The sequence below is a fragment of the Eretmochelys imbricata genome, chromosome 4 (assembly GCF_965152235.1).
Source record: "Eretmochelys imbricata isolate rEreImb1 chromosome 4, rEreImb1.hap1, whole genome shotgun sequence".
NCBI lineage: Eukaryota > Metazoa > Chordata > Testudines > Cheloniidae > Eretmochelys > Eretmochelys imbricata.
Genome location: NC_135575.1, coordinates 102,021,492 through 102,598,207, shown reverse-complemented (window position 1 = coordinate 102,598,207; position 576,716 = coordinate 102,021,492). Strand labels below are relative to the sequence as shown.

At 42.7% G+C, this 576,716-nt stretch overlaps 4 protein-coding genes, 1 long non-coding RNA gene and 1 pseudogene across 15 annotated transcripts; 4 read left to right on the top strand and 2 right to left on the bottom strand.

Moving 5' to 3' along the window:
- Nucleotides 1-198,008: 198,008 nt before the first annotated feature.
- Nucleotides 198,009-323,773, top strand: NWD2 (NACHT and WD repeat domain containing 2). The gene is made up of 7 exons (XM_077815753.1): nucleotides 198,009-198,159; nucleotides 249,286-249,374; nucleotides 269,582-269,698; nucleotides 315,447-315,650; nucleotides 317,878-318,022; nucleotides 318,344-318,933; nucleotides 319,838-323,773. The coding sequence occupies exons 1-7, from the start codon at nucleotides 198,009-198,011 to the stop codon at nucleotides 323,771-323,773; spliced, it is 5,232 nt and encodes a 1,743-aa protein (XP_077671879.1).
- LOC144263758 (nucleolar complex protein 4 homolog pseudogene) lies at nucleotides 250,312-252,619 on the top strand (annotated as a pseudogene).
- RELL1 (RELT like 1) lies at nucleotides 311,531-457,792 on the bottom strand. 8 transcript variants are annotated; one of them, XM_077815760.1, is made up of 8 exons: nucleotides 457,501-457,791; nucleotides 447,544-447,786; nucleotides 444,156-444,227; nucleotides 441,291-441,348; nucleotides 438,390-438,629; nucleotides 431,476-431,659; nucleotides 426,618-426,651; nucleotides 421,695-425,911 (listed from the first exon to the last, which is right to left on the bottom strand). In XM_077815760.1, exons 1-6 carry the CDS (start codon nucleotides 457,562-457,564, stop codon nucleotides 431,479-431,481), a joined length of 858 nt encoding a protein of 285 aa, XP_077671886.1. In that variant the 5' UTR covers nucleotides 457,565-457,791; the 3' UTR covers nucleotides 421,695-425,911; nucleotides 426,618-426,651; nucleotides 431,476-431,478. The 8 variants fall into 8 exon arrangements, with proteins under 8 accessions (XP_077671892.1, XP_077671890.1, XP_077671889.1 ...); XM_077815766.1 differs by lacking the exons at nucleotides 421,695-425,911; nucleotides 426,618-426,651 and adding an exon at nucleotides 311,531-311,850 and having other exon boundaries at nucleotides 457,501-457,792; XM_077815764.1 differs by lacking the exons at nucleotides 421,695-425,911; nucleotides 426,618-426,651 and adding an exon at nucleotides 365,799-366,349 and having other exon boundaries at nucleotides 457,501-457,792.
- Nucleotides 400,608-403,933, top strand: PGCKA1 (PDCD10 and GCKIII kinases associated 1). Its single transcript, XM_077815758.1, has 2 exons — nucleotides 400,608-400,639; nucleotides 402,921-403,933. Exons 1-2 carry the CDS (start codon nucleotides 400,608-400,610, stop codon nucleotides 403,915-403,917), a joined length of 1,029 nt encoding a protein of 342 aa, XP_077671884.1. The 3' UTR covers nucleotides 403,918-403,933.
- PGM2 (phosphoglucomutase 2) lies at nucleotides 456,920-531,462 on the top strand. 4 transcript variants are annotated; one of them, XM_077815757.1, is made up of 14 exons: nucleotides 456,920-457,062; nucleotides 508,770-508,937; nucleotides 512,362-512,468; nucleotides 512,829-512,913; nucleotides 514,570-514,653; nucleotides 515,526-515,719; nucleotides 516,376-516,565; nucleotides 517,314-517,411; nucleotides 522,600-522,780; nucleotides 522,868-522,961; nucleotides 523,825-523,954; nucleotides 526,726-526,915; nucleotides 527,601-527,734; nucleotides 529,608-531,462. In XM_077815757.1, the coding sequence occupies exons 2-14, from the start codon at nucleotides 508,851-508,853 to the stop codon at nucleotides 529,708-529,710; spliced, it is 1,677 nt and encodes a 558-aa protein (XP_077671883.1). In that variant the 5' UTR covers nucleotides 456,920-457,062; nucleotides 508,770-508,850; the 3' UTR covers nucleotides 529,711-531,462. The 4 variants fall into 4 exon arrangements, with proteins under 4 accessions (XP_077671883.1, XP_077671880.1, XP_077671881.1 ...); XM_077815754.1 differs by lacking the exon at nucleotides 456,920-457,062 and adding an exon at nucleotides 500,825-501,100; XM_077815755.1 differs by lacking the exon at nucleotides 456,920-457,062 and adding an exon at nucleotides 501,660-501,839.
- LOC144264225 (uncharacterized) lies at nucleotides 461,419-475,708 on the bottom strand. Its single transcript, XR_013345996.1, has 4 exons — nucleotides 474,809-475,708; nucleotides 469,469-469,518; nucleotides 463,031-463,207; nucleotides 461,419-462,496 (listed from the first exon to the last, which is right to left on the bottom strand). It is a non-coding gene; the product is annotated as an uncharacterized LOC144264225 (long non-coding RNA).
- Nucleotides 531,463-576,716: the final 45,254 nt, after the last annotated feature.

The window sequence follows — 576,716 nt, the reverse complement described above, 5'->3', positions numbered from 1 at the left end:
TGGGGTAGCAAGAAAGGTAGTTTTCTGGGGTACCACACAACGGGGATGGGGTGGGGGCCTGCAAAGCTAAGTTATATGCTTCAGTCCCAGGCTGTGGGGCTTGGGTGTCAGACTAGGCTCAAATATCACACTGAAATATAAGTACATTATATTCCAATCAATTTATTTTATAATTATATGGTAAAAATGAGGAAGTAAGCAATTTTTCAGTAATAGCATATGTGATACTTTTGTATTTTTTTTTCTGATTTTGTAAGCAAGTAGCTTTTAAGTGAGGTAAAACTTGGGGTACACAAGACAAATCAGACTCCTGAAATGTAGTCTGGAAAGGTTGAGACCCACTGCCCTAGATGCTCAGTGTGGTGTTTCAGGCACATCCCTTCTAGAGGTGGTACAGGAGTTTTGTCATTGACTTCAGTGTGGCCAGAATTTTACCCCATGTCCTCAAACTCAGAATTTTATCTTTATTTCTCTTGAGGTTTTCTCTCTGCTGTGTATTACTGTGACTTAACAAAAATGCCTTGAGTTGCTCTAAAATTTCCCCATATTTAATGTCTGTAGTAGATCATCCTCAAACAAAACTATATACAACTGTGTAGATTTCAGTACTAATGGAATATTGTGAAAAGTACCATGATTGTGACCATATTTTCCAAAGGGAAAATGGGACACTGTACGGGGCTGGCCCGAGCCCCACTCACCCCATGAGGCTGGGGTCATTCAAACGCTGTCTTCCCCCCGCCCCCATGTAAGGCTGGGGTCACTGGAACCCTGCCTGCGCCCTGCATAAGCCCTGCCTGCCCCGCCCCCCGACACACACACAAGGTGCTGGCATCTCTGCTTGCCCCCACACATGTTTCTCCACACCACACTTTGACAAAAGTGGGCATTTGTACCATTTGCTCTTGCAACTGATCAAGCTGGCAAGAGCAAATGGGACAAATGCCCACTTTTGCCAAAAAAAAACGTCAGGACGGCCAGGACTGCTGCTCTTTGCTTTTGGTAAATCAAAAGCTACTTACCAATGGCTATTTTTATGCCTCTATGCCATCCAGTCTTACAACTTCAACAACTTCAACATACAACACACACAACCCTTACTAAAGGTTATAAAATTACTTGCCATTTGACTTCTTCCATGTGACTGAGACAACCTCCACACAGGTAAGAAAATGTTCACCACTTTAGCTAAGCCAGATAAGCCTCAAAACCACAGTGGAAACTGAACATTAATCTCTCCTTGATGTTTGTCTTGCCTGAAATGAATTTAAAATGTAAACTCTAACAGCCTATCATCTCTACTCTAGTGTTATTATGGGGTGGTCCCTTGAGAGACTTTTCATTTCTGCCCACCACATCTCCAGGGTTCTTAACCACCATGCTTTATTATAGCCCTGGAGTGTTATTTACATACTATTTACAGTCAATAGCTAGCTTCCCCCACTTGCTCCTTGGGAAGGGTACAGTATTAGTAGCAGCCAGTCCTGCCTCCATTTAGGCTCCCTACTCTCCTCCCCAGCAGGCCCTTCTGGTCTGCTTATATAGTCCCAGCAACTGGGGGTTACTTCCACCCTATTAGCCCCTCAGCTGCATCTCTACTCTGTTAATTGGCACCCTCTGGCAATTGCCTGTCTTTTAGTCATGTTCCAGTTAAAAATGGTGGGGATCTGAGTGACAGGGTGCTGAGTCAACTATTGACTCAGCACATCTTGTAACACCGCCCATACCATCTCCTCTTGTCTCCATCTCTGGCATTTTCTCACTGAGGCCTTTGCAGCACTTGTGGCTTGGGCTGGATAATGAACTTCTACACCATCCCTTGCCGCTCTTACATGAGAAAAAATTAATTGTATTTTCCCTAAATCTCCCAGTTAGGAAAGTAAAAATCATCTAAAATAATTTTTCTCATAACCTTGCTCACTGAACGGTTGGTAACTGCAGAGCATAAGAAATTATATGTTTTCTTTTGCTAATAAACCAAGAAACAATGTCACTTCAGTTGTTTTTATAGCCCATCCCCTTGTCCATGGATTTTTTTCTTAATGGTGGTATGTGGCTTGGTTGGGAAGGATCTGCTCACGGCATACCATGGCAGCCTTACTCAGGGTTCAGAGGGATTCTCCTCTGCCTTCCACTTTCAATCCACATTGTGCTATAATGGACAGGATGGTTGTTACTGAGCAACAAGCACTCTTTCCCCATACGATTATCCTGGGGTGGAGCGCACCTTCTCCATACCAGTCCTAGCTCTTTCTAACCTGGGACTATTCCCACCCCCTTCAGCACCATTGGCACAAAAAGATTCACTCATGCCAGGGTAAGTTAGAAGTAACTCCACCGAAGTCAATGGAGTTAGACCAGCATAAAACTGGCGTAAGGAAGAACAGTGTGTGGAAGTACTGAACACTAACCACAAGGCCACTAGTATGGCCCCTTATCTCAGTGTTTAAAGGCTCTGATAGCTTATTGAAGATCTAAATATTCCATCCAATATAGCAAGGAAAAACCCATTCTGATAATGCAAATTAAAAAAAACAAATATGATGCATTGTGTTCCTGATATTTATGAACATGAACAGTATGACTTTTAACTGTATTATATGGATTGGGTCAAGCCATTGAGTAATCATGACACACTTGCCATAAATATCCTTTCAATAAGCCCACATGATAATTTAAAAAGACAAGTAAACGTTGACCTTGAACACTTGACTAAAATTTTAAAAAACTCATTTTGATAGAGATTCTTTAGGCTTTCTACAAGTACATCAAGTTTGACCTTTCAAGATCAGTCACTTTAATTTAACAAACAGTTTCATAAATGTACATATGCTAGGCGAATATGAAACAAACACGTGTGAAACAAACACGTTCAGGGTCTCATCTATTTAAATCGTCTTCAGGTTGCAAGTCTACTTCCTATAAGGTCAGGTGCATTTCACAAGAGACTTACATTTAAATACAATTTCTTAACACAAAATTAGTAAGTGCCTGCTCTGGCACTTTAAAAAAAAATTTTTAAATGTACTTGCTTCGCTCTGTCTACTAGGGAATCCAAGATATTGCAATGATATGCATGTTAAGCACATTTTATTTGATTTTAATGGCATAAACTACATTTTGTCAGCCTTAAAACAAAGGACTGTTTAAAGCACAGGCAAGTATTGTAATTTATAATAATTTTGCATGGTCTACAGTGATGGGTGGTGCCATATAAGAACCCAGATAAATCATCATACCAATAGGTTTTCATAATTGACCAGACTGTGGTTTAGTCTATTCCATAAAATCCTATTGGCTCACCAGATATTACATAACGATCTTGTCTTTTTTGGGAGACAACCACTGTACTATAACATAAAATGAGAAGTAGCACAATGGCCTCTGGAAACCCAGGATAAAATTATGGGTCCTGATTTTCAAGGCTCAGTCTTTTTTCTGATTTTCAGACTTTAGTGGAAGTTGCTGGTGCTCAGCAATACTGAAACATCCGGCCCTTGGTTAGGAGCACAAATACTGGCCCTGCATGCAAACCCACCACCAAGTTCAGCTTCAGAAAGGGAAAAGCAGTTAAGTTACAGGTCTGAACTCTGGTCCATCTTAAAGTTACATGGCTAAGGTTGCGCAGCATCTGCCTGCTCTAGGTTTGGTTCTAGCCAGCACTATTGACCCTTAATTTTTATAAGAGTTCATAGGGGCAATTATTGGCTTTTGTGAAACCACTGAGATGTGGCACATGCATCTCAAGTTATAGCAGCAAGGCCAAATTCTCAAGAAGTTACACTGGTGTAAAACTACAGAATGCCAGTGAAAGCAGAAGTTAACCTGTTCTGTTGTGACTTGAGTTGCCTTGCTTACACCTCTGCTAGATATGGGCTGCCACTTGATAGTGTTTCAAGTTTTTCTTAGGTTTGATATATTTGCTACTGAAATAGAAATGGCAATCGGGTCCAACAGTTTTCCATATTAGCCTCTTGTTACTCTAATATTATTGATACTGGAGGGGTTTAGTTGATTCTACTATTCTTCATCTAGCTTATTGAAGGCAACCTTCCTCTATTATTGAAATAATGACTTCACTCAAAAAGACCTCTTTTATAGCTCCTTATGTTTAGCACCCTGCAGCTGTTTGGGCTGAATAGAGTTTGGTTAGTGCAGTGAGTCAAATGACACTTATCTGTAGATAATTTTTTGTGCCTCTCATTGGGTTTATCATTAGTACAGCCCTTGTATACTTATTTGGATTTCCCATTCATCCTTATTACAAATTCTAGGCACATTACAGATCAAAACAATGAACTTTACACAAAATGTATGTGTGTTTTAAAAATAACAGATTTCCTTAAAAAAACCCTTTAATGCTGAAATTGTCTCAACTGCACTACCAGCTCCCTCTGTCCCCAAAACCTCCCCTCAAAACAAGAGCAGCCCATGACAGTAGGCAAGTCTTGCAAGCTATCAAATATGGCACACCAGAGTGAAAAGTGAATTCCTGAGCCATGGACCCTTCACAAGAATGTCCAATAGCTATGCTCCTTCCAAAGGGGGAGGGGGGTTGGTTCTCTCTCTTTCAAGCACATGTGCTCTGCAACTGTCATGGATAGAAGTACCCCAGTAGCCAGAATCCAAATTAGTGCTAAGTGTAAAAAAAAAACCACCCACATGCACCTCTGAATCTTCACCTGGAATTTAGTCTGTAACTAGTGTACATCATAAGCTCAAGAGTAATATGATCTAGGCTGGAAATAGCACAGAATCCTGTGGCATTAAGCGTATCTGAATTTTCCAAAAGATTAGAAGCTAGCCCTATGGAGAAAGCATTGCAGTAATCCAACTTTGAGGTGACCAAGGCAGGCTTAACCATAACAAGAGCTACATACAGAAGAAAAGGATTGTAAAATTTGCCAGCCAAGTACAATGATAATTATAATTGCTTGGTAATTGTTGCTACTTGAACATCCTGACGCGTGTGGATCAAAAAGACATTTCAGTGGCAACTCTGGCAAGCCTTAGAAACAATAGCTGGCTCACCCTATCGGTACGGGATGAAGTCAATGGAACTATGCTGATTTACACCAGCTGAACATCTGGCCCAATGTTTCTTTTGATGGTTTATTAATTAAAAACTGACAGGTGATGGAAATAGTGCGACAACCCTCCTTGTTTTTGTCAGAAGGAAAGTGTGAATTTTACATTTGTCCTATTGCAAAAATGCCATATTGTGTGTTCTTTTTCCAAGAATTTAACAAAACATTTGCTGTCAGGAGTATGTGTTGCCAATATGTAATCGTACATTACTTATGCACGATCTGAATATTTAAAGGGCCTTCCACAAAATTTGCCTCCTGTAACTTACAATAAACCCAGCATATTAATGATGTGTGTACTTGGAGACAAGAGAGGTGAAGGAATGGGAGAATCTGGACAGGCAACCTAAATTTTGCTTTTCATGCATGTTCTGGAGTGTTGCTTCATTCAAAGTCTACAACAGAGTCATTTTTAAACTATTTACATGAAATACAGGGAGATAAGACTGCAGAAGTTCAGCAGTTACAGAACATTTGATGGATGTAAAATGACCATTCCAAGGTCACTTTTCCCCAAGCTGCCTGACAGGCAGTATTGGAAATTTGAACTCTCTCATGATTTCCAGTGCCACTACTATCATCAGCAATCAGTCCAGGTAAAGTTACAGCTGCCCAGCTGGCCATTTACTGAGGAATATGTACAGGTGGAATCCTAAAAAAAAACAGTCCATTTATAATAAATGCCAATGAGGAAAAACATTTTTATAAGAAATTTATAAATTTGTTTTGGGCCATTTTGTGACACAAATTTTCTTTTCTTGTTTTGAACATTTTTGTAAAATCGTCTGTTTTTTACATTGCATGTGAAAATTCTAATATTTTGCTTGACTTGATCCAAAAACTGACATTCATCCCAATGAAATTTTGGAACATGGAATGACAAAGACTGAGGATTTTGCTAGGCACTATACAAACTTCTAGGAAAACACAGTTACTGCCCTGAAAAGCTTATACTCATGTTTAAGAAAAATGCAACATGTAGGAAACAAATAATAGCACCTTGGGTGAAATAAATTGCCTTACTTTGAGTGAAAACATCTTTTATGCTTTTTTCTTGAAACTGGACTATTGTAAATTAATTCATAGCAAAATATCAATACTTCAAACTTTAGGCTTTGCCAGGTTTTTTCCCTCCCCCCCTATTAATTTGCACAGCCATAATGTTGATAACTGTAACTATAGTGGAGGAAATAGTGTTAAAATCATGAAGTCTTCATCTTAGCATAACTGGGTTTACACACACACACCATGGAGGGTTAGTTTCACATACAGAATTCCCTGCAGTGATAGAGATTGGCAGATTTAGTCATCTCCACCTGATCATGACACCAATCCTGCTAAAGATTCATTTCAATTATGAGGGCATCCAACCTATTTCCCCCATAAAATCTTACCTCCCTACCTCAGCGTTGGTGTGGTGGTGAATGGGGTTTGAGAGCGAACTATGGCAGAGCACGTATGCTCTGGCAGGTCTTACCAAGCCGAGATGGTGTCAAGTTAGTGTCCAGGGTAGTAGGTAGTCCGACCATACCTCTATTACTCTAGGGCAACCTGGCTAAAGAGGAGGGGATAGGGCTAAAGTGGACCACAGTTACAGGACACAAGGGTTGGCACCCTAAATGCACTGCTGCAAAATTCTCCTGCCAAACAAGCCACACAAAGCAGAATAAATCGGGAAACTGAGCACAGACTCATGCATTGGCCTGACCAACCCGGGGTAGCACAGAACAAAAAATGGAAAATGCCTAAAAGAATAGTCCAACTATTTGTTGCGAGTCACAGCACAAGAACACTATCATCTGATCCATACATCAATACTTACATTGAAGTTACCCCCCCACACACACACAAATCAATAAAAACCAATGTCATTGGGATATACGAAAACAACAAAAGACCTCATTGTACAATAGAAAAGCAGAGAGCAAGGAAGATCCTAGGAAGATCATTTGACAATAGAGCAAGGACTGGAGGTGTTAGATTCATTGTCAGGAAAGAAACAGTACCAAGGATATCATCAGCTACAACATCTTATCACCGAAGATAGCAGTTCTAACACTTCAGATAAAATGAAGGAGAATGATTAAAATTATTCAGGTGTATACTCCCACACAGAAAGCAGAAGATGAAGAAATGGAACACTTCTACAAAGAGCTGGAAGGGGTAATACAGAAAACATCCACCTACACAACTATCCAAGGGGACTTCAATGCAATGGTAGGTAGAAAGGAGAGTGAGAAAGAAAAGTACGTGGGAAAATTCAGTAAAGGTATAAGGAATTATCGCAGAGCATGTCTGGTTGCATTCAGAGGCAAACCATCTCCACAAAATGAACACTATATTTCAAAAAGAACAGCATCGGCAGTGGACATGGAAAAGCCTGGATGGAGTCACACTGAATCAGACTGATTATGTAATGATGCATACCAGAAGAATCTTCAATGATGTAGCAACGAGAGGAGAACAAATCATTTTCACGGGCTCAGACTATTGTATGTTATGTTCAAAACTATGTGTTGACAATGTCTACGAAGACCGAGTTAAGAGAAGCCAGAAACCGAAGCAAAAATGGCACTTCAACAAAGAGGCATTTGCACAGGAAATGAATGAAATGGACCTTGAGTATAAGGTCAACAATGACATTGATGAAGACTGCAAACAGCTTATCTCGCAGATAATCTCACCAGCTAAGAAGGCAAAGGCATTGAAAATGCTGTGACACAAGCAGATCAGCGAGGAGGGAATGCATGAAATTAGAAGGAAAAATGGGTGAAGAATACAGAACACTGCAAAGACATGTGTGTGAAGATCAAAGAAGACTATGAAGACTTTAGAAAGAATAAATTGAGAGAGGTGGCCGAAAACAATGAGAGTCTGAACAAGGTAGAAAGATGTTAGGCTGAACCAGCTTATCCCGGCAGCGCTGAAAGATGAAAATGGTGAAAGGACCAAGATGAATGAAATAGGTACAAAATTCTACAATGACCTTGGATGTCAATGCCCAGTGTACACCGTCAAGGCAGCAGCTTACAGAAGAAGTTCGAAGTTATGTGGGAAGAAATTGAAGATGCAGTTCGTAACAAAGACGGGGAACAGTCTAGGAGTGAACAATGTTTGGCCAGAATATTTCAAAGCAGGGGAAAGATACTCTCTTCAAAGCATTGGCACAATGGTTTATCATCTACATCAATAGCAACCGTGTTCCAGATGCATGGAAGAAATTGAAAACTATCACCTTTCTTCATCAATAGTATTGAGACGAACTGAGCAACTACCATCTGATCACACTGCTCTCACAAGCGCATAAAAGCTTCACCCGCGTCATACTCAGATCAGACTAAGAAGGATCTTGAAATGCACGAAGGCTGAGAACAAGCCGGTTTCCGCTCAGGGTATTCAACAATTGATCACATCCTCTCAGTTCAGTAGCTCATCGAAAAATGCAAGGAATACAAAGTACCATTGTGTGTTGCATTTGTCGACTACAAAAAGGCATTTGACTCGGTAGAGATTAACACTGTAATCAACGCGCTCAACACAATTGGAATTGACCTGAGGTACATTGACCTGCTGGAAGAAATTAACCACAATTGCTCAACAGAAATTGAATAATACTATGTCCCCTGCATTATTACTATATGCAGGGGAGTCAGACAAGGTGACAGTCTCACCGAAGCTGTTTGCAGCAGTACTGGAATTGCTGTTCAAGAAATTGAACTGGGAAGAAGGAATCAGAATTGACAGAGAACAGTTAACATCTGCTCTTTGCTGATGACTGTGTAATGCTTCAAAGGACACAGAGGAACTGGAGAAGAAACTGCAGCAACTGCAAATACTTTTGCATGATATCGGGTTGGAAGGGAACATGTCGAAGACAAAGTGGATGTGGAATGAGCATCGTTCAGAAGGAATCACTGTAAACAAGAAAGAAATCGAGGAGGTTGACGAATATATTTATCTGGGTTAGCAGCTGAGCAGAGACAACTCATTCAAAGGGGAATGCAGTGGGAGGCGAAAGGTGGGGTGGGCAAGTTTCAACAAAATAAAAACATGTCTAAGGGATGATGAACTGCCCATGAAGAAAAGGAAAGAACTGTTTAACTCCACTGTTCTGCCAGCAAGGATATATGGAGCAGAAAGTTGGTCAACAACAAAAGCAGAGGAAGAAAAATTCACTGTCACCCAGAAAGCAATGGCAAGGGGAATGTGTAAGATATTGCTCCGTGATCATACATCGAATGAGAAGATCAAAAGCCGTACAGAGGTGACCAATGTAGTGCTGACAATGTATGATGCAAAGTGAAGATGGGTGGGTCATGTAGTCTGCAGGCAAGACAAGAGGTGGACAACCCACATCAGTGATTGGATACCCAGAGACAAGCGACTGCTGGGCAGTCTGAAAATGCACTGAGCTGATCCCATGACAAAACTCTTTGGCCAGAAATGGAAAGAACGTGCTCACAACAAAATAGAATGGTGTGGTGTTGACTTGCATTCAAGGAGGGATGGACAGACGAGGACAAGCCAGATAAAGCTGACAAAGGTGATCCAACCTATTTAACTATCTGGCTACAGGGACTAGCAATTTGCATTGTTAATTCTGTTCCACTGCAACTGAGCATAATCAGAGCATCCTTTTGTGTCTTTTTTTAAAGCATATTCAAATAGTCCACATATCTACATTTCTATGCATTCTTCTTCCGGTAATAGAGTAGCTAGCTTTATTTCTGAACACATTCCCAGGAGATAACATTTGCTTCTGGAAGGGACTGCTATCTTGATCAAACTTGGAAAGGGAGAGGGTCATTTTGTAATAGATGAATACAGCCATCCGCTTCCTAAAGAGAAAAGGCTCAAGGGAAGGGGCATGTGTGGGTATATCTGAGAGAAAGCATGACTTTGGCTTTCAGTTAAAATAATGAATCACAGTAATCTATTCTTAAAAGGATTGCTGACAACATAATACAAAGAGAATCCTTTAGCCAGGATTGTCAATGAGATTATCCGCTGGCTGTTGTAAATCATAATTCTGGGCGGGGACCCAAAAGAATAAAAATTGTGTGGTGCTTATTATGTTTGCTTTGGTTTGTAGCACTATTAATTATCACTTTATGTTCTATCTTCCAAGTGGTATACTAGCATTTCAGCTTATTGCATGAGTCAGGTCATATGTGCTCCACAGCACTGGCTAGATTGCAGCAGAAGCACTTAACCACTGTATCTAAAAAGGACAGATGAAAAGGGAAGGCCGGGGGGAATTGTGTACATGCCCTTCCCAACATGACTGCCACACTGGTTGGAGGTTAAAAGTGAAAAAACGTCTCCCCTTCCCTTGAAGCATGCTGTTTGGCTGTTATTCCTCCACACTCAATGCACCCTGGAACGAAATACTGCATCCCCGCACTGTATCATGTTGTTTTCAAATGGCTGCAAAGGCATTGCAGTCAGCAGCATCTGTAAGGAGAGGACAAAGTACAGATCCTGCCACATGGACTCCTTTTGCCTATAATAGGTTTCCTGCTGCCTCCTTCGGAGGTAGCACTGGGGGAAGAGGTAAAAAGCACCAGGAAGTAAAGTGGAGTAAAGGAGCCTAGGGAGGAGGGAGCATCTAGGGAAGGAAGAGTGAAGACAAAGAAAAATCTAAAAAGAGAGCAGGGCAGAGTCTGCAAAGAGGATACAAGGAAGAGAGGGAGGGAAATTGAGAGAACCTGTAAAGGGAATGAAAAGGAGAGAGTAATAACATGTGTTGGAGAGTGAATGGGAGTGGAAATGAGAGGGGAGTATTTCACTGCCCATCTGTGCTCAGAACTCTAGGCTTTAGTTCATAAGGAAGCAGTTGCACACAACTTTAATTGATGAATTAATGACACAAAGTGGTCATCAAAACAATGTTTCTAGGCAACCCCAGCTAACTCACTTCTCTTAAAGGGATCACATCAAAATAAAGGAACAATGTAAAACAACAGTTGTAACTAGTCACTAACTTTTAGATATGACAGATCAGGAGAGAGTGAGAAAAGGAACTATGGCCCAGATCCATGACAGGATTTTGGCACTTAGCACCACAATGTATAGCTTTTAGGTGCCTAGAAAACCACTGGAACAACAATGGGATCCACAAAGCTTGAGTTAGGCTCCTAGACTTCCTCCTCAGTGAATGGGAAGAGACAGTGCCTAAGAGTGTGATTCACAAAAGCTAGCACCCAAGTGGGAAGCTGCCTAAGGTAACCAATAGGAGATGCAGAGGAGAGGAGTTTCCTCAGCCTCACCACTCTCAGGGAGCAAGGCACCTCGGTTTAGGCTGCAGTGAGGTGCCTAATCCTGGTACAAATATCTTCTCCCAATCAGGCCAAAAGGGGAATTGAACCAGAGTCTCATTTAACCAGAGTGCTCTAACAACTGGGCTAAAAGTTATAAGGGAGGCAGCAGCACCACCTCCTCTTGGAATTTGAAAGAGGCCTGATCTGGTAGGCATGCTCAGAGTACACCTCCTGGATTGGGCCTCACAGGCAAGATAAGCAGAGGAAAGCTTATCTTCCCCTAGTTTGTGGATTGCATTGAGGTTTAGGCAAGAGATAAGTATTCAGATGCCTAGAATGAGACTGCAGTGTCCATGCTCAAAGGCAGCAAATTAAGGCATCCACAGGACTTTTACCCTGAAAATTTATGCACCAAGTGAGATTAGGAGCCTACAGAGCTAGGTGACAGCCGAGCGGGGGGGATGCTCTCAATCACAGTAGCACCTAAATGTGGGATTTAGAAGTCCTGAGTACCTTAATAGATCTAAGCCCATTTCCTGTTCTCCTGAAAACAGTTGCGGCTTACAAATGCTGTGGGGTTGAAGTTTAGATAAGATAGGAATATGAAACAGCATCAGCAGAGCTAGACAAATAACTTATGATTAAAATTATTTGAGTTTCTTTGCTTTTTTATTCTGACTCTCAGTGCTCAGCCCTACCTGATAGATCACATTCAAACAACACTTCAAGGCTTCAGTATTGTGATTCAGTCATCACTGTGATCTGCCCTATTTTATCCCAATACTGGAGAGCGGTGACCCCAAAACTACATGATTGGGTACAAAAGGAACTTAAAGAAGTACACAGTATTAACAGTAAATTTTCTACATTTATAATACTTACATGGCTTCTTCTAAATGAAATCAAAGCATTTTGAGAATAATGGAGAACATAAGAATGGCCATACGGGATCAGATAAATGGGCCATCTAGCCTAGCACCCTGATGCTTCTGAGCGATGATCAGAACAGGGCAATTTATCAAGTGATCCATCCTTGTCATCCGGTCCCAGCTTTTAGCAATCAGCGGTTTTGGGATGATCCAGATCATGGGGTTGCGTCCCTGGCCATCTTGGCTAATAGCCATCAATGGATCTTTCTTCCAAGAATTTATCTAAATTTTTTGAACCCAGTTGTACTTTTGGCCTTCACAGTATCCCCTGGCAATGAATTCCACAGGTAGACTGTGCACTCTGAAGAAGTACTTCCTTATGTTTGTTTGTTTTAAACCTACTGCCTACTAATTTCATTTGGTGACCCCTAGTTCTTGTGTTATGAGAAGGAATAAATCACACTTCCTTATTTACTTTGTCCGCACCAGTCATGATTTTATAGACCTACCGTCTCCCCCCTTAGTTGTCTTTTCTAAATTGAGCAGTCCCAGTCTTTTTAATCTCACTTCAAATGGAAGCTGTTCCATCCCCTAGTCATTTTTGTTCCCCTTCTCTGTACTTTTTCCAATTCTAATATATCTTTTTGGAGATGGGACAACCAGATCTGCACACAGTATTCAAGGTGTGGGCATACCATGGATTTAAATAGTGGCATTAGATTCTCTCTCATTAGGAAAAAGGATAGATAATGCTTTCCAACATTGTTAGCTTTTTTGACTGCTGTTGCACATTGAGCAGATGTTTTCAGAGAACTATCCACAATGACTTCAAGATCTTTGAGTGGTAACAGTGAACTTAGACCCCACCATTTTGTATATATAGTTATTTTTTCCAACGTGCATTACTTTGGATTTATCAACATTGAGGAGGCAACTCAGATAACCGGAAGAAGGCCCAAAATACATGAACACCTTTGCACATATCAATGGTCTATGTGCCTGTGTTGATTGCTGTATACCTACAGAAACCCTTGGTTGCATACATGCATTGAGCACTGTGTGCAAAGTCAAGAAAATGGAAAAGCACGTGTTTACTTTAGAAAAAACTGGGACTAAATAATTTTGCCAAAAGTCAAAGTCAAATAATATGTCAGCTGCATAGCTAGGAATACAACCCAGGAGTTCTGACTCTCAAGGCCCATTTTGCTATCGCTCTGCACCTTGTGTAGTTATTTATAGTAGTGCAAAGTGACACTCTTAAGGCCTAATAATACACTGGCAGTTGCTAATGCAGACCACCCCTCAACCATGTGGAGTCTCATTGATTTCATCCCCCCCACCCCCCACCCCCAAGTGCAGGATCAGGAACATAAATAAAAAATGTAATCTAGATATATATCAACCTACAGGGAAAAGGATGAAACAGATGAAAAGAGAAAAGCATTAAGCATAAAGGGGAAAGGAAGATTAAGAGACAAAGGAGAGAGTGTAGATGTGCGTGAAACTTCCCACTCAATTTGCCACTCAGTGTTAACATGGACAAGTCAGAGTGGTACAAATGTCAGCATGTTTGTGAAACAAACTGGTAAATGCTCCAGTTAGCACTGCCCAAAATAGCAAGAAAGTGGCACATTTCTCCTCAAGAGAGCACAGCATCATACTTTGAGCTGTGAAGTAAACTAGGTTACAGAGGCTTATTGGAAAACCTGCTTATTGCTGTTGAAAAGAGGGATTTAATGAACTTCACCAGTAAAGAGACTATAGTCTTGAGGCAGATCATTTGAATACATTTCACAGGACAGAGTGCTCTCCCAATGAAAGTGGGGAAGGTTCTCTGAAGTTCCTCCTTCAGTATCATAAGCAAGTGTTAACATTTCTCAGATTTTCAGCCTCCCAGTAAGTTTTTCCTTCCTGCAACTTTTCCAGGAAGGACAAAAATATTACAAGTGGCAAGACTTACAAACATCTCAAAACAAAAACCTCTTAGGCATTTCTAGTAGATGTGCAATAGTATAAATTAGAGCTGTGTATTAATTGCAGTTAACTCATGTGATTAACTCAAAAAAATTAAAACTGCGATTAATCTCACTGTTAAACAATAGAATCCTAATTGAAGTTTAATATTTTGGATGTTTTTCTACATTTTCAAATATATTGACTTCATTTACAACACAGAATACAAAGTGTACAGTGCTCACTTTATATTATTTTTGGTTACACATAGTTGCACTGTAAAAACAACAAACAAAAGAAATAGTATTTTTCAAGTCACCTCATACAAGTACTGTAGTGCAATCTCTTTGTCATGAAAGTGCAACTTACAAAAGTAGATTCTTTTGTTACATAACTGCACTCAAAAAACAAAACAATGTAAAACTTTAGAGCCTACAAGTCCACTCAGAACTACTTCTTGTTCAGCCAATCACTCAGACAAACAAGTTTGTTTACATTTACAGGAGATAATGCTGCCCGCTTCTTGTTTACAATGTCACCTGAAAGTGAGAACAGGCGTTCACATGGTATTGTCGTAGTTGGAGTCGCAAGATATTTATGTGCCAGATGTGCTAAAGATTCGTATGCCCCTTCATGCTTCAGCCACCATTCCAGAGGACATGCTTCCATGCTGATGACACTTGTTTAGGGTGACCAGATGTCCCAATTTTATAGGGACAGTCCTGATATTTGGGGCTTTTGCTTACAGAGGCATCTATTACCCCCCACCCCCATCCCGATTTTTCACACTTGATATCCGGTCACTCTACACGCGTTAAAAAATAATGTGTTTATTTAAATTTGTGACTGAACTCCTTGGGGGAGAATTGTATGCCTCCTGCTCAGTGTTTTATCTGCTTTCTGCCATATATTTTATGTTATGGCAGTCTCAGATGATGACCCATCATATGTTCTTCATTTTAAGAATGCTTTCACTGCAGATCTGACAAAACGCAAAGAAGCTACCAAATGTGAGTTTTCTAAGAATAGATACAGCACTCAACCCAAGGTTTAAGAATCTGAAGTGCCTTCCAAAATCTGAGAGGGATGAGGTGCAGAACATGTTTTCAGAAGTCTTAAAAGAGCAACATTCTGATGCGGAAACTACAGAACCTGAACCACCAAAAGAGAAAAATCAACCTCTGCTGGTGGGATCTGACATGATGAAAATGAACATGCATTGCTCTGCACTGTTTTGAATCGTTATTAAGCAGAACCTGTAATCAGCACAGACGCATGTCCCCTGGAATGGTGGTTGAAGCATGAAGGGACATATGAATCTTTAGCATATCTGGCACATAAATATCTTGTGACACCAACTACGACAGTGCCATGTGAACGCCTGTTCTCACTTTCAGGTGACATTGTAAACAAGACGCGGGCAGCATTATCTCCTGTAAATGTAAACAAACTTGTTTGTCTAAGCGATTGGCTGAACAAGAAGTAGGACGGAGTGGACTTGTAGGCTCTAAAGTATTACACTGCATTCAAAAACAAAACAGTTTTTTGCACATAATTCTACATTTGCAAGTTCAATTTTCACGATAAAGAGATTGTACTGCAGTACTTGTAATGGGGGAATTGAAAAATACTATTTCTTTTGTTTTTTTACAGTGCAAATATTTGTAATCAAAAACATAAAATGAGCCCTGTACATTTTGAATTCTGCATTGTAATTAAAATCAATTTGAAAATGTAGAAAACATCCAAAATATTTAAATAAACGGTATTCTATTATTGTTTAACAGCACAATTAATTGCATGATCAATTGCAATTATTTTTAATTGCTTGACAGCCCTATTATAAATTTAAACCATTTATTGGTTTTGCACTTATTAGTAGCTTAATCAAGAAGAAATATTTTGAAATCCAATTACTATAGAACAGCAAATATTACAGGATATGTTGGATATTGAACTATAAATATCAAATGGTCTAAAATGTTTTGTTTTTATGCTAGATTCATTAAACACATTTCAGGTGATATTCAACTCCCTTCGATCCTCCGTGTAACATTTTTGGTCTTCGGTATGCCTGGCTAGCCACAGGTACACTGTCCCATCCTGAATTACTTTCATCCATACAGAACACAGCAAACTTCAGGTCTGCCTTTACAGAATTTCCTACTCTTCTTTCCTGGAAATGGCAGGTGCCCTGAAGCCAGAACATCACCTAAAACACAGCTCTCCAGGGATCCCCCTGAATCTGTTCCCTCCCAACGCTGTTTAGCCTCTTCCCCAAAACAGATCCAATCTCTTTTACTAACCACACTTCAAGGAAATTAAGGACATGGCATTATTGTATTAGGTTAAATTTGTTACTCTTATAATAAGCTTGGATACTACAGTAATGGGTTCTTTGCTAAGCGTAATCTCTTTCTCTCTTTAGCCACGCCCAGTTAATATTAAAAAAAAATGTGGTTTCTAATTCCCTGTTCATTATTATGCTATTTTCTTCCCTTTGCTTTTGTCTTTTAGCCTTAAATATACTTCTACTTCTTGGCTGATGAAGAATACAGTTGGATTTGAGACCAATATTTCTCAAGATGGTTTTAATATTTCTGGACAATTTTAGAAATGTCTAGAGTTAAGTAATAGAATGGCCCATTAGGATTATCTGGCCTTACCTCCTGCATAATACCAGGCCATAGATGCTTAGCCAGTTATTCTTGCATCAAGGCCAGTCACTTGTGTTTGAATTAGATCATATTAGATCATTTTGGAAGACATCCAATTTTGATTTAAAGATTTCAAGTGATAGAGAATCCATCACATCCCTTTGTATGTTATTCCGATTGTTGATTTCATTTGCCATTAAAAATGTGCACCTTATCCCCAGTTTGAATGTGTCTAGGGTTAATTTCCAGCCATTGGCTTGTGTTATTCCTTTGTCTGCTAGATTAAAGAGCCCACTAGTTCAAAAAAATCTTCTCACCATGTAGAAAAACTTATAGACCATGGTCAAGTCACATTTTAATTTTCTCTTTGATAAACTAAACAGATTAGATTTACACTGAGAGATTAAGAAAGGCAGGTTTTTCCTATCTTCAAAACGTTCTGAACCCTTTTCCAATTTTTCCAACACCCATTTGTGAAAAATGGACATCAGAACTGGACGCCATATTCCAATAATGGTCTCATCAGTGCAGTCTAGAGTTAATACCACCTCCCTACTGCTACTTTGTATTGCCCTGCTTATACAAGCAAGAATTGCATCAGCCCTCTAAACATTGGAATTTCTATACATTATAGATAACAATTTCCTAACTCAAAGCATTGCATCCAATACAGGAAAATTCAATGTTAGACATTGTCTTAACAGATAAAGAGGAACTGATCACAGAACTAAAAATTAATGGTAGCTTAGGTACAAGTGATTGTGACTTAATCACATTTATTATACGCAAGCAGAATAAAACAGCCTAGTAATATATATACTTGATGCTTTGATATGGCCAAATTTACAAAGCTGAAAACAATTATAAGCCCAATCAGCTGGGAGGAAGATCTTAATCAGAAAAATGTGAATGATAATTGGGAATAATTTAAGAACACCTTACTAGGTGTCCAACGAGCCACAATCCCACAACTGAGGAAGAAGGCTGTACTGGTTTAAAAAAGTGACCTCGTTTAAAGGGGAAATGAAGGCATCTATAAAAAGTGTGTGTAAGTAAAACAAATGGAAGAAAGGAGAAGCTGATCTTAATGAATATAAACCAGAAGTTAAGGAATTGTAGAGAACTAATATGAGAAGCAAAGGGACACATGGAGAAATCTATGGCCAGCAGAGTTCTGAAGATAAACTGAGTTACAGTTTTTAAAGTGTGAAATAAATAGGATAGATGGGCCACCAATCCTTAACTTAAAAGAAGAGAGCTGGCTAGCTAACAATGGCTCATGTGAGGATTTGACTCATTCAAAGTGTATCTAGGCTAGTCACACATCCGTGCGCAACAGTAAATACATTTAATTCCAGACACCAGTACAAATTAAGGAAAGCTCTTCTTCTGGAATAGATCTGCTAGTATAGTTCCTTATCCATCTCTCATCTGTAAGTGTCAGAATCAAGACTAGAATCCATATCTCTGGGTTTCAGCACTAATACCTAATTCACTAGTCTGCAGTGCCTCCAAACCAAATGATTTTTCTGGGTATTGGCTACAATATCTGAAAAAAATTGGCTAATAATAACTCTGAAGTTGAGTGCATTTCTATGTGTGTTACCAAGGTTTCTAAAGTGCTTTTTGTAAGCATTATTAACCCAGTTTCATAGGTAGACTATATGCCAACAGTTGAAGCCATTTGTAGGAGAGGCACTGCAGTCTAGTAAGTAAGATGTGGATGAATAGCATGTGTGAAATCATGGTGCTATTCCCAGGTCCCTGGTCCATCACAGACTTCCTGTGTGACCTTGGACAAATCAATTACGCCCCGATCCTCAAAGGCATTTAGGCATCTAACGCTCATTTCAGTGGGAGTTAGGTGCCTACATCATTTTGATGATCTGGGCTTTAGTCTCTGTGCCTCAGCTCTCCATCTGTAAAATGGGAATGAAAGTAATTCCCTACCTCACTGACACATTGTGAAGATAATTACATTAAATACAGGAAAGCAGACTTCGACTCCCTCAGGGATCGGATGGGTAGGATCCCCTGGGGGACTAACATGAAGGGGAAAGGAGTCCAGGAGAGCTGGCTGTATTTCAAGGAATCCCTGTTGAGGTTACAGGGACAAACCATCCCGATGTGTCGAAAGAATAGTAAATATGGCAGGCGACCAGCTTGGCTTAACGGTGAAATCCTAGCGGATCTTAAACATAAAAAAGAAGCTTACAAGAAGTGGAAGGTTGGACATATGACCAGAGAAGAGTATAAAAATATTGCTCGGGCATGTAGGAATGAAATCAGGAGGGCCAAATTGCACCTGGAGCTGCAGCTAGCGAGAGATGTTAAGAGTAACAAGAAGGGTTTCTTCAGGTATGTTGGCAACAAGAAGAAAGCCAAGGAAAATGTGGGCCCCTTAATGAATGTGGGAGGCAATCTAGTGACAGAGGATGTGGAAAAAGCTAATGTACTCAATGCTTTTTTTGCCTCTGTCTTCACTAACAAGGTCAGCTCCCAGACTGCTGTGCTGGGCATCACAACATGGGGAATAGATGGCCAGCCCTCTGTGGAGAAAGAGGTGGTTAGGGACTATTTAGAAAAGCTGGACGTGCACAAGTCCATGGGGCCGGACGAGTTGCATCCGAGAGTGCTCAAGGAATTGGCGGCTGTGATTGCAGAGCCATTGGCCATTATCTTTGAAAACTCGTGGCGAACCGGGGAAGTCCCGGATGACTGGAGAAAGGCTAATGTAGTGCCAATCTTTAAAAACGGGAAGAAGAAGGATCCTGGAAACTACAAGCCAGTCAACCTCACCTCAGTCACCGGAAAAATCATGGAGCAGGTCCTCAAAGAATCAATCCTGAAGCACTTACATGAGAGGAAAGTGATCAGGAACAGTCAGCATGGATTCACCAAGGGAAGGTCATGCCTGACTAATCTAATTGCCTTCTATGATGAGATTACTGGTTCTGTGGATGAAGGAAAAGCAGTGGATGTATTGTTTCTTGACTTTAGCAAAGCTTTTGACACGGTCTCCCACAGTATTCTTGTCAGCAAGTTAAAGAAGTATGGGCTGGATGAATGCACGATAAGGTGGGTAGAAAGTTGGCTAGATTGTCGGGCTCAACGGGTAGTGATCAATGGCTCCATGTCTAGTTGGCAGCCGGTGTCAAGTGGAGTGCCCCAGGGGTCGGTCCTGGGGCCGGTTTTGTTCAATATCTTCATAAATGATCTGGAGGATGGTGTGGATTGCACTCTCAGCAAATTTGCGGATGATATTAAACTGGGAAGAGTGGTAGATACGCTGGAGGGCAGGGATAGGATACAGAGGGACCTAGACAAATTGGAGGATTGGGCCAAAAGAAATCTGATGAGGTTCAATAAGGATAAGTGCAGGGTCCTGCACTTAGGACGGAAGAACCCAATGCACAGCTACAGACTAGGGACCGAATGGCTAGGCAGCAGTTCTGCGGAAAAAGACCTAGGGGTGACAGTGGACGAGAAGCTGGATATGAGTCAGCAGTGTGCCCTTGTTGCCAAGAAGGCCAATGGCATTTTGGGATGTATAAGTAGGGGCATAGCGAGCAGATCGAGGGACGTGATCGTCCCCCTCTATTCGACATTGGTGAGGCCTCATCTGGAGTACTGTGTCCAGTTTTGGGCCCCACACTACAAGAAGGATGTGGAGAAATTGGAAAGAGTCCAGCGAAGGGCAACAAAAATGATTAGAAAAGGAGTACTTGTGGCACCTTAGAGACTAACCAATTTATTTGAGCATGAGCTTTCGTGAGCTACAGCTCACTTCATCAGATGTATACCGTGGAAACTGCAGCAGACTTTATATATACACAGAGAATATGAAACAATACCTCCTCCCACCCCACTGTTCTGCTGGTAATAGCTTATCTAAAGTAATCGTCAGGTTAGGCCATTTCCAGCACAAATCCAGGTTTTCTCACCCTCCACCCCCCCCACACAAATTCACTCTCCTGCTGGTGATAGCCCATCCAAAGTGACAACTCTTTACACAATGTGCATGATAATGAAGTTAGGCCATTTCCTGCACAAATCCAGGTTCTCTCACTCCCTCACCCCCCTCCAAAAACCACCCCCATACACACACAGACTCACTCTCCTGATGGTAATAGCTCGTCCAACGAGTCTGCTGCAGTTTCCACGGTATACATCTGATGAAGTGAGCTGTAGCTCACGAAAGCTCATGCTCAAATAAATTGGTTAGTCTCTAAGGTGCCACAAGTACTCCTTTTCTTTTTGCGAATACAGACTAACACGGCTGTTACTCTGAAAAATGATTAGGGGTCTGGAACACATGACTTATGAGGAGAGGCTGAGGGAACTGGGATTGTTTAGTCTGCAGAAGAGAAGAATGAGGGGGGATTTGATAGCTGCTTTCAACTACCTGAGAGGTGGTTCCAGAGAGGATGGTTCTAGACTATTCTCAGTGGTAGAAGAGGGCAGGACAAGGAGTAATGGTCTCAAGTTGCAGTGGGGGAGGTTTAGGTTGGATATGAGGAAAAACTTTTTCACTAGGAGGGTGGTGAAACACAGGAATGCGTTGCCTAGGGAGGTGGTGGAATCTCCTTCCTTAGAAGTTTTTAAGGTCAGGCTTGACAAAGCCCTGGCTGGGATGATTTAATTGGGGATTGGTCCTGCTTTTGAGCAGGGGGTTGGACTAGATGACCTCCTGAGGTCCCTTCCAACCCTGGTATTCTATGATTCTATGATTAAAGACTGTCAGGTGCTCAGATACTCAGATTCCAAAGCCAGAAGGGACCATTGTGATCATCCAGTCTGACCTTCCGGGTATGACACAGGCCATAGAACTTTCTTGAAAACATTCCATATCTTTTTAAAAAAACATTGAAGTGTGATTTAAAAAATTGCCAGTGATGGAGAATCCACCATGACCCTTGGTAAATTGTTCCAATGGCTAATTATTCTCACTGTTAAAAATGTATGCCTTATTTCCAGACTGGTCTAACTTCAGCTTCCAGCCACTGAATTATGTCATACCTTTCTCTGCTAAACTAAATAACCCATTATCAAATATTTGTTCCCCATGTAGGTACATATAGACTTAATCAAGTCACCCCTTAAGCTTCTCTTATTAAGCTAAATAGATTGAGTTCCCCAAGTCTGTCTGTAGAAGGCATGTTTTCCAGTGCTTTAATCATTCTTGTGGTTCTTCTCTGAACCCCCTCCAATTTATCAATGTCCTTCTTGAATTGTGGATACCAGAACTACACACAGTATTCCAGCAGCGGTCATACCAGTGCCAAATAAGTAGGTCTGCCAAAAGCTTCCTTTATAATCTATACCAGCTCAAAAACGCTCTGTTCCTCATTTACTCCCACCTAGATAAAGGACCTGTGAACATTCCCCTAAACCAAAGGGCTTTTTGAAGGGGAACATAAGAGTACTCTTTTAATCTGCTCCTTGAATTTCCCTCAACTCTTGAAAAATAGCACGGCACAAGTGAAGATTTCCTATCAAGGTCAACTTAACTTTTGCAAAAGTTTTCAATAGTTGAAAGACAAACATTTTTCCAAAGCTTTGTTCCAGAATGCAAGCATGAGATTATGGCTTTAAATAATCAATCCATACAAGCTTCTGATGACCTGCATATTTATTTAGTTGAAGTCAGACTGTTGAGTCAGGACACAAAAAATTTCAAGTAATCAAAGTCTGATGGCAGAAAGGGAGAAAAACAAGAAGATAAAGATTTCTTTCCATCAGTACCCTATTCAGGGCACAGTTTTAGTTTCTGCTTATAAAAGGGTAATTGACTATTAAATGGCATTGTTAAAAATCATTTAAACATCAAGCATGCAGATACCTTGTCCAACATTGCAGTGAATATTTAAGCCTAAGTAAATAGGACATTCTTCTAAAAGGACATGTAAGGGTAGGAAATAAGCACGGAGTTAATGAAAAGATGTTTCATATGTATTATTGGTGAGGTATACAACGTTCCCTTTTTTCCCCATACTAGTTTTTTTCTACTCCATACCTCTATTTTTCTTAGTATAAGGTTTCAATCTTATTTCTCAAGTAAGTTGCATAATTAACTCACCTATGCACAGCAATGGTCTTAGACATTTTATTATGGAATAACAAGATCAGCTACTAAACTATAGCTATAGAAAGGGCCAAGGCCAGCAACACTGCATCACTTTAGAAACCTTTTATAATCAGCAATGTGGCATATGAAAAATGCTTCTTGGGGGAAGCTTTTCCTTTAATTATGCATCATAAACTATTATGTCAGTCCAACAATTGGAGATCTATTTATTTTAAATATTGACAAAGCTAGTAAGGCTATAAATAAAAGTGAAACTTCATGAATTAACACAAAGAAGCCAGGTAAACAATAACAGGTGTTGAAAACCTTTGTGTACCACAATCTAGGAAAGAAGCCATAACCTAGGTGTCCCTACTCAGGGCTTAAATTCTCAGAATATTTCCTGGAGCCCCTCACCTCCTTCCCCAACATGCTACAAAAACTCCAGGGGGATTGAAAATATTTACTGGAGCTCTGCTCTGGACAGCTCTGGCTGAATTTAAGCCCTGTCCCAACTGTAGGGTGAATTCAGATTCAACTTGTAGTAACCTAACCAAACAGTTCCAGGCTCCCCTCTAAAAAAAGGTCGCTCTAAAAACTGCTATGTCCTGCATAAGAAAGCACAACACCTGGAACCAACGCCCAGGGAGCATAATGGCTGCTAAAGCTGGCTGACATTTTTGGAAACTTTGACCCCCTCAAAAAATTCCACAAAGCTTTCCATAAAAACAATGTTGAGCTTTTTTGATCAGTTATACTTCAAGGGTGGGCCTATGGAGGCTGAAAGTCTGATTCTCTACTGACTTCCTCCTTGTGTAATCATTCCAAACTGTGTATTAGTGAGTTTAAAATGCTAAGTGGTAAAAACACAACACAACACCTGCTTTACACAGGTCTACATGACTATGCAAGGTGGTGGTGATCAGGCCCCAATATATGTAATGAATAATGGAGAATTCCAGAAAGAATAGGCCAGCAAGGTTGAGTGTTGACAGAAGGATACATTAAAGGTTTTAGGCGGCTCCTCAGTGTGTAATACCATTCCTTAATTTATACACCAATGACAGTTTTAGGGTATGTCTACACTGCAATTAAACACCAACGGCTGGCTCGTGTCAGCTGACTCACGCTCGTTGGGCTCAGAGTACAGGGATGTTTAATGGTGGTGTAGACATTCAGGCTCAGTGTCCCAGAGGTCAGGCTCCAGTCTGAGCCCGAACCACTACACAACAATCTTCAGTCATGCAGCCTGAGCCAACCGATACAGGACAGCTACAGGTGTTTAATTGCAGTGTAGAGATACCCCTAGAATCCAGCCTTTTCCATTGAATGTTATAGGACAGTGGGAGATTTCCCAGTAAAATTCTTACTAGATCCTGCCTCCATTAGGGACATTTGCCACTCTTCTTTCCGTTTGTGGGAGGAAAGGAGTAGACAGGAATAAGCAGACAGGGGTGAGCAGTAGCACTGTGAGCTACTATTCACATAAAAGTGATAATTTTTTTAAAGTTTGAAATGTAGAAAATGTGAAAGGGCAAGTTCTGTGTGAACAGGTCAGGAGGACATGGGGCTGGGAATGTTGTGCCTTATGTCCCACACAGGGACTGAGCACAAAGAATACATGAGATTCGTGTTATCATTGGTGGTAGTTTCTTCTCCTGAGTGGGCTACGATCCTCCCTTCCCCTTCCCCCAGAGTTGGCCAGGCACAGAAGGTAACAGCTGCAGATTCTTCAAGTGTGCAAGGGTGGTACAAGAACTGGGCTCCACGGAGCATGGGGTGATACTGTACCACCACTACCCAAAAGGTACAGAGCCCCAAATATATTTTTAAGAATTCAGACTTGTGAGGGGATTTAAATCCCCCAAGTTTCCTTCTGAGCCCCACAGAATCTTTCAGTGGATAGAACCAGACATTGTGAGAAAGGACTCCTACTAGGTTCAGGTATAGAGTGACCAGATGTCCTGATATTACTCCCCACCCCTTTTCCTGATTTTTCACACTTGCTATCTGGTCATCCTATTCAGGTGCTACAAGTCCCTTAACACGACTAGTGTTAACAATTCTATATCATAGAAATTTAGCACAAATATATAATTCTCTCTGCTTTCCTTTCTACCTTTTTGTGGATACTTAATCTGATGTGATTAACAAGCCGTTATGAATGAAAAGCAGGTAATTATATTAATGTCACTACTTGGAACTGTTGTTAGCCAATCAAGGCTCTTCAACATCTGAACCCCTTTTATAACCATTACCATCAGGGCAGTTAGAGGTTGATCATTTTCCAGTTCTTTCAGATTTAATATCAAAACCTTTCTGCTATTAAGTTGATCAAATCAGTGCCATCTTCTTCTGAGTGGAGTGTGTTTAGTGTAGAGATGACTGGCCCTGTATAATTGGTGCATCATTCCAAGAAATGAGTCAGAGTTGGTATTGATGAATATGGACTTGATTCTCCTCTCACTTACACAAACTTTGTGCCATTGTACTCTAATTCTATTGACTTCAGCTGAGTCATTTCTGACTTGCTCTGGTGTGAGTGAGTGAAGAATGGAATGTATTCTATAGTCTAAAACTAGGCTTGACATAGAATGGACCAAAGCACAAGAGGTTGGCTTGGTTCTCCGGTTGCCTCATCCCATTGGCAGGCATTGGAGCCTTACAAGGAGATGTTAATGGAGCACTATAACAAGTTCAGCTTAACTCACCTAGATGAAAGGGATGCAGGAGTGGCCTTCCTCTGGAGAGAGAATCTAATGTCTCGGGATGAACAGTCCTAAGAAAAGAACCCTAGAAACAGCCAGGCCTAGGGGAAAATATTTGAGTTGCACTTTGGGTTGTGTTAACACATTAAACAAAGCCAACTCCTAAGAAGGGGGTGAGGTAGTTTATGTGCTTGTTTTTTTAAAAAAAGCCTACACAGTGTCTCTTGACTGTTTTGGAATGCAGTGTGAATGCCACCTGCTCACACAGTAGTTATTTGCTATATCAAGAACAATGGGCCAGATCTTCAACTAGTGTAAATCAGCTTAGCTCCACTGACTTCTAGTGAAGTAGGCCAGTTTACACAAGCTAAGGGTCTGGTCCACAAGGAAGGGCAGGGTTTTCCATATCACTTTATGGACTAGGGTGAACCATTGTTTTGGAACTTAACACTGTATATATGCAACATTGCAATTTTTTGTCTGCCTTGCCTTTTTGGGATACTGCCAGACTGCAGAAGGCCTGTCTCTTTTAACTAGTCTGTAAGCCACTTACATGATGGAAACGCATCTTAAAGCTAATTAAGATTTTTCTAAATACGATTTTACTTTCCAGTTGAAGAGATAAAGGTTTGTATAATACACATGCACCTCTTTTTATATTTGTCAGTACGTACCAACTTTAAAAAAAGATTCAAAAGTTTTGCAAACAATGTTTTCCTGTCATTTAAATCCATGAGCTTTTTCACAGAGCAATTTTCATGGGAACTGCGCTACACAAACAATGGAAATACATTTATAAAAATACACAAACTACCACCGAAATTGTAAAATGCTAGGTAGAGGAGGCAGGCACAAAGACAGCATCAATATTATGAAGCAAGAGTACATATACATGGGGGAGGAGGGCCACTGTAGATGGAAAGGGGGATCGCCACTCTCCCACTGTGGAGGGTAGAGGAAATGAGAGACCTCCTTACTCTTCTCCCTCTCACTTTGGGATGAGTTGAATGGTTTCCCCTCTTCCTTTCATTCTATATGGGGCAAGGGAGACAAGTGGTACCTTTGAACTGAAGGAGAAACAAAGATCTAGCAAGCCCCTATGGAGAATCCATTTCTTTTTATTTAGTCCCTATGGGAAAGAGGGATGGAGAAGAGGACAAAAACATCAGTTCCCATTCTCAAACCCCCTAACAGGATCCAGACTTTGTCTACTTCTCTTAAAATTATTTTTTTGAGAAATCACTAGCCTGTTTGCTGCTCTCCTCTTCTGTCTTCAGGAGGTGAGAAGTGGCTTCTTCTGCTATCCCAAACATTTTGAGAAAAACCTAGATAGAGACCTTTTGGGCTAAATGCTGGCTAGACAATGGCTTGCAACTGTGAGCAAAGAAACTATCCTCTCCAATTCCTGCAGTCTTCAGGGGAAAATAACTGTGTGCTCTTTGTAAATTAACAGGATTAATTCAGAGAAATACCTGACTCCATCACCAATTTCTTCTCCTAATCGGAACAACCCACTAAATCCTAAATTTGAGGGAGTTGCACTAGATGACCCTTGCAGTCCCTTCTGATTCTATGAAATTTTGGCTAACCACTCAAGTAAAAAAGGAACAATATACTCAAAGCAATATCATAACTCTACTAGAATAGTGCTGAAATCAGTTCAGAGTAAAATAGCTTCTGACATTTAAATACTCTAACAAACAGAAATTGCGCACTCTGCAAGTCATGGATGGATGCACAGACAGGCAGATGGAAGACTCTAATGAGTGTTTTATTGGCCGCCTGTCATTTGTAGAATGGTGACTGATAAAAACAACATCAGAAAGGTTAGAGCTGATGATATGCTTCAATACCGTACACATCTTTAGGTGCTTCTGAAGAAAAACAGATCTTTGTTTCTGGGTTCATGTATTAACTTTCTGGCATTTTGCACTCAAGAAACTGCCCAAAAGGGTTGTGTCAAATAAATGTTCCATCTGTTGTATTTGCTATGGGGAGAAGATATCCCCCTTTCAAACCATGGGCTCTCATCCCCAATGGAATGAAGAATAATCTAGTGGGTAGGGTGCAAGCCTGGGACTTCCAAGACCTGGATTCAGGTCCCTGCTGCTCCACAGACTTCCTGTGACATTAGGCAAGTCACCTTACCTTTGTTACTCAGGTCCCCATCTGTAAAATGGAGAAAACTGTTTCCCACAGGAGGGGATTTACTTCTATGCAGAGATCCTTGTGCAAGGTCCTGTGTACCAAATAAGCCCCAGCACAGGGTCAATCATCTACAGAGATTTTACACAAAACAGCTGTTCTTGAAATGACACACACAGGAGTCCTTGGACTAAGCAATTCAAAGCTGCATTTAATGTACTTGTCTTTTGGACTGGACATATACAGCCAATTGCAGAAAGATGGAGAATCCAGTTTCCGTGGAAACTCAGTACACTAAATGACCTGTGTTAAAGTGGTTTCTTTGTTCCTCCTTTGATCCTTTCTAGCCTCTTAGTAAAATTTGATGGGGATTGATTATCATATGGATTTTTTTTTACAGCCTAAAATAAGTGTGGCTACTATTATAGGAGCATTATAGTGCAAGGAAGCAATTCTTGTAATGGAGGAACTTAATTTAATTCAATAATTATTTCATCTGGGCTGCTGCCAAGACTGATAGCCCTATCATCAGCCCAGCCCTTGTGATGCTGGAGGTGACATTTACAGAGTGAGTGGGGGGGTTAAAGGCCCCATGCTGCCTTCTGTGTTGTTTACCTTTTTATGAAGACAAAAGGCTCCTCAAGGGGGGGGGGGGAAAGGGGGTACATTTCACTGCAAAGACCACCATGTGAATATGCCCATTAGGATGATTTGTAAACTGTCCTTTAAGGGATCCCTTTGTACCTCCCTCTTTGTTCAGTGATGTCCTGAACATGATGCAGCAAAGAAAGTGGTGCAGCTGATAAATTCCTAACTAGGGATGCTTCTTCAACACTAAAGAGGGCAGACTAAATGAGGAGGAGTTTATCTTAACCTCAGACTTCTTTGAATTCACCACTTGCTGCTGCCACCTCAAAAGCTGGCAAAGGCAGAAGGTGTTCTCAAACAGTTAAGTGGGTAGATGCATCAAAAGTCTACTTAGAATGTAAAGACCATAACTGCTATTATTCAGATATTACAATCCTGATACAGGTTGTAGCTGTTTGTTTTTAATCCTAACTAGGCTTCATTTTCTCTGACATAGCTGGTTTAGAACAAAGAGAAACAAAGGAATTTTGGAGAAAAGTTTCCTGATTTACAGACTCCAGAATACAGGATAAAATCCTGGCCTCTCTGAAGTCAAAGGATGTTCTGCCATTGACTTAATTACTTTTAACTGGACCTCTGGGGTTTTTTTATCTAAAAAGGTACAAAGATTATTACTCTAGTATTGGAAACAAATTGTGTTAAATTTCTAGTAAATTAAAGGAAATATTAAGTACGGGGTGGGGGCGGGGAGAGAACTCTTATATTTCCAAGTGTAGAAGAAAATGCCACAACTCCAAAGGGCAGAATCTTGTCCTTAATCAATCAATCTTCCCTCATTAATCATGGGGGGGAAGAGGAGGGGAAAGGACACAAAAGCTATTTTTGTTAGCATCGACTGGTAAAAATGATTTGTTAGTTGATGAGAGTGGGGATAGTCTTGATGAAGATTTATTGGCTAACTATACTCCCTGATTGTGAATAATTGTATCCAAGCAGCAGATACTTCTCTGGTTTGAAAAGGTTTTTACATGGTGGTTGTGGACCCCCCCCCCCTCGCCCGCCCGCCCGCCCGCCAGCCAGCCACTACTAACGGAAGTTTTTTAAAAAAAGTCTGACAGCTTTCCTTGGAAGCTTATTCCAAAAGTTTACTACCCTTAAGTAAGTAGTAAAGCTTTCCCCAATATATTACCTAAATCTCCCTTGCTGCAGACTAAGCCCATTACTGCTTGTCCTGCCTTCTGCAGACATGGAGAATAATTGATCACCATCCTCTTTATAACAGACCTTAAGGTGTTTGAAGACTTATCAGGTCCCCCTTCAGTCTTCTTTTCTCAAGACTCAACTTGCCCAGTTTTTTTTAAACCTTTCCTCATAGGTAAGGTTTTCTAAACCTTTAAGCAAGCTTGTAGTACACTGACTTAAATGGAAATATTCACATCACTAAAGTTGAGCATGCGCATAAGCATTTGCGGGAACAGGACCACACTGCATATATTGATAGTACAGGCCAATGATCAGCCTGTGGGTTCTGAAGTGGCTTGAGGGGAACGCCTTCTAAGGAAGGAAAGGGGTATCCACTGCTAATAATGTTTTAAATGCCTGCCTCCAAGTGCATTCCGATGGGGGGAAAAGGCTGATCAAAACTGTTATAAAATCAGGCCAAGAAGTCATGTCCAGAGTGGTATAAACTTAGGCCCAGATTTTTAAAACAATTTAGGCATTGCTATGCTCAGGCATTGCTATGCAACACCTAACTGATTTAGAAGTCCAATTCTTATTTTTAAAAGGGATTCAGGCACTTAGTGATGGGATTTAGACTAAGTGCCTAAATCCCTACTGAAAATGAGATTTAGGCTCCTAAATCAGTTAAGTGTGACACCCAATGGAGCAATGCTTAAAATAACTTAAAATCTGGGCCCAAGTCAGACAAATCACTGCAGCCTTCCTTTCAACTGGGTGGCAAAATTTTAGGAAGGGGCTCAAAGGAACACCTTTGGAAAAAACATGGATATTATTCATGTGAGTAAATCTTACTCATGTGAGTAAGTCAGTAGGCACTCTCATATGAAGAACGGTTTTCAGGACGACTCAGAGCAATGAGTTAGGACTGAGACAAATTACTGCCTTTTATTGCATCCAGATTCTGCTAACCATACTTAAAGCTCTGTAAAGTATTGGCACCAAGCACACATCTTTGAGAATTGAAATGTCACGTTCACACCGGGAGAGAAAGGAATCCTCAGGTGCTCATTATGGAACTCAGACATACTAAACGTGCTCCCATAGAAGCCAACCCCTAGGCTTTCCCTACGTGAGCAGCCTTTAAAGGTTAATTAACAGCAGCAAGCAATAAAAATTTATAACCTACTGCTTATAATTTTTTAATGGTGTGATTTCCAACCTTTTACCATAGGGCTGATGTTTGCAATATGGGCCCCAGCTGTTCACAGCTTAGAGAGCCCTTGGAGAAAAATATATATTTAATATTCTAAAGTTTTTGCCCCATGCTGGAGATATGGCACTTGTACTGTTTCCATCCCCTGAGACACAGCCTCTGAACAATTTCAAAATAAGCGGTTCTAAAGAAATTTCCATCATGAATACGACAGCAGTTTACCAATGAACTGGTGCATTTAAGTAGAATATTTCAAAGTACATCCACTATTAACTTTGTTTTTGCAATGCTAGATGCAGGTTTTCAGTATGGATGTTTATTATATGACATAATACCTCTTGATAATATATGACATACCATAATGAAATGAGGAAAACTTAAGAAATGATAATAAGCTCACTCCAGGTTTGTGGACTTGTTTGTGTATTGCTTTCAAGGGATACATGATTTCTCTGCAGTTTGTCAGTTAAAATTTCCAAGTCAAACTTTGTAGTCTCAGAAGCTCCACAAAGGGGTGTCTGCATTATAATTGCCTATTACAGAATGGATTATCACACTAATATACAAGTTCTCTCATTTGTATTCTTCATTCACCATTTGGCAAATAGACAAACTTGGTTATTTCTATGCACTTCCAAGAAAATGTACAAACGTAGCAAAAGCAAAATGTCTTTTGATTCTAGACCAAGAGTCATATGAGCAACATGTCCCAAATCCACTCCAGGCCCGAACATCCACTCCTGTACCTGGGCTGGGTACTAGGGATATGTGCACTAGGAAGAGCATGAGGAATCCTCTCCCGGATTGAGGGGTACCAATGGATGCAGTTGAATCCATAACTTTAGAGAGCCTCCTCATTTGGAGGCAGGAGATTGGAGTATTATTCCGAGCCTGTGATATAAACAAGGCTCTCTCTATAGATCATTTGGCAAGACTAAATCTAAGTGTTCCTAATTTTCAAAACCCTGGGGTTATTTACAATCCAACATGACTGCACATGCAAATCAGATAGATATTTGCATGTGAAAATGCCAGGACTGCCTGTGCATCTGTGGTAATTGTGTGTCTCTTCTGCATGGCTGCTCTTCTGTGACAAAGTTATACAGTATCCTTATCTATATCTCATCTGTAAAATGGGGATATCTACATACATTACTTGTAAGGGTGCTATGGTGCAGAGCCTCAAAAGGTATTTAGATGCTTAATTCTGATTGAATATTGATGTAAATAGTTAGGAGGTATATGGTATAAGTCTATTTGGGAGACCAAGGTCCTGGTAGGTGACTCCTTCCATCTTAGATCTGGTCACAGCCTCGTCCATTTTATTTCACTGATTGTGAGATACTCTTAGGGAAGGCGTGACATGAGAATAATGTTGTTTACAAAGTTGTCATGAGAACTCTGCTCATTTGGAAGGCTGAGCATGCCTAGGGCCTGTTGACCCACAGCACTTCCAATGTACAGAACTTCAAATCTATTTGGAAAATGGCCTGTATAATCATCCTGGGCTCAGGATTCACCCCCAGACTGCTCCAGCATCTGCTTCTGCCTACAGACTGTCAGCCAACAGACCTACACTGCACACTGGTCTTCAAGAACAGAAGGCATTTGTCTTGTTTATGACTATGATTGTAAATATTATCCTTTCAAGGAAAAGGTCATTTACTGAACTCTGTCAGTGGATTACTCAGTGTTTTGGAATCATTTGAATCTTAACTAAAGAGCAAGCAGCACATCACTGTATTTGATAAAGTCACTAATACGCTGGGGAAACTGAAAACGATCACTTGGACTGGTGATGTGATGCAATCTACAATAATTGACAGTTCACAAGCACAGTCCGACCTGTCTGAGTTCCCATTCTCTAATCTATTATAAATCTCTCATGCCATCTGTTTACCTGCATGTCTCTAATCTCAGGGGTTTTTTTTTTTTTTTTTTACACTGCTGGAAGCAGTATACACAACCCTGGCAGTATGATTTTGGCTCATTGGGCACACATGGCCTATGTCACAATCTATTAACATGATACTTTTGGACTCAGTTTTAGATACAGAACGATAAACACTACAGAGCGGGAGTACTGTTTGCTACATTAATTCCTTGTAATATTCATTCTTCAGCATGCAGTGTGTGATATGACCATTTGGTCAAAGACAGCTTAGGTCATTTTTCTTTCAGCTTTAATTTATTCAAAACATTTGCTTGTGAATTTGATGTCCTTCCAATATCCCAAGATTGATGTCAAGCACTGGAAAATCAAAGTGTTAGAACCATTTCTGGAGAGGTGATGAGAAGGGAGGAAAAGTTAGGTCTACAAACCTTACACAGAACAAGAAGTTTTCATCTACTAGCCGGAACCACTGAATCCCTGAATACACTATAAAAGTTGGTGTTTGTCCCTCACTTCAAACAAATATACACAACATGCAACACAAGAGTTATAGTTCCCAGCGCATTAGGATATAATCAGCGAACATTACTGTCACATCAACTCCTTGAACATGGAGTCCATAGTGAACTATACAAAATTAAGTTTTCAACTCTGAATAAAAGCTGATTTTGATTTTTCAGGAATTTTATTCTAGACATATTCTGGGTGTAGGACAGTTTGCTGTTAATAGTCCAAAAATGGACACTTGAGGATCGAAAAAACCTGAAGACTACACACACACACACACACACACGCAAACGAGAGACAAGGTGAGTAATTAATAGAGATATCCACAATTCCTTAAAGCCCACAGGGGACAGGGTGATTTTTCTGGTTTGAGGCACACATAAATGACTGTTTCATCAGCTTGGCTTGAGCCACACTGTAGGCCCAACTTTTACCCTGAATAAAGTTTTAAATATTGCTTATCCAAAAATGGTAGTGGGTGCCAAATAATAGCCTAGTTCAATCCTGAGTGATGCCAGTTCTGGGGGGAGGCCGGGGGGGGGGGGAATTAGAGTCCCAGGTGTGCACAAACATAAGAACTGTAAAATTCTGATGTCACATGATTTATGGGGGTGCTGTATCTAATGAACCTCTTGTTTGGTACAATTTAAAAATTGTATCATTAGCCCCATCACTGACCCCCCATGTAGCACAGCAACTTTCAAGACAATCCAACTAAGCATGTGGATTTTAGAGCACTTTGGAAAAATCAGCTGTTAAACAGTAAGTTAGTCTCTCACCAACAGAGGTTGATCCAATAAAAGGTATTACCTCACCTACCTTTTCTCTCTGCGTCAGTGACCAACATGGCTACAACACTGCAACTTACCCATAGTGTTGCTACCACCCCACTATAGTATGTTGGTACAGAAAAAGGTTTTCCTTTTATTTCTTTGCTGAAAAGTCCCTTAAAACAATAACTAGCTCATGTGGTGCTATCAAATTAATATGGATAATGATTAAACTGCTTGTCATGGTGAACAGGAAAATGTCATTTTTCTATCCTTAGTGACCCACTGTAAAATACAAGTTACGGGAAATTAAATTTCCCAAGAAGTGCTTATCTTTTCAACAGGTACCAAACCTTTTGCTACCTTTGGACTTTAATTATATTTAAGATTCAGGAGTTGGCAAAGATACAAAAATCTAAACCAAACTGCAAATAGCATGGAGAGCCTCTCTATGTGAAAGGTACATGAAGTTCAAGTCTTTCAAATTCAAGTTTGCCATTGCAAAGAATCATCTACTAACAAGATGTGAAGAAAAGGCGAGATTTTCCTCACACTTAGTTCTGACAAGAAGGAGGAAAAACTCAAGGATGCTAGCAGATAAAAATATCAGCTTCCTGGCTCTGTAAAATAAAATAGATTGTATTGAGTAGTAGACACTTGTGGCTGGATTCCTGAAGGGGATTGTGGAAGCAGTTTAATGGCAGAAGCTAGAAGTAATTCTGTAAAGTTGAACCGGCTCTGAAATTCTACTGTTTTTATTGTGTGTGTGAGGAAGTGGAGAGAAAGAAACCAAAAAGTCTATATAGTTAGAAAATTTTGATGTTTGGTCATATTAAACATCTGAACCATCTTGAAACTGGTTTCTGACCCATTTTCATCATTAGGAGAAACACTTATGCTATTTAATATTTGTAATGGTTTAGGAGCACCCAGCCTTTCTCCATTTGCTTTATTCCAGCAAGCCTTCTGTGGTCCTTTATCCTTCTTGCTATGGTAAATAATTAAATGTCATTGCATCTGTCAGAGCATACTTTCAAGATAAAGGGGGAAAATGTGTGGGTTTGGAACACTGTATATTTCTTTTTTGAAGTTCCAAATTAAAAGTGCTTCTTAAAGTCACACACACACACTTATTGTGCTGCTTAGCTTAGATCCCCAGTTTTAAAATTAAGATAAGAGGTCTTTCATAACAGCTATTGCCCATGTGCCTCAAGCCTCTCTCCCTTGCTTTTTAGCTCTTGCAAATTCCAACCTTCAATAAGCCCAGGCAGGCAGAGTTGACACATGATGTTCTAATTAAATACATGTCCAAACTTGTGGAGTGAGCCTTGCAGCTGCAAAGCACTCCAGGATAAAGACTTTTATATCCAGTAAATGCATGTCTGACTTTTTATTTATCGTGACAGACAGCAGAAACAGCCAGATATGCACTGACTAAAAATACTGAGCTTTGCCAGTGGTGATAAGATCAGAAGAAAAACTTACTCTGACTGATGGTACTAGATATTCTCCAATGCATGTTGGCAAAACATGCCAATGTTCTGGGTAACCTGGTATAGTTATCTGTGTGGCACTTGAACCACTAAATTTCCAGTGTAGAATATCTTTAAGACAACCAGTCTTACTCCCTAATAAGCGCACAATATTTTTCATACTGCCATTGCTTTCAAGTGAATTTTCCCTTAAGGTTTTCATCAGCTTGATGTGCTACATGCTAAAAGCAATATATGTTAATAGACACCATGAGTGAAATCTTGGCCCCATTGAAGATAATGGGAGTTGTGCCATTGACTTCAGTAGGGCCAGGAGATCACCCCAGGAATATCTGCCACAATAGCAGTAATGCTAATACCCTTCGTTAGATTGTAAGTGTCTCAGGGCAGGAACTGTCCCTTCTTGAGGGCCCATTGATGACATCACTAATGCTAATATAAACAACTAAATAAAGCATACTACTGCAGGAATGGATTGGTCACTCTGTGTTTCCAATAGGCACTAACTAGTGCTTTTCTTCCTGTTTTATTAGGACACACATCCATCCCCTTTGGTCTCCTAAACTGTTTGTAATAGGTCTTTTGCCCATGCTTTGCAAAATGATTTTCCTTTTTGGTCTCAAAAAGCAGCTTCTATGACTCCTAATCATAAAAGTGACCTCAAGAAGTCATTAAGTCCAGCCTCCTACACTAAAAAAGGATCAAGTAAACTTAGACTATCCCTGACAGGCATTTGTCCAACCTGTTCTTACAATCCTCCAATGATGGGGATTCAACAGCCTCCCTTAGACCACTATTCCAGAGCTTAACTACCTTTATAGTTAAAAAAGTTTTCCTAATAGCTAATCTAAATTTCCCTTGATGCAGATTAAGTCCATTACTTATTGTCCCACCTTCAGGAGACATGAACAATTGATCACCTCCTCTTGGTAACACCCCTTACCATATTTGGAAATAATTACCAGGTACCCCCTCCGCCTTCTTTTCTCAAGGCTAAACATGCTCAGTATTTTTCAACTTTTCGTCATAGAACACAGTTTCTAGACCTTATCATTTTTGTTGCTCTCCTCTGAACTCCCCAATTTGCCCACTTTTTTCCTGCAGTGTGGCACGCAGAATTTGGTACAGTATTTCATCTGAGGCCTCACCAGTGCTGAGTGCAGCGGGACAATTACCTCCTCTGTCTTTGTGACTCTCTTTGCTCATGGGGAACATTGCCTAGCTGCCAGGACTTAGGCCCTGCAAACTGCAGAGGGGCTTTTAGTAGAGGAGCCCAGTCTTCCCAGTGCACCAGGCTCTGGCCCAAGACCCTTGAGGGGAACAAGAGGGTCTGACATGCAGAAGTGCCGGTCCTCTGGGCCACTTCCTACTACCCTACAATTGTCCACAGTTCAGTCTGTACAGGAAAGTGTGAAGGGGTCAGCTCACCACATGGCACCTCTTTGTAACTGCACAAGGGGTGGTAATTCTCTCCCTCTTGAAGCAGCAGCTGCCTCCTCTCCTGCCTTGGCCCTCTGGCCAGGTTAGTTCCAAGCCTCTCCACTTTAGGGGTAGTCCATAAACAAATCAGGGAAGCACCACACATAAGCTGGGTTATTAGGGGAGAGAAGGAAATGCTGCCCTCTCAGGCTGTATCAGAAGCCAGTCCTCCCTTCCCTCAGGGAGGGACCTTCAGCCAGCTACGAGTGGGACAGAACCTGCCTTCCCTCAGTCCTTTATTCAAGAGCTGCAAGGTAAAGGTCCTTTCTCTTCCCTGCCTCCAAGTGAGCTGGTCTGCTCCCTTTTAACTCTTCCTCCAGCCTGTGCATCTCTTGCAGGTGAGATGGGGTGGGGCTGGCTAAGCCCTGAGCATCTCCTTATTCTCCAGTGTGGGGTTTGTATACCCCATCACAATCTTACATACATAGGAGTGTTGTATACACCCCAGAATGGTATTAGCCTTCTTTTGCAACTGCACCACATTGTTGCTCAATTTGTGGTCCACTATAACTCGCTGATCTTTTGCCGCAGTACTACTGCTTAGCCAGTTAGTCCCCCATTTTATACCTGTGCATTTGATTTTTCCTTCCTAAATGTAGTGCTTTGCACTGGTCTTCATTGAATTTCATCTGGTTGATTTCAAACAAATTCTCTAGTTTGTCAAAATGGTTGGTTTTATGTCATTTTTTCCATTTTCCATATTTTGGCCCATATTTTTTTTAACTCCTGTCCCTCTGAAGAATGGCATTAAGTCACCCAGAAGCCTGCTTCTGTACACTGGAAATTTTATGATGCAATCTGAATCTTCTGTGCTGTAGGTTTAAATTACACATGACATTTGACAAGATTTGTTTTTCCTCATTCTAACATTGATGTCTTTTTGACTTCACCATTTTCGAACACACAGCTCTTCTGTCTAGGTTTTCAGTCAACGCTGCAGAAGGACATATCCAATTTTGCACATTGTCACAGTCAGATGAGTTGGTGTAAATCAATTTACACCTGCTGAGCTTCTGGCCTTCTAATGCGGAGAGCCACCATTTAAAAAAAAAAAAAACTGCCCTAACAAAGTTGTGTTCAACTTATAACTCAGTAGAAAACCAGTAAATTTCTTATCCCTTGTGTAAAGCAAAAAATTTAAAAAAATATAATTAGAAAAAGTCCACATCTCAGATTGGTCTGTTTGCAAATATGTATTTGTTAGCAAAAGAATCTCAGCTGCCATGTAATAAAACATTTACCATGACATTCTAGGCTTTTCTAGAGTTTTGTAGTTTTCCTTAATCCACCATGTGGGGACGAAATCCAAGATCCATTACAAACCCTAATACTATATTGAATTATACCTCTAAATCTGATCATCCCCAATAAGAGACGTTGAGGCCAAAAATTTACATCAAAAAGAGCCTGTTACGATTAGAACACAAGGCAATACAGAGCAGTTATATGGTTTTCCTCACTTCTCCATTGGCAATACCATTTTTGGCAAATGTCAACAGATTAACCAATGGTACATGCATCTTTTACTCAACAGGCAGGTTGCGATGTGTTTTAAAGGGGATGTTGTAGTTCTGTCAGTTGCTTCTCTACACGCAGCACTTGTTATTACTGCTTGAAATAACATTAAATTGGAGGGTTTTAATCAAGTTCATTTTCAGCTAGTTGGGAGACACAGGATTTATATCTACTTGGAAGAGCAGGTCTTGGTGGGTGACTCCTCCCACCTTAGACCTCGCCACACCCTCATCCATTTTACTTCTGGCAGTAACTAGATATTGTGAGCTATTGTTGTTCCAGATTGCAAATGCTAAATGGATCATGCCACAAAAGAATTACTTTCTTGTAGATTGCCTGCTACCTTTTTCAGTTAGTTGCAAAAACAGTTTTGCTCCTTTGCACATTAGATACAAAAGCATATGGCCCATTGTAGATACTGCATCCAATTCCTAGACTAAGGAATCGGATCATGAATACAAAAATAACCCTCTAACACTAAACTGAGCAGCAATTGACACCAAGCCCTTTCTAGTCTGTTGATTTATATTATTTAATTCTATTGATCAATAAACCAGTGAGCCTCTCGTTCTACACCTCCTCTTTATATCTGGCCTTTTTATATTTCCTTGTTCTGAAGACAACTCCTTTTCAGAGAATCTACGTGCATAAGTGCATTTCATTAAATCAATATCTGCTGAAGGGGCTCATTTTGCTAAAAGCTTTGCATAATACATTATTTTTCCCTTTATCATCATAGCCTTTATGCCTACAGGGAGCACTAAAGCAAATGTTAGTTTTTCTGTTGGTACATGGAAATATAATACATGTTTCATTAAGGATGCTTTCTTTTCAGGTAGTTTAAGCAGGACAGAATTGGTCCCTCATTTAAGAGAGAGTCAGAAGTTCATTCATTCTGATTATGGATAAAATTAAGATGCAATATCAAATGACTGGCTACCAGTGAATTATGCCTACAAAGCACCTTATTTTTAGCTTAAAAGTCCATTTTGCAAGCAGCAATTCTAAAACTATTTTTAGAAGTGCAATTTTTAATTCTTTCACCCATTTTCCATAGATCACTTAAATAGACTGTTCTCTATATATTTCCTAAATAGACAATATTTATGTTGAAAGCCCTGGGCACTATAATACAATTTAAACAAATTGGGACCAATGTCCAAAACATAAAAGCCTCCCAAGGTGAGATTCTTCCATCCCCTAATCAGCCATCTTTCCCAGAAAAGGCCTGGGTGAAAATTAAGCTACGCAATGTGACTTAAGAACCAGCAAATTCAAGTGTATGCAGAACAATGGGTAAGTGAATCCCAGAACATAAGACTAGCCATACTGGGTCAGACAAATGGTCCACCTAGCACAGTATCCTCTTTTCCAACAGTGGCCTATGACAGATCTATTCATCCCCTATGAAGTAACAGGGCAATTTGTCAAGTGATCCATCCCCTATCATCCAGCCCCAGCTTCTGGCAGTCAGAGGTTTGGCAATATCCAGAGTATGAGGTTACATCCCTGACCATTTTGACTAATCCTCATTGATGGACCTTTCTTCCATGAACTTATCTAATTCTTTTTTGAACTCCATATACGTTTGGCCTTCACAACATCTCTGGCAACAAGTTCCACAGGGAGACTATTCATTGTATGAAGTACTTCCTTATATTAGGTTTAAGCCTACTGCCTATTAAATTGGGTGACCCTTGCTACTTGTGTTACATGAAGGAGTAAACACTTTCTCACGCACTTTCTCTACACTGTTCATCATGGGTATCAAAGACCAGGGCAAGTCTCCCCTGACCAAGGCTGTGGCCACACCCATGTTCTGCTGGAAGGCCCTGCTCTCCCTCCCCCTCTACCCTGAAGCTGCCAGAGGTTCAGGTTCCGCTCCAGCTGGCAACCCAAGGCAGTGCTGTGGGAGGGGCGGCGGCGAGAGTTTGGCCGGAGCTCCCACTGCCCATGCCATTCATGATTTTATAGACCTATTGTATCCCCCCCTTAATCATCTCTTTTCAAACTGATGAGACAGTCTTTTTAATCTCTCCTCAAAAGAAAAATTGTTCCTTGTATCTAATAATTTTTCTTGCCATTCCCCTATACCTTTTCCACTTCCAATATCTTTTTAGAGATGGACCAACCAGAATTCTACACAGTGTTCAAGGTGTGGGAGTACGATAGATTTATGTAGTGACCTTATGATATTTTTGGTCTTATTACCTATCCCTTTCCTAATGATTCCCAACAGTGTTAACTTTTTTTGATTACAGCTGCACATTGAGCAGATGTTTTCAGTGAACTATCCACAATGACTCAAAGATCTTTGAATGTTAACAGCTAATTTAGACACCATCTTTTTGTATATTTTCCAGTTAGCATTACTTTGCATTTAACATTGAATTTCATCTGCCATTTTGCAAAAAGAAAAGGAGTACTTGTGGCACCTTCGAGACTAACCAATTTATTTGAGCATAAGCTTTCGTGAGCTACAGCTCACTTCAGCGGATGTGTGAGCTGTAGCTCACGAAAGCTTATGCTCAAATAAATTGGTTAGTCTCTAAGGTGCCACAAGTACTCCTTTTCTTTTTGCGAATACAGACTAACACGGCTGTTACTCTGAAATCTGCCATTTTGGTGCCCAGTTGGGAGATCCCTTTGTAACTCTTCACAGTCTGATTTGGACTTAATTATCTTGAGTAACTTTGCCACCTCACTGTTTATTGCTTTCTCTGTGTCTTTTATGGCATGTTGTACAGCACTTGTCCCAGTGCACATTGTTGGGTGACCCCATTATTTACCTCTCTCCATAGTGAAAACTGGCCATTTATTCCTACTCTTTGTTCCCTATCTTTTAGCTGGTAACTGATCCATGAGAGGACCATCCCTCTTATCCCATGACTACTTACTTTGGTTAAGAGTCTTCTATGAGGGGCATTGTCAAAGGTGTTCTGAAAGTTGCAGGGGATATAGTATACTTGATCACCCTTGTCTATAGGTTTGTTGACCCCACCCCCAAAAGGATTCTAATAAATTGATGAGGCCTGCTTTCCCTTTACAAAAGCCATGATGACTATTTCCCCAACACATAAAGTTCATCTATTTGTCTGATAATTCTGTTTTTTGCTATAGTTTCAACCAATTTGCTTAGTTCTGAAGTTAGCTTTACCAGCCTGTAATTGCCAGGATCACCTTTAGGGCCTTTAAAATTAATATATAAGCATTATAATAGCTAGCTGCTAGTCAACTAGAACAGAGGTTGATTTAAGCAGTAAGTATTATACCACAATTCCTTCAGATCACTTGGGTGAATCCTATCTGATCCTGGTGACTTATTACTGTGTAATTTATGAATTTGTTCCAAAACCTCCTCTGACACCTCAATCTGGGAGAGTTGCTCAGATTTGTCACCTAAAAAGAATGGCTCAGGTATGAGGATCTCCTCCACAATGAAGACTGATGTAAAAAATTCATTTAGTTTCTCCACAATAGCCCTCTCTTCCTTGAGTACTCCTTTAGGATGTGGATCATCCAGTGGCCTCACTGACTGGTTGGCAGGCTTCCTGCTTCTGATGTATTAAATTTTTAAAAATTGCTGTTTGCATTTGTCTTTTCCTAGTTGCTCTTCAAATTCTTTTTTGGTCTGGCTAATTATGCTTTTACATTTCACTTACCAGAGTTTTGTACCTTTCTATTTTCCCCAGTAGGATTTGACTTCCAGTTTTTACAGACTGTCTTTTTGTCCCTAACCACCTCTTTTTTTTTTTTTTTTTTTTTTTTTAGCCACAGTGGCATATTTCTGGTCCTCTTTTTTTTTTAAAAATGATTTGGGGTTTACATATAGTTTGAGCCTCTATTGTGCTGGCGTTTTCAAAACTTTCCATGCAGCTTGCAGGCATTTCTTGTGACTGCTCCTTTTCATTTCCTTTTAATTAGCCTCCTCCTTTTTGTGTAGTTCCCCTTCTTGAAGTTACTGTTATGTGGTTTTGGCATTTTCCACACTACAAGGATTCTAAATTTAATTACATTGTGATCACTATTACCAAGTGTCGCACTGTCTAGAGTGGCTCGGATTCAGTCTCAGGGTAGACAGTCAGAACATAAGGGCAGAAATCCCAAACTGGTGGTATTGTTTGTTATTAGATTTCACCAAGCCAGTAACAAATGTTAATGCCTGGATCACTATACCAGTCTTACCATGGAAAGATAGGCAGTCTCCTTAGACTTTTCAGTCTTGTCACCCACAAACTGACCGTTATGATAAAAAGGTTAACTTTTTTTTTTTTAAAGTCATCACATCAAGTTTCTTCCAGTCCCAAGGGACAAGTCACTTACCCCAAATAAACTGGTATTCAAGATCTTACACCAAAGACAACATTGGTAGCCAATTATATAGTAAGCTAACTATAGGCTTATTAGTTAAGAAAAAAGAATGAGAGTTAGGGCGGTTGAAGCAGGTAAAATATAACAGGTAAATCAGTTTGTAACTCCAAATGGTGGCAGTGATGTAATAAAGTATCTGATTTCCCAAAAGTCCTTCAGGACTACCCAGAATAATTCTGGGGATCTGAGTCTTCTCATTCAGTTCTTCTGCCCTGTTAGAATCCAAACAGTCCAGGGATAAAGTCCCGGGGGAGCGGAGAGGTTCCAGGGGGAAAAAAATTGCCAGACAAAAGGCATTATATACAGTTTAAACAAGCAATTTAATACAGGTATAAATTCATAGAATATCAGGGTTGGAAGGGACCTCAGTAGGTCATCTAGTCCAACCCCCTGCTCAAAGCAGGACCAACCCCCAACTAAATCATCCCAGCCAAGGCTTTGTCAAGCCTGACCTTAAAAATATCTAAGGAAGGAGATTCCACCACCTCCCCAGGTAATGCATTCCAGTGTTTCACCACCCTCCTAGTGAAAAAGTTTTTCCTAATATCCAACCTAAACCTCCCCACTGCAACTTGAGACCATTACTCCTTGTTCTGTCATCTGCTACCACTGAGAACAGTCTAGAGCCATCTGCTTTGGAACCCCCTTTAAGGTAGTTGAAAGCAGCTATCAAATCCCCCTTCAGTCTTCTCTTCCACAGACTGAACAATCCCAATTCCCTCAGCCTCTCCTCATAAGTCATGTGTCCCAGTCCCCTAATCATTTTTGTTGCCCTCCGCTGGACTCTCTCCAATTTTTCCACATCCTTCTTGTAGTGTGGGGCCCAAAACCGGACACAATAATCCAGATGAGGCCTCACCAATGTCGAATAGAGGGGGAATGATCACGTCCCTCGATCTGCTGGCAATGCCCCTACTTATACATCCCAAAATGCCATTGGCTTTCTTGGCAACAAGAGCACACTGTTGACTCATATCCAGCTTCTTGTCCACTGTAACCCCTAGGTCCTTTTCTGCAGAACTGCTGCCGAGGCATTCGGTCCCTAGTCTGTAGCGGTGCATGGGATTCTCCTGTCCTAAGTGCAGGACTCTGCACTTGTCCTTGTTGAACCTCAGATTTCTTTTGGCCCAATCCTCCAATTTGTTCTAAACAATTTTAAAGAAACAATTTAATACTACAATCATTGCTGAATACAAAGCTTGGTTGAGGTGGTGGAGTCAGAGAGTGGATTGTCCGGCTGCTCCTCTTGCTGAACTTGAAAAAATACATCTAGAGATTGTTGTTTTGCTTTCCCTTTTTTCCCCACTTGTGGTAAATTTCTTTATAGCAAGTCATTAGATGACCAACTCCCCTGATCACTTTGGAGCTGCATTCTCAAGTTCCCTGTCAGGATTGTCACCACTCAGGATTTGCAAGTCAGCCTTAACCTGCTTCTTCTCCTCCTCCACTCCGCACAACACATCCTCACTCCTCCCTCCCCAGCCAATCAGCCTGCTTGCAGTGTTCAGGAGACAGGAAGGAGTGGGGAGGAGCAAGGACGAGGGACGCAGGCTTCCACCCCTGCCTCCTGAATGCTGCAAACCAGCTGATTGCCACAGGCAGGAGGCGGGGGAACGTGCTGATCCATGGGGTCTGCCGGTGGGTGGGAGGCGCTGGTGGGGGTCCGCAGGGGAGCTGATAGTGGGGCTGCCAGCTGTGGACAAAACAGGCAGCCAACCAACGTTACAGCAGAGCATTGCACAACTTTAAACCGAGCATGTCCTGTAATGGAGCAGGGACATAAGATCGAAACAATGTTAAGCAAGAGGATGTTAAGTGGGGAGTTACTGTACATCTAACCATTACTTTGATCTACACAAGTGAATTGTCTTGAATACACTCAAGCATGATCTGGACAGCTAGCATCATGCCAAGTGGTTCAGATATATTAATTTCTTGTGAGATCCTGCTCACAACTTAGGACTAAATCAAAAATTGCCTCCCCCTTTGTGGGTTGCAGGACAAGCTGCTCCAAGAAGCAGTCAATTATGAGGTCTAGAAATTTTATCTCTGCATTCCATCTGGAGGTCAAATGTTTCCACTCATTATATGGATAGTAGAAATTCTCCACTGAGTTTTCTGTTTTGGAAGCTGCCCTGAGCATTTCACGATTGCTGTCACTATCCTGATCAAGAGGTTGGTAGCTTATTCCTACTGCTATACTCATTGTTCAAGCATGAGATTCTATGGTATTGTTTGATTCACTTAATATTACTATATTTTACTCTAAGCTTTTTCCACATATAGTGCCATTCCCCTCTCCTGCCACCCCCCATGCAACCTACTCTGCCACTCCTATATAGTTTGTATCCTGGTATTACCATGTTGCATTGGTCGTCATCATTCTACCAAGTCTGCCTATTATAGCAATATCCTCATTTAATACCAGGCACTTAAGTTTACCCATCTTACTATTTAAACTTCTTGCAAATGTGTACAAGCACTTATAACATGTAGTTGTCGGCCTTCATATGATATAATTGAATGGAACTATTTTGTTTGACTGTTTCTTTTCCACATGTACCTGGACTTTATCAACTTCTATCCTCTTTTTACTAGGTTATACAATATCCCCTTTAATAAATCCTCCAAAGGATGTCTCTGTGCTGTGCTCCTGCACACCTGCCAGCTTTCCCACAGCCTTAGTTTAAAAATTCCTCTATGACCTTTTTAAATTTTAAAAAGCCAGTGGTATGGTTCCATTCTGGTTTAGGTGGAGTCCATCCTTCTTGTACTTCCTCCTTTCCCAAAAGGTTCCCCAACTCCTAATAAAGCTAAATCCCTCTGTTGAAGACCCTCATCTTATCTATGCATTGAGACCCTGCAGGTCTGCCTGTCTAACTGTCCCTGTTTGTGTAACTGGAAACATTTCAGAGAAATGCTACCATGGAGGTCCTGGGCTTTAATCTCTTACCTGGCAGCCTAAATTTGGCTTCTGGGACCTCTCTCCTACCTTTCCTTATGTCACTGGTACTTATATGTACCCCTCTTCTCCCTGAATTAGCCCTACCTTCTTATTAAGGGATCCTAAATGGATTAGGGATGAAAGGATGGCAGGGTAGAGTTTTGTTAGGAAGCTCTCAGTCTTGCCTACTAGGTCACTATGCTCAGTGCACAACCCCCTGAAATAGCCTACACTATAAACTTAAGTTAAGCATGTATATGGCAAGCAAGCAAACAGGCAACAAACTGACCCCAAGGGTCATGTATTTGCTCCTCCTTCACATGGAGGACTCCCTCATGATCTGCTCCTGTTCACTAGCTGGCATCTCTGCTCAGCACAGCAGAGTGGAAGTGCAGGAGTGGGTGGGCTATTTGGGAGCTGATTATGGCTCTTGGATTCTGTGGGCTGGTGTGAATTAGAGCTGCCTAAAAGCTGCTCTAGTTTATACCTTAGATGAGCATCTGTAGAGGAGTGAATCTCCACCCATCCCCATCTCTGATGGAAAGATGAAAGTGTCACACTTCCTGTGACAAGGCGCTGGAACCAGTAGATGCAGAGCTGACTTTTCACCAGCTGAATACTCCCTCATATTTAGGAAGGGGCATAATTTCCCAATCTATGCAGGCATGCAGAAAACTCATTATTGTGCACCAGACATTTGGTATCTATCATATATGCAAGACTAGAATAGCTGTTACCTCTAATACATAGCACACGCTTTTCTTTAGCTAGGAAAAGAGGTATTACATTGAAAAAGTGAGCCACCTTTGAGGTGAGGGCAGGAAAACATTTAAGTTACAGGAAAGAAGTTTCCTTGTCATTCAACATTTTGGCAAACACCCAAAAGTGAGATGGGTTTCACAAGCTTCACCCATCTCTAGTTTGTAACTGGACTATTCCAAATGACAACTTAACAGCCAAAGGACTGATTGCTCTCTGCCGGCTGAAAAATATGGATTTGAACTGGCTTCATCCAGACATTCAAAGTTGATTAATACAAAAACTGAAGAAAAATGCCAGAAGGATCCTGCTCTTACTATCTCTGTGCTGGTAAATGTTGTCTGTCTGAAGCTGAAAAATACTATGGGGCCAAAAGAACCAAAGACATTGATATTTAGTGCCAGGACTGCAGGCCTGCTATCCACCCTCAGCAGCCACAAGGTTGACCTTAAAACACCAAGCAGGAGCAACAGAGGGGCTATTGAAGACAGTAAGGGGGGTCTCCTGTGGGGAATGTTGTGGAAGAGGATTAAACTGAGTGGATTTGGAAGGCCACAAGGAATGAAGGGGCCACCAGAGTTTGGAGATGTATATTTCAATTAGTATTTATTGTTTAACAGTGTGATTAAAACTGCAATTATTTTTTTTCAAATTGTGATTAATTTTGAGTTAATCATGTGAGTTAACTGATTGACAGCCTTAGTTTATAGCATTACTTGGCTGAGCTGTCACTTCATTCCTAGGAATGGCCAGTTATTTCTTGTTTGTCTTCCCCCCCCCCCCCCACACACACACACTCCCATACCAGTCAACAAGACTTCCTCACATGGAAACAGCTACAGAATTGAACCCATAGTGGGTGTCTTTGGACACTTTACCACATTTTGGTGCATTAGTTTCCAGATTGTATAATCCCCATTTAGCCCTATTTACATACCCAGGGGACTAATTACCTAGTGTTTGTACAAGATTTTGAAGGCATATGGCCAGATTTTTCAAAAGAGCTCAATGCATGACAGTTTCCATTTAAGCACCTAAGTGGCCAAATTTTGGACTGAGATTGGGTGCTGAACACTTCTGAAAATCTGGCCCTTAAAGTGCTATAGGCTTTTATTTTAGTAATTGTATTTTTTTTAAAAAAAAAATCATTTGAACTACTACAGTGTAAGTCTTTCCTGTACCCACAGTGTTTTATTTTCCAAAAATCTTTTTAGTGTTCATAGTTTGAATCTTCATTAGATAATTGTACAACAGTCTGTAACAGCTCCAGTGGGGCAATTATGATCTTGCAGCTGAATAATAATTTTTTTTTCTGAAGCAGTTGCAAAAATCCTCCCTAATTCTGTATTTACCTAAGAAGTTAGACCATCTGAAAGAAGCAGTTCTAATCTCTTGGGTAAATTAGAAAGCCTCGCTTTTCTGACTATTGCCTAGTTACCCAAGCGACCAGAATGGAATTTTATAGCATTGTACAAAGGTTTGGGTTATTTTTAAACATGACAAAAACAAAGAAAATTCCATTTAAATTATGTGGGATTTTCATTTCTATCTATATACTTTGGCTCGTCAGCTTGTGTCACTTTCAAGCTGGAGGAAAAACAAGGTTATTCATCCTGGGAGATTTATACTCGTTACTTTCCAAACACCCAGGCATTAGGGTGAAATTCTAGCCAATGTGTCTGCACCTGCTTAGCCAAGGTCTCTAAAGTGCTGCTGCAAGACAAATGCTAATACTACCCTATCAATGGGGTGAGGGAAATAGTGTAATAGTCTTTGGGTAGTATGGTCACCTCACTTTTACCTTAAATATCCTGGCTGTTCATCCTAACCAAATGATTTTCATCCAGATGTTTTTGCACTGATTTTGTTGCATTTAAAATGCATTTATTTGAAATGTATTTCAGGGAAGCAGGAGACCAGACAGCTCAGATGACTGACAACGGGATACAGAACGTTTCATATCCAGGTGATTTGTTCACATGTTTGAATTCAGAACTAGTCAAGAGTAACTGAAACAGTTATCTTTTGGCTGTTTAGTGATCTGAGTCCATTTTTTTTTTTTTTTAAGTAAAAAGAAAAGGAGTACTTGTGGCACCTAGTCTCTAAGGTGCCACAAGTACTCTCTTTTTGCGAATACAGACTAACACAGCTGCTACTCTGAAACCTGTCATTTTTTTTTTTTAAGTGTGCATCACAGAAACCACCACCTTAAATTTACGCTAACTGACAGTATGAGCAGAGAGCTGTGGATCTAGTGGGCCATGGAGATTTAATTGTCCTCCTGCCAGGACATCACTGGCAGGGCAGCCTTGGGAAGCCTCAGCAGTGCCGCCACCTGTGCTGTACTGGTTGTGTACGTGTAAATTGTGATTTGCCAAGGTTGTCAATCTGCTTTGTGTCATGGCAGCAGCACAGGGTAGCAGTGGAATGTTTAAGCTTCAAATGCCATCATTTACTTGTTTCCTGTCACGAGCACTGACTTCACACAAGTTGTGTTGCCAGATTCAATGTACAAAACGATGAGCACCTTGGTTTTAGCAAACCATATTTAATTATCTAGGAATGTGGGAATGAGGGGAATTATGTACTGTGTATTGTGGACTCTGCATAGGATAGCTGGAAAGAGAAATTAAATAAGCAAGAGAATGCCACCACCACTAGTTTCTCATAGCCTAACATTGGATAGCGTCTGGAGAAAGAGCTTTTGTCCAATGTTCATCTGCTTGAACTTTTATAATAAGAAAACAGAAGTTTCTACAGAAGTTACACAAGGCAAAACTTCATTTATAGCAACATCTCTATCACAGACCACAGCTCTCCCATGGGCCAAGTTATGCTAATTGCTTGGAAGCTGAAATCAAAGCTGTGGAATATCAATTTAGAGTGCTTAATAGCAAAGAGTGCTTTTGCTAAGCTTCAACTTTGTCTTTTTCACAAAACTGGTGTAAATCCAAATTCACTGGTTCTGCTTATGTGAAATTCTCTGCACAGCTCCAGGACAGGAAAAGTCTGATACAGCTGAACTATCGTTATGTTAACCACAGCACTACACCCCAAAAAAAGCCAATGTGACAAAAGGTACCTTCTGACGGTCAAGAGCAGCTATTACTGCCTAGAAGAGTAGACATTACAGTCCAAATTGTGATCTCAGTTACACAAATGGAGGAGCCAAAGTAATACCAAGTAGGTCAGTGGATTTACTCTGGATTTACACTGTTGTAATGACAGGTTTCAGAGTAGCAGCCGTGTTAGTCTGTATCTGTAAAAAGAAAAGGAGTACTTGTGGCACCTTAGAGACTAACCAATTTATTTGAGCATAAGCTTTCATGAGCTACAGCTCACTTCATCGATGCATAGAGTGGAAAGTACAGTGAGGAGATTTTATATACACACAGACCATGAAAAAATATGCATTGTAAGGAGAGTGATCACTTAAGATGAGCTATTACCAGCAGGAGAGTGGGGTTGGGGGAAGAGAACCTTTTGAAGTGATAATCAAGGTGGGCCATTTCCAGCACATTTTGTGGCTGAGGCCCTGCTCTACTGTCATTACAGTACATCTGTAATAACAGACAGCAATCACCACTTCAAATAAACCACATTCCAGTGATGAAACTCTTGCCCCTTTGGTCACTGGCATTAGGATTTCACTCCAGGAGCTGACCAAAAATAATAATAAATAATAATCAGAAATTGATGGAGGTTTGAGCTGATTTGTAAAAAGAGTGTTTGAGTGACCACATAAGTCTAGAAGACACTGGGACTTTCAGCATCACAGGTAGTGGAAGAGGAATCCACTGTGAATTGTCTCCTTCATGAAGGATCATCCCAACTATTTTAGCACAACTGTTAACATTCTGGGTGGAAAAATGATAAGTTCAATTATTAGTGAAGTATTCCTGTTACTAGCTTTCAGGGCTTCTCTATTCAGCAAACACTGATCAGGATAGTTGGTACACTTTAGAATATATTATTTTCTTCTTTGATAACATGGCAGGTTTTGTTATAATATAAACTTAACTTTAGGTAGTGCAATATTAAGGTTGAAAAAAATCTGAACAGCAACATAAGGAAATGAACACTAGAATATTAAACTACTTAGATGAAGGGTCTACAAAATGTCATGCAAATGAGAGACCATAGGGAAAGTATAGCATTGCCTGTTTCACATATAGTATGGATTCGCAGATAGGGTGACCAGACAGCAAATGTGAAAAATCAGGACAGGAGGTAGGGGATAATAGGTCCCTATAGAAGAAAATGCCCCAAAGATCGGGACTCCCTATGGTCACCCTATTCTCAGACAGAACATCTTATAGTGGATACAATTAAATAGATATTTATTACCTGGAGTTGTTAAATTTACAGCTTTAGTTGCACTATTTCCTAATCTAAGATGATAATGGAAATACTGTGGGAAAGTTAAATACCATGCTACAATAGGAGTTGTGGATATTTTCTAATGGTGCCTAATGCACTTTTTTTCCATGTGAAGTAGACACATAAGACATAAGGGAGATTTCAATAGGAAATACCAGGGGTTCAGTATGAAATACCAGGTATGTCTTCATATAAAAGACAAAATCCAAGATGTGGTATTCTAAAATTCATAAAGTGGTCTGATAATATATATGAAACTAAGTTTTAAAAGGTCTGACAACCAAGCTACCCAACCTAGCAGGTACACATGTATTTCAAGGCATCATCCAGATCAATGTATTCTATCTACAGCTGAGGTGACACTCTGAAAAACTATCTAGTGAATTGGAGATTTTCTATTAAGTGTATTATATTTGTTTTAATTATTAACTAAATCCTGCAATAAACTGTAGAAGACAGAAAGCAACACTGACAAAGTTTCCTGCCAGCCTTTAAAACCCGATGTAATCTACTGCCAAGGAATTACAGGTTCTTATTTCTTGTAAGAGTAAAGAGGTTAAGATTTTGCACTTTTTAGGTGTATCCATAGATAGGATATTTGACAGGAGAGGACTAGAAGAAATAACCGAAGTATAAAGAAGCCATTGTATGATTCCATTCCCTCTGCTGGATTACAACCTGGAACTGTAAATAAGGGCCTTGCCCTAGAACACTGAAAATTCAGAGAAATGCTGGAGGCGATTCAAACTGATGGGCTAGAGCCTCAGCTGTATAAACAAGCATAATTCCATTGACTTCAATGGAGCTATACCAGTTTTCAGTAGTTGAGAATATGGCTGAAGAATTCATCTTAAGAAATGGTACTTTTATCACAGATGCTGAAATTTGGCACACCGGCTTACATCTGTATGAATACCTCATAATGGACAGACCAGATTCTCAGCTAGTGCAAATCAGCATAGCTCCTCAAGCCTCAACGGAGATATAAGTTAACACCAGCTGATCATGTGGCCTTGAGGCTTTTGCTCCTTCCATTAATAAAGTCAGCAAAATTCCAAGCCCACATATAAACAATGGTAAATATAAATTGCATTCAAATGAACATTTGCACTTCTTTTCATCCAGTTCAGTTTACAATTATCACAAGGTCTTTCCTTCTTGCAGGTCAGTATGTAGCAGTATTCAGAGTAGCAGCCATCTTAGTCTGCATCTACAAAAAGAACAGGAGTACCTGTGGCACCTTAAAGAGTAACAAATTTATTTGAGCATAAGCTTCTGTGAGCTACAGCTTACTTCATCCGATAAATTTGTTAGTCTCTAAGGTGCCACAAGTCCTCCTTTTCTTTATGTAGCAGCAGCATCAGTGCCCATCAGATGTCTCCAGCAGGGTCTCATACTAACTGCTTTCCAGTGACTGACATATCAGCTCACTGGATTTATAGATGCATAATTACCGTCTTTCCAAGGGTGGCACTACTACATAAAAAGAATCCAAATTTGTAAACTATGTGCTTGGATTTTCTTTCAGGACCCTCATGACCCAACTTATTAGCTTTCTCATCTTTTGAAAGCAAAGGAGGGCTACCCCCACCTGATATTGGCAACCTCTAAATTGGGGAAATACTTTGGCCCTGCAAGTCCTATTGCAGCACAGCTATGAATACAAGCAACCCACAAGCACAAATAAGGTTAAGTACACCTCTACCCCAATAGAACATGACTCAGTATAACATGAATTCAGATATAACGTGGTAAAGCAGTGCTCTGGGGGGCGGGGCTGCGGGCTCCAGCGGATCAGTGTGTCAGGCTCAGACACGCTGCTTTGAGCGGCGTGTTAAGGGTGCCGGGTCAGGGCCAAGGGTCTCAGGGGGCGGTCAGGGGACAGGGAGGATTGGATGGTTCTGGGGGAGGAGCAGTCAGAGGACGGGGAACAGGGCATTGGATAGGGTGTGGGAGTCCCGGGGGGCCTGTCAGGGGGTGGGGGTGTGGATAGGGGTCGGGTAGGGGGTGGGGTCCTGGGGGTGATTAAGGACGGAGGTCCTCTGGAGGGGGCGGTCAGGGGACAAGGCATGGGGGGTTGGAAAGTGACTATTAATAAACGGAAATGCTCGAGGCCAAGCAAGTTCCATATAATGCAGTTTCACCTATAAGGCGGTAAGATTTTTTGGCTTCCGCGGATTGCGTTATATCGGGATAGAGGTGTATAGCACATAGTCCTCCATAACAAGCAAAATGTAAGTTTAAGATCTTTTGCTCTATAATGCAGAGTGAAAAAAGGAGCAGGATGTATGTCTGAGGTGACACATAAGGATGATCACTGGCCTGCAAATGAGGAGTTTCGTTACTTGCTTCCCTCTTAGGCCTCAGCCTAAAATTTACCCAGAGCAAACTACTAGCCATGCAGCAGCAGTAATTAATTGCAGTTCAGATGTCTGAGCCCCATCTATTGCTTACAAGCAGAAGCTTTTACACCTGAGCTATGCAGGATCATGCCTTATAAAGAACAAAAATGAAATATGCAGTACTATGACAGATGGGCAAACTACGGCCCATGGGACCATCCTGCCCCTGAGCTCCTGGCCCAGGAGACTAGCCCCCAGTCCCTCCCCCGCAGCCTCAGCTCACTGTGCCCCAGCGTAATGCTCTGGGCGGCGGGACTGTGAGCTCCTGGAGTAGCGCACCTGCGGAGCCTGGCCTAAACCAGTGTGCTGCACAGCTGCCTGTCCTGGTGCAGCCATGTGGCCAGCTACCAGTGCTCCATGCAGTGTGGTAAGGGGGCAGGGTTGGATAGAGGGCGGGGAACAAGGGGGTTGAATGGGGGCATGGGTCCAGGCCATGCCTGGCTGTTTGGGGAGGCACAGCCTCCCCTAACCGGCCCTCCATACAATTTCAGAAACCTAATGCGGCCCTCAGGCCAAAAAGTTTGCTCACACCGACCTATGATAATAAAGGGGTTTATCACCTAGTCCTATCTATCCTGTAGTACCAAGGTATTGCTTTCACATCCAGTTTAAAAATTCCCTGAGAACAGATCTCAGACCTCCTCTGTCCCCTTTTGTAATAAAGTGAACAGCACGTTATTACAGCATGGGGAATGTACAACTGCCTCCCCCTTCCCTGGGCCAAGTTTTATGGGCAAGCAGCATATGTAACTACCTGAAACACCAACAATTTGGAGAGCACCACTGCAAAGAATATTGTCTTTTTCCCAGTCTGCAAAGCAGAAGACAGTTAATATATGTTAATAGCAAATAAAACAAGGCTAATAACCTATCGGATAATGTATCTCACTATTATTGTACTCAAAAGTGACACTAGACCCTGCTAGAACAGATGTAAAACCTGCAGACATATCTCCAGTAATCAACATCCCCCAACAACACACCTTTCGAGATCCATAGATCCTACGCAGACTTATCAAAACATGTGGTGTACCTCATCCAGTGCACTAAACTCCCCAACAACAATCACTACACTCTCAAATGAACTCACAGGAAAATGATAAAATACAAAAACTATTACCTGTGGGTGAACACATTTCACAAAGCGATTACTCTATACCTTGACCTGTCAGTCCTCATCCTAAAAGAAAACACTGACCACCACTAATTGGGTCAGCACCCCACCTCATGAGTGCCCCCTTTCTCTCACCAATATGCCTGCAATCACAGTCTTGGGGCAGCCCCCTTTGGTTGGTTGGTTGTGAACCTGCTTTTGGTTTTAGTTCTTATCTAGGGGTGGCACCCACCTCTTGCAAGCACCCCCCAGTTGATGGTTCTTTCAGCAGGTCTCCAGCAACTCAGCCCTCCAGCCAAGCCACATACACTGTCCCCCCTCCTTCCAGGGTATACAGTCCCAAGTTATTATCCCAGCCCTAGTATGGGGCCATAGTTCTTAGGCTTCTTCAGTCACCAAGTTGGGGCCTATCTTGGTACCCTCAGCTAGTATCCTTTTCAGCAGCCCTCCCCATGGGCTCAGACTACCACCAGACCAGCAAGGCCCATCTCAGTACCCTTGCCTAGTCTAGCCAGGTTCTGATCTCACTCCCACAGGCAGCCTGCCTCCACTAACCTTCTCATGGTCCTGCTGCTATTCTACCCAGCCTTCCCTAGGCTCGGTTCTGTCTGGTGAGCTCTCTGCAGTAAGCTGTCCACAGCCCCGCTGCTCATCTAGCCAGCCAGGCATCCAATCCTCTCTTGCCGAGCTCCACACAGCAACTAGAGGTTCTAGTCTGCTGCTTGCCTTTTATCTAGCCCTTCTGGCCCCTTATTGGTCACTCCCACAACCCCTCTAATTGGCTGCTCCTCTACAGCCACTCTAGGCTGCCTGGAGGACTTCTCCCTGCTCTATTCTGGGGCAGGGTGATGCAGGGCCATGAGGCCTCCAGCAGGGACCCTCTGGACCTAATCCACCCTGACACAAACACTTTCAAAAGATAAATCTGGGTGCTCAGATTGCTAGACACTAAAAATCATGGTCTTAATAAAAACCCTGGGTTTATGGCTTATTACAACAACCTGTAACCCACCAACTCCCCTTTTTGTCCTATGACTACAGCGATGTTAACAGGCCACTCCACCTTGAATGGCCCCTTAGAATATGTGCTAACTACTGCTAAACTATCTGTTTGATCTTTTATTTAGAGGTGACACTCTGAGGACATGTGTACTCAGGACTCTGGGTAGCTCAAAAGCTTTTCTCTCTCGCCAACAGAAGTTGGTCCAATAACAGATATTACCTCACCCAGCTTGTCTCTCTAATATATCTCACTGGCATTTCACAACCCAACATGGAAATCATTGCTATCTTCAGAAATTAAGTACAGAAAATGGTATCTGTGTAAAACAGGTGTGAACTAGAAGTAAAAGTAAAAGTACCAAGAAACATGAACATTCAGTAGCTGTTTGCATCTGAAACATTTTAACAAATTAGCTTATTTTGATCACAATATAATAAACTTCAGGAGCTCAACTCCATATATTTCATATTGGTCACCTCAGAAAATAAAACCGGTTCTACTCCCTCTTTCTCCTTTGTCCCATTTTCAGTCTTCACAGAAATGCACATTGTACAATTATGAAGTGTGAATACTGGCTACTCAATTTACAAATGGTCACTGATTTTAAAGCCATTGCAACTTCCTAGTGCCCAGCATTTTTCACTACTCAGTGGTGCTGGAACTAGGGGTACTGGGGGTGCAGCAGCAACCCCTGGTTTGAAGTGTTTCCATCATATACAGGGTTTACACTTTTGTTCAATGGCTTTCAGCACCCCCACCACAAAAACTTTTCCAACACCACTGTTGCGGCTTATCTTTTGAGTGGCCTTTCTGAGACAGTGATCTCACTTGAGTTCCACGCTGACAGGTATCCACATCACAGGCACCTCCATCACAAATGCCAGTCGTAGAACCCTCTTGTTGAGAGTCTCAATAGAGAAGCCAAAGACGGCATTACTTCCTCCCCTATCTTTTCAGGCTGTGGTGGGTGCATATTAGGGGGCTACACTGGAGAGGTTTGCACTGCTGCTGCCCATGTTACACCCTGTTTTATAAAAGAATACAAGACTTCAGGCACAGAGTCATCATAGCAGCAATGCAGAGATTGAAGAAGTCAGGGCCACAGGGGCTGGTTTGGCCATGGCTCAACCTAAAGCAGAAAGAAAAGGAGTACTTGTGGCACCTTAGAGACTAACCAATTTATTTGAGCATAAGCTTTCGAAAGCTTATGCTCAAATAAATTGGTTAGTCTCTAAGTACTCCTTTTCTTTTTGCGAATACAGACTAACACAGCTGTTACTCTGAAACCTAAAGCAGAGGGGCTCAAACTGTGGGGCACGTACCCCTAGAGGGGTACAGAGGAATGTTCAGGGGATTGTGGCTAGGGCCTGGGCCAGCCCCCATGGGAGGCAGGGAGCTCCACTCCTGGCCCCAGCCCCAGCTACTGGCCCAGCTTTTGGGGCTACACTGGCCCCACACCTGGGGTCCCAGCCCCATGCCCAGGGCCCTAATTGCTGGGCCTGCACCCAGGGTCCTGACTCCAGGCCCCACCCCCAGCACCCTTAGCCCTGTCTGCATCCCCCTCCTGGAGTCGCAACCCCACTCCCTGCCCCAGCTTTGGGGGGGGGGGTGTATGAATAGGGGTAAGGGGGCCACAAGATAAAAAGTTTGAGGACCATTAACCTAAAGCATCTCTATCAGCCTTTAGAGCAGCAGACAATTAGCAATGTGCAGGTCCACCCAGCCATTCCTCCTCCTGCCCATGACAAGCCCGCTCTGCCCACAGCCTGACCGAGAATACCTCTGTCCCCTGTTCTTTTGCACTGGGAGTGCGGGAATGTCAGAGCCATCTCCTACTGTGCAAGAGTATATTCTGTGCCATGGTGAATTCCCTCCACACTCAGTTTCCAGGGTTGTCAATCTGCACATTTTCAGAAGCTCTACATTCATGTTTTTAAAAACTGAGCCCAAAAAAAATATGTATGAAATATTCTTAATAAAAGTTAATGGTTTCCTAACATTGTCTTTATTTTTAAATGTTTCCTAAATAGAATATCAAAGAGTATAATCTTGTAACATAGCCCTCAAAGGCTTACTAAAAGCTTTGGTTATGTGATTGTTGTGTGTCCCACAAGAGAAAGATAAATGCGTTTACCAAGTTCATTTGACTGGCTCCATTCCCTTTCCAATTAGACCATCTTTAAATTTGCATGAGGTTTATTTTTGTCGAGAACCAGATAAACATACAGCTGTTCACACTGAAATTAAATCCCAGGAATGCTTCCCTTATAAACAGCCCACTGTTTGAACTGTTTCCTTGGTAGTGAAAAGAAAAGGGGAAAAAAAAAAAAAGAGGATCTGAATTGTAAAATATGAATAATTAGCCTATTGTTAACAAAGGCAACAATAACAAAGAACTTGTGGTGTCTGCATCAGTTACAGTCTGTTCAGTCTGAAATGGCCCACTTGATTATCATGCACATTATAAGGAGAGTGGTCAGTTTGGATGAGCTATTGCCAGCAGGAGAGTGAGTTTGTGTGTGTGGTTTTTGGAGGGGGGTGAGAAAACCTGGATTTGTGCTGGAAATGGCCCAACTTGATGATCACTTTAGATAAGCTATTACCAGCAGGAGAGTGGGGTGGGAGGACGTATTGTTTCATGGTCTCTGTGTATATAATATCTTCTGCAGTTTCCACAGTATGCATCCGATGAAGTGAGCTGTAGCTCACGAAAGCTCATGCTCAAATAAATTGGTTAGTCTCTAAGGTGCCGCAAGTACCCCTTTTCTTTTTGTGAATACAGACTAACACGGCTGTTACTCTGAAACCAGTCTGTTCAGAGTCTCCCACCCTCAACTACAGCATGTATTCTTTCTTCAGGGAAAACTTTCACTTCTGATATTATTGCAGCTAGAGCATCTGTCCAAGTCAGATTCAGAGCTGCCTCAGGCAGCTACCACACAACCACAAATCATAAAGGGCTTTGTGTTTAACTGTTTCTCTTGACATATGCACTACATAGAGTTCTAGCTGTACTGGGAGCAGGTTGAAATTTGCTATCCAGAGGCCAGATCTTCTGGCCAGTATTACCTATTCAGTGGGAACCCTCTGAATGGACTTTCTCCCTTCATAGGCAGAGGGGAGTAATATCTTTTATTGGACCAACTTCTGTTGGTGAGAGAGACAAATTTTCAAGCCACACAATATTCCTTAAAAGCTTGTCTCTCTCACCAACAGAAGTTGATCCAATAAAAGATATTACCTCACCACCTGGTCTCGCTAATTCCGAGGACAAACACAGCTACAACTACACTGCATAAAGATAAGAGATCATTCTGGTACATCTAGGAGTGTAAGGAAACACACTGAATCCTTCACCTAGGAGGCAAGCTAACAGTGTGGCTGTCTCATGAAAAGAGGGTCACAGCCAAACCTGGCTGGAAAGAGCTTCAAGGATTTTGGGTGAGCAATATTTGGTTAGACAAGAGAGCATTTTGTTAATTAACTCTTGACTCTAAAAACGTGAGTTATGATTTTATTTTATATGTAACCATTTGTTTCCAATACTTCTACCTGGTACTATTTGAATCTCTATTTTTTGATAAACTCATACTTGATTTCACTATAAACCTATGCATTGTGTTAAGTGGAACAGTGCTCTGAGGTGAAACAGGTAGAGCTGGGGTGTACTGTTTCTTCAGGTGTAGCAAATCTGTGAAGACTGAGAGTGTCCAATGAACTAGGGGCTGGACACTTCAGGAAGATGCTCAGAGGGCTCAAAGGCTGGAGTGTGCCAGTAGCCAACCTGTAAAGTAACAGTGGAGCCTGCAAGGTCTGTGGGGATGACTTGTGATGTCCATGGTCGGAGGAGTTGAGGAGCTGACCCATGGGAGACACAGACAAGGCTTCCTCAAGCTGAGGACAGGTGGTAGCAAGGTGCCTGACAACCCTGAGTATTCCTGGATGCATCACACCCTCACAGCACAGTTCCAGCAGAGCTGTGCTGTCAGGGTGTCAGAGCTGAGGCCAGGGCCCCTGTGCAGAGCATATGAGGGAAAACCCTCCTGATAGAAACAGCCTAGGAAAACCCTGCAGAGTTTTCTGCCCCAAGGTTCACTCCTGCAGTGATCTGGGCTCTGAATTTTTCAGCTTTGGGAGTGTTTGAAGTCCCCACGGGTTTCATGGTATGAAAGTGTGCACCTTACGGGTCTTCTTTATCATAGGAACATAGTTGGGAATGACTGAAATTAAAAACTGTGTACCAAGCAGGATACATGCCACTAACTGTCATGGCATAACATATAAAACTATGACATATCTAGCACAAGAGAGCCCAGACACAAGGGATTTGAGATACCATACAATCTAACCATTCTCTTCCTATTACATCTTAAAGCACATCTAACACAATGCATTTCAGTGCTTCAAGCAGCGTGCTACTTTTTTGTAGATTAGATTGATTCATATCACTCGGCTAGAGTGACTAAGTTGACCTAACTCACCCCAGAATTGTGTGTCCTTAGAGGAAAATGTTATTGTTTGTGATCCTCTCCTTTAACAATAACGTGGAAGGATTAAGAGCCAGGCAATATATTTTCAATAGACACATTCTCAGTACAGCAACTGTACTCAGAGAGTGGAATTTCAGTCTTCGAGATCTAGTAAAACAGACATTTCTTCTCACACATTATTTTTGGCATTTGACTCCATTCTTGAATGCAGGTGCTGCACTGATAATGTAACTTAGGTGAACATAATCCAAAAGATGTGCATTCAGTGGGATGGTAAATTCTGGGAACAGGTAATATGAGGTGAAACAAACCAAGAATTGATGCTAGACAGAAAGTGAGACCTGAGTGGTATGGCAGAAAAAACGCTAGCACAAGTTGGGGATGCATACACTCACGAAGCAGTGCAGTAATGATGTCTTAGATGTCTTTTTAAAATATTAATGAAAGACACCAGAAAAAGGGCAGAACTGAGGGTGTTGGAGGTCAGGGTGACCTGAAGAGAATTATTAAAGAGGTGATGCAGGTCAGAAATGCTGGTGAGTACTGAAATACCCACTCATACAGTTTCAGCTATTACTTCTATGCTGAGCACGCACAGATCAGCCTCTCCTGTTCTCCTTACTTGGTGTTTTCCCCCGCACACATCTCCCTAGGTTTGGAATGCCCTCTGGACTAGTTGAACTAGTCGCCTCCTCTCCCCATCCTGCCTTTCCTGTGTGCATCCTTTAGCATATAAGGTTTCCAGGTATGGGGCCATCTTCATTTTGTGACTTGCAAAGCACTGAACATGTGAGCAGGTAAATTATTAATGACCAATAATAATCCAGTATGTCAGGCTCTCTCCAACATATTGTCTTGAATGGATGACTGCCAGCCCAAATTCAACATGGCCATAACAGAGTTTTTTTATTTTCCCTTCCACATCTTCTCCACTTCTGTCAGTGGACATTGCTGCTTACAACTGTTCCTTAGCCCTGCAGCCTGAGAATCAGCTTTGACTTCTCCCCATTAATCTAAATGGTTAACAAGATATTAAAAATCTGATCCTTACTTTTGTCCAATGGCTCATAAAACTCAACAGCACCATAGTCAACTCTTGACAGACTTCCTCCTTTCTGGCATCCCTGAAATCCACATTGCTTCCCTCCAGTCTCTTCAAGATGTAAGCGTTAAAATAATCTGTTGCCATTTTGATCAGACTACATCAATCCCTTCTTCAAATCCCTCCACTGGCTTCTTCTGAAATATTTGTCAGGCTTAAACTTCTTGTCTTAAAGGCTCTCCACCTCAAACTATACCTTGGACCATGCTTCTTATCATATCTACCCTCAAGCCCTTCTTAGCCAATGATGCCACTCTAAATGCCTATTCGTTTGCTTCCCTCACTACTTTCTTCAGTCCTTTCTCCATCCAGCCCACTTTGCATGGAAAAAACCTTCTCATTTCAGGCATCAGCCCCCCACTCTCTCCTCATGCAAATTCTTCCTGAGACCTACTTTTTGGTGGTTCCGAATATGATAGACTCCTTTTTCTACCCCAATATTTAAGATGAGAGGATCAAGGAAAGAGACATAATTCTGCCCCTTTATAGTTTTCCTTCTGTGTCAGCTACACATTGTCCCCCATCCCCTCTTTCTGCCAAAATTTCTTGTCATATCTGACTGTTTTTCAGCTTTTCATAAAATCACTTCCGTACCTTCTTGCCTTCTGTGCACAGTAGGACGTTCCTTAGCTCATCTGAAAAGTCAATACCCCATCAACATGTAAGTCCCTCTTACAGAGCTTCTTCTGCCATGCTGCTTATGCTGATTCAAGTTAAATATGTATCTGGGGAGACACAGTTAAGTATTTTGCTGACTTTGGCTCAAGAGTGCTCCAATAGGATTCAGAAGAGCAGATATACTTTGTCTGCAAAAACAGGTGGAGAGACCTTGTGCCACCTTAGAGACTAACAAATTTATTTGGGCATAAGCTTTCGTGGGTTAGAACCCACTTTATCAGATACATGGAGTGAAACTACAGGAGCAGATATAAATACATGAAAGGATGGGGGTTGCTTTACCAAGTGTGCGGTCAGTCTAACGAGATAAATCAAGATGATCGTGGAAACTGACCAGCTAGTTAAACTTCAGTAGGGCACCAAGTAAAAGGTTACAACAAATGATGGGATGGTCTGTAATAACTATCTGAAGATAGATTATTAGATCACAACAGTTAGGGAATGACTATTAGACCATGCAGTCTTTCATTCTTCCCATGTGAGAACCATACCTATCGGTGTCAAGTATCAGGGGGTAGCTGTGTCAGTCTGTATCCACAAAAACAACAAGGAGTCTGGTGGCACCTTAAAGACTAACAGATTTATTTGGGCATAAGCTTTCATGGGCCATGCATCTGAAGAAGTGGTGTTTTACCCACAAAAGCTTATGCCCAAATAAATCTATACCTATCGGTGGATATCACTCCATACAAACTTATATCTTTGCTACTTGTTTGACTTGTAAACGCACAGCCCACTTCCACAGCCAATGCTGGAGCAAGCCTGGTATCTGCAATTCTGAACACATTCCTTTGCTGCAGTGAACTGAGAGTTTGTTGGCATTGCACCATTTAAGAGGAGCAAATCTAATTTGCTACTGAACTGACAGTTTCTGACCCCTCTTTTAAAATAAGGAGTGCTATTGTATTTCATAGCTACTGGACTTCAATTTTAACAACAATACAATATTTCCTGGCAGACTTCATTGTCTGCCTTCTGAGAATTGCATAATTAATACTAATTAGAAATTTCTATCCCAGCCAGAATAATTACAGTGTCAATTAACTCTGTCCTCCTACTGGCTTCCTGGAACTATATACAAGTGACTGCCCCAGGAGCACACTTGTACTCTTCCTTGGATAGACTGCACATTTATGAAGTCTAGTCCAGCAAGTGTGTTCAAAGGAAAGGTTTTTATGAAATTTTTATCATAGGCTGACTTCAGAAGATTTGCTTTGGCTAAATTCTTAGTTTAATCCTGACTGAATGTAAATGCTAATAGCTCAGCACCTCTAGCTTTTAGTACAAACTAGCAGCTGAGACCCATTTAATGTCTCAGCAGGAGATGTTCTCATGCATCACATAAAACTTGAGGGCTAAAAGAAAGAGTAATAAAACTGGATTGCAATTCAATAGCACTACATATCACCTTTCCTCACAGAAATAGCTTCTGGATATTTTAAAATCAGGGGAAACAATCATTTGAACAGTGTGTCAGAATAAATACAAACAAGTTTTCCATCAGAAATCAGTATCATGTAGTAGATACTAATTTGGTATTATCTATATGCATGGGAGATTTTAGATGTGAAGAAATGCACTTCTGTTTCTTTGCCAATGATGCCACTCTAAATGCCTATTTGACACAACAAAAACACTAATCCAGGAACCTATCCTTGCAACAAAACTCGATGCCAACTCTGTGCACATATTTATTCAAGTGACACCATCATAGGACCTAATCACATTAGCCACACCATCAGGGGCTTGTTCACCTGCACATCTACCAATGTGATATGTGCCAGCAATGCCCCTCTGCCATGTACATTGGCCAAACCGGGCCGTCTCTATGCAAAAGAATAAATGGACACAAATCTGACGTCAGGAATCATAACATTCAAAAACCGGTAGGAGAACACTTCAACCTCTCTGGCCACTCAGTAAAAGGTTTAAGGGTGGCAATTTTGCAACAGAAAAGCTTCAAAAACAGACTCCAGTGAGAAACTGCTGAGCTTGAATTAATGTGCAAACTAGATACCATTAACTTGGGTTTGACTAAAGACTGAGAGTGACAGGTCATTACACATATTGAATCTATTTCTTTAAGTTAAGTATCCTCACACCTTCTTGTCAACTGTCTAAATGGGCCATCTTGATTATCACTACAAAAGTTTTTTTCTCCTCCAGCTGATAAAAGCTCATTTTAACTAATTAGCCTCTCACAGTTTGTATGGCAACTTCCACCTTCTCTATATGTGTATATATATATTTTCTTACTATATGTTCAATTCTATGCATCCGATGAAGTGGGCTGAAGCCCACGAAAGCTTATGCTCTAATAAATTTGTTAGTCTCTAAGGTGGCACAAGTACTCCTGTTCTTTTTGCGGATACAGACTAACACGGCCACTACTCTGAAACCTGTCTTTATGAGAAGCTGTTTGTTTTGGGCCATTTTAAAATTATTTTACATTTTTTGGGGGGGTGGCAATTATGGATTAAATCTGATCAATGTGATCTAATTTTCAGTGGTATAACTCAGAAATGACTCCACTTAAATCAACTGAGTTACACCTGTGTAAAGTTGATACAAGATCGGAATCAGGCTTTGTTTTCCATTCACATTCAGGTGCAGTATATTTAATTCTTTTTTATCTACTGTCCAGATACTGATTAGTCTCTTTGCATTACTGTCAGTGTAGTGTTTGGGATGGAGGTGTACTGATGGGCCCTTCAGAGAAAGAAAGAAAAAAAAAGTTAAAACTGGGATTTTCAAAGAAGCCAATGAGAGAGAGATGCTGAGATCCCATTGTACAATGAGGTCTCAAAGCTACAGGGGCCTCTAGGTTCTACTGTAATACAAACAATAATTTTAAAGAATTCCAACGACTTTCATTAGGTTGTAAAGATAAACACTGATCACATGTCATCATTTAAGGATGATGAGTGTTGACAGTTGTTATCAGGCCACTTCATCATGCATGGTCCCTTAAAACTTGCTAACCACTTATGCTAAATTATCTGTTCCATCCTGTATTTAGCCATGACACTCTGAGTACCTTTCCCAGACTTGCAGAGGAGCTCTGCGTAGCTTGATAGCTGCTCTCCCTCTCTCATCAACAGAAGTTGGTCCAATAAGAGATATTTCCATTCCCACTTTATCTCTCATCATTTAAAGAATCAGTCAATTACCGACATCTGTAAGATAGTATGAATTTATTCAGCTTGTAAAGAGCTTTGACTAAGGGGTCCACCTTTGCTATTTTTGAGTAGAACTAATTAAAAAAAAACTTTAAATTTTTAATTAGAATTTTCAAAGAAGTCTAAAGAAGTTAGCTGTCAAAACTTGCAGGAGGAAAAAATTGTTATCAAGTCTACTGTTACCAGAGACTTAAGTTTGCACTAAATAAATATTTCAGCAGCCTGTTGTACTGTGAAAACACAATGTTCAAATATTAGCTTATTAACAAATATCAATTCCATTTTGCATGTGGTTTTGCAGTACATTACGTGTACAATAACATGGTTTACATAATTATCAGTGTCTTATGGTTTCTCTCTGAGTGCCTGGAGCAGAATTGAAGGTGTGGTCAGAGTTCTTAAAAATACTTCCTACTGAACAAAACTACCATGTGGTCTAAAAAAAGAACTGAGTTGCATGCAGAACCAATTAGATGAATTTTCTGCAATTTGTCTATGGTTATGTTGACGTATTCCATTCCTCCATTGTCTGATAGGATCTCAGTGATTTGGCTCTGACAATGCCCAGAAGCCACTGCTCATCAGGATTTTGCATGCATGCTCTCTTTCCTTCATATAGAGTCAGGTTTTTGTGTTCTTGCTGTAATATTTGAACCAGCAAACTTGTTCTTCAATTTTTGCATGCCTGTCAGCAAATCTCTGTCCCTGCACTCGCATGTGTTCCAATGGATGGTCTTTTCTGATCTCAAGCATTGTGGAATCACAGTTCTTTTACCTTCATAAATCAGATCACCCATAACTTATTAGCTCCTTATTAAACATCCAGTCCTCTGTGACTTGTGGTAGATACTGTTTTCTTTATACAGCCAACAATGATTGTTTCCAAGCAATGTGGATAACTGAGGACCTTACTAAATTGCGATTCTTATTTCTGTCGGTATTTTGTTTGATGAAGTAAATTAGGCATAACTAAATGAACTTGTTCTTCAAATGACACCTGCATATTGTTGTTCCCTGCTGAAAATGATCTACATAAGGTACTTTTTTCTAATACGTGCTTAGCCACAATGTTATGTGCTTACGTTATTATTTATATTACAGTAGCACCTAGAGGCACCAACCAAGAGTGGTGTCCATTGTGCTAGGTGCTGTACAAACACATACTAAGAGATAAAGATAGCTTTTTGGGCAGGGTCTTACAATCACAATAGACAACTGAGGTAGTATTTCCATTTTACAGATTGGAAACTGAGGTTGTGTCTACACTAGCACTTTGGACAGCAAAACTTCTGTCACTCAGGGGTGTGAAAAAAAAACACACCTCTGACCAACATTAGTTTCACCAACAAAATATGCTGTCCACGCCAGCACTAGTTGTTTAATTATGCCAGCTGGAGAGCTCTCTCCCGCTGGCACAGAGCAACTACACAGGAGACCTTACAGGGGAGCAACTGCAGTGGTAGAGCTGTGTCATTCTAAGGTCCGTAGTGTAGACATAGCTGGAGGCACCGAAACATTAAAGATCTTGGCCAAAAATCACACAGGCAATCTGTGCCAGCACTCACAAATAAACTCAGATTTCCTGAATCCTTGTTCATTGCCTTGACTGCAACCTTCTTTGTAATTTTGCTGTCCTGCCACAAAGACTGTGATTGCAAAGCCATCATTGCCTTCAAAAGCTGTGGTGATTGACCAGCTTAACTTTTCCTCCTGTACACATGTTGAAGAGAGAACTCACAGCCAAAGTGTTGCAAACATCTCTTGGTCAATCTGTGCATAGTTTATTTCTGTGAGTTTCAGAAATTTAAATAACTTGGATATATTCCCCTCTGGAAGTAACACAGCCCCACATTGACCTGAATTGCCACCTCTGTATTTATATCATATTATGCCAATGTGCCTCCAATGGCAATTAGTTGCTTCTTCTAGTGAGGGCAGAATCATGCTGGAAATCCCACTAAAAGAGTCTTTTTTCTGGAGATCTCTTCAGTGCCAACACTACTTTGAGGTGTCATACATTTAGGAGGGTGAATCATTGCGCCGATATCCTCTCTGGCTCAGCACATTGCTCTGATGACCTCATCTCTGTGCTACTTTTTGCAAAGTTGACTTTGTATATGAAAACTTTACTTTCTTTTTAGTTGAACTTTGGCTGCAAACCAGGATTTCAGATGAAGTGGTACATCTATCTGGATTCCATATGCCCCGCGATGATACGAATAGAAGTGCCAATGGGCTATATTTTCAAGGTGTTAATTCTTCAATCATTTTGACCATGAAAACTAGAAGCCCTCCAGATTTTAGGATTAGCTCTTCCTCTGGAATTTCCATTGACCATAACTAAATTTACAGGGCCAGAATCTCAGCTGGTATAAATCAATGTGCGAGCATTGAGTTCAATGGAACTACATTAATTTATACCAGTTGAGAATCTGGACCATACACAATAGCTTTACCTAGAGCCCCTTTATAAAAGAATCAGCATATAACAGAGTATGCTGACAACTGGGGGGAAGCTAGAAAGATGATCCAAGTTCATAATGAAATCATGTATGTGATCATTGAAAGGTGTAAGATTTTCCCTAGGCGGTTTCTTCCATTTTCTCAGAAAAATTGCCTCATCCATGCAAGTGGTGGAGTTTCCAGGCATGATAGTCATAAATGTGTTCTTAATTCAATTCTGTAAGTATATTGTATTCATATTACTCTCTCTCTTAAGCCAAATCCTGCTTCACTTGACATCCGTGGGAAAATTCTTTCTTGGATTTAACACTATTGTCTTCAACATTCATACCATTGAATACTTTCACACACAGACACTTGAGCAGGAGCAGGGTCCACATCTTTACGGTAACAGTGCACTAAAGGACTATTGGTAAAATTACTGAGTGCTTAAGAGACTTAAGAACCTAAGTCTCATTTTCAAAAGGGGGTAGGAGTCAAGTTTCATTGAAATTCAGTGGGACTTAGAAGACTAAGTCAGTTTTGAAAATGGGACTTAAGCACTTTGAGATTTTACCCAATCTGCTTGGTTGGTGATTTTTGTGAAGGTATAATACAGAGACTATTGAAGTGTGAAGACAAAAATGCACTGAGTATCAATATTTGAGATATTTGTATATGATCAAGTTTAAAGGTACAAGAAAAAGTTCAAGTATGGCCATTGAAAATACTATATATTTTTTTCTAGTTCAAGAGAATTTCAACTGCTGTACAGGGATATGAAATAACAAGCTTGGTAGAATTAATTTTTTTAATATAATTTTATCAGAATAAAAATGTTTAATTATCTGGCCCATCCAATAATTTCCAGCAACTGTGGAAAATTTAAAGACATTAGACATTGAGATTCAAGAAACTAAAACTTTATAACTTAAAACAAAAATTGTCAACGTCACACATCAAAATATACTGTTAATATCCTTAAATCAAACTCTAACATGTTCTCAAGCAGCATTTTTCTTACTTTGCCTATCTATAAATTTTGAGTATAGATGGAATTCATCATTTTTGTGTGTACAATGAAATTGACATTTACCAACACTTACCAATTAAAAAAACTAAGTCTAGAAATAACCGTCAACTAGCAATGCTCACCAGACAGCAATGCTCACCAGAATGAAATATGCATTAGTACTACAGAAGAGGGAAATCTCATAGGTGTGACCAGTGACAGAAAAATCAAGAAAAAAAGTGAAACACTTCAGGGGCAAGAAATAAGTATTACTAAATCTTTTAGAAGATCTTGCAGAACAAGAAAAGGAGATTTTACAGAAGAAAACTGGAAGCAGTCTTGAATGCAGATCTCACAGTTGTCACTACCTGCATAGATTAATGTAGCTGAGCTACCTTTAAAGGAGCCTCTGCTAGTGCACAAGCAAGACACTGTAGGCCTATAGCAATTATGCCAATCTTCACACTGTCTCCCTGTTTGCTTCTATATACACACAATTCCTAGGATTGGTAAAAAGGCACTGCAAGCTCCTGGGCTGTGCACCAGGATGCCACGCCAGAGTCTGACTCAGGCCACTGCCTCCACACATAGTTTATTGGTTAAACAGAAAGAGAGCATAATACCACATTATAGTAGTTCCTGTGTCCAACTTTGGCTACAGCTCCCAGAGGCTTTTTCCTCAGCCCTTCTCAGTCTTTGTTTCAACCCCAGGACTCCTGCAAGAGCCTACCTGCTCCCCAAGAGCCTACCTGCACATTTCCTAATCACTGGGTTCTTTCCCCTGCTCCAGAGACTACCACAGGAACCTACCTGTTTCTTGCAGCTCTCTAGCCCTTCTGAGCACTTGCTGGTCCATTATAAGGACCATGTGTGCTTCACCTGACTCCTAACCCCACAGCCTCAGGAGGCAGCTGATTAGTCACAGGTGGGGCTGGGCCCATCTGTCTTTATAGAGGTCAGTCACCCTGTGACTGATACTATACAATCTTTGAAATAAATAAGAATTTCTGTGACTGGAGGGTTTTATTTAAAAAAAAACAACAACACTCCAATAAAGAGCATTCTCCTTAACAAGATCCAGTTCTAGGTATGTGACACCTTGTTCCACCAAGCACAGAAGTTGCCTTTCACATCAATCATTCCCTCTGTTTGGAAGCTGCCAGAAAGCTGCCTAACTTACCACCTGGCTTCCTCCTGCACTCCCTTGGCATGACCTATGGCTTTTTCTCTCACTGTGGGAGAGGGGGACTGTGGTCTCCTTCACCATTCCTGCTGCACCTGGACGGCTTCCTTCTCAGGTCATTGAATGGTGCCAACAAATATTTTCAGGGAATGAGCCACCAGGCAGGAAACCTGTCCCTTCCGGTCCTGACACTCCCATAGTTGAGTTGGAGAAGGAAACTGTCTCTCTCCAACTATAGTAAGCTCTGCAGTAACCTCTCTGATAGGTGGCAGCCCCTTAACCATGAGGGGTTGCAATGCATGAGCGTACTAGGCAGTGGAGCCTCTGATTCCAATTGCGCTATTCCTGGGGTTATGAGTGCTATAGTCACTCTAGGTCTCATGAAGTGTCATCTGCCCCTGGGATGAGTGCAGAACCTACAGCTGAAGGAGAGGACGAGTGACCCAGGGGGCAATGGTGCCAACTAGCAGAGAGCACAGGGGGTGCATAGGTTTTTCAGGGAGTCCTCAAGTCAGATATATGCATAATAGTTCACAAAGGTGTCATGTGAGGTCTCTACTGAGAGCCAGTAGCCCCTTGGTCACCATAATCATTGTGCAATGTATGTACAGATCATGTTTAAGAAGTTACGTATCTATAATAAAAACTATGCTCTCAAGGTCTTGGAATTAAGGCAGGTCACCTGGAGGTGACATACTTCAGAAATGTTCCTTTTAGGCAGGAGATAACAGGCACCTATCTCCCTGTATGGTTTTTTGTGTGTTGTATGTCTCACAGTGTATGTCTGTTTACATACTGAGCCACAGGCAAAAGACAAAATTGTGAAATCTACAGAAGAGGAAATCTACAGAAATAAGCAAACAGCATGGGGGTGTCCTGTTTATAAATAATCACAAAAGATTGTTCTGGGATATCTTGGAGTGCAAAGCAACACACTGAATCCTTCACCTGGGAGGCAGACTGACCGCATAGTAGCCTCATGAAAGGAGGATCACAGGCAACCTGACTGTAAAGCGCTGCAAGGATTTTAGGTGAGTAATATTCTACAAGACATGAGTATTTTGTTAATTAAGTCTAGGGTGTAGAATGCATGTTATGATTTTATTTTGCATGCAACCGTTTGTTTCCAATACGTTCTTGAATCTCTATGCTCTGTTAAATAAACACATACTTGATTTCGCTATAAAAATATGTAAGTGCTCGGTGTTAAGCGGAGCATTGATCTCAGGTGGACCTGGCAAGCTGGAGTGTACTGTTTCTTTGGAGTACTGTTATAATGACACAATAATAAATAAATAATAATAATGCCTGCATCTGTAATTTTCACTCCATGCATCTGAAGAAGTGGGTTTTTTACCCATGAAAGCTTATGCCCAAATAAATCTGTTGGTCTTTGAGGTGCCACCGGACTCCTTGTTGTTTTTGTGGATACAGACAAACGGCTACCCCCTGATATTTGGAAGTACTGAATCGGTCAGTGGAGCAGGAGCTGGACATTCCAGGGAGATACTCAAGGGCTGGGGTCTGCTAATTGCTAGTCTGTAGAGTAACAGCAGAGCCTGCAAGGCCTAGAGGAGAGGGCTTGGGCTGCCCAGGGTGGGTGGAGTTGGGAAGCTGATCCACAGCAGGCACAGACTAGACTTCCTTATCTTGGAGGCAAGTGGTAGCGAAGTGCCTCACAACCCTGGGAACCACCAGGAAGCTTCACAAAGGGTTTCATCCTCTCATTCCCTTAAGAAGGAGACTTCTTGATCATACTAGAAGATCTTTGGGCTGGGGGATCTCTGGCTCTGCTAAGTAGCACCTGTCCCAAAGTTGCAGATGATCAGCAGCGCTTCCTGAAGACTATGGGAAAGGAGGGACACATATGGCCCCAGGAAGTAGAAACCCACATTCCCCCTCCCCCAGCCACCTGAAGAGAAGAATGATATGTTGGGTAGTCTCATGGCTTTGTGTGAAAGGAAGATAATGGTTGTTGGTAGGGAAGGAGGGTAGTCAGTTATCTGGGAATTGGAATTTTACAGATTTCCTTCCCTGAGCTTTACACAATGCAGTTGACCTCAAACGAAAGTCATTATGAACAGGTTGAATGTTTGCTGTGAACACTGAGCGCAGCTTTAGTAATTACTAGCTGAGAATCAATTCCTCTGTGCCTTTCCTCACATCCGAACAACAAATCATTGGTGCATCTACCGTTCCTCCTTCGAGGCCACTAAAGTACACGGGGTCAGCCATCCATATTCTACTCTGTGGGGGCGGGTTCCCACCATGCTTGTTTGCTCTGCTTTCCCAAAAGTGCAGGGGAACCACGTGACATGAACGTGAGGCTTCCCTTTTTGTCAAACTAAGTTGTCATTCAGGCAGGTTGTTGCACTTTTCCAGTTTTCAGACAAACGGGTTGTTCAAGGTAAAATTGCATTTTGATGTTTTCAGATCTTGTTGGGATTTTCATAGCCAAAACGTTTGGGGCAGTATTTGTAACTGAAAAGCTTTCAGTGGTTGGCATGTTTCAAATTCTTTCATTTTGAGTTTATAGCACATGCTTTTTCAGCGTTGTGCATTTGTGTGATGTGGTTGTCAAAGAAAGAATTGCCTCATTCACTGAAGGCTATGGTTGTCAATTTTTCCACACTGTCATACTGTGCTTTGATACTTAATATTGCTACAAGGCAACTGGAAACCATTACACATCATTATGTTGATAATGCAAGGGTCAATTATTAATGGGTTTTAATTGGCTAGTACTCCAGCAATTCAAACTGTGAAATTGTGTTCGCTGTCTGTGTAATTGTTATTGGATATGATGAGACAAGATTTGTGAATATGTTGTAAGACTATCTAAGCAATTGAAATGAACCTTAGAAGTTGGAAATAGAAAAAAGCTACTGGGTCATCATCCAGTTCATCTCCCTGCCAATACAAGATTATTCTTGCATTACAAATGGTGCTGAGATGCAAATAAGCAACACAATTGACCCAATGCCTTCAAAGGAAAAGCATTCATACTGGTATCCATTCAAAATGTCATGAGTATTAAAAACAGTTTATTTTGCTTTTCCATAGAAGCAGCAAAATGAGAACAAAGTGATGAGCCTGGATGGTTCTAGGTATAGGTCTTTCCCTATATAGGGCCACTTATTCAAAAAGAACCTATTTTTCTTTCATTCAAGTTATTGTGAGGGAAATATTCTACATTACCCTGTCAAATCCTGTATATTCAATAATAGCATTATTTTTTCTAGCAGATCATTAGTCATTATTGTGATCTTCAATTAATTCCTTTTTAAGCCAGTTAGGTCTTTCCTATCTGCATTATCACAACTGCAGCAAGGTGATTAGTGCAAAAATATTTTCTGTAGCTATTCAGTCAGGTTTTTTAAATGTAGACTGTGCTTATACCTGAGATAAGTATACTCAGGATACTGCCCAGATGCAGAGCTGATTCAAAACAGTTAGTGTGAACTCCAATGTATCAAAGGTGCCTGAGTGTCTCTTTGAGGCAGAGGAAACTATAGACAAGGAAAGAGGGGTCCTGCTGGGAGAAGCCCTGGAGACAGTAAGGATCAGGAAGCTTTGGTTTAGATTTGTGTCTTGTTATTTGATTTAACAATAAAGGAAACCCTGAGAACAGGGGGCAGTAAGGGGCGGGGGGTCCCGGACGGGAGCGGTCAGGGGACAAGGAGCAGCGGGGGTTGATGGGTCGGGGATTCTGAGGGGGGCAGTCAGGGGGCGGGAAGTGGGAGGGGGTGGATGGGGGCAGCGGCCAGGCTGTTTGGGGAGGCACAGGCTTCCCTACCCGGCCCTCCATATAGTTTCACAACCCCAATGTGGTCCTCGGGCCAAAAAGTGTGCCCACCCCTGTTCTAGCACATGTTTACTAACAACACTGTTCACAAAACCAGAGAATTTAAAGTGTGTATTAAAGAGCTACCATGAACAAATATCTCAGCACCTTCTTCCATGCCTCACCTGATTCTTGGAACCCTTTCCAAGACCTTGTCTAAAATCCATCCTCCAAACCACCACCCTCTTTCATACCAGTCCTATAGACCATTTTTCCAGCACTGCCTTCAAAAAAAATGTGTGGATCTTACACAGACATACACATTTAAACTACCAAGGAATATGCATGTCTAAAATGAGTACACTTCTCAGAGTAGAAACTTGTAGTATTTTGTATTTTCTGTGAGCCCATGTACTGTTGCTATAAAATTAAAGAATAATAAAATGGCTGTTTGCCTACAATCACAAATGTTTATACACACACACACACACACACACAAAGCCCTAATTCTAAGAGTTACAACCATCCATGTGGGGGGAAAAACATACCCATGCACACCATAGTATGTGTCCAGCCAAAACAGCGAGCATTTCAAGCCTCTAACATCAAATATTTACCAGGATGTACTTGTAAAAGACCAACAGATTAAAAATTATTCCAAAATTATTTGGCTACTAAAGTAAAATGAGTACATTCAATAAAATCATGATCTGCTCATGGACAAGTCACAAGGAGAAGAGAGGTGAAACTGAAGGTTGTGATTCAGCAAGGTAGTTAAGCACATGCCTAACTTTAAGTGTATAATTAGTTCCACAGATATCAAAGCTCAAATAAGTTTAATTATTCACCCAATTTTAATCAAGAATGTCTTTTTTATCTTTTGCATCCTGTTGGGATTTCTTCTTTTACAAGGACTCCGCCCAAATAAGGAATCATAGACACTCAACTTGGAAAATGAATTACAACAACATATTGTGCATCAGTTTTCTTTACCCTTCAATATCCACCATTACTTAACACATAGTAATTATGGCCCATGTCATCTCCTTCTCCCCTTATATGGGTGTGCAGGAGAATAATATAGTGTAAACCCCATACTTGTACTCATAAAAGTAAGAAGCAGAGCGCAAATGACATGATCCTTTACCCCCATGCTTATGGATTTGTTAAACAGATGAAAATGTAGATCTTTTTGTACCTAGTGCATTGCCACAATCCCTGATGGGGGCCTCTAAATATTGCCATCATGCAAATAAATAATAAACAGCAACAACAGGGGACATAATCTCAACTAAGCAGAATAATGGTTATTATATTGCCCTTTATAACTTAGTAACTATGTACCTAGCTGCAGTGATAGGTGCTCTAAATAAAATAAATCAATTAAATTTAATAAATGTTTTGTCATGGTCTAGCATACAATTGCACAGAAAGAAGAGACACAGTAGAGGTTAATTGCAGACATATTGCATGGTAGCACTCCGTAACAGCTTAAAACTATGAGAAGTGTCATGCTAACATTGTTGATGTTGCAGATTGCACAGTTAGTACAAAGACAGACGTTGTGTAACAGTGCTCCTGGCAACAGAAGCAGTGAAATCTATATCACATCCCCACAGTCTACTGCCAGCATGAGAGAAAAATCAGCAGAAAATAAGAAATTGTCAGACAACTCCTGCCACAGTTCACATCACACAAACATAAATGTTACTTGATGTCATGCTGAATCACTTGTGTAAGAAGGAGGAAGATTAGCACTACAATGTAAGATGAAACTGCTTTGATCAATATGTTACTCTTATCAGGCCTGATCCAAAGCTCACTGAAGTCTGTGACAGTCTTTCCTTTGACTTCAGTGAGCTTTGGTTCAGGCCCATAATGTTTAAATATGGCTTATGGCCACTAGACATTAGAAACTGACACAAGAATTTCCATGTTTTCTGCTTGAAAAAGATTTCCTGCAAAGCATTAAGGATAATGTTTCAGTTACATCAAGCTTATGTTAGTTAAATGGGGACATGCAGAGCCAGATCCCCAGCTGGTGTAAGTCCAGGTAGCCCTGTTGTCTTCAGTGTGTGAGAGAAATTAGAAAAACAAAATCCACACAAGTTGAACTTTTGATTGACTTTACTGGGAAAAGAAGTAGGCCCTTTGTCTGTTATTATGTATTCGTGACTGGAATGTAACAATCTTCTGAGACAACAAGTCTCTTACAAATATTCTTTCTAATAAAACCATCATCAATGAATATTTGTTCTCCTCAGGCTTTATATTCACTGCTTGGTCTGTCTTTCTATGACATTCTCCGAGTTCAGTAATAACATCACATTCCTAAGGCCTTAACTCTTTTCTCATCTGTTTGTTTTCAGATCCAACATTCTCACATCTATCGACAGAATCTGGCAAAATCAATACAGAGTATATGCCAGAGTATATGTCCCCTCCAATTATTATTTGTTCATAGGCATGATAATTAGGCCATGGCAGTGAATTTTATTTCTTGTTGTCCCACTCATGTTGCCTTTCAACTTCTCCCTCACCTCATGGTAATTCAAACACCTCAAAAGTTTGTTTTCCTTGCAGGGTTTTTTTTTTCTTTTCTTTTTTCCCCCCATAGCCTTGCCTATGAGGCGTACGTGTCTTGGTTCTCATGTTTTCTCATCAAAAATAGAAAGATTCTGGTTTGCATTTGGGAATTATACCCTTTTAAAACTATTAATATCTCTACGTTTTTAGGAATCTTTCCTACTCCATTCCACTCCCATAGTACTCATTAATGTCAATGTGAAGTTGCACATATGTCAGAAGAAGAGTATGGATCTTTAATACTACATAATATTGCTCCACATAACATGCAGTAAACTAACAGTGATGTGTGTTCTAAATTTAACATCACTAATGCTAATGGCAAGCTAGACTGAAATTACTTTGTTTAGAAAAGTTGACTAAAATGAGCTCATGTCTTGAAGAAAGGTATTTACTCATTTTATATTTTATAAAGGAAAACAATGACAGAGTCAACGTGATATCCAATGGGACATCCTGTTTTCAAATAAGTGTTTTAATATTGTAGCATCTGTTATGCTGGTAGACCAAGTGCCAGCTCTTGCCAAGGCTGTCGGGGTCAGCTGAGTACTGACAAATTCATAGCTAGAAAGCAGATCAGCTCACTTCTATGTTTGTTTCAGAGTAGCAGCCATGTTAGTCTGTATCCGCAAAAAGAAAAGGAGTACTTATGGCACCTTAGAGACTAACAAATTTATTTGAGCATAAGCTTTCATGAGCTACAGCTCACTTCATCGGATGCATTCAGTGGAAAATACAGTGGGGAGATTTATATACATGAAACATGAACATGAAACAATGGGTGTTACCATACACACTGTAACAAGAGTGATCAGGTAAGGTGAGCTATTACCGGGGCGGGGGGGACTTTTTGTAGTGATAATCAAGGTGGGCCATTTCCATCAGTTGACAAGAACGTCTGAGGAACAGTGTCGGGGGAGGGGAGGAATAAACATGAGGAAATAGTTTTACTTTATGTAATGACCCATCCACTCCCAGTCTTTATTCAAGCCTAAGTTAATTGTATCCAGTTTGCAAATTAATTCCAATTCAGCAGTCTCTCTTTGGAGTCTGTTTTTTGAAGTTTTTTTGTTGAAGAATTGCCACTTTTAGGTCTGTAATCGAGTGTATTGTTCAAGATTGGTGTTAGACTTGTACTGATGTGTTTAGACTATAGAATGCTTATAAGTTGCTGCATGCATTAATCTCACTTGTAATGTCTGTATCCCATGCTGTAAGGAAATATGTAAGTTTTGCTTTGTAAGTGTAAAAATCTCTGCTCTGAATTTGTGCACCCAAGCAGGAGGAGTGGTCGTCTCGCCCATCAAGAAGAACTATGAAGACCAAATGGGCCATTTTGAAACATCACGATACAAAGGCTGGGTTAATGGCCTTCTAATGCCCCTGAAGGTGCTATGTGAAAGAAAGCTTGTCCCCTCAGCTTGAATTCTGGATGAAGGATAACTAAAGATAGCTGAAATGAAAATTTTTAATCTTTTGGCTGTTTGGACTCTCACAGGGTAGGAGCTAGGAAACAAAAACAGAGATATCCAGGGTCAACCTGCATTAGCCCTAAAAGACATTCAGTGCTGACAGATTATGGTTCCAAAAGGTGTTAGATGTAGTAGACTAACTCATTTGTATGTTGCCTGCTTTAAACAGTAAATAACTCTTTCATTTCTTTTTCCTAGTTAATAAATCCTTAGTTAGTTTACCATAGGATTGGCAACAAGCATTCTCTTTGGGGTGAGATCTGAGGTAAGTGACTGGTCTCTTGGGACTGGAAGCAACCTGAATATTTTGTGATTTTTGGTGTAAGTTACCATTTATCACTAAGTCTGCCTTGCCTGGGTGGCAAGATAGACTGGAGTGCCCAAGGGGACTGTCTGTGACTCCTTGGTAAGTGTTAGGAGAATGCGAAGTAAATAGGGTAGAGACTAAACAACAATAATCTTGCTTCTGGCCTTGCTTTTAGTTTAAACAGGCTTAATAAGCAAGCAAGAGAATGAGTGAAAAGTGAAAGCACAGGGCTGCCCCCCTTCTCTTCCTTTCCCCCTGCAGCTGGTAGCCTGGAAGATAAGGGCTAATCAAGGAAGGGGTTGCTATGGTAACCAAGCAGCTGGAGGATAGGGGAGGGTGTAAGAAGAAGACAAGGTCTGCAAAAGAGTGACCATGCCCAAAAAGTGACCACACTCTTTACCCCTCCCATTAGGTAGAAAAGAGGTGGTCTTATTGACCCCAGACTCAAGACCCCCAGAACAGAACAGGGGCACTACAAGTATAATTAAGTTTACCAAGAAGAGGGGGTGTGGGGGGCGGAAGAGGGAGCTCCGGCGGTGTGCTAAGCGAGGGGTCAGGAGAACAAGGGGGTTCTATCGGCATATAGAGTAGTAGAAGAGGGAGGGGAAGAGGAAAATTCTATCGGCATATAGAAATAGCCCAACTGGTGTGAAGGGCTTCGGAATATGCTTGCTTGTTTAGCCCTAATAAACCCATCGAATTGCCAGCAGACTGGACTCTGGACTGTTATTTTCCGGCGAACTGTGTCTGGGAACTGAGAGGGAGGAGGGAGCTGGACCGCTGCCAACAGTAAGACTCTTACAGTGATTCAAGAGTTCACATTTGTTATTGGGTGGGTGAAATATTATTACAGAACATACCACGAGGTTGAGGTGTCTGCCCTGAAGTTGACATTCATGTTCATCAGCCACTCTAGACAGTTAGATAACATCAAACAACAACAATATAGATATCTCCTTGCCTAAAACCACATGAAAAAAATCTCTTTGCCACCTTCTTTCGTATGGGAATTTGAAACGCAACATTAAAGGTCAATGTCTAAGTTTGTTATGCATTCTGTGTCTTCCAGTGATGTGGACTGAATCAAGGCTGACCCTCCAAAGAAGGTACTTAGGAGGGCAGCAGTTCACTAGAGGTACAATGGTTTTGATGTCTTCTCCATATTCGCATGTCAGGGTGTCCTTCATTTTCCATTTATGTAACAGATAATTGCAACATCCACATGAGCTTCTGATGCAGTTTTCTGTGACCCATATAGTGGCAAATTATCCAATGGGCCCATGAGGCCCAGGCCCAGGGGCCCCAGCCAATTGGCGGACCCCAGAAAAATGGGAACCCCAGCAGAAATTTGCTGCAGGGTGGCAGAAGCCCAGAGCCCTGGCAGAAGTCACAGGTCGGGCAGGTGAAGCCCCAGTGCCTGGACCCCAGTCCCCAGCAGAAGCCACAGAGCAGGCAGGGGAAGTTCCAGCGACCAGACCCCAGCAGAAGCCACGGGTCAGGCAGGGGAAGCCTCCGTGCCCCAATCCCAGTCCCCGGAAGAAGCGCAGGGCAGGCAGGATGGATGGAGCAGGGGAATCTCCAGCGCCATGACCCCGGTCCCTGGCAGAAGCGCCAGACAGGCCAGGGGATGGGTGGGGGGAAACCCCAGCACCCCAACCCCGGCAGAAGCACTGGGTGGGCAGGAAGAAGCCTCAGTGCCCAGACCCTGACTGTGGTCCCAGAACTGGAGGAGCCCTTGCTCCGTGCTGCAACCTCAGAGCTGGAGGATCTCTCGCTCCCTGCTATGACCCTGGGGCCGTGTCGGGCGACAGAGGTTCTCCAGTCTTGGGGCTGCAGTGGGGGGGGTCAGTAAGGAGTGAATGGGGAGTGGGGCTGCAGTGTGAGGGCAGAATAGGGCAGGTCCATGGGCAAAACAGGGGCAGGCTGCAAAGGAAATGGGAAGAACAGGGGCAGGCCAAGGGGAAGGGGCAGAATGGGGTGGGGCCCTGGGCAGAGACGCAGGCAGAAGGGATGGAACAGGGGTGGGACTACAGGTGGAAGGTGTGGGGCAGGATCACGATTCCAGTGCTGGGGCCCCCCGCACTTGCTCTGTTCCAGGGCCCCCGGTGACCTTAATTCGCCTCTGGACCATAACTTAAATGGCATGATGAAACCAGGTGGGCTGTAGGAGCCATGATACAGGTATTGATTCTTGCCTCCACTGCTTTCCCACAGCCTCTGCCACTTGTCTTTTGATGACACTCCAGAGTTTTGAGAACTATGGAGGGGTTAAAAGTCAGCAACTCAGTGGGAGTGGGGAGGAAGGTCTTCATAGGTAGGTAAGTCTGGGTTCATTATCACACAGTCGTATTCTTATATTATCCCTGCTTCTCTTTGGCAGAATACTCATAAGATATGCACAAGGACAAGGGGGCAGATTGTTGGGGTTGACGTCAGCACTCCTGTGACAATTCTTGCAGCCTGGTTCAAATGCAAATTGATGAGTTCTGTATGTACGCTATCTGCCCATACTGGCATACAATATTCAGCTGCTGAGAAGATGAGGGCCAGCCTTCATGCACTCCTCCCTGTTAAGTGCTTCAACACAACCAATGCCATCAATGTGGTGACCAAATGCCAGTCAATGGCCTCGCAGCTTAAACAGCAACTCAAGCTATCCACTCTTTGCCTAAACTTACATTCAAAAGCCTATACAAAGCAAAATTTACTCTTGGAAGTTATGTCATCTCTTAAACTCTCCAATCTCGGTATGTATTGCATCGGGCAGAATGATTCTCATTAAGGCACTACTTCATAAGTCAGCTAGAGAGTCATCAAAGAATCAGATCAATTGTAAAATATTTTGTATTACAAAGAACATGTTGCATTGTACTGTATATGATGTTAAGGTATAAAATCAGGCCAAGGAGTGGAGAGGAGACTAAGTGAAAGGACTAAGCACACAAACACACACACAAAGAAGAATTTAGTTTGAGAGAAAGCAACAGCAAAATTATTCAAAGTTTATAATGGAAGCATGCTGCATGTTAGAACACTGAATCTGATTAATTTAAACTTCCTAGTATGAAGTGAGTGTGTGGGGAGTGATCTTGACGTGATACTCAAATTTAAGTAGAGAGAGAAACAGAAGAGGATTAGGGTTGATGAAGGCAAAAAAAGTCCCGAGGGCAGTAAGTTATGATAATATCAGACCTGACATAAAACATCTGCTCTTAGAATGAGATTATTCAAAGGGCAAAGCAGAACAGTAATGGAAAAGAGTTCATAACATTGAAACTCTGTGCATAAGCATTATATTTATGGTCTCAAAGTTCCTTCAAAAACCTAGTTCTTCTTCCCCCTGTGCTTCTTGTACACATAGCCACAAAAACAAAGGAACAAACAAAAAACTTAACCAAACCTAAGGCCATGTCTACATTTCACAATTAAGTTGACATCTTACATTGACCTAACTGTGGAGGTGTACACACTCCAATGCTCTTCCCACCAATTTAAAACTCCTACTAGGCCGACATAATACAGCCACCTCAATGAGAGGCATAGCGCTAAGGGAGATATAGAGTGACAAAGTGTGAGTGTAGACACTGCATTACTTATGTCACCATAAGTGGTCTCCAGGAGATGTCCCACGATGTCCATTGTGACCGCTCTGATCACCAGTTTCAACTCTGCTGCAGCCAGGCTTCTCCCCCTTTAAAGCTCCAGGAATTTTTGAAATTCTTCTTCCTGTTTGCTCAGCATGGAGAGCTCACATAGCATCTGCCCAGCTGATCGTGCCGGTTCCCTGCAGCAAACACACTCCTGCCTGGAATACGCTGGAGTTGTTGGATCTGCTTGGTCTGTGGGGAGACTTTGCTGTGCTTATCAGCAATTTCTTCTGCAGGCAACAAAGCAACACATAGGTGAGCAGCATATGGATCCAGTCTGCAGCCACACACAAGCAAGAGCTGTATCCTCAGTTACTCTCAGGAGCAAGATATCAGTTGCTATCACCCCCACCTCTGGAAAATGGATCCAGTATTCAAAATAGTGGCCCTAAGTGCTTGTACTGATACCCCCCTGAAACCCCTCTGCACCCGTAGTCCCGTATTTCCCCTTCCCCCAACTCCACCCCACCCCACCCTAGGCCAAACTTACCACGATTGGGACTCCCGCTGTGCTGGGTGCCTGCCAAGGGAAAGGGAGAAAGTGGTGTTTCTAACTTGTTTGAACCAAAGGCTGTGAGTGCACTCACAATAGTGCCTCTATCTATTGTTTCTTTAGTTTCTCAGATGTGCCCTTGACCGTCTCCTCCTCCTGCACACTGGCTGAGCAGCTCCATTTGATAAGGAGACAAAACAGGCGAAAGGAAGACATGTTCCAGGAGGTGCTGCAATCTTCTGATGCATCGGATTGTGAGCAAAGAGCTTGGAGAGAGGCTATCAGTGAGGAACTGTGTGTGGATAGTCAGGAGAGGAAAAAGGCAGGAGCATCAGTACAGCTGCTGCAGGACCAAACAGACGTGCTGAGGTCCCTGATTGAACTGTAGACGGAACACATCTGTGCTCACCTCCCCCTGCAGCCCATACAGAACTGCCTTCCATGCCCTCCTTACATTCCCCTCCCCCCACACACATTCCTTGCATGTTCCCGGGCCGTCTCAGTTCCCCATGCACTCCATTCTGAGGGACATGTATCACAATGACAGCTGGACATATATCCAACTGTTAGAGCCTCGTTTGAAAATGTGCTCTTCATTTTCATGTCCCTTGCAGAACACAGAAATGTTTGTATTGCTGTTGAATAAAAATGTACTTATAGAAAGATAAGGAATCTTTATTTGTCTCCTACAGATGGTAGTTGCTGCTGAAATTCATACACAGTGGCAATCAGTGCATTTACATTGTAAAACTAACGCGCACACAGCAACCATTACAAGATTCATACTATGGTGCAAGAAAACAATGGCTAAATGCACTACAGAGACACATTACTGGGGCTTATTTTCAAAATGCTCCTTCAAAGCCTCTGTGATTCAAATAGTCCTCCCGTTGAGCCCCTCCAGCAGCCCTGGTATCTGGCTGCTCATAAGCAATAGCCAGTCGATCCACTTCAGTGCTCCACCCCTGTGGAAACTTCTCCCCCTTAGCTTCACAAATATTATGCAGCACACAGCAGGCTACTGTGACCCCAGGAATATTTTCCTCATTGAGGTCAAACCTGCCAAAAAGGCAGCTCTGGCAACCCTTTAATAGGCCAAAGGCATAAGCAACAGTCATTCTGCATCTGCTAAGCCTGTTCTTAAAGCGCTCCTTGCCACGGGAGAAGGGATAGGATAGGTTTCCAAGGATCACTATTTGCATTTCCACATCCCAGACTGGAATCTTCTGATCTGGAAAGAAAGTCCCTGCTTGCACCTTTCTGTACAGGCCAGAGTTCCTGAAGAAGCATGCATCATACACCTTCCCTTGACCACCCTACGTTAATGTCAGTGAAATGACCCCAGTGATCCAACAGAGCTTGCAGTACCATAGAAAAGTAGCCATTTCTGTTGATGTACTCCATCGCAAGGTATTCCGGGGCCAAAATGGGGATGTGTGTACCATCTATTGCCCCTGTGTAAGCCATGTGTCTAATAGAGAGATATCTCTTTAAGAGACCCATTGGGGAAAGGTATGAGTCAGTTGTGTCTGGGCATTGTTGCTAGGCAGATTAAGCACTCCACATCCAGAAGCTTCTGGAATTGGGTGTGGTACTTTTGGGTATGCTCTAATAGGCTACCTGTTGCTGAGGTCAGACTCCATGAGGGCAAGCAGTCAGGACAGCTGCTTTGCAGGGGGCCATGTGCCCTGTGTGAATTGGGAGAAGCTGAGCCCAGGAGCAGAAAGCAGGCTGTTGTCCCTAACCCTGAAGCATTTTGCAGCAGGTTAGTGATATTGTTAACCCTCTAAAAGAGAAGCATGGACAATGTTAATTATAGCCAGGGGAAATTGGGGGGGAGGGGGAAATAACTTCTACTTTAATTGTATGCTTTGAATGTTGTTTTGATTTTAGCCAAACTGTTCTCGTTAAATTGTCTCAACTAGTCTGATTCACCAACTTTTCTTTAAACGTAGTAATGGGGAAAGAGTCATTTATATTTTGCTATTCTCAGGTTTGTATTTTCTTGTAACAGGGTTTTCTTTAAATCTATACACTTGTGACTTAACTGAGTGATTGGTTAATCAGTTAGCTGACTGGCTAGTAGTGATTTCAGCAGAGGAAAAGTCTGCATGGATTCCAACTGAAGATTCCTACAAGCAAGTGGACGGAAGATATTGTTTTAGACTCAGCAGACTGTATAGATTTGGTGATTGAAAATTCTAACTGAGACTTAAGTGTACTAAACCTAAGCTTTTGGGAACTTTCCGTTTCTTCTCATTGTATTTCTGTGGGGACTGAACTGTTCAAATTTTAATTTGTTGTCTTTATTTCTGGTTATGTATAACTGTGAAGATAATGTCTGTGGATTATACAATAACCATGTTATGCTGTAAAATTAGATTTCTTTCTTTATCATAAGATTTTATAAAGTTATTAAATTAAATTCATTTCTTTAGTTCCTTTTGGGACTTGAATGTGGGGAAGTTGACCCTGTGCAATCCTTGCTGAAAATCCTTAGAGACTGAACTCTGGGTCTCCAGCTACTTTTCTATGGGAGTTGGGGTTTTTTAGGCACTGGAGAAGGGCAATGAAGTGAACTCTAGCCCACGCAAAAGTTACACCACCATGGTTTGGGAATACCATTGGTGCTAAGCCATCCACTGTTTCCCACACATTCCCCAGAGTCACAGTCCTTTGTAGCTGGCCCTGCCCACTTGCATCACTACAACCTCAACTCCAGACTGATTCACAACTGACCAGTAGCAATCTGGAGGTCCCAGTTACCACACAGTGATCACCATCCGCTTCTCCACCATTAGGGCAGCTCTCATTTTGGTGTCCTTGCACTGGAGGACAGGGGTAGTACTGCGCACAGTTCCAGGAAGGTGGCTTTGTGCATCCAAAAGTTCTTCAGCCACTGCTCATCATCCCGTACCTGCATAACAATGTTATCCCACCACTCAGTTTTTATTTCCCATGCCCAGTATTGGCAGTCCACTGTGTGCAGCTGCTCTGTGAATGCCAAAAGCAATCTTGAATTGTTTCTTTCCATGTCACACAGCAGGGCAGACACCGTGGAATCATTATCAGATGCACAGCTCATGAAATACTGCAGGATTGGCCATGTTGTGTTCATAACACTCATCAATATACTGGAGAGCAGTTTTGATCCATGTTTTGAGACAGAGATGGCAGGTGTGCAAATTATATGGGCTGTCGAAAAGTGGCATGAAATGTAGTTGGAAGCCCATGGAATGATGGGACAGAGAAAACTGCATCATGGGATGGTGAGCCCACCCCAGGAGGCACTGCAAACCCTTCCCAGAAAACCCAGCGACAAATGGTGGCAAGTTGAACAGTGGGATAGCTACCCACGGTGCACTGCTCTCTCTGTCGATGCAAGAGCACCAACTGTGGATGTGCTCCACCATCACAAGGAGCATTGTGTGGATGTGCAAAAGCGGTTTAGTTACAATGGTGGATGATCATCAACATAACTTAAGTTGACTTAACTTGGTAGTGTAGACATAGCCTAAGGAGCAATAGCTAGGATTTTTCAAATGAACCTGAGGCAGTTAAGAGACAAAATGTCATGGAAAGTGGGTGCCTCGCTCTCTTAAGCTACTTCGAAAAATTCCAGCCAAAAATTTCCAAGGAGCAAGCAAACAGAACTGAACAGCCTAAATTCCTCCTTGGATTTCTGCTACAGTCCATGGCCCCGGCAGACCTTCAAGGCAAGGCTGTGCCTAGAAGGCACAATCTAACCATTTGTTGGTGTGCTTCCCTTTTTGTGTGTGAGTCTCCGTTCTGATTCCTGCTTTGGATTCACTTTACTGTTTGTTTTTTGCTGATGTTTCCTGGGTGGTGTAGGTGCTCAGTTCATTATGACAGGAACTTGTCCACAATTACAATGTCACAAAGACCATATTTTTAAAACATTGGGATATTTAGTCCTCATTTTCTGTTCTTCCAAGTTGAAAAGTGTGTTGGGGTGGTGCCCCACCCTCAGGCAAGATTGAGCTGAACCAGGCCTGAGAGGCTGCACAGACCTGCAGCCAATCAGAGAAGGCCTGAGGAGAGCCAATCAGGGCCAGGATAGGCCCTATATAAAGGCTGCCCAGGAACAAAGCAGTGAGTCTCTTCCAGAGGGGAAGGTCTGTCTCCTGAGTGGAGAAGACCAGCACCTTTGACAGCACAGGCTCAGGGGAGCAGAGGAGAGTGCCAGCCTGATACCTGTCAAACTGCGGGCCCTGACCAGAAGGGCCTAGAGGGTGCAAGGGGTCAGAGGGGAAGTGACCCAGGGAGGATGGATAGATGTGGGGAGAGAAGGAGGGTGGAGAGGCTGCCACTAGAGGGTCCCTGGGTTGGGACCCAGAGTAGTGGGTGGGCCTGGGTCCCCCCCTTGTACAGCACCTGGCTGTGGAAGAATGGCCATGATAGACTGCAGCTGGCCCTTGAGCAGAGGGGCTAGACCTTTGGGGGTTGTAGTTGGCCACTGAGGCAGGAGTGAACTGGGAAGACTGCTGTTAACCCCCCCGACCCCCTCAAGCAGGGGGTGAGGATGGACTAAAGGGGCACTGTTGGAGGACAGTGACCAGAAGCGGATGTTGCCAAGCAGGGAGCAACACGGGTCCGGATACCAAGCAGGGAGCAGATGATGAACGGGACACCACTGGCAGAGGGTGCCCTGCAGAGGACAGAGCTAATTCCCAGATGTGCCAGTGGGAGGCACTGCGGTGGGGAGTCCCAACCCTGTCACAAAAAGATAAAGCTACTCTTCCTTGTTGTTTTTCATTTAAATCCAATTTTTGTTTACATTTTGAATTAAAATTCAATTAATCAGAGCACAGCACAAAAGAAACTGTATTGGTTGCTATTAGTAACATTGCCCCTCAAAAGCTTTGTTTGATTAAATGTAACCTCCTCGGATCTTGAGTGGAGAAATTGCTCTGTAAACATACAAGAATAGCTTTTCTCACAGTATTTCTACTTTTGTCTCAGCCTTGGACTGTATCAAGAAGAATTAACAAGCAAACAAAGAAAATGAAAACAAGAAAGTTAAAAGAACATTTTCTAACTACTAGGGAGGCTTTTTGTTTTAGTTATGGGCTCAGTTTTTGAGACAGGAAACTGGGAAGTGCAAAGGCTGCTACTGAGTTGTTCCCTGTCACAGTTACTGGGCTAACTCCAAATCTGACCCCTCTTAGGGTATGTCTACACTACGGAATAAGGTCAAATTTATAGAAGTTGGTTTTTTAGAAATCGGTTTTATATATTCGAGTGTGTGTGTCCCCACAGAAAATGCTCTAAGTGCATTAACTCGGCGGAGCGCTTCCACAGTACCGAGGCTAGAGTCGACTTCCGGAGCGTTGCACTGTGGGTAGCTATCCCACAGTTCCTGCAGTCTCCGCTGCCCATTGGAATTCTGGGTTGAGATCCCAATGCCTGATGGGGCTAAAACATTGTCGCGGGTGGTTCTGGGTACATATCGTCAGGCCCCCGTTCCCTCCCTCCCTCCGTGAAAGCAAGGGCAGACAATCGTTTTGCGCCTTTTTTCCTGAGTTACCTGTGCAGACGCCATACCACGGCAAGCATGGAGCCTGCTCAGGTAACCGTCACCCTATGACTCCTGGGTGCTGGCAGACGCAGTACGGCATTGCTACACAGTAGCAGCAACCCCTTGCCTTGTGGCAGCAGACGGTACAGTACGACTGGTAGCCGTCATCGTCATGTCCGAGGTGCTCCTGGCCATGTCGGCTGGGAGCGCCTGGACAGACATGGGCGCAGGGACTAAATTTGGAGTGACTTGACCAGGTCATTCTCTTTAGTCCTGCAGTCAGTCCTATTGAACCTCTTATGGTGAGCGGGCAGGCGATACGGACTGCTAGCAGTCGTACTGTACCATCTTCTGCCAGGCAGGCACGAGATGAGGATTGCTAGCAGTTGTATTGTACCATCTTCTGCCAGGCAGGCAAGAGATGAGGATGGCTAGCAGTCGTACTGTACCATCTTCTGCCGAGCAGTCATGAGATGTGGATGGCATGCAGTCCTTCTGCACCGTCTGCTGCCAGCCAAAGATGTAAAAGATAGATGGAGTGGATCAAAACAAGAAATAGACCAGATTTGTTCTGTATTCATTTGCTTCCCCCTCTCCCCCGTCTAGGGGACTCATTCTTCTAGGTCACACTGCAGTCACTCACAGAGAAGGTGCAGCGAGATAAATCTAGCCATGTATCAATCAGAGGCCAGGCTAACCTTCCTGTTCCAATAAGAACGATAACTTAGGTGCACCATTTCCTATTGGAACCCTCCGTGAAGTCCTGCCTGAAATACTCCTTGATGTAAAGACACCCCCTTTGTTGATTTTAGCTCCCTGAAGCCAACCCTGTAAGCCGTGTCCTCAGTCGCCCCTCCCTCCATCAGAGCAACGGCAGACAATCGTTCCGCGCCTTTTTTCTGTGCGGACACCATACCAAGGCAAGCATGGAGGCCGCTCAGCTCACTTCGGCAATTAGGAGCACATTAAACACCACACGCATTATCCAGCAGTATATGCAGCACCGGAACCTGGCAAAGCGATACCGGGCGAGGAGGCGATGTCAGCGCGGTCACGTGAGTGATCAGGACATGGACACAGATTTCTCTGAAAGCATGGGCCCTGCCAATGCATGCATCATGGTGCTAATGGGGCAGGTTCATGCTGTGGAACGCCGATTCTGGGCTCAGGAAACAAGCACAGACTGGTGGGACCGCATAGTGTTGCAGGTCTGGGACGATTCCCAGTGGCTGCGAAACTTTCGCATACATAAGGGCACTTTCATGGAACTTTGTGACTTGCTTTCCCCTGCCCTGAAGCGCATGAATACCAAGATGAGAGCAGCCCTCACAGTTGAGAAGCGAGTGGCGATAGCCCTGTGGAAGCTTGCAATGCCAGACAGCTACCGGTCAGTTGGGAATCAATTTGGAGTGGGCAAATCTACTGTGGGGGCTGCTGTGATGCAAGTAGCCCACGCAATCAAAGATCTGCTGATATCAAGGGTAGTGACCCTGGGAAATGTGCAGGTCATAGTGGATGGCTTTGCTGCAATGGGATTCCCTAACTGTGGTGGGGCCATAGACGGAACCCATATCCCTATCTTGGCACCGGAGCACCAAGCCGCTGAGTACATAAACCGCAAGGGGTACTTTTCGATAGTGCTGCAAGCTCTGGTGGATCACAAGGGATGTTTCACCAACATCAACGTGGGATGGCCGGGAAAGGTGCATGATGCTCGCATCTTCAGGAACTCTGGTCTGTTTCAAAAGCTGCAGGAAGGGACTTTATTCCCAGACCAGAAAATAACTGTTGGGGATGTTGAAATGCCTATATGTATCCTTGGGGACCCAGCCTACCCCTTAATGCCATGGCTCATGAAGCCGTACACAGGCAGCCTGGACAGTAGTCAGGAGCTGTTCAACTACAGGCTGAGCAAGTGCAGAATGGTGGTAGAATGTGCATTTGGACGTTTAAAGGCGCGCTGGCGCAGTTTACTGACTCGCTTAGACCTCAGCGAAACCAATATTCCCACTGTTATTACTGCTTGCTGTGTGCTCCACAATATCTGTGAGAGTAAGGGGGAGACGTTTATGGCGGGGTGGGAGGTTGAGGCAAATTGCCTGGCTGCTGGTTACGCGCAGCCAGACACCAGGGCGGTTAGAAGAGCACAGGAGGGCGCGGTACGCATCAGAGAAGCTTTGAAAACCAGTTTCATGACTGGCCAGGCTACGGTGTGAAAGTTCTGTTTGTTTCTCCTTGGTGAAACCCCCCGCCCCTTGGTTCACTCTACTTCCCTGTAAGCTAACCACCCGCCCCTCCTCCCTTCAATCACTGCTTGCAGAGGCAATAAAGTCATTGTTGCTTCACATTCATGCATTCTTTATTCATTCATCACACAAATAGGGGGATGACTACCAAGGTGGCCCAGGAGGGGTGGTGGAGGAGGGAAGGAAAATGCCACACAGCACTTTAAGCACAGCACTTTAAAAGTTTACAACTTTAAAATTTATTGAATGACAGCCTTCTTTTTTTTGGGCAATCCTCTGTGGTGGAGTGGCTGGTTGGCCGGAGGCCCCCGCAGCGCGTTCTTGGGCATCTGGGTGTGGAGGCTATGGAACTTGGGGAGGAGGGCGGTTGGTTACAGAGGGGCTGCAGTGGCAGTCTGTGCTCCAGCTGCCTTTGCTGCAGCTCAACCATACACTGGAGCATACTGGTTTGGTCCTGCAGCAGCCTCAGCATTGAATCCTGCCTCCTCTCATCACGCTGCCGCCACATTTGAGCTTCAGCCCTCTCTTCAGCCCGCCACCTCTCCTCCCGGTCATTTTGTGCTTTCCTGCACTCTGACATTATTTGCCTCCACGCATTCGTCTGTGCTCTGTCAGTGTGGGAGGACAGCATGAGCTCGGAGAACATTTCATCGCGAGTGCGTTTTTTTTTTTTTCTTTCTAAGCTTCACTAGCCTCTGGGAAGGAGAAGATCCTGTGATCATTGAAACACATGCAGCTGGTGGAGAAAAAAAAAGGGACAGCGGTATTTAAAAAGACACATTTTATAAAACAGTGGCTACACTCTTTCAGGGTAAACCTTGCTGTTAACATTACATAAATAGCACATGTGCTTTCGTTACAAGGTCGCATTTTGCCTCCCCCCACCGCGTGACTACCCCCTCAACCTTCCCCCCTCCCTGTGGCTAACAGCGGGGAACATTTCTGTTTAGCCACAGGCAAACAGCCCAGCAGGAATGGGCTCCTCTGAGTGTCCCCTGAAGAAAAGCACTCTATTTCAACCAGGTGACCATGAATTATATCTCACTCTCCTGAGGATAACACAGAGAGATAAAGAACGGATGCTGTTTGAATGCCAGCAAACATACACTGCAATGCTTTGTTCTACAATGATTCCCGAGTACGTGTTACTGGCCTGGAGTGGTAAAGTGTCCTACCATGAAGGACGCAATAAGGCTGCCCTCCCCAGAAACCTTTTGCAAAGGCTTTAGGACTACATCTAGGAGAACCGCGAATGCCAGGGCAAAGTAATCCTTTCACATGCTTGCTTTTAAACCATGTATAGTATTTTAAAAGGTACACTCACCAGAGGTCCCTTCTCCGCCTGCTGGGTCCAGGAGGCAGCCTTGGGTGGGTTCAGGGGGTACTGGCTCCAGGTCCAGGGTGAGAAACAGTTCCTGGCTGTCGGGAAAACCGGTTTCTCCGCTTGCTTGCTGTGAGCTATCTAGAACCTCATCATCATCTTCTTCGTCCCCAAAACCTGCTTCCGTATTGCCTCCATCTCCATTGAAGGAGTCAAACAACACGGCTGGGGTAGTGGTGGCTGAACCCCCTAAAATGGCATGCAGCTCATCATAGAAGCGGCATGTTTGGGGCTCTGACCCGGAGCGGCCGTTCGCCTCTCTGGTTTTCTGGTAGGCTTGCCTCAGCTCCTTCAGTTTCATGCGGCACTGCTTCGGGTCCCTGTTATGGCCTCTGTCCTTCATGCCCTGGGAGATTTTGACAAAGGTTTTGGCATTTCGAAAACTGGAACGGAGTTCTGATAGCATGGATTCCTCTCCCCAAACAGCGATCAGATCCCGTACCTCCCGTTCGGTCCATGCTGGAGCTCTTTTGCGATTCTGGGACTCCATCATGGTCACCTGTGCTGATGAGCTCTGCATGGTCACCTGCAGCTTGCCATGCTGGCCAAACAGGAAATGAGATTCAAAAGTTCGCGGTTCTTTTCCTGTCTACCTGGCCAGTGCATCTGAGTTGAGAGTGCTGTCCAGAGCGGTCACAATGGAGCACTCTGGGATAGCTCCCGGAGGCCAATACCATCGAATTGTGTCCACAGTACCCCAAATTCGAGCCGGCAACGTCGATTTAAGCGCTAATCCACTTGTCAGGGGTGGAGTAAGGAAATCGATTTTAAGAGCCCTTTAAGTCGAAATAAAGGGCTTCATTGTGTGGACGGGTGCAGGTTTACATCGATTTAACGCTGCTAAATTCGAACTAAAGTCCTAGTATAGACCAGGGCTTAGTCTCTTTGAATGCACCCCGCCTCACATCTCAGGCCTCAAGCCATCACCTCTTTCCTGGTCTAGAATTACATTATTCTCTTACTCTCCAACTGAGCCCTGGACTACAATCCCCTACAATTAACCATGATTATCTGACTTGCACGTCTGTCCCTTCTAGGAACAATGACAATGGTATCCAGTAACCAAACAGCCTTCTTAAAGTAAAATAATAATTATTTAGAATAAAGGTATTATAGAGAAAGCAGATCTTAAAACAATAAACCCAGCTATTCATATGCTCACCTCTTTCTAAAACTTACCATTCCCTGGATCTAGGAAGGCCCAACTTTTTCAGACTCCTGACAGGGGGTAGGTGGGTGTGTGTGTACCCGTCCCCCTAGACAGTCCCCAGTATGGATCCTCTCGCCCCATTCACCCCCTGAGAGGAATCTTTAACTTTACCTAGGAAGTAGTAACTCTGAAAAGGACTTGGGGAGCCTAGTGTATAACCAGCTGAACATGAGCTCCCAGTATGGCCAAAAGGACCGAGGATGTATAAATAAGGGGCTCTTGAGAAGGAGCAGAGAGGTTATATTACCTCTGTATTTGGCACTGGTGTGACTACTACTGAAATACTGTATCCAGTTTTAGTACCCATACTTCAAGAAGGATGTTGATAAAGTAGAGACCGTTCTAAGAAGAGCCACAAGAGTGATTAAAGGATTTGAAAATCTGCCTTCTAGACAGATTGAAGGAGCTTGATCTGTTTAGCTTAACAAAGAGAAGGTGAAGGAGTGACGTGATCAGTCTAAGTACCTACATGGTGAACATACATTTGATAACAGAGGGCTCTTTAATCTAGCACACAAATAGCTACCAGGATCCAATGGCTGGAAGTTGAAGCTAAACAAATTGAGAGTAGAAATAAGGCAGAAGGTTTTAACAGTGAGGGTAATTAACTATTCAAACAATTTACCAAAGGGTTTTGGTGGATTCTCTATCACTGGAGATCTTTATAGCAAAATTGGAATATTTGTCTCCCAGCTATGTTCTACTTCAAACAGGATTTTTTTTAACTCAGCATTAATCTGATACAGAGGCTTATTTAAGCAATAGGTTAGATACCACTATTCTGCAATTTCATCTGCGTTCCTTCAGAGCTCTTGGTTGAACACCATCTGGTCCTGGTGCCTTATTACTGTTTAATTTATCAGTTAGTTCCAAAACCTCATCTATTGACTTCCCACTTCAATCTGGGATAGTTCCTCAGTTTTGTCACCTAAAAAGAGTGACTCAGATGTGTGAATCTCCCTCATGTTTTCAGATAAAGACTCAGGTTTTTTTAATCTCTCCTTAGGTGGAAGTTGTTCCATTTTTTCAATAATTTTTAGTGCCCTTCTCTGAAGACCAATGCAAAGAATTCTATTAGCTTCTCCACAACAGCCTTGTCATCTTTGATCATCTTGGATCATCCAGTGGCCCCACTGACTCTTAGACAGGCTTCCTGCTTCTGTTGTAAATTACTGTTAGTGTTTGTCTTTTGCGAGATGCTCTTCAATTTTTTATTTTTTGGCCTGTCTAAATATACTTTTACATTTGACTTGCCACAGTTTATGCTCCTTTCTCTGTTCCTTAGGAAGATCTGACTGCCAATATTTAAAGGATGTCTTTTTACCTCTAACCACCTGTTTTACTCTGTTTAGTCACAGTGGCATACTTTTGTTTCTCACTTTTTTTTTTTTTTTAAATTTGGGCTATGTGTAGGATTTGAGTCTCTATTTTGGTGTTCTTAAAAAGTTTTCCTGCTGCCTGCAGACATTTCACTCTTGTGACCGCTCCTTTTCATTTCTGTTTAACTAGCTTCCTCATTTTTGTGTAGTTCCTCTTTTTGAAGTTTAATGCTATTGTGATTTTCTTTGGTATTTTCCTCCCTACAAGGATGTTAAATTTAATTATATTATGGTTGCTATTACTGAGTGGTTCAGCTATATTCACCTCTTGGACCAGATCCTGCGTGTCACTTAGAACTAAAGAAAAAATTGCCTTTCCCTTTGTGGGTTGTAGGATTAGCTGCTGCAAGAAGCACTCATTTATGATGCCTAGAAATTTTATCTCTGCATTCCATCTGGAGGTCAAACGTTTCCACTCATGGGGATAGTTGAAATTCTCCACTATTACTGGGTTTCTGTTTTGGAAGCTGTGACTCATGGCTATAAAGGGTTAAACAGCTTGTAGGCTGAATGACCCAAAGCCCACCTTTAAAGTCCTGTTAGAAAGGTATGTGAATGATAATTGGAGCCATTCATGCTAAATAGACTAGAACTTTGAAATGCAAACCTATATTGTTAGAAGTAATACTAATTGTGTGTATCTTAGATGTTACCCATAAAGAGAGAGTTCCTGTCTGTCACTATAACTATTGATTCAGAGATCAAAAGGGAATATTAACATTTAGCTGAATCTTGGGTAAAATGTCATTGTCTAGGTTTCTTTGAAGTTTGTAATAGGGCAATTTATCCATTAGACAATGTTAATTTGGGTAACTAATTACTGGCGCTGTTTAGAAAGCAAAAGGTTACAACAAAAGCCTATTGTTTAACCAGGACTGTGGTCAAGTGGATGCTAGAACACTGTATAAAAAGGCCCTTGGGTCCTGATCCTGTTCATTTCAGATCTGTTTAGGCTTCATTGGGGGAAATTTGAGTCACAAGACTGAGGTCCCAGTTATTCTGGTATGTCCTGAATAGGAGATTTGGACATTGGACTGTAACTTATGAACTATTTCTAAAAGAACTCTTTGCAACTACAAAGCTTACCATCTCTGCTATGAATCTGCACTTAAACGAATTGAACTCATGTCTGTATGTGTATTGATCATTTAACCATACTCTCTCATTTTTTAATAAAGTTTAGTTTAGTTAATAAAAATTTGGCTGTAGCATGTATTTGGGTAAGATCTGGAGTATTCAATAACCTGGAGGTAATGTGTCTGATCCTTTGGGATTAGTAGAACCTTTTCTTTTATGTGACGAAATAAGATTTAGAGAAATTTTCATCATGTTTGACATGGGTACCTGGATGGAGGCCTGAAGCTGGATCACTTTAAGGGAACTGTGTTTGGACTTGTTGCAAGGTAATAAAGAAACTGTTTTATGCTGTTTTGGTAAATCTAAGTATTGGAATATCCACCAGTTTTATGGGGATTGTCTGCCCCGATCTTTGCAGTTCACCCTAATTGAGTGACCACAGCTGGCTCACACTGGGACACCAGTCACAGAAGCCTCCCTGAGCATTTCACAATCACTGTCACCCTTAGGGTTGCCAACCCTCCAGAATTGTCCAGGAGTCTCCAGGAATTAAAAATTAATTTTTAATTAGAAATTATGCCATGTGATGAAACCTCCAGGAGTACGACCACCCAAAATTGGCAACCCTAGTCACCATACTGGTCAAGTGGTTGGTAGCATATTCCTACTGCTATTCTCTTATTGTTCAAGCATGGAAATTCTATTCAAAGAGATTCTATGGTACTGTTTGATTCATTTCAGATTTTTACTATGTTTTACTCTATGCTTTGTTTCACATATAGTGCCATCCCAACAACAGAGCAATCTCTGTTTTTCTATATATTTTTGTACCTTGGTATTACATTGATTATCATAAGTCAACCAAATGTCTCTGATGCCTATTATATCAATAGTCTCACTTAATACCAGGCACTCATGTTCACCCAGCTTAGTGTTTAGACTTCTTGTGTTTGTATACAAGCACTTATAAAATTTGTCAGTATTTAGTTATCTGCATTCTTGTTATGTAACTGAACTGGACTCTTTTTTCAATTTGACTGTTTTTCTTTAGTTCTGACCTGTACTTTATCAACATCTATCCTCTCCTCTTTACTAGGTTATAGGGGAGGATTTATTAAAGGGGATACTCTAAAGCAGTGGTACTCAAAGCCGGTCCGCTGCTTGTTCAGGGAAAGACCCTGGCACGCCAGGCTGGTTTGTTTACCGGCCGTGGTTTGTTGCTCCAGGCCAATGGAGGCTGCGGAAAGTGGCGTGGGCCAAGGGACATGCTGGCCACCCTTCCCGCAGCCCCCATTGGCCTGGTGCAGCGAACCACGGCCAGTGGGAGCCACAGTCGGCCAAACCTGCGGACGTGGCAGGTAAACAAACCAGTCCGGTGCACCAGGGGCTTTCCCTGAACAAGTGGCAGGCTGGCTTTGAGCACCACTGCTCTAAAGGATGTCTCTGACAAAACCATGTGCTTCTCTGCACCCGTCAGCTTTCCCCTAACGGCTCCCAGAGCAAGCCCCAGTGGCAGCCCCCACTGTGGGGCTATGTGGGGAGCATAGCCCTGATTCCAGCCCCAGCCATGGCTTCAGCTGCTGACAGTTGAAGCTGAAGAAGTCACGGAAGTCCAGTAAAGGCACAGAATCGGTGACTGCCATGACCTCATTGACTAAATCAGAGCCTTAACCACTATGAAACAGACAGATAATATCATAATGCCACTATATAAATCCATGGTACGCTCACACCATGAATGCTGTCCTGGTTGCCCAAGTTCAAAAATATATATTAAAAATGGAAAAGTCACAGAGAAGGGCAACCAAAATGATTAAAGATATGCAACAGCTTCCACCTGAGGAGAGTAAAAAGACTACCTCTGTTGAGCTGAGAAAATATATGGGGTGATATGACAGGTCTATAAAATCATGAACAGTGTAAAGAAAGTGTTTACTCCTTCATGTAACACGAGAAGCAGGGGCTACCCAATGAAATTAATAAGCAGCAGGTTTAAAAACAAACATAAGGAAATACTACTTCACACAATACACAGCCAATCTGTGGAATTTGTTGCCAAGGCTGTTGTGAAGGCCAAAAGTATTACTGGGTTTAAAAAAAAAGAATTAGATAAGTTCATGGAGGATAGGTGGTCCATCAGTGGGTATTAGCCAAGATAGTCAGGGAAACAACCTGTGCTCTGGGTGTCCCTAAACCTCTGACTGCGAGAACCTGGGACTGGATTACAGGGAATGGATCATTTGATAAATTTCCTTGTTTTGTTCATTCCCTCTGAAGCATCTGGCACCAGTCACTGTCAGAAGAGAGGATACTGGGCTATATGGACCATTGGTCTTACCCAGTATCGGCATGCTTATGTTTTTAGAATTAGGCTGTTGGAAATAAAGCTCTGGATCCAACATTCAGAAATAGACACAGTTTTCATTAGTCACAAAAATGGTTACAGCAATGGCAATATTAATCTGACACTGCAGAGAAATGGACACTTCTTGTTATTCATTAAAACATTTTTGACTGACAGTTTATCATAGTAATAACTGGATGCATATTTTCCCTGCATTTCCCTTTATTGTTATGGTGAACAGAAAACTGCATTCCTCAGACATGGGAGCATCAATCTTCTAATTTCTGGAGCATTAGCAAAGAGATTACATGGATTAAGTATTCAAATATTTAATGACTTTACTGTAGCTGACTCATCCACTTCAGAAGACTTAGGTAAAGCACTAATTCATTTCTCATTTTGAAGTGAAAACTTTTGCTTATGAACTAATCACTCTGTAAGAAGAAATATAGTCTCAAACTGCAAAACTGATTCGATTTGTATTTGGAATATCACAGCATTTGGGGGTGTTCAGATGAAGAGCTTTTGTTTAGTCCATTATTCAGCTGGAGGCTACCGACTAAATTCGTTTGTGGATCTGCGTTTAGATTTTGAAACGCAGTGGTGTGGTGCTCTTCCTCCACACCAAAAACACTTTCAAGGCTGCTTGCATTTGATGGGGCTTGTCTCTACTTGTGTTGGTTTTTTGTGGCTACGTCATTTTAGCCAGCAATACAGACAACGTATTTTAAGTGCATTATTTCACAATAGCAAATACTATAGACAAGCACCAAGGGTTCATGCTATGTACTATTAACATAATAGACCAGATCCAAAGCTGGTCTAAATTAGTGTAGCAGCTCCACTGAAGTAAATGCAACTATGGCAGTTTGCAAAAGCTGAGGTCTGGCACAATGAATGCAGTCCCACCTGATGCAACTTCCATTTATGATTCCAGTAGAAATCATACACATATATATATATATATGGAAGTAGACTTGAGAGTTGAACCTTTAATATAAATAAAACACACAACTCTCTCTCATATGTTTTCTGTGTGTCTGAGAGTGTATGCCTGTATATATAGATCTTCAGTGAAGTTGGAAGCTTGAGCACAGTGGTCTAATATAAGAACTACCATTAAAAATACCCTGTCCATTCTGCATACTTTGTTATAATACACAAACCCTCAATGGAATTTTGAGAAACAATAATCTGATGGTGTCCAGCCATTAACTTATCTGGAAGGAGAAATCATTTACACCTGGGCTGTGAGAACCAAAAGCAATTAATTGATCTAATTAAAAATAATGACAAATTTTACACGGGTTTCTAGAGAAACTTCAGGATCTTGGAGAATATAGAAAAGGGTTTCTATTTTGCCTCTCGTTTCGTGCTCTTTGGAATACCAGATTACAGCTCTGTCCCTAACAATGGAAGTCCCTGGAACTGGGATGATGAGGGAGTGCCTTTTTCTTTCCATTTCCAATAATGTTTTAGTGCCACGTTCACTACCACTTGAGGTATCCAATGAGTATTTAATACAAAAATGGAATAAACCAGCTCCTGGTGTGGATGGAGGTTGTGAGGCAGTTAATGTTTTCCCCCTTCTTTTTCTGTATCTGGCTCTAAAATCTTCCTCTCTCTCCCCCCACCTTTTGTGAATTTTTCATTTCTCCAGGACTTTCTTCCACCTGCCAGCTGCATGCACAACTTGAAGAATCACGATCACTGATGCACACCAGAGGGTACATCAGTGGTGCTGGTGCTGTATGAATCTAACTTGAAAGTGCTTCAGGTGACAAGTATAAAATATTATATTCTACTTAGGCTTGGTAAACTAGTCTATTGACCAGTCAAATAACGTCAGTTTTCATGACAGCTAAGTGCAAGTTCTGTCAATCTGAATATATGACACGTAGGCAGAATGGAGGAACACTTGTTGAATTCCTGTGATTTGTCCAGCTACTGTTAAAGAGAGATTATTGCAGTCAAACAGCAAGAAAGGGGAAAAACTGGTCTGCATCAAAATTTGCTTTCTTCTGTTTATTCCCTTTTACTTTGTCTTTGGCAACAGCATTGTGAAGCCTGTAGCCTTTTGATGAAGATAGTGACATGAGTGACAATGAAAGTGAAGCTAATTCTATTTCTTCATCTTCTAATAAATATTTTGCTACTTTATTTGCTTCAGCAGTGAAAACTCCTGCTCTGGGAAAGTCTTCAGATGTTCGTCAAATTGGTATTAAGATATTTTTGGATGAGGTGTTCCATGACCAGAAAAATTACTGATGAGGAGATGATACAGTATTCATCAGATGGAGAGGAAGAAGGTGATACTAATGATTCTGAGACACCACACAGCCCAATATATTGCTGATCATTTAAAAAATATAAATCAATGAATTGGGTCCACGGAAACTTATTTCAGTTGTGATCAACAACATGTCTAATATGAAAGCTTAGGGATTCTCAAACTGGGAGTCGGGACCCCTCAGGGGTCACAAGGTTATTATATGGGGTGGTTGTGAGCTGTCAGTCTCCACCCCAAACCTTGCTTTGCATCCCAGTATTTATAATGGTGTTAAATGTATTAAAAAGTGGGTTTTTTAAATTTATATGGGGGTGGGGTCGCACTCAGAGGCTTGCTATGTGAAAGGGGTCACCAATATGTAGTCTGAGAACCGCTAGCTTAGTTGATAGATGAGTATCCAATCTTCTGTGTCATGGATATACTGCCAGTATGAGCAATTTTTCACTGGTGATGTTGAAAATCTGACAACTTTCTCATCACATGTGAAGAGCATCTCATCAAAAGTGAAGAGCATTGTCACGTTTTTCCAAAACAACCAAGTACCACCAGTCATTTAGTGCAGCAGTCAGCTTCATTCACACTGAGTAAGCCTTGTCATATCTCAAAGATCTTCAAATATGCAAGAAGATTCATCAACCAGCTGCTGTTGAAATGGCGGTGGCCAGGTGTTGCCCCAGCATATTCCTCACTGACATTCTCATCCAAAAGTCATTGTCATCAAGAAGCTCAAAATTCATTTTACTGCTTGAACCTATAGGTAGCCCATTCAGAATATGGAAAATGATTGTTCTACACAGTCTGACGCCACGAATGAATTTCTGAGTGTTAAACATTTGTGAGAATACTGAACACAATCCATTTATAAAAGCTGAAGAGAAAAACATAATGGACAAAATAATTTCACAGAAAAATCAAGTGATAATGCTGCCTACCTTTTTTGATCCACACTTTCAGGACCAAAAGCTTTCTGATGATGATGTCAATTCAGCCTGTGACTTCATAATGACTGTTACAAAGTTTAAAGGATATACAGACAAACAAACAATTTCTGATGGATTTAGCAAATTATAAAGGAAGAAGCAGTCCATTCAGTCATAAAACAATATGGAGTGCAATCCCAGCAGTTGAATCAAAACGGATTATTCCTTCATTAAGGTAGAGGAGTGTTGTGTCCTCCGTACACTATAGCTACAATGGTAGATTCTTTACACTTGTGTGTGCTACTGCATGTGTGGTGGTACAAAATTGGTTGGTTTGGGGCATCATTCACTCAAGAACCAGAAACAGTCTCAAGACCTCCACTGCTGGGAAGCTGGTGACCACCTATCACACTTTATGATAAGAGAAGAAAGTGACAGATAAACAGTTGACTCAGTATTCATCAGGCAGAGAGGAAGAAGGTGATACCAATGAATCCAATGATGACAAAAATGTAGATGAAGCAGCTGAAGCTGATAAAGAAAATGATGATGAAAAACAAGATGCTTTCTGAAGAGTTGGCCTGCTGCCTTCTTAGCACAACATCACACCTGGGATGTGAGCAATCTGACCTAGCGGTCAAAGCAGTAGTCAGACATCAGAAGGTCAGAATTCCAAACTGGCTAGAAGGCAAGCCAAAAGTCAAGTGTGAGGCAGCATCAGGTTACCAGGAGACAAACTTGAGAGCAGAGTCATGTCAGGGGAACAGAAAACACAAGGTACACAATCTGGAGCAAGGTGGATCCCAGTTGCATGGACAACTTCCTGGTGTTGTGTTGGACTTATAGAGAAGATGTGAACCAGTCAGGACCCCCACCATCTTACCAATCAGATTCCTGGACTGAAGTCCTCTATCAAAGTTCAGCTTGTATCCTAGTTACTGTTAGCAGGGCACTAGATGGCAGGTTGGAAACTACTAGCTTACAAGAGCTCTGTGGATCAGGGTTTAACACTTGCAGTCCCTGACACATAAATGCATTTAAAGATAACTTTTCTTTGATAGTTGCTAGTGTTTTGTTTTTATTTGTTTCATTTTTCTTCTTTTGTAACTGTTCAGTCTTGAATAAAGCTCGCATTCAAATGGTAATCTATCATTTCTAAAATTATTATTTTCTTTTTTGTAGAACATAATTTCATAGTGTTGTATTTTTCTACATTAGAATAACTCAGTTAGTTATCCAAGACTAAGCCTATTGGAGACCATAAAATCTTAGGCTATGTCCACACTGGAGACCTTACAGCAGGACAGCCACTGTAAGATCTCCATGTAGTACTCTATGCCAACGGGAGAAAGCTCTCCTGTTGACATAGTTAAAGCACCCCCAACAAGCGGCAGTAGCTATGTCGGCGGGAGAAGCTCTGACATAGCACTGTGCACACTACCAGTTATGCCAGCAAAATGTATGTTGCTCAGTGGAGTGTTTTTTCACACCCATGAGTGACATAAATTTTGCCAACGTAAGTGGTAGTAGAGACATAGCCTCACTTTTTTTTTGTTACGGTTGTTACTATCCTAATAAATTAGTGCTTTTAAATATTTGACTATTTCCTAGTCAAATGCCTACTCCTAATTCTACTTAACTGAGATTTGAACATTTGTGATGGCTGCTGTATTGGGACAAAGTTTCCTAGGAAACTGGTTTAGTCTAATGATAGTAGATGTTAATGACTCCTGCTTAACTGTCACAATATTAGAATAAATTTCACTTTGTTGCAGTGAATTTAGCTAGTACTAAATTAATGGCTTAACTAGGTGTTAAATAGATGTTACATTCTAAAACCTAGTATTTTTAAGAGAATTGCCAAACAAAGACTATGGGACACATTCTCCTGAGTACTCAACAGCAATGGTGTCTGGGTTTAGGAAGCCTTCATCAATCCACAACCCGTCAACAGAGAATATTACCATATAAAACCAAACATACGTGCACAGCTGTAGCTTGTTGTGTAGTGAAGATTCACAGAAAGATATGCTTTCTTCCAACACTGAACAAGGAACTTTTTTTGAAATAAGGAAAATAGTATCAATCCTAAAGCTACTCAACCTCTTTTTCAACTTCATTGTACAGCTTCTGGATTGAAGCTTCCCCAGCACCCCTCTTGCCTGGTTTCCTTCTCCAGTTTTAAAGTACACATATCCTCATAGCTGGGCTAAAAACACAGACCTCTCTATTAATGAGGTAAAAGGAGAACTCCTTTAGCTAAAAGTATATCAGGTCCCTTCTGTAAGGGCCAGATATTAGAGGACAAAATCACTTTTACTTGTGTTAGGATATAGATATTCAGGCCCGCCTGTAAAGGCCTAAACTTAAGAATGTAGGTATATGTTTATCATTTAGCTAGTAATAGAGGTATACAAGAAAGAATCTGTGTAAGAGCCTTCTCTCACTGTGACAGTCTGAGGCCCTGTTCTTAGGCCAATGCCTTCAGCTAAGCAGCAGAGGCAGCCATAAGCTGGGAAGCATACGGTCACATCCTCACATTCCAAACTAGTCAATATGGGGCTGTTAGGAAGGTGATCAGATCTATCACCCCCAGAGAAAGGGAAGAGCCTAGAAGATGTAAAAGGAAATTTAGGTTGATAGTTTTCTGTCTGGTAAGAACTCACTTATCAATAAACACAGCTGGGAAACCCTTATGTCTTTATAGATGTAGTTGTGAAATAGTCACTTCTGTGTTGTTTTGTCATTATAGTTCCCTCTTTGCTATTGTTTATTTGCATGGTCTCTGTCTGGTTCTGTGATTGTTTCTGTCTGCTGTATAATTAATTTTTCTGGGTGTAAACTAATTAAGGTGGTGGGATATAATTGGTTAGCTAATCATGTTACAATAGGTTATGATTGGTTAGTTAAATTTCAGTAGAATGATTGGTTAAAGTATAGCTAAGAATATTACTATATAAATTAGGGACAAACAGGAAGTAAGTTGGGATTCGAAAATAAGGAAAAAGGAACTTGGATTTAAGCTTGCTGGAAGTTCACCCCAATAAACATTGAATTGTTTGCACCTTCGGACTTCGGGTATTGTTGCTCTCTGTTCATGCGAGAAGGACCAGGGAAGTGGGAGAGTGAAGGAATAAGCTCTCTAACAACTTGTACACACAAAGCCAATACATTACATTACCACTAGCCCATGTCTGACAAAAACTTGTACCAATGTCCTGAGGCAATTGGGGTTCAAATACAATAGTCAGCACCAGTCTGTGATGCTTTGTATGCAGATAAAGATCAGCAAAACTGAAGTGAGTGAGGTTCCTTGGCCTAATTCAATACATAGGTGGCAGGCAACACACACACCAGTCATCACAGGCCAATTATCTTGGCACCCCATACTCTCAGCCCAACAGAAGTGATTCCCAGATTGAGCTAGAGTTCTTGGCAAAGGCTTTTACTATTGTACGCTTCAACATCAGAAGACATTTCACCTTGGAAACAGATCATTTGCCTATTCTGGGTCTCTGTCATAAGACCATTGACATTCTGCATGTGAGGCTGCAGAAGAGGATTATTCAGTTGCAGCAGTATGACTTTGATCGGATTCATGTCAAAGAAAGATATAATTTACTTGCTGTTACTCTTTCAGTAAATTTGGCTGGGTTGGCTCTGTCATTTAAGAAACCGCATACACCATGTTTTTTTAATACTGAAAGAGATGCCAATCAACTTTGGCATTAGCAGTCTGCCCTCTCATAATATAAGAGCATACGAATGGCTATACTGGGTCAGAACAATGGTCCACCTAGCCCAGTATCCTGTCTTCCCACAGAGGCTGTTAATAGATGCTTCAGCGGGAGTGAACAGAACAGGGCAATTTATAGAGCGATCCCTCTGCTGTCATCCCAGTCCCAGCTTCTGGCAGTCAGAGGTTTAGGGACACCAAGAGCATGGGGGAGCATCCCTGACCATCTTGGATAATAGCCATTGATGGACTTATCCTATATGAATATAGCTTATTCTTTTTTTAACCCAGTTATACTTTTGGGCTTCATAGAAATCCCTGGCAATGAGTTCAACAGATTGTGAAGAAGTATTTCCTTATGTTTGTTTTAAGCCTGCTGCCTATTAATTTCATTGGGGTTGTGTGAAGGGGTAAACAACACTTCCTTATTCGCTTTCTCCACAGCATTCTTGATTTTTCTAGACCTGTGTCATATACCCCCTTAGTTGTCTATTTTCTAAACTGAACAGTCCGATTTGTTTTTTAAATCTCTCCTCAGATAGAAACTGTTCCACCCTGCCACCCAACCATTTTTGTTGCCCTTCTCTGTACTTTTTCCAATTCTAACATACCTTTTTTGAGCTGAAGCAACCAGGACTGCGCACAGTGTTCAAGGTACCATGGATTTGTATAGTGACATTATGACATTTTCTGTCTTCCTATCTATCATTTTCCAAATGATTCCTAATATTATGTTAGCTTTCTTGACTGCAGCTGTACACTGAGCAGAGGTTTTCAGAGAACTATTCACAGTGACTCCAAGATCTTTCCTCTGTGAGCTAATTTAGACCCCATCATTTTGTATGTATAGTTGGGATTATGTTTTCCAATTAGCATTACTTTGCATTTATCAACATTGAATTTCATCTGCCATTTTGTTCCCCAGTTTTGTGAGATCCCTTTGTAACTCTTCACAGTCTGCTTTGGACTAACTATCTTTGGTAATTTTGTATTGCGTGAAACTTTGCCACCTCACTGTTTACCCATTTTTCCAGGTAATTTATTAATATGTTGAACAACACTGGTCCCCGTACAGATCCTTGTGGGACCCAGTTATTTACCTTTTTTCACTGTGAAAACTGATAATTTATTCCTACCTTTGGTTTCCTATCTTTTAGCCAATTACTCAACCACGAGAGGACCGTCCCTCTTATTCTATGACTCCTTACTTTGCTTAAGAGCCTTCGGTGAGGGACCCTGTCACAGGCTTTCAAAAAATCCACACACACTATATCAACTGGATCATCCTTTTCCACATTTTGTTGATCCCTCAAAGAATTCTAGTAGATTGGTGAGGCATGATTTCCCTTTACAAAAGCGATGCCAACACTTCCTCAACATATTCTGTTCATCTGTGTGTCTGATAATTGTGTTCTTTGACTAATGTTTCAACCAGTTTGCCAGGTACGGAAAATAGGCTTACCAGACTATAATTGTCAGGATCACCTCTGGAACCCTTTTTTTTATTTTTTTTAAATCAGTGTCACATTAGTTATCTGTCAGTTCATCTGGTACAAAAGCTGATTTAAGAAACTGGTTACTTATCAAAATTAGTAGTTCTGCAATTTCATCAGAGTTCCTTCAGAGCTCTTGGGTGAATACCATCTGATCATGGTGAGTTATTACTGTTAAATATATCCATTTGTTTCTAAACCTCCTCTAGTCACATCTCAATATGAGACAGTTCCTTAGATCTGTCACCTAAAAAGAACGGCTCAGGTACGGGAATCTCCCTCACATCCTCTGCAGTGAAGACTGATGCAAAGAATTTGTTTAGCTTCTCCTCAACAGCCGTGTCTTCACTGAGTGCTCCTTTAGCACCATGATCTTCTGGTAGTCACACACACTGTTTGCCAGAGTTCCTGCTTTAAAAAATTATGCTGTTAGTTTGTGGGTCTTTTGCTAGTTGCTCTTCAAATTCTTTTTTGGCCTGCCTAATTATACCTTTACACTTGACTAGCCAAAGTTTATTATCCTTTCTATTATCCTGATGAGGTTTTGACTTCCAATTTTTAAAGGATGCCTTTGTCTCTAACCACCTCATTTACTCTGCTGTTTAGCCATAGTGGCATTTTGTTGTTGCTGGTTCTCTTGCTGTTTTGTTTGTTTGTTTGTTTTTAAGTTAGGTGTATACATATATTTTGAGCCTCTATCATGGACGGCAGGTAAACCCCCGTTCTGGCCAGGGCCGGATTAAGACCTTTAGAGGCCCTAAGCACTGAAAAGATTATAGTTTCCCCCCATATGTAATTCAAAATAAAAACAATACTATCCTGTAAAATTTTTATTTTTTGAAATGACAAACTTACATGTACGCTGAAATTAAAATAGCTTCTTTCTAGATTTTCTGATTGCAAAATTCTGGATAAGTTCATTGAAGCTGACTCGATGAAGCATGTCCGCTTCCATACACAATAGGGAAAGTGAATCAAGTCTGTCCTGACACATTGTTGTTCTCTGAGGGTTTTTTATTCTTTTCAGCTGAGAAAAAGAGCATTCTGCAGAGCAGTTAGTAATCATCAATGTTAGAAAAATACATAGTGTGATCTCTACATTTGGAAATACTCATTGTATTCCATCTTTCAGTCTTGTGTCATGAAGATCAATGTGACTGAATTTCATTTTTCCTGTTTCATTAAACTTTGTGCGCATATAACCGTGGAACTGCCGCACTTCTCCACAGAGATTCGTGTTCAAGTCAACAGGATATGAGTCAACTAGCTTTTGGGAACCTTGTGAATATTGTTAGTCAGATAAGTCCATATCATTTTAGAAAAGAATCTACTTGATACTACTTTGTACACTTCACTTCTCCTCTTCATATGAGCTTCAAGTGTATCAAGTATAGCATAGTAAGTAGGTATGTGAAATTACACAACATACACACACACACACACAAAAATAGTGTGTGTCATATATATAATGAAAGAAAACGAATCAAGTACATATAACTCAAAAGAATATATCAATAATAAAACAAATTTATTGCAATACATGACAGGATCGGATTTCCTCGCATTATTTCTATCTATGTTAGTAGGATGCCCCCTGGTTTAGGTGGGGATAAGTAATAGAGAGAGAACAGAAAACGGGGGAAGAGTGGGTAGTGGAGTGTAAGGAAGTCTACAAGTTCTGATTTTTTCCCCATGATGACTATTTCAATGCTTTTTTTTTTTTAAATACCAAATTTTTTCAAAAAAAAAAATTTTTTTTTTGTGCCCCCTGCTTTGCTGATGCCCTAAGTACGTGCTTAGTCTGCCTATTGGGTAATCCAGCCCTGGGGGAGGCTAACCTGCTGGCCCTGCCCATTCCTCCAGAGGCCCCTCTCCCACATGCCAGAGACCCAAAACCACCACTCCTTACAGGAGGAGCAATAAGGGGCCCCCGTACAACCGGAGGAGCCCTGGCCCACCCACCTACCCCAGCCACATAGGGCTGCCAGACCGGCCCCAACGCTAAGCCGAGCCCCCTCCCCCTGAGCGCAGGCTGAGCCTCCCGCCCCCTATAACTCCCCACCCCAGCCAAGCCACCGCCCCCCTCCCCAAGCACTGGGCTGATCCACGAGCCACCAGCCCCCATACCGCTGAAGGCCCTCCCCAGCCAAGCCAGGCCAGCTCCAGCGCTGGGCGGCCAGCTCCCCAAACACTAGGCTAGCCCCAACACTGGATCAAGGCCCCCCTCCCCAAGCACGGGCCAAGCCACTGCCCCCCCGCCTCGGCCCCTAAAGGCCCCCCCAACTGAGCTGCCGCCACCCCCTGGCCACCAGTCCCCAAAATGACCTGCACTGGGACAGCCCCAGTGCCTGGCTGAGCTGCTTCACTCCCTCACTAGACACCCCTGCCTGCCCACCAGCCGCTCACTGGCTTGCTGCGTCCCTCCTCGCTCCCCGTCCCAAGAAGAGGAGGAGGGACACAGCAAGCTAGCAGCAGGGACTTTGGGGTGGGGGGAGGGCAGGGAGCAGCAGGCAATGGAGGCCTCAGAGTCGGGGAAGGGGCAGGGCCACTGCAGCCCTTCAAGTGTCCAGTGGCAAGTCAGCTGCAGCTGTGCCAGGGAAGGCTTAGCCTTCCCTGGTCTAATATACGCATCGCCCAGGGCCTCTATTATGGTGTTTTTTAAAAGATTCAATTCTGCTTTCAGGCATTTCACTTTTTTGACTGTTCCCATTAATTTCTGTTTAACTAGCTTCCTCATTTTTGTGTCGCTCCCCTTTTTGAAGTTAAATGTAGTGGGTTTCTTTGGTATTTTTCCCCTGTAAGGATATTAAATTTAATTACATTATGGTCGCTATTACCAAGCAGTTCAGCTACAATCACCTCTTGGACCAGATCCTGCGTGCCACTTAGGACTAAATCAAAAATTGCTTCTCCCCTTATGAGTTCCAGGACTGGCGGCTCCAAGAAACAGTCATTAATCAAATATTAATTTTCAAGATGCTGAACTGCAAAAGGTGACATGTACTCTATAAGCGGGTTGGATGGACCCAGTCCTTAAGAAAACTGTGTCTACATGCTACAAAATTTGTTCTGAGCTCACAGTGAAGACATGTGCTACTCGACCTCTCTTATGCAGATGAACCCACCCAGATGATCATTCCAACAGTGTTGTGATAAGCAGTCCTGGATGTTTTCTCATGAAAGACAATTGGGAGTTATGAAGATGAAGAAACTTCTGCACAGTTGTGTTTGGGGACCAGGGCTGCACTGAGACACTGAGCATCATGTAAAGGTATGTCCAGTCCGCACACTGCATACAACCACTGTTCCTCCAGCCCCTTTGTAACTGGTAGTCATAGACAGACCATGGCAGAGAATTGCAGTGGATGTCACTGGCTCCTTGATTACAGTGCATGGTTACACACTGCTGTCTCTTACAGACTATTATTTATTTTACCCCTTTACATTAATAATTTCACAAGGCACCTCAAAGGAGCTACTTTCTTGTCTAACCACTTCATTCACTCTGTTTGGCCTATCAGAGAGCCTTGTTTCAGACAATGGGGCACCTTTTGTATCAAGAGGGTTTGAAGGCTTTCTGACAAGTATTGGTACAGTACATTATAAATCCACTCTGTACCATCCCCAAGGAAATGGGATAGTGGAGTCACTGCATGGGAATCTGAAGAAAGATAAGTTTGCAAACTGGATAAACACTGAGATACACCCTTCCCTATTGCATTAAGTCTTGCTTTATAGTCTATTCAAAGTATGCCTCATGAAAGTGTTGGAAAATAACCCATTCTTTCAGTTCGTCAGCTGACCTATGCACAAGTTTTATATGCTGATGGAAAAGGCTCAGCCCACCCCTTTGCTGTCCTCAAAGCCGACTGATCTAATTATGGAATATGAGATTTTCAACAAGCATATCCACGCAGGACTCCAGGTGTTTATCCTGGACAAGCAGTGTATGCTAGGCAAGGATGTGGAAACATTTTCGATAGCATGACACTGCAGGCTGCTGCGTATGGAGTGTGACTAGGGTGACCAGACAGCAAATGTGAAAAATCAGGATGGGGGTGGTGGGTCATAGGAGCCTATATAAGAAAAAGACCCCAAAATTGGAACTGTCCCTATAAAATCAGGACTTCTGGTCACCCTAAGTGTGACAAGTGTTTACCACAAGGAAAATGCATTGTTAAACCAGTGAGATATACTGCCTACTGAAAGGGAAACAAATAGGGAAGAGGATGCTCCTCCTGTATATGATTAGGCAGTTGAGCCACAGCAACCGCATCCACCTCTTGAGCTGAATCAGAGGTATAATCTAAGGCCCTTAGATCACCTGGTGCCTCCAACCAGGTATAGAATCATAGAAGACCAGGATCAGAAGAGACCTCAGGAGGCCATCCAGTCCAATCCCCTGCTCAAAGCAGCACCAACACCAACTAGATCATCCCAGCCAGGGCTTTGTCAAGCCAGGTCTTAAAAACCTCTAAGGATGGAGATTACACCACTAGATAACCCATTCCAGTGCTTCACCACCCTCCTAGTGAAATACTTTTTCCTAATATCCAACCTAGACCTCCCCCACTGCAACTTGAGACCATTGCTTCTTGTTCAGTTATCTGTCACCACTGAGAACAACCTAGCACCATCCTCTTTGGAAACCCCCTTCAGGTAGTTGAAGGCTGCTATCAAATCTCCCCTCGCTCTTTTCTTCTGCAGACTAAATAAGCCCAGTTCCCTCAGCCTCGCCTCGTAAGTCATGTGCCCCAGTCCCCTAATCATTTTCGTTGCCCTCCACTGGACTCACATCCAGCTTCTCGTCCACTGTAATCCCCAGGTCCTTTTCTGCAGAACTGCCACTTAGTCAGTTGGTCCCTAGACTGTAGCAATGCATGGGATTCTCCTGTCTTAAGTGCAGGACTCTGCACTTGTCCTTGTTGAACCTCAGATTTCTTTTTGCCCAATCTTCCAATTTCTCTAAGTCACTCTGGACCCTATCTTTACTCTCCAGCATACCTACCTCTCTCCCCATCTTAGTATTATCCGCAAACTTTCTGAGGGTGCAACCCATCCCATCACCCAGATCATTAATGAAGATATTGAACAAAACTGGCCCCAGAACCAACCCCTGGGGCACTCCACTTGATATTGGCTGCCAACTAGATATTGAGCTGTTGATCACTACTCGTTGAGCCCAACGACCTAGCCAGCTTTCTATCCACCTTTATAGTCCATACATCTAATCCATACTTTTTTAACTTGCTGGCAAGAACACGGTGGGAGACGGTATCAAAAGCTTTGCTAAAGTCAAGATATATCATGTCCACCACCTTCCCCATATCCACAGAGCCAGTTATCTCATCATAGAAGGCAATCAGGTTGGTCAGGCAGGACTTGCCCTTGGTGAATCCATGTTGACTGTTCCTGATCACCTTCCTCTCCACCAAGTGCTTCAAAATGGATTCCTTGAGGACATGCTCCATGATTTTTCCAGGGACTGAAGTGAAGTACTGATGAACTCTTGGAGGAGAAGGGAAAGAAATTGTGATAACTGGTGTGCGTACGTGCGTGAATAGTGTTGGCTGTGTGCAGCTACTCAGGACCCTCTGCTACACATGTGCTGTTCAAACTTATGTTTTCTTCAAGCTGTTGCTGACCTAACTGGTTCATGATTTTACATGTTTTGATTGAGAACCTAGCTGCATGTCTTGCTTCACTTTTTTGTGGTTTTGGATTGCTATCCTGGGCTGCATCAGGCAAACAGGATATTTGACTAAGGCTTGGCCTACACTATAAACTTGTCAGTATAACTGTCGCCAAAGGCTGTTCAAAATCCACACCCTTGAGCAATGTTGTTATACCGACCTAACCCCCAATGTAGACAATGCGGTCAACGGGAGGGCTTCTCCCCTCGACATAGCTACCGCCTTTTTGGGAGGTGGAGTGTCTATACCAATGGAAGAATCTCTTCTGTCAGTGTAGGTAGCTTCTTCACTGAAATGCTACAGCAGCTCAGCTACATCAGCTGCAGTGTTCTGAGTGTAGACCTGCCCTAAATGTATTTCCCAAAGTAGTCAAACAATCCAAAAGGTTTAAGAGAAAAAATAAGCCACAAACACTCCAAAAAGAGTTAATAAAGCAGCCCTTGGAGAGATGACCTTCACAGACTCCTAGTGTCTTTGCTCTCTGGCTAATTCTAAGTCTGAATAAACCAAAAGTATCCTAACCATATCTACTACACTCAGGTGAGGGAAGAGGTTTAAATACAATCTCGTCAAAGTGTCTCTGCTCTACCTCGTTTATTTCACCGGGTGGTTGAGTTTGATTTGATATGAAAAAAATCACTTCAGCTTTAAGTAACTGAAACAACATTGAACCCAAATTTCTTCAAATTTTACTTATTTTGTTGATCTGATTGAGATTTGGAAATCAAGTTAAGTTTGAAAAAGGCATGTACTTATTGTAATTTAATATCTGTAACACTGCATTTTATAGTTGATTTACAAAGGATATATAGATAGCATACTTTAAATATGGGGGGCAGAGTGAAGGTTTAACTTTCAACCTTAACTCTAGATTTTCTGAATTTTGAGTGGTGATTTTAGAGTTTTGCATGGAATAACAGAACATTTCTATTAATACATGTTGGTCATGTTACATTTATAAAGTCAGATCAGCAGTGTTCTATTTATAGCTATAAGTTTACCAAAAAATACAACTTCATCAAGAAGAAAGTCCTCTAAAAGGGAAGAGATTGTAATTATCTCAAAGCTTCCACATTTTAAATTTTAATTCTCACATTGTTGTAGACACTATTTCTAGATCACGCTTAATGAAAATAAGTACAGATAGCTGTCATATATTAGGTGAGCTAAATTTACCTGGTGCAGAAGACCTTGTCAAATTTCCAGTTAGCAACAAAATATTTTAATATACTACAGTTGTATAGAAAAAGTCAGTCTTGCTATACTTTACTTAAAGGTTGAACTGTATGAAAAATGTTTCACCTCTAATATATTTGGTTGAGATTAATGGTTCAACCAGATTAGCAAAAAGTGAAAATTTGGCCTTTTCATTCATATTTTTTCTATGGAAAACAACAAGGCTAAGTGAATATTTGCCAACAGTGAAAGTAGGAAGATTTTTTTTGACACACAGAACACCCCCTTGGTTACACAACAGTGAAACTAGCTAGGATCCAGCCTTTCATGTCTTTGTAGGCCCAAGCTCGGAGAAAGTACAAAACACTTTTGCAGATTTTATATTTGCAAAATAACACTTATAAATGGGAGGTTTTCGACAAACAGAGGGCTAGATTGTGTCTGGATACAGGAATTGCCATACGGGATCACACCCAAAGTCCATCTAGTTAAGTATTCTGTCTGACAGGGGCTAGCACCAAATGCTTTAGGAGAAAGTGCAAGAAACCCCACAATAGGCAGATATGGGATATACTGACTCTCTCACCTTAGAGGTCAGCTTAAACCCTGAAGCATGAGGTTTAACATCCTTTCCAAATTTTTTGTCAGCATCAACTATTTATCACTCTAGATATTGTTGTTATCCATATAAGTGTTGTATTCTTTTGATTTTTGCCCTTGACTTCCCCTGGCAATGAATACCGCAATCTAATTTCTCATTGGAACTGGTTGCAAAGCTATAACAAGAGATGTTGCTTTGTCTGTGTGTAAGGTCTTCTTAAGCACTGTCTACATGAGAAAGCTGCACAGATTTAAAAACATTTGTTAAATTGGTGCAAGGCCCCGCATGGATATTCTGATTTCACTTTAAAAGTGGATTATTTCGGTTTAGCTTAAACCTGTTCCTAAAAAACTTAAGCACTGGTTTAACAAAATCAGTTTAAAATCACACCTTATTTATTATTTAATATTGGCAGTGGTAGTATAGGTATAGTATTGCAGGAGACCCCGGGGACCCAAATCATAGATCTGGACCCATTTATGTCGGATACTATACAAACAGAACGTAAGCTCCTCAGGGTAGGGACTCTTAAGTATAAGACGAGTCACCATACAGGGGAAAGTACAAGGATACAATGAAATAATATCAATCAGCATGAAAAGCCATGGTCACAGCACATCACCTGCTAGCCAGTGTTGAGTTTTAGGTGTTATAGCAAAAGAGGGCTTTGAAGGAGGACAATGAGGTTGTTTCCTGGATGTTTACTGAGACCTCCTTCCATGCATGAGCATCAGCAAGGGAGAAAGCATGAAGATGCTTGTTTGAAAATGTAACAAGTGGGCGATGAAGGCTGGCATCACTGTCAGTGTGGAGGCAGGGACCAACATCTCAACAGCATACAAGAGATGACAGATAGGATGGAGACAGGCCATGAAGGGTCTCAAAAATAAAGTCATTGTGTTTTATGTGATGGAGAAGTGGAGGGATACAAAAACAAGGTGTGAGATGGTCAAAGCAAGGAACTCAGAAAATAATCTTTGCAGCAAATGGACCTAAGTGAGGTAAGATTGCATTTGTCAAGGGCAGAGGGGAGGATGTTGCAGTAGACAAGATGATGAGGGACTGAACAAGAAACTTAGCTGCATAGATAATACGGAAAGGCCAGAACTTAGAGATGTTATTCAGGAAGCACTGGCAAGATTTAGACACAGCCTGAATGTGAGGATCTGAAGAGTGGGTCAAGTCAAAGATAACACCCAGGTTACAGCCCTTTATGTGAGGAAGCATGTCCATACTAAACTGTTAGTTAAACCAGTACAGCTTTCTTTTGTAGACCAGGCCTTAGGCTGGGACCTTTTGCTTTTTATATGTTGGCAAAGTGCCTACTGTGCTTTTGGATGCTATATTAACAATAATAACTAACATTATTAACTATTACATAATTAGGTGTGGGGGAAGGGAATTGAAAGATCTAAAAGTCGGTTGATTGATAGATGAATTCCTGATAACTAAAATAGTGGCTGAATTCTCTTAGCCCCAAGATACATTGTGCTGTATCCTTCAAATGAAAAGAGTTGTGAAGTATGTTAAAATAAATTTTAGTATTCTAAAAGTAGATTCAGATCTGGCCTGTTTATGATACTGTCAACCAAGGGTGCATTTAAGATGTCACTGAGACTGACAGCTATGTTACAATGCATATTCTTATAACTTCTTTTGGTCAGGCATATATGACAGCTTACCTAGCAATTCTGTTGCTCTTTATAAGTTAGATATAACACATTCAGCTGTGTGTGATAGCCAGCCAACCATCCAAAAATCCAGTATTTTAACAAAGCTGACAGTTCTGAGCATCTTGGGGTAGGAGGAGAGTTCATATTTTGTACATTTTCATTTAAATGCAGTTGATGACAATCTTCTTGTGGGCTGTCTTGTTATCTGCTAAGGCAACAAATGTTATCAAATCGGATTTGCTCAGTGATTTTGGGATGCCCTGGATTGAACAGGTATGGAAAGAGTTGCCCTGCAAGAAAAATTATTCCTTCCAGAGCTTCTTTGACAGAACCACAGGTTTATATAACACACAACCTATCAGGGCTGCTGAATCTCACAGATCTGGGGTCTAATCTGAGCAGAACCTCACACAATGTTACCAAATGAACAAGTGGATTTCCAACCAGGCCAGAGCTGCACCAACCATTATTACAAGAAATGTGTAAATATCATTCAGAAAATGACAGGAATGACCTGGTGAGCTGATGCAAAAACTCTGGACATCTTCATTGGCTCTTGTCTACTCTACTGCAGAGTACTACTCATCTATCTGGACACACAGCTCCCACACATAGCTTGTCAAGTCTCAACTTAACACTGGCACAGTAAAATCAATGCCACAACCCTGGCTTCCCACATTGGCACACATCTACCTCACCCCAAATTCATCGCAACCTGATAATCCTTCAGAATTCATTGTATCAGAAAGACAAGGATGTTCCAATATATGAAGACCTAAACAACATATTGAGATTTCCACCAAAATCCAGAAACCTTTTTGGCTTGCAGTGCAAGAGCTCAAAGACTTGGGGTTGTCCCCCAAAGATCAATGTCAAGCAAGATGGTAGGATGCCAACATCCCAATCAAACATCTCATAAACGACCCAATCAAAGAATCCAGTGGTTTCATTCTCAGGGAAAATATGGTCCACTTTGAACTGCATCCACACATCATATGGAAGAGGTACCTACTTCCTCCCTAAATGGGGACTGAGACCCAATTTGTTACTGCAGAAACAGACTTCAAACTATGGAATGACTAATCAACTAATGTCCCAAACAAGTATAGCCTGGTGATATCTCTGCCATCTGCTCCGCATCACCTCAGGCAATCAACTGGATTGCCAATTTAGACTTGGACAAGTAACATTGCTGATTTTAAGCCATACAAAAGAAAAAGAAAGGAGAATATGTGCAATATAAGTCTTCTGTTTTGATGCTAACTTTAATATTTGTTAAATAGATAGCCGCTTATTTTTGTTTAGAATGTTTCCTTTTCTTTTCATAGGACAGTAGCTTATTTTGCAACTGATAATGTAATCCAAGGATCAGAATATTCAGAAGATTCCAATTTGTCTAGGAGAGCTAAACAGAACTTCTAACAGAGTGGAACAAATGCTGTACTGACATATATCCTGTGCAACCCCAGTGACTTAAGTGAAGTTGTACAGGATGCAAAAATTTGACAGAACTTAAATTTAAAATAAAGTTAAATTTATAGTATGTTTTGTTGAAATATTTTATCTACTAATCATTAACTACATAGAATATAGGCCTGAGATTCTTTCCATACATTTCCAGAACTCATTGAGTGAGGCCATGTGTGCATAAGACACAGAGAATATATACTACAGTGTAGTACTCTCTCCTAACAGTAATCAAGGAGCTCAGAAACATTGTTCACTACATAATTAATGATGTGAGTCTCAGTAGTTTCAAGAAGTGTGTCATAAATATAAAGAGAAGGGTAAACCCCTTTGAAATCCCTCCTGGCCAGGGGAAAGCTCCTCTCACCTGTAAAGGGTTAAGAAGCTAAAGGTAACCTCGCTGGCACCTGACCAAAATGACCAATGAGGAGACAAGATACTTTCAAAAGCTGGGAGGAGGGAGAGAAACAAAGGGTCTGTGTGTCTGTCTTCTGCTGGTTTCTGCCGAGGATAGACCAGGAATGGAGTCTTAGAACTTTTAGTAAGTAATCTAGCTAGGTACGTGTTAGATTATGATTTCTTTAAATGGCTGAGAAAAGAACTGTGCTGAATAGAATAACTATTTCTGTCTGTGTATCTTTTTTGTAACTTAAGGTTTTGCCTAGAGAGGTTCTCTATGTTTTGAATCTAATTACCCTGTAAGGTATCTACCATCCTGATTTTACAGAGGGGATTTCTTTACTTCTATTTACTTCTATTTTTATTAAAAGTCTTCTTGTAAGAAAACTGAATGCTTTTTCATTGTTCTCAGATCCAAGGGTTGGGTATGTGGTCACCTATGCAAATTGGTGAGGCTTTTTATCCAACATTTCCCAGGAAAGGGGGGTGCAAGTGTTGGGAGGATTGTTCATGGTTCTTAAGATCCAAGGGTCTGGGTCTGTAGTCACCTAGGCAAATTGGTGAGGCTTTTTACCAAACCTTGTCCAGGAAGTGGGGTGCAAGGTTTTGGGAAGTATTTTGGGGGGAAAGATGCGTCCAAACAGCTCTTCCCCAGTAACCAGTATTAGTTTGGTGGTGGTAGCGGCCAATCCAAGGACAAAGGGTGGAATATTTTGTACCTTGGGGAAGTTTTGACCTAAGCTGGTAAAGATAAGCTTAGGAGGTTTTTCATGCAGGTCCCCACATCTGTACCCTAGAGTTCAGAGTCGGGGAGGAACCTTGACATGGTGGCATAGTGGTGGGATTAACCTGAAATCATTTTGAGATCAATTTGAGATTTTTTGAACTAGAAATACAGATTTTAAAAAGGAAATTTTTTTTCCTTTGGAGCTGCTGGAAAAGCAGCTTGTTTTCTCTCTGCTTTGGAGCCAGAGCTGAAACAAAAGGGGATTATCTTTGTGAATTGCAGGTTCTCTTTGCCTGGAGGCAGGGTACTTAACTCCTGCAGGGAAATTCACAGTCTTCCAACCCAGAGTTTTTTTTCCCCTAAAAGTAAATGGGCGGGGGAGTGTTCTGCCGATTTGCCTGGAGACAAAAGTGGCAGGGGTTTTTTTTTTTTAGGATTTTGATCTTTTACAAGGAGCACAAGTTTAAAAAGGAATTTTTTTTTCCTTTGGGCTGCTGGTAAGCAGATTTCCAAGTAGTTGGAGGTTTTTTGCTTTGATTTGGGCCCAGAGCAGAGACAAGGGAATTGTCTTTTTCTGTAGGCTGACAATCACTATCAGAGAATAGGTATTCTATTCCAGCACAGCAAAATTTTACAGCCAAGTTTTGTTTGTTTATTTCTAAACCTCGGGTGTAAAGTTAGTTAAAAACAGAGAGGTTAGAATGACAAAATCCACGGCTCGACTAAAGCTGGAATTAGCCAGATTTCAGGCTGAGGAAAGACAAAGGGAACACGAAAGACAGATAGAACTCATGCGGCTGAAGAAGGAGGAGAAGGAACAAGAAAGGGAGGCAGCGAAAGAGGCAGAACAACACCAAGAGGCTGCTCACAGGAGAGCTATGGAAGCAAGGGACAATGAACTGGAGGAGAAGGAAAAAGAGAGGAAGTATGTGGAGAAGATAGAGAAGATAAAGGCTCAGCGGAATATCCCAACAAACCCTAGCAATCCTTCTCCAAGTACCACTTCCCATCCCAGAAAGTTCCCCACCTACAAGGCAGGCGATGATACTGAGGCCTTCCTAGAAAACTTCGAAAGGGCCTGCCTTGGGTACAACATCTCTACTGACCAATACATGGTAGAGCTGAGGCCGCAGCTCAGTGGACCCTTAGCTGAGGTGGCAGCTGAAATGCCTAAAGAACACATGAACAAGTATGAACTGTTTAAATCCAAGGCGAGAGTCAGAATGGGGATAACACCCGAGCAGTCTCGTCGGAGGTTCAGAGCCCTAAGGTGGAAACCAGACGTGTCATTTACCCGACATGCCTACCACATTGTGAAACATTGGGATGCCTGGATATCAGGAGCAAGTGTTGAATCTCCAGTAAATTTGCCCTTCCTAATGCAAATGGAACAATTCTTAGAGGGTGTTCCTGAGGAAATAGAAAGATACATCCTAGATGGGAAACCCAAAACTGTAATCGAGGCAGGAGAGATTGGAGCCAGATGGGTGGAGGTGGCAGAGAAGAAGAAAACTGGTCGCAGTTGGAGCGGAGACCAGAAGGGACAACCCCAGACCACACCCTATTACCGGGGGCCGCCCAAGGCCCCACCTACCTCCCAAAGAACCCTCCAGACCCCTTATCATCCCACCACCCCATTCTCCAGCAACCCACCTCGCCCCAGTGACCTGTCAGCTGGACGATGTTTTAAATGTAACGAGCTGGGGCATGTAAAGGCCAACTGCCCCAAGAACCCCAACAGATTACAGTTCATTGAACCAGAATCACACCAGAGGTCCGCAGGCCCAGATACCTCCCAGATACCCTTGGAGCGGAGGGAAACTGAGTGTGGGCGGGAAGAAGGTCACCGCGTGGAGGGACACCGGAGCACAAGTGTCAGCTATCCATGCTTCCTTAGTGGAACCCAATTTAATCAACCCAGAGATCCAAGTGACGATTCAACCCTTCAAGTCCAACTCTTTCAATTTGCCTACAGCCAAGTTGCCTGTCCAGTACAAGGGCTGGTCAGGAACGTGGACTTTTGCAGTCTATGATGATTATCCCATCCCCATGCTGTTGGGGGAAGACTTGGCCAATCATGTGAAGCAGGCCAAGAGGGTGGGAACGGTCACCCGCAGCCAGGCTAAACAAGCCGTGAGGCCTAGCTCTGTTCCAGAAACTTCTATCAGGACCCGGTCAGAGGTGATGGACCCGGACCCCAGGCCAATGTCTGCAACAGCAGCAGTGGATCCAGTCCCAGAGACCCAGACGGAACCAGTCCCAGAACCGGAACCAGCCGAACAACCAACACCAGACCCAGTGTCAGCACTGAATCCAGTACTTGCAACCTCAACACCAGAGGGCCCCACCGAACCTGAACTGGCAGCAGCCGATAACCCTACACAAGAGGCTCAGCTGGAGCCTGAATCCCAACATAGTGCACCAGCGGAGAGCGGTTCACAGTCAACAGAAACAGCTTGATCCCCTATATCGCTTCCAGAGGGACCAAGCCTAGGTCCACAATCCCATGAGGAACTGATGTCTCCAACATCAAGGGAACAGTTCCAGACCGAACAGGAAGCAGATGAAAGCCTCCAGAGAGCTTGGATGGCGGCACGGAGCAACCAACCGCCTCTCAGCTCTTCTGATTGATCCAGGTTTGTTGTAGAAAGAGGACTTTTATACAAGGAAACTCTTTCTGGGGGACACCAGGAAGACTGGCATCCTCAGAGACAGTTGGTAGTTCCAACTAAATACTGGGCCAAGCTCTTGAGCTTAGCCCATGATCACCCTAGTGGCCATGCTGGGGTGAACAGGACCAAAGACCGTTTGGGGGGGTCATTCCACTGGGAGGGAATGGGCAAGGATGTTTCTACCTATGTCCAGTCTTGTGAGGTGTGCCAAAGAGTGGGAAAACCCCAAGACCAGGTCAAAGCCCCTCTCCAGCCACTCCCCATCATTGAAGTTCCATTTCAGCGAGTAGCTGTGGATATTCTGGGTCCTTTTCTGAAAAAGACACCCAGAGGAAAGCAGTACATACTGACTTTCATGGATTTTGCCACCCGATGGCCGGAAGCAGTAGCTCTAAGCAACACCAGGGCTAAAAGTGTGTGCCAGGCACTAGCAGACATTTTTGCCAGGGTAGGTTGGCCCTCCGACATCCTCACAGATGCAGGGACTAATTTCCTGGCAGGAACTATGGAAAATCTTTGGGAAGCTCATGGGGTAAATCACTTGGTTGCCACTCCTTACCACCATCAAACAAATGGCATGGTGGAGAAGTTTAATGGAACTTTGGGGGCCATGATACGTAAATTCGTAAATGAGCACTCCAATGATTGGGACCTAGTGTTGCAGCAGTTGCTCTTTGCCTACAGAGCTGTACCACACCCCAGTTTAGGGTTTTCCCCATTTGAACTTGTATATGGCCGTGAGGTTAAGGGGCCATTGCAGTTGGTGAAGCAGCAATGGGAGGGATTTACACCTTCTCCAGGAACTAACATTCTGGACTTTGTAACCAACCTACAAAACACCCTCCAAACCTCTTTAGCCCTTGCTAAAGAAAACTTACAGGATGCTCAAAAAGAGCAAAAAGCCTGGTATGATAAACATGCCAGAGAGCGTTCCTTCAAAGTAGGGGACCAGGTCATGGTCTTAAGGGCGCTCCAGGCCCATAAAATGGAAGCATCGTGGGAAGGGCCATTCACGGTCCAGGAGCACCTGGGAGCTGTTAATTATCTCATAGCATTCCCCACCTCCAACCGAAAGCCTAAGAGGTACCATATTAATTCTCTAAAGCCCTTTTATTCCAGAGAATTAAAGGTTTGTCATTTTACAGCCCAGGGAGGAGACGACGCTGAGTGGCCTGAAGGTGTCTACTACGAAGGGAAATGTGCTGCTGGTGCGGAAGAGGTGAACCTCTCCATGACCCTTGGGCGTATGCAGCGACAGCAGATCCAGGAGCTGTGCACTAGCTATGCACCAACATTCTCAGCCACCCCAGGACTGACTGAACGGGCATACCACTCCATTGACACAGGTAATGCTCACCCAATTAGGGTCCAACCTTAGCGGGTGTCTCCTCAAGCTAAAACTGCTATAGAACGAGAGATCCAGGATATGTTACAGATGGGTGTAATCCGCCCCTCTGAAAGTGCATGGGCATCTCCAGTGGTTCTAGTTCCCAAACCAGATGGGGAAATACGTTTTTGCATGGACTACCGTAAGCTAAATGCTGTAACTCGCCCAGACAACTATCCAATGCCACGCACAGATGAACTATTAGAGAAACTGGGACGGGCCCAGTTCATCTCTACCTTGGACTTAACCAAGGGGTACTGGCAGGTACCGCTAGATGAATCTGCCAAGGAAAGGTCAGCCTTCACCACACATCTCGGGCTGTATGAATTTAATGTACTCCCTTTCGGGCTGCGAAATGCACCCGCCACTTTCCAAAGACTTGTAGATGGTCTCCTAGCGGGATTAGGAGAATATGCAGTTGCCTACCTTGACGATGTGGCCATATTTTTGGATTCCTGGGCAGACCACCTGGAACATCTACACAAAGTCCTTGAGCGCATAAGGGAGGCAGGACTAACTGTTAAGGCTAAGAAGGGTCAAATAGGCCTAAACAGAGTGACTTACCTTGGACACCAGGTGGGTCAAGGAACTATCAGCCCCCTACAGGCCAAAGTGGATGCCATCCAAAAGTGGCCTGTCCCAAAGTCAAAGAGACAGGTTCAATCCTTCTTAGGCTTGGCCGGTTATTACAGATGATTTGTACCGCACTACAGCCAAATCGCTGCCCCACTAACAGACCTAACCAAAAAGAAACAGCCAAATGCTGTTCAGTGGACCGAAAAGTGTCAGAAGGCCTTTAACAAGCTTAAAGCGACACTCATGTCTGACCCTGTACTAAGGGCCCCAGACTTTGACAAACTGTTCCTAGTAACCACGGATGCGTCCGAACGTGGTGTGGGAGCAGTTTTAATGCAGAAAGGACCTGATCAAGAATTCCACCCTGTAGTGTTTCTCAGCAAAAAACTGTCTGAGAGGGAAAGCAACTGGTCAGTCACTGAAAAAGAATGTTACGCCATTGTCTACGCTCTGGAAAAGCTACGCCCATATGTTTGGGGACGGCGTTTCCACCTGCCAACCGACCATGCTGCACAGAAGTGGCTTCACACCGTCAAAGAAACTAACAAAAAACTTCTTCGGTGGAGTTTAGCTCTCCAAGATTTTGATTTCGACATCCGACACATCTCAGGAGCTTCTAACAAAGTGGCTGATGCACTCTCCCATGAAAGTTTCCCAGAATTAACTGGTTAAAATCGTCCTTGAGATGTAGAAAATATTGTTAGTCTTTATGTACTTGGTAGTATATTTAGAGATGCATGTGTCTTATTAACTCTGTTTTTCCTAGAGCCTCCAGGAAGAAATCCCAGCCAGTGTTTCACCCTAGCTGAGATTTGGGGGGCGTGTCATAAATATAAAGGGAAGGGTAAACCCCTTTGAAATCCCTCCTGGCCAGGGGAAAGCTCCTCTCACCTGTAAAGGGTTAAGAAGCTAAAGGTAACCTCGCTGGCACCTGACCAAAATGACCAATGAGGAGACAAGATACTTTCAAAAGCTGGGAGGAGGGAGAGAAACAAAGGGTCTGTGTGTCTGTCTTCTGCTGGTTTCTGCCGAGGATAGACCAGGAATGGAGTCTTAGAACTTTTAGTAAGTAATCTAGCTAGGTACGTGTTAGATTATGATTTCTTTAAATGGCTGAGAAAAGAACTGTGCTGAATAGAATAACTATTTCTGTCTGTGTATCTTTTTTGTAACTTAAGGTTTTGCCTAGAGAGGTTCTCTATGTTTTGAATCTAATTACCCTGTAAGGTATCTACCATCCTGATTTTACAGAGGGGATTTCTTTATTTCTATTTACTTCTATTTTTATTAAAAGTCTTCTTGTAAGAAAACTGAATGCTTTTTCATTGTTCTCAGATCCAAGGGTTGGGTCTGTAGTCACCTAGGCAAATTGGTGAGGCTTTTTACCAAACCTTGTCCAGGAAGTGGGGTGTAAGGTTTTGGGAAGTATTTTGGGGGGAAAGACATTTCCAAACAGCTCTTCCCCAGTAACCAGTATTAGTTTGGTGGTGGTAGCGGCCAATCCAAGGACGACGGGTGGAATATTTTGTACCTTGGGGAAATTTTGACCTAAGCTGGTAAAGAGAAGCTTAGGAGGTTTTTCATGCAGGTCCCCACATCTGTACCCTAGAGTTCAGAGTGGGGGAGGAACCTTGACAAAGTGTTTGAAGTGCACCACGAATAATGAATTTCTGTTATGGAAGTCAGACAAGAGGTTTGCCTGGAAGGAATCTCTATAGCTCCATGGTGAGGGCCTACTCTCAAATGCCACTTTTAGGTAAGAGGGCTGAAAGTAGCTTTCCAACCTTTTAAGCACTCAACTTTGGACAGCCTTAACATATATAATTAGTAAGGCATACTATGGAACAGCATTTTAAATCCACAAATATAGTTTGAAAATTTAACGACACTACAAAAAAAGTCAGGTTTCATCAACAGAACAGTGGAGGTGTACACACAACAATGCTCCTCCCACGGATTTAACTCTCCTGCTACGCCGACAAAATAAAACCACCTCAACGAGTGTCACAGAGCTTTTTGCATCAAAGTTGGAGTGATGGAGTGTCAGTGTAGACACTGTGCTTGCTTATGTCACCCTAAGTGGCCTCCAGGAGGTGTCCTACAATGCCCATCATGACCACTCTGGTAAGCAGTTTCTGTTCCGCTGCCATGCAGCCAGCTACACAGGCATGCACTCCTACCCTTTTAAAGCCGTGGAAATTTTTGAAATTCCACATCTTGTTTGCTCAGCATGGACAGCTCACATTGCATCTTCCCAACTGACCATGCCAGATTTCCAAAGCAAACAGGCTCCCACATGGAGTACACAGGAGTTGCTGGATCTGTTGGGTCTTTGGGGAGAGGAGGCTGTCCAGTCACGCCTCCATTCCAACCATAGGAACTTTGACACCTACGAACAGATTGCTCATGGCATGGATGAGAAAGGGCATGAAAGGGACGTGCAGCAGTGCTGTGCTGTGCTAGGATCAAGGAGCTGAGGCAGGTGTACCAAAGGCAAGGGAGGCAAACATCACTCTGCACACCATCCTCAGCAGTGACCCCATCTCCACTGCCAAGAGCCCTATCAATACTTTGGCAGGACTGGAGGCAGCGTCCAGCAGAGTCAACCCTGAGGATGGAGTGGTGGATGAGGAGGTAGAGTTGGGGGAGTATGTGGGACAGGCATCAGGGACATCTGGTGGCATGGCAAGCCAGGACCTCTTTTTGACTCCAGAGGGATCTAGCCAGTCCCAGCACTCCAGTTCCGGTGTGCCTGAAGCAGGAGAGAGGAACTCTATTAAGTACTCATGTTTTCTTTGATAGTGCATGGTTACATGAAGTAGAGATATCCTTTATTTTGTTACATGGTTCATGTGGGAGAAGGGATTGAAATTAACAACACTAGGTACTGTTTGCATCTGCTTCATGTTCCCCTCATGCAGCTACACAATATGGGCCCTCCAGAAAAGTTTGGTAATACACACTGAAATCCTTCATAGAGATCTCCAGGAATCTTTCCTGCAGATACTCTGCAACTCTCTGCTGAAGGTTCCTTGGAAGAGCTGCTTTGGTTCTTCTCCCTTTGTAGGAAACTTTGCTGCACCAATTGGCAATTGCTTCTGCAGGAACCAAAGCAGCACAGGCAACCACCATACGGACTTGATCTGAAGCTGCACTCATGCAGGAGATGTACCCTTGCATCTTCAGTTACCCTCAGTAGTGTGATTTCAGCTTTGATCCCCTCGCCTGTGGAAAACAGTGCCAGTATTCAGAATACTGTCCCTAGGCGCTTGTACTGATCCCGTTCTGAAACCATCCAGATGCTTTGTCCCATCTTGCTCCACCTCCCACATCCCCGTGGTACATGCCTGCCATGATTTTTTTATGATTCAAGACTGAGTGCACACACAATATACTGGCTCTGTTTATTGTTTCTTTTGCTTCTACGGATGTGCCCTTGAGGGCCAGCTCCTACACAGTAGCGGTGCACCTCTGTCAGATAAGGAGGCAAATGAGGAGGAGGAGTAAGGAGGACATGTTTCATGAAGTGCTGCTATCATCAGGCCGATAGCGAGCACAGAGCATGGAGGGAGACAGTAAATGAGAAACTAGAAGTGGATAACCAGGAGAGGAGACAGGGCCAGACATGGATAATACAGGGTCAGGAGTGAGTAATAAAGCTCATGGAGAACTAAAGAGAGATGTTGAGGTCCCTGATTGTGCTGCAGGTGGAACACGTGCTTGACTTCCCCAGCAGCCCATACACAGCTGCCTTCCTTGCCCTCCTCAAACACCCCACACACATTCCTCTCAAATTCCTGGCCCATTGCAGAACCCCTTGCTCTCCACCACAGGAACATTTTCCATAATGACAATTGGATTTACACACAGCTGAGAGATCTTCACTTCAGAAAGTGCTGCTCACTGTCAAGTCCCTTGTAAGACATGTTAATCTCTGTTTTGCTGTTTAATAAAAAGTGAGGCTTCCAAAGACAGTGATTCTTTATTTGTGACCTGCACAGGTGTGGTTGCAATAGAAATTCATACACAGTGGCAATTGCCATATTTTCAGACTACAATTAAAGCTCAGGCAGGAATTGTTACAAGGGTCATTCAATGTGGCAAGTAAACAAAATGCCTGGCTAAATTCATTACAGAAAGACACATTACTGGGGCTCATGGTCAAAATGCTGTTTCAAGGCCTCCCTAATTCAGATAGCCTTCTTCCCAGTCGCCCATTGATCCCCTCTAGTAGCACTAGTGTCTGGCTGCTCAAAATTAGCAGCCAGTCAATCCACCTTAGTGCTCCCCTGGGGAACTTCCCCGCCTTGGCTTCACAAATGTTATGCAGAGCACAGCAGGCTGCTATGACCATGGGAATATTTTCCTCATTGCAGTCTAACCTGCCAAAAAAGGCAGCACCAGCGACCCTTTAATCTGTGAAACTCACATTTTACGTCATTCTGTAGCTGCTGAGCATGTTGTTGAAGTGCTCCTTGCTGCTGGCAAGGCTTCCGGTGTATGGCTTCATGATCCACGGGAGTAAGAGGTAGGCTGGGTCTCCCAGAATCACTATGGGCATTTCCATATCCCCTATTGGAATCTTCTGGTCTGGAAAGAAAGTCCCTGCATTCAGCTTTCTATACAGGCCAGTGATCCCAAAGATGCATGCATCATGAATGTTCCCTGACCACCCCACGTTAATGGCAGTGAAACAACTCCGGTGATCCACCAGTGCCTTCAATACCATAAAGAAGTAACCCTTTCTGTTGATGTACTCTGTCACAAGATGGTCTGGGACCAAAATAGGGATGTGCGTGCCATCTATCACCCCACCACAGTTAGGAAATCCCATTGCCGCAAAGCCAACCACTATTTCCTGCACACTTCTCAGAGTCACATTCCTTCGTAGCAGGGGGTGATTAATGGCCCTGTATGCTTGCATCACCACAACCCCCACTGTCAACTTCCCAACTCCAAACTGATTCACGACTCACCGGTTGCCAGCATCCACACAGCAATTGCCACTCACTTTGCCAGCATTTGGGCAGCTCTCATTTTGTTGTCCTTGTGCTGCAGGGTAAGGGCAAGCTCTGCACACAGTTCAAGGAAGGTAACTTTGTGCATACAAAAGTTACGTAGCCACTGCTCATCATCCCAGACCTGCATCGCAATCCGATCCCACCACTAGGTGCTTGTTTCACAAGTCCAGTAGCGACAGTCCACCCATGTGTGGCTGTTCCATGAATGCCAAGATCAATCTTGAATTGTTTCTTTCCATGGCACACAGCAGGGCAGGCAGCATGGATTCCTGTTAAGTTTCGCAGCTCATGAAATACTGCAGGATTAGCCGTGTTTGTTCATAACACTTATCATGAGACTGTCAGGATCCATGCTTTCAGGCAGAGATGCCGGGCGCAAAGTTTACAGGGGCAGTTGAAAAATGGTACAAAATGCAGTCAGAAGCCCTTGGAATTATGGGACAGAGAAAACTGAATCATGGGGCAGTAATACCATACCCACGATGCACAGTGATCCATTCCCAGAACTCCTAGCAGGAGAAGGTAGCAATTTGCACAGTGGTGCAAGATGCACTGCTCTCTGTGTCAGAACTAGAGCACCAGCTGTGGATGCACTCTGCTGACACAAGGAGCACTGTGTGGACATGCAAAAGTAATTTAATTACAGCAGTTTATGATCATCGACGTAACTTAAGTCAGCTTAACTCTGTAGTGTACACATGGCTTGAACGTGCTGAAATCTTCAACCTGACATGAAAGATCCAATGAAGCAACCTGACGAAAAAGATCCAATGAACCAACAGCTGGTCTCCTGAATCACACTGGACTGCCTATGACTTCCCTTTACTTGGCCTGTAGTTGAGACCTGATCAAAAACCCATTGAAATCAACAGGGGTCTTTTTGTTAACTTCAGTGGTCTGTGGATTAGGCCTGTAGTTGATAAAGAGGTGTAAAGTGGCTAGCCGGGGCTCGACCCTCTCCAAGGTGGCGGGGAGCCACACAGGCTCACAACACACAGATAATGCTTGGGGAAGTTAATTAGTCCGGCCACGGGAGTCTCCCTCGGTGGCCTTTGTGGCAACTGAAACAAGCAGCGTAAGGCCGGGCCCTAGGTCAGGGCGGGGCAACAATAAGTCAGGTGCTCAGGCCTTCTGGCAGGGGCTGAGTAGTAGCAAACAGTATATAGAAATAGGCCCAGGCCCTGGGTCAGGGCGGGGCAACCAAGGCAGTTGATGTCAGGCAGGGGCTGAGCAAACAAACAGGCCCAGGCCTCTAAAGGACCTGGGAGAGGGGGAGACTGCCACCCACGAGTTCAGTGGCAGTGGGGACGCAGGCCCTCCCACTCCACTGCGTCCCAGCCTGGGGCTTTAGCAGTGGCAGAAGATCCATGGCTGTGTCAGCGGGGCTCCTGGCCGCAACACACTGTCATAGGCTCTGGCAGTGCCTCAGCCAGACTACAGTTGGCTGCCCCTGGGCTACTTCCTGATTCCCTCTCTTGGGGTACCTGGGTACAGGCAGTATCCTCTGGGGCATCCAGCACCATGGGTTCCTCAGGGTAGCGGCCGCAGGGCAGGTCCGGAACTCCTTACGGGTAGCAGCTGCAGGACAGGTCTGGCAAATCCTCCGGGTAGTGGCTGCAGGGCAGGTCCGGCAAATCCTGGTGTGCACTGCACCTTGGGCCATTGGGGCTTCCCAGTCGCAGGCCAGGCTGGAGGCGTCTGGCCTCCCCAGCGGCTGGGCCACCAGTGAGCTCTGAGGGTGAGCTTTTAGACTTCCAGGTTGCCGCCCGACCCTCTGAGGGGCGGGCTCAGAGCTCCCTAGCTCTGCCCATTCCAGCACCCGGATGGACTCGTCCCTCTCTGGGGCGGCGGGGAGCCAACCGCCTCACTAGAAGAGGTCACACACAAAACAGAAGTCTGTTAAATTATCCTGAAAGAAATTACTTATAGGAGTATACCCAAACTTTGTTTTTTCCCCCTTGACTTGCATTGCTATGAAATAGCTGTGATATGGAAATCCATTCTGACTGTTGTCACGTACATGAGCACATTGTGTCTCAGTTTGCTTCTCAAATTCTCAGAGAGTTCTAGACAGAACAAACTCTAGAATTCATAAAGGGAAAGAGTGCCCTTTTAATTTGTTTGGCAATTTTAAAGCCTGGTGCTGAAAATGCTTATTTACACCAGAATTCTCTTGGAAGCCAATGGGGCTATCAGCATGAGTCAGTGTTTGCAGAGCCTAACATTTCATTGCTAGAATGTATGAATGGAGGTGGAAGGGAAAGAGTGAGACATAACGACAGACCTATGCAAATAGACCTGTTGTTGACTTTAGTGGGACTACTCTTATGAGTAAAACGTGGTAGGTTTGAGATCATTAACTAAGATAAGCCAATCACTGCCAGTAAGAGAGCTCCGAAATTCATTTATAAAATGTTTTAAAACATGACTTTCAGCTTTTAACAGTTTTAATGCCTCAAACGGTTGTGGTTCCACTACACAACCCTGACAAAGATTATGAATATTCTCTGATTGCCAACAGTTCTGTTATTTGGACTGAGATGGGAGTAAATTCCAAAATTCAGGGCTATTCAAAGGACATCGTGACTACAGCCCTGTCTCTTAAACTGAAGAACTCCTCTTCTGATGGCAACTGCACAAGTATCTAACAGGGGGACAAGCACCAGGCCAGGTACATACTTCTAGCTTAAAGCCAACAGCTAAAAATCCACCTAGCAATCGATAGGTAGACAGCGCAAGTCACAGAGCACTGGTATCACGTTCTCCCAGAGAGAAACTCTGCTTAGAAAAAGATGCTGCTGCCTCCAAATGTGGTTTAAGGTGTGGCCTGAAGATCACATGGCAGCAATATAACCTCATGGTAACAAAGGTGTGGACTACAGCTTGCATCCAACAGAAATGGTAGTTTCTTTCTGGCCAAATGTAGATGAAGGAGGGCTCTCCCAGTCAGTGCTGCTAACTGATCAAACAACTAACTGGGAATCCAACAGTATCCCAAACTCTGAACTCATGTAATGGATGGTGGGCACTTGCCCAGAATTAGGATGTGTGATATATTTGTATAACAATCCTTATTTTATTGTTGTTGTTGTTGTATCCAAATACTCAGAAATTTCTCTAGCCACTGGTTACTAGTCAGACTGCTAAAGAATAAGTTAGGATAACGAATACAGTACACTTGCACACTGTCTGTTTTAAAATTTCAGAGATGGGCAGGAAAGCAGCAAATGTCACCAGTAACCCTGGAGTGCTTTCATGCAACACTTTTTTTTCCTTTCAGTAAATACTAGGTTGACTCTCCACACTATGTTAATACAGCATCATCAATTCTGCTGAGGATAAATGTGCCCTTGGACTGCTGTGGAGAAACTGTCAATTTTCATTCTTTATTTATTTGCTTTCAAAATAAAATTCATTTTGTCGAGACAGCCTAGCAGATGGCAGGGGAGGCAGATTTCATGAATGGCAGCTAACAAAGGAGATGTGCTGTGAAAGGCTGCTCTTGAAATCTATGTACATTGGGTTTTCTTTTGGAACACACTGAGTGGTTAATACTCTGATGTACGAGAATAAATGAACCCAAGAAAGGATGTTGGTTTAAATGAAGAAGATGAAGCAGTGGGTTAGCGGATTTCTAGGGTTTAAATCTCAGTTCATTCAGACAGTACAGTGAGAGGCTGGCATTTCCACAAAGGCAAATATCAGAGTGTCTTGGTGTAAAATTGACTCACATCATCCACAAAAGTTACTCCATAGTGTCTGAGCATCTCTTTTATGCAAGATCATTAAAACTTTTCCCACAGCAATAAGTAGCCTTTCAAATAAATCCTTGCAACCTAGTTTACTTTCCAATGCTTTTTTTCCCAGCTGTCCTTAGTGAGCCTACGATATCTGTTTGTAATATTGGCCTGCTATAGTTACTCCTGCTTTTGTCCCCTCATATTTGGTCCACTACTATGCACTTGATAGGCGGTCACGCTTCAAGATGCTTCAGAATAATTCATTGGATAAAATCCTGGCCTCATTGAAATTAATGGCAAAACTCCCATTGACTACAAGGAGGCAACATTTCACCTTTAGTATAGAAAGCATTGCATTGCAGAGGACTTTACATTGAGGCCCCATAGTCTGCTTGGTTTCCAGTAAGTTTCTGGGTGGCATTCAGGATATTGGAATTCATTCATAAAGCCCTAAACAATTGAGTCCTGCCTTCCAGAAAGACATTTCCCCTCGTGTGATACCACAGTAGCTTTAATCAGTAGAGGAATTAATCATGGTCCTTTAAAAGTAAGGGCACATATTCCATTAAGAGTCTTCATCTCTGGAACTCATTTCCACAATTGAGCCAACAGAGCCCAGAATGAAGACAGGAAGTATAAAATTCTCTCTTTCTTGATTCTCACCTTTACAATAATACCTCTTCACTTGACTAGGGGTTGAATCATATCAGCAATTCACATTCCTGACTCAGGCAAGACAGTGACATGTTTCCGACAGGAAAACAAAAGGCTAATGGGATGCAGCATCCCTCCTCCTTCTGGTAATTCAATTTTTATTCCCTCTAAGAATCTGCTAATTCATTTGCCTCTGACTTGACTTTCACACTGCTCAGGTTTGTCCCTTAGGGCATGTCTACACTGTAATAAAATACCCACAGCTAGATAGTGTCATCTGACTCCAGCTACAGGGCTCAGGCTGTGGACTATGAAAGTCCAACGTAGACATTTGGGCTCAGGCTGGATCCCAAACCTCTACACTGCAGTTTTACAGCCCTGCAGCCCAAGCCCAAGTCAGCTGACATGGGCCAGTTGCAGATATTTTACTGCAGTGTAGACATACTCTTAGTTTCCATCTGTGCTGAACACCGTGCGGTGACCTTGCTATGATGTTTATATGCAGATAATTAGGTTAAGGAACAGCCCCTGAGGCTGGGACATTGCCTTTAAAGTCCCAAGCAAATATCTAAATTCTGAAAGAGAGAAATCCTATTTTATTAACTTTGTGCCTATGAGAAATTCTCCTCATGGCATCACACTTTTATATTGACTTTTTTTTCCTGTGTATGACCTTCACCACATGACTCTTCCTATACCCAATTGCAGCACTGGGTCTGAAGACCTTCCAGAACGGATACTGATGCGTGCACTCTTTAAACTGACCACGGGGGTCACCCCTTCCAAAGCCTCAGAAACATTGGGAACAGGAAGACAACTGTCCTAATGTTTGCTCTCGCTCTTGTTTTCATTTATTTATTTTTGCTTTGTTGCTAATTCCCTTTTCACTCCCATTGTTTCTTTTGCCCAGTAAATGTATCGCCCTTGTCCTTTGTTCTAAGAATTCCACCCATACACGCTTCAGCTGATTCACTGAATGCTCAATCCGCTTTTTAAGCTAAAGGGTGGTATTTCTGCAAGCAATCATTGGCCTGAGTCTATTCCCAATGAAGTCAATGGGTATTTTAGCATTGATTGTACTAACTTCAGTGTGAGCAAAGTTAAGGAAAGACTAAGCACCTTTGAAAATTCCACCCATATCTTGTATTGGAATTGTACTCAGAGGCAGAACATTATTCAGTGTCTGAGGCTGTCTGCACTGCACAGTTCTTGTGGAAACGTGTAGGGTGCAATGTGTAGCTTTGGTGCAATGTGTAGCTACACATGTCAGTGAACGGCTCTGGAAAGGTGAGGAAATGGGGAACTCCCAAAGCCTTTCCCTGCTGCCTCCTCACTGCCACGGTCATGCCCAGCTCCTGGGGTCTTTCCTTGTGGCAGGTCCCTGCAGCAGGGAAAGGTTATAGCAGTGCGGAGCTGCAGGAGTTTTCCCCACTGTCTCTCTGTTGCCAGAGCCTCTCTCTGCTGCCAGAGTCTTTCCCTGATGTGAGGAAAGACTCCAGCAGCAGGGAGGCAACTGTGGGACAATACATTGCTAAAAATATCAGTGTAGACGGGGATGCACTTTTGGGCGAGTAATGAGCCATATAAGGTAAATAGCCAGGTACCTACCCACACAATTCATGTCTTTAATCCACTTGCTTAACTAGTTCCTCATAGTTTACACTGCTATTTATACTTGTGCTAGGAGAACATGTAGCATATGAATTCTACATACCACCAAAAGGGAAGTGCAGTGTAGTCATACCTTAAATGTATTCAGGAGAGCGGGAGGCACTGGGAATCTAGTAGGAATGGATTTTGTCCATTGATGAGAGAGATATTTAGATGGACTAGTCATATCTATAAAGGAGAATAGCATCTGCAGATCCACAAGTTAAGATTAAATTACAAGGGCTAACTATCCTCATACTTCAGGGCATAAATTCATCACAGCATATGTCAGGAAGAAATTTTCCTCATGGTACAATACCACTGGTGCATTAAAAGCAGGAGGAGTTAGTGCCTTACTTTAGGGGTTCTCAACCTTTTTTGAATCATGCCCCTCAACTTTTATTTAGCTTGGAGCCTTTCCCTTACAAAATAGGACTTTCCTATGTAAATTCAATGGAACCGGGGGCTATTAATACATTGATTCCAATAGAGGGAATTCTATTTTAAATAAATCAGCCCTTTGATCCTGCTGTCTAACTTTAGGATAGGAAACTTTTTAAAGCATATACTTTAATATCCATATTTTCAGGGCACTACTTCTCAATTTCAACATCAAAGAGTACTAGCACCCCCATACACCAGGTCGCAATGGCAGGTCAGGTGCAATGATGGAGAGGCAGCAGGACCAAATTTGTGTGAGCACTGTCGCAGCCCTGCAAGTGGGAAGGCCTAAAACATTCTAAAACACAGGTCAGGCCCAATGGTGAATTTGTTTCCCCTTTCATCTTCACCTACTCAAAACTAAAACAAGCCAATACTTAGTTCTCTTTTTAAAGCCTCTGGGACCTTTTGATTTATCAAAAAAAAAAAAAAAAAAGTAAAGAGATTTATACCAAGATTTTTCAACAGGGCTAAAGTGTTTATTTTAATCTTCTTAATTGTAATAAATGAGTTGTTACACTCCAGAGGTAAATGTAAATCAGCATGTCTTCACACACAGAATAAGGAAAAATAACCTTCTAAATGGAAAGATGTAGCAATAAATTTAAAACAAGGGATGAAATGTATTGTACAAATTATTGTACAGAAATCCTGAAACACTAAGACTGAGATTTTCAGAAGAGTCTAATGGAGCTAAATGCCCAAATCCCCTTGGAATTCAGTGAGATTTAGGTACCTAATTACTTAAGCTCCTTTGAAAATCTCCACCTGAGGTCTCCCTCCAAATGAGGTAGAAGCTCACTATTACTTAGTAGCAGGGCTGTCCAAAGCACTTCCATCAAAAACTGACAGACAATGTTGGGTTTGCAGCTATACTATTGCGGGGGGGGGGGGGGGGAAGGGAGTGTTTTTTTTTTCCTGTTTTGCTTTGTTTCTTTTGCAGAAAGTGGCTGCCTTCTGTGGAAGTTTTCTATTTTTCACTGAAAATTCCCTGTGACTGGGTGCCTGGATAGGCGACACTGAGAATGACACATTCACGGCAGGCTGCAAAAAACAGAGCAGATAATTCCCCAAAACTGGTGGTTTACTCTAAAATTAGATTCACCAAACCAGTATCAAAAGAATCATAGAAGATTAGGGTTGGAAGGGACCTTAGGTGGTTATCTAGTCCAACCTCCTGCTCAAAGCAGCACCAACGCCAACTAAATCATCCCAGCCAGGGCTTTGTCAAGCCTGGTCTTAAAAACCTCTAAGGATGGAGATTCCACCACCTCCCTAGGTAACCCATTCCAGTACTTTGCCACCCTCCTAGTGAAATAGTGTTTCCTAATATCCAACCTAGACCTCCCCCACTGCAACTTGGGACCATTATCATCTGCCACCACTGAGAACAGCTGAGCTCCATCCTCTTTGGAACCCCGCCCCCGCCCCTTGAAGGCTGCTATCAAAACCCCCTCACTCTTCTTTTCTGCAGACTAAATAAGCACAGTTCCCTCAGCCTCTCCTCATAAATCATGTGTCCCAGCCCCCTAATAATTTTTATTGCCCTCAGCTGGACTCTCTCCAATTTGTCCACATCCTTTCTGTAGTGGGGGGACCCAACACTGGATGCAATACTCCAGATGTGGCCTCACCAGCGCTGAATAGAGGGGAATAATCACTTTCCTAGATCTGCTGGCAATGCTCCTACTTATGCAGTCCAATATGCCATTAGCCTTCTTGTCAACAAGGGCACAATGTTGACTCGTATCCAGCTTCTCATCCACTGTAATCCCCAGGTCCTTTTCTGGGAAACTGCCACTTAGTCAGTTGTTCCCCAGCCTGTAGCAATGCATGGGATTCTCCCGTCCTAAGTACAGGACTCTGCACTTGTCCTTGTTGAACCTCAGATTTCTTTTGGCCCAATCTTCCAATTTCTCTAGGTCACTCTGGACCCTATCTTTACTCTCCAGCATAATTACCTCTCTCCCCATTTTAGTATTATCCGCAAACTTTCTGAGGGTGCAACCCATCCCATCACCCAGATCATTAATGAAGATATGGAACAAAACTGGCCCCAGGACCGACCCCTGGGGCACTCTGCTTGATATTGGCTGCCAACTAGACACTGAGCCGTTGATCACTAATCATTGAGCCCAACGACCTAGCCAGCTTTCTATCCACCTTATAGTCTATACATCCAATCCATACTTTTTTAACTTGCTGGCAAGAATACTGTAGGAGACCATATCAAAAGCTTTGCTAAAGTCAAGATATATCGCGTCCACCACTTTCCCCATATCCACAGAGCCAGTTATCTCATCATAGAAGGCAATCAGATTGGTCCTGAACTCGACCATCTCATGGTCACTGCTGCCCAGGTTGCCACCCACTTCTAGTTCCCCTATCAATTGTTCTAGACTAGACACAATAAATCCACCCCCACTGGATCGATTGCTGTCCGTCGATCCAGCGGGTAATGTAGACAAGCCTTAAGACATGAAAGAGAATTAGCATCTACAGGATAATTTGGTTACATTGTTAACCTTCAAACAGGACACAGGTACACAAACACATTTAGTATCTACCCTTGCTTCCTGTGAATACAAAATGAAAGAAGCAGTTTGGAATCTCCAATTAGACATCTGTACTCTCTCCAGCATTTTATTATTGATAGTCTAAATTAAGGTCTGTTTCCTTTTCCACACTAGTCAGACTTATTTAGAGCCTGATTCAACGCCCATTAAAGTCAATTGGAATCTTTCCAGTTTTTGGAAATTCTTTGCTGTAGTAAGTAATCCTTTTTCTGATACATAATTGATACTCTAGATCATACTCATTTTGAACATCAATTTCTTATATCACACTAATACACAGAAGAAACATTCAACATTGTGATAGAAATTATGAGCTAGAACCACAAAGGGGACTTAACTATTAGGTGCTGCAATGCTGAGTTTAGACACCCGGCTGTCTAGTGGAATCTACAACCATGAGCTAGCTCCCCAGGCCCCCCATACAATGCATGGGGAAAAATACCCTCCTCCTGGATTTCAATGCCTAAGCCAGGCCAGTTTGAAGAGTCCAGCGGTTTGCGCACTCAGCTGGGATGTGGAAGACCAGCATTCAAATTCCACCTCTGAATCAGAGGAGGGACTGGAACCTGGGTCTCCTACCTGCTATCTAAGTACCCTAAATCTAAAGGGTATTCTGGGGTATCTTTCTATCAATCTCTGCTGTTGAAGCTGTTCTATTTTGTATAAAATACTTGAATATTTATTGGAGCGGGGCCTGGTCTTCCAGGTAGGTACCCTAAGCTACAGTCACTCTCATATAGTGGTCCCTTATGGACTTGGAATCTATGAATCTATTAAACTCTTTCTCTGACACCCCCCCACCACTTCCTTCTCAGCAGCTGTTTTGTGCAGAACCCAATTTGGGAAGTTCTCTCAGACCACACTAACCGGATGGTGCCCCACAGGTGAGAGGGCCATGGGAACGCCTAGTTTGAGGATTCTACTGGGGCTTAGGTGTGAGCTAGACACCAAGCAACTCAGTGGCATCAGGACTTCAGCGGCTGTGCGCATGTCCACCAGCAGAAATGTGGAGTTTCAGGAACTTTACCAGTGGAAACTCAGATGCCTACAGGTTTAAGCAGCAGCTGAACAGGGGTTGTGAAGATCTAAATTTTGGATTTTAGGCACCTAAAGTGGCAGTCAGGCACCTAAATCACTTTCTAGATCCAGCCCTCACTAAACTAAAGACAAGCTGTAAAGGTTCAGTGTGGAAAGTGAAGGCTATTTATAATAGGATAAAACTTATTGAGGCAAAAATACTTTCCTGCAGCATGCAATGACAAAAGGAAATTTAAGAAGCACACAAGTTAGAATTGCTTTTGCCGCTTACCAAATTTGTCCAAATGTGAAATTCTAATGGATTTCAACCTAAGTTTTAATTCCCCCTGAAACTACAGTGGCTTGTACTATTTATACCAGTGCTATAAATACTCACTCCTTCAAAGGATATCTTCAGGTCTGTGGATGTGAAGGATTTTCTTCCAAAGCATGATATTCTTGGCACTGTTATACCATGTGCACTGCAGTACAATAAAGTGATTGTGTGATACTGAATATGTTGGTGACTAACCATTTTGCCACTCACGCCAACAGACACTTAAAAAGGAGCTCTCAAGCTTTTTTGCCTTGTAAATCATGGCAGAGTGCTGGAGAGACCAGTAAAAGCATCACACTTAGCAGTACAGTAGTTCTACTCCCAAGGGCGCACAACAGTTGTCGTCTTTAACTCAAAATACATTACAATGAGTCTGAGCCTCCACTGCTCTGCACCTTGTGTGGTCATTTACACTTGTGCAAATTGAGCGTAAAGAGGGTGTGAAGTGTCACCATATCATGGTTTACATCTATTCTGCACATGGGTAAATGACTACACAAGGTGCAGAGCAATGGAGAATCAGCCCCATGTTCTCTATCTGTGCATACCTTTGGTTGTGCTATAATATTGCTGTATTTCCTTCCATGTGTATTAACAGCATGTTCATGAAAGCTGAACAGGGCTCAGATTTCAACCTAACCCTCCTTCATTCATCTGTTACCTTTCAGGATCGTTACATCAGAGGAAAATCTGATCCGTGTAAAATATCTTCTTACATTATAAACTGTCAATGACTCCTGCAGGGAATGACTCCTCTGCTCCAGTTTCTTAGACGAGTCCCAGTGGCATGCACTGTGCAGAAATACTGCCCACCATTGCACTTCACAGGCTGATAAGTGCTGTCTGGTTTTAAACAAAATGCTTCAGAACAGGCGAGTCTGTCACAGTTTCATAGTGTATGGTATGTCTGTGCAGTTTAGAAATAGCATTCAATACCTTGTTCAAAGAAAGAAAAATGCACAGCTATGGACTCATTAAGATTCCATGTACTTTAAAGAAGCTAGGAATGAGTGTGTTTGGTATACTCGGTTGCAGTGAGACACAGACAGCAATGCAACCTGCTACTCCCTGTGGCCAGAGAGATAAATGGGTTGGATGCCCTCCAATAACTTAAATAAGACTTAAGCATGATCGTTGTCATGATCAGGCTAAGCTGACTAAGTTGGCTAGCTCCTGTCACTGAAGGGAATTCCTGCTATGTGAAGGTGACTGTCCCTGGCCCGTATTTTTTTTTTTTTAAACATAACTCAGTTAATTCTAACAAGATCTCTTTAAGGACATCTTTTATGGATCAAATTGATATTTCTTCCATGCTGTTCAGTAGTGTTTAAATGGTCCAGTTTTAAAATACTAGCCTAGGAGGTAGGAAACTTGGGTTCAAATCCCTGTTTTCCCATAGATTTCCGAGTGACCTCGGGCAAGTCACCTAGCCTCTGAGCCCCTCATTTCCCCATTGTAAAATGTGGGGAAATAAGGCTGTCATAAGGATAACTATATTAAAGATTGTGAAGTGATTTGAGATCTACTGGTGAAAAGTGCTATATAAGAGCTAGAATTATAAATATATAAAGGAGAGTTTACATCTCACTAAGTATTACTACAGAAACTGGCATATACATTTTCTTAGGTCCGATCCAATGCCCATTGAAATGAGTGAAAAGACTCCCTTGGACTTCACTGGGCTTTGGATCAGACCTTTATTTCCCCAGAATCATAATGTTATGTTTTCTATGCTATTCCCTATACCTTTGCAGCTAATGAAGAAAGCTTGAAGAAAAGATTAAGTTAACTGGAAGATGTTTTAAATACAGTAATTCAAAACCTGCATGGTTCTAGTTGAAAATTAAATTTACATGCTACTCAGACATTGCTAGCTTGAGCCCTTGACATAATAAAACACTTAAATATTTGATGGAACAACATATCAGTATTTTTTCTTAAGGTATACTCGCAGAACTTATTTTTATGGTAAGACAAAAAAAGTAATGTGGAAATTTCACTGTGGTTTTGGGTATAGGTTGGCAGTGGCAAGGGAATAGACTCCAGCTAATTCTTCCTCTGATCCCAAGCACAGCACTGCAATTAATCACTGCTGCTGCTAATTCGTTTCCAAATGATTTTATGGTTAAAACCAAAACTATATCTTCTCTTTTCATTGAGTCCATTGGGACTAGCTGTTCATTTTAAAAGATAATGTTTTACATTGTTATGGCTCTATACGATGGACCAGGTGTAGGAAGGCCATCATTGTTAAACAGCACACTTTATGGCCCACACTAGTGGAAAAAGGGAATTAAGAATGTTGGGGGGCATGCAGGGGAATTTACAATTTGCAAAGCTAGAAGGTCCTGGACTTTGGGCACCACATAAAATTAATAATTTGACTGTGCTAATTATGATTGCTACTCCTATATGGACGGGGAATCCTAAAGTACTGGGGGAGAGAGAGAGTGAAGGAGGTGGTACGGCTCAGGAACACAGTATGCACTCTGGGGTACCACAACTTTTTGGTGGGGACAACCAAATGCCAGGGGAGCCTGCCAGGGGAGCCTGCACCTCACCTCTCTGACTCAGATTGGGACCCGTATCCTATGGCGAAGTGTGCAGATGAATGAGAATGTGACAAATGTCATGGCAGACAGCACTGAATGGGAGTCTCTGGTGACCAATCTCTTTGCACCCATACCTCCCGGGTCCATTAACACCACTGATTTGATATAAAGGGAAATAGCGCAATCGGTACCCATTGCCCAACTAATAGCTGAGCACAGGAAAGTGGGGACAATAGTGTATAGACAGTGGAGACACCCTGACGGGCTGTACCAGAGGAGGGGAGTGTGCATCTTTTGGCTTGTACTTTAAAATTAAGCTTAATGGTGGTTCAACTAATTACATCTACTGTAGTCCTGGGAACGAATTGATGGGCAATAATCTTGGGAAAAAAAGCACAGAAAAACAAAAATATGATGCAAATTAAACAAATGCTAATATAAAAAAGAAAAACAAAGATAGTAGATTATTGGTAGGCCTGGTTTGCCATGAGTAATTAAATACATAACGGGGAGGCCTCATTCTTTGGACAATCATCATGCGGAAAACAGAACGTTTGTGCTAACTAAGGCTATGTCTACACTACAGACCTTACAGAGGCACAGCTGTACTGCTGCTTTAAGGTCTCCTGTGTAGCTGCTCTATGCTGACGCGAGAGACCTCTCCCCTTGCCATAATTAAACCGCCCCCAATGAGCGGCGGTAGCTATGTTGACAGGAGAGCATCTCTCACCAGCACTTTTGTTGCTGAAACTTACATCGTGTCGCTCCAGCAAGCGGCAACAGCAGCTGCATAGGGAGGGAAGCAGGGATCTGGTGAGCAGCAATGCCCGCCACACGGCAGGAGGGAGGCAGGGATCAGGTGAATGGTGATGCCAGTCCTGCATGCGGGGCGGAGTGGGGGCAGCAGGGCTTGGGTATGGAGTGACACCAGCCCCAAGCAGGGAGCAGGCTGGGCTCAGACAAAAGCCCTACATGTGGGGAGGGCAGGACAGGGCAGGGCATGGCATGGGTCAGCCCCATGTACGGGTGGGAGGGCAGGGCACAGGCGAGCGGCTTGGGCCAGCCCTGCGAGGTGTCCCATTTTCCCTTTCGGAAATATGGTCACCCTATGTACCCTGCATCCATCCTCATTGCATTTGAGTCTGATCAACGCAGCGTAGCATTGGTGTATGCCAAATAAAAATACCCAAGTGACGAACTCTGGAGTCCTAACTGAGTTCTTAGGAAGCTGAGTGGAAAGGGGTCTCGGAGGTAATTCAAACACCAGGCAAAAACCGTCAATGCTATTTTGACCATCTATACTCACTCAAACAAATAATTTCTATTTACATTTAAACTTAAATTTCTATCTGCTGCAAATGCCATTTTAATTACCAAAAATACATAGAGAAATGTTACTGGTTTACATTAAGATAAATTGAAACTGTTTTGTAACTGGCTCTTTGGCAACAATGCTAACCAAAACGTTTAAGGAGAAAATCCTTAACAAAGAGTTAACATGTCTCTGTTCATGTGTGCAGCTACATGCATACATGGAATACAGGATTGTCTGTGTCACAGTTTGCTGCTTTTAGTTCTCAGAAAGTGAATGTAGTGTTGTTCATCAAAGGCTCAGAGCTCATGTGAGCAGCCAGAAGAAACTTAAGAAATACTTGATTCCCACCAGTCTCCGGAGTTTTTGCATTTCTGGATGTAGTGTACTTTCCCATATATGCATTGATTTAAGGGTTATCCGATAATCAAATAGGTCAGGCACTTTAATTCTCAAGTCTGTAAATGCTATGTCTGTAAAGCTCTTTGCAGTCCAACCTTTGTCCTTCTCTTCTCCCTCTACCCAGAGAGAAGGTGTAATCTCATCTGCAAACACAAATTTAATCATTTATAAACTGATAACTCACAGATCAACCTCTTTACTCCAGACCTGTCTCCTATCCTGAGTAAAGTCTTGGCCTGTATCTGACATCTCCTCATGCAAAATAAGGCTGCCAGCTTGAGATCAACAGGGCCAAAACAGAACTCCTAATCCTTCCCCCAAAGCCTTCCCTTCTCAGTTACTGTGGACAACTCCACTATCTTTCCCGTCTCTCAAGCCCATAACCTGAGTGTCTTTCTTGAACTCAGACTTCTCTAGATCCTCACATTCAGACTGTGCCTAAATCTTGTCAATACTTTCTGCATATAATTTCTAAAACATGACCTTTCCTAACCATTCCCACAGCTAAATTCTCATCCAGGCTCGCAACTTGATTACCACAAGATCCTCTTCTCTGGCCTTGACAAATCTGATTTTGCCCTGCTCATATCCATTCAAAAGCTTGCTGCAAAGATAATCATTTTTACCATATCACCCTTCTCTTTGCATCCCTTCACAGACTCTCCCTTCCTTCGTTGCATCAAGTGTCTTCATTTTCAAGGTGCTTCACAGCCTGTTCTCGTCCTCTCTCTCATATGCTATCCAAATGTCAGCTCCACTCTGCCAATAATGCCAGCCTCCATCGCCCACTTGTTAGTTTTCAAACTGCACCTTTTTGCCTTCTCCCAAGCTGCCCCTCTCGCATGGGAGGAGCAACCTGTGAACAACCACAAAGCCACCTCATTGTCTTCCTTCAAATCTTTCTTAAGAATCTCCTTTGCCATGAAGCTTACAAAAAATTGGACACTGGTTAGGCAGCAGGTGTGCTGAGACTATTGCTTATCATGCTTAGTACTATGATCTCATTGTTTCTTTGTATTTCTCTGCCTGTATCTACCTGTTGCCTCTTATTTTATACTTAGATTGTAAACTCTTTGGGGCAGGATTGTCGTCTTGTCCTGTGTTTGTACAGAACAGTGGGGTTCTGATCCATAGCTGGGGCTTCTAGGCACTACTGCAATAGAATGGAATGAATAAATAATCATCCAGAAATCTAATCCCATAATGTCCCCCTGGCTTGACTAACACTTATAAGAAGCCTTTCTTTAACCTAGTACATCCAATTTCCCCTGCCTTCTGGTTTTGGTATGACTTTGATAGGATTATGTCCTTCAACTGCTTTGACATACTAAACTAAATCCAGGGTCATTTTGTAGTTATTGCTCAGTCAAAACTCCCACTGAAGTTTGCCCAACCTGGAAAAAGTTTGAGGTTATGTAAATAAGCCCATGCTTTAGCAATCCTTGCAAATATCTTATTATTTAAAAAAAAAATGTAAAGAGAAAAAACTTGTCTAGAAAGAAAGGTAAATTATTATAATACATTGGGGTGGAAAATGCTTTACAATTCCTAACACACAGTGGGAGCACTTAAAATTTCTTCCAGTTCTAGAACTATTATTGGTTCTAGTGTAGAGATTATTTCTGAAACTTTTAGTCTCCCTAAAACTGAACTTTAAATGCATCCACTGTATGAAGAAACATGCCATGATCACTGTCACACTGTGTGCATTAGCTCATAAGTGAGAGGGCCAATCTCAGGTCAGACTGTCAGAAAACAGGGCAAACACCCCAAACTGGTGGTATATTCTATGTTTAGATTTCACCAAGCCAGTAACAACTGTGCGCTCCTGGATTACTGTATTTATTTTACCATGGAGTCACAAACAGTCCCCCTTAGGCTCGCTAGTGTATCTTGCCATCCAGACAAGCTGGACTTTGTGGCAAAAGCTTATTAACATAAAAAATCACCACACATTAGGTCACTCCCAATCCCAAAGAGCCAGTCACTGACTCCAGGTCAGTGGTGCTCTTGATCTCACACCAAAGACAACGCTGTAGCCAATTTCTCTAGTAAACGAACTAAAGATTTATTAGCTAAGAAAAAGAAATTAGTTATTGAGAGGTTAAAGCAGGTAAAATATAGTACAGGTGAGTCTAAGTTTGTATTCCAAATGATAGCAGAGATGTAGTGTCCATACTTGCTAGTTTTCCATAAGTCTCTCAGGCCTACCCAAAATGGCTTTGGGGACCCAATTGCTCAGGATTCCCCCTGTCAGAATCCATCAGCCCAGAGACACAGGATCATTCCTATAAACCAGTATATATAGGTCCTGCTCATAGAAGACAAGTTGACAGGTGTCTTAACCCATGTGGGTCCTTTCTTTGATGAATATGCAATGCAAGCAGTCTGTGGATTCCCATTGTTGAACTCAATGACCCTTGCTTTCAAGTCAGTCTTCTACATCTTTTGCATTCAAAGTAATTTAGTTACAGTGGTGTATATATAATGCAATTGACTGACATTATGGAAGGGATAGATACATGAAAACAATACAGGTATCATTCATTTAGTGTTCATGAAATTCTAACACCTGAATATACTCGCACTTTGATCTAGGGTTATTTAATTATAGGGACATACATAACGTGATAGCAACCCACAGGTTTACAGATAAGCAAGCACAACACCACCACACTTCCTTTGAATTATATCAACACACAAATGAATTGGTACACTTAACACTTTTGACATTTGCACACCAGAGAATTGTCCTGAGACACTGACCTGATCTGGCTATCAGTGTCACAACCACAACAGTGTTCTGGTTTTACTCACTAAAAATTCTCATGCTGGAAGAGCTGCAGCGTATAAATTGCAAGATTGGAGTTATGCCTTTTGTGTGTGTCACAGAATGTATTGGAATTATTATTGTTTGAGGAAGCCAATGTCTCCTTAATGGAGAGTACAGTGTTTCCCTCAAACATGTCATGAAATAGCTTATGGCAATCTACTGGAGCCACTGAACTGGAATTCTACTCCTTATCTGATTTTCAGTCCTGCCCTTGGCAGATTTCAGAGAATGTCTTCTCTGGGTGTTCTAACTCTGAGTGAGGCTCTATGCCTGGTGTTGTGCAGAAGGTCAGACTAGATCATCATAATAGTCTCTTCTGGACTTAAAGATCTGTGAGATGGTTGGTAGGTTTCTATTCAATAAAATATCTAAAATTTTGACATTAGGAGGGAAAATGTTCGGTTGTGGACATTGGCACTATTTGGAGTCTTTTTTTGTTCCTTTTTCTATTTCTTTTATGAAATATTTGCTGTGCATAATTTTCAATAATCTTCTTCTCTTGGCAGTGAAAGGTGATTTTTTTTTAGATTCAATAGTAGCCTTCAGTACTGTTGACCAGGAGATTTTGTTTACTTTTCTATAGACACTGATAGAAATCAATGGATTGGCGATGTTCCATGTGTTCCTTCCCAAGAAATCCCTAAAAGTGGGACTGGGCAATTCCTCATCTTCCCTAAATGCTCTCTTGTGTGGGCATGATCTGGTTTCATTGTATCACTCTATGATGGGGTGCTCTACTCACGCCAGGATGGCACCTCCTCCTAGATATTCTGGGAATTAGCTCTGAAGAGCTAGAACGCCTTCCTACGGTTGCACTCAGTCTCTCTCTCTCTCACTCCAGGAACCTTACTGTCCTCTTTGTGACTCACCTCTCCAGCCAGGTCAATGTGTGGTTTCCCCTTCTGGGGATGTGTATCAAAGTCCCTGCTCACCTGCATCTAAGGCAGCCTCCCCATTGGCGTCAGAGACAGGACTCTGTGAACCCCCTGAGGGACTTTTGAGGAAACAGAGGAGGCTCTCTCAGTGGCTGGTAGGGGAACCCAGGCATACCCTCTACTCATGCGTCTGGCTCAGGGACTCTCTAAACAGTAGCCAAGGGGTAGTTCCCTCCTATACCTAGCCACCTTTCCCTGAGCCTCTTCCTTGCCTCCTGGCCTTCCTCCATCTGGGTTTGCCAACCTCTCAAATCCCAGGGAACAACAGTGGGCTACTTGTCTCTGTAGCCCTCCAAATACCTCCCACCTCTACCTCCTAGGGAGTGACTGCAGACTACCTCCCTACTTCCAATTTTCTGTCTTTATATAACCCCCACCTGTTCCCACACAGGTGAGCTCCCCTAATTAGGGCTTTCCTCCCAGGCTTAATTCTCCCAGATTGCAGCCTAATGGACTGATTGGACCCACTTGGCCCAATTCAGCTCTTGCAGGGCCAGTGTGAGTAGTGCACCCCATCACACACCCCTACTGTTCAACATGCATGGAAGGCCCCCAAGACTGATAATGAGATGATTTGGACTAAGGACAGCCAGCATAGTAATGTCTCATGTCTCTTTTCATCAGACCTGAATGGTGCTTCCCTGGTTGGTGAAGAGGGTCCTGAATGAGAGAAAATTTACTGAAGCTCAGGTGAGATGGAGGTGATATTAGGAGCTAGGTGGAAGCCTCTGGAAGATATTGGGGTGTTTTCTATTTCTCTGCCTGGGGGTGTGTGCTCACCATTTGGCTGTGAATTTGTAATCTGAAGGGATCTTCAACCCCAATTTCTCAAATAGCAGAGAATTCCAAAAACACCTTTCCATGCTCCATTTCATCAGACCTTTAAGAGCTCTCTGACCTCCAGGTTGGATTAGTGAAATGAACTTTACATGGCACTACCTTTGAAAATTGGAAGCTTCAGCTAGTACAGGATGTGACTGCTCACTTACTTAGAAGTGTTGGTGGCATAGCACGTATTGCACCTGTTCAACCCTGAATCAGCTTCCAGTTCATTTCTCAATCAAAGGTGTCAGTTTGTATATATAAAGCCTTACCTCTTTGATGCCTAGCTATTTCATATCCCCATCCTGCAAAAGTATCCAACTGTGGCAATTCTTATGCTCACACAGATCACTGAAGCCAACGGGACTCACCCATCCATACTGATACTTTTGCCAGATCAGTGTCTTAAATACTATTTTCCTTCTTATGTACCTGTCAGGCAGTTGATAGCAGCTGGTATACTCATGCTAAAAGTCTCCAGATTTTGAGCTCTGGAGACCTAAGCACCGAAAATCCTTGGTGAAGGGCTCTCACACCTGGAATTTCTCCCCTTACCTTTCTGATACCTCAGACCATGCCTGAAGTTATCTGTTTTGCTTCAGCAGGATGGCTGTGGGATGAATTAAGGAGTTTTGCACAGGAGCTGATAAGAGTTGATATTTTTAAAATTTCTTCTTGTACATGGTACTAGATGTTTAATGATGAGCAGATTTTTTTTATTCCTGACAAATTCAAATGTAATAAATAGTCATTCGGTAGGAAAAATTCTCCTCTTTGTAAAAAGGGAATGAGGTGGTGCAGAAGCAATTTTATCACAATGCACTTTGAGATGCTTTACAATGGACCTATTTAAGCATATTCTCTTTGTTCTACCAGTGACAGATATGATGTCCCTTGTATTACAAGGGCTGGCCAGCAATGGGATGCCCTGCAGTTAGGCATGGCAAAGAGAAATATGTTTAAAATTTAAACATATTAGGAAAACGCAAAGTTAAACCGTGGAGCTTTCATGGAAGCAAAACCAGAAGCCTAGGGTTAGAAAGGACCTAGAGTATATGTTAGTAGGTCATCTAAATGAATACCCTGCTTTTCTTACAAGCCTCTTTAAGACCATTTAAAGAAGAGTCCAGAGGAGAAAAATATAAGCTGGTTTAACCCATTGTATGTGACATTATGATATTTGTTTATGTTTCACCAACCTACATGCTTCATATTTTTGAACATTTTATTTAACTTAAGGAGTAAAAACTCCTTTCCCCTAAAGTCTGATCTGTTGGGCCAAATTCTGATATCATTAAACCAGTTTAAATCCATTTAAATCAGAGAGTTACTCCAATTTTACATCATAAAAGAATTTGACCTTTTATGACTGCATATTCTCCACAAGCAGCCACTTTCCCCCTGGCTGCTCCCCATTTCTTTTGCTACACCTTGAGTTCCAAGAAAAGCCTTATGGAATAATAAATTGCTCTATTATAGCTTTTGCCGGTAGGGAAAGCTATAGTTAAGGCTGCCTATTCTTCTCTTGAAGCTATTTTTAAATCCACTTACCCAAACGTGAACATTACTCAGTTTATAGAATCCCCACAAGGAGTTATGCTAAAATGAGATTTTGTTCTGTATTACGTGACTGTGTCTTGTGTGAAATGCACTCCAGCCAACAAAAATGTGTTTGTGATTTGTAAGTAACTGAATATTATTTGTAACACCGGAAGCATTTGTTTGGCATGAATATGTATATCTATGGATGTGCGTTTGTGTAAAGCAAATCAGACTACAATGATAAGAGGTCAAATTTCATGTGCTGGAAAAAATGCCTTGCAGCTCCTCAGAATGAGTTTGAGTTTTCTTCAAAGGTTAAGGTCATCATGACCTATTTCAGTTTTCTTTCTAAGAGACCTCAAGCTTCTTTGAAATATCACTGCTTTAGGCATTGTGGGGAACTCTTACGATTGGTACAAATTTGCCATTGTGTCTCCAGCCTGGTACAACTAAAAGTCATAAATACATCTTACAGCATATTATTTTAGCTGCACTGTCAGGAATTATTATTTTTTCTGTAATGTACTGAGCATCTTTGCACAGCAAATTACAGACCCTTTTTTCCTTTGTAAATTAATATTTTCCCAAAAGTATTTTTCAACCAGCTGTAGCCAATGGCTGAAGTGCTCCTGAGTAAGCCCGGGGGGATTGGCTCCAGTGACAGTTATCATAGAATCCATAAAAGTTCCTGCATATATTAGCGTGTCTATGCTGATAGAAGAGATACCACCTGCCCCTTCCATGTGGCTGTAATCCCTCTCCCTGGCACAGAATGACATATTGAAAACCCCACACTAAATTACACTGAATTTTTCATATTCATGTGTCCCTTACATGGGATGCTCAAAGCATGCTGAGGTCCTTAGAAAGAGTTAAAGGCAATTTCACTGCAATTCTAAGCCCTCCTTAACACTCACATAGTGTTGTTTTCTATTCGCAGATTGGTTTGTTCCCCTAGTAGGGGACATGTAAACAGAAAAATCCTGCTCCATCTCTGCAAAGAAAACAACTTTAGAAGAGCTAGGCTAAAGATAATGTCTTCACTGAACAGCAGACCTGGGCTTTTACCCAGGTTTTATCCCAAACCTCCCTACCACCCACACAGAAAAATCTGACCCCAGTTTGGAGGTGTCTTGAGCCCATGCTAGGTTACCCAGCTGGGGGTGTAAGTTAGAACCTGGGCTCTGCTTTCATTCAGGCAGGAACCCACACACACTTTGCAGTGAGATTGCAGGCAAAATCATTTCAGTGCTGGTAGTCCTTCAATGCCCTTCTGATAGTTCCAATAGTCCCATAGTCCTTTCAATGCCCTTCCCATTGAAGTTCTCCCACTATTGACAGAGAAAGAATGCTAGAGCATCTCAGCTCAAATGACCATGGAATATGTCCCCAGACACACAAGAGCAAGTGCAGAAAGAATGAGCCTACAGTAACACTGGTAGGGCTGGTGGGAGCACTCACACCTGGGTTAGGCTAACCCAGGTGCCAATCACCTGGGTTAACTGGGCAGTGAAAACATATCCTCAGTGTGTAGATGTGATTATTAATTTCCCATCTACCTTGTATGATTATTATTCTCCTGCGTCAGATGGAGCCACTGAGGTCCAAATTAACTGAGCTGTGCTTGCTAATTGTCTGTTGAAAGTCAGAGACTTGTGGTGTTAGTGGTGAATGTTTAGAATAGCCACTAGGGGGCATAGATCAAGTAATAGTTTGCATAAACAGGAAATAAAGATGGTCTTGCATTCCCCCCCCCCACCCGTGCATGCAGGATTTGATATGTCCAAACCTTCCAAGACAGATGGCCATCCAGCCTCTTTTTGAGAGCCTCCAATGAAGGAGATTCAACAACTTTCCTAGGCAGTATGTTCCATTGTCCTACTGTTCTTACAGTTAGGAGGTTTTTCCTGAGATTTAATCTAAAACTGCTATGCTGTAGTTTGAACTCCTTGCCTCTTATCCTGCCCTCTGTGCCAAGAGAACAATTTTTATCCATCTTCTTTATGGCAGCCTTTCAAGTATTTGAAGACCACTATTATATCCCCCCTGTAATCTCCTCTTTTCCACATTAAAAATACTCAATTCCTTCAGCCTTTGCTCATGTGGCTTTCATTCCATCCCTTTGATCATCTTTGTTGCTTGCCTCTGGATCCTTTCTAGTTTCTCTAAATCTTTCTATACATTGGAGATCAAAATTGGACACAGTCCTCCAGCTGAGACCTAACCATACCAAATAGAGCGGTACTGAACTACCTCTCCTCTCTTGACAAAGGGTCCTTTTTAATCATGCCAGAGTCTGTTTATTCCTCCCTGTTCATGAGCCTTCTCTTGCCCTGATCCAAACCGATTGTGTAGGTTGACCAGAGACAGAGCAAAGACATAAAAGCTAATAGTTCTGGCATTGTCCCTAAATCTTAAGTATTTGCTGAGAGGCAGCTATTAGAACTGGCTAAAAATGACAATTCTGTTTTGTGATAACCTGCAAGGTTTTGAAATTCATTTTCATTCCATGTTGGAATGAAAATAAAACCTTTCCAACATTTTCATGAAACAGTTGTGTCACAACATTCATTTTTGGATCAAAAAAGGTCAAATTTCTGTTTCAGGGTCTCTCTGGAGGTGACTGGAGAGTCCATCTAGACCTCAGGAACCTTCTCTTCAAATACTTCAAAATCAAAATCACAAAACATTTTGGCTTTGATGAAACATTTTGATGACAACACATTTAGTCAAAAAAATGTTCTAACCAGCTGTAGTGGCTATCTTCAGCCATTCTTTTCCTTCCTGCCTGTATTTCCAGGCAGGTTCCAGTTGAGTTAAACTAATATAATCATACAGACAACATTCCAATACCTCAGCCAACATACAATATTCATACATTATCACAGAGCAGCTCCAAATCTGTCACGGGACACAGGATAGAAAAGCAGCAACTCCCCAGCATACTCTGCATTCCTGCTCCACCAGGAAGCAATCCATGTATGCACTTCATCTACTGGACTCCTTGGCTGGGCTGAAGGTTGTGTGAGGGTGACAGCATCCTGGAGCTATGATGCTATGGGGGTGTACTGAAATATTGTGTGCATGAGAATGCTGAATTCCTTGTACATTCTGCGGACAATAACTCATTCCCCCTGTAGAATGAGCTGAAGAAAACTCCTATTCCCTAAATGGCTTTTTCCTCAAAGAAAGTCAGAATTTAGTCCATGGAGTTGACAGCATTGATAACTAAATGGGATGAGAGCTTGTGGGAGCTGGCTAAGCCAAAATACAAGATTGCCTTTAGAAACCACCACATTTTTCCCCTCTGCAGTTTGTTATTCATGTATTAAATGAATAACTGAAAATAAGATTGAGCTACATGCAGTTGTCCAAGTTTTCAGTCTTAAGCGACCTGAAAGGAAACAGGGGAAACAACTTTCTAATGCCTAATATGTCCTGGCTGGCTGCTGTGCATTGTGTTCATAACTGTGCAGTGGAAGTTTTCCTGACTTTTCCTCCAGACTTCCATGTCACAGTGGAACCTTTTTTTTTTTCCTCCTTTTTTAGCAAAAGGGTTGCCCTGGCAACATATCAACTACAAAAGAAATCTTGGAAGAGATTATTGTATAACTTTTTAGTACCAATATGGACTCATGTGGTGATCAGAAAGCCCATGATCTAGTTTGAATATATTATGAATTAAAACAGTCTGAATAGAATAAATATCACATGGCTGGCTAGCTTATCAGTTAACACATCACATTCACTGATTTCTAGAGCACCAAATTTGTTCATCTCTTATTGCAGAAATGTCATTTGCACTATTTATTTATATTGCAATATTATTTTTAAAGTCCTTAAGTGCTATGAACATAAGTGGGTTTTCCCCCCCAGATTAAGGGCTTTTTTTCTATTTTAGAGAAAATAGAAAAATGTTGTACAAAGAATGGAGATGTATAGTAATGTTTCTATTACTGGTGTATAATTTATGAAAATACATCTTAGGGCAAGGCAAAATTTTGGTGTAACTCATCTTTTAGCATAATGTAATGATAAATGGCATTGAGTGACCACCTCTTTCTGGATAAAAATTCCATGCTTGAATAATAAGAGCATAGCAGCAGGAATACTGACTGACCATCTGACCGAGACAGTGACAGTGACTGTGAAATTCTCAGGAAAATTAGAGAGGCTAGAAAAACAGAAAACCCAGTAATAATGGGGGATTTCAACAATCCCCATATTGACTTGGTAAATGTAATCTCAGGACAGGATGCAGAGATAAAATTTCGAGACACTATTAATGACTGCTTCTTGGAGCTGCTAGTCCTGGAACCCACAAAGGGAAAAGTAATTTTTTATTTAGTCCGAAGTGGTGCACAGAATCTGGTCCAAGAGGTGAATATAGCTGAACTGCTCAGTAATAAATCAACTGTAATGTAATTAAATTTAATGTCATTGTAAGGAGGAAAATATCAAAGAAACTCACCACAATAGCATTTAGCTTAAAAAAAGGGGAACTATACAAAAAATGAGGAAACTAAAAGGAACAGTCACAAGAGCGAAATGCCTGTAAGCTGCATGGAAACTATTTAAAAGCACAATAACAGAGTCTCAGACTAAAATGTATACCGTGCCCCCTACCCTCCCAAAAAAAGTGCCACCATCGCTAACATTACAATCATCTGCAGTTCCCTCTTTCGAAAGTCCTAAACACAACACACCTCCTTCCTTCACATCATCCCCAGAGTGCCCTGCTTCATCAGCAACCTATGCCAAATGAAGGCAAGTGATTAGAGCAAAGGTAACACAAGTCCTTCTCAGACTTCAGTGATCTGTAGCACAAGGAGATTGTGCAAGCCTGTTCTGCAACTACCAGATTGGCAGAGAAGAAAATGGACCTCTTAGTCTTACAGTGGTATAACAAAGCCCTAGAGGACCCTGGTGCAAGAATAGGTTAGGGGCCCCCTTCCTGATTCTGAAAACTAAAATTTTGCTTAAGCCCATCATCACAGTCACCAGCATTCCCCACTCCCCCCACCATCCTGTCCAAAGCCCCCCCAACACTCTCCACTTGCCCCATAACCCACCAGCAACTTGCCCCATAGCCTCACTCATCACCCCCAGGACATTCCTGGCCACTCACCAGCGCCTCCTCCCAGCTCAGCACTCTGCTCCTATCCTGGCCTAGGGTGGCTCCTCCGGATCCTGGCTACCCAGTGATTCTATTCATTTCCATCACTCACACAACGAGGGCCAGATTTGAATGATGATGTTGTGACCCCATGCTCCACGTTGTTCCACCACTCACTCAAATTTGCACACACACAGACACACACCTGTGTCATGATGGAGGGGCAGATGGGCCAAACCTGAGTGGTGCTGCGACTGCCGCACACCTGGTCACAATGCCACTCAGATTTGGCCTGGCTGCCCCTCTGTCCGACAGAGGGGGTGCAAATTTGAGTGAGTACTTTTGCAACTTGGCCCTGGTGCAGCGGCAGCACTTGCACTATTGTAGCTACGCCAGTGCTGCCACAGCATCTACAAGATCTTTCAGACAGTGCGTCATGGAATGAACTTCAAACCCAGACCCATATGACTTCTCATGCAGCGAGCGCTCGTCCTACATTGCTGAAAAGATTAACCGTATCTGAGATGATCTTGCTCAACCTGAGAAAAGAGAAGCAGATAAGAAAGTGGTGCGCACCACATTCCCTGACAGAGTTCAGCCCACTCATGAGAGGTCAATGAATCATTAGAGGAGAACATTAAATGCTACCAGAAAGAGTGTCTCCAGGGGATTTCAGTGGAAGTCGCTCACATACAATATTTACTGTATCCAGGCCCCCGGCTCTCTTTTTTAATCCAGAAGTTTCTCATTACAGAGATGTTGACAGAATTCTTCTTTTTTGGTAAACAATACCCAGATATAGGGACAGCTTCCACACATCGGAGATATATCACTAGGACCATGGCTAGAGTGCTAGAGACATTGTGGTGCCCTATGCAGCCCCAGACCTCCACGGGGGAGGGAGGGAGAGGCTGCAGCCAAGGTCTGTGGGGGGCAGGAGCAGGCTTGGGGGCAACCACCCCCCAGCACAAGCAGGTGGAGCGAAGCAGGTTGGGGCTGGGTCGCTCCACTTCCTGCCACCCGGTGATTGCAGGGTGGGCCCGACCCCGCACTCACGGGGCAGCAGGAAGTGGAGTGACCCGGCCCCAGCCCAGTCCACTCTGCTCCCCTGGCTCCCAGCCTTGGGACTTGGGGGGGGGGGGGGGGGAACCGCCCCCCAGCACTCACCAGTGGCACAGCTGGGTGCCGGCGGAGTGGAGCAGGCAGGGGCCAGGTCACTACTTCCGGCCGCCCGGTGAGTGCAGGGCATGCCCGCTGCCTGCTGCAGTCCCCCAGGACATAGCTCAGGGGAAGGGGTGGAGTGGGGCAGGGGCTTTGGGGAAGAGGTGGGGCAGGGGCAGCTTTCCTGGCCGGCTCAGCCAGCCGGGGGATCGGGCTGGCTGCTGGAGCAGCACACAGCTGCGTAGTTTGTGTATGGGTAAGGACGGCCCTGTATATCACTCCTTAGTAAGACCCAAACAAATGTAGGCTGTATTCAACCAAGTCAAACTGATCCAGATTTCTTAAAGAAATGTTTAGAAACACCAACATGAAAAAGACAGAAGGAGCTTGCTATACTTTTTTCAAATTCCCCTTTTAGCGTGATCTGATAATGCCTCATACATATCTAAAAACACCTTGCTTGTGAAATAATTCACCAGTTCCCGTCCAAAATTTGTCTATCTTTTATAGCTTCTGTACTGACACTCTGCCAAGTAGCATCAGAGAAACAGCAATTCATGCCCCATTCTAAGATCACTTGCAGAAAGAAAATCATCCACAGCAGATTCCTTTGTTTTCTGCTTCTAAATACTTGTGTAAATTGTGGTTTCCATGCATTCCCAAATAAAATGTCTTTATTTCCCCACAAAAACTTACATCAGTACAGAAGATACAGTTCAAGCAGCCTGTAACATTTCTGAATCAGAGACATTGCTGACTAGTCTTCTTTTACTGACTGGATCCAGCTCCCATCCTGGAATTTTAAAGATTTATTGGAGAGATTATGAATCTTGAGCTAACCAGAAAAGAATTCATATAGTAAGCCTTAATAGGAAAACTTGATGTGGAAGCACAGTGGTACATTGACTCCGGCCAAGACTAATCTTCCAGTACAGAAGGACTGAGCCAGGTGATTTAACTCTTAACCCCAGCACATTTTGTATTAGCTGAAGAGCGAGACTGCCAAGTAATAATTGAGCTGAAACCACAGTGTTAAAAGGACACATTTCAATTTGCTCCCCCTGAAAAAAACACATTAGAATGACAGGCTGACATTTGAAACAATGCTTATGTTGTGGTTATTTTTTAAAGTGCTCTTCAACTAGCAAACATACAGTATTTAAAAATTCAGCACAAGCTGAGGTGTGGGATCTCTTCATAGCTGATTACATGGATTCATTGATAGTAAGTGTAGCTACTGCATTTTCTTGAAATGCTGTAATGCCTAATCATATGTGCACAAATGTTATCTGACTGCCAGCAAGCGGAAAAATATGCCAGTATTTTGATATCAAATACAAAAGGGATCTGCAGGAGAAGTCTGTCATAATTCAATATACTGTGCAGTGCAACACAAACATGAACATTCATTGCCTTGAAGTTTAGCGGAGGGAACAATGTATCAGAGCTGTCTGTCAATCCCATCAATGGATGAGTTTCTCCTGCAGCACTATCCCCCCTCATGCTCTCTGTTCAGTTAATTCCATCCACAAAACAGGCTGATTCCAGAAATGGAGTCCACTGAAGGACATAAATAATCACAAGATTTTTCTAACCAGCTGCCAGAGATTTCTGAGCACAGGGGCACAGTTTTAAAGTGGGAATTTGGGATGCAAGCTCTTGCTCTTGAAAGGGGAGAAACGCTAAGAAAAATTAGACCCCCTATTGATCTCAAATGATGCATACACAGAGTCTTCTCATCTTTGGTTCTGCTTGTGTTGAAGCTGTTTGGTGATGGGTTAAGAACTGAACGCATCCTCTGTTTAGATTCACCTTACTAAGGATCCCAACAGTAAGCTGAAAGCTTGTAACCTGCTATAAACAATGTCCGCAGAGGTCATAGGAACAGGGGATGAGTGTTGTAATCTAATGAGACATTTGCAACATTCTCATGCTGCTGCATTATTCCTACAGCCACTGCTCCTGCTTCAGGGTCATCCATGCTGCCTCCTTTACCCTTCTACTGATTCATCTGGGATTTCTCTGATATGGCTGCCAAAAGAACAATTCAGATGTGAAGAATTGCTTATGATCAAGATAGAAACTGCTCACCAAGAGGTACTGCCACCCTTTTAAAAACGCAACTGATTGGGGACATTATTGATCTGGCTTGACCCGTGCTTCGGAAGGCTGCTGGAAGAATCAAATCACAAACACAGCAGCATTACATCCCAATTCCATTTGGATCACAGTGTTATCGCTAGTATGTATGAGGTTGTGAAAATCAAAGTTGGGGCATATTTGGAAGAGGAGGCGAATTCATTTCATTGCTAACACACTTCGCAGTGCGACCAGTGTCTGAACCATATGGGTGAGCCACACAAAGGAGTTTGTCAGAACCCACTTTCCAAAAAATCATGTTCCAAAAAAGCACTTACAGGCTAACTTGCAAGTTGTATAAGGTCTCACAGTCCATCCCAAGACCAACTCACAAAGAGAAAAGACATTTTAAAATTGATTTTATAAATTTCCGAAACATAGGGGATCCCCTCCAAAGCACTTGCAATCCAAGATTGTGACCAGTAGCCACTGGCTCCCATTATACTACTACTAAAAAGAATGACAGCTTTCTCCCAAAACATAATTCCTTTTCAGCCAGTGTGACTGTATAATACCTGAAGTTAAAAGCTTTGATTATTTTTACTTACAATGTGGCTAATTTTTTTCCCACCCAACGGCAGCATTTTAGGCCCTGCTCCTTTGACAATCAATGGCAAAACTTCCACTAAATACAGTGGAAGCAGAATCCAGCCTTGAGGGGGAAACAGCCAATATTTTTATTATCTTTTTTTCATCCAGTGTCCATGGGCTAGAAGAATGAACACAGGGTTGGGAACCCAGAACTCCAGAAAGCTAGTCCTGTCTCTGTTACTGATTGGCCTCAATAATACTTTACAAATATCATTAGGAAGTTTTACAAAATCCCTGTGAAGTAGTTTAATATCATTATACACACTTTACAGATTAAAACTGAGGTGCAGAGAGATGTTACGCATAGTAACAAAAACTGGGATTGTACCCATTTTTCCTTCTTTGTGCTATATAAACAAGGTCTGCAAGTTTCTCAAAAAGAGTGATATCTATTTGTTTTGTATATTAGAAACTCAAGATTTTTCTGCCCTGGAAGGCTCTATGCCGATTTTAGCTAGTGAAAATACAACATCACAAGAGTCAGAGAGTGAAAATAGATCCGTTGAAAAGGGAGAGGATTTTCAGAGAGACTGAGAAACTGTTTTTATAAACACATATTTAACGCCAGGGTCTACTGTGTATTTAGAATTTTAAAAGTCTTTGTTAAAAATCCAAAACAATCCCCTTCTTCAATTAAAGTATGACAGCTCACAATAAATATCTGAGACCAGAAGAAGTCCTTAGCAGAACCAAGGAAGGCCAGGCTTTACATTCTTGTTATTTGTAAGGGAAAAAAGAAGCAGGAAAAGATACTTAAATATCAAACTCTTATTGCCAATGGATCAGACCATCATGGTGGCAAAGGTACACCATTCCACACAGGAGCTTAGAACGACCAAGCAAACCTTTTAGAGGCAGTGCTAGCCCATTGGGGGCCCTAAGCAAGAATATCTTCCCCCACCCAACGCATACTAAAAAAGTGAGTTGTGGGGGGCTTGAGCTGCTTGGGACCCTAAGCAATTGCTTAGTCTGCTGATGCCTAGCATTGGCTCTGCTTTCACTTTGAGATTCCCATAATAACTCACCTAAGAGGGGAAGTGACTTTAAAAAAAAAGCGTCTTTATCACATATACATTCTCAGCATGTCATGAAACAAAGAGGAGAGCAATATTCGGGTGATAAGTATGTATGTTTTCATAATTATGATACACTCAGATCCCATGCTGACTTGAGTGCATTATAAATACAGAGATAGATGGAACATGCACAAGTAAAACTATATTGTAACAACTGTACCAAAATGTCCAAAACCCTATGACAAAAATCACAAGATTTGTTTGCAGTTTCTTCTAATTTTATTAAACAAAAGCAGAGTGAGTATGTAATAGCACAAGAGCACCCAAAAATTTTAGGAGTAAGTTTGGTGTCTTGTACTTCTTATTGTCGAGAGTGTCCAAGTTTGTCTGAGTCAAAAGTCCCATTTCCCTGCAAAATTAAGGAAGCACAAAACAAATATGGGGCCTGATGCTGACTTCAGTGGGGGCCACAGAATCACAGCACCATTGAGGAGTTGCTCAGCATTTTGCAGAATTGGATCCCCTCTTTGCCCAAATCATTTTGCTTACATAAATTAATTAATTATTATTTTATTATTATTAATAAATCACAACTGAATTCCATAAGATTTACAAAGCATTTTGTTACCACATCAGCTCCTTACACAACACTAACACTTCTGGTGCAGCTTGCAAAAAATTCTATAAATATTCTCCAACAGACAATATTGTTCATGCACCACAGTGCAGGACAAATGACTGTTCACATTGCATAGTGCAGACACGTCTGCAGGGAATTGAGTGAACGCTGCCACCTGTTGGTGAATTAAATACAACTGACATTGGGTCCAATGCTGGAATGTAAATACGCTATATGCATTTGGTTAACATACTAATGAGAATTTTTTCATTTTCTAACAGATACTTTGTGTCATGCCAGTGTGTCCTGTTGTTCAAACTGAAATATTTAGTGGCAGAAATAAGTCCAAAAATACTTGTAGTTTGACACTGTCACCAGCTGCTAAAATGCTTTAAGGATTCTACAGAATCTTCTGAAGTATCGAGCGTTATAGAATTTTCAAGGAGAAAGTTCTGTGCTCACAAAGGTTAAGCAGCAATGTCAACCTCTGTTCAGAAATATCTCCAGCACTGTCAAAAGTGAACACTAGTTGGGATGACACAGTGGTCATTCGAAGACTATGGTACATCCTGGAATGACATCAAAAAGAGTGCCCCTAGCAACTGTGTGTCTGCAGGTAGGTCAAATATCTCAGGGAATGGATATTTCAGTCTTGGCCCATCACTGTGAAGTCCTTTGTAAACTCTCTCTTAAATATAAAACACATTTGATTCCTGATAATGCTAAAGCCATGAAGAGATGTTACAGTGGAATCATGTCGGTAACATTTAGCACACACTGTCCCAGACATCCTAGGTGTATTTTATTTATAGTACCCATTTTTCTTCTTTTTCCAGGTGAAATACTGGATCATCTCACCAAAAGTTGTCTGCCTCAATTTGATTTGTTTGCCTTCGGTGCCTCTAGTTTGAAGGTTTTCAGATTTCCTTGTTCCTTATTAAAGGTCCTGTAGGGTGTTTGTGACTGGCAAAATCCCTGAAGCAGCAGTTGCAGCCCTGCAAGGATACTGCAGGTTTCCCTACCAGAGAATTTTACAGTGCAAACTCCATTGATCTAGTGATGTGTGTACAATGTTTAACACAAGGTATTGTTATCAGTAATCATTTGAAATAATATATTTCTTATATTATATATAATATATTTGTTTTATTTCTTTCATAAGTAATCTTAGCCCAGATGGTCCTTAGAGCTCACTAACACAAAAGCTAACTGAAAGCAATAAGACGACATTTAATTATTCCTTTGGGCAAAACCAGCACACAGTTATTATACAAATGGAATGATCAATGAAAATGCCAAAGATTTTTGTTTCTGTTGTGTTCCTGCATAGCTGGAAACTAGTAGGATTTATCCAGCCTATCAGCACAGGAAGACAAAAACTAAACTGATAAGAGGAATCTCATTGAAACTTCTATTTTTCTGTCAGCAGGGGCACAACAGGATTATTAGCTCCTTAACACACAACCCACCATACTATTTCTACTTAGGCTATGTCTACACTGGCAATCAAATGACAAAACTTTTGTCTTTCAGAGGTCTTAAACCCCGTGTGGCGGGGTGGGACTCACCCGTGCAGTGCCTCTGGTGGTCATGCAGGAAATTAGCGTTTCCAGCCTCTGGAGCACCCTCTGCAGGCCAGTGTCCCGCTTGCCGCTGGGCCCCCAGTCCCTCCCAAACCCCAATGCCCTTTTCACATCAGGGTGCTGCTCCCTGGCAGTACCCCCCACAGATCTGGATCTCCCTACCCCTGGGGGACACCCCCCCATCCCCACCTTACCTCAGTCTTTGACTACTGCCAGTCACCATCTAACCCCCGCTCCCTGGGGCAGACAGCAGTATAATTGCCACTCATCATCGGCAAGGAGAGTCTGGACGTGCTGCTTCTGCATACCCTGGGGCTGCCCTCTGCAACCCCAGTACCCTTTTCCTAGGCCTCCATCAAGGCCTGCTGCCTGGGGGTTTCTCAGGTCAGAGCTCCCCAGCTCCTCTGGGCTTTCCCCAGCCCTGCTCCACTTATCGGCCTTCTACAAGGCCTGCAGCCTGGGGGTTTCCCAAGCCAGAGCGCCCCAGCTCCCCTGGCCTTTCCCCAGCCCTGCTCCACTTTAGGTACCCTGCTCAGCTCCCAGCAATCGGGCCCCTCCCTCTCAACATCCATCGAGCGAGAGAGACTCTGTCCTCCTGGCCCATTGCCCTCTTATAAAGGCCAGCTGGGCCCTGATTGGGGCGTGGCCGCAGCTGTGGCTGTTTCCCCAATCAGCTGAGGCTTGCTGCTTTCCCCAGCAGCAGCCCTCTTGCAGTCTCAGCCCTCTCCCAGGGCTGATTTCAAGCCCTTCAGGGCAGGAGTGGGTGACCCCTCCACTACACCCCACCTCCACACCCCCGAAAGACAAAGTTTTGCTGCGACAAGTGCCAGTGTGAACAGCGTGTTGTCGACAGGAATGCTTTCCTACTGACAACACAAACACTGTTCATTTGGGGTGAAAGTTTTTTGTCAGCAGGAGAGCCAACAAACAGTAGCTACACTGCCCAACTTTTAGTGTCATGGCTGTAGTAACACAAATGTGTCACTAAAAGCTGTGCACTGTAGACAAGCCTTAACGCTTTGCATTGATGTAGCACATTTTATCAGAGGATGCCATGGGATGTAGGTTTATGTACCTTGTTAGGTTAAGCCCATCAGAATAAATAAGCAAGAGGCAACAGCGGCTAGGGACACCATCCCTGCTCATCCTGGCTAATAGCCATTGAGGGACCTATCCTCCATGAATTTACCTAGTTCTTTTTTTAATTGTGTTATAGTCTTGGCCTTCACAACGTCCTCTGGCAAAGAATTCCACAGGTTGACTGGGCGTTGTATGAAGAAATACTTCCTTTTGTTTGTTTTAAACCTGCTGCCTATTAATTTCATTTGGTGACCCCTAATTCTTGCGTAACAAAAAGGAATAAATAACAGTTCCTTATTTACTTTCTCCACACCAGTCATGATTTTATAAACCTCTATCATGTCCCCCCTTAGTCGTCTCTTTTTCAAGCTGAAAACTCCCAGTCTTATTAATCTCTCCTCATACGGAAGCTGTTCCATACTCCTGATCATTTTTGTTGCCCTTTTCTGAACCTTTTCCAGTTTACCTTTTTTGAGATGAGGCAACCACATCTGCACTCAGTATTCAAGATGTGGGCAAACCATGAATTTATATAGAGGCAATATGATATTTTCTGTCTTATTATCTATCCCTTTCTTAATGATATCCAACATTCTGTTTGCTTTTTTGACTGCAGCTGCACATTGAGTGTTTTGAGAGAACTATCCACAATGACTCCAAGATCTCTTTCTTGAGTGGTAACAGCTAATTTAGAGCCCATCATTTTATATGTATAGTTGGGATTATGTTTTCCAATGTGCATTACTTCGCATTTATCAACACTGAATTTCATCTGCCATTTTGTTGCCCAGTCACCCAGTTGTATGGGGTCCCTTCGTAACTCTTCACAGTCTGCCTGGGATTTTACTATCTTGAGTAGTTTTGTATCATCTGCAAATTTTGCCACCTCACTGCTTACCCCTTTTTCCAGATCATTTATGAACATGTTAAATAGGAATAGTCCCAGTACAGACCCCTAGGGGACACCACTATTTATTTACCTCTCTCCATTCTGAAAACTGACCATTTATTCCTACCCTTTGTTTCCTATCTTTTAACCAGTTACCAGTCCATGAGAGGACCTTCCCTCTTATCCCATGACAGCTTACTTTGCTTAAGAGTCTTTGGTGAGGGACCTTGTCAAAGGCTTTCTGAAAATCTAAGTTCACTAAGTAACCCTTGTCCACCTGCTTGTTGACCCCCTCAAAGACTTCTAGCACATTGGTGAGGCATGATTTCCCTTTACAAAAACCATGTTGACTCTTCCCCAACAAATTACGTTCATCTACGTGTCTGACAATTTTGTTCTTTACTATAGTTTAAACCAGTTTGCCCGGTACTGAAGTCAGGCGTCTAATTGCCAGGATCACCTCTGGAGCCCTTTTTAAAAATTGGCGTCACATTAGCTATTCTCCAGTCATTTGGTACAGAAGCTGATTTAAATGATAGATTACAGACTATAGGTAGTAGTTCTGCAATTTCACATTTGAGTTCCTTCAGAACTCTTGGGTGAATACCATCAGGTCCTAGTGATTTATTACTGTTTAGTTTATCCATTTGTTTCAAATCCTCCTCTAATGACACCTCAATCTGAGACAGTTCCTCGGATATGTCACCTAAAAAGAATGGCTCAGGTTTGGGAATCTCCCTCACATCCTCAGCCGGGAAGACCAATGCAAAGAATTCATTTAGTTTCTCCACAATGGTCTAATCGTCCTTGAGTGGTCCTTTAGCATCTCGATTTTCAGTGGCCCCACTGGTTGTTTAGAACGCCTCCTTCTTCTGATGTGCTTAAAAAAAATTTACTATCACTTTTTGAGTCTTTGGCTAGCTGTTCTTCAAATTCTTTTTTGGCCTTCCTAATTATATTTTTACACTTCATTTGCCAGCGTTTATGCTCCTTTCTATTTTCCTCACTTGGATTTAACTTCCACTTTTTAAAGGATGCCTTTTTGCTTCTCATGGCTTCTTTTGCTTTATTGTTTAGCCCAGTGGCACTTTTTTGGTTCTATTACTATGTTTTTTAATTTGGGGTAATACATTTAAGTTGAGCTTCTATTATAGTGTCTTTTAAAAGTTTCCATGCAGCTTGCAGGGACTTCACTTTTGGCATTGTACCTTTTAATTTCTGTTTCACTAACCTCCTCATTTTTGTGTAGTTCCCCTTTCTGAAATTAAATGCTACAGTGTTAGGCTGCTGTTGTGTTTTCCCCGCCACAGGGATGTTAAATTAAATTATATGATAGTCACTATTACTAAGGGGTCCAGCTATAGTCACCTCTTGGACCAGATCCTGTGCTCCACTTAGGAATAAATCAAGAACTGCCTCTCCTCTTGTGGGTTCCAGGACTAGCTGATCCAAGAAGCAGTCATTTAAGATGTCAAAAAACTTTATCTCTGCATCCCATCCTGAGGTGACATGTACCCAGTCAATATGGGGTTAGTTGAAATTCCCCATTATTATTGAGTTTTTTATTTTAATAGCCTCTCTAATCTCCCTGAGCATGTCACAGGTTCAATTTAAACCTAAAGGGCCAGACCCAGGTAAATCATGGAAGTCAGTGAAGCTCCACTGACCAGATACTTTGGGCCAAAGAGACATGCTGGGTAAATACTCAGACAGCTTTTTGTAGTATATAGGCATTAATTGTTTTAGTGGGAGCTAGTATTACTGGAAGTTTCTGCACCAGAATAAGAAGTTTTTACTTATCATTTATGTTAAATCCTGGGGTAGAAAGGAAAGAAGTCTGGACCTGCAAAGCCACAGTGGAGGAAATTCTGAATAGGCCTATAGAAAGTATGGTTTGTCCCTGGTCAAAATAATTCCTTTGATAAAGTTATGAGGCTTTGAAGGTGCCAAATTGAATCTGTATTGATCACTTGCTGAGTCACATTAGGAAATGTGCCCCCAATTCTCTGCAACTTCTAACTGGAAAAGTGACACCTAGTCATTATGGAGTAAAGAAAAGCTGTTCATCATTTTATTGAAACGCATAGCATGGTTAGTCTAATATGCTAGTATAAGTAAGACTCCAATGGAATAGGTTACTAGCCATACTTTGGATTAAGTAAAAAAGACTTAGAAAAGCACTGCTGGTACAGAAACATTGAAGAACAATTTCCACTACAGATATGCCTTGCCAAATAAGAAATGAACTAATCTACTCAGAGTAGAAATAATTGTGCTTTTACTACAGGCAGCATTTAAACTGTACTGTGGGATCTGGAACTAATATTTCAGAGAAGTTCTCTCTTGTGCAGTACGATTTAGCATAATAATAGCCAACTGGTCCACAATTAATTTTGTTTTCTGCACACAACTCCCATCAAAATTTGCAACTAGGTTCTAGAATCACAGTGGAGAAACAATGTCCACTCTCAGGGTTTAGTTTTGCAACAGTAATGCTTTTCCTAGGAGCATGACATGTTCAAGTATCCTCTTGGAATTCTGCTTTCTGGACTACTAAGTATGAATTACTTCTACCGGCTGAATAGCTCCCTCAGCACACATTTTTGCAATTTTTATAGCTGACTTGGTTTGGCCTGCTAGATTTGGAGCTTACTCCAATGTAAGTTCAAGTAACAGACTTTCATGAGTTTATGCAATCATAAGCCTTTTCCAATAACTGGCCTCTGAGCGTTAAGTATATCATACCTCTAAATTCACATGCACTACCACAGCACATAGAGCCACCATGTACCGCAAGGCATTGGAACACTCCCTGAAAAATGCAACCGTGTCACAGGGCCAGCCACCTCCCATGGGACACTGCATGGCCAGGGGTAACTCTGCAGCATCCAGACTCTGTTTTCCCTCTTCAGGACTTCTTAAGAACTCCACATAGTCTTTTTAATGGCTAATGCCATGACCCCTGCCTGGGGCTGGTGTTATAACAGTAACAATTCAAAGTAATCCTTAAGCCCCCAAAATAAAGTTCATCACCACAACAGAAGGTTCATACTCAGCCCTGGCATCTTCTACCACACCCAGAGCTCTTCTTCAGTCCCAGTTTGCTCTTCAGAAAGCCACCACTCCCAGCCTTTCCTAGCTGGAGCTCAGCCTTCTGGCTCTGGCTTCCAGGCCCCAACCCTTCTCCCAGGCAGGGTCTCCTGCTCAATGCAGCTCTCCTCTGCCAGAGCTTCCTCTTCCTGTTTCCTTTGTCTTTGACTTTTTTTGGCGTAGCAGTCTCATTATACAAGGTTATGTCCACCACTTTTGTCATTCATTTTTAGGCAAAGTGTGTGTGTGGTTTGTTGGTTTGTTTTTTATTATCCTTTTACTCGGTTTAGTATCCTTAAGGAAACACATCAAGTTTTGTTTTATTTTGTTTTTGCACTACTGCATTTCCCTTTAGGGAAAAATCTTTGTTTCCAAGCTGTCTCCATTTTTCATAAAGAAACTTTCTTTCTGTAGAAAATTGTCCACAATGCCATAGAACATGATCAACAGTTTCTGTGGTTTTGCACACATTACACATGTAACCCTTCTGCCAGGTGGAGCCAGCAGCAACAAGGGCCGGGTTCAGTATCTAGGGTTCCTTTTCAACAATACAACACAAAACAGGCTCGAGCCCCCACCCAGTGACCTGGGACGATTACACACCACCCCCTGGGCACCTCTAATAGGTAATACATCCCCTCTCGCAAGCACAGAGTATGAGTGTAGCAAAAACCTTTAATAAAAGGAAGGAATTAACTCAGCATTAATTTGGGAAAACACTGCAACTAGGGTTCATAAACACAAATCATGAGCAAAAGACCCACCCCCAAGTAAGTTGGGCAGTGTCCTTTTCCCCTCAGGGTCTTAAGTCTAGCAACCCAAAAGTCCCTTTAACATGCCTATCCCTTGTCTGTAACCCACTCACAGTTGCTGTCCTTGGCCAGTATAGCCCCAGAGTTCAGAGGTTCGTCGGCAGAGTTCACCTCCCACCCTGTGTGGGAGGTGGGGTGGTGGTGGTAAGGAAGCACCTTATATGCTGCACTGCTCAGGCACTTGCTCGTCGCCCCAAAGGCTGATTGCCATGCCTCTGCAGGGCTCTGCTCTGGCCCTCTCCACCAGCTGGCCGCTCACCAAGATACCTCCAGGGCCCCCCACACACACCTGACACAGCTCTCAGTGATTTCAGCTGTTAGTGGGGTATCCTCACTGATAGTGCACACAAGGCAGTCTCTTGCAATAGAGACACTGTCCTAAAGTAGGTCTAATACTCAGACCTAGATATCATTTCAGCTCTATAGCATGTAACAAGACTCTCAATTGAGTCTAAATTAACTCTTTTACTATACCACAGAGAGAGGAAGGATCAAATGGTGTCTAGAACCCTTAAACAGGGCCCACACCACCAAGTACAAATATCTGTCCCCATCCTCTCTCAACTCATTGGGCTTTGGAACCCATGTGCCCTGCCTAGCAACTGCCATTCAGTTGAGGGTGAGTCCCTCCGTTCTGGTATGCCAGGTACAGTTCTGCAGCCCTTGGTTCACACAACAAGGATAACAATGCTTGATTACTCCTGCCCCAATAACAAGGAGACTGGGGATCCAAAACCAGCCTCAAGTGATCATTTGGGCAAGCAATCCCATCATGCTGAACACCTAGGCAGGGTGGGTGTATCCATACAAACGAAATCAGATTCTGAAGTCTTTTTCCACAGCTCACTGCTAGATGTCAGGGGAGAGCTCATTCACACTCTGCTTACACACAGCCCATCTTTATGTCTTTTTAATAAGTTTAACTTATCATTTAAGGCACAATGACCTTTAACACCAAAAAAATGACTACTTCACTTGTACTATCATGGACTGTGGTGTATAGTATTACCTTTGATTTTTGAGCACACATCATAGAAACTTTGTCCTCCTTAGCCCATAGTTCTTGCCATTCCTTCTCAAGCTCCTGCGTGACCAGACTTTTAAAGTCTTGTCTACTTAAAGGTATCTTAATATCCAACTCCTCATTTTTGCAGAGCATGTTTTGTTGCTTTGTCAGCCATCTCATTTCCTGGTATTCTGATATGTACTGGAAACCACGCATTTGTTACACAGATACCTGTTTGCATTATTTCCATAGTTAGGAACATAATTTCACTTATGTATGTCATTTCTACTTTCCGAAGCCCCTGTTCTGGTTGTCATTATGCCTGACAAGGAATAGGATAAAATTATAACTATAGCCAATTGCACATCTCTTATGCAGGTTAGTACCAACATTACCCTCATTAGATTGGCTCAGTGTGTCTTGTTCATATGTGGGATCTTATCACTTCTGGAACCAGCTGAAGTGAAGTTTGGGAGATCTGGATTGCCTTTAGCAGGTCAACATGTTCCTGGCTGGAAATGGGGGCCATTTGGGATTTGGTACACAGTAACTACTTTTATCTTTGGAACAAAAATGAGTTTTCAGTGTAGTGACAGCAAAAGCAAATGTATCTTTCATATCTGGTTAGGTATTAAAATGTTATCCTTCTCTGACCAAGCCAGGTAGCAAAAGTAGCTCAGTTATATCAGGCCATGCTTGCCCAGTACAATCAGAATCACAGACGATAATTCTGAAATACTGTTATCTATATTTTAAAGTAAACTAGAAAGAAGCAGAGCAGTAGCTATAGACATTGTCATCAACAATTTGTGGAGTCCAAATGGGTTAGCAAAGCAAAGCCAGATGGCAATGGAAACTTCAATATAGAACTGCAATATATTTCTTTAGAATAACTACAGCTGCCTACAAAAAATTATTATAAAATTGATTTTCAGGGCTGCAAGGAAGCATTTGTTGGAATTATTGGGTGCCTTGTTTCTAATTAATCCAAACTATAATGATCCTTGTTCATGAACTATGCTCCAAATAGTGGAACACTATCAAGTTTTACTATTGGAAAATTTAAAGATACTTTTATCATAAAAGTTGCATTTAATTTTAACTAGATTAAGGCAACTGAATGAGTCCATTGCCCATAGAAGCTTTCAGATATATAACAACTTGTGAGGATAACAGTCTATCCCCTCAAGTAGGTAAGTTAATTATATGACCCCTCTATTATCAGTCTCCATGAGTTTTATCCACCTTTCAGTATTCTTGGATTTATTTAATATTCTCTTTTCTTGTGCTTTAGCCTGCTATGAACTCCCCATACTGCAGCAGAAGGGGAGGATGTTAGGTCAAGATGCAATGTCTTTTTAACAAATATGCTTCAGCTAAACCAGAACTTATGGCCTTGATGCAAGAATCACCTGAAGGAGTTCTATGGCCTGTGTTATTCAGGAGATCAATGAGATTACAATAATCACCCAGTGCTTGATTTATGCCAGGTTTTGCCATGGCTGAGCCCCAGCACCTCTTTAATTACAAATTAAGCGCTGTAATTGCCCCTTCTGGCCTTAAAATCTGAAAAGATGGTCTTGTGGTACAGATACTGAACTGGGATTCAGGAGAGCTGGACTGAATTCCCATTTTAGCCAAAGATTTTCTGTGCAACCTTAAGCAAGTCAATTAATCTATCTTGTGTTTCAGCTCCCCCTGTGTAAAAATAAAGATAATACCCCCTCCACCACATGGGTGTGATGAGGATAAAATCCATTAATGACGGTTTCAGGTCAAATGCTATGACACAGAGGGCCATATAAATGTTGAAACAGACAGCTAGTGCAAGTCCTTCCCAACTTGAGACACCATATGAAGTATTACAGCCTCTATCTTTAAAAGTTACCAATATCAGTGCTGTTTTTATTAACTTTCTAAAATGTGTCCACCTAAAACTTTATCATATTTGGCAAATATGAATTTCTGATTAAGGGTAAGATATATCAGCTTCTAAGTATTTTGTAATTTAGTTGCTCTTCTAGGGACAATCTTGTATCCTCATGCAGGCACTACAATGGCTGTAGTTCTTAGTTATGATCATGCCTATTTACAGCCCCAAGAGATTAAAATGGCAAAAGAAAAAACAAGATTAGAAGAGAAAACATGTGACTGAAGTGGTGATGAAAAAAAAAGTTACGCAAAAGGATATCGTTGAAAGGACAGCTGGCAAGCTGCCTGAGCAATTATAGATCAACTTTTGTTCCTATTTCATCTTCAGAATCACTGCAGGTTCACAATGTATTTCTTTACATTGTCTATCCCAAGGTCTAGGCATACTCCCCATCAGTACCTGGCCCGGACCCAAGTAGCTAATGATTCAACCAGTGGACCAAATTCAGTGATGAATCCTGGTCACACGTCACCTGAGGCATGTTGTCAAGTATCAGAGGGGTAGCCGTGTTAGTCTGGATCTGTAAAAGTGGCAAAGAGTCCTATGGTACCTTATAGACTAACAGATGTATTGGAGCATAAGCTTTCGTGGGTGAATACCCACTTTGTCGGATGCACTTTCGACATGCATCCCTTCTACATTAACTGGCAGACCCGGGCTGCCATTGTGGGAAAGTAATGCTACAGCCAGAGTCTCCAGGCAAAATGCCTCCAGGAAATGCTTCTCCGGTGTGGTTGGATTCAATAAAGCACCTGAGTATATGTTTAATTTTAATGTGTTTAAGTCTCATAAAAGTGTAAAGCTTAAAGTTAAACACAAGCTTAAGTACTGTCCTGAATTTAGATTTTTTTTTAATCTGGACCATGATGCATCTGTAACGCTCCTGTGTACCTTCTCTGGTATCTGATGTTCCCTCCTCTGCTCTCTGTCAGCTCTGCCCTGCCAATCCCAACACCTCTCTCCTTGATCCCCCTCCATAAACTTTCTTTTGACTTACATTGCTTCTTACTGGACTCCTCCCTCCCCTTCATCCTCATCCGCTCTCTCTCTCATTTGCTCCTTCCTTTCAACATACAAGTACGTACTTGTATTCTCTGTCTTCAAAAAAAGGCACTTAACCCCCCATCATTCTTCATCTACCATTATTATTGTTTATTTGTACTGCAGTAGCACCTAGATATGATGGCCCCATAAGAACATAAAGGCCATACTGGGTCAGACCCAGGGTCCATCTAGCCCAGTATCCTGTCTTCTAACAGTGGCCAATGCCAGGTGCTTCAGAGGGAATGAACAGAACAGGTAATCATCAAGTGATCCATCCCCTGTTGCCCATTCCTAGCTTCTGGCAAACAGAGGCTATGGACACCATCCCTGCCCATCCTGGCTAATAGCCATTGATGGATCTATCCTCCATTAACTTATCTAGTTCATTTTTGAACCCTGTTATACTTGTGGCCTTCACAACATCCTCTGGCAAAGAGTTCCACGGTGACTGTGCATTAAGCAAAGAAATACTTCCTTTTTGTTTGTTTTAAACCTGCTGCCTATCAATTTCATTTGGTGACCCCTATTTCTTGTGTTACGAAAAGGAGTAAACAACACTTCCTTATATAATTTCTTCACATCAGTCATGATTTTATTGACCACTAGCATATTTCCTCCCCCCCCCATAGCTGTCTCTTTTCCAAGCTGAAAAGTCCCAGTCTTATTAATCTCTCCTCATATGGCAGCCATTCCATACCCCTCATAATTTTTGTTGCCCTTTTCTGAACCTTTTCCAGTATAACTTTTTTGAGATGGGATGACCAGATCTGCACAAAGTATTCAAGATGTGGGTGTACCATGAATTTATATAGAGGCAATATGATATTTTCTGTCTTATTATGTATCCCTTTCCTAATGATTCCGAATGTTCTATTAGCTTTTTTGACTAATGCTGAACATTGAATTGATGTTTTCAGAGAAATATCCAAAATGACTCCAAGACCTTTCTTGAGTGGTAACAGCTAATTTAGACCCCATTATTTTATATGTAGAGTTGGGATTATGTTTTCCAATGTGCATTAATTTGCATTTATCAACCCTGAATTTCATCTGCCATTTTGTTGCCCAGTCACCCAGTTTTATGTGGTCCCTTTGTAACTCTTTGCATTCTGTTTTGGACTTAACTATCTTGAGTAGTTTTGTATCATCTGCAATTTTGCCACCTCCCTGTTTGCCCCCTTTATCCAGATCATTTATGAATATGTTGAACAGTACTGATCCCCATACAAACCTCTTCAGGGCAGCACTTTTTACCTCTCTTCATTCTAAAAACTAACCATTTATTCCTACCCTTTGTTTCCTATCTTTTAACCAGGTTTCAGAGTAACAGGAGAGTGGTCACTTTAGATAAGCTATTACCAACAGGAGAGTGGGTTTGTGGGAGGGGGGAGAGAAAACCTGGATTTGTGCTGGAAATGGCCCAACTTGATTATCATACACATTGTAAGGAGAGTGATCACTTTAGATAAGCTATTACCAGCAGGAGAGTGGGGTGGAGGGAGGTATTTTTTCATGCTTTGTGTGTATAAAAAGATCTTCTACACTTTCCACAGTATGCATCCGATGAAGTGAGCTGTAGCTCACGAAAGCTTATGCTCAAATAAATTGGTTAGTCTCTAAGGTGCCACAGGTACTCCTTATCTTTTAACCAGTTACTGATCCATGAGAGGACCTTCCCTCTTATTCCATGACAGCTTACTTTGCTTAAGAGTCTTTGGTGAAGGACCTTGTCACAGGCTTTCTAAAAATATAAGTACACTATATCTACTGGACCACCCTTGTCCAAATGCTCGTTGATGCCCTCAAAGAATTCTAGCAGATTGTTGAGGCATGATTTCCCTTTACAAAAACCATGTTGACTCTTCCCCAGTAAATCACGTTCATCTATATGTCTGATAATTCTGTTCTTTACTATAGTTTCAACCAATTTGCCCAGTACTGAAGTTAGGCTTGCTGGCCTTTAATTGCTGGGATCACTTCTGGAGTCTTTTTTAAAAATTGGAATAATATTTTAGCTATCGTCCAGTCATCTGGTAAAGCGGCTGATTTAAATGATAAGTTACACACCACAGTTAGTAGTTCTGCATTTTCACATTTGAGTTCCTTCAGAACTGTTGGGTGAATACTGTCTGGTCCTGGTGATTTATTACTGTTTAATTTATCAATTTGCTCCAAAACCTCCTCCAATGACACCTCAATCTGGGACAGCGCCTCAGATTTGTCACCTAAAAAGAATGGCTCAGGTTGGGGAATCTCCCTCATATCCTCAGCCGTGAAGACTGATGCAAAGAATTAATTTAGTTTCTCCGCAATAACCTTATCCTCCATAAATATATATCAAAAAGACAGTCTCTGGTTCTCCTCCAACTCTAAGCTCCTTGAAAAGGTCATGTACAATTACTGCCCTGATTTCCATTCTTTCAGATCCTTCATGGAATACTTCTAGAGCACCTGTCATTTTGGTACTTGAATGCCACTTAATGTTATACCTCCCTTTGACTGAAGCATAGCAAGTAAATAGCTGCATATCGGTGTAGAAATAAATAATCCAAATTATGGCTATTTTCCTTGGGATGTTGCATATAAGCCTCCTTTCAACAGGGTTCCTTGCATTTTTAAACTCATTTTTAAATATTTCATGGAATTATGAGACGCAAAATTATTGCTAACAAATTCCAGTCCCTGTTCTCACATACAGCACTTGCCCCAGTATTGTAATTTGATGGTTCAGGAGGGTGAATCTTAATGGGAAGAGGTGCTCACAGTCACTATTAGCACATCATGGCAGACAAGTTGAGAAATGTACTTTAGGCAGAGATTTAATGGGTTCCCTTTAAATTATGGTGACATATACATTTGTAACCATCTTGTTGTGCAATCTCTTTGCTGATGCTTAACAGATTCATCTCCATGCTAGGAGTACTGTGTGGTCATTTATCTGAATGATATAATTGGGTCTAATGTGGTTGATTTAGATAGTAAAAGAAGAGCTTCCATTTTTGTAGGTTAAACTTGCATGTGATAGATATGACTGAGTTGAATAGTATTCTGCAGTGTTGCAGATCTGTCTCATGCATACATACAGAAGCAGAAGACCACTTTAAAAAGATCCTGAGCCACATCATCCTCTTCCTAGAAAAATCATGCAGATGGGGCATAATTACTTGCAAAACTGTACCTGGTTGTAATCATGCCCTAGCAGTAGCACCCTGCCCTTGTGAAAGAGGCTTTCTAACCAAGCTGACACTGAGGATTCTACAAGGAATCTTGGCCCCAAGCCCATGGATCTCAGAATACCTTTGCAGCAGAGGCAATCCATGCCTGCTGATAGTGTGGAGGGGGGCAGAGTGAGGGTAGTTGGCTTCAGCAGTGTTACCGAGCATGCTCAAGTACAAGCCAAGCAGCAAATTGGGGGAAGGGTGGGACTTGACCCCACATGACTCAACCTGCATGTCACCTCTGCAAGTTTGCAGAGTGCTTGTCTCCTACATGCACCACCCTGACCTCCTCCCCTGGAGCTGGCTTCTCAATGGTGGTGTCCAACCTTGGAGGGGGAGGTAAAAGCTGGGGTGTGGAAGTTAGTGCTGCAGAAGGAGACATAAACTTACCTGTGATGTATTGTATAGAGCTTTTGGCCCTCTAATCACCCCACAACTCTAATAATTTGAACATGCTGAGTTGCTGTGACAAGAGCTGCTGACCGCTGCACAGTAGCGGGTAGCTTGTCATATAGCCACTACCATCATCTTTGCATGCTCCCAAGCCAGAGTTCACTGTAATTTGGACATTGATATTTTGCCTACTGAGATTTCAGCACAGAGAGAAAAAGCAGGATATGATTATCAGAAGGGTATCCCACTGGCAGACTTGTGGTTCTTTTTAGTTTCTCTCCCTACTTATGTATTTTTAGCGGAAAATCCATCATTACTTTTAAAGTCTGTAAGAGAGTCACCATCCCAGAGCTCCCCGTCACAGCAAGGCCTGGCATTGCAGCAACTTCATCCCATCTCCTCCTTCAGGCTCCAGGGGTCTGGTTTGGTGACTTAGCCTTCCAGCCAGGTCACATGTGGTTTTCTGTCTTCTCTCCTCTAATTTCAAGCACTCTTCTGTCCATGCTCTGGGCTCAGCTTTCACCCTCCTCAGGCTCTTTTCCATCTCTCCCTTCAGTCCCTCCTGGGCTCCTCTGGGTTGCTCCCTGCTCTTTCCTGAGCCTTCCTTCCCTCTACATGGGAGGTCCACTTCCTAAATACAATGGTGCAAATAAGTGACGGTCACGTTAACAACACCCTATACTGAAAACTCACCGACCACTGTGCCTTACCTTCATGCCTCCAGCTTCCATCCCGGACACACCACATGATCCATTGTCTATAGCTAAGCACTGAGGTACAACCACATTTGCTCCAACCCCTCACACAGAGACCAACACCTATAAGACCTTCACCAAGCATTCTCACAACTATGATACCCACAAGAGGAAATAAGGAAACAGATCAACAGAGCCAGACGTGTACCCAGAAGCCTCCTGCTGCAAGACAAGCCCAAGAAAGAAACCAACAGAACTCCACTGGCCATCACATACAGTCCTCAGCTAAAACCTCTCCAACGCACCATCAGTGATCTACAACCCATCCTGGACAACGATCCCTCACTTTCACAGGCCTTGGGAGGCAGGCCAGTCCTCGCTCACAAACAACCCGCCAACCTGAAGCATATTCTCACCAGCAACTACACACCGCACCATAGTAACTCTAACTCAGGAACCAATCCATGCAAAAAAATTCGATGCCAACTCTGCCCACATATCTACACCAGTGACACCATCACAGGACCTAACCAGATCAGTCACACCATCACCAGTTCATTCACCTGCATGTCCACCAATGTAATATACGCCATCATGTGCCAGCAATGTCCCTCTGCTATATACATTGGTCAAACTGGACAGTCCCTATGTAAAAGGATAAATGGACACAAATCAGATATTAGAAATGGCAAAATACAAAAGGAGAACACTTCAATATCCCGGAACACACAATAGCAGATTTAAAGGTAGCCTCCTGCAGCAAAAAAACTTCAGGACCAGACTTCAAAGAGAAACTGCTGAGCTTCAGTTCATTTGCAAATTTGACACCATCAGCTCAGGATTAAACAAAGACTGTGAATGGCTAGCCAACTACAAAAGCAGTTTCTCCTCCCTTGGTGTTCACACCTCAACTGCTAGAAGAGGGCCTCATCCTCCCTGACTGAATCACAGAATCATAGACTATCAGGGTTGGAAGGGACCTCAGGAGATCATCTAGTCCAACCCCTTGCTCAAAGCAGGACCAATCCCCAACTAAATCATCCCAGCCAGGGCTTTGTCAAGCCTGACCTTAAAAACTTCTAAGGAAGGAGATTCCACCACCTTCCTAGGTAATGCATTCCAGTGTTTCACCACCCTCCTAGTGAAAAAGTTTTTCCTAATATCCAACCTAAACCTCCCCCACTGCAACTTGAGACCATTACTACTTGTCCTGTCATCTGCTACCACTGAGAACAGTCTAGATCCATCCTCTGTGGAACCCCCTTTAAGGTAGTTGAAAGCAGCTATCAAATCCCCCCTCATCCTTCTCTTCCGCAGACTAAACAACCCCAGTTCCCTCAGCCTCTCCTCATAAGTCATGTGTTCCAGTCCCCTAAACATTTTTGTTGCCCTCCAATTTTTCCACATCCTTCTTGTAGTGTGGGGCCCAAAACTGGACACAGTACTCCAGATGAGGCCTCACCAATGTCGAATAGAGGGGAACAATCACGTCCCTCGATCTGCTGGCAATGCCCCTACTTATACATCCCAAAATGCCATTGGCCTTCTTGGCAACAAGGGCACACTGTTGACTCATATCCAGCTTCTCGTCCACTGTAACCCCTAGGTCCTTTTCTGCAGAACTGCTGCCTAACCATTCGGTCCCTAGTCTGTAGCAGTGCATGGGGTTCTTCCGTCCTAAGTGCAGGACTCTGCACTTGTCCTTGTTGAACCTCATCAGATTTCTTTTGGCCCAATCCTCTAATTTGTCTAGGGCCCTCTGTATCCTATCCCTAGCCTCCAGAGTATCTACCTCTCCTCCCAGTTTAGTGTCATCTGAAAACTTGCTGAGAGTGCAATCCATCCCATCCTCCAGATCATTAATGAAGATATTGAACAAAACCGGCCCGAGGACCGACCCTTGGGGCACTCCACTTGATACTGGCTGCCAACTAGACATGGAGCCATTGATCACTACCCGTTGAGCCCGACAATCTAGCCAGCTTTCTATCCACCTTATCATCCATTCATCCAGCCCATACTTCTTTAACTTGCTGGCAAGAATACTGTGGGAAATCGTTTCAAAAGCTTTGCTAACGTCAAGGAACAACACGTCCACTGCTTTCCCCTCATCCACAGAGCCAGTTATCTCGTCATAGAAGGCAAGTAGATTAGTCAGGCATGACTTGCCCTTGGTGAATCCATGCTGCCTGTTCCTGATCACTTTCCTTTCCTCTAAGTGCTTCAGAATTGATTCCTTGAGGACCTGCTCCATGATTTTTCCAGGGACTGAAGTGAGGCTGACTGGCCTGTAGTTCCCCGGATCCTCCTCCTTCCCCTTTTTAAAGATGGGCACTACATTAGGTAACCTCGTTATCCCTAGCCTGATTCTTGCTTGCATATTTATACCTGCCTCTGGAAATTTCTACTACATGCATCCGACAAAAGCTTATGCTCCAATATATCTGTTAGTCTATAAGGTGGCATAGGATTCTTTGCCGTTCCTACCTGAAGTCTTCCACAAGCGTCTGCCTGCCTTGTGCTCTCTGCTGGCTCCTCATAGCCCTGTGCTCACTTTTCCTGTCCAGCCAGCTCTCAGTGATAGGGCTTCCTTCCTCTGAAGTGCAACACCCAGCACAGATGTAGCAGGGATGACTGGCCCAAGACCTCCTGGCAACCACATCTGCTCCAACCCCTTAAAGGTACAAGTCGTCGCTGCTACGAAGTCCTTTTAAAAATTCTTCCTAATCAAGTTGGCTTAAATTCAGGGCATGATTCTACCCAAATATTTTATATCCATGACTCTATTCCAGATCTAAATCATTGTGAGAACAAAATTTGGCCCTGTATGTTTCTTCATATTCTCTTTCACTGAATTTAATCCAATTCTGTCAGCCCAGCAACAAGGCTAATTTGTCTTGCTTGTCTTCTATAGCTTTCACTATCATGCAGTTTTACATTCCCACTCAAATCAACTTATTTGTAAAATATCATATGATTTCTATTCATGTGGAAAAAACTCTCATTAACCCCCATGGAATGCCATTCAACACTTTATTTCTCATATGAACACATATGAAACTAGTATACAATTTCTTCAAAAAGTGAGAGGAGAATTATGCAGATCCTCTTTCACGTCCATTATGAGAATATGAAATGTCCAATTATCAATAAGACAGAAAGCGATAGCGAAACATATAGGACATGTAGATTATGGCCAACATATTGAAAAGCATTCCTTTATTTTGGATGCCTCAGTTTTTGGGTGCCCAACTTGAGACACATGGGCCTGATTTTCAAGAGCTGCTGCGCATCCGTTACGCCCATAGATATCCAGGGGCTCTCCGTCTCTTTGAATACCAGCACCAAAAGTGTCTCAAGTTTGACATCCAAAAATCACTGACCACTTCTGAAAATGTGTGGGGCCCCTTGTGGCCATCACAGTGCTCATGACTTTATTTTACAACAGGGCCTCCTTGCCTTTTGCAGGCAGACCTCATGAAGACTGTTGTGCACTTTTCCTCAGCTAATGAACTATGATTTGTGCTGGTTTAGGGTATGCAGGCTGGGTTTTGAAACCACACCCCCATTGTTCTGAGAAAGTGGTTATCTTGCAGGTGTAACAATGTGCTGTGGAACAAGTTAAGATGCAGATTTTTCACATAGATTTCTGCAGATATTGATACACGTTTTTAACATGAGAAGAGCATCATAAAATCCATGACTTGCACTCCACAAATGGTAAAACAACCCTTTCATCTGGGCAGTCTGCTCAGCAGAGAAGCCTCTCTTATCTGCTATAACTAATGGCTGCCTCTGTCACCTCTTCCCTTCAATTATTTAGGCTTCCCCCACACTGACTGGCTTCCTGCTGACAGTATTGTGGACTGTGTCTATTAATCATTAACTGTCACCATGCTTTAAAAAAAGTTGCTCAGGTCCAAAAATAGAACATTCTTTTTTTCCTGCTGAAAAAATGAGAACTATGTGCTACAGGGCTTTACACTGTTATTCAAAAATGCCCTGGTAGACATGCACATACAGTACGTATGAATTGAACATATATGAACATAAAAAGAAAAGGAGTACTGTAGCTCTTGAAAGCTTATGCTCAAATAAATTGGTTAGTCTCTAAGGTGCCACTAGTCCTCCTTTTCTTTTTGCAAATACAGACTAACATGGCTGCTACTCTGAAACCTGTCATATATGAACATGCAGACATTATTGCAGAGGTGTCACCAGTAGCAAATATGGTTAAAGTTGCAAAATAGTTTCCATTATAACTCCCTCTTTTCACTCACAACTTTCTCCAAAGTTCACCTTTGAAAATAAAATTTTCATGCCTACCTTTTTTTTTTTTTCGTTTTTAAACTCTTAGGAAAAATCCCTCCTGAGATTTGAGACAATGAAACGAGAATGTGTGTTTTTCTGATTGTGAAAATCTTATGACTCACTGGGAAGGAATAGAATACTTTCTCAGTATTTATGCCTCCATTTCCCTGAAAACAATGATTATCAATGAACCGGCAGGGTGATCTGGCACTTCTGAACCTCCACACAACGCAAAAAGTTTTCCCTTTCCAGGGAAAAAGAAAGATTCCAAACAAACAAAACTTCCACAGACAAGTTCTTCAGCCCCTAAATGCAGGTGCTCCCAGTTTTCCCCCTTTTATCAGGCATTGACCACGGTCTCTGTTGTCAGGGTCTGAAGTTCTTTGCCCTCTTTAGGCTTAACAATCTATCTCCCCTCAGGTCAGGAATTTCTGCACCATCTCCCTAAGAGGCTTCATGGAGAGTGTGGGGCGGAGGGAAGGGTATGATCTCCGATTACTAAAAGCATCAGCCCTTGAGTCCTAAACCATCAGGAAGCAATCTGCCCTAAACCCAAATCTGGCCTGCTCTACTATCTTCAAGGGTCATTTCCTACATTGCCTGTTCTGGGTCAGGCCTTTCCCCTGGCCCTTTCCCAGGCAATCCTGTTCCAAACCTCACTCAGGCTCCTTCCCGGGGTCCCTCGATACAGAGTACCCAGCACAGGTCCTACCCTATCACATTCTCTCTCAGAAGCCCAACAGTCGGCTCCAAATCTGCCCTTATACCGAGCACTTGGAGCTCTTCTATCTCATTTGCCCAGCAGGCCTTGCTTCCTCTCAGTCATGTGCTCCATCTCTGGGGGCAGGGCCGGCTCTACCGTTTTTGCCGCCTCAAGCAGTGAAAAAAACCGTCGCCGCCGAATTGCCACCGCGGACGGCAGGGGAGAGAGAAGCTGCCGCTGAATTGCCGCCGCCGGCGGAACAAAGAAGCTGCTGCCAAATTGTTGCCACCACGGAAACTCTGCCGTCCCTTTCTGAGTGCTGCCCCAAGCACCTGCTCGGAACGCTGGTGCCTGGAGCCAGCCCTGTCTGGGGGCTACAAATGTTCTGAATGCTTGCTCTTAGTAAAGCAAGCACTGGCCAGGCTCTGCCCTTAAAGGACCCATATATCCAGTTATGCCAACTCAAAAATAACAGAATAAATGCGCTTCCAAATCAATATATAAATTAGCCCTTCATGATACTATTGCTTTGCCCCTTAAAAACTTAGAATTCACAATAAGCAAGTCATATTAAATTGCTTATGTCCACTGCACACTCGCCTGGCTATTATAATCAAGTCTTGCCACCACACTTGATCCTACTGCATCCATGAATAACCCCTGGCAGCTCTCACCCTGATCTTTCCCCAAATGCTCCAAAAAAAAAACAACCCAAAAAATGACCTCTACCAAGCTATGAATATCTGCGCATTCATAGTAGAAAATGCCGTCACATCCGATGAAGTGAGCTGTAGCTCACGAAAGCTCATGCTCAATAAATTTGTTAGTCTCTAAGGTGCCACAAGTCCGCCTGTTCTTTATTCTCAACTGTGTAATTTCTGATAGACACAAAGGCCAGCGCTCCAACTGGTGTCAGTACAGTTCAAATGACTTTAATGGAGCTACACCAATTTACCCTCGGGCCCTCATCCAAAGCCGACTCAAGTCAATAGAAAGTCTCTCATTGACAAGATTTGCTCATTAAAAGCCAATTTTATGAGGTGCAACAATAAAAAGGGGGTTGTAAAATTATTCAGAGATAATGCATCTGCAATTCAAAAAGGTTAAGCAGTGGAACAAACCAAAACACAAACAGAGGCCGTAGAAAGAGGCATAGAGCTTGTGACTGTAAATACATTAGCAAAGGAAGCAAAGGGGGAAAATGCCAAATTTATGAGCAACTGAAAAAGTGACTTAGAATGGATGCTGAAACTCAGCTTTGACTATACCATCTGCCACCAGCAACTCTTTGTGTGTGTGTGCACACGCACATACAGTACCTCTGCGTGTGTAAATCTATCTATATGTAAGTGTGTATATGTATTAGGGCTGTTAAGCGATTAAAAAAATGAATCGTGATTAATCGCACTGTTAAACAATAATAGAATACCATTTATTTAAATATTTTGGATGTTTTCTACATTTTCAAATATATTGATTTCAATTATAACAGAATACGAAGTGTACAGTGCTCACTTTATATTTATTTTTATTACAAATATTTGCACTGTAAAAAAGAAAAGAAATAGCATTTTTCAATTCACCTAATACAAGTACTGTAGTCTAAGTTCCCTGTAAGGTGTGCAGCCATACACCAGTCTATTTAGCGCCATGCAAAGGTGTTCAGAAAACCTGCCCTAGAGGTAGCTGCATTTCCATTGTGTTCGTATTAGTTTGGTTGTAAAAGTGACCTGAGACCCCACAGTGAAACATATCCCTAGCCCTTTTCAATACTCATTTGTTTGTTAAGTGTAAAGTGATTGTTTATTTGCTGGAAAAAAAATAACTCAAACACAGTCATGTAAATACCCATTAAGAAACTAATTAAATCATACCATAGGTATGCTAACTAATTAACTCCTACCTACGGAGAGGATGGTTAATTAAGTCAGACTTTGTCTGGAATACACATGAAATTAAATTTCTCAGACTGAGAAAAAGCCTCTCTATCACTCAGCCTAAATTTTACTGAAAACACAAGAAGATTCTGGAATGTAACAGCTGCATCATCCCACCTATTTCTATATTACTGCAAAATATTACAGAAAGCTCTCAGCTGTGCAATACAGCAGCAAATAGTTATGCGCATTTAACTCTGATAAATAATCAGTCATGAATCATATTTGGATGTTATAATTCCCAGTAATTTTCAACCATTGCAGTATTGTTTTCTCTTACAGCCATGTTTTCATTGCCTGGCAATCTTAGGTGAGCAGACATAACAAGCTCTTTGCTCAATGGATCGCTTGGCAGTGAGCACTGTCTGAGCAGTTCGGCTGGCCTCCTTCCCTGGAGATCAAGCAAACAGCCTCTGTGACATCACTAGTCTGAAGAGTGAGACTTTAATTCATTCCTTAATTCAAGCCACCTGCCTATCAGGGCACAGAGCACCTCCACTCTACTGACTTGCCAAATTTGCATCACATTACTCAAACAAAAAGTCCCACTGAAGTTTCATAGGACAACTCTTAAGTAAGCTGATCACAAATGGGCCCATAACGTTTGAGGTTTGTGTATTATACAAAAAAAGGGTGATAAGAAATGTTAAGTCTTTTCGTGTCTGATTTTAAACTTGTCCATACACAATGTGGAAAAGCAAAAATAAAAATGGGTAAGTAAACAAACATAATGCCCCAAGCAGTGACCTTGTAAGAAATCACTAGCTAAGCCGAGTTATGGCCGTTTAGCGTATGGACAGGAAAACCCAGAGTAGTATAAGTGGTGATCTTTGTGACTCATTAAGTCCCAGGCTTCTCTCAGTCAGTACTGAACTGATACCGCAGGATAAGTTAGCATTACTGTGCTGTTGGAGGTGCCGTCTTCCACATGAAACACTAAATTAAGCCATAACCACTTGTGATCATTAAAATCAGAGCAATTTCTGGAAGTGCAGGGGCGTTAGCTTTAGTGCCTTGGACATATTTTAACTTGGTAAATTAGATTTTTCCAATTTGCTTAATTAAATTCTACTTTCTTAAGCGTCAGATCAGTCTGAGATATGCCACAGACTCAGATGGAAACAGGGTTCTAGCTATGGAGAGGGTACTTATATGAACCCTCCCAAATCACTATAGTAACTGAGCACCTCACAATCAATGTTTCTTGCACTGTAAGGAGCTGTTGCCTCCACTGCTTACAGATGGGAAACTGAGGCAGAAAGAGACTAAATCAAGGGTTTACTCATGTTATTAAACTAAGCATGTGCTTTATCACTGATCCTGAATATGGGTGACATTAAGCACATGCTTAAGTGCTTTCCTGAATTAGGGCACTGCTTGGGAGTGATAAACTGTTCTCAGTTCAGATTACATTACAGAAGGAGAGGAAGACTGTTCTTGGAGGTAAGGTACTGAAACGGGTCTCAGGAGATCTGGGTTTTGTTTATGGCTGTACAAAGATTTGCTTGGACAAATCACTTAGCCCCTCTGTGCCTCAGGTCTCCATCTGTAGATTGAATGCAACAGAAATGCCCATGCATAAGAGCACTCCCTAATGCTGGGAAAACAGCTGGGTTCAGGAAGGAGAGGTAATTTAGTTTTCATTTTTCATACAGGCAGATGTTCTCTCTGAAAGTGTAACTTTTACTTATAAAGGCACCTGTATAAAAGGTCCAACCTGTAAAAGTTGGCATCCAGTTTAGAGGTAAGTGGTTTCTGTTTGAAGCTGAGCTGTCGGTTGAGGAGTGAAACTTCAAAGAAGTGGTCTCACCCAATGGACGATACAGCCAATAAAGTATGATATTAATAAACCCAAGTACTATAGATCAGAAAGGCGCACCTGTGCAAGCAAGATGGGTTTTTTAAAGGACAGACAGATAGATTTACTCAGATTCTGATACCCTTACTCACATTGAGTAGCACCTCACTCTGTGAGTAGTCCTATTGAATTCAATGGTTCTACATACTCAACATGAATAAGGATGCTAGGATCCAGCCTGAACTACTCCTGTTTACAGAGACAAAATTATTAGTGTTATGAAAGCAACAACCCAAGTGATTTTATTGGGGGATAAGGATTATTTCAAAATAAAACATTTGCACTCCTAGTCATGGCAGTTGCTTTCAGGATCGTTGAATGAATGTTTTAATAGTCGGGCTGTCTCAGGGCATTCGTAACACTTCAGAGCACAGTGCTGGGCGACTGTGGTACAGCAATGGTTGCAAAACATGTCCATGATGGCAATTGGTAATAGGGTACTACATGCTCCATCAATTTACAGAAATCACTATTAGATACAGTAGACTAGAGACAGAATTCCACTGACATCATTTCTGCTGTAGAGCAACTAGATTCATACAGTGAAATTCCCTTTTGCTCTTAGTGCTTGTCTCCAAGATTTAGTACATTGTTCTGGGTTTGGAACAGGTGGAGAGCTTTATTTTCCCCAAGCACAGCTGCAGTATCAATTTGTGAGCTGGATAAAAAATGATGACACGCACTAAATGAGACTAAAAAATTGACAGCTGTTTCTTTAGAACCCCTGCAGGTAAAACAAAGCTTAGCAAGTCTTTTTTTTTTCCCCTAGCATAGAAATAGACAAATCAGAGTTACTATTATAATCTCATTCCTCTGGGACTTCTTAATTCCAAAACGAACTTGCAGTGATAAATCCTGTAAAACCACATTAAGAGTGGAGTGTAAATGCTGTCCATCTCCTATGATTAACACAGACAAATCGGAGATCAGTGATTTTATTTTTCAGTTAATGTGCATAAATAATATTTTTTAAATGAGATTGGTGGGTTGTACCGATCGGCAATCTTGCAGCACAGGGATATTGACTTTTCTATTTCTGATTTAATTAATCCATGTACAGCAGGTGTAGCTCACTTACTGGAGGAAAGTACTGCTAGTATTCTGCACAACAGATGGCTCCCTCTTAACTTTACTGCAGGCATGCATAGACTTACTAGAGTCAACATTTCCCTAATTGCCGTTTCAAATCCTATTCCAAGATTACTTGCCATACAATTTATGCAGTAGCAATGACACAGAAACACTGAGTAGACGTATATGGAAATATCTCAACCTTTTCTTTCTTTCATTTCCCCTGCTTTTACTGGACCTTCATTTCCCCAGAGACAGCATAATGTGTATGTTCTTCTTTTCTGCACCTAGCATTTTTGCACACGCAATAACAATGAGATAGATCCCAAAATTTATGCTACTGGGATTTTTCAGAATCTATCACCACTCACAGTATTGCTCCAACTATAGTTCAAGTCAGTTATCTTCAGAGATTGAAGCCTATTCTTGCTCTCCTATGAGGATTGTCTGCAATTTCCTTATTTCATTATAGCAGCTAATATGGGACCTTTTATTTAACATTGGAACATTTAGAGAGTATCTCCAAGATTTCAAGAGTGACTGGCCTCAACAGTTGGGTGCCCAACATGAGACACCATAAGGTAAGCCTAGTTTCTGGAATGCAGGTGTTCAAGTAGTTTCTGAAAAATCAAGCCCTTTTTATTCCCAGGGCCAGAAAAAAAGCAAGAGATTGACTCTACAGCCTGGTAGCTAGGGCACTCAAGAAATGATACACCCAGGTTCAAATCCCTGCTCCACTGAATTATTATTTATACAAAATGGAACAGCTTGTACAGGAGAGAGTCCCACCTCATCATAGCCAGCTAATAAGGACACTCAGCTGAGATGAAAGAAACCCCGATTCAAGCCTCTGGTATGCAGGGGTAAAACAGGAACTCGAACTTGTGTCTCCTACAGCCCAGATGACTGTCCTGATCACATGGCTCTCTTTCTCTGGTTTTTCACAGAAACCTTCAAAAGGTCTCAGTTTCATCCTGATGCAGAACAGAAACATTTCTGAAATCACAAAAAGTTTTGTGGAATCGGAAAACTGTTTCCCACCCAGCTCTTGTAAGGAGCACAGACTTTTCACAGGAATTTCTAAAACCACAGTAATTTTTATTCTTAAAGCATACAAAAGAGGGACAGATCTTTAGGGAAAAGAACAGCAACCAATATACTCTGTCCCCTAAATCTATGCTCACCCCTTCTGTAAGTCCTTAAATCCAGCTTCTGTGTCAGATGGGTAGTCCCCTTCTGCCCTCTACTTCCTGCAGTCCTTTTGCAGATCCTGACTGTAAGGTTTCTGTTCCCTCTGTCGTGTGACTCACTGAATGGATACAGCATCTCAGTCAGGTGGCTAAAGTCCAAGTCCTCTCCTGGAGGCAAATTGACAGAACCAGTTTCCTCTAACTTGACCACTCCCTTTAGAAAACCTATTGTTCTGACAATCACCATTGATCACTCTTGTATTAGCACTGGAGTTGTCCGGCCTAACAATAAGCTGCTCTGGTTTGTCCTCGTCACAGCTACGCACTCCACATACAAGTTATATTCTTCAAAATGGCAGTCACAATGTCAAGGGAAGAACATACTTTGATACAGGCTAGTGCAGGCATACTGATCCACCACATGAGGCACCCAAAATCGCTAGCCACTTTTGAAAAATCTTGACCTAGATACTGGGAGAAGGTTTAAAACAACGCCCAAAAGCCTGAACTTTTAGTTTGCAGACATAGCCTGCTTTTCATGTGTCTAGTACCCACAGCTCCCACTGACTTCCATCATCTAAGTTAGATTGAAAACTCTGCAGCAAGAGCCACTTAAACATTTTCTGTAATGTGCCATGCACCCGTGTAATACTACATACATAGTAATGTGTAAGTACCAACTATTATTCTGTCTTAGAGTCACCACTGGTAGCGCCACCTATTGCCAAGGTCAACTTAAACTTCCCATTATAAGCCCCTGTTTTCAATTATTTATCACTTTGCTAAACTTTAACTGGCTGAAATTTTCCATGCCAGAATACCTGCTCATTAAGTTAACACTGTTCAGTGAACTGAATAACACCTGGTTCCTGTGGAATAAATAGTATGTGATCACGTAATTAAAGATTGTATTATAATGCATACACACAATGGGGCTGAATTAAGATGGCACAGACAGCCTTAATTCTGGTATTTCCTAACTTTGGAGTTCTTAACTTTGCAACCTTAATAATGTTCTTTTAACATAATTATCAATAAACCTGCTGAGGGAAGGGTGTGTGTGTGAGAGAGAGAGGGAGACAGAGAGAAACAGACTTGTGCAAGGAAGCAGATTTTATGTTCAAGCTTCCAATGATTTATTCGAAAAAGCGGAGACAAAAACTATTCAAGCACCTTGATTGTACTCTTAAAATTGGAGGGAACCTTTCAAGGAAGCAAGGAATAAGGAATGAAAATAATGATGTGTTGAAGCCAACTACTATTCCATGTTAAGAGAAAATCACAAGCTTTTGCTTATCTATCTGCAAAGGGGAATTGAGAATTTCTGAGTCTCCTCAGAATACTCCATTTCAAATCTTATCAGCACTGCTGCAGTTACAGAAGATAAGACAGGTGTTTTGGTTGGGTTTTTTTAAACCTGAAGATGAAATAACATTCCTTGCACTGATGCCAGCTGGCAAAGTAGACAGGAGCTTGGAGGTGACTGTGTAATATCCCTGTGCTTGCATACATACAATAGCAGACAAGATTGCAGGTACTACCATTTCTTTGTCTGAGTTGATAAGCTTCCTGAAATATTAAATAACCTGTATATTTGTAATTGTACTGCTTAATGGCTCCTTAAAAGATTATTAGGGCTCTACATTGAGAATGCCATTGAAGGGAGAGTCTTTTTCTGAAAAGCCTCCTCAGATCCCATGAAAGCCAGGGAATTTGAAGGCTGCACTCTGGATGTCACTAAGATAGCATGGTACTGGACACCACATAAGGACAGATATAGAGTTTGACCTTAAGAACAGCCCAAGAGCAGGGGTGCTGGCACAGGGGGATCAGGGGGCCATTGCCACCCCCTACTTTTTACCAATTGTAAGGGTAAGAGATGGGGGGATGGGGCAGAAAGGAGCAGGGGGGGTCTTGGGGGTAAGAGGCAGTGTGGGAGCGGGACCTCAGGAGAAGAGGCGGTGTGGGAGCGGGGTCTTGGGGGAAGAGCCTGTGTGAAGGCGGGAGCTCAGGGAGAAGGGACGGTGCAAGCGGGCAGGGCCACAGTTTGAGTGGCTGCAGACCTCCCCACACACACTTTTAGAGTGCTTCTGTTGCTCCTGCCCAAGAGCAGAGGGCAAGGGGCACCCAGATATCTGCTAATGGCTTAATCTGTTCAAGTGTACTCCAATTCTTTAGCATCATGAAGCGTATCTGATAAGTGTCATGCAAGGTATCAATGAAAAGCTCATGACTCACTAGTTATTAATATCATCACATAATGTAGGTGCAAGCAACTGATGCAAAGTTATGGACAGAAACTGAAATGATAATTCTTAAACTGTGTTTGTCAGCCAAACAGGAATTACCTCACCCAGGGAAAACAATATGATTTCCCTACCTGGGGAGCTATTTCCAAAGTGCTTTGAAAGACAATGGGAATGTAGTTACATATTGTGTAAACAGGCCTATCAAGCTAACAAGGGATGGAGGCAAACTTTACACTGTCACAGCAGGGGAGAAGATTGACAATCACATGTCTAATGTTCATTCACTTGCACTGGAGGAAGGAAGAACTAAAAAATGTGCATTTTAGCAGACAACTCCAGCAGGGAAGAAACAGCAGGAAACTTCCTTCTAGACAAGCTCCATGTTGCATACCTCACAACTACAAATAGACTTTTATCTGGAGGTATCGTTCAGAAGAATCCATTTCAGAGATTCATTGGACTATAAAATAGAGGGGCCACGAAACCCCAAATTATCTGTCTTTCACCTGGGAAGACAGTTTCCAGAGGAACGGTCCCAGCCCTTTCACTTTGGGGGAGTAGATCCTGACCCAGGAGTTTGGTCAACCATCTTGATGGAAACAAGTGGGGAGGATTTAATCTTGAACCAAGTCTAGCTTGTTATGTTTTAGCTACTAGAAAGTGTTTTATCTTTATGTCTCTTGTAACCATTTCTGACTTTAATCCTTAGTTTGTACTCTTAAAATCTCTCTTTGTAATTAAATAAACTTTGTTTTATTTTTAATCCAAACCAATCCAGTGCTGTGTTTAAACTGAACTATTTGGTAACTCCAGGTAAAAAAACAAATTTGAATATTGACTCTTTAAAGGAGCAACGGATCTTAGCTTTCCTCTGGTTGTTCCAGGACAGGGCTGGACATTTCAGAACACACATTTCTTGGGAAATTTGGGGCTGGGACAAGTGTGGGGTCACCTTCCCAGTTGCTAATCAAGGTTGGTGGAAACCTGTGGAAGTCTTTGGTATTGCAGGCATGCTCCAGAATCCAAAGCATTTGACCAGGGCTACCCAACACCTAGCCACAGTAGCAAGGCATTGGCGTTATAAGGTAAGAGTAACACAGCTCTTCACTGGTCTGGATTGCAACCCAGAACATCACATAAATCCATTGAAGGGATAACACTGCCACCCCAGGAAATATGGTGGAAACTCCACCATAGCAAGTAGTCCACATAGGAGATGATATGGCCCTTAAAATCTTCTGTGCAGCAGGAAATATAATATCTCATGATGCCAGCAAAAGAAGATCCAGAATATTCCACAGCTCAGTGCCCAGAAAGTCTAATTACAGATGCCTTCCTCATCCATTTGCAGAATTTTGCCTCTGGGCTTCTCTTCGTCCCCATTTAACATTTACATTCATGTTGAAAATCTAAATCTACCACAATCTATGGATCTACAATCCACCAGTAACAAAACTGGACAGACTTCACTGAACGTGCTCATGAGATCCACTAATGTAATTCAAAGCAGGGCAAGACTCCAAGTTGGTTGCCATTTAGTCTAAGAGAATCTTAAAGTTGATTAAAGTGTTTGGGGTTGGTGAAATGCCTTAAAGGTGACCTGAAATACCTTAAAAACAAGAAACAAATAAGCAAATAATTTAAGAACCCAAAACATTTAACATATTGTATTGTTACCTTTTTTAATTCTTTTCAAAAACATAGAACTATAGTGACATAAATATTATTTACAAATACATAGATCCCCATGTTCAGAATAATCAGGGGGGAAATGACGTAGAAATACATTTGAAAATCCCCTATGTGAAATAGCTGGGATTTTTTAATTAACATGCCCATTCTGCAAGCAATTTTAAGAGTACCAGAAAGACAGACAATAGATCCAGTGTTGCTCTCTCTGAAGCAATAACAAAATTCTTCTCAGCTTCAGTGGAGGCAGAAGGCATATTATCATTTCATATCACTCCTTGGCATCTTAAAAAGTATACAAAAATTGTATTCCATTCACATTCTTAAAGGCCCTTTTTCTTAGTTATGATATCAGCACTGACTCATTCTCTCAACATGATTGTTCTTAAATTCCTTCTTATAATACTCATATGGAGCTTAAACCTGCTCCCAGCTAAGTCTATGGAAAAACTCCCATTGACTTAAATGGTGCAGGATCAAACCTACAGAGCATTCTTACCAAAATGTCACATTATTGTTTCTTTTCCACTTAATTCCTTGTAAAATTCAATCATCTTTAACAGCTGAATTGGTTTAAAATAAAATATGGCCAAAACTTAGAGTAAATTCAAAATTTGTAAGAGGTTTCTCATAATTAGGATAGCTTATTTTGTTACTGATACTCTTGTGATTGACATGAATTAACTCATTCAGACTCAAATTATTTATCATTATTTTTCATCATTGCAAGAGCCTCAGCTCTTCCTGGTTCTGATTTAAGGTGACCATGGAAAAAAAACATGAGAAAGGCTGTTGTCTTAGTATTCACTGCAAGACTGAAAATACAAAGTACCAAAAATCTCATGAGAAAGTCTATTCTCATCAGTCATCCAGTCCAAAGCCTACTGGTACAAACTTATACAGCTCTCAGAAAATGAACTGTGTTCTCTGTACTCTAGAGAAAGTTCTATTCTATATCAGGTTACAATCAAGGTGGGAAGAAAATGTCCACCCTGGAGCCTAAAGTTATTGAGACTATCTACATTCACTCATTGAAGTCAATTAGAAAAATTCCCATTGATTACAATAGGGCTAGGATTTCACCTTCGGTTTGTGGTTCAACTAAAGATTGTTGTATTTGTTACCAGAAAATTATGTATAACATTTTACTTAAGTACTAAAGGATGGATCATTCGTCCTTTATTCACAAACACCACTAGTTTGACGTTCTAGGGCCCAATCCTGAAAAACTTCAGGCACATGGACAATTTACATGAATACCAAAGTAATGCATGTGCCTAAGGCAGGGGTGGGCAAACTAAGACCTGCAGGCTGCGTCCAGCCCATCAGACGTTTTAATCCAGCCCGCAAGCTCCATCCGGGAGCAGGGTCGGGGACTTGCCACACTCCACGCATGCTGTGGCTCTGTGAGGCTCCCGGAAGCTGTGGCATGTCCCCCCTCTGGCTCCCACACAGAACCACAGCCAATGAGAGCTGCAGGGCATGCCGCTGCTTCCAGGAGCTGCTTGAGGTAAGTGCCGCCCGGAGTCTGCACCCCTGACCTCCTCCCGTGCCCTACAGGCTGAGCCCCCTCCTGCCCTCTGAACTCCTTGGTCCGAGCCCAGAGCACTCTACTGCACCCCAAACCCCTTAATCCCCAGCCCCACCCCAGAACCCGCACCCCCAGCTGGAGCCCTCACCCCCCCATACACACCAACCCCCTGAACCCCTCATTTCTGGTCCCACCCCAGAGCCCGCACCACCAGCTGGAGCCTTCACCCCCTCCTGCACTCCAGCCCCCAATTTCATGAGCATTCATGGCCCGCCATACAATTTCCATACCCAGATGTGGTCCTCGGGCCAAAAGGTTTGCCCACCCCAGCCTAAGGCTTAGCAGGCCTGGGCCCCATAAAAAGCAAAGTGATTTGTTTTCCCCCCTCAGACCTGTTTAATTTTGTAAGATTACTTTTCTTTTAAGCAGGAATTAATTATAATACGTAACATTTATATTGCAGATTCAAAAATAAATATTCCAGTACAATTTTTTTTTTAACTTTTTAAATTGTGGGGAAAACATGAAGGGGTTAGAGGGATTTCATCAGGGATTTACCAGCAGAAAACTTTCCTTAGTCAGCAAGGAAAAATAGGAACATTAGAACTGCCATTTTGTAACAGACCCAAAGTTCATCTAGTTCAGTATCCTACCCTCAACAGAGGCCAGCACCAAATGCTTCAGAGGAAGGTGTAGGAATCTTACAATAGCCAGATGTGGGATAATCTGTCCCGCACATGGGTCTCGTCCTGATCTCTCATAGTAAGAGACTGACTTAAATCCTGATGCATGAGGTTTAATTGTTATCATTAATAACAACTGTGGATAGTCTTGTTATCTGTACCCATTTCAAGTCCTGATATAAATCTTGTTAAGTTCTTGCCCTCAATGACTTCCTGTGTCAGTTTGGGACCCAAGCCGTCAATATTTGCAAAATGTGTGCTAAAGAGAAACATTCTAATTATTAACCTAATGTGAACCAAATGTGATCTCTCTCTGATTCTGCTGCTACTCATAGCTTTTCCAAGCAGAAGAATGAAATTAACAACTCTGTACAGTTTCACTGTTCCTATGCCCTGAGATTGACAAAAATGAGGTCAAATCTCCCTCTTTCCCCCACATCTGGCATTATTCACCAAGAGGGAGGACCAAACAATGGCAACTGGAGAAGAAGAGTAAAGTAGTGGAATTGATTTCAGTTGCATGGAAGCTGTGGAAGCGGTAGTGTAGAGGATCACCCCAGGAATCTAGAGGTGTGGGATTGGGAGCAGAGAGAGAGGAAGGAAGGAGGAAAAAAGCTCCTTTTCAGAAGATTAAGGTAGATGGAGAGTGAGAGCTTTAAATTTATCAGACACTTGATCAGAAATTTCTCAGAAACTCATGTAAAAGAAGGGTTTCAGAGTAACAGCCGTGTTAGTCTGTATTCGCAAAAAGAAAAGGAGTACTTGTGGCACCTTAGAGACTAACCAATTTATTTGAGCATAAGCTTTCGTGAGCTACAGCTCACTTTGAGCTGTAGCTCACGAAAGCTTATGCTCAAATAAATTGGTTAGTCTCTAAGGTGCCACAAGTACTCCTTTTCTTTTTATGTAAAAGACGGAGTCCCTGATTGGAGGCCAGGGACAGCACCGTGGTAAGACTACAGATGCATATGCTATTCCTGGAAATCACAGTTTCAAGGCAAACTGTAAACCTGAGGAGCCCAGCAACGCTTCAGTAAATATATGTGGACAATGAAAGATAAGCATTTAATTTGACGAAAGGATGACCCAGGGCATAAGAAACGAGATATAGAGCCTTTAACCTCAACTGCACTGGTTCAAGTCTCATCCATATCTATACTGAACGCTTGTTACTATTTGACATCTTATTGATTGCCTAAAGACCTGTTCCTGACCTGACTCAGCCCTTACGTGAAATAAGGTGGTACAGTTAGTACAATTCTTCATTACAAAGGACACTCTCGTGATTGCAACTAACTGATAACAGAGACAGAAGAGAAGGCAAAGACTGAATGAGCTGGACTACCCTAAGGGCTATAAACCAAATGTGCAACTGTGAGAATCGCACAGCTTTAGAGTTGCTCCTGCAAGTGGACAAATGGTGTCATTACTCAGTGAAGTGATTCTGCTCCACACAGGATTACACTGGGATCTCCTCTTTCCATGTGGAACAGGAGGTGTGAGGGGCTCTGCTACCTCTGCAATACTGTCCACACATCCCCAGAGCTGCAAAGAGTAGTACTTCCTGCATCTCAGTGGGAAGTCATTGGGATTTTTGGATGCCCAGCACCTTTCAGAATCATGTCCTTAAACTACTGTGAAATATTGATGTGGATTATTAAATAGACACATTCTACTGTATGAATGGCTGTATTTTAGTGGAGGGTAACATACTTTTGGAGGAGAGATGCCACATAAACTCAGGTGTTATTATTTAAAATGCAAAACCTCAGACATGAGGTTTGCTCTAAGTAACATGAGCCCATTACGTACACAGGGTGGGATTTCCAAAACTCTTCAGCATTTGTCTAACTCTGCTTCAGCTAAGTCAATGACAAGTGAGTTAAACCAATGTGGCACTCTTTTGAAAATCCCAGCCATATACTAACTATGGCATTAAAGTTAATCCATTAAACATCCACAATAACACAAGTTTAGCTTAGAGTGGGAACCATAATTTTAAATCTTCAGACTTTTGTGCAGTTAAATATGAGCTGCAGCATTACATTTAATTTATCACACAGGTTACTTTCCAAGTTTTAAATTCAATTAAGAGTTGATCCTTTTTCTTCTTTTCTTCAGTAAATAAGATTTAAAGTGATGTGTAACTCTCAACATATTATTTTTCAATGATAGGACCATGTTGCACGCACTGGCCTTGATTCAAATCCTATAGCAACCAATAGGAGTCTTTCTATTGATGTCAGTGGGCTTTGGATCAGGCCCATTGAGTTGTAGTTTACATCTTGAAAAGTCTTACTGATTTCAATAGGACCACTCTATGAGTAAGATGCTACTCAGTGTGAGCAAGGGTCTGAGAACCAGGCTCTCGGGTAATAACTTGAATCTAGTCAATGTTTTAACAAGATATACATTCTATAATATTATACCTAATTTACAGATTAGTGTTCTATGCAGTGTTGTCATACCTGTGTCAGTCCCAAGATACTAGAGAGACAAGATGGGTGAGGAAATACCTTTTTTTGGATCAACTTCTGTTTGTCCAATAAAAGATATTAGCTCACCCACCTTGTCACTTTATATTAGTGCTCTGTCGGTTGTAACCATTCTTTGAAATAGACATTACCTCATCTACCTTGTCTCTGAAAAAAAAATGCATTTAACTGAATGATAAACAAGAGAGGTACAGGAAGAGGGGAAAGGGGAGAAAGAAATATGGAATTAATTAAACTCTAGCATTATGTTTAGAGTAAACTTGGGTAGATTTATCAAACTAGTGAAGGAATATTCCTAAAAAGTCTTTTACAACTAAATGTGAAAACAAAAAATATTGTTCAGCTGGAAGCATTTAGGGCCAGATTGTCTTGCAGTGTCTGATACTTTGGCCTCAATAGAAGTAACAACTATTCCCCAGTGTGGGTGAAGGGATGGGTTCCCAATCTGACTCTTAACCAGTGATGAGCACTGAAAACCAGACATATCAACTAATATTTAAAACAGTTTTTTAGAACAAAGAAAAATAGTCAGGATATAAAAATGTAGAGATAATGGAAATCTTTCAAATACATGAAATCCTACCTGAACCTGACTTGTAAAGGTATTATGTCCTTATAAATCTGAGTGTTCTAATGACTTCATGAGGATTTAGCCAAGGCAAACTACAGAATAGGATCAACATATATTTTAACATTTGGATGTAGTTAACATAGAGCTCATTCATGCAAAACCTATGCAGGTGAGTAACTTTATTCACATGAACAGTCCCAGTATTCAGAGATTACTCACGTGAATAAAGTAACTTGCTACTTATGTTTTTCCAGGATCAGGCTCTTAGTCATAATGTTTTATATCAAGTGACAGGTGGAATGAGAGAGCCTGCTTCTATTCCCATTGAATTCAATGGCAAATCTCCCATTAAACTTAAGGATGTAGGAAGAACTGGACATTAAAGGTCTGATCCAAAACCCACTGAAGCCAATGGGAGTCTTCCCATTGAATTTAATAGGTTTTGGATCAGGCCTTTAGGTCCAGTCCTACAATGGGCTGCATGGGTGGATTCTTGTGCCTATATGGAATGCTGCCACATGAGGGCAGGGTCTCCATGTGTGGCAGGAATGAAGCCTAAAGATGTAGCTTTGTTCTAAAACCTAAAAGCAAATTATAGCTTGCGCCATATCAAAATTTGCCAAATTTGTTCGTCTATTGGGATTTTCAATTAATGTTTTATGACTGACATAATAATATCCTATTAAAACTTCATATTTCAATTTACATGACATCCCTTGGTATCCTGTTCCTTTTATTGTTAGCTTAACATATTAAAACTTAAATTATTTAAAGAAAGAGTAACTAAATACCTTCTACAGTAACTCAAACTTGTTTTAATATGGATACATTCTCACATAAATCAAACAACTCCTTTTTGCCGAACCGCTCACTCCCCCACAACATACACACATTTCCTCTTTTTCATATCAACATCTGTTATTTCACTTCATTCCCAGTGCTGCACATGAGCAATTCACAGGAGCAGAATTTAAGACAGTTAGGATGTGATCTTATTCCTACTAAGGCAAAACTCCCAGTGAATTAAAATGAGACAGGCTGGGGATCTTAATTAGGTTAAAGTGACTGCAAAAATCCATCATAAAATGCAGCACATCATAGCTGAGGTAGCCAAAAGCCATAGCCATGAGGTGAATCTCCTTAAGAAACACTCTTAGGAAACTGTTTATGATGGGCTCCAGACCACATGTATCATAAAAAGTCCCAGTATAAAATAAGGGCCCCCATGCTCCCCTCAGAAGCTGCTTCTACTGTTGCAGGAATAATCATGACTTGCCCTTGGCTCCATGCTGCCTATCTTGTTAAAACTGGGAAAAAAGCAGAGGATCTTGTCCAGCTAAGCATTAACCCCAGTAAAATTCGTGAGATGTAGCTCAGGCTGTTCCACAAATCACTTATATCTCATTCAGTGAGCTGTCAGCAGCCTCCAGGGGCTGCTTCTAGGCCTGATGTACATTAGACAAATTACCTGTTGCTGACAACTAGATCTAGCAATGGATGCAGCTGAACCACTGGTGAACACAGGTGCACAAAAGGAGGCAGGGTGCAGACAAAGAAACCCCAGCTTTGGCAGCACTTCAGTAAACGACCAGCTTTTTACTTCAATTTCTGAAACAATGCTGCGTACGGTTTGCCATTGACTGCGCTTGCAGCTAAACCATAATCCAACCCCACTTCAACTTCACTTGTTGCTGACACCCATTATTAGCAACAGGCCATTTTTCCAGCATAGACCACATGAGAGAGAGCCAGAGACTAGTATCTGAGGCAGGGAGAAAGCTTCCCTACACTGCTAAACACCAGGCAACCTGCATATTGCCAGTGCACTGATTTTGGTCCCAGGGAGAAAAGCTCCATGTATGTAGGGCCCCCATAATAGATCGATATCAACACCAAATCACCATTTATAAAATGCTAAGGCTATATTTACTTAAATGTATCATATTCACTTGTGTAACATTGGGTAAATAAATTGGTTAGTCTCTAAGGTGCCACTCGTACTCCTTTTCTTTTTGCGAACACAGACTAACAGGGCTGCTACTCTGAAACCGATATGTATTATGTATCACTTATTTACCATACAGCCTGTATGTATATCACATGTATTATACACGTACCAAGAACGAAAGATCTATAAAGAGAGAGACTTTGGAATATACTGAGATCCCAATATACCAGCTGGGGGAAGAATCTGCAGCTTGTTTCCAAGAAGGGATCCACGAGCCCGGGAGCAGCATATTAGGGCCCAGCCCCCGCCCATCCGATGCCAGGTCCCTGTTTCTCTCTCTGGGAGGCTTCTAAACTCTGCAGACTGTGAAAGGTCCGCCGCCTGCTGCTGCAGCACGGCCACTGTCTCCCGCTGGGACCAATCCTCCTCTGCCTGGCTCGCGGGCTGGGGCCGGGCAGTCCAGCCCCCCCTCCAGCGCGCGCGCGCGCGTGGCTTCCTCTCTGCGCTGCTCGGCCCTGAGCGTGTCTGGTGAAAGGTTTCCGCCGGATCAGCAGGCGGCGGCCGCCCAGCCAGACGTCCCAACCTTTCTGAATATTTCATTGGCGCTGCCCGCCGGGGATGGACAGCCACTGACTGCTGCAAAGAAAAGCGAGCTCCCGCAGAGCCGCTTCCTGCCCCTTGCAGCCTCTCAAAGCGGGCTTTGAGTCCTTCCTACAAACGAGTGATTGATTTTGGAAATGAAACCCCTCTGCTGGAGCTGACCCGCTGGGGAGCCTGCCTAGATGCAATTAAAACAACAACAAAAACCAAACAAGCCTCACATCTCTCTGAACTCTTTAGTGACCAGAGGATGAGCCAGGAGCAGCTTTCCTATAAAAATCCCCGCCGGGGGCTGTGAAACAGTTTGAGGAGGGAAGGGCTGGATATGTTGCTGGAGAAGAGTTGCAGAAGGGAAGGTCCCTTTTTGGACGCCGCAGCCCTTAATGCATGAGAAAAATCAACCAACCAAGAGACTTATTATTACAGTGTTTCAGCTGTGACCAGGCTCGCCTGCACCCGCCAGGAGCCTGCTGAGACTGGCCCCCGAGAGTCATAGCTGCGGGTCGACCCCCTCATCCAGAATCTCTCTGCAAAGAGCCCCGCGCTCTCTCTTCCCCTGGAAGCCCTGCAGGGGCAACTGATGATGCGTCGTGCTCCCCTGGGCAGGTGTGGACTGAGAGGGGGGCCACAGCCCAAGGCGCTAGGGGTGGGCTCGTGGACGGCGCTGTGAAATCGCCCACGCTTGTGCCAGGCTAGCGGGGGAGAGGCGCGCACTGGCGTGGTGGATGCCCGCGGAGGTGCCCCCCCATCCCCGGGCTGGCCGCAGTAGCCGAGCTCTGCTGTGCTGCACCGTCGCTGGCGCTCGCTGGGTGATGGGGCCGGGATTGTGGAGTCATCGCTGAACGCCCAGCAGCGAGCCGCGAAGAACTCAGCGCATAAAGTTTGTTTCCACCCGCCACCTGCTTCTGCAGCCCCTCCTGCTCCCTCGGCCCTGGGGTGCCCTCCTGCTTGCCCGTTCCCAGGGCCGGGGAAAGCTCAAGCCCAGCTGCCTCTGCCGCCGGTGACCTCCCGCTGCCGCCCCGTGCTGCTCTGAGGACACAGGAGGCGGCGGCGGCAGAAGAGGAGCCGGGGAGCCCGTATGGCCGCTCCCAGCGAGCAGGTGGCGAGCGCGGCTGCTCCTGTCGCCACTGCGAGCCGGGGGGTGCTGTGAGCCCGGGGTGGGAGGGCGGACTGCGGCTGCCTCGGAGCTTCTCCTGCGGAGCACTGCGGGGCCGAGGAGGCGGCGGCGGGAGATGTGGCCGGCGGGAGCGGCCGGCCGGCTGCCCTGTCCGCGGGACTCGGCGCTCCGGCGGGCGGCTTTCTCCGGGAACCTCTCGGCTCTGCCGTCTCACCTAGCGCCCAGCGGCAGGAGCGTCCGGGTCTTCATCAGCGCCAACCCCGAAGGTAACTCGCCTGCGCGCGTTGGCCCGGGCGCCGGCCGCCTTCCAGCCCGCGGGGGACCCGGGGTGCCCCTGGCTCTGCAGCCCCGCGTCCTCCCTTCCGGCGGCTCCAGAGGTCTCTCCTCATGCACCCCCCCACCCCCCCACACACACCCCGATGCCGGGCATTGCCAGCCTAGACCCTTAGATTACAGCTGAGAACAAGTCAGTGGGGCCTTGGCAAGCTCCTAGCTGTTCTGCACGGGGTGGTGTTGGCAGAAGTTGGTGCTTGTGTGCCCACATCTTGCCCCCCCTCCAGACATGCTCTGGAGAGGGCACCAAGGCGGGCACAGCCAGCCAGCAGCTCTTCCTTTCTCTTGGCTGTTCTAGTGATCGCGCCTCCTGGGCAGAAGCACAGCAGGGGCGAGCCCTCTCCAGCTGGCCTGTGGCTGTGGGGGAGCAGTGCAGGGGTCCCGGGAAATGGTGGCGCTCAAGCAGTCCCTCCGGGTAAAGGGAGAAGGCGGTTCCGCGGCTGCAGCCGTGTCAGCTGCCCGGGGAGTCTCCGGGCACTTGCGGTTCACGGGGGAGCAGGGTTCTCCTCTTGTAGTTAGTGCAGCAGCCCCTAGTCCTGAGCTGAGCTGCTCAGGGCGCCTTCAGACCATCACAGCCACAGTCACGAGTCTCCAGCTTCCCAGCCCGGAGGACGGCTGGCATCGGATGACTCTGTTTCTCCCCTCTTCAGCCCACTAGCCCGATCAGCCTGCTCTTAGGCGGGGAGCCCTCGGGTCTCTGCCTTCCCTCGTGGTTGTGAAAACAAACTGAAAAGGAACAACTCTGGTAGCTGGCTCTTGCTCCAGGATTGTGCTGGGATTTGTTATTTTCAAGGTTGAAAGCTGAACGAGAGGCTGCTACGAGAACTAAATGTCTAAGAACCGCCTTGCACCGAAGTTGCTAGATCGTGTATTTCACTGCCCTACGTTACCTGAAGTTTAGCTCTGATTTTAGGAAACGGACCATTTCACATATATATATAGGCTGTGATATACTCAGAGTTTGCTACAACCCCCTTCCTGAAGAGTAACACACACAAACTAAAAGCACAGTATCGCCGGCTATGTATATTTATAATAAGGTAAATATACTTTGAGCGAAACACAGTGAAGTGACCACTCAAGGCAACAACAAAAAAATAGGTAATCTTCTAATGACTGTGCAAAAGAAAGTGCATTTTACTTGAAGATACTGTATAGGGATCTCTTAGTAAGAATGCCTGATAAGGGAGGTCTTATGTACTGATTTCACAATATATTGCAATTAAGTGTAGGTCATACACAGTGATTAGTCTGAAATAGAATTTAAGGAGAACTTTTTTCTCTGTAGGTATTTTGGAGAGCAGAGGACTAAAGTTTACACAATAATCTGATCTTAATCCTGGTCTATTTACAAGGAAGAATTTCCATGGAAGTCTACAGCCTGGGTTTAAAAACACTGCAGCATCAGGCACTTTATTAGAAGTCCTTGAAACAATTAAGCAGCCTGTACTTAGAAGTACAAAATATTCTGCCTTCAGAGCTGAAGAATTTAGCATACATTCAGGAGAAGGAGTTATTCCCACTCATAAATTTAGTTATTTTAGAATTAAAGTTGCTCAAGTCTATTTCTTTACAAAAATCCAAACACTAAAAGTAAGGAAATCCTAGATTAAGGCAACATTCCTACCCCTTGCCAAGAAACAGTGCACTAATTTTACCATACTCATTCACATCAACCCCCTAATGCCTTCCCTGATAACGCTAATTTAATTCAACAATACTGTCACCTTCAATATACATAACAGAAAACAAAAAGTCACACTTAAAATGACAAATTAATTTGATTTTAAAAATGACAAATATCACAGCACAAATAGACATGTGGTTATGACTAATAGAGTACAGAAAACAAATTGTCACAGTAGTAACTTTTTCCAAGCTTTTTTGAATGCATGAGTCAATTTTCAACTCTCAAATTTGAGAGATTTTGTTGCTAAAAGGATTCTTGAAGGTAGATTCACCAAAATCAATTAGTGGTCATTAAAAATGTTTATAATGCTTAAACTATTTAAAAGATTAATGTAAAACTACAAGATATTAATTCTGTACAGAAAGAGTAAGTGCTGTAAATTTGGGGAAGATACATAATTGTATTCATGCATAAGTGACCAATTTAAACCTTGCTTGAAGTGTAAATATATTCTTAACTATGGAGTCACTCTGATTGTGACGTCTCCATAATATTTGTCATCAAAGTTGTTTGTCATCACATCCATTTGTCATATTAGCTAGATATTTCTGTTAAAATGCGCAGCAATCAATTAGTTTAAAAAGTTAATATTTAGGCCCATATCTCATAGTTAGCAGGATTGATTCCTTAAATTGTTACTTTGAGATATCAGTTTACTAACCATATTGAGATGAATGTAGCAGGTTTGCCTCTCAGAGTGATTTCTTTCAGGCTGTTTGCAGATTCAGGAAGACAACATTGCATTGATTTACCCTTGGTTCACATTTCCAATTTTTTCTTCACAGCAGTAAAGGCTACATACATTCTGTTTTTTAAATGAAAGTCTGAGACAAGGTTTTCCATAGTGACCAGTGATTCTGAGTGCCGAACTTGAGATACCTAAAAGAAGTCCGATTTGGAGAAGGGTAAGGTGTGTGGCATGAAAATCCTTTAAAGCTGAGGCACCCAAAATCACTAGTCCCTTTGGAAAATCTTGGCCTTAGATCTAGAGAATCCTCTTGATGACAAATATCCATCCATGAAAATATTTGTTGACGGTCCTTGTGACATAGACAGAAATAACTATTACTAACAGTGTGTATAAATAAAAAAAATTAATAAACTGGAAAAAGATGCCAGTGCCTTGGATTTAACTATAATCTAGAAGTTAGTTATTTTCATATCTTAATAAAGTCAGGAATTTATTTTCTAAAGAGTGCCCCCAAAAAGTGAATACAAACATAATTTTGAAAAAGAACCCATTTGAAAATGCTTCCGATTCACTAACTAACAGATTTAGGACCTGATCTTATGTGTGTTTGTAGGTTCAGAGCCTTACTTGTTAATTCTCACAACATCCATTTGTGCACTCTGGGCTTGATCTTTCTAGTTTCTGAACCAGGAGTGGATTTACCATGAAACAAACCATGTGGTTGAACGGGGGCCCCAACAACAGGAGGGGACCCCAAAATGTAGGCCAAATCTCATCTGACAACTTGCCTCCAAGTCCTGGCTGGCGGCGCAGCAGGGCTCAGGCCGGCAGACTACCTTCATGCTGTGGCCGCTGGCCCCATGATGCTCCTAGAAGTGGCCGACTGCTGGCATGTCTCTGCATACCCCTGGTGTGGGGGAGGCAGCTCCACGTGCTGCCCCTGCCCTGGGCAGCACACGGAGACCCGCTGCCCCCCACCCCAAAGGAGGATCTGGAACTGGGACCAGGAAATGTGGCCAATGGGAGCTGCGGGGGCGGCGCCTGCAGGCGGGGGTGGCGCCAGCAGGCAGGGGCACACGGCAACCCCCTAGCCCCCCAGCCTTGAATTCAGAGGGGTGTGCGTGCTGGTCGCTTTGGGAGCCACGCTGCCCAAGGTAAGCACCCACCACTGTCCCCCTCCTGCACCCAAACCCCTGCCCCAGCCCCGAGCCCTCACCCAGCATCCAAACTCCCTCCCAGAGCCCGACCCCCACACCCCTTCCCACACCCCAGCCCCCTGCCCCAATCAAGGTGCCACTCTTTATTTTCATTTACTTCCCATTACTTATAATATAGGAGGAGGATAAAGAAAAAAAGAATGAAAAACAGGAGGGGGAGATAAGAGAGAATGTTCTTTTTCTTGGCTGGTTCCCAAGGGCGGGCCCCTGAAAGTGAAGCTGTGCACAGGACCCCACTAACTCTAAATCTGCCACTGTACTGAACATTCCTGAAATGTGCTGAGTGGCCTCAACTCCCACTGATTTCAGTAGGAGTTGAAAGTGTACAGCAGTGGTGGGCAACCTGTGGTCCATGGGCCAGCCTGTCGATAATCCACTGGCGGGCTGCGAGACAGTGTTTACATTGACTGTCCGCAGCTCCCAGTGGCCGCAGTTTGCCGTTCCCGGCCATGAGTGCTGCGGGAAGTGGCGCGGGCAGCAAGGATGAGCTGGCCGCCGCTTCCCGCAGCTCCCATTGGCCGGGAACGGCGAACCGCTGCCACTGGGAGCTGTGGGTGGCCATGCCTGTGGACAGTCAATGTAAACACTGTCTCGCGGCCTGACGGGCTACAGGTTGCCCACCACTGGTGTACAGCATCTCACAGGACCTTGCAGGCCAAGCCATCAAATAGTAAGTGCTGCGAGTTTAGGGACACTGGCCCAGGTCCTCGGAGTTTTGGGGGCATCTAACACGCATTAGACCTTTGAGGATATGGGCCACTCTTTATTCTGGTCCCAATCCAGCAAAGTCCATAAGCAATATACTTAATTTAAAGCACATAAGTAGTTCCCTTAAATTACCAGTGTCTATTAAAGTTGGACACATACTTAATTACTTTGCTGAATCAGGGGTTCATTCCCTATTTTCAGTGCAAATTTCAATATATCCTTAACCCTGGAACTCTTATGGCATCTCCACAATACAGTTAACATAATATGCTGTATGGTTTCTAATTTCCAGCTAGAAAAGATGATACCTTTCAAATTTATTGAACACTGTTACACTGAATAACTGAACAGTAAACAACAATCATGGGTATGGCTAATTAGAAACAATAATGATCTATAGAAACTTTTTTTCTAGCTTAGATAAGTGAAAATATTTTTTCTCTAGTAGTTGATATCTATAGTGACCCTTGTTTCTGAAGTAGCTGATATTAATTAATTGAACATTTTAATGTAGTTGAAAATTATTGGTCTTCTAAAGCAAATTAAAGCTGCTTTATTATTTGAAAAAGAAAGCCGTTTCCTATAGCAATCAGGAATTTTAAATAATTTTAAAATGCTGAGTCAAAGAAAATTACATCCCTTCACATTATCTAATTAGAAATATGTTTATCTATGGGGAAAAGTTAGAAAATTGTGTTTTATATTAACCTCAATCTTATCAAGAATTTTTGGTTGTTTTAAAGTGATAAGGAAGTAAATTCAGTTCTCTCAATATTTGTAATAAATTATTTTACAATTTTATGTAGAGGAAATCTGCACAAAATTACACCTTTTTTAATATAGAGTCAGCTTCTGTAAATTTTTACTTCTATCAACAGTATTAACTCCTGTGTCTCTTCCTTCTGTTAACACACAGCTCACATTAACTATAACAATAGTTAGGTCTGAACTCTCACGTAGTTCTGGTATACTTGGCAGTGATAGCATCATATGTCGTAGATTAAGCACATTCAGGTGGTCTTTTAGGTCTACAGACCAAGTATTGACAAAGTGGAAAACCTAGCTGCTTTGGGATGTAGTGTTGGTGATATAATAGGTGTCATAATGCGTCCCAGTTGAGCAGTACCACAGCATGGAGTTAGGAACTTAGTTTCTGAAGGTGACGTATTTTGAATGAGAACATAAAATCAAAATTCTGATAACCTGCCTTAATTAAAAATTCCATGGCACTTTGGAAAGCAGGGTAGCTGCGAATTAACCCTGGTGTCTTTGTCAAATGCCAGTTTCAGTAATTTTATCCACTACCTTAAGCTTGATCTGTTGTTCCCACTGGTTAAATTATTCTTGATTTGTTACTGTAAACAGCTGTGTAGTTTTTAGTGTGTTGCTACATTTGGTGTCTGGGGAAGGCTGTATGTCGGTAGTGAACAGAGTGAAATCATTAACAAAGAATACATATGGAGCCAAATCTTGCCCTCCTATACATGTGAACAGTCCTAATGAAGACAGAGAGGTAATGATGACTCGCATTTATACGTCATCCCTATGCATCTTCCTGCCTTGGGTAGGGTAAGCAAGTCCTATCTGAGGGCTCAAGTGGAACTTAAGTAGTGTCTAGAACTTGACTGGGCCTTCTGCCCAGGAATGAATTTCACCCTTAGTGTTTGCTTTTGGGTCCATTACCCTAAACCCAAGCCGACCTCATTTCGACCCCTCCCTCCCTCTGGGGGAACACTGAAGATCCTCCAAAGTCTGTAGGATTTTTATCAGATTATGATGGTTAACACTTTATATAGTCGTTTTTGACATTTTAAATTTTATAAACTGGTTTCTGTGGCATAAAGAGAAACAGATATGATGAATGAGGTTTGCTTTTTAAAAACTTTTATAAACAAAACTGCTGGCCTGTGCATGAGATATTTTTTCACTCAGTAGCTACTTAAAGTTTCAAGCATTAAAGCCATGTATACGTAAGCTTGGCAGAATTCAATTTTTAATTTTTTTATAATTTTGACAGATATCAATGTTTATTTTTAAGGATTTGTTTTGATTTTCATCAATTTAAATGTTCACAGTTGTGGGATATTATAGGCAGGTCACACATTATGGGGGAAGACTATAATTATTGAATGAGAGTAGATGCTGAGATTCAAAAAGTTAAATGTTTATAACTGTTAAAACATAAATTATCAATATCACGTGTCAAAACATACAAAGTAATGTCCTTAGATCAAACTCTAATAAGTTCTCAAGCAGTATTTTGCTTACTTTGTCTATCTGTACATTTTAATTATTATTGATGGAAATATTTTTTCATTGGTTTGTGTGTGTATGGTGAAATCAATGTTTACCTACATTTACTGATTAAAAATCTAATCCTTCCAAGCCTTGTTTTATAAATTACAAGGATCGTAAAATAGATCAGATTAACTCCTTTGAACTCTTAAACTAGGCCTTGATCCAGCAAAGCACATAAGTCAATAGGAACTATACACTTGTTTAAAGTTAAGCACCTGCTTATGTGCTTTGCTGGATCAGAGCCCTACTGACCTTAGTTGCTTTCACTAGAAAATGAAATTTGTACTGTACTAGGGAAGTAAGGTAATTTGTGTTATTTTGTAATGACAAATATTTATTTTCACCTCTAACGAGGATACTGAAATCCCACTTATTTGAAAAAAATCAGTGTAACCTTAACTATGGAGCTATAATATATGCATATAAGAATAGGGTTTCAGAGTAGCAGCCGTGTTAGTCTGTATCCGCAAAAAGAAAAGGAGGACTTGTGTCACCTTAGAGACTAACAAATTTATTTGAGCATAAGCTTTCGTGAGCTACAGCTCACTTAATTTGTTAGTCTCTAAGGTGCCACAAGTACTCCTTTTCTTTTTGCATATAAGAATGTTAGATAAGACGTCATTTAATATAAAGATTTAGGAGGCTTTGCTAACATCAAACTAAACACCTGGAACTTTAACAGTCTCTTGCAAGATGACCAAAATGGGATTTCATTACATTGTATTTCATTGTTATACTCTTATTTTTATAATATAATGCTAGAATTATTCTATTTAAAATGTTTTCCATTTACACTGAATATTCCAAAAACATTTGCAACTTTGCTCATGATATTATAGTATTTATTCAGGTGATTAGTCCCATTGAGTAGAATAGGGATACTTCTGTGACAGAAAGTTGCAGAAATGGGTCTTTATCTGCATTACTATGTTTGGACTTCTTTGTCTGCTGTTTTTGAGAAATTTTCTCTCCTTCTGTGTGTGAAAGACAGAGAAAATGAAATGGAATATGCATTTCTGTGGACATGCCATAGAACATTTACTGCTACCAATAAGCATAAAGCTGGCAACTCACAACCGATGAAGAATTATGATTGCTCTAATTATGGTGTTCTTGCCATATGTAGGGAGATAAAGATACAACATTTCCCTTCTGTAGCATATTCCCACTATACTACTTTATTTTTACTTGAAATGTTGATTTCCTTTTTTTAAAAAAGCATTAAATCAATGAATAATCAAACACACAGAAGTCAAGAAAATACTTGTTAAAGCAGTTAGCTCTGGTCCATTATGCTTCTTCCCCAAAATACTGCATGGTCTCTTCTTATATGAATTGCATCATAGGAATATCTTATTTATAAAGATAATTTTATGTAATCTGGAAGGAATGTATTTCTTGTGTAAAGGAAAACACAGATGTTCAAGTGCATGAGATAGCAAGGGAGGTGTTGAAGAGATGTGGAAACAACTCCAGACTTTTTTACGTTAAGTGTCAGTTCCTGTTACCTGAAGTTGTATCTGTTATGGTTTTATGTAGCACTTATTATTGAGGTGTCTAATAGCTACAAAACAAACTACATTTGAAGAACAGTTGAGTATTTTTAAAGTTATGAACTCTTAAAGTTCAGTGACCCAGAGTCTGAGATGGTGGCAAATTTCAAATAATCTCATTTTTTAAATAGTTTCTAATTTGAAACAAATGCCCATTTCAAGAGGCTCAGAGATTAATAAGATCCAGCATTCCAGCCGTACAAGGCAGGACTCAGTCTAAAAAAAGGAATGGAAAAGTTTCAGCTTGGTGTTTTTTGTCTCTGTGGAGCCCTCTCCTCTGCGGGTTCTGTTGCATCATAGGTTCTGCTGCATCAGTTGGTGAGGGGAAGGTTTTTGGGGGGTGTATACCTCCTGCAGAATGCAGAACCTTGCTCTGTGTAAGCAAGTAAGTTTCCTGAATAGGATGGTGGGAAGGACTGTTCCAGAAGTGGCACAAAAGGATCCACTGCAGTGCAGATCCGTTGGTGCTTGTTTCCATTGTGGGAAGTGCGCATTGAGCCATGGAAGAGGGTGCATTGAACTTAAGTAGTTTCCGTGGGGGCAGCTGTGGAGATGCTCTGTTGGGAGAATTGCTCATGACCTCCTGTGCATCTGCTGAGTGCTCAGGTCTCTGAACTTGGTGATCCGGCTAAGGATTTGGGTATATGTTAAAAAATTGGAACAATGAGAAGTTTTTTGTTTGTTTAATTGACGCCAGAAATGGCTGAACAGATTTTGCTGATATGTTTTAAATGCACACAGTGCAGAGGATCAACTGAAAAAGCAAAAAGATGTTTTGGGACTTTTATAGAATTGCAAAATATTCAGTTCTTCAGCTTTGTTTGTTCTCCTACATCTTTAGGAAGGAACAAAATTACCTAAAAACAAGCCATTTCCCTGCCCTGCACAATCCAAAAATAAAAGGAATGTGTTTGAGAAAGGTAAGAAACTAAAAAAAAGGGGAGGTGGGGTGGCTATCATAGGATTGGAAGGGACCTTGAGAGGTATTCTAGTCCAGTCCCCTACACACATGGCAGGACTAAGTATTATCTAGACCATCCCTGAGAGGTTTGTTTAATCTGCTCTTAAAAAATTCCAGTGATGAAGATTCCACAACCTCCCTGGGAAATTTATTCTAGTGCTCAACTACTCTGACAGTTAGGAAGTTTTTCCTAATATCCAACCTAAACCTCCCTTGCTGCAATTTAAGCATGTTGCTTCTTGTCCTATCCTCAGTGGTTAAGAAGAACAGTTTTTCTCCCTCCTCCTTTTAACAACCTTTTATGTACTTGAAAACTGTTATCATGTCCCCTCTCCGTCTTCTCTTTTCCAGACCAAACAAACCCAATTTTTTTCACTCTTCCCTCATAGGTCATGTTTTCTAGACCTTTAATCATTTTTGTTGCTCTTCTTTGGACTTTCTCCAGTTTGTCCACATCTTTCCTGAAATGTGGCACTCAGAACTGGACACAATACTCCTGTTGAGGCCTAATCAGCGCAGAGTAGAGCGGATAATTACTTCTCGTGTCTTGCTTACAACAGTGCTGCTAATACATCCCAGAATGAGGTTTGCTTTTCTTGCAACAGTGTGACACTGCTGACTTATATTTAGCTTGTGGACCACTATGACCCCCAGATTCCTTTCTGCAGTACTGCTTCCTAGGCAGTCATTTCCCATTTTGTATGTGTGCAACTGATTGTTTCTTCCTAAGTGGAGTACTTTGCATTTGTCCTTATTGAAATTCATCCTATTTACTTCAGACCATTTCTCCAGTTTGTCCAGATCATTTTGAATTATAATCCTATCCTCCAAAGCACTCGCAACCTCTCCCAGCTTGGTATCATCCGCAGACTTTATAAGTGTACTCTCTATACCATTATCTAGATCAGTGATGAAGATATTGAACAGAACTGGACCCAGAACTGATCCCTGTGGGACCCCACTCATTATGCCTTTCCTGCATGACTGTGAATCACTGATGATTAGTCTCTGGGAACAGTTTTCCAACAAGTTATGCACCCACCTTATAGTAGCTCCATCTAGGTTATATTTCCCTAGTTTGTTTACGAGAAAGTCACGTGAGACAGTATCAAAAGCTTTACTAAAGTCAAGATATACACATGGCTACCACTTCCCCCTATCCACAAGGCATGTTACCCTGTCAAAGAAAGCTGTCAAAGCAGGTTGGTTTGACATCATTTGTTCTTGACAAATCCATTCTGACTGTTACTTATCACCTTAGATCTTCTAAACGTTTGCAAATTGATTGCTTAATTATTTGCTCTATTATCTTTTTGGGTACAGAAGTTAAGCTGACTGGTCTGTAATTCCTCAGGTTGTCCTTATTTCCCTTTTTATAGATCGGCACTATATTTGCCCTTCTGGAATCTCTCCCATCTTCCATGACTTTTCAAAGATAATCGCTAATGGCTCAGATATCTCCTCAGTCAGCTCCTTGAGTATTCTAGGATGCATTTCATTAGGTTAGACTTGAAGACTGGTGGACATGAAGACATCTAACTTGTCTAAATAATTTTTAACTTGTTCTTTCCCTATTTTAGTCTCTGATCCTACCTTATTTTCACTGGCATTCACTATGTTAAATGTCCAGTCACCACCAACCTTCTTGGTGAAAACCGAAACAAAGAAGTCTTTAAACACCTCTGCCATTTCCACATTTTCTGTTATTGTTCCCACCCCTTTTCCCCCCCATTGAATAACGGGCCTACCCTGTCTTTGGTCTTCCTCTTGCTTCTAATGTATTTGTAGAATGTTTTCTTGTTATTCTTTATGTCTCCAGCTAGTTTGATCTCGTTGTGTGCCTTGGAATCTAATTGTGTCCCTACATCCTTGTGTTATTTGTTCTCCCCAAACACCTTCCCCTCAAAATATCAATCAAGTAACAAACAAGCAAACCAACTACAAAAAAAAACCAAAAAACCCTCAAACCAACACCAAACCAAAAACCCAAGCAGGGATTTTACTCTGAAGACAGAGAGCCAGAGACTGCGTGAAGTCCACTAGGACTGCACTATTGCTATTGATTATGGAAGATGCTCAGAAGCTGAGTGATAAGCAGCATTACAAAACTCTAGATACTTAGATAATTTTGACAGCTTTCTCATTTGAGAGAAGGTAAACCTATTTCTAAGACTTCAAAATAGTTAATAATGTTGTTATCGAGGTCACAAAATAGTGCTTGAAAAATTTAAGGTTTCCAGATTCACCTAACACAGCAGTCTATTAGCACCCTAAAGACCACATTGTCCAAGGCAACTTTCAAAACTAACAGTACTTCTTGTGCAAACTGAATATTTATGCTCAAAGAATATCAGAGTTGCACATCCAAACACTCTTCATGCTGAAGATGGGCCTTAGCCACCAAGCTGAGACCCAGACCCAGACTTCTGCAAAATTCAAGGATATACAGAGTCTGGGTTTTGTTTCAGCCTATTCAGGGGTCCTGTAGAGGATTTTGCTCTGTATCCAGAAGTACACATTCCCTAAAGTTCAGATTGTTTGGATCTGCGGTTTTGGTGCAGGTCCATCTTGTTACCATCAAAGAGGGGGGAAAAATCACAGCACGGCAGAGCACATCATTTCCTTTCTTACCACAATAAATGTCTGAGGGTTGCTTTATATCTTCACAAGTATTCGCATACCAATCTTGGCTCCTAGTAGTCTGGTCTTTAGACATATGAGCATATCTCTCATTGTTTGTTTGGTTTAGAACAGAAGTCTCAAACCCTGGGCCGCATGCAGCCCGCGGAGTTATTTCCTGCAGCCCGCCATAGGCGCCGACTCCACTGGCAGCCAACCTCCCCTCACCCCCCGCCTCTATTTCCTCGCCCCAAGCGCGCCGCGTCCCCGCTCCTCCGCCTACCTCCCAGTGCTTCCCGCTGCCAAACTTAGGACTTTCCAGGAGGGAGGGGGGAGGAGCGGAGATGCAACACACTCAGGAGAGGAGGCAGAGAAGAGGCAGGGCTGGGGCGGGGACTTTGGGGAAGGGGTTGGAATGGGGACGGGGAAGGGGTGGGAAGAGGCAGGCGGGGTGGGGACTCATGGACTAGACAAGCAGTCTGAGGTATGAAGTTCAGCATGTGTGATTCTTTGCTGTGAGTAGTTGGGGGTGTTTGTTAAAAGTGGCAACATATTTTGTATGAATAGTTACTTTAAAAAGTTCCTGCCATTACAGCTATGTTGATCGCCTGTTAGTGTAGATCATCAGTGTTACTGACCACATAAGGAATAGTTACGGGTGTTTATATTTTATTAAAACCCCTCTTCACATGACAGTTTTAAAAAAAAGTTAATGCATTGACTTTTAATAGCATACTATATTACTCTTCATTTTTTTCATTTTTGACTATACTTTTGTTTCGTTTTATGAAAAGGTTTCAGTGATGCGGCTCTCAGGCCAGTGTACGAGTCCTCATGTGGCCCTCGTGGTGATTTGAGTTTGAGATCCCTGGTTTAGAAGTTCAGTGCCACTGAGATGGGTGTATTACGCCAGAGTCTGTCCTTTTCTTCTTCCACTTTTTGGCTTGTAGGAAGGGATTTGAGCTTCATACATTGGATTATAGTTTCCAAGCATGGTTAGGGAAGATGGAATTTCCAAGTGCAGATTCTACATTATATTAAACTTTGGGCTGATACACAATTACTGTATTCGCAAAAAGAAAAGGAGTACTTGTGGCACCTTAGAGACTAACCAATTTATTTGAGCATGAGCTTTCGTGAGCTACAGCTCACTTCATCAGATGCATACCGTGGAAACTGCAGCAGACTTTATATATACACAGAGAATATGAAACAATACCTCCTCCCACCCCACTGTCCTGCTGGTAATAGCTTATCTAAAGTAATCATCAGGTTAGGCCATTTCCAGCACAAATCCAGGTTTTCTCACCCTCCACCCCCCCCACACACAAATTCACTCTCCTGCTGGTGATAGCCCATCCAAAGTGACAACTCTTTACACAATGTAACGTATTGATTCCGGTCCCTATTATCTCACTTTCAGTTTCAAAGTAAACAACAGCAAAGTCTTTGCTCTCCAGCTAGATGGGTGACTAGCACTACAACACATTTAGCAATAAAGAACAGGAACATCACCACTCTGCACCGATCTGAGCTGGGAGAGCTCATACCCCCAAGTTTGTTTTACATAAGAAGGTGAAATGGTGTCCTGAAAGTCAGTCCTCTGTGGCTCCTGCACCTCAATAATCCCTTCAGCCTCAGCATGGTGTGGGGACCCAGTTTGTGATGGGAAGGTGTAATGCACAGGGAGATAAACTCTCCTCCCTGAACAACTACGGAGTTGCTTCTTTCTCTCTCTGGTCTAGTGTAGTGGGTTGACCTTTCTGTTTAACGATTGTCTCACTGTGAAGTCAGATAATTAGGGCTTGAGGCGTCTTATCTGGCAGGGCTTCAGTCTTTAAACACTGAAACAGTCTCAGTCCCATGTAACAACAGAAAGAGGGGATTAAATAAACCATGTGTACTGCTTGGGAGACTTTTGCCTTGCCATGGTACTCCCCTCATCTTTTATTCATTGTAATGGAGAATTCACACCCTTTTGTGACGTTACTGCAGCAAAGCAACTCTTTATAACAGCCTTAGTAATATACATAAAAGACAAAATATCTACATTAAAATGCAGTAAAATTTGCTACAAATAGCACCCTATATTTAATTCTAGCCCAGGATCAACATGGAATATTTGTAGGACCTGTAACTTTAGTTTAGTGTAGTTGTTTTGTAGTTTCATCTGGGATGGAAAAAATATACTAACTTTGACTACGTTTATGGTCTTATTGAAGATGTCAGCACGAATAAATATGTTGCAGATAATGAGGAAATAATTTTAAAATTAAATATGAAAATTTTCATTGTATTTTTGTGACATGAGTCAGTTCTTCACACAAATTTCATTGTACTTAATGTTACACATTGTTTCCTGTAAGATTCTCTCCTCCTATTCCTCTACATCAGGGGTGGCCAACCTGACCCTGAGAAGGAGCAAGAATTTACCAATGTACATTGCCAAAGAGCCACAGTAATAGGTCAGCAGCCCCCCATTAGCTCCCCCACCCCACTCCCAGTGCCTCCCACCCACCGGAAGCACCATCGATCAACACGTCCCCCTCCCTCCCGCACCTCCCAATCAGCTGTTTCCTGGCATGCAGGAGGCTCTGGGGGAGGGGGGGAGCAAGACACTGCAGGCTGAGGGGAGGGGGCAAGAAGGGGTGGAGTGGGGGTAGGGCCTGTGGCAGAGCCAGGGATTGAGCAAGTACCCCCCAGCACATTAGAAAGTTGGCATCTGTAGCTCCAGCCCTGGAGTCGGTGCCTATACAAGGAGCCGCATATTAACTTCTGAAGAGCCGCATATGGCTCCGGAGCCAGAGGTTGGCCACCCCTGCTCTGCATTACCATTGTCATCATGATCCAGTTCAGTCCCAAAAAGCACCCAGATTCCATATCTCATAAATTCTTGGAAAACTGACTTTTGACATTTCTGCAGTGTAAGAATAGGATGGTGTTTTGCCAAACTGGAGCTACCAAGAAGCTTGTTCATTCTGTGCCACTTTGAGATACTTGTGTTAATGTTCTTGTTTAAGCAACAGTGCAAACATGTCATTGTCTTCATGACAAACTGTACAAATTCACACAAACACCAAGCCTGGTAAGAAGTTTGGTAGTCAGTTTCTTTTTTCTAACTACTCCATCTCACACGACTGATTTTTAAGAACTCTCATTGACTTCAGTAAGAGTTCTACTTCATAACTGATAGCATGGTATGAGCCTTTATCATTCATTATACCTCATGCATGAGAAATATTGGCATGTAGAAAAGATACCCTGAAGGTAGCAGTTAATATCTAAGTATTGCATGGGGAATTTTTAAAATATTTGACTTTGAAAGAAATCTTCAGAACAAGAGATGGCCATCGTATAATTATATATATGAGGACATTACTTGAATGACAAGTTTTCAAGTTAAGAAATGTATCAGATTTCCTTGATTTTTCTTATGCTGAAAAATATCAGTAATAAGTCTTGAGACATGGCATGCTTTCAGCTATAACAAATGCATTTGCAATGTACAGTTCCCAATAAGATTTAAATAGACTGAAGGTGGTAGAAATAATTGCATTTGTTGCTGTTATATTAATTAATTCCAAATAGTCATATGCAGGGAGTATAGCGAGGTCTGACAATTTTTCCTTAATGTAGGCACTGTTGTTCAAGATAGCTACTTCAGCCCTTGTCTGGGATTTTAATTAAGGAAAGATCATAAAGGACAGAGTTAGAGGACCATATTTAATCATACATAATATGTTATACCAATAGAAATCTAGAATAACTCCACTGGGCATGATACTGCTCTCACTTGACAGCTTTTACGCCAGTGTAACTCCATTAATGTCAGAAGCTTTACTGTAGTCTGAGGGACAGCAGAATATGGACCATCACCTAGAGAATACAGTCACCTTTAGGTACCAGATTATGCCACAGTGTTCCCCCTAATTTTTTACGTCCATGTGCGGAATGAATTTTGTTATGTGCACCAATACGGAGGTGATGTGTGACACATCACCTTCGTATTGGTGCACATAACAAAATTCATGTGGTGGGGATGGTGCCGAGGGGTTTGGAGTGTGGGATGGGGCTCAGGGCTGGGGCAGAGGGTTGAGGTGGGGGAGGATGACGGCTCTGGCTGAGGGTGTGGGCTCTGGGGTGGGGCTGGGGATGAGGGTTGGGGTGCAGGCTCTGGGGTGGGGCGTGGGATGAGGGGTTTGTGGGTGCAGCCTGCCCCGGGGCTGCGGTGGAGAAAGAGGACTCCCCCCAGTCCTCTCTCACCGCAACAGCTTGGGGCAGGGGGAGAGGCACCTCTCCCCAGCTGCAGCAGCTCAGCAGGCCTAGGCCGGACTGAGGGAGAGGCTCCTCTCCTGTGGCAGGTCCGTGCTGGGGGAGAGGCATCTCTCCCTGCAATAGCCCTGAGCCCCTGCACAGGGCTTAATAGGCAGCTGAGCGGCTGTGCAGCTTAGAGGGAACTTAGTTTGGCTGTTCCAAGTGCTCCTGTAGGCTGGAAGACCAGGAAGTACATGAACGGTTACTACTTGTTACCTGATCCCTACCTTGCCCTAAGTACCAGCCACTGGAGTTGGCCAAGTATGTAAGGGAAGCTTGTTTCAACCCTAATGGGTACTCTTCTCTTGCATGCCCCTCTGCCTTTGTGAGGTGGAATTCCTCCCAGTTTCCCCGGTTTGGTGTGACTCTGTATCATCCCCGGCGTGGTGCTGTGCCTTTATCACATGAGCGGGGAGCCTTATAACCTATTTGTAGATGTATCTATTAGGAAAGGGGGAAATGGCTGTTTTTATTATAACTATTATATATTCTAATTCTCCATCTCTTGGCCTCTAACTCTATGCTCTACCATCCTTGCTTAATTTAATACCCAGGTGTGGAGATACTGTAGTGTGTGCGTGGTTTCAGTACAGCTATTTGGAAACACTATGTGTGAAGTCATTCATTGGGGTCCCTAAATAGCAACATTTCATGGTAAGTTAATATGAAGTGTGAGTTAGTGACAAAGTTTATTTGATTATTATATATAGTGCCCAGGGTAATTGACCAAATGAAAGCTTTGAAATACAATTCAAATCCCTTTTGAGTGACATTGTTATTTTTTATTATTTATTATTGTTGTTAATAATAAATAATAATAATAATTGTACTGTGCTGGAGCCCACAGGATCCAGTCAGGATTGGAGCCTGACTGTGTTAGGTGTTGTACAACCATATGAAAAGACATGGTCTCTGCCTCAAAACGCTTGATCCTGTCAATACATGCACCAGTAACATTATGCATGAATGATCTCATTGATTAGATATCATTGGACAGTTTGATACTTTTAAATGATTCAGAGCCATCAGGTCGCTAGCCTCCATAACCATGTGAACGTATTATTAAAGTTTATGCATGTGGGACTACTCACAGATGCAAAGTTATGCACCTGTGAAAGCATTTTCAGGAAGGGGCCTAAATTAAGATGGGACCAAGCGAATGGGATAAACAGGAGGCAAGGAGAGAAGGAGGATGAAGGTAACAATAGTAAGTTCACGTGATTACACAGCGTAGTTGCTTGATGGCTCTGAATCATTTTTAAGTATTTATCCAGATCCTCAGATGGCATAAATCTGTAATATACACCATTTGAGGATTGGGCCCATTGTGTTTTGGTATGGTCCCCCCACTCCTTCCCCCAGATCTGCCCACCTTTAGGTGGCTGATTATGAGTCTAGTTCTGCAAATGCTTATGCTTGTAAGTAACTTTTTTCATGTCAGCAATCTCACTGAATTCAAGGGGAGGGACTATTCATGTTAGAAAGTTATACGCACATATAAGTAGGGCCCTACCAAATTCACGGTCCATTTTGGTAAATTTCACGGTCATAGGGTTTTTTAAATCTCAAATTTCACGGTTTCAGATATTTAAATCTCAAATTTCACAGACTTGTAACTGTTGGGGTCCCAACCCAAAAGGGAACTGTGTGTGCGGGGCTAAGCAAGGCTATTGTAGGGGGTTTGCAGTATTGCCACCTTCTGCGCTGCTGCTGCTGGTGGCGCTGCCTTCAGAGCTGGAAGAGGTTCACTGAGGTGGATCTGACCTGGCCCCGGGAGCAGCCCATGCTGGAAAAGAGGAAGTCCCATCCCCCCCCAGCCTGGTCAGGACTAGCAGCTATACCTGTTGCACAGTAGGAACCCCCGGCCAGGGCACATCCAGCCCTCCCCTTCCCAGTTCATGGTCCCCCCACGACCACAGCGCTTCGGGCAGTCGCCCATGGCGCCCACCCATAAGGCCAGCCCTGCCCCTCCCCCCAAAAGATCTGCAGTGAAAGTGTTCTTAAAACGAACATGTGCTGGGTCATCATCCGAGACTGCTATAACATGAAATACATGGCAGAATGTGGGTAAAACAGAGCATGGGACATACAGTTCTCCCCCAGGGAGTTCAATGACAAATTTAATTAATGCATTATCTTTTTAACGAGCATCATCAGCATGGATGCATAGCCTCTGGAATGGTGGCCAAAGCATGAAGGGGCATACGAATGTTTAGCATATCTGGCACGTAAATACCTAGCAATGCCAGCTACCACTGTACCATGCGAATGCCTGTTCTCACTTTCTGGTGACATTGTAAATAAGAAGAGGGCAGCATTAGCTCCCGTAAATGTAAACAAACTTGTTTGTCTTAGCGATTGGCTGGCTGAACAAGAAGTAGGATTGAGTGTACTTGTAGGTTCTGAAGTTTTACATTGTTTTGTTTTTGAGTGCAGTTATGTAACAAAAAATATTCTACATTTGTAAATTGCACTTTAATGACAGAGATTACACTACAGTACTTGTATGAGGTGAACTGAAAAACACTTTCTTTTGTTTATCATTTTTACAGTGCAAATATTTGTAATCAAAAATAATATACACTTTGATTTCAGTTACAACACAGAATATATCTATAAAAATGTAGAAAAACATCCAAAATATTTAATACATTTCAATAGGTAGACTATTGTGAGATTAATCACTATTAATTTTCTTAATTGCGATTAATTTTTTTTAGTTTATTGCCTGACTTAACTGTGGTTAATCGACAGCCCTAATTCTTATGGATTTGTAGGCTTAGGGTGCACTAACTACATTTTGAGTAGTCTGAGTGGAAGCACACCTGTTTACACCAGGTCTGATTTGGCTCATAAAAAAACTGGTCAAAATTTGTTGTGACTTACATTGTAGTATAAGTTAGTTGTTGATACAAAAAGATCAGAAAATGGGTATAGGAAGAATTCAGCATTTCCTGGTGTTCAAAATGAGTGTATGTGATTTAAATGCAGTGGGGCTTAAAGAGGGTATATCTGGCCAAAACAGGAGTTCAGAGGATGTTCTAATAAGCCTATATTGTTGTTGTGCAAATGGCCCCAAAGCACCTAATAACAGAATGTGTAATACAGCAGCCCTCACAACATACCTTTAAAAACTACCTGCCCCACAACTGACATCCACAGCACTACCAGCAACACTCAGAGACCCGCACAAGAATTAGTGTAATAGGCTAAAATTGGGGATACTGTTAAAAAACACTTTAAAAGCAAATGAATAAAACTCACCCATTTAATCGTCCTCACTCAGAATGGGTTTGCAGCAGCTTCCAGTAGCTAGTCTTTTGCTCCAAACCACTCTATTTCTGGCTCTTTGTCCAATGCTTGCACATTCTGGGGCAGAAAATCCATTCCAAGAAACACACCTGCGTAGACCGGCCAAATAATTGCATGAATAATGTAAAGCAAGATGTAAAAAATGCCTAACTAAACATAACTCAGAGTCTGCCTGCAATCAAATTAATTTTTAATTTTCACATTTTCCATAATTAAGCCATCTATAATTATTTCTGCACAGCAAAAAATACCACATTATATGATATTCCAATGCAATATCAATATCACCTTCTCAGTTTCACATATGCTATAATACACCTTGTGACAGAGATGTCAATTTCCTGCATTATTCTGGACAAACTTTACGGAATTAAGTTCAAGTATTTTAGGAGTTCATTACATTAAGAAGGCAAATGTTTATGTATTATTTTGGAATAGTATGTAACTTCTTTGAGGAGGAGACATAGCTAATATAACCCTGGGAAGTGTTATGGAGCTTCAAAATACTCTTTGTAACAGTTTTCTTCACAAACAAAATTTAATGGTATTCCTAGGACATACTTGGGAAGTGGGGAATACAAATTACCCACCTCTGTATCCATCCTTCTGAAACTGTCCCTTGAGGAGAAACCCATTGTCTGGCTGATTACTTCTTCGTGGTCTCGTCAAAGACCCAAAGTGGATAAGAGTGACTTTCAGATTCATGGGTGTGCTGGTTCTGAGCCAAAGCAGTTACGAACTGGTAACCACAGAAAAACCCCTTGGGGTGGTTTGGAGGACTGTTCACCAGTCAGAGTCCTTGCTGGCATTGGGTTGATCTCTGGTAATCTTACTGGCATGCCTGAAGGTTCTTTTATTGTTTTAATATGTTTTCTCTGTAATGCTTTTAACATAAGAATAAAGGTGCTTGCTTATAAAGGGCTGTGTGGTAACTGTACTGTGGCAATTACACTGTTTATTGTCTGTGAGGAGAAAAGTAAGGTAGGCCTGCAAGGCAGTCCAGACTTGCTGGGGAATAACATAGTGCAGGCAGGAAGCTATCCAGCCTGAAAATACCCCAGACAGGGGGGAGAGAGAGAGAGACATGTGTCTCCGCCCAAGAAGGGTGATGGCTGGGGAGCTGGAAGCCTAAGCGTATGTCTACACTATGAAATTAGGTTGAATTTATAGAAGTCAGTTTTGTAGAAAGCGGTTTTATACAGTTGATTGTGCGTGTCCCCACACAAGTGCTCTAAGTGCATGTAGTTGGCGGAGCGTGTCCACAGTACCGAGGCAACCGTCGACTTCCGGAGCGTTTCACTGTGGGTGGCTATCCCACAGTTCCCGCAGTCTCCGCCGCCCATCTGAATTCTGGGTAGAAATTCCAGTGCCTGATGGGGCTAAAACATTGTCGTGGGTGGATCTGGGTACATATCGTCAGGCCCCCATTCCCTCCTTCCCTCCTTGAAAGCAAGGGTAGACAATCGTTTTGCGCCTTTTTTCTTGAGTTACCTGTGTAGACGCCATACCACAGCAAGCATGGAGCCCGCTCAGCAAACCGTCACCATATGTCTCCTGGGTGCTGGCAGATGTGGTACTGCATTGCGACACAGCAGCAGTTTATTGCCTTTTGGCAACAGACAGTGCAGTATGACTGGTAACCGTCATCGATGTTGTCCTGGGTGCTCTTTTAATCGGGTGCCTGGGCAAACATGGGAGTGACTCAGCCAGGTCATTTCCCTTTTAAGTTTCATCTCGTGGCGATTCAGTCCTACCGGCAGTGCACTGTCTTTTAACCTCCAGCCAGCAGAAGATGATGGCTAGTCGTCATACTGCACCGTCTTCTGCTGAGCACCCAGGAGATGATGACGGCTAGCGGTCATACTGCACAGTCTGCTGCCAGCAAGATGTATAAAGATAGATGAAGTGGCTCAAAACAAGAAATAGACAAGATTTGTTTTGTATTCATTTTCTCCTCCATCCCTCCTTCCCTCTGTGAAATCAATGGCCTGCCAAACTCAGTTTTGAGTTCTATCCTTGAGGTTTTGAGTTCTATCCTTGAGGGGGCCATTCAGTTTCTCACAAAGCCACCCCCTTTGTTGATTTTAATTCCCTGTAAGCCAACCCTGTAAGCCATGTCGTCAGTCACCCCTCCCTCCGTCAGGGCAACGACAGACTATTGTTCCGCACCCTTTTTCTGTGCAGACGCCATACCACGGCAAGCATGGAGCCCGCTCACATCACTTTGGCAATTAGGAGCGCATTAAACAGTGCACGCATTATCCAGCAGTATATGCGGCACCGGAACCTGGCAAAGCGATACCGGGCGAGTAGGCGATGTCAGCGCGGTGAAGTGAGTGATGAGGACATGGACACAGACTTCTCTCAAAGCACCTGCCCTGGCAATGTGGGCATCATGGTGCTAATGGGCCAGGTTCATGTGGTGGAACGCCGATTCTGGGCCCAGGAAACAAGCACAGACTGGTGGGACCGCACAGTGTTGCGGGTCTGGGACGATTCCCAGTGGTTGCGAAACTTTCGCAAGTGTAAGGGCACTTTCATGGAACCTTGTGACTTACTTTCCCCTGCCCTGAGGTGCAAGAATACCAAGATGAGAGCAGCCCTCACAGTTGAGAAGTGAGTGGCAATAGCCCTGTGGAAGCTTGCAACGCCAGACAGCAACCGGTCAGTCGGGAATCAATTTGGAGTGGGCAAATCTACTGTGGGGGCTGCTGTGATGCAAGTAGCCAACGCAATCAAAGATCTGCTGATATCAAAGGTAGTGACCCTGGGAAATGTGCAGGTCATAGTGGATGGCTTTGCTGCAATGAGATTCCCTAACTGTGGTGGGGCCATAAACGGAACCCATATCTTTATCTTGGCACTGGAGCACCAAGCCGGCAAGTACATAAACCGCAAGGGGTACTTTTCAATAGTGCTGCAAGCACGGGTGGATCACAAGGGACGTTTCACCAACATCAACGTGGGATGGCTGGGAAAGGTACGTGACGCTCGCATCTTCAGGAACTCTGGTCTGTTTCAAAAGCTGCAAGAAGGGACTTTATTCCCAGACCAGAAAACCACCGTTGGGGATGTTGAAATGCCTATATGTATCCTTGGGGACCCAGCCTACCCCTTAATGCCCTGGCTCATGAAGCCATACACAGGCAGCCTGGACAGTAGTCAGGAGCTGTTCAACTACAGGCTGAGCAAGTGCAGAATGGTGGTAGAATGTGCATTTGGATGTTTAAAAGCACGCTGGCGCAGTTTACTGACTCGGTTAGACCTCAGCGAAACCAATATTCCCACTGTTATTACTGCTTGCTGCGCGCTCCATAATATCTGTGAAAGTAAGGGGGAGACGTTTATGGCGGGGTGGGAGGTTGAGGCAAATTGCCTGGCTGCTGGTTTCACACAGCCAGACACCAGGGTGGTTAGAAGAGCACAGGAGAGCGCGGTGCGCATCAGAGAAGCTTTGAAAACCAGTTTCATGACTCGACAGGCTACGGTGTGAAAGTTTTGTTTGTTTCTCCATGATGAAACCCATCACCCCTTGGTTCACTCTACTTCCCTGTAAGCTAACCACCCTCCCCTGCTCTCTTCGATCACCACTGTCAGAGGCAATAAAGTCATTGTTGCTTCACATTCATGCATTCTTTATTCGTTCATCACACAAATAGGGGGATAACTACCAGGTAGCCCAGGAGGGGTGGTGGAGGAGAGAAGCACCATGAGGTGTGGTGGAGGAGGGAAGGACAAGGCCACACAGCACTTTAAAAGTTTAAAACTTATTGAATGCCAGCCTTCTGTTGCTTGGGCAATCCTCTGGGGTGGAGTGGCCGGAGGCTCCCCCACCGCATTCTTGGGCATCTGGGTGAGGAGGCTATGGAACTTGGGGAGGAGGGCAGTTAGTTACACAGGGGCTGTAGCAGCGCTCTGTGCTCCTGCTGCCTTTCCTGCAGCTCAACCGTACGCTGGAGCATATTGGTTTGATCCTCCAGCAGCCTCAGCATTGAATCCTGCCTCCTCTCATCACGCTGCCACCACATTTGAGCTTCAGCCCTCTCTTCAGCCCGCCACTTACTCTCTTCAGCCCGCCACCTCTCCTCCTGGTCATAGAGTGCAGGAAAGCACAATAACATTGTCTGCCTCCACGCAGTCATCTGTGCTGTGTCAGTGTGGGAGGACACCATGAGCTCAGAGAACATTTCATCACGAGTGCATTTTTTTCACCTTCTAATCTTCACTAGTCTCTGGGAAGGAGAAGATCCTGTGATCATTGAAACACATGCAGCTGGTAGAGGAAAAAAAAAGAGGCAGTGGTATTTAAAAGGACACATTTTCTAGAACAATGGCTACACTCTTTCACAGTAAACCTTGCTGTTAACATTACATACACAGCACATGTGCTTTCGTTCCAAGGTTGCATTTTGCCTCCCCCCACCATGTGACTAGCCCCTCATCCCTCCCCGTGGCTAACAGCGGGGAACATTTCTGTTCAGCCACAGGCAAACAGCCCAGCAGGAATGGGCAGCTCTGAATGTCCCCTTAAGAAAAGCACCCTATTTCAACCAGGTGACCATGAATGATATCACTCTCCTGAGGATAACACAGAGATAAAGAACGGATGTTGTTTGAATGCCAGCAAACATACACTGCAATGCTTTGTTCTACAATGATTCCCGAGTACGTGCTACTGGCCTGGTGTGGTAAAGTGTCCTACCATGGTGGGTGGAAACCTTTTGCAAAGGCTTTAGGAGTACATCCAGGAGAGCCACAAATGCCAGGGCAAATTAATCATTAAACATGCTTGCCTTTAAACCATGTATAGTATTTTAAAAGGTACACTCACCAGAGGTCCCTTCTCCGCCTGGCGGGTCCGGGAGGCAGCCTTGGGTGGGTCCAGGGGGGACTGCCTCCAGGTCCAGGGTGTGAAACAGTTCCTGGCTGTCAGGAAAACCAGTTTCTCCGCTTGCTTGCTGTGAGCTATCTACAACTTCATCATCATCTTCCTCATCCCCAAAACCTGCCTCTGTGTTGTCTCCATCTCCATTGAAGGAGTCAAACAACACGGCTGGGGTAGTGGTGGCTGAACCTCCTAAAATGGCATGCAGCTCATCATAGAAGCGGCATGTTTGGGGCTCTGACCCGGAGCGGCCGTTTGCCTCTCTGGTTTTCTGGTAGGCTTGCCTCAGTTCCTTAAGTTTCACGCGGCATTGCTTCGGGTCTCTGTTATGGCCTCTGTCCTTTATGCCCTGGGAGATTTTGACAAATGTTTTGGCATTTCAAAAACTGGAACGGAGATCTGATAGCACGGATTCCTCTCCCCATACAGTGATCAGATCCCCGTACCTCCCGTTCGGTCCATGCTGGAGCTCTTTTGCGATCCTGGGACTCTATCATGGTCACCTCTGCTGATGAGCTCTGGCCAGTGTGGCAAGCTGCAGGTGACCATGCAAACAGGAAATTGAAATTCAAAAGTTCGCGGGCCTTTTCCTGTCTACCTGGCCAGTGCATCTGAGTTGAGAGTGCTGTCCAGAGCGGTCACAATGGAGCACTCTGGGATAGCTCCCGGAGGCCAATACCGTCTAATTGCATCCACAGTACCCCAAATTCGACCCGGCAAGGCCTATTTAAGCGCTAATCCACGTGTCAGAGGCGGATTAAGAAAATTGTTTTTAAGAGCCCTTTAAGTCGAAAAAAAGGGCTTTGTCGTGTAGATGGGTGCAGGTTTACATCGATTTAAGGCTGCTAAATTCGACCTAAACTCCTAGTGTAGACCAGGGCTAAGATTAGGTGCCCTTGCTGGGCCATAGGGAGGGACTATAGATACAGTTGCCCTGAACTATGACACATCTTAACTACAGTTGTGACACAAATCAGAAAATATTTATAACGAAATGAACAGGAGAACAACAAAAAATTGAATTCCCCTATTATGGGCTAGATTAAGGCCAGATACCAGAAGCTTCACATATACTTTCACAATCCCAGGGCAAGGAACAAACACAACTACTGTCCTTGGTAAGGACTGACTGTATCTACTTCTGGTGGTGGTACTAAAAATGCAAAAGGAGAGTGGGGGCTTGACATTGGGTGGCTGTCATCGCCTTGTAAATTGCCTAACAGCGCATGGACGGCATGAACGGAGCGCATGCCACATTCTTTCATGGGCTATTAAAGCTTCCTCTCTAGAATGTGCTCCCCATGCAGAAGCATTCTGGTTAAGCCACTATGCTCCTGGAGACTCCTGCTGTTGGGGCCTCCTGCAAAGCCACTGAAATCAATGGGAGTCTTACCATTGACTTTAGTGGGCTTTGGATTAGGATCCTGCTGTATTGTTTTTCTACACACCCTGTGTGATGTGGAGTGTGATTTAACTATTTATCAGATTATCTCTATGTGGAAAATGTAATATTCAAGTTCAAATATGACAAAGAGTTTAATGGAAAACTTGATCTAAAATAGGCAACTACATAACTGGTTTACTTGAAATTTGATATACACTATGTACTGTATGCTATATTCTGATTATATTATGTTTTACTGTATGTACTATGTCCAAAATATAATCATATTTATATATAACCAAAGTATATTGGGAAGCCAAAACCTGTAAAACCATGGAGGAGGTTTTCAAAGGCAGGCATTAGGTATCCAACTCCCATTGCCTTTCAGTGGGACTTGGGTACTTAAACTGAGCTATGTCCCATTATAAATCTGCCCCCTATATTTATAGTAAACAAATGTACAAAAATTGTAAAGAAAAATCCAGAGCACATGTACTATTAAGTGCCACTTGGAAAAAGTAATAGTTAACGTTTTTATTATCATTATGAAAAAGGGTTGGGGAAGGAAGCTACCATGACTCATTGTTACAGACAGCTGCAGTACAGAGAGTCTTTAAAAATATTAGACTATTTGGAAAAGATACTGTATTTAAGTCACTGAATTCAACTGGGCATTCCAGGGCTTGGAAACTCTTTAAGTACCATCTTCTCTATAGCATTTGTCTCTGGCATTTATTAGTTGTGAGAAACAGTACTGAAGAGTTTCATTTGCATCTGCTTCTCGAAAGTGGTTAATAAATTGTATCAATTCTGGACTAACAGCAGGGCCAGATTAAGGTTGTGAGGGGCCTAAGTATGAATTACATATTGCAAAAAAAATTACGAAGTCAAACATTTATCTACATACATATTTACATATTATTTATGTAAAATTAACAAGTTTATTCTACTCTCACTATACTCAATTCTTCAGACGGATACTGCTGAGTAAGAGGTAGCATGAGGGATGCTACAGTGTCCTTCTTAGGCCTCCTTCCTCCTAGGTAATGGAGTGTTCATCTGTCTGAGGATGTAAACTGCAACATTCGCCATCCTGCTCACCTCTTTCAGCCTCAGCTCTCCACATGGCACAGTGCAAAGCCAAGCCCTGCAGGTTTTTCCCCCAAGCTATAGACTCTACACCACATATCCTATCTCACTCTGACTGCAGTCTGGGAGGCAGCCAGCTTTTATTATGTAAAAGAAAACCACTCAGGTGTAAAATCCACTGGAGCAGAGGAAGTAGTAGTGGGAAAATTACATTGGATGGCATTGTATTTTAGGGTGTCTTGCTCTGAAAGCTGCCTCCCAGGGTTGCACTGGCTGAGGACAATGAACTACTGTTTTCACATTGAACCCAAATATTATTTGTGGGATGATACCCAGTTTGTGTACTTAATCTCCAGTGATTCAGGCCATTCTGTCACCAAGCTCTTCCACAATGAGAATCATAGGACTGGAAGGGACCTTAAGAGGCCATCTAGTCCGGTCCCCTGCACTCATGGCAGGACTAAGTATTATCTATTCTAGAATGTGTGATCAGCAGCTCTGACATGAGGTTTTTTAAGCATGAGTTCTGTGTGCACCAGCCTCCTATGGTGTGCATTGGTTTGTTTTAAGCTTTCTGTAAGAAAAAGATAACAACTAGAAGTGATACAGCTCTTTAGATGGTTGCCCAGTCATAATATTTAGCAATTCTGTACTATGTTAGTTCTTCAAAATCACTGTACAAACATTAAACAAACTTAATCTAATACTTTCAGCTTTTGAATGACTAGGAGTTGACAAAACAGAGCTATTCCCTGTTGTGTTCTCTGCCTCCCTGAACAAAAAGACTTCATTGAAAATCAGCTTCTTAAAAGAATCATTAAGGATCTTTCAAAAGAACAGTCCAACCAAGGCTGCTGTAGTGACACCCTTGTTACATCAGGTCTCATGTTTGGTCAGAACTCCTGTAAAGGGTTAATAAGCAATCTAGTTAGATATGCGTTAGATTCTGTTTTGTTTAAATGGCTGATAAAATAAGCTGTGCTGAATGGAATGTATATTCCTGTTTTTGTGTCTTTTTGTAACTTAAGGTTTTGCCTAGAGGGATTCTCTATGTTTCGAATCTGATTACCCTGTAAGGTATTTACCATCCTGATTTTACAGAGGTGATTCTTTTACTTTTCCTTTCATTAAAATTCTTCTTTTAAGAACCTAATTGCTTTTTCCTTGTTCTTAAGATCCAAAGGTTTGGGTCTGTGTTCACCTATGCAAATTGGTGAGGATTTTTGTCAAGCCTTCCCCAGGAAAGGGGGTGTAGGGCTTGGGGGGATTTTGGGGTGAAAGACGTTTCCAAGTGGGCTCTTTCCCAGTTATATTTGTTAGACGCTTGGTGGTGGCAGCAATAAAGTCCAGGGACAAAAGGTAAAATAGTTTGTACCTTGGGGAAGTTTTAACCTAAGCTGGTAAAAATAAGCTTAGGGGGGTTTCATGCAGGTCCCCACATCTGTACCCTAGAGTTCAGAGTGGGGAAGGAACCTTGACACCTGTGCATCCCAGTACAGAAAAATACATCAAAGAAAAACATTGGATTTCTTTGATTATTAGTACAGTTCAAGCTTGCTTCCATGCCCCCTGCCAGACCACTAGGGCCTAAAAATAGGAGGGCTTGAAAACCCACCTAAGCTTATTTTTACCGGGGCCTGACAACCAGCCATCCAAAGATTGTTGAACCAACAAACATACTAGTTCTCTTTATTGTCAGCTGGAACGGGTTAGCAATCAGAAGAAATTGGGCCGGGGTAAAATAAGGAACAGACAAAAAAACTAGTTAAAATGAAAATACCAGCACCAGAAAAACAAACCAACAAGAAAACAACCCAAGGTATATATTAAGTGCCTAAAACCAAATACATTGGAAAACATTCAAACCGTAGCCTTGTGTATAGATCATACAATGTTCATAAAAAAATTCACACAAATAACAAAAATTGGAAAAGGTTAGGGAGAAAAGAGAAAAGAAACTACTTCTTTGTATGTTTGTCATTGTTTTCCTTTCAGACATGACATAATCTGTTAAAACAAGCCATTTTTGTCAATGATTTGGTCTTGCTTAATAATTTTTAGCTGAGGCACCATCTGGAATCCTCTCTTCTGTATTTTACTGAGATACAGTATTGCATTACCTACGTGTAGATGGTTATAGATAAGGCTAAGATTTTTGTCATGGATATTTTAAGTAAAAGTCATGGACAGGTCATGGGCAAAAAAGAAAAATTAATGGAAGCGGTGACCTGTCCGTGACTTTATTAAAAATATCAGAGATAAAATGGGGATCTGCGGGTCCCCACATCATTTCAAGCAGGGCAGCTGCGCAGGGGCTAGGAGCCACCTGCAGCAGCTGGGGGGTACCCCTGCTGCCTGCAACTCTGGGGGTCCTCCCGCTGCCTGTGGGAGCTGGGAGGAGCCCCTGCTTCCCATGTCAGCCAGGAGCTGTGGGGTGCCCTCGCTGCCTGCAGCTCCAAGTACCCATGCAGCTTGGGAGCTCGGGGTTCCCCTGCTACTGGCTGCTCCAGGGGTTCCCGTGGTGGCTGGGAGCTGCAGAGTACCCTCACTGCCTCTGGTAGCTCCCAGAGCTCCCAGCCCCTACGAGCTGCAGGGGACCCTTTAGCTCCCGACCGCTGCAGGCTGAAGTCACGGAGGTCGCTGGAAGTCACAGATTCTTTGATAGGAACATTTTTGAGGTATGTCACCTCCTGGTGATCGGCCTCAAGTTCAAGACCTCAAGACCTTATTTTTTTAATTAGAGATACATAACTCCTTGAATAGTCCTACATAATTTTTCAATGATTATAACTGCCAATGGGCTACTGGAGGTTGGTTTGAGAACTCATATCGTAGAATCATAGAAGATTAGGGTTGGAAGGGACCTCAGGAGGTCATCTAGTCCAACCCCCTGCTCAAAGAGGACCAACACCAACTAAATTATCAAAGCCAGGGCTTTGTCAAGCTGGGCCTTAAAAACCTCTAAAGATGGAGATTCCACCACCTCCCTAGGTAACCAATTCCAGTGCTTCACCACCCTCCTAGTGAAATAGTGTTTCCTAATATCCAACCTAGACCTCCCCCACTGCAACTTGAGACCACTGATCTTTGTTCTGTCATCTGCCACTACGGAGAAAAGTCTAGCTCCATCCTCTTTGGAACTCCCCCTTCAGATAGTTGAAGGCTGCTATCAAATCTCCCCTCACTCTTCTTTTCTACAGACTAAATAAGCCCAGTTCCCTCAGCCTCTCCTCATAAGTCATGTGTTCCAGCCTCCTAATCATTTTTATTGCCCTCTGCTGGACTCTCCACAACCTTTTTGTAGTGGGGGACACAGTACTCCAGATGTGGCCTCACCAGTTTCAAATAGAGGGGAATAATCATTTCCCTCCTTCTGCTGGCAATGCTGCTACTAATGCAGCCCAATATGCAGTTAGCCTTCTTGGCAACAAGGGCACACTGTTGACTCATATCCAGCTTCTCGTCCACTGTAGTCCCCAGGTCCTTTTCTACAGAACAAGAGCTTAGCCAGTCGGTCCCCAGCCTGTAGCAGTGCATGGGATTCATCCGTCCTAAGTGCAGGACTCTGCACTTTGTCCTTTTTGAACCTCATCAGATTTTTTTTGGCCCAATCCTCAAATTTGTCTAGGTCACTCTGGACCCTACCCCTACCCTCCAGCGTATCTACCTCTCCCCGCAGCTTAGTGTCATCCACGAACTTGCTGAGGGTGCAATCCATCCCATCTTCCAGATCATTAATGAAGATGTTGAACAAAACCAGCCCCGGGACAGACCCCTGGGGCACTCCGCTTGGTACGGGCTGCCAACTAGACATTGAGCCATTGATCACTACCCATTGAGCCAGATGATCTAACCAGCTTTCTATCCACGTTATAGTCCATTCATCCAGTCCATACTTCTTTAACTTGCTGGATTTCCCCATTTCCACAGAGCTAGTTATCTCATCATAGAAGGCAATCAGGTTGGTCACGCATGACTTGCCCTTGGTGAATCCATGTGGACTGTTCCTGATCACCTTCCTCTCCTCCAAGTGCTTCAAAATGGATTCCTTGAGGACCTGCTCCGAGGACCTGATTTTTCTGGGGACTGAGGAGAGGCTGATTGGTTTGTAGTTCCCCGGATTCTCCTTCTTCCCTTTTTAAAAGATGGGCATTATATTTGCCTCTTTCCAATCATCTAGGACCTCCCCCGATCATCATGAGTTTTTGAAGATAATGGTTAATGGCTCTGCAATCACATCCGCCAACTCCCTCAGCACCCTCAGATGCATTGCATTCAGTTATGGACTTGTGCATGTCCATGTCCAGCTTTTCTAAATAGTCCTTAACCTGTTCTTTCATCACTGAGGGCTGCTCACCTCCTGCCCATACTGTGTTGCCCAGTGTAACAGTCTGGGAGCTAACCTTGTCTGTGAAGACCAATGCAAAAAAAGCATTGAGCGCTTTTTCCACATCATTGTCTAGTGACAATGCCTCCCCCATTCAGTTAGGGTCCCACACTTTCCCTGATCATCTTCTTGTTGCTAACATACCTGTAGAAACCCTTCTTGTTACCCTTCACATCCTTTGCTAGCTGAAACTGCAGTTGTGCTTTGGCCTTCCTGATTACACCCCTGCATGGTCAAGCAATATTTTTATACTCCTCCCTAGTCATCTGTCCAAGTTTCCATTTCTTGTAAGCTTCCTTTGTGTTTGAGCTCACCAAAGATTTCTCTGTTAAGCCAAGCTGGTCGCCTGCCATATTTGCTATTCTTTCTGCACATTGGGATTGTTTGTTCCTATGCCCTTAATAAGGCTTCTTTAAAATACAGCTAGCTCTCCTGGACTCCTTTCCCCCTCATATTAGCTTCCCAGGGGATCCTGCCTATCAGTTCCCGAGAGAGTCAAAGTCTGCTTTTCTGAAGTCCAAGGTCCATATTCTGCTGCTGTCCTTTCTTCCTTTTATAAGGCTCCTGAGCTCGACCATCTCATGACCACTGCTGCCCAGGTTGCTACCCACTTCTACTTCCCCTATCAATTCTTCCCTGTTTGTGATCACGGCCCCTAGTTGGTTCCATCAACACTTGCACCAGTAAGTTGTCCCCAACACTCTCCAAAAACTTCCTGGATTGTCTGTGCACCGCTGTATTGCTTTCCCAGCAGATGTCAGGGTGATTGAGGTTCCCCATGAGAACCAGGGCCTGTGATTTGGAAACTTCTGTTAGTTGTCTGAAGAAAACCTCGTCTACCTCATCCACCTGGTCTGGTGGTCTGTAGCAGTTGCCCACCAAGACATTACCCTTGTTGTTCTCACCTCTAAACTTAACCCAAAGACTCTCAACAGGATTTTCTCCAGTTTCATACTGGAGTTCTGAACAATCATACTGCTCTCTTACGTACAGTGCAACTCCTCCACCTTTTCTCTCCCACCTGTCCTTCCTAAACATTTTATACCCATCCATGACAGTGCTCCAGTCATGTGAGTGTCCCCCCCCCGCCCCCCGCAAGTCTGTTATTCCGATCACATCATAGTTCCTTGACTGTGCCAGGACTTCCAATTCTTCCTGCTGGTTTTCCAGGCTTCTTGCATTCGTGTACAGGCACCTAAGATAACTAGCCGATTGCCCTGTTTTCTCAGTATGAATCAGGAAGCCTCCCCTGTTTCACCCTCTTCCTTGTGTTTCCGCCCGATATCCCACTTCCCCACTTACCTCAGGGCTTAGGTCTCCATCCCCGGCAAACCTAGTTTAAAGCCCTCCTCACTAGGTTAGGTAGCCTGCCTGTGAAGATGCTCTTCCCTCTCTTCGTTAGGTGGATCTCATCTCTTCCTAGCAATCCTTCTTCCTGGAACAACATCCCATGGTCAAAGAATCCAAAGTCCTCTCTCCAACACCACCTGGGTAACCACGCATTCACCTCCACAATTCGACCGTCCCTACCAGGGCCTTTTCCTTCAACTGGGAGGATGAACCAGAACATGACTTGCGCCTCAAACTCCTTTATCCTTCTTCCCAGAGCCACACAGTCTGCAGTGACTCGCTCAAGGTCATTCTTGGCAGAATCATTGGTGCCCACATGGAGCAGTAGGAAGGGGTAGCGGTCCGATGGCTTTATCAGTCTCGGCAGACAGTCCATCACATCCTGAATTCCAACTCCAAGCAAGCAGCACGCATCTCGAGTTTCCTGGTCTGGACGACAGATGGATGACTCCATCCCCCTTAAGAGGGAGTCCCTGACCATCACAATCTGTATCCTCCCTTAGGGAGTTGTGGTCAGGGAACCCCTATCCCTAGGACGATGCATCCCATGCCTTCTGGTCAATGGGGTCTCTTGATCGCTTCCCTCAGATGACTCTTCCAAACCATTCTCTGCCATAGTACCAGTGCAGAGAGCCTGAAAACGGTTTCTTACCTCTATCTGCATTGGGGATACGTGGGTTCTCCTTTCTCTTCTTCTGGAGGTCACATGCTAGAGGTGGGTCTGACCCACCCCAGGAGCAGCCCCTCCAGGGGAAGACACATCCCCTGCTGGGACTAGCAGCTGGAGTCCTGTGCAGGGTAGGAGCCCCCGACTGGGCACCAGATTTCACGGGGGAGATCATATTTCATCAGCCGTGATGTGTTTTTCACAGCTGTGAATTTGGAAGGGCTCTATATATAATCTTGGAAAAAATTATCCAGATTGCTTAAGATATGAAACTAGGAGTTCACAAGAACCTAACCCTACCTCACAGGAGCGCTATAAAAGGCAGTTAGTTAATGTTTGTACTGCTCTTAACATCTTCTGAGAATGGTGCTGTATAAATGGTAAGGATCATTATATTAGTTGTTTGGATTTCTTGAATATGATGTGGATCATAATGGAGTTTCCCTCAGCAGCAAACAATTTCCTTTCAGCATCTTTTCATGCAATTCACTCATTTCAGCAACAAATGCCTTGTTACAACTGTCTGTTTTTCTTTGGTAGTTGTTACAATATTGTGTACATGATAGATGTGTGATTTTTTTTAATGCACTCTTACGGTCATTTTCACTTATTTTTATGTGGTCCTCCTGTGCTTTGTGTCTGCTCAAAGTATCAGCTAAAGTATCCTATTTCTTTTGCTTCCACTGCTTTGATATGCAGCTTAGTTGGGAGACAAAATGTCTGAGATAGCCTGTGGTTTTATTGATTGCCACAGATTCAGTGCCCCTAGTGGTTCAGTAACGTGTCCTGGTTGTTTTTCTTTGTTCTAATAGTGCCAGAAAAACTACTAGAATTGCCAGAATACACGACATAATTGTTAAACTGAAATAGAAAAATAGGAAATATTTTAAGTATAATGCCTTAACTTTTTTGAAGTATGAATTAATATATTCAGATTCACTAATTTTCACTGAATTCTTTGTATACATCTGCTTGATAGCCTAATATTAGTCCTGATCATAATTTTTATGTTATAATTTATTTTGCACAGATCACCCAGGAAACCTACTCTAGGTTAAATAATGGGTTGTTTCGTATTAATTTTGATTACAGTAACAATTCTTGTCATTGCAGGCTTTGCTATTTGCTCGAGTTTAGCTGTAATGAGCTTTCGTCTTCTGTAGAAGTAATTTTCAGACTTAATTTTGGTGTCTGTAATGTGCTTTGTCTAAAGCTTCTTCCTTCACATCATTTAATTGTATGACAATAATTGTTTGTAAATTGTCTTGTTTTCAGGAGCTTTTGCTAGTCTGCTTTATCAAATGAAAGAGAATTGTCTTTTTATTGAATTAATCTCTTTCTGTAGTTTACAGAAGGTGAAATTCATGCCACTGCAGAGATTCTGCTCAAGACCTTCCATCCTGCAGAACACCCACACTGCTTGTGCACATTCCTTGCCCCCAAATCCATGCATAGGGAATGTGAGGGGCAGTGACTGAGGCAATAAAGTTGCAATCTAGAGGCTTTCACACACAGCCCATTCAGGAAGGAATTGCCACAGGTCAGATTGGCAGAGATCCAGGGGGTTTTCGCCTTCCTAAGCAGCATGGGGCATGGGTCACTTGCAGGTTTAATCTGGTGTAAATGGTGGATTCTCTGTAACTTGGAGTCTTTAAACCATGATTTGCAGACTTCAGTAACTCAGACAGATGTTAAGGGTCTATTACACGTGTGGGTGGGTGAGGTTCTGTGGCCTGCAGTGTGCTGGAGGTCAGACTAGATGACCATGATGGTCCCTTCTGACCTTAAAAGTCTATGAGTGAATTTAACCACGAAAGATTGATGCATTAAAAATTATCTGGTGTTAGCTTATAAGCACAATACAGGGGATAAAATTCTGCCTTGGGATACTCACATGCCACATTCATTGGCTTTAATAGGAATTGTTTGCATATGTCTGAGGGCAGAATTGGACTGGAAGGACTTGATCCAAAGCCCATTGAGGTAAATGGGAAAAAATATCTGTTGGTTTCAATGGGTAGTGGGCTTATATGATACAAATTTGGGGCCTAGTCTAAACCCCACTAAAGTCATCTGGAGTCTTTCCATTGGCTTCAAAAGGCTTTGGATCAGGCCTTAAACTTGTACCATATAAAAATATTACTCTTCGAATAAAAATTGTGAACTTTCAGAAAACAGTCTATTTTAAATTGGGAACACAGAAATCTTGCATATACATGGATCAAGTAATTATTTATGTTGAAATTCTGCCGAGTGTGGGCACATGAGGACTGGTTCTCCAGTCTGTCACACTAGTTTTATGTTGGTGTATCTCCTAAAATGCACAGTTCTGTATTTTAACACCTCACCTCACCATATATGGTACCATCCTGTTTTCCTGTGTGTGGGTGTGTATGTGATGTCTAATGATATTGTGTCTAATGAGAAATAAAACCTACTACATTTAAATCTTTTTATTTGCACAATTTGTAGTAGGGAGTTTAAATTAACATTTTAAAAAAAACAAGGTCCACATTTTAAAGTTTGTTCATAGTTTTAAGTAGTGTTATTCTTTGGTTTTGGAGACAAGATGTAAAGTTGATTGGTACAAATAGAATTGTTGGGCTTACAACTAAGATCTGACTTTCGAATGCTATGTTAGGTTGTCAGTGTGGGTTTTGTTTAATGTTTTGAAGTAACTTATACATTTACAACCATATCCTGTCATTGAATTTTCTTGTGAACATCTCCCAAAGCACTTTGGGAGAAACTTTGCAGAGCTGTATATTATTGTAGGCATATGAACCTCTTTACCTTTTAATGACAATCATGTGGTTAAAATAGGAGTTAACACTTGAAATTTCAGGGATTAAATCTGACAAGCATACTACTAAACAAAACAGCATCTTAACTGTTTTTTTCCATACACATAGGTGCCCTAGTAAAATATAATCACATAAAGAAAAGAAACCTTTATATATAGAATGTTTTCATCTTGGTTCCTTCAAAATGCATTGTTCTGAAACTGGTCACAGAATGAGGCAGGCAGCTGAGAACAAGGGGGAGGCTTTCACCTGGGAAAGGGAACACTAAGTACAGAAGGGCCTGAGCAGAGAAGCCTTAGCCCTAGAGACTTAAGAATTCCTGTTTGAAAACGTCATTATTCTCAGAGTGTGTTTGTCCCAGGGATGCCCTGGAGCCCAAGGGGATTTGGACTGCCCTAACACAAAAGCTCTCACTGTTAGTGACTGACTGTTGTTGGATGTATTCATTGTGTGTATGTCTAAGTATGATTTAATCATATTAATTTTAACTCTTATTTGATTAATTTACACTGTCCTTGTTGGACTGCGAATAGAGGCCCTTGTTGATTTTGTGATCACTGCATGCATGTGATTCCTGGATGAGCCCACTGAGCGTTGGATGCCTGTGTGGCTGTAACAGTTGGAGATCCTGCAGCACTTGCAAATTGGAGGGGAATATTTTGCCCTAAATCTTTAAATTCCATAGACTTGCAGGTTATTTTTATGATGCATCCGTCTAAAGCCAGGGACATAAGTGTGTTCCACCTCTATGGCGAGGCTGTTCATTCAGAAACAATATCCTTGCCATACGAGCTCACTAATTCAGAAGGAAGTGAACCAAACTGAGAGTGGCCTTTGGAACATTCTTCATTACCATTAGGTGTCCCACTGAAGTTTCTTACAGGAGTTTTTATGTTGATCCTGCTTCTCTGGTCAGGTGCAGTGGTTTTATTACATTCTGCCTGACAGATTTCTCCTACAATTTCACTGCAGCATGCCTTAACTCCTGTGCAAAGGCATCTGTGTAAAACATGGTGTAATGGGTTGCTGACTCACCACCGCGGCACCTCCTGCTGGTTGCTCTGGGAATTAGCTCAGTCCAGCTCCGGAGCACCCTCTGCAGGTGTTGTCTTGCCCATTGTCTGCTCTACTCCACTGTTTCGGACCTGCGTTGCTCCCCTGCTCAGCAGTGTCCACTACTTCTTTTTCACCCCCCTTCCAGGGGTCATGGCAGTCCTTTGGCTTGCACCCACCACAGGGGCCAACCACAACCCAAAGACTAGCCCCTCACTTCAGGGGCAAGTTGCAATGTGTATTGGCCATGCTCCTCTGCAGCCAGGTGCAGTGCAAGGGGGGGACCCAGGCCCTCCTGTTACTCTGGGTCCCAACCCAGGGACCCTCTAGCGGCAGCCTCTCTGCCCTCCTTCTCTCCCCTTGTCTGTTTGTCATCCCTGGGCCACTTCCCCTTGGTCCTTGCACCTTCTTAGACCTTTCTGGCAGGGGCCTGCAGCCTAGCAGGTAACAGGCCAGAGCCCGCCCTCCGCTCCCCTGAGCCTGCCCAGCACTGCGCTGTCTCAGGTGCTATGCCTAGGAGCCAGTCCTCCTCCCTTGCTTGTCAGGGAGAGACTCCCCTCTGCTCCGCTGGGCAGCTTCTTATAACTGGGCTTCCCCAGCAGCTGCCTCCTGTCTGGCTCCTAACAAGCCTTGCCCTAATTAGCTGCAGGTTTCCACAGCCTCCCTGGCTGCTTCTGCCCCGCCTCCTGCTGGAGTGTGCCACCTGCATCACTCCACATGGGTTTATGGAAAATAGATCCTGTCAAAGTAACTTGATATCTTTTTTTGATGAGATTACAAGTTTGGTTGATAAAGGTAATAGTGTTGATTTAATAGACTTAGACATCTGTAAGGCATTTGACTTGTTACCTGATGACATTTTGATTAAAAAACTAGAATGATACAAAATTAACATGGCACACAATAAAACTGATTTAAAAACTGGCTGGACTGATATGTCTCAAAAGGTAATTGTAAACAGGGAATTGTCATTAAGCGGGTGTGTTTCCTGTGGGGTCATGCAGGGATCAGTTTTTGGCCCTATGCTATTTAAAATTTTTATCAATGATCTGTTCTGCACCCCAATACCATTCCTTTTTATTCTCTTAAGAGTTTTCTCAAAGCCGCTGCTTTGGTAGATAGATTAGGTATGAATTTCCAAGATAATTAACCATTCCCAGGAACTGTTGGGGACGTGGCACCATTTCAGTGGCTGAAATCTTCCTCTTACCAGGTTTTACACCTTCATGGGAAATAACATCCCAACAAAAGTCTGTTCTGTAACCCCAAAACACATTTCGCCCTATTTAGTTTGAGGCTTGCAGATCTCCTTGCATCCAGGACTTCCCAAAGTCTACAATCATGCTTCTCTTTCACTGAGCCCCAGATGATGATGTCATCCACTGAGGTGTGAACACCGTTAATATGTTCATAGATCATATGTATGGTTTTGTGGTACACTTCTGGTGCTGAAGCTATGCCAAAGGTTAAGTGTAATTGTGATGTGTCATTCCATATTCGTTATGAACATATTCATATGATATGAATATGACATAATTAAGATATACTTTATGCAAGATGGCTCGTGAGATATCATTGGAAAGGTTATGATTTACTGAATATGATTATCCTATTTGTATGCATGTATCATTTCTGAATCGGAAATTAGGAATATTGACTATATATATGTATTTCAACTATGCCACTTTGGGTGATGCCGACTGCTAACACTTCAGGTATAACAATGGAAAGGCAGACAGGGCCAATGGCCCATCAGCAAAGATAATGGATTGTGAAAAGCTTGGCCTTCCTGTGGACGCTCCATACTGCCCCTGATTCATGGATGCTGTGATCCTGCAGTCAGGTGGCCTTGTCACCTGATGCTAAAACATTACCTGGGACTTCTTGTAACTTTCCACTGTAAGGGAACGGGGGTCAAACTAGGAAACAAAGGACTCCCGCCTTATGGAAATCCTATTTCAGGGTGGGGAGTGAGGTAATCCAGAATGTCAGTTCCCCCCTGCTACCCCATCCAATATGACTGCTGGCAACAATTAAGACTGAACTGGGGGAAGGAACTGGACCCAGGCTGGAAGGGCATCTGGCCTGTGAAGAAGATTATTAGAACCACATTTAGGGTGAGAACTTACATGTAACCAGTTTCTTTAGTGTATTAAGCTTAGTTTGTGTGGTCTGTTTTATTTTCTTAGTAATCTGCCTTGTTCTGTCTGCTACATCCTTAACCACTTAAAATACACCTGTTATGGTTGTTAAATTTATTTCTGGTTTACAATATAACCCAGTTTATGTGGTTTCTAACAGGGGTGGGGGTGAGAATTTGCACATACCCTCCTCCACATTGAGGGAAGAAGTGAATTTCATATAATTTTGGGTTTTTACTCCAAGGGGGTGGGGGTGAACATCTGGGTGTTGTGGCAAGTCCCTGAAGCTGAGTCTTCCCAGAGCTGATCTGCAGCTGGGTGTGGCTCTGCCTGTGTGTGTTAGAGGAGGTTTTAAGAGCCTGGCTCAGCAAGACAGGTTAAAGGGGGCCCATGCTGGCAGAACAGGTAGACTCAGTGGTATCTCAGCACATCCAGTGGCTTCCCAAGGGGTCCAACCCATCACAATAATAATCTGTATCATCCAAATGGGATATTAAATGTGCGTAGTGTTGAGCTTTCTTCAGTTAATTTTAGCTGCCAAAATTCTGAGGATGCATCAAATTTACTGAAATATTGAGCATTTGCAAATTGAGTCATAATTTCTTCCCTCGTTGGTAGCTTGAAATGTTCTCGTTTTATAGCCTTGTTGAGGTCTCTTGGAACTAACCATATGTGTAGGTGGCTGTTACTTCTCTCCACAATGACTAGGGAGCGCACCCATTCTGTTGGCTCTTCAGTTTTTTGTTTACTTGCATTGCTTCCATCCTTGCAAGCTCAGTCTTGAGATTATCATAGAGTACAAATAGCACCTTTCTACACTGATGGAAAACTGGGGGCACCTGCTTGTTTATCTGGATTGTATGTTCACCCTACAAGCAAACCATTCCTTGAAACAGGTCATGATATTCCCAAATGAGTGCCTCTTAGCCAGGTTCAGTATGATCTTGTAGTAAAAGCACCAGTTTTACCAGTCTGAGTTTTTCACACGCAGCAAGGCCTAAAGCTGGTGGACCTTTGACACTACAACCAATGGGAGCCTGTACATAGCTTTTTTATGGTTGATGCTAGTAATGCACCTCCCTTTCACTGGTATATTTGTTCTGGAATAATCAGGTACTTTTATTTTTGTTGGGCTCAGTTTTGGTCTTATTTTCAGTCTCTCATAATCTTGTTCAGACAGAATATTAACCTGAGCTCCCCTGTCCAGTTTCAGTGGAATAATTGTTTCATTCACTTTCATTGGCAGTATCCAGTCCCTCTCATCCGGCTTGCTTTATTTAGGTATGTTTATGAAAAACTCCTCAACCATGTTGTCTTCAACTGAATGCACTTGAGTTTTCTGAATTTGAGATCTGCAGCATTTTGCAAAATGATTATTTTCCCCACATTTTTGACAGAATTTTCCAGAGGGCAACACACTGTTCGGGGCATGCTGTGATCCATACCTTCCACCTGACTGTCTGTACCCAGACTTCCCCCCTAGGAGTGGTTTTCATAGCAAGGGGTTCTGTAACCCACACACCTCCTGAGTGTGGTGTTCAGTCCCATCTAGTGGCACTGAGACCTCTTAGAGAGAGATTAATGAGTCTGCTCTACAGCCTTAGCTAAGGGCTATCTGGCTTTTAGCTCATGCGGTAGAGACTCATGTACTAAGTTCCAGAGGTCCCAAGTTCAATCCTGCCTGCTGACAACGGGGGTCTGTTGGCAGTACAGTTCTACTTTTTTACTTGACCTATTTTGGCTGTATTCTTTTGTACTTAGTACATGGATGAACCCTTCTGTTGAACTGAGCTCTTTGGTTCGTGCTTCCACAGTTTATGCTGCCCCTATGGCTACTAAATACAATTTAAATCTCTGTGTGAATTTTTCCCAGTTCTCCGCAACATTCCGGACAATTGCAGACTGGATGGAGGTTGCAACCCATCCATTTTTGGCTATTTCCCCTTTCTTAAGCTAATCAAGCTACTATTGTCCTTATAAAAATACATATAAAAGCCTTTGTTCTTCTCTGTTTGCTGCTCCAGTGCTCCCCTTGTCTCTGCTTTCAGTTGCAAACACAGGAGTTAACTTCAAAATGACTGCAGTTTTCGTCTCATTCAGCACTTCTGACACCATGTAATGATCTCGGGGTTCATTAAACACCAAACTAGTGAATGAGAAAGGAATACAACTTTTAATAAAACGAACTAGAGAGCTTCTGTGGTGAACTGCTGTACACAGCTACATGGTGTTCTCAACCCCAGCTTCCAAGGCACATCTCTAAATTCCTGTATTCATAATACTATCCCTTATGAAGGAGCGTCTCTAAATTATAATCTTCCATACCCCTATCTTTACAGCAAGGAGGCTGGGGAGTGAGCTGGTTCACCGTATCCCCTTAACAACTTACCCTAAATGGGCTTTTATGAAGCTTCAATTGCTAATTCCAATTGCTCCCTGCTCACATGGAAACCCAAGGGAGGGAGATGGCAGTAACGCAACCTGCCCTCTTTCAGTGTGAATTTCTCCAGGAGCTTTGGGGTCCAGGGTAGCTCAGGGACATGTAATTTTCATCTCTATGTGACAGTTTCTATGAATCTAACCTGATGTTTGTAAAGTGCTCTGAGATTCTCAGATGAAAGGCACAATAGAAATGCAAATTACTGTTATTATTATGGTATTATATGCAGAGACAAGGTTTCCATAATATTTAAGGTTTGAGAACATTATTTTCCTTTTGATATTCAAAAGCTTTTAGTAACATGAGTAATACAAAGTGATATTGTACTAAATGGGGTAAAAAAAAACCTGCTGCTTAGTAGGAGTTGCTGAAAAGTCTTTGGTGATGTGAGCATCTTATTGTTAGTAGGTATGGAAGTAGTGCCCTTATTCAGTATTGCTACTAAGTAATGTTCAGTATTATTTTCACCACTTACTCTTCTATTTCTAGCAGTCTCATGGCAATGAAAAGAAAACTTATTCAGCTGGCCAAATAAAATGTAGAGCATAAAAAATGTTTTCTGTGCCAAACATCTATGCTACCCATGGGCAGCGGGCATAATAGGGTAGGGGAAGCTAAGCCTCCCTAAGCCAAGCTCTGGCCCTGCCCATGCTCTGCCCTCTCCCCCAAGCTGGCAGGAGCTCAGCTCCGCTGCTGGCCAGAAGTCAGCAGGATGATGGTGAGGCCAGGCGGCGGCCCGGGATGGTTTGGCCAGGGCTCCTCTGGCTGCGGGGGGAGACGACTTAAGGCTCCAGTGGATGGGGGGGAGGGTACTCAAGGCACCCACAAATGGGGTGGAGGGTGCTTGGGGCTCCCATGGATGGGGGTAGGGGTGGTGCCTTGGGTGGAAGAGGTAGGGCTGCGTGACTAGCCTCTCCGAAGGGGGGGCTCATGCACTGTCCATGATGCTACCTCCCCCAACAAAGCTAAGTATTGTATTTATACCATGTTCTTCAGTGAGGTTTCTGAATGGCTATGCATTTAGGGTTAGATCAGGAGAGATGCTCTTCACTCATGCACAGGCAGAGGTGCCAGCAAAAGTTTCCCCTGGCCCCCCCTTCTATGACTGTAAAAGAGCATCTAATGATAACAATGCCTGTACCTCCTGTGTTCAAAAGAGCACAAGGGGGGGGAGTAAGCTAGAAAAAAGGGGCTATAGAAGAGGCAAGGCCAAAGCCCCACCACCTCTCTACGGGTGCCCAGGGAGCAGGGCTGGCACACTGCGAATAGGAAGGGAGAAGTCTGCTGCATCCATTAGGATAGAGCATGTCGCTCACCCCTTGTGCACAAGGAGCAGCTCTGGAAGAAATGATCAGTGTTAATATTGTTGATGGCTCTGGACTTTGTGTGGATAGCAGGGGTAGTCAATAGGCAGACCGTGGGCCAAATCTGGACCGCCAGACACTTTTGAACGGACCCCAAAATATTTTTATTTACTTATTATTGTTTGTTTTTCCTCTGGAGTTTGGACCCTGACTATACCGTGACCAGGGAATTTGGGCCTTGACAAAATTACTACGCCTGCTGCCGAGCATTAATCGGTGTGGTGGTCTCAGCAGTGGCAAAGGCTGCTTTTCTCTCTCTCTCGGTTCCAGGTTTAGCTGCCTGCCCGTCACAAATGTTGTCTGCTGCCTGGATCCCAATAAGACAAATGTTGTCTGCTGTGTCAGTCAACAGCTTTCCTCCGGTCCTCTGCGAGCCGGGTAGCACAACACTCCTGTCTAGTCAATCCCATTGTTATGGCCCATACAACTGCCGTAGCTGCGACTTTCACTCGTTTCAGAGCCTGAATAATTATTACATATGTGTGTCGGTTACATGAATAGGCTGTAAACTTAAATGTGCTGTGTCTTTGAAGACCAGTTTGGATTTGTAAACAAGTTGTGAGATTAACCTCTACAAATTTTCTCGTCTCCATTGCCAAATTTGGGCCAATGTAGCTGCTGGTGTGTCACAGGGAACAGGAAATAGTTGTGTGGGCAGGATTGTTATGGTAGAAGTGTTATTGATTGCAAAGAGCTGATTGCCTACAATTTTCCTTTTTAACTCCCTATTTTCATTTGCTTATACCTTTCTGAAACTTTCATCGATTGGACAGAACTTTTCCGTGTCTGGTATTAGTCAAAAGGTGAATGGTTTTGGCAAGTTTGAACCAATATGATTCACTCATTTTCAAATCCAAGAATGTAAAATATACACTCTTCCCATTATATACTTTTTAAAAGTACTAACAAAAGAGCTTGCATTCAAAAGTTAAAATTTGGCATGGGAAATGGACCACTCAGAGAAACAGTACACTTGATTATTCTGATGAAATCTGGCTGTGATTTGACTTAGCTATGAGCCTTCAAAAAATCATACATCACATAAACAGTGATCACCTATCATTTGGCAGGAAGATGGGCCACATGTGTAAATGGCTAATTTAGCTGCATCATCAAAAATTTACTCCCATTAAATGAGGCAGGGCTCTGCATGCATCCTACATCATTCAATGTGCATTTTCTAATGTGAACATCAGGAGCTGTGCTTCATACATTGCAAAGTAAAGTGCATGCTATCTTGATCCACAGCCCATTGAAGTCGATGGGAGTCTTTCCACTGATTACAGTGGGCTTTGGTTCAGGCCCTGAATGAGGCAGGGCATTTTGTAATGATGCAAGGTGTGCACTCAGGGAAGTAGTGATCCGTAGGAGTTGCTGCTCATGGGTAATTATTCTTTCAGTGAGGCTGTGTCTGACAAAAGGGACACCGTGTTCTGTTGGTTTGATATCAGAATCTGCCCAGAATTTTTAAAAAGTCTTAACTTATCCTCCACTTTTGCAAATACAATTTTGTGACTACAGTTTATCATAGACTCTTAGGCTATCATTTGGATTTCAGAATACCTGATTAACATTAGGATAAAATTATCTTGTGCTGTTGCAAATACTTTATTCTGGCAGCCAGGAGAATGTTGTTTAAGTAATCTCTTCGTCTGCAGCAGCCTGTAAGTTAAAATTTGCCTGTCGGTGAGATTCCCAATTTTTAGGGACTCACAGATTTTCTGTCAGTATGAATCAAGTCAGATTTTATTTAATTAAACCAGTTAATCTGTCCTCCATCCTAATTACTCTGCTCCATCTTAAATTATGTGCCATTCCATTTTCAGAAAGACAAGCTTCATAAAGTAATAAAAAACAGGAATTCTTAATTGTTCATTAATATAAGTACCAGAACTTCTGAATTAGTGAGGCCCTACGGAAATGATACTGTTTCTGAATGAGTAGCGTCACCATAAAGGTGGAACAAGCTTATGTCCTTACTTTCAGACAGATGCATCATAAAAATAACCTGCAAGTCTGTGAAACTTAAAGATTCAAGGCAAAAATTTCCCCTACAATCTGCAAGCACTGCAGGACCTCCAACTGTTACAGCCACATGGGCCTCCAACACTTGGTGGGCTCATCCAGGAATGACATGCATGTAGGGATCACAAAATCAACAAAGGCCTATTCCCAGTCTGACAAGGACAGTGTAATTTAATCAAATAAGAGTTTAAATGAACAGAATTCCAATTAAACAAATGTTTTATCTTTTTCCATTAAGAGTTGTAGACAGGCGTTAAAAATGTAGGGTACCTTGTTGCGATACCAGACAGAATTTCAGTTAGACCAGGAGTGGCTCCTGAGAAGAAGCCAGAATTTACCAATGTACATTGCCAAAGAGCCACAGTAATATGTCAGCAGCCCCCCAGTAGCTCCCACCACCCGCTCCAAGCGTCTCCCATCCACCAGCTGCCCAGCCAATTAGCACCTCCCCACTCGCTCCCCACACCTCCCAATCAGCTGTTTTGTGGCATGCAGGAGGCTCTGGGGGGAGGGGGAGGAGCGAGGACATGGCAGGCTCAGGGGCGGGGGCAGGGCCTGGGGCAGAGCCAGGGGTTGAGCAGTGAGCACCCCCCCCCCGGCACACTGGAAAGTTGGCGCCTGTAGCTCCAGTCCGGGAGTCGGTGCCTAGACAAGGAGCCGCATGTTAACTTCTGAAGAGCCGCACGTGGCTCCGAAGCCACAGGTTGGCCACCGCTGAGTTAGACAATGCTTTAGCTCTATTTGATTTTTGGAGAGTTAAAAAATTCAGGACTGTTCTGTGTGATGAGCTGGATTTATTTCTCTTTCTGAACGAGATTCTACTACGCTCATCACATTGAGGGGTGCTTCATTCCAGAAGTAGCGCCACTGAAATCATACAACCTGAGTGAGGGTGGCAAAATTGTACTCTCAATATTTTGTTCCCCAGACCAAAAATGATCATGGTTCGCTCCATATTTTTTCCCCTCAGTGGATCTCTATTTTTGTTCCTCATTCTAGCTTTTCAATATAGAGAATATTTTGTCTGCTATGATATTGGTCATTTTAGTAACTGGATAGCATTAGCCAATTAAAACTGTTTTTTTCCAAAAGCTCATGTCCCAACAGCCAGTTGCTTGCTTGTAAGAGACAATGCTATTTTTACAATAAGTATCATATTTTGGAAAATAGGAAAAGATCATTTAAATCTGGTTGAGGATTCTCCACTGAGCAATGTGTAGGGCTTCTGATTTTCCAGCAAAATATATTCTCTACAGTCACTAAGACACTTGATGCTACTACAGGTATGTATTTTTGTAGTCAGATAACAGTTGATGGCCAGCCATCATTTAAATGTTTTTCTTAAGGAAACACTGCATTTCTTAAGAAAATGAGACTTCCTATTTTTGGTAGACTGTTTCACACCAAAATTATCCTAGCTTAAGGCAAAGGACATAGAATATTTCATCCTGGATCAGTGACAAATTTGAAGTCCAATACTTCAATGGCTATAAGTGTAGAAACTGATATTGTCAAATATTTTTGATGGAATAAACAAATTTCTGATATACTCATAGATTAAGGTCAGAAGGTACCATTGTGATCATCTAGTCTGACCTCCTGCATGTTGCAGGCCACAGAACCTCACCCACTCACTCCTGTAATAGACCCCTAGCCTCTGGCCGAGTTACTGAAGTCCTCAAATCATGATTTAAAGACTTCAAGTGACAGAGAATTCATAATTTACATTAGTTAAAACCTGCAAGTGACCTGTGCCCCATGCTGCAGAGGAAGGTGAAAACCCCCAAGGGTCTCTGCCAGTCTGACCCAGGGGAAAATTCCTTCCTGACCCCAAATATGGCAATCAATTAGACCCTGAGCATGTAGGCAAGACCCACCAGGCAGATATCTAGGAAAGAATTCTCTGTAGTTACTCAGAGCCCTCCCTATCTAGTGTCCCATCTCTGGCCATTGGGGATTTTTGCTACTGGCAGTCGCCAATGAGTCACATGCCATTGTAGGAAGTATTTCATTCCTTAGTAGACTTTCTATTTTATGTTCTGTTTCTATAGTATCTGAGCACCTCATAATCTTTAATGTATTTTTCCTCCTAACATCCCTGTGAGGTAGGAAAGTACTATAATCCTTATTTTACACATGGGGAACTGACGTACAGAGAGACTAAGTGACTCGCCTGGGGTCACACAGGAAGTCTCTGGTAGCACAGGTAATTGAGCCTGTGTCTCACAAGTCCCCTACCACCCTAACCACCCTAACCCTAACCACTTCCTCTCTTTAATACGTTAAACATAATTTAAGATATCAGACCATACATTCATTATGTATAGAAAAGATATTTAAAGTGAAGTATTTTAGTTATTTTTCTCTCCACCAGAGATTTATGCAGAGAAAACCTATGGTACTAAAGACAGCCTGACTTTAATATGTACATATATTTTCAAACCTTTACAGCACACTTTTTTTCAGTTTGATGCAGATTTCATAGGCTTGAAAGAAAACTGTGGGGAATGGGAGCATCAGAGCAGCTTGGATCTTTTGATGGTGAAGAGATAGTGAAGGAGGAAACAGAAGGGAGGGAAACTGGAGAAATCCAATAAGACATCTTCCCTCGAAAATATTGTTTCTTTCACAATGTATGGGAGCAGAAAAATCAATTAATTGGTAATAGATAATAAAATAAAATTAGATTTTAGTTTAAATTAGGTAAATATAATAATAAATAAAACCAATAAATTCATTGGTTTACAATAATAAATTGTGATAATACCTCACACTTACATAAAACTTCAAAGATATGTGTGAATATTAGCTACTTAATCTAACTAATTAAATTATGCACCCAAACTCACTCTCTCAAACTCCAGATTGCGAAAATGGACCTCAGCATCAGCATGCATAGGTCAGTTATGGCTGGTAAACACGGCATATTGTTTGATTTGTGTGGACATCTGTAACTTACAACGTAAGAGGATTGTTAAGTCAATTTTTAAATGGCTCCTTAATGTCAAAGCAGTTATACAAATATTGCTCTAACTGCCACAGCTCTACTTTATCTTTCATAAATGAATGCTCTGTTATTTTTCATTTTATGGCACATAGACCCAGTAGTTCACAAGCATAATTTTATTTCCAATAATAACCTTGCACTGACAAAATCACTTTGTGCCTTTCCCCAACCCGTACTGACTCACAGAGTAGGTGTCGTTCCACAACAAAATCCGATCCACAAACCTACACCTTTTTAGGATTAGATTGAGAGGCTATGAAACATGTTTAACATGTTTGCAGTATACATGTAGCCGTGTCCCAGTTTCTCAGGCTATGAAACAGATTACTTGAGATAGCTCTTGATGAACCATCTAATTTAGCTCTAACATGTCAGTACATTTCTTCAACAATTAATTATAAATAAATGTGTCCAAAACTATTTTGTATAGATCGTATTTTAATAAGAACTTTGGTGTCTTAGTGTGATGACTTGGGGTTCTGTCTGCACAACCTATAAATTCTGATTGATATTGTGAAGTTGTACTATGAAAAGTTGCTCTTTCCTGAGTGCCTATATGTATGCGGATATACTATTGCTGACAGAGCCTGAAAGCGTTACTCCTGGGGGAATTCTGTGCCACTGCGCAGTACAGAATTTTGCAGAAATTAATGTGCATGCAGAATTTCCTTTCCCCACAAACATAGGCTGCAGTGCTGCTAGCTGCCACTAAGAGCTCCTGGAGCCGGCAGAGCTTAGCTCACACATAGAAGACACTGCTCAGGGGAGGGAGCTAGAGGGTTCCTGGCAGCTGCAGTTCCCAGCATGCCCTGGGGGAAGGAGAGGGCAGTGCACAGGAAACTCTGTTCAAGCCTGGGACCGAACATCAGATTGTTTCTCCCTCTGGATCCCTGCCCTCTGGGGGAGGGGAGGGGATGGGTGTCTGGGCAAGGGGGAGCACCACAGCTGGGAAGTGGGGGGAGAAGTTGTGGGTGTCTGACCCCCAGGCTGGGCTCTGGGGGAGAGAAACAGGAACTGGGTTGTCATAGGGGTTTCTTTAACACTCTACTCCTGGGGGAAATTTTGTGTGTGTCTGTATTGTTACAAACATACTTGCTGACAGGTATTTTGAAATAAATTACCAAAATAATTGAAACTGGCAAGATTATGTAGTGTTGTTTTGACAAATAAAATTTGTAGAATTTTAAAATATGCGCAGAATTTTTAATTTTTTGGTGTATAATGCCCCCAGGAATAAAGTGTATTTGCCCCAGATAGAAAGGTTAAAGTTAATGACGGTACTTAGATCTCACAACAGTTACGCAAAGAAGAAGCTGAATCCTTAGAAAAACCAGTTAAGCTGTTTCCTCTGGAAGGAAGGCAGGAGCAGTGGAACAGTACCAGGAGGAGAACAAAAGAGTCCAGGTGGCCAGAAAGGATTTAAATGGGGTAAGGGTGCCCTATGTACTTTCCTGACCAGTTGGCCCCCAAGGACTCTGCAAAATCCCAGGAACTCGGACCCCAGCTCAGAGAATGCCCTGAAGTGATGAAGAAAGCGAGGCAGGGACATGCATTTAGTGTTTGTTGTTTTGTATGATCGGTGCGCTCCTATACTTTACCTGATTAAGTATAAAAGAGGATAAAGGCGTTTAAGACTGTGCAAAGTGTTTGTTGACTGCTTCAGAACTGCTGCATGTCCCTGAGAGAGGTAAACTGTAAACAAGAAGCTTTGCACCTCTGGGGTGGAGTTTGAATAATCAGGGTATCTCAGGGGTCAGCACTGGTCTTCGAGGGCTACAGCAGGTGGGCTGAGAACCCACATTTCCTAGAAGAGGAGCAGACAGAGTCAGTGCTCAGGAAATGTGCCAGAGAAGCCATGGGAGGAACCAGTGCTACCGCCTGCTGCAGCTCTAAAAGCTTGACACACACTGGCAGGGCCGGCTCTACAGTTTTTGCCGCCCCAAGCAGTAAAAAAAAAACTGCCGCCTCAGATGGCAAAAGGGAGAAGCTGCTGCTGATTTGCCGCTGTGGCCAGCGGAACAGAGAAGCTGCTGCCGAATTGCTGCCGTGGCGGAAACACTGCCGCCCCAAAGCACCTCCTTGGAACGCTGGTGCCTGGAGCCGGCCCTGCACGCTGGGAACGCTGACCAGCAGAGGCTTGGATTCCCCTCACAGCAGTCCCAGTGGGTGGCTGACAGAGAGCATTCACTAGGATCTTTGATTCTAAGGCTACCTCTATACTAGGGGTGTTATTCCCAGCTCATGTAGGCATACTCTTGCTAGCTCTCATCTGAGCTCGGATGCTAAGGATAGTAGTGTAGCCATGGTAGCATGGGCAGTGGCGGCCTGTACTAGCTGTCCTGAGTACAAACCTGGCTGAACCCCCTGGGTGCTGCTGCTGTCTGTGCGACTGTGGCCACAGTACTATTTTTAGCGCCCTAGCACAGATGAGAACTACCACAAGTATGTCTATGCGAGATGAGAATCAAATCCCCAGGTCCAAGAACAGATGTAGCCTTAGTAATTTACTAATTTTTTTTTTTAATTATGAAAACAGGCCTCTGGAGATCTGCATACCCAGACTTATAGGCCACATGTGGGTGTGAGGATTAGTGCATTTTGTACACTAATTTCAGTGCTTCTCTTTTAAGAGACTACAGAATTAGAGGGAGTGAAGATATGATGGTAGAATTTGGCTCTCACTGCAATAAAACCTTGATTTATCTATGCATATTCTGCTATACTTCCCTAATCTTTGGTTTGTCTCTTTGTTCTGGAGGTTTTGCTAATCAGTAAAATTCAGCTCCCTGAAAATTAAATAAAAGTCAAGTTGACATATGACTGCTGACTTTACAGGGTCAGTTCAGTCCTGTTTTACAGAAGCCTATTCATAAAATATGTATTAAGCTGGTTGTATTAAATATCATAACACATTTACATTAAACATAACATCCAGGGACATAAAGTTTGGGTATTGAAATCCCCTTATTAGATTTTCACTCATTTTTTCAAGACTTATCTATTTTCCTCCAAAAAATCTCTCTCTCTCTCTCTCTATATATATATAGATCATAAAAATATAGAGTTAATATCAATGTTAACATTCTTTTTTCTATCACAGATACAGTAGCAGAAAGAAGTACACTCAGAGAACATGTTTGTCCCAAGCTGAGAGAATTCTGCAGGGAAAACTATGGGCTGGAATTACAGGTAGATTTTATTACATTAAATATTCAATTATGATATATAATTAACCTTTCTATTTTTGAAAATATTTTTGATTTATATGTAAAAATAGTGTAATTATTGATAAATCTGACACAAAATAGAAGCCTATACAAAACCAAAAAAAGTACATGTAATATGATAATTTTGTCAAATTGAAGTGCTCAAAGCATCACAAGTAAAGAGTGCTGGTATTAATAAAAAGACAGCTAAGAAAAATCCACACTGCTCTATAGAAGAGTGTTTACTGGTAAATAAGAACAATACAGTAACAAATTAATAACATTTCCTCTTGAAAGTAATGCATAATGAAACTGTAAAAATACAAAACACCTAAGAGGAAATAATGTCACATCCAAATTATGGTACTGTCTTTCTAGAAGTTAAACTATTCATATTCAGAAAATATAAAGTCACATATAGTTTCAACATTTGGGTTAATGTTATCACATCATTCCTGCTTTTCTTTTGATCATCATTTAAGTCACAGCATCTTCATACTCCATATAATTATTACTGCTGCAACTACAGTTTTGTCATCAGTAACATGGAAATGAATTTGATAGGCCAATTATTGAAGCCTTGATGACCAATGAAAAACTCTGAACATTTTTTTTTAAACTATCCCATGTGTTTGCAGAGTCATGGCCAGGTTTGGAAAGATATGGGGTAAAATCCTGGCTCCGTTAAAGAAAATGGCAAATTGCCTTTTTCACCTTGTATTTTACAATAACTTGGTCCTTCCACACCTCTTGTGGAACAATATCAGTAATGAATATAAAAGTCACTCATCTTCTTACAGTTAGCTAGGCATGTATTTAAGCACCTTCCGGAAGACTCTGGCAATAGAAAGACTCCCATTGGGCCCAGCTGGCAGCAGTGGAGCAGGTAGCACCTGGTGATGGTGCTGCCAGGACAGAGCATGGCTGCTATGCTGGCCACCAGCCTGGAGTTGGTGTTGCAGAGCCAGGGCAATGGCAGCTACTTCAAGATTCTGGAGCTGCTGCAGGCAGCCGAAGATGCTGCTATCCTTTGCGCCATCAGACCCTGCAGCCAGTTTGTGGCACTGCTGGAGTGCGGGAGCTATTTGGAGGCCAGCTGCTTGACCAAGAGTCCTCTTTCACAGAGAACTGCAGTGCAGAAAGTAAATACAAAATAGGGAGGAGGCATTGTTATAACAGTTGTGTCAACTGCTTGGTGGAGCTGATGGGCCATGAGTCTTTTCAGGTCAAGGAATTATCACAAACTTTGTGGAATTGGAAGGGAAATACCCTTCAGTCAAGGTAGAATGGGAGTTTCAGTTTCCCTCATGAGCTTTTAAAATTAGTTGTGGAGAACTGTCATAGGGTCTGCTCACCGCTAGTGAGCCTTCCCCTTGTCACTCTGGGGATTAGCTGATTCCAGGTCCAACACATCCTTTCCACCTCTCGCTGCATGCCGTACCTTCTCTTCCTGGCCCTCAGCGAGGCAAGATGCTCCGTGTTCATGGCTTAGCCCTCTGGCCAAGTCACATGTCCTCCCCTTCTGGGACATCGAAGTCTTCTTATAAACGGACTCAGGCAGCTGTTCTCTGTTCAGCTGGTGCCACTTCTCCAGTGGCTGGTAGGTGAAGCTGGGCCTGCTCTCTACTCTGGGTTCCAGCTCATGGACCATCTAATCAGCAGCCACCATCTGTTCCATTCATAGAATCATAGAATATCAGGGTTGGAAGGGACCCCTGAAGGTCATCTAGTCCAACCCCCTGCTCGAAGCAGGACCAATTCCCAGTTAAATCATCCCAGCCAGGGCTTTGTCAAGCCTGACCTTAAAAACCTCTAAGGAAGGAGATTCTACCACCTCCCTAGGTAACGCATTCCAGTGTTTCACCACCCTCTTAGTGAAAAAGTTTTTCCTAATATCCAATCTAAACCTCCCCCACTGCAACTTGAGACCATTACTCCTCGTTCTGTCATCTGCTACCATTGAGAACAGTCTAGAGCCATCCTCTTTGGAACCCCCTTTCAGGTAGTTGAAAGCAGCTATCAAATCCCCCCTCATTCTTCTCTTCTGCAGGCTAAACAATCCCAGCTCCCTCAGCCTCTCCTCATAAGTCATGTGTTCTAGACCCCTAATCATTTTTGTTGCCCTTCGCTGGACTCTCTCCAATTTATCCACATCCTTCTTGTAGTGTGGGGCCCAAAACTGGACACACTACTCCAGATGAGGCCTCACCAATGTCGAATAGCCAGATGAGGCCTCACCAATGTCGAATTCTTTATCTTACTACCTTTTCCCTAAGCATTTCATAACCTCAAACCCAGGTTTGCCAGCCCCAAAACTCCCTCCTCCTCCCAGGGGGTAACTGTAGGATTCTTTGGCTGTGTAGACCCTAAATATATCTCCCTTCTCCCAGGGAGTGACTGCAGCCTATTTCCCTGCAGCCTTCCTCTGCTAACTTCCTGTCTTTATAAACCCAGCCCAGCTCGTTCTTCCTCAGCTGGGTTTCCTCATTATTCAGTCAGCGGATTACTTAAACTACCTGATCCCCCTCAGCTGTGGCCTGTCTGGTTAATTGGACCCCTTCTTAGCCTACATTAAGGTTTTCAGGGCAAGTGTGGGGTCAATACCCCATCACAAGAACTTAATGTCTTAAGAAGAGGACTCTTCACTCCTGACCTTGCTTTTCCAAGAATACCTGGATTATGAACACATTTGGTACTTTGTGATGAAGGTGGTTGCTGAAAACATCAGACAAGTCATGCAGAAGACAAAAGAGTATATCTCTTCACCAGCAGAATGTATTTTTCCTCGTTTAATCTATTAGCATGCCGAACAAAGGGAATGAGGTGGTCAGTTTCATAGTGAAGCAAGCTAAGCAGGAGGCATGGAATGTATTGAAGCTAAAAAAGCATAAACAGGCATTTGAAAGGATGTGGTTTGGCCTTCTTAAACACAAGCTACCCAGCGGCCTTTACAAAAAGATTCTTGTAATTTTGAATGACTCAATCCTGCCTCTCCTGAGTGAACCCACCCTCCGAATAGACTTCCTGACAGTCACATGTGATATGCTGTAGGTGGAGCACTCAGTCTTCTAGCCTTACATGGATTATTTATTCCGATTTGCCAGCATAATCTGGAATACCCTGACTTTTTACAAAAAGATGTAGAGCATCTTACACCCCTGAATATATCACATGAAGTACCAAGCCTGGTTTTTCCAGCTATCTGGTTTATTGTTGTCTTTATCATAGTTCCCAGCATACCTGGTGGCAGCATTCATACAACTCCTCACTAAGTTGACTCTCCCCAGTCCTCCCTAGTTTTTTCTGATGGTTATTCCTTCCATCTGAAATCTCTTCTGGAGGCACTCAGCTTGCAAGGTTCTCGTAGACACACCCACAAGGCTTGAAGATCTGTCAGAAGATCCATACATTATGGATGAGGAAGAGCTACAGACTCTTCAGAGCCATTATCACCCTGATATGGCCTGAGCAGTTGTCATTGTGAGCCAGTCTCTGTCTGAATTAGTGGACTACATATCGAAGCTCCTGGAGTTATTGGCCTATGTGCTTTTTGATAAGAGAATAAAAGAACAAAGCCACCAGTGTCTCTCTAGAGTTTGAGAGGAATGAGAGGATTATTTGGCAAGAGAATGATCTCTCTGCAGAGCATTTTGCATCAGAATGATGCTGCACTTTGGTAATAAACATTTTTTTATGACTGACGTTGACTGTGGAAGCCAAACAGAACTGTTTTATGAGTAGTTCCATTGAGTTTTGGCTGTAAAATCTAAATTGATGGGTTGGACTATTTGAGGTGCTTCTGTGACCTTCTTGCACCTTCCTATGAAGCATCTGGTGTTGATCATTATCATTGATAGGTTACTGGGCTAGATGGACCTGATCAACTCTGGCAGCATACTCATCATGGTTGAATCTGGGCATGTGGAGTTGGGGTGAGTGGGGACCTTCTCAGACCATTAGGCCTGGGTTCTGCACAGGTTTCATTCCAGAGGTTGTTACCTGCACAAAACTCTGTCACTTGCACACTCCAGGGGCTTGTCTACACCTATATTTTATAGCGCTCTAACTTGCTGGCTCAGGGGTGTGAAAAATCACCGCCCCTGAGCGCAGCAAGTCTGAGTACTTTAAAGCGCTAGTGTGGAGAGGCTCCAAGTCCTGGAAGCCGCGCTCCCAGCGCTCTGAGCTAACCCCCTTGTGGAGGTGGATTACCAGGAGCACTGAGAGAGCTCTCTCCCAGCGCTCGCATGCAACCACACTCGCACTTCAAAGTGTTGCTCCCGCGACAGCACTTCGAAGTTTCCAGTGTAGCCATGCCCTAGGGCTTCCACCTCTATCTAGTCCCTAGGGCTCAAGGCTTCCACCTCTATCTAGTTCCTAGGGCTCAAGGCATAACCCTCTTAATTTAGGCACCCACCTTTACCCCATTCATTGGGCTCAGGTGTAACCTTACTTTTTAGGGCACCCATCCTTATGCTGTTCCTAGGGTTCAGGCATAATCCTCTTAATTTAGGCACTCTAACTTTACCTCTCTGTGGACTCCAGGCAAACACCCATTCCTTCTGGTCTCCGGGCAAACACCCATTCCCTCCGGGCTTAATCTTTTTTGGGTTTACGGGGTCTTTTACCAGTGAAAGAGCCTTACCCAGTAATATCCTACTTAACCTCTATTTATTAACAATCACCAAAACAGAATGCACACAGTACACATACAGTAACTCCTCATTTAAAATCATCCCAGTTAACGTTGTTTCATTATTACATTGCTGATCAATTAGGGAACATGCTTGTTTAAAGTTGTGCAATGCTCCCTTATAATGTTGTTTGGCAGCCACCTGCTTTTTCCACTGCTTGCAGGAAGAGCTGCCCATTGGAGCTAGCTGGTGGGGGCTTGGAACCAGGGTGGACCGGCAGCCCCCCTATCAGCTCCCTGCTCCCCTAAGTTCCCTGTGCAGCAGCCACCCAGCAGGCTATCAATTGCCAGCAGTTCAGCTGTCCCTCCCTCCACTGCCATGTGCTGCTCCTGCCCTCTGCCTTGGAGCTGCTCCACGGAGCCTCCTGCTTGGTGTGCAGGGAAGAAGGGGGCTAATTTCCCCCCTGCTCCTGCACCCTGCTTATCCCATCTTCCATAGAGCAGGGGGGACACACGACAGGGCTCAGGACAGAGGGAGCTTCCTGGCAGCAGCTGCCATCTCAGCTTGCTGATTAACTTAAAAAGGCAGTGTACTTAGAGTGGGGTCAGCGTACTTAAAGGAGCAATGCGCATCTCTCTCTCATAGGGTGTGTATCTCTGTCTGCCATGGTGTCTCCCCTCCCTCCATTTGTGCTGCCTTGTAGAGTGTGAGGCTACATTAACAACAATGAGTTAACCCTTGAGGGCTCAGCCAGTTGCTAGTTCATCATTTAGCAGTAAGGCATCCCCTGGGAAATATCCCACACTCTGACTTCACCACCTCAACCAAGCTTCGCAATCATCATCACTGTGTACCAATATTAAATTGTTTGTTTAAAACTTATACTGTCTGTGTGTGTATGTATGTGTATATATATATATGTCTTTTTTGTCTGGTGAAAAAAATTTCCCTGGAACCTAACCCCCCAATTTACATTAATTCTTATGGGGAAATTGGATTCGCTCAACACAATTTTGCTTAAAGTCGCATTTTTCAGGAACATAACTACAACATTAAGCGAGGAGTTACTGTACAATGCTCACCACTCCGAATAAGACAGATGAACTTTTCCCTGCTGGCCAGTCAGGATCAGGTCCACCTGGGGGGCTCCAGTTTCTGCATAGTGTCATTGGCAAAGTGTTGAGGTCTGGCAGCTCTGTTCTTGAGCCTGTGAACTTCCTTTTGGACCCCAGTTTATATAGTGAAACTTGAGTCCTGCTTAGCTATACCTTAACCAATCCTAACATATTGTAACAAAATTCTCTAACGAATCATACCCCACCACCTTAATTAATTTACACCCAGCAAAATTAATTATGAAACAGACATAAAATCAAAGAACCGGACAGAAATCAAACAAACAATAGGGAAGTGGGGACCATAAAGATAAAAAAAAAAGAAATGAGGATTTCACAACCACAACTATTGATAAGTGATTTCTTACCAGACAGAATGCTATCAAACTAAGTTTTCTTTAACCAGTTTAAGATTTGTTGCAAGGATAGGTTCCTGGGTTAGTGTTTTTGTTGTGTGGTGTGTGGTTGCGGGTGAGTATTTGCCTCAGGTTGGGTGGCTGTCTGTAAGCGAGGATTGCCCTGTCTCCCAAGGTCTTTGAGAGTGAGGGCTCATCCTTCAGGATAGGTTTTAGATCCTTTATGATGCGCTGGAGAGGTTTTAGTTGGGGGCTGAAGGTGACGGCTAGTGGTGTTCAGTTACTTTCCTTGTTGGGCCTGTCCTGTAGTAGTTGACTTCTGGGTACTCTTCTGGCTCTGTCAATTTGTTTCTTCACTTCAACAGGTGGGTATTGTAGTTGTAAGAATGCTTGATAGAGATCCTGTAGGGTTTGTCTCTGTCTGAGGGATTGATGCAAATGCGTTTGTATCTTAGAGCTTGGGGCTGTAGACAATGGATCATGTGATGTGGTCTGGATGAAAACTGGAGGCATGTAGGTAAGTATAGCGGTCAGTTGGTTTCTGGCATAGGGTGGTGTTTATGTGACCATCGCTTATTAGCACTGTAGTGTCCAGGAAGTGGATCTCTTGTGTGGACTGGTCCAGGCTGAGGTTGATGGTGGGATGGAAATCGTTGAAATCATGGTGGAATTCCTCCAGGGCTTCTTTTCCATGGGTCCAGATGATGAAGATGTCATCAATGTAGCACAAGTAGAGTAGGGGCATTAGGGGATGAGAGCTGTGGAAGCGTTGTTCTAAGTCAGCCATAAAAATGTTGGCATACTGTAAGAGTAGGTTAGCCCTATTTCTACTTACAACTTGGAGGAGGAACAGGAACAGAGCAAGTGCAAGCCTGAGTGCCAGTCAGGATTTAAATAGTGTCTCTTCACTCTTTGATGTAGCCAGTTGAATGGTTTGATAAAGTCCCAGACTTGTATTTCCAGAAGCAATGAAGAAATTTCCTTTCCTGTTGACTTTGGTCTTGGATCTTGCAAGATGCTGAGTGTGCAGCCCTAGATCCAGTTAAACACATACTTGACTTTAAGCATGAGAGAAAAGTCCCTGTGAAATCAATGGGAGCCAATCACCTTTAACAAGTTGCTCTTGTCAAGTTAATTTTTAGCTCTGTCTGGTAACAATTTGAAAATGAAATGTTTCTCCATCTCCTACAAGAAACAGGTAAGGATGGCAGAAAACAAGAGCTAATTTTGTCAAGGGGTGAGAGGACAGAAGTAGAAATCCCATTACCCTGCATAAATTGGTGCAGAATACATCCTATGATAGTGTCTTCTAAAGCTGTCCAGCTTTACATCTTCTTCTCCATCTATTAAGGGTGAAATAAACATAAGTAAATTGCCAAGGGTCATATACAAGGACTTAAATAGGCAGCTTCTTTTGGTGGCGATGGACGAGGTGAACCTAGTTCCTAGAGTGCCATGCTGAACCTGTGTCTTGGGATTGTTTGTTTGCCCTCCAGCACCTCAGCTGTTTTCATTTCACATAAACTTCCAAAGTTTTGGCTGGGATATTCAATGGATCTTTGAGGAACTGGTGCTCAATTCCAGATGAAATTCAGTAGGAGTTGAGTACCTAACTTCCACAGGTTCCTTTGAAAGCCCCATCCTTCCTTGTTCGCCTCTCATTTGCAAGAGCAGTACTGTGTTCTCATGAGCCAGTCTACTGTGCCTCCGCTCCCTGTCTTGTGGTATTAGTGGAAAGATGATGCAGTGCTTATGACACTAGCCGGTGACTTGGGAGTCATGGGTTCAAGCTGCTCCTGTTCAACATCTGTAAAATGGGGGGGATAGTACTTTCCTATCTCATGGGGAAGGATAAATACAGATCTATGAGGTACTCCGATACATCAGTAATGGGGGCCATGTAAATACCTAAGATGTTCTTGATAAACTTGTATTGCTTTAAAAAAAAAAAAAAAAAAAAGAGTCCCATTGACTTCACTGGGCTTTGGGTCAGGCTCTCAGAGAGGAGGAATAAATTCACTATACAAAACTGTAAAAATGTAATTTATCAGAAAAATCTAATGCCAAATCTTCAGGCATTCCTCCCAATACACTATTACATGCCTTTACATTGCTTCCCCATAACTCAACATTATGAAATAAAGAAGCATTATCTTTAGTGATAACAGTTAATGTCTTTAAGCTATCATTCTGCATCTAAAGTCCTGCATCACCCTTGATATACATTCATCAGCAGGTTCTGATTGTTGTTGGGGCTTTTTCTTATGAAAATCAATATTATTTGAATTAAGAGACTCAATCTTAGATCCCCTCGAATCAAAATGGAGTTTGACACCCTGTATGGCAGTAGAAATAGCATCCAATGTGATTTTAGATTGTGTTTATGAAAAATCTTGATGTGAGGATGCCAACTGATCAGCTGTTTGGACAGTCTCTATAGCAATGCTGCAGGGGGAGAATGCAAAGGGGAGTATAAAATAATAAAACCAGTTTCTCTTATGCTCCTGTACTATTCATGGAAAAATCTGATATATTTTATTTATCCAGTTCCTTTATTTTCCTTATTCTTCAGTCATCTCTGAGGAGACATCTCAAAGAAAGGAAAGAAAGAAACAGTGTGATGTCTCCTTTAGGCATAACAGCGTGCATTTAATCCATAATCAGAAAGAAAACACGTTCTGAGATGGGCTGTAGTATAAAAATCGAGAAAGACCTCAATTCCTGCTTTGATGATAATATATGAATATCTTAACTGAGGAAGGTTTCCCTTGTAGGTATTCACAAAAATAAAACTATTTTATTAAATAGATTCAACTATTATCTGAAGACAGAGTGACATAGGCCTCAAAACATCAGGAAATTCTTCATGTAGGTGAAGGTGTAATGGGAAGCCCCACAAGCGCAGAGGCAGACGTTAACTATTTTACATACATGTCCTGAAACAATTGCGGATCCATAAAAGGCAGTGACTAGTCAAATCTAGTTTTGACTAGAGCTGTCAAGCAATTAAAAATATTAATCGCGCAATTAATTGCACTGTGAAACAACAATCAAATACCATTTATTTAAATATGTTTGATGTTTTCTACATTTTCAAATATACTGCTTTCAATTACAACACAGAATATCAAGTGTATAGCGCTCACTTTACATTTATTTTTGATTACAAGTATTTACACTGTAAAAAAAAAGAAATCGTATTTTTCAGTTCACCTAATACAAGTAATGTAATACAATCTCTTTATTATGAAAGTTGAACTTACAAATGTAGAATTATGTATAAAAAATAACTGCATTCAAAAATAAAACAATGTAAAACTTTAGAGCCTACAAGCCACTCAGTCCTACTTGTTCAGCCAATTGCTCAGACAAACAAGTTTGTTTACATTTGCAGGAGATCATGCTGCCCGCTTCTTGTTTACCATGTCACCTGAAAATGAGAACAGGCATTCTTATGGCACTACTGTAGCTGGAATTGCAAATTTTTTACGTGCCAGATGCGCTAAAGATTCATATGTCCCTTTATACTTTAACCACCATACCAGGGGATATGCATCCATGCTGATGACAGGTTCTGCTTGATAACAATCCAAAGCAGTGCAGACCAACACATGTTCATTTTCATTATCTGAGTCAGATGCCACCAGCAGAAGTTTGATTTTCTTTTTTGGTGGTTTGGGTTCTGTAGATTCTGCATTGGAGTGTTGCTCTTTTAAGACTTCTGAAAGCATGCTCCACACCTCGTCCTTCTCAGTTTGGAAGGCACTTCAGATTCTTAAACCTTGGGTCGAGTGCTGTAGCTATCTTTAGAAATCTCACATTGGTACCTTCTTTACATTCTGTCAAATCTGCAGTGAAAATGTTCTTAAAATGAACATCATCCGAGACTGCTAAACATGAAATATATGGCAGAATGTGGGTAAAACAGAGCAGGGGAAGTACAATTCTGCCCCAAAGAGTTCAGTCACAAATTTAATTAGCGCATTATTTTTTTTAACGAGTGTCATCAGCCTGGAATCATGTCCTCTGGAATGGTGGCCGAAGCATGAAGGGACATACGAATGTTTAGCATAACTGGCACATAAATAACTTTTGCAATGCCAGCTTCAAAAGTGCCCTGCAAATGCCTGTTCTCACTTTCTGGTGACTTTGTAAACAAGAAGCGGGCAGCATTATCTCCTGCAAATGTAAACAAACTTGTTTGTCTGAGCAATTGGCTGAACAAGAAGTAGGACTGAGTGAACTTGTAGGCTCTGAAGTTTTATATTGTTTTGTTTTTGAGTGCAGTTATGTAACAAAAAAAATCTACATTTGTAAATTGCAATTTCAAGACCGAGATTGCACCACAGTATTTTTATGAGGTGAACTGAAAAATACTATTTCTTTTATCATTTTTACAGTGCAAATCTTTGTAATAAAAAATAATATACACTTTGATTTCAGTTACAACCCAATACAATTATATGAAAATGTTGAAAAACATCCAAAATATTTAATAAATTTCAATTGGTATTCTGCTGTTTAACAGTGCGATTAAAATTGCGATCAATCGTGATTCATTTTTTTAAATTAATCATGTGAGTTAACTGCAATTACTCGACAGCCCTAGTTTTGACATTAGTATACAAATGATTTTAGCAGATTTTTTTGGCTCAAGTGGGAAAGGTTATATAAAAATTACAAAGGGGAAGTGAGAGGGCATTCTGCAGCAGCTCTGAGATGGATTTTTCTCTCATAAAAATATCTTTTTCTTGGCAGTCCGACCTCCCACTATTTTATGGTTATTATGGGAAGCATTATCTTTTAATACACACAATCATTATTATTAATTATTAGTTTGCAGTGATGCCCATGAAGTGCTAGGCACTTTTCAAACATACAAGAAGGGACATAGCTTCTTCCTGTAATAGATACAGTATTTGGGTGGATGAAAGGGGAGTACTTTACTTTTTATTCTTTATATGTGGTCCTCTACTTATAAGCTCTGATCAGTATCTGGCTACCATGAAAGCCACATACTGCAGAGCAAGGGACTCAAACTCAGTTTACCTTCGGGCCAGTGCCAGTCCTCAAATCCTCCCAGCGGGCCAATAACGTCACTTATGCCACTTAGAATCCGCCCCCCAAAACTCCGCTCCCCCAGAATGCTGCCCCACACTTGCCTAAGACTCTGGGAGGGAGTTTGGGTGGGGAAGGAGGTCTGGGGTGCAGGCTCTGGGAGGGAGTTTGGGGGCTGGGGTGTGTGGGGAGGGGGTGCAGACTCTGGGAGGGAGTTTGGGGATGGGAGGGGGTATGCGTGCGGGCTCTGGGAGGGAGTTTGGGGGTGGGAGGGGGTGCAGGCTCTGGGAGGGGGGAAGGGGGTGCGGCACTTACCTGGGGCTCCAAGGTGGGGAGGGCCTGGGGGCTTTGGTGCACTGCTGCCGCCAGGCACTGCCCCCACAGCTTCCCATTTGTCACAGGGGCACTCGGAGCGTGGGCAGCGTGCGGAGGCAAAGCCCCACTCGGCGGCTGCAGGGAGGGGCCGGCAGACACGTGGAGCGAGCAAGCAAACACCACTCAGCTCCACTGCACTGTTGGGGCCCCGGGCCATTTTAAATCACCCGGGGGAGGGGAGCGCCCAGGGGCGACAGGTGGGGCCAAGGGAGAGACGTGGCCCCAAAACTGCTAGAGCCCTGCGGGCCACACCGGGGAGGTTTGCGGGCTGTAACTTTGAGACCCCTGCTGTAGAGTATCCTCAAGTCATCATCTACTTGATAAACTGTGACCTAACTTAAATTCTTTCTAATATATTCAGTGGTCCAGTTTTCTCTGAGTCATCCGGCTCCACCAATAACAGGGTCTCAATTGTTGCAAAACCTCAGATCTGTCAGGCTTCCTGTGTTGACCACTCCTGTGGAACACAATTACCATATGTGGGGAAATGTGACTAATACATTAATTCCATCGCTGAATTGGTTTAGGGTACTCTATTTGTTCCATTTGTTTTCCTTTGAATCATGAAAATGTTTCTGAAAAATTATGTATTTTGATTTGGACTGTTGTTAAAATAGAGATAAAAAGTACGCTAGAAAGGATACCTCCAGAACACATATTTTGAATCTTTAAACAGCTTGACATATATCTGTTTCTCTAGGTTTCTTTTAAACTGAGAAACTAGTTCGTAATGGAAACATTTTCTCAGGATAATTAGCAACTGTTAAGTGGGGGCATCTTGTGGTGTATAGTGGGGGAGGTGAAGATATATGATAAATGGAATGTGACAAAGCTCTGTCCTTGCCTCCGTGGGTCCTGCATTTCCTGGCGGATTTCGCTAGCCTCGGAGGCTCACTGTGACCCTCCACATAACCCTTCTCTCTCTAGAGACAAGGGTCACAGTCTACTGAGCCATTTTCATCATAAGCCAGCGAGGGAGGTGAGGAGAAGTTATCCTTCCTTGCACAGTCTCTGTTGTCTCCCAGTCGCAGTGATTAATCAGGGGGTAAAGGTTGGTGGGGGGGGAGCCCGGGCCCATCCTCTACTCCGGACTCCAGCCCAGGGACCCTAATAGTATCAGCTATGGTAGCTGACCTTTTAGAAACATAACATGTACAATTCCCTGGGCTACTTCCCCCACAGCAGCCCTCACTTCCTCAAGCTCCACTTCACCCTTACCTCAGGGTCTCCTTCCTTGTCCCTGATATGGTGTGTACTACTCAGCCTCTCCAACAGCGCAACTTCCTCCCACAGTTCCTGACATGCACCCGCACCTGACTAACTGGGAGGCTTTTAACTAGTTTCAGCCAGCCCCTGATTGGCTTCAGGTGTCCCAATCAACCTAGCCTTCTCCCTGCCTTCTGGAAAGTTCTTAATTGGCTCCAGGTGTCTTAATTGACCTGGAGCAGCTGCCATTTCACTTATCCTGGTACCAGGGATTTGTTTAGCCTGGAGCTAATATATCTATCTCTCACTTACTTTTCTATAGCCATCTAGCCTTGCCCCGTCACAGGAAGAAAGAAAATCCAGTGTGCATAAGCAAATGAAGGCAGCCAGCTTCACGCAAAAAAGTTCACATATATTGTTAACAATTTACAGTGTTTTCTGCTTAAAGGGTTCAACAGGATAATGCACCCTACAGAAAGATATGCAAAATAAAATGCTAACTTCTTTCAATTAGTGAGAAAAAAAGAATGACCTATAAAGATGATAGGAGTTGTTATGACAGAAGCTGAAGAAAGCAAACAGAAAACACTGACTCATGAGGAAAAACTTAAAAAAAGAAAGAAAGAAAGAAAGAAATCAGATGTGCAAGTAGACTAGCCCCAAAGTCAGTCTAGGTTGGGCAGTCAGCACTTACACAGAGCGTCAGGTTGGCAACCCACCTAGGCAATAACACTGAGTAATATTTTATTAGGGTGGACATTTGGTGAGCAGTGTCTCCAATTATAAGTAATAAATACATTTTGACATCATTCACAAGCATCTTCTTCTTCCATTGTATCCCATATACCCCTTCTTTCTAAATTCTCAGTATCCTTCATGCACATATAGGTTTGTATAGGCTATATCAGCTCGCTGGGCAGGGCAAACTTCTCATGTCATCCCATTGTGACAGTTGATTTTTGGTAGCCTGACACTGAATCACCTCATTGCAATGCAACATCATGACATCAAGATGCAGAGTCATCATGTTGTAACACAATGCTGTGAGGTCATGATGCAAGATTAGGTCATGATGGTGTAATGCCAGTCCTGAAAGATATTTTTTGAGATATTACAGCAGGGGTAGACAAACTTTTTGGCCCAAGGGCCACATCTGGGCGGGGAAATTGCATGCAGGGCCATGAATGTAGGGCTGGGGTAGGAGGTTGGGGTGCAGTGTGCAGGAAGGGGCTCAGGGTGAGGGGTTAGGTCAGAGGAGGGGTGTGGGATGTACGAGGGGGCTCGGGGGGGTTGGGATTCAGGAGGTGGTGTGGAGTGCGAGGGGGGATCAGGGCAGGGGTGCAGGGAGGAGGCTCGGGGCAGGGAACTCAGGACAGGGAGTGGGGTGCGGGAGGGTTTTGGGGTGCAGGCTCCAGCCCGGTGCCACTTACATGAAGCAGCTCCAGGGTGGCAGCGGCATGCACCGGGGCCAGGGCAGGCTGCCTGCCCTGGCCCCGTGCCGCTCCCGGAAGCTGCCGGCACCACATCCCTGCGGCCCCTGGGGGAAGTGAGGGCAGAGGGCTCCGCGTGCTGCCCTCACCTGTGGGTACCTCCCCCAAAACTCCCATTGGCCGGGGTTCCCCGTTCCCGTCCAGTGGCAGCTGTGGGGGGTGCTGCCTGCAGGGAAGGGCAGCGCACGGAGCCCTCTGCCCGCCCCCTCACCAAAGGGACTGCAGGGACATGGTGCTGGATGCTTCTGGGAGTGGCGCAGGGCCCGCAGCGCCACAGGGCTGGCAATCCCGCGGGCTGGATCCAAGGCCCTGATGGGCGGTATCCAGCCCACAGGCCGTAGTTTGCCTACCCCTGCATTACAGCCAAATTTTCAAAAGTGCCTCTTATTTTTGTGCACACAAAGTTGTGCAAGCACACCTGTTTGGATATGCAGTTACTAGGCACAAAATTACAAACCACTATTGAAAATTTGGTCCATTGTTATGTAGGATACAGGAGAGCTCAGGCAAAATTGGGATGGAAGCATGCTTATGAGCAATAAAACGTAGGAATTTATCCTAGAATTATTTATTTTCTGTGTCTCTTTATCGGTTTTGGATACCCCTAAGCATAGGCGCCAACTTCCTCTCAACCCTCTCTCCACTCCCAGGCCTGCCCCCACTCCACCCCTTCCTCCAAGCCCCCACCCCTGCCCTGCCTTTTCCCTCCCTTGCTCTGCCCACACCTTCCCTCAAGGCCCCTCCCCCGCCCTGCTTCTTCCCTCCCCTGTCCCACCTCTTTCCACCAAGCATGTCCCCTCCCTGCTCCTCCCCCTCCCTCCCAGCGCCACCTGATGCCATAGCACAGCTGTTCCAGAGCATGCAGGAGGCACTGGGAGGGAGGGGAGGAGTTGATCAGCAGGACCACCAGCGAGTGGGAGGTGCTGGGAAGAGGGAGGGAACTTGGCTGCCAGTGGGTGCTAAGCACCCACTAATTTTTTTTCTGTGGGTGCTCCAGCCCTGAAGCACCCGTGGAGTCAGCACCTATGTCTCTAAGATTTGCTTGCCAAAGCATGTTTACTAGTGCTAAGTGAACTGTAGCTGAGAAAGATTCATCATTTGTGTTGCAATAAATTGCCTAGAGAGATTGTGGAATCTCCATCACTGAGATTTTTAAGAGCTAGAAAAGGTTAGAAAAACACCCGTCAGGAATGGTCTAGAGAATACTTAGTCCTGCCATGAGTGCAGGGGACTGGACTAGATGACCTGTCAAGGTCTCTTACGATTCTACGATTTAATAATGTTGCCATTAGTAGGAAAAATTGATGATAGTCAGTTAGTTCTTCGATGCAATCCTGTAAATTGTAAATCCTGTAAATTGTAAATTTGATGCAATCCTGTAAATCCTTCGATGTAAAAAAATCCTTATTTACAAAGACTATATACAAAGTCTTTTCCTCTGAACACAGAAGCAGGAAGCAATTTCTTTGTTCAGAAATCTGTGCTCATTTTCCCGTCAGTCCTGTGTCTCAAGGAGTTCTGTTTCTGTTCACTCTCTAGGCTATGCTATCATCTGCTTCTCTGGCTGCTTTCTGCTTCCAACCAAGAGAGACACACACCTCCACCAATCAATTCTTCAGCCTCTGCATTTTCAATCAGTCCCAGAGAAACCCTTCTTATTCTCCCTGAGTTAGTTCTTGTTCAGCCCTTCCCATGCTGGTCTGTGCCTTCAGCAATGGTGTCTATTGTTTCAGCTGTCCCTGAACCAATGGGCATTTAGTTGCTCCTTCATTTAGCATGAATGAAAGGTGGCTAGTGCATCCACCAGCTTCAGCAAGATAATGTGATTGCCTAAAAACATGCTCCAACAACATCCTCTTGTCTAGCACAACAGTAATAATGTATTTCCCACGTGTTAGTAGCGGGAGATTCTAAACTTCACTTTTGAGCAGAAAGGAAAGATTATTCACCAGTCACTGTAGTTCTTTTACAGTGCTGCCTCTGCATTAATACATGCTCCACCCCCATTCATGCCTTCAGCATTTTACCATCATCGGGCGCTGAGGTTTTCTTGGAAGGGACTGAGGGAAGTGGGCCCCAACTACCCTTTTACAACCATTGCTCCAAGCATTCATTTCCAGCATCCCAATGAACCCTGCTTTTGAGAAAGTACCTGAAGCTACAATAAAAAGAAAGCTCATCTATGCAGGAGACAGAACTTACTCAGGGGCCAGCCCAAGACTGTGGAATAAGCTCCCCAGCAGCTAAAAACCATCACAAACCTCAGCCCCTTCTGGTGTAAGTGCAAGGTGCGTTTCTTTGACCTTGCCTTTTCTAACATAAACATATAACGTGTGAGTAAATAATATATTTTATTGGACCAACTTCTGTGGGTGAAAGAGACAAGCTTTCAAGCTTACACAGAGCTCTTCTTCAGTTCTGGAAAAGGTTCTCAGGTCTGGTCTAAACTACAGACCTCTATCGGTATAACAACATCACTCAGGTGTGGATTTTTCACACCCTTGAGTGACATACCTACCTACCCCCCCCCCCCCCCGTGTACACAGCGTTATGTCAGCAGGAGAGCTTCTCCTGCCATCCTAGCTGCCACCTCTCAGGGAGGTGGATTAACTACACTGACAGGAGAGCACTCTCCCATTGGCTTGGAGCATCTTCATGAAAGCACTTCAGTGGCGCAGCTGCATCGGTGCAACTACACCCACGCAGTGTTTTAAGGGTAGACTTGCCCACAGAGTGTCACAGCTAAAAACAAGGTGGAACAGATTGTTTAGCATAAGAAGTTAACACATACTAAGAAACCTTTCAAGGTGAAGTGCCCAGTTAACATCTCTGGAGTCCTAGAACAAAGAAGTGGGGGCAGGGGGAGTTAGTGGGTTACAGATTGTTGTAATAAGCTATAAATCCACTGGCTTTATTAAGTCCATGATTATTAGTATCTAACAAAGTTATGAATTTAAGCTCCCAGGCTCATCTTTTGAAGATGTTACGCAGGTTTCCTTTGAGGATGAGGACTGAGAGGTCAGATATAGAGTGATCACTTTGAGAAGTGTTCACCCACTGGGGATATGGTGTTTTTGTCTTTTATCACTTTCTTGCGTGTGTTCATTCAAGAGCCTAGTGATTGTCTCATTTCACCCACACAGTTGTTGTTGGGGCATTTAGTGCATTGGATGAGGGACGTCACGTGCTGTGATAACTGTGTTCAGGGGCGTAAGTTTTGCATCAGTTGTTACGGCAGAGTCTGTGCTGCTTTGAGTTGGTGTGTCCTGGCCTGTGGGGAGCTTGCTTCTGATGATGAGCTTGGCAAGGTTGGCGGTTGTTTGAAGGCAGAAGGGGGGCAGGGTTGGGAAAGATTTCTTTCAGGATGTGGTCCCCATCAAATATTGATTATAATTGTTTAATGATACCCTGTATGGGTTCCAGTGTGGGGTGTTAGGTGACAACTAGATATGTGCAATTGGATCAGATTTTTTTTCCATATTGAAGCAGATTCTCTCAGGGTATTTTGGTAGCCTGTTCCATGATGCCATCTAGTTCTGAGACCAACATGGCTACAACAACACTGTGAACAATAACACACACACTACAAAACAATACACTGCCTACTACACACACTTTTTCACCTGGGGAGAGGATGAGAGAACAAATGTGACAGACGTTAGTCCCATTGCTCAGTGCATTAATGGAAGGTGCTCAAATACTACAGTGATGAGCATAGAATAAGAACCTGAAAAGAACAGAAAGTCAGTGGCACCAGGTATTCACCCCACAAGAAAAAAACTGTGAAAATATAGAATTCCTGGTCAGTCGTCTTTCTTTTTTGTCAGTAAAGAAAGAAGTTATGACTTAGAAAACACCCAAGGAGAAGCCTTTTGAGAAAGCTGACATTTTTACTTAGTCCCATTTCTGGCGATAATCACATTTTAATAAATCAGAATGCATTTATCATGCATTCAACGCACAAAGTTTGTTTGATTCATAAAGTAAGAAGACAATAACAATAAAATCATTTAAACATAAGATACTAGGTTTTTCTCTATCCTACTGAAATTTTGCTGGGAGATTTTGTTATGAGAAAGATACCTTCTCACCTTTCATAACACATAGAGGAAAGGCACACAGCATGCTGGAAAGTTAGCCCTTGACACACTGTTCTCTCTTCTGTCCTAGCTCAAGTTCTCTGACTTCTGACTGGTCAGTTAGAGTAAAAATTTCCTTTGATGCCTGAGAAAAATTCTTGAGTGACATCTTGAGTTCATCCAGCTGCAAATTCAAATACGGTATCTTTGGAGCTGAGAATGACTGAATTAGTTAATTTATGTCTTATGCAATTCTAATATTCAGGCATCTGATGAAAACAACACAGAGTTCAATAATAAATCCACAGAGATAAATAATGGGAAAGAGAAAGAAATAGAGAGAAAAGAAATATTTTCACTTGTAAAGAGAAAAAGATCAATGAAGCAGAGAGATGCAGGAAAGCTGAGATGGCAAGAGCTGCAAAGAAGTTTCTTGCTCAGACCGGTGTTTGGGACAGAGTTTATATAAAGTATAAATGTATAAAATTATTCTTTCTAACATTATGCTCTTTTATTCCACTTTATAATGCACTTCACGCTTTGGGCTGTTTCACCACATGTGGTCACTTACCTCCAGCGTGTAGTGCCTGAGGCCCCAATCCAGCAAACAGTTACACATGTGCTTAACTTTACTATGATGAGTACTCATGGCAGTAAAGCGTGTGCATAACTGTTTGCAGGATTGGGTCTTATAACCCATCAGCCATTGTTACCAGAACCTTCCTAAGAAGATTTGCCTGTTTCCAAGAGGGTTAACTTGACTAATCCATCAACCATATACATTTTTAGATGGTAAGGTCTTCAGTGCAGGGACTCTCTCTTACTACTGTGTTCAAACTGCATCAAGCACAATATGGTTCCATCTTGACTGAGGCCTCTACGTGCTATTATAATACAAATAAATATGTAAATTAATTAATTTTTTTAAATTGTGCAGTAATGACTTCTTTATAATAGTATCACATGGTTGTATTGAAAGCTGATAGTAGCATAAATAAGCAAATCGCAATAGGATATATCATCAGTTTATTTTTAAAAAAACCTGAGACCTTTGGACAGATAAAGGACTCTGTTCCTTTAAATTAAGGTCCTGTAATAACAAAACTTCTATCCGTTAGTTAAAATATGTAGTGAAACCACGCTTCATCACTAAATCTCCTTAAATAAATGTAGCAACCTCAACCAGCTTCTTCCAGGCATTTGCTTGCATCTTATTAGCATTATAAAACTGAATCTATAGCAACAGATGAAAGTCATAACAGCAAGCCATCTGCTATTATAAATTCATGCATTTTTTGCTTCCAGAGCAACAAAACATTAAGGAACAAAGGAAGAGTGATATTACAATATCTAATCCAGTCCTGTCTTTTTTGTTCATTTTAGCACAGGATAGTTTGATCTCTGGTGGGTCAAAAAGTCATTGGGTGAAATCTGAGCTGTGTTGAAGTCAATGGCAAGACTCTGACTTCATAGGGGCCGGGATTTTGCCCAGAGAGTCTTATAATTATTATTATTCATTTATTATTTGCATTACAATAGCAACTAGAATCGCCATCTGAGATCAGGGCACCAATGTGCTAGGTGCTGTACAAACATATAGTAAGAGGCAGTCCCTTCCCCAAAGAGTTTACAGTCTAAATAGAGAAGACAGTGGGAAGGGAAACAGAGAGATAAGTTGACTTGCTTACATCACAGAGCAGGTCCATGTCAGGACTGGGAATAGCACCCAGTTCTGTCCCCTGCTCTCTACCCACTGGCCCACATTAACTCTTTAAAGATAAAAAAACAAATCTCTTAATTGAGATCTTGTTCATCTTGTTATGTAGGAGAAGCTTAAAGTAATGGATAAAACTAACAGTGTGTTATACATTGATTTCCAGGTCATAGACTTATACTGGGGAGTAGAAACAGAAGAGTGGGACAGTCCTGAGCTCCAGAAGACTCGTATGAAGCTGTTAGAAGATTGCTTGAAAACTTCTGCAGGTCCATGTTTTGTTGTGGGTATACAAATAATGCTTTACATTAAAACAAAAATACATTGATAGCTATCCTAGCATCTGTAGTGCAGTTAAAGGTTTTTTCCTAGACAAATGTGTTTTCTCTTTTACTTCTGAAATATTTCTTGTATACTTCTTACTGTGCATTTGAAATATCAGACCTGAGATTTCCCAGACAGTGCTGTAAATTGACAATGGATATTTGACATCAGTAAAGGAGGTCTGGCCCTTCACAACCAGCCCATTTTGGGTGGTTTGGTGCCCCCACATGGAGGGCACTGTGACTGCTGGCCAATGGCAGCACTCCTTGGTTAGGGTATTAACTCCCAGTACTTCTCCCAAGTTCTGGTATTAGCAGGCCAACAAGGGCTTGCCTATAAAAGAATAGCAGCAGACAGAGGTTATCTTCTTCAATCCATTCTCTGCTGGTGTGCCTGGCAGGCCCAGGAAATCATAGGATGCTATTTCGATCGGAACATCAAAATGGGAGATGGCCAGTGACAGCCTGGGAAGGCTGTGGCTATCATCTTTCTCTCTCAGACACACACACGCATGCAAAACACTGATTGTTTACTGCTGCCAGGACAGGTTGCTTTTAGAAGGTAGTTTAAGGTTCAATAACATTGTAGACACCTGGCAAAAAATGATAATTCCTGTGTTCATCCTCACTAGCCCGCCCATCAACTTTTGTAAAAGTGGTGTACATACTCCTGTATAATAGGAGTAGGTATTTGTTAAGGTTGTAGCTAGTATCTTACCTCAAGCTCAAGAAAAGATCTCTTGCCATAGAATCATAGAAATGTAGGGCTGGAAGGGACTTTGAGAATCATCAAGTCCAGCCCCCTGCACTTACACCATCCCTGACAAGTGTTTGTCTAACCTGTACTTAAAAATCTCCAATGATGAGAATTCCACAACCTCCCTTGGAAGCCTATTCCAGAACTTATGGTTAGAAAGTTTTTCCTAATATCTAACCTAAATCTTTTAAGCCCATTAGTTGTTGCCCTACTTTCAGTGGACATGGAGAATCACTGTCTTCTTTATAACAGCCCTTAACATATTTAAAGACTATCAAGGTATCTTCTTTTCTCAAAACTAAACATGCCAAATTTATTTTAACCTTTCCTATTAGGTCAGGTTTTCTAAACCTTTTATCTTTTTTTATTGCTCTCCTCTGGACTCTCTCAATATATCCACATCTTTTCTAAAGTGTGGTGCCCAGAATTGAACACAGTACTCCAGCTGAGGCCTCACCAGTACTGAGTACAGCAGGGCAATTACCTCCTGTGTCTTATGTACGATATTCCTATTAATACACCCCAAAATGATATTAGCCTTTTTCACAACTACATCACACTGTTGACTCATATTCAAATTGTGATTCACTATAACCTGCAGATCCTTTTCAGCAGCACTACTTTCTATCCAGTTATTTCCCATTTTGTAGTTGTGCATTTGATTTTTTTGTTCATTCCTAAGTGTAATACTTTGTACCTGGCATTACTGAATTTAATCTTGTATTAATTTCAGACGAGTTCTCTAATTTGTCAAGGTCATTTTGAATTCTAATCTGTCCTCCAAAGTGCTTGCAACCTGCCCAGCCTGGTGTCATCTGCAAATTTTATAAGCATACTCTCCACAGCATTATCTAAGTCGTTAATAAAAATATTGACTGGTACCAGACTCAGGACTGACCTCAGCAGATACGCCCTTCAAGTTTGACAGCAAACCATTGATAACTGCTTTTTGAGTACGGTCTTTCAGCCAATTGTGCACCCATTTTATAGTAGTTTAATCTAGATGACATTTCCCTAGTTTTCTTATGAAACTGTTATGTGGAACTGTTTTTAAAGCCTTACTAAAATCAAGATATATCACTTCTGCTGCTTCACGCACATCCACCAGGCCAGTAACACTGTCAAAAGAAGGAAATTGGGTTGGTTTGGCATGATTTGTTCTTGACTAATCCATGATGGCTATTCGTTATAATCCTTTTATCCTCTAGGTAGTTACAAATTTATTGTTTGTTAATTTGTTCAAGTATTTTTCCAGGTATCAAAGTTAGGCTGCCTTGTCTATAATTCCCCAGAGTCATCTTTGTTCCCCTTGTTAGAGATAGGTACGATGTTTGCCCATCACAATATCTTCAATTCTGAATTTATGGCGCCAAGTCAAATGTTAATTTGAGCTCAGTAACTGAAAGACACTGGGAGTGGACTGCATCAGTTAAATTCTGCAAAATAGGAATCCTCTCTTTTCAGTGAAGCATATGCACTAAATGTTGCTGGCAGTGGTGTTATATTCGTTACATGGTGCAGAATAGACTTGTAAGTGTAAAGTTTTACTTCTCTTTCCCTTAGAAAAATGTGTGCCTTGCTTTAATGAGCACATAGGTAAAAAATACGGAAAAATATTTTTGGCACATCAGTGTGTGGCATATAAACTGTTTTAGTCTTACGTATTGATTCTGGACAAAAATGTATCATTCTTCTGCCAACTTTTTAAATAAGGTGTTCCTTTTAACGCTTTCTGGGTAGATTAAGGTAATTAATGAGGTTGGATATACAATGGCAGAGCCAGAAATCAGTATTTGAGCAATTTAGACTAAAGCATCATAGGTCAGCATTGATATCTGAAACAAGATGCATGAAGCAATTTGGAGGCAAGTGGATTTGTATTGTTCATGTGTGGAGTATGTATGGGCTGGGATTCTTTGTGAGTAAGGTGAGCAAGACTATTTTACTGGAGATGTATACTGCCTGGAAGGAATTTTTAGTCAGACTGTTATTTGTTAGGGTTTCTTTGTTTTGTTATTTTTTGTTAACACCTATCTAACTTCAGTGAATAATAAACACCTGGGAACATAGTCTTTATTAAGGATTCTGCACCCTGTTCTTTGGTTAGGGAATGAGAAAACACCCAGTCAACACCTGAGACACCGAGTAATCCCTCTACTCATAATATTCCACCTATTTCAAAGTAAAGTTAAATTAAAAAAATTGTTTCTTTGGAAAACACCTTCCAGCCCTTCATTTTGCAATAAAAAGGCACATTAAGTGTCACAGACCCCATAAAAAGAAATCTTAAGCAGGTCATCCATAAAGGGCGTGTGAGTTTGTTGTCAGTGTAATGAGAGAACAATAATATCAGTTGCAGCAGCCAGCATATCCAACTTCTACAGTTAATAAGCCATGTCTTCAGCTGTATCAGAGCAGTGTTCAGGACATGTCAGCGGACGAGGACAGACACAAGGACAGATTTTAAGTGTCAGGCTGCAACTTTGTTAAACTTAACCAAAGGAGGGGCGCTACCTGTCCTGTCAACCAGACTCTTGCATACGAGGCATTTTAAGTGGTTCCAGTGCAGGGTTACAAGGCTCCTACTGTATAGCCCATAACTCAGGGTAGACTCTCCTCAGCTTACCCCTTAGATTCAGCTCACTCATCTGAATCCTTTCACTCACAGCCACACAACCTGCGAGGGGGACAGAAGGTACTGAAATGTGGCAGGGGGAGGAACTTGGCCTGTGCATGCCACAAGGTCTCCCCTTTCCCAGAGGCGGGCAAACTATGGCCCGCGGGACCGTCCTGCCCAGCCCCTGAGGTCCCGACCGGGGAGGCTACCCCCGTCCCATCCCCTGCTGTTCCCCCTCCCTCGCAGCCTCAGTGCGCTGAGCTGCCGGCGCTCTGGGCCACTGCTCCTGCCAGGCAGCGTGGCTGTGAGCTTCTGCCACTCTGAGCGGTGTGGTAAAGGGGCGGGGAGGGGTTGGATAAGGGGCAGGGGGTCCCATCAGGGGACAGGGAGTGGTTGGATGGGGTGGAGATTCTGGGGACGGGCAGTCAGGGGAGCAGGGGGGTTGCATAGGGGGTGGAGTCCCAGGGGACAGTCAGGGGGTGGGGGTGTGGATAGGGGTCGGGGCAGTCAGGGGACTGGGAGCAGGGGGGTTGGATAGGGTCTGGGGTCCCAGGGGGTGGTTAGGGGCAGGAGTCCCGGGAGGGAGCAGTCAGGGGACAAGAAGCGGCGGGGCGGGGGTTGGATGGGTCGGGGGTTCTGAGGGGGGCAGTCAGGAGGCGGGAAGTGGGAGGGGGTGGATAGGGGGCGGCGTCCAGGCTGTTTGGGGAGGCACAGCCTTCCTTACCCGGCCCTCCATAAAGTTTTGCAACCCCGATATGGCCCTCAGGCCAAAAAGTTTGCCCACCCCTGCCCTATTCTCTGGGTATAAAAAAACCTACCATCAAAATCCCAGGTCTTTTACTCTGAGAACAATCCCTGCCTTTTAACCACACTGGAAATTGGCTGCAAGTTGCGACAAACCAACATCCTTACCAAGTACTACAGAGAGTCATTTAAGATGGCTTTAAGTCTGATTAGTCCTGCAGGAGCCGTGCAAAATCAATTAAATGGAGCCGAGGATCCAGCCCAATATCCTTGCTCTTAAATCTACAAAACTGGTTTTAAAAAAATCCACAGATGTGCCTCTTTCACTTTCCTTGTTAGAGAAATATCTGGAGATGTGATGATATTGTGGAATTACTACAGCAAGTTGTTAACAATAAGCAGGAATTGCTTATCGAGCAGAACCCAAGTCACTGAGAGAACACATGCAGGCCCAGAGCCTCAAAGATATTAAGAAGCTGGTTCCCACTGAAATCAATGGAAGTTCGGTGCCCAATTACCTTTGAAGATCTGTGCCTCAGTATTTTGCTCTCATTACCGGGATTTGCCAATTGCTGTGAAATTCTGTTCAGTAGAAGTCAGAAAACCTCTGAAGATTTAAAGGAAGAAAAAAAAGTTCTTAGTATAAAAAACCAATTATCTTTCAAGATAAGTGTTTGCTAGTTTAAAAAAGGGACTATTTTTTGTGTTTTTTCTCAGAATAGCAAACTGCTGTAGCTAGACAGAGCCAGTTACATGTGGGATAACAGCCCAGTCTCATACACACAACCTCCCTCAGTCAATGTAACTTTTTAAACAAGTATTTTGTTTACTTTCTTTTACACCAGAAGCAAGCAGAGTTGTTCTGGATTTACAGTAACGTTAACTAAAAGCTGGTTGGCCCTCCAGTTGTGAATAACTTCCATTTCTTAAGAAAATGGTGCAAGCTGTGTTTTTGGGGGGGTTGTTTGTTTGTTTAGTTTAACTGCAATGTGTACATACAATAGCTTTAAGTCATCCTTCCTTTCTGTAAGTTTTACTTCCAGTGAGTTGGTCTCTTGCAAGAATGCCTGTAACCTCCATTAGGGAGGGGTTTTCTTTATAGTTTTCAATCACATCTTTTTTCTTCCTCTCCCCTCCAAACATTCTGAATTTGGGATTAAATCTTGTTAAACTGAATAAACTACTGGGTTTAGATTGATTTTATAAATTGCTGTTTTGTGGCATTGTGTGCCAATACTGTGCTATCAGTGTGAGAAAAATGAAATGTCAGTTCTTAAATCAGCACAGGGCAGTAACTTAAGAGACCTAAACTTTTGTTCAAGCACAAATATTAAGGTTTTACCTGGAGACAAAAAAGAAAAGTAAATCCTGAAAAAGATGTGAAAGAAGTCCTCAGTCTGTGGCACCCTCTTTGTGAAAGTACAGTTTCCCACTTTCCTCCTATCAGAGTAGGACTATGTATCAATTCCTTGGGAAATATCCTTGGACTGAGTAGAACGTATACCTGTAGTTTGTGATCTTTTTAAAAACCTTAGCTTTTACTGTGTAACTGTAATGGTACACACGCTAAATCAGAGTAATACGGTATGTGCTTACAAGTTTTATTTATTAAAAATAAGTTTCTCCTTTTGAGAGGGATATTTTCCCTTTGAGCTTTGCATGGAATTCTTATGGTCATCAGTGGAAGTTCCACATGAGGAACAAGGGTAGAGTATCCTCCTTAATTTATAAGTTACTTAAATGCTACACTATATACCCCATACCTGTGGCAAAACATACTTTTGGTGCTGCTCTATGTGCCTGTTACTGTACAGTCACACAGCAGCTGTAACAGAGAACAGCAATGAAAGGTTTATGTTTTTGTCAAAGAGGTACTTGGCACTCACTTTGACAACACAATGTGCAAGGCACTGTATTTTCAATTCCCCCCACTTTTTGAAATAATGAAGTAATTTCCCCATATCTTAAAACACTGCGGTATTGCCACACTAAAGGTTAAAAAAAAAATCATGAGTCTTGCCCTCAAAACTCATGAGATTGATTCACGTTATAAGATTTTTAAAAATCGTAAGATTTAGGTTCTTTGTTTGCCTGCAGCTTTTTGAGCCTTTAAAGTTCATCTTGTCAAGTTTTTCTCCATATCCATATGGGCTAGAAACTTACATTTAAAAAAAATAAATTGAGATCACATAACTCCAGGCGCTGGGCCAATATCGCAAAACTAATGATAGAATTGTGAGAGTTGGCAACATTGACACTATGTAAGACTGGCAGATTGTATTAATATCACATGGGAATGTTATTGACTGTGTCTGTTTTAAGAGCTGTGGTAATGCTATGTTGGTTCTGAGTGGAAGGGGTTCACTGACCTTTGATGTTTCACACCTACCATTCTACTTTTAGCCCATGATTGAACATTCCCTAGTGCAACATGAAAGTGCCCATGAGCAAATATGTAATCTTAAAACGTACCCTGCAAGTTACAATGTGCAGGTGGACTCCTGTGTCTATTTAGAGCCACACTGATATCAGTGGGGATCTGTTTGGACTCAGAGGTCTTCCTGAACTGTTCCTCTCACGGGATCGGGTCCTTAAGCAGCAGCTTGCATCATGGAAATGACTGTAATGTTTGTAATTACCCCATAAATAGATCTGTGGAAATTTTGGGGCTACATATCTGATTAAACAGGTCAAATCCTATCTTGCACTAATGACCTCAGATGACCTCACTTTCTCCAAACTAGAGCCTCACAGCCAACATGACCGCTCGTAGTAGGTGTTAATATAATTTTTATGAACATAATAACCATGTAAGGGCACTTGCATTGTTGAAATCCAACAAAAGTGACCAATAACCTTTTAGTGATTTTTACTAGAAAGATCAGATTTCAGACACTGGCTTTTTGGTTAGATTTCTTTAATCAACAGCCCAGAATTAGTGATTTCACCAAATATCAAGATTCTAGCTGAAAGAGGGCATGGAAATCAGTTGTTCATTTGTCACCTATTACTATTTTCTGTACTATATATGTTTAGATTTGAACCTATTTAACAGCTAGTTACGCAACACTTTCACTTTGCAAAGCTTCCCTGGAGCAGTCTCCTGCAGCAGGCTTTTTTTTTTTTTGCTAGCCATTGCATAGTTAAGTAAAGTGAAACTAAAAAGTTTGCTGCCTGAGCTCTTAAACTTCACATGGGTTGTCACACTGTTTAATTGAAGGTATACTCTGACAGTTAGACCCCGGCCCAGGACTCTGGGCTAGGACTTAGGCACTCCTCTTCTGTCCCAGCGACACCCAGAACTCCCCTCAGATGAAGCAGGCAGGTATTTTTATCTTGCCTGATGGTTCCTGGTTGGCTACTGCTGCCTAATCCTGGCCCTTCTAGCCACCAGAGCATCAAGTCTTGTTGGTACCTGAGCCTGAGTGGCTTTTGTAGGTCAGAGGTGTCCAGGTGGCAATGCCTCCAGTGGAGGGCACAGAAGGCCTGGTACACTCCGTGACACACCAAAAGTTGTGTTACAGCTCATTGCTAACAACTTTCCACTCACATATCATGCTCTAAAAGATTTCAATTTCAAAACTCAGTGGAAAATGGGATATGCAGTCACAGCATTGAAAGAATACGAATAATGCTGTTCATTCACTTTTTAATCTCTAAAATTTAAAAACAGCATTTATAGCTTGTGAAATCATTTGGTTTCAGTTCATATTCCTCCTTGTCTGATCTATTCAATGGAGTCTCAGAAAAGGTTATAGGCAACAAGCTTCAATTATAAAAAGCATGTGGAAAGAAGTCCTGCAGGTGTTCTTTTCCATTGTCCAAAGAGACATACTTAATGGATCTATGTTCTTTGCTTATGATTTAGTTTTTCCAGTTCTAATGATTGCAGGGCCCCCTTCCAAGATGCGGCAAAAATGCTTGGAAACCAGTTGAAATTATTACTTTATTCCTAGCAGCAAATGGTGCAAAGGAATTCAATAGATCAGTATCTTAACTGAATGCATGGCTTTCAGTCATTATGGTCACCATAATGGAAAGACTGATATGTGGACATAAAGAATCACATTTTCAGCCAGCCTCAACCTGTACTCTAAAATTTACCTAGGTATATTTTGTGCATGTAATCCCCACATTGCAGTTCCATACACGTATTTGGGCTTGCAAATTGGTATGTCAGCTGTCTACTTAACTGATATGTAGACACAAATACTCATTCGTATGGTGGGTTTGAGACAAGGCAGTATGCTGAGTCCACTTGTTTTCATGGTAGTTATGGGGTTAATTAGTAGGAGAACTGAGCCAGTGGAGACAGAGAAAACTACCCTATGCTGCTGATCTGACCCTTTTGGCTGAGAGCAAAGGTAAACTGAAGTAATGCAAGTAGGGAAGATGGAAGAAGAGTTGTTGATTGAAGTTTCAGGAGAGAATCTGAATCAAAAGAAAGAATGTTCACTTGAGAAGTACATGTAATGCAATTAGAGAAAGATCTGGAGAACAGAAAAGAACAACGCAGTGTGCATGGGTAGAAGTAAAAAAGGTGGCAGGAGTACTGTGGACCATCAGTTAGTAACAAATTGAAAGGCAAAGTGTATGCTGCATGTGTTTGCCCCTGCTTCCTCTATGGTTTGGAAATGGGGGGTCTGATGGAAATAGAAGGAAAGACTACACAAGTAGAAAATAATACAGTGCACATGGAGGAAATTAGGGGGAAGATGAACTTGGCAGTCAGTGATTAATAGGCTGGAGAGCCCATGTTTGTTGTGAGCTGGACATATGATAAGAATTGAAGAACAACAATCAGCAAAGAGAGCATGCGAGGAAGAAGATAGCAAGAAAGGATGTGGAAGAATGAGGAGATGATGTAAAGAATCAGTAAGAGAAGTTTGAAGAAAAAAGGGCTGGAACTCCAAGGCCTTGCCATGGACCGGAAGAAGTGGTGAAGAATTGTGGGCACCTCAAACTTCAGGTAAGCAGGAAAAGGAGTCAAGAATTGAAGTGAAGTGGACAGTCAGGATTAATTTATGAGGCAAAATTAATTGACCACTGAAAGGGGAACATGATAAACAAATACACAAATTTGAGGGGTATTAATACCAAAGATGAGAAGAATGACTAAGCCTAGGAGTAACTCAAAAGTGTTTACATTATCAGCAGAGAAAAATTTCAAATAGTAAAATCTAAGGTGAATAATCGGCGAAGGTCAAAGGTGCATCACATGAGACAGTTAAGATTATATTGGCTTGGAAGTAAATTGTGAGGATTAGCTTCCTCTGGTGTTGGGAGCAAATTTAAGAGGCTTCCAGCATCCACTTCTGATTTCTGTTTTTCAAATCCGTTGCCCCCAATAGTAATGGAAACATGTTCTCTATGGCCCTGTTCAACAGACCTGGTAATTTATCATTATCAGTGTGAAATTATTGACTGTGTTAATTTGAGCACTATTGACAGCAATCAGACAAGACCTGATATTAGGAATTTAGGAGTCTGGTGGGGTTAAGAAGAGTATTTTAATGATCTAAAAATCTTAGACACATTTTTAAGTCAGCCTGCAATCATCTATGGTGTATAGTAAAATATAGGAGTGGATTGGCTTTTACATCTGCTGAAATTTTTATTCCTATCGTATAATGCATGCTTTAATCATGTCACAATTAGTAGTATTTTCTTGAGATTGCTTCAGATTACAATTTGGTGATTAATTCTGGACACATTTTGGCTCAGAGAAAGTTCCCAAATCATATTACTCCAATTTTGTCGAATGTCCTTTTACTCCCAGTTCAGTTTTGAAGTGATTTTAAGATTTATTATCAATGTGCAAAATTGAGTAAAGTCACTGGAGTATCTGAGTTAATCTTTGCTTTTGCTTTCTTTATAGCATTTCAAGCTTGGTACCTAAAGTCATGCGGCTAAATCTATGTTTAATTCCCATTTTTCAGGGGGTGCCAAGCATGTAGAATTGCCACTGAAGTCAGCATGAGTTGTGAGGTTCAGCACATCTCAATATTTAGCTCTGTAGGATGGACTAGATTTAGAACTAGATTTTCAAAATAATTTGAACTGATAAAGGAGAACAAAAGATGGGAAACTTTGGGGGGGCGGGGAGAAGTCCACCAAAAGTTCAAAATGTAAGTCTTCAGTAAAATAAAATATATTCCAGGAATATAACCCAATTACTAAATCTCCTCAACATATCGAGCTTGATTCTTTTCTCACTTAGGGTCTGATCTGAAACCCATTCAAGGAAAGGGAAGATTCCCATCAATGTCAGTGGACTGTGGATCAATCCCCTTATCTCACCGACCTCAGTGGTGTTCACTGATGTAAAACTAGTGCAAGTGTGAAGAGAATCAAGCTGGGCTGGAATGATTGAATGGTGGGCTGTGCAGAAGAGGGTTCTCCAAGAATGTCAATGAGAAACAAACAACAATGGATTCTTCAAAATAGTTACAAGGAAATGAGGTCTGTGACTGGAGTGTGGGAGGGATTTTAAATTCCCTCCTCTGATGCCATTTCCTGTGGCACTGGAATCAGGGTCAGATGGCAGCAGCTCTCTCTTACCCTCTCTGCTGAAGGCTAAGTAAGTCTTGAGGTGTACCAAGGAATTAACAAGGGAATTTACCAGTGACAATTATTTTTTGTAATATAATGGGAAGATACTGGAAAAGACCAAGTGTAATAATACCAGTCTTCAAAAATCTTTTTCTAGAGGTCCTGGCAGTTACCATCTAAAATCAGTTCCCTGTAAAATAATGGAATGAATATGAAGAGAAAAAAAATCACTGAACCTCAAGGGTCAGATTATCTACATTAGATACATGTAGATATTTATGTGCACCTAATTTATACATGCAGAGACTAGTAGTGTACACGGATGATATGCTTAAAGGACCTCATGGAGAGTTAGAAGCCTAGGCCCACATCCACAGAGATCCTTCCACCTGTAAGTATCTAAATCCCAATTTTAGGCATTTCTACAATCCCCAAAACCCCCAATTGACTGTCACCTAACCCTGTAGACATTTAAACTCAGTGTCTAAATTTCCACTGGAAAAGTTCTCTATGCCCCTGTGTTTCTGTTGGGTGCACACATGCTGCTGCCTCTCTCTACTGTCTGAACACCTATCCACTGCCTAAGTCCCAGTGCAGTCCACAAGCCAGGGGAAGATAAGTGCGCCTCTGCTTATCTCACCTGTGGGACCTGATCCGGTAGGCATACTCAGAGGCCACCTCCCAGATTGAGTCCCACTCAGAATCTGTGAGGAGGCGGCGCCCACTTTATAACTTTCAGGTCACTGGTTACAACACCCACTGAGGAGGATGTGGGTGCAATACCAGGTGCAATACCCCCTCTGCCTGAGGAGCGGGAAAGGATTTGAAAAGGGGTCTCCCACCTTTCAGGAGAGGTACTCTAACCAGTGAGCTAAGAGATATTCTGATGTGGGGCTCCCTTACTGTATCCTTTTGAAGCTGATCCACTTTGGCTAACCATTGGAGCAGGGGGACTGGGTCCTGAGTCTCTTACCTCCCAGCTGGGTGCTCTCATCACCAGGCTACACCAGAATCATCACTCTCACTCTGACCGGCCCAGTGACTCTCTATTTATCTACAGTGAAATGGCTTCAACAGGAGAGAGTGAGGGAGCCTCCCACATCAGAATTCTTTTCTCCCCCTCAGGTAGAGGCGGGATTGAGCCTGGAGCACCTGCATCCCAGGTGAGTGCTTTCACCACTGGGCTAGAAGTTAAGGCACCACCTCCTCCTTCTCAGGTTTTGTGTGGAGCGAGGCAAGCACCTAACTCATTTGCACAAGAAACAACTTAGGCGCCTACGCCTCCTGGTTCCAAGAGAGGGGTTCTCACTTGTGGATTGTTAGCAGAGATAGGTGCCTACATCCAGGCAACAGGTAGATACCCATCTCTGGGAGAGGGGTGGGGCTTCGAACCATAGGCGCTGACTCCATGGGTGCTCTGGGGCTGGAGCACCCACGGGGAAAAATTGGTGGGTGCTCTGCACCCACCGGCAGCTTCCCACCCCGCCCTCCCCAGCTCACCTCCGCCTCCTCCCCTGAGCGTGCCTTCCCCGCTTCTCCCCTTAGCTCCCAGCGCTTACCGCTTTGAAACAGCTGTTTCACAGCAGCAAGCGCTGGGAGGAAGGGGGGAGGCGGGGGAACGCGGTGCGCTCGGGGAAGAGGCGGGGATTTGGGGAAGGAGGGGCAGGGACTTTGGGGAAGAGGTTGGAATGGGGGCGGGGCAGGAGGACGCGGTGCAGGGGTGGAGTCGGGGCGCGGCCGGGGGTCGAGCATCCACCAACGCCAGGAAAAGTTGGTGCCTATGCTTCAAACACACTCCTCTCAGCAGCATCTCCAGTGGCTAATTGAGGCAGCTCCCAGTCTAGCATGTTGGGCTTTTGTGGATCGCATTCTAAGGCACTTCTCTCTCCTCACATATTGCATAGGGAATCTAGGCACTTAAAGCAGGCTGTGTGTGATTCCCAGGTGCCTAAAAGCTAAGAGTTGCAGTGCTGAGCATCACAACTGCTAAACCATTTTGTGGATCTAGGCCCTAGCTGCTAATCTGTACATGGAAATAACAGATAAATGTGCTCGTCCAAATCAGTTATTTGCATGCATAAGTTAGACTTATGGAAATATTTGCTTGTATGTAACTTTGAAAATCTGGCTTCTATAAGATAACAAAGCTATGAGCGATAAGCAGCAGAGGCTTTCAAAGGACAGAACTTGCCAAGCAAACTCGCTTTTTTTTTTTATAGAAATTTCATAGCGAAATAAACTGAAGGGGAAAAATGGTAGATGTAATATATTTCAGATTTTAGCAAAAATCTATCATCCTTACCTTTACACAGGGCATGGCTCCTGTGCGTTTGAATTTGTAATTTTTATTATAGAAATTGAAAGTGGTCTATTATTGAAGTGTGTACATATATACTTTGTTCTTCAAAAAGGCTCAGAATTGCAATTTACGTAAATATTCCCTGTGCAGGATATTGCTTTCTGATCCTTGTTCTAATCCTAACCCACTGAAGCATTCGAGCAACTGCAAGGAATGACTAGGGCTTTTTCCGCCCTAATTTAAACTCAAAATTAAATGAATCATAAAACCCTGAAAGACAAAAATATAAATAAAATCTGAGAGTGGATGGTTCAAGGGGCTGCTGAAAGGACTCGAAGCATTTTACCTCTAGGTTACAGTATGAATGCAGTAGAGAATGATACTTACTATCTTGTCATGCTATTTAGTCACTTATGGGAAATGGGTTGTTTGCATTTTCAAGTGGACAGCAGCCCACATCACCAATGGCACCTACGTGGAGAATCCCCACAGAGTCCATGGACTGAATGAGTCTAGATTGCACTAGTCACTCACAGAGGTGGTCCCTCCAGTTCAGACTAGATACATTGGGTGCGCAGTGTGAGGGGGAGGGCGTATATGGCAGCTGCCAATTCAGTAGCTGTTCTGGAGTCCTATCCTGGTGTGAAGGATTTCTGTCTCCCCAGCTGTCAATCCAATATTTTTCACTGTACTAAAATTAACTTTAAACACTTCACTACGGCATTCGTATGCTCATGGCTTGCAGAACATTGTTATTCTGCAATGGGCCGACTAGCCTCAATGTACATGTAAAGGTAGTAAATAGCAGTTTAGATGTACAGATTATGTAAAGTGACAGGTTTCAGAGTAGCAGCCGTGTTAGTCTGTATTCGCAAAAAGAAAAGGAGTACTTGTGGCACCTTAGAGATTGACAAATTTATTTGAGCATAAGCTTTCGTGAGCTACAGCTCACTTCATCGGTTGCATTCAGTGTGAGCTGTAGCTCACGAAAGCTTATGCTCAAATAAATTTGTCAATCTCTAAGGTGCCTCAAGTACTCCTTTTCTTTTTGAGATTATGTAAAGTCAAAGTCTTTTTCTCTAGGAATTGTGTCATCTCACTTTTGAGACCTGTAATTAGAGCTGAGCAGAAAAAGGTTTCCTGTCGTGTGAGAATGATTTTTTTGAGACTTGTCCCAATTCTGCATTATAACAGACTTAAAATCTAAAAAAAAAAATTGTTTCAGGTCAATTTTAATGTTTCATTTTATTTTCAATCTTTTAAAATATATTGTATAAATTAACTTACATTTCTAAACAGAGTCATTTCAACCCCAAAAATGGATTTTTTTTTTCATTTTTGAAAGGTCAACACAGGATTTTTCAACAAGTTCAAAACTTCTTTCTTTCAACATTTTTTGGAACAGGAAATTCATTGAAACTGACCCTTTCCCACCAACAGTTTCAGTTTCAACATGGCATTTTCTGATAAAAATAAATAGAATCAGAGAATATCAGGGTTGGAAGGGACTCAGGAGGTCATCTAGTTCAACACCCTGCTCAAAGCAGGACCAATCCCCAATTTTTGCCCCAGCTCCCTAAATGGCCCCCTCGAGGACTGAACTTACAATCCTGGGTACAGCAGGCCCATGCTCAAACCACTGATACATTTAATCAAAAAATTCTGATCAGCTCTGCTTCTAATTTATATTCTTTATTGGGGTAAGTCCAGAGCCTGGCTAGGTAGCTGAATGGGATGCAAGCCACATACTTGGATAATGGGAGCTCCCCCACAGAAGCAAAAGCAACCCAATGGCTGAAGTAGTCTCTGTGAGTCTATAACTAGGCTCCTGCCTTGTGGGAGTTTGGGAGGATCCCAACCCAGTGGTGGAGCTGTCCCTGTCCCCTGTGTGGCTGCCATATCAGGAGCTCATACAGAGCAGGGCTCATCCCCATCAGCCCAGCCTGAACCCCTTGCATTCAGCACTGTCCCAGACTCCCAATTCCTTTCCCTGGGAAGCTGCAAAAGGGACATCTGGATCTGCCCCACTGTAATGGCCTGAAGTATAACCAGGAAATCGGTATTAAATCTTACTTGACATTACTAATAATAATGCTTTTTAACACACACACACACACACACACACACAAACACACACCTCGTCATAAGTCTCAATTTGTTGAACCTATTGTAACTTCATTTTATTGCTGCCTTCCCCACTTCACCCCAAAATCAACAGATAAATAAAGTCCTAAAATTGTTGCCAATCGTATTGACTCCTTACAATCACTATGGGCCAGATTCTGACACCTTTACTCACATGGAATAGTGCCATCCTCCACAACTGAGTTAACTGAAATAAATAGAAGCACCCATTGTTTCGGCCACTTGTTCTCATCAGATAGTAGCTTACTCTGCAAGTAGTCACATTAATTTAAATGGGACAATTCATGGTGTAAGTTACCATTCAACATGAGTAAGGATAGCAGAATCTGGCTCTTTCTCTGTAATATTGCTTCCTGCCATAGACAGTGCTTGGCTTCTCCTGATGGAACACTCATCATTCATTCCTCCTTGATACAGACAGACATGCAATGAGTAATCCCTTGTTTTGATAAAAAGTCATTTCCAAAAATGAGCACAGAACTGGATTTTGCAATCAAAGACATAGAACAGTCGGATTCTTCTTGGCATGCTTGGGGCAGCCTTCTCTTTGGCAGTCTCCAGACTATCAATCAGTGGAGTGTATTTTCCCTTGCAGCAGTATATGTCTCTTGGCAAGGTAATACAGGCAGTTGAACTGAGAAGCATGCAATGATGCCTCTGGCTCTACCATGTGATTAAACTGCTGTGGGTTCTTTGGTCTTCCTTAATCCCTAGAAGGTATTTCCCTTTGAATGACCTTTGAGTCTGAAATAGTTATAAAGGTTTATGCTTTTGTGAATATGTTCCTTTGAAAATGCCCATGAGGTTCCTTGGCAAACTTTTGTATGGTATTTCAGAACTGTATGTTTTCCATGTAATATTTAAATTTAGTCTTTAAATTGCCCCGATCCCTGTAACTCATTTACCAATATAGATTAAAATAACCACTTTTTTGTGTTAGTGACAGTTTTGGGGGCTTACTTTTGATTAGGGCTCAACAATGTGTATAAAATATATGATTGCTGAGGGTGTCACTGCATAAAATTGGCAACTGCATAGAGAGGGATTGTATTGTAGTGTGTGATTTGAGAAGGAAATGTGCTGCCTAAGGTGTCTGAGCACAGTTTTCTCTATCTTATTCTCTCTTGAGCCTCAGAAGGCTATATGTGTACCTTTCATTCTAATCTGCCCTTCCTGATGTGACAAAACCCACCTCTTAGCTACAGCTGGTGGAGTACAACACTAACAGTTTGTTCTCTGTATATGGGTGGAACTCCCGATGAGATTATAAAGTCTACATCAAGAACTGCTGTGTAGAAATGAGAAAAGAATATTAGCCTTAATCTTTACACCTCCTCTTTTGTGTTCCCCAACATCACTTTCTTGTATGAAGCAGGCAATTAATATTTTTCAGAGGGAAATCATAGAATCATAGAATATCAGGGTTGGAAGGGACCTCAGGAGGTCATCTAGTCCAACCCCCTGCTCAAAGCAGGACCGATCCCCAATTAAATCATCCCAGCCAGGGCTTTGTCAAGCCTGACCTTAAAAACTTCTAAGGAAGGAGATTCCACCACCTCCCTAGGTAACGCATTCCAGTTTCACCACCCTCCTAGTGAAAACGTTTTTCCTAATATCCAACCTAAATCTCCCCACTGCAACTTGACACCATTACTCCTTGTTCTGTCATCTGCTACCACTGAGAACAGTCTAGAGCCATCCTCTTTGGAACCCCCTTTCAGGTAGTTGAAAGCAGCTATCAAATCCCCCCTCATTCTTCTCTTCCGTAGACTAAACATCCCCAGTTCCCTCAGCCTCTCCTCATAACTCATGTGTTCCAGTCCCCTAATCATTTTTGTTGCCCTCCGCCAGACTCTTTCCAATTTTTCCACATCCTTCTTGTAGCGTGGGGCCCAAAACTGGACACAGTACTCCAGATGAGGCCTCACCAGTGTCGAATAGAGGGGATCAATCACGTCTCTCGATCTGCTGGCAATGCCCCTACCTATACATCCCGAAATGCCATTGGCCTTCTTGGCAACAAGGGCACACTGTTGACTCATATCCAGCTTCTCGTCCACTGTAACCCCTAGGTCCTTTTCTGCAGAACTGCTCCTGAGCCATTGGGTCCCTAGTCTGTAGCGGTGCATTGGATTCTTCCATCCTAAGTGCAGGACTCTGCACTTGTCCTTGTTGTCATCAGATTTCTTTTGGCCCAATCCTCTAATTTGTCTAGGTCCCTCTGTATCCTATCCCTACCCTCCAGCATATCTACCTCTCCTCCCAGTTTAGTGTCATCTGCAAACTTGCTGAGGGTGCAATCCACACCATCCTCCAGATCGTTTATGAAGATATTGAACAAAACTGGCCCCAGGACCGACCCTTGGGGCACTCCACTTGATACCGGCTGCCAACTAGACATGGAGCCATTGATCACTACCCGTTGAGCCCGACAATCTAGCCAGCTTTCTATCCACCTTATAGTCCATTCATCCAGCCCATACTTCTTTAACTTCCTGGCAAGAACACTGTGGGAGACTGTGTCAAAAGCTTTGCTAAAGTCAAGGAACAATGCATCCACTGCTTTCCCTTCATCCACAGAGCCAGTTATCTTGTCATAGAAGGCAATTAGATTAGTCAGGCATGACTTGCCCTTGGTGAATCCATGCTAACTGTTCCTGATCACTTTCCTCTCCTCTAAGTGCTTCAGAATTGATTCCTTGAGGACCTGCTCCATGATTTTTCAAGGGACTGAGGTGAGGCTGACTGGCCTGTAGTTCCCAGGATCCTCCTTCTTCTCCTTTTTTAAAGATGGGCACTACATTAGCCTTTTTCCAGTCGTCCGGGACCTCCCCCGATCGCCATGAGTTTTCAAAGATAATGGCCAATGGCTCTGCAATCACGTCCGCCAACTCCTTTAGCACTCTCGGATGCAACGCATCTGGCCCCATGGACTTGTGCATGTCCAGCTTTTCTAAATAGTCCCGAAACACTTCTTTCTCCACAGAGGGCTGGTCACCTCCTCCCCATACTGTGCTGCCCAGTGCAGTAGTCTGGGAGCTGACCTTGTTCGTGAAGACAGAGGCAAAGAAAGCACTGAGTACATTAGCTTTTTCCACATCCTTTGTCACTAGGTTGTCTCCCTCATTCAGTAAGGGGCCCACACTATCCTTGACTTTCTTCTTGTTGCTAACATACCTGAAGAAACCCTTCTTGTTACTCTTAGCATCTCTTGCTAGCTGCAACTCCAGGTGTGATTTGGCCTTCCTGATTTCACTCCTGCATCCCCAAGCAATATTTTTATACTCTTCCCTGGTCATTTGTCCAATCTTCCACTTCTTGTAAGCTTCTTTTTTGTATTTAAGATCAGCAAGGATTTCACTGTTAAGCCAAGCTCGTCACCTGCCATATTTACTATTCTTTCTACACATCGGGATGGTTTGTCCCTGTAACCTCAATAAGGATTCTTTAAAATACAGCCAGCTCTCCTTAATCTTAGTGCTAGTACTTACACTATAAATCCTTCCTTTCCCAAAATACAAAGCATCACATTGGGGAATGCTTTGTTTATGATGGTCCCAGGAGTAGAACTCCACTACAAGAACCAAAATTCCGCAGTCAGCTCAGGTATCAGGCTGAATTATGTTCAATCCGCTTGATAATCATTGGACTTTTTTTCAAGAAAATAATCAGAGTGAATCATTTTATAGGATTCTGACAGTCATTAGGAAATCACTCTTTTTCTTATGGTAACCCAAATTCTTGCTATTACTCTTGTATTAAACAGGGTCACTTTTGCTCAAATAATTTCTTTAAACTTCAGTCAAAATATTTCTTTTGTGAGGGATTAAGCTTTGTCTATGGAATATTCTAAAATCTGTAAATACACCTAAACTGTCTGCTTTTATTACAAGTAATTACAAAAGTACTACCATATTACTCAATGAGAATACATAAAGTTTTTAAAGACTCAGTTTTCTGAAAAGGAAACTTTTTTCCTTCAACAAGGACCCTAGAGCTTCCAAAAGTAAAATAGGAAAATACATTGCTGTTTACAGAAGAAAACAATGCTCTATAACAGGGGTGGGCAAACTACGGCCTGTGGGCCGGATCCGGCCCCTCAGGGCTTTGATCTGGCCCACAGAATTGCCCCCCCTGGTGCCGCAGGCCCCGCGCCGCTCTCAGAAGTGGCCGGCACCATGTCCCTGGGGCCCTGGGGAGGGGGTTGGGGGCAGAGGGCTTCATACATTGCCCCTGCCTCCAGGCACCACCCCCCCGCAGCTCCCATTAGCCAGGAACGGGAAACCGCGGCCAATGGGAGCTTTGGGGGAGGTACCTGGAGGCGTGGCAAGGGCAGTGCATGGAGCCCTGTGGGGCCCCCCCAAGGTATGCGCAAGGATGTGGTTCTGGCCGCTTCCTGGAGCTGCGCAGCATGGGGCCAGGGCAGGCAGGCAGGCAGGGAGCCTGCCCTGGTCCTGGTACACACTGTTGCCACCCTGGAGTCACTTTATCTAAGCGGTGCCGGGCCAGAGCCCAAACCCCTCCTGCACGCCACCCTTCCCCCCAACTCCTTGCCTGTACCTTGCACCCCTCCATGCACTCCACCTCCCTGCCCTGAGCCTTGTCACACCCTGCACCCAACCCCGTGCCCTGAGCTCCCTCCTGCAGTCTGCACCCCTCTTGCACCCCTGCCCTGAGCCCCCTCCTGCACACCCCACCCCTCCTGCAACCCAACCCCTTTCCCTCAGCACCCTCATACACCCCGCACCCCTCCTCTGCCCCAATCCCTTGCCCTGAGCCTGTTCCTGCACACCACACTCCCTCCCCCACCCCACACTCCCTCCTTCACCCCAACCCTCTGCCCCGGCCCTGCATACAATTTCCCCACCCAGATGTGGCCCTCAGCCCAAAAAGTTTACCTACCCCTGATCTATAATAACTTCACCACCTGGTTCTGTAATGTAAAAAATACTTGCTCTCAGTGTGAGTTTTTTCAAATTCAGTGTTCTGTTAGAGTGCCATCAAGTGGCTAAGTATGCCTGTGTCATTCATTCCTAGAGAAATTAACATGCCACTTAACTCATAAAAACACAACAGTGAACATTTTGTTTAAAACTCTAAAGAGAATACTGTTCTTGTAAGTAGCTGCTATTTTTTCTCTTTTCTGAGTATTTTGCAGAGCACAGCAGATAATATCAATTGGCAATACTTCTGGCTGCATGAAACTTATGCTAGCTTCTCAAGCATGGCATTGCATGGGACATAGTGTTTTAATTAGTATTAATTTCTCAACCTGTTCTTTTCCATTCCTCCATACACTTCCCTGGGAAGATGCTAAAGAAATTTGCATCAGCTGGCTGGTAGTCTGACCTATTAGTTAATGAATGCATAATATTTAAATATTTCCTACATGGCAGAGGGGCATTCAAAAACAGACTCCAACGAGAGACTGCTGAATTGGAATTAATTTGCAAACTGGACACCATTAAATTAGGCTTGAATAAAGACTGGGCGTGGATGTGTCATTACACAAAGTAAAACTATTTCCCCATGTTTATTTTTCCCCCCTACTGTTCCTCTCACGTTCTTGTCAACTGCTGGAAATGGCCCATCCTGATTATCACTACAAAAGGTTGTTTATTTGTTTTTCTCTCCTGCTAGTAATAGCTCACCTTAACTGATCACTCTCATTATAGTGTGTATGATAACACCCGTTGTTTCATGTTCTCTGTGTGCGTATATATATATCTTCCTACTGTATTTTCCACTGCATGCATCTGATGAAGTGGGTTTTAGCCCACAAAAGCTTATGCTCAAATAAAATTTGTTAGTCTCTAAGGTGCCACAAGTACTCCTGTTTTTTTTTTTTTTTTAGATAATTCAGTGTGGTCATCACAGCAGGTCTGTTTTATGGATTAGGTAGATTTCAAAAGTTTTTTGCAAGGGTAGGGGGACCGGCTGTTCCAGGCATCGGGTGCAGCCTAAGAAGAATGGAAAGGAGATGAAAGAAGATAATTACTTAGTGGTTTGTGGTCTTTTCAGTTTATCCAAGTCATTCTGAAACCATGTTATAATCTTGCAGCTGGTGGTTTTGCTATATCAATGGATCTAACTTTGAACTTTGTTTTTGATCACCTGTACATTGATTTATCAATCTTTACATCATCTGACCCGGTCACAGTACATTGCAAAATTCTTTCTGGAGGCTGTTTGCAACTCGTCAAGCTGGATGAGCTAGTCTTATCACCCAAAGCTCCTAATTAACTTCTTTGACAGTTGCCAAATGACAGCTTCACTAGTTAGTGCACTGCAGAGGTTGCAACAGTTTCAGTTATAATAATCCCGTTTTCGTTCGTCAAACTTTCCAAACAACAAAATCTCCTTTATGGCTAAAATTTTCCACGCTTGGTCTCTGACCAAAGGCAGACTTTTGGGGGAAGCTTGAGAAAAATCCTTTTGGTTGTTTTTGTTGTATATAAAAAAAAAAAGTTTACTATTCCCACGCTATAAACAAAAGTCAGATCGTTAGACGAGCAGAAGGCTCGAACAGGGAACCTCGTTGATCTCTTTCAGGAGGGCTTCTATAAACAGAGTCTGAAAAGAGTTAATTTATAATTAGGAAAGTTATGAATATTTGAAAGTCGTATCTTGTGCATATATGTAGAAAATGAATTAAGTCTGTGGATTTACACTTCTGCAGAGATGCACTCGGTGTATGTGCAGTTTTTGAGAAGTTCATCCTTTTCACGTTACTAGTGACTGACTTGAGCTTCTGAACACTAACTCTGTTCTGAAACCATTAACAAACTGTCTGGATGGTGGGAATGACTAACTTTTCAGGCTCCAAAGCTTGAGCCAATGCATTTATTCAAGAGACATGTTATAAGGAGCTCTGCAGTAATTTTCCATTAAGCAACAACAGAAAGTGTGCAGACCAATCAGTTGGCTCCTCCAACCACACACCGGCTGTGTCTTGTGCCCTGTTTCTGCCTCTGTTCAGCTTATCTTTTCCTCTTCCCACTCCAGTAGTTGTCTCCAGTCCAGACTGTTTTGTACTTGCCAGCAGCCTCCAAATCTGTAAAAAGTATAACTATGGTGCACGGGGCTGAATCCACAATGCTGTGAAAATTAGGGATTGCATGTGCATCGCGTTTGCAAACATATGGTTTAGAGATGCAAGCAAAAGTGCACATGCTTATGAAAAAAAATCTAGCTCATTCTGTTAAAAAGTGCCTGATACCTTTCAGGAAATTCTGCTTCTATTGAGCCTACTATGATCCTCACTGGCAGCATTGATTTTGCCACCCTCTTATATCAATAACTCTGCCACCAACAATTAGGTCTTGTGCAACTACCAAATCTTATCCTTTCCTTTAGCAAACCATAGGTCAAGAAGTTTGCCTTTCTAAAGTCAGTGTTTCCAGTTTTAAAGGTATTCTTGTTGATCTCATGCTGAATTGTTTTGTTAGGATGTTCTGAATAAATGTTGTTTACATTGCTATAGACAGTAATGCTTGATAACTTTATATTCACTGTTTTTTTCTATTCCCCTTCTGCCCATATTTCATTCATTTCATGGATGATCAAAGTGCATCCTACTCTGGCAACATGCTATAAACAAAGTCGTACAGTAATTCCTCATCTCTATTACGCATGTGTGGCCTCTGCTTGGATCAAGATGGATGGGTGGCTGCAGATTGCTCCATTTGAGTCCCATAGGCTCCCAGCAAATCTCCACTACAGCCCCCAATTTCACTTATGTTCCTTTATTGGATAGATACCTTCTCACTGAAGAGACCTGTGACTTCTACAGAATTCTTTGGTATCAGAATCCTCTCTTAATCCCAAACCTCTCCCTCATAAGCACATTTCTGTCAAGTCCCCTGAATTACGCAATGCCTAGCATACAGCACATTAAAGTAAATCATTCATCCCTTGCTTCTTCCTTTTAGTTCCTCTCTCAAATCCATATATCCTTTTATGTTTAAACTTTGGTTCCACCTCCTTAAACCCTAGGGTTGGCAGGTCTTTTTTTCCCACATGGTCTTGTCCCCCCTGAAACAGGATCCAGCTTTTCATTGGGGCCTTCAGTTTTACTACAAAAGAAAACAGTTTGCCTTTCCCTGACCTGGATTCTAAGAGTCTCACTTCTTGCCCATGCTTTTCTTCACGACTTACTGTCTTCATGAAGATGAAATCTCCCTTTGGCCACACCAAAAGATTGCAAGGCCCATTTTTATTTACCTTGCAGCTGGATGTAAGGTTACCATTTTAAGAGTCACAAACGCCACTCAGACTAAAGCTGTTCACCTACTAGCATGCAGTACTTTAATTAGAGCACTGGCTCTGCATCTCATCTCAGTTTAAAACATTCAGTAAGCTTCCACTTCAAACCCAAGTGGAACGCTGCTTTCTCCACCCTAAGGATTGCATCTGCAGTTTGTTCCGCTGTTTTCTGGCTATTTAATCTAGGCTCAGGTAACCTCGGGCATAATGCCAGACTCTACAATTTTAATAGCCCTCCTAACAGAACCTTGTAGTGGATTACTCTGCTTATGTATCCATATACATTAAACAATGATGCCCAATATGACATAGTATATTACAGCTCATAGAATATGCAATAGATTTCATTTCATCACATCATGATGTAGGTTGAAACCATAAAGTTGTCTGCCCATCTCTTATCTCATTATTAACAATTATAATAATTCTTTTTGGTGTGTTCACTGTTCTGGCATATATATAGGGCCGTCGAGCGATTAAAAAAATTAATCGCATGATTATTCCTGCTGTTAAACAATAATGGAATACAAGTTATATAAATATTATTGGATCTTTTCCACATTTTGAAATATATTGATTTCAATTACAACACAGAATACAAAGTGTACAGTGCTCACTTTATATTTATTTTTATTATAAATATTTGCACTGTAAAAAAATAGTATTTTTCAATTCACTTAATACAAGTACTGTAGTGTACTCTCTTTATTATGAAAGTTGAACTTACAAATGTAGAATTATGTATAAAAAATAACTGCATTCAAAAATAAAACAACATAAAACTTTAGAGCAGAGGTGGGCAAACTACGGCCCGTGGGCCACATCCGGCCCATGGAACTGACCTGCCCAGCCCCTGAGCTCCTGGCCAGGGAGGCTAGCCCCCAGCCCCTCCCCTGCTGCCCCCCTCCCCCATAGCGTTAGCTCACACCCTCCCACCTCCCAGGCTTTCCAATAAGGCAATCCTGCCGATCTGAGCGGCATGGTAAGGGGGCGGGGAGGGATTAGCTAAGGGGCAGGAGGTCCTGGGGACAGGGAGCAGGAGGCGGTTTGATAGGTGTAGGAGTCCCAGGAGACATGTCAGGGGCCAGGGGGCAGTTGGATAGGCGTAGGAGTCCCGGGGGGCCTGTCAGGGGACGGGGGTGTGGATAGGGGTTGGGGCAGTTAGTCAGGGGACAGGGAGCGGGGGCGGGGTTGGATGACGGGGTGGTCAGGGAACAAGGAGCGGGGGGGGGGGGTTGTGAAGGGGGCGGGAAGTGGGAGGGAGCGGGGGCCAGCCTGTTTGGGGAGGCACACCCTTCCCTACCGAGCCCTCCATACAACCCGAATGTGGCCCTCAGGCCAAAAAGTTTGCCCACCCCTGCTTTAGAGCTTACAAGTCCACTCAGTCCTACTTCTTGTTCAGCCAATCACTCAGACAAACAAGTTGTTTACAATGTCACCTGAAAGTGAGGACAGACAGTCACATGGCACTTTTGTAGCTGGCATTGCAAGATATTTACATGCCAGATGCGCAAAGATTCATATGTCCCCTCTCGCGTCAACCACCATTCCAGAGGACGTGTCCATGCTGATGACGGGTTCTGCTCGATAACAATCCAAAGCAGTGCGGACCGACGCATGTTCATTTTCATTATCTGAGTCAGATGCCACCAGCAGAAGGTTGATTTTCTTTCGGGTTCTGTAGTTTCCGCATCGGAGTGTTGCTCTTTTAAGACTTCTGGAAGCATGCGCCACACCACATCTTCATCAGCATGCTCCACACCTCTCAGATTTTGGAAGGCACTTCAGATTCTTAAACCTTGGGTCTAATGGTGTAGCTATCTTTAGAAATCTCACATTGGTACCTTCTTTGCATTTTCTCAAATCTGCAGTGAAAGTATTCTTAAAATGAACAACATGTGCTGGGTCATCTGAGACTGCTATAACATGAAATATATAACAGAATGCAGGTAAAACAGAGCAGGGGACATCTTAGGGGAGAATTGTGAGTTCACTCACAAATTTAATTAATGCATTTTTTTTTAACAAGCCGTTATCAGCATGGAAGCATGTCCTCTGGAATGATGGTTGAAGCATGAAGGGACATATGAACCTTTAGCGCCTTTAGTCTTCCCAACTAATAACGTCAGAATTATTGTTATTCTTTGTTTTATGGTAGTAGCAGCTAGGAACCCCAGTCAAGAATCAAAGCCCCATAGTGCTAGGTGCTGCCCAGACAAACAACAAAGATGACAGTCCCTGCTCCACAGAGTTTATAGTCAAGATGTCAGCAATAATTTGTAGACATTGTGGCAGAGGTAGGTTTGAAGGAGGATAAGGTGGTGATTGATGGATTGTTTTCCTCTATGCATAGGGAACAGCATGAAAGAAAGCACTGGAGCTCTCTCTTCTCTTTTAAGTAAGGTGACTCCAGGAGATGCCATGAGAGGAAACACTTACTTATGATGCATATATTAGAGGAAAGTAATGATAGCATTTATTAATACTATTCACCAAGCTGAAATCATACAACAGAGGAGAAACAGGAAATGAAAACAGACTATATAGAAACAACTTTATTAAAATTTCCTAACAACCTATTATTCATTCTTTTGGAAAGCTTTGCAATAACAACACATATATCACTTTTGAATGTTCAAAGTACTGTAGAAACATTAAGAAAGATAAGCCAAATAAAAATTGTTAATGTCCATTCTTAGACTCCCTAGCCTGACTTCCATCTTGGGACCTAACATACCTGTTTATCAGAGGTGACAGAACTGGGAGGAACTAATGGACCTCTTTGTTCTCAGCTATTTATCTCCTTAGGTTTGATCCCTTTCTCCATCATTTACTGGAGGAGGGAGATGAAGATCAGGTCTCAGCAGACCATCCCACAGATTCATTTAAACGTACCATCCTTTTTGCATAATCTGACAACCAGTTAGTATGGCGGGGGAAAAGAGGACAGGACAGTAAATACTGGGGAACTAGCATAATAGTCTGCCCTTTGCTGATGTCCCAAATTATAAAGTTACCCTGATTGGGCCTTCGTCTATCCCAGGTCTCTTTAAAGGGAGTTTTAGCCTTGTTGTTGCACCCTACATAATACTCACCTCCTCCAAGTCACGCAAGGCTCATTAGACTCATAAACTTTAAGGTCAGGAGGGACCATCGTGATCTAGTGTGACCTCCTGCACATTGCAGGCCACAGAACATCTCCTACCCACTCCTGTAATAGACCCTTAACCTCTGGCTGAGTTACTGACATCCTCAAATCATGAGTTAAAGACTTCAAGTTACAGAGAATCTACCATTTACACTAGTATAAACCTGCAAGTGATCCATGCCACACACTGCAGAGGAAGGCAAAAAAACCCCAGGGTCTCTGCCAATCTGACCGGGGGGGAAATTCCTTCCTGACTCCAAATATGGTGATCAGTTACACCATAAGCATGTGGGTAAGGCCCACCAGCCAGACACCTGGGAAAGAATTCTCTGTAGGAACTCAGAGCCCTCCCCATCTAGTGTCCCATCACTGGCCATTGGACATATCTGCTGCTAGCAGTCACAGATCGGCTACATGCTATTGTAGGCAGTCCCATCATACCATCCCCTCCATAAACTCATCAAGCTGAGTCTTGAAGCCAGCTAGTTTTTTTTTTCGCTCCCACTGCTCCCCTTGGAAGGCTGTTCCAGAACTTCATTCCTGATCTTCATCTAATTTCAAGCCCAAACTTGTTGATGGTCGGTTTATATCCATTTGTCCGTGGGTCCACTTTGGCACTTAACTTAAATAACTCCCCTCCCTCCCTGGTATTTATCCCTCTGATGTATTCATAGAGAGCAATCATATCTTCCTTCAGTCTTCTTTTGGTTAGGCCAAACAAGCCAAGCTCTTTGAGTCTCCTCTCATAAAGTAGGTTTTCCGATTCCTTGGGTTATCCTAGTAGCCCTTCTCTGCACCTGTTCCAGTTTGAATTAATCTTTCTTAAACATGGGAGACCAGAACTGCACACAGTACTCCAGATGAGGTCTCCCCAGTGCCTTGTATAATGGCACTAACACTTTCCTGTTTCTACTGGAAATATCTCACCTTATGCATGCTAGTACTGCATTAGCCTTTTTCGTAGCCGCATCACATTGGTGGCTCAGTCATCCTGTGAACAACCAATACATCCAGGTCTTTCTCCTCCTCTGTTACTTCCAACTAATACGCCCCCAGGTTATAGCAAAAATTCTTGTTGTTAGTCCCTGAATGCAAGACTTTGTATTATTAAATTTTAGTTTTCAAGGTCATCCAGATCTTGTATGATATTCCAGTCCTCCTCCATATTGGCAATACCTCCCAACTTCATGTTATCTGCAAACTTTATTAGCACACTCCTACTTTTTGTGCCAACGTCAGCAATACAAATGTTAAATAAGATTGGTCACAAGACCGATTCCTAAGGAACTCCACTAATAATCTCCTTCCAACCTGACAGTTCACCTTTCAGTGTGAGCCATTGTACTTAAACCACTTCCTTATCCATTTTTCAATTCTCATATTAATCCCCATTATCTCCAATTTAACTAATAAATTCATATGTGGAACTGTATCAAATACCTTACTGAAATCCTGGTTGATTAAATCTACAGCATTTCCTTTGTCTAAAAAAATCAGTTATCTTTTTCAAAGAAAGAGATCAGGTTGGTCTGACACAATCTATCTTTTGGTCATTGGTGGCTGTATTATTTCCACTCAGGTGGTGAAATCATTTTCCTAGCATTTAATTTTAAAGAAAAGGTATCATTCACAGACTCAATGAATTGCAAATCTATTTAGCTATTTAGCTCTAATAGGAAGAAAAAAACAGCAAAGAGAAATTAGCCAAGAAGTATCAGAGGTTAGATTTTCCAAAGTCAAGGGGTTTGTTGGGGTCTTGCATGCAGACAGTGATTTCATAAATGTGTATCTGTCTATGATAATGCCTGTTAATTAACACTTTCTGAACAGCAGCACAATGGCTATGCATTACTGAGAAAAACAGCCTTATTATACTACTGAACAGTATAGAGCTTTCTTCCCCCAAAACCACCAGCCTCCAATAACTGAACTGTTATAAGACCTGTTAGAGAGAGATAACACGAATTTATGGGCTTGCAGTAGAAATTACATTCAAGGCATTGAGTTGTACATAAATTTTTCCTATCAGATGCCAATCAGACAACCTCCCACTCACTTGCAGAAAAGGATAGACAATGTGAAAATGACTCATTTGGTGGGATGAAGATGGAAATGAGTTAGTGATTCAGTTGTGGAGTCTGATAGGCAATTAGGGCTAGTTCCACCAAGGGATTTAAGTACATAACTGCCACTTTAGGTACCTAAATTTCGTAGGGATCTAAGTGTCTGCCAGTTAGCATGTTAAAAGCCACCAAAGACCTGACACCTAACTCATGCCTAAGCCCCCATGGGATTCTCAAACTAGACATTCCCACCAATCTTGCCTCTGAGGCCCGATCCAGTAGGCATACTCAGGCACCACCTTAGAGCACCCTACTGGATTGGCCCCTGAATAAGTCATCACATAATATTATCTCCTCGCAACCTCCCAGATGCCAGTCATTGTTAGCACACTTTGCATTTTACAATTTGCCCTTTGAACACTGTTCCTTTCTAATGACTGGTTCTTTGCTGCACCCTCCCTCTCTCTCATTTCCTCCACGTTATTCTCACTGCCCTCCGTGTTCCTCTGCAACTATCCCTGCTGCCTCTTCTCTTCCTTCCCCTACCCTCAGTGTCCCTCTTTCCTCTCCTTTTCCCTACGTCCTTGCTCCTCTGAGCTCATCCTCTCTGCCAGTTCCCTGTCCTTCACCCTTGCTCCCGTAAGACTTATGAAGGCTCCATCAATAGCAATTTTTAAGTCAAGATGGAATATTTTTCTAAAAGATGTGCTCTAAAGTTCTATAGCCAGTGTTATAAAGGAACTTGGATTAGATTGGGGTGGGCAAACTTTTGGCCCGAGGGCCACAACTGGGTACAGAAATTGTATGGTGGGCCATGAATATTCATGAAATTGGGGGTTGGAGTACTGGAGGGGGTGAGGGCTCCGGCTGGCAATGCAGGCTGTGGGGTGGGGTGAGAAATGAGGAGTTCAGGGTGCGGGAAGGTGCTCCGCCTGGGGTGCAGGTTCTGGGGTGGGGCTGGGGATGAGGAGTTTGGGGTGCAGGAGAGTGCTCCGGGTTGGGACTGAGGGGTTCAGAGGACAGGAGGGGATTCAGCCCCTGAGGCACAGGAGGAGGTCGGGGTGCAGGCTCCGGCTGGCACTTACCTCAAGCAGGTCCCAGAAGCAGCGGCATGTCCCCCTCTTATGTGGAGGCACGGCCAAGTGGCTCTGTACGCTGCCACGTCTGCAGGCACTGCCCCCACTGCTCCCAGAAGCAGCAGCATGTCCCCCCTCCGGCTCCTACACGGCGGTGCAGTGCCGGCCAAACAGCTCTGTGCACTGACCCGTCTGCAGGTGCCACCCCTGCAGCTCCCATTGGCCGTGGTTCTGTGTAGGAGCCAAAGGGGAGACATACCACTGCTTCAGGGAGCCATGGCACGTGTGGAGCGGGGTAAGCCCCCGACCCTGCTCCTGCTGGAGCTCGAGGGCCGGATAAAAACATCTGATGGGACAGACATGGCCCACAGCCCATAGTTTTCCCATCCCTGGACTAGATGATCACAAAAGGTCCCTTCTGGCCTTGGAATCTATAAAAAAAAATTGAAGTTTATGTTGTATTCCTTTCCCCCTTTTCTCATGTCTTTTGGACTATAAGCTATTTAGAGCACAGATTGTCTCTTCCTATGTGTCTGCACAGCACCTTGCACATTTTGGACACTACTGTAATCAAAATAACAACAATCATCCCAAGTGACCCCTGCTGGAGAGAAACCAAATGCAAATCCGAACATCTGTACACCAGATAACGCACTCTGCAAAACTGCTGGAGGGCCCTCTCTGATCTACATGAAGTATGACAATTGCTTTACTTAGCGTGTGCTAGGACATACACACACCTCCGAAAGCGGTCTTTGTGTGGAAGAATTGACTTACCATTGGAGCAAGGCACCCACTGCTGACAGCCAGTCCAGCCGTGGAGTTATCTGTCTCTTTTCATGACTCTATGCAAGCCACTTACAAGTCTCATACCTTCCAGGGTATCAATGTCCCAAAAGGACTGTATGCTACCTGACAGTGGTTATCAGTCAGAGGGTTTCCACCCTTCCAGGGCTCCTCTTCCATCAGAACGAGGAGTACTTGTGGCACCTTAGAGACTAACAAATTTATTTGAGCATAAACTTTCGTGGGCTAAAGCCCACTTCATCAGATGCATGCAGTGGAAAATACAGTAGGAAGATATATATATATATATATATATATATATATACACATACATACAGAGAACATGAAAAAATGGGGGTTGCTATACCAACTCTAATGAGAGTAATCGATTAAGGTGGCCTATTATCAGCAGAAGAAAAAAAACTTTTGTAGTGATAATCAGGATGGCCCATTTCAAACAGTTGACAAGAAGGTGTGAGTAACAGTAGGGGGAAAATTAGCATGGGGAAATAGTTTTTAGTTTGTGTAATGACTCATCCACTCCCAGTCTATATTCAAGCCTAATTTAATGGTGTCCAGTTTGCAAATTAATTCCAGTTCTGCAGTTTCTCATTGGAGTCTGTTTTTGAATTTTTTTTTGTTGAATAATTGCCACTTTTAGATCTGTAATTGAGTGTCCAGGGAGGTTGAAGTGTTCTCCGACTGGTTTTTGAATGTTATATAGTTCTTGACATCTGATTTGTGTCCATTTATTCTTTTGCGTAGAGACTGTCCAGCTTGACCAATGTACATGGCAGAGGGGCATTGATGGCACATGATGGCATATATCGCATTGGTAGATGTGCAGGTGAACGAGCCTCTGATATTGTGGCTGATGTGATTAGGTTTTATGATGGTATCCCTTGAATAGATATGTGGACAGAGTTGGCAACGGGCTTTGTTGCAAAGATAGGTTCTTGGGTTAGTGTTTTTGTTGTCTGGTGTGTGGTTGCTGGTGAGTATTTGCTTCAGGTTGGGAGACTGTCTGTAAGCAAGGACTGGTGCATCTGATGAAGTGGGCTTTAGCTTTAGTCGGCTTTATGTTCAAATAAATTTGTTAGTATCTAAGGTACCACAAGTACTCCTTGTTCTTTTTGCTGATACAGACTAACATGGCTACCACTCTGAAACCTGTCTTCCATCAGAGTGGCCCAAAAACTTCTTCCTTGAGTCTTTTAACCAAGCTCAAAAGTAAAACACAAGCCACAACGAAAGCAACTTCTGCCCACTCTCACACGCTTCTCCCAGTGTTTTCGGTCATTCTTAACCCTTTACAACAGAGGCCTCATTCCCAGCAGCAGGTAGGGAAACTCAGGCCCACCCTCTACCCTGCCTTCCAGTCCAGTGACCCCTGTAAACTGCAGCCAAGATCTGCTTCATCAGACACCTTGCCACATCCTGTCCTTTTGTCAGGGCTCACCACCACTGCGTGCTCCGCTCGCTGGCTGCTCTGCATCTCTCAGAGACCCACACTCTGTTACTAAGAGAGGAGCTGCAGAGTTCTTTACCTTTCTCCTCATGACTCAGCTTCCTCTCTTTATAGAAACTACCCACCATCTTCCCCAGCTGGGCTTCATCATGAAGCCTCCATTTCCCTCCCTCTCACATGCAAGGTGCAGCTACAAGGTGCATCCAGGTAGCGTAATTGAGCTATCCAGCTCCACTTAACCCTTTCATCACCTCTACAGAATAGACACCCCATCACAGTTCCTCATTAGCATTAAAATGTCAGTGGCATTTTCTACAGAAGAACATTAGTGATTTAGCTAAATCAGATTTGAAGCTTATTGAGTTAAATCGTTGCAACCTCTTTGTGGGGACATTATTATATCCATTTGAGGCAGTGGTCCCCAAACAGGAGGGTTTGGAGGAATCTTCAGGGCCTAGGCTAGCCCTCACAGGGGGGTGAAGAGGAAGCACCACCCAGCCCCCTTTGCTCCCACCTCCAACCCCGCCCCCAGCCTCGGCCCCTGGCCACAACTCCACTCCCAGCAACTGTTTCACTCCTGGCATCAGACCGACCCCCAGCTGGGGCCCCCTTATCCCTGGTCCACCACCAACCCCAAGCCACAGCCCCGCTCCTGGCCCAAGTTCCTTGTGGGGAGTGGGATAGGATTGGGGAGCATGATGTGAAAAGTTTGGGGACCACTGGTTTAAGGGGGGGCCTTATGTTGTTGCTTTGTAAATCAGAGATACAGCACGGATTTCCTGTGAAATAAGCAAAATAGATTTCTATGGTGTTTGATGTACTTTTAGATAGTTATCTCCTCCCTTTCTCTGTGCTGAGGAATCATCTTTCATAATCTCTAATCTAGCTCCACTGTAGGGAGACAAAAGCTTTGAGAAATGGAAATATTAAAATGCAGGTAAAGATTAGAGATGAGTGAAGTGGTTCATTCAAAGAAGAATCGCTCCTTACCTTTATCATTATCCTGAACCAATCCCAGATCAAAATTTCTGAAAGTTTGGTATAAAAGTTCAGAACCATCCTACTACTACTCTATCCCCTTTCCTAGTGGGGCAGGAATGGTACTCATCTGGGATAGGGTTGGAGGGCTCATTTCTCCTTTCAATCTAGGGTCTTCCCAGGAACCCCGCTGCCCTCTCCAGTCCAATCTGATTTCCTAGGATGTAGTTCAGCAGCCAGCTTTCATCTTTGGTGCAACGGAACCCAAGCTGTCTTATGAGTCCAATGATCTGACGTTCTTGAAACACAAAGGCATATGACGTCCACACCAGGTACTCCCTGTAGTAGGGATAAGGAAAGGAAGAATCGTGTTTCTGGATTAAATACTATGCAGTGAGCTGTACAAAATAATTTGTGTTTAATCACGAGTGCCTTTAAATGTTAACACCGTCAGGTCAATAGGCTCAATTTTAATAATACTTAGCTCTTATCATCAGTAGATATCAAAGTACTTTCTGAAGGATCGTTATCTCCATTTTGTAGATGGGGACAGACAGGCACAATGACTTGCCCAATATCACACATCAGACTAGCGGCAGAGCTCGGAAGAGAACCCAGGTCTCCTGTAGCTGAATCCAAGCCCACTGTCCAGTAGGCTGCACTGCCTCCTCAGTGGAGCAGCAGAAAAGTTACCACTCTATTGCACTGCTCTGGAGACACGATGATACGTAAATCCTAGAAATCCAGGGATATAACTTTTCTACCTATTTTTTAAGCCACCTGATGGTAGCATTTTTGGTGGGTTTTATTCAAGGGCAGCAAACTGCCTTCTCTCCAATTACCTTTGATTGCTTAACAGCCTGAAAAGCAGCTAAAAGGGTCTGTTCAGAGAGCACACTACTGCTTCCTTGATCAGGAGGCCAAGGTGCAGCCCAGCAGTCTGTATAGCTCGTCACATCACCACTTCTGTCTACACAGTCAAAACAAAATAAACCATGTTCATAACATGTATTACTTTCATCTTCCCAATATTTGGCTTGGATGAAGTGGCTTGGTACAACTCTCTGCAACATGGCTTCAGCTAATGTCAGTTTAGTAGTTTGTGATGGACCCTTACAAACAGATGACAAATGGGTACTTTACTGAGCTCCTCAAGTAATTCAAATATTTATTTTGCTTTTACTGTGATCATTAGTGCATTAAAAACAAATTTAAATAAACATTTTATTCAAAGCATTCGCTATTGTCTAAGGTATTAGCATTTCTGTTTTAAGGTCATAAAGGAGCAGCTATTGTTCCCTTGAGGAATAAAACAATGAAATGTTCTTTTCTGTTTCTCATAATAATTAAACTCAACAATGATTGTGTCATTTATTTTGGAGAAACAAATAAGTCTGTCAGACTCTTTATTTTATTTTTTCAAATGATTTTTCCAACATCTGAAGGATAGCATAAAGCATAAGGAATTTCTACAGGATGCATTTAAAGTTATAACATATCAGAAAACCAAAGAAATCGGCTGGCTTAGTGCGGTGGGGTTTCATTTGAATGGGAGGTTAAACAGAATGCCTTTATTATAAAATTCCTTGTAAAACTGAGATCCTGACCATTTGTGGTCCAGACTTTAAGAAAAGCTCCCTGATTTGTCAATGTACCTGTTAACATGTGTAAAATACGTATTTGTGCACACAAATGGAGTAAGTGCATGGATAAGAGTCAGACTGTAGTTGCCGTAACTGACTTCAACATGCAACCTATAGACAGTTCTGCATATACAAATGTGGGTTTTGCACACTCAAACATGAAGTAAAAAGTGGTGTTTCAAGTCGTGCACCAGTTAATTTTATCCCCCCAAATAACTAAAATTTATAGTTTAGAGAAACATAATTGTTTTGTTTAGTGCCAATTCAGGGATCTGACACCCACTATCTTAGTCACATGGGGTTCTTTCCATGCCTTAGGACAAAGTAATTGCAATGATTAACTATGACTATGTTATTATTAAAAGAAAGAAAATTCAAAACAATAAACACAAGCAAAGACTGATGCCTTTCTATGGAAAGCTGTTAACAGATATTGCAGTTTAAGAGTAAATCTACCCAGATGGGAGCGCTCTTCTCTAGGTAAGAGAAGAGCAGAGTTCATATTTTCAAAATCACAGAGAGTCCTATTTTAGTGTATTATAGATAACCAAAACTGTTTATAGATGGGCAAGGCATTTTGTTTAAGGATAGGTGAATCCTGTTTGGTATATCAGGGATAACCAACAATTTATAAATGGGCAAAGGCAAGTGATCCCAACTAAAGTATTTACATTCAGTTACTTAAAAAGCCACTCAAGGAGCTGTCTTAAAACAAGCAATTAATCAATATAAGTCTCAGATTCCAAATTAAATTCCACTATTTCTTTCTGTTTACCAAGGGGTTAGCTTAGGTCTCCTCTCCAGGAATACATGGTCTAAAAACCACCTGGTGTTTTACAAGAGAAGCTGGTAATATCTTTAATTACAATATCATTGTAATATCCCCATAGAATATTTTTTTTTTACTTGAGGGGCAGGGAACAGAGGGAAAAGGGATGATAAGAGGCTCCTGACCTAGCTTTCGTGTCCTTGATAAACCAGGTGCTACACATCCTTTTCTCTGAAATCCTAGAAAATTTCCGTTAACTAAGGGAAGAGCGTCTCTTCAAGAAGACAGTCCTGTTAGGTGTTTGCTTTTAACCAGATAGTTCCCAATGTTAGTCTACAGTAGCTTCACTCACAATTAAAAACTCCTACCAAACCCTCTATACAAAAACAAAAATCACAATAACTAATATTCAGATAGCTCTAACATCACATAAAATAAACTACATAGAATATTACAACAAAATAGTCATTGAAAAACTGCATTCCAAAATCTGCAATTGGACATGAAAGTAATAAGTATTAGCTGTATCGCCAGGGAGGAGGTCTTCTCCTTGAAGCTTTTCACGCCCCTCACTAATTGGGAGAAAGCAGAGATTTCCTAGGAGTGTCTTTAATTGGCTTAACTATTACTTTCAGTAAAATAAATAGCTAAAAACATAAGCATAAGAATGGTTATTTTCCAAAGCCATATATGTGCACATGTATGAATTTGTAATTACAAAAATCTTCTAAACTTCAGTAAAGGCAAAGTTAGGTTTACAATTACCAAGAATTATCACAATAAATTATAATTGTATTAACCATTTTTGCACCACTGTTGAAGTTTAACTGTCTCCCCCCGCCACACACCCCTGGTGATGCCAAGAAATATGTTTTGATTGCACTGATGTTTGGGAGGCTGCTGGTGATAAATAGATGAGCATCATGATAAGCATCAGTGCAATCAAAACATATTTCTCAGAGCAAAATGGCTACTTGACACAAGATTGTTGTTAAAAGTATTATTTGCCTTTAGATAATAGGAAAATTATAAAAATGAACCAATTATATTTGATTCTTCCAAGTATGATTTCTTAGAATAGTATCCCATTAAAAAGTTAATAGAAAAGAGAGCCGGCAACCATGAGATTTCTGTGAAAAGAGAGACAGTCAACCAGTGAAAAAAACTAATTGTGTCCATTTTCAGTGCCAAATTCAGAGCATCATAAAGACTGAGAGTGAGCCCTGCTACTTACCTATAAGGTCCAGCAAAAGATCATCAATTTTAGCTCCTGTTCCAATCCATCCAACATTAACAAAACTGGATATTCGCTGAATCTGCCACTTTCTCTTTTAGTAGTGAAGCAAGGAATTACAGTGACTACAATAAATAGTATCTGAGATTACTACACAGATCATGAGGAAACCTAGCTTGTTAAACTGGCTTGGTTTGCAGGTCTTACTGCGTCATTTCCTCAAAAATTAGATGAACGAAGCTAATTAGTAACTCGTACAACTTCCTGTGACATAACAGTTCTTATTAAACTTTATCATGGAGGATCTCAGAGAACTGCAAGTTAACCTAAAAGTCACACTGGTTCTGCATTCATAAAAGCTGCTAGTATAAATGTCTGTGACCATTTTGGTGATGAAGTGTCTGAAATAATTACACCACATGCACTGTGAATCTGTCATGACTGAAGAGCAAACCCAAATCATTTCAGTTTTGTTCCTTCTGTTGTGACTAGGAGTACATCTGTAATATGAGTATATTCATACACCACGGGAAAGGGGAAGAAAAACATTTCCCATCTGGATCTAAATAATAATTGTTTAATCTTCCTTTAATGGTCGCTTTGGCCCCAGGCTTAACAAAGCTAACAGAGATACTGCTGAGGTTGTTCTTGGCATTATATTACAGTTTATGTTAATTATGCAAACCCCAGCTAGATACAATTGGTTGCTGAGGCAGCATTGGTCGCCCTGGCAGCATTAAACATTTCAATCACCTCCAATTTAATGATTCTGTAATTTGTTGTTTTGCTATTAAAAGTTAATGCGTTATCGTGTGGGAGATTTAATTCATGAATCTGCGTATCAAGCTGTCTCCTGGTATATAATGTAGGACAAATATTCTTAGTATCGTTTCCCTTTAAAAAAATACTCATTTTCTATAGTTGACAATCACACAAAACACTGTCATATCAATATTGTAAAATGTATTGTTTGGATCATGACTGTAAGATACTGTAATTTTTCACAGGGGTTGTCAATGACAATATTCCCCCTTTTATTTTTGGTGGGTTTAATATGAGGATGCATCAAACATGAAAAATCTTTTTTGAACTGTATTGATTTATTTTTGTATTTGTACATATGGTGTTGCATTAGATTGTATTTATATAGCCAGATCCTCAGGTGGTGTAGAGCTATGTATGTTTATACCAGCTTAGGATCTGATTTATTATACGATATTACATCCTAGTAGGGCAGAAGAAGTTGTTGGATTTTTTAGAGAGTATTTTTTCGTCTCTCTCTCATTTTGGTGCTTAAGGAAATTGAAAGACATCATTGGCTAAAGTTAGGAAAGGTGCAGGCAAGCAAAGTGCAAGCTTCCAGTCTACTGAATACTGGTTACAGTCCTCGGACTTTTTTTTTTTTTTAGCAGACACTGCTATTTTTGATAACTACTACAGTGGATCATGAGCAAGGAGAAATGTCCTATGAGGCCACCAAACTAATTTTTGTGTGTGACTTAATGCAGCATTTGAACACTATTCTCTTTACAAAGCTATGCATTGTACTATCTGGTCCTCATATTGGGATCTGACATTTGTTTCTTTAAGAAAAATGTCAGTTATTTATGTCATCCTTCAGAAAATGGGAGAAATGTTATGTTCAATGACTCACACTGTCACCGTGAAATTATTGTCTGGAAACTGGATTGTAGACTCAGACTAGTTTGGAATGATTAGAAAACATGCTCTTTACCAAACAATGCTCTTTATCTCGACTTTTTTTTCAGGTGGACACTTGGAGCCAGGTATTGATACCACATTGTAGCTAGCCTCCTATTGACATCTTGGCAAGAATTCAGCTATTGCATAAGATCTCAGGGCCTTACATTGCCCGATCCTGAAATGATATACCTAGAAACTGAATACCAGTTTTATGAACCTCTAATTCTCCCTGTATTTGGCCAGTTCACTCTTTGCACCCTTCCAGTCTCTCCCCACCCTCCTTCTTAGTTTGATTTAAAAAACAAAAAACAAAAAAACCCAGTGAGCACGGAAGGAAGCCAGAGAAATACAACACCATTAGTATATTGTTATTTATTTATATAACAAAAAGTGTACTTATTTTCTAATACAGAGAAAGTGAAGAGAAGACAAACAGCAATATATATGAAGAAATAATTACTTATCTGGGACTGCTGTACTATCTGTCCACCACTAATTGGCAATGTTGCTAAATCTACATCAGCCACACTCCCATTCCCACACTTTAAAATGGTGCCATCTCTAACAGTAATCCAGTTCTGCCAGTTTTTTTCAGTGTGCCTGGACCACAAAGGAACCCAGAATTCCACAGAGGATTCCCTTTTTAGAAAGCAATCTGCCCTCCCTTTTCAAAACAGTCTGTACTATAGTGAGGAGAAGAATAGAGGAGCCTAGCTCTGCAATGTGCACTGCAGCTGGCTCCTATTCCTCCATTTCCTTGAGAAGACCTTGGGAAAACTTTCTAATGGAAATGGGGTACCTATATGGATTTACCCTTAAGTAGCTTCCCTTCCACCCTCAGCCACCTCCTTCTAAGTGATGGAATGTTCATTCGCACATAGTCTCCTCACACAGTGTGGTGTTCACTTTTGTTGTTGCCCTATAGCTGTTGGCTCCAGGTTATCCTAAATACAGAGTATCAACAAAGCCAGCCCTGTTGTCCTGGGCTGCAGATTTTCACCATGCTGTAAGTTCACTCAGATTTCTCTTTCCTTCTCAGCCCCACCCCGACTGCTGCTACTTTCATGGTTCATTGCATTTCTCTCTGGACAGAATGCATATTCTCTTTTCAGACTAATTTTTAAAGCTTCTCCATTATTCAGCTAATGCAAGGGGTAGGGAAATGTTTCTACAAAGAAAGCTTGACTTCACGCAGAGTGGCACAACTTTCTGTTCTTGTATATGCTCATTTTACTGACTGGTCTCTATCCCCATAACAGATGGGGGATGTTCTTTTGTATGTACATTTTGATGGGCAAATACTATTCCTTCTCTCCTGTGGCTGTTTTTTCAAGTGACATCAGTCACGTAAGTAGGTACTGACAATGCCATCCACAGAGTAACGACAGGCAGCAATACATGTGTCCCCTCTACTGTATTAGTGTTCAGTTAAAAATAATTAAAAAGCTTTTAAATAAAATCTGTGTATGCCTCAACTTTATTAAAAAGCCATTGCTAAGAGTCTTCTATAGCCTATCCACACCCAGATCAGTGTTCTATTTGTGCTTTGCTCCACTACTCAGAATGAAGATCTAGTGATGCATGACTGTTTGGGTAATGTCCATTGCAATGATAGTTTTAGATAAGATATAGAATAAAGAACCTGCCTCCTCGTCTTAAAAGACTGCTTAATTTTTTTTATTACTTCCAGTACTGTGGAGACATAACAATACAGACTGTACCAGAGAAAAGCGAAGTGTACAGATTCCATTAGGAAAGACTCCTTAAGAATAACTTGAATTAATTAAGTCAGCTGCAGTAATCTGCATATAAGGCTGTATGAAAGTTATGGTTTTTGGTTCAGAAGTTGCAGCCACATCTTGCTATAGTTGTGATTTTGCTGCGGTCGGTTCAAGTACTATAAAAAAACTGTTTAAAAAACCAAAATAAAAACCATGATAAACACAAATTTGAGTGACACTGCGACCCAGTGCCCCAGGTCACAATGCTACTCACTCAAATTTGCGGCAACTATGAAAAGAGGCAATGTGTGTTAAAGGTTCCAGTTTCTGCAACAAAATCATGGCCTGTGATTTTCTTACAGCCTTAAATATAACATAAAAATGCAGCAGATACTTAGATATTTTAGTATTGCTAATGAAAGGCCAGTTCTACCATCTTTGCTCAGGCAAAACTCCTCATTGAATTTACGGGGCTCAAATACAGAAAAAGTACAGCGTTGGTAATTTCATTTAATAATCGACATAAAAAGTAACTGCAAAATCCATACAGTGGAGTTCTGCAGAGGGTGAAATTCACAAGGCCTATGTATGACCTACACTGGACTGGAATAATGCATAAGCTTTGTATTGGCCATCTGCACAAGGCTCAATTTCAGTCTGACAGAGAAAAAGTTATTTTTTCCTGAAGCAGCAGCAGCAGAAGAGGAAGGGTTATTATTTCCTGCTTAATCTGTGTGTGATGCTCTGTACCTCGGGGGCACATCCTTGTAAAATGATTGTGTGGTATCCAATTCAAAGTTTGTCATGTCAGATGTCTTCGGAAGGCTCATGATGCACTGAGCATTGTTGTTATAGAGATGTTATAGTAATTGTTGTTACAGTAATGTTATAGTAATAGTGTGTTTGGTTTGAAGTGTGTCAGAGACTCCCCTTGGGATAACAAGCCTGGTACATATCAACTTCTTTGTTAAATTGATGAACTCATATAAGCTTGCAGCATCCAGCAGACATAACTGGATACTGCAGGATGGAGGTTTCTAGGGTTGTGTCTGGGACTGGAGATATTGGCTAATGTCATTTGGTTGCACAATCCAAGGAGCAGCTTACATGCCAGAGCCCAGGAGTGGGGGTTCTCAAAGCAGAGCAGGGTAAGGCTGGCTCCCAGAGTCGAGGATTGGAGTGACCTAGCAGATCACCCGTCCAGATAACACCAGAGGGGAACATCACACTGTGCAGCTGCAGAACTACAGAAAACCTAGGATTCTAAAAAGTAGATTAGGAGAATGAACGTCTAAACTTTGCAACGTGTTTACCCCATTGTGGGAAGAGATGTGGATCTTTTTAGGGAAAACTGCAAATTAGAAATGATCACAAACTAGAGAAATTTATATAATCAAAACATTCTCATTTCATCAGAAGGATGATTATTTGACTCTTCTGACTGAGCAAGACTGATTTCTCCAACCAGCTTTCTACAAAACCAAGGCTGATGATTTTAAGGTACCTGCCCTTAGTGGAAGAAAGTCTTCTCTGTGCCTGCCATGGGTCTGCTCCCCAACTCCTCCGGCCACAGGCAGCACAAGCACTCCCCTCTAGGCCTCACTGTTACTCTACAGGCTAGCTATTGGCACACCCCAACCCTCGAGCCCTCCAAGTGTCCCCCTGGAATGCCCAGCCCCTGGTCCGCTGGATACTCAGAAGTCACAGATTCATTACTTCTAAAGAAGCAAGTGCAGCCCAGCTTATCAGTTCCACCTCAGATCACCGCTCAACTTAACACACAGCACCTACATATGTTTATAGTGGAATCAAGTATAAGTTTATTTAACAAAGCATAGAGATTCAAATAGTAGCAAGTGTAAGTATTGGAAAAAAATGGTAACAAAAAATAAAATCATAACATGCTTTCTGGACCCTAGGCTGAATTAACAAGATACTCTCACAGAGTATTGGTCACCCAAAATCCTCACAGCACTTTACAGTCAGGTCGGCTATGACCCTCCTTTCATGAGACAAGCAGGCTTGTCAGCTTGCCTTTTCAGTGAAGGACTCATTGTGTCACTTGGCACTCCAAGATATACCAGAAAAATCCTTTGTCTTTATTCATAAACAGGACACCTCCACCGTCCACTGTTTGAAAAATCTGCAAGCGAGAAAATCCACAGAATAAGCAATCTCTTCTTTTGCCTGTGATTCAGTACGCAAATAGGCATACAGTGACTGGAGGCATACAATACACAAATGGCTGAACAGGGAGATAGGTGTCTGTCATCACCTGCCTGAAAGGAACATTGTCACCTCCTGGTAATCTACCTTAACTCCAAGACCTTAAGAACATAATTTTCCATACAGATATATCATTCCTTAAATATCATCCATACAGGTAGACACCTCACATGCATATTGGTGAAATATTATGCAGATATCCAACCCCAGGGATCCCTGGAGAACCTGTGTGCTCCCCTGTGCCCTCTACTAGTTGGCACTGGGGGGTCACAACTGTATACATGTGCATTTCTAAGGAAGTATCTGCATAAGGATTCCTTAAATGAGAGCCATATCAAATTCTGTCTGTTTCCCTCCCATTAATTTATTCCCTCTCTTTAACCTCTTTGTATTTACCTCAAAATCTTTATCTACATAAACTAACCACTAAAAGAAGATAAATGAAACTTAGTATACAGGGTAAAATCCTGGCCTCACTGAAGTCAATGGCAAAACTCCTACTGACTTCAGTGGGCCTGGATTTCACCCTGTTGTGTTTGGATTTACTAAGATATGGTGTCAAATAATTAACTCCACTGAAGGCTTGTTTAAGTATGACAGTCAATCAATCAGTCCTTAATACAGCATTATACAGAAAACAGAAAGAAAACAAACATACCAACTCTCTGTAACTGGAGAGGCGATGGCAGCTTTACTTCAGTTCACTTCTGACTAACTACCTCAGACTGACCCATTAGATACTGTTCAGAACAAAGAAAAATCCTCTCTCATGCTTGATCTTATTTTGAATCAAAAAGCCAATGATATTTCTAACTAACTTATCACTACTGGGACCACTTGTGACCACAATTAGCTCTTAATGCTTAGCCATTAATCCATGCATTAAATGTTTTGCTGATACATTGATTAAAGAACACATCTGCTATACCACATGTTCCTTGTCCATTTTGTCAATTACTAATTTTATTAGTTACAGAGCATTTATAAGCATCCCTTATCAGTTACAGTCATTTTGTCCACTACAATATGCATCCATAACTACAGTCATCTCTTTATATACTACATGAGTTTACAGAAAAGAGACAAACAAAATTACCTATTGGCCAGGGACTTTTTTTCATGGTATCTGGTTCACACAATTGATAGGCTAAAACATCTGTTCAACCATCCATTATTTTATTAATTGAAAAAGATATCTGTAACTAAGTCATTATGAAAGAAATAATCTGCTAGACTAAATCCTGATAAACTAAAAGCATCTTTCGACAGATTATTATTTTAATAATCACAGGAAAAACCTGCCCCGTACCAGTTCCAAGCAGTTCCTTTATAGGACATGTGGACACATTTCCCTAAGAGTCCAGAGTTGAAGGACACACAATCCATTATCTAACAATATGCTACGGTCCAGTTAAAGCTTACTGACAACACACAAGAGTCAGCTGAAGTTCAGAGTACAGAGTGTATAACTCAGTACAGGCCTGCTAGGACAAAGACATTCATTTGTCCAAAACAAAAACTCCTTCACGTAAGAATTTAACCATCACTTTTGGCTAACAAAGAAAAGATTTTAGGATATTTGGCCAAGAAATCATGAGGTTAATATCGAAAGAATAATAAAATATTAATATTTACTAGCAACCCATAGTGTCCAAAATTAATCTCAGCTAGCTGCAGATTTGAAAATCTCTATCTGGAGCTGTATCTCCTATATGATTATACGACCAATGCTCATTCTGTAGAATACTGGTGAGGTGCTACCTCCAGGAATATATTAGCTAAAAGAGTTATAACCCCATTATAACCCCTGGAACAGAATTTAACTCCTGAGGTACCACAGTCTCAGCTCTGAGATTCTGAACAATTCTTCTCTTAATACAGAAAATGGGTGCACCTGAGTATTTAAGTTAGTTTTGACCAGTTTTTCCTCTTTCTTTTCTTATTTTTTCATTCGTTCATTCACCAGGTAACTATTTGGATAAATATCTTCAGCATTTTCTGCTAATGAGAGTTCTCAAGGCAGTGAAGCAGCTTGTGTTTCTTCAATTGTAATCTGGGTATTCGTTGCTGTTACTAATATTATAAAAATATGGCTTTATGGTTATCAGGCTGAATATGCCATGTGACTTTTCATCAAAATGAAAACATACATTCAACTGCAGAAAATAAGAGGAAGACACAGAAGTCAAGGAAGCCATGATCCAGATCTGCACGCTTTATGAACAACATTAAGGATGACCATGCTCATAAAAACGGGAAGAAAGTTACCTTAAAAATACATGTCTATAATGACTGACTCAGCCAAAGTGTTTGAAAACTTTAGATTTTTATGTTTTTAGATAACAACATATCATCGTTTCTAAGAGAGGTTAGGAGCCAGATTCCCCAGTGCAGTGCAGCTCAGCTGCTTTCTCCCACACTGCCATTGGCAGATTCTGGCCATAAAGCTGGCATATCCAGCCCTGGCATGATCGCTGTAGTGGCACAGAGCTGGCTGTAAAAGGAAAAGATTAGTACAGCTTAGAGTTCAGCTCTTCACCACTTTGAACACCTGGAGTACTCAAAGAGCAACGTGGCTAGTAACCGCTTATGCTGAAAAACCTGGTGCTTCTTTTCTACCTAATACAAACAGAGGAGTTTTCATTCTCACTGCCACACAGGATTTTCATGGCAACCTATGTTCTGTGCCATCATATCATATGAATATATAGTTGGTTCCCTAATAAAATATATTTTGAGTATTTGTTTTCATTTGCAGAATTTCAGTGTCCCTGATCCTTAGAAAAAAGAAAAGGAGTACTTGTGGCACCTTAGAGACTAACCAATTTATTTGAGCATAAGCTTTCGTGAGCTACAGCTCACTTCATCGGTTTTTCTGTTAGCATTAATTATTAAGAAAGATACTAAATATCTAAGCCCTTTTAACCAAACTGCAGTTCAATACAATAGTCCTAGTAAGAATTCATCTTCTGCTATATTTAGGCTCGGAAGGATTTGATTTTTATCAGTAAATGTCTGTAGCCATTGATTTCACCGTACACACTCAAACTGATGAAAAAGTATTTCCATAGATAATAGTAATTTACAGAGAGGCAAAGAAAGAAAAATGCTACTGAAGAACTCAGATACTTACTTTGTATGTGTTGACGTGAGACTGATAGATTGTGTTTTAATGGTTATAAAGCTTTAACTTTTGAATCTTAATGTCTATTTCATTAAATAATTATTGCCTGACACCCCTATAATTCCACAGAACTATGAAAATTTAAATAGGTAAAAATTGGAAAAAATACTTTAAAATAAACATTGATATTAGCCATCGAAAGTATAAAAAATAAAAATCCAATTCTACAAAGCCTAACTATATTTATTTACTTTCCTCTTAACTTCAAAGTGATAGAACTGTTGTTAATGCCATGTTGATTCTTATGAAAGTATTTAGCCATATCCTGACTAGGGTCTTAGCATCACTGGAAAGGGACACTAAACCCATACTTTGTTGTAAATACACAGGGCCTGTTGGGAGAAAAATATGGGACCATCCGAATACCTGGAGAAGTTGAATCATCGGAATTTGAAATGATCCTAGATGCTGCTGTGGAGGCAAAGCTAGAGACAAGGATTTTGGAAGAGTGGTACTGTAGAGATGAAAATGCGGTGCCACCAGCATATTACCTCAGACCAAAATCTGAAATGCTGAAGAACAATCATAATACGGTAAATTACCTTCATGTCCTTAATAAAAAAACCTACATAGATTGGTCACAGTGGATGGAATTCACCAGCATCATTTGAAAACAATTTAGGGGTCATAATGAAATGAACCTCCATAGTCTATGAACTCTTTCCACACTGCAGAGGTTGGCTCTGTGATGGTCCAGAAGGAGGAAGTGTGGGACACCATGGGGAGTGATGGGCCAAGGCTGCTGGGTCTAAGAATGGTCCACTGCTCACAGCTGTCGCCTTTATAGGGCAATGATAGTGGGCTGCAAGCACTGTTACAGCTCATGAGCCTTCTGCAGCAATTGAGGAATGACTGCATAGGTGCCTCTATCCATCCTGCTTGTTGGAGTGGGGAAGACTCTCTCTCAGCCCTCGCATGGGGCTCTCATTAAAAGTCCATGAATAGGACTTACACGGCAAATGGGAATTTCTCCCCAGGGCCCCAAATCAGCAAAACACTTAAGCACGTGCTTTAAGCTAAGCAAATGATTAAAATTAAGCACACACTCAAGGACTACCCTGAATTGGGGTTCATATTAAAAAAAGTTTCTTAGTAAAATATTTTTGAACAGTCCCATTTAGTCTCACCTCCTATATGTGCACATAACTTTGTTTGACCGTAGCTATGCACGATGCAGGGCCCAATTTTACCCTCATATAGCAAGAGCCGATTTATATCCAAGGACAGAATTTGGCCCTCCAAGAAGAGAATAAACCCTTTAAGGTAGAGCTATATCCCAAAGCAATATCAAAATGTCACTTTATTTTAGTGCATACCGACTGTAATTACACTACAAAAGGAAATTAAACCACTATATAGCATGCATTTACCATGTTACAAAATGCAATAACCTCCTCTGTTGCGTAAAAAAATGTTTGAGCAGTAAGGACTTAAAAGAGTTCAAGAAAACGTAGTGCAGCAGAGTCTGAAATATTTATCACTGGGGGGGAACAACAATTTACATAACGTCCCCCCCAAAGCCCAAAATAGCCCTTTAAATAGATCTTGAAGGTTTTTTTGTATTTTTGTTTATTAACATTTTATAGATTTCCCCAAGCTACTGTCCCACAAGGGTTAAGCAGAAAAGGTTCATCTATCAACACTAGTGCAGTTTTACACCCAGTAAACAAAACAGAAGTAACAGACGGAATATAAAATGATCTGCAACTCTGAATTTTCTACAGGAAGGGCTTTGTGAAAGATTGTGATTCCCTGAGGCAGCACAACGAGGTGCTGTCCCCATACTCTGGACTAGACTGCAAATTGACAATCTAGCACTAAATCAGAAATAATAATAATAAAATTACTTTGTACTTAAATAGGGCTAGCCTGTAATCTTAAAATCTGACATGAGTAAAGGGGCTGTGCTTAGCTGTACTGCCCCAGGAGCAGAGCAGGGACAAAACTGTGACTCACAGAGCCACAATTTGGTCTCTGCTTCCTGCTTGCTCCATAGGGGGAAGTAAAATGTGCCAGCTCTTTCCTGGTACAGTTTACTCCCCTCTCTGCACCAGCTCAGCTGCGCTAGCTGGAATGCAGGGCTTAGAAGGAAAGCCAAGGCTCCACCCACTTCCTGCCTAACTGCCAATGGGCTGCTCTCTCTCCTGGTTACAATCTGGCCCACAGGAACTTTCCTCCAGATATCTCAATGCACTTTACAAAGATGAATGAATTTAGCCTAACATCACCCCTTTGAGGCAAGTCAGATTATGATCACCATTCTGCAAAGGAAGAACTGAAGTACCATCAAATAAAATCCAATATTTTCAAAAGTGACACCTAATTTGGGGTGCTTAATTTGAAATTCCGTGTGCCTAATTTTCAGCTTTGAGATCCAAGGATGAAAGTTAATCTAAAAATATTATTATTCCCTAATAATAGTACTCCAGGCCTGACCCAAAAACCCACTTTCTCTTCATATTTTACTGGTTATTATTATTTACCCCCTGAATAATGTTGTTCACATTTTAGTTCTGTGCACTATTTCAGGAAGTCTTATGTTTTATATTCAGTACAACTTATAATGTAAAATTATGATCTGTCCAATATAAAAGGTTAAGAGTGAATATACTGGAGGTTTTTTTTAAAATGTATGCATTATATTATTAACTGTATTCTCCTTTCTTGTGTATATCATTACCTTAAATATTAATCCTTTGCTTTCTGAAGTTGTAGAAACTGATGTTACAGCTACTGTTTAACTATGAATATTTTTAAAAGATGGAATCATCTTCAAATTCTACAAATGAGAACAAATGGAAGGACATATCAGAAGAGATTAAGAAGATTTTTAAGACTGCTGTGAAGTTGCTGCACGAAAAAGGAAAAATGAAACACAGCCAAGCAAAGAGATATCTTTCCTCTGGTAAAGTTCAGAATACGTACACAAAATATTCTATATCTATGCACCCATTCATAATCTAGCCTAGCAATATTTCCACAATTATCAAAGTATATTTTTGATTGTCATTTCTCACACATAATTTAAAAGAGGAGAAAAGTAAATTTATACATGCTTGAGGCTGAGTCCTGTATTATAGCTAGTACTAAATAAAACTGCACCTGATACATTTTGCATACAGTATTTTTTGTTTGCTTGTTCATCTAGAGGGAACAGAGATTTTTTTCCTCTGTTTGTTTTGAAGGAAGCTAACAATTTTCCTATTTTCTGTTTTATTCCCTCCAGCTGTTGAAGATGAGTTTGATTTTGCCTTGGGAAAACAAACACCAGCTTTCCTGAAGAAGTGTGTCTGTTACATTCGGAAAATTGCCAACATTGAACGTTTTGTTAAAATTCCAGAGATGGGAAAATACATGGATGTAATTCATATAGGTGGGAAAGTTCTTCGGGATCCAGAAGCCCATGATAAATTGATCAAACTCCGAGATGAATTTATTCCTACTATTGTTGCAGCATCTAATCTGAGAGTGTACACTTCTGTTACTCATTGTGACATGAAACTTGGTTATTCACAAGAAGTAGAGAACCACTACATTGAAGGACTTGGTAAACAGTTCTACGAAGACATGATTGATATAATTCAGGCAACAGTACAACAGAATTTTGACACTGAGACAGACTTGCTTTATGATGAAGTCCTTCAACACTCTTCATTATGTAAAACGTACTCCTCTTTCTATGAGTACAGGTGTGAGGCACTAAACATAGTTCATAAATACACTCTGCACAGCAAAACAGGACATATTAACCCTCTTATCATATATGGAGGACCATGCACTGGAAAAACCCTTTTATTAGCTGAAGTGGCAAAGAAGGTAAAAAATAAAAACCAATATATTTTATAATATGCTAATCTTAATAGAGGCAGTAAATGTAGACCAGATTAATTCCCATTTTCCTTATTGTGGTATCAACAGATCTAAGATTAGTCTTTGATACAGACAATAAATCCAGTCTTCTGCACATTACTGGATATCTATTCAGGAAAGAGGCACTGTACATCCTAGTAGCCACATCTCCATATCATATTTCCAGCCAAAACATAATTGTTAGTAGAGCTTTCTAAGGAAATGCAAATATTTCATCCAATTCCTAGATCACTCGTAAGAATTAATTTATTTGTGAAATAAACAACTTTACAAATACACCATTGTAACATCATTAGTCCCTCCCTTCCTGTTCCCTGGTGTTATAAAGTTGTGACACCATTTAATGATTATATGGTATCAGTCTTACAAGTAAAGCACGTTTCCAAGACGTGCTAATTTGTTTCAGATCCTCTTGAATTGCTTCAGAAGTTCCATGATTTGTGTTTATTTCAAAATTTCAGAAGTCGTTTAGTTCACATATGCCTGTCCAATCATTAACTAGATTATCATGGTGAAGTGTGAGGAGCACATTTCATATGTCTGTGAACTTGTCTCCACTGAAAACCGCAGCTCCACTGCTGTATTACTGAGTGCTCTGGCAGTATTGCTTGAGTTAAAGATGACATATAATCTAATATTTCATTCGTGATGTATAATATTAACACTTTCTATAACCCTACTATTTAGAACATTTCCACTCGGACAGGAACACTTCAAAAATAAACTTATGTTTTCCAACAAATTAATGCTGTTTATAAAACCATAAGTAAAACAATTATGTGCTCTGTTATTGTGCTTCACTTGGCTCTGTTAATTTAGACATTAACTAAATTATGCTTCTACATTATAGGCTTATACTTGGCTGCAGGAAGAGATGGGACCAGAATCTGACCCTGTGGTAGTTATAAGATTTTTGGGATCCACAGAAATGAGTACAGATCTTAAGAATCTGCTTCAAAGTATTTGTGAACAATTAGCAATTAATTACCGTTGCCTAGTACAAAGTTACCCTAAAAAGATTCATGATCTTCGGGACTTGTTTATAAATCTGTTGAATGAGTCTTCATTTCACAGACCACTGGTTATAATATTTGATGCCCTAGAGCAGCTTTCAGATAACGATGATGCTAGGAAACTATGGTGGCTCCCCATTCACCTTCCCCGTTCAGTACGGATAATCATGTCAACACTGCCGAACAAACATGGGATCCTGCAAAAACTGAGGTGCCTTATTCATGAAGAGGACAACTACATTGAGTTGATTTCAAGAGACAGAAAGATGTGCAGCCAAGTACTGAAACATCAGCTGTTGCGTGTTAAAAGAAAAGTAACATCAGGGCAACAAATTTATGTCAATGAAGCTTTTTCAAAGTGCACACTGCCTATGTTTGTAAACTTAACCTTCAGAGAGGTTAGGAACTGGAGATCTCACAAAGATGTTGATGAGTCCTCCCTTTGTGTCACTGTTCATGAAAGCATCGAGCAGTTATTTTGGTCATTAGAAAACAAGTGTGGGCTAAAGCTGTTGTCGAGAGCACTGGGCTACATCACAATGTCCAAATCTGGCCTGAGTGAAATGGAATTGGAAGATATTTTAGCTCTTGACAACAGTGTTATGTATGAGCTAAATGATAGTGTCAGGCAATGTAACCCATTGAGGGTACCGTACATATACATTGCAAGGCTTAAGGAGGGCTTAAAGGGATACTTGATAGAGCGGCAAGTGAAAAATGTAACACTTCTAGTGTGGGCAAATAGGCACCTGCAGCTTATTGCCCAGAAACTGTATCTCCACAGTGAGGAAGATGTACATGAAATGCATACAATCATGGCAGAGTACTTCCTCGGTGTTTGGTCAGGTGGAAGAAGGAAATCTTTTTACAGCCAAGATCAGTATTTGAATGGGTGCCTTGACAATAACAGTAGAAGCATGAATGATGAGGAGAAGCACTGTATGGATCTCACCTCTTTTGACAGGCAAGCACCTGATCAGCCGTGGGTCTTTCAGTGTAATCCATTAGAGCCTGACATCTTTTTTGTCAATCACAGGAAAATGACAGAACTTTTGTATCACTTGACAAGATGTGGAAGATCAGACGATCTGCTGTATGGTGTCATTATGAACTTCAGCTGGCTGTACACAATGATTAAAATAGGACAGTTTGACAAAGCACTTTCTGACATAGAACTGGCTTATAACTATTCACAAGAAAAGGAGCTGAAATTTCTGGCAAGTACCCTTCGCAGTATAAAGTTCAAAGTAACAAAATATCCAGGTTCACTCTCTGCTGAATTGCAACAGAGGCTCCTTCCAGTTGTCAGCTCATTGCCTAAATTGAGACACCTTCTCTTAGAATGTGACAGAGATGGACCCAAATACTGCTCTATCGTTCCTTTGCACTCCTCCATGGATGTGACTTACAGCCCCGAGCGACTACCCTTGTCATCCAGTTGTATGCAGGTCACGGAGATCCTGCCTACTTTTAATCCAAATACAGTCATTGCTGCTCTGGAAAATGGCTCCATCAGTACTTGGGATGCAGAGACTCACCAGCTATTAAGGCAAATTACAACAGCTCAATCTGTTATCTTAGGGATCAAACTTACGAATGATGAAAAATATCTTGTAGTGGCTACAACAAAGAACACACTTTTGATTTACGATAATCAAAATTCCTGTCTTTTGTCTGAAGTAGAAATTAAGGGATCAAAACATTGTGGAATTGGGGGAAGCTCAAATTTTATAAATGGATTTACACTGTCCATTAATCATGCACTTGCTTGGCTGGAAGCCAGCAAAGATGTTACTATAATAGATCTGCTTTATGGGTGGCCTCTTTATCACTTCCACTGCTGGTATGAAGTGACTTGTGTACAGTGTTCTCCAGATGGAGTCTATGCATTCTGCGGACAGTACCTTAACACCACCACTATATTTCACTTAGGAAGTGGAGAGAAACTGTCCACCGTGACCTCTGAATTTTCAGGTGGATTTGTGAAATATCTTCTTGTTCTGGACACTGCTCAAGAAATGGTGATGGTGGACAATGAGGGTGGCCTTTCAGTTTGGAACACTGAGGAAATCACAAATCCCCAACTGACAGATGACTTTGATTGTAGGAAAGAAGACAGCGAAGTTGTCAGCATTGAACTTTCTGAAGACCAAAGTGCAATTTTAATTTGTAAGGCACTCAGTATAGAACTTCTCGACACTGGCATGTGGAAAGTGACTGAAAAGTTCAGAGCAAAACACAATGAGCGCTTTATATCTGCTGTGTTATCCAAAAACGGTGACTGTATAATTGCTTCTATGGAAAATACCTCAGCTATTTTTGTTTGGAGGAGAGATACAGGACAGTGTATGGCAAGCTTACAGGAAATCTCAGGAACCATAGTCAGACTAATTAAACCCAGTCACCATAACATGCTGCTATCCTTATCCACCAGTGGTGTCCTTTCTATCTGGGATATAGATATCATAACTGCTATGTCCAATATTGACAAATCTGGCAAACCCATCCAAAGACTGGTGTTGCCAACCAGAGGTGAATTAATTTATACACTGGATGGATCAGAATCTGTACATAAGTGGAACTTCAGCACTGGATTCATTGAAGCTGTGTTCAAGCATGAAGGTATTGTTGAAAACTGTGTGCTGACCTCTTCTGGAGAAATAATGATTACATCAGATGACAAATGTAGCCAATATGTATGGCACACCATTACCGGCGAAAATATCTTCCGCATTAATGGACAAAGGATATCTCAGCTGATGATTACACACAACGATCAGTTTGTCGTCTCGCTCTGTGAACAAAATGCCTCCAGAGTTTGGCGACTGGCCACGGGACACAGAGTTTGCAATATTTTAGTTGCCTTACAGAATGCTTTTATAACCACTGCTAATACATTTGTAGTTGGAATGACAAAGAATAAAGTGTTGGCAGTAAGTCTCTGGACAGGAAGTATAACCAAGAAATTTTGCTGCGATGATGGTGCAACCATTGTTAATATTAAATTGATCCCAGACTGCCCAGATATTGTAGTGTTTATAACATCCACTGAAACAGTGAACATCTGGAGTCTGACAGAGGAAGTAATCTGCAGGCGTGTACAACTGCCTAGTAATTTCTTAAAAGATTTAGAAGACTTTGAAATATCCCCCAATGGGAAGCTAGGAATTCTATCCCGTGGTGATGAGAACATCAATGTGCTTGATTTACACAGCGGCAAACTCCGTGTGGTTCATGCCCCTGGCATTATCTGGCGACAGAGGCTGTCCCGTGATGGCCGCTATCTTGTGTACATCTGTTTTCGTAATGAAGAGGATGACGACAATGGTGCCATCTCTAGCTTAATTGTAATGAGACTGGCTGATGGTAAAAACATTGGTGCTTGTTCCCTTTACAAAACTCCAACCTTTCTTTCTCTCTCACAGAGGCATTTGAATATTATTGTTGGCTTTGATGATGGAAGTATAGGTACTTACACTGTAGTGGATCGAGTAGATGCAGCACTGAAAATTAAAATTGCTACTTCAAACAGCCGTCAAATTTTCAGTAATGCAACACAAGTGATTAGGCCAAAGTGTCACAATTATAGCTTCAAGGTGAATGCAGACTGCATTTGGAGAGAGTCTACTGAGGTGTTTGCAAGAGATAGCCCCATCACAGTGACAGACCCTGAGACAAGCGAAACAACAACACCCAAAAAACATAACTACTGTTATGACAAAGTGTGCGCAGCCATAGATTGCAGAGGACACAATTTTGCTGCTGATAACTGATTAGAAACATGGACTTAGTTTTCCTGAATACATAATACTTGTGCATAGGCTAGTCTTCTGATTCAAAAGTAAGTACCAGTGCATTTCTTGAAAGATGAAGAACAGCTGAGGGCAGGAATGCTGTTTTTCTCAACAAATATTCTTACATTTATGTGAACAAAAATAAGCAAAAAAAAATCAACCAAATGTGAAAAACATTTATCCAATGGGCGGCAGGGTTTTTAAAATTTTGGAATACAAGGTTTAGTCCAAGGTTAGATCCAGGGCCTTGACTGACAATTTCTAGCAATACTATTACAATTGTTATACCATTACAGGAATTAGAAAATCTTATTTGGGGGTTGCCAGAGTTTTAGCTAGAGACAAAACTCAATTTATTGTTGGATAAGAGGCAAGACACCCTTTTATAATCCAGATAGCCTCGTTGTGGACAAAGCTAGGCCAACTGTTACCCTGAGTTTATACCCACTTGCAAACGTGTTTTTCCGCTTGATGGTGCAATGACAAGATGTCACCTGCCAACCTGGAACACTTGATGCATTCCATCATTTAAAGAAATAGCTACCTTTTTTTAAAAAAAATTGGGATTAACATTTGGGTTGAAAGGGGTAGAAGCCAATCAACACCAAACACATCTACATGTGAGGTAATAAATCAGTCTTCATCTAAATGAAAGTACTGAAAGTTACAAACATTGCATGCAAGGATTTTTCTATAGTCTGATAAAAATGATAAAAACTAGTTATTACCTAGGTCATAAAAGAAGAAGTTTAACACTGAAATTGTATTGTTTTTCTGTCTCTTTTACAGTGCATATTAGTACTGGATAAAACAAATACTTTTTCAAAGAGAAAGGGCATTAACAGATAAACAGTCAAACACCTGTTCACTTCTCTCTGTTGTATAAAAGTTTGGAATATCTCTTAAGTCCCTACAGTGATCTTAATAGAAAGCTTTCAGACATGCCATGTATTATTCTTGATAGCGTTTGCCTTATTACTACCATTCCTATTCTTTCCTGTGTTCAACACAGATCAGATGACCAAATACTCTGGGACTAACAGAATATACCTGTATATGTGTTGAAATATTCCATAAAATCTAAAGGCTGTCCAAAGGTTCTTTACTGTTCCAATTGGTAATGGTTTACATACTGTATGTATGCTCCTTTATGTTTCACTTCTTGCTTTACGACTGTTCTGAGCCTTTTATACAGTTTTATCAGTTTCAAGACAGAAATTGTGAAATATTGTCAACTATTTTTTAAAAAACAGTTTTACCTAACTAAAAGAAGTAGCTATCTGTATCTAAAGGGTGAAAAGGTCCCCCCATCCCACTCTTTACTTATCTTAAACATGGCATGTCCTTGGCAAACTTTTAAAAGAATTTAAACAAACCACATTTTTCTTTTGGGGAAGTTAGAACTCCATGCCACTAAATTTCCAAGAAACGAATGCCAACCTAGGGTTTAACGTAGTGTGTGAATGTTCTATGTAAAAGCCAATATAGTATATCAAGTGACTTGAATGACTTTTCCTAACTTGTTTGCAACTTAATAGATCATATTGAATGTTTTTATGTAAAACTTTGTATTGTTGGGAAGAATTACCCAATCAGAGAGTTATATTTTCATAAATGTTAAATTTAGTTAAATTTTGTTACAGAGTTGTTAAATTAGAAATCTATTGCAGTCTTCAAACAATATACAGTCTTGTGTAATCATTGTTTGTATGAATAAACTAAGTAAACAGACTTCTATGTGTGTGGTTTTAATTTGTAAAGAAATTTCTGAAAGGGGACTAAATTTTTAGGGCCAGATCCTCAGCTGGTGTGAATCAACAAAGCTCCAATAGAACCTAAGCATTATTTTAAGGCCACAAGATCAGGGTGGGCAAACTCTTTCGCCCGAGGGCCACATCTGGGAATAGAAATTGTATGGCGAGCCATGAATGCTCACAAATTGGGATTGGGGTTCGGGGAGGGGAAGGTTCTGGTGGGGAGTGCAGGCTCCAGGGTGAGGCCAGAAATGAGTTCAGGGTGCAGGAGGGGGCTCCAGGCTGGGGAGTGAGGGGGGGTGTGAGGCCTCCAGCTGGGGGTGCGGGCTCTGGGGTGGGGCTGGTGATGAGGAGTTTGGGGTGTAAGAGGGTGCCATGGGCAAAGAGGTTCAGAGGGCGGGAGGGGGATCAGGGCTGCGGTGTGGGGAGACACTCAGGGGTGCAGGCTCTGGGCGGCACTTACCTCAAGCAGCTCCCAGAAGCAGTGGCATGTCCTTTCTCAGGCTCCTACATGGAGGCGCAGCCAGGCGGCTCTGCTCGCTGCCCCATCTGCAGGCACCACCCCTGCAGCTCCCACTGGAGCACTGGAGGGGGCCACTGGACTGCATAGGAGCTGGAGGGGGACCAGCTCTCTGGCTGGAGCACCGAAGCGGGGCCATGCTGTGGCTTCCAGAAGATGTGTGGAGCGGCCCCTGACCCTGTGCCCCAGCTGGAGCACCGGGGCCTGCGGGCCAAGCCCCAGACCCCACTCCCTAATGGAAGTTCGAAGGCCGCCTTAAAATGGCTGGTGGGCCGGATCCGACCCGTGGGTCATAGTTTGCCCACTCCTGCACACAATATAAGTGATGCACAGGTTTTACACTGGCACTCTGCATGGGGATGAATTTCATTCTGACAAATGGCAAGTACCTGAGAGGTATTGAGTGCTTGCAGCTCCATTGATTTCACAGAGCCCAGTACAGTACTCCTTGCACAAGAGCATTTCCCATTGACTTTTATGGGAGATTCTCCGGCACAAGGAGTACTGAAACTACTGGCCCATACTCAAACTAAATAAAAATTAAATATCTAAATTCAACTGTACAAAATGAAACAAAACAGTTGATTTGCCTATGAACCTGTAACATACCAAACATTTGCTGAGCTCGCTAAACTACTTTTTTCCTCGGATTGGTGAATAACTAGAAGCATTCTCTCAATATCTGTGACCTGCTAATTAGAAAAATACAGTGACACCAGAAAACTGAGTTAATAATAGAACTTAACCCAGCCTGCAGAACATGGATGTTTAAAAAACAACAAAGAGATATCAAGATTTTAAACTGACCCAGTTCTGCTCAGTTCAGGAGCCAACCTTGAGCCTTGGCCCACAGAAGCTTGGTAGAGGCCTACAGCTTCCAGATTTGTTGCTGACTCTTCAGGAGAGAATGCAACAATTCACTTTATCATTGGTAGTACAAATTACATCTCCAGAACAAACTATCTGCTTCTCCCAAACTGAATGGCTTGATAAGTCTGCTCAGGAGGAGTCTCTCATCTAAATTTTAAAAGGGGAATTAAGCTGAAGTGTGAAGGTGGAGTCGTCTTTGGTGGACAAAGCTAGGCCTGAGGTCAGGCACAGAGAGTATGTCTACACTGCAATGTAAGCTCAGAGTTAGCAGAACTTGAGTTAGCAGACACTGGGTTTGTTAACCTAGGGCTTGAGGGTTTAAACCAGGGGTCAGCAACCTTTCAGAAGTGGTTTGCCGAGCATTCATTTATTCACTCTAATTTAAGGTTTCGTGTGCCAGTAATACATTTTAAAGTTTTTAGAAGGTCTCTTTCTATAAGTCTATAATATATAACTAAACTATTGTTGTATGTAAAGTAAATAAGGTTTTTTAAATGCTTAAGAAGCTTCATTTAAAATTAAATTAAAATGCAGAGCCCCCCCAGACCGGTGGCCAGGACACGGGCAATGTGAGTGCCACTGAAAATCAGCTCGCGTGCTGCCTTCGGCATGTGTGCCAGAGGTTGCTTACCCCTGGTTTAAACTCATTTGAAGTCCTAGGTTAGGAATTTTTGAACCTTGAGTCCCAACCTGGGTCTGCAGCATCTACACTGCATTATGTGGGCATGATTCCAAACACCTATACCCCAGACTTCCTAGCACCCTTCCAAAATGTGGCCAGTCTAGCCCTTTGTTAGTGCAGCGTGGAAAAACCTGACTGTCCACCAAACTTAATTGTCCAGAGGACAAAGAAAGTCAGCCCGTGGCATTGTGGGTTACTTTTAGTAAACTTCCAAACCACAGGTCCATGGGGCTGCGTCTAACCTACAAAGCAATAGGGCTTGAATCCTAGGTCCCCGTGTGACTCAGGCTTGGCGTTCACCCCCATGGGGTCCTGGGACCTTGTGCTCTGAGCCCAGAGTTAGCACGATATGTGTGTAGATAGAAGGGAATTAGGTTTTGAGTTTGAACCCTGGGCTTACGCTGTAGTGTAGACATATCCAAAGAGAACACTGAATAGCAACCATTTTCCTCTCAGCCATTCTCTGTGAAAGCCTTCAGTAACAAAGGCAACATGAAATCAAAAGGTTATATAACTGAATCTCCAATGAGAAGAAATACCTTAGTATTCCTCAACACTTTCAGATAACTTTTCCTGACCATACATTTGTGACACTTCTCAGGGCACCCATGGCAGTGAGTCACCTTGTTACCTGCACATCCACCAATGTGATATATGTCATCATGTGCCAGCAATGCCCCTCTGCCATGTACATTGGTCAAACTGGACAGTCTCTACGTAAAAGAATAAATGGACACAAATCCGATGTCAAGAATTATAACATTCATAAACCAGTCGGAGAACACTTCAATCTCTCTGGTCACGCGATTACAGACATGAAAGTTGCGATATTACAATAAAAAAAACTTCAAAACCAGACTCCAGCGAGAGACTGTTGAATTGGAATTCATTTGCAAATTGGATACAATTAACTTAGGCTTGAATAGAGACTGGGAGTGGCTAAGTCATTATGCAAGGTAACCTATTTCCCCTTGTTTTTTCCTACCCCCCCCCCCCCAGACGTTCTTGTTAAACCCTGGATTTGTGCTGGAAATGGCCCACCTTGATTATCATACACACTTTAGATAAGCTATTACCAACAGGAGAGTGGGTTTGTGTGGGGGGGGAGGGAGAAAACCTGGATTTGTGCTAGAAATGGCCCAACTTGATTATCATACACATTGTAAGGAGAGTGATCACTTTAGATAAGCTATTACCAGCAGGAGAGTGGGGTGGGGGGAGAGAAAACCTTTTGTAGTGGTAAACAACCATTTTTTCATGCTTTGTGTGTATAAAAAGATCTTCTATACTTTCACAGTATGCATCCGATGAAGTGAGCTGTAGCTCACTAAAGCTTATGCTCAAATAAATTGGTAAGTCTCTAAGGTGCCACAAGTACTCCTTTTCCTCTTGTGAATACAGACTAACACGGCTGTTACTCTGAAACTTGTTACCACTGCCTCCAGCACGACCGAGTCATGCCTGTGCCCAGCTGGGTGTCAGCTCCCTAGCACAACCAGCCTGTCAGCTCCTCAAGCAGTCTCCTCTGGGCTACACCAGCTCTGCCCAGGCCCGCCGACAGCAATTCCGGGTCTCAGGGAAGAACAGTTAATGGCCCCCCTCGAAAGGGAAGGCTGAGGTTTACAACACTACTTTTTATCCTATTGATAGATAGCACATTTGAACCCACTGTGCATAAGTTGTGGCCTTACTTGATCAAGTTAACTTTTTTTTCCAGTTACAGCACCAGTGTTAAACAAATTGTGAACCTAAATATAAGATGTAGAATTTATTTTGAATTATATATTTAAATTAAATATATTATGGAATATATAAAAAACATTTAAAGAAGAACAAAGTAAGAACACACCTAAAGTATCAAGTATGCTAATTAGACACCTAATCATGATTCATGTGTAATCGAAAGACAAGGAAAAAACTGATATACAAGATGTAACTGAATATGACCAACAAAGTTCAAACATATAATACAAAGCTTGTGCTGCTCGTGCTGTGGGACGTTGACACCCAGAGCAATGAGACGGCAGGTATGGCGCGCCACATCGACCGGGGGAGGTGGCCGGGGGCAAAGGCAGAGGGAAACCAGCGCCTTGTTCCCTGGCTGAGTGGTGGAGGTGACCCCTCATCCTGCGCTTGCGACAGCATCCCGTCAGCCAGTGCTAGCAGCAGCGAAGGGGGAGCTAGCCCCAGCTGCCTCTCAGCAAACTTAGAGAGACTCGATTGGGTGGCTGAACTTGCTGGCTTGTGTCTGGGGCAGAGCTGCGGCCCGGGGGGAGGAAATCTGATAGCGCAGAGGGAGCTTGTTCCTCTTTAAAGTCTCCTTGTCCTCAGACGTACAGCCAGAAGGCCGGCACAGCAGCTCCCGAGCAGCCAGAGGAGGCAGCAAGCTCCACAGTTCCCAGGCGGCTCTTGCTGACGCTCTGCCGGATTGCCAGACCAGCAGGGTGCAGCAGAGCTACGGCAAACTGTCACAACGAGGGACGGCGCTCTGGACACAGCCGCGGCAGCAGGAAACCAGATTTCTTTTTATCTTAATTATTATTTAAAAAATACGTATGTATCTCATCCGCCCAGGCCCTTTTAAATTGCCAGACCTCTGGGCAATTCACCCCTTTGCATCCCCCTTCCCCTGTCGGCGGGCCTGGCTCTGCCTTTGCCCTACAGGTAAAATACATATGTACACCAGCCCCCGAATCCTTTCAAAGTATCCCCTGTGAGAACTAGCCCCGCATCACTGGATACCCACAAAAATCCCAGATCCTTTGTTCCCAAAGGAATGGTGTACTCCCATTTACCAGTTTTACCTTAAATCACCATCCCTGTGTAACACACAGCACTTATAGTAATTATGGTAAAACAAAAGAAAATTTAAGAAAAAAATTGAGCTTTAAATAGAAGTGAGTGAGTGATGAGTGATGGAAACAAATGGTTACATGTCAAATAAAATCATAAAATGTGAACTACGGCCTAAACTTATTAAGAGTTACCTTTCCTATCTAATACAGTAGTTTCTCACCCCAAAGTTCTCAGATCATTCCTGTTCACTGCCAAGTGTTTTTCATGTTTGTAGTTTGATGGTTTTCCCATTGACTTTTCTGAGTTGGTGCAAGGGTGCAATTGAGCAATAAATGAAATAATCAGCTAGCAAGAGAGGGGTGAAAACTCCCTCCCATCTGAATGGGCCATTGCCAAGACATGATTCCCTGGTGACCAAATTTCATTCCAAGACCATAATGGCATAATTTTCAGCATAGTCACAATATTCCTTAAATATTACCCATACACACACATTACAATGTTTATGAATATCAACAGGTTACAGGCTTTCAGTGGACCCTCACATGCTACCCTTTATGGATAAATACCATGAAAGCAGTGTATTAGGTGTAGTGAGTCTATCAGGACTGAGACAGGGGTAGCTTGTAATGAACAGTGAATCCTTTGCTAATTGGGACCAATGGCCCTCCCTATCACAGCACTGAAAGACATGGCAAACCAGTTTGCAGAAAATTACTCCAGCGTATGAAAGCACAAGTTTGAAATGCCTTCAGTGTAAGACCTCTGCACCCTCATTCCCCTAGTACAGTCACAATATAGGGCAGTGCTTCCTTTGTAATGAAAGAGGTGCCGGGGATCAAGTAATTTTTTTACATCCATAACTGATGCAGCGAGCCCAGAGGTGCCAGGGCTACGAATTGCCAAGCCTAGAGATGCTGGGGCTCAGCCCTGGCAAGCATGGCACATATTAAGCACCGGCGTAAGGCCCTATGCTGCCCTCTTTCCCAAGCCCCCGTGCAGAGGACATATTGGGGGGACTTGCTATGGGGACTCTAGGCTGCTCCAAACTGCAGACCAACCTACAGGCAGCCCTCAGGAGGCTGTTGTAAATTGGCGCACCCCTGCACTAATATACACTGTGAACTGCTTCCAAAATAACAAGGGCACAAAGCTGGCTTAAAGCACAGAATCTTAACCGTTATCTTAAATTAGATTTGTAAGATCTTTGGAGTAGGGATCATGACATCTAGTGTTTGTGCAACACACAACACAAAGGGACTGCAATTCTCACTGGGGCCGTTGGGCATTACCATAATGCAAATAATAAATAACTCAAGTTATTAAAATTCTGAATAAAGCCTGTTCAGCAATTATTCAGGTCGCGTGTTAGGAGAGAGAAAGGGCAGCATTCTGAAAGGGCCTTTTGTTGATATACTTTTCTGGTCCCTGTATTGAGCAATGCCAGCTTGATTTTTGATACACCATTTTGCAGGTAATCAAACCAAAATGTGTGCAAGGCCCTCTGGATAGTTCTAATGAAGGATTCCTTTATCAACAATCACTGTCAAGTATTTAGACTGCAAATATGACCCACTTTAAAGTTGTTATAATCCACTGTGGAATGTACTCAAGATTATTGGAATGCTACTTTCTAAAGTACTGAGTGGCTAAAGAAAGAGGTAATGGGATACAGAGCTTCTCACCTTTAGATTACCTTTTAAATGTGAAAAGAAAAGGAGTACTTGTGGCACTTAGAGACTAACCAATTTATTTGAGCATAAGCTTTCGTGAGCTACAGCTCACTTCATCGGATGCGAACGCATCCGATGAAGTGAGCTGTAGCTCACAAAAGCTTATGCTCAAATAAATTGGTTAGTCTCTAAGGTGCCACAAGTACTCCTCTTCTTTTTGCGAATACGGACTAACACGGCTGCTACTCTGAAACCTTTTAAATGTGGTCACTGTGGTAGTCACTGAAAGTCATTCATTGCCATTTGACTGCAGGTTAGTGGCCATGTGAAATGAACTGAAGGTCTCAGGCTAGGTGTTTCTAAATCACAAAGTCCAACCTCTCAATATAGAGCACATAGAGACTAACCCTTTGGTTATGAGCCCTCCAGGTAAAGTTTTGAGCCATCTTATTAGGAACAATGGCAGGAAGCTTCCCCTGCTGCTGCTACGCAGTATCTGTGCTGTGATGAAACAGAGACCTTTACTACCCAGGACTGTCAGCTTGGTGCTGATTTCACCTAAAAGCAAAGGCCTCAATCCTGAACTGCGTACAGGAGCTCTGCCCCGATCCCACTGTCATGACCTTCCACATGCTCGTACCGATATTATTTCAACACCGACAAAAAGTAGTAGGTCTCTGCTCAAGTGGCTTACATGCCAAGGCCCTGATCCTACAAACATTTCAGTACATGCTTCACTTTAAAGTCCTACTCACTGTAATGGAACTTCTCACAGGCTTAGAGCGATGTGTATATGTGAAAGTTTCCAGGACTGAGGCCTCAATGATCATTCTAGGTGCATTATGGCACAGATTAAAATGCAACATCCCAGAAGATGATGATGTGTGGAAGTCCATTTTTGTCTATATATTTTAGGAGGGGCTAATAGTGCCAACTATTATTAAGGTTGCCCGACACTTCCTATTATAAAACAGACTCCAACAAGAGACTGCTGAATTGGAATTAATTTGCAAATTGGATACAATTAACTTAGGCTTGAACAGAGACTGGGAATGGTTGAGTCATTATAAAAAGTAACCTATTTCCCCTTGTTTATTCCTTTCCCCCCTCCCCCCGCACTGTTTCTCAGACGTTCTTGTTAAACCCTGGATTTGTGCTGGAAATGGCCCACCTTGATTATCATACACATTGTAAGGAGAGTGATCACTTTAGATAAGCTATTACCAGCAGGAGAGTAGGGTGGGGGGAGAGAAAACCTTTTGTAGTGATAAACACCCATTTTTTCATGGTTTGTGTGTATAAAAACATCTTCTGTATTTTCCACAGTATGCATCCGATGAAGTGAGCTGTAGCTCACGAAAGCTTATACTCAAATAAATTGGTTAGTCTCTAAGGTGCCACAAGTACTCCTTTTCTTTTTGCTAATACAGACTAACACGGCTGGTACTCTGAAACCTATTATAAAACTGTTTTCAATTGTTTGTAACTTTGCCACACTTTAACTGTTTGAGCTGAAATATTCCACATCAGGTGTCCGCCTCAGGCTGATCTTTTTTGGAAAATTTCAGCCAAAATGGTTCAGCTGTTTCTGAGAAAGAGGTTAGGGCAAAATAACTTGTTTTCCCCAATTTAACAAAGCCAGACCTGCTGGGGGGAGGGGAATCAATTGGGACAAGGAGCCTGTGGGGGAGATTGGGACTGGAAGCTAAGCAAGGGGGAGGAGGAAAACTGGCACTGGGAGATGGGATGAGGGAGGAGACTAGGACTGGGAGCCGTGAAGAGAAATGGGAGTGGGGCCATAAAGCTAGTAGCTGGGGGAAGATTGGGATTGGCTAGGCAAAGAGACTGGAACTGAGAACCAGTGGATGGGGTAATGGGGAAGAGTGGGGAGGCAGATCTGATGCAAGACAGGATGCAAAGGAGAGAACTGACACTGGCTGAGCAAAGAGATTGGGACAAGGAGCTGGGAAGAGGTCACACTAAAATTGGATGCGGAACCCAGTGGGGGAAGACTGGGACTGAGAGCCATTGGGGATGGGAAACCTGGGACAACTGGAGGACAGGAAGAAGGAGAGAGACAGATTCGATAAGGAGTCAGGAGGGGGAACCAGTGACTGGCTAGACAAGGAGACTGGGACTGGAAATGGGGGAAGACTGGTATGGGCAGTGCAGAGGAGCAAACCTAGGATTTGCTGGGCAACAAGAATGGGACTGAGATAAGAAGCCTGAGGAGTGGACACTGGGCCTGGCTAGATGAAGAGAATGAGACTGGGATGAGGAGCCAGGGTGGGGCAGAGACAGGACTGGGACAAGTACAAGTTGGAAGGGAGAAGCAAAAGAGGTCAAGGTTGGGGAGAATGGGGCAGAAGAATCTGTGCTCACTAGAGGACACTCCGCTCTAGAGCCTGGAATGGAACCCAAGGTTCCTGAGACTCACCATTCCTCTGCCATTAGCAAATATCTGTGAATCCCAGCAGCAAAATGTCTCATCCCCCTCAAATGCTGGACTACAGGATGTCAATCTATCACTGCTCTCGATTATTCTGTTCGGTTAAGTGGCAGAGGCCTGTGTCATGAAGCTAAAGGTTCCAAACCTGCCGATGAACAGTGGGTGGGAGTGTCCATATGATGCCACATAATGGAATGTGTTTGGGGTTTTTTTCAGTTTGCTTTTGTAAAAACCTAGGAAATTATACACAAAACAATTATGTTAAAAGAACACCATTAAGATTGCAAAGTTAAGCGCTCAAAAGTTAAGAAGTGCCAGAATAAAGTTTGCCTGAGCAACCTTAATTCTGTCCCATTATCCTGTGTATTACGATGCAATGTTTAATTACAGAATCACATACTATGATGTCCTCAGAACCCCAGCCTCATAAAGTGCACAAGATGGAACTGCTGTAAGGATGAATCAGGGCTGTGCAGTGAAGAAGGCTGTTGTCTGTATCATTTATTATAGAAGATGGACAGTGTGTACAATTTGAAGTAATGGAAACGGGAGGGTCTAGGCCCACTCAAAATTAAAGGCCCTCCCCTTCAACTAAAGGGTGAAACCACTAAGTCCAGGCTCCAGTTGATTACAGGGAACAACAAAGGAGAAAAGAGGATTGAGAGGGAGGTCAAAGGTAGAAAATCCAGGAATCGGAAGGGAACACCTGAGCAGAGAACCCAGTGCTCTTCTAAAGCATCCCAGGAGTCAGTGGACACTGCCCAGAGGAACTCTGCACAGAGATGTAACTAAATAGCTGTCAGGGATGGTCTAGAGAATACATATTCCTGTCTTGAGCACAAGGGACTGGACTAGTTGACCTCTCGATGTTCCTTCCAGTCCTATAATTCTGTGAACAAGGGAACAAAAATAGGCCCCAGTCACAGAGTACCTGCCCGTCCAGCTCCCTACTCTTGGTGTGATGGATGGCCATCTTGGCCAGCACCAGGAGGAGGCTGACAAGGAGGTCCCAGGACTTTAAAAAGTACAGCCAGAACCTCAGTAAGTGGTTCTGGAAAAGCCAGAATATGGGTGGCAACCATATACACCCTACATAGACGTGTGCCAGGGTGTCTCTCTCACTGCAAAAGGGACAGGAGTCAGGGAAGTTGTGAACTGTGCAGGTACATGCTCATGCTCACGGCTCCATGAAGGAGCTGCCAACTGATATCTCCGGTGGGCCATGGAACCAGTGTGGAGTACACACAGGCCCACTAAGTTTCCTTGGCCTCCTCAGGTGGCGCAGGTCCTGCCACTTGGTGTCAGGGTGGGTCATGAGGGAGAGGAAGTGGATGGTACAAAGCATGAGCATGTACAGATGTTCTCCGGGCACAGTTCAGAGGTGGACAGGCTGGATATTGTTCATGGGACATGTAGGGGGTGGCTAGAGAGGTTCACAGAGCAGGGGGCCAATGACAAAGTCCGGAGGGCCAGAGGTGAGAGATAGGTGAGGAGCACCCTCCTGCAGAACACGCACAAGCAAGAGAAGCAGGAGGCAAGGCTGCCCTCACCTCCTGGAGCACACAACGGGGAACACACAGGATAACAATCCCATGAGCTGGCTAAGTGCTGGGGGGTCCATCCAGTCCCTCCAATCGTAGTCCAGGAGGTCTCTGACTCTGGTGACACTGGCCAGGACAACCTCTGGTGCACCAAGGGGAACTCTATCACCTGCACACTATGGAGTGGATTGTGTAGCAGGGGCTCTCCGAGAATATCCTCCCTCTTGGTGGCTGCTATGGACCTGGTCACAGAGATTAGCGTCCAGGTCTTGAGCGGTCCTGGTAGAAGACGAGCAGCTCAGAGAGGTCTCAGGGGACCTCTCAGGTAGAGATAAAAGAGCTGCCGGTTGTATCAGAGCCTTCGGAGGTGGCAGAGAAGAGAGTGCACCAGCACACTCCAGGCTGGACTATCTGCACCATAAAGGACTCTATGCAGGACCTGAAGGCAGAAGGCATGGACTTAACTGCAGATGCAGACCAGGCCCTATCTGCACTCCCACAAGAGGAGGCTCATGACTCCTGCAGAGACCCAGTGCAGCCCCGGCGAGAAAAACTCCAGGATCATCTTCTTTGAACAGTGTATAGTAAATGAGGTAGGGGATTGCAGGAAAAGAAACAACAGCCTCATGGTTAAGGCGGCTTAATGCTGACCTATAGAACTGGATTTTATCCCAGCCTGTGCCACAGAGTACCTATGTGATGCTGGGCAAGTCATTTAACCCAAATTTTACACTGATGATCTCTAACTGTGTGTTACTCATTTTCTGGGTACCTGACTTGAAACCTTAGGGTCTGATCAGCAGAAGTGCTGAGCACTCACATCTGCAACTGAAATCACTGGGAGCTGTGCACTGAAAATACAAAGTGCTATATATTGTTAAGTACTCTGAAAAATCAGGTCCTAAGCATCTCAAATTGGACACCCACAATTAGTGGATACATCCGCCCGCCCCTCCTTCAAGTCTCACTGTGTCTCAGTTCCCCATCTGTAAAATGGGGATAATAATACACTCTCATCTCACAGGGATGTTGTGAAAATAAATTAATATTTGTGAAGAACTCAGATACTATAGTGCTAAGCGCCGCAGAAAATCCCATAAGTAAATTAATAATTCTGTCTTCACAGCAGCAAATAAGGCCTGGGACCACCCAGTGAACAAATGAGGAGAAAACAAAATATTGAATTAAGAGAGCACCATCTATGCTATGCACTGAATGAGGCAGGGTCCTGTGGAAAAAAACAGTATGTGATCATATAATTAAAGTCTTATCATAATGCATACACACATGTAGGGACTAAATTAAGGTTATACTGGTAACCTGAATTCTGGCATTTCCTAACTTTTGAGTGCTTGACTTCGCAACCATAATAAATGTTCTTTAAATGCAAGGGTTTTTTTATGTAATATGTATATGTAAAATAAAGACAAGAAGTGATTAGAACATGAAGGGTCAGATTGTGAACTCCTTACCATGTTGGTAAACACTAATTCAGATGAATGACTTCAGAAGGACTACTTGGGTGAATAACTCCACACCAGTGTGAGTAGAGGGTCCACAAACTAGCTCAAACGTTTTAGGTTCAATAAAGACTAGGAATTCCATGTGTAGGGCCAGATCCTCTCACGCTTACTCACGCTGACCACCCTGTTCCACAGATAACCGCATTGAAATCACTTTCAGACCAGACTCTGGCTCACAGTGAAGGTTGTCACCTTTCACCTGCTCATCTCACTAGACTGAATCCTGATCCCACGCAAAGGCAAAGTAACATAAATGGAAGCAGGAGCAAGTCCATGGGGCCCAATTCTGATCTCACACCAGTGTAAATCAGGTGGAAGCAATATAAGTGAGATAAGCATGCCACACGTGCCTAGGTGCAGCACGGGAAACAAACAAGGGTGGGTATCTCAAAGTATACCGGCTGTCTCTGTGAAGTCAGGGTCACTCAGTGTACATTCCAAAACACCCCACAACCCTGCGGCAGCGATTCTCAGAGCTCAGGTCACCTGACTTGGGGGAAGTCTCAGAGCCCAGGTTCCAGCCCCCGCGGGATGCTATTTTTAGCCCATGACGCATGCTGGAGTTCAGCTGACCCAGGCTCTGACTCTTGCTTCCATGGAGATTTTTTTGCAGTGAAGAGGTACCTGCAAGAGACTGGTGATTCCTTACAGTTGCCATCAGAACCATGAAGTTGGAACCTTCATCATAGTTTAATGTAGGCTTTTTTTTAATTTAAAACATTCCTGATTCTTTAAGCCCATTTTCAACCATGCTAAAAACATAGGAAGAACAACTAAATGTGCCAAACAGCTATTGTAGAAGTTATTGGAATTAGCATGCAGTCTGAAAGCTCAGCTATGCTTAGCCTTTAAACAACATACTTTTTCCATTTACATTAAGCACATCCAAAGCAATTTTTGTTAATTTGTTTCCTGGCATCTTATGTTTAGCCTTTGAATATGTAACTAGAGAAAGGGCAGCTGTAAGAAACTGAGGCTAGGTGGCGCAGTTGTTTTACACATTAATGTTTCATCTTGTAAGCCCTGTGTCCAGTTTACTGAGGCCACAAGTGAAATGAATCCAATGTTCTGAAATCTATACCATCCCCAGTGCACATCAGAAAAATCACCATGGGGCAACTCCTGCACACTCTACATACTCCACTCCAATTGTCAATAGGATTCCTCACATGAGTAAGGCAATCAGGGTTTAGTGGCACATTTTTCAGCATGATCAGTGTTCTCTTCTCGCAGCAAGGACCAGGACTGCAGTAACTGGGTATTGCTGGTCAGATCAGAGTTATGCTGGCAAAGTTGTATAGTCCCATACATATAGCTATTGTCATTTTCTAATGCATGATAGCAATGCACCCACCAGTAGAGTATCTGTACCCAAGACTATCAGCCTCATTTTCATAAGCCCTAAAACAAAAAAACAAGTAAACCAATAAAAAGGATTTAGTAGAATATTTCCAAAGTCTCATCTGGTTAGAGAAAAGTAAGTGGGCAGTTTTGAACCCACAGCTCTGAAACAACCGACTGGGATTGTACAATGTTGTTGTGATGCAGCAAGTTCCTTCCAAGACTCAGCCTACAATCTCTAGGAATATCAAGAATCAGTATTTTAACTGATTTCAGAGTAACAGCCGTGTTAGTCTGTATTCGCAAAAAGAAAAGGAGTCCTTGTGGCACCTTAGAGACTAACCAATTTATTTGAGCATGAGCTTTCGTGAGCTACAGCTCACTTCATCAGATGCATACCGTGGAAACTGCAGCAGACTTTATATATACACAGAGAATATGAAACAATACCTCCTCCCACCCCACTGTCCTGCTGGTAATAGCTTATCTAAAGTGAGCATCAGGTTAGGCCATTTCCAGCACAAATCCAGGTTTTCTCACCCTCCACCCCCCCACACAAATTCTGCCATGTACATTGGTCAAACTGGACAGTCTCTACGTAAAAGAATAAATGGACACAAATCAGATGTCAAGAATTATAACATTCATAAACCAGTCGGAGAACACTTCAATCTCTCTGGTCACGCAATCACAGACATGAAGGTCGCTATCTTAAAACAAAGAAACTTCAAATCCAGACTCCAGCGAGAAACTGCTGAATTGGAATTCATTTGCAAATTGGATACTATTAATTTAGGCTTAAATAGAGACTGGGAGTGGCTAAGTCATTATGCAAGGTAGCCTATTTCCTCTTGTTTTTTCCTACCCCCCCCCCCCCCGATGTTCTGGTTTAACTTGGTTTTAAACTTGGAGAGTGGTCAGTTTGGATGAGCTATTACCAGCAGGAGAGTGAGTCTGTGTGTGTATGGGGGTGGATTTTTGGAGGGGGGTGAGGGAGTGAGAGAACCTGGATTTGTGCAGGAAATGGCCTAACTTCATTATCATGCACATTGTGTAAAGAGTTGTCACTTTGGATGGGCTATCACCAGCAGGAGAGTGAATTTGTGTGGGGGGGTGGAGGGTGAGAAAACCTGGATTTGTGCTGGAAATGGCCTAACCTGATGCTCACTTTAGATAAGCTATTACCAGCAGGACAGTGGGGTGGGAGGAGGTATTGTTTCATATTCTCTGTGTATATATAAAGTCTGCTGCAGTTTCCACGGTATGCATCTGATGAAGTGAGCTGTAGCTCACGAAAGCTCATGCTCAAATAAATTGGTTAGTCTCTAAGGTGCCACAAGGACTCCTTTTCTTTTATTTTAACTGATGTGACTGGAGAAAAAAATTAATTTGCCTGGCTGCCTGCAGGAATCTCCTAAAATCTCTCTTCTTACAACTAGGCACTCCCTCCTTCTTACAACTAGGAGTGGGACAAGTAAGCACTCTCCTTTCATATCCTATCTGGAAGTAATACCACACCCAGAAGGCAGCTGTTCCAAGAAAACCAATAACTTCTATGGACAGGTCTGATGTCACCCCTGTAGGCATATCTCTCAGCTGGAGGACTGAAATCTGAGCAGCAGCAGCACCCAACATGGTGGTGACTATAATTCAGTGCCAGGTAAAAATACCTGATCTGAGAGGGGAACTTTCTGGTCAGCTTAGTTCGTGACTTGGGAGAATCTAATATATAGAATACTCAAAATGCAGCAAAAATCTGGGGGTGCATAAATTGCCTTGGAGGTTTTTTTATACAAGTTACTGTCCAAGAGAAAAGGAATAAGATGGCATATTTTCTTTTTTTATCCTGACCATAAAACAACAAAGTTTGTCAGGTTTCATATCCAGCTTGCAGGTAAAGGGTTACAGATTCTAGGAAGTATTAAATTCAAACTTTAAGGGATTTTATTTTCATCTACAGTCACATGATACCTTCATACCCAATGACACTAACTACAGTGTCTCATTAAGAGGTCATGCAAACTCTCAAGCTAAACAAGGCATTCTTACATATTTAACATTCAAATGCAGAAACCAAGCTAAGCCATGGGAGATCGTAATCAGAAAAGAGCTACACTTCCTGACGAACACAAAAGCTGCAGGTAGGAAACGTTCTTGCTCTTTTACGTTTTAAACTTCCAAATGTTAATTGTACTTTCACGAGAAATTGTTTACTGGGCATTTACTGCACTCTGTTTAGTTTTAACTTTTAGAAAAATCTTTCTAATAGTTTTGTCCTGAAAATATTTAAACTCGTTGATGTTTCACCTGTTGCAGGGACAGTACTGTTTTCCAGACAGAGACACAGACCGCTTAGCAGAAAACCAAAGCAGATCAGATACCTTCTTTTTAAACTACTTCTCACTAATAAAAACCTAAACCTAAAAAGATTTTTAAGTTAATTTTTTTTTATCTAACTGGTCATGTTAGAAATTATTAGGGTGTATTTTGAAATAATAGTTACTATACTCTTTATGTCTGAAAACAGAGGATTTAGGGAACCTCTGATTTTATTTATGCCTCCTGTGAATTGCGTATTGTTTGAGTTACTTCAGTGAAACTGTGGTTTAGTGCATCCGACTGCCTATTAAACTTATGTAATTCCAGTTTTCTCCCTTCTAGAATTTGGTGCACCTTTGTGAAAACTTGCAAGATAAATAAGAGGCAGGTGGAGGTGGGGAGGGGACTTCAAAAATCTAAAGACAGAGCAGAATCTAGAAATGAAGGGATGCAAGTAGTGATTATACTTCAGTTAAAACTTGGGAAATCAGGTATGCAAGTTACAGCAAGCCATGTTAACTTACACATGGAATGGCATGAGGTTTCACTGACCTTGTCAATATCATGGAGGGTCATATTTTCAATTTTGTTGAAGAATTTTTCTAGTGTACAATGTTGGGCAAAAACGGAGCTCTTTCTCTCTCTCTGTCTTGAAGATCTTGTCTTTCCACCTATGTTTTCCCTTAAACACCATAATTGTTTCAGATAATGCACTATCCACTCACCATTATGTTCCCTTCACAGGAATGCAGTACTCCATCTTGTTTGACAATGCTACCTCTATTTTCCATAATATTGTCCCCTTGGGGATTCCTATTGCTTCCAACAAATTAGTAGTGTTTACTGATTTACAGTTTATAAACTACAGTAGTTCTGGCAGAGAAGTGATGGGTACAAGGAAGGTATTTTTGTCATCTTTCTGTGTAAAGCTGTATAACGTGTTCTCTTGTCCCATCTGCTATCAGCAGGTATTAAAAGCAGAGGAGAATAATAATACTTAGCACTACGTTGCATTCTGTGGCCAAGTTTTCAAAGTGCTCTACAAAGGAAGCTACTGTCACCCACATTTAACAAATGGGGAAATTGAGTACCCAGAGAGGTTATCAGCTACATTTTCAAAACTGGACACTGATTTTTTGTTCACTTTGTAGGTGCCCAATCTAAGACATCTTGGGCCTGATTTTCAGAAGGGCTCAGGTGAAATCAGGCCCAAGATGTCTCAGTTGGACATCCAAAAACCTATAATCAGCCAAGATGGTGTCCACTTTTGAAATTCTGGCCAGAAGTGATCGGCATAAGGCCACACAGTGATTCCGTGGCAGAGCCAAGAACAGAATTCAGCCAGGTCTATTAAGGCTGTGGGGCCATATCAATGTTCTGAGTGTATATTACTCTTCAGAAAAGAACAGCAGGATTTTCAGAATGGGGCCTTTGAAAACCACCACAGGCACGATCTTGCCGTCCTTACCCATGAAAAACTCCCATTGACTTCAGGATTAGACTTCAGGTTCCCACAGAGTTCCTACTGCTTTAAAATTGGTTAAATTAAATACATAACAATTAAATAGTGATAAGCAAAAGGAATGGATTTTTAGCATAAAAGTGACAGCTGAGACCAGGACAAATTTCATGACAGGATTTGATGTTGTCATATAAATATTCTAAAAACACATATCCTGTCCAACAACCTTTCAGAGATTAGTGTTGGAAAAGAAGAAAATTTTATGTTTAACTGACCCTACCAAAGTCCATTTGTTTTGTTTTAGTGAGGGGTTGGCCTACAGGTAGTCAATGAAATTCTGACTAGTTTCAACCAATTGCATATGTATTTTATTCAAACCTCACTCTGAAAATTAGGAGTATTAGCCTAACCATGATGTTATTAAGAGGCATTTGCACTTATTGGGCCAGATCTCCAGCTGGTGTAAACAGGCACAGCTTCGTTGACTTCAGTTAAGCTGCACCTGTTTAAACTAGTTGACTATCTAACCCTTTAGAAGCAGGACACATTCAGCTGTGCGCCTCATGGAGTACCTGAAGCATAGGGTTGTGTCAGTAACTTTGCTGCACTGCCTGATATATTATTATTGTTTGTATTACAGTCACATCTAGGAACCGTAGTCATGGACCAGGATCTCATTGTGCTAGGTGCTGTCCAAACACAGGACAAAAAGACAGTTCCCACTCCAAAGAGCTTATAGTCTAACCATAAAAATTACCTTAGGTCATATTCTGCTCATAACCATACAGGTGTAAATCTGGAGTGATTTCAGAAGGGTTACTGTAACTTTACACAAATATAATTAAATATAAAATTTGGCCCAAATCATTCACAAGATCAATACAGAAAATTCTTCAGGTTAACATAAGGGGTGTATTTGCATACCTGGAAAGAAAATGCACCAAGAGCTACAATCATCCCATTGTAGAGATTCCAATGGAAAAGGGGCACTGCGTCTTTTAAGTGACAATGTCTATTATGACCCTTCTGTTTTACGTAATGTTTGTACACATTGGCTGGGTCATGGAACACCCATATTTAGCAGCTTGGTCATTAAATCAGCTACATGTTTCATTATGTAAAATGTTCTTAGCCAGTGAGCTTCAGAGACATCATAGTAAATATTTGCACTGCTTGTGAAGTATGACTTCAGCTGTCATCATGCTTACAGATCTAGAACGAAAGAAGCATGATTTTTGAACGAGAGAAAAACAGCCACAGCACTTTCCTAAGAAACCAGTGCAAGTGACATAGATGCACCTGGTTCTTCTTTAGCAGCTCAGCTGTGCTTTATAGCAGTAACCTAACAATACCTACAGTAATTAGAATTTCTGCTATGCCATTTATGACACAGTCCCATTTAACTTCTTGCTTTGTCGTTTCATGTAAGCAGAGTCAAATGCAGTGGTGCTTTATGGGAAAGGCGTGGTAGATTCATACAAATCAAATATTCCTTCTGGTACACAGGCGATGAGGAATTCTTGGACGTTAAGAACCTGGGGCCAATTTTTAGTGGAGGGTCCAAACAGGCAGAAGTATTGAAAACAAACCTTGTACAATTACAGCATCGCCTCTTCTGCCTGCTTTCTATTCCACTAGTAATACTGTTATCTGGGAATAGTGTTGCTGTTACAAAGATCACAAAGTATTTCACAACCAATTACAGTGTATCCATATACACACAAGTACACAGCCTAGGGGTACAGAAGGGTCTAATGGTCACCTTTCAAGGAGAAAGGTTTGTGCTTGGGGAAGCTAGGCAAGGAATGGCCTGGAGAACATAAAACAAAAGGCCAGAAAGACAGGAGGGAAAGTCTACAGAGCACCTGGGTCTGTTCCTGGCTCTGCCACTGCCCTGCTGTGGCACTATGGGCAAGTCACTCAGCCCATTTCCCTCTCACACACCCTTGGCCTATTTCAATGGTAAGCTCTTCAGGGGAGGGGTGGTCTCTCAGTAGAATGCACAGTACAGTGTCCCTGCCTTGGTTCAGGTCTGAAGTGCTACTGTGATACAAATAAAGCCCATTACAATGCAGACAACTGAAACAATGGGAGGAATGTTAGGTAGTCATATTATAACACACCCAGCTCACAATTTAGCCAGGATACCAGAGATAACACCTCAACTCCTATATCTCGTCTGTTTACCTGAGAGTTGTACACGGCCATTCATCACCAGAATCTCTGAGAGCAATAGTAAAGTTCTCAGTGAACTAGACAGGGGGCATGTCTTCACTAGCAACATTAACTAGCTTCACTAGCAGCTGCGTAGTCGCGGCACCAGTGCTGGGAGAGAGCTCTCCCAGCGCTATAAAAAACCCACCTCCACGAGGAGAGTAGCTCCCAGCTCTGGAGCACTGTCTACACTGCCACGTTATAGCACTGAAACTTGCAGCGCTCAGGGGGGTGTTTTTTCACACCTCTAAGCGAGACAGTTGCAGCGCTGTAAAGTAGCAGTGTAGACAAGGCCAGAGACTCTGGCTCTCCTTCCCCCTTTGGGGGGAGACAACTCTGCATGAGGTGATGTTGTTTATTCATTCTGTCACAGCGCTATAGAAGTGCCGTAGTATTTTTAGTTTTAACTAACAATCAGAATTGCAGTCTAACTTTTCATCTAAAAAAAGAAGTCCTCCAGCAGCACAGTGCTATATAACACCACGTAGGACTGGAGTACTGGTTCCATACTGACTCTCAGGCAGAGTCCAACTTCCTGAATTAACAGCACCCAATCCAGCAGCACATGGATTTTCTCCCATCTAAACATTGGCCTGGCTTAACGATGCTTACTTAGCTCAGGGGAACTCGGAGGAACACAGCCCAAAAGTATGGATGCAGGCAACAATGCCAGTGGACAGAGAATGGTTGATTATTGCTGTGCTAGAGAAAGCAAGCGCTGAGAAGTTAGAGGAGACAAAATTGAAGCACAGACCATTTTTCCTTGCTGAAAGGCTGACGTCCAAGTGGGCATCAAGAGAGACCTGGAGGAAGGGTTGAAAAGGATGACTTGAGGTCACAGAGGTATCAGTGATGTTACCAATATTTCTGGGGATTGAATTCAGCATTCTTTCATTTGGACAAGTGGAAGAACTCATATTTTGTTGTGAATTGATCACATTGTTTGGGAGAGTATGAATTAAATGTGTAAGTAGTAACAATAGAAAGCAGACATATATAAAAAGCAGAAGTTTCTCTTAATGGCTGACCTTTGTCTCCTCCACTTTTTCTCCAGCAATTTATTTAGTTCCCTACCCCTCATATTAGCCACAAATAATTGCTGTGGAAGTGCAGATGCTTTTTGTCCTGGTTATAAAGAAGTTTTATAGTCTGTGTTCTGTTGTAAATTGACATGTAAAATTATTTTGTGGTTCGGGCGGGGGGTGGGGGTGGGAAAGAGGTGGGAGGCTTCTCATGTCTCACATTATTCAGTATCACTGTATGGCCATTTTGGAATCCTCCCCATTCGTTTAAAAGAGATGTGTATTTTTATTAAGGTAAATAGTGGGCCAAATTAGATATGTTGTACGCAAATAAGGCTGATTCCTTGCTGTAGCAGACCACTCCAATTGACCTCTATGCTTGTTACTCAACTTCTGCAGTGGAGAATTAAGCTCAAAGATGAAGGCAAAGTAGAGAGTTCTTGGTCTTTTTTCAGTCACCCTCTCCTCACCCTGAGAAGCACTCCTGAAGCTAACAGGAGTTTCGCCATTGACGTCAGTGGGAGCAGGATCAGACCCTTTTTCAGCAAGAGGGGGAATGTACAGCCAGACTCCATACAGCTTTGCAGACTGTTCTAGTGACATCACAAAAGCAACCCAACAACCAGCTGACACGTGCTTGCCCCGGTGACTCAGCTCCACCACCACAGCGATGGGACCTCTGTGTATCTCCCCTGGCTACCACTTCTCCCCATCCCTCCACCACTGCTATATCTAGGGCCCTACCAAATTCATGGTCCATTTTGGTCAAATTCACGGTCATAAGATTTTTAAATTGTAAATTTCATGATTTCAGCTATTGAAATCTGAAATTTCACGGTGTTGTAATTGTAGGGATCCTGACCCAAAAAGGAGTTGGGGGGGGTCCACAAGGTTATTGTAGGGGAGATTGCAGCACTGCTATCCTTACTTCTGTGCTGCTGCTGATGGCTATGCTGCCTTCAGAGCTGGGCAGCTGGAGAGTGGCAGCTGCTGGCCGGGAGCCCAGCTCTGAAGGCAAAGCCACCGCCAGCAGCAACACAGAAGTAAGGATGGCCTGGTATTGTCACCCTTCCTTCTGTGCTGCTGCCTGCAGAGCTGGGCCCTCAGGCAGCAGGGGCCACTCTCCGGCCGCCCAGCTCTGCAGGCAGCAGCACAGAAGGAAGGGTGGCCTGGGTATTTCGCTACACTTCTGCGCTGCTGCTGGCAGGGCGCTGCCTTCAGAGCCGGGCACCTGGCCAACAGCTGCCGCTTCTCTGATGCCCGGCTCTGAAGGTGGTGCAGAAGTAAGGATTGCAATATTGTGACCCCTGTAAAATAACCTTGCGACCCCCCCCCCCCCCACAGCTCCCTTTTGGGACAGGACCCCCAATTTGAGAAACACTGGTCTCCCCCATTAAATCTGTATAGTAAAGGGTAAAAGCACACAAAAGACCAGATTTCACGAGGGGAGACCAGATTTCACAGTTCGTGACAGGTGTTTCCATGATCATGACTTTGGTAGGGCCCTAGCTATATCACACTAGGGGGGATAGGTGCTATTTCTGAGGTGTGGCATCTGGATGCCAAGACACCTTGCTCCTGGCAGACTGCTGCTGATCTTACCTGCCAGTTTGCTCACTTGTGGGATCCCTAGTGCTCGCTCTGAAGTGGCCACACCAGCCATGTAAACAGAGGAGTGTACCAAGTCTGACTGGCATGTGTGGAGTCACATTCCCACAATCACCAGACACCTTTAGGCTACCAATACTTGGCCCCTCTGACAGTTGGTATCCCCGTCCCCGGACAATACTATGGTATCTGCTGCTCTTCTAAGGCTGACCCTCCATCCCCGCGATGAGCCATTTTGCGGCATTGGTTTCACAGCAGTTCCTTTGGGGCTGGCTCACTTTGTGCACTTGTTAATGCCTGAGTTCTGTTGATTTCCTGCTCCCAGTTTGGGGCTGCCCAGGCCCTTCTAGCGGCTGTACTCCTCAGGGTAGTGCTGCCTGCACCTGGGAAAGCTGGGATCAGATTAACTGCCTAGCAAGAGCCTTGCATTCAGTGCAGCAGATGGTGTGATGAAAGGGTCCCAAGTCCGCAGCTCTGCTGCCTACTGCACCTTTTATGCTTCTTAGCAACTCAACATGGCCAGGTACTTAATGCAGTTTCTTTTAGCATATTCTGTAAAATGGTATCGGCTCTTAACTCCTGAGCCTGATTGCGATCTCACTTGCACAATTCTAACTGCTCTGATTTCAAAGGAGTTACTCCCATGATATACTCTTGTGAGATCAGCATACAGCCCTGTGGATTTCAGGCTCTTGAAGTAAACTGAAAGCACTGCACCTTTATAACTCAATGGAAAATGAGGTTACTGTGTCTTTAAAATTGAAGAAGGTTTTTTCATTGTCCTTTATGCCTCTATTTTTGGTTTGACTGCTTTGGGTGGGGCATGGAAAAAACAATATTTACCTGCTGTGTAGCTCTATTCTTTGCGTATTAGTTTTTGCATTATCTTCCCCCATGTGAATTTAGCAGATGTCGCACGGACTGATGCCAGCCCTTCGCTTCAGCTGTCGGAATACGTGTTCGTCTCTACTAAACATTAGCAGTCTAATAGTGAATATGTTACGTCTGTGTGGTTAAGGTACATATTGAAATGCCAGCAACAGATTCACAGGCAAAGATGCTCAAAGAGCAAAATATGGTAGGAGCTAAAACTACTCACCCCAAATAGGGTCTCCAGAGGCACAAGGAGCTACTGTCACATACATGACAGGTTTCAGAGTAGCAACCATGTTAGTCTGTATCCGCAAAAAGAACAGGAGTACTTGTGGCACCCTAGAGACTAATAAATTTATTTGAGCATAAGCTTTTGTGAGCTACAGCTCACTTCATCGGATGCATTCAGTGGAAAATACAGTGGGGAGATTTATATACATAGAGATCTTGAAACAATGGGTGTTACCATGTTACCATACACACTGTAAGGAGAGTGATCAGGTAAGGTGAGCTATTACCAGCAGGAGAGTGGGGGCGGGGGGGAGGAAACCTTTTATAGTGATAATCAAGGTGGGCCATTTCCAGCAGTTGACAAGTGTGAGGAACAGTGGCATGGGGGGGGGGAAATAAACATGGGGAAATAGTTTTACTTTGTGTAATGACCCATCCACTCCCAGTCTTTATTCAAGCCTAAGTTAATTGTATCCAGTTTGCAAATTAATTCCAATTCAGCAGTCTCTTGCTCGAGTCTGTTTTTGTTGAAGAATTGCCACTTTTAGGTCTGTAATTGAGTGACCAAAGAGATTGAAGTGTTCTCTGACTGGTTTTTGAATGTTATAATTCTTGACATCTGATTTGTGTCCATTTATTCTTTTATGTAGAGACTGTCCAGTTTGGCCAATGTACATGGCAGAGGGGCATTGCTGGCACATGATGGCATATATCATATTGGTAGAGGTGCAGGTGAATGAGCCTCTGATAGTGTGGCTGATGTGATTAGGCCCTATGATGGTGTCCCCTGAATAGATATGTGGACACAGTTGGCAACGGACTTTGTTGCAAGGATAGGTTCCTGGGTTAGTGGTTTTGGTGAGTGGTGGCTGGTGAGTATTTGCTTCAGGTTGTGGGTCTGCCTGTAAGCAAGGACTGGCCTGTCTCCCAAGATCTGTGAGAGTGATGGGTCATCCTTCAGGATAGGTTGTAGATCCTTGATGATGCGTTGGAGAGGTTTTAGTTGGGGGCTGAAGGTGACGGCTAGTGGCGTTCTGTTATTTTCTTTGTTGGGCCTCTCTTGTAGTAGGTAACTTCTGGGTACTCTTCTGGCTCTGTCAATCTGTTTCTTCACTTCAGCAGGCGGGTATTGTAGTTGTAAGAATGCTTGATAGAGATCTTGTAGGTGTTTGTCTCTGTCTGAGGGGTTGGAGCAAATGTGGTTGTATCATAGAGCTTGGCTGTAGACATGGATCATGTGGTGTGGTCTGGATGAAAGCTGGAGGCATGTAGGTAGGAATAGCAATCAGTTGGTTTCCGGTATAGGGTGGTGTTTATGTGACCATCGCTTATTAGTACCCAGGAAGTGGATCTCTTGTGTGGACTGGTCCAGGCTGAGGTTGATGGTGGGATGGAAATTGTTGAAATCATGGTGGAATTCCTCAAGGGCTTCTTTTCCATGGGTCCAGATGATGAAGATGTCATCAATGTAGCGCGAGTAGAGTAGGGGCATTAGGGGACGAGAGCTGAGGAAGTGTTGTTCTCTTCTTCCTCAGCACTATAAAAGGTTTTTTCCCCCCCAATCTCCTGCTGGTAATAGCTCACCTTACCTGATCACTCTCCTTACAGTGTGCATGGTAGCACCCATTGTTTCATGTTCTCTGTGTATATAAATCTCCCCACTGTATTTTCCACTGAATGCATCCGATGAAGTGAGCTGTAGCTCACGAAAGCTATGCTCAAAATAAATTGGTTAGTCGCTAAGGTGCCACAAGTACTCCTTTTCTTTTTGTCACATACATGTACAATTTCCATTCTTAAATTCTTGTTTAATTTAAAACGTTTGGAAACATTTTCCGTTTGCTAGAACATTCCTCTAGTTCAAAAAGTGAAATAGCAGGTGTAATGCCAACAGTTTAGCAATGTACTTAAATAAAAATGCCGTAGCCCTTATACATTACTTCTATATAGAGCACACGCTGCTTACTGATTCTCTAAAGCACAGAATCGTCAACCAAAACACAATTGTTTCACAAAATGCCTTTGAGTCTGACCTGCTCCCATTAAAGAGAATAACAAAACTCCCACTGACTTCAACAGCAGCTGTTGAATGCTCAGAACTTTTGAAAACCAGGCCACTTATTTCAGGTCTTTGAGGATTTAGAACCTATTATTGATTATTAAATAAATTATAATTAACAAATAAAAAGTAAAAATTTTAGGCTCCCAGTTTTTTCAGACTTAGCCTAAATTAACGTTCTCTGCTTTTGCTGTCCACCCGTACACATACCTAGGTGTTGCATTTACATCTGCATAGTAGTGAAGGATCACTTTCCTCTAACTTGAAATATATTGTGCAAAATGAAACCCAGCCCCAGCTAATTAGATTACTGTTAACTGAACCTTATTTATTGATGTAAACTTTACAAAATAAATAACCTCCATTCAGTCAGAAACCAATTAGTTCATTAGTGTATGGTATAATTTCCTGAATAAGATGATTTCTAAGCACAGGACAAAGTGTACAGTAGAAGGAAGCATTTCAATTACAGCAGCTTTGCTGTAAGAGTCACTGTCTTGTGTTGCACTAACTTACATATTTTGGAGCACTCAAATCTACACTGCATAGTTCTAGGCTAAGTAGTGGTGATGTTGCTTTGGAGTTTGGAAAACTTAAACCTCCATGTATATGCAGCCCACCTCTCAAATCAGTTTCAACAGAGGTTCTGAGATGGAGCATGAACAGTGCAATGGTCTCTAAGAAAGCCAAGTTCCAAACCAAGTAGGACTTTGTAGTTCTATATTAATACTTAGAATTGTGCCCAGAAACAAAGTGGAACCCTTCAAGGCTAGTTGAAAATTTTGCATCAAAACTTGGGTTTTCAACTAAACAAAAGGAAATGTTTACTTTCCTAGAAAATATTAAATTTTTCATCAAAAACCTAAAAGCTTTTGGCTGAAAAACAAAAACAAACAGTTTTCATGTTTTTGGCTTTTCAACACAAAGTTGAAACTTTCCTCAGAAAATTTTCAACCACCTCTAGAAGTCTATGGGAGTAAAGGTGTAATACACTGTAAGGGCCGGATACAAATACCACTAAAGTCAGCAGAAAGACTCTCTCAGATTTCAGTAGGCTTCAGATCAGGCCCCATCCAGGAAATTCTGCTAAGTAAGTGGTCAGCCGTGTTCTGCATTCGTTTTGTGTAGTCTTCACATGTAGCCCCAAGTAGAGCTGAATGTAGTAATCCTGCCTGGAGAATACTCATACACTAGTATGGTAAAGTCCAGATCAACCAGGCACATGGAGGGTTGGAGGAAAAGTCTCTTGTCTACTCCTGCTACCTGGAAATAGTGGCAGGAATCTATCAAAACCTGTGGATTGTGAATCTTGTTAATAAAAAGTGGACATATGCCCTCAATGAGGGGAGTAAGCAAACTTCCCGTTGAAGTCAATGGATAATGCAAGGACGGCAGGATATAGTCTTTTAATAGGTAATGCTACTTTGGTAATTTATTGAATTAAATCATACCAGCATAAAACTCTGCTTTACATCTTCTTAGTGTATGCGCAATGTGCCTCAGATGGCACGTGACCAGGATTCATCACCAAATTTGGTCCACTGGATGGATCATGGTTTGGGGATTTACACTGGCATCGTTAAATCAATTAAGTTGGACTGATGCAAATTTCTCTAATTGAGATAGGGCCTAAGCGTTTAATAATATCTAGCACTTTTCATCAGTGATCTCAATGCGCGTTACAAGGAAGGTATCATTATCCCCATTTTACAGATGGGGAAACCAAGGTACAGAGAGATGAAGTGACTTACCCAAGTTTATCCAGCAGACCAGTAGCACAGCCAGGACTAAAACTCAGGCCTAGAATCCCAGTCCAGTGCTCTGTCCACTAGGCCACACTGTCTCAATACACAGTTTTCAATTCCAGCTCAATTTCTTATCATGAAAAAAGACATCGATATTGACAATAAACTGTCCTTGTTCCTAAGCAGGGGGAATCTGCCATGCCAAAGAGCCACCTAAAGCACATTTTTACAGCCACGACAGAAACCTTTGAATGGAGGGTTTCTACTAGAAATGCCAACACAATAGTTACTAGTGTACAGTATCATGAGCTACTTCACTATAAAAACAGTCCCATGTGTCATACTTAACTATGAAATTCTGGTTGATAACTTTGGTGAATAGAGCCTATTCTCTGGAAAAGAAATGGATTCGTTGGTTGGCTCAATTCCAAACATTAAAGTCTCTTCAACGAACAAATGTTCTTCTATAGCTTATGAGCATTGTTCCAGTTTGAGACTAAAAAGCCTGTAAATATAATTAAGATAAGAAATCAAGCACATTACAGTTCAATAGCACAATGGAAATGCAACCGTATTTCGCTGCCATCTCACAATTACAATACTTGAGCCACATGTGGATGGCTTTCAATACGATGATCAACACTATGGATTTGCCATGTGCTTGAGAAATAATTACTCTAATTGCAACAGAAAGACCCTTTATTCTTATTCTTTAAAGTCACTGTGACCAATCATTCTCTTAACCATCTTCTCACCCCACAATGTCTTTCAGGGAAATTGCTTTTAAAAAAAAAAATCAATTGGGGAAAGTTCACAGACTCTGTAAAATGATGCAGATTAAATTACCCTATGCTTTACACAGTCATTCAAATGCTGTTTTAAAAAAAAAAAAAAAGTGGGCCAAATACAGTACTAGAGTAGGGGTAAAATAATGGCACATGAAGGCATCTTCACATAAGCATACACTTGTATACTATAGCACAACAGGATACACACAATCTCAGATTCTACATCGTTTTATTCCTCACCTATATTAGTGAGTTTGGTTTTTTTTTTAAAAGGCAAAATATAAGGAAATGGAGTTGGGTTTTTTGAGTACCTACCTAATGTGTCCAAACGCCAAGTCTTCTCCTACAGGGTCTTACTGTTGGCTAGCTGCCGCTCCCCTACCTGGCCACATAAAAACACTTGCACAAAACTACTAGAAAGGCAAAAACAACAACAGCAAGAAAAGATCTACAAGTATTATGTCAATTAAGAATGTTCTGTGTTTTCATTCTGATTATTTGATCCTTCTGAAATGCCCTCAGAGGTGAACATATGCCCTCAGGCCTATTAGAACATATGTAATTCCCCATACAGGTTGCAAAATAGCCTCAGCATTAAGGATTTCCTCCAACTTTCACTGAAGTCCTTTTATTGATTAAATAGGCATAGGATCAAACTCTAATGTCCTAGAACTCCAATGTGATGAACATTAGATTTAGTATGAATTGAGGGCAATCAACCCCCTGCAGGATCTGCCTCTAAGTACCTAGGAACACTGCCACACTACTCAAACAATAAACTGTACTCCTCCTCTCCATCCATTTCAAGCCTAATATTTCAGTCGAGGAAGGGATCTTCCGGAGGCATCCAAACAGGAAATAATAACCCCAACTCTAACACTGTTTATGCCTAAATCCCAACACAAGTTGTAACAAGTTGTGTGTTACTTAATCAGATTTCTTCTTTGTAATCCTACAAAATACGAGCAAGGATAAGAAAATGCAATAAATATTTATGTTAAAATAGGCAAAAAGTCCTGTGGCACCTTATAGACTAACAGACGTATTGGAGCATAAGCTTTCGTGGGTGAATATCCACTTCGTCAGATGCATGCATTATACCTGCCTCTGGAAATTTCCTCTACATACCTCTGACGAAGTGAGTATTCACTCACTAAAGCTTATGCTCCAATACGTCTGTTAGTCTATAAGGTGCCACGGGATTCTTTGCCGCTTTTACAGATCCAGACTAACATGGCTACCCCTCTGATATGTTAAAATAGACACTTTCCATTCTGATTTCTAGTGTCCGTAAAGAGGATGGTTGGCCAGGTGTGTGGGGAGAGGCTGGGCTTGGGTTCTACTAAGCTAGGCTGAGTCTGATTGTTGTTTAAAGTCAGAGGGCAGCTCATCTTCACCAAACATCTTCCCATTGTGTGTAGAGGCCCTTTTTGTCTACTTCTTCCAGCCCATCCCCTCTATTCATTTTTTCCCCAGGCACACAGCCCAGAGAATATACCCTCTGCACAGCCTTGTGTCAAACATTCTAGCCACTGTGGGTGTGGGAGAAGCGAAGCTGCCAAGTTATGGTGCTTTCTCCTTAAAGCCTGCCAAGCATGGTTCTTTTCTGGCTTGAGCAGCAAGTTTGCAACGCATATTTTGGGGGTCATGTCATATCTCTTTTGCAGGAAGCACAAAGGCCAGCAGTAGCAAACCAAGGATGTAACTTCACCCTCATGCAGACTCCAGGCATTTATAAATATGTTCCAGGAACTTTTCATTCTGTTTACATTCCAGCTTTAAGATGTGATTGTTGTTTACAATCCACCCAAAAGTTTTTCCAGGCTGGCAGCCATGTAGATGTCATCTCTGTTATCTACCTAAGTCCCCTTTGAATTTACAAACCAACAGAAACTCATTTTTCCCTTAGATCCTATTTACTCTTTGAAGAGCTAGGAATTTTTCCCCCAAAAAATCCTGTTAAGTCTCTTAAAGGCCATCTGAGGATTTTGGAGTCTGTAGATCGTTAATTCTGTAAATCTCAGGACACTTAGCTCCACTCACCGGATCATTCAAACCTGACATGGAACAAATTTGACCTGCTAAATTTACAACTAACAAATTGGGTTTCATATGGCCAGCACCAGAGATGAGCACCTGAAGCTCATACAGGCTTATCTGGGTGTCTGTGATTTGTAGCACTCCTAATGGTGGCAATAAATAAGTATTTGTTACTGAACTTCTCTGAAGCAGGTTTAGTGCAGATAATCCAGCAGTGGCATGCTCTCCCTGCTACAGGGCTGGTATTGTTATGTACTGTTCCATGAAAGAGCCTAGATTTGTATGTTCTACCCTCAGCATGAAATAAAGTTAATCATAGACTGAGAATTCTTTGTTTAGTAAAAACAGATCTTTCTGGCCAATTCAATTCCTCTTTGTTTTATCTCTCACTCTCACAGCATGCAATATTACTCTCCTCTCATTGAGCCCAATGTGCAGAATAGTATTTGGACAATTTAACAAGTCACCTCTGCAGTTAACATAAAACTCTAACCTAACTCACCAAGAGTCCATTTTTTATTTCAGTTCAAACAATCCATTCAGGTGAGATTGTGAACTGTTGCCCTCCATAACTTCTGCTGTGTTGGTGTTGGGTCTTTCTGCTATATCCTCATCTATGGGGCATGCTCAGGGGGCAGGGGAAACCAAAAACTCCCACATGGTTTAGAAGGAAACAGTGGCACACAAATCCCCTCCCACCTGGCACAGGGAGCCCAATTTCCAGGGAGAAGTTCCCAGAAAGGCTTCCCTAAGGTTGACAAAAAGGTGTTGGGAATGAGCTTGTTGCAAAGCTGCCATCCCTCACTCCCTTGCCAACTTTCTGCAAATACAGATTTTTTTTGCTACCCCTCCACTCATGGAAGGAGAGGGCAAAACATACTTGTGAGCATGCTATCATCTAGCTTTGCAGAAAACAGAATGCATCTGGGGCACAGCACCATAATGCCTGAAATAGCCTATTCAAGAAAGCTTCATTGAAAACATCGATTTTCTTCCAGTAAGCAGCACTCAATTGCTATTCCAAGAAAAAGTAACACACACAACCCAGGAAAGGGCCAACATTTCCATCAAAGAGGCTTTGTCAAAGGCCGGTGAACAAAGGTCTGTGCTAGACCTCTCTCTGTCCTGTGTATGGGTTACTTTTGCTCAGAGTAAGGATTAAATATCTCTTAATGGAAATAAAGACTGTAATTGATTCCAACGAAGCTTTAATATACTGCCTTTTTTGAGGCATTCCCGTGAAGTGCCCGAGGCTGATGCTGGGGGCTTTTTATAATTCACAGTTTTATTTATCAGGGTACACTCTGTCCTGGGGCTCAGTGCCCTTCCAGTCCCACCTCCCAAAAGAAAAGGAAGAAACTCACTTTATGGAGCTGGGATTTGGGATTCTTTCCACTTGTATAGGATTAGATGTTCCCATTCAGCTAGACTTGCCAAGGACACCACAATTATCTTTAGATTTACAGTATTTCCTTACTTATTTTTATTTGTACTATGTTAACATCTATAGGCCCCAGCTGAGCTCAAGGCCTCACTGTGCTGGGTGAGGGTGACCATATTTCCCTATGCTGAATACAGGAAACCTAGTAAAATTACTCATATTCAAACAACTTCAATGGCAATCAGTCAGAACTATGCAGTACAAATGTTCAAATTAACATCAGGTTGACTGCGTCTCCGTTAAAAAGAAATACTGCATAGCTGGATTCTTTTTGTTTACCTTCTTATCTTTAAGGTTTTAGGGTTCACACAGGGAGAGGTCTTACACACACACACACACACTCCAGTATACCTCTCTCAAATGGAGTGAGGGGGTGACAGACCAACCCTCCCCACCCTGCCTGGCTGAGCCCCTGGGATGGACCGCCTTTCCTGGTACCTGGTGCCATGACTTCCCAAGGCAACACATGGGAGGAAGAGGGGGCATGCAGGGTCACATACCCCTCCCCCCTGCCCAGATTTCTGCCAGGGTTCACACCAGATTGTGGCCAGCAGCAGCCTTTCAGCACTGTGCAGAAGGGAAGCGATGGGAGTTGCTTCCAGCCATGGGGTGGGATGATCTGGCCCGTGTCTTTGTAGAACTTGTCTTTTCCCACCCCTGCACTCCCTGTGACTGGAAACAGCTTGTCCCTTCCTGCCCAGTCTTGAAAGGCAGTTAACACTTCCAGGCTGCTGCTGGCCATCAACATAGCCCAGCTGCCACCTGACCCCCGACTATAGTGTGGGCAGAAAGGGATTAAGCCCTAAGGATGCATTGTGCACCAGGGCCCAGGGAATCTGACTGCAGGAGGGGGTGACGAGGGTGCTAAGCTCCTGTCCTGGGGGCTACCGTGGAGCCTGCAGGTTCAGGGAGTGAACAGGCTGGAAATCACTCTCTCCCCACCCCCCCACCACTCCACAGCTTAGCTGAGGGGCGGAGAGGCTTCCCCATACCAGCACTGTGCAGGGCTTTGGCACATGCGGAGCTCGGTTCCTCCTGGTCAGTCCCTCGGGCCGGAGCGTCTTGGGGTTTCCTGGGGCGCTGGCCTAGCCAGAGGCAGTGGGGGAAGGAAGGAGCCTGCCAGCCAGGCTGCTGGTGAGCCGAGCACTCTGACCAGGGGCTGGTTCTCCGCACAGCGCTGGGAGCAGCATGCACCTTGCTGCGGGGGGATGTGGAGAAGCAGCGGGAGGCTGATGGGGCAAAGCGGGGAGAGGACAGTGAGAGGGGAAGCACGTAAAGGGCTGATGGGTGGGCAGCAGAGGCGACACGTAACCAGCCGCCGCCTGGCACCTGCCCACAGTCATCAGCCACTGCTGCTTGCAGCACACAGCCAGTGCCGGCCGGAAACAGGACAGGGGGAGCAGGGGCCAGCTGGCCGAGAGCCAGCAGCTGGTGGACCAGCAGGGGGAGTGGCCGGCCCAGCGTGCTGTAGCATTGCCCCGCCACCAGCCTTGCACACCCACCCACATCGTCGGCCACTGGACCCTGCCACTCATCACAGGCGGCTGGCGAGCAGGGATCAGGTCAGCAGCAGGACCCGCCAGTACTGATTGGGAGGGGAGACAGAAAATATGGGACAATTTGCCCATTTTTAAGAAAAAGTCGGGACACCTGCAGGAGGGCTTAAATATGGGATGTCTGGTCACCCTAGCTGGGTGCTGTAGAAGTGACACATAGTAAGAAACATTCTGTTCCCCAGAAAGCTTATAGTCTAAATAGACAAGACAGGCAAAGGTGGGGAGATCAGGACTGAGGCAGAGAGTAATGAAGCAACTTGCATAAGATCACAAAGGAAGTCTGGGGCAGAGCATGAATTGAACCCCAATCTCTTATGTCCCAGGCTAGTGCCTTACCCACAAGACCAAAGTTCCTCCTCACCCACCGCTCTGTCCAACCCACATAAATAACTGCCCTAGTATTGTCTGTCTCCCACTCTAATCCTCTAGCCTTCTACGCAGATTCCCTTTCCCTGACCTAATCTTCCAAGTTCCACACTTCTTTCAGGTCTATAAAACCTGCTCCTCAAATCATTCACTGTGAGCACAGGTGAATCACCTAAGGTGATAGACAAATCAAAAAACAATGACCTTCCAGAATAGTTTGCATTGACTATCAATGCTTTGTGTTGATCTGCAAACAGAGCGATTCTTTTCCAGAAATGATTTTCACTCTCTTTTGCAGCAGTCTATAACAAAAGCTAGGGTTTAAGGTAATCTCAAAACAGGGTAGGAGTTACAAATTAAACAATGGTTTTGCTTTGCAAAAATCCTCTGTTGTTTAGATGGCAATTAACAGTCAATGAGCAAGTAGACTGGTGCATTAGGTTCAAAAATATAAAAAAAGAACTATATTGTCTCTGATGCTTTCTCTGGCCTCTCAAAACCTCTGACTCTCAGCTGGCTCCAGGTAGTCATTCAACTGTGTTCAAAGTCTGTAGTCGTCTGAGTGGCACAGTAATGGTACATGTGCCCAGAATGTCATGGAATGAGGTAATAGTTTCAACAGGTGCTGGGGACTGTGCTTCAAAGGCTCCACCCAGCTAATGGGGTCAGAATAGCCCTGTTCACAATGGACTGGTTTTCTTTTGGATATTTTTGTTTTCTGGAAATCCTCTGAAAGTACAGTTTTATATAGGATGAAGTCAAACAAAGCGATGTGGTAGTTACATCACTTTTTAAGGCTATAATCATACAGCCAAGGCTATCTGATATAAAGAAGGAATATATGGAAATTAAATAGATAAGTCTCCTCATAAGACGTCATTGTGGTGTTAGAAAGTTTTGTCACAGAGGAAAGATAGAAATATCAGTATAATAAACAGGTTTCAGAGTAACAGCCGTGTTAATCTGTATTCGCAAAAAGAAAAGGAGTACTTGTGGCACCTTAGAGACTAACCAATTTATTTGAGCATAAGCTTTCGTGAGCTACAGCTCACTTCATTGGTAGCTCACGAAAGCTTATGCTCAAATAAATTGGTTAGTCTCTAAGGTGCCACAAGTATGCCTTTTCTTTTTAGTATAATAAACGTAAAGATGCATTTCTCAACCTCATGGCCAGCTCTGTCTCTCACAAGCTGTCAGGGCTGCTCATCCAGTGCGAGCTAGTGTCATTCCCCTTTCTAACTGTCAAAAATGTTTCCATCTCATCAGGCCCGTTCTTCCCTCGCCTGCTTCACTAGAGGACTGAGGGGTGTTGAGTGAAACCTGACTAGCCATCCTGTTAGGTTCACTTATAATATAGAGCTGGTCAGAAAATTTTCAATTAAACTGTCAGTGTTTGGTTTCAGAGTAGCAGCCATGTTAGTCCATATCTGCAAAAAGAAAAGGAGTACTTGTGGCACCTTAGAGACTAACAAATTTATTTGAGCATAAGCTTTCGTGAGCTACAGCTCACTTCATCGGATACATTCAGTGTTGAATGCATCCGATGAAGTGAGCTGTAGCTCACGAAAGCTTATGCTCAAATAAATTTGTTAGTCTCTAAGGTGCCACAAGTACTCCTTTTCTTTTTTCAATGTTTGTCAATTCATCAACATTGAAATGTTCCACAAAACTGGGTTTACTTTGATGAAATTCCCTCAGAAACCTACCATCTTGCTTGTCTGGATCCTTGGAAGGCCACTTGGTGAGCTGACAGGGAGCTGAATACCTATAAGCCCAGATTTTTGGGCTTCCATCTCCTTAGCTCCCAGGCCCCTGAGCAGGCTGCCAGGCAGGCTTCCTCTGAATGGGGGCTCCCTGGGCATCCAGGATGCCCTGTTCTGTGGTAGCCCACAATGCAAATTGCCCTGGGGGCCAGGATCCCATTAAAGCTGGCTGGAGAAGAATAATTCCACTTGGCTGAGAATTTTTAAAATGCTAGCTTTCATTCCAAACTGAAACAAAGCCAAATTCTGAAATCACAAAATCCTCCACAAAACAGAATCACCATCCTCCACTCAGCACTATTAGAATATATTATTCCTTAAACATATCTAGCTTATGGGATTCGGTTTTGCTTGCATATTATTGGAGAATTTCTACCCTGAGTCACTGTGAGCTGGTGTCAGGAAATCTAAAACACTAAGACCGCAATCCTGCACTGGGATCAACTAGAACAGACCCCTACACCTGCAGCTTCCCAAGACTCCACACAGGCACAGGTGCCCATACTAGCAGATCTCAGTGCAGGATCAGGGCCTAACACTGGACCTCTGCCGACCTCCATCACCTGGGAGAACCCAGGTCTTTGGGGTGAAATTCATCTCAACCCACACAAGGCCCTGTAGATCACTTGAACGCTGAATTAAAGCTGACCTGCAAAGGATAAACAAATTGTTCTTTTTGGCTTCATGGTTTATAAAGAAGGTCTATATAGTTCTTCTAGGTCCCCCCCTCCTCACCCCCACACGCTTGAGTTTTACTTTAGAAATTCAGCTCCTCTCTAGCCTGGAGAATTGCATGATAACTGGAGAACTAGTTAAAGGATGAAATTACAAGACTGGAGGCTCAGTAAATGAAGGGAAAAGGGATTTTTAATCAGATCATTTAAAACTCTATTTTAACACACATTTAACTTCCGTGACTCACGGCACGTCTTCACGAACAACGTTAAAGCATGGCTGTGTAGTCGAGGGGCGTAGCTACCAGCACTGGGAGCTGCACTGTCTATTCTGGCACTTTACAGAGCTGAAACCTGCAGTGCTCAGGAGTGTGTTCTTCCACACCTCTGAGCGAGAAAGTTGCAGCACTGTAAAGTGCCAGTGTAAACAAGCCCTAACGTACATTTTAGAGAAAGGAAGCCGTTGTTAAATACTCAACACACCAGCCCCTTCAATTAAGGTGTTAGAGCTTATAATGCACATGTTAGGAGACATCCAGGAGGTCCTCCTGCAAACCTAGGGAAGATCAGAATTTACATTCCTGGTATGGTCTATACTAGAGTCCTGTCCATGCACACAAATTGCACCCATTTAGCTTAACTAAGCTAAATCTGAAAAGGAAAAACAAATTGCCTTCTTTTGCTTCATGATTTGTAAAGAAGGCTTAAAACTAAGCTACACAAATATGTCGCGCTCAAACTCAGTGAAGAGTCTCCCGAAATCGGAATTGTACCAATTTAACTTCAATGATTTAACTACAGTGGTGCAACTTCTGCATGTAGACCAGTCCTTAGGTCCCCGTGGATGCCTGCACCTTTGCAGAAACCCCCAGATAAATCAATGGAGCTTTGTGAGGGTGCAGGGATCTGCCCACGGAGAACACTTGCAGGATCAGGCCATTTATTTCTCTTCTCCCCAAGTAACAGGAGCTTTAGTGGCTCTACTGCTTTTGGGAAACTTGTCTCTGAAGCAGTAAATGGAAAGATCCACGCTTTCACACTCTCTCAGGCTTGGTCGACACCCACAGTTGCACCAGTTTAACTAAAGATGTGATGTTGCACTGATTTAGTTAAATCAGGGCAACTTTGTGCATGAGTACTCTCTGCATTGGTTTAAAACTTTGCTTGCACTGGTTAACTTTAGCCCGTTTTTGAACAGTGTGACTTTTGTATGCTCAGACTCAAATGGATGCTTGAACTGCTTGTCTCATAGGATTAAAAAAATAAAATTAAAGACAAGATTGCAGGGAAAAAAAACTTTTCCCTGCCCCACTGAGAAATTTAAATCAATCTCATATTTCAATGGCTCATACACCTTGAACCATCACATCATAATCTTATCCAAATGTCTGTCTTCAATGCATTTTCAGACAGTTTTTAGTTACATTACATGAGGAAAACAGATGTTGCCAAAACAATGGCCAGTAGTAATTTCAATTTCCAGATAAAATCTGCTCTAAACGCATAACCAATTGTGCTAAGTTTGGGATGAGGTGCACATGATCGAGTTTACAGATGTTCAGCTAGGCTTGTTTTGTTTAACATGCCACTAAGCAGTCAGCACAAAGGTAATGATGGAAATAGAGAAGGAATAGATGTGTGGTCTCTTGTCTCTGCTCTCTTTAATAAGAGCCAATATATACAAATTACATAAACAGACCCAATAGCATTCACTTCCAGCTGCACCAGTGTTTACTTTTTACAAAGTAAGGCCCTGTCCATGCAGGCAAAAGAAGTGCTTTTTCTGTTAGTTTAACTTGAATGAACACATGCACCTATGTAGGCACAGAGTTTAACACCTTTAAAATGGTTTTAGTCAGTCTGGTGGTAGCCTAGGCATCCCACTTTACACTTCAAGTGATCTTCAAGATGCTAAACTGTATCTACCTGGGTGTTGGGGGTGGGGGAGCAGGGGAAGGAAGGGTTCAGTCAAGTTAAACTAATTCAATTGAGCTAACTTGCTTGGGAAAAAAAGCCTCCATTCTGCCCATGTAGATAGGGCCTGCGATACTACGATGGAGGTATTTTCATTCTTAAAAGTCTTCAGCCTTTTTACCATCCATTCTTAGCTCCCATTTTTATTATTGCATAGCATATTGCAGCATCCTCATAAGCTTTGATTCGGAGGGAAAATACCAGCATTCTAAGGCTATGTCTACACTATGAAATTAGGTCGAATTTATAGAAGTCGGTTTTGTAGAAAGCGTTTTTATACAGTTGATTGTGCGTGTCCCCACACAAATGCTCGAAGTTCACATTTAGTCGGCGAAGTGCGTCCACAGTACCGAGGCAAACATCGACTTCCGGAGTGTTGCACTGTGGGTGGCTATCCCACAGTTCCCACAGTCTCTGCTGCCCATTTGCATTCTGGGTAGAAATCCCAATGCCTGATGGGGCAAAAACATTGTCGCAGGTGGTTCTGGGTACATATCATCAGGCCCCCACTCCTTTCCCTCCATGAAAGCAACGGCAGACAATTGTTTCGCGCCTTTTTTCCTGGGTTACCCATGCAGACGCAATACTACGGCAAGCATGGAGCCCGCTCAGCTAACCATCACTGTATGTCTCCTGGGTGCTGGCAGACATGGTACTGCATTGCTACACAGCAGCAGCAGCTCATTGCCTTTTGGCAGCAGACAGTGAAGTATGACTGGTAGCCATCGTCGCCGTACTCCTGGGTGCTCTTTTAGCCAACCTCGGTGAGGTAGGTCAGGGGCGCCTGGGCAAACATGGGATGACTCAGCCAGGTCATTTCCCTTTTAAGTTTCGTCTCAGGGCGATTCAGTCCTGCCAGCAGTCCTACTGCACTGTCTTCTAAGGAGCAGCCAGGAGACGACGATGACCAGCGGTCATAATGCACCGTCTTCTAAGGAGCACCCAGGAGATGACGATGGCCAGCAGTCATACTGCACCACCTGCTGCCAGCAAGATGTATAAAGATAGATGAAGTGGATCAAAACAAGAAATAGACCAGATTTGTTTTGTATTCATTTTCTCCTTCCTTACTCCGTGAAATCAACAGCCTGCTAAACCCAGGGTTTTGAGTTCTATCCTTGAAGGGGCCATTCTGTTTCTCCTTGATGCAAAGCCACCCCCTTTGTTGATTTTAATTCCCTGTAAGCCAACCCTGTAACCCATGTTGTCAGTCGCCCCTCCCTCCATCAGAGCAACGGCAGACAATCGTTTTGCACCTTTTTTCAGCACAATCGCCATAGCACTGGGAACGTGGAACCTGCTCAGATCACCACAGCAATTATGAGCACTATAAACACTGCGCACATTATCCAGCAGGATATGCAGAACCATAACCTGAAAGAAAAGCAAAACCAGGCGAGGAGGCGGCGACTGCAGCGTGGTGACAAGAGTGATGAGGACATGGATATAGACTTCTCACAAAGTACAGACCCCTGCAACGTGCACATCATGGTGTCAATTGGGCAAGTTCATGGCATGGAACGCCGATTCTGGGCCCGGGAAACAAGCACAGACTGGTGGGACCGCATAGTGTTGCAGGTCTGGGACAATTCCCAGTGGCTGCGAAATTTTCACACGCTTAAGGGCACTTTCATGGAACTTGCTTTCCCCTGTCCTGAAGTGCAAGAATACCAAGATGAGAGCAGCCCTCACAGTTGAGAAGCGAGTGGCAATAGCCCTGAGGAAGCTTGCAACGCCAGACAGCTACCGGTCAGTCGGGCACCAATGTGGAGTGGGCAAATCTACTGTGGGGGCTGCTGTGATCCAAGGAGACAATGCAATCACTGAGCCGCTGCTATCAAGGATAGTGACTCTGGGAAATGTGCAGGTCATAGTGGATGGCTTTGCTGCAATGGGATTCCCTAACTGTAGTGGGGCAACAGACGGAACGCATATCCCTATCTTGGGACTGGACCACCAAAGCAGCCAGTACATGAACCGCAAGGGGTACTTTTCAATGGTGCTGCAAGGGACGTTTCACCAACATCAACGTGGGATGGCCGGGAAAGGTACATGATGCTCGCATCTTCAGGAACTCTGGTCTGTTCCAAAAGCTGCAGGAAGGGACTTTATTCCCAGACCAGAAAATAACCGTTGGGGATGTTGAAATGCCTATAGTTATCCTTGGGGACCCAGCCTACCCCTTAATGCCATGGCTCATGAAGCCATACACAGGCACCCTGGACAGTAGTCAGGAGTTGTTCAACTATAGGCTGAGCAAGTGCACAATGGTGGTAGAATGTGCATTTGGGCATTTAAAAGCGCGCTGACGCAATTTACTGACTCCGTTAGACCTCAGTGAAACCAATATTCCCACTGTTATTACTGCTTGCTGGCGCTCCACAATATCTGTGAGAGTAAGGGGGAGACGTTTATGGCAGGGTGAGAGGTTGAGGCAAATCGCCTGGCCACTGATTATGCGCAGCCAGACACCAGGGCAGTTAGAAGAGTACAGGAGGGTGCGGTGTGCATCAGAGAAGCTTTGAAACCCAGTTTCAGGAATGGCCAGGCTACGGTGTGAAAGTTCTGTTTGTTTCTCCTTGATGGAAACCCTCCTCCCCGCCCCCGGGTTCACTCTACTTTCCTGTAAGCTAAGCACCCTCCCCTCCCCACTTCGATCACCGCTTGCAGAGGCAATAAAGTCATTGTTGCTTCACATTCATGCATTCTTTATTTATTCATCACACAAATAGGGGGATAACTGCCAAGGTAGCCCGGGAGGGGTGGTGGTGGGGGAGGGAAGGACAAGGCCACACAACACTTTAAAACTCATTGAATGCCAGCCTTCTGTTGCCTAGGCAATCCCCTGTGGTGGAGTGGCTGGGTGGCCAGAGGCCCCCCCACCACATTCTTGGGCATCTGGGTGAGGAGGCTATGGAACTTGGGGAGGAGGGTGGTTGGTTACACAGGGGCTGTAGCAGCGGTCTGTGCTCCAGCTGCCTTTCCTGCAGCTCAGCCATACGCTGGAGCATATCAGTTTGATCTTCCAGCAGCCTGAGCATTGACTCCTGCCTTCTTTCAGCAAGCTGATGACACCTACCATCTTCAGCCCGCCACCTCTCCTCGCGGTCATATTGTGTTTTTCTGCACTCTGAGATTGTCTCCCTCCATGTATTTTGCTGTGCTCTGTCAGTGTGGGAGGACAGCATGAGGTCAGAGAACATTTCATCACGAGTGCGTTTTTTTCGCCTTCTAATCTTCGCTAGCCTCTGGGAAGGAGAAACATATGCAGCTGGTGGAGGAAAAAAAAAGGGAGAGTGGTAGTTAAAAAGACACATTTTAGAAAACAATGGGTAGACTCTTTCCCGGTAAACCTTGCTGTTAACATTACATAGCACATGTGCTTTCATTACAAGGTCGTATTTTGCCTCTTATTGAGGGTATGCTGGTTTGGTGTGAGAGATCACTTATGCAGGGCCGGGCAGCAGAATTCGGCTTGCAGGCAGCCATGGTAAGCCACAGTCTTCTGGCTTCTTTAACCTTCATAACATGTGGGAATGGCTTCAAACAGCAGCGCCTTCATTTCCCATACAAAGTAGCCATTGGGTTGGCCATTAAAAATGGGCTGGCAATTTAAAAGGAGGGGCTGAAGTTTCCGGGTTCACGTGCAGCAGACACCGAACTAACACCTCCCCCCCACACACACACAATTCTCTGGGATGCTCGCTTCACCCCTCCCCCCACCGCGTGGCTAACAGCGGGGAAGATTTCTATGCAGCCACAGGCAAACAGCCCAGCAAGAACGGGCACCTCTGAGTGTCTGCTTACTAAAACCACCCAATTTCAACCGGGTGACCAGGAATGATATCAGTCTCCTGAGGGTAATACAGAGAAATAAAGAACGGATGTTGTTTGAATGCCTGCAAACACCAGGACCATACGCTGCAATGCTTTGTTCTGCAATGTTTCCTGACTATGTGCTACTGGCCTGGCGTGGTAAAGTGTCCTACCATGGAGAACGGAATAAGGCTGCCCTCCCCAGAAACCTTTTGCAAAGGCTTTGGGCGTACACCCAGGAGAGCTTTATGGAGATGTCCCTGGAGGATTTCCGCTCCATCCTCAGACACATTAACAGACTTTTCCAGTAGCTGTACTGGCCGCGAATACCAGGGCAAATTAATCATTAAACGCGCTTGCTTTTAAACCATGTATAATATTTACAAAAGGTACACTAAGCAGAAGTCCCTTCTCCGCCTTCAGGGTCCGGGAGCAACCTTGGGTGGGTTCGGGGGATACTGGCTCCAGGTCCAGGGTGAGAAACAGATCCTGGCTGTTGGAGAAACCGGTTTCTCTGCTTCCTTGCTGTGCGCTATCTTCCTCGCCCCCAAAACCCGCTTCCATGTTGCCTGCCACTCTTGGACAGAGTCAGAGCACAGGGTTGGGGTAGTGGTGGCTGCACCCCCTAGAATAGCATGCAGCTCATCATAGAAGCGGCATGTCTGGGGCTGTGAACCAGAGTGGCCGTTTGCCTCTCTGTTTTTTCAGTCAGCTTGCCTGAGCTCCTTAATTTTCACTTGGCACTGCTGCGGGTCCCTGTTATAGCCTCTGTCCTTCATGCCACTGGAGATTTTTTCAAATATTTTGGCATTTCATCTTTTCGAACAGAGTTCTGCCAGCACGGATTTGTCTCCCCATACAGTGATCAGATCCCGTACCTCCTGTTCAGTCCATGCTGGAGCTCTTCTGCGATTTTGGGACTGCATGGTCTCCTGTGATGATGAGCTCTGCATGGTGACCTGGCCAAGCTGGCCAAATAAGAAATGAGATTCAAAAGTTTGCGGGCCTTTTCCTGTCTACCTGGCCAGTGCATCTGAGTTGAGAGTGCTGTCCAGAGTAGTCACAACTGAGCACTCTGGGATAGCTCCCAGAGGCCAATACCGTCAAATTGCATCCACAGTACCACAAATTCGACCCGGCAAGGCCTATTTCAGGGCTAATCCCCTCATAGGGGGTGGAGTAAAGAAATCGATTTTAAGAGCCCTTTAAGTCGAAAAAAAGGGCTTCGTCGTGTGGACGGGTGCAGGGTTAAATCGAGATAACGCTGCTAAATTCGACCTAAACTCATAGTGTAGACCAGGCCAGACAGAAACAGTTTCAGACAATAGAAGTGGCAGAGGAGAAGGCTCTTGAACTAAGTAGCAAAAAACACACTGGGGCAGAACAAAGAAGGTGAAAGAGTAATGAGGGAAATAAAAAAAAATTTCCTTTAGGTTCAAAATAAAATAGTTTTGATAACCACAAATGTTCCTAAACCATGAGTTGGGTATTAGAATTCAGTACACTTGTTCAAACAATGTAAATCCAATACTGCCTACAGTCCTGTTCATCTGAAATACCAATGTATGATGCTCTGGCATCAAGGAGAAAGGGTTAAACCTTGTTTTGTTTCACTGAGTAAAGCAAACACTACTCCCTAGGGTGAGGGAGTCTATTTTCTTGTGAAGAGTACTGGTTGGCTTCATGTAACTTTATACAACAAAAGAGCCCTGCATGGTGCATAAATTCCTTAGGGACTAAATTCCAAACAAAGCAATAGAACTGCAAAGGTGGAGTAATAGTTGCACAGCCTGTACAGAGAGAGCAGAACAATTTGAACAATGGATGCTTTGCATTTGGTCACAGATACAATTTTAAAAAAATCAAACCAACCTAAAAAGGGGCGCAAAACACATCAGGACGGTGAAAATGGAAACAACTGATCACAATGATTAGAAGGTTCCTTCTGCTGCTGCACAAAACTGCACCCAGTGTTTATGCCAAAGCAGGCTTATCATATTTCACTTAGATTTTAACCATGTGACTTTGAAAGACTGTATTTTCAGGAACTAAATAAAAAAGGAAACACAATAGGTCTATCTATGGCATAAGTACTTGGAACTGCCAATGATGGGACATGGAGTTTAGCCTAATCATTTGTATTAAAAATTCTAGGTTAATTTGTAATGTGAAAATTGCTTTCTGCTGGGACCCATGACGACTGTGTGGCTTCCATTCAGTCCCATAAAAGTGCACTCAACCTGCATAGACATGGTAAGCATTACTTTATAGGGCATGTGTCAAATCATATGTCGTATCTTATGGCATGTAAGAGCCTAGCAGTACCTAAATACACTCAGAAGCATGCGGGGGTTTTCTGTCCTTCGAACAATACAGAAGAGCATGATATGGAAATATGCCTTTGTTTTATTGACCAGACAAATAGAGAAAGTTTCCTAAAACCACTAAGAGGACGACATCACTAAGCAAGTGATAGATGGAGAAAGAGTACTTCATTTTAGGAGGCAGCCGTGGTTTGTGGAAATCACACACATACACAGTTGAAATTGTAAGTTATGTGAGCATGCTCCAAACATGATGAAAGTAATAATTTTAAAACATGTTTGACAAGTCCAAGAATTGAAAAAAATTATTATTAAAGTTTAAATTTAAACTGAGATTGGTTACCCTTCTGGATGATACTATGAAGAGAAAGAGTATCACTTGATCTGCACGTTCATTTAAATATCCATCAGTTTTTGCATGTTCTCTTTTGTTACACAAAGTCTCGAACATTACTATGTTTTCTAATGCTAGTCCTTAGAATATTAGGCAAATGACCTTATGAATGAATTCTTAAAAAATCCCTTTTGTTTAACAGAAACTGATCCCATAGATTGTGGTTTAGGCAAAAGTTCAGAGTGGAACAACTTAATTACCTCACATCTAGTAATAGAGATGCTTGCCAAAAACTGTGACTCATCTCGTCTCTTCTCTTTGAGGTTTTTTCGTCTCCATTTCTAGTCAAAGTATATAAATTCGCTTCTGGCAAAAAAAAAACTATTGTACCTGCTAATCTTTAACGCCAAAGTTTGTCAGCAAATGAAAACAATTCACAGTAACTAGAAAGGCACCTTAGGGTTTAATTCATTAAAACAAAATGTAGCTTCTGCATTTGCTAGCTAAAATCTGCATTCTCTCAATGCAACGTAAGGAGGATGCGGATTTCACAATCAGGTGGAATTGTAATGCTCCGTAGTGTGTGTAAACTCTTAGGCCACATCAAACAAGCAAGGACATGAGGATAACAATACCCTGTTAATCCTAGAACAGATCAGAAATGAATGAGAGTGTTTTTCAGGACATATTTTGTAATTAAGAACGAGCAAATTCATCCACATCAAATATAATAGAACTAAAGTTAACAGAGACACCACAGAATTCTTAACAAACTGACACAACCAGATGCAAGTTCAAGGGCAAAAAGTCTATTAAAACACTACATGGCATCACTCTGAGAAGAAAGTCTCCATAAACCTATTTACTCCATAGCATCTAATATGCCTTACCCCTAAGGGCACAGAGCAAGGGAAGTAGTTAAGGGTTCCCAGGTTTTCCTCAAATCCCAGGGGTAGTATCAAAAACCCAGTCCACTAGTTTCGTCTCCATGACATAATCTAATTCTGGAGAGCTCAGGCACTTTTTTTTTTGGGGGGGGGGGGGGGGGGAAGAGGGGGAAGCGGGGAAGGCAAAGTAACTCTTTTGGTTACATAGGAAACGTTCCAAATATGGACTGTGAGCCTGATTTGCATAACCGCAAATACATACACAAAACAAATAATGCATGCAAAAACAGCCTAAAAATAGGGAAGGAACAATGGTGGTTCTGAAATGCTCTGTAGTAATATTTTCCCTACTAATTGCTGCTGAATTTCAGAATGACATTACTAAGGACCCAATCCTGCATGGGGTTCTGCTAACAGGCACTCATAGGCCCATGCGGCGTGCCACCAATGTAACTGAGGCCCCAAGAAGGCTGCATAGTTCGAGCAAGCAGAACCCTGTGGAGGATCGACGCCTGCAAATGAAGTAATATATAATGGCTGTACTGCCCTCAATCTTTGTACACACATTCTACTGTCACTAGTAAGAAACGCATATATTACAAACTTTAGAGTCTGGGCCCCATATTTTGCCCTTTTCATGGAATGAGTCTGACCTGCTGATTATATGGTCCTGCCTCTCACAGAGTAGTCTTCCTCTCACAGTCACACACACACTGTTTTTTGTAAAAAGAAAAGGAGTATTTGTGGCACCTTAGAGACTAACCAATTTATTTGAGCATAAGCTTTCGGGTGCCACAAGCACTCCTTTTCTTTTTGCGAATACAGACTAACACGGCTGCTACTCTGAAACCTGTCACTATTTTTTGTGGGATATCTGGAAACAAAAAGTTAATATCCTTTAAAAGATAAAAGTATCTGCATTTTTAAATTAAAATTCTATCATTATATGAACAAATCTACCCTGTCTGTCAATGGTCGGTAGAGACATTTTAATGCAATTTTCATTCAGCCGGGAGCACATATATCAGAAACAACAATATCTTTACTAGGTACGTGCAGTATTATGGAAATACCTGAGGCTTTTGCTAAATTTCCAGGTTCATGATGAAGATTCAAAGAGGGGGTTCGGACAAGTGTAAAGTGAAGAGAAGGTTCTAGGTGATGATATAAATACCCTGGTCCCTCCAAAAATATACTGTACAACTGCATATTTGAGTATTCGCTATTTGTTTTTTAAAAGGCCAGTAATTCACACAGGCCACAATCCAACGAAGCATATGCTTTACTTTAAGTAGGGTAGTATTCCCATTTACTTCAATGGGTTAAGCATATACTTAAGTGCTTTGCTGGATCAGGGCTTAATCTGATCTTTTTTTAGAGTGTTTCGAGGGGGGAGACCTGGGAACCCTATTACATTGCTATGGTCAAAGAACCTGGGGCTCATACTGTTTGTAAATGTTTTGCAATATAAACATGAGAAAGAGGCAGCTCCCAAAATATTATTGATTTCCTGAGTCAAAAACATTTGCTTTGTTATTGTAGGATCAGGACATTTCAGAAATTAAACATTTAGAGGAATCTGAGTGCACACCCTGGAGTACACCCTAATCGGTAAGAAGATCTTTATTCTCCTATTGTAGGTTTTGGATTTAGTAGCCATTCTTCCGATCTGCCATTATGTCTTCTGCATTGAGGCGCAATAAACATGTCATGGGATTATTTTTCTCTCTGTGCTATCCTATCACATATTCTAATGATGATGATGTGTGGCCATACCTACATAGACTGACAGGACAGGTTCTGAACTGTGTTTCCTTCCGGCCTGATCTTCGTTCTGTAGTGACAACTGAAACCCTCCCTGTTTTCACTTTGAAGTTCAGAAAACAAAACATCATAAAGACGAGATTTTAACTAACCAGGGGTACAGCAGTGACCCACTCAAGTTAAAAGTCAATTAACACAATCCAGAAAAGGGGGGGGGGAGAGAGAGCAAGCGTGAATGTGAAAAGATGGACAACAGGATGTAGAGAAAGAAAAGAGCAGAACAGAATAAGATCTTTGGGATAAGATACCAAGGAACTGAGAAGAAAAAAAAAAAAAAAAAAAGAGAGACAGGAAACCTGAGAGGCAATGCCAGGGCCAATAGAGATAGTACTGACCTCAGTGGGTCCCATCTGAGCTGGTTGCAGGCCCCTGGTTCATTCCACCAGAGGGACAAACCCAGTATTCCTATAAATATAGGGGAAACTCTGGGCCCCCTCCAGTAGTTTTTTCAGAACAGAATCCCTTTCAGTCACATTCACTACTTCCAGGTTTATTGCAGTCTTTTTTCACTGCAAGTGGCTCACAGTCTAAGTGTCTTTGTGCCCCGGCAATGTCTCTAGCAGCATTAATCAATCAGAGGCATTTAAAATATCCAGGACAAGATGATTTTCAGGATACCAGGCCAGTCAGAACATGACGGCAAGGGGCACATTCCCTAAGTGACCTCAATCCTGTCTTTAAATTCATGGTCCCAAAAAACTCATCTGTACATTTAGAATGGTATCTATAGCCATCCATCCTATTCTCAGGACTCCTCTCCCTTAAATTAAAATACACAATTCTACAGAATGTAGAGGGCTGCCTATACGCAGGTATCCACCAAAACCCAAATTAAAAAGAAGCGTGTGCACCAAACAGATAGATGAACAGCAGAAGGTAGAGCCACCAGCTACCAAATCTGCACACACAAGATTCTAGGCATGCAATAACCTTGTGATACTAAAATTACACGTGCAAAAAAACGGAGGGTTCAATTTTGGGCACATACATTTAGATGTTCCTTTAGAACATCTAGCCTACATATTTTATTAAATCTAGAATTGCTGAGCCCTTGTTTTGTTTCAAAACTTCTCCAGTTGGACTAGAGATTGTGCGCTATAATTAGTCTTTTAAAAGTTCTGTTAGCCACACTCCCAGCATTACCCATGAAAGCAGGTAAAACCACCATAGACTATTACCTCTGCATGGAGCTTATAAGCAAAGTTTGTGCAAGAGGCAACGTGGCCAAGTTGAGTGACAACTGCGTTGAAGAGGCCCAAATAGAGCTTTGACTTCACAGCAGTATAAAATCATGGCATGCTGCCATGTAGTGGTGGTGAAGTTATGGCACAGAGGACTAATTAAATAGCAGCATTGCTGGTAGACTTGGTCAGGAATTTGATAAAAGTGGTCATTTTCACTGAACAGGTTTCTCAGGTCTACAGGGAAAAAGAAAGAAAGACCTCTCACCCCAAAACAGCAACTGGATATTCCCCTGGTATGTGAGAGACTCAAGTTCCTGCTCTGAATCAGAGACTTGAACCACTTTAGCTGGAACTGGTTATTCCTGGGTCTCTCTCTGCATTGCAAACGTTCTAGTTTTTGTTCCAATGCAGAATGAAACCAAATATCAAAACATCAAAATTTTTTCATGAAACAGAATTCTTGTTGGCCAGCCAGCGCTAATTGCTAAGAACCAGTCTGTCATATAGAGGTTTTTCCTCACAGTTTTTACCCCTAGAGAAATTAAAAAGAAAACACCCTTCCTAGTCTTCTCGCCCTCTATAGTACTGTGAGCAGCGTCCTTCACCACGGTGTTACATTTATAAAACTGGCATGGGTAAGGCAAAAATTTACTCTAAAATGGTCAAAGAAGAGAAAACAAAAACAAACCTCATCCCAAATTGAAAAAGTGATTCCACCTTCAGCAGGTTTGTGGGCTTTGGTCAAGTCTGATGTACTATGCGAGCAAAACCTCCCTCTCTCTCTATTCTGGTTCAGAAGGTGGCATAACACGTAGTTCTGCTTACAGATAAAAAAACAAACAAAACCTTTTGACTTGAATAACTGTCAACTCTGCAAGTTCATTCCAGGCACTGAAAATCAAGCTGTGTTGTTTTCAGCTCATTCAGCACCAGCCATAATAACTATTTTGTAGGCTAAATTCTGCCCTTATTACATCTGTCCAATCCTCATCAAATCTCCTTGGGGTCGCAAAAATGTAAATAAGGACAGAATTAGTTGATGATACAAGAGTCGAAATCCAGCTCATTCTCATGTTGCTGTATTGACTACACTACTGAACAGTAATGAGAGCATAGGAATTGCCATCAGGGCAGTGTCTCTGACGGTGGCCAGCACCTGATGCGTCAGAGGAAGCAGTAAGAAAACTGTAATATAATAGTCAGCTTGTAACAAGGTGGCATGATTTTCTGTTGACCGGTCCATTAGTACAGTCATCCCACCATATTTCAGTAATGCCTATTGTCAAGGTTCCTCCCCCACTCTGAACTCTAGGGTACAGATGTGGGGACCTGCATGAAAAACCTCCTAAGCTTATCTTTACCAGCTTAGGTCAAAACTTCCCCAAGGTACAAAGTATTCCACCCGTGGTCCTTGGAATGGCCGCTACCACCACCAAACTAATACTGGTTACTGGGGAAGAGCTGTTTGGACGCGTCTTTCCCCCCAAATTACTTCCCAAAACCCTGCACCCCACTTCCTGGACAAGGTTTGGTAAAAAGCCTCACCAATTTGCCTAGGTGACTACAGACCCAGACCCTTGGATCTTAAGAACAATGAACAATCCTCCCAACACTTGCACCCCCCCTTTCCTGGGAAATGTTGGATAAAAAGCCTCACCAATTTGCATAGGTGACCACAGACCCAAACCCTTGGATCTGAGAACAATGAAAAAGCATTCAGTTTTTTACAAGAAGACTTTTAATAGAAAATAGAAGTAAATAGAAATAAAGAAATCCCCCCTGTAAAATCAGGATGGTAGATATCTTACAGGGTAATTAGATTAAAAAACATAGAGAACCCCTCTAGGCAAAACCTTAAGTTACAAAAAAGATACACAGACAGAAATAGTTATTCTATTCAGCACAATTCTTTTCTCAGCCATTTAAAGAAATCATAATCTAACACATACCTAGCTAGATTACTTACTAAAAGTTCTAAGACTCCATTCCTGTTCTGTCCCTGGCAAAAGCAGCATGCAGACCGACACAGACCCTTTGTTTCTCTCCCTCCTCCCAGCTTTTGAAAGTATCTTGTCCCCTCATTGGTCATTTTGGTCAGGTGCCAGCGAGGTTACCTTTAGCTTCTTAACCCTTTACAGGTGAGAGGAGCTTTCCCCTGGCCAGGAGGGATTTCAAAGGGGTTTACCCTTCCCTTTATATTTATGACACCTATTTTATCAAGATACCTTTTTATTGTCAGGCATTTTTGAATGCAAGCTTCTCACACTCATTTCTAGCTAGTTCTAGTTTTAATTTTTGCTGTGTGCCTATTTTAATTTAACTCTTTAATCTGATACCCTGTTATTTTTCTGGAGTGTACTTCTCTGATCTCAACCTGCCCTTCCTCCAGTTCAGCTGTAATTTGTGTCCTATCCTTTACTAGATACAGAGACACCTTTGTTCTATTGCCATCCCTAACAGATGTCTTTGTCTGACCTGAGTGCTTCTCAGCACCTGTTAGCTTTCTTCAGCATTTAAATAATCCACCAAAATTATGTCCATATTTTGTGCAACAGTTTAGTTCCATCCCTTCTGCACTGGCTCTTCCTGATCCAAAAAACTCCACGGAAACAAATACATTTAAACCCTTCCTCTTCACACCATCTTCTCATCCACACAACCTTGAAGTCTCCCTTGTCTAGCTGTTGCTGCATTTGGAACTAGAAGTATTTTTTGAGACAGCTACCAAGAGTCCCTGGATTTACACCTTGTCCTTAATAATTTAAGGCAGGGTTTCGCAACTCATGGGTTGGGATCCAAAACTGGGTCGGCAAAATGTTTCAAAGGGTTGCGTGGCAGCTCCGATGGCTCCTGTCCCACGGTGCTGGCTGAGCTCACCTTACTGCTGCAGGCACTGCAGGCTCTGGGTTCCCAGCACCATTCGGGTTGATGGCTGGAGTCCGAGGAGGACAAAGTTGAGTGTGTGGTACTGCAACCCCATGAGCCAGGTCACAGCTCCACTCACACCGATGTGGTCCAATCAAGGGGGCAGGGCCAAACCTGAGTGGCACTGCAACCCCGGAGCTTGCAACGCCCGGAGCAGAGAGCCACAGCCAGCCCCACAACACAGGACAAACATTCACTTTGGGCTGAATGCCAAGCAGGACCCAACCCACTGGGGGGCAGGATTCGACCAAAACTATGCCAGGGCCTCCACCCCCAGACTATTTACTGGGTCATGACAGGCCATAAACATTTACAGCTGGGTCCTGAGCCCAAAACGATTGAGAACTACTGAGCTAAAGTTAGCTCCCATGCTGAGAAAGGCATCAGACGGAGCAAGTACAAGGAAGTCTGAACTGCATGGGAGTTTGGTGCCAAGAAGAGCGTGATGCTGAAATAACTATTAGTGGAAGAAAGCATAGAAAAATCATTAAATCAAAACTTGGAGGTAGAGAACTAGCCATAGATTAGTCAAGGTAGGGACTATACAGTTCAGTTGGCCTGAGCCAACTTCCATTGAACTCAATGGAAAGTCCTCTGTTTACTTCAAAGGGAGCTGGAAAAGTCCTAGCGTGCATAATATATTACTATTTGCCTTGTGGCCACATGTATGCCCCCAGTGCAAGAAATGCATGTCCCTCAGCATCTTTAGGAGAGAGTTGCTGAACTGGGGGAGGCCCAATTACTTACAGAGACAATGTACAGGGGCACTCTAGGACACCCCTACCTGAGAAAAGGCTGTCTTGATCCTCCAGTTGATGAAATCAGTGTCACAGCTAAAGGACACACAGAGCAATATCAGTACCTGGGTAGGTGGTGACTACAAGAGACATTAGAGGACTTGTCTTCACAGCAAGAAGGTGGTAGATCCCACAAGACATGTACTGAAACTTTGAGTGCGATCTGCTAGGGAGGAGCCTGCGGTTGTGGTACAGAATGGTACCAATAATATAAGGGAGTATAAGAGGGAGGTCCTGGAAGCTAAATGTCCATTATTAGGAGACAAAAATAGTTTAAAGATTGTCACTAAAAGCCAGATACACAAGGAACAGAATTGCCATTTTAGATCACAACTTTTCTGACTGTAAATCCATGTTAAGTAGCCACATATTTTAAAATAAAACATTAAAACTTAAGCATCTCTAGCATGTATTAATTCCCATATGCCTCCCTCCTAGCATACCCATACACCAAGTCAAACAAGTTCACTACATGACATTTTCCTAATGATTTCCTTAAAATGTCCCTGAAGCATAATAGCAATGGTCCTTTGCATTCCCCAGCCAGGGCTGCAGCTAGCTGTGTTTCCAAAGCTATGGAGCAGATAATCAGACCCGCTTAATGCAAAAAAATTCTGCTTCTACTGAAGAACAGATAAACTCAGAATCTTCGGAACCTGGGCTTTAGCCCAACCACTGTCTTGATTTTGTTTATATTTTCATGCTTCTCCTCACAACCCATGCACTTGCCTCTTCATTTCTTCACTGAAAGGGGCCTGGCATAAAACTCACAAGCTGCCTCCTCCAGCAAAATGCTGAATTGGCCTGCAAGGGGTGCTGGGCAAATGAGTAAGCACGTCCTTCTTTTCCCTCCAAGAGAGTCAGTCCACTGTGTATCTGCAATGCATGGAGTCTCCTCGGAATTGAGAGTCACCAATCGGCTGCTAATGCTCGGTTTCTAACATGGCAGCCCACTGCATTATTGCTATGCAATTGGGCCTCAAACTCTCTCTGGTGTCAAGTCTAGCTATCAGACTTGGAAGTTATTATAGACAGCTTGTCCTGAATCCTTAATGAAGCTGCTATCAACATATCTGAGTCATTCTACAGCCTATTATATGGCATTCATCTGATCAGGCTATTTTAAAGCCTTTTAAATAGTGTCATTAGAGACAATTAGTTTTAAAAGACGAAAGTTCTAGATTTTACTTCCCATTCTAACCCCATTATTTGGTCAGTAACACCTTCTTCTGCCACAAGAGCCTCACAATAGACTAAGCAGCATATTACAATGTAATTCATATTAAGTTGCATCAATGTTAACATAAAATGAACTCAGTCTGCAGCTGGATGTACTTCCACATCTCTTTGCCAGTCTAGGACAATGCCTATTACTCCCATAAGAGTTTGGAAGTGCTCATGCTCCTTGTAGTCTAAGAACACGAGGCAAGACACTTTTCTGTACAAAGTGGTACAGAAACATACCCATTGATACATGTAGTATGTATACAGAATCTGATATACCTATTAATTATTAATGATTATTATTATTACTGTGAGCAAGCTGACCTAAATTAATACTACAGCAATGGATTAGCTGGTGATGTCAGACACTAGCAATGCTAGCCAAACAGGATATGCTGGCACACAAGACTGAGCTGCCAACTCAGCTCAGAGCTGGCTCTGTTTGTGCATTCCAGTGATGTCTTTTAGTGGTACAGAATCCCAGCAATGTGATCACCCCTGGCTAGAATGACCAACTGTCCATCTTCTGATCACTCAAGTAATAACTGATAATGCAGTGATATTACAGAGTTATGCAGTATTACAAACAATGACCAGGTAGATGAAGGGTATTAAAATGGGTGAGTAGTGGACATGATGTGACTGCTGCTCACTGAACCAAATATGGTTTGCACACTATTAACTTGTCCTTCTGCTCAGCTGTTTGCTGGAACTACGTATTGCCCCTTGTCATACGTTTAGGCTTTAAGCTCTTTGGGGAAGGGACTGCATTTTTAGACATGTATATGATGCTTATCACAGTGGGGCCCTGATGCCTGACTGGGGACTCTAGTCGCTACCATAGGACAAGTAATTAATAATAGAGGGATAAGTCACTATGAAACTGGGACAAATGAACTTCAGCAATCTAAGAGATTAAAAGTAAACTCAGGAAAGACTTCTGAAGAGGAAGTGAGTGATTTTTTATGCTACCCGGCATATTTGTTTGTCCCATGTGCAAACTAGTTAACGATTGCAAGGGATTTACCCTTTGTCCCACTCTTCCTTTTAATAATCTAAAATAAAAATTATATTTTAACCTTATATGGTAAATAGTGGGGTGAGGAGATGCTCTTTGACTTCTTGTTTTGGTTTAGATCTCATTATGTTTTAATGATCGGTGTGATTAATACCCACCATGTGCTTCTGGTAATAAGTGCCTTAGAAGTCTGTATCCCCTAAAAACGTCCTCCATGGAGATGGAAAGGAGAGAAACTACACATAAAAAACAGAGATTAATATGTGTGTGTGTGTGAGAGAGAGAGACAACAGAAGAGTATGAGTGTTTGCTAGAGAAACACAGAGACAAAGAGAGAAATGAAGAGAAACAGACGAGTATTACACAGCTCTTTTCAAAGCTGAGGTATCTCAGAGCAGTAACTTGGATACTAGCAGTGCAGTGACTGTAAGCAAACATGTTAGTCATTAAGGATCTGTCCTGCAAGGCGCTGAGCACCTCCTGCCAGGTGCAAAGCACCCACAACTCCCATCAACCCCTGTGAGACCTAAGGGTACTCAGTACCTCACAGGAGGCACTCAGCACCAAGCAGGACCAGGCCCTAAGTACTCAGCAGTAACTCACACATGCAGCCTTGGACATTAGAGCCTGTTTTATCGAGAGAAGGAATGTTGGCCAGGATGAGAGAGAAAGCTGGAAAGAGGGAGCAGCATTGCAAGAGCACGGCACTTTCAGGTATGGAGAACAGCCTGTAAGGGGGCCCCCTTATAAAGGAAACAAAATAAAATACCTGGCTGGGAAATACCTCTCTTCCTTTCCTGAGAAAAACAGCCAACATATACAACACCTCTGACGGCGCTCAGGAGGGTTAGAAAAGCTCCCACTGGGGAGAGAAGATCTAACGCTGCACCAAGAGAAAGAAAAGGAAGGATTTTACATACAAAGTTATGCCATTATGGAGCCAGGAGAACATTCTAGGGAGGAGCCAGCAGGGCTTGAAATAACCATGAATGATTACTACTTGTTTTATGGGAAGCTCAGCTAGGCAACAGCTAGCATTCACAACTTCAAAAATATGATTTTTACAGAAACCATCGCCAAGAGTCAACCTTAACTACACCACACTGGTGTCAGGCCACCTCCGAAGCAGCATTAAACAAATACTAACATCTGCCAGGAAGTGTCTGTCAGTGTTGGGTGGGAACATTTAAACTTTGCTTCCAATGGAAGATCTTTGCCCATTTGTAGCTGCTGGTCAATGAGTCTTCAAAAAGAGGAGACAGGAAGAAAAGAAGGTGCAAGGGGCAGAAGATATCACGGTGACCATATAAAAACATTAATAGAGAAGGGGGTGAGGTGCAGAAAGGGAGCTGCCTCTGATGTACCAATGCCACCAACTCAAAATTTTTACAAGCTGGCGAAATGCTGATTTGATAAAAATTCTTGATATGATTACTGCATATATTGAAACCAATTAGTACATATTTTTGGACTAATACAGTACAGACCAACCCTGTCCTGTTCAGCACGGTGAGTGGGAGGAGGGATCCTAGCAGATACACACTCTGCTCCAGGCATCTTGCCAATCAGGGCAAGTTTCCACTAGTCAGGACTTGGGCTCCAAGTGGTGAGGATGCATTTTCTTACTATTCAGAAATGTGGCTGCATGCACCCCTAACTAAAGTATGCACCTGACGAGAATACATGCCAGACACATCACTTGGCCAGCAGACCACACTCCCCCAGGGGTGGCCATTGTGAATAAGCCAGAAGTATGACAACAATTAATTTTTAGCATTTAATATTTGAAGTAATTTGCAAGTAAATTGTAATAATTAATGTTTGCAATAGCATATTGAGATCCTGGGATGAAAAACACAGTAAGTCGTCTTATTATTATTATTGCAAATATCTTGAATAAACAAATAACACATACATATACTTTCAGATGTCACCACTCAGCCAGATGTTAAAATCATGATCAGCCAACTCCCATTGCCTATTTGGTAAGTATGCTGTAATTTGGAGGATAATTGATATTTTTAAATACTGATGGTTCATTACAATGTGCACTGTGTTTGCTGTCAATAGTTTATTAATGTTAAGTTTGATTACTATGTTCCTGTGAATTATTTAAATAATAGATTTGTCATTTCCAGGAAAACGTGGAGGTAAACAAAACAATTCTGCTTAAATGTCACCTATTCCATTTTGTATTCTTTTGTTTTCTTGTTACTCTGAATGTTTGTATGACAACAGCAACTTTGTTGTTTAAGGGTTCTGCTACTTTTGCTTTATGCCCTTGCTGAAGTAATAGTCCTGTTTGTGAGAACACAACAATTCCCGTGACAAAACTTTTATGTCACAAGGCGCTCCCAAATTCATGGTCCATTTAGGTCAATTTCACGGTCATAGGCTTTTAAAAACAGTAAATTTCATGGCTTCAGATATTTAAATAGTAAATTTCACAGTGTTGTAACTACAGGGGTCCCAACCCAAAAGAGTGTCATGCAGGGGGGTCGCAAGGCTATTGTGGGGGGGGCCAGGTATTGCCACCTTTGCTTCTGCGCTGCTTCAGGTGACGGTGCTGCCTTCAGAGCTGGGCTCCCAGCCAAAAGCCGCAGAGCTTCCTGCAGCCAGGGGAGGTTCCCGGAGGTGGGTCTCATTTGGCTCCAGGAGCGGCCCCTGCAGGGAAGGAGAAAGTCCCATCCCCCCCCAACCTGGCCTGACCTAGCAGCTGGAGCCCTGCACACAGTAGGAACCCCCAGCCCTGCTCCTCCCTCACACTAGCCAGATTTCATGGTCTGTGACACATTTTTCACAGCCATGAATTTGGTAGGGCCCTAGTCATAGAGGGTTAATATTTTTGAGTAGAATAATCCTCAAAAATGCAAGAAATGGCAATGGAGCTGGGCCTATACAGTTTGAAACAACAAACGAGAATTAGTGAGGAAGGCACCAATTCTCATGCATGGTAGTCTCCAGCCCCATTCAATACTTACCTTGCCAAAAAACCACTTCTACACCAGGCAATCCACACTGAGTCTAAATAAAATCAGTTCCCTGACTTCTCCTCTCAAGGTCAAAATTCTGACAGCCCAATACGCTCTAAATGGCACATAAGAGTCTACCGTAACTCCTCTCAATGCACCCCAGTACAGCCATTTGTGTGTACAGAAATGATAGTATAATTATTATTCTTTATTCAATAGCACCCACAAGTGTGCCAGTTTATTCACAGAAAACACGTAAGAGACAGGCCTCCTGTCCTTAAGAACATACAGTCTCCATGATGGATTTGACAGACAGGTGAGAATACAACATGCACCAGAAAGAGAAAGGAGCAATGAAGGACGCGAGTTAGAGAGATTGGATGACGTGGTTTAGGTTTAGCCACACAGGTGGTTCCTTTTCTTTTCCGTTTAAAATGCAGTGATGATACAGACATTGGTCTGGAGAAGGGATTTGACTGAGATGTGCACCACAAACAGAGATAGATGAGAATTTTTCAACTAAATGAGTTTTTGTCAGCAAATGCAGCAGGCAAGGACCCAATTCATTAAAATCAAAAGGTGTCTCAAGTCCAGAATGCAATTTCCAGTCAAAATGAGAGAAAGAGACGAAGACTCACCTCAGAATAGTCAATAGGGCACATTGCAGGTGAGTGCCCTGAACATTGGTCTACAGAGTCAGTCTCTCTCTCTCCCTAGTCTAGTGAATATTTAATTATTTATAGAAAGTGGAACAGCTCCAACAGGAGCCTGAAAGGGAGATTGACTCCATAGGCCGTACCTGATTCAGAGCAGGGATTTAAACCTGGGTCTCCCCCATTCCCCGAGTGCCCTGACCACTCAGCTTGTTCTTTTTTGCCTGCGAAAATGTTGTCAGAGGTCTAGCTTTTGTTCCAACGTGGAACAAAACCAATCGTTGAAACGTCAACATTTTTCATGAAACAGAATTCTTGTTTCTCAGACAGCCTTAGCAGTAGGCTTAACAAATAGATTTTGGAAGAGTTTTTAAGCATAGCTGAGAGGGCTTGGGAATCTCTAAAAGAGACCAGGTCACAGAGGTAGACAGATGGGCATAATGTACCTTTAGCAATACGCACACACACACCCCAAAACCCCCATAAAAAAATCTGTTAACTGAGTTAATGTTGCTCAAATGCATTGCCTACTAATGAATTCTTTTTAAAACCATGAATCACTAGTTAAGACGGGGTGGGCAAACTTTTTGGGCCTAGGGCCACATCTGGGTGGGGAAATTGTATGCAGGGCTGGTGCAGGGGGATGGGGAGCAGGAGGGAGTGCGGGGTGTGGGAGGGGGTGCGGTGTGCAGGAACGGGCTCAGGGCAAGGGATTGGGGCAGAGGAGGGGTGCGGACTGCAGGTGGGAGCTCCGGGCAGGGGTGCAGGAGGGGTGCGGACTGCGGGAGGGAGCTCAGGGCAGGGAGTTGGGGTGCAGGAGGGGTGCAAGATGCAGGCAGGGGGCTTAGCGCAGGGAGTTGGGGGGCAGGAGGGGTTCAGGGTCCAGGCTCTGGCCCGGCGCCGCTTACCTAAAGCGGCTCCAGGGTGGCAGTGGCGTGCACCGGGGCCAGGGCAGGCTCCCTGCCTGCCGGCCCTCGCCCCAGGAAGCGGCCGGAACCACGTCCCTGCGCAGCCCCATGGGGGGCCCACAGGGCTCCGCGCACTGCCCTTGCCACGCCTCCAAGTACCTCCCCCGAAGCTCTCATTGGCCGCAGTTCCCCGTTCCCGGAGGCAAGGGCAACGCACAGGGCCCTCTGTCCCCTCCTCCCCCCGGGCCTCAGGGATGTGGTGCCGGCCGCTTCTGAGAGTGGCGCGGGGCCCGCGGCACAGGCTGGATCCGGCCTGCAGGCCATAGTTTGCCCACCCCTGAGTTAAGACAATATTTACATACATACCAACCTCAAATATGCTTTACCACTCAAACATCATAATTAGAACTGGTTGAGTAATGAAAACCTATTTTCATATACACACTCAATTTCTGAAGTGGTTTTCATTTTGAAATGTTCAAACTGGATTTTTTTCTTTTGTTTTCTTTTTTAAATTTTTAGGGGGGGTTAATTTTCAATTTTTTAAAAGAAAACTTTTTGCAAATGAAGTGGTTGTTGAGACATTTTGTTTACCAGAATCCCATGAAAAATGTTTTTAAATTACAAGAGGCCTGATTTTTTAAGATGAAAAATTTCAACGTCAATTGATTTGCAAACATTTTAAAAAGCCCATTTTTAAATCAGTAAAGTAGCTGTTCAAAAGTTTCAACCAGCTTTAATCATAGTGCCCAAACACATATTGTCTGCTCAACTCCATAAACTCCATCTCATTTCCACCATAGAACCACCTGCACTGTGCACACCGAATCAATGATAGAATATCAGGGTTAGAAGAGACCTCAGGAGGTCATCCAGTCCACCCCCTTGCTCAAAACATCTAAGTCCTCAGTAACATCTAAGTAACAGCTAGAGCACTCATCATAGCTAAAGACAAATGACCACAAAACACATGCAATGGTGAAGTTTGTATATGAAAAAATATGAGGTCAGACTTGAGCTTGGGAAGGAGCAGGCATAGGGTGGGAGTTGCTGCAAAATCAGGCTTGAGAACCAGAGCTTGCATACATATAAACCCCATCTCAGTAGTGCAACTGTGGAGGAAGAAGGCATATGGATTAGGGACCAGGGCTCCCTGCTAGGCAGCTTGTCTTCCTGCCTTCCCATAGTCAGGAATAGGGGAGATACATGTGAAGAGGAGGACAGATGAGGAGTTAGGGAGCCAGGCTAGGCAAGAGGGGAGGAAAAAAAGCAGCTGGTGGATCCAGGCAACTCTGGAAGTGTTTTGATGCAAAGCAAATTAAATTATGACAACTTAAGGAAACTGCTCTTTTAAGGCCTAATTGTGACCCCGGCAATGCTCCTATGCAGGGCACCAAGGTGGCATAAGCATTTCAAGGGCAGCAGCATGGTGGGCAAGAGACACTGCCACTGCGGGTAGAGCTTTGGTAGTTCTGACATGGAGGGCAAAGTGGATTGCACCAGGAAAAAGACTACTGTAGCACTTACTTTCCTTACGGAGCAGTGGGGGAAGCAGGAACTAAATTGTGACCTGCAGAGTCACAATATGGTCCCTATTCTACTGTTGGTACAGCGCAGCTACATGCTTCCTCCTACTGGGGATGGATTGCGAGGTGCCAATCCAACCTTTTATGTTTAAATATAAAGTATGAAAATGACTTCTCAAGTTTCATTGTGAGAAAGGGTGTGGGTATGCAGAAAGAGGGGTGGAATTTGTGGTGATAGTGTTTCTTTGGCTCCCTGTAGCCAAACAAACATATGAGAGGTCAGGACCAAAATTCAATAAGGGATCATTTTAAAGTCTGTCTTCTACCCAAGCTAGTAATTGCTTTTCTAAAAAACCCGATAATTACATGGAAAATTAATTTTCCTTTAATGAGTATTGTGGTTAATTTCAAGACTAAATCTGGTTATTAAAATAGGAAGTAGAGGGATTTCAGGCCTGTTTTAAGTACAAATCTTAATGCAAATTTAACTATGGATTTGCTACTGATGCCTCCATACCAAATTATGCTAATACAGGCATAGTTTGGGTTAGAAACCAAAAGGAAGTTACCAAAGAATTTTGTCTCTCATTTTAAACTTAAACATTCTACATAGTTTTAATTTCTGTAACATTTTGGCTTTAACCTGTACAGTAAATAGGGACAAATCCAGCAAAGCATGTTTAACTTTCAGCACATTAGTTGTCCAAATGACAGGGACAAGTCTTTGCTAGATTGGGGTTCTAAGTAACTTTTCATAACATTCTCTCTCTCTCCTTTTACTAGCTGCTGGTGTTTCTGTGCCTTATGTTTAATAATCTCCCACCTTTCTATTCCTGTGTTTGTTCTCTCCTCTTGCCAGCTCTATCTGCTGTTCCATAATCTTTCCATTCCTCTCTCACCTGTTTGTCATTGATTTTTCCCATCTTCCTTATCGCTCATTCCTTTGTCTCCACCCATTACTAATTCTCTGCATTACCCCACTACCTACCACACACACCCCTGCTACTCTCTCAGACCTCATACATATGCACCCGCATGCATATCCACAATGTAACCTTTGAAATCTTAAATGAGATTCTGATACCTACACAGCACAGAATACAAACCAGAGTTCGTGCTAGGAAAAGCCCACTAGGTGTTTACAGCTGCTTGCATACTTAAAAAAGATATTAATGCCCAAAATCTATTGTTTCCTCTCTTCCCTTCCCCCCTCTATTTCCCCCACAATCTATTCTCCTCCCACACTTGCTTCTGAAAACGTCAGGTGTTTTTGAGGTGTCTGCATGAGGCCTAAGACAGTGATAGAAACTAAGTGAAACATGGCTGGGTTACCTTGGCAGTGAGGCGTAGGCTGCTGGACTTCCTTTGACGTAGCCCTAAGCAGGGAGGGTTTGTGCACTTTGTAGGAGGAACGGGAACTGTTCAGGGTGTGCAAATTGGTGCTTCTAATCACTGGCAGGCAGGAGTTTGGGGTAGTGGAGACACAGTAGGCTGATGCAGCGGGAAGCAGAAGCCAGCAGGGTTTTGCACTAGCTGACTCCATCTGCATTAGCCTGCCCAGAGAGACACTGCAGTGCATTAGAGAGAGGGGAAAAACTGGCCTAGCAGCCCATTGAAGTGACCAATATATTAAATGCCTGGTTACTTGGTAGCCCACTGGTTTAGTTTGGAAGAAACATGCAAAAGTTCAGATCTCATGCCAAACTCTTTGGCGTGGAAATCAGGCTGGATTATCTTGCAAAAATATTTTCAGTCAGATTTCCAGTTCTTACTGGTCTGGGCTGAGTCAAAAATACCATTTACATTTCTTCTCTCCTGGCACTTCTGTTTCCACTCCTGGCCAAAACCAGGAAATGGATAGAAACAGTACATTAACACAACTAAAAAAGGATCAGCCTTTTAAAACCACAATAAAGTTTTTAATTCACTTCAATCATTATTTTGCAAGAGGCTGCCAATTGTTTTTTCTTTCATTGGAATAGTTTGTCCTTCCTTATTCATGATGTCTTCTCACTTGTATTTTTTTTGTTTATCCATATTACATATCACAGTTTAAACACACAATACAACCTATGTTATTACACAATACAAAGTCAGAAGTATTATGTTTCTCACTTCTATTTAATCAGATAGGGGGTTTACTATGTATACTCAGCCTTGCATTTCACATTTCATTTACAGAAGTTACAATTTCAGAAGTTAGGGTACATTCCTCTCCCCCCCTTATATACACTTTTCAAGAAAGGCCTCATTCCATTCTCTTCACCTTGTATGGCCAGATTGCAGAATGCTACTGGTAAACATTTAAAAAGGGAACTTTTCCGCTTTTCTTGTGTCTATTTATTAAAGGCAATATCGTTCCTTCTGTTCCACTGGCATTCAAGCCCTGTCACTATTTCCTCAATCACCATGACTACACGGTGGCACTTCTCTGACTGTGTAAAATGGCAGTGTTCCCAAAATCTTCTGCTAGGAGAAAAAAAAAAAAATCAGTCTTCCTATATCTCTTCCCTAATATTAGATTTTCCTCTCTCCATCATCAACCAACTCATCCATTTCAATCTCTTGTCAAAATTCAATACAGTAGATCAGGGGTTGGCAGCCTTTCAGAAGTGGTGTGCCGAGTCTTCATTTATTCACTCTAATTTAAGGTTTCGGGTGCCAGTAATACATTTTAATGTTTTTAGAAGGTCTCTTTCTATAAGGCTTTAATATATAACTAAACTATGGTTGTATGTAAAGTAAATAAGGTTTTTAAAATGTTTAAGAAGCTTCATTTAAAATTAAATTAAAATGCACAGCCCGCCGGACCGGTGGCCAGGTGCCGGGCAGCATGAGTGCCACTGAAAATCAGTTCGCGTGCCGTAGGTTGCCTGCCCCCATTAGTAGAATTCCTGAGGTGTTTGTAACTCTCAAATGTTCATACCTCTGAACAAAACGTTATGGTTGCTCTTTCAAAAATTTACAACTGAATATTGACTTAATACTGCTTTGAAACTTCACTATGGAGAAGAAAAATGCTGCTTTTAACCATCTTCATTTAAATGAAACAAGCACAGAAACAGTTTCCTTATCTTGTCGCATCTTTTTTATTAAACTTTCCCTCTTTTAAGCAGTTTACATTTAACACAGTAGTGTACTGTATTTGTTTTGTGTGTGTGTGTCTTTCTTTCTCTCTCTGCTGCTGCCTGACTGTGAACTTCCGGTTCCAAATGAGATGTGTGGTTAGGGTGACCAGACAGCAAATGTGAAAAATTAGAACAGGTGGTGGGGGTAATAGGAACCTATATAAGAAAAAGACCCAAAAATCGGGACTGTCCCTCTAAAATCGGGACATCTGGTCACCCGATGTGTAGTTGACTAGTCTGTTCATAACTCTGAGGTTCTACTGTATAAATGAATTACAATAGCTGGGGTGTTTTTTCTATAAACAACTCCATTTCTATTCACAAGAAAGGAGTTTCTCTCCTTTTGGCTACAAAACAAGCTAGAAGTGTCCTAACACTGCAGTGGGATTAGCAGCGGATGACATTTGAGCAAAAGAGAGCCCAACTCTCATTTAATTTCCTCTGGTGACAATAACTTTATTACAGTCATGGAGTTATTTCAGATTTACAGACTGAAAATCAGGCCCTTTATCTCTCAGACGAGCAGGAGCCAGATTAAGTAGTACCACAGGCTGAAACAGATTCAAATCTGGTTCTTCTTTTTTAATACAAAAGCAGAAATGTTTTTCTAGCTTACACACACACACACATTGTGAACTCCAGAACAGCGATACTACTACTGAGCACTTATGTAGTCCCTTACAGTTTTTTCCAAAGCACTGTAAAAAGCATTAACTAGTCCTCATAACACCTCTGAGGTAGGCATTAGCCCCAGTTTTCAGATTAGGACAGGGAAGGTGAAGGTCAACTTTTTCAAGTGAGTGATTAACACTGGGCTCCTAAATTTATGTAATGCAAGTAAAAGTGGCTTGATTTCCAGAAGAACTGAGCATGAACAAATGCCACTACAGCCATCCTCAGCTATCCCTTCTATTTAGGTACTTAAATATGAAATGTAACCGCCCAACAGTAGGCAGCCAGCGTCAGACTCAGCAGGGGGCTGGCTAGAGTAGAAACAGGCATAGGACGAAGCAAGAATGGAAGCAAGGGCTGGCTGGAGCAGGAGCACAGATAAACTATCAGAACTACTAGGCTGCGGGAGTACTCCTGACCAGGTACTGAAGTTGAGCAGACTAGAAAGACTACTTCCCTTAGGAGTCTATGTACCTGCCTTAGGATCACTCAGGTGGGTTCTTGCCTGTGGATTGGCTGAACCTGGGTAAGTGGCATAGGGTCTAAAAGCTAATTGCCTCCTATGACTCATCACATGCTCTGGCTCAGGGACTCATCAGGTTTAAGCAGGCTCAGGCTCAGAGGAAATTCAGGGATGACTCATCACACTCAGGTTTTAAAATGTTGGTTTAAGTGACTTGCCCAAGATTACACAGCAAGTTTGATTGCAGAGCAGGGGTCAGAACTCAGGATTTCCTGCCATACTTTCCATCCACTATGCTATAGTAGTTCTCTAAGTAAATTAATATCTCTCATCAGTCCTAGGCTTTGCTAGCAACTGGGGAAAATTATTGGTTCAATATTCGACATGGTTGGAGGATAAATATTTTCACAAAACATTTAAAATGAAACAAAATGCTTATCACACAACACACAGTCAACCTGTAGAACTCCTTGCCAGAGTATGTTGTGAAGGCAAAGATTAGAACAGGGTTCAAAAAAGAACTAGATAAGTTCATGGAGGATAGGTCCATCAATGGCTATTAGCCAGGGCGGGTGTCCCTAGCCTCTGTTTGCCAGAAGCTGGGAATGGGCGACGGGATGGATCACTTGATGATTACCTGTTCTGCTCATTCTGTCTGTGGCACCTGGCATTGGCCACTGTTGGAAGACAGTATACTGGGCTAGATGGACCTTTGGTCTGACCCAGTATGGCCGTTCTTATGTTCTAAAATGTTTTGGGTTTTTGACAAAAAGAACAAAGATGGGTTTTAGGTTTTCCCCCTTCGCACTACCTTTTGTCCTCACTGATGAAAGGGTAAAAGAATAGAGGCGGTGAGGAACCAAAAACATAAAAATGAAAGGGGTGGTTTTTGGGGTTTTTTTTAAGTTTTCAATTTTTCATCAAAAAAACCAAGACAACATTTTGACCAAAATAAAAAATTTCCATGCAAATTTTCATTTCCGTTAAAAAGATATGTTCATTCAAATAATAGTTTTGACAAGAAAAATCGATGTAAAGAATAAGATTCAACTGCCACCTCAGTGCAAATACGCTGTTGGCACTTTTGCTTTTAGCCCTGGTGACACTGGAATTCAAAATCATGAAAGATTCCAAAAGAAAAGAATGCAAAGGACATGGGGGAGGGGGAAGAATCACAGGAAAATATTTCATAAGTGTTCTGAACATTCTGGAATTAAATGTATAGGGCCAGATGGAGTTGTACCCATTTATGCCAACTGAAGATCTGGCTTATAGTGCTGGTGTCAATGTCTAACTAGGTGTGGGGTCTGAACTACTCTTATCCATTTGTGGCCCCTTCATTTCAGGTTTGCAGCATAATACCCGAGCAATGAAAGGAAGTTTGTTCTGCCACTAACTGAGCTGTACCTGTTCTGTGAATAAGAAACTACAGGCTCTAGGGATAATTGCATACCTTTCACAAGCACTAAAATAAATAATGCTAAGGAATAAATATATACACTGTATTTAGTCTAAAGATCAAGCATCAAAGTGCACTTTTTGAAAAACTGAATGTTAATTTTGCAAATAGTTCATCTAAATTACAAATAAAATTGTTTAAGTATTTCAGATTTTGTTGCAAATAGAAGTTATTGTCCATTCAGCTAGCTCACTTCCAGGAAATTGTTAAATATTATCATTGGATATAAAGCATTTCAACAGTATTAATCATGATGAGGATGATGATGATGGATGATGATGAATGGAACACCAGAATAGATAAGGATTTAAAATGGAAAGTGAATGATCTCATCTTGATGATAAACGTCACAAAGACATTATTGAAGTACACAGCAATAGCATAGAAAGCACATGCCACTGTTATAACTACATTTCCTATAGGCCATATTTTTCTTATGGTGATTTACAGAGCTTTTACTCCTCATTAGAAGCTTCTACTGTCAACAGCTGGAACATGGGCAGTCATGTCTAGTGGTTGGAGCTGGAGTCGGTAGCTAGGAATAGGAGCCCAAGGTCAGAACCAAAATCAGAACCGAAATACGAAGTCAGGAATCAGAGCTGAGGGTCAGAGTCAAGTTCCTGCAGTGAAACAAGGCTGTGGCCAACGGAGGGGCAGGGTGTGGGCAAATACTTTGAGCAGCCACCAAATTGCTGCTGCTGCTGGGCCTAAGAACTGTTCTGCTTACTCTTGCCACCAGTTGGGTGGTGTAGCCCAGCAGGCAGCCTACTACAAGCCAGTTGTGCTCGTTAGGTTGTCCAGACACTGGATCTGCTGCAGGCCCTGATTCCTGACCATACTCCCCACGAAAGGGCACCTCCTAGGGGCCTGGTTTCGCTGGGTTCTTCTCGTAGAGTTCGCACAATAGGTCCAGGGCATGCATATTCTCTACCAGTTCCCAGACCATTCGTCCAGACTGTAGCCTTCCAAGTCCACCAGGTCCTAGAGTCTTCCCCTAACTTGCCGAGAGCAGAGGATTTGGTGGAACAAGTACCCCTCCTATCCATGGACTATTATGGGTGGCGGTGACGGATTGGAGCCATTTGGGTATGGATTCTCAGTGTAGGACCTTAAAAGTTAAATGTGAAAGACAGGGTGGATCTTCAAGGACTTGGGCAGTTGTAACTAGAAAGCCACTGAAGAAATATAATCTTGAAGGGGCCCAGGTATCAATAATCCAGTTTGGTTTTGGGCAGAGAGCAACACCTTGTCCCCTACAGGCAGATTTGGGACAGCTCAACATTCTTGGTCCACGTGGTGCCTAAAGGCTTCTTTGGGAGACTGCAAGTGTTCCTTATTCTCCCAATGCACATGGGAGGCAAAATCCACAGTGGCCAGCACTGGGGAACTTATGGGTAAGTCTGGGTAAGAAGAAGAGCTAAGAGTCATAGTTTGCAAAGAATGGGATATGTTGGGTCAAGGCATGGTTCACATTGTTATATGCCAATTTGGCGTAGCACAGGGTGACCCAGTCATCCTGGTGGTAACTCAGAACACAGTGAAGAGACTTCTTCAAGATTTGATTGACTCTGTTTGCCCATTAGTCTGCAGGTGATAAGTGGATGAGAGAAGGGATTTGATGCCAATGAGTCCAAGAAATATTCTCCAGACTCGGGAGATGAACTGAGGTCCCCAGTCTAATACAATGCTTGTCCTTAGTAGCGGTTGACATTTTCCAGGAAGAGCTAAGCTGTCTCCCATGCAGTGGGAACAATACAGTATGGGCTGAAGTGCACCATCTTTGCTAGGAAGTTGATGGCAAGCAGGATTACCGCGTGTCCCTGAGTGTGTGGCAGTTCTAAACTGAAGTCTATTGATATAGTAGACCAAGGCAGTGGAGGCATGAACAGAGGATGGAGGAGACCTAGGGATTTTGATTGTGTATCCTTGGTATGGGCACAGAGGTCACAGAACCTTATATAATTCTTAATGTAAATTGGTAGGCCTGGCCACCAGAAATTCCTCTAGACCAGATTCCAAAGTCTTATATTAGCCTGCAAGTGGTAAATTGTGGCACAGTTTCAATACCAGAAGCCTAGGTTCTCTCCCCACCCCCCAGAACATAAATACAACCCTTACAACAGAGAAGGCCTTTCTGAAATCAGAACTTGGAATCAAGTCAGATACCCACATCATTCATGGTCTAGTAGATCTGGGTCACAAAGAGGTCAGCAGGGAGCAGATGGAGGATTTCAGACCCTGCCAACTGTCCTGTTGACAAAGTGGGAAACCTTGAGCACAGTGGCACAGGGCTCTTTGCCAGGTTCAATATATTCGTCTTTGCAGGATAGATCACCCACCATCCCATTTCTCATCCCTGGACGATAGGTAACTGTAAAGTCAAAGCGAGCAAAGAAGAGAGATCAGCAGATCTGGTGCTGGTTAAGGCATCTAGCCGTCCATAGGACCTCCAGGTTCTTGTGGTAAACACGACTTGGACTGGGAATTAAGCCCCTTCTAGGAGGTGGCGCCACTCTGAAAACCGCCTTTATAGCCAGTAGCTAAACATCACATATGTTTTCCACTGGGTTAGTTTCCAAAATTAAAAGGCAAAGGGGTGGAGTTGGTTGCATGGGCCTTCATGTTAAGACTGTACCCCACATACAGCAAACTTAGAGGCATCAGCCTTAACTGTAAATGGATTAGTGGTATCTGGGTCAATCAGGATGGGTGCAAGGTGAATGTCGATCAAAGGTCAACTGAGCCTCTGTGTACCAGACAAACTAGGCTCTCTTTTCAAGGAGTGCCATAAATCACTTGATGATTACCTGTTCTGTTCACTCTCTCTGTGGCGAACTGGTGAACCCCAGAAATCGCTGCACCCTGCATTCATCCTTGAGTGCAGTCCAGCTGAACATTACTGATCTGGGTCAGACAGGGATTCTAACTGTGCCAGTTCACCTTTAATGTCATCATTTAGGCTGAGCTGGAAATGATAATGCTGGGTGGTACTGTTCCACTCGGCATTTACTACAAAGTACCGGAACCCCATGGCATAGCTAGCAACTGCTGGCATCCCTGCAGCAACACCTGAAGTGTGACTTTTGCCATACGCTCGTGACATGGATCATTGATGATCACCTCCATAGCCTGAACAAAGTCCTCGAACTGTCATAGAATCATAGAATGTCAGGGTTGGAAGAGACCCCAGAAGGTCATCTAGTCCAACCCCCTGCTCGAAGCAGGACCAATTCCCAGTTAAATCATCCCAGCCAGGGCTTTGTCAAGCCTGACCTTAAAAACCTCTAAGGAAGGAGATTCTACCACCTCCCTAGGTAACGCATTCCAGTGTTTCACCACCCTCCTAGTGAAAAAGTTTTTCCTAATATCCAATCTAAACCTCCCCCACTGCAACTTGACACCATTACTCCTTGTTCTGTCATCTGCTACCATTGAGAATAGTCTAGAGCCATCCTCTTTGGAACCCCCTTTCAGGTAGTTGAAAGCAACTATCAAATCCCCCCTCATTCTTCTCTTCTGCAGACTAAACAATCCCAGCTCCCTCAGCCTCTCCTCATAAGTCATGTGTTCTAGACCCCTAATCATTTTTGTTGCCCTTCGCTGGACTCTCTCCAATTTATCCACATCCTTCTTGTAGTGTGGGGCCCAAAACTGGACACAGTACTCCAGATGAGGCCTCACCAATGTTGAATAGAGGGGAACGATCACGTCCCTCGATCTGCTCGCTATGCCCCTACTTATACATCCCAAAATGCCATTGGCCTTCTTGGCAACAAGGGCACACTGCTGACTCATATCCAGCTTCTCATCCACTGTCACCCCTAGGTCCTTTTCCGCAGAACTGCTGCCTAGCCATTCGGCCCCTAGTCTGTAGCGGTGCATTGGATTCTTCCGTCCTAAGTGCAGGACTCTGCACTTATCCTTATTGAACCTCATCAGATTTCTTTTGGCCCAATCCTCCAATTTGTCTAGGTCCTTCTGTATCCTATCCCTCCCCTCCAGCGTATCTACCACTCCTCCCAGTTTAGTATCATCCGCAAATTTGCTGAGAGTGCAATCTACACCATCCTCCAGATCATTTATGAAGATATTGAACAAAACCAGCCCCAGGACCGACCCCTGGGGCACTCCACTTGACACCGGCTGCCAACTAGACATGGAGCCATTGATCACTACCCGTTGAGCCCGACAATCTAGCCAACTTTCTACCCACCTTATAGTGCATTCATCCAGCCCATACTTCTTTAACTTGCTGACAAGAATACTGTCCCAGAAGCGGGCTTGATTCTTCCAGGAGCAGAGAAACCCAAGCCAGGGGCTCCCCACTAAGCAGGCTGATAATCAATCCCAGGCTTGGTCAGTGAGTACAATGTAGCAGAAATAGGAGCAGATACAGATTTAGGAATCCACAAAATTGCCATGACCACCATCAAACTTGCCAGGTGTGGGAGCTTGGGTTGGAGCTGAAAGCGTGGCAGAACAGCATTCTGCACCTGCAAGGTCCATAGGGCTCCCACTCTCTGTCGGAGAGATAAATGGCCTTTGTAGGGTCCATGCTCACCATATCAGCTCCAGTTCCCTGTTCTGGGGCTGCTCAAAATTGTCAGTGACTGAGACACGGACTGAGAGTTGTACCTAGTGGCTGGAGCCGGAGTCAGCCATCAGGAACCAGAGCTAAGGGTCAAAAGCAGAGTCAGAGGCCAGATGCCAGCACTGAGGGTCAGAGCCAAAGTCGTAAGTCATGAATCAGAGCTTAGGGTCAGAGCCAGGTTACGTGGAGTGAGGCAAGTCTGGGTCCAAGGCAACAGAAGGGCTGAGACCGAGGAAGCCGAAGGGATGGAAAAAGGCAGGAGCAAGGCTGGGATGAGGCAGGTGCAGGAGCTATCACAGCTGTGGGTGAATGCTTTGAGCACCCACCACACTGCTGCTGCTGGCCTTAAGAGCTGATCTGCTGACTCTTCCCACCAATCAGTCTGTGTGGTCAATCAGGCAGCCTACTACAGGCCAGTTGCACTCATTAGGTTGCCCTGAGGCTGGCTCTGCTGCAGGCCCGGATTCCTATATCTTCCTCTATCAGCTGCACTGTTGTGTATGTAATAGAATGTAAGATAATAAATTGTGGGGGATTACAGGGATACTGGAAGTATGATGACAGTGTAGGGGACCCAATCATAGAATCATAGAATATCAGGGTTGGAAGGGACCTCAGGAGGTCAGCTAGTCCAACCCCCTGCTCAAAGCAGGACCAATCCCCAACTAAATCATCCCAGCCAGGGCTTTGTTAAGCCTGACCTTAAAAATATCTAAGGAAGGAGATTCCACCACCTCCCTAGGTAACGCATTCCAGTGTTTCACCACCCTCCTAGTGAAAAAGTTTTTCCTCATATCCAACCTAAACCTCCCCCACTGCAACTTGACACCATTGCTCCTTGTTCTGTCATCAGCTACCACTGAAAACAGTCTAGAGCCATCCTCTTTGGAACCCCCTTTCAGGTAGTTGAAAGCAGCTATCAAATCCCCCCTCATTCTTCTCTTCCGCAGACTGAACAATCCCAGTTCCCTCAGCCTCTCCTCATAACTCATGTGTTCCAGTCCCCTAATCATTTTTGTTGCCCTCCGCTGGACTCTTTCCAATTTTTCCACATTCTTCTTGTAGTGTGGGGCCCAAAACTGGACACAGTACTCCAGATGAGGCCTCACCAATGTCGAATAGAGGGGAATGATCACGTCCCTCAATCTGCTGGCAATGCCCCTGCATATACATCCCAAAATGCCATTGGCCTTCTTGACAACAAGGGCACACTGCTGACTCATATCCAGCTTCTCATCCACTGTAACCCCTAGGTCCTTTTCTGCAGAACTGCTGCCGAGCCATTCGATCCCTAGTCTGTAGCGGTGCACCAATATATTTGACCAATATATGCACATATTTCACACTGCTAGCTACAGCCCTACCCGCTGGTTTTAGTCAAGTACAACAGACCAAGGGAGCATGCACATGCAACATTATTGAGTGCTATGTAATTATATAAGATTGAAGGGTATATTCTCCCCCCATTCCACACGTGGAGCTTTGCTTTTGACACTAATACAGCCTTGGCCTTGCCAGAGTGAGTTCTATGCTGAGATCTGTAATTATTTTGGCAACAGCACATTCCTATTCTTAGCATATTGTGATTCCATCATCTTTTAGGTTCACCTGTTCACAAACACCTCAGAATGTGAAGTCTTATCCTGCAAAGGGCTAAGCATCTCCTGAGTGTCCTCCACTGAGAATGGAATCAATGAGAATTGAGGATGTTCAGAATTTCACAGAAGGTGCTCAAGGGGGATTTTCAAGAGAGCACAGCATTGATCCAACTCTGTTCCAACTGAAGTCAAAGATAAAACTCCCTTTGATTTCAACAGGAGCAGAGTTTGGCCAGTGCTGAGCTCTTTTGAAAATTCCACACACTGTGCTTTGCAAATTTAGGCTCTGAGTCATGCCTTCTTAATCTGATATATTTTATGGGTTCACTCATGGTTTACTAGTATGGAAATATTTAAGAGTCAGACTTTGCAAGAAAATGTCACAAAAGGCAAATCTAAAATGTCTCTAATTAAAAATAGAACAACATATAAAGATACAACAGGTTTCCTCCTACACTTGTTCTCAGACACCACATTCTACCCAATATTCACTTTGTGTCCCTTTCTGTGATCTCACTTCTCTCTGCCTTTTTTTACTCTGCTTCCCCCTAAGCTTTGAAGAGCCTTCTCCTTCATTTCCGACAGCCCTCCTATATCTCTGTATGGAAATCTCTTCTGAAAACATAGTTGTGCACTTAGGCTATGGCTGTCTGCTCCAAACCTCTTTCTTTAATAGTCTGCATAGTATTCATTTGATTCAAATTGTAACTTGTTTTGGATGGGAATCTATCAAAACTGTGTGTGCTGTAAAACATCGACACATCTATGGCACTTTTTAGTAAGATAAGCACTGAAATTTTCATAGCAAGATGTCTAATACTAATAGGACTAAAACATATGTTTCATTGTATACAACTATATTACTTCACAACATTATTTTGTAATCCTGGTTCTGAAACTTGCTGTAAACCTAGAAAAAATAAAACCTGAAACATTGACATTTTACAGGTTTCAGAGTAGCAGCCGTGTTAGTCTGTATTCGCAAAAAGAAAAGGAGTACTTATGGCACCTTAGAGATTAACCAATTTATTTGAGCATAAGTTTTCGTGAGCTACAGCTCACTTCATCGGATGCATTCCGATGAAGTGAGCTGTAGCTCACGAAAGCTTATGCTCAAATAAATTGGTTAGTCTCTAAGGTGCCACAAGTACTCCTTTTCTTATTGACATTTTAAAATCCTGTATTTCTAATTCAATGCTGAGAATTATTTACAAAAGAATGCAGTACAAAATACTTCCCATAAACATTAGTTTATTCATACAAGAGGACAAATACAAGTGTTTGTAACTATCAGCTTGTAAAACCTAGGAGTAAATGCAGAGACAATTCAAATACTCACGCTAGTGTAAAATCATGGAAAGTACTCTTATAGAAATAACAGAAGTAATCTGCATTTATATCATCTTTCTACAGAATGTCTCAGGCTGCTTTACAACTAAAGCAAACAAAAGTTATCAGCACTTAGTATTGTTAAAAGCCACTGCTGAGATATTTTTATGGAACAAGATGTTAACAGAATACAGGATATGAATTACTGATATCAACACTCAATGAGAAACTCAATATAAAAATGGTTAAACCTAGAGAGAGTCTGGACCAAGGTCCCTCAAGAAAGCTAGCTGCAGTGACAGAGCTCAGGACTTGTCTACACACACAGAGGTGTAATGGTTTAACTGAAGGTGTGATTTTAAACCAATTTAATTAACCAATGACAAATGCAGCGAGGACACTTATTTCAGTTTACCAGACTTCTTATGGTTTAGTTTAAGTCGATTAAGAACAGGTTTAAGCTAAATCAAAACAAGACACTCAAATGAAAATCAGTGTGTCCATATTGGGATTTACTAAACTGAATCAGTTTAACATTACACCTTAAGCTAAACCAGTGCAACTTTCTTTTGTAAACAAGTCCTCAGAAAATTGTTAAAGGGGACATACTGGGTTAAGCACAGCTCTAATGGACACTCAGGGTCTAGTCAAACCTGTCTGAATTCCTTTATATTGCAGAACAGGTCAGTGCCGAGACTCGCCTCTACACAGCCAAAGACTAGTGACATTGGGATAAGGGATCTCCCTGGTGAAAGGAACAGGTGATGATGGAAGTGATAGTGTCCTGAAAGCAAGGAGACAGCAACCAAGGAACAAAGAGATGGGAATTCATTGCTGCTGCTGGAATGGATCATAGGGGTCCATCACAATCAGTTCACAATTTAGCGGAGCCCTATATGCTGCCCTAACCTGCACTGGGGACAGGACTGGGGACTTGCAAATTTCTGCAAGTGGATGAACAGGATTTTTGTAAATAAATTAAATCAATGGCACTAGCAAATACCATGATCCAGTGTCACCAATTTCTCTCCTAATGGGAAATTGATCTGCTATTGCTGGGCAAAGGGGTAACAGGTTCTGTCAGGTTCAGTTGTCAAGAGAAACTGGGCATCCTGACTAGTAATGGATAGAAATTCCATTATTGCAAAATGGGTAACATAAGAACGGCCTTACTGGGTCAGACCAAAGGTCCATCTAGCCCAGTATCCCGTCTTCCGACAGTGGCCAGTGCCAGGTGCCCCAGAGGGAATGAACAGAACAGGTATTCATCAAGTGATCCATCCCCTATCACTCATTCCCAGCTTCTGGCAAACAGAAGCTTACAAAGAGCCCTGGCTCCATTGACACAAGTAGAGATGGACCCAAGCCATAAAACTGAGAATCAGATTTTCCCAAATTTCTGGGATGTTCAGATCTGGGTTTTGGCTTTCAGCGAATCTCTAAACACAAGATTACCACTCGGACAAACCAACATGTTGATTCCGATCATAATAAAGGGTTGGGCTATTAGTGGGATTTGAAGGCATCTGGCACCCCACAGGAGAAGCTCTGCCTGATTCGTTGTTATCTGTTGTGAGATGCTACATACAAAAAGAAAGCTACTTACAACAGTTTGTTATTTCTAGTCAAACTGCAAGGGAAGAATTTATTCTGGTGACATAGTGGTAACACTGAAAAAGTTCATTCTGTACAAGAGCTGTTACCAGTTCCCACAGCACTAAGCACTAAGCACTGGGAATCTCTCTCCAACCAGCAGCACCTTTCAGAACTGGAGACTCATGTTCAGTGCAACCACCATTTATCCATTTAATATTTGCATGAAATAATTCATCCCTCATTTTTCTTTTCCCTTGCCTTCTCTCTCTCTCTTTTCAGATGTTAACAACGAGTAATCCAGATGGGGTGCAGGTGCTGTAAAATGATAAAAAGGTACAGAAGAAATGGTGCTTGGAATCAGAATAAAATAAAAGCTTGTTAAAAACAAATCCATTCTCACCTGCATTCATCCTTTAAGTTAAGGATATTTACCATGTTGCAAATAATCCAGGAATTTACAGTTTAGATCAATTAAGCCACTTTGGAGCCCAAAAATGCTGATTTCCTGTAAACTTCATGTTGGTTTATTTTAATTGAGTTTCATCTGTGTAGCTGCTAGCCCACAGAAGCTATGTGGCAACGGAGGCAAATTCTCACTGTAGCATTTTCCCACCTGAGTGGCAAGAAGCAAGACTAGTTCAGTGGGTGAGGGAAGCTGTAGGATCCATCACCTTCTATACACTGGAAATGTGCTGTAAATCTGCAGGTAGGGCAGAGACAGCTCCATGAAATCCCTTACCTTACATCCTTGCTTCCATTGTAGACTTTAAAATAACTGGCTTTGGGCAGGTCACATAGTAAAGGGCTTTCAATTTAGACAGCTTGCCATCCCAAGCTTCTCAATGCTCCACTCAGCCTTATGTGGATGCCATCCCCATCACCACGTACTCCTGGGGTAATGCCACTGCACATGTACAGAATTTAGGTCCCCTGCAGGTTTCTTTACTTCCCTGCAGAAAAATATGACTTTCTGACGGGGAAGCCAGGGGAAGCCACAAGTGCGGTCATGTGACCCTCCCCAGAAGTATGTTTTGGGTACCCGGGGAGCCAGCAAAGGGGTAAATCACTGTGGGGCAGAGGGCGGGACTGGGAAAGACCCGGCCCCCTACCCTACACCAGGATCAGCTGCTAGTCCTGGCTGGGCTGGGGAGGACGAGACTTCCTCTTCCCCGGCACGGCATCCAGGGCTGGGTCAGACTCACCCACAAATTTCTCCCCCAGCCGCAGGAAGTTCTGCAAACTCTCTCTCTCTCTCCCATCCACCCAACCCCTGTGCACCCAGACTCCCTCATACCCAGATCCTCCCACCGATCCTCACCCACCCCGCACTCGGAATCCCCCCGATGAGCCCCACTCCCCCTGCACCTGGACCACCCCGACCCGGATCCCCAATCAGCCGCACCTGGATCCCCACCCCACTGAGCACTACTCCCCCAACATCTGGACCCTGCACAGAGTTCCCCACACCCAGAGCCCCCCCCACCGAGCTCTATCCCCCCACATTCAGACTCCTCCGCTGAGCCCCAACCACCTTCACCTGGACCCCCCTGCAGAGTCCCATTACCATTCCACCCAGAACCCTCCAACAAGCCCCTGTGCATCCAGATCCCCCCGCAGCTGAATCCCCCACTGAACCTCCCACACCCAGATTGCCCCACACACAAGCCTCTCAATTCACATCTGGAGCCCCACACACTAAGCCCCTCCACACTTGGATCCTGCCTTGCTGAGCCTGCCTGCACACACTTGTTGCACCTGGCACGGAGGGGCAGGGCTCTGGGGTGTTTCTGGGGCAGGTCCGGTCCTTGTGCTGTATCAGGGATGGGTGCAGCCTCACCGCTGAGTTCGTGTTTGGGGTGGAGGGAGCTGCACAGTAATCACTCACCTCCGTGCAGGCAGTGGCCTGTGCTCCCCAATATTATGCTGGAACCTCCACATTTATTTGAGAAATAAAATTTGCAGAATTTTAAAATACTGCGTGCAGAATTTTTAATTTTTTGGCATAGAATGCCCTCAGGAGTAACCATGGTGAGTGAGGGAAATGGGGAAGGAAACTGAAACTACCAGAGAAGATAAAGAGGAGAGGGGCATAGTGAAGAAACAAGAACACCTGTGTCAGAGCAATAAAAAAAACACAAATGGAAAAGGGGCAGGGGGGTACAAAAGAGGGGAAACAGAAGGGAGATGTGAGAGAGAAAATGTTCAGAGGAAAGGAAAAAAGATGATGACAGCTGGGTCAGGACATGATCACAGGGAACACGTACAGGGTGCCCACCTGCTAATCGAGCCCCCAGGGGATAAAGGTTGGGAACAACTGTGTTGTTATAAGGTGGAAGGACTTCTTGTCCTGTGGCTGTGACATACCTAGTGAGGCATTCCATGGCCTCTCTGTCCCCTTGTGGAGCCTCTGACCTGGAGCCTAATTGTTCTGTAGCATTCAGTCTCTTGAGCAAATGACGACAACTAAGTATATGCTTTTTACATTTAGTACACAATACTGTAGGTTGAGCATAGTTGCGCTAGTTGTTTAATCTCAACACATCAGACTTGGGTGTAAGCAGTTTTCAGTTTCTAACAGAGAAAATATTAACTGGTAAAATTCTCCTTTCCCCAGCTATATCTTTGATCCAGAAGATGTACAATCCTCGAGATACCCCAATGAAGTAAACAGTTACAAACCAGACGGCAATAAATTCAAAGGCGATCAGAACAATGAAACTCCAGTGCATAAAGATGAACTGCAAAATGATGAGTTAAAGAGAACAGAAAATAAAAACAGGTTCAATAACACAAAAGAGGCCTTCTGGAACCACAAAGGAACTGCTCTTCACGAGGAAGGGCTAGGAAACTGCATTGAAAAGTTTGACAATGCTCACAGTGGTGTCAATTCCTGTAGTGGTACGCATCCCTTTCCTAATCACAACACAAACCGAATCAAAGAAATCGTCAGACATGGAAATTCCAGCCAGTCAGCAAGTTCTTCTTTAGCCAACAGGACGAGAGACCTCTGCACCAATGGACTCTCTTTACCAAATGAATCTGGCAAAGACTGTGACCCAGAAACAGGCAATCACAAGAAGCCAGACTCAGAAGAGCCAGAACATTCTCGAGATGAGAACTCGCAGTCTGCAGGAGAAAACAGCTCTCTCACAGAAAGTGCAATACTGGAGACCCAAAACGATGCCATCCAATTACCAGACCTGGATTACCTCCCACGTGATAGCCAAACCAGAAACTATAATGCTCCTGAAAAGGCCAGTTTTTCAGACAATTACACACATTCAGACCAAAATGCAGCGTCTATAGTGATAAATAAGGGTGAGGACCCTGGCCTAAGCCTGCCTTTGCGCATGAAGGAAAATTATGATTCAGTGGAGAAAGCTCTTAAAACTGAGTCTGTAAATATATGCGTCAAAGAGGACATGCCTGATGGTCTTACATCTGAGGGCCTCATAACAGAAGCACAAGAGGAAAAGCACATTAACCATAAAGAAATTAATGCAAAAATTGAAGAGGAGGAGGAGGAGGAGGACGCAGAAGTGGCAGAAGCTCTTGCAGCGCTGGAAGCTGCAACCGCGGGGGAAGATTACGAAGAGGATGAGGAGTATTAGATGGAGATTTCTTTCTAACACATTCATAGTAAACTTAGTTCTGGAGCTGTGTGAAACACTAATGAATGCATGTGTTGTACAGAACAGACAATTATTGTATAAAGCACAAAAAACAGAAGGAGCTGGGACTAGAACTCTGATCATTTAGCTGCTAAAACACAGTCCTTTACCACCTGAACTGAAGAAGAACTCCCTTGGCTTCTGGTAGTAATAAGGCCCATATCGTTCCCACAGGCCACAAACAAGAGCGTAGCATCACTCACACAAAGCCAGCATGTAACAATATAGTTCACGTGAAGGTTTTCTTCAGTTGACTCAAGGGCTTTCACACACCTCAAGTTTCATGTTCAAATGAATCTCAAAGCACGGCTACAAAAACCAGAGTTTCCCCATTTCTGGTATAAGCCATACAAAACCACAGAATTGAATCATTTCAGTGTAAAAATATACAACTGACCCTAGGTTCAAAAACCTTTCAGCAAACTGTGACTAAGAAATTAGCAGAGCTGTGAGATGCAGTCACAGTGAAACCCATGTGAAACTTGCCTGGTTTCATGCTTTGCAAGAAACTAGAATCACAATCTCTTGACTCACCAATTGTTTACAAATGGATTTTGCCTCAGCCTCCCAGAAGAAACAAAACCCATTTGTTTAAAAAACACCCACAACCCAGTGAGGGCTAAATTCATCCTGCTGTAACTGGACTACAGTCCCTAGACTTACAGCAGGGAGACAGCTATCCCCAAATCAAGTACCTACTACACTTTAGAACTTTTGAATCTCTACTTTCAGAAATGTTTACCCTTTCTGGATAATTTCATATTTTTAGTTTTCAGTTAGTACGTTAAACTTCCTCTTGTACAATTTCCGGTTGAAAGCCTAGGAGATATGGAAAATAAACACTTCATGTTTAAAGTCACCAAATGTTGGATGCTGTCGAATGGCTGAGATAGAAAATGTGGTCCAAGTTTTATATTGTGAATTGATGGCTCCTGAATTGATTATAAACTGTTAATAAAATAATTGTTTTAAAATTTAGAGAACCATTATCTGTTGACTTTTATACTTTGTTAGGTTTCTAAATTATGCAACAGTTGCTAAGAAATAAACCTTCAAAGAAACTTAATATAAAACCCATCCTCAATTAATGTGTGTGAAAATTACCCATTGTTATGTCACCTTTGCCTGTGCAATATATGCTACTTGCCTCCAGTCTATATGCCAACAGTCTATTCAAGTGAGGAAATGATTGTAGTACAATGCTATTGTAATTCTGCTAATTTTAGTCAAAGGATCAGAATTCTGAAGGTAGAGCTCATATCTGATCTATACTAAGGCCTTTAATCTTAGTCTTTACTTAGACCTGGAGTATACTTACAAGTTAGGTCAACATAGTTACTTTGATCAGGGGTGTGAGAAAACCAAACCCCTAACCGACCTAGCTATGTTTACCTAACTCCCAGCAAAGATGCAGCTATGTTGACGGAATGATGCTTCCGTTGACCTAGCTGCCATGACATGGTGTGGCGTTGTTCCCACACTGTTGGAAAAACCCCTTCCATCCATCTATGCTGAGTCTACACAATGAGATTATGCCAGCATAGCTAGAGTGACATGGCTATGCCAGCACAGTCGCCAATGCATAGACATATCCTTAGTTTTTCCCAAATAGGTACTACAGTATGAAGTCCATATTCTTGCTAATAGTGGTTTAAATTACTATTGCTTCAAGAAAACCAAACATGACTGAAAATGAAATAGTTGGCACATTGTATTGTCAAAATAAAAAAAGCTCCATGTGTTCTTAATACAGAACATTAGTCTCAAAAGACTGTCCCTTTCCTCTGCCTCCCCGGCAGTGGCTGCATTTCAGTGAGAAGTGAACTTCTTCTTGTATGTGTTTAGTCTGTAAAGTGCCTGGGTGAAAAGCACTGTCAGAGATATTTTTGTGAAACTGAGACATGTTAAATGATAATATTTGGTAAGGCAAAGTTATACTTACTAAATCTTTTCATATGTGATTTTATATATATACATATATATTTACTGTATTACTGAATTCCACTTGTAGACAATTTGTACATTATAGATAAACCAGTCATACTAGGAAATTGCATATATGCCTTTATATTGTGAAACTACATTTTATGGAAATGTAAAATCTGAATATTCTTCAGTTGATATTTCTCATACTGCAGCTGGTTAGTAGAAAAGAACTCATCTGTTCAACAGGCTTATTAGAAAACTAAATGAAGGAACAATATGTTCTGCATAAAATATAAAAATCAGACTATACTAAGTTGTGCACCATAATTCTGCTGTATAAAATCAAAAGGACATGTTCTAGTGTGTAACAGACTATGCTACTTGGGGTATATTGTACTGTATTCTTTTTCTCCTTGCTGATACAGTATGTAGGCAGCACTGCGAGGAGACAGTTTCTCACACAGACAAATAATGAAAGGAAGTATTCTTTGCATACTTGGACTGCCCATCTGCATACAACAATTTCAAGGCAACTTAAAGCACTGGATTTCCACTTATTGGATTTAGTCAGTTAATAATTTGGGCGTGATTTGGGGGTAGTGGAGTTCATTTCAGTGTTCAAACTAAGCTCCCCCCTTAAATAGCCTTATTTGCACAGTAATTTGATAATTAATGACCCAGGCCCGCTTCATTAAAAAAATGGACATTCCATTGAAATGGACCCTAAAGTTGTTTCACACTTGTCATTTTTGGCCTGATCCAAAGCCACTGAACGGAAGTTTTTGACTGACTTTGGATCAGATTCCTTATGAACAGCTGCTTTTTGTTTCTAACTTCGCTGTTAACATGGTACATAAATGAAGAGCGGAAAGGAGTATAAACAGTTTACTGGAGTGCCAAAAAAAAAAAAAAGAGAGAAGCTAGTGGGTCTTTAGGTAATTCAAAAAATACATACACAGACCAAGTATCTTATATAAATATGGAACATTTAGAGGTTGTATACCAGGGCTCTTTTCCAAGCAACTTTTTTTCTCACTTACTAGGATTTGTTCTCCATTTAAACACTCCCTGTTTCTCCAAATCATTTAACATATTTAAGAAGCATAAGTGTAGGCAACAGCAGCCACAGTAGCCGTAATTCGGAACCCTTAGGAATTTTCTGTGACCCTTATTTGCATGTATTTGAACTCTAGGTTCTCCTGTAGAGTTCACCTTGACCAGCTAAAACATGTTAAAATACCACTTGCCCTCTCTGTGCTAGGATTTTAAAACATCTTACTTCAAACTTGTTAGCCAACGTATTTTAAAATACACCTTTTGCCCTAGTACAGACACACCTTTGTAACCCATGCCTGCTTGGTGTGGCACACTGTCCCCAGGTTACACCTTTGAAAGCAAATCTACTCAGGTCAAGAACAGAGGCCTTGAATCCTGATTTCTTGTGAACTCAAAGCTCCCACTGACTTCAGAGAGAGTTCTGGTCAGATAGGGAAATGCAAGATAAGTCCACGTGCTCAGTTTGTAGAAAAGAAAAGCACTCTATGTTTTTCTTCCTTATAAAGCATGTGGAGATTAACAAATTAACACAAAAAATGGAGACCTGGAGTCTGCATGCTGCAACTTGCAAGGAACAGAGTTGGCAGGGAATAGGTTGGAAAATGGAGATGAACGAGCTACCTGGAAAGGCTCCCCTGCAAGCTGCCCTATTGTTACCACCACCCACACATCCACCACCAGCCACAGCAGCACAAGAGGACCAGTAGTTGCTCTGCCAATTGGTTTATTGCCACCAATGGGCTCTTCCATCATGAGTCAGAGCATTGAATGAGATCAGTCACAGTTTTATAGAGGATCATGCCATGTAGTATTGCTCCTCTTCCCAACCCCTGGCATCATAATTGGTGGGAACTGAGGGCAGCCTCCCACTTAGCCACTTTCACACTCTGCAGGGTCGTACTGTGATTTTACGGGTAGATTTGCTCTCGCTGTCACCCGTACCACTGAGCAGCTAAAGCAGCATATGAGCCAATGTTACGGCCCCTTTCACTGACTACAAAGAATAGTTATTAATTAGTAACAACCCATGTCAAAAGGGAAGAGAAGCAGCTTACCTCTGAACTAACCCTGAACGAACCCTGAAATAACCCACAGAAGCACAAATTCTGTATGTTTTCCCCTATAAGTTTTCAATAACTGTGTAATCAGCAAGCCTTTTTCAGCCCTTTAAAATGCAGTCATGTAGAAATGCAAATACTATCAACCTTTACAGTCCATTTTATTTTTGCATAAAACCTCTTAGTCCAGCCATTAGTGGGAATAAAATTTACTACCCTGGGAAAGCAAAGGGCGTAAGCAATGCTCTTGGAAATTTGAGCGTAAGCTGCATGCACAAAACTACACCTTTTAAGAGCCCCTCTCCTCCCTTTGTAGCGGTTAAAAGAATCCCCAAACACACATCAGAAGCAGCTACATAATAAAGAGCAGAACTACAAGTAATGTAAATACCATTTATGCTCCCTCTATTCAGAGGGATCAGTTTTAAGCAGAACTCTAAAAGTTGCAGTCTTCCATTGCTAGCTTTCATGTCCGTGTGAGCGAGCCTCTTGTCCTCCTGTGTGCTAATGGGAATAGACACTTTATGCGTTTCAATGTGGCCTAATGTAAAATCAAACATATAGGAACAAGAATGCAGACCATAATTACAGGAAGGCAGACTCTATCCTGGGAAGCTGTGATTCTGAAAGAGACTTGAGGGATGGTGTGGAGGGAAAAATCGGATGAAAATGAGCTCCCTGGGTAACTCCAAGGGTTAACGCAATCCTTGGATGTATAAATAGAGGAATACTGAATTGGAGTAGGGAAGTTATATTACCTCCGCATTAAAGGGAAAGTTATGGGGTCACTTGATCACAGTCTATAAGTATATACATGGGAACAAAAATGTGATAATAGAGGACTCTTCAATCTAGCAGACAAATGTATAACAAGATCCAATAGTTCGAATACACAAATCAGACTGGAAATAAGGCATACATTTTTAACTGAGGGTAATTAACCACTGGAACAAGTTATCAAGGCTTTTGGTGGATTCTCCATCACTGGAAATTTTAAAGCCAAGATTGGATGTTTTTGTAAAAGATATGCTGCAGGTGGATTGATTTAAATCACAGTGATTAAATCACAGATTTAAATAATAATTTAAATCAGCAAGCAAGAAACCTTGATTTAAATCATTGACTTTTCCTTAAGAAAATAACTAAAAAGTAAGACTGATTCTCATTGCTTGATAATTCTTTTGCTAGCCAGGAGACACCTATGCACATTGATTTAGGCAATTAGGTAGCTTAACATACTTTGATTGAGATTCTTAATTTTACATTTGTATTATGTTATAAAATGGTGAATGATGGGTTTCTTATCTGCTAAAGGATGATTAATTTTTTGTGATTTGTGTCAATCTGCACTTGAATGGAAACTGGAATTCAATGTAACATGTTCTTTTGTGCACTCAAATTATTTTTATATGTTAATTATCTTAAATGTGCAGAATATATAAGAAAAAAGTCTGTTTATCAAAACATGTTTTGCATTTAAAACCAATTGATTTATTAAACAAAGGGAGTATTGTCTGTAGTTAGTGAACTGAAATGATTGTTTCTGGTTACTGTGTGCTTCAAGATCTTAGAACTAGCAGATCATCCTCTCACATCTCATGTTTATTAGAGCTGGTCAGGAATTTTCCATTAGAACAATTTTCCAGTAGAAAATGTCCTTTTCATAATGTTGAAGAATTCATGGGAAAAATTTTATTTTTCCCATCAGGAAAATCAAAATAATAGCTCCCCAGCTGCCTGCCTGAAAGATCCTGAGTATTTCTTTCTGCCTATGGTGAGAAAGTGATAAGGCAAGCAGCTAGGTAGCCAAAACATTCATGTTGGCTCCCCGAAACAAAATTGTACTTGAAATCCTTTCCTGTGAAAAATGTCACATTTTTTACTTTTCATCCCAATTGGGATGACATTTTTTAAAAACCACAATTTTTCCCTCAGGAAGGGATTTCTGTTTTCTGCACATCTCTAGTTTTTTTTTTATTCAGAGATTGAATGAGAAAAAACAAACTTTCCTGCTATTTCCGCTCCCATTCAGTTTCTCAACTCTGAATGAGCTAGTCATTGAATGGAACTAGCTGGACAATGTATTTAATCTAAAAAATTGATTTCAATAAATAATACAGTTTTTAAATTCTTTTCTTTTCAATATCAGATTTTGATCCACCCTGATAGGCTCTCGTTGGAACATAAATTAATTCAGGGATGTCCTATGGCCTGCATTATGCAAGAAGTCTGCCTAGATCACAATGGTCCCCTTTTGGGGAACCTACAGTTCCTATTGCAATTAAATACAGCTGCAATGGTGCTGAGCACTTGCACATCTAGTGCTCAGCACTTATAAAAATCAATATTGTATAACAGAACAAATATGAGAGAACTCGGACAGTGAGCAAACAAATTACACCATAGTCCTCATGTGACTCTTTTTTTTGCTTCCTGATAGGAAGTAAGCTTGTATTTCTTGAAAGTCTCCTTTCCTCCCACTGCTTGTAGAATAAAGGGTCATGTCAACGGACAATATGGAGAACTGAAGAATTACTGTAAAGTACGGCAAGAATCTATGCTAGGTTCAGGGTTGTTGTTTTTTTATAATCATTAAGAATCAGAAGAGGAGATAAAGAGCAAAACTGTGCAAGCTCTGCAGGGCTTGGTTTATGCTCATGAACTGAACAACACAGTGCAGTTTACAAGAGTTTGACAACAACCTCACCTCTTCAGATTCACTCAGAGAACTGTGTCCCATGAACTCAAAGATCCAAGGGAATAAACCATCTGCAGAGGAGGTAAGGAGAGTGCATGATAGCTACCCACAGATATTGGAAAGGTGTAACTACTGAAAAGGAAGAGGAATTTAGGGTGACAAAAGGTGATATGAGTATATGGGATGAAATTCGGAAAGAAAAAAAAAATAGGCTAAGCATCTGGAAAAACCTAAACTGTTAAATGTATTAAAAGCCCTAAAAGATATACTGTAGGGAGCACTCCTTAATTGGCATTTGGCATGGGACTAGACTGTTGCTGGTAACCTACATATTAGGTCTTTTCCATCTCTACTCTCTAAGAACCTATGAATAAAGACTGGATAACATCATAGTTCTCATTTGGGGAATTTCTCCCCCCTAAGCCATGAGGTGATAATAAAACTACCAGAAAGTGGTGCTAACCTGAGAAATGCATAGGTGTGTAGGAGAAAGGGGCTGGATTGACAACACTAGGATATTGAAATTCTCTACCCATAACACAAAACCACTGTGGTCTATACCGCTTTACAAGCTCCCTCGTTCTGCCTGTCCCTGACCTAGAAGGACCATCTCCAAGACTGAGGCCTTGTCTACGCTGCCACTTTACAGCGCTGCAACTTTCTCGCTCAGGGGTGTGAAAAAACACCCCCCTGAGCGCTGCAAGTTTCAGCGCTGTAAAGTGGCAGCGTAGACAGTGCACCAGCACTGGTAGCTACACCCCTCGCGGAGGGGGGTTTTCTTCCAGTGCGGGGTGTGCTCTCTCCCAGCGCTGGTGCCCTGACTACACTGCCAGGGCAGCGCTTTAACGTTGCTAGTGAAGACATACCCTGAGAGGATATTACACTTAAGAATCTTTAACACAATGTGGTTGAAGCAGTGACACTTGAAGGTTAACAATCTAATAATAAATTGCATGTTTTGTCAAAACAATACCACTGGCTGTCTGGGTTCTAGTTAATTTTTACTGACAAAATCCCCTACTTGTGCAGATATTCAGATGCAGATATTGTTTAGGTACGAAACAAAAAGATAACATTACTGCCCAACTAGGTTGGCTGGTTTTGCATTTAGGATAAGATGTTCATGTGACAAACATCCAGTCTGTGTGAGTCAAAAAAAGGACTGTACTAAAAACAAACCTAAATGATCATAACAAAAACAAAGCTAACAAAAGCTGTTGCATGAAAATCTTTAAAAATCATGGTCATAATATAGACACTGGATTTGTGACTCATTACAACAATCACCTACTAACTAACCTACTCCTTTATCCCATGACTGCAGAGGTGTTAACTGCCCACTGCACCTTGAATGGTCTCACAACATTTTTGCTAAAAATTCTATTCCACCTTGTATTTAGCTGTGACACTGAGTATCTTTCCTAAACCTGAGGAAGCGCTGCAAGATCGAAAGCTCATCTCTTTCACCAACAGAAACTGGTCCAATAAAAAGAAAAGGAGTACTAGTGGCACCTTAGAGACTAACCAATTTATTTGAGCATAAGCTTTCGTGACTACAGCTCACTTCATCGGATGCAATAAAAGATATTACCTCACGCACCTTGTTCCAGACACACGTTAATACTGCAGCCTACAAAGGTAGGTAACTAATACACAATCAATAGACCAGGCAACAAAACTACTGACTAAAACTAGAGTTTTGACATGAGGGACATGGAGCCTGTTGTTTTTCTTTGTGTTGTTTATTTTAAAAGAAGGAAGAAGGAGGGCTGGGGAGCGGTTGTATGTTTTTGTTGCTTGTTTGTTTTAATACCTAAAAAGTCAAATTAGGATTATGTTGGCATTACAAAAAGTTTGTTTGAATAATCAGCAAATATTGCTACAGCTCCCTCTGCTGTCTGCACATATAGATTTCAGACCTATCTGTGCCGAACCTGCTCATTTAACACAGGTAAAAATATTTAAAGGTTTTAGAATAGATAGGTATATTTATTTCAAAAAGAGAGGCAGGAGAAAACACTATATTTGTATTTTTTATTTATTTGGTTTTCATTTATTGCCATGTTTTGTTGCCATTAATGGTTTTAAAGCATTTTTATGGCAAATCAAAATACTGATGTCCAGTCGTACTTTATGAGGTTCTGTCTGTGCCTTTGTGACATTTGCTATTTACATCATGACCACACAGTGAATGTTCTAATAGTTTGTCATGACAAAACACTAGCAAAACCGAATTCTCTACTCAGATATTTCTGTAACGCTCATCCCCATGTTATCTAAGTAACTTGAAGCAATAAGAATGGGACTGGAAAAAACAAACAGCAGTCTTTGCTGGAGCCCCACCCACTGTTGAAAAAACAGACCCTTTGATTCTGTCACCCAACACCAATTGCTTGATAGACCCTCCATACATACAACTGATGCAGACAACCCTATGCAGTGCAAGCACAATTGATGCAGATCCACACACACTGCAGATCATAACCACAACTGATGCACACTATGCAACAATGCGCCTCCCCCCACTTTCACCCACAAACATACTAACACACTCACCAGCCCCCACACTGTTATTCACACAGACTGGTCTCCTCTCCCTGACACGCACAAGCCCTCCCAGTGACATACCCGTCCCCACCAGACCCATCACAATTGCATTATCTCCTCCACCCCCTCAGGTCTGAGGGGACCACAGCTCTCCACGCTGGCTGCTCTGAGCTTGTGCTCCCCAGCCCTGTGCTTGCAGGAGGGAGCAGTAGCTACTCCAGGTGCTGAGGAACATGAGCACATGGAGCAGCTCTGATCAGCCAGGGGAGTTGAAGGGAAGGAGACACAGAAGTGCCGGTATGGGGGTGTGGCACTGTTTCTGAGCCCTGGTTTCTATACTAAACAGTGAGTGATAAACAAGACCTTATTTTACTCTTACTCATCAAAATAATCTAAGTGCACTGTAGCTATAATTAGATTGCATATTTTAATATGTAACAAAATTAATAAATTCTAAATAAACATCATAATGAATTGAATGAACTCAAAACAGTCATAACCTTGCCCAAAGTTAGACAACATTCACTTATATTTGACTGATTTCTGATTTATTTCCCCACCATATTTGCTATCCCTTGGTATTCCATCTACCCCAATGCCCCTGCCTGGTAGTTGTTATTAGCATTGTTAAGCCATCAGTCACTGTTTTATACATTTCTATAAATTCAAACAAGCACTTTTAAGAAATTGAATCAGGTTCTCTTCCACTCTTACATCTGCACTAGTAGCAATGGTGGATCAGGCCTAGATTACACAGTGGTACTGTGCCTTCACTTGCACACCCACCACGACTGGAGCTATATTAGTCATAGTGCAAATGGGGACGATTTCCCAATAATTGCTCCTGTACGCAAGGCTTCCCTAAGCCAGTTACTTCCTACAAGTGGCGGTTAGGTGGTTATTTGTAAAAGCAGCATTGTTAGGGCCATTTTGCATCTCACTTGTACCTCTAAGGAGACCTACTAAAATAAATGAGTTTTACTCCTCTCATTTGAAGAATTGCTGTGTCCAGTACAGACATAGCACTACCTCTGCCGCTGCTGGATACTCAGCACCTTCAGCCAGATTCACCGACACAGAAGAAACAAGCGTAGGAGGAACAAGAAATACAGAGATTTGGGAAAGGGGGAAAGTTAAAGGGGGGGGGCAATATCTAAAGAGAAAAACAAACAAAATGAGGGCTTGTGTACATACAAAAATTGTACTACTTGAAGCCTTTAACTAGTCAAGTACAGTTAAACCCTGAAGACTGAAAATCTACAACAAAACATGCAGAACATAAAGGAGCAGTGCTAAAGGGACTGAGACAAATGAGGGAAGATCTCACCCACTATAGTACTTGGGTCCTAGTTCCATCATCCTTACTCAGGCAAAATTCATTCTGAAGTAAATGCAAACTGTGCAGAAAGAAACCTAAATCCAGCTGCAAGAAATCAAATTTAATCTGCTGGTCCAGTGGGATGAGCAAAACATTGTGATAGGTAACAATTCTGTATTTTATCATGGGGCACTACCATTCCAGTATACTGAAGACAAGAGAGAATAAACTGAAAAGCATGAGGGGGAGACATTCAATCAGTTAAGCATCCAGGAGATTAATTGGCTAAAACTTCTCCTGTGTACCTACTGCTCTTTGCAACTCCCCCAGCCTGACTCCACCTTCCTTCCCTCCTTCCGCTGCCCTCCCCACCTCACCCTACCCTACTATGTGGCCCCAATCCACCCCCCAGGCATGCTCCTGCAACCCTAGCCCCCCCTCCGGCTCCAGCCTAAAAGGGAGGGCTCCCCAGGCTCCTACCTCCACTAACTCCCCCTTCCTCACACTGGGATGGTGGCTGCTGCTGGCCTGCGATGGAAGGACGGCTCCACCTACTCCAGAGACTCTGCCCTACTCAGTGCATGCAAGGGCACCCTGCAGCCAATGGGAGCAGCTAATGCTGCCACTTCTGAGCACAGTGATCTCTAGTGGCGGAAGGAGGAACTGCGGCAGACAAAATTACTGAGCTGCCTGTGGGTGTTTGTGTAATACCTAGTAACCCCTACCTTTCCTGCAAGGAGCAGGAGGTAATAGACTCTAGGGGCATAGGAGCAGCTGCTGCTGCTAGACGCAGGGTTTGATTAATTATCACACCCACCTTGAGAGAGCATAGAGGGGAAGATAGACTGAAAACCATGATTTATCCTTTTTAAAGTCTCACTACTTGCAGGCTAATCTCCACATTTTTGCAATCCTGTAGCTACAATGGATATTGGGAGTACATGCGTGCGCATGGATGTAGTGGCTAACTAACGATCCATTGTTCTTTGTACGTCTGGTTACATTCCAGAGGAAAGAACATTCGTGTTACAGACTTTTAGCAAGTTCTGGTTTGTATTATTAGGGCAGACCTCTAGGTCTGTAAGTGCTCTGAAATCCATATGTATTGCCTTGAAGTATGGTTTCACATTTCACAATGTTTTTTTGCTCAGACCTGGGAATCAATCCATGGAGGTGATCCTGGCACAGGGATCTCAGTTGCTGGAGAGTCTCCCCCCACCCCCCAATCACACCCAGTACCCCTTTGGGGGAGTCAAATTTAGAATGGTATTTGCTAGAGCTTAGGGTTCATTTTACGCTCACATCTAATGTTCCTGACCTAAATAGAGTACACTGAGCATACGCAGACAAAGGAGTTAAGAGGAGCTGAAAAAAGTATAGCTGCATAACTCAAAGGGATATGCCTAGTCTTTGATTATGAACTACACAGTCCTAGTTCAAGACCAAGCCTCCTCCAGAACAGAAATCTGGAAAAGGGGTGAAAGCATATTGCTAAATTCTTTCAGTCAGAGGTTTTTTTTAATTATTATGGGGTAATGTAATCAAAGTGTTTTTGAACAAAAACAATTGGACATATTCAAATACTTTGTAAGGGGGTTAGGAGACAGGAGTGTGGGGAATACAAGGAGCAAGAATTATGGGGAGTGGTAGTAGGAGGGGGCTCAGCTGAGGGAGCAGGAGGGGAAGGATAGGACACTAGGAAAGGGACATGGGGGGGAGTGGCTGGGGAAGTATAGGTTCAGGGGCACTTGTCAGTCCCACAGCTTCCCCTCTTGTGTGTGGGGCCAACTCTGGTTGAGGAGATATGAGCCCCTCTCTTTACCTTTGTGTGCCAGGATCTGGGGCCTCTGCCCCTCTATGGGTGACTAAATCCCCCTACTTATCCACCTTATGTGAGCTAGGCAATAAGAGGCTGTGACCCTCTGGGGGTATCTCAGCCCCTCTGCCTGACCTGTGTGTGTCCTCTGAGCTAAGCTGAGCTGTGGGGAGGGATCTAAGCTCTTCTCAACCTCTCCCCCACAATGTAAGCTGGTATCAGGGGGCCTTGCCCCTCGAGGTCTGAGCCCCGCTCCCTGCCCCCTATGTGAGCCAGGATCTGGGGAAGCCCTGCACCGCTGGGTAGGGAGCTGAGAAATACAGGTAAGCTTACAGAATACACCATGAACACACTCCTGAGACTGGACTGGAGCTGAGAACGGGCATGCTTGTTGCACATCACAGGCTCTTCAGCACAGAGAAGGGGGAATGGGAACACTCAGGTCTCTGGAGCTTTCTATGCTTCAGGTGAATGTATAAAGCCCCTTCCCTCCTTCAAAAGTCCCCCTGTGACACTCTGTACCTCAGGGGAACACCCTACTCTCCCATGTTCATTTTTATAAAATGATTGTGTGGTATCCAATGCAAAGTTTGTCATGGTGGGTGTCTTCAGAAGGCTCATGATGCACTGAGCATGGTTGTTATAGTAAGGTTATAATTTCATATACATAGTTATGAGGCTGAAAATGTATCCTCATAGCTTAAAGCGAGCCCATGCAAAAACTCTCCAAGAACAGAGAGGCAGTTCACACCTCATCAGGTCATGGATGGGACAAACCCTCAAGGGAGTCACCCCTTCCTTTAGTCAGTTTGGAACTGCAATGAGGTAATGCTCACCTGACTCGGTGGGATGGAGGGGGGGGGGAAGGCAAAGCCAAGAGGAAAGAAAGGACATCATAAAAGGGAGACACATTGCCATGCTCTTTCTCCCACCTACATCTACAGACACCACCAAGCGACTGAAGCACTGATCAAAGGGGAGAGCCTTACAGAAGAGCAACCAGCCAGCCCGTAGTGAGAAGCATTCAAGTTGTAAGGACATTGAAAGTGTTACAAGCAGCTTAGAATGCATTTTGCTTTTATTTCATTGGACCAAATTTGACTTATGTTTTGACTTATCTATCTTTATAGTTAATAAATTTGTTTTATTTATTCTACCTGAAGCAGTGCGTTTGGTTTGCAGTGTGCCAGAGGCTCCCCTTGGGATAACAAGTCTGGTACATATCAATTTCTTTGTTAAATCGACAAACTCATATAAGCTTGCAGCATCCAGCAGGTATAACTGGGCACTGCAAGTTGGAGGCTCCTAGGGTTGTGTCTGGGACCGGAGATATTGGCTAGTGTCATTCAGTTGCACAATCCAAAGAGCAGCTTACGTGCCAGAGGCTGTGTGTGAACAGTCCAGGAGTGGGGGTTCTCACAGCAGAGCAGGGTAAGACTGGCTCCCAGAGTCAAGGAGTGGAGTGACCCAGCAGATAACACCAGAGGGAAACGTCACACCCCCTTTCAGCATTACCCTGTGCTAGGGATCTGGATCAGCAAAGCAATTGACGATGATTGATTTTATACTATATTACAGCAGAAGCACCAGCTTTGCTTCAGTTAAGGTTGGGAAGCCCTTCCTGTTTAAACAACTCTTCCAGGTCCTCAGGTGGATTATCTTCAAATTTGCCATTGCTCATGGGAGAGTAGGAGAGGGTAAGTCAGTCATGGTGGGGCTTATTTAAGCAAGGGGTTCCTGAGATACAAACCTCTGGAAGAAAAACATCATTTCCTACAATTCGAAGTCTAGCAACTTTGAAGTTTGAAACCCATTATGCACAGAAGTCAAAGTGAACTGTAAATAGTTGAGTAAAATCCACTTCTGTCAACTCCATTTTTTATTTAATTTTATTTTGAAGAAATGTAATCTGAAAACAGCAAATAATTGAGATGGTGCCCAAACTATTTTTGAAAACAAAATACATTTCACATACAAATGGTAGCTGGGATAAGTGACTATGGATGGGAAAGGATAAGGAGTTTGGGTGGAAGGCCCAGCTGGGGTTGGAAGGGGGGGGGGGGGGGAGGGGGAGGATGATGATGAACCTAGCCAAGACTTCATAACCAAGGAAGTGGGCAGCCCTCCAGTAAGCTGCTGCTTGTAATGTGTACACAGCAACAGAGGACACAAGACAACAAAGAGCATCTTCTTATGTGCCAACAGTCCCTACAGTGTTAACGAATGGCTTAATGGGATGGGAAAAAGAGAGTGAGATGGAAGTATCGGTGCATGTGTGTGGGGAGAGGGGCCTATCTGTTGTGTGGAATAGTGATAAAAAGACATACAGCGGTCTTCTTTCATGCACTTAAAAGTTACGGTAGCCACCATGCGGTAAAACTGTTTCGATTCTATGCTGCACATAGGCCATGTCTGAGAACTCTCACACGGGCACTGTTAGCAATTAGACCTTAGTACAATTATCCCCATTCCACGATAAACAAAAAAGTTAGAGCTGGGGGGGGGGGGGAGGGGGAAGAGCACAATCACACAGCAACCATGTGGCCTAGCAGAGAGACCTGTACATTGGGCCTATTCAAGGCTCTGCCACTGGCCTGGTGGGGGACTTGGTCAAGTCACTTTACCTCCCTGTGCTTGTTTCACATCTGTAAAATGGGGCTCAATGATGTAAAAGTACTTTGAGATCTACTGATGAAAAGTGCTGTACAAAACTTCAGTTTTTTTGTTATTACCTAGCCCCACTAATGTATCAACTGCAAACCTAGGTGAGCAATGGCCTAAATGACCATTAAGTTGTTTTGTTTTGTTTTTTTAAAGATTCACTGACAAAAAGATTAGTTACCATAGAGTTAAACAAAGTTGGCTGGAGTTCTCTCAGGCCCTTCCAGGATGTTGAGATCTCAAGCCTCTGAAAACCAGGAAAGGAAGAGTTAAGGGAGACATATTTTGGATTAACATGTATGTCATGGGGTCTGGAGTGTGGCTCACAACTCAGTGCCCCAAACTCAGGTCAGATCGTCAGAAAACAGTGCACACACCCAAACTGATGGTATATTTTATAATTAGATTTTACCAAACCAGTAACAAGTGTGCACTCCTGGATTACGATATTAGCCTTACCACGGAGCACAGATAGCCCCCTTAGGCTCTCCAGCGCATCTTGCCACTCAGACAAACCGGACTTTTGTGAAGAAAGGTTATTAAAACCAAAAATCACCACACATTAGGTTACTCCCAGCCCCAAAGGTCAGTCATTTTTGGTGAGATGTTCTGGATCTCACCAAAAACAACGCAACGTTAGTAAACTAAAGATTTATTAGCAAAGAAAAAGAAATGAGAGATATTGAGAGGTTAAAGCAGGTAGAAGTTACAGTTTGTAAGTCCAAATGATGGCAGCAATGTGGTAGCTACTCGTTTCTCAAGGTCTCTCAGGGTTGCCCAAAATGGCTTTGGGGACCTCTGTCTTGTACCTGGAACGCCTCCTGACAGCATCCAAATAGATCACAGATGCAGAATCACTCCCAGGGTCCCTTCTTATAGCTGAAAACAGTCTGGCAAGCATTACCTTCACAGCATGGGTCCGTATTCCCCACTGCTGAACACAGAATGACCAGCCAGGCTTTGATGTCAACATGTTCCTTAATTAACATATCCAATACTCCAATCTCCAATGGGTAAACATAATGTAAACATAAAGTGATAGAAACAATTCTTTATAGTTTTCATGCAGCTTTACACATCAAGTAAATTCACATTTATTTAACACTAACATATTTCAATCCAAGGCTAATTAAGTACAGGTCAGAGACCAATGAAAATATTTCAATCAACATCCCTTTTGATTTCTATCAGAACGAGTGAATTGGCCTGAATATTGATACTCAACCCTTCTCTGATATTCATACACAAGTGAATTGCCTTGTTGCTGTATTCTGAGCTAGACTTTCTGCATGACATAGCTGGAAACCTGTTTAGACCGCATCACAACTTACTCCCACTTGGGAGGTGAGAGACACAGGGTCCAGTCCCCCTGCTCCAATGATTATTTATCCAGAGTGGAACATCTTCAACAGGAGAGATGGGGAGAGACTCACATTCAAATATCCCATATCCCAGTGGGTAGGGTGTTTACCTGAACAGGGGAACAATCTTGTTTAAATCCTCTCTCCTCCCCCAACATTCAGACAGAGGAGGGAACTGAACCCGCATCTCCCACATCCTCAGTGAAGATTCTAAACACTGGGCTAAAAGTTATAAGGGAGGCATTTGCAGCATCACCTCCTCCAGCCATTTCTTGCAAAGAATGTCTTAGTCACTTAACTCCGGGTGAGGGTTTCCCGGACGTAAATCCCAAGCAGAGGGAAGCATCTACAGCTTGGATTTAGGTGCCTAAATTCCAGAGAGAGGTGGGCTTAGCAGTACAGACAGAAGGGATGTGTCCTTTCGGTTCACTTAAGCAGGGGGCTGCCTAGGATGCTGGCTTTTGTGGCACCTAACTCAGGCCTTGTGAATTTCAGTGATTTTTCTTGGTACCTAAAAGTTGGGCATTGCAACACAAAGTCCAGTTGTGCTTCTGGGGCTAAGCTTTTTCTGGGCTGCTCCAACATTTAGAAGATTGAGACAAAAGAAAAATGGCTCATCCTGCACCATGGACTGCACTACTCAATTAAAAAACCCTTCACAATAGCTTGAAAAAGGCCTTGTTTTCATGATGCAGGTAGGAACACTTATATAAAATAGCAAAGGTTGCAGGACATACCTATCCTGGTGGCATATTGATAACCCAATCTGGGTTAACCCCAGTAATAACTAGCTTTGGGTCTCCTCCTGATCCACCCTGCAATGAAGTCATAATTGTACAGTTGTCATAACAGTTATTACAGCTTGCTGTCATGGAGATTGCAATGTGACAAAGAACATTGTAACTTCACTGCAGGCCAGGCTGAGAAACAACAAATTCAAATAGCTTCCTGTCATTTGTAAACATGGCAAAAAAAATTACACGTGAAAAATAAATTGAGAAATGTGCACACCTAATATATTTGACACAGATTCTTCAAATCTTTGGTTTAAAGCGCTGTGTCATCGGTCTTCCTAGATTAAATATAGATCAAAAAAGGATCTCCAGGAGGTCCTTCACTGGAAGGTAAGCAGCTCTTGCAAAAGTGAAAATGTGGCATAAATTCCTTGCCACCCCACAGAGCTTGACAATTTCACTATAGTGCAAACACAACAGCTACAAATACACAGCATATATATATTTTTAAGAATTAAGGTTTTTTAAAACAGGAACACACAGGAGTTTAGGAACAGTTTATTATTATTTTTTTTTTTACTACTTTGGTAGTACAAAAGTCTTATACAAACCATATTGTTAAAAATACAGTTGATGTCCAAGATTAAGAAAAACTGACTTCATGAAGTTTAGGTTTATTTGTTTTTGTTTTTTTTTTTGATGATGGCAATGTTTGTACCACTTATATGCAATAAGATCACACATTTACCACATTTTTTTTTTCTAAAGTGGCAATACACATTTTACTTCCCACAAACATCAGCCTTATGTACATAATTAGAAATTCATGTTAAATAATTACTAGATAATCTCAACGAATAAGATTTTACATGTTAATGTACTGGATAAAAATTTTGCATATTTCTAATGGAATCAAAATAGCAACTAATTTTAAATTAAGTAAAAAATAGCAATATATTAAACATTTTCACTCTTTTGAGCATATTTACTCGCAGTGTTAAGCCACATATTACTAAAACGTGCTCCCATCAGAATAAAATCTCAGGTTTTGGGATACTCTACAATTGCACATCTTCATATTCAAAACAATCAACTGCTTAGTTGACTGTGGAAGTAAAAAACAACTTTTACTCTAGAGTCCACATTTTCATCCAGTAATTTTAATATTAAAAATACTGTCACATATATACACTTCAGTTACCTATTCTCACGATATCCTGGAATTCTGAAATTAATATACTGGCACAATTTAAATTCCTTCTGCATACATTTTAGTAGAGCTGTTCATGAAAAGAGTGAAATCTGCAAACATAAGGGGAAAACACAGTAGGCCAAGGATTTATCAATTTAAGTATCTCTTTTAGTAGTTTTAAGATTATATTGGTAGTCTGAGTTAAATCTGAGTGAAGGAATATATCTTATTTACACTAATAATGAAAGATCTATTAAATCTTTGTATTTACTCCCAAATAGCAGTCGGGCTCAAATAAAAGTTACTTTTGGAACTCCGATCTTGAAAACTGTAAATAAAACATTTGTTAAAAGACTTAATTTTATTAAGAATTGACAAAAATAATTGGTTTCTCTTGTAGGTCTGAGATTTCTGGACTACATCTGCCACCTACGGATCAAGTAGAATACAGTCAGCAATGTAAACTTCCCTATATACAGTGTTGCCAACTCTCATGAGTCTCATGATAATTGTTTTCCTTAAGCTCCAGCTCCTGGAGTCAAGGGATATGTGATGATTTCAGCCTTCATTCTTAAAGAAAAAGTAAGTTTCTAGCCCCCATGGCTAGGGAGAAAGCTTCAATATGTGACCTCCAATGCACCCTGAAGGCTCAAAGAGCAGAAGGCAAACAAACATCAAATCTATTATTTTTACATAATCTCATGATTTTTGGTGAGCCTAACTCATGATTTTTGAGCTTTTGGGCTTCGCAATACTGCTACAATATTCCTCATTCCTGAACTTTAAGTGGCAACCTATGGGGCATGTGAAATGATAGCCAGGGGAAAATCTTTTGCTGTTACACATATTGATAATTAACAATACATGCGCTGATGGAGAAACCTGACTTTCAGAGATAAAGAAAAAAATTAGAGCACTTACTCTGACTAAATAAGATGGACAGTATTCATTTAAAAAGACAAGGTGGGTGAGGTAATATCTTTTATTGGACCAACTTCTGTCTCTCTCTTCAACAGAATTGGTCCAATAAGAGATATAACCTCACCCACATTGTGTGTCTAATATCCTGGGACTGACACAGCTACAAAAACACAGCATTTATTTAAAACATGAATCAGTTATAAAGACATTTACAAGAAGTTTGTGAAGCAGATTAAACTGCTTTATAGTTTTCTCATGATTTAGTACAATCCCTATTGACATGCATTAAAGCTACAGATTGATATGTATTCTTGTTAGGCACGCAGTAGAGCAAAAGTGTCACTTTTCAGTTTCTGTTATACAGCAAAGTCTGCCAAAATATCACAAATGCTCCCAATTAAACACATCATTTCTAAGGCAAAGTGGTAATCATGGCAAGTAGACACAAACAACAATTAGCACTGCTTAACAGTCACTGATTTTGTATGAGAGAGTCACACTCAAATATGAATATAAGAAAGGACACTGATATTATGGCTTAATAGTTGGCACAAATGGATTGAGGGTACCTATTTTCAGAGACAGACACTCTGAAGGACATGGGGCTGCTCTATAATAATTTTTGAATACTGTATTGTGTGCTATATGTTTGATTGTTGTCAGGCAAGTTTACTATATGATATTGTCTTAGTTTAATAGCAGGCTGTTGTAAAAAAACAAGTAGGAAGGCAAAACAATGACTCAAGATAATACATTCCTCGACAAAAAGTATGTGTGTGTAGACAATGGCAGGTCAATTGGCTCAGAAGAGGTGGGCTTGACCTTCAATGGAGCACACCAAATTGGTTTTGAGCAGCAGAGTCCAAGCACAGGAATGTGAGAAGACTGGTTAAAAAGATTCTCTGGCCGGTAGTTATCGGGAAGCTGTTCAGGGGAAACAGACGGACACCCACAGACACCTAACATGGTGTCTGACAAAGCTAGGCCTTTCTAGGATCCTCTTGCAGAGTGAAAGCGCTTCGACAGGACAGACAGCATGTAGGCCTTTTGTTGTTTAAAAATCCTCTCTCTCATGTTTTACTTTGCTGCTAACTGTTAAGAATAGAAAATACTTTTGTTTTCAGAAGGCTGTTTGGTTATTGTATTTGCCACTGGTAACAAGCTCCCAAAGACAGACCAGCAGGTGCTGAATGTAGTTGGACCTGCTGGCATAAGCTGCTTGATTCAATGCCCCACTTTAAATGGGGGAGAATCACCACCCCATGGGAAGTAAACACATGAGGCTCAGGAGGTGTGGGGTATACTCAGAGACCAGACAATGATCAAAAGTGCTGTTATCCCTGTAACCATGACAGCCACCATGCCATAAGTTTCTTATTTGGAAATAAAGGATAAAGCTGTCCCCATATAATACAACTTGCCTATGTTTTCCATTGTTTACATTACTAAGCTAATTAAATATTTTAATTTGGACACAGCAGTTAGGAAGTTCTGGTGGAAGAACATTTGCTTTCCCAAAGGGTTACATACGTTTTTCTTTGTAAGATGAAGGCAAACCAATAGGCTGCTGACCACAGGATGCAGCACTGTCAGTGACTGGAAATATTTTATTGGCTACAAGTCTTAAGTGCTTAGGATCTACCCCTGCATAGACTCCTTCACAGAAACTATAAAGAGCTACAGTGACATAAATACATTTCCTATAATAGTACATCTCCTAAGTTTTCAATTTCAGCAACATGTTATCAAACACACTTCTAAAAACCCCATCTGCAACGGAAACAAAACTATTTACCCCACAATAAAACTGACAGACTTGGTTTTCCTTTACAAAAGTTACTTTAAGTACATTGTTGACAATGCAACAGAATGTCACTCATGAACAAGTGGCCTGATTCACTGGTACATTGGAGCTGCCCTGAACCACTTTCAGTGCACAAAACAATCCGGAGTCCAACTTAACTGGTCACTGAATGATCTCCTGATCATTGAGCTCCTAGGCCACCCTTAAGTCCAGCTAGAGGGGCTCTGGTGAGGAAAAAAGTGCAAGATCAGGAATGTTCCTGTATCTGGCAAATTCCTGGCTGCTATAAGGGCCCAGAGGGTCACTGGCAACAGACAGATTAAAGCAATTTACAGGCTACTCTAACACACACCACTGTCTAGACAACCAAGAATTTGGGAGAAGGGTCCTCAGACTGGAGAAGATAGCACAAGATATTAGTTTAATATAGTGAATAGTGTGTGCAGGCTTTTTTTAGCATGCTCAAATGTAAGTAATTGCCTTGTATTTAGATTAACAGAACTTTAAATCAATAGCAGATGCCTTACAAGTAAACTTACAATTAACTGAAAAAAAACCCTGTATGCATACCTTTCCATTATACCAGGTTTAAGAAACTGATTGTGAATGACTAACCTACGCACAGGAATGTATGGTGAGCCCTGCCACAGAATTCAGATTTGCTTGACCCATAGTACAACGAGCAAGAATACAGACCAATATTTCTAACAGACTTTAGGAAGTCAACCTATAGAGAAGAGTCACATGAGTTTTAGTGTTCATTTCCATTCCTTACTCTGTGTCTTCTCCTCTTCTCAGTGCGTTTTCTCTTCCTCCTTGTTGCCTTAGCATAAATAGGTCATCTGGTGATGGCAAAGACACTGGAGTCAGAAAATGGTAGTAGAGCACACACCCTAGTACAGAATCTGTGACAGTGCTGATGCTAGTTAGGGTGCATTTTATTTATTATGAACAATTTTCATTTACGTATTTAAAGCTGAAGTTATACTTAAAAAGGGAAAGAGATAAATGTGAGTTTGTTTTTTGTTTTTTTAAGTGAACCTGGCAGATTTACCTGTGCTAAAATTTTAATGCATATCAGAGTAACTTAAGTGTTCTCAGAAAACCTGAGGCAAACAAGAAAAATTGTTCTTCTTAACCTCTGAGGATAGGACAAGAAGCAACGGGCTTAAATTGCAGCAAGGGCGGTTTAGGTTGGACATTAGGAAAAACTTCCTAATTGTCAGAGTGGTTAAGCACTGAAATAAACTGCCTAGGGAGGTTGTGCAATCTCCATCACTGGGGATTTTTAAGAGCAGGTTGGACAAACATCTGTCAGGGATGGTGTAGATAATACTTAGTCGTGCCTTGAGTGCAGGGACTGGACTAGATGACCTCGAGGTCCCTTCCTGTCCTATGATTCTATATGTTCAAAATTTGAAAAATGCCTTTTTTTACATAAATGTAAAATGACATTCTTAAAATTTTAACCTTGTCCTGTGCAAAGATGAGAATTTTACCAAGTGCGTAATCTATTACAAAAGACATTCAAAGAGCATATATATCTACCTTAATTATATCACTTCTCTGTGGCGCTCTGGTGCTGAAAGTTTAAGATGACACTCATTAGTGGGTGTGACAATGATTATACCTACTTATCTTTTGAATTTCTATACATCCTGTTATGGTTGTATCTAGTTTATCTGTACTGTGATTTATAGATTTTTTTTTTTTCCCCTAGTAAAAAATTATTAGCTGGAAATGGCCCAACTTGATTATCATACACATTGTAAGGAGAGTGATCACTTTAGATAAGCTATTACCAGCAGGAGAGCGGGGTGGGAGGAGGTATTGTTTCATGGTCTCTGTGTATATAATGTCTTCTGCAGTTTCCACAGTATGCACCCGATGAAGTGAGCTGTAGCTCACGAAAGCTTATGCTCAAATAAATTGGTTAGTCTCTAAGGTGCCACAAGCACTCCTTTTCTTTTTAATTAAATATGGTGTAACGGAGACTATATGGTTATGTGTCTACATTTAAGGTAACAGACGAGAATGTCCAAACATGCTAATCACAAATTTTAAACATCTTAGAAAAAGCTCCACAGGGCAACTGGAATTCAATTGGAGGGGGAAAAGAGAAAGGAGGACACTAACTACAGATATTGAACTTTCTACCATGTGAAGTTTTTATCTTCTTTATCCAATAGATTGCAATCCAAATGCAAGGTCTGAGCTTGCTATGCTATCTGCAATATTTAGACTAGTTATGTTTATATTCTGCTTAAAAGTTTTTATTTTATTTTCTCTTATATGCCAAGTAAACTTTTACTTTCAAAATAAATTAAATTGGTGGAACAGATTGCTATGCTGGGAATAAACTCTGACTTCCAGGAAGGCAGTCAGCATTGACACTCAAGCCTAAGCTGTGCAACTGCAGGGCTCACTTCAAAAAAGTGCTGAGAATATGCTGGCTACAGGCAGTTTAAGCAGAGGGAAAACTTCAAGGATATTAGGGCAACTGTTGGCAATACTGCACAAAACTGCCCTAAAGCAGGAATACCCCCAGCATACAAGAATCCTCAAGTGGCACAGCAATGCTGCAACAGCCCCTACACCAGCCCAAACCCTGCAGCTGATGTCAGGGCACAGAGTTGCCTCTGCCATATCCCAGTGATCTCTATCAGCCAGAAATGTCCCCTTCATGCTGTGGGCAGCTGGTGCATAGCTTTTACGATGCCTTTGCGCTTCCCTGTCCTGCAACTGCATGAAGTCTTTTTACTGTAGCTGAGGATCAGGGTCAAAATTCTCTAGATGTGAATGTATTTCATCAACGTATGTTTACTAGCTGCAGTGACAAAAAACTCTGCACAGGCACCTATCTCTGTTCAGTTTCAGTAAGTCAGGATATTTTCTTAGGAGATAGTAAAAGGAATATGTAGGTTACATTCCTGAAGTTACTATTGCTTCAATTTTCTTAAACACAACTGTGAAATAGGATTTTGATTCAATTTATATTAGAACAGCTTTTTGCCAGTATGAACAGAAAAAAACAGGGGTCTATAACTAAGTTAGGGAAAAGTGTTTTAGCCATCAGTCAAGACCTGATTATGGCCTAACATTGGATTAGGCTCTCTCCCAGATGATTTACAGAACAGTTATATCAGACTGGCATGAACTTTACAAAAGTTTCCACTGAGTCCCTCCGCCGCTACCCACATTATTTCTGTTTCAATAGCGAGCAACCACTTAAATCCTATGGGAGATTCTACAATACACACAAGGTTGCCTTAGATGGACATTCAAAATTTCTCGCAAAGCTATAGCAGTATCATGCATTCCTAGGGTACAGTCTATTTTTAAATTTAAAAGATACAGTAAATTTTAGAAAGCAGCTCAGGTAATATGCAGCAATACTGTTATTTAACAAATGGAGTGGCAAAACTATCAAGTTTTATGCTATCAAAAAGATTAAAGAAATACAAAACATGTCTCCTGTATCGTTTTGTATAGGTTTGAAATAAGACTATTTTATAGTAACCTTCCAAATGTACTGCAACTCAATTTTTACTTTAATGTTGTATGTCCTTTTCTTGCTGCTTCATGAGATATATTAGAAAGCCTGGATTTCTTTTTTATTAAACAAAAACTTAAAAATCCTGCATGCACGTTAAGTGTTCCCAACCTTGTCTTATCCTGGAAGACTTTATGGAGACAGGAGAACCAGTGAAACAAGAGTCTGAGTCAAGAAACAAAGATGAGAACTGAGAGTTTGGTTAGACTAGGAAAAGGAATCAAGGTTAATCCCTAGTGTAGAATCAAGTTATCACCTCAGGTTAGCTGGCAGAGATCGACTCTAATGGGAAGCAAGAAAAAACACTTTTAAAAAGTTAAAATAAAAAAAAGTGTTCATGCTACCATTTTACCGCATAAGAAAGCAAAAAGGGCAAAGTCCATTTTTTAAATGGAAGTCCTTTGTAGGTCACTTTATGTAGGTCATTGCAGCAATAGCCACTAAAAAGCCAAGAGCTACCAACACAAGCAGGGGCACCATTTCAACCTGTTTCATACTGGAGGTCTGCTCATGGCACACACCCCAGCCCCAGGCGGAGCTCTTACCTGCCATGACATGCACCTAGGTCCCCTCCTTCAGGAGCCAGGGTTCTCCGGCTCCCGCAGTCAGTTTTCTACACTGTGGTAGCTCACCCATCCCGCCCCCTCCTCTAATCAGCAGCCGCTCTCTTCCAATGGGATGCAAGGATGGGGATTCAAACTGAGTCTGAAAGCTTGGAAGATGAGGGGCTCGCACAGCCTAGCCCACTGGGGTCAAACGACAGCAGGACCGACACAGACAACTTAACTGGCCCAAGCCAAAGAGAAGGGGGTTGGCCCCTGGGAAGAGCAGGGCCCCTAAGGGTGGAGCAGGCAAGGAAGGGGTCAATCAGGGTGGCAGGAGGGAGCACAGAGTCCCCTGTGGTGATGGAGGGAAGGACAGAGGAAGCAGGGGGTGCTGGAGCCTGGGGAGGGAAGGAGTACAGTGGGGTGGGAAAAGGGAGTCAATCTCCACAGGAAGGGAGAGGTGAGGGCATAGGGCTGTGTCCTGAGGGAGGGAGTAGTGAGGAGGAACAGACCCCGGGGCAAGGATCCTGAGGGAAGGGGAGCTGGAGAAGGATGGGGGGGGCTAGGAGCAGATAAGTGGGTCTTGGGATCCATTTGCCCTCAGAGAAGCAGGAAGCGCCCTCACCTCTTCCTGGGAAAAGGTCAGAGACAGACCCTTCTGGTCCAGAGCCATCATGTCCACTAGTGGGTGCAGCTTCAAGGACAGGTGTGTTCCCATGCTGCGCTGAAAATTCTGCCAGCAGGTGCTGAGCTCACTGAGGTGTGCTGCTGGTCAACACAGATATCGACCTGTACTCCACTGACATCCCACCCACCAGGTAAGTCCCCTTCAGCTACCACCAGCAGGCATCTCAACAGCTGACGAACGTTACACTAGTGTCCAAAGTCTTTAAATCAGGAGAAGTCTGCAGTGGTGCTAAGCACCATACAAACCACTAAGAAGGCTCAGTTCCTGTCCCACAGATCTCAATCTAATCCTTATAATTCCATATGGCACGCAGGCAAATATTATTCCCATTTTACAGCAATCAGAACTGAGGTACAGCGTCTCAACACAGACTGGAACTTTAAAAACATATCTACAAACTTTAAATAATAAACAAGACTATTTTTTCTCAAACTTTAAAATGTGCAATTTTCTTGATGTTTGGTTTTACATATTCTCCTGTGAGAACTACAACTCAATCATTGCAGTGTTGTGTTTAAGAGCCTCCTGGAAAGTAAAAAGCCTTTAAACAGAAGAGAAAGTGACTTTTAAATGTCAGTTTTACTCCCGTTTAAAGTCAGTTTCTAGTCTTATTATTTGTACTAGAGTAACATCCCTAGAATCCCAGGTAGGTGCAATATAAACTCATGGAGACTTGCCCTAGTAGGATGCTTCCAAGTCAGATGATCTATTCCAATTTTGGGATTGGGAATATCTTGCTGTATTATCTCCTTATTGTTCTAAATTTAAATATAAACTTAAATATGGCTTTAATTGGTGTTTGTATGTATTTTTTTCTTTCTTTATATAGGAATTAGATACAGGGCTCTTGTCAGCTAATTTCTAAGTTATTATCTGGAAAAAAAAAAGTTTTCAGGTGCCTAATTAGCCCTTGGAATCATGGTTAAAGTTGCCTCCCCACCCCAACCAAAATTTGAAATGGTGCTCCTAACAAGGTATGTGCACCATTCAGAGGTATCCAAGATTCCACAGTTATGGCACCATTTGATACAAGAAGCAATAACTGCAGCACTTAAACTATAGGAAATAACAGACATCTCAGATATTCCTGTGAGGCTGTGATCTGCAAGTCTTTTAACAACCACCATTATAAATAAGTTTGGTTCCATGCCCATTCAGTGCTTTATGCCTCTGCTGACTGCCCAAGTATTTTCCAGTTAGTGCCAGTTGTGATAATGTTTTTTGTACTGAGGACATAGTCCTCACCAGCACCTGGAATGAAATCAAATAATTTACAGAGAATATGAGTAAATACAGATGTTCTTTTACACCTCTTCATTCTTTGGATTGTGGAAGCGACGATAAAAGATAAATGGATTTTATTTCAATTTAAACCTTAAATATAGAATATAAATAAATAATTGGGTAAGAGTCTGGTTAGAATTGACAAGGTAACTGAAAGGTGGTGTATACATCTTTGTAGATGTATTTTCTCTTTGTGACATTTTATAATTAACCAATGTGTGTTAGAATATGGATAGCCACATATTTAACATCTTAACAAAAGAACTAAGTGAGAATATATCTGACCCTCTCACCAGATCCCACTTTCCATGTCAGTCTATAATCTTCAGCACCTACCAGTTATTCTGTGCCAGTTCTCCCTCCTGCTCCTTGTCTGATAGGTGTGGCAGGAACTTCTCGTGATCCATGTTTGACAGGTGTGACAGGCACTTCTCCATTGACACCTTCAACACCACTAACAGACATTAAGCTTTTCCGCTCTTTGGATGTAGATTTGTGCTCTACTTTTGTGACTCTAAATCTGAAACAAGCAATACAAGAACCCATTTAGGATAGGTTGGTTCATCAATCTTCAACATCCCAATGAGGCAAGTATTATCCCAACTATATAGATAGAAAACAAGATATTTTAAAAGGGGCTTTCCAAGAATACAGCAGGAGGGAAGTCTACAGTTGGGAGTTCCTATCTCAGACTCTAGTGTTTGGACCATACCTACCTCTATTGGAAAAGGAAACAAGATCTCTAATTTTAAAACAAGACTACACTATTGGTTGAGCAATCATGAATAGTCCAAAAGCCAAAAAAACTGAAACAAGAAGGAAAACTGCATCTTCTGTATTTGATACTTACTGTAAAGAAAGTCAAAAGAATGAGGATTTATCTGTAATTCTTGCTTTCTTTTTAGGCAGTTGTGTTACTGGATCCACAGCTTTGGATTTCTACTCACAATATGAAGGGATTTTAAAAAATTCCACAGCACAAAATTTTAAAGCCACTGGCTCTGAGGCAAAGTATAATTCATTAGTGTCCTTGACTAGATTAAAAAGAACATATTACCCATATTAGCCCACGCTGAAGTGAAATTCACTTTATTGTGCTCCTTAAGCATCTTCCATTTCCATCCCCTCAAAGGAAGCGTAAACAGTCATACATACGTCACAGACATCAGGGTCCATGTGCAATCCAAGCACTGAACTGCAAATACTCATGTCAACATGCTATGCACATGAGCAGATGAGAGGAAGAACCTGAGTCCAGGTCTTCTGTGGTTCCTATGATGGTGGAGGCATCCATCCATTAAAAAAAAAAAAGATCGTATTATGAGGGAAATTTGGAGCTTGTAGACTTCCCCACCTAAATGTGGGAGGTAGGGAGTAATATGCACACACGTGTGCTGGAACCCTGAAGCTCCAAAGACTCAGTATAAACCTGAACGTTATTAAACTATGGGGACCCATCAAGAATTTCATGACAACAGCAGATTAGTGCAAGGCACAGGTCTTTAGGCCTCATTTTGTGCCTTCTGGGAGGTGGTACTTTAATCTCCTTGCTCCGTTTAGAGGTTGTGACTAGGATGGGAAGCCTGAGGAGTGGTGACATAGCTAGGTGAAGAAAACAAGATGAGGAGCCAGTGGTGGGCAAAAGATAGGACTTAGAAAAGGCCAGGCTGGAGGGGACACAGCAGAAGGGGTCAAGTTGGTGGGGGGGAGGGGGAGCCATGCGCAGAAAGGGCAGACAGGTCTGTTATCACTAGGGAACATGACTCCCCCTCAGAGATTGGGGTGGAACCCATGATTCCCAAATCTCATCATTCCTTTGGTGTCAGAAAACATCGGTGAAAGCCTCTGGTAAAGTGTCTCATCCCCCTCCACACAGAATGACAACAGTCACTGTGCTCGAATAGCAAAGTTCCACGTAGCAGACACTGCTGATGACCCACGTGTGTTGATATGATGCCACATCATAGAATTTCTGTCTAAGTTTACATTTATAAAAACCAGCAGCGCGCACGTAACATTACGGTTGTAAAGTCAAGCTCTCAAAAGATAGGAAATGCAGGTTTCTGTGCAGTCTTAATTCAGCCCTCTGAGGTGTATGTCTTACGATACAGCTTCTAATTACAGACTAGATCTTGCCTTAGTCATATCCATTCACAATGCTGCTGCAAAGGTAATTTTCCTCTCCCACTGCTTTGACCTCTCTTTGCATCCCGTCTCCCCTCTCTATGCATCCCTCCACTAGCTCCCATTTCTCTCTCCCAAGAAATATAAGCTACTTGCTTTCACTTTCAGACTCTTTCATAGCCTATCCCCACCCTATCAATTCTCATTCATTACCAAGGTGTTGGATCACACCTCCAATCAGCCCATTGCCCACTTGTTAAATTTTCAAATAAGCATCTTAGTGCATTTTCCCATGCTGTCCCTTCACACTTGGGAGGAGCTCCATATAAAATATCTGCAAAATAGCTCATCCTCCTCCTTCAAACTCTCCTTTTCTACAGGGCCGACAAAAAAACATGACAATGGTTATGTTGACGATGTGCTGAGACCACTGACCAACACTGTCTCACTGTTTCCTTGTACTTCCCCATCTGTCATCTTTTGTCTTACACTTAGACTATGGCCTTGGCTACACTTGCGAGTTACAGCACAATAAAGAAGCCCCGGCCGCACTAGCTCACTGCCCATCCACACTGGCAAGGCATGTAGAGCGCTCTGACTCTGTAGCTACAGCGCTCCTGGCACTCCACCTTGGTGAGTGGAATAACATGCGCCCCTGCTGGAGCGCCGCAGCACCAGTGTGGACACCCTGGTCCTATAGTGCGCTCTGATCAGCCTCCAGAAGTGTCTCACAATGCCTGTGCTAGCCACTCTGGTCATCACTTTGAACTCTACTGCCCGGCCCTCAGGTGACCAACTGTCAGACCGGCCCTTTAAATTCTCTGGGAATTTTGAAAAATCCTTTCCCGTTTGCTCAACCATGCGTGGAGTGCTCTCAGCAAATCTTTCCAGGTGACCATGCCTCCACACACCAGGCAAGCCCCAGTATGGAGCAATGGTGAGTTGCTGGACCTCATCAGTGTTTGGGAGGTGGAAGCTGTCCAGTCCCAGCTGGGCTCCAACCGTAAGAATTACGATACCTTCGGGCAGATATCAAGGGACATGATGGAAAGGGGCCATGACCGGGACGCACTACAGTGCGGGATTAAAGTGAAGGAGCTGCAGAATGCCTACTGCAAAGCCCGTGAGGCAAACAACCGCTCTGGTGCTGCCCCCGTGACCTGCCGTTTCTACAAAGAGCTGGACATACTTGGGGGCGACCCCACCTCCACTCCGGGGACCACCATGGACACTTCAGAGCCCAGTGCAACAAGGGAGGAAGAGGAGCAGCAAAGTGGGAGCAAGGGTGCTGAGACGGAGGAAGATACCCCAGAATCCCTAGATGCATGCAGCCAGGAGCTGTTCTCAAGCCAGGAGGAAGGTAGCCAGTCACAGCGGCCAGTGCTTGGGGAAGGACAAACACCAAAGGAGGTTCCTGGTAAGTGGCTTTTATTTTGGGAAAGAAGTTATTTGGTGTGGGCTCTTGAGGCGAGGAGGGTTAGGGCTGCATGCATGCCTAGATGTGGAATAGGTGTTGATGTGCTCTCTCACATTGCGGTAATCGGCCTCAGTGATCTCTTCAAGGGTCTCATCCAGAACTTGGGCAATGCGCTTGCGCAGGTTTCTCGGGAGAGCCACTGTGGTCCTTGTCCCAGTCAGGCTAACTTCTCCGCGCCACTGTGCCATGAGGGGCGAGGGGACCATTGCTGCATACAGGCAAGCTGCATATGGGCCAAGGTGAAAACCACATTGCAGAAGACAACCCTCCCTTGCTTCCTCAGAAGCAAGAGATCTTCCAGGACGAACTCCTGCGGAAAATGTGGGGACAGTGTTCAGTATAGGGGCCCCCTGCTGCTGTTGGCTCCCTAAAGGCACAGAAACCCAGAGGACAGTACAGCCGTGAAACAATCAGTCACACTTGACCGTGCGCTTACTCACCATTTTGGGGCTCCCGTGGGTTGTGCGCTCTTGCTTTGGAACAGGCAAATTATGCTATTGTGTAGACTGTGCTTGCCCTTAAGTATGGGGGAATCATTGCTCTGTCTGGTGTGAACAATGCTGCCTCTGTTAAGTGTTGCATTTTGCCTTTACAGATGCAACCTTGAGATCTCAGCCATCCGTGTTATCACTAGCCGAAAGACTCCAAAGAATCAGGAAGAGGCCACGTAGAAGGAAGGAAGACATGTTGCGTGAAGTAATGCAGCATTCAAGGAATGAAAATCAAAAAGGGCAGGAGTGGTGGGAGAGTGAAAGGAGGGTCCACTAGCAGAATGCGGATCGTCGGCACTAAAGCATGGAGCGGCTGCTAAGCATCACGGAGGGCCAAGTGGACTCGATTCAGGCGCTCGTAGCAATGCAGGCAGAGTACTACCACGCCGTGCCCACCCCCCATCCCCCCGCAGCCCTTGTCCCAAAACTCTTTCCCTTGTGCCCCCATGTCACCTCCAGCCCACTTTCCCCAACATCCAGGTTCTTAGTGCCACCGACTGCCTCCAACACCTGTAGCTTCACCACCCAGCCCTGATAACTACGACCCTTACCCACTGCACTCAACCCCCATCACCATGCAGTATAGCCATCCTGAAGTGCAGCACTCATTGCACAGCACTCCAGACAGGACATAGGCAAATCTGTGATTGTACCGTCCCCCAAACCCTTTCCCTTTCTGTTTCCCAAGCAGTTGTGTCTCTTTTCAACACATGAATTTTCTTTTCAATAAATGGATTTTTTGGCTTTGAAAACATTTTTTATTATTGCATAAAGTAAAAGATGCAGTGCCTGTTTCTTTCCTGGGCTAAGGTAAGTCAGCGTAGCAAAAACAGATTCCTACTAACATTGGAACCACTGAACTTCACTCCTGTGCAAGGCACCAGACATTACTGGTGGCTTTCAGCCTCAAATTGCTCCCTCAAGGCATCCCTAATCCTTGCAGCCTCATGTTGGGCCGCTCTAATAGCCCTGCTCCTGGCTGTTCAAATTCAGCCTCCAGGTGTTGAACCTCCAAGTTCCATGCTTGAGTGAATCGTTCACCCTTCCCTTCACAAATGTTATGGAGGGTACACCAAGCAGATAGAACCGCGGGGATGCTGTCATCAGCCAAGTCCAGCTTCCCATACAGAGAGAGCACCAGCGGCCCTTTAAATGGCCAAAAGCACACTCCATGGTCATTCTGCACTGGCTCAACCTGTTGTTGAACCGCTCCTTGCTGCTGTCAAGGCTCCCTGTGTAGGGTTTCATGAGCCACGGCATTAAAGGGTAAGCGGGGTCTCCAAGGATCACAATGGGCATTTTGACTTCCCCTACGGTGATCTTCTGGTCTGGGAAAAGAGTCCCGGCTTGTAGCTTCTTGAACAGGCCAGTGTTCCGAAAGATGCATGCATCATGCACCTTTCCGGGCCAGCCTGCATTAATGTCAATGAAACACCCACGGCGATACACAAGTGCCTGGAGAACCATCGAGAAATACCCCTTCCGATTAACTTATTCGGAGGCTAGGTGGGCTGGTGCCAGAATTGGAATATGCGTCCCATCTATCGCCCCTCTCCAGTTAGGGAAACCCATTTGTGCCAAGCCATCCACAATGTCACGCATGTTACCCAGAGTCATGGTTCTTCTCAGCAGGATGAGATTAAAGGCCCTGCAAACTTGCATCAACACGATTCCAACGGTCGACTTCCCCACTCCAAACTGGTTAGCGACCGATCAGTAGCTGTCTCGAGTTGCCAGCTTCCAGATTGCAATAGCCACCCGCTTCTCCACTGTCAGGGCAGCTCTCAATCTCGTGTCCTTGCGCCGCAGGGCTGGGGTGAGCTCCTCACACAGCCCCATGAAAGTGGCTTTTCTCATCTGAAAGTCGTCATCCCAGACTTGCATGACGATGTTATCGCACCACTCAGTGCTTGTTTTCCAAGCCCAAAAGCAGAGTTCCACGGTGGTAAGCATGTCCATGAATGCCACAAGCTTATGTCATATGCGTTACTCGAGTCGATATCATCAGAGCCCTCACTGTCACTTTGGATCATGAGGAATAACTTGACTGCCAAACGTGACATGCTGACGAGACTCATCAGCATACTCCTCAGCAGTTTGGGCTCCATTCCTGCAGACCGAAAGGGAAGACAGAGCGCGCAGCACAAAAAACGTTGAAAGATGAAGCCAAATGTGGACAGAAGCAAAGGGAATGCTGGGATGCGAACCAATGCGTCGCGGGGCGTGGGACAGGACCCAGAATGCCCCGCTCTCCTGCCCCCTTCTCACAAGGGACAGCGCCAGAATGGGAAGAAGTGCTCTGTGGGACAGCTGCCCATAATGCACCGCTCCCAATGCTGCTGCAAGTGCCGCAAATGTGGCCACACCAGTGCGCGTGCAGCTGTCAGTGTGGACAGACTGCAGCGCCTTCCCAACTGCGCTCCACGAAGGCGGGTGTAACTCTCAGCGCTCTACATCTGCAAGTGTAGCCATGCCCTATGTCTACACTGCAAGTGCTTCAGCAGCACACCAACACAGGAGCAGCTACAGTGCTGTAGCATAGACGCTCACTACAGTGACAGAAGGGGGTTTTTCCATCGCTCGATGGGTGGTCGCTAGATTGACAGAAGAATTCTTCCATCTTGCATCTGCAGCGGGGTTAGGTCAACATAACTACATCACACAGGGAATGAAAATTTTCATTGCCCAGAGCAATGTAGTTAGAATGACCTAAGTTTTAGGTGTAGACCAGGCCTTAGACTAAAGTAAGTTCTTTGGGGCAGAGGCTGTCTTTTTATTCTGCATTTGGGCAGCATCTAGCATAATGGGGTCCTGGTCCATGACTAGGGCTCCAGACACTAATGGTAATACAAATTAATCATTAAAATTCTTTCACTTGCCAATATGCTTATCCAAATCCCAATAAAAAAAATCTGATCAAAAAAGAGAACTAGTGAATTGACAAAGTTTGGATTAACAGGTCAGATATCTGATGCCTAGGGAAGTAACACAATGCCTTGAAAGTTAATTACAGTCTTGCAATTCAGAAAAATCCATGTGCTGGGTTGTGGTAAGAATCGTTACAGAAGTAGGTGGTAGCAGCATATAACTAATCCAACAGTAAGAGTCAGATGAGATAACATGTAAATAAAGCATGAAACAAAACAGAACAGTCTTACCTTCCCACAGAAAGTACTGTAACTTCTCCTTGTCGGCTTTTTCTTTGTTCTTTAGATTTGTTGGTTGGCTTTAAAAGATGCCATCTTTTGTGACTACAGCGAGTACAAACATCCTTCTCTGCTACTCCCCCAACAGTATGCAAGTGACGGCCACGACAGTTATGTTTTGATGGAGTATCACCTGGTGACAAAGGAGAGCCTGGACTTGTAGGACTGCCTGGAGTGGTAGGAGACACAGGGCTATTTTTAAAAAACAAAACAAAAAAATTAACAATGTTTAATTTTAATTACATATAATTGTTCTTCTTAGAAATAGCTTGCCAGTTTCTTTAAATTTAAATAATCATCCCACCTTATTCTCTGATCACACACCCTAAGGTTGTATCCAGTTAGTGTTAAATTTAGATTGTTGATTTTTTTCCCCCCTCACAGAAGCTAGTTTTAGCTGACAAAAAGATACATTAGTCTGGTGTGGAAAAGTCAACAATTTATTCCAGCCTTCTCCCTCCACCCCCCCTTTCACTGAGAGAAGAGCACCAGCAGACACCACCACCCCACAAAAAAGGCAGTTTTGCAAATTCACATATACATCTTCATTTTCTCTTGTGAAAAGTCAAAGAGAAGCCAAAACCATTTAGTTGTTCAAATTTTAACTCAACCACACACTCCTGCATCATCACACAAGATTATTTTGAAATTGGCCCATATCTGAAAACAGACATCTCTCAAGATTACAAAGATATTTTCCTCAAAAAATTGCTCCAAGTAAAATAGGAGGTAAAATGAAGGAGAAGGAACAAAGTGTGTAAATAATGCATATAGAGGGCTGATTTACACACAGGCTTTGTACTACTATAATTATATTTGTTTAGAAAATGGTATAATTAAAAGTGGAACAACCCTCTTCAGCGTGGATGCAGTTGTACCAGCCTAAAGGTGTTTATATCGGTGCTGATATAGTTAAACATGTTTTATCAGTACAGACACAAGCACCTTTAGAGACTGGTACAACTGCATCCAAAAGAAAGGTATGTCTACAGTGGCAAGTTTCTGCACAAGTTATACCACTTTTATTAAGGCGCTAGAATTAAACTGCTGTTACATGTCCACACCACTCCTTGTGACGGTGGAGTCCATCCACGTTAGCAGCTCTTACAATGGCAAAGAGAGCAATGCATTGTGGTAGTTATTCCACTGTGCAACTGGCTGCAGGGTGCTTTGGGAGGGGTTTGCAATGCCTCCTGGGGCAGGCACAGCGTCACATAATGCAGGTTTCCCAATTCTGTTGTTCCACGGGCATCCTACTAAATTGCCAGCTGCTTTTCAATTGAAAGGGAGGGGAGGGGCAGAGTGCGACAAGGAGTGTGTGTGTATACAGAGAGGGGAAGAGAGACTGTGTTTTGGGGGACAGAGTGTGTCAGCATACTGTCTTGTAAGTTCAGACAGCGGCAGGAAATAACCAGAGCTGAGACAGGGGGAGGGGGAAACCCCGACATCAGCTCCTGCCTCCCTCCCTGGGCTTTCTGCACAGCACTCACTCTCTCTCACACACACACACCTGTGTTCAACAGCACAAGAATTACCACATTAATGGCTTGCTGTGTGTCCTAAAGCAGATCAGCACAGCATGTAAGGGCTGCCAGAAATGGAGCTTTGAAAGGGGCAGGGCACATGTCTCCAGGGAAGCTAAGTTCAAAACAATGAGCATAACAGCCACTTGAGGGATTAGGGAACACTTCCGGAGGCCAACTGATTGTTTTCTGCACTGTAATATGTTTACACTGCCAATACAGCACTGGACCCTCTGCGCTGCAAGGTTTACGACAAGAGACTCTTGTCGAGGTGGTTTTTGGCAACGCTGCAACTGAGGAGTTTCTGCGCACTAAGTGACTTGGTAGTGTGTACACCTCAGTAGTTACACCACAGAAAGCTGCTTTAATGCACAGAAACTTGCCAGTGTAGACAAGGCCTAAGAAGGGTTGTTCCACTTTAACTCTCTCATTTTCTAAAACATATATAGTTATATTGGCACATAAAACTGTGTATACTACCCCAAAGTATACGCACATTTACAACTGAACAAATATTCTAAGAAAAAAAGAAAGATGTGTATTTTTTGAAGTCAAGTTTTGTACAAATCAAGCCCCTAGAAAGCTACTGTCTCTTCCCCTCTCATCTTTCAGATCAGCCTCTAGCAATCTGGGTTAGTTCTCTAGCTGTTAAGCGGTGGGTTAGTTTTTCAAGCCCTAGCCTTGTTTTAAAGAATTAAACAAGTGTGTAAAGGCACTATGAGCTACTGTCAATTTTCAATCCCCGGTATGATAGATTTCCTCTCTCTTCTGAGAGAAACTTTTTTCTGAGGAACTTTCAATTCTGTGTGTATGCATTGAGATTTACAGTAGAAATCTCAGTGAATCAGAGAAGAATAAGACAATGAAATCAAAATAGTTTCTTTTCAACCAATGACTCACGCAAGTGAGAGCAAAAGAATAGAAAAAACCTGATTAGCAAGTAAAGCAACTTGTGGCAATCTGTATTTTTTCTAATAAGAGATATAGATACCTTGTTTTTATGAAATCAAATGTACATTTCCAGTTTTGATAAAAATGGACACTACATAAACTTACAGGAGTAGTGTGACAAGAACATATGCATTTTTTGTTTTTAAAAAAAAGAGTAACTGCATCTTTGAAGTAGCAGCCCTGTGATTAAGCTCCCAAATGACTGCTACTGAATGTTCTTGAATCTAAAACTAGAGTGAACAAACTTTCAGTTATCATAATAGCATTTAAAGGATTGCAATTTCACTGAGATTTCAGTTTTAATTAACACAGAATCATTGGTAGGGTACATCTTGACATAGCAGAGGAAATATACAGAGTTAAAATAGAAAGGTCTTACCTTTCAGGATCACACACACTGTTATCTGCCACCATGGCCTTTAACATATCAGCATTTGCTGCAAAAAGCATAAACAGAAATTGTTAGAAGAAATGTGTTGCTATGTCCTTGTATAACCAAAAAAAGATAGTAAAAAGTAAGCAAGCTGAAGATTCTAATTTTGACCCAGAATCCACTTAGCAAAGGTGCATTAACAGCAATCTCACGAGCTGAACTGAATGGCTCTGAATTTAGTTCCATCTAGACCGGAGAAGTCTGCATTATGGAGTCTCCAAAAGGTAAGCTGCCAAAGGCAACAAATAAAAAATCTGCATGCAAACAAAATAAATCTGTATGATGAAATATTTTTAAGAGCAGGTTAGACAAACACCTGCCAGGGATGGTCTAGATAACATTTAGTCCTGCCATGAGTGCGGGGACTGGACTAGACGACCTCTCAAGGTCCCTTTCAGTCCTATGATTCTATGAAATGCTGATTTATTTAAAAACTTATAGGAGTTTATAATTGAGAAGGTAAAGTTACTCTTGCTGTAGAACACATATCTCAGTCCCAATACAAAGCACATATATTACTGTCCATGTTATGAGAATGCTTGACATGCTTAATACCATGCATACAATCTACCAAACTGATAACCTTGTCTAAAAAGCACTCCCAGGCCACAAGTCAAAGATTAGTGGAGTTAATGAATATTTAATTATTTGGATGGATCTCAAAGGCAACAATTCAGCCACCATTAAAATAAAGCTGCCTTTTGGTAAAATAAGCAGCTGTTTAACAGTGCACACTAGTACTACACAACCTTAAGTACACTACAACTTAAGAATTATAGACAGATCACATATTCAGAGCAACATATTGAGGGCCAGCTACTCCCAACCTGCACAAAAAAAGTATTCCAATTATAAACAAGTGAATTCTGAATAGCCACCACATTCTCTCTTCAGGGTATTTATGAATGTACAGAAAAGGCCAGGAGCTACAACCCTTCAACTGTGAACAGCCCAAGTTTCCAAAGGAAAATCTGATCCAATTCTCTTCGCTTCCAGGACATCCACATAGATACTAGCCTTTGCATTGCATTTGGCATATTCCTAGAGCTGTACTGCTACTGGATCACTAGTTCAGCTATACACTGCAGGTTGGATGCCACAAAGGAGAAGTTAATGGTCTAAGGGCAGTCTTAACTTGTACATAAATTTACACTGGGAGAAACTCATAGAAGAGCAGTTCAATACACAGCAGCTGCTCCCTGATTAAGGTCCTACAACTCTCTAAAAACCCATGTAATCCCAATTGTGTGATGTTGCAAAGAGCAGATTCCATCAATGTTACAGAGAAGAATGCTACACAGGCACCACTCTCCTGTTTTGGCCGGACAGCCACTCTATTTCATTGCTCCCCTGCAAGCCGAGCTACAAGCAAGCCTCTGTCCTTACGTACCTTTGACTATGTATTAACTAACTTGAAATAAAGTAGAGTGTTTACTTCAATGTTCCAACATGTATATACGATCACACATTGAAACATGCATATAATATGGTGTGTTTATGGAAAGGGTGGAGATACAGATATATACTGCTCGCACATATATAAAATATTCAGGGGGTTCTACATTTTGATATATTGTTAAAACTCTTCAATAAACCACTTAGTGTACCTTTTCAGCAGGTTTTTTTTTTAAATTCTTCTACCACCTCTTTCTAAAAGAATTTTATTGAATAAATCCGAAGTACTTGTCCTCAGAGGACTCAGTTTAGTGTTTAAGTATCTGAATTACACAAATGCAAAATACAAAATTTGAAAACAAAACAGAAAAACATTTTCCTAATCAGCTAGCCCTTTGTTTGGCCAAGCAGGCAGAATGTGAAGTGATGTTACAGGGGGAAAATCTTACATAACGTGGCTGCATAGCTGTTCAGCATTCTTTCCCCCTTCCAAACATTTATTTTTCCATTGTTTAGATACATCCATCACAAAGTAAACAGCAGTGCTGCTGTCCTGTTTTCCCTACTTTGCTGAAAACCTTTGCCTCAGTCACACATGTGCAGTAGTCGGAACTTGCCCCTCCATTCCAAGCCAGTCAGTGTGATGGTAGTATTTAAATGCTCCCAAATAGGCTTTGACATTACCATTAAGCAAACAAGCTAGTTCTTTTATCTTCTCCTTTTAAAAATAAGAACATTCAGGCTCTTGCAAAGACTGCAAAGTTTCTATTATTTTTAATGACAGGAAAAGCAAGTTTGCAGTGTTTTAGTTGTGTTAGTTCCAGGATATTAGACAAGATGGGCGAGAGATCTTTTATTGGTCCAACTTGTGTTGGTGAAAGAGACAAGTTAAACTTCCAACATGAACCAACCTTCCCAAAAAAAAAACAACAAAACTAACTTTAGAGAAGATATGGGAAGTCTCATTCTAAAAAGCAATAACAGAACGTCAAGTGTGTGCCAACAAGAAGGTATGAGAGAGCATCGGAATGAAGAAAGCCCTAACATGCTGTGGAAACACTTTGATACTATGACAGGTATCAGAGTAGCAGCCGTGTTAGTCTGTAGTCGCAAAGAGAAAAGGAGTACTCGTAGCACCTTGGAGACTAAGAAATTTATCTGAGCACATTACAGTGTGTATGGTAACACCCATTGTTTCATGTTCTCTATGTATATAAATCTCCCCACTGTATTTTCCACTGAATGCATCCGATGAAGTGAGCTGTAGCTCACAAAAGCTTATGCTCAAATAAATTTGTCAGTCTCTAAGGTCCCACAAGTACTCCTTTTCTTTTTGATACTATGTAGCTTTTTAAACTGCATCAGAGGAATTCACATCTTTAACGGAGAACACTGTACACTGATATTAAACTGTACCTTCATTTTCCATAATGATGTTGACGATTCGCCCCACAGTATCGTTATTGTCATTTACACTTTCATTCATTTCTATGGGGGAAAAACAACAATATATAGTCAGTATTACAGCCTCCTATAAATTTTTTCCCTATGGTAAAGTAAGGAGAACATCTCAGTTTTTAAATATATATTTATTCCATAAGTATTATATCACTGCATATTAAAAAAACCCAAACACACACTTTTTATGGATTTTTAGTAACAATCCTGAAGACAGTCCTGCAGCCCTTACTCAGGCAAGGTTCTCTCACTAAAGACATCAGGACTGAGTTCTTAAGTTCATGTATTTCATCTAATACCCCCTGAAAACGCAGAGTTTTCATAAAACTTTGAAATATCAAACTTCTATCATCACTTTCATCCTCCTTCTCACCTAAATTTTAAGAGAGCAGAAGGAATATAAATCTCAGCAGAGAATGGGTTTGGAGATTAAGTTACCACATATGGCATACCTCACACTTGACTAGTAGCAAATTAACGAGTTGTTGCAGGGAAGCTTGCACTGCTATATTGTTAACCACAGACTTCAGTATCTAAGACTATATATTCAGCGCCTTTCACTACAACTAGGAAGACAGGAGTCAAGTACTGCCAGCCCCAAGCATTCAAATATCAAGAGCCAGACCCTCCCAAAATCATGAGATTATCTTAAAAATTGAAAGATTTTATAAAAATACTAAATTTTAGATTTTTGTTTGCCTTCTAGAGTTTGAATCTTTAGGATTTGCATTTTCAAGCTTTTCCACACAACACAGGGATCGAAACATTTTTTTAAATGAAAGCCAAGATTTTCATTTAACAGCATGACTCCAGGAGCCAAGGCTTTAAGAAAAAGCACTTAAATATAATGAGTATATAAATATACCTGTGTAAAAAAATCTCTGAATTGAGAACTCTGGTGGGGGAGTTTCACAAAAAGCCTTCTCAAAGTAGTTTAAGGGGTAAAAATTGACTCTGTGACTGTGCATAATGAATACACCACTGCTTTCCACCCTGTTATAGGGTTGACAACTTTCTAATCCCTGAAAACCGAACACCCCTCCCCGACCCCATTACAGAGGTCCCACCCCCTGCCCTGCCTCCTCCTCCGAGGCTCTGCCCACCCCCCCACCTGTCCCCCACCCCAGCCCATTACTCGTTCCCTCATCCCCTGGAACTCACCTGCCACCTGCAGAGCTGAGCTGGGAGGAGCTGGCGCAGAGCCTGCCCAGTAGGGGCACAGCGGGGGTCGGTCCCTGGACCGAGGGGCTGGCGAAATCAGGGCATAATGGAGTGGGAGGGCAGTCTCCAGACCAAGGGGCTGGGGTGGGGAATTCGGGGCACAACAGGGTCCATCCCTAGAGCAAGGGACTGGGGCGGGGAAATCAGGGCACAGCACGGTGGGGCTGGGGAATCGGAGCAAAGCAGGAGGATCCCCAGAGCGAGAGGCTGGGGAATCGGGGCAAAGCAGGGCAGGAGGGCAGACAGGTTACCCACACACCCCCGGTTGGTGCCGGAACCTACTTTGGAGCCTGGTCCAGGAGCCAGCCAGTTCTCTCTGTCAGGCTGGGGGTGGGGGGGAAGAGCAGCAGCTGCTAAGCGGAGCCGCTCCTCCAGGCTCCCGCATCAGCTGTTGCTCTTCCTGTCCCCCAGTGGCAAAGGCCGCTGACCGAAGGCTGCCAGTTTCCCTTTTCAACCGGACATTCCAGTCAAAAACTGGACACCTGGCAACCCTATGTTGCAACAAAAATATAGAAAGTCACTTCCTTACTCAATATTTTAATTTTATTAGACCAGGAAAGGCAGCATTATCCCTAAAGCTACTTAGTCTCTCTGCTTCACTGAGGAGCTCCTGCCTGTCTCCTGAAGAGAGCCCACCCTACCATTCCTACCTGACTTCCAGCTACAAAGTTAAAGAAAAATACCCACGGCTCACAGGGTCTCCCAATAAAGACAGCAACAGGAACAACCTACCAGGCGTAAGCTTTTCTCCTCTGCTCCCAAGTCAAATAAGTAACTTCAGCACCACATGCTACTGAATTCATGGAGCCACTAACACACACTGCAAGTACACTTTGACAAGTAAGGGGACAAGAACAAGAGCACAAAGAAAAAATGTTAGAGAAGGGGGGGAAAAAGAAAAGATGAAGGGGAAAAAATGATAGCAGCAAATGTGTTAAGGCCTGACACCAAAGAATATAGCCAGAGCACACCAATGTTCCAATCCATCACAACAGGGGAGGAGAGAGAGGGTGGAAACCGTAGTACTGGAGTATTAAATTTACTCAAATAAAATTCAAGTATCTGCACTATTAAACATACACCAAAAAGTTATGCTTTAAAAAAGGCTGGTTTATGGATGTCAATCTTTAAAAGAGTTATGCACTGCACACTATTGCTGCAGACAGCAGATGAAATACAGAAAAGTGGGTTCGCTATTCAAATCGCAGTTTATAGTCACAAGAGCTATAAAGTATTTTGTATGCAGTGTTGTTGTAGCGCAAGGATTGGCAACCTGTCAAAAGTGGTGTGCCAAGCATTCATTTATTCACTCTAATTTAAGGTTAGGCATGCCAGTAATACATTTTCATGTTGTTAGAAGGTCTCTTTCTATAAGTCTAGAATATATAACTAAACTAGTGTTGCATGTAAAGTAAATAAGGTTTTTAAAATGTTTAAGAAGCTTCATTTAAAATTAAAACGCAGAGCCCCCCAGACCAGTGGCCAGGAACCAGGCAGTGTGAGTGCCACTGAAAATCAGCTTGCGTGATGCCTTTGGCATGCGTGCCATAGGTTGCCTACCCGTTGTAGCGTGTTGGTCCGAGGACATTAGAGATACAAGGTGGGTGAGGTAATCTCTTTTATTTGACCAAAGTCTGTTGATAAGAGAGACACTAAGAGCCCATGTCTCTCTTACTGGACTAAACATCCACTGATGAGAGAGACATGGGCTCTTAGTGTCTCTCTCTCTCTCATCAACAGACGTTAGTCCAGTAAGAGAGACATGGGCTCTTAGAGTCTCTCTTATCAACAGACTTTGGTCAAATAAAAGAGATTACCTCACCCACCTTGTCTCCATGAAGTATTTTGGACACTTTGATCCTTCAAAAAAAGGTTTTAAAAGTATATTTTAGAGGACTGGCATTGGGAATTGGTAGAATTTCCTAATAGAGGTCACTTGGTTAGGTTGGGAATGGCCAAAAGTAATTACCATTTAATTGTCTGTTAAGTCAATGTTCTTAAACTATTTAATTGAGGATATGTATTATATGAGAGAGAGAGAGAGCGTGAGCGCTCCCGCTATAGATCATTCCAGATTAGTAACATACTGCATAAAAATGAACAAAAAGACATTGACATTACATACCTATCTTTTCTCGAAGTTTTTCCTCTTCAATTTCTTGCTCGGCCTCTGTTCTACACCGATATCCTTTTTTCTTAAGCACGTGACAGATGAGGATCCCCAAAAGGCCCATGATGAAAAAGACAGGAACCAACCCATAAGCAAGATATTCTGGATGCATGCCACTTCCTGTGTGATCACCGACAGCTTGAGATGTAGTACTTTCTAAACCATGGCTTGCCAAAATATTAGGAAAATCTTGATTTCCTATGTAAAATAAATACATGGTTATGAAGCACAGTTCTAGATAATACTTTGCACTTTCAAGCAGCTCTGACTTTAGGCTCTCAAAGGACTGGGTGAATTGTGAGCCTGATCCTAAGATCACTGAAGTCAATGGGAGTCCTTCCACTGATGGATCCAGGTCCATTGATGAATTAAGCCTCAAACCCCTATAAGTAGTAGGTATTCTCTTTTACAGATGGCGAAATGAGAACAAAAGGTGAAGCAACTTGCTTAAGGACACAGCAGTTCAGTGGCAGAGCTGGGAACAGAAGTCAAGAGTCTAGCCCTGGTGGCACCAGCTCTACCCACTAGGCAACAATCCTTCCACAAACATTCATTATATTTCAAAATAAGGAGGAAAAATGTCAAACTTTCTTTTAATATAGTTAAATCAAAGTTTACGTCAATACAGATCCTTGAAGATACCATGAATTTCATTTTGTTTAGCTCAGACATAGAATTTAAGACAGAAAATCACTAGGTTGAAATCCCACCTATGCACCTAGTCACAATGAGAAACTGACTAGGGCTATCACCATAAAGATGGCCCATTTTACAATACTTTCTGTACTATCTGAAAGGGGAAGTGTATGTACTGTCACAGATCATTACAATAGTTCATTGAATTGGAAGCATACCTGCATCTCTGCAGCTATTATGTTGCATTGGAATACTATCTACTGTTCGGATTATGCCTCTGAACCTGCTGTTTAAGCCATGCTCAGATGCACCCCCAAACTCACTACCTCACCACTCAAGAAGTTTATCTCCAAAGCAAGCAGACTTCCAAAATGCTGCCCAATGTTACCAGTGGCTAAATACTATCCATTACGTATCCTTACCTGGGACAAAATGGAAAAAAAGAACATCAGTGGAATGACGAGTGGAAATGGATCTGATGTAAAACGAAAAGCAGTTCACATCTAATCTAAAATACTGAACAGGTTCTACTGGAGGCAAACCAGATGCCTAGCCATTAACTTTAATGAATATGCAATTGTTTCTATGCCTCCCTATCACTCATCATTTGGTCCTACCACACTGAAAGATCATTCGTCCCACTCCCATCCTGCTGTGGATAAACATTATCCACACCTACACCTCAGAAGCACTAAATAATGCCGTTACCTCCCCTTGGATTCGAGGATAACCCAACACCACTTTAAAAATAGGACCCTTGCAGCTCTTATCTTCCATACAAAAAATTGAGATACTGGAAGGATCCATATCTTCCCTATCTAAGAGGGGAAACTGTATTTAGCACCAAAGATGCCGAACTTTCAGCTTTCCCTGGGGATGCTCCACCCCCACTCCATCCCTTCTCCCAAGTCTCCACCCTCGATCTGCCTCTTTCCCGAGGCTCCACCCTGTCTTTTCCTGCCCCTACTCTGCCCCAACACCCCCTAGAGTGCCCTGCCCTCGCTCCGCTTCTTCCCGGCCCTGCTCCTCCCCTCCCCCCCCAGCGCCTCCCTCCCACCATTGAACAGCTGATCAGCAGCAGGTGGGAGGTGCAGGGCGGAAGGGGAGGAGCTGATCTGCGGAGCCCACCAAACAACTGTCTGGGGGGTGGCTGCTGGTGGGTGCTGGGCACCCACTTCTTTTTTTATGGGTGCTCTAGCCCCAGAGCGCACACAGAGTCAGTGCCTATGTTTAGCACGGACCCTTGTGATGGGAAAAATATATATCACCAAATTTAGGAGAGACAATCTGTTCTTCCCATACTGGGGTACTACAAGACATATAAAGAGGCTTTTACAGCAGAAATAACATTTTATTTCATCTTCTTTTACTCTTCCTCCCCAAATTATTTCTACATAGCATCTGCCCCTGCTACTAAATCACAGGCAGATCAGCTTGTAGGTCTGCCTTACCTAAAGATATTAAATATTGCAGAGAATGTGGGAATGCTTTCCTTTCCACTATCAACCCTCTTTCCTCCCTGTCCCATCCCCCCACCAAATAATTTTGAAGTTTGGAAGGAAAGGCAGATGGCTAAATTAAGAAGACCCACCAACAGCCAGTGGAAAACTACAAAAGGTGTGAGAACAACTGTGCAAATGGATTCTCCTCCCTAAGACAGCCTAAAAGAAGAGCACTCTCAAAATACCTGAGCACCACTTATGGACTAGGCACGATGAAGGCAACCTCTCTGCTATAGCAGTTAAGTCTACAGTTACCTGTGCCAACCTTGCTAGCTTCCTTTGTACTGCTCAGAGGGCTTGGCTTCTATCCCATTCACCCAGTTTCTCCTTTTGTTTCTCCCACCCCCATCTCATTTCCCTTGAATTTTGCAATATTCCTGGATTTATGGTTCTGTGACATCAGCAACAGTTGGGATGGAAAAAGGAAATGCTGCAGCTCAGCCTTCAGAAGTGGCATTACATTTTTTTTTAATGTAATTCTGGAGAGAGAGAAAGGGACCCGTGTGCACGTGCGTGAAAAGGAGGACAAAGCGAGAAGAAACCTTTGTGGGTTAGGTTTAGATATTTTGTAAGTATGGACTCAAACAGCAATAGAGCTCGGAATGGGACGGACAAATATTTAAATTTGTATTTGAAATGTATTTAAAAATTTTAAAGGTATACTCTGTACTATAAGGTATGTTAATAGATACTTGTTTTTAGTTACTGCAACAGTGTGTTTGCACAAAATGGCTTGAAAAAAAGAGGATGAAGGGAATACAAGTCTTAAGAATTTTATGAAGTTTTTGCAAAAAAAGTGAAAGATCTCTAGCAAGTTTTTTCTCTGCAGAAAGAACTCCCAACATTTGTGCAATTTGATAATTTAATTTAAGTAAATGTAACTTAGATTTGAAATACATGAACCAGGTCCTCACTATTCCCTCTTTGCTGAAGATCTTTAGCAAGAATGTTGAAGGATCTTAATAGTGATGTTACATGATGACAACCTGGAACTGTAGCTTTCTCCAAAAGCGAGCAAGGAAATTTTGATAAAAAGAAGGTGGTTTCCATTAAGGAAATGTCTACACAGAAGTTCTTATGGAATACTGCTACTCACATAGCTATTTCAACAGAGAGAGTTCACATTTGGCTTTTTTTTTGCAGTTTTTTCATTTCACCACCAGAAGCCAAACAGATCAGTGGAGCGTCTCTTGCCCATTTTAAGGACAGGGTAAGGGATTTTTTCATATTTGCAAGAACCACACTCTCAAGACACAGAGGGGATACAGAGGATGAGTGGAAGATAGCAAAAAAGCTAACCAGCTACTGTAGGTATTCAATGACAAACTGCACACAGTGCAACAGTGTTTTGGGGGCCTGTACTACAAGCACTGAGTGGTAGGACTGGATCATGATGCAAATCTGGGATGATCAGCAACTGCTCCTGAACTTTTGTATGTGGAAGGTCACGTTCCTGTTGTTGTATGTGTTAGGATATAGATATTCAGGCCTGTCTGCAAAGGCCTGTACTCGAAGAATTTAGGTGTATTCTTATCACTTGGCTAGTTAAAGGTATAAAAGAAAGAATCAAAATCACTATCTGCTGGTGTAAGGGCCTTCTCTTACTGTGACAGTCTGCGGCCCTGTGCTTAGGCTAAGACCTTTGGCTAAGCAACAGAGGCAGCCATAAACTGGGAAGTGAACGGTCACATCCTCACATTCACAACTAGTCACATTGAAATAAGGTGCTATTGGGCTGTTAGGTATACAATCCTGTCCTGATAGTGCCTATCGCCTGCAGAGAAAGGGAAGTGCCTAGAAAATGTAAAAGGAAACTTAGTTTGATAGCATCCTGTCTGGCAAGAACTCACTTATCAATAGCTGGGATGTGAAATCCTCACTTCTGTATTGTCTTGTCATTATAGTTCCCACTTTGCTATTGTTTGTCTGTATAATCTCTGTCTGGTTCTGTGATTGTTTCTGTCTGCTGTATAATTAATTTTGCTGGGTGTAAACTAATTAAGGTGGTGGGATATAATTGGTTACATAATCATGTTACAATATGTTAGGATTGGTTAGTTAAATTTCAGGAAAATGATTGGTTTCAGAGTAACAGCCGTGTTAGTCTGTATTCGCAAAAAGAAAAGGAGTACTTGTGGCACCTTAGAGACTAACCAATTTATTTGAGCATGAGCTTTCGTGAGCTACAGCTCACTTCATCAGATACATACCGTGGAAACTGCAGCAGACTTTATATATACACAGAGAATATGAAACACTGACGATTACTTTAGATAAGCTATTACCAGCAGGACAGTGGGGTGGGAGGAGGTATTGTTTCATATTCTCTGTGTATATATAAAGTCTGCTGCAGTTTCCACGGTATGTATCTGATGAAGTGAGCTGTAGCTCACGAAAGCTCATGCTCAAATAAATTGGTTAGTCTCTAAGGTGCCACAAGTACTCCTTTTCTTTTTTAGGAAAATGATTGGTTAAGATATAGCTAAGCTGAACTCAAGTTTTACTATATAGTCTGCAGTCAATCAGGAAGTGAATGGGTGGGTGTGTGTGGGGAAAATGGGAACAGGGAATGGGGGTGGGGAAATTGGAATCATGTTTGGCTAAGGGCAGGAATGGGAACAGGGACACAGGTGTAAGGCTCTGTGGTGTCAGAGCTGGGAAGGGGGACACTAAGGAAGGAAACTGAATCATGTTTGCTGGAAGTTCACTCCAATACACATCGAATTGTTTGCATCTTTGGACTTCGGGTATTGTTGCTCTCTGTTCATGCGAGAAGGACCAGGGAAGTAAGTGGGTGAAGGAATAAGCCCCCTAACAGTATGCCACACTCATCCCAACACTAAAGTGCATAGACACCAAGACGAGAGCTGCTCAGACAGTAAAGAAATGGATGATAATTGTTCTCTGGAAGCTTGCAACCTCACAGTATGCCAACATTTTTATGGCGGACTTAGAACAATGCTTCCTCAGCTCTCGTCCCCTAATGCCCCTACTCAACTTGCTCTACATTGATGACATCTTCATCATCTGGACCCATGGAAAAGAAGCCCTTGAGGAATTCCACCATGATTTCAACAATTTCCATCCCACCATCAACCTCAGCCTGGACCAAGGGGATCTCTGTGACCGAACCCATCACAGCCAGTTTACACGAAGTTTACATGCAAAACTGCACTGGATTAACAAAAGGTGCTATTTTAAACTGATTTAGCTAAATTTGTCCAAAACCCTCTGTAGACACACTGAAGATTTAAAACTAATTCATATCACTTAAGCTTTCAATGGTAAAGTTACAGATAAAAGCTAAGGTGGCAAATATTTTAAATCATTGTGTCACCATAGAGGGATTTGCACAGACTTAATTAAAATCAGTTTAAAAACCTATTTTAGTTAAAACAGCACAGCTTCTGTACATAGACAAGCCCTGTATTTCAACAATCTCTTTTAGGGTATGTCTACATTTAAAACGCTACAGTGGCACAGCTGCAGCAGTTCAGTGTAGACACTCATTACAGCAACAGGAGGGGTTCTCCCCTCACTGCAGTAAATCCACCTCCACCATGGACCTAGAACTGTCCACACTGGGGGTCCACACCGGAGGAATTTTTCACACCCCGAGATGTGTAGCTATGCCAACTTAAGTTTTCAGTGTAGACCAGCCCTTACACTGCAGATAAGGCCCTACCAAATTCACGATCGTGAAAAACACATCATGGACCGTGAAATCAGTCTATTGTAGGGGAGGGGCAGGGCTGGGAGCACCCCAGCCACAGGCTTCTACTGTGGGTCAAGCTCCAATCGCTAATCCCAGCCCAGGCTGGGGAGGGACAGGACTTCCTTTTCCCTTGCAGGAGCCACTCCATGAGCTGGTCAGACCCACCTCTGGGAACCTCCCCCAGCTGTAGGAAGCTCTGTGGCAGCTGCTGGGACAGGCCACAATCCAGGCGGAGAGGCTGCAGCCCCAGCTATCAGCACCCCTCACCCCGACCCAGGCGGAGAGGCTGCCAGGAAAACGCAAATGTAGGGTAACCTGCTCTCCCATACCCTGCAATCCTCACTTCATGCTGCTGCTCACAGTAGGGCTGGCTTTAGAGCTTGGAGCCCAGCCAGCAGCTGCTGTTCTCCAGTTGCCCAGCTCTGAAGGCAGCACCCCCCCAGCAGCAGCGCAGAAGTAAAGGTGGTGATCTCATAACCCCCCATCAGTAGCCTTTCCTATGACCCATGTGGAGCGGGTTCGTCGGGGCTCATCCCTCCCCGGGGCAGTGGGGAACCACACCACCTCTCTTAGTCCTAGCACTGGCCCCTGGGGAATCAGTCAGGCCACAGGAGTCCTGGCTCAAGCCCTCCCGCAGGGGCTGAACACACATAGGTAACAAGTGAAAGTTAACAAGCCCAAGCCTGGGATCTGGGCGGGGCAGTAAAGAGTCACAGCTCAAGCCCTTAGGCAGGGGCTGAGCAACAAGTTACACAGTCAACAGGCCCAGGCCCAGGCCCAAGCCCAGGGTGGGGCAGCAATGAATTCAAGTCTCAGGCCCTCAGATAGGGGCTGAGCAGCAGTTTATATAGGTAGGGAAGCAGTGAGTCTAAGGCTCAGACCCTCAGGCAGGGGCTGAGCAAACACAGGTAAATAGCACACCCAGGCTTCAGGCTCCAAGCAGCCTGGGAGGGGGGAGACTGCCACCCACATGTTGGGTGGCGCAAGCCCTTCCACTCCACTGCGTCCCAGCCCGGAGCCCTAGCAGCAGCCAAAGTCCGGCTGTTGTGTCAGTGCGGATCCCGGCCGCAACACACTGACATGGGTTCCGGCAGTGTTGCAGCCAGACTCGGATCGGCTGCCCCCGGGCTACTTCCCAACTCCCCCTCTGGGGGTATCTGGGTCAAGGTGGTGTCCTCAGGGGGGTCGATCACCATTGGATCTTCTGGGTAGCTGGCCAGGGGTAGGCTCGGCAACTCTCCTACATGCTGATCTGTGTCAAGTATTGGCTGGTCGGGCCAGTCTCCAGGTCTGCCACTGGTTGCTGGAGTCTCCCCAGCAGGAGCTGGGCAGGAGGCATCTGGCCTCTCCAGCGGCTGTTCTTTGAGTGAGCTCTGGGGTTGGGCTCTGATACTTCCTGTCCAGCAACTAACCCTCTGGGGGGGGTGGGCTTGGAGTACTCTGGCCCTGCCCACTCTGGTGACCAGTGGATCTTGTCCCTCTCCAGGGCAGCGGGGGACCACACCACCTCCCTACACCCCCTTTTGGATCAGGCCCATGATTACAATACCCTGAAATGTCAGATGTAAACATCTGAAACCATAAAATTGACTATTTAAAAATCCTATGACCATGAAATTTTCCAAAATGGACCGTGACTTTGGCAGGGCCTTAACTATAGAGGATAGTTGTCACTATCATTTCCGATACTCAGCTGAAAACTGAAATTTAAGCACAACGGTGATTATCTCCACACTTCCCCGCGACTTACATCCAGTGGCTCACAGATGTGAAGAAGTGTAGCTGAGCAGCTGTCTTTTTAGAAAAGAGGAAGGGAAGAATTTCATAATAAACCCAGAAAGAAAATGAGTCTGACTCTCCCAGTCTCTTATGAGTTCCCTGTCCCAATGTTTTACAAGTCCAGTTTTCAGAAACAAGGTCCTGCCCATCTGATGATACTTGGCACTAACTCATTTTTAAAAAGAACATAGAAAAGGAGTACTTGTGGCAGGGTAAAGCTTATGCACGGTAAATTCATAAATTGTCCTCCCGCTATAACACTCAGAGAGATATACACAGCTGTTTGCTCCCCCCGGTATTAATCACTTACTCTGGATTTATTAACAAACAGAAGTGAATTAACTATAAAAAGTAGGATTTAAGTGGTTTCAAGTAATGACAGAACAAAGTAAGTCACCAAGCAAAATAAAGCAAAAACATGTAAGTCTAAGCCTAATACTTTAAGAAACTGATTTACAGGTCATATCTCACCCTCAGAGATGTTTCAATAAGCTTCTTTCACAGACTAGACCCCTTCCTAGTCTGGGCCCAATCCTGTCCCCTGGTACAGTCCTTGTTAGTTCCAGCAGACATCTTAGGTGTTAACTGGGGGTTTTCTCCGGACTGGCAGCCCCCTTTGTTCTGTTCCACCGCCTTTTATAGCTTTGGCACAAGGTGAGAATCTTTTGTCTGTGCTTGTCCCCACCCCTCCTTCTAAACGGAAAAGTACCAGATTTAAGATGGATTCCAGTATCAGGTGACATGATCACATGTCCTGTGAGACCCCAGGCTCCATTCTTCCTGGGCTGGCCCACAGGTGCATATGAAGGTTTGCAAGTAAACGGAGCCATTTACAACCAATTGTCCTAGTCAATGGGAGCCATCAAGATTCCAAACCACCATTAATGGCCCACACTTTGCATAATTACAATAGGATTTCAGAGTTATACTTCTAGCTTCAGAAACAAGAATGATACATGCATACAAATAGGATGAATACACCCAGTAGATTATAAACTTTGTTATAAGAAAAGGAGTACTAGTGGCACTTTAGAGATTAACCAATCTATTTGAGCATAAGCTTTCGTGAGCTACAAATACCACTGAATGCATCCGATGAAGTGAGCTGTAGCTCACAAAAGCTTATGCTCAAATAAATTGGTTTATTAGTACTCCTGTTCTTTTTCCAAATACAGACTAACACGGCTGCTACTCTGAAACCTCAAACAGCAACAGGAAGCATCTGAAGACAAGTCATCTGCCTTGAATTTATGTGACTTAATTTTGGATCCAAGTTTAACTTAGACATGCCAAATTCATATAAGAAAAGCAAAAAACCAGCCCTGAAACCAATATTTTAGAGTTTTGTTTTAGCAAAAATTGGGCAACTTGCACCATGAGGCGAACCTGAAAAGCCAAGAACTTTCTTGCTACAGCTTTGAAACACTGCAGGGACCTCCTTACCCTCAGCTATGCCTCTAGTTATGGGATATTACACAAGAAGCTGTACCAAAGTGAACCCTCATCGGTGGGGGAGGGAGGGGGGGACCTCTTTCAACTATCAGAAAAGTAAGATCGCCAAGAGAAAGGCTCGGAAGGGAGAGAAGAAATACCCAGCCCGAGCTCTGCTTCTCCTCACCCAGCTCGGGTGCCCAGCCCAGAGACTACATAATACAACTCCTCAAAAAGTGCCTGTGGCCCCAGCCTGCCGCTCTCACTTCGGGCAGAGATTAGGCGACTCCGGAGGCAGCGCCTCTCGGTAACAAGCGGCTGCACTGGGCTAGTTAGCCGGAAGGACCGGGGTCGCCGCCAGAGCTCCGGCTGCCTCTGCTCCCCACGGGGGTGCCCAGGCGAGGCAGGCAGGTAGTGGCGAGCGCGCCGGCCCCCGGGGAAGTCAGTGCGCAGGGAAAAGGGAGGCAGAGGAGGGCGCTGCGCTAGCGGACGCCTGGGTGGGACGGGGAGCCGGGGGAAGATACGGGGAGGGGTCCCGGGAGATCTATGGGCTGGGACGGGGACTGAGGGAGGCTCTGGGGCGGCCCGTGGCGGACGCCCACGGAGGAACGCTGCCTGCTCCGGGGAAGGGCGGCGGGGCGAAGCACCAGGGTGCTCGGCGGGAGTCAGGCGCGCAGCACCGGGAGGCCGCAGCCGGGGCAGGCGAACCCAGGCGCGGAGAGAGGCCCTAGGGAGGGCTAGGGAGAGTCAGGGGCCGGGAAGCGGGTGCTCGGCGGCTCCAGTCCCGGCCCAGCGTTCGTTCCCCCCCGAAACTCCCGCGCGGCGCAAGGAAACAACAGAGTCACCCACCGAGGTCGGAGGGGTTCCCTTGGGCGCCCGGCGCAGGGGGAGTCGGGGAGACCCACGGAGCCATCACTGATCCCAGCGGCTGCAGCTCGCGCTGCACGTCCCCGGCCCCGGGGGCGAGGCCCCTTAGCCTCCGCCTTCCCCAGCCCGCCCCGCCTAGGGGCTGCGTCGCTCCCTCGCAGCACTGAGCATGCCCGGGAGCAGCCGCGCCGCGCCGCCTCAGGGCTGCTCGGGGAGAGGGCAAAGCCTGGCGGTGAAAGGCTCGGGGAAGAGGGGAGCGTAGCGAGAGGGGACCGGGACTTGTGTCTCTGCTGGAAGGGCGCCGCTCTGAGGGCCGGGTCACGGGTTTATACCCTGTGCTCACGCCGAGATAATCTCGGCTCGGAAAGTAAAGTAGCTGCCGGCGGGGGAGCGGATGTAGTGAGTGTCCGACGGCTCCCAGCCAGCGCCATCACTGCAAGGAAGCAAATGTAATATACCAATAGCTATGTTCCGCCTGCTCCTGCCAAGTGCAGATTGGGGACACAAAAGCGGGGGGAGAGGGAAGCTGGCCTAAAGCATAAAGTGTCACCTAAAGACAAACGTTTCCCTCTTCTCCTTGTGTGTTTCCCCTGTTTACACGTAGTAAAGAGTAAATTTGCAAAGATTACCCAAACCTTTTGCGAGAATTACCCCCCACATTTGGAGCCTGAACCCTTCAAGTTTCAGAGTAACAGCCGTCTTAGTCTGTATTCGCAAAAAGAAAAGGAGGACTTGTGGCACCCTTAGAGACTAACCAATTTATTTGAGCATAAGCAATGCACCCGATGAAGTGAGCTGTAGCTCACGAAAGCTTATGCTCAAATAAATTGGTTAGTCTCTAGGGTGCCACAAGTACTCCTTTTCTTTTTGTGAACCCTTCAAGAGGATCAACAGAGAGCCCTTGGAAGTATTGGCCGCTGCATGGCTTGGTTGATCTAAACAGAGTATTCCTTATCCATGGCTCTAGCCATATGTACCTTTTGAATAACATTTGAAATATGTTTGAAAGAAATTTAATATGCTTTTAATTAATAAAAGATCCATTTTTAAGATGACACGCTGGTTTTTAAGAAAATTGTGTTTGGCTGTAGGCATGATGAATTTTGCCCACAAAGGAATACGTTTCAGAATTTGTCTTAGCCTTTTACCTCTCTTGACACCATTTCATTTTTTGTTATAATTATAGTAAATAGTGGAAGATGATCTCCTGAGGTCCCTTCCAACCCTGATACTCTATGATTCTAAGTGGAATGAGAGCTTCATAAGAAACCACATACATTTGGCCAAATCCTGCTTGCTTGCAGTTTATGCCAGTGCTGAATGATTCAATGCAAGCTGATAAGGGGTACCTAAAAGCCCTTGCATTGATCCACTTGAACTACACAGGGACAGAGTTGGGGTTGGGGCAAGTTTGTGTCACAAAGGCAATAATATGGTGGGGGGATACACATAATTTTGTGTAAGAAATGCTGAAATAGGCAGTTATGAAATAACCTGCACACAGTGAGAAAAAGTTTCTCCCTGCCACCTGTTAATTATAATCTGGCATATGCTTTGAAGCATATATATCTTTTACCATTCAGTTGAGTTTTTATGTTACTGATGTATTTTAAAAATTCCTAACTGTTGTAACTCCTGCTTTTTCCATTATTTTGAGATGGTGGAGCATCACAAATGGCAAGGAGTCGGACCAAAGAGCTGAGTGTTAGGCTGTTATGGCTTTCCTTTTTACCAACTCCTCACAGAAAATTGTTGAAAAACATCAGCTGGCTGAACTTCCTTCTTTGAGGGGATTGTCAAAAATAGGAGGCACTTAGTATCTGAAGTCCTATTGACTTTCACTGAGACTTAAGCATATAAGGACCAGATCTGAAAGGCATTTAGGTACCTAAAGATTTAGATAGACACCTAATGGGATTTTCAAGAGCACCTGGATGCTTAACTCCCATTGAAATTAATGTTGAGAGGAACATTGCCTAAATATCTTTTAAAAATTTGGACCACAACAACTAAGCAAGCATTGTAAGTACAATTACTTCCCTGTCCTCCCTCTATTTCTGTGTTACCCCCTCTGATTCATTTCTATTTCCAGAATATGAATTGGATGTCAATAGTGAAAAAGTTAAAAAAAAAATGTGGTTTGCTGTATTAATTCACTTGTCTGAATCAGACATTGAGAAAGATGGTGATAAAGTTGTTTCTGATCAAATTGAATGCTGTGGTAATCTTATGGCATCTGTGCAGCTGAAATGACACATTCATTCAAAGTAGCATAATGTCTGGTTTAAGCCTCAATTACATTGGTCTTTTAATTGCGCAAGGGAACTGTTTAAAAATAAGTTTAAACAGTGTTCCCACTAAAAGCATCGAATGCATCCGATGATGTGAGCTGTGGCTCACGAAAGCTTATGCTCAAATAAATTTGTTAGTCTCTAAGGTGCCACAAGTACTCCTTTTCTTCTTCCCACTAAGAGTTTCTAACATGGTTTGGTAGTGTGGCACAGTCTAGAAAGTGATTTCTAGAAACTAAGTCTGATATGGTTTGACTGTACCAGCTGGCCAGCTCATTAGCAACTAATGTCCTTAGCTACAGCCATGATTAAACATGATCAATTACTTTACCTTAAGGGCTTGGACTTTTATCCACATCAAGCAATCAGACACAACATGAATCAGAGAAGTGTAAGACTGGAAGGGATCTCAATAGGTTATCTAGTCCAGTCCCCTGCAGTCAAGGCAGGACTAAGTAAATAGCTAGACCATTCTTGACAGGTGTTTGTCTAATCTGCTCTTAAAAACCTCCAAGGATGAAGATTCCACAACCTCCCTCGGCAATTTGTTCCAGTACTTAACTACCCTGATAGTTAGGAAGCTTTTCCTAATGTCCAACCTAAACCTTCCTTGCTTTAATTCAAGCCTATTGCTTCTTGTACTATCCTCAAAGGTTAAGGAGAACAATTTTTCACCCTCATCCTTGTAACAACCTTTTATGTACTTAAACAGTTATGTCCCCACTTGGTCTTCTCTTCTCCAGAGTAAAACCCAAGTTTTTCAATCTTTCCTCATCGGTCATGTTTTCTAGACTTTAATCATTTTTGTTGCTCTCCTATGGCCTTTCTCCAATTTGTGCACATCTTTCCTGAAATGTGGCACCGAGAACTGGACACAATACTCCAGCTGAGCCTAATCAGCGTGGAGTAGAGTAGAAGAATTACTTCACATATCTTGCTTACAACACTCCTGCTAATACATCCAGAATTACGTTTGCTTGTTTTGCAACAGTATTACACTGTTGACACATTTAGCTTGTGATCCACGAAAACTCCCAGAATTCTTTCTACAGTACTCCATCGTAGTCAGTCATTTCCCATTTTGTATGTATGCAATTGAAGACTACACACTTAAAGGAGAGTCCTATTTCGTAATTTGCAGTGAATCTTTTTCAAAGGAATGACAGTGTTCATACATGCATAGTTTGTAGAGCTTATTTTTGCATGGTTGATAGGACACTGGCTATTCTATTTTTAAACTATATAGGGCAGAGCTGATATAAGATGAAAATCCAATTCTGCCAGGTCTATTTATGAGCACTACTTGGTGTGTGAAACTCTTTGAGGGAGAAGCCACGCCAATTGGTCTCAAAGCTGCAAACTAAGTTAAAGAACATCATAATAAATGCAGTGAATGGTAATACAAATCAGAAAATATATGGAGCAGAAGGAAAAACGTTCTCTGGGAAGTCAAACATTTGGAGCCAGGGAACACTTATAAAGAGTAATATGTTTCTAAAAATAGAATGAGAGATGCAATGGAGATGGCTATAAATATACCCATGACACATCATTTCATGTTATTTGATTATAGTTCCTTTCTGACAGCATACACATCTATTATGCTGGTGTCACTTGAAATTAACAACAATTGAATATCATGAATGCTGGGGATTTTCTGCAGTTCTTCATTTTGTATTCTCCATGCACAGTTGTTGTGGAGAATTACCAAAATTAGGTCTTCATATCAAGTCAGCCTCTTACAGTAGTTCTTGAATTGCTTTTCTTATTGCAATGAAAAAACTTAAAAAAAAAATCAAGTGAGTGGCTGGATTTTTTGATCGAGAGCCAAACAGGAAGTTCTTGACAGAGCTAGGAGGAGAGATTTCTTCAGCTTCCTGTTTCATGAAGGCAAAAGGAAATGATCTGAGAAATATGGAACAACATTATTTTAAGAAACATTCTGATGAGAGGAATGATACAGCTACAGAGGGATGGGTGAAAAATGGCCTGCAGCTGCCTACACTGCCAGCCGGGATCAGCCTGAGGACACTGTGAAAAATGAATTATACTGTTTTGTTCCATCAAGTCAAACACATTCACACTTGTTTTAGACTAGGAAATAAATGTTGCTATTGCTTTTGAAGAGGCAAATGAAAGTAGGTTTAGTGTTGTTGGGGACACTGGGCATGGCCATTAGGTAACTCGAGGGGATGGAAGACCACGAGTGTCGATGAAGCCCCCTCGCACTAGGCCCAAGTGTCCTTGCCCCCACCGCCTGGAGGCACTCGCAGCAGTTATGCTGAGGATCTGCAACAATATGTTGCAGAGTCAGACTGCCTGAAACTAAACAAGGCCAAACAGGGCAGATATGGAAGAACAATGTTGAATAAAACAGCTTTATGTATGGTTTAACAGATGGTACAGAGAACAAGGGAACTAGCTGGTAACTGGATTGGCTGGCTATATGGATACTTAGGGCAGCTTGCTATTGGATAAGCATGCTGAAGAAAGGATGTATAAAAGCCTGTGTAACTTGCTGCTCTGTGTGCAGGATTTGAGATTCTATTCTCCCTGTACCTTCTTTGAAGCTTCAAATAAACTTTTCTGCTTCTCCACACCGTTGTGATTATTGGGTGACGCACATCGGGCAACGAACCTTACTGTTGTTCGCCTCTGGCACTGGATGCCGGCAACAGTGTTGCTCTCTGGAAATGAGGATAGCCAGCATTATCTTAGCCAGATTCTTATGCATATACACAGCTGCCAACTTTGCAGAGAATCCAGATCTGGAGAGGAGCAAGGGGGTTTGTTTGGTAATGGGGCTGGAGGCAGAGAAGGGGGTGTCACTGGATTGAGAAAAGACAGTAGCGAGGATCTCATCCTGACTCTGCAGGGGATCTGCTGGATGCCAGAGTAGAAGCTCTACTTCATAGAAATGTAGGGCTTGTTACCTGCACAAAATTCTCTGTTACTCACACACTCTAGGGGCACCCACCTTTACCCAGTTCCTAGGGCTCAAGGCGTAACCCTCTTAATTTAGGGACCCACCCTTACCCTGTTCCTCGGGCTCAGGCTGTCAATCTAGGCACCCAGTCTTATCCTTCTGTGGGCTCAGGCGTAACCTTACTCTCTTACTGGTAAAAGACCCCGCAATCCTGCAAAGAGCCTTACACAGTAATATCCTACGTAACCTCTATTTATTAACAACCACCAAAACAGAATGTACACGTTACACATACAATGCTCACCACTCCCAATAAGACAGATGAACTTTTCCCTGTTGGCCAGTCAGGATCAGGTCCATCTGCGGGACTCCAGTTTCTGCACGGTGTCATTGGCAGAGTGTTGAGGTCTGGCAGCTCTGTTCTTGGGGCTGTGTTCTGGAGTTGGTTCCCAAAAAACTTCCTTTTGGACCCCTGTTTACATAGTGAAACTTGAGTCCTGCTTAGCTATACTTTAACCACTCATTTTGCTAAAATTTTACCAATCCTAACATAGTGTAACAAAATTCTCTAACCAATCATACCCCACCACCTTAATTAATTTACACCTAGCAAAATTAATTATGAAACAGAAACAATCAAAGAACCAGAGAGAGATCATACAAACAAACAATAGGGAAGTGGGGACCATAAAGATAAAACAAGAAAGAAATGAGGATTTCACAACCACAACTATTGATAAGTGATTTCTTGCCAGAGAAGAATGCTATCAAACTAAGTTTTCTTTAACCATCTTAAGATCTGTTTCTTTATCTGGTGATAGTGGGTGATATTATTAGGACAGGATCTCCTAAACAGCCTGATATTACATTGTTTTAATGTAATTTAAATGGAATGTGAGGTTGTGACTTCCTGCTTTTTTAGCTAATGGCTGCTGCTCTTTTAATATGGCTGCAGACAAAAGCCTTTTCTTTATAGGACTAGATGTGATCTTGAGTGGTCATCCAGTCCAGCCTGCTGCAGATAAATCTAGACCATCTCTGACAGGTGTTTGCCTAATCTATTCTTAAAAACCTCCAATGACAGGGATTCCAAACTTTCCTTTGTAGTCTACTTTAGTACTTAACTATCCTTATAGTTCTAATATCTAAACTATCTCTCTCTTGCTGCAGATTAAGCCCACTAGTTCTTGTCCTACCTTCAGTGGACATGGAGAACAACTGATCACCATCCTTTTTATAACAGCTCTTCACGTATTTAAAGAGTGTTATCAGGTCCCCTTTCAGGCTTTAAAAAAAAAAAAAAAAAAAAAAAAAAGACTTTCTTCATAGGTCATAGTATCTAAACCTTTTATATAAACCTCTTTATATAGAAGACTCTTACAGGAAAACTAGCAACAAAAGCCCTGCAAGAGAGCTGCTAAGTGCTTCACTGGAAGGGATGGCTACCAAGGAGCAAGTGGCATGAGCTGTTAGTTTTCTTGAGGAACAGGAGGTCTCTGATCATACCTGGGACACAGGAATTGATGCCAATTTCCTGGAATTGGTGTCACAAATCCAGGCCTGTCCTGGCCAAGCTAGGACTGCTGGTAAGTTTGCATAAATTAAGTGACAGCTTTAAAAAACAAAACTAACTTTGATATAAGTTCCTCTTAAAATAGTTAATAATTCAGCTATTAGAATACAGTGAGCTTCTTTAAAATAATCAGTCAGGATGTGTTCTTGAACAGTTGTTTATGTACTGCTATTTATCTTCTATACTCCGATGTGGGGCACACAATCTTATTTACTGTCCTGTTTGCTCTGCTGTATAACCTACCCTGCCACAGGATGAGAAGCAAACACTTCAGCAAAACAATTTTTTAAAAAAGATTAGATAATTACATGAATATGAAAAATATCTTGCAGTTACATTAGCAAGTTAAAAAGTGTTACAAGGACTGTCATCCTTTGGGGTCAAACTCAGCTCTGGTATAACAACTCTGTTGAAGTTAATGGAGTTGCAGCCCTGATTCCAGCATATCGTTTGCCTTCTGTGGAATGGGGTGCAGTAAGGCCACAGCCCACTGCTCTGACTCTTTTGAGCTCAAGAAATGGAAGCACCAGGGTTCTTGCTGTCCCGGTGCAGATGCGCAAATCAGTTTCTTATATGAAGCTATAACTGTAAGAATCATATACTTAATTGCCATTTACTCCAGTACAAAAATAGGATAGAAGAAATAGTTGAGCCTTTCTCTGGTAAAACAGCCACTGCAAACTAGGAAATACTTAATATATCAGTTCACTGAAAGTATCTAAATGCTGTGCAGTTTTTTGTAAGGACTGATTAACATGACCTTCATTCAGATGCCTAAAGAAAACATTTAGAAATACTCCATGAGATTAATAGTGATGTTACGTTGACAGGGGGTTATGCATTTCCAAATATTTTCTTTTGGTGATAGTATATTAAAAAATAAAAAGCCTTAATCAGTGCTTTCACCTGATGTTTATAGAATCTAATCCTGTCCCAACTACAAAGGTCACACGAGGAAAGGTAAGAAGCAGCCACTGAAGGTCTCTTCACTCAAACTATTTAGACTTCAGAAGAGTCAGAGCATGATTTTATGGGCATCTCTTTATCTACCATATAATGACCTTCAGGATTGAAGCACAGTTTGTCACTTCAGTGGGTGAGAGAATGTCTTCAAATGGATGAGCACAGGCCCAAGCTTAGATGCTGATAACACAAAATGTCTGACTATTCAGACTGGCGAAGGAGAAAAAAACCCATCTTACACAAATAAGGGTTCTGTGCATTCACAAAATCATGGTAAGCATTTGGGCTGAGATGCCTCAACAGGGCCAAATCCTCAGTAAAGAGTTAATAATGGCTCTGCCCTGCGCCTACAGAATGTAGATTATTTGGCTTTGGCTACACCACCTTTCAACCACAAAACACAGTTTGGGTCTTCTCCAAGTCTATATATAAATTAAGCCAGATATCAAAGCTGATTTATAGGGTTGCCAACTTTCTAACAGCACAAAACTGAACACCCTTGCCCAGCCCCGTGCCCCACCCCTTCCCCTGAAGACTCACCCATGCTCCACCCCTTCTGTGAGGCCCTGCCCACCCCACCCTCCATCACTCACTCTCCCCCACCCTCACTCACTTTCACCACGCTGGGGGTTGGGGTGCGGGAGGGCAGGAGGGCTCCAGTTGGGGGTGCGGGCTCTGGGGTGAGGGTGGGGATGAGGGGTTTGGGCTGCAGGAGGGGGGCTCTGGGGTGGGGCAAGGGGTTGCGGTGCAGGGGGTGTGTGTGTGAGGGCTCTGGCTGGGCGTGTGGGCTCTGAGTGGGGCCAGAAATGAGGGGCTCAGAGTGCGGGAGAGGGCTTCAGGCTTGGGCTCGGGGTTGGGTGCAGGGGGGGTCTGGCTGGGGGTGCATGCTCTGGGGTGGGGCCATGGATGAGGGATATGGGGTGCAGGAGGATGCTCTGGGCTGGGACTAAGGGGTTTGGAGGGCGGGAGGGGATCAGGGATGGGGCAGGGGGTTGCGGTTCAGGGGGGGAGTGAGGACTCTGGCTGGAGGTGTGGGCTCTAGGGTGGGGCTAGGGATGAGGGGTTTGGGGTGCAGGAGAGTGCTCCAGGCCGGGATCAAGGGGTTCAGAGGACGGGAGGGGTTCAGGGTTGGGGCCCGGGGCCCAGGAAGGAGTCAGGGTGCAGGCTCCAGGCGGCGCTTACCTCAAGCATCTCCCCGAAGCAGCGGCATGTCCCCCTCTGGTTCCTACACGAAGGTGCGGCCAGGCAGCTCTGCGCATTGCCCCATCCACAGGCACCACCCCCGCAGCTCCCATTGGCTGCAGTTCCCAGCCAATGGGAGCTGCAGGGGTGGCGCTTGGGGCGGTGGCAGCATGCAGAGGCCCCGGGTTGCCCCTACGCATAGGGCCCGGAGGGTGGACATTCTGCTGTTTCCCAGGAGCCCTGCTGCCACAGTGCCGCCAACTGGACAGTCAGTCAACGGCCTGGTCAGCGCTTGTCGACTGGGTTCAAAAACTGGACACCTGGTCACCCTACTGATTCAGCTGAGCATTGTATGACAAGTAGGTTAAAATAGGAGCATGAATTTATTTTAGGAGCAGAAAAAGGCCATCTGATCCAATACACTCCTGCCCTAATCCTGCAGTCTATCATCTGTGGAAGTGTTGGCAGGAAAATTAACACGATCCTTGTTTATAGTATATAGGAATCTGCTGACAATCGTTTTCACACTTTGAATCATAATGGTCACAGCCTGTTATATTATTGTAGAGAGCTGAGTGTGGCTAGGAAGTGGATTATCTTCTTTCCTTTATGCATATTCACTTTATTGCCCAGACAAGCAAATCTTATTTTGCTGACAATGTTTTTTGATTGGTCTTTGTATGTAAGAAGTGATAGCATACCCATTGGATGACTAATAAGAAGTCTGTCTGATAACCGGTAATTAGTAGTATTTTGGATATATGTACAACTTGTGCTTGGAACTTTGTCTGATTCAATCCTTCCTAGCACAGTTTGGCTTTTTCCTATTACCTGACATTGGAATGATTATATGCATTGTCTAAGGGTAGACGTTTACAGGTTAACTCCCCAAGGAATAGTAACTGGTTTGCAAGAAATGCCTATGGCCTCTACATTTCCTTTCTTTCACAGTTAAGGATCCAAGTCTAGAGAACCAATGATGTTAAGTGCCTCACAATTGATCCAAAGGAACATTTTCTCATAAAAGAGAAAGATATACATAGTGTTAGCCAATGTGCCCACTTAAGCCTGGTACCTTGTACCTTACTTCTGGCCAACTTCTGAGCCACCTATATGTCATCATGACAGTTAAGGAGGATTGTGAGTAGCCAAGAGTAAACACATTGACTGTGTGGAACTGAAGACATAGTTCCCAGCTGAGGACCTCATTTTTATGAGCTTCTGTCAGTTGGAGATGTCACAGATTTAGGCTACAGATGACCAACTTTACTTTTTTAAAAGCATGCAGCAAATTAAAGCAAAACATAAGCCCTATTGAGTTAATTTTGGGTTTTTGGGGCAGGAGACAATTTTATCTCTGAGAGATCTATCCTCTTCCCCCACCCCCAAATCTAAAGCAACCTTCCACTGTGCCCCTGCCCGCACACCACTTCCCATCAACATACCATGTTGGATATTTATTATTTGTAGGAAGGCAGCCCCTAAAGGCTGCAACCAAGATTGGAGGCCGATTGTGCTAGGCACTGTGCAATAAAGCTCCCTCTTGGGGGTGGAGGGGTGTCCTGGCATTCCACTGATGGCTCTTTAAGTACTTTGAGGTCATCAAATGGAAAGTAGCAGGATAGTGAAAATTTCAGAACTTTCATGTTCTCTGTGTATATAAATCTCCCCACTGTATTTTCCACTGCATGCATCCAATGAAGCGAGCTGTAGCTCACAGAAGTTTATGCTCAAATAAATTTGTTAGTTTCTAAGGTGCTACAAGTCCTCCTTTTCTTTTTGCGGATACAGACTAACATGGCTACTACTCTGAAAACTGTCACTTTGGATTTGGTTGTGTCAGAGGCGGGGGGGGGGTGTTGTTTTGTTTGTTGTTAATGGCAGGGAAATAAATTGGGACAATGATATTTGGTTTTCCAAGTAGCAAGGAAACATACAGCCCAGGTGTAAGTGTTTGCACTTATTATTTCCCAGGGGAGGAGGGGTTTCCCCCTATATATCAAAATTTGTTGTGAGGTGGCTGTGGTATACTCTTTCATTTAATTTATAGTTTGAAAGTATTATTTTGATTTAAATCTAATCTTTTACCTTGTATTTTCTGTTTTGTTTTAACACAGGTGGTTGGCAGCAGGACAGCTGGAGGGAAGGGATCTCTGGGTCTAGGAAGAGATGGCTGGACAAAAGGGATTGCACAACTACAAATAGGCAAAAGTACCATATTTTTGTGCCAACTTGATTCTGATTCAGTGCTGAGCCCTACAGGCAGGGTCTCTTCAGCATTGGTGCCAGGTAGTGTCTCATTCCCTGGGAGTAAGGGCCATTCCTTGCCTTGAAAGGCATATTTTCTTCCAAGGTTAGCTGTCTGCCCTTCCCACTAACAATTTGTACAATCTCGCAAGTTACGTTAAGTATTTTTCCTCCCTTCCAGGGAAGTTTATTAGCCCTTCCTTCCTTTGAAGGCAGGAGGTGCTTACACACCATCATATACTTCGTCCTCTTCCTCCTACAGAAGAGGAGCACAAGCATGTTGGGTGAAAAGTCTGCATTTCTGTGAAAAGCTCCATGGTAATGCACAGAGTAAAGTCTATTGTAGGATGCTTCCGAAAACAGACTTCTTGTGGGATCATCACAGGTACAATCTATAGCATTCTTGCGTTCTGCCTTCAGGGAACACCACCTACTTATCTGTTTTTAGAGAAGACACACCCACACTATTTTATTATCTTCACACTTGTCAAACTGTCTAGAGGGACTCACGACCATGAGTGCCAACCTCAGGGCCGACTGTTAAGAAACAAACCCGTTGTGTGTTCTATAATTAGATTTCACCAACCAAGCATCAATTGAGAACTCCACAAATACTATAACAGCCTTACCATGGAGTCAAAAACAGTCCTCTTGGGCACTCTGGTCTATCTTGCAGCCCAGGTAAGCCTGCCTCTGGGACAGATGGTCCCTTACACCAAAAATCACAATATTCAGGTTACTCCCAGTCCCAAAGGACCAGTCACTTACCCCAGGTCAAATGCACCACACATCTCTCAAAGATAATGCTTGTAGGAATCCTATATTAAAACAAAAGAATTAACTTAGAAAAGAAATGTGTTATTTGCAGGGTTAAAGCAAGTAATCAAACCCACAACAGAGATACAGTTGCAGGTTCCAGAGGATGATTGTAGATGCTGTAATATGCAAGCTTTATGTGTCATTTAGGGCCAACCCAAGCTAAACAGCTGGGGACTCCTTGCTTATGCTTAGAAATCTTTGCCCCTCAAAGCTCAAGCAGTATAGGGGTAACAATTTCTCTTTAACAGGAATTTTTATTCCCTTTCCCCAGCGTCCAAGCTTGTGATTGGACAAGGGTTTGTGCACGTACTCTCTTCAGAGTTGTGGGGAAGCAATCAAATAGTCTTTAGACCACAATAGCTTGTCTGATGTCTGTAGACCTACTTTTGTTGGGGAGGAGATAACACCTCATGGTAAACTGGTATTTCACACTTTATAATGCTTCTCCCCTGACTGTGGGGGATTTAAAGTCTTAGCAAACATTTTTTATAGTTACAGAGCAAACATTTAAACATTACCTTATAACATGGGATACAGATATTATAAGTAGGATTAATACATGCAGCATCCTACAATCATTCCATAAAGTCTAAACACATTCTTATAACTCGAATATCTATTTTAACTATACGAACACACAGGTAAGCAAGCCAGACAGGTTTCCAGCTATGCATTTGTCAGTGTTCAGTGAAGCCTAGGGCCTTGGCATGAGCTAGCACTGGGTCTGCCAGCATAACAGTAGTAATATTTCAATTAGGGACCTAGAAGCAACCACGCTGTAATTTTATGCAACCATTATAATTCTCTTAATTGGATGGAGGCGCGTGTTGAGTGAGTACTCTTCCCCCCAGGGACATATTCAAATAATAGTAAGGAGACAGGAGCCTTATAAATTCCCCAACAATAGGCAATATAAACACATTGATTTCAGTAAGCCAAGCAGGGCACAAGACATTGGCATGGAAATCTTTGTTTTCCCCACATAGCAATAGAGAGTACTGTCCCTAGGCCACTGGCTCAGGGCAACTAGTACATTTTAATACTTGGAAAGAAGACTTCAAATGAAAATTCGTAGTGTTCTGAACACTACATTACCAATGGCAAATGCAAATTGGTTAGGATGTGGCTCCTCTAAGGAGACGTGTTGCCATGGAATTCTATTTTTAACAATTCCATGCATCCTGAAATAGTGCTGCAATCCTAGCACCAGGGGTGCTGTGTGAGGATATAAATAGCAGCACTTATCACTCCCAGCAGCTAGCACTGCTGGTCTTTCCTGGTGTGAGGCAAAAACATAATTCCCAAAGAGAACAATGCAATGTCTGCCTTTTCTCGCACGTCATTAAAAAAAGGAAGAAACCAGGGGTCAAAGTAAAGGAACATTAACAAGAATGCCTGTAGACTAGAGATAGGCTGAGGGGGCATACCCATTGACTTTAATGGTAGCAAAAAGGGAATGCCCACATTCTCCAATGGGAAGAGAACAATAGTAGGTGACCCACATTCCCTAATAAAGTTCTTTTCTGGGCTGGGTGCATATGTTTGGTACTATTCCAGTCATGTGCAGGCTATTAAGGTTTGTGTGGCTGATTATCCAGTATATCATTCAAGTTCCTGGCTCGCTAGTTCTTCTTCTGTGCCCACTACCCCTGCTGTTTGGGTGTAAAGTATAGGAGCTAGGCAGGCAGTTTCCATTTCTTTTTCCTCTGTTTTTTCTCTCAATCGCCTAAAATGACCGGAGGAACGCCCCCTATTCTTCCTGGCTTGAGTAAGCAGTACTCCATCCTATGCTCCCTGTCCTCTTTGATTGCGGGTGAGAGCACCTGAATGCCCCTAGACTACAAGAGACAGAGGAATGCCCATAGATTACAATGGAGCCTGGAGAGTGGAGATCAGGGTTAGGCTGCCACAGAAGCTTCTGCACTGGTTGTTCACTACTACCACAGGATCCCCCCAACATAAGGGTAACCTTCCCGTGGCCGGTTAAACTGCCATTGCTGTCAGGTTCTGGTAACAGTATAGTGCAAAGTTCAGATCTGATCCACTGTCTCTCATTTATCTTTAGGGTATGTCTACACTACGAAATTAGGTCGAATTTATAGAAGTTGGTTTTGTAGAAAGCGTTTCTATACAGTCGATTGTGTGTGTCCCTACACAAATGCTCTAAGTGCATGTAGTCGGCAGAATGTGTCCACAGTACCGAGGCAACTGTCGACTTCCATAGCATTGCACTGTGGGTAGCTATCCCACAGTTCCTGCAGTCTCTGCCGCCCATTTGAATTCTGGGTAGAAATCCCAGTGCCTGATGCGGCTAAAAAGCGGGTGGTTCTGGGTACATATCGTCAGGCCCCTGTTCCCTCCCTCCCTCCCTCCGTGAAAGCAAGGGCAGACAATCGTTTTGCAATTTTTTCTTGAGTTACCTGTGCAGATGCCATACCACGACAAGCATGGAGCCCGCTCAGCGAACCGTCACCGTATGTCTCCTGGATGCTGGCAGACGTGGTACTGCATTGCTACACTGCAGCAGTTTATTGCCTTTTGGCAGCAGACAGTGCAGTATAGCCATCTTCGACGTAGTCCTGGGTTCTCTTTTAACCAGGTGCCTGGGCAAACATGGGTGTGACTCAGCCAGGTCATTTCACTTTTAAGTTTCGTCTCATGGCGATTGAGTCCTACCGGCAGTGCACTGTCTTTTAATCTGCAGCCAGCAGAAGACGATGGCCAGTAGTCATACTGCACCGTCTTCTGCCGAGCACCCAGGAGATGACGATGGCTAGCAGTCGTACTGCACAGTCCGCTGCCAGCAAGATGTATAAAGATAGATGAAGTGGCTCAAAGAAATAGACCAGATTTGTTTTGTATTCATTTTCTCCTCCCTCCCTCCTTCTGTGAAATCAATGGCGTGCTAAACCCGGTTTTGAGTTCTATACTTGAGGGGGCCATTCAGTTTCTAACAAAGCAACCCCCTTTGTTGATTTTAATTCCCTGTAAGTCAATCCGGTAAGCCATGTCGTCAGTCGCCCCTCCCTCCATCAGGGCAACGGCAGACAATCGTTCCGCACCTTTTTTCTGTGCAGACGCCATACCACGGCAAGCATGGAGCCCGCTCAGATCACTTTGGCAATTAGGAGCACATTAAACACCACACACATTATCCAGCAGTATATCCAGCACCAGAACCTGGCAAAGCGAAACTTGGCAAGTAGGCGACGTCAGCGCGGTGATGAGAGTGATGAGGACATGGACACAGACTTCTCTCAAAGCACGGGCCCTGGCAATGTGGGATTCATGGTGCTAATGGGGCAGGCTCATGCGGTGGAACACCGATTCTGGGCCTGGGAAACAAGCACAGACTGGTGGGACCGCATAGTGTTGCGGGTCTGGGACGATTCCCAGTGGCTGCGAAACTTTTGCATGCGTAAGGGCACTTTCATGGAACTTTGTGACTTGCTTTCCCTTGCCCTGAGGCGCATCAATACCAAGATGAGAGCAGCCCTCACAGTTGAGAAGCAAGTGGCAATAGTCCTGAGGAAGCTTGCAACGCCAGACAGCTACCAGTCAGTCGGGAATCAATTTGGAGTGGGCAAATCTACTGTGGGGGCTGCTTTGATGCAAGTAGCCAACGCAATCAAAGATCTGCTGATATCAAGGGTAGTGGCCCTGGAAAACGTGCAGGTCACAGTGGATGGCTTTGCTGCAATGGGATTCCCTAACTGTGGTGGGGTCATAGACGGAACCCATATCCCTATCTTGGCACCGGAGCACCAAGCCGGCAAGTACATAAACCGCAAGGGGTACTTTTCAATAGTGCTGCAAGCACTGTTGGATCACAAGGGACGTTTCACCAACATCAACATGGGATGGCTGGGAAAGGTACATGATGCTCGAATCTTCAGGAACTCTGGTCTGTTTCAAAAGCTGCAAGAAGGGACTTTATTCCCAGACCAGAAAATAACCGTTGGTGATGTTGAAATGCCTATATGTATCTGTGGGGACCCAGCCTACCACTTAATGCCCTGGATCATGAAACCATACACAGGCAGCCTGGACAGTAGTCAGGAGCTGTTCAACTACAGACTGAGCAAGTGCAGAATGGTGGTAGAGTGTGCATTTGGACGTTTAAAGGCATGCTGGCACAGTTTACTGACTCGGTTAGACCTCAGCGAAACCAATATTGCCACTGTTATTACTGTTTGCTGTGTGCTCCACAATATCTGTGAGAGTAAGGGGGAGACGTTTATGGCGGGGTGGGAGGTTGAGGCAAATCGCCTGGCTGCTGGTTATGCGCAGCCAGACACCAGGCCGGTTAGAAGAGCACAGGAGGGAGTGGTGCGCATCAGAGAAGCTTTGAAAACCAGTTTCATGACTGGCCAGGCTACGGTGTGAAAGTTCTGTTTGTTTCTCTTTGATGAAACCCCCTGCCCCTTGGTTCACTCTACTTCCCTGTAAGCTAACCACCCTCCCCTTCCCTCCCCTCCTCCCTTCAATCACCGCTTGCAGAGGCAATAAAGACATTGTTGCTTCACATTCATGCATTCTTTATTAATTCATCACACAAATAGGGGGATAACTATCAAGGTAGCCCAGGAGGGGTGGTGGAGGAGAGAAGCACCAGGAGGGGTGGTGGAAGAGGGAAGGACAAGGCCACATAACACTTTAAAAGTTTAAAACTTATTGAATGCCAGCTTTCTGTTGCTTGGCCAATCCTCTGTGGTGGAGTGGCTGGAGGCCCCCCCACCATGTTCTTGGGCGTCTGGGTGAGGAGGCTATGGAACTTGGGGAGGAGGGTGGTTGGTTACACAGGGACTGTAGCAGCAGTCTGTGCTCCTGCTGCCTTTCCTGCAGCTCAACCATACGCTGGAGCATATTGGTTTGCCCCTTCACCCTCCCCGTGGCTAACAGCGGGGAACATTTCTGTTCAGCCACAGACAAACAGCCCAGCAGGAACAGGCACCTCTGAATGTCCCCTTAAGAAAAGCACCCTATTTCAACCAGGTGACTATGAATGATATCACTCTCCCGAGGATAACGGAGAGATAAAGAACGGATGTTGTTTGAACGCCAGCAAATATACACTGCAATGCTTTGTTCTACAATGATTCCCGAGTACGTGCTACTGGCCTGGAGTGGTAAAGTGTCCTACCATGGTGGATGGAATAAGGCTGTCCTCCCCAGAAACCTTTTGCGAAGGCTTTGGGATTGTATCTAGGAGAGCCACGAATGCTAGGGCAAATTAATCAAACATGCTTGCTTTTAAACCATGTATAGTATTTTAAAAGGTACACTCACCAGAGGTCCCTTCTCTGCCTCGCGGGTCCGGGAGGCAGCCTTGGATGAGTTCAGGGGGTACTGGCTCCAGGTGCAGGTTGAGAAACAGTTCCTGGCTGTTGGGAAAAATGGTTTCTCTGCTTGCTTGCTGTGAGCTATCTGCCTCGTCCCCAAAACCTGCTTCCGTGTTGCCTCCATCTCCACTGAAGGAGTCAAACAACACAGCTGGAGTAGTGGTGGCTGAACTCCCTAAAATGGCATGCAGCTCATCATAGAAGCGGCATGTTTTGGGCTCTGACCCAGAGTAGCTGTTCGCCTCTCTGGTAGGCTTGCCTCAGCTCCTTAAGTTTCACACGGCACTGCTTTGGGTCCCTGTTATGGCCTCTGTACTTCATGCCGTGGGAGATTTTGACAAATGTTTTGGCATTTCGAAAACTGGAACGGTGTTCTGATAGCACGGATTCCTCTCCCCGTACAGCAATCAGATCCCGTACCTCCTGTTCGGTCCATGCTGGAGCTCTTTTACGATTCTGGGACTCCATCATGGTCACCTCTGCTGATGAGCTCTGCATAGTCACCTGCAGCTTGCCATGCTGGCCAAACAGGAAATTGAAATTCAAAAGTTCGCAGGCCTTTTCCTATCTACCTGGCCAGTGCATCTGAGTTGAGAGTCCTGTCCAGAGCGGTCACAATGGAGCACTCTGGGATAGCTCCCGGAGGCCAATACCATCTAATTGCATCCACAGTACCCCAAATTCGACCCAGCAAGGCCGATTTCAGCGCTAATCCCCTTGTTGGGGGTAGAGTAAGGAAATTGATTTTAAGAGCCCTTTAAGTCGAAAAAAAGGGCTTTGTCGTGTGGACGGGTGCTGGGTTAAATCGATTTAACGCTGCTAAATTCGACCTCAACTCCTAGTGTAGACCAGGGCTTAGAGTACTATGAACACTTAGAGCACTGTAAAGAATGTTGTTTTCTGTGTATCATCTGACTGCCTGCGATAGATAAGGTGAGAAGCCCATTTGGAACAGATAGATAAGTCTGTTCCCTTCGTCATGGTTTGTCCAGAGGAACCCATTGCTGGAGCTGGAGTAGAGCCAGATATGTGGAAAAACATTCAGCCAAGAATAGGCCTCCTCTAGGATCTCACCCTTCCCTAGCCATTCACCAGTGACTACATGTCTGTGGGAAGGGAGACTTTTTCCCAGGGAAGAATCCCCCAAAGTACTGCTCCAGCCGTTTAAAATGTACAGAAAAGCAAATGAGGAAAGTGAGGGTAGACTGAGGGCCTGTTAATAGAAACATGATAGAATTACCAGGATATTTTTTTTTCAGTTATCTACAGAAGGTTGTATGGTAAATGTGACTTTCAATTTAATGAAACTTTATTGGTGTGACAAGCTATACAAAGTGTTTCCAACATGTGTTGTTTGAGACATCTTTCACATATCAGACGTAGGCAATCTCTGCCCACAGTAGGACTATATATGTTCAGGGGTTTATCATTTGCATTACTTAGTAATATTCTGTGGTTGTAAAGACTGTAGACTTTATTCTTTTCTCATTTACACCAGTGCAAATTAGAAGGAATCTGGATGAAGTCAATAAAATTAGGAGGTGTAAAACTGAAGCAATTGTGGTGAATCAGAGGTAGCCTTTGTGTTATGTCTACAAATTAAGGATTTGGGGGGGTGGGGAGAAAGATGTCATTTTCTTGAAGAATGGATATTATTAATCATGTAAGTGGAAATAAGTGATTTCTAGATAGATATTCTCCAGGGGTCATTCATGATTTTGCTTGAAGTATCTTACAATCAACAACAAACAAAATACAACAAGTAGGTGTCAAAAATCAGAAGGACTGGAGGAGGGAGGACAAAGGAATCAGTAATGTGTTTACATAGTTAGCCTATCTGCACAGCTAAATTTTTTGAGACAGTTATTTTAATATAAACAAGAATTTTATAGGACCACTATTAACTGGATGGTAACCTATCTCTAACAGTCTCCCCTAAAATTAAGCAATTCAGATTTCTATTTCTCAGTCTTTCCCCTCTGTCTTTGGATTTCTAGAATGTGTTTCTTCCTACACCATCCCCTTGCTTCTGTCAATCTCTCTTCCTTTTTATTGAGCTGGGTATTAAAATTCTTCTTGCATCCGACATCTGTCTCTGCTATGCATCACCTTTTTTGTGGGTGAGTACTGGAGAGTACTCTATTAGTCTACACTAGAAAATTAGATTGACCCAACTACATCCCTCAGGCATGTGAAAAATCCACACCCCTGAGTGATGGACTTAAATTGACCTAAATCCTCATGTACATAGTGCTATGTCAATGGATTCCTCTGTCTACCTAGGTATTGCCTTTTGGGAAGGTGGATTACGTACTAGTGATAGAAGAACCCTTCCCATCCATGGAGTGAGTTTCTGCTCTACACTGAAGTGCTACAGTGGTGCAGGTGCAGTGCTGCAGCTATACTGCTGTAGCATTTTAAGTGTCGACATAGTCAGCTTTATAGAGCGTGTAGTGGCTTTGCAAGCAAGTCGAGCTACCATTATGCTTTCAATTCTCATTCACATCTAGAGCTGAGTGGGAATTCCTTGACACTTCAGTGAATCCCCATTTTTCAATCAAAAGTTTTTGTGGGAAAGGGTTAGTCTACACAAATTTGTCTTGACATTGTCAAAAATAAAAAAAAAATTCCAGTTTTTCATTTCAAAGTGACTTTTTGTTTTGAAATTTAATCTAATTGTATTATAATTTTTAAAAATTAAAAATGGTTTAAAACCATGTTTTGACCAGGATTTTTGGATTTTCAGTTTGTGAAAATGTGAGAGATTGACAATGCATCATCAAGGATCTACAACCTATCCTGAAGGACGACCCATCACTCTCACAGATCTTGGGAGCCAGGCCAGTCCTTGCTTACAGACAGCCCAACAACCTGACGCAAATACTCACCAGCAATCACACACCACACAACAGAACCACTAACCCAGGAACCTATCCTTGCAACAAAGCCATTTGCCAACTGCGTCCACATATCTATTCAGGGGACGCCATCATAGGGCCTAATCACATCAGCCACACTATCAGAGGCTCGTTCACCTGCACGTCTACTAATGTGATATATGCCATCATGTGCCAGGAATGCCCCTCTACCATGTACATTGGCCAAACTGGACAGTCTCTATGTAAAAGAATAAATGGACAGAAATCAGACGTCAAGAATTATAACATTCAAAGACCAGTCGGAGAACACTTCAATCTCTCTGGTCACTCAATTACAGACCTAAAAGTGGCAATACTTCAACAAAAAAAACTTCAAAAACAGACTCCAACGAGAGACTGCTGAATTGGAATTAATTTGCAAACTGGATACAATTAACTTAGGCTTGAATAAAGACTGGGAGTGGATGGGTCATTACACAAAGTAAAACTATTTCCCCATGTTTATTCCCCCCCCCCCCCCCAACTGTTCCTCAGACGTTCTTGTCAACTGCTGGAAATGCCCCACCTTGATTATCACTACAAAAGGTTCCCCGCCCCCCACCACCCCACTCTCCTGCTGGTAATAGCTCACCTTAAGTGATCACTCTGGTTACAGTATGGTAACACCCACTGTTTCTTGTTCTCTATGTATATAAATCTCCCCACTGTATTTTCCACTGAATGCATCCAATGAAGTGAGCTGTAGCTCACGAAAGCTTATGCTCAAATAAATCTGTTAGTTTCTAAGGTGCCACAAGTCCTCCTTTTCTTTTGGTGAAGTTGTGAATGTTCATTAGAGAATGAGAACTGTTTTCCATCCATCTCTACTTACACCCCTGGGTAACAGAACTTGCTTGAAGGAACCAGGTGTATGGCTAAACACTGGGGTTATATCTGTTCTGTTATTAGTATTAAAGAATTCTATGTGATCTTTAATTTCTACTTGAACTACTTCTTGGAGATAAGCAAAGGAAACTTCTGCCTCATGTCCTGTAGGAAGAATAATACTGGGTCATCAAAACACATGACTAAATATTGATTTACCATCTGACAAGAAAAAGGGTCTTTTTCTTTAAAAAAAGAAAGCGATTTTGGGGCTGAGTCATTTCTAGCACTGTTAATATTGTAATGTGTCCTAAAAAGTTTTTTCTTTCATGTCCTACAGAGGGCATCCTTTCCTACAAAATCATGATTTGAATGCTGAACTACTGAACCCCATTGAATATGTATAACAGAGAATCTTCAAAGAAAGAGCTATGCTGCACTGTAACTATAACTTTCTAATATGCAAACAGAAACAAAACCCCACCTTAATCACAGGTTTATCCAAGTCTGCAGCTAGTGTGTGTATGGAATGTAGACAGAATGCCAACACAGTATGGTCTATCATGTTATATTATTTATACGCTAAATGGAATTTAATCTGCCTCATAATTTAAAGCTACAATCACTTTAAAATTTTACAATTTAAATAATCCATGGCAAAAAAAGTTTCACCATCTCATTAGCTGTCCCTCCCAAAAGTCAACAGTCAAGACTGCTGAAGTGCAACATCCACCAAAACAGACAATACATATTTACAAACAAACTCAGCAACCAATCACTGAAGTTCATCTTCCTTTCCCCACCATCTACAATACTACACATCACTTAACTACCACACTCTTGGGTCCCTATCCACAACTCACAAGACACACAACGCCTCCATCACATTCCCTGTCCAACTGTAACTAAGCACATTCACTGTTGAGATTAGTGTCGTAATAGTGTTTTGAAAAGGCTAGCAGTGTAAACAGTAATAAGAATGTGGTTTATTGTGGAGATGTTGTTAGTGCTGAGAAGTGTCCCTGATGCTGCAGCAGTGTAAATGCTGCTCGGGTTGCTGTTCTTGGAGTTCTGATGCCAGCTGCACTAACAGAGAGTGCAGCAAGTTAATTTAGCAGATCTCAGTGTTATTCATAAGAAAGACCACAGGCTTGGTTTGATAGCAAACATAGGTGGAGCGTGAACCGCCAGCTGGGGGAGGCTAGCCCCCACCCCCACCCCTTCTGCCTGAAGCACCAGCCGTTCCACACCCCTGCCCGAGCCCAAAGCCCCCTCCCCACCCGAGGAAGCCAGCCCCCACCCCAGGCTAGCTTCCTTCCCCCCCAGCCCCAGAGCAGGTGGTGTGGCCCCAGCCTTCCCAGCTCTGGAGCGCCAGGAGGGTGGGTGGCAAGGCCCGAGCTGGTGCCACCCCACAGGGAGACTGCAGGGGCCGTGCCAAGCGGAAGCAGGGGCCGCTTGGGGACGGAGTGTGGGTGGGGTCACACCTGGCTATGATACTTGCCGCCCATGGTAGCGAAGGTGCTAGGCCACGTTTATTGTCGATAAAGTTCAGTATTAGCGCCCCATAAGAGCTACAGTACTGATTCAATCAGGAAACCAGGATCTTGTCCCCTAGACCAGTTCAAAGATGCCCCTCCTAGGACGTCTCCTTTTACACACTGATACAAACAAATTATGTATTACACTCCAGGTGTTATTAGTTATCACCCTTATCCTTGTACATTCTCCCTCGCTGTTTCCATAACATATTTTGTTTTTTACAGGATAGGGTTGTTAGCCTGTGCCTAACCCCCAACCTGGAGGACCAGGGTGTCTGTTTTGTCTGGCCCCTCCCATAGAGACCAATCCAGCATCGTTGAATCTACCAGGAGCAAAAAGCCCCCGCCGATACAGATTCTGGGGATCGTTAGAGCACGCAAGCTGTCCTGCCACAACAAGACATGACCACTAGTGGACAGTGCTTAGAATGGCAACAGGAACTCTACATACATTTCATAGACTTTGAGAAGGCTTTTGATAGCATTCACAAGACCAGCCTATGATGCATTCTGTGGGCATATGGAATTCCTTTCCATATAAATCAAAAGAATTGTCAAAGTTTGACTCAGACTCACAATTTATCAGACCACTCTGTTTTATTAGCAAAGCTGCTCTGCTAATACATTTAGAAGTGAGCCCCCCGAGTGGGGCTTGTGTCTCTTAATTTATACAGCTTGCTGGAGAACAAGTTACAGACAAAAGAAGAAAAAGATTTTAGTCACCACCCTTCGAGATCCCTGAGACCAGTCACGTATTTTCAATTACCTGCCACCCTTAACAATCTCCTTTAACAGCTTCCAGTTAACTTAACTAATTGCCCTTCACACCTTCCATTCTGATGCCTGCTTCTTAGACGTGCTGGCTCTATCTTTATTGCTTCTCCATTCAAAAGCTAACTGTCCCTATGTGTGCTCCCTCAGATACTTTGTAACATGTTTTGGCATGCCCTCTCATATACAATGTATCCAGCATGTCCCCTTATACAACGTTATACAATGTTATACTTCCACAGCTTCTATTTCAACTTTACATGCAGTGTTGATCACAGTGAGCTCAGTTTTGAAGTCAAAACAGGAGTACGTCAGGGGTTTGTCATGTCCGCAATCCTCTTCAACATTGCCATTGACTGGGTAATGTGGCATACAACAGAAGACATGCCAGGATGCATTAAATGGACACTCTTCTCATCCCTTGAAGACCTGGACTTTGCAGATGATGTTACTCTCCTATCACATACCCAACACCATATACAAGAAAAAACAACCCGACTCAACGCATTCAGCCAGCAAATTGGATTGAAAATCAACCACAATAAGACAGATATCATGACATTTAATATTACCTCACCATCACCAGTACGGATAGAGGATTATGTAGAAACATTCACATACTTGGGCAGCACCATCAGCCAGGACAGTGGAACAAGCCAGTCTGGAAATCATCAAAATACGACACCAAAACCAAACTCAAGATTTATCAGAGCTGTGTACTTTCAACACTACTTTATAGTGCAGAATGCTGGGGAATGAGAAAGTAGGACATGTCCAAACTGTCTTCATTCCATACAACCTGCCTCAGAAAAATCCTCTATATCTTTTGGCCCAGAACAATCTCAAACCAAGATCTATTGACAGATTACAGCCAAGAGGATCTGAGCACCACCATTGCCAGGAGGTGTTGGAGATGGATCGGCCATGTGCTTTGGATGGAAACTAATTTTATCATCAGAATAGCAATAAGATGGACACCTGAAGGCAAGCGAAAACAAGGCCGCCCGAAAACAACATGGCGAAGAGCTGTGGAAGCCGAGCTGAAAAACCTGGGGCGTAGCTGGGGAATCATTGAAAGACTTGCCAGAAGCAGACAGGAGTGGAGCAGCTTCGTCGCTGCCCTAAATGCCAGAGGTGTAATAGGAACATGATGATGATGATGATCCTTGTACCTGCTAGTTTGAACAAGACATTCTCATCTGTTATCCTGTCATTCCCTCCTTATCCTATGAGGCATCTATATGTTCTTGTACCATGTCGTAAGAATGAGAGACCTGTTAGATCTCTGAGAGATCTATTAATTACACGAGAGATCTGTGTTTTTGTACCATCTTCTTCAGTCAGGAATGTGCTTACTTGGTTATCTGACACCTGGTGCATTGCTATTTTGCCAAAGCCAAGCCTACTCTGGTTCACTCCCTTTGGTTCATATTGTTACTTATGCTTAGGGCTCCAGCAAGACCTACAAAGAGCACTGTATGTTGTTTTTCTCTGTTAGATATGTGGAATTATAGGGGACCAGTGTGAATAAAGGGAATAATGTTGTGGGGTTGTGATACAGTTTGTAAGATGTAAGGTCTTTTATTATGTAGAGGCCAAATGCATATGAAATGTTTTCATTTCTGTATTTATAGGTTATGTGTAGAAAACTGTTCTTAGTGGATAACTGTTGTGTTTCGAGTTAAGATTTGCATGTTTGCTAGTGAGTGTGAAGGTTGTAAAACTAACCTTCCAATGTGTGACTGGGCTGTAGTGATGCAGCATCGTCTTCCAGTGTCTGCAAACAGCTTGACCCAGTAGCCCTGACAGACTGATAGATTCCAAAAGGGACTACTGTCAGTCTGGTATGACTTCCTGTTTAACACAGGCTATAGAACTTGTCCAAAATAATTCCGAGAGCATTTCTTGATTTAAAAATTATCAGTGATGGAGAATCTATCACAACCCTTGATAAATTGTTCCAATGGTTGAAGGAGTTGGACAACCCTGATCTAGACTTTGCTTTCAAAGCATTGCTTGGGGAAAAGTAATGAAGATAAGAAATGTTAACATAAAAGGATAATGTGTAATTTGCATCTTGAGGAGTGTTCTGTATTGTGTGAGTGTAGGCACCCTGGAAGTAGCCTGCAACTATGTGAGTGGCATATTTATATTCTCAAACTGGTACTGCACCTGGAAAAATACATTGAGAGAACCAGGAATCACTGCTAAAATTGGTGTCAGACTTTAGATACCAGGTTCTATTAAATAAAATAAACTCAGACTGTGACCTTCAAATTTATCTGTTCTCCTCACTATCAGAACTCTTACTTTGTATAAAATTACTATATAACTGTTTGTAGTCAAAATAAGTTCAGTGACTTCAGTAGAGGACAAAATGACTGCTGAAGCCTGAGTGGTCACTGCCTTGTATAATCATAGCAGACATGAAAGAGACATTAGCTGATTAAAAAAAAAAAAAAAAAGACACCCAAACTAAAACAAACAAATGGTTCTTAAAAGATAGTCTCTCTCTGATTGAAGTCAATAGTGCTTTGTGTGGGCAAGAGGGTCTCCCCACAGTCAGTTGCAGGATTGGGGCTAATGTGTGTTGTCTTGTTTGGTCCATACAATATTTTAATGAAAAACTTCATGCAAATCAGATTGAATTCAATGTGTTTCACTTTTGTAATAAATAGAAACAGGTGGGAGAATGTAGATACACTTGAAATATCCACAGAATCTTTAGGGTTTAGTTCAAATTAAGGGTATGCAATACTTTACTATTAACTTTTCCTCTGGTGCCAGTTCGATTTTTACATGCTTAAGAAACGTTTTGACACGCTCTCAAACTGCCATCAGGCCTCAAGAGGTTAATTCTGCCCTGGCCTCATGTAGCTCTGCATAAGGCCTTTAGAATTCTGAGTTACAGCTTCCAGGTCTACTTCATTTTATAGGTTACAGGACCCATCCTCCCAAACAATTTAGTTTCTGTAAATCAGGCAAGTTAATATTTTATATAAAAGGTCAAGTCATTTTCACTCATGTAGCACAATAAACCTGTACAATATTTGACACTGGAGTTTCTAGTCATTGAGGGTACGTCTACACTGGAATAAAAGAACCTGTGGCATGGCCACAGTTGGCCTGGGTCTGCTGACTTGGGCTCATGGGGCTAAAAATTGCTGTGTAGAGTTTCGAGCTCAGGATGGAGCCCGAGCTATTAGACTCTTCCCCCTTCACAGGGTCCCAGAGCTCAGGCTTCAGCTCAAGCCTGAACATATACATTTAGTATTTTACAGCCCCACAGTCCAAGTCAGCTGACCAAGGCTACCCAGGGGTGTTTAATTGCTGTGCAGGATGTACCCTAAATGAAAGGGGCTACAGAGCTAGTTGTTTAGGTACCTAAATATACAAATATTATTTCCAGTGTGATATAGCAGGGCCAGAGGACAGCAGGAGAATTATCAATGGGAGGTATATAATCCCCAGGATGATCAGAGCCTTATTTCAGGTTACTACAAGTTCATTAGAGCACCTGGAGCCAATTAAGTCCCTGCCAGAGAACTAATAAAAACCCCTGCTTCAGTCAGGGGGGAGAAGGGAGGGAGAGCTGACTGTACTTAACCAGAGGATCAGAGTTCTAGGGGAAGGGAAACCCTGCTCGAGCAGAGGGACTCTGCAGGCACAGAGAGAAACCCTGCCCAAGGGGAGAGAAGTCAGGAAGCCCAAGAAGCTGAAGGGGTTGGGATCCAGAGTAAAGGGTGAGCCAGGGTTCCTTCCCAGCTCCCTTCCTCTCTCTCACCAGGGCACTAGCAGAGCCATTGACACCCAAGAATAGGAGTAAGAGGCGGCACCCTGACCCATCACATGGAGGAAAAGCGCAGGACCCATAATAGCGTCAGCCATTTGCCACACCACTCAGACAATGAAATACACATACTAATGCTTTCTAAGACTTTCAGACAAAAAAAAAAGGTTCATGCAAGTTATTTATAGTGCTATCTTTGTGTGCCACTTACTGCCTCCAGAGTATCCCCTCATGGCTATGGGTTACCCTGATGTACCCTGCTTCTGTTTTCCCCTTCCTCAGGGCTTCCTAAACTCTCTTCAGTCCAAAGGAAAGTAAACATTCCCCCCTTTAGTCCAATTTATTCAGTCATCAGGTCTACTGGCTCTCCAGGCCCCAACCCCAGGTTCAATGTCTCTCTATTGATAATCCAGTGTAACACAAAGTCTTTCAAAATAGAACACAAACTCAGTCCTTATCCCCATTTCAGTTGAGCACAGTTCACTTTTCCCTGAGGATCTGGCTTTCTGCTTCCCACCTGGAGTTTGGCCTTCTCCATAGGCCTTCACTGCTGGCACCATCTCCTATGCTGAGTCAGGGTTTTGAAGGAACCTCTTATTCTCTGCAGGCATAACTACAGCTTCCTGAATACTCTCCGTTTCTCCCTCAACTTCCAGTATAAAAGCAGCAGGACTCACTTGATTGCTCTCAGGTGGGGCTCATTCTCTAACAAGGGTTGGCTAGCCCCAGCCCTCTTGCAATTAAGCTAGCCACCCCGTTACACAGTGACATTGTAAGAAAAAGAAAGTAAAGTAATATTTCACTTGCAATTGAATTACCCTCAGTTGTTAATTCCAAGTTCAAAGTCCTGGTACCTTTACTTCTTAGAGGCAGTTTTCAAACACAGCAGATAAGAGAACCTAAGATGAGACACCCATTTAGTGCTTTTATGCTTTCAATCAGAGTGACCTCAACTCTTCAGACAAGAGTAAATGTATCTATAATATAATGAGTCTACTGCTCTCTGCCTAATTCTTCTGTTGCAGCTATTTTTAAGTCAAGAAAAGCAACATTCCAGTCAATGTAGCCTCAGTGTAATGAACTTTTTTTGAGCTCCCAAAATTTGCAGCTTTGTGGTATACTCTAGATCAGTGGTTCTCAAAGCCCGTCCGCCACTTGTTCAGGGAAAGCTCCTAGTGGGCTGGGCCGGTTTGCTTACCTACCATGTTTGCAGGTTCAGCCGATTGCAGCTCCTACTGGCTGCAGTTTGCTGCTCCAGGCCAATGGGGGCTGCTGGAAGCAGCATGTGCCAAGGCAATCAGGAACCTTCTGGAGACAATTAAGACAGGCTGATTAGAACACCTGCAGCCAATCAAGAAGCTGCTAGAATCAATTAAGGCAGGCTAATCAGGGCACCTGGGTTTTAAAAAAGAGCTCACTTCAGTTTGTGGTGTGTGTGTGTGAGGAGCTGGGAGCAAGATGCACTAGGAGTTGAGAGTGAGGACTGAGGTGTACAAGCATTATCAGACACCAGGAGGAAGGTCCTATGGTGAGGATAAAGAAGGTGTTGGGAGGAGGCTATGGGGAAGTAGCCCAGGGATTTGTAGCTGTCACACAGCTATTCCAGGAGGCATTCTAGACAGCTGCATTCTACAGGGCCCTGGGCTGGAGCCCAGAGTAGAAGGTGGGCTTGGGTTCCCCCTAAATCCTCCGAACTCCTGGTCAGACTCAGGAGGAATCAACTAGACTGTGAATTCAGGAAAAACAGCCAAGGTGAGGGCTGCTGTGAAGCTCCAAGGCAAGCAAATCCGCTAATAAGTGCAAGACCCACCAAGGTAGAGCAGGAACTTTGTCACACCCCTTAGAATAAGTGAATTCAGACCGTTTTGTTCATAGCCTATTTGCACTGGAACCAAACATAGGTTCTCTTTAAAGCTCTTTATTAAAGTTCTCTTCTGCTGTCTTTAACATCATTTTAACAACTGGAATAGTGGAATTTGTAGTAGCAATGGCTACCCCCCCAGTGGAAGCCTTGAGAGCCTGGGAAATTCCCTCCAAGCCTGAGGATAGATAGGTACATGACAAAACATATTTGATTTCTGTCCCTACTCCTACGATCAGCACTCTAGGCTTGTCTGCCTCATGGACAATTCTGCCATTACCCAACTCACTGTCATTCTGCATCTTCTTTGACTTTCAGAAAAGGCATGTTTATGAAAAGCAGATGTATGTCACATGGGATCATGATATATGTGCTGTGTGACATGACTCAAGGATGTCCTGTGTCAGCTTGTCTCTGGGTCATGGATATTTTTGGAGCTTTACTGTCATTCTGTTCTTCTGACTTTTAGGGAACATGTCATGTTCTTGTACAGCAGTTTCTCAAGGAATGGCAGTCTGACCAACCACCAGAGAAATACACAAACTTTGGCACATTTGGCCGATTCTGCTGATGACTGGAATAGCAGTTCAGGATTGAGTTACACTGGCAGAATTGTGTGTGACCCTGTAAAAAGCCTGCCTCATTAGTACTATCAGTCAGCTGCTTTGAGCCTAAATGGACTCCAAGATAAACGAAGTATAAAGTATCTTTGTGCCAAATGTATGCATTTTTGTAATCCAGGTATTCTTTTTTCTTGTTTACTTACTACTTGTTACCAGATTTGCCCATTACTTTGGGGTGTGCTCATTTATTAGAGTTATTCTTCTGGGCAGGGGGTGTCTGTAATTCTATTAATGTACTGCTTGTGTCACTTGTGTTTTCATAGGGAGCTCTACTTCTCCCTTCTGCAAGTCCCCTCCCAATGGAGCTATCCTGCAGAACCTAGGTTCCCCAGGCTGGGTTCCTCCAGCCCCAGAATCAGATGCGGGTGAACACACACACTAACAGAGCAAGTCTGAGTCAATCAGCACTCTCAAGCTGATTCCTTATCTGTCCCTGGACTCAGCGGGCTGGGTCAAGCAGCACTTCCAAGGTGCCACCCTTGTATGTCACAGGTACAGCACGTCCCTATCTCCACTTTCACGTTACAATTGTTCTGGTAGTAACCCACTTGATGAGCAAATCCCACAGTAGTTTAGGCGCTACAGAGATCTTTCTTTTAGGCAAGAGAAGCATTGCTGCAGAGTAAATGGAGAAGCCAGAAATAAAAGAGTAAAATTTAGGGGAGGGAAGCAACCAGCTTAACCATAAAAGTTATTTATTGAATAATAGTGATAACCACGCAAGGAGAACCTAAACAAACATAACAGTTACATTATAAAAGATTACAAAAGTCATATATAGAAAACTATACCTCATCAAACATGTCAGGGTTAAAAAGTTCTACCTAAGGTAGAAAAGAAAACCAAGAGAGAGCTGGGGTCTCACCACTCCATGAAGCTTGAACTGGTCGGGGTTCCCAAGTGATGGTGGTAGCTCAGGATCCTGAGTGCTGAAGACCGGCAGAGCCCCCAGCACAAGCAGTCAGGAGAAGATGAGGTCCCAGTGGAACTGATGCAGAGTTTAGATCCATGAATCAGAACACTTACTTGAGTGTGGGTAGGGATCTTTGTAGGGAAACAACAATAGTTCAAGGGAGAACACTAGATTTGTTTATGGGTAAACTGATAACGCAAGGGTTTTCTTTAGGCTAGATAATAGGAACTGATCATTCCTGGCTATGGGTGGTGTTCCTTCAAGGGAGCTCACGGTGCAATTAGGCAGCTTCCGTATTTTGCATATGATTCAAGGATTCATTATTAGAATTGGTCTGATAACTGCTGAGCTGGGTGTGTGCACGTGTAGGTTCATTAACATCTGGAGCACAGATCCCCCATGATGCAGTGCTTCCCTGCTTTTCTGGTCCCAGAGTTCAGGGCAGTTCTTGCCTTGGAATCTCTGTTCTCCATTCTGTATGCTAATGAAGATGCCTCCCTGTCACATCTTTGATGCAGATGAGGCTAGGAGAGTTGCCTTACTCTTGTCACCCTTGTCAGGAGGGGTTTAGGTGTGTCTCCCACCACCTTTTCATTGCTTTCTGTAAGTCTTTCTTTTGATTGGTTTTGGTTCAAGCAGAGGCTGGGGGGCAGGGGTGTCCTTCATGACTCAGGCTGGATACTGCACCCTGGTTCCCCAAGAACACAGCACTGACTGGTATCATACTCCCTTTAAAGATTTTTTTATTGTTCATTAACTTATTGTGAAGTGCTTTTCTCTCAAATGTAAAGAAATAATTGCCAGTGCTGATGAGATTTAGGACCTGTTCCAGCTCCCATTAAAGTCAGCTGGAATCTTTCCAGCTGATTGACTTCCATGGGAGTTGGATCAGTTCCTTAAACACACACACCAAAAAGGATATTTAATGAAATTGAGATCTTTCAAGTAAATTTCTGCCACTAATACTGAGTTCACTTTAAAGCTTCTTACTATTTTTTCTTAATTACATTTGTCATGTTTACAATGTAAATGAGTCAGAGCCTCTTTTTACTTGTGCAATAATAGGACTTAAAAAACAGGTGAGGGTGCTATGCAGAGGTCAGTGTGTGGTGCTGTTATAATTCATCAGGACTGTGGGTTACTAGCTGCAGTATTGATTTGAAGTTGGTGGCAGATATAAGCAGACAGGTATACTTTAATAGGAACAGTGCTTGACTTCAGAGTGCTCTAGCAGATAGTATGTAGCAGTAATTCCATGTGTCCTGAAGATGGCTGGAATAAAATTAGCAATTGCCCACATATTTTGCAAAACAGGTCAATCTGATTTAGGACAACAGCTGTTAAAGCCGGATGGGACAAAGCCACCATCTTTCATGGCTGAATTGCATCGGTTTTTCATGAGTCATCTAGTTAGTCATGTGTGACTTAAACCTATGGTCATCTTGGCTACTGAAAACTAGAAGGGAGTGCCTGGGCCCTAAATGGGAGGGAGTCATTAATGCATCCCAAAAGAAGGCCAAGCTCAAGCAACACTCAAACAATCTATGACAGAGCTCTTGTTCAAGAATCCAACTGGAAATACTAGCATCATTATAAAATATTGCTTGTTTTCTAATCGCCCCTTTCTGGGGTAGGTCACTGAGAATGTGTCAGGCCAACAGCATCTGCTATCTTCAAATTATTTGGATCACAACCATGGCATGCAAGTGGTGTTAATCACAGAGGTGACAATCTCAGCTGAGTAGTAGACAGAGGCCAGACATTTTTGTTACCACAAGTTTTCAGCACCCTTCAATACCCATCGATCATGGGGTCTTGTTGACAGGACTGCAGCACCTTATAGGGGCTGATGGAATCAACTTAAAGTGGTTCTAGTCATTCTGTTCGGAGAAACCCCCCAGGGTGATGCTTTCTTCAATTTCTATGTGAAGTTGCAGGGAGAGATTGTTAGGTGGAATGGGCTACTACATAATCAACCTTGGAGAGAGCTATTTCCTTACTCTTCCAATATCTGGCAGTAACTGGGCCCTAAAAGAGAACCAGCTGGTTTATAGTCATTGTGGATTGGCAGAGGAAGCATTCTGAGGATCTACTGCAGTATGCAATTTTTCTCTGGGGTTAGATCATCTGTCACACATTGTCAAAGTGGTTTGCAAACTCAAGGTTTTACTGACTCTTCTCCAGTCCTTGAGGCCCAGAATGCAGAAGGGTCTTTTTTTTTTTTCCATCAGAGTTTGGTTCTTTCCCTCTTAGATGTGCCCCTTCCCACAGACATCCAGCATTTGTTACCGCTACACTAGACTATAGCAATCTTGAATGCTAGAACCTTTTCTAAAGTGGAGTATTTGATGTGAACATCTATTATTGCTGGTTTTGGTGACCTTGATGCTGAGCAGAACCTATCCCATAGTTTACAAAAAGATTCACCCTTGTGGCAGAGTGGCTGCCTCGGGATCACTTTGCAAGCACCCTTTCCCCTCGCCCAGGCCCCTTAAGAACTCCACCCAGTGTGGTTTTAATAACAGAAAAGATTCAAACAAGTCCCAAGATCCTTAATAATAAATATGGTTCAAACAATCTGCATAAAATCCACATGATAAAGTCAATAACCATATCACAAAAGTTCATACTCAGCCCTCATTCTTCGGCAATATACCAAGCTGTTCCAGTCTGCTCTAGCCCCTGACTGACCCACCCACCCATCCTCCCTTCTCCTGTCAGGGCCCTGCCTGCTGCTCTTTATAAGGAATCCCTTGATCCAACCCAGTTGTGCCTCTTTAATAATCAGGGTTGGCTAGCTTCAGCCCTCTAGCCCTTAGGGCTGAGCCACCCTTTTGCATTTATTTGCCAAAAAATAAAATAAAATAAAATAGTGTAACAAGCTTGTTGTTCACAGATATTCAGACAACCCCCTGACTTATTTGTGTACATGTCAACAAATCTTGAAATTAAAGTTTCACAAATTTTAATGCAACACATATGTATGAACATGTGTCAAGGTTCCTTCCCCACTCTGAACTCTAGGGTACAGAAGTGGGGACCTGCATGAAAGACCCCCTAAGCTTATTCTTACCAGTTTAGGTTAAAAACTTCCCCAAGGTACAAATTTTGCCTTGTCCTTGAACCCTATGCTGCCACCACCCAATCGTGTTAAACAAAGAACAAGGAACGAGCCCACTTTTGGAGACGTCTTCCCGCAAAATATCTCCCCAAGCCCTACACCCCCTTTCCTGGGGAAGGCTTGATAAAAATCCTCACCAGTTTGTACAGGTGAACACAGACCCAAACCCTTGGATCTTAAGAACAATGAAAAATCAATCAGGTTTCTTAAAAGAAGAACTTTAATTAAAGAAAAGGTAAAAGAATCACCTCTGTAAAATCAGGATGGTAAATACCTTACAGGGTAATCCGATTCAAAACATAGAGAATCCCTCTAGGCAAAACCTTAAGTTAAAAAAGACACAAAAACAGGAATATACATTCCATGCAGCACAGCATATTTTACCAGCCATTAAACAAAAGGAAATCTAACGCATTTCTAGCTAGATTACTTACTAACTTAACAGAGTTTCTGAGACTTCATTCCTGATCTGTTCCTGGCAAAAGCATCACACAGACAGACAGACCCTTTGTTCCCCCCCCCCCCTCCAGCTTTGAAAGTATCTTGTCTCCTCATTGGTCATTTTGGTCAGGTGCCAGCGAGGTTATCTTAACTCCTTAACCCTTTACAAGTGAAAGGGTTTTGCCTCTGATCAGGAAGGATTTTATAGCACTGTATACAGAAAGGTGGTTACCCTTCCCTTTATTTTTATGACAACATGCATATAAGGAGTATTCATTATTCTTCTATTCAGCAACCCATTTAAGGAGTAGAAACAGAAATACACGATTTAGATGATCAATAACGAACCCCTACACTGGAATTTGTTCACTATTTGGCAAAATCTGTAAATAGTGAATACGTTCATAGAAATGAGAACAGCTACAAAAAAGGGAGCTACATATGAATAATATATTTACAATAATTTTATAAGCTCTTGACCTGAGTGATTATTTTTTCATTATCATAATTATGGCAAGGGTTGGTGAATAGATTTTTGTGCTCAGGCTACCTATTTATTACATTTTGGTTTAAATTAGAATGTAAACTCTTTGGTACACAGATTATTATTTTATTTGGGCACTTAACCCCTCAATGAGTCCTCTGGGCACTACTGTATTAGAAATAATAAATACTAAATAATACTAAATAATAAATGTAAAATGCTCTATTTTATACAGATACTTAAAACAAGTCACTCTGTGACTTAATGTCCATGTTCCCCTTCATGTAGAATCTTGAAATTTGGTAAAATCGTTCATTATTAACTGATGAAGACAGAAACTATTCCTAATCGGGGAATCACCAAAAGCTAATCGCTCAATTGTATTGGACTGAAAACATTTAAGTACACGTACATGTATATTAGGGATACCAATTATCAAAGATTAGTGTCTTCCATGTGCTGCTCATGTTGAGTATGAAGGTCCAATATGACCAATCATGACCATGTCTATAAATGTGTTTACTGGGGGTATGACTGCACATATTACACTCATCTCACAAGTTGCTGTCTAAGGTCTCAATCCTATGAGGCACTGAGCACCCTCAGCTTCTATTAAGTTCCATGGGAGTTGAGGGTACTTTGCACCTCACAGGTCTGAATCCCATGGGTATGTCTACACTGCGATAAAAGACCCATGGCACAGCCCCGGCTGTGTAGGGTCAGCTGACTCAGGCTCACAAGGCTCAGGCTGTGTAGATGTTTGGGCTCAAGCTGGAGCCTGGGCTCTGGGACCTTCCCCACTCTCAGGGTCTCAAAAGTTTATGCTGTAATTTTATAGCTCTGCAGCCCGGGACCCACAGGACTGAGTCAGCTGACCTGGGCCAGCAATGGGTCTTTTATTACAGTGTAGACATACTCTAAGACCGAGTGGGCAAACTTTTTGGCCTGAGGGCCACATCTGGGTGGGGGAATTATATGCAGGGTCATGAATGTAGGGCTGGGGCAGGGGGTTGGGGTGGAGGGAGTGTGGGGTGTGGGAGGGGGTGCAGTGTGCAGGAAGGGGCTCTCTGTAGGAAAAGGCTGAAGGAATGATAACATTTTGTAAGTCTGGGGTGGTTTGTGTGGAGTAGAACAGAGAATACTTAGGGAGAACACTTAGGTTTTGAGCATAGACCAGATGTAGGTAGCTCCTGTTCACTACACCTGAGTTTTGCAGTAACAAAGAGAAAGAGTTAGGTTATGTCTACACTACAGCTTATGTTGGCATAACTTATGTTGCTCAGGGGTGTGAATAAACCACCCTCCTTAGTGACATGTGTTACATAGACAAAAGCACTGGTGTGGACAACACTATGTCAAGCAGGAGAACTTCTCCTACCGCCATAAAGATTCAAGTGATATCAAGTAGAAGTATTGGAAACAAAGTGGTACGAATAAAATAAAATCATAAACACACATTCTAACAAGAAGCTCTCATGTCTTGTAGAGTATTGCTCACCCAAAATCCTTGCGGCACTTTGCAGCTAGGTTAATTGTGACGCTCCTTTCATAAAACAAGCACACTGTAAGTGTGCCTCCTCATTTAGGGTTACCATATTTTACATTCCCAAAGAGAGGACATTTGGCTAGGGGGCAGGGGACCTGGAGGTGGGTACAGTTGGGGGTGCTGGAGTGGGTATTTGAGGGGTGCTGGAGGGGTGTGTGTATTGGAAGGGATACCTGGAGGTGCTGGAAGGGATACTTGCAGTGGAGATACTCGCTGGAGGTGGGTGGGCAGTGTCGCGTCCTGTCACCGTGGCAGGGTGGCTGGCACAAGCCCCTCCACAGAGCTGGCAGCCAGGGCAGAAGGGGAATGGACCAATCAGCTGTGGATGCAGGGGAAGGACCAATTGAAAAGTGCACCAATCAGGGCTTTTTCTGAGCTGCAACATCTGCTCTACAAAAACCCTGGACTTTGACTCTTATTTCAAAAATCCACCCGATCAGAAAATGAACTACCAAAAAAGAGGTCACATCTATGAAAACCCGGACATATAGTAACCCTGTAACCTTGTTGAAGGGCTCAATGTGTTGCTTTGCACTTCAATATATATCAGAATAATCTTTTGTCTTTATTCACAAACAGGACGCCCCCCTTGCTGTTTGTTTATTCCTGTAGATTTAATCTCTTGTAGATTTTGCAGTCTCTTGTCCACAAGTGGCTTCATATGCAAATTGGCATACACTGTGAGATATACAATAAATAATATATAAATGACCAGGCAGTGAGATAAGTATAAAGGAACATTTCCTAGATATGTCACCTCCGGCCTTAGCTCCAAGACCTTAAGAACATAATTTTCACTATAGATATGTTACTTCTTAAACGTTATACGTAAATATATTTTGCAATGATAATGATGAAAAGTGGGCTACTGACGCTCGTCAGAGACATCACGTGCCACCCTTTGTTGAACTATTATGCAGATACCGATCCAAGGGATCTCTGTAAAACCCTATGCACCTCCTGTGTCCTCTTCTAGTTGGCACAAAGAGGTTCCTGGGTCACACATGCACAATTTTATTTTTCCAATAAGAATAAAAAAGATCAGACTTAACAGGAGCAGTGTACTTGTGTGCAGGCATCAGTTGATTTTTCGAGTCTTCAATACCTTTGAAAACCTGGCCCAAAGAACGTAAGCCTGCAGAATGGGAGACTCTATCCTAGGAAGCAATGACTCTGAAAAGGATTTAGGAGTCAGAGTGATTAAGCAACTAAGCAGAAGTTCCAGTGCAATGCTGGGCTAATATGATCTTTGGTTGTATAGAGAAGGAGTAGCGAGTAAAAGGGAAATCATGTTACCTCAGTATCAGGTGGTGAGACTGACACTGGAATACTATATAGAGTTCTTAAGTATTATTAGTTATTAAAAAGGATATTGAAAAATTGGAACAAGTGTAGAAAAGAGCCACAAAAATGCCTTACAATGAGAGACTTAAAGAGCTCAATCTGTGTATTTTATCAAAAAGAAGATTGAGAGATGGCTTGATTATAGTGTAATAAGTACCTTCACAGAAAAAATACCAGGTGCTGAAGGGTCAAATACAATAAGCTCAGTGCAGGGATAAGGGGGTGACATTATACGGCCTCTGTTATAGATCAGACTAGAGAATCTAAAGATTCCTTCTGTCCTTAAAATCTATGAAATATTATGGAACTATGATAATGTAAAGACAATTTATTGATTGGCCAGGGCCATGAAAGTAAGATATCCAATCAGAAATATAAACAAATCAGTAGCAAAATGAACATCAGTGCAACTGATCAAGTACATGAAGAGATGCATGTGCTTTAGTGTTTGCAGGATGTGGGAGTTAGTTAAAGAAATGAATTATTTTAATTAAGGGAAAACAAAATTATATATTACTGGAAGTCCAACCCAGCATAGACTGTTATAGGAATGTAGATACGTATTAGATACATAGATTATTTGGTAGAGTTCACAGCTAATTAACAATTGCAGTATTAGCGTGCAAACTAAGGCCTCTATCCAGAAAAAAATTGAACAAGTGCTTAACTTTTGCATAGCAAGTATTCCCATTGATATCACTGTCACGTGAATCTAGATAGAAAGTATAGTGCCCTTTATGAATATTTGGGAAGTAAATTCTACACACAAGTGATGAAGTGAAGCACAAAGGTCCTGTTGTAGGTTTAAACAGGTATAGTTATACTGCCATAACTCTGTGTGTGGACACAGTTCATAGAATCATAGAAGATTAGGGTTGGGAGACCTCAGGAGGTCATCTAGTCTAACTCCCTGCTCAAAGCAGGACCAACCCCAGCTAAATCATTCCAGCCAGTTGTTCAGGTATAAGAGTGCCTTTTTAAGTTTAGCTTGGTTGGTCTGGAAGAGTCTTAAGCTAAACCACAAAAAGCACTCTTATCCCAGGTATGTGTCCCCATAGGGTATTTATTGGTATAACTCCTGTACAATTGGTAAAACTTTCCATTATAGACAAGCCATAATTTTCTAGAGAGAGAGAGGGGCAGAATGGTTGAGAAAAGGCAGTTCTCATTGTGGATCAACAAAGGAAATGGATGAAGTTTTGATGATAAACCAGGAAATCGGACAGTCTTGGTGTCATAAAATAAAGAATGGACTTGTACTTCCAGGAAAAATAAAAAAGACAATTTTTGAATTGTGGATTGCAAACTTATTATATAAGAACATAGGAAACATTATACTAGAAAACACTGAGATGTGAGTGCTTATCTACTAGTAGAAACTATTTTGTAGAATTATTTACTATCAAAATCCTACCTTAAGTGGCACAATGGTACCCAAGGTAAATGAGGGGGATGCTGAGGCGGAGTCATGAAAATACTGTTTTTTAAATAAATAAACAAACGGAGGGAAGCATCGACAGCGACTCGGAAGGAATGGAGTGCCCGGCTGGCGGGGTGGAGGGGGCAGCAGACAAGGCGCATTTGAGGGCTGCCAGGAGGCTACGCCCGAGCGCATTACACCTCCAGAAATGGGAAAGCAATGATGTCATACCCCAAACGCCTGTGCCAAGGCTGAAGCTGGTTAGAGCGGCAGGTCAGGGTGAGACGCAGGGCACTGAGTCAAGTCTCCTTGGGCAGTTTAGCACAGCATCTCAGAGAGAGGAGCACTGCTAAGCTCCGGGCTAGGTGGCACTGTGACCCCCGTAGCCCTGGGAGTGGGTGCTGAGCCAAGACAGACACAAGCTCCTCTGCCCCCACACCTGGTTTTGGGCCCCAGCGCAGGCTCCACCCCCATGTGTTGCACCTCCCAGCCCCCTGTCTACCCCGATCATGGGCTACCGCAATGTCCTAGGCCTCTCCGCTGGCACTCGCCCCCTCCATCTGTCCCTCCCTCCCCTGGGCACGGTTTGGCCCCTGCACAAATGCTCTCCTCTCTCTGGCCCTGAAAACTTGTTACTTGGTGTAAGGCCTGGCTTGACAAACCCCTGGATGGGATGATTTAGTTGGTATTGGACCTGCTTTGACCAGGGGGTTGGACTAGATAACCTCCTGATGTCTCTTCCAACCCTAAACTTCTATGATTCTATGAAAACTTAGCCTTACTCAGAAATATAGCTATGGAAACTTAAGAAAGGTGTAAGAGACAACAGTCTGAAACCCAGTAACACTACTTTGTTGTTCTGTGATTGCAGAGGTATTAACAGGGCATTGAACATGAAATGATCTTTAACAATATGTTCTGACTACTTTACATTAAAGAAATCCATTTCACCTTGGTTTAGTAGAGAGACCGCTGATTGACCAATAAGAATCTGGTGTTGCAGGTCCCCATAGTGCAATTTATATTTGCTTCTCCATTGTCAGTGCAGCTTTTATTTTGGTGAGTTTTGCACACAGATGCAGGAATGTGGACTTGTGCATCCAAAAGTTCTGCAGCCACTGCTCATCAGCCCAAACCTTCATTGTTGCAGAAGATTTTTGCCCTTGGGAAGGATGTAGGATGACACAATATAATACACTTACGGAATATTTGTGAATCAACTTTTACACATGAGCAATGACGTGTGAACATGGGACACTAAGGGCTGGATTCACAGGCAAGATAAATGCAGCAAAAGGCAATCCTCATTGGTGGAGCAACTGCAAAGGAATTGTTGAAAACAGGACAGGAAATCAGTCATAGTGGAAGTCACATGACCCAACAAAATAAACTTGTGCTATAAAAAGAAAAAGAAAAAAAGGTAGAATTAAAAACTCCAAATTACAAATCAAAGTACCATAACCATAGCAAGTGCTATAATAGAAACACAGATGGAATTGCTAAAACCAATAACAACTACTTCATTAAAATTTTTTTGATGAGCATTAGCTATTAAAATAAAAAATAAACAGCACAGTGACATGCATTGTACAATGATAATACAGATAAATGACGAAGTGTTCAGAGTAATAACAGTAATAGAAATAACATTTTTAAAGGAGCAAAACTATAATTAAACTGGATTACAAGGAAGAGAGCGTAATTCAGGGAATAACAGCAGCAGCAAGGACAAATTTGTGAACTGTTATGAGACTTCACGTAGACATACAGTGATAAGAGACTCTTTTAAATACTCAAAATGTGTGATGCAGAGTTTGAGGGAATGTAGGTAAATTATTTCACTGCATCAAGTCTCTTGTAGCAGTAAAGTAGCACCAGGGGCAGCAGGTTTGTATATTTTTTGGTGGCATCCAGAACAAGTCCAAGGGAGTTTTGCTGTGGGAGGGGGTTTGGGGTCAGTACCGGGTTTACAATGGTGCCAATGGCACAGTGGCAGCAGGCCCACACTGGGAAGGGCCCCATTATGGACCCCTCTAACTCATCCACACAGCCAGGTCTGGCCCCTCGCCCAGGGCAGTCCAGCACCCAGGCCTTGCTGTGTAAGCAGCTCTCAGTCAGCAGGTTCCACTTGCCTGTAGGGGGCTCATCACCCAGCAGCTGGGGTCCACCATGCAGCCTGGGCAGGGCTGCTGGCCATGGGGCCAATGGGTGTGGCTGGGCTGCGTGGGATCTCGGGAGTCATGTCCCAGGGATCTACCTTGTTCCCTAGCACTGCTTCCAGCTCTGAGCTTTCTCTGCTGCCTGGGACCTGTGGGGCCCCACCTGCCTCCCCAGGGCCAGAGCCTGGGCCACTCTCAGACAGTCACAGGGGACAGTGCGGGGGGCTTAGCTGAGTCCTGCCAGGCATGTGGGTCCTGAGGGAGCCTGGCTCGGGCAGGCCCTGCTCCTGCTCCGGCCTGGCTGATTGCACCACTCCCAAGGGGCTGGAGTTATCGTGCTCCAGGACCAGCCCTGGCTGCACTGCCGGCTCAGCCTGGCAGACACAGTCACCTCCTATTGTGGCCGGGGGTCAGGGTGTGGGAGAGTAGATCTCTACAGGGTTGGGGGGAGTGTGTGCTGGGCAGTGAGGGGGTGGGAGGTGCTCGGCAGTGGGGAAGGTTTGTGTGTTTTGGGGTGCTGGGGAGTGGGGAGCTTTGGAGGGCACTGGGCAGTTGGGGGGTGGGGAGATCTGTGTGTGTTGGGGGCGCTGTGCAGTGGGGGACATCTGTGTGTGTCGGGGTGGGTCTGTGTGGGGCACTGTGCAGTTGTGGTGGTGGGAATGTGGGGGGGTACTGGGCAGTAAGGGTTGTATGGGGGGGCTCTGGGCAGGGAGGTACAGGGCTTTGTGCAGGTGTGGTGGGAGAGCTGTGTGGGGTGTTTGGGTAGGGGGACACTGGGCAATGAGAGGATCTGTGGGGGGGGGGGTGCTGGGAGCTAGATAGATTCATGGAAGATAGGTTCATCAATGATTATTAGCCAGGCTGGGCAAGAATGGTGTCCCTAGCCTCAGTTTGCCAGAAGCTGGGATGGGGTGATAGCAGGGCATGGATAACTTGATGATAACCTGTCTGTTCATTCCCTTTGGGTCACCTGCCATTGGCCACTGTCGGAAGACAAGATACTGGGCTTGATGGACCTTTGGTCTGACCCAGTATGGCCATTCTTATGTTCTTATAGTGGTCTGTGGGAAGGCACTGGGCATACGGGTTTGTGGGGGTCTCTGGGTGGTTTGGCACTGGGTGTAGGGGGTAGCATGGTGCGGCATGGGCCTGCCCCCAAGGGGCAGAAGCACAATGACAGTGCAGGGCTGGGCGGGCCAGTGTGCGTTTGGCGGCTACAGGTTTGTAATCAGTGCCCTTCTACTGGGCTGGGTGGAACGGGGCTGTCCCTGCCGTGCCATGCCCCTTTCCCATTGCCCTGTCCAGTCCCTTTCTCTGAGGACTCTGGCCCCTCCCCATGTTCCCATTGCCCCCATGGGGGACCACAAATATGTTTAGCACTGGGCTCACAAAAGGTTAATCTGGTCCTGTTTAGGATGCAGGCTCTGAGAGGGAGTTTGGGTGCAGGAGGGATACAGGCTGAGCTGGGGCAATGGATTAGGGTGCAGCAGGGGGTGCGGATGTGTGAGCTCTGGGGGGGAGTTTAGCACTTCAGTGTGTTATATAAGAGAAAGCAGCTGTGGTGACTTCATATAGACATAGAAACTGATAGCAGACTCTTTTAAATACTCAAAATGTGTGGCGCAGAGTCTGATGGAGGGAGCGTGTGTACAATATTTCACAGCATTAAGTCTCCTGGCTCTCGCAGTAAGGTAGCAGCTCAGCACTTACATAAAACAGAGAGAAGCTGCAGTGTCTCAGCATTGACAGTCTAGGCAGTGGGAGGCCTGTGCCTTTAAGAACGCAGCCCCAGGAACCCGCCCTCTGCTCCACGGCTGACAGGCAGCGTCCTGTCAGCAGAAATAAAAAAGCCTCTGTGCCCCCCCACCCCCCTACCTTTGCAAGCACAGCACGCGGCTCAGCCCACGGGGTAACTGTTACCCCCTCCCCGACAGGGGTTTTGTCTCCACACAGAGTCTGGCAACATCTCCTCCCGGGCTTAACCCAGGCGCCCACCCCGGATTTTTCCCTTCCAGCCCCTCTTCTGCCGCTACCTACAGTCGCGTGACCCCCCGGCCAGCAAATATCTGCTCCCCGCTCAGGCCCGACCCCTCCCCCCGCTGCGATTTGCCGCCCCGCTCCGCCCCGCCCTTTTTTAACACCCCTCCGAAGAGCATGCAGCAAAGTCTGACTGGAGCGAGGGCAGCTGCATCCGCGAATGCTCCGGCGCATGCTCAGTGCTGCCGCCGGCGGGAGGGCTGAGAGGGAGCGGTTTGTGCCGCAGCGAAGGCAGCACAGCGGGAGGGGCAGCAGTTTATGGCCGGATCCTTTCTCGTCCCGCCCAGGGACGAAGCGGAGGGAAGCTAACGGCCGCGGCTCTTCCCGCTCGATTCCCGCCCCTCTGAGCGCTCCGCTCCGGAAGGGCAGCGCTGAGCTGAACCCACCGGGCAGGATGGCGGCGCCGAGTCTGACCGAGGCGGCTGCTCAGTGGCTGCGCTGGGACAAGGTAAGGCGGGGAGCCCGGCGCGCTCTCCCTCCCTGCCTGCGCCCCAGCCGCGCTGTCCCCGGCGTCGCCCCTGCCGCGGGACGGGCGGCTGGGTGAGCTCCCCGGCTATCCGCCTGTGCCCGGCCGCCTGGGCTGCCGTGACCGGCGGCAGAGTGCCCGGCACGCCCCTCGGCCTCTGAGCCCTGGCCGGCGCCGCTGGGCTCCGTGCCGCTGGCGGCCTGCCCGCAGGGGGTGGGTCGCGCGGAGCGCAGGAAGCGGCTGCGTCCCTGTGCCTCTTTTGCTTTCTGTTGTGGAGCTGACGGGGGGAAAAGACCCCACGTGGCTCGGCTGTGGGGGCTGCGCTAGAAACGCTCGCTAGGTACGAGAGGGAGAGAGTCGCATCCGGCCTGCGGCTGGAAGACAAAAGCTCCGTTAAGTCTCAAGTTTTAGGCCAAACTTGTTGATTGGAATAATACCTCGATAGAGCACGAAAGCTCTTGGATGCCTTCCCGCCCTAGATCCGGGCCGAGCCCTTGACAAAGGGGAGTATTGTTGTTACGTGTCGCTAGGGCTGGCGACCAAGCATTGCATGTCGAGAACAATTATGAAATCATGGACATGTAGGACTGGACGGGAACTCCAGACACACCCCACTGTTCTGGAGGGAGAGGGCCCCGCCCCTCAACTGGACTGGTGGTTAAATGCAAAAGTCAGGCTTGACTGAGAGCAGGAATTTGAGCTTTGGTTTCCCACCTCCCAGGTGAGTGCCCACTCTCTTTCTCTCTGGTTTTGACCAGTAATTCTGTTCTGAACCTGAGAAAAAATTAATCCCAACAATTCATTTCAGCAAAAGGTTTTGTTTTGATTTTGATGAATTGGGGTTGTGTTGAAGCATTCCTTGCCCTCTGTACATTGTTACAGAAAAGGAAGCTGAGGCACAGGGAGGTGATGTGCCTAAGGTTACCCAGAAAACCAGTGTAGTGTAGTGTAGAGCTGGCCTGGAACCCAGATCTCCAGAGCCCCTGCCCAATACTCTGTCCGCTAGTTCTGTCTTCTGTCATAATCTCTACTTTTTTTGCTCTCTTTTCTTTCAGAGTTGATTTTAATTATTACCAGCCCCTTCTTAATGATGGCACTTTACTTGGCTTTTGAATATCCTGTTTGGCTCTTACATTTCATTTGTTTTCAACAATGTATTTTAATTTTCCTGTTTTGTCCCTATGACATTCCAGGGTGCAGTCCAGACCAGAGGGGCTGTTTCACCCCTGCCCTGATACCTGCGGTGCCTCACAATGCTTTGCTGTTGTAGCTTTCAGTTTGGGTCACTCTTAGTCAGCCTGCCAGTATGCAGGTTGCACCCTGAGTGTCTGTGTAAAGCCACAGCCCTGGTCCAGCAGCTTTGACCCCAGCAGCCTGTCAACAATCAGCAGCTTCCAGGAACCTTGGTTACTATTGGCAGGTGATGTGCCAACATGCCACCAGTCCTGAGTTTCCCTCCCAAAATGTGTGTTCTGCATTGTCCAGCCCTCTCCTGGACAGTCCAGGTACACTAGTTTGGGGTGGGCAAGCTATGGCCCGGGGGCCACATCCGGCCCTTCAGTTGTTTGCATCCAGCCCTCAAGCTCCTGTCGGGGAGCAGGGTTGGGAGTTTGCCCCGCTCCAACCATTCCATGGCTCCTGGAAGCAGTGGCATGTCCCCCCTCTGGCTCCTACGCATAGGGGCAGCCAGGGGGCTGCGCACATTGCCCCCACCCCAATCACGGCCCCCACAGCTCCCATTGGCTGGGAACTGCAGTCAGTGGGAGCCACAGGGGTGGTGCCTGCGGACAGGGCAGCGCGCAGAACTGTCTGGCTGCACCTCTGCATAGGAGCCGGAGGGGGGCAATGTTGCTCCTTCCTGGAGATGCTTGAGGTAAGCGCTGCCCGGAGCCTGCACCTCTGACCCCCTCCCACACCCCAACCCCCTGTCCCAGCCCTGATCCCCCTCCTACCCTCTGAACCCCTGGTCCCAGAGCACCCTCCTGCACCCCCAACCCCTCATCCCCACCCCAGAGTCCATACCTTCAGTTGGAGCCCTCACCTTCCTCCCCCACCTCAACCCTAGCCCAGAGCCCCCTCCCGCACCCGAACTCCTCATTTCTGGCACCACCCCAGAGCCGGCACCCCCAGCCAAAGCCCACACCCCCTTCCTCACCCCAAGCTCCAATTTCATGAGTATTCATGGCCCCCCATACAATTTCCTTACCCAGATGTGGCCCTTGGGCCAAAAAGTTTGCCAACCCCTGCACTAGGTTTTTTTGCCCCTCTAAGGGGGTCAGTACATAATAGCTTGTCACCTTCAATGGAGTTACACAAACAATTCACAACACTGGATTAATTTTGATTAAAGAACAAAACTACAAAGAGATATTGAGTACAAGAAATGAGGCATTAAAGTCAGAAATGGTTACAAGAAAAATAAAGATAAAACTCTTTCTGAACTTAAACTAGACTTGGTTCAAAGTGAAGTTCCTTACCACATTTCCAGTAACATTGCTGACCAAACTCTCAGGCTAGAATCTGGCCCCAAAGTCCAATGGCTGTTTTTCTGGTCATACGTGAAGAGAGAGATGGGTATGGAGCAAGTACTTGGCGTGTTTTGCTCCTCACTTTTATAGTCCAGTCACCCTTTGAAAAGCATTTTTCTGAGTGTCATGCCTCACTAAAGTTCTTTCCAGCTGAGAGCAAGTAGACATGGAGTCTGCTGGAGGAAGGAGGCTTCATGCTACACCTCTATGCTGATATAATGCAACCCAATAAAACACAAATTGGGATATAACGCGGTAAAGCAATGCTCTGGGGGGCAGGGCTGCTTACCTGGCTCTGACATGCTGCTGGGCTGGGGCTGAGGGGTTGGATAAGGGGCAGAGGGTCTCGGGGGGGGGGGGGGGGGGGTGTCAGGGAGCACAGGGGGTTGGAGAGTTTGGATGTTCTGGGGAGGGGGCGGTCAGGGGTGGGGAATGGGGGCGTTGGATAGGGAGTGGGAGTCCCAGGGGGCCTGTCAGGGGGTGTGGATAGAAGACAGGGAGCAGGGGGGCTTAGATAGAGGGTGGGGTCTTGAGAGAGGTGGTTAGGGGCAGGGGGTCTCTGGAGCGGGTAGTCGGGACAAGGAGCGGGGCAGGTGGATGGGTCGGGGCGGGAAGTAACTATTGATAATGGAAATGCTCGAGGCCAAAGCAAGTTCAATATAACGCGGTTTCACCTAGAACCTGGTAAGATTTTTTTTGGCTCCTGAGGACCGCGTTATATCGGGGTAGAGGTATATTTCTTTTCACCTATTTATGCTCTAATGTTGAATTTTCTTGGTCTTCTTTCTTTCCCCTCTTGCTGTCTGAGGACTCTTTTTTACAGCTTATATGCAAATTGTGGTAAACACACATTCTTATGTTTGACAGGCCTCCTTGACCAAGTCTACTTAATCGGGGCTATGTGAGTTTGAATATGTGCCTTTAACATCATACAGGGGGATTTCATAACTTTACACATAATGTTGCTACATACATTTCACCATGATATTTACTGACCAGTAAGTCATTAGTTTTGAAATGAGAGCTCACAAAGCATATTTTGCAATAATAATATTTGTACAATATGTAGAGTGTGAATACAGGGGTGCATTCTTTTGCATTGCAGGGGCCCTTTATAAATAAATAGGACTATTTAATATATAACTCAGAACCTCATGCAGTATTTTTCATCTGGTGGTCTTGTGTGATTGGATCATACTTAATAATGTCTTCCAAATTAGAATGATTTATCAGGCAATTTAAATCACCAATTTTAATCATGATTTAAATCAGCAAGCAGGAAAACTTGTTTAAATCGTTCATTTTTAATTGTAGTTTTCATTTCTATTTTTTAGGTATTTTTCCTAAAGAAAAGTTGTTTCAAATTAGCTGGTAAACATTAAATCATGTTGATTTGCAACTAAATACAGTCTTTACATTAAACTTGATACTTTTTGGATAATGAGGACAGACCATATCATTACTCACTTATGATGCAATTATTTAGCTTAAGATAGATTCAGATTAATTTTTACATTTTTATTATGTTAAAAATGGGGAAATCATACATTTCTTATTTATGAGGCTAATTTTTCACTTGTAATTTGTATCGATATCTTCTAATGGAAATTGGAATTCAATTAAACATGCGCTAAAACAGCATTTTAAAGTTGACTGAAACTACCTGAAATGTACTGGATACATAAGCTTTTTCTTATCAAAACAGGTATTGCATTTAAAACTAAGTATTATGTGTAGTTAGTAAATTGAAGTGGAATTGGACATTTGACCAATCCAAAAATAATTGGCCAAACAATGGCAAAAATGGCAAAAAAAGATATTTTAAAGCACTAATTCATTAGAACATTAGCAAAGAAGAGTAAGACTTTGTTGTCTCCAATAGGCTTAGCCTTAGATACTTGTGCTTACTTACAAAAAAAAAAAACAAAAACCCAAGTTACTTAATTGCATTTTCTATATTAAAATAACTCAAAGTACAATGTAATGAAGACCTAAAAAAAGAAAGTATAATTACCTTTTTTTGCAATGTTAGGTTGGCATTTAAAAGTGAACATTATTCAAGACTGAACAGTCACAAAAGGAATAAAAAACAAAATTAAATAAAACACAGAGCAACTGGAAAAGTTTTTTTAAATGATTAGCTAGGGAACAGGCCAACTCTTCAAACATCTTGGTTGTCATTATCTTTGTTTTATCCTCTTCAAATTATTCATCTATATCTTTGCATCAATGACGTGATATACATAAAAGTTTGCTCTAGGAGATTCCAGCCAATCAGTCAGTTTTTTTTCCCCCACAGGTGTCATTTGCATGCAGTAAAGTGAGTGATTAGGCTATTTAAGTGGGCTTGCTAACAAATGGCAGCATGATACAATCAAAAAGATAGGCCACTGCCTACATCAGGGCATTCTTTGCTCAAATATTTGACCATAGTCAAGAAATAGACAGTTTATGGAGAGCGCCTTCTAAATGTGGGGCAGCATGGTAGAAAGCATGGAGATGCTTGTTGGAAAATTTTAACAAGTGAGTAGGTTGATACTGAATGACAGATAGGTAGGGATTGACTGTGTAGGGCCTTGGAAGTGAATATGAGTACCTTATGTTGGATGTGATAATGAAGAGGGAACCAGTGGAGGGATGCAAACAGAGGGGTTACATGGTCAAAGCAACAGGTTTGGAAAGTGATATTTTCCCAAGCATTCTGAGAGGACACAAGCGGGGCAAGATTGCATTTCTCAAGGCCAGAGAGAAGGATGTTGTATTGAGATGCAAGATGATAGGAGCTTAGATATGAGTTTTATCTACATGGATGGATAAGAAAGGCCATATCTTAGAAAGGTTATACAGAAAAAATTGGCAAGATTAAGATATAGCAGAGATGTGAGGACCTAGAAAGATCTGATGTGAAGATAACGCCTAGGCTGAGGGCTTGAGTGACATGCTGGATGGTGGTGTTGTCCCCAGTGATCAAGAAAGTAGGTATTCTCTCTGCACCTGCACAAGAAGCTACTGCTGTCAAAAGCTGGTTTACCACTTCAACAAACTCTCTCGTTCTGCTTGGTTAGCTAGTGACTTTTATGAGGTCTGTCATAATTTCAATTTTAATTTTAAGTAGTTTTTCAAAAAGAAAAATGTACTTTAACATTTTAATGCATTAATTTTTATCAACTGCTATCTTATTTGAAGTTGCAGATGTTCTTGATTAACATGCTTTTTGGTCACTGCGGTGATTGAGAAAGGGGGATGAGCCAGTCTACAACAGTTTTTCACACAATGAGCTTCAAGAATATTATTGAGCAAACCCAATTTGAATCAATATAACCCTTGTACACCTACTGTGATCCAAGAAAACACCACGCAGGTACTTGGGTTCCATGGGGTTTGCTTTAATACCAATAGAAAGTTACAAAATCAAAAGTAAAGTTTACTTCTGATCACTGATAAACTGCACGTCACTTTCCCAGTTATGACAAAATGAAGTCCTGGTCTTGTGAACTGTTATGCATGAAAATGGTTGCATTGATTTTGATGGAATTACTCCCATGAGTCACAGTTTGTGTAAATCATGTATTGAAAAAGCATCCTAGGGGCCTATCTGCACAGTGCATTTTCTCTCAGTATTTTCCTATTGTGAAATAAAGTATTTTTTAATATGTAATTCTGTTGCTTTGGGGATAGAGCTTGTGTGTGTTTATATTTAAAAAAAAAAAAATCCTATAGCACTTTAGAACTTTGTGGTGAGCTTTGCCCTCAGCAATCCTCTGTAGGATGTAACCATTTTAAAATCCTAACCTTTGTTCTGCTTCAGTAGAAGATGTGTGAAATCATAAAATGGATAATGCATTGTGCAAGACATCACATAGCATTGTTGTCCAATCTATCTAAGGTACTCTTTTGGCACCCATCACAGTAGGATCTGAATGCCTCACAATCTTTAATGTATTTATCCTTACAAGACCCCTGTGAGGTAGAAAAGAAGTATTCATCCCATTTTGTAGATAAGGGATTGAGTCACAGAGAAGTAAGTGACTTCCCAAGGTCACACAGGAAGTCTGTGGCAGAGCAAGGACTCAAAGCCAGGTCTTATAGGTCCTAGGCTAGCACCCTAAGCACACTGGACCATCACTTCTCTTAATGTTCTGTCTGGCTCATCAGAGTTCAAGGAATTACAACTAGTGTAGAAATTTGAATCCAATACTCTTTTTTTTTTTTTTTTAATATGGATATTGGAAATGTAAGGGTATTTTAATGTAGTGAAGGTCTTGTGCACCTCATAGGATGAGATATTACAACTGTATTTCACATGTAACATTCCGGGAAAAGAGGAAAATGCCTCCAAAGTGGTGCACATAATGAACTAAAGAACAAAACAAGCCCAACAACTCCCCCACCCCATTATGAATAGAGTAAGGTTGTATTCTAGAATTGGTGATGAGACCCTTTCTTCCAATTCCCTCTTCAAAACCCACTTATTCAAGGAGGATTAAAGTAGTTTCTTAAACTTAAAGTGTAACAGTCAGGATGGATGGATATATTCTCTCCAATTATTGCTTGTTTGCAATATATTTGCCCTGATCTTCCCTCCCTTTTCACCCCTTCACATATTTTCTCCTCCTGTAGTTATTGTATTAGGCAGACTTTAAACTTGTGGGACAGAGATGGTGCGCTTTTTTTAACTGCTTCATGCACATTTGTAGTACGATACAAGTAATATTTCAGAATTAGTATTTATCTCCCTAAATAGCCTTTCAGTATGCTTTCTCTTTCATATTCCTTTATTCACATAACTGAAATTCTCTCCTCTTATATTCTGATATTCTTCTCTCTTGCAGACTTGCAAATGTAGCTAAGATTTCAGTGTCAGGTTCTCAAAATGGTATGCAAACTGCAATTGGTATGCCAGATTATGGGTATAGTATTGAAATAAGAATCCATTATAATAACACTGATTTAAAATTATGAAGGTGTTATGACTAATACTTTAGAGTTTTAGATGTGGTATGCCAGGTCTAGTCTGAGAATCAGTTCAGCAGAAGAAATGGTAAGGAATGTCACAGTTTGAGACAAAAGTTATAACAAGCTTTTTCAGAATAACAATATATTGTAATTTTATCTTTTTACAGAATACAAAAACCTCAGAAATAGTGAAGCAACTGGTTGCTGAAGAAAATGCAGGAGAACTACAAAAATGTTTTGGGTCACGGATGGAGTTTGGGACAGCAGGACTCAGAGCAGCCATGGGGGCAGGAATTTCTCAGATGAATGACCTTACTATTATTCAGACAACTCAGGTACCAAGTTCACTTTGTTTTTCTGTTATTACTTAACTGCAGGCTTTTCTTCTGCATTCAGTAGAAACTAATATCTTTAATGAAAAGGTAACCAGATGAAATTGGAAATAAAATTGAACTTAACCACTGTCCAAAACCTCAAGGGTGGTTTCACTGGGAGCAGAGTTAGGCCAATGTTGACCACTTCAGAAAACCCACTTATATATATTGAAATTCTAGTTCTTCTTTGAGTGATTGCTCATGTCCATTCCAATTAGGAGTGCGTGCACAGCAGCCAGAAGGTTTTTCCCTTTGCAGTACCTATCAGATCGGTCTGGGTGCCCCCTGGGGTTGCACCTTTGTGGCACTGAATATAGGGCCCTGCCAACTCACCACCACTTCAGTTCCTTCTTACTGCCTGTGATGGTTAGCCAGAACACTTGTTAGCTCTTGCTTTGCAAGTGCAACTTATTTAGTAGTTTGAACTTTTGTCCTGTAAATAGTTAGGTTCATAGTATGGTGTTAGATAAGTTTCAGTTAGCGGGTAACCCCCTGTGACCGGAATCCTGGGGGAGCCAACTGAGGTCACTCGGTGAACTGCGAAGAATGGGGCAGACAAGCCCCAAAGCTGGTGGATATTCCAATATGTAGATTTCCCAAGCCAGCACAAAACAGCTTCCATAACACCTCACTGGTTACCCAGAAGCCAGAAACACAGTTCCCTTAAAGTAACCCAGCCTCAGGCCTCCACCCAGATGCCCAAATCAAATATAATTAGGATTACTGAAAATCTTATTCATCATATAAAAAAGTTCTACCAGTCCCAAAGGATTGGACACATTACCCCTCAGGTTAATGAATACTTCAGATCTTACCCAAATACACGCTTACAGACAAGTCTTATTAACTAAACTAAAATTTCTTAAAGAGAGAACGTGTTGGTTAAAAGATCAGTATACATACAGACGTGAGTATAATTCTTGAGGTTCAGATTCATAGCGGAGATGGTGAGCTTTGTAGTTGCAAAGAGGTCTTTCAGAATTGGTCCATAGGTTATAGTCCAAATTATATCAGGGTGGTCCACTCAGAACTGGGATCTCAATCTTGTGGCTTAAACTTCCCCTGCATAGAAGCATCAAGCAGATCTGAGAAGACAGGATCAGGACCCAAAGGTCTTTTATACAGTTTTGTAGTAGCCATTTGACCATATAGTTCTGGGTGAACAATAGGCTTTTAATGGAACCTTCTGTTTCCTAAACCTCACTGGTAATTAAACTACTTAATGGATAAATAGTCTTATATTAATCCATGTAGTTATCACAAACTTTAAAGAGACATAGAGACAATGACATTATTGCACCAAGATTCATCTAAATGTTAATATTCCCTTTTGATCTCTGAATCAGTAGCTATAGTGACAGACAGGAACTGTCTGTTTACATGGCTAGCATTAAACAGGATATGAGTACACACACCGAATTAGCATTGCCTCTAATTTCTAACAATATAGGTTTGCATTTCAAAGTTCTACCCTATCTACCATAGAATGGTCTTAATTACTATTCACATGCTTTTCTAACATGTCCCTAAGGATTGACCCAGAGTCAATTAGCCTGCAAGCTGCTTAACCCTTTCCGGCTACGTGTCACACTTCGTATAAGATTTGTAGCAATTATATAACAGTGGTAGCAACAATGGTTTACATGGTCATATTTTAATTAGATAATGTCAAACCCTCTCCCTTTATTGCCATCTTTTGCCTCAGTACCGGGGCATGCCTCAATCCCCAGGGTTTAAACCCAGCGCAGCATGTGGCAAGTCTATGTCAAGAAGTGACCTCCATGCTTCCTCCTTGAAGTGTTGGGGGAGAGTCACCAAAAGGAATGCTGCAAGATCTGCAGGGGATTTCATCAGAAAACTCAGAAGGAGAGGGATCAGCGCGTCGAAATTCTTCTGATGGAGGCTTCTCTACGTTTTCACTTGGACCCTGGCTCAGCAGACCCAACGCTGAACGCCTCAGCATTGGTGTGCTGGCACTGATGAGGCATGAGTTGTCACCAAGGAAGGACTCTGCCAGAGACCCTTGGCACTGGCAGGGTTCCCCACTTAAGGCAGTGGTCGGCACTGTTCTCAATCCCCGGTAGCCCATAAGAAGAGGAGACCAGAAAGGGGCCGCTCCCCCATGCCCAGACCAGTGCAGCAGGAGCCCACCACAGCGAGACCCACATTGGGCCCACGTAACTTCGGCTCCGCCAGCTAAATTGTAGTTTTTAAACCTTTTATCTTAAAATTGCAATCTTACTGAGTTATATTAGGGCTGTTGATTAATTGCAATTAACTCACACAGTTAAAAAAAATTAATCGTGATTAATTGCAGTTTTAATCACACAGCTAAACAATAATAGAACACACAATTAAAATATTTTTGAATGTTATTCTACATTTTCAAATATATTTATTTCAGTCACAACACAGAATACAAAGTGTACAATGCTCATTTTATATTTTTATTACAAATATTTGTACTGTAAAAATGATAAAAGAAATAGTATTTTTTAATTCACTTAATACAAGTACTGTAGAGCAATCTCTTTATCATGGAAGTGCAATTTACAGATGTAGATTTTTGTTGTTGTTACATAATTGCACTCAACAAAACAATGTAAAACTTCAGAGCCTACAAGTCCACTTAGTCCTACTTTTTGTTCAGCCAATCACTAAGGCAAACAAGTTTGTTTACATTTGCAGGAGATAATGCTGCCTGCTTCTTATTTAGAATGTCACCTGAAAGTGAGAACAGGCATTTGCATGTCACTTTTGTAGATGACATTGCAAGGTATTTACGTGCCAGATGCTTTTCCTACTGTCTCAGTCAGTCAGTAAAAATCTAGGAAATCCCAAATTAAGCCAATTTAGTATATCTGTGCAAGTCTCAATTTGCGTAAAAGTTCTAATACCTCATACATCCTAGAGTAGATCTGCTGTATCTGGAGAAGCTGAATAAAAGTAAGGGTGTATCCCATGTCATTGATTTACTTTGTCCTAAACAGGCTTCATTTTGGTGTGTTTGAGATTAAAAAATTAATATATTCACTAGTAGTGATTACTTTTTCAGGCCAGAAAATAACATCTGAATTAATCACTTGTGAAGTTTTGTAATCCAAAATTATCATTTTTACCTAATCTACCTGGATTTAAATTTTTCATTTGGAATTATTCATATTATAAAACCCATCAGTGATATTTCAGTATTTTTGTTTGGAAACTCACCACTTTCTTGGTTTTCAATCAGTATTTCTTGCTCCCAGAAAATTGTACCCTAAACCAATTTAGGGTACTTTACTTGCTTTTTTATTTTGGTTTGTTTATGTTTTAAAGATTTTAAAATTTATTGCAGCCACATTTAAAATACTAAGATTAAGTTCTGAGTTTTTTTTGTCTTTAGGGATTTTGCAGGTACCTTGAAAAGAACTTCAGTGATCTAAAGAAAAGAGGGGTTGTCATTGGTTTTGATGCTCGCGCCCATCCTTCAAGTGGAGGTAGCAGCAAGAGGTACTCTTAGTAGTCTGTGGAAATGATTTATTTGTATGTTATATGGAATGTATTCTAGTTTGTTCACTGCTTCAATAGCATGTTCTTTGGAGCAGTTAGATGTGTGTGCAATTTGAATGTAAAAATGTGTACACTGTGCATCTGAAGATAAGAAACATAGCTTTGCTCTCCTTTTGCATTTTGGTATGAAACACAGGTAAAATCCAGTCTGTACTGCAAATTTGGACCATGTTTGTAACCAGAATAAGGGACAAATGAATTACACCAGAATCAAATCTACATGCTCCTTGTGAATTTTGTTTAACTGTCTAGTGAGAGTCTCATGAATGTATTTCCAAATAAACTTTTCTTGTCATTTAGGTTTGCAAGGCTTGCTGCAACAACTTTCATCAGTCAGGGAATTCCAGTGTACCTCTTCTCCAATATAACACCAACACCTTTTGTGGTATAGTTGTCTATAATTTCTTTTTCATACAACATAATAGGGTACTGTCAAGTACAAAAAAAAAAACTATTAATCTTTTTTTAGAAAAAGCAAACTCATTTCTTAGTTTGCTACTCTCAGGCTTATTTAAGATCCTAGCTGCTTTAGGTACAGTAAGCTGTAGAGGAACTGATTAGGATATGCTGTCGATATTTTATCCTGAACTTCTCAGCTTCTTTGGAAGCAGCTAGTGCTCTGCCTGTTTCTGATTCCGTGTAACCATACTGTGCTGCTGCCCAGATAGCAGCTCTTCTGAAAGATGGGGATGTGAGGGCCACCAGAGTTTCTGAAGGATATGTATGTCCCTTCACACCTGCCTGATGGGATACGTTACCTATTGAATTTTGGAAGATTAGCTGCTATACTTCTGCTTATGAGCAATGGCTGATGTCTTCCAAAAGATGTATACTGTATATATTTATAGATAGGTGAGCTTGAACTCCAAGAATCCAGACAGTATTTCCAGCAAATAACATTATTTAAACTAGATCAGCTACTAACTAGTTGGTAGCTGCCGATTGTATTGGGTATTTCAGGACCTCCTGTGCTGCTTAATGTATCTGGAATATGATATTCCAGTAACTTCTATCTAGTGTCAAACTGGTGCTACAGAAGCACACCTGTCTGGTAGCAAAAGTATTAAACATTTCATAGATTCATCTCCCATCATCCCTGGGTTACTATGTTCTACAAATACAGTATTCTAATTTCAAGATAGAAGGAAAAAAATACTGGTTTTCCTATACAATACTCTTCAATCAGGCCATGCTTCAATGAGTTGTCTCTCAAGAAATTATTTTAAGCTGTACTATGGCAATGACTGTTCTTTAATGAGGATATGCTCTTGTAATGGTCATGCTTAGGACTTTAGCGTGTCTTGTGATCATACTTTTTCTACGTTTGCTCATGTAACAGCTCTCATTTCCTCCTTTAATGTAATACTGGGTGAATTTTTCACCATTGCCTGTTCTTGACTGTTAGTTTGCTCCTTTTGGCCATGCTGGGCTGCCATGCAGTTAGCAAGATTCAGTCCCTAACCCAGTGCGCAAAATGCCTACCAACTTTTTGGACCTGTCCAATAGCACAGTGGACTGGCTACTGCTCTCAGGAGACCAGCATTATTTTTTAAATGTCCTCTGAGTTAGGAACATCTCTTGATGGTGACATTCGTTCACTATGCTGTCCCAAATTGGAGGAATCTACTGTACTCTGAATTCTGGTTAACTTAAATATTGATACTCTACACAGCTCTAATTTTAAATAAACTTCAATTGAAACATGCTGTGAAGGGAATTAGTTACACTTAAATTTCACAGCAGTAAAATGAACAGGGATAACATTTGTCATATACATTGTTTTCATTATTTTGGTATATTCAGTCCAGATTTAGTCTTTGGAAAATCAAATGTTCTTTGATCTTACACTTTTATTGGGCATGTGTGGTACCTGTAATTAAGCAGTCAGGCCAGTAGATGGCATGGCTCACAATCAATAAAGAGAATACAGTTATTTTCTAGACTTGAAATTATGATTGTATGGTTGCAGCAATGGCTTGATTCCCAGAATTTAGCAGGATCGAGACTCCATGATAACTCTCTTTATACTATTGTTTTACAGCCCTACACAATAACTCATCTGAAACTTTCTGCTGGAATTATGATTACTGCTTCCCATAACCCAAAACAAGATAATGGTTACAAGGTATTCCTATATAACTTAAATCTTCCATTGTTTTCAGACATGACTATTTAATAATAGCATGTATAGTAGCACTCTATATGTTCAAAGAGCTATCCAGTCCTTAATCTTCAAAGTAGCCCTAGGAAGGAGGGAGGGAAGTAGTATCATCCCCATTTTACAGATGAGACATTGGCTGGCCCAGGGCCATATAGCAAGTTAGGGGCAGAGGCAAGATTAGAACTCAGATCTTTGTTCATTCCTCCAGAATGTGTTGCTTCACTGTTCTAAAATGTTATATATATTTAATTTTCAGTAATCTTGCTGCTTTTTCAAATATGTTCAGACCTTTGAAAGTGTTAAGAATTTTACAGTAACATGACTTAAATTAACAATTTATTGCATGGGTGGAAGTAGTTTGAAGACCAAAAGCAGCAGGTGTTGTAGGGGACTAAAAGTTTTTGATTGCTTTTGCAGTTAAAAATTGTGCGTTGTTTTTTTGTTTGGTACTAAAAATATTTTCTTTTTTTTTCCCCCTTGTCTTGTCTCATGCGTAGTGGTTATATATAAAATTAGAGTAAACTATGTAGGTTGAGACAATGTATTATGGACAAGTATTAACTATCTGCCTAGCAAATGGCCTGAAATTTGATTTTTATCTCTAAATGAGATGAGCCTGGTGGTGGTCTACTTTGTTTTTCATGGGGGATTTAAATATAGGGCACTACATCCTCAGAAAAACAAAGCTTAGGGAAATCTATATTCAAAGTATATTACACTGTATTGTTTTAGCTGTATTTACTGGAATCAGCCATAAATTGTGCCAGGATTTAGCCAACTAAGATCAGTTTAAAATATGTTTAAAATAACCCCGGTGTGTCCTGTGTACCATTTAGGTTTATTGGGAAAATGGTGCACAGATAACTTCACCTCATGACAAAGGAATCTCTCAAGCTATCGAAGAGAACCAAGAGCCATGGCCTCAGGCTTGGGATGACAGTCTGGTTGACAGCAGCTTGCTACTTCATGATCCTTATGTCACTATCAATAAGGACTACTTTAAAGACCTACAAAAGCACTGCTTTCACAGGTGAGCTGGTGATTGTCATTCTCTTGGTGACAAACCTATATTTTTAACTTGATTTTAAACAAGAAAGATTAAAACTAAAACTGGGGTTGGGAGGGGGAGGAGCTGGGTACAAAAATTTGAACTTCGTCGGTTACATTAACTTTACCGAGGCTAGCAACTGCTAAACTCAGTATACTAGAAAGCCAGGAATGTATGAAAAATAATGCTGTAATATTACAAACAAGCATTATGCATCTACTTAGGAGAATAAGTGGTGTTTGTTCTTAGTTGTATGTGCCTCTAAGTAAAGTGAGTGAAAGATAAATAACATAGCAACAGATAGCACTGTGGTTCAGTGTAGCTTCTGCTTTTATGTAGAAGTCTGTTTAAATGCCATTACTCAACTTGGGTACTGAATCTTATCAGCCAATCATACTAGTTCTTCCTTCCTCCTGTGCTCTGTAAGGCAATACAGAGCCTTATTTTATCTGATGTCTTGGTACAGTCATGTAGGGCTAGAGATGGGGTAAAAAAGGATACCTTTTAATACAAACTTTCTTTGGGTTCATAGTTTAACATTGTTGCAGAGTATTGAGTCATGGTTGTTTCTGAACCCCGTTAAGTGGCACACAGTGGCCATGTTAATTTAACATCATCTTTAATTTACTTGATTTCAGGAATATAAACAAGGAAACAAAGCTGAAGTTCACCCACACTTCTGTGCATGGTGTAGGCCATGAATTTGTGCAATCAGCCTTTAAGGCATTTGACTTTAAACCTCCATTGGCTGTTCCTGAACAGAAGGATCCTGATCCAGAATTTCCAACAGTAAAGTACCCAAATCCTGAAGAGGGTAAAGGTGTACTGGTAAATATTGTTTTTAAATATTTGCTATCTATATTAAGTGTTCTCTCCACCAGCCAGAAATTGTCACTGAAAACCTAGGTATAACGTTTTTATAAAATAGTTTTTCATTTTGAGTTTCCATTTCCATTAGATTGCTTGAAAAGCTAACAAGTGTCTTTTCATAGTTTTTAATGAACTGGTTATCTAATAACAAGATAAACTACTAGAAGATACTTTTTCTTTAACTCTCCAGTAGAATATACAGTATCAGCATGGAGAATAGAATAGCCCTTAAAAAACAAACTGAGAATATTCCTCCATCTTAGAAAATGTCCAATTACAACGAAATTTTTAACAACCTGAATCCAACAGCTGTTAACAGTTAAACTGTAGAATAAGATGATACCAAATGTAGAGATCTAAGGCCTTATCTGCAAACGTTCATGGGAATAACTTGACTTGTGTGGGTAGTCCATTGACTTCAGTGGACTTTGAATTAGCCCCCAAATGTAGAAATAGATGTTATTTAATTTACTCTTCACACTCCGAATATTATTTTAATGTAGTGCTGCTACCCATTGAGATCTCTACAATACTGAGGGTACCCTTGAAAGAATTAAGGACGGCGTTTCTGCTATAAACATAGCTTTGTGGTTTTGTGGGTTCAAGTGAAAATAAATGGGAGTGTTAGACCTATAAGAAAGTGAAAATATTATTTAGAAGTATTGATGATCCTTCTCTGGTGTTGCACTATACTATTGTTTTCTAGACGTTATCTTTTGCTTTGGCTGAAAAAGAAGGGTCTGGAATTATTTTAGCAAATGACCCAGATGCTGATCGACTTCTTGTTGCAGAGAAACAAGAAAGGTACAGTAATAAAAATATGCTGTAGTTCAACCACAGGTATTTACTTGAAGCCTGAATTCATTCTAAGAAGTCCTGTGGCTTGTATTATGCAGGAGGTCAGACTAGATGATCACAAGGGTTCCTTTTGGCCTTATCTTTTCATAGATTCCTAGATGATGTTGCTGCTATTATTGGGAAAATCTGAGAGCTCTGAAAGTGTGTGTGTGTGATTTATAATACCTATATTGCAATAGCACCCAGAGGCTGCGATGATGATTTAGAGTCCATTGTGCTAGGGAATGTACAAAAAAGACAAATATGAAGAGACAGCCCTTACCCCAAATAGCTTAGTCTGTTTTATAGTATATCAAGGTGTTTAAATAGGAAATCTTCCCTAGTACGCGTCAAAACATGCTTTCTCACTCCTTTCATTTAGTGAGTAGTAACTAACATCTTTAATTGCATGTAACACTTTCATTGACTTCCGAAATCAGGGGGACAGCATAGTTCATTCATGTATCAAACCCCTTCTATCTTTTCCCCAGTTCAAGAATAGGGGTAGTGATTGACTACATATGCTAAGGTATTTATTAGATACCTTGAGCCTGATTTTTCAAAGATGCTGTGTATCTGCATCTCACTTTCTCTCCTATGAGATTTGTAGGTGCTCAGCAACTTCTGCTGATTTGGCTACTAGTTTTCAATTCCATTGTAAAACATGCATAGCTGGACACTTATGTACATTTAGATTCTGTTGCTGGGGCCACAGAAAGTAAGCTCCTTTAGGGTGGGGACCTGCCACATTTGTCAGATGTGCTTGTGGCCTATGTGACATGTAATTCTGGCTCACCATCCAGTAGTCCCCTTGAGTGACCAGCATCATACAGACTGCTTCTGAAAAGCTGTACCAGATGATAGAGATTCAGCTGAAGTGCACCGCTGAATACTACCACCCAGAAATTTAATGTTTCTCATTTCACCTAATCTAGTAGAGCAGAAATTAATCTATACAGCTGTAAACTAGGGTTGTCAAGTGATTAAAAAAATTAATCCCGATTAATTGTGCTGTTAAACAATAATAGAATACCAGTTTATTTTTTGATGATTTCAACATTTTCAAGTATACTGATTTCAGTAACACAGAATACAAAATGTACAATGTTCACTTTATATTTATTTTTATGACAAATATTTGCACTGTAAAAAAACAAAAGAAATAGTGTATTTCATTTCACCTCATACAAGTACTGTAGTGCAATCTCTCGATCATGCCAGTTGAACTTACATATGTAGAATTATGTACAAAAAAACTGCGTTTAAAACAAAGTAAAACTTTAGACCCTATAAGTTCACTCAGTCCTACTTCTTGTTCAACCAATCACTCAGACAAACAAGTTTGTTTACATTTGCAGAAGATAATGCTGCCCACGTCTTGTTTACAATGTCACCTGAAAGTGAGAACAGGCGTTCTCATGGCACTGTTGTAGTTGGTGTCGCAAGGTATTTACATGCCAGATGTGCTAAAGGTTCATATGTTCCTTCATGCTTCAACCACCATTCCAGAGGACATGCGTCCATGCTGACGACAGGTTCTGCTTGATAACGATCCAAAGCGGTGCAGACCAATGCATGTTCATTTTCATCATCTGAGTCAGATGCCACCAGCAGAAGGTTCATTTTCTTTTTTGTTGGTTTGGGTTCTGTAGTTTCTGCATCAGTGTGGCTCCTCTAAGACTTCTGAAAGAATGCTCCACACCTCGTCCCTCTCAGATTTTTGGAATTCACTTCAGATTTTTAAACCTGGGGTTAAGTGCTGTAGCTATCTTTAAAAATCTCGCATTGGTACCTTCTTTGTGTTTTGTGAAATCTGCAGTGAAAATGTTCTTAAAACGAACAACATGTGCAGGGTCATCATCCGAGACTGCTGTAACATGAAATATATGGCAGAATGTAGGTAAAACAGAGCAGGAGATATACAGTTCTCCCCCAAGGAGGTCAGTTGTTAATTAAGCGGTGGCTGAAGCATGAAGAGGCACATAAATCTTTATTGCATCTGGCACGTAAATATCTTGTGACACCGGCTACAGCAGTGCCACATGAACGCCTAGTCTCTGTTTCACGTGACATTGTAATTCAGAAGTGGGTAGCATTATCGCCCATAAAGGTAAACATGTTTTTGTTAGCGATTGGCTGAACGAGAAGTAGGACTGAGTGGACTTGCAGGCTCTGAAGTTTTACGTTTTTGTTTTTGCGTGCAGTTATGTAACAAAAAAATCTACATTTTAAGTTGTACTTCCATGATTGTGCTACAGTACTTGTATGAGGTGAATTGAAAAATACTATTTCTTTTATCGTTTTTATAGTGCAAATATTTGTAAGAAAAATAAAGTGAGCACTGTACACTTTGTATTCTGTTATAATTGAAATCCATATATTTGAAAATGTAGGAAAAACATCCAAAAATATTGAATTTCAATTGGTATTCTATTACTTAACAGTGTGATTAAAGCTGCGATTAATATTTTTAATCTCAATTAATTTTTTTGAGTTAATTGCATCAGTTAACTGCGATTAATCGACAGCCCTACTGTAAACCTGCCCTGAAGGTGGACTTCAGGTTTTTATTTCCTTGCAATACAGAACAAAGTTCTGCTGCTGCTACCAAGGGAAGGGGCAGTATAGGTGATATTTCACTATCAGAGTGATTTGAAACCCAGGTCTCGCCCTCGACACTGGCTAAGCACTGAGAGAGGGCTATTTACCCTGTGTTCTCCTGTGGTTGTTGAAATTAGAGAGGTTTGAGGTTTTTATACCACTCCAATTAACTCGGGCTCTCAAGCTCCGACGGAAGAAGAGGAGGAGAGCACAGTATTCTTCCTGCTCACCAGGAGAACTCGGATCCTCTTTATTCCTACAGCAACTCAAGGGCTTTTCCTTGCTCCAGCTGTGTGGATTAGAGATGCTCTTCTGTATCTGGGAAGAGGAATGGATTTATTAGCACCCTCTCCCCTGGGTCTGTTAAGGACATGTAGATTAAGCTTGTCATCCTTTACTCTAAAATGTTTTGTGCTGTGTAGCTGTAGCCATGTCAGTTCCAGGATATTAATGTTTTGCCAGCACACACCTACGTTTGCCTTTTTTTTCCTTTTTGAACAATGGTCGTATCATATTGCCTTTATATAAACCCATGGTGTACCCACATCTTGAATACTGCATGCAGATGTGGTTGCCCATCTCAAAAAAGACACATTGGAATTGGAAAAGGTTCAGAAAAGGGCAATAAATTATTAGGGGTATGAAACGGCTGCCATATGAGGAGAGAGAAATAAAACTGGGACTTTTCAGCTTGGAAACGAGACGACTAAGGGGATATGATAGAGGTCTATAAAATCATGACTGGTGAGGAGAAAGTAAATAAGGAAGTGTTATTTACTCCTCATAACACAAGAATGAGGGGCCACCAAATGAAATTAATAGGTAGCAGGTTTAAAACAAATAAAAGGAAGTATTTCTTTACACAACACACAGTCAACCTGTGGAACTCCTTGCCAGAGGATGTTGTGATGGACAAGACTATAACAGGGTTCAAAAAAGAATTCGATAAATCATGGAGGCTAGGTCCATCAATGGTTATTAGTCAGGATGGGCAGGGATGATGTCCTAGCCTCTGTTTTCCAGAAGCTGGGAATGGGTGATGGGATGGATCACTTGATGGTTTCCTGTTCGGTTCATTCCCTCTGGGGCACCGGGCATTGGCCACTGTTGGAAGACAGGATACTGGGCTAGATGGACTTTGGTCTGACCCAGTATGGCTGTTCGTATGTAATGATGCGTGCACTGAAGTTTTAAATCAGAAGTACATTGCAGTCAGGAACAGAATTTCTAAGTCCACTAACATACCAGCAAAAATAAAATGTAAAAAGCAAATGTGTTAGGAAGAAGGTGCAAAGTCAAGCAGCCAGCAAAATGTTGCATGTGTCAAACACACACAAAAGGCTTCGTTGGCATTGAGGGAAAAGAAAATGTTTTTGCTGGGGACATTTACCTAGAGCACAGTGCTAAATGTGTCTGTTTTTTTAAATCTGACTTTAATATTCTGTATTAGAAATTCTGCTTCTAGTTTAGCACACTTTTATAGCCGTGAGAGCTAGGTCTGAATTAAGCACATAATGTATGTACTTGCTTTTCTGTGCCTTTCTCTTTCCTAATCTCTTGGCCAGCTATAGTCCTCGCATTTTGAGTCCTCTCATCTCTTCCTCCTGCTGAAGATGTTTGTTCACTAACTAGTATGTTAAGAATAGACTTCTACAGTATCTGTACTTCTTCCTTGACAGAAACTCCCATTAGAACGCAAGTAGTTTGTCATCTGCTATTACACTAAACTGTTGCTGTGCATTACTTTGTGCCTATTGGCATCAATAGATGCAAGAGACTGAGGCTGCTTCTCTTTCACAACAGGTACTGTTTTTGTAGGTCTTGATTTATGTCAGCTTTAGTGATGTCTTTGTTCCCCTTCACAACTGGATTTTTGAACAATTTTCTCACTCCCCTTTTCTCTTCTGCTTTTCCCTTCATCATTTTCCTTGCTCTTCCAATAATTGAGTCCGCTTTGACCCTTTTTTGATATTTATGTTTGAGACTTTTCCATTCTTCCTTAATGATCTAGTGTCCTGATGTACTTGTGATTACGTGAAAATTAGTAGCCCAGACTGTCACTGAACCCACTCTAATAACGGTCATTTAGTACCAAGTTGTTTTTCCCCAAGTCATGTTGGTGTTGTAGCTTGTGAATGAGGTCTTTTTTTATCAAGATATGATGTAGATGCTCCAAAACACTTCATTTTAAAATGAAAAATACTTGTTCTTAATTCTCTTTAGCTTTAACAGTTGTAATGGATAGTGAATTGTTGCAGCTTTTGACAGGCATAGAAGCCAATGGGAATGACAAGGAGAATGTCCTGTTTTAGTTGGATAAAAAAGTAAGGAACATTTTCCAATGGATGTTAGACACTCAGTTCCCATTCATTTTTTTCAGTGGGAGTTGGATCCCTAACTCCCATTTGTCCTTTGAAAATCAAATTCACCTCCACAGCAGTTAGATGACTTCCTCTGTTCTGCCAATTTTCTTGTACACAACAACTGTTAAATGTTCTCCACTATTGTCTTTTAAATTGTTTTTATAATGGTTGCATCATGTTTTTGTTTTCAGTGGTGAGTGGAAAGTGTTTTCTGGCAATGAGCTGGGAGCTCTTTTAGGCTGGTGGCTCTTCACTTGCTGGAAAAATCAGAATCAAGATCCTGCTGCCATCAAAGATGTATACATGTTATCCAGCACTGTCTCTTCCAAAATCTTGAGAGCAATTGCACTGAAGGAAGGCTTTCACTTTGAGGTAAACTGTGTTTTGTGTAAAAGTCTGTATTCATGTTTTTGTGTGCAACGTATCTTACATTTTTCCCCCCTCCCCATCTCACTTTAGGAGACATTGACAGGTTTCAAGTGGATGGGAAATCGAGCTAAGCAGCTCACGGACCAGGGGAAAACTGTTTTATTTGCATTTGAAGAAGCTATAGGTAAGAAATGAACAGTATAGATAGCTCTGGTGCACTGTAGAAGAGTAAAAAGCCACTTTCTGGACAGAAGTGATATGTAAAAGTGCCATCATTTCAACACTCACTCCCCATGCATGTTCAGTATCCTATCTACCTGGTTGACTAAGTTTTTACTACTTCAGAGGTGATGCAAATATGGTAGTGAGCGGGTTTGTACATTATCAGAATTGTTAACGCAATTCCAATTGCAGAGTATGCATGAGCCATGAAGAAGACAAGTTAACTTGAAATCTGAGATTCAAGTTTCCATGAGTGACAAGTTAAAAAAAAACCACCAAAAAAACCCCCAAAACAACCCAACTCTAATTGTTATGAATAATTGACACACAAATGACACATTTGGGAAGCGACTTTTTTTTTAATAGTAGAATAGCACTCCAACACCAGTGAAAGAGTGACTTTTGGAGTTCCGTTGACACTACCACATACTGCCATATGGAAAGAATCAATCAAATTTGGGACCAAACTCTGGTTAAGCTGCCTTATTGTGATTATTTTTTTAACCCCCCCCCCGTAAACATACCTCTTAGTGGATCTGCAAGTGGTTGGAAAACTTTTCACTGATCTATATCTACAGTACTGAAGTGTTTAACTTCATCTTTTTGTGCAGAAAAATCACCTGAAATGTTGCTTACAGAAATGCTGAAGTTTATTATATAATCATTCTTATGGGTGCTCTTCCTAACACCAGAATGTGATGAAGATACTTTTTGTTTGCTAAAACTTCCAACTTCTGCAGTGTGTCAGTGTTTCTTTGTGGTTTTCTCTGTATACTCTAGTTCCTTTTGTTACAGGATTCTTTTTATATGCTTTCTTTTGTTTAGGATATATGTGCAGCCCTGTTGTCCTGGACAAAGATGGTGTCAGTGCTGCTGTTATAACTGCAGAGATGTCTAGTTGGCTAGCAACCAAAAATTTGTCTTTGTCTCTGCAGCTGAAAGCTATCTATGATGAGTGAGTTTAATTTCATTGTCTAGTTATCAGATGTTCTCCATCTCCCATATGTTAGTTAACTTGCTACTGAATAATATCTAATACAATATAGAGGCAAAGTACTTTTGCAACAGTAATTATCTACTTGCAAGTTGCCCTGTCTCATAAAAACAAAGCTTAACATAATCTCTCTCTTTTAAGAATATACACAGTTGCCTCAGACTGTTCAGTGTGAGCCTTTATTCAAGTGACAAGCTATACAACTGTTTCAGTAATGCTTTCAGTACCACATAGATCTTGTAGGCAAGAAAAAACAGATTCTGTAAGACAGGATCCAATTCTGTGTGTAACGAGATCTATTCTCCCATCAAGCATATTTCTTTGGCATTAATGGGAATTACAAATACACCAGGTGCCAAATGGACCCTCCTAAATTTACAGTGTAGCAGTTGTGTTGGTCCCAGAGAGAGAGACAAAGTGGGTGAGGTAATACAGTTTATTGGACCAACTTCTGGTGAAAGACACCAGCTTTAGAACTGCACAAAGCTCTTCAGGTCTGGGAGTGGTCCTCAGTGTCGCTGTTAAATACAAGGTGGAACAGATTGGTTAGCATAAGAAATTAACACACATTCTAAGGGGCCATTCAAGGTGAAGTGGCCCATTAACGCCCGTGCAGTCATAAAACAAAAAAGGAAGGGTTAGTGGGTTACTTACAGGTTGCTGTAATAAGTCATAAATCCAGTCTTTTTATTAAGACCATGATTTTTAGTGTCTAGTTTAGTGTTTAGTTTCCTCAGATTCCATGGTGCCCTAGGCAGCTGCGTACTGCATATGCAGCAGCACCAGCTCCAGCAACCAGCCCTATCCCTCAGCTGGACCCCGGTGGGCTGCGCCCACTGCAAGGGGCAGGGCCATCCCTAGAGGGGTGTGGGGTCCCAATCAACTCCCTCCGCCCTGCCTCTTACTCTTTCTCCCCCCTACTCTGCCCCCAGCCTGCCCCCATTCCTCCTCTTTCCCCAGTGACCCCACACTCACCAGCAGCGGTGGGAAGTGGAGCAACCCGGCCCCAGCCCGCTCTACTCGGTCAGCTCCTAGCCACGTCGCTCCGCTTCCCACTGCTGTTGAGTTCAGGGTGGGGTCCCCCTCCCCAGAGCAACCCGGCTGGGGCAGGTGCAGCGGAGCAGGCTGTAGCCAGATTGCTCTGTTTCCCGCTGCTGGTGGGTGGGTGGGGAAAAGATCACCCCCCCATACTCGCTGGCGGTGGGAAGCGGAGTGATGCGGCTGGAACCTGGCAGAGTAGAGCAGGCTGGAGCCAGGTTGCTCTGCTTCCCGCTGCTGCTGGTGAGTGCAGGGGGGGGGGAGACCCCTTCCCCAAAGCGACACGGCTGGGGCAGGAGAAGCAGAGCGGGCTGGGGCCGGGTCGTTCCGCTTCCTGCTCCTGGCCCCCCACTAATTCCCCAGACCACTCTGGGCGTGGGGGGCCCCCCAAATTGGCCCCCCACCGCTCCTGCCTTCCTGGCCCTGCAGACCTTGAGTGCAGCCCTGCGGGGGAGCAGGTGCTCAGGCTGCATAGGGCACCATAATTGGTAGGGATGGCCCTGTGTGTAATTCCCATTAATGCCAAAGAGATGTGCTTGATGGGAGACTAGAGCTCATGTTACACACAGGACTGGCTCCTGTCTTATATAATGTTATGTCTTACCTGTAAGACCTGTGTGGTGTTGAAAGTTTTGCAGATACATGGTATATGATTACATAAACAAGGCATAGGCCAACAATTACTGGTCATCTTATATTGTAAAATCTTCTGGACAGGGAGGGTGAATGTCCTTCCTTCTCAAATTTGTACCAAAGCTATGTAGAGTCTACACATTCACAAAACAGTATTTTTCGTAAAAGCTTCCACATTGGATGCCCGTTTTGGTAGAGCTGTTCTGCAGTCATTGTTTAAAAGTAGGACTCCCAGTATCCATCTCCAAGCAAACCAACTACGGCTTGTTACTCACCAAGAGTAGAATCCATGTGGACAATTACCTACCTTAGAGTAACTGTGGTGTTGGTGTGGGGGGTGTGTGTGTGTTTTGTTTTGTTTTTTTTTTGGACATGTGTTGTGGGCAACACATCTTTAAGAGCCACAGTTACAACGGGGTACAGTTTTTTGTCATTTGTAATTATACCCTTTTTCATTCCCAATTTTTAAAAAATGGTATTTTTGCAACAGTTAAAATACAGGGGGACATTCATGTTAAACTAAATGCCAGCAGTTTTGGTCTTTAACTAAACAAAAATGTAAGTGAAAAATATGTATTCTCCAGTTTTAGATTTGTGAGGATCAGTTATTTTTATATTACCTAGATCAATGGTTCTCAACCAGGGATCCAGAGCCTCCTGGGGGGCTGCGAGTAGGCTTCAGGGGGTCTGCTAAGCAGGTCCGGTATTAGACTTGCTGAGGCCAAGGGCAGAAAACTGAAGCTCCACCGCATGGGGCTGAAGCTGAAGCCTGAGCAACTTAACTTTACAGGGCCTCCTGTGGCATGAGACCCTGGGCAACTGCCATGCTTGCTACCCCCTAGCACTGGCCCTGGCGTTTATATGCAGTTGTTATGGTACAGGTGGTGTGTAAAGTTTTTATAGCATGTTGAGGGGCCTTAGAAAGAAAAAGGTTGAGAACCCTTGACCTAGATGCATTATAAACACAAATGTATCATGTGTTTTGTATCACAATGAGAAGGTATGCATGGTGTGGGCTTAAGTAGACTGTGTTCTCGAATCACTATATTTTCTCTTAACAGGTATGGCTACCACATTACTAAAGCTTCATATTTTATCTGCCATGATCCTAAGACTATTAAAGAGCTATTTGAGAATCTTAGAAATTATGATGGAAAAAATACTTACCCAAAATCATGTGGCAAATTTAAAGTTTCTGGAGTAAGGGATCTCACTACTGGCTATGATAGCAGCCAGCCTGATCAAAAGGCGGTAAGTATCCTTTTATAAAAATGATCAGGTTTTATAGTCCATACAATTAACAGTATACTTAACACTGAGAGAAAAGTGAAAATACCAACTAAAAACCACACAGATTCTTGTAGCCATGCTTTGTGATCTTGTCTAAACTGCATAAAATGGCAGAGTCCGCTGAAGAAGCTCTGAGGATTTGTGCTATTTACTACAGCTTTAAGGTTTTTTTCTGTTTTTTCCTACTGCTTGGAGGGATTATGTTTCCCCTCTGCACTTATATAAGAAATGTAAAATATCTATTCAGATGTAAAGTTTTGGATTCTTTAGCCTTCTTTTAGAATCAAGGGTGATTTGTATTTATTTTTTTCTTTTGATAGTCACTGAGCACATGCTTTGTGTAGCTTTTTCTATATGCTACCAAAATCTTGACAAGATTTCAAGATGTGTTATCTAATAGTGACTCAAGCCATGACATGGCTTTCCTTTTCAAATCCTAGGTTGACTGTAAGATTATGATCAACTCCAACATGTCTGAAGTTGGGAGGCCAAAATAAAATAGTTCAGTTTGTGTATTTGGTACTGAATACAAGTTGTTAGATTTTTTCTCTTGCATCTAAAACTCATTGCATATATTTAAGTAGTGAACTTTTAAAGAAGCTATTCTATGATATATATGTGTGTGTGTGTGTATATGTATTTCTAGGTGCTTCCTACCAGTAAAAGTAGCCAAATGATAACATTTACTTTTGCTAATGGAGGGGTGGCTACTATGAGGACCAGTGGGACAGAACCAAAAATCAAATACTATGCTGAATTGTGCGCCCCTCCTGGAAACAGGTATTGTGTTGCTTTTAGGAATAAATTTTTTTTTTTTTTAAAAAAAAGGCCTATTTTAATATAATTTTAATGACACTCTTTTTAGAAAAAGAATGTGTTCAAAGCTTTAGTTCTGCACAATTAATGGCCAATTCTTGCTGTCACTGAAGTTTCATTAAACATGGATTGTCTTGACTTCCGTAGGAGTAGGAAGAGGCCCTCAACTTGATAACATTTTAAAATTGTATTAAAATATTCCAAGATGATTTGAAAGGGCTGCTTCCTTTCTCAAATCTTTTGTTTCAAAGTTGATATCAAGACTTATTACTGAAATATCAGACTTATTCCTTTGACTCAAGTAGCCTTGGTAATTGACTGTCAGAAGTCAAATAACATCTTGGTATTTAGCCTATTTGTCTGACACCAGGATGAATTTGGCCCACTTTCATAAATGTGTAAAATTTGGGGAGTTTTTTTCCCCAAAGAACATATTCTTAATTATGTGGTGGATCTTCTGGATCCCTCATCAGAAGCTCTGCATTATCTTTCTTCTTCTTTCAACCAAGGACACATTTATGTAGATGTACAAATGCTAAAAACTGGCACATCTGTATGCTTTAGGCTTTCTTGAGATAACGTAAGAGTATATCACAAGTAATGTTCTAAGTGCAGTGCTGTAATTAGTATAACCTACCATCATCAAAGCAAGCAACTTCAAATCTCAAAGCCCCTCCTTCCCTGTTTTTAAAAGGGGGGAGGGAAATGTGCCTTATAGTTTTGACAATTAGCATATGTAGTATTTTACTTTTAGGTTACTCATTCAGAGCTAGCTCAGATTGGTAGTGTCTGAACCATGTTGTGTGTGAAACGAACTGGTGGCTCAGGTGGTCTCCCCAAAACAGACAACCGTTTTTGGAAGTTTCAGCAGAAGTCAGGGATTGAATAGAAATGAAGACTGCCATATCAATGTGCTATGTTTTGGCTGAAGCACACTGATGGAGTATGGTGGAGAAGCTTGCATTTCTTCTGTTTTCTGTAGCTATTCACAACTTTTTGATTGCTAAGCTATAGTGATGATTGAAGATTTTGGACATTAACAACTAACTCAAATAGAAAACACTGTTTATGAATTGCTCATCAAAATTGATCTTTAAATATTTAATGTTGAATATTATGGTAATATTTGCCTAAAGGCCCCAATCCCATTGTGATAGCCTCTAAATAACAGTATCTGAAAAAGGCAGTTCTTAAGCTTAATCTAAGATGAGAGGCAACAGATGGATTCAAAAATACAAATGTGTTTATAAAGTATTTTAAAAATAAGCTAACTTTTGTTAAAGGCTAATTGTATTTATGCTTTATCATGAATGAAAGAAAAGTGATACAAGGTCTAAATGTTACTAAACATACAAACTAGGGATGAAATGGGAAATATTTGAAGCTTAAATCAGCTGTTATATCAAATAATTAGAAAAACATGGACAAACAACATGTAAATTCACCTCCTTGATACAAAAAGGTTAGAGCTAAACACTGATTTAGTCCCACATGTGGGACTAAGAAATCAAACGCACAATTTTACTAGCATTAATAGAAAATGTGCTGTTAAAACATCACACATGAGACTGTGGCCTAGGCTAGACTAACAGTTAGTGCTTGGGCAAGCTGGGGTGTAAATCAGTGCACACTGGGGAACTTTTATCACACAGTAGCAGGGTCCACATGGACTCCTAGTGTACAGTACATTACATTACAGTACAGTGTACATCCCAGCTTGCCATGCACTGACTGTCTTGACAAGCCCTCGCAATATACCCCGTTTTTCTTTTTCTTCTAGCCTTTTTTGCTGCTCTACTATGATTTGGTTTTGTTTACTGTGTTTTTTTTGTTTTAGTGACCCTGACCAACTGAAGGAGGAATTAGGTGAGCTGGTCAGTGCTATCGAAGAGTATTTCTTTCAGCCAGAAAAAAATAAACTGCAGCCCAAAGCAGAGTAAATAATTAAGACTGTTTCCTTTATCACACTGTCTCTGCAGCATGTTGTGGGCAAAACTCTACACTATTGGAAAAAGTAGGAATTTTTAAGGACCAAACAAAAAGATTAAAATATATATCCTTACCAATATGTGTTCCACATCCTCTTTGGTCTAATATCTTATCTGGGTAAATCAAGGGATTCCTTATTAAAAACTAGCAACCAAAAATTATCTGGTACAATGCAAATGTTTCAATCAAGTCTTGTTCTAATAAATTTTATTGTACTTGCCTTGCCTTAATTTCTGTAAATGCAATTTGCTTTTTACATGTATGTAGCCTAATTTGATAGCAATGTAACTACCAAGTTTTTGATGACAGGGGAACTGGATAGCGCTGCATGAATATGTCTAGTTTTATCTTTGCAAGTCAGGCTAGCTGCATAACTACAGGGCACTGGAAATCTGTGGGGGATGTTGGTAAAATCAGGGTAGATGTCCCTAGAAGAGCAGGTTTCCAAAAGTGATTTTTAGCCACAATAGCAGGATTTTACTGGGGTTGGTGGTGAATTTGTGGGTGTTGATAAATTGTATAGTCAATTGCTTGACCACCACACTTTCATTAATAATGAACCATGTGAACATGTCTTACTGCTCTAAGACAATAATACTATGGTACAGGAGTAAGGTTATATATGATACCAGTCTCTGAGAAGCCATGTCATGCAGTGATGATACATTCACCTTACACAGAAGGTGTGCTCCCCAAGTTACACATTTTAGCTGGTATTATTTATACATAATACAAGTTGTATCTCTCTTTACAGGTCACTAAAATCCAACCCAGCTCCCTAACTAGTTTTTCTGTTCTTTCCGTATCTTTGATTTAGATACTAGCATTCTAGGTACTGGTCCATGAAGGTGCCTCCCCTAGCTTGTACTAAGACATAGAATGAATGAATCTTGATTTTGACAAGTTTCTTATCTGCTTATGCCAAATGGAAGAAGTTATGGGATTATGGTGTAGGTTGGTTTTAGGCTACATCACTATTACAATATTTATGCTTAATGCATACTAATATATATAAAAATATGGAGCAGATAATACATATTACTACATATATGCTGGACAGCATAAATTAGTCAATGAAGCAGAGCCAGAATGGACGTCTGTTGTCTATTGCCATGGTTTCTATGAAAATACATCATCTTTTAGGCAGGGGAAGAGGAAATGCAGCATCTTGGGTTGGAGTTGAGCATGCCAGCCCTGTGTCTCTCTAAAGACACTTAACACTATACTGGGGCAGAGACTGACTTCTTGGTAAATATTTATAAAGTGCCTCCTATGATGCATCCCTGACCTTTGATTGGGCCTATAAATACAAAAGATGGGAGGGTTTTGCTATTGACTTCAAAGTGAAACATCTTAAGTCTCACTGTACAGAAATTACATGCATATGGCTTTTCATTGCCCTGGTAGTTATGTTCTGAAAATGAAATGCAAGGACAACTCTAAAATAACCTATTAAAAAACCATGGGAGGACACACTGCAGTCTGGAATTATGAATATACTTCACTGAGGACCATATAATGTGTTTATTGTATATGCCCTGTTAATGTTGGGGATTCTACAACATCCAGCCAGTGTTGGTCAAAATGTTAGTCTGTAACTCAGCATTCTTGTGTATGTTTGTTTTTATTGTGCTAAAATGTATTTGGCATAGTGTAAACCTGAATTGAATCTTGAAAGCAAAATATCACTCCTTCTAAATTGAGATTCCTGTATTCTAATGGTTTCCTTTGTAAACAAGTGGTAAAATAGAAAAAAAAAAAAGAGGGTACTGTAAAGTAAATACTACTGATCTTACTCCATGTAGGGGTAGTTGCTTGGATTTTATTTTGACACAGGGGAAAATGTTTAGCTGTACACAAGATCTTAGGCTGTGACAACTCAGAATGTTTATAGCTAGACACTTACATTGTAAGTAAAGGAATATCCTATTGCAGATATCTTTGTAGTCTTCAATGGAAATTTGATAGGAAAGCCCTGATCTCTTACCCCTTATTTCAGTGCTTCTAGAGAAGTGCAGTAAGAATTAATTTGCTTTAGTCACCTTAACTTTAGAGGAAGGATTATTCTGAACAATAAAACCTGCTGATGATTTGTGTAACCTTCATAAAAGGGTGCAATGCTCCTGATGCCTGACTATCACTGTTCTGTACATATTCAGAAATGTGACTTTTACAAACCACCAAGACAATTAAGAAGCAGTTAACCAAACAAAACATACACACTATATGGTGGTGCTTTTATGAAAATGGTAACAGAACATATTTGTTAAAACTAGCACATTACTTTGTAATTCAAAGATTGAAGGCTGTATCAGACTACATATAGCTCTTATTCACAGCATGTAGGTTTAAAGAGGAGGTAATGATGAGTATGGTGGGTGCGCCAAAGGTAGCTCAATGAGGCGCTTTGCGGCTACAAGCTCTGAGAAGCAGAAATGCTTACTCTGTATAACAATTAAAATCCTGTAAGAAATTATGGCCACAAAGTGAAAGTAAGAAAACAATGGGAATAATCAGTCAATTTTCAACTTGGTAAAGGGTTAAAAGGACTAGATTTTTAATGGGAGTCACTGTGGTTGGCTCAGAGCATCTCTGCTCCATGTGTGGCAGCATTTTTTTTTAAATGCTGCTAATGTGATCAGATGACTAAAAATAGGACAAAAATACTGCTAAGAATAAAGAAAAGGAGTACTTGTGGCACCTTAGAGACTAAGAGATGCATCCGATGAAGTGAGCTGTAGCTCACGAAAGCTCACGCTCAAATAAATTGGTTAGTCTCTAAGGTGCCACAAGTACTCCTTTTCTTTTTGCAGAGACAGACTAACACGGCTGTTACTCTGAAAACTGCTAAGAATGACAGCTAGAGATGGGACGGGGGGGGGGGGGGAGTACTTTGAATTACTACAGTGAATTCTATCCCAGTTTTCTGACTTGAGGGTCTCACCCACATGCTCTAACTGATCACCATATTTGGGGTTTGGAAGGAATTTTCCCCTAGGTCAGGTTGGCAGAGATGCTAGAAGTTTTTTTGCTTCCTCTGCCATGTGGGGCATGGGTCACTTGCTGGTTTGAACTAGAATAAATGGTGGATTCTCAATAAATTGAAGACTTTTAAATCAAGATTTGATAACTTCAGTCATTTCAGCCAAAATTAATAGGCCTACTCCAGGAGTGAGTGGGTTAGGTTCTGTGGCCTGTGATGTGCAGGAGGCCAAACTAGATGATCATGGTGTTTTCCGGCCTTAAAGTTGAGTCTGAGTCAGAGACCAAGCGCTTACTAAGCCTCAGAAAAGAATTAAACATAAACATTAGCAGACCTATCTGTGGTAGATAGGATAAAATAACAGCTATATAAGCCCTTACGCTTCAAGCCATAAAACAACTATTAACTGATAGTTAAGTTTCTCCTATGGGAAAATTATTTCACACAGGTGCACAAGATTTCTTGCAATCGGTATTAGCCATTGCTGGAGACAGCCTACTGAACTAGATGGACCACTGGTCTGATTCCATCTGGCTGTTCCTATGTGTAATTGTAATTTACATCTATTTACTGCTATAACTCACCCAAAAACAGTTTGCTTAGGACTTTCACAGAACTCTTAAATTTATAACCTATATCTGTAAACAGCAGTTCTAAAAGGTGTTTCTATGATGATTGTCTAGTCATGTAGCCAGTTAGTAAAAGTATCTCCTACAGTTTATTACAAATGCATTGTCATGATTTACAACCATTTGTTTCTACTAAATACTTTAGAAAGGAGCAAGAATGAAGATAGATTTAACGTCATAGCCAAAGATGGTACACATCTTCAATTTCTAGTGTTACTAAAAACAGCCATTGATTAACTACAGTGGGTGCTCAAATAAAACAATGTGGACTATGAGTACTAGACAGTGGGATCATAATGTTTTAACTTCAGTGAGACTGGAATTTTCACCAATCTAAATTTTTAAAAAATATGGAACTTTGGGTTTCAATCTAATCTCAGCATAACTGGAGAGGGGAAAAAGAACCAAAACAGATTCATGACAGATTGAATAGTTTAGTACCCTTTAACCTGGTAAGCATGTTGGACTTAATTTTGGGGCAGTTTTTATCTTCAGGCCCCCCCCCTTTAGAGTGAGTGTGTGTGTGTGTGTGTGTGTGTGTGTGTGCATGCAGCATCACTTCCACATACTTTCCTGTTTATCATAACCTATACTTTAGATGCAAAAGAGGCTGGAGGTCTTTGCCCCTTGAATACTGCCCATTTAAGTCAAACAATTTTCAGAATCCCTCTCCATTCTAGATATGGGATAAGGTGACCAGATTTAAACAGCTAGTTCCTGGGTTGATTGGAGGGGTTGATTGATTTTTATGTTTAATTAGACCACAGGTTCATACTGTCAGTATTATTAGTAAGAGGCTCCTACCAAATATTCCCCTTTAGGCTGATAAATCCATCATGCCACGGGTCCATTTGTGTGTAGAGATGAATGTGGGAGTTGGAAAACCTATTAATTTGTTTTCCCATTGATACCAAATAGTTTATCATGAGAAATGGAGGCAACAGTAAGGTCCAAACAAAACTATAGAACTACTCTTTGCTGACATATTGTTCCTGGAAGCATGCTGACTATATTACCAGTTGAATTCAGTGTTTTATCTTGCGTAACTTGAAATGGGAATGGGCTTCCAGACTTTTTAGAAGAGTGGCCATCCACTTTGGGGGAGTTAAAGCAAACAAAACGAACCTGCTATTTATTGAAATCTGACCCAGGCCAAAATCTGAATTCTGTCTTCAGGAGCATTTTCATGAGCCCCAGGATTAAGTGTGTTCTGGCAAAAATGATATAGAATTTACTTCCCTCTGGATATTGCTATCAGAGGCAGATAAAAGGACAGACAAGTTCTTCGACCATTCACTGAGAAAGAATCAGAGTGGCTTAGTAACTCATGTGGGCGAGTAAAGCACCAGTAAGGACACAATAACTTGGGTATAGCTTTGCAGTGTGGCTGCTCGCATCCAGCTTAAGTTAACTCAGGTGCTCAGACTCAGATGCTGGTCACCTGAGTTAACTCTAATGAAGACATATCTACAGTGACGTGTGCCATGTGAGTACTAGATAGAAAATTATGATTGCACTAACTTCAGTTAAACTGGAATTTTCTGAGCAATCTGTATTTTTTTTAAAAAAACCAAAACACATGAAACTCTCCAGATTTAAACCTAATCTCAAAACAACCTGCATAAGAAACCCAGATATCTGGTGGACTGAACAATTAAGCTGATAGGCTGCACGGTGAGGTCTATAGTGCTTAGAAAATGAGTTTTGTTCTAGCAACAGGGGCACTACTTACTCTCTGCAGGTTTATATAGCCAATAACCTGAGAGATATTGTGTTAAAAGTTCTTCACAAGAAACCCTGCAGTTTTTTGTCACAGCACATCCAAAGCTACCAGTTTTGACACCATCCGGATAAAGGGTTGTGTCCATAAACTTCGATCCATTCAATTTTGCCTTTAATAGACTTCCATATACATTTCAATCATTTTTGGCTGATCTGAGTCTTCATAGGGCAAATAGTAATGAAGAATTTAAGTCGTATACAAGAAAAATATATTGCAAATACCCCATTTGGGTGGAAAAATTCATTTAATAGGGCTATCAAGCAATTAAAAAGATTTTAAATGATTTTAAAAAATTAATCACAATTGTACTGTTAAACAATATTCTATTAAAATATTCTAAATATTTTTTGATTTCTATATTTTCAAATATACCAATTTCATTTACAACACAGAATACAAAGTGTACAGTGCTCACTTTATTTTTCATTACAAATATTTTCATGGTAAAAAAAATAGTATTTTTCATTTCACCTAATACAAGTACGGTCGTACAATCTCTTTATCATGACAGTTGAACATATGTAGAATTATGTACAAAAAACTGCATTTAAAACAAAAACTTTAGAGTCTACAAGTCCACTCAGTCCTACTTCTTGTTCAGCCACTTGCTCAGACAAACAAGTTTGTTTACATTTCCAGGAGATAATGCTGCCTCCTTCTTGTTCACGTCACCTGAAAGTGAGAACAGGCATTCACATGGCACTGTTACAGCTGGTGTTGCAAGATGCGCTAAAGATTCATATGTCCCTTTATGCTTCATCCACCATTCCACAAGACATGCGTCCATGCTGATGACAGGTTCTGCTCAATAAGAATCCAAAGCAGTGTGGACTGATGCATGTTCATTTTCATCATCTGAGTCAGATGCCACTAGCAGAAGGTTGATTTTCTTTTTTGGTGGTTTGGGTTGTGTAGTTTCTGCATTGGAGTGTTGCTCTTAAGACTTCTGAAAGCATGCTCCATACTTTGTCCCTCTCAGATTTTGGAAGGCACTTCAGATTCTTAAACATTGGGTTGAATGCTGTAGCTATCTTTAGAAATCTCACATGGGACCCTTCTTTGCGTTTTGTCAAATCTGCAGTGAACGTGTTCTTCAAATGAACAACATGCTCAGTCGTCATCTCAGACTACCGTAACATGAAATATATGACAGAATGCAGGTAAAACAGAGCTGGAGACATATAACTCTCCCCCCCGGAGTTCAGTCACAAATTTAATTAACTCATTTAATGAGCATTATCAGCATGGAAGGATGTCCCCTGGAATGGCGGCTGAGGCATGAAGGGGCATATGAATGTTTAGCACACCTGGCATGTAAATACTTTGCAATGCCAGGTAAAAAGGTCCCATTCAAACGCTTGTTCTCACTTTCTGGTGACATTGTAAATAAGCGGGCAGCAGTATTCCCGTAAATGTCAACAAATTTGTTTCTCTTAGCAATTGGCTGAACAAGAAGTAGGACTGAGTGGACTTGTAGGCTCTAAAGTTTTGCATTTTTTTGTTATGCAGTGCAGTTATGTAACAAAAAAAAATTAATTTGTAAGTTGATTTTCACGATATAGAGATTGCACTACAGTACCTGTATGAGGTGAACTGAGAAATACTATTTTTTATCATTTTTACACTGCAAATATTTGTAATAAAAAATAAAGTGATTAGTGTACACTTTGAATTCTGTTGTAATTGAAATCAATATATTTGAAAAATGTAGAAAAACATCCAAAAATATTTAATACATTTCAATTGGTATTCTATTGTTTAACAGTGCGATTAAGATTGCGATTAATTTTTTAAAATCGTGATTAATTTTTTTTAGTTAATCATGTGGGTTAACTGCGATTAATTGACAGCCTTATTTTTTGGTATTTATGGACAAAATACGCTAGAGAACTAAAAATTCTTGCCCTACTGGGTGTTTAATGCATCAGTATTTTCTACAATCATCAGTCTAAGAGATATGTGCAATAAATTACCATGTCTATCTCTAGGTAGTAAGAATAGGTCAAGGTATTATCCATCCCCATAATTTGTTTTTCTCAGCAATACTCACTTTTCATTGTAGGCTGGATTATGTTATCATTTACCTTCAAGAAAAGTATTTGTACATCAGCTTAACTACTTGAAATGATACACTTAATGCATCTGATGCATTTTTCTATGTAAATACCTAAAGTATTACTATTTTCCTTGCCAGCCAGCCTGCCTATTTTCCTCAGCAATAGCACTGAAAAAGTAAAACAAACCTCTTTATCGTAATCCCCTTTACATGACATTTATCAAATATTTATAAGTGACAGTTTTTCTGGATGGGTATGAATTGATATAAATCAAAATTTTATTTTCTTATTCAAATCCTGTGTTCATTTTGAATTGTGTATGGCTGTTGCACTTTAGTGCTTATTCCCTGAGTAAAATACATTTTATTTGTCATAAAGTCCAGATAAGTACACTTGTACTTTCTTGCAAGCTTAATCAGGTACACTAAAATGGTGTCTGAAGGATCATCACATAGAAGCTGGAGGCATGTAGGTAAGTAAGCGGTGGTGTTTATGTGACCATCGCTTATTAGCACAATAGTGTCCAGGAAATGGACCACTTGTGTGGATTGGTCTAGGCTGAGGTTGATGGTGGGGTGGAAATTGTTGCTATACTTACCTACATGCCTCCAGCTTCCATTCAGGACACACCACTTGATCCATTGTCTACAACCAAGATCCAAGATACACCCGCATTTGCTCCAATCCCTCAGACAGAGACAAACACCTACAAGATCTGTATCAAGTATTCTTAAAACTACAATACCCACCTGAAGTGAAAAAACAGATTGACGGAGCCAGAAGAGTACCCAGGACAGGCCCAACAAAGAAAATAACAGAACGCCACTAGCCATCACCTTCAGCCCCCAACTAAAACCTCTCTAGCGCATCATCAAAGATCTACAACCTATCTTGAAAAATGATCCCTCACTCTCACAGATCTTGGGAGACAGGCCAGTCCTTGCTTACAGACAGCCCCCCAACCTGAGCAAATACTCTCCAGCAACCATACAACAAAAACACTAACCCAGGAACCTATCCTTGCAACAAAGCCCGATGCCGACTCTGTCCACATATTTATTCAAGTGACACCATGATAGGACCTAATCACATTAGCTGCGCCATCAGGGGCTCATTCACCTGCACATCTACCAATGTGATATATGCCATCATGTGCCACCAATGCCCCTCTGCCATGTACATTGGCCAAACCGCACAGTCTCTACGCAAAAGAATAAATGGACACAAATCTGACATCAGGAATCATAACATTCAAAAACCGGTAGGAGAACACTTCAGCCTCTCTGGCCACTCAGTAAAAGATTTAAGGGTAGCAATTTTGCAACAGAAAAGCTTCAAAAAACAGACTCCAACGAGAAACTGCTGAGCTTGAATTAATATGCAAACTAAATACAATTAACTTGGGTTTGAATAGAGACTGGGAGTGGCTGGGTCATTACACATATTGAATCTATTTCAATAAGTTAAGTATCCTCACACCTTCTTGTCAATTGTCTAAATGGGCCATCTTGGTTATCACTACAAAAGGTTTTTTTCTCCTGCTGGTAATAGCTCATCTTAATTAATTAGCCTCTTACAGTTTGTATGGCAACTTCCACCTTCTCTGTATGTGTGTGTGTATATATCTTCTTACTATTTGTTCCATTCTATGCATCTGATGAAGTGGGCTGTAGCCCACACAAGCTTATGCTCCAATACATTTGTTAGTCTCTAAGGTGCCACAAGTACTCCTGTTCTTTTTACTAGTCCATCTTGAGGAGTATAAAAGGATTGATCATGCATTCAGCAGTGCACAGAATGCTCGTTATAGTTGTCTCATCATCCTGAATTTTTGTGCTGACAAGATCTTTCTTTTTCCATGCCTCTGCAGTCACCCTGCCATCTTTTTCCATGCCTCTGGAGACACCCTGCCATCACTTTATGCTATCTCGTTATAGCAACTCTTTTACGTTGTGCCAAGATCCAGCGATAAACTGCTGACTGGCATTGTGTCAATCCAATCAAACCACCTTTTGCTTTTGAAACTTTATTGTACATTTGTTCAATTGCCTGGTCACATGCAATTTAAGAGAACCCATGTCCACTTTGATGTTGGGTTGTCCACTCTCCTCGAGTGCTGAGTTCTGTGTAACATTCTGAGTGTGTGATGGGCAGTTTCTCCATTTCCAGTCAATATGATAGAAGATACCTGGTATAGTTTGTCTGATAGTAAGAGAAAAACTAGGGCTTCATGAAGCGTACAACTGAACGATGCAACTCCCTGTCAGACTCTTGGGTTGCTCTCACAAAAGGGAGCAAGAGTTGCACCATGTTTATGTAAGAGCTCCAGAAGGCAAACATTGGGCTCTCTTTGCTCTCTCTCTGGACAATGGCTTCATATTTCATGACTACATTGGTGATTTCATCCGCTCTACACAGAACATCAAACAAGTCAACAGGGAATGCTAGTGTCATTTTCTTTTAATGACCTCTAGATAGTTATCTGCTTTGTCCATGGGAAATGATTTAAGTCTGGAATCTCAGGTGCTGCATGTTTTCAACAGAAGTGTGTGTGCTCTCATGCTGCAATTATACCACTGTCCTCTCAGAACACTCCGATCCTTGGGCAGCAACTTCTGACTCCATCAAGATGCCATGAAGTCCTCCATCCACAAAGCCTTTGCCAAGGACACCTAGAAATGACATGCAGCTGTACAATTTGCCTAGGCACACTATCAAACGTCTTCTGTAGTCATCATCTTTGCATTGGACTTGTGCTTTTGTATATATTGCTTGGTCAAAGACAAGACTACATGATTAATTTCAAGCTTATCAGCAATATCAATACTTTGTTTGAGAACTGTGTAGACAGTAGACATCTGTTTGGTGATGCCTGAATAACTGGAAGGTATAGCTGATTTCTCAAGAGCACAGTCATGCTGAAGAGTAGTATGAAAACATGTCCCTCCAGGAAGTGTACATGAGTCAGCATTGAGAGCCTTCATACAAATATATGCTAGTTCATTTCTCAGTGCAGGTTCCAGGTTTGATCTGTAACTGGAAGCTTTTATTGGGGCATGTGTATTATGACTCAAGGCTTGTGGACCTTGCCTCTTGTTCTGATGGTACTGCTTTATTGCAAATCTAGGGGGTGCTTTAAGAGAACTATATACACCTTTTGGCAGTGATGCCCTGCTTAATATTGGGGTTGATTCAGTGATGTGGCTCTACAGTATCAAGATAGGGTTTCTTCTCCAAAAATCGATATGGTCCCATACTAGAGCTGTTGAAGCCTTCTTTGCAAAGCCCAGTGGAATCTTATCAGAACCTTTACCAAGCTATTGCTGAGCAAGGTGTGTGTCATCATGGCTAATTACTGTATTTTCAGATGCACAATGTCCCAGTTTGTTTAGTATGGTGACCACTTGTCAAGTGTAATTGTCAATCCAAGGCAAAGGGATTTAGGTGTCTATTTTCAACACTTTGATTCAAGGTAAACAAAGTCTTGGGAAAGTAATAGGAGTTTAAGGTCCACATCATCTGGAAGATCAACATAACCGGCCAGTGTTGGTGCCTCTGGTGTGTCAATAATTCAGAGCATCAAATTGCAAAGTTCAACTGGCACAACAGATGTTGCAGATTCAACACTTAAATCGATTGTTGTTAGTGGCCAGGGACAACTCGTTCCAGGAACGTCATCCAATGTGCTCTTGATGATCAGTGCACCACTGTGCAGAGTCCTAGCTGATTGCACATCAGGAGCTTGTGTACTTACTGCTGATGATCTTGAGATGGTAGGTCAGCTTGTGGTTGAAAATGAATTTGTTCCTCTTCACTCACAGCTGTGTCTGTATCTGTTTCTGCCTCTGATTGATAAGGAAGTCTATTAATAAATGTACTTTGTTGAAAGTATGTCAACGTACACCATCTCGCCAACATTCTTGTGGTATGGTATATGAAAGATGAGCTGAGGGAAATTGCATATCAGACAATATTTCAGTTGGCCAATGCCGCAATACAAAACCATGCATGATTTCTAAAAACAGGGTTCTCCATGGGGACATTTATCGTAGTTGTAAGTCATGGTTCTGCTACCGTTCTTTAAATTTGTTTTACTATAGTATTCAAGAATTACTATAAACTTAAAAAGAAAAGGAGTACTTGTGGCACCTTAGAGACCAACAAATTTATTTGGGTCTCTAAGTTGCCACAAGTACTCCTTTTCTTTTTGCGAATACCGACTAACACAGCTGCTACTCTGAAACCTGTCATTCTACAAACTTAAAGGTTAGAAAAATGCTGTGATGTTTAAATTTCCATTTGTCTCTGCCATGATTGTGCCTAAATGATTATGAAAATATTGGCCTATACAATGTATCACTTATCTGTAATTTGAATCACCAAATTACATGGTGATGTACAAATCACCATGCTTTTTTACAAGCTCAATGAAAATCTGGGTAAGAACATAAGAATGGCCATACTGGATCAGACCAAAGGTCCACCTAACCCAATATCCTGTCTTCCTACAATGACCAATGCCAGTTGCCCCAGAGGGAATGAATAGAACAGGTAATCATCAAGTGATCCATCCCCTGTCGCCCATTCCCAGCTTCTGGCAAACAGTCTTGGGTAAGGGTTAGTCTCGTCATCCGCACTACCTCCTGGTCTACAATGAGCCTCTGGTGGATGAAAGTGGCATATACAATCTTGTAGGCTTTGCTGTACATCTGTTCAGCACAAGCAGGTTTATCCTTATCTACAAACTTTGTCAAAAATTGTGTGTAGTCTCTGTAAAATGTTTTATGGTACCAGACTTCAACTGCCATACTGTCCTGGTATGTGAAGACAATATTATGATCCTCCAATGGTGCAGCTCTTTTTATCTGTACTGCAGCTATCATTTCTGCCTGATCTAGTTAACCTTTCTTGCATTTATGGGCCACAGTGATGTATCACTCCCTTTTCTGGTATACAATGCAGATAGCAGGAAAGACTGGTCCAGACACAGGGAAGACAGGTATTGACCAAAGTGTCTTCCTGGGGTTGGGCAAAGATGTGGAACTCGTGCTGGAAGAGGTACTGTCCATCAATCTGTTTCCCTGTAATATTGACTGCTGAACACAGCATTTACTTGCTTTCTCTATGTGCTTTTTGTCTTTAGAATACGTATAGCAGGTGGGATGGAATCCTGAGTCCCTGGGGATATCAGATTATTTTGTCAGCTGCTGTTGAAATGCTCAGCAATGTATCAGTTATCACCATGGAAGTCCAACCATGCTTGAGCACATGCATGGTATTTATTCTACCTGACACATGTAAATAATTGAGTGGACTCCTTGATTTGAGGCTAGATGCATATAACAATACAAATATGTTATTAAACTGGATTTCTTGTGAATCTTAGATGATTGACAAGAGATTTCTTGGTCTTCATCACCATTCTTGAGTGTGGCCACACTGGTTTTGCATGAATACATGTGTTAACTGGTCAGATCCAAAGCTTGCAAGTTTTATTACTGCCTCTTTTTATGTGGTGCACATGCCAGGCTCAATACTCGGTTAATTTTCCAATAGTTGCATGCTGGATGCTGAAAAGCGGTGGAGAAGGAGGAGAAAAAAAAAAAACCAACAAAAAACCCCCCCACAACACGTAGGAGACAATAATGAAATCACTTCTTGGAAATCTACATGGATAACAATGTTCACTGCTGTACTTGCAATATCCATAATATTAACTGTTTTTGCTAGAAAAATGTGGTGGTGCTAGGTACAAGCACCTTTCAATGTGTTCCTACCCTGTCTTTTTTGTTTTAATATTAAATAGATCATCATTTGGGATACCAAAACCTCTTTGTAAGGATGTAAAGCCTTTATATGCTACTGTTCTGCAATGCTGCCACTAAGGAAAATATGCTATTTGCCAGGAAAACACATGACTATGAACATTTAGGAAGAAATTAATTTAAAATATCATGCATTTATCATACAAATACTTTGCCTGGAGTTAAAATGCAATACATTAACAACTATTCTGAACTATGGGTATTGCTGATGATAGAGAAATTAGAGGTTGAGGTAGTGTTTTGCAGCACTAATTTGACCAGAATAGCATTATGGCTGATTATTGCACACTGTCTGCATGATCAATGAGGAAAATGTTGGTGTATTATATTAACTAGATGGACTAGACTTCTGTGCTTTATAAGTAATTTCATGCATAATTCAAAGATAAAATATAAGGGGGGTTTGAGCATTTTACCTATGTTTTCACCTGTATCATGTATGGGCTGTATGATGCTTTCACTAATTATTTCAATACATTTTTGAACATATTTCAATCATTTTGTACTATCTTGGACCCAGATTAGGCAAATATTGTGGAAATTATATCCAGACATTCTTTAATCAGCACAGTGTCAAAATCGGTGGACAGCCAGCTAACTTTGGATGCACCATGACAGTGTTTCTTGGCAGAGAACTTTTTACACAAGATCTCTCCGGTTATTGCCTACATAAATTTGCATAGAATATGTAGTAACCTCTTGCTGGAACAGAACAACACAATAATGGGCCTTACCATATGGCCTGTGAGCCACTCTATGATTGATTCCTAGTGAACTGTGGAAGAATGTCTGTCCTTTTAGGCCCATGGGAAAGGGGAATTATGGGAAGGCATTGGAGGACTGTCAGCATGCAAGTGATTTAGTCTGTGTCCTCATTACAAAGCGGGTAGGTTACCAGCCTGCATGACAACGGCACATGACCAAACTCAGGCGAGAGAGTTGTGTGTATTTGGGGAGTGGCAACAAGAGCCCAAGTTAACTGCAATGAAGACATACCCTAACCCTGAAGCAACAGCAGACAAGAGGGTGCACAAAAAGAGGAAGGAAACCAAGCATATTTGGTGGTGTTACTCCTGGGCCCAGTAAAAGAGAGAGAAGAAACATAACCAACCAAAAAAAGCCACCTTTAAACATTAACAGGGGAGCAGAAAATCCTACATAATACTTTTAAAAATATTTTAAAAATCAGGATATAAGTAGTGCTGAATCAAAAACTGTCTTTTTAAATTAATCAATTTCTAAAAATGTAATTGGACAGTGGCTTTGTAAGGTTAAATGTTTACCTAAATATCTGAAAGTATTGGAAATTTAGTTAATGTAAGTAACCAAACCTGTCTTATAGAGATGAATCGTATGAGAAAATCGTACTGTTTCATTTTATCAGTGACCACAGAAAGTGGAACACCTTAATTTTAATTGTATAGTGGTTGTGCCATTTTATGGTTTCTTTTACAGTCATCTCCACTACATATAAAAGTCTTTTGCTTTTTCATGATTAAACAAATAGCATGCAGAAGGAAGTCTTTCCACGCTTTCATTAAAGGTCTTATGCTTATGAGATTTGTGGGGACCTAGTTCAACCTTAACAATTTGAATATTTTCAAGGTTTTGGATATCTTGTAAGTTTAACCATAACTCTCTGAATTTCCTGGGTTCTAATTATTTTTTTTCAACTCACATTCTTGATAGGTATACTCAAACCACACCTGTGTGTCCACAATCTTAATTTCACTTTAACAGAAATGTGTGTGTGGCTCAGATACTTAACCATGGTGATTCTTGCTCACATGCAGAGGTCTGAACTGGTTACCAGAGCTAGGGTTGGAAAGGGACTTAAGGTTGCTCATTTTTCTTTGGAGTATTGAGCAGGGATCATCTGCTAGGATTGGGTGGGCATATTCCACACGGCTGATCTTTCTGTAATTACAGTGAGTGAACATTGCTGAACCAAGGCTCTCATGGTCTTTGGTTTCTGTGTTTCTAAAGAGTAACACATGCAGGAATCTAGAAACTAATGATTTTAGGCCTTGATCCCAAACTCACTTAAGTCATCAGCAGTATCTCTTGACTTCAGTGGGCTTTAGATTTATTTATATTTAAAATAATAACAAGACATCTATCCCAGGCTCTTGGCAGCCTAACACATAATATAATAAATGAGGTCCTTAGCCCAGTTAGTGTTTTTCCAGATATTTTCCATGTTTGTCCTATTCTGCTATCAACCATTATTATTCCTTCCTTAAATATTTATACATACATTGGCCTCTCCTTTTTGTTCTATACCTGCATTAGAAGTTATTTCCAGTTTTTAAAACTTAAACCCAACCTTTTAATATTATTTACCCCAGAATTACCAGAAACATTACTTAGGATGCTATCAAAATAACGAGCAAAATTCTTAAAAAAAAATAAATAAAAAAAATAAAAAAAAATTCAAGGTGCAGCTATTGGGTTTTGTGCTGCCCCTATGGAAAAGCATCCAAACCCTTGCTTACTTTCCACTCTAGCTTTTCTCTTTGTGAAGGACAAAAATGTGTCCTGGCTTCTCTGACTGTCTTGGGATTCCCAAACCGTAGCAAACCATATATTTTAAACCACTTAACTTTGCTTTGGTTCTGAAATGGACTTTTGCTAACAGTGTCTGGCTCCACCCTCACCACTTACCCATTTCTGCTCCTAGATGTTTACTGAAAGTCTTTACTACAATATAAAAGAATAGGCAGATTCAATTAGGAAAGATGCACTGTACGTTTAAGGGTAAATACTAAACTCTGGCCTAGGCACACTGGGTGCAACAGAGTATGTATGTATGTGTATGTAAGGGTGTTTCTACTTCTCTGCCAATCCTGAGGGCGTTCTGCACTGGACCAGTTCTGTGGTGCAAGTTAGAGCAACCTGAATGGGATGATACAGCAGCCAGGGAGTCCTGGCCATATCTCATTTTCCTCAGTCACTGTGGCTGGCAGCTCTATGTTACCTGAGGATCCCTTATAGGGAAAAGATCCTCCAGAGGCTAGGTTAAAGTGATTTCAAGGCAGCTCTGTACTAGCATCTCCTGTAAAGGAGGAGATGATCTTGACTATCTTTCCTTCTGCCACCATTCTAGGTGATCAAGAGTAAGTTATTAGACATAGTATATGTGTATTATTTTTGATGTAAACTGAAATCATGCTTTCAGCAGCTGAGTCATTCTGCAATTTTCCACCGAATGCATCCGATGAAGTGAGCTGTAGCTCACGAAAGCTTATGCTCAAGTAAATTTGTTAGTCTCTAAGGTGCCACAAGTACTCCTCTTCATTCTGCAAGAAGTCTCACATGAATGAATTCTCTTTTGCTTTGAAATGCATTATAGTGCTTGAATGATACTAGTGAAAAATCTAGAGAGCTACTTATGTCCTTTGAATTAATTTGTTAAAACTGTAAGTAGGCTTGTGAAATGAAAGATGCCTAAACCAGTTTTCTGTCATATGCAAAAGGTAACAGATGCATGAGGACGAGAGCCATTCTAGCAAACTTCCCGGATCCTGTTTCTTGTCAGGTGAATAACAGTCAGCATTTGTAGGGCCCACTCAGTGTGAGAATTGCCTAGGACAAGGGTGGGCAAACTTTTTGGCCCGAGGGCCACATCTGGGTATGGAAATTGTATGGCCTGCCATGAATGCTCATAAAATTAGGGGTTGGGGTGCAGGAGGGGGTGAGGGCTCTGGGTGGGGGTGTGGCCTCTGGGGAGAAGTTGCGGTACAGGGTGCTCTGGGCTGGGACCAAGGGGTTCGGAGGATGGGAGGGGGATGAGGGCTGGGACAGGGGCTTGGAGTGCGGGAGGGGTGCAGGCTCCAGGAGGCGCTTACTTCAAGCAGGTCCCAGAAGCAGCGGCATGTCCACCATCCAGCTCCTATGCATAAGGGCAGCCAGGCAGCTCTGCACGCTGCCTCATCCGCAGGCCCCGCCCCTGCAGCTCCCATTGGCCATGGTTCCCGGCCAATGGGAGCTGCAGGGATGGCGCTTGGAGCGGGGGCAGCTTGTGGAGCCGGAGAGGGGACGTGCTGCTGCTTCCTGGAGCTGTGTGAAGGGGGGAAAGCCCCCAACCCTGCTCCCCGACTGGAGTGGCAGAGCGGGGCAAGCCCCAGACCCTGCTCCCCAGTGGGAGCTTGAGGGCTGGATTAAGAAGTCTGGAGGGCCAGATGCGGCCCCCGGGGCTGTAGTTTGCCCACCCCGGCCTAGGAGAGCACCAACATATATGTACAATCTCCTCCAAATTTAATCAGGCCCTCCTTTAACGCACAATGTTTCTTTTCCTCTCTGACTCTATTACTACATCAGTCAGTTCTCCCCTCTTTGTCTGCTTCCACAGCCCAGTGGACAGGCTCAACAGGCCTGGACAACATCTCCTGAACAGCTCACAAAATTCTGTACTCTCCTCCATGTACCAGAGCTATTCATGTATATATGAATTTATGTATATATATATATATATATATATACACACACACACACACACACACACGTATGATGTGTTGCACAACCTAGTTTTTCAGGGGATATATATTAAGAGAATATAGATGTTGACTTATAAAGTTTTACATGCTTTGGGTCCTAACTATATGAGAGACCACCGCTCTGCCCATGCAGACTATGACAGTTGAGGTCAGAGGCTGTGCTTGTCCTAACTTCTCTGCGTGAATGAGCTGGGTAGAGCATTCATATGAGTGGGTGAAGGAAAAAAAAGATGGCATTTTGGTACTGGGGAAGGGAGAGGCTTTGTGATGACTTTGCCAATTATGATTTGTATAAGTACATTTGAAAAAGTGCCTAGCAACTTTGTATATTAAATGCCTTTTGATTAATGCACGGATTTAAAAGACCCAAGAAAATACCTAATTCTGCCTTCTCAGTGATGAAAAATCTGTTTTTTTTTCCCCCAAACATCTCTAAAACAGGCCAACATCACAGGAACAAACCTCTCGTTTATAGGATTGAGCTAACAGTCACTCAGCCGTTACTTAATTCCAGAGATTTTACTCAACCTTCTCTTACATATTTCAGGGGGAGGAGAAAACAGAACTGAAACTAAAATGAAGAACTGAAGATAAAGAAGAAAAAGAATTCTGAAGGAAAGGTTCAACACTGGTTACTCAGACAGTTCATTTGTCCAATTCTGTGTCCAAGATTTCTGAACAGGTTAGATAAACACAGGTAAGGGATGGTCTAGGCATATAGTACAGGTGGAATGGACTAGATAACCTTTCCTTCCAGCCCTAGATTTCTATGATCATGTATTCCAACAGACATTATTAAACTAGAAATCTTCCTCACAGTTGTCTTCATCCGCCATCCCTCAGGTAGGATCAAATTTGTGTGAGAGATAATAAATCTGAAGTTAGATAACACAGAGATGTTTACCACCCCAGACACACAACTGGATAAATGGACTGTCTGAATAACCAGGCTTGAATCTGGAATACATGCAAAGAAAATGGAAAATGAATACTCACCACTGAGATCTATGCTGAAAGTATTGCACTAAATAGGTGCAATATCTAGGAACTGTCTGATATTTTCTCTAGAAATAATAATTATTAAGACCACCATCAAGAATGTTTGTGATCTGAATTAAGCCCCAGAGCACAAGGGGAATCCTAGTTGGTTTTAGTGAGAGCTGGATCCCAAAATCACTACAGCTGAGCATAATGAGCCTGATCTTTAGAAGTGATGAGCACCTGCAATTCCAGTTAGTCATCAGAAGCTTCAATTGCTCATCATCTAAGAAAATGAGGCCCCTGGCAAATGAGCTGGTTGACTGACTAATGAGAAAAATGTTGTTGGTTTAAGATGAGAAATTGGCAATGCTATATATTTAAAAGCACAATGGGATATGCTAAGGATGGATTGACACCTTTCATTTTGAAATTGGTAGTTTTGTTGATTAGCTGCAACCTAAATATGATTTAAATGTAGATTGAATTACCTTCATTTTAAATTCCCTAAAGTAATTTGGCTAGAAGGAAGTAAATACATTTTACCTTCATTGCAAATTGTGCATCTAGTGTGACATATACACAGTATCCTGATTAAACCTTACTGAATTAAGATTAATACCTGTAAGGTCTACTGTATTAAAAATGCAATTGTTCATTATGTGTTATTGTCAGATTGTATGTGTAACTTTTCTAGGAGGAGATGTTATGTCTATGTAATTCCTCTTCTGGTTACTAATGCTTTGAAGCTTTGCCATGGGGAGGGGACCAATTGTCTGGCTCATTATCTATTAATAGTCTCTTCAAGGGTTAAGACTGAATTCTCTAGAGACCAGCAGACAAAGAAAGGATGCTGGGATAAATAACATGGTGGTGAACTGATTCTAGGCTTGTGTTCTGATCCAGGGCCCTAGCCCTTAGGGAAGGGTTAGAAGGACTTTGATGGAGTAAGGCCTGATAAGACTGGGTGCTTATTCTCAACAAAGAGTAGGATGAATAAGAAACCACAGGCAAACTCCTGGGTGGAGTTTTGAAGGACTGCTCCTGCTAGAACCTATGTTCAAGGGTGTGATCTGTGGTAAGCTTATTAGCATCCATGTAGGCTTTTTTTTATTGTTCTTCATGTGCATTCTCTGTTGTGCTTTTACCATAAGAATAAAATAGGCTAGCTTAGGAAGAATTGTGTGGTAACGTCTAACTGTAGCTATTACAATGTGTACCATTTCTGTGGGGAGAAGTGAAGCAGGTCTGGTTAGGCAGTCTGTCTTTTGCTAGGAATAACACTGTGACCTGGTGCAGCCTGGAAATACCCTCGGTAGAGGGGGGAGAGAGACACGTGTCTCTACCCAAGAGAGGCGACAGCTGGGGGGCCAGAAGCTCAAGAGTGGGTATCTTTGCTGCCCCATAGAGGGGCAATATGGGAGCTGCTGCCGTGAACTGTGACTTCTAGTACATAGCACATATTTAAAATAAGTTATTTATTTGAGATATGGAAGGGAACACTTGATGCTGTTGCTGTCCACTGAGCTAACAAGTGCCTATAAAAATGATACATGCACATTAATTTTAGTTTAACATGCACATTAATTGGTCTATAAAACAAAATGACTCTCGTTGTATATGTATATTGCTTAAACTTGTCATTAATATCCTTTCTAAAGTTACTGTGAATTAAACTTTCCTGCTTGGTAGCTGCTTTTTAAAGTTTTAATATTTCAATCCTTCTGATGTTGATTTCAGTATACAAAAAATAACCAGCCCTGAGTGCTGACTGTGGCCCTAGTGCTGCAAAGACTTACACTTGTGCTTTATTTAGACGCTGTGACTAGCCACATTAAAGTCAGTAGGATTATCTACAGTGAGTAAAGTTTAAGCATATGCATAAATCCTTACAGGACTGGGGCCTCTTGGGACTCCATGGCTTGAGGACTCCTGGGTCCTATACATAAATAAAAATAAATAATTTAATCATATACCAAGAAAAATCACCCAGCAAAATATCTCTAGCACCAAAACTCTCAACCCACCCTCCAGCCTGCACGGAAGAGTGATGGAAACAGGAGAAGTTAGGCATGAGCATGACTGAACTGACCTAAAGTTTTCTTTGTTTAGCAAATTTCATTCTTTAAATAGCATTTCCTTGCATTATAAAAGCACACCTGTAGCCAAAATGCTATATTCTGTAGTTCAGCTCCCCATTGGAAGGAATAATTTTGTTTTCTGGCTATTGCTCTTCAGAAAACCAGGTAAATGAAATCAGGTCACACACTGTCCAAACGTTTTGAACAATAGAATGAGCATATTCAATTATCCAATTACATTCTCAGGAACATCTAAATAAAATGCGAACTAGATGATACATAAGAGCAGTTTCTGAACAAAAGGAAAAGCCTAAAATACTGGTATGTTCACTGGCAAATCATTTTTAAATGTACTTATGGGGGTGGGTGACAAATCAGAAAATCTAAAATAAGCGTGCAAAAATACAAAAGCAACATGCCTAACGTGACAACGGCTCAGCTCTGTTATGACTGTTTACTTGTGGTTGTATTATCAGAACTGTCCTTGCCTGGGAAGACAATTATAAACAAATTCTGTTATGTTTCAGTGTAGTAGCCATGTTAGTCTGTATCTGCAAAAAGAAAAGGAGTACTTGTGGCACCTTAGGGTCTCTAAAATTCTGTTATGTGTTCTTACAAAATATAAAGCATGCAAACATACACTGTGATAAATGGCATCATTCAAATTCTGCTTATAGGAGTAGCTGGAACAATATATAAATAGAACCAGAAGTCATTAGATAAGAATTTAGTGTAGTGGTTCTCAAACTTTTTTATTGGTGATCACTTTCACATAGCAAACCTCTAAGTGCAACACCCCCTTACAAATTAAAAACACTTTTTTATATATTTAACACCATTACAAATGCTGGAGGCAAAGCGGGGTTTGGGGTGGAGGTTGACAGCTTGCGACCCGCCATGTAATAACCTCATGACCCCGAGGGGTCCCGACCCCCAGTTTGAGAACCCCTGATTTAGTGCTTTATCCAAAGCCTATTGATGTCAATTGAAAGTCTACCATTGACTTCAGTAGGGTTTGGATTAGGCCCTTAAACATGTATTAAATAGATTTTCATCAAATAAACCAAAATAGCAACATAAGCTCTTTTGTTATAATGACAATAAGATGATACACCAATAACTGTCTCCTATTCTTTACAGGAGAGGTTCTCAAACTGTGGTCTGTGTTCAGGTGGTCCGTGGATAGTTCCCTCTAAGGTGCGCGCCTGGGTGGCTGTGCACAAGAGAATGAAGGGCCACCCACCTAATTAGTGGAGCCATGGAAGCATTGCTCCACTAATTAGGTGCCTGGACCCTGAAGAAGACGCATATGTAAGGTGAGATGGTGGCCTTGGGGGATTAGGGGGTAGGTGGGAGGGGGCAGTGGGGTGAGAAGAAGGGGTGGGGGGAATTGGGAATGTGCAGGGCTGCAGTGGCCAGAGAAAGAGGCGACTTTCCCCAGCTCCAGGGGCTGCGGCTGCTGGGGAGAGATGGTCCTCCTTCCCAGGCTGAGCTCTGTGGCTGCTGTGGCGGGGGAGAGACGCTGCTCCTTCCCAGCCCCAGCTCAGGGGCTGCTGTGGTGGGAGAGACCCCTCTCCTTCCGAGCCCCAGCTTGGGGGCTGCTGCGGTGGGGTAGAAAGGGAGATACCCCCCTCCTTCCCAGCTCGGCAGGGGACAGAGGGCACATCCATCACATTAGAAAGGTAAGACTACTGATATTAAAATATGACTTGTTTGCTTTTACTTGAAAAACAAAAAAATGTTGTTTATTAAGGGTTTTTTTTTATATAGCGCTTTTATCCAAAGTGCTTTACAATAGTTAGCTAACGGTACAAACAACATTTGGAATGATCATTAAGTGGTCCGCCGAGACCCTCAGCAATTTTCACGTCCATGGGGGAAAAAAGTTTGAGAACCACTGCTTTACAGGCATCCTGTGACCAAACGCATACAATGTTATGTTTTTGTAGCACAATGGTGCTAGTTAGTAGTGTTGTAATGTTTCACTGTATTAGGGTGGATATACCCAAACTTTGTTTGTGAGGTAGATAAATTTGATGGCAATAAGAAAGAGGAAAGAATAGGAAGTAAACAGCAAAATCACTTCTGAAGTGTTCTTTTGCTGCAAAGGCAGAATCTGAAAAAATAGTTGCAGCTTCACTGCCCTGCTGTTCAGTAGCACTTCCTGTCTCATATGAGTGAGCCATTTGTTCTCCTCTTATTGGAATAAACCTGATGTTTATAACAATGCTTCTCCTCATTAAAATAATTCACTGTCTCGCCATCAACTTTTTCTTGTACATAATTTGTAAACACCACATGTTGTTATTAGTTACAGCAGTGTAAGTCCAGGGTAACTCCACTGAAATCAATGGAGTTACTCCAGATATACACTGTTGCCACTGACAGCAGAATTTGGCCCTGTTTGTTGTGACCTGTGTGTGTCTCTCCACTATATCTTGTTAATATTAGGTCATTGCTATCATTGCATTTGAGTACATTGTTAAACAGGTGATTACAAGAAAAATAATTACTTTCAAAAGCCACTGATATTTACTTGTTGATGAATTGGAATGATTTTTAATTAAAAAAAAAACTCTGAAATAAAATGGTCACAGCCAGAGTGTAGGGATGTGTTAATTACTTATCACTAACTGTATATTGTTTCCTCATACATACAATTAACTCGGGCTTGTTCTGGAAATTTCAATCTGTATAACCAATCTTGAGTTATTTCTCAAGAATAGTACAGTATGCAAATCCCTGTACACTAGTTGTGAAATTTTGTATATCTGTACAGTTATTTCTTAATACAGTGAATTGCCAATTTCTTTACTCTGGGTAATTAGCTGTGTTCTGGGATGATTCGATACCACACTGATACTACCCTATACTGATAAATACAATATAAAAGCCTAGACAGATTGGTTAGATTAAATAGATCATCTCTCTCTGCTTGTATGGGCTCCTGAATTTAAATTTTCAAGGTGTTTGCCAGTATAAAGATGATTGCTTTTGTTTTTCTCTCACTTTAGCTGTAGCTAAAAACCTTGTATTGAAAGAGAAGGGGGGAAAGTAACCAAAGAAAATGTGACTGTTAAACCACTGCAAATGTAAGTGCCATTTAAAGAATTTATTTTGATCTATAAAACCCTGCATCAGAGCTTGAAAAATTGACAAAACATCTACTAGCTAGAGGATTAAGCATATGAGCTAGAGGTGATAGGAAAGACAATGGAGGGCCCCCTAAATGAACTCCAGTGCAGACCTAGTCTAGCTTCACTGCCATTCCCTGCTGGTGATGAAGAGTGAGCTAGGATTTCTACTTGAGGTGCTGTTCAGTTTATGGCTCCATCTTTCATATCAGCCTCTGGCTATTAGATGTCTGATATATTTGAACTCCTCACCCCCAGCTATTGGGAAAAGCAGCTCTTTCTTTCTTTCTGTCTAAGTTGAGTGATTGTCCCTTTTACTCTATCCTTTCTCCTGGCTGCTTGCGGGGTGGGGTGGGGTGTCTCAGCTAATTTTGTCTCCTCATCCCCTGTGAGTAGTTCTGGTGTCTGTCTGGGCTGCTGCTCTCTGAAAAGCAGCCATGAAACCGTCTAGAATCTTGCTAATTTTACTGTATGGGCCACAACACAGGAATTGTCTGACTGCAAAATCTGAGAGACACCACTATCATTAAATAATTGTCTGATCCCCCCCCATAATTTTGCACACCTGTGAAAATTTAAATTGATAAACATCAAAAAAGCTTTAAAATTGCTATTCATTGAAATTATAAAAAAATTAAATCTCACAAGCCTAAATGTGTGTGTGAGCCTTGCACCAAAGTTAGAATTAAGTTCTTAATTTTTGTTACTGTAGTGCTCATGAAAGGTGTCTGATTGATATTCTACCAGATTAGAGTCCTCTATTCACTGGACAGTTACAGCACAGAAAGTTTCCTAAGGCCTTGATCCTGCAAACATGTGCATGCTTAACTTTAAGCAGGTGAGCACTCCCACTGCCTACAAGACTTCTCACCGGTTTAGAGTTAAGTACACGTGGAAGTGTACGTCTACACTGCAGAGTTACAGTGCTGCTCAGAGATCACTGAAGGGAAACCACTGTTGTGTGTTCACACTGTCAGCTGCCCGTGCATTAGCATGTTCACACTTGCGACACTTGCAGTGGTATTCGGACTGGTGCACTCTGAACAGCTATCTCACAGAGTATCTCTTCCTCTTCTGCCACTAAGAGTTGTGGGAAGATGGAGGGGGACACGGGGCATCCTGGGTCCTGTCCCAATGCCCCGTGATGCATTGCTTCGCATCCCAGCAATCCCTATGCTCCGTCTGCATTTGGTGCCATCTTTCCATGGTTTGTGCACTGCGCGCTCTGCCTCTTCGGTCTGCAGGAATGGATCCCTCACTATTGACCAATATGCTGCTCTCTCTCACTAACACTTCATGAGTGGCAGTGGAGTTATTCCTTAAACTACAAAAGCAAGAGGAGCTCAACATTGATCTCACCATGCGTAGCAGCTACGGCACGAAATTGCTTGTGGCATTCACGGAGGTATTGACCACAGTGGAACGCCAATTTTGGACTTGGGAAACAAGCACTGAGTGTTGGGATCACATCGTCATGCACATCCGGGATGACAAGTAGTGGCTGCAGAACTTTTGAATGAGGAAAGCCACATTCATGAGACTTTATGATGAGCTCACCCCAGCCCTGTGGCGCAAGGGGCACAAGAATGAGAGCTGCTTTGTCATTGGAGAAGCACATGGCGATTGCACTGTGGAAGCACTTCAGACTGCTACCAATCGGCTGCTAACCAGTTTGGAGTGGGAAAGTTGACTGTTGGAGTTGTGTTGATGGAAGTGTGCAGGGCTATTAATCGCATCCTGCTCTGAAAGACCGTGACTCTGGGCCACATCCATGACACTGTGGATGGCTTTGCACAAATGGGCTTCCCTAACTGCGGAGGGGCGATAGACGGCACGCATATTCCATTCTGGCACCAGACCACCTAGCCACTGAGTAAATAAATCAGAAGGAGTATTTCTCAATGGTTCTCCAGCCGCTTGTGGATCACAGTGGCCATTTCATGGACATTAACGCAGGCTGGTCCGGAAAGGTGCATGACATATGCATCTTTCGGAACACTGGCCTGTTCAGGAAGCTGCAAGCAAGGACTTTCTTCCCGGACCAGATGATCACCATAGGGGAAGTCGAAATGCCCATTGTGATCCTGGGAGACCGTGCCTACCCCTTAATGCTGTGGCTTATGAAGCCATACACGGGGCAACTTCACAGCAGCAAGGAGCGGTTCAACAACAGGCTGAAAAAGTGCAGAATGACTATTGAGTGTGCTTTTGGCTGTTTAAAGGCCCGCTGGCGCTGCCTATGTGGGAGGCTATACCTGGCCGATGACGCTATTCCTATGTTTATAGCCATGTGCTGTTCGCTCCATAATATTTGTGAAGGGAAGGGTGAAAGCTTCACTCAGGGCTGAACCACTGAGGCTCAGGGTTGGAGGCTGAATTTGAACAGCCAGAGACCAGGGCTATTAGAGAGGTGCAGCGCAGGGCCATAAGAATCAGGGATACCTTGAGGCAGCAATGTGAAGCTGAAATCCACTAATATTTGTTGCTATGCTCAGGAGTGCAGTACTTGTAATGCTAGGAGGTGATTGTGATTGGTGCAGACGATGCACTATGAAGGTTTAAGAAAATTGCCTGTTGCTTTGCAGGGCTCTGTTTGCTTTCAGTTAATGGAATCAAGATTTGTTTTGGTCTGAAAGCATTTTTATTAAAAAACAACAACCGGAGGAGAGAGACAAACAAAAAAACACATCAGCATTGTGGGGGATGGGGAAAGGGTGGGTCCCAGGAGGAGGTGGGGTCCCAGGATGGTTAAAGATTTGTGTATGTCCAGGTATCCTAGGCAACCTTGTCCTTTGGAATACAGTTGCAGTGGGTACTGTTCTTGAGGAGGGCTAAACTGCAGAGGGACGAGTGTTGAGTGCAGTGGGTACTGGGAGTCCGCAGGGCTGGACTGTGATGGGGCAGGAGTGGAATGCAGGGGGTACAGACTGGAGCCAGGAGGTTGATAAGAGTGTGCTGGCGGTGTCTGAGGGCAGCATGGGAAAGAGTTTTGTGACAGCGGCTGCAGGGGAGGGCGAGCGCGAAGCTGCTCGGTTTGTAGTGCTAGTAGTGCCTGGAGCGTGTCTGCTTGGCGCTCCATAACTTTTAAGAGCCACTCCATGGCTTTGTTTTGGCATTCCGCATTCTCCTTTCGGTCCCTCTTCTTGCTGTCCTACCACTCCTTCAATTCTTGCTTTTTGGCTGCGGCGTGCATCATGACATCACGCAGAAAGTCCTCTTTAGTTTTTCGTGGCTGCTTTCTAATTCTGCGCAGCCATTCAGCTGGCGATAACAAAGAAGGAGGCTGGGCTCCCAAGGTCGTACCTGTGAAGCCAAAATGCAACATTTTACAGAAGCAGTATTGTTTGCAACACCCAACCACTGATTCAGTGATTTAAAACACAACCACTATTCACATACTTGTCACTAACTGGCTGACCCCAGGCAAGCGCACATGAGCCACAAAGCCCCCAAAATGGTGAGTAACCACAGGGGCAGGGGAAATCAGTGTTCCAGGACCATAGTGTACACTGGGCACGTGGCTCCTGGGGAGAGCCAGCACTGTAGGGAGGGGCCTTATAATCATTACTGTCCCCACATTTTCTACAGGTTGTGTTCATTATGGAAGATATTTCGCTGCTGAGGGTGAGCAGGGAATCAAGGGAGGGTCTTCTCCAAGACTGCGCCTTCTGCCCTGGCTCTTATGCAGCTCGCCTGTGTGCAGCAATAATCTCCCACCCACCCCCCCAGGTGACGTCAGGAAAGTTACCCTTAATGGGGCAAGGAACAAAGCAGCTCTGCCAAAGAGCCTGCGGCAGCGGATTACCCAGTATCTCAAAGAGAGTTTCGTGGAGATCTCTGAGGCAGATTCCCATGAAGTGAGGGAGTCAATCAACACCCTGTTCCGCCATTCAGACTAGGCATGTGGTGGTACACGCATCATGCAGACACAAGCCTTCTTTCTGCAACCCTCCTGCCCCCAACAATTTGCTTCAGAGATTCCCAAAATCAAAGCCACTTACCAGATTCCTCTTCTCCTGTTCGTGCTTCGCCAAGCTCTGACAGCTGTGACTGGCTAGCCTCCTCCGGGGTAGAGAAGAGCTCCTGGCTGCATACATCTCTGATCTCTGAGTCGTCTTCTGGCTCGGTCCACTCTGAAGTATCCACAGTGGGCTTCGCAGTGAAGGTGGAGTCGCCACCGAGTATCATGTCCAGCTCTTTGTAGAACTGGCAGCTCATAGGCACAGCATTGGAGTGGCGGTTTGCCTCCCATGCCTTGTGGTAAGTGTTCTGCAGCTCCTTCGCTTTGACCCTGCACTGCAGGGTGTCCCGGTCATGGCCCCTTTCTGTCATGCACTGTGAAATCTGTCCGTAAGTATTGTAATTCCTACAGCTGGAGTGCAGCTGGGACTGGACAGCCTCCTCTCCCCAAAAGCTGATGAGGACCAGCACTCGGCATTGTTCCAAGTGGAGGATCACCTGGTGTGTGGAGCAGGCATTGTCACCTGGAAAGATGTGCTGAGACCACTGCACGCGTCATCGAGCAAACGGGAAGGGGACTTTCAAAATTCCCAAGGAATTTAAGGGGTGAGGCTTATGGTTGGTGACCTGAGGGCAGGGCAGTAGAGTTCAAATGGATGACCAGAGAGGTGAGAAGAGGTATTGTGGGACACCTCCCGGAGGCCAACTGCAGCGCTGTAATCGACCAGGGTGTCTATACTGGCACTGTGGTGCTGTATTGCAGAAAGCAGTATACCTCTTGTGGGGGTGGCTTTTTTTGTTTTTTAACAGCGCTGCAACTGCGCAGTTTCTGTGCACTAAGTGCCTTGGTAGTGTGTACACCTGGGGAGTTACAGCGCAGAAAGCTGTTTTACTGCGCAGAAACTTGCCAATGTAGACAAGGCCGAAGTATTTTTCAGAATTGGAGCCTAGTGTGAAAGGAGCACCTTGGAGATTGAAAAGATAGTTCATTCTCCAGGTCCATGCACACCTTAGCCTCTCTGGTACGGAGGAAATCAAACAGTGATTTAGGTCATGTGGATAGTGGTACTAGAGAAATGGAATGACAGCAGCAACTTTATTTCAGAGAACAACGGGGTACTTTTAGAGTAGCAGACCTAAAAGTGGCAATTCTTCAACTAAAAAACTTCAAAAACAGACTCGGAGAGACTGCTGAATTAGAATTAATTTGCAAACTGGAAACAATTAACTTAGGCTTGAATAAAGAGTGGGAGTGGATGGGTCATTACACAAAGTAAAACTATTTCCCCATGTTTATTCCCCCTCCCCCCACATTCTTGTCAACTGCTGGAAATGGCTCACCTTGATTATCACTACAGAAGTCCGTCCCCTGTCCTCCCCCCCCCGCTGGTAATAGCTCACCTTACCTGATCACTCTCATTACAGTCTGTATGGTAACACCCATTGTTTCATGTTCTCTGTGTATATAAATCTCCCCACTGTATTTTCCACTGCATGCATCCGATGAAGTGAGCTGTAGCTCACAAAAGCTTATGCTCAAATTTCTTAGTCTCTAAGGTGCCACAAGTACGCCTGTTCTTTTTGGGGTACTTTTAAAGACTTACCTTATAATTAGAGATGGGCCCAAACCAACAAACTGGACCGAAGGAATTGCTAATGTTGGGACCAGAGCTGGTCAACATTTTTTGAATGAAAATATGTATTTTTAAATGGCCTTTTATTTCAACACATTTTTTTTCACAAAACTCTAATTTTTTCCCCAAATTTGTGTGATACCTCTCATTACTCTTTTAATCAAGATTCATACTGCTAATCTTGTTGCAATTGCTGTAGAAATTTTTTGTTTACCACAAACCTGATTTGGGGGAAATCAAAAAGTTTGGCTAACCATTTAGAACACACCGTTTATTTTAAAAAAAATATGAACAAAACAAATGGGGGGGGGGGGGGCGTTAGTGTCAAAAATTGGTCTGTTTTGAGCCCTGCAAAATGAAAACGTCAAATTTTCAATACCTCCCCCTGAAATTGGTTCCCCCTCCAGCTCTGTTCAGGCCCCATCTCTGCTTAAACTGAATCCAGTGAGCGAGCCTCTCCTCTGCTGGGCAACGCTGGGGCAGGCCGCCCCTCAGGAGGTGCCAGGCCGCTCCAGCACAGAAGGTCCTGGAGGAGAGGGCGAGCTGGGGTTTGCCTGTCGCACACCCCGTCCCCCCCAGCACTGACACGACCAGGCCGGGAGCCAGGAAGCGGCACGCACCCAGCAGATGTCCCTGCCGTGCAGCTGGTGCTCGCATGTGACCGGCAGCCCAGGACTGTCCCTGCTGCACCGGGTCCTAGTGCGCTTGGTCCCAGTGCGCCGGGGCGGGCTCCTGTTGCTTTCGGATCGTTCGGTAAGTGGCGGCTTCTCCGAGCGGCGCCTCCCAGGCCGGAGCGGGGCTGCCCCCCGCCCCCGGCGCCGAGTCACACGCGCGGGCGGGCGGGAAAAGGAGGCGCCCTCCAGCGCCGGCCCCGCATGCACCGCGCCGAGCTGCAGCTGCGCCCCGCAGGCGGGAGGGGGTCCCTCTCTCGGGCCCCAGGAGCAGCGCCTGTCGCGGCTCCCCGTCCCCAGCCCGGGCAGCCTCCTCAGGGAAAGAGAGCAGCAGGCGGGCGGCGGCAGCGAGCAGCCACGGCGGGGCCCTCTGGCGCCTACAGCGACCCCGGCGCAGGCCGGCAGCGGGCTCGGGCACCAGCAGGTACATCCAGCGCGCTGCATGCTGCTCCCGAGGCAACATACAGCAGCCGCTGTCCCCAGCCCGCTCCGCTTTGGGTTCTGCCCTTCCCCGCCCTAAATACCGTGTGGGGTCGGACTCCTTCTCTCGCGCTCGCGGAGCGGCGCTTCCTCGCGCGCCCGCACATCCTGCCTTTGGTAAGTCGTTTGAGCGTCTGCAACCCTTCCTGTAGATCTGCTTGAGACGGGCCGAAATAGACCCCGAACTTGGGGGCAGCGCGACCCAGAGTGGGATGGGGTGGCTGGGGGGCGGGGTTTAATAGGGAGGTGTGGGTATAAATTGTTCAGTGCACACCGTCCACTGTGATACACCTGCCCCCTCCCCCAGCATAGTAAATACGAAAGTTTTTAATCTTTTAAAATCTGGAGCAATTTTATAGTTTTGTGAAGTAAAATAATTGAAACGAGTTTATGGACATGCCAAAATGCAATGATGTTTGGCCATTCCGATGACATCTGCCTGTTCCACTTCCTCCTTGCTTGGGCTGATAGTGGTGTGGATTAAATTCTCAGATTAGATCTGTGCTCATTGAGGCTCAAAAGATCTGCCAAAATGACCTTACAGGGTCTGGTTTAAATGATGCAAGCAGGGAGATACAGAGGTGCCCTCTCTGCTCTGAACACCCTGAACCTGTATGTTGTTTATGTAAGAGCACCTTATATTTTGAAATCTTTTGGTAGAGGATCATATTATTTACAGCCCCGAGGCACAACAGAATGAGTTCAGGGCAATCTTACATACTACCTTTGTTCTGGGGTTTTACACACCAAACAGTTTTGTATCCATTTCCTAGAAAGAGTGAAACTGTACAAGAGCTAACAACAGTGTAAGCAGGCATTTGTACCAATGTGCGATTTTCATTGCAGAGTGGTCAAAACACCTGTGCTGGAAAATGGATACTTCATTGCCTGCTGTGGGTGCACGCAGAATATTCTGGTGGTTGTTAGTATAAACTAAACCAACCTTGCCATTTTAAAAAAGTTTGCTTAATTTTTGTGTAGGGTGTATGTTGCGTGGAATCTGAGCACTTCAAGAGTCCACAATTTCCTTCTATTTACTCTTCCCCGTAAAGGGTCCATATCATTATCTCTACAATCCTTCTTTTAGCTCAGGAGCACAAGATGTAATTCCCTCTAGAACTTGTCAACATTGCTCCAGATGTCAGAAAGAAAAAGAGTGATCTTTTGAGATGAACACAGTGCTCTTCTCATAGGGGTGAAGCCAGCCTCTGGTAGTCCAGGGGTCTCAGAATGCGAATTTAGATCCCTTGAACACAGTTAACAGGACTACAATCCCTTTAACGTTAACATTCATTTAAAAGAAGAGAGTGTGCAGGAGAGATATGACATATGTGTAACTATTTTTAGTGCAGTTCTAAAAGATTGAGACCTTGTGTGTTGCATTTTATTTAGAAAAGAAGCTAATACTGCAGCTCTACAGTAGAAAACTGCTGCAGTACAGATGGAGGGATTTGTGACCCCAGTTAAATCCAGAAATTGAGTGGAACATTACTGTACACAGTGAATAAAATGTACTTTTGCCGTGTATTAAAGCACAAATGGCTCTGAGCTGTGACAATGGTAATAATGGTATAAGAATGCTCATGAACTACTTTATAAGTAATGAAATATAAAATGGTCAAACTATGAAACTTTTTGTACGCACTGTTCAAAAATACTATTGGCTGAACTACTAATCGAGGAGGAAAAATGACAAGTCAAAAGGGAAATGGATGCATTCCATGATGTGACTACTTCAAATGGGAATTCACAGACCTTAGTCAAATGAAAAATTGGTGCTTCTAGGTGTACATTTTTGTGACATTCTGGACATGTCATTGAATAGATGAAGAGAAGTGAAGTTGAGGTTGTAACATGATTGGCAGTTGCATACTTTTTTCATGCTTCAACGTTATAACTTGTCTAGCAAGCCAGCTTGTGTCTATATCCTTTGCAAACAGCAGGTTTTTTCTGACTTTTAGAGTGCTGATTTGTTAACGCATCTATTAATTTTTTTTAGTTTAGATAATATTAAACTGTTTCAGAAACTTCAATACCCAGAATGTCAGGCAGCAGAGTATTCACTTCTATTGTCAGCAGTAGCACATAGCAACAGATGTCAAGAGCAGGAACAGTAAACTATTTATAATTTGCTGATGGTTTCCAGATTTGTTTATTACACATTTCATTTTGTAATTCATAGCATAATCAAGAGTCTGTTGCCACTTTCCTGAAAATAAGCTTAATTGTTTCTTTATACTCCATTTAACTGTTTTTAATTCATCTGAGGCCATAGAGCAAAGTACGAGTTAAAATAGCTGTGACATTAATTATTTTAGGTGTGGTTATTATCAAGGCAAAGGACTTACCCAGGTTTTAAAACAGAGCGAAATGTGTGGTCTGATCCAAAGCCCACTGAAGTCAATGGAAAGACTCCTTGAAGAGCCGTGATTTTATGAAAGTACATGATAGCTGAGAAATTACTGGGGAATTTAGTGAGAAGCATTGATTTCTGGAATTGGCTGTGACATTATGCATATATACCAATTAGGGTTGTAGAAGAAGTGAAGGAATAGATAATAAATTGCTGTGAGTCTGCCGAGGACTGGTTAGTGCAGTCTTTTTCTTTGTTGTCTAGCTGATCAAATTAAAACTATTTGAAAATTAAAAGCATCCTATGACATGATATTATACAGTGTGTCCTGGGACTGACACAGATACAACAGTAGTGCTTACCTGATATGATCTACGCAGTTCTGAGTACTTATTTCAATCCTATAACAATAAAACAGATTGAAAACCTAAAATGAAGTTGAAAACAAAATGACAGAAATTATAAATTTATAACCACCTGCCCCAGAGAACAATCTAGTAGGTTTTATGTGATGCGCTACAGGAAAGGGGAGAATTGAGTGTGTAATCTTTACCAAAAGGGTGAAAACTTTTCCTTAATAACGGTGACACCTCCTGCACCTATCATTCACATATCTCAAGCATATTCTTGTCATTTATACTTGTATGTGCTGTAAGGCTGATGTGTTTTAAATGAATCTATCAGCATGGGTGCAGACAACCTGTATCTCGGGGTCAGATTGAGAGGCAAAGTGGTGTTACTTAACTGTTGTGCACATTCCAGAATTCTGCCCACAGGCCAAAACTCTACCCAGAATTCCAGAGTAGTTTGATGTTTCTGCTGAAAAGATCAGCAGTGAAGTATTTTACAATGTTGATTGAATTGTCATTAGGCTTCACAGCCAACATTTTGTAGAGACAAATGGGGTAAATTTTTGCCTCTTTTAAGACCAACTGTGCCTCCTTCAGGGTAGTTCAGAGGATACAGGGAGAAAAAGGAATCCTTTCTCCAACTCAGGGTATGTCTACACTACGAAATTAGGTTGAATTTATAGAAGTCGGTTTTGTAGAAAGCATTTTTATACAGTTGATTGTGCGTGTCCCCACACAAATGCTCTAAGTGCATGTAGTCAGCAGAGTGTGTCCACAATACCGAGGCAACCGTCGACTTCCGGAGCGTTGCACTGTGGGTGGCTATCCCACAGTTCCCGCAGTCTCTGCCGTCCATTTGAATTCTGGGTAGAAATCCCAGTGCTTGATGGGGCTAAAACATTGTCGCGGGTGGTTCTGGGTACATATTGTCAGGCCGCTGTTCCCTCCCTTCCTCCATGAAAGCAAGGGCAGACAATCGTTTTGTGCCTTTTTTCCTGAGTTACCTGTGCAGATGCCATACCACGGCAAGCATGGAGCCCGCTCAGCTCACTGTCACCGTATGTCTCCTGGGTGCTGGCAGACGTGGTACTGCATTGCTGCGCAGCAGCAGCAACCCATTGCCTTGTGGCAGCAGACAGTACAATAGGCCTGAAAACTATCCTCATCATGTCCGAGGTGCTCCTGGCCGCCTCGGTAAGGTTGATCGGGAGCGCCTGGGCAGATATGGGTGCAGGGACTAGAGTGACTCGACCAGGTCATTCTTTTCAGTCCTGCAAGCAGTCCTATTGTACCATCTTATGGTGAGCAGGCAGGAGATGTGGATGGCTTGCAGTCCTATTGCACCATCTTCTGCTGAGCAGCCAGGAGATGTGGATGGCTTGCAGTCCTACTGCACTGTCTGTTGCCAGCCAAAGATGTAAAAGATAGATGGAATGGATCAAAACAACAAATAGACCAGATTTGTTTTGTATTCATTTGCTCCCCCCTCCCTCCCTCCCTCCCTCCGTGAAGTCCTGCCTGAAATACCAGAGGGAGGATTGAGCATTGGCCTGCTAAACCCAGGGGTTTGAGTTCAATCCTTGAGGGGGCCATTCTGTGTGACAGGTGTTTTTGTTTCTCCTTGATGTAAAGCCACCCCCTTTGTTGATTTTAATTCCCTGTAAGCCAACCCTGTAAGCCATGTCGTCAGTCGCCCCTCCCTCCGTCAGGGCAACGGCAGACAATCGTTCCGCACCTTTTTTCTGTGCAGACTCCATACCACGGCAAGCATGGAGCCCGTTCCGATCACTTTGGCAATTAGGAGCACATTAAACACCACACGCATTATCCAGCAGTATATGCAGCACTGAACCTGGCAAAGCGATACCGGGCGAGTAGGCGACGTCAGCGTGGTGACGAGAGTGATGAGGACATGGATCCAGACTTCTCTCAAAGCACAGGCCCTGGCAATGTGGGCATCATGGTGCTAATGGGGCAGGTTCATGTGATGGAACGCCGATTCTGGGCTCGGGAAACAAGCACAGACTGGTGGGACCACATAGTGTTGCAGGTCTGGGACGATTCCCAGTGGTTGCGAAACTTTCGCATGCGTAAGGGCACTTTCATGGAACTTTGTGACTTGCTTTCCCCTGCCCAGAAGCGCATCAATACCAAGATGAGAGCAGCCCTCACAGTTGAGAAGCGAGTGGCAATAGCCCTGTGGAAGCTTGAAACGCCAGACAGCTACCGGTCAGTCAGGAATCAATTTGGAGTGGGCAAATCTACTGTGGGGGCTGCTGTGATGCAAGTAGCCAACGCAATCAAAGATCTGCTGATATCAAGGGTAGTGACCCTGGGAAATGTGCAGGTCATAGTGGATGGCTTGCTGCAATGGGATTCCCTAACTGTGGTGGGGTGATAGATGGAACCCATATCCCTATCTTGGCACCGGAGCACCAAGCCGGCAAGTACAAAAACCGCAAGGGGTACTTTTCAATAGTGCTGCAAGCTCTGGTGGATCACAAGGGATGTTTCACCAATATCAACGTGGGATGGCTGGGAAAGGTACATGACGCTCGCATCTTCAGGAACTCTGGTCTGTTTCAAAAGCTGCAGGAAGGGACTTTATTCCCAGACCAGAAAATAACTGTTGGGGATGTTGAAATGCCTTCAGTTATCCTTGGGAACCCAGCCTACCCCTTAATGCCCTGGCTTATGAAGCCGTACACAGGCAGCCTGGACAGTAGTCAGGAGCTGTTCAACTACAGGCTGAGCAAGTGCAGAATGGTGGTAGAATGTGCATTTGGGCGTTTAAAAGCATGCTGGCGCAGTTTACTGACTCAGTTAGACCTCAGCGAAACCAATATTCCCACTGTTATTACTGCTTGCTGTGCGCTCTATAATATCTGTGAGAGTAAGGAGGAGACGTTTATGGCGGGGTGGAAGGTTGAGGCAAATCGCCTGGCTGCTGATTACACGCAGCCAGACACCAGGGCGGTTAGAAGAGCACAGGAGGGCGCAGTGCGCATCAGAGAAGCTTTGAAAACCAGTTTCATGACTGGCCAGGCTATGGTGTGAAAGTTCTGTTTGTTTCTCTTTGATGAAACCCCCCGCCCCTTGGTTCATCTACTTCCCTGTAAGCTAACCACCCTCCCTTCCTCCCTTCGATCACTGCTGTCAGTGGCAATAAAGTCATTGTTGCTTCACATTCATGCATTCTTTATTCATTCATCACACAAATAGAGGAATAACTGCCAGGGTAGCCCGGGAGGGGTGGTGGAGGAGGGAAGGACAAGGCCACACAGCACTTTAAAACTTATTGAATGCCAGCCTTCTGTTGCTTGGGCAATCCTCTGGGGTGGAGTGGCTGGGTGTCTGGAGGCCCCCCCACCGCGTTCTTGGGCATCTCCTGAGGTCCCTTCCAACCCTGATATTCTGTGATTCTATGATCTGGGTGTGGAGGCTATGGAACTTGGGGAGGAGGGCGGTTGGTTACACAGGGGCTGTAGTGGCGGTCTGTGCGCCTGCTGCCTTTCCTGCAGCTCAACCATACGCTGAAGCGTATTAGTTTGATCCTCCAGCAGCCTCAGCATTGAATCCTGCCTCCTCTCATCACATTGCCGCCACCTTTCAGCTTCAGCCCTCTCTTCAGCCTGCCACTTACTCTCCTCAGCCCGCCACCTCTCTTCCCGGTCATTTTGTGCTTTCCTGCACTCTGACATTGTCTGCCTCCGCGCATTCATCTGTGCTCTGTCAGAGTGGGCGGACAGCATGAGCTCAGAGAACATTTCATCACAAGTGCGTTTTTTTCGCCTTCTAATCTCCACTAGCCTCTGGGAAGGAGAAGATCCTGTGATCCTTGAAACATATGCAGCTGGTGGAGAAAAAAAAAAGGGACCGTGGTATTTAAAAAGACACATTTTATAGAACAATGGGTACACTCTTTCACGGTAAACCTTGCTGTTAACATTACATACGTAGCACATGTGCTTTCGTTACAAGGTTGCATTTTGCCTCCCACCACCATGTGGCTAGCCCCTTCCCCCTCCCCGTGGCTAACAGCGGGGAACATTTCTGTTCAGCCACAGGCAAACAGCCCAGCAGGAACGGGCACCTCTGAATGTCCCCTTAAGAAAAGCACTCTATGTCAACCAGGTGACCATGAATGATATCACTCTCCTGAGGATAACACAGAGAGATAAAGAACGGATGTTGTTTGAACGCCAGCAAACATACACTGCAATGCTTTGTTCTACAATGATTCCCGAGTACGTGCTACTGGCCTGGTGTGGTAAAGTGTCCTACCATGGTGGGTGGAATAAGGCTGCCCTCCCCAGAAACCTTTTGTAAAGGCTTTGGGAGTACATCCAGGAGAGCCGCGAATGCCAAAGCAAATTAATCATTAAACATGCTTGCTTTTAAACCATGTATAGTATTTTAAAATGTACACTCACCAGAGGTCCCTTCTCCACTTGGCGGGTCCGGGAGGCAGCCTTGGGTGGGTTCGGGGGGTACTAGCTCCAGGTCCAGGGTGAGAAATAATTCCTGGCTGTCGGGAAAACCGGTTTCTCCGCTTGCTTGCTGTGAGCTATCTACAACTTCATCATCATCATCTTCCTCGTCCCCCAAACCTGCTTCTGTGTTGCCTCCATCTCCATTGAAGGAGTCAAACAACACGGCTGGGGTAGTGGTGGCTGAACCGCCTGAAATGGCATGCAGCTCATCATAAAAGCGGCATGTTTTGGGCTCTGACCCGGAGTGGCTGTTTGCCTCTCTGGTTTTCTGGTAGGCTTGCCTCAGCTCCTAAGTTTCACACGGCACTGCTTCAGGTTCCTGTTATGGCCTCTGTCCTTCATGCCTGGGAGATTTTGACAAATGTTTTGGCATTTTGAAAACTGGAACGGAGTTCTGATAGCATGGATTCCTCTCTCCATACAGCGATCAGATCCCGTACCTCCCGTTCGGTCCATGCTGGAGCTCTTTTGTGATTCTGGGACTCCATCATGCTCACCTCTGCTGATGAGTGCTGCATGGTCACCTGCAGCTTGCCACGTTGGCCAAACAGGAAATTGAAATTCAAAAGTTTGCAGGCCTTTTCCTGTCTACCTGGCCAGTGCATCTGAGTTGAGAGTGCTGTCCCGAGCGGTGACAATGGAGCACTCTGGGATAGCTCCCCGAGGCCAATACCATCTAATTGCGTCCACAATACCCCAAATTCGAACCGGCAAGGCCGATTTCAGCGCTAATCCCCTTGTCGGGGGTGGAGTAAGGAAATCTATTTTAAGAGCCCTTTAAGTCGAAAAAAAGGGCTTCGTTGTGTGGACGGGTGCAGGGTTAAATCGATTTAACGCTGCTAAATTCGACCTCAACTCCTAGTGTAGACCAGGGCTTAGTAGTCTGGTGTGGAGTGGTTGCATGGCTGTTCTGCAACTAACCTCCATGGGCTGACATGACAGTTGGGGCCTTTGTTCATCCCCTACCTGTGGATTTATGTAGTGGTGGAGTCCTGACCACTTCCTTGTACTTCCCCACCACACTGCCAAGTCATGCTAATTCTTCTGTGAGGTCTGTCTTCCTCTGTAGCCAGGAGCTGTGGTGTGTTTGGCACTTAACTGAGCTAAGATCAAGTGTAACCAATTTATTTGAGCATAAGCTTTCGTGAGCTACAGCTCACTTCATCGGATGCATACTGTGGAAAGATCTTTTTATACACACAAACCATGAAAAAATGGGTGTTTACCACTACAAAAGGTTTTCTCTCCCCCGACTCCACTCTCCTGCTGGTAATAGCTTATCTAAAGTGATCACTCTCTCCTTACAATGTGTATGATAATCAAGTTGCGCCATTTCCAGCACAAATCCAGGTTTTCTCAAATAAATTGGTTAGTCTCTAAGGTGCCACAAGTACTCCTTTTCTTTTTGCGAATACAGACTAACACGGCTATTACTCTGAAAAAAGATCAAGTGTAGTTTCTGTTATTATCAGTTTAATTACTTGTCTGCAGGTTCAGCCCTCCATATTCAGAATGTTATTTTTGCAGCCATAAGAGTCAAAGATTTTGGCCCCAACTCTGGGCTGAACTTGTTGTAGATGCAGCCCAGGAGTGGGAGTGGGGAACTGCTTTTGCCCCTCCTGGACTCTTGGGCTGCTAGGATCCCATTTGACCCCGGGTATAAGCTAGTGCATTGACACTGGCTGCTCTGATTTATGCCTTCGCTGCTGTGATTTCCAACGGACTGTCTGGCAGCCCAGAATGGCTTAAGCACTGAGATTTCCTGCTGCATCTTTTGTCTCTTCACATTTCCTTCTTTCCCCAGGACATGCTCCTAGCCTGGTCCTGCAGCACTGACTGTGATGAAGTGTGGCATTGGTCCATTACTCTGGCCATCCATTTTCAGTGAATCCCCTAACAATAAGGGTAATCTGTGGTGCGCAGATCTGTCTGGTTAATTGTGGAATGCCGCTACCAGGCTGGCAAGGTTTGCACTTTCCAGATCTAGACTCAAAGGAGACATTAAAGCCTTAAGTGACACTGGCCTAGGCAGGAGTTAGGCTGAGGCTGAATGAGTTGCTGGGAGCTGCCCAAGGAGTGTGAGTGAGTGCTGACAGGGTGCAAGGAGATCCAGAAAGCATGCTGCAGCAGACAGTCTGCTTGTCTCAACCCAAAGATGGTGGTAACTTGGCTGAATGGAGTTTACCAAAGCCTCGAAGGAAAGATTAAGATTTAGGTAAGGGAAAACCTGTATGGGGCCTTTATTGTTTTATCCCTTTGCGCTGCGTAGTGTGTACCTTTGGGTAAATCAATAAATAGTGCTTTATGTTGAAGAAGCTGTTTTTGGGTCACTTTATTCAGCCACTATCTCAGACTCCAGAGGAAAAGGGCATACAAATACCATTGGGTCTGGCGAGTTAACACGGTTGGTAAATAGGGGGGCTGCAGCCTAAAGATCCAATCTAGATTCATATATTCCAAGGCCAGATCATCTATTGTAATCCATTGTGATCATCTAGTCTGGTCTTCTGTATAACACACAAAACTCCCCAAAATAATTCCTAGAGTAGATCTTTTAGAAAAACATTCAATCTTGTTTTAAAAATTGTTAATGATGGAGCACCCACCACAACTGTTGAAAGAGGGGTAGGGTAGGTCTGTGTAGTTCCGCCTTGCGGGGGTTGAAGATAGCACAACCTGTTCCGTGAGAGGGCACTCAAGAGGGACTGTTAGGGGATGAAAGCATAGCTCACTTTGTAACTGTGACACATGCTTAACTTTATGCTTCTGAGTAGTCCCATTTAAGTTAATAGGACTACCCATAGACCTAAAGTTAGGCATGTACATACATGTTTGCAGGATCAGTTCCTAAAGCAGAATTTAGCCCTTAGTTTACATTAAATAGACCCCATTGAATTCAGTGGCATTAAATTGGTGTAATTTAGGGTAGAATCCGTCCCTAAGTTAGGACAAAAACAACAGAAGGAAGTGAAACAGAAAGAATGCATATGAGGAAGGGAAGACGAGGCTGACTACAGGGAGATTCTGAGGCTAGTTAGATTAATGAGATGCATGTTTTAAGGGTTGAAATGATGTTCCTTTGCCTCTTGGGCAGTACTAAAATTGAACCCTGAAAATCTGATTTTTCTATTACTGTTCATAATTTTAGTTCCAAAAAGTTAGGTTTTGGTGGGTTTTTTTTAAAAGAAGGTCCATTTGAAAATAGTATAAGTGTGGACATGGAAAATGATTCAAGTATTTATTTTTTAAAAAAGCAAGTTGATGTCAAGAATCTCTGAGTTTATATTAAATACACTCCAGCGGGTCAGTACTTATTGAAGTATGACAAAACAGCTCACTGTTTAATATAGTTTAATCCTTAGACTTAGCATTGAAAATAACATGTTACTCTCTGCTGTAATGTTAGATGTCTCTAGTTAGGGATACAACATTTTGTAGTACTGGAATAAAAGAGAACTGGAGGTTATGATTAGAGCTGGGCACAATTTTATGAATACAACCTTTTTTTAAATAAAAAATGGCCTTTTTTTAAATTGGAAAATTTTCATGAAAATGTTTGATTAAAATTTAAAAAAATCCTTTTTTCAAGGAAACTGGGAAAAAGAAAACTGGGAAATGTGGTCTCGATGAAATTACTATAAGGTGGGTGCACAATTGATTGAAAGACCATATTCAGAAGAGTTATCAATGTTTCATTGTCAAACTGGTTATCTAGTGGGGGCCCACAGGGGTGAGTCGTAGTTCTGGATCTATTCAATGTTTTCATTAATTGCTTGGATAATGGTGTGAAGAATATGTTTATAAAATTTGCAGATGTCACTAAGCTGGGAGGGGTTGCAAGCACTTTGGAGGACAGGATTAGAATTCAAAACAACCTTGACAAATTGTCGAATTGGTCTGAATTCAACAAGATGAAATTAATAAAGACAAGTGCATAGTACTTGACATAGGAAGGAAAAATAAAATACACAATTACAAAATGGTAGTCCAGCCCCGACCCAGCGCCTCAGCCGGAGCGCTGGAGCGGGGCTGAGCCGTGTGGTCCGGCCCCCAATCCAGCACCCCGACTGGAGCGCTGGAACGTGGGCCAGGCCAGATGCAGCCCCTGGGCCGTAGTTTGCCCACCCCTGAGCTAATGTCATAAATAGAGAAGAAGGATACTCCAGTGGTTAGGGTGCTAACCTGGGAGTGGGCAGACCTTGATTCAAGTCTGTGCTCTGCCACAGCTTTCTTATATGACCTTGGCCAAGTCACTTTGGGCTCGTCTTCACTACGGCACGACATCAGTTCCATTGATGCAGCGGCACTGATGTAGCACGTCTTGCGAAAACGCGCTATATTGATGGGAGAGCGCTTTCCCATCGACGCATTTACTCCCCCTCCCTCAACGAGAGGCAGAAGCTATGTTGGTGGGAGATGGAGGCAGAGCTTAGAGTCAATGTAACTTGTTTACAGTAAGTTATATCGACTTAAGCGGTAGTGTAGACAAGTCCTTAGTCTCTCTTTTCTTCAGTTTTCCGTCAGTTAAATGGGATAACAATACTTACCTACCTCATGGGGGTGGTGTGAGGGAAAAATACACTAAAGATGTGAGGTGCTCAGATACTGTGGCAGTGGGAGCCATGCAAGTACCTAAATTAAAGAGATTAGGTGTTGTTAGATATTTTTGATTAGAAGCAGCAGTGCTATTCATTTATATGTGATTATTGTGTATTTTAGCCTCAGCATAGAGAAGGAGAATATGGATGGAGTGTGGTATCACATACAGAGCCCTGAGTTCATAGTTGGTTTAGGTCACAGATGAAATGAGTTTGCTGGTTTTAGTGCATGACACAAAGATAGTTCCCAGCTGGTCATAATCTGTGATCAGTCTGTGTTCTTGAGACCCACATTTACAGTTGCAGGTCAGGGTAAAATACTTTTTTGTAAAGAAGTTTGCATAGCACCTGCCTATCACTGTGCCTGGTTCTAGGAAGTGGTGTCTGCCTCTCACTTTCCTGGGCAAAAAGGATCACTACGTTCACCCAAAAAAATTGAAAATGGAAAGCAAAGTTTTGAATTTCAGTCCTGCTGCATGTATTAACCACATTGATTTCAACTGAGAACAGACTTTGCTTAGCCTTGTTATACTGAGACCATTATGCTCGCCCTTAAGTAACAACAAAGTTATAATCAGTGAGCTCGATTTTCATGGTCTTTGCGCTGTGTGCCTGCTGAGCCCTGAATGAATCAAAACCACCTGGAGAGTTGCTGAATTGTTTTCCATTTTCACTGTTAACAAAAAAAGTTTCACAATTGCGTCTCAAACAGAGAAGAGAGAGCTTCATTTCCCTATTGGGAGTTTGCATCCCTGACAGAAGCCTTTGCAAGAGCACAGCGGTAATGACGTTATAGAACATTTTGTTGGTTAGACAAATATAGAAGTGCTTTGTTAAGCTGAGGTCAACTTCTGTGACAGTGTGTTTATAAACGAAGAAATTTCTGGACTGTTCCCTTTGCTTTCTGTATATGAAATGAGCTGTACATGGAAGATGTTTAATATAATTGAAATGAGGCCTACAAATATATATTTCATATTTCTTATAGTATTTACATCTGTTGGGGCCTTTTTAAATTCTTCATGCATCTAGATTGTTAGCAAATTCAGAGTTCTGGCTCATGGACTGTCTTTGCACTGTAAGATTCTCTTGCTAAGCTCACCAGCCCTGGAATCATTAATAATAAAGCCATAAAAGGGCATTCATCCACAGTTGGATCCAAAAGTTCCAGAAGAGAAGGCTATAAAAAGGCCCAGCATCTGTATCCATCTTTAAATCTTGTTTTTTTTCCTCCCTGCAAAGTAGTTACAGAACCATGTTTTCCCTTTTCGTTCTTTTGGAAAGTGGTCCGTTTTTTTTAAACGTTTTCGAAAATTTTGTGTTTTATATGCAATGTAACATTTCTAATAATATTATATTCCCGCCCTCCAACCCGTTGAAAAATAAATCTCATTTTTGCAATACCCACACAGCTGATATAAACTTTTCAAATTTTGAAAATTTTTGATGGGTAACACAGACTAATTTTTCATGAAAATTTTTGCAAATTTTTTCCCCATTTTTTTGGCCAACTCTATAAATGAAGAAAGACAAACAAATTTACTGTAGCCATAATAAAGAAATGAGTACGTGATTTAGTATAACAGATTTGCTAAAATAAACTTACAATAAAGATGATTGTTTACCGTGTTGTTATAGCTGTCTCTTGAAAAAGAAAATTCATAATAAAGAGCTTTAAAAGAGCTGGTCAAGTTTCTATCTGGATCATTAACATTTCTTTTTAATAAGTCCTGGAACGCTGGGGAAGTTCCAGAAGACTGGAACTAAGCTAATGTTGTGCCAATATTTAAAAACGGGATAACCTGGGTAATTATAGGCCTGTCAGTCTGACATTAACCCTTAGCCAAAAAAAAAAAAAAGAAAATGGCTGACACAGGACTAGATAAGTCTTCACTGCAGAGGATGTGAAGGAGAGTCTCAAACCTGAGTCATTCTTTTTAGTTGACAAATTTGAGGAAATGTCCTAAACTGAGGAGTCAGTAGAGGAGGTTTTGGAACAAATTGATAACTTAAATAGTAATAAGTCACCATTTATGGATGGACTGATGTAGCTCATGAAAGCTTATGCTCAAATAAATTTGTTGGTCTCTAAGGTGCCACAAGTACTCCTTTTCTTTTTGCGGATACAGACTAACACGGCTGTTACTCTGAAACCTAAATTACTCAAGATAGTTAAAGTCCAAAGCTGACTGCAAAGAGTTACAAAGGGATTTCACAAAATTGGGTAACTGGGCAACAAAATGACAGATTAAATTCAGTGTTGATAAATGCAAAGTAATGCACATTGGAAAAATATAATCCCAACTCTACATACAAAATGATGGGTCAAAATTTGCTGTTATCACTCAAAAAAGAGATCTTGGAGTCATCCTGGCTAGTTCTTTGAAAACATCTGTTCAATATGGCAGTCAAAAACGCTAACAATGTCAGGAACGATTAGGAAAGGGATAAATATCATAGAGCCACTATAAATTCATGGTGCACCCATACTTGCTATATTGTGTGTAGTTCTGGTCCCCCCATCTCAAAAAAGTTACTTTAGAATTTGGAAAACATACAGAGAATTGCTGCAGAAATGAATAGTGGTACGGAACAGCTTTCATATGAGGAGAGTTTAAAAAGTCTGTATCTGCAAAAAGAAAAGGAGTACTTGTGGCACCTTAGAGACTAACCAATTTATTGGAGCATAAGCTTTCATGAGCTACAGCTCACTTCATCGGATGCATTCAGTGGAAAATACAGTGGGGAGATTTTAAATACACAGAGAACATGAAACAATGACTGTTACCATACACACTGTAACAAGAGTGATCAGGTAAGGTGAGCTATTACCAGCAGGAGAGAAAAAAAACCTTTTGTAGTGATAATCAAGGTGGGCCATTTCCAGCAGTTGACAAGAACATGTGAGGAACAGTAGGGGGGGAAATAAACATAGGGAAATAGTTTTACTTTGTGTAATGACACATCCATTCCCAGTCTTTATTCAAGCCTAATTTAATGATGTCCAGCTTGCAAATTAATTCCAATTCAGCAGTCTCTTGTTGGAGTCTGTTTTTGAAGTTTTGTTGTTGTAATATTGCGACTTTTAGGTCTATAATCGAGTGACCAGAGAGATTGAAGTGTTCTCCGACTGGTTTTTGAATGTTATAATTCTTGACGTCTGATTTGCGTCCATTTATTCTTTTACGTAGAGACTGTCCAGTTTGGCCAGTGTACATGGCAGAGGGATGTTGCTGGCACACGATGGCATATATCACATTGGTAGGTGTATGGGTGAACGAGCCTCTGATAGTGTGGCTGATGTGATTAGGCCCTATGATGGCGTCCCCTGAATAGATATGTGGACACAGTTGGCAACGGGCTTTGTTGCAAGGATAGGTTCCTGGGTTAGTGGTTTTGGTGTGTGGTGTGTGTTGCTGGTGAGTATTTGCTTCAGGTTGTGGGGCTGTCTGTAAGCAAGGACTAGCCTGTCTCCCAAGATCTGTGAGAGTGATGGGTCATCCTTCAGGACAGGTTGTAGATCCTTGATGATGCTTTGGAGAGGTCTTAGTTGGGGGCTGAAGGTGATGACTAGTGGCGTTCTGTTATTTTCTTTGTTGGGCCTGTCCTGTAGTAGGTGACTTCTGGGTACTCTTCTGGCTCTGTCAATCTGTTTCTTCACTTCAGCAGGTGGGTATTGTAGTTTTAAGAATGCTTGATAGAGATCTTGTAGGTGTTTGTCTCTGTCTGAGGGGTTGGAGCAAATATGGTTGTATCATAGAGCTTGGCTGTAGACAATGGATCATGTGGTGTGGTCTGGATGAAAGCTGGAGGCATGTAGGTAAGTATAGTGGTCAGTAGTTATCCGGTATAGGATGGTGTTTATGTGACCATCGCTTATTAGCACCGTAGTGCCCAGGAAGTGGATCTCTTGTGTGGATTGATCCAGGCTGAGGTTGATGGTGGGATGGAAATTGTTGAAATCATGGTGGAATTCCTCAAGGGCTGCTTTTCCATGGGTCCAGATGATGAAGATGTCATCAATGTAGCGCAAATAGAGTAGGGTCATTAGGGGACGAGAGCTGAGGAAGCATTGTTCTAAGTCAGCCATTAAAATGTTGGCATACAAAAAGTCTGGGACTGTTTAGTTTAGAAAATAGATGACTAAGGGTGATATGACAGAGATCTATAAAATGAATGGTATGGAGAAAGTGAATAGGCAGGTGTTATTTACTGTATCACATAACACAAGAACCAGGGATCACCAATGAAATTCATAGGCAGCAAGTTTAAAATAAACATAAAGTACTTCTTCACACAACACAATCCATTTGTGGAGCTTGTTGCTGGGGGATGTTTTGAAGGCCAAAAGTATAACTGTTCAAAAAAGAATTAGATAAGTTAATGGAGGATTGGTCCATCAATGGCTATTAGCCTGATAGTCAGGGACGCAACCTCATGCTCTGGGAGTTC

Bases quoted from the DNA above. Each gene is read 5' to 3' on its own strand.
- NWD2 (XM_077815753.1), top strand. From the start codon at position 198,009: ATGTGGCCGGCGGGAGCGGCCGGCCGGCTGCCCTGTCCGCGGGACTCG. The intron at 249,375-269,581 runs GTAGATTTTATT...ATTGATTTCCAG, and splicing joins ACTATGGGCTGGAATTACAG to GTCATAGACTTATACTGGGG. The intron at 318,934-319,837 runs GTAAAAAATAAA...TCTACATTATAG, and splicing joins TAGCTGAAGTGGCAAAGAAG to GCTTATACTTGGCTGCAGGA.
- PGCKA1 (XM_077815758.1), top strand. From the start codon at position 400,608: ATGGGGTGCAGGTGCTGTAAAATGATAAAAAG. The intron at 400,640-402,920 runs GTACAGAAGAAA...TCCTTTCCCCAG, and splicing joins TGCTGTAAAATGATAAAAAG to CTATATCTTTGATCCAGAAG.
- RELL1 (XM_077815766.1), bottom strand. From the start codon at position 457,564: ATGGCTCCGTGGGTCTCCCCGACTCCCCCTGCGCCGGGCGCCCAAGGG. The intron at 438,630-441,290 runs GTAAGACCTTTC...TTTTAAAAATAG, and splicing joins AGTGTGTGTGATCCTGAAAG to CCCTGTGTCTCCTACCACTC. The intron at 431,660-438,389 runs GTAAGACTGTTC...TGCTTGTTTCAG, and splicing joins ACAGTACTTTCTGTGGGAAG to ATTTAGAGTCACAAAAGTAG.
- PGM2 (XM_077815754.1), top strand. From the start codon at position 500,825: ATGCTCAGTGCTGCCGCCGGCGGGAGGGCTGAGAGGGAGCGGTTTGTG. The intron at 523,955-526,725 runs GTGAGTTTAATT...TTCTCTTAACAG, and splicing joins CTGAAAGCTATCTATGATGA to GTATGGCTACCACATTACTA. The intron at 527,735-529,607 runs GTATTGTGTTGC...TTTTTGTTTTAG, and splicing joins TGCGCCCCTCCTGGAAACAG to TGACCCTGACCAACTGAAGG.